At 38.5% G+C, this 510,454-nt stretch overlaps 6 protein-coding genes and 1 long non-coding RNA gene across 19 annotated transcripts; 3 read left to right on the forward strand and 4 right to left on the reverse strand.

Moving 5' to 3' along the window:
• The first annotated feature begins 9,106 nt into the window (after positions 1–9,106).
• nrxn2a (neurexin 2a) lies at positions 9,107–408,650 on the forward strand. 11 transcript variants are annotated; one of them, XM_046867424.1, is made up of 23 exons: positions 9,107–9,396; positions 84,308–85,485; positions 105,410–105,430; positions 119,892–119,921; positions 120,180–120,218; positions 141,459–141,473; positions 168,985–169,286; positions 181,196–181,357; positions 187,308–187,734; positions 192,669–193,052; positions 194,688–194,891; positions 200,637–200,663; positions 210,578–210,697; positions 212,389–212,770; positions 218,863–219,053; positions 227,863–228,036; positions 228,680–228,802; positions 366,383–366,564; positions 384,219–384,390; positions 388,119–388,208; positions 392,859–393,187; positions 399,331–399,409; positions 404,974–408,650. In XM_046867424.1, the coding sequence occupies exons 2-23, from the start codon at positions 84,765–84,767 to the stop codon at positions 405,279–405,281; spliced, it is 4,482 nt and encodes a 1,493-aa protein (XP_046723380.1). In that variant the 5' UTR covers positions 9,107–9,396; positions 84,308–84,764; the 3' UTR covers positions 405,282–408,650. The 11 variants fall into 11 exon arrangements, with proteins under 11 accessions (XP_046723380.1, XP_046723381.1, XP_046723374.1 ...); XM_046867418.1 differs by having other exon boundaries at positions 9,111–9,396; positions 404,473–408,649; XM_046867425.1 differs by lacking the exon at positions 388,119–388,208 and having other exon boundaries at positions 404,974–408,649.
• Positions 26,115–44,256, reverse strand: LOC124397724. The gene is made up of 3 exons (XR_006927959.1): positions 44,060–44,256; positions 27,201–27,313; positions 26,115–27,095 (listed from the first exon to the last, which is right to left on the reverse strand). It is a non-coding gene; the product is annotated as an uncharacterized LOC124397724 (long non-coding RNA).
• A 13,761-nt stretch (positions 408,651–422,411) lies between the features above and the next one.
• On the forward strand, positions 422,412–445,050 carry LOC124397788 (pecanex-like protein 3). The gene is made up of 35 exons (XM_046867555.1): positions 422,412–422,776; positions 423,157–423,811; positions 425,980–426,188; positions 426,828–426,933; positions 428,525–428,564; positions 428,969–429,058; positions 429,214–430,914; positions 431,058–431,357; positions 432,357–432,414; positions 432,513–432,654; positions 432,741–432,898; positions 433,700–433,853; positions 433,970–434,002; positions 434,096–434,267; positions 434,739–434,849; positions 434,929–435,020; positions 435,111–435,220; positions 436,168–436,273; positions 436,391–436,483; positions 437,321–437,471; positions 437,572–437,716; positions 438,195–438,372; positions 438,517–438,625; positions 439,422–439,551; positions 439,642–439,700; positions 439,784–439,999; positions 440,178–440,431; positions 441,014–441,244; positions 441,548–441,651; positions 441,752–441,899; positions 442,051–442,281; positions 442,735–443,009; positions 443,141–443,307; positions 443,891–444,291; positions 444,529–445,050. Exons 2-35 carry the CDS (start codon positions 423,659–423,661, stop codon positions 444,685–444,687), a joined length of 6,786 nt encoding a protein of 2,261 aa, XP_046723511.1. The 5' UTR covers positions 422,412–422,776; positions 423,157–423,658; the 3' UTR covers positions 444,688–445,050.
• Positions 445,051–448,645: 3,595 nt separating this feature from the next.
• Positions 448,646–458,102, reverse strand: zgc:165604 (uncharacterized protein LOC792578 homolog). Its single transcript, XM_046868151.1, has 6 exons — positions 457,950–458,102; positions 452,276–452,430; positions 450,461–450,659; positions 449,979–450,134; positions 449,738–449,860; positions 448,646–448,976 (listed from the first exon to the last, which is right to left on the reverse strand). Exons 1-6 carry the CDS (start codon positions 458,011–458,013, stop codon positions 448,777–448,779), a joined length of 897 nt encoding a protein of 298 aa, XP_046724107.1. The 5' UTR covers positions 458,014–458,102; the 3' UTR covers positions 448,646–448,776.
• A 1,373-nt stretch (positions 458,103–459,475) lies between these two features.
• On the reverse strand, positions 459,476–478,911 carry pacs1a (phosphofurin acidic cluster sorting protein 1a). 3 transcript variants are annotated; one of them, XM_046867981.1, is made up of 24 exons: positions 478,420–478,911; positions 473,603–473,690; positions 472,830–472,919; positions 472,552–472,677; positions 471,150–471,294; positions 470,962–471,053; positions 470,314–470,397; positions 469,646–469,705; positions 469,258–469,418; positions 468,147–468,240; positions 467,490–467,573; positions 467,212–467,324; positions 466,976–467,108; positions 464,500–464,604; positions 463,995–464,101; positions 463,060–463,214; positions 462,853–462,963; positions 462,658–462,775; positions 462,484–462,526; positions 462,082–462,124; positions 461,843–461,978; positions 461,102–461,325; positions 460,781–460,900; positions 459,476–459,979 (listed from the first exon to the last, which is right to left on the reverse strand). In XM_046867981.1, the coding sequence occupies exons 1-24, from the start codon at positions 478,569–478,571 to the stop codon at positions 459,861–459,863; spliced, it is 2,703 nt and encodes a 900-aa protein (XP_046723937.1). In that variant the 5' UTR covers positions 478,572–478,911; the 3' UTR covers positions 459,476–459,860. The 3 variants fall into 3 exon arrangements, with proteins under 3 accessions (XP_046723937.1, XP_046723936.1, XP_046723939.1); XM_046867980.1 differs by having other exon boundaries at positions 467,490–467,576; XM_046867983.1 differs by having other exon boundaries at positions 461,102–461,322; positions 467,490–467,576; positions 478,420–478,910.
• Positions 478,912–483,884: 4,973 nt separating this feature from the next.
• si:dkeyp-50d11.2 (calpain-1 catalytic subunit) lies at positions 483,885–495,953 on the forward strand. The gene is made up of 22 exons (XM_046868524.1): positions 483,885–484,260; positions 484,555–484,816; positions 484,968–485,037; positions 486,146–486,264; positions 487,103–487,236; positions 487,948–488,116; positions 488,200–488,283; positions 488,351–488,436; positions 488,606–488,680; positions 490,116–490,276; positions 490,396–490,556; positions 491,136–491,147; positions 491,346–491,557; positions 492,307–492,346; positions 492,895–492,960; positions 493,050–493,107; positions 493,455–493,519; positions 493,616–493,684; positions 493,809–493,887; positions 493,986–494,102; positions 495,511–495,569; positions 495,649–495,953. Exons 2-22 carry the CDS (start codon positions 484,565–484,567, stop codon positions 495,673–495,675), a joined length of 2,115 nt encoding a protein of 704 aa, XP_046724480.1. The 5' UTR covers positions 483,885–484,260; positions 484,555–484,564; the 3' UTR covers positions 495,676–495,953.
• Positions 495,954–499,016: 3,063 nt separating this feature from the next.
• bbs1 (Bardet-Biedl syndrome 1) lies at positions 499,017–510,069 on the reverse strand. The gene is given in 18 exon segments (XM_046868575.1): positions 499,017–500,302; positions 500,398–500,484; positions 500,574–500,708; positions 502,641–502,774; positions 502,900–503,058; positions 503,894–503,963; positions 504,822–504,980; positions 505,187–505,307; positions 505,404–505,510; positions 505,590–505,684; positions 505,687–505,720; positions 506,659–506,731; positions 506,850–506,888; positions 506,990–507,036; positions 508,134–508,406; positions 509,252–509,286; positions 509,436–509,512; positions 509,802–510,069. Coding segments are annotated over 18 exon segments (1,764 nt in total). The 5' UTR covers positions 509,834–510,069; the 3' UTR covers positions 499,017–500,215.
• Between the last annotated feature and the right edge of the window lie 385 nt (positions 510,070–510,454).

The following is a 510,454-nucleotide window of genomic DNA, read 5'->3' on the forward strand; positions in this document are numbered from 1 at the left end:
TCTAGCCAAGCATTATATTTTGCCAATGATAAATTAATCTGCGCTCTCGCTTTGGGGGAATTTGTTACCCTAATAGGCTGACTAGCATTTTCTCTGCCTCAGAGACAGAATTTAATGAAAGTATGAAAGAAGGCTCATGTGAATGTATGTGTGCTGTATGTATGTTGTGTGTGTGTGTGTGTGTGTGTGTGTGTGTGGCCATCTTTGGTGCGTCCGGGCACAGAGCCCTTATCAGGAGCAGTGCAGAGTCAAGATGTAATTCTGTGAGCCATCCCCTGGGGATTGTGTGAGTGGAGTGACAGGAGTGTGTGATGCTCACAGAACAGGTGGAGGAGGGAGATCCGATGCATTCTGTTTGAATGTTTTGTACTTTTATTGATCTCTCCCTCTCTCTTTTCTCTATTTCTTCGAGGCAGTCTCTTTTTTTTGCTCTCTGGTTCTCAAGGGCAGGTCCTTCGGTTACGCCTAGTCATCCTTGTAGCCTGACAAGGAATATTGACGGGGTCTATTGTGAGTCTCAGTGTTTAGGCCTGAATTTATTAGCGCATCTGACAAATAGTAATATCATCCGCATGCTGAGACACAGACCTTGAACTGGAGCATAAATGATATGAAGCGGAGCCGTCGTCATACCGAGTCCCATAAAATCCAAAGTGAATTTGGGATCGGTTTCATAGAAATCAGTAAGAACAGATGTTTGATGGTGTACAGCTACGGATTTATTGCATCCAATTGCATGTCTCGATTTGGCACATAATTGCATGAACACTAATAAGTGGTAAATAATGAGCTTGGATATTAAAGGACACAATGCCAGAATATAATGTAAGCGTATTTAAATAAGACTATCTTCTATGCTATGGTTTCTAGGTGATAAATCTTTTCAGAGTTTTCACTAAGAAAAAGTAAACCTGGTCATTTCCACTGTGGCCTCAAATTTCTTTTCTTGGCTCACAGAAGTGGAACAAGGTTTTCAGGATGATTTTCTGCTCACCGCACATGTAAATAGTGGTTATTTAAGTTGCCTTGGACGTTTGGTCAGCTCAAAGCAGTCTGGCTGCTTCTCTTTTCAACAAGCCATCTCAGAACTGCCTGCTCACTAGATTCTTTTTCTGTTTCTCGCACCACACTGTTTAAACTCTAGAAAGTGTTGTGCATGAGAATCCTGAGATATCAGCACTTTCTGATGTTCTTCCAAACAAGCATTCCCTTGGTTATTCATTTTTTATGACAAAGGTACACTGTTTTTCTTTCTCTTTTACTCTCTCTCACTGCACAAACCCTTTTCCTTCTTATTTCATAGCCATCACATTGTGATACCTGTGTAAATGTACTGAAATTGTATTGAAATGTAGCAAAGTAAGAGAACCAGCAGATGGTCAAGGTTATTATTCGGTTACTTGAAGCTAAAAGCATTGGTTAAAGAGGCCTCACAATCTGTAAAGAGGAGGTGATTTACTTAGAAGAAAAATGTCAAGCTGAGATGAAGTTTATGACAATATTTGATGTGAGTCACTAGACCAGGTTTCTGTTCTGATTCTGTCATTATATTCTTTGTTTGTTTGTTTGTTTGTTTGTTTGTTTGTTTTTGTTTCTTTCTTTCTTTCTTTCTTTCTTTCTTTCTTTCTTTCTTTCTTTCTTTCTTTCTTTCTTTCTTCTTTCTTTCTTTCTTTCTTTCTTTCTTTCTTTCTTTCTTTCTTTCTTTCTTTCTTTCTTTCTTTCTTTCTTTCTCTCTTTCTTTCTTTCTTTCTCTCTTTCTTTTTTCTTCCTTCCTTCCTTTCTTTCTTTCTTTCTTTCTTTTTCTTTCTTTCTCTTTCTTTCTTTTTCTTTCTTTCTTTTCTTTCTTTCTTTCTTTCTTTCTTTCTTTCTTTCTTTCTTTCTTTCTTTCTTTCTTTCTTTCTTTCTTTCTTTCTTTCTTTCTTTCTTTCTTTCTTTCTTTCTTTCTTTCTTTCTTTCTTTCTTTCTTTCTTTCTTTCTTTCTTTCTTTCTTTCTTTCTTTCTTTCTTTCTTTCTTTCTTTCTTCCCAAAGATCTTCTGTGGTTTGGTAATGCAGGAGCATTTCTCTGAGTCAGCTATGGAAATCTGTCTTCGATTAAAAGGGGTCTGCTTAATATATTGAAACATATAAGATAATATAATAACATATATTGGAACATTTAGGTCAATATGCTTTAAGCAGCTACAACTTCCCCTTTCTGAAATACATAATAGGCCTTGATTGCATTTCAAAATGACAGTTCTTGTCTAATCGTTTTGTAAAGAGTAAATTCCATACAATTAAAATTTCCATACTTTTGGGTATTTTTTTTATGTTTTTGTTTTATTTATTCTAGTTCATTCTAGTCTTTATTTATGTATTTATGTATTTATCTATTTATTTATTTATTTATTTAAAAAAATAATAACATGCAAATAGACAGAACTGTAACTTCTTGACACAAACACATGCATTTGTATTTACTTCTAATTCCTATACAAACATCACTGTTCATTTTAAAAGATGTAGCTACTGGCAGTCATGAAAAAAACAGTATTATGATGATGATGATGTTAATTGTAATAATAATAATAATAATAATAATAATAATAATAATAATAATATGATAATAATAATAATAATAATAATAATAATAATAATAATAATAGTAATAATAATAATTATTATTATGATTATTAATGTGATATATAAAGTATTGTTCAATATAATATATTTGTTTATTATATACTGTTTTTTTATGTTAGTAATTTGGATCCTTTTTGACCTTGTTGTATTTACACACAAGAGCAAAGTATTCACTTTATAATATCCTGTAGTAATTCATATACCACGTCATTATAAGTAATAAAAACGTATCTAAATCTGGTTAAATTGTATATAGCTTAAGCATGAAAAGGTTAACTGATACCAAAGAAGGACTTCCTTCAGGCCAATTGATGAAATTCTACCAGATGCCTACCAGCCAAACATAAATGATTGTTTTCCATAAAGCAGTCTATGGACTGAGTACTACTGACAACTGTTACATCACTGTTACATAACGGTTTCATAATGCAAACATGTTTAATCCTCAAAAGAAATGACACATTCCTTTTCCAGTCAGTTGACTGGAAGCACAATGGACTCAAGGTTACTGGCTGAATCTGCTCTCTTTGACCTAACAACAAACAAAAAAAAGCCTGAAGTGATAATTAGTATGTTCTAGTGTTTGAAAGTCATGGATAGGCCCAGTTATCCACGTTACAATATGAACTTGCACAGCATTGTTTACCACATTGCTGATACTGCTAGTATTCAAAGAATGGAGAAAGATGAGGGGTTACTGCTGTATTGGTTAAATTTTTTAAATATAGATAAAGCACTAATTTAAAAAAACATGACCTTTGAGGGTTTGCAAAAAATCTCAATTCACATGAATGAAAAAGGAACAAATGGTGAAAGATTTTGGAAGTACAGTACACATACTGTATAGACAAAGGAAGTCATGGAACAGATGATGGTTCTATAAGAATAGCACAACAGCATTTTTGCTTGCAGTAAATCTCTGCTGATTGTTGGATAGAAATGGTTAAGTGCAGGGTAGTGTGTGTTTGTAATCTTCTAATTAATCTGAATTAACTGGGCACAAGCACTGGGGAAATGATACTGATGACACAGCTGTTTGGCTGCTCCTCAAAAGATGCATGTGTGTGTGTGTGTGTGTGTGTGTGTGTGTGTGTGTGTGTGTGTGTGTGTGTGCGTGTTTATTGAGTCAGGAAGGGGACAATGTAGTAAAAAGTGTGTGGTAATACAGTTTATGTAATCATTGGCCACCTAGTGCAATCACAAACCCATCAATCTTTTCATCGGTTTCATAGGCGAGAGTCACGTTATAATCACATGATTACATTCCGAGGCGTCTATCAAAGTAGCGGAGCAGTGCAGCTATTCCTGAAAGCCCATATTAACACGAGAGAGGGAGAGAATGAGAGAGCAAGAGAATGAGCGAATAGTCTATCTCCTGTGACCTTGTCACTCTGCATTAATAGCTGTCTCATGCAGCTGTGCACCCGAGGCCTCCAAGGTCTGTCTGTCCAAATGGTCCAGGTTTTTTACTCCAGCAATCATTTAGGACAAGCTACAGTGACAACACACACATTCCCCTTTAGTCTGCGAGCCGTCACCACACAAGTCCCACTGCAGCTACCTGAACACGATTCGCTATTGAGTTTCAGCTCGGCTGGTTTCGAGACAGAAAAACATTCCGCTCAGCTGTGTCTGCAGCGTCACAATTCATTTGCATTCATCTTTTTTTTTTGTTTGTTTTTCCAGAAAGACTCCTTTGCTACTTTTTCAAATGCAAACAAACTAATAGTGCACCATGAGTGAATATACTCCTGTAATAATAACATGAGCAAACCTGAAAAAATGAACTGCAGACTCTGTCCTTGGTAAACTTTGGAGCATGTGGCTTAAGGTGCGTAGCATGAGGTGCTACATGCCAAGATGCAAGTTTGGAAGAGCAGGCGGTTCTGTCTGCTCTGGGAAGATAAAGACAGCCCTGAGTCATTGCAAGGCACTCATCATAGCACGCAGCCACTTTTCAAGAAGTCAGGAGAGCATATTAAATGTTGCCCGTGTAATGCCCTGTAAATGTTTTGGCACACTCATCGTACGGGTGTCAGCTGGGCCTTGTGAGAGGTGCTTGCTTTGCAATCGCACTCCATGCAAAGCCACAGGCTGCTGGTGCCCTAACTAACCACTCGTGTTTTCAGTCATTGCTTATAGCCGAGGGTCAAGGCGCCACACTGGGGACTCGACCATTTATCACGCTTGCTCAGATTATTGGGTCATTACACAAAGCAATTTGCAATTACAGTCGGCTAGCTGACATGAGTCTGCTCAAAAATTGGAATGTTTCTGGTAGCTGGTGATTGCAGTATTCAAAGTAAATCATAGTTGTAAGATCTAATACTTTATCTAGATCATTTAGAATATAATTAGAAGTGTGCAATTTGTATGTGATTGTCCTTTCTTGCTCACTGGGGATAAATACACATAGTTCACTTGTTTACATTTTTATTTACCACTCATTACAACCATGTTGCATTTAAGAATGTACAACAAGGATGGGATACCAGTGTAGAAAACCAAATAATGTTATGCTAATGTTAATAATGCAACAGAACTTTTGTCCTTCATATAAACAGTGGGGCAAAAAAGTATTTAGTCAGCCACCAATTGTGCAAGTTCTCCCACGTAAAAAGATAAGAGAGGCCTGTTATTTTTCATCATAGGTACACTCCAACTATCAGAGACAAAATCAAAAGAAAAATCCAGAAAATCACATTGTCTGATTTTTAAAGAATTTAATGCAAATTATGGTGGAAAATAAGTATTTGGTAACCTGCAAAAAAGCAAGATTTCTGGCTCTCACAGACCTGTAACTTCTTCTTTAAGAGGCTCCTCTGTCCTCCACTTGTTACCTGTATTAATGGCCACAACCTCAAACAGTCAGACTCCAAACTCCGCATCTGCATGGAGGAATGGGCAAAACTACCAGCAACAGTGTGTAAAAACCTTGTAAAAACTTACAGAAAACGCTTGATCTCTGTCATTGCCAACAAAGGGTATATAACCAAGTATTGAGATGAACTTTTGTTATTGACCAAATACTTATCTTCCACCATAATTTGCAAATAAATTCTTTAAAAATCAGACAATGTAATTTTCTGGATTTTTCTTCTGATTTTGTCTCTGATAGTTGAAGTGTACCTATGATGAAAATTACAGGCCTCTCTCATCTTTTTAAGTGGGAGAACTTTTACAATTGGTGGCTGACTAAATACTTTTTTGCCCCACTGTGTATATATATATATATATATACAACATGGTGTGTACAAACATGGTGTGTTAGACATGGTTGCATTGTTTAGTGTTTTCTGGTCTCTTATTACTATAAAGGAAAACCCACTTGCTGTGTGCGAAACCCCAGTGTTTCCGAAGTTCAATATCAAACATATTGCTTTATGTTCTTGATCAGAATTGTAGTTTCTTGTTAAACATATTGATTCTTTATGAGCCAAATATAACTTTCATTTATGACTTCAGACCAGTTCTTAATTGACTAGGGACCAGAAACGAATGAATATGAGAAGTACAAGTAATTGTGTAAATTAGATGCATGGAGTGATTAATTGCATTGTTATGGATTGATACATTTAAATTGCTTGCTCCTTGAGGAACATTTCTGTTTAAAGGTGATGTGTTTTATCTTTGCACTGGATTCCTGCTGGCCTTTTTGCTCCCCTCCAGTTTCCTGTCTCTAACATTTCACTATAAATGCACACCGGATGGATGTGGCTTCTAGCTGGAAAATGAATACTAAGGTAGGCCATTTCCTGAGAAACAAGCTATCGGAAAAGTATTATGTAAGTACCACAGAACTGCTCTAATGGAAATGTTTTAGGCCAAAGTTTGAATTACACTATGCCCAGATTTGGTCAGTTATAATGTATAATTTACAAAGATTCCTTTTGGGTTTAGGTCATAAAGCGTATTAAAAATGAATGACGTAGTTGGGAAGGATGGGCTGAATTTTGATCATTTTCTCTCTGGAAAAAAAATTGAGCATTAAAATATGTTTTATAATCAGTTTGCTGCATACACAGAAATTAACATGTATTACAGTATATATATATATATATATATATATATATATATATATATATATATATATATATATATAAAACTACATAACTGAACTTGATGGTGGTGCACACTAAATGACTGTACCTGATCCTTTATAGTTTCAGCATTGCATGATCATAGTGCCTGATACAGTAGCCATGTCACTGCAGCACCCACTAGACCAAAGATACCTTGAGTTTTCTATAGCGCAATGGCCTATATTACATTTTTGTACCTTTATTATGTCTCTATTACTCATGAAAGTACTTGTTTTACTTGAAAAGGTAATTACATACACAGCAGTGGTCCCAATGGTTGCCTATGTGCTTTAAGATTTTTTAAAGGTACAGTATGAACCTGTACTAGAGGTACAAATGATGTATCTTTGAGGTTTGATGAACGCGTTTAAAAAATACACATAGCAATAAATTATAATCCTGCAAAATAGAATTTACCATTTATCATCAATATCGAATTTACCATTATAATATTTAGCAATATTATTTTTACCTAAATACATTTTAGAGGTCACAATTTAGAGGCCCCTGTATTATTCAAAGAATAATTTAAAAATTATTTGCGGAAAAATTCTACTTTGTTTGACCAGTAACCATTTGCTAAAACAAAGTTAAGATGGTCAGGCTGTTAGGCCATGTTTACCAGCTGGATATCGTCATAATTACCTGTATTAGTGGAAAGATGTTTAAAATATCAAAATTGTCTACATTCTTAAAAGATACTTGCAAAGTGGAGTTGTCACCTCTCTAAAAAATGTCTGAAACTATTAAGATTATAGATGTAGATCTGGCTTTACATATTGTAGGCTGTATACAAACTAGATAAACAAGATAATTTCAGCTAAACTAGAAAATTCTATCCAGGAAAGCTATCTAAATGATCACATTATGTTTTTATGTGTATTATCTGGTTTGCTTTGTAGCATTAGCAATGCATGGTTTAATATATCAATGCCTGCACTGCAGGTAACACTTCTGACTTGAGTTGCTGCCAAATGTTCCCCATCATAAGCATGACATATGATTACTGAAGAGGAACTGAATGAATGGACTTATACTTAAATGAATGAGCATTGAATTGCATTAGTACCTGCAATTCAAGAACTATAAGGTATGTATTTGAACTGTAACTAATACAATTTACTACAATGGTTTAGGACTGTAATTTGCATAAACTGTTCTGCTTTTCTGGGATCTACAATAGAACTATAATAAATGGACATCATGGTGTCACCCAGATGAGGATCCCTTTTGAGCTTAGTTTCTCTCAAGGTTTTTCCTCATTGCATCTCAGGGAGTTTTTCCTTGCCACTGCTGCCACTGCTGCCACTGGCTTGCTCATTAGGGAACAACTTATAAGGAAGAAACCTATAGGCAATGCACTTAGAAGCATTGATATACAAATTCTTATTTTTTAACCTATTTATCTCTGTAAAATGATACAATTGTCAATTGTCCCAAATGATCCCAAAGTATCTTTACAGAAATAAAATGGTTATAAAATGTTTCTTTTTCATTAGTGCCTGTAAGTTTATCTTATACCTTTATCCCAAAAAGGCAAGCCAGTGGCAATTGATTGTATGAGGAAGAAACCTTGAAATACTCGAAAGAGATACTCGAATAATTCTCGAAAGTGTTAGTTGGTAGGATATATTAGGCAGCAAGTAAACATTATGTTCTTAAAGTTGATATGTTAGAAGCAGAAAAAATGGGTGAGCGTAAGTATTTGATCGGCGAGTTTGACAAACAGTGACAGCTGGATGACTGGGTCAGAGCATCTCCAATACTGCAGCTGTTGTGGGGTTTTCCTGGTCTGCAGTGGTCAGTATCAAAAGTGGTCCAAGGAAGGAACAGGGGTGAACCGGCGATAGGCTCATGGGTGGCCAAAGCACATTGATGCACGTAGGGAGAGAAGGCTGGCCTGTGTGGTTGATCTAACTATAGCTCAAATTGCCGAAGAAGTTAATGCTGTTAATGCTCGGCTGGGCAGGAGTGTTTTGGCAGCAAAAGGGGAGCGACACAATATTAGGCAGGTGGTCATCATTTTTAATGCCTGATTGGTGGCCATTAAGTTATGCCTGGTCAGTGTAGTTCCATTATGGTTGACCATTCAATGATGGGTGCTTCATGCAAACTGCAGTCCTAAGTCATTGTAGTAGACTGTGTGTATTAATTGCAGTCCAAATAGTTCTTGAGTTGCTCAAGAACTCTATGGATCTTCAGGGTGTTCATGTGAGTCATCCTAAAACTGAATTGAACATGTAATGTACTGAAGTGTTCCAGTTCGGCAAGTGCTTGAACACTAGACACCGCTGTGTCCAGCACTGTGACTATCCACACTCTTATCAGGTAAAGTAAGCTATAGGTTGGACAGCGCGTGCCGCAGTGGTCCTGGTTAGCTCGGCGGGCTCGCGCCGCGCGCTGATTGGCCGGCCGCTCGGCTGACCGCGCCCTCATTCCCCAGCTCCCACACGAGCGCTGCGGGTTAAGGGCGCGAGCGGCGCGCGGGAACCACAAGCACCGAAGCTCCCGCTCCAGCTCTCCCTGCACGCGGACGCAGGCGGAGCACGCGCATCTGGCTCCGAGACAAGCCTGGACGGAACAGGAAGAGGGGGGAAATAAACAGGGGGCGTCCTTGTCCTTGGACTCTATACCGGCGTGGATATTTACACAAAGAACCTTCTCGAGGGGACACCGCTGCAAGACGAGCAGGTAACAGAATGAGCTTTTGTGATGGTGTATAATTTGAGTGACGCCGGAACGAATAGAGAGAGAGAGAGATAGAGAGAAGGGAATGGCGCTCAGGCGAAAACAGGAGATGTATCGGGCTGAGACACTTCTCAGGGTCTCACTTCTTTCTTCTGTGGAATAGTGTTGAAATAGTAATATTATTTAATAGTATTAATAATAATAATGTCGTCAGAGCTTTGAGTGTTTGTTTTCCCCTCTCAATGTATTTGAAGTTAATTTGCCCGAAACGATGCTTAGGATCCGGGCACGCGCGCTCGCTCGCTCCCGTGTAGACCCCCCCGCCCCCCCACCGAGTTCGACATGCACCTGAGATCCAGCTCACCTGACTGTATCAGTGTGACAGACGGTATCAAACGATCCACTGCTCGATATGAGTCTATATTCTGGGAGGGGTTCGGCGTTGACTTGGTTGTCGCTATGCTGAGAAATCCCTTACACACACACACACACACACACACACACACACACACACACACACACACATATATTGTTTTTTCATACTCCTTTATTTTATTGTTTTTGTCGTGAGATGCAGGTGAACTGTCAGAGAACTCTATCTATCTATCTATCTATCTATCTATCTATCTATCTATCTATCTATCTATCTATCTATCTATCTATCTATCTATCTATCCATCTATCCATGCACTGGACCAGTAATTAACTGCATCACCAACTGCTGCGTGGTGGCCAGTTGGGAGGAAGTGTGAGATGCTACAGAGAGAGAGAGAGAGAGAGAGAGAGAGAGAGAGAGAGAGAGACACTTTCATGCATTTTTTTCATGCCTCTACCCCTTTTTTCCTTCCCTATGTCCAAAACACTAACCTCCTTACCTCTCTTGGCTGGTATTTTTCCTTTTTTCCTCCCCTGCACTCTTCATAGCTCCTGTGTCGGTCCTCCATCCAGAAGATAAGACGAAAGCATCACTTCACCATATTGCTTAGTCTGGTCCATTTATTTCCCCACTGGACAAAATCTATTCATTATTATTCATCCTGCCAGTAGGTAGGGTCATAAAGAGCACAGCACACAATGCAAATATGTTTTCCTTCGTGCTATAATGAAGATTTAATAGATCCAGCACGAAATGATGGCCGTAATGGAATTCGTTCCTTTTGGACGTGTCAGGGGGGGTTTAGCGATTCCTCTCTCTCTACACCCAATCTATGCAACTTTCATGAGCTTTTTAAATGGAGGTATAGAAAAGAAAGAAAGAAATCGAATGCTCTTTCTTTCTGAGCAGATCTTATCAGTATCAATGATTTATTTAGTCATGATACACCGTGGACGATGAAATCTCACGTGCGGCTTAACCCGGGTGGCAGCAGGTGTTGAGAAATGAGTGTTCACACACATTGCGTTCTCAATGGATGTAATGGCAGAGCCTGGGAAAGATGGGTTTCATAATTGAATAGATCTGTATCTACATTTCCTTGGCATAATACAATGAATATATGCATGACCCATCATTTAGTCTGGTTTCAATAAATGTCTGAAGCATTGCATTAATGCATAGTGTTGAGTTTTAATGGAGAGAGAGTGTAACTTATAATAATGCAAAGTGTACACAAACTGGAAATCTACTGCTAAACAGAAGAGTCGTATTGACTGTATGTGTATAATTATTTATTTACTTTACCAGCACCTACACATGTCTATAGACATCAAAATAGGGAGTATCTTATAAATCAACACATACTGTATTAAGATATTTCTGGAAAAAAATGGTGATTCTGCGATTCAAAAACAAATTAGTTTTTATTGTTAGATTAAATTTGGTGTTACAAAAGCGTACATTTTTTTGCTACATGATCACTTTTTTCCATTCTTTTTGAGCAACAGAATACTTCAAATAATGTGTCATTAATGTTGGTTTTAAGGTTAAAGTATTGTAGGATAAGGATTTAATTCGGTTCACCCCTATTTTGGTTATTTAGGTAAATATATGTGATTGCAGCCTAAAAATATACAGTGTACAGTTTTTTGTTTAGTTTCCTGAGATTGGTTTGCAATTATTTTCAATGTTCTAAGAAAACAAACCAGAAATACCAAGTATTGTTTACTTGGTTGGTCTGATTAGACTCCTGTGCACAAACAGGTCAATAAATGCTGACTGAAAGAGGTCATGAGTTTTCTGTGTATTTGCACAAGTATGAATGTTTTTAATTCTTTTGCATGTTAGAAACAAAGTTGATATAAATGGATATATTAAATTATGGCATGTAGGATTGTATAACAAAAGCAAATAATAATGAATCTGTTAAATAATTTATTTGATTAAATGGATTTTGGACTGATATTAATACGTAGGCCACAATACCACATTTTATTAGTTCAACTAATACTAAAGGCAAATAAGTATTACGGATATTTCTAGCATATTTTTTTTTTTTTTTTACAATTTTACAATTACTTATTTACAATTTAAGTGTCCAAACTGCATTGCGAATTTAAAGTAAAGTCAAAATAAATGTTGGATATCTCACTAATTAAACACTACAATGCCTAGTGTATTTATCTTCCAGTGTTTTTTTGTGTGATGACTCGTTTTGTGGAACTCAGTTTTTATTTAAGTCTGTTATATTTTTCACCACATAGAATAAGTGATTAGATAATTTTTAAGTATGTTAATGAGTGAGAATTACTTAAATACAGAATAATAATGTAGGCCTGATTATTTAATTGATACAACATTTAAAAGTGAATTATGTTGGAAATTACATGAATTTTAGTAAAAAAAAAAAAATATGTCACCAAAATGTACTTATTTTCTCCATTTCTCTTCACCATCCAATTCGGCATAAAACAGCTACTAACAGGGTTGAATTCTAATATGCTTCTTTTGAGACATGTGAAGCCAGCCAACCGTACCCTTTCAACCTGCTGACAAATTATCACACTCAGACACAAGCACTATCCACCCTCTTCCGCATACCTAAACTCACAGACATCACTGAGTGTGGCAGTGATTGAAAGGTGAGAGTATTTCCCACCCTGTACATCTAGCGAACACAGCCTGATTTGCTATTGTGTCTCCCTGCCCTTGTTTGGCATCCAGTGATTCAAACCCAGGGATCTACCAGTGACTAGGGGAACACTTTTTCTTCATTAAGTGTTTAAATTCAATGTGCCAGACTGTGATGAACCAACAATAAATCGGGCTCGAGCTTTCTCAGAAATCTGCTGAATTGCATCACCATTTGCACTGGAAATGAATGCATTAAACATTGTGTACCATTCTGACACCATTTTAAAGATGCACTTCATCTTACCATTTTGGTGTCAGTCTAGTATAGTGACCCATTTTCAGTACTGATATTATGATGCTTTAATGAGACCATGTTCTGGAAGAGTGGACACACTTAAGGCTGTGGTGAAATAGTATTATTTAGCAAAATTACAAGCAGCAAGGCCAGTGTACAGTATTTGCACTTCCTAGCCAAATTGTAGATTTTCTCCTGTTATGATCCATATTTATTTTCATGCTTTTTCATGCATTCTTGTTGAGGTTTGACTATTAATAAAATAGCACTTGAGTTAGTAATAGGGTTTTGGGAGAGCCCATGTTCACCAAGGAATTTATTTGTGATGTCACACTCACATTAGTGGTTAATACCAGAAACAAAAGACACTAAGGGATTTAAAAACCCTGCTAGATTTTATGTTGTTATTTATGGTGTCAATTGTATGCAGTGTTTTACAAAGAAAAAAGTTTTCCTTGTGCGATCTGTTTTATCTCTGTGCAAGTGTTATTTTGGAGAAGTGTAAATTGTTTGCTAAGCAGGGGGTCCCTCTATTTCCCAGTGTTCTTTTAACCAGTAGCTTAAGAGTCATGACACTCTACATACAGAAACCTAAGAGTGTCCTGACCAATCACGTGGCTATAACTCATATGGCAATAGAATAGCAATAAAATATTATGGCCTAATTTAGAATTAATTGAAAATAAATCTATATAATTATCATTGTGGAATTCCAAGTATAATAAAATTACATCTAGTAAAACACTATACAGTATAAATGTTTTCAGTTGTAAAACATTATGTTACCTTTTGCTATTTTGAATAAGCAATTATATATGTCAAGGTATATTTTAAATTAGTATTCCTGTTTAGTCTAATTTAATTTGGTCTAATAGGAATATTACAATAAAATAAAATAAAATGTTTCTGAGGTACTTATATATGTGATATATATAAATAGGCTGAGTATAGCAAATGAGGCACAGAACAGAAACCAGTGGTTTGTAAAGTTTGTCTCAGACCAGTCCCTGCTTCAGAATTCAACATGACATCACCTTCTATCACCTACAGAAACACAGAACACAAACAAGCTTAAAGCACTCTACAGGGACTGTATGTGAAGGCTATTCCTTATGATAACATATCATTGTGATGGAAAGAATAACAAGTGCAGTAACAACTTCAACCCGTAAGGACATGACCCTGGTTTTTACAGTGGACAAAATGGACTTTAAAGCATTGATCAGGATCCTCCATACAAGGTCTGTTATGCAAAAGTCTGGAACACGATTGTTTACTCAAGTTGCCCTGCTTATACAACAAATGCCAGGCCAAAGAGGATGAGCTTCACAGCATATCATAATATGATATTCAATGCCACTTTCAAATAAATGCAGAAAAGAAAAAGTGCCTTTCACTGGTGTTTTAGATGGCTTTTATTAATGATCAAAATGCAGTCATTTTATATATTCTGTATATATATGAGATTGTTGGAATCACCCAACTCTATAGTATAGTATATAGCATTGTGTATTTCTTTCTTTCAGCTACTCCCATTAGGGGTCGCCGCAGCGGATCATCCGCATGTTTGATTTGGCACATGTTTTTTCGCTGGATGCCCTTCCTAACGGAACCCTCCCCATTTATCCGGGCTTGGGACCGGCACTGAGACTTGTGCAACCCTAATGGCTGGGGTTGGTTCCCTGACCGGGGATCGAACCCGGGCCGTAGCGTTGAGAGCGCCGCATCCTAACCACTAGACCACCAGGGAACCATAGCATTGTGTATAGTATTAGAAAATAAAGACTACAGTAGAATTTAATATATTAAAAGAGAACAGATTGGAACCAAATAGTATAAATAAGAATATGTAGACTGAAATATTATTAGGCTAATATGGATAGAATATATTAAAATACATTATGTTAAATAAAAATAAAATAAAATGGAATAATGTCAAATATAGGGGTAGCATCCTGGCTGTAGTATGTTACATAGTTTAATGGAAACTTATATCTCAGTGAGGAAAGAAATTCCATTACTTCCACAGAATTGATTATTTTTCTATAGACACACATTATAGGAAGTTTTTTATTGCTCTTATTCTATTGTGATCTGGGCCCCTAAGGATTAAACTACAGTACAAAGCTATAGATTCTGTTAGTACTCTACTATAGAAAATATGATTTATTAGAATGAATAATTCAGGGACCAAAAGTAAATAAATCTATACTGTTTAACCAATCAAATGAATTTTTTTTATCAATTGCAACTGGGAAAATCTTAAATAAATTATCAGTTTCACAAACACAAGAAAAAAAATAAAGATAGGGAGATACAGTTTTATTTGACTTTATTTTATTTTCTGGCATTTTCCTACCAAACCTGAATGCTAATAAACATTACATAGTTACAGTTCAGTTCAAATGTCTTCAAGTATCCTACTATATTTTTGCCATATTGTTGTTAGTGTCACTTTGACTAGCAAGAGCAGCTTGTGTGTAGGGGATGGCAGATGACCTTCAGCTCCACTTTGGAAACTGTGCTTTTTTTGTTGGTTTGTTTTTCTTTGTTTAATGATATTTACAAATGTATGTGTTTGCTGTGTGTAAATTGGCAGTGTAGTCAGTGGTGCAGTGTGCTGTCTACAGTAGCTTGTGAATTTATTTTAAAACATGTTTGTGCCAGCAGTGAGCGAGTGGAGGGTGGATTAGTCTTATGTGATTAGTCTCATCAGCTGCAGGTGTTTTTTACCGCTCGTTTCGTCCGGCTTCGCCCTACACTCGCTCAGCGCTGGCACGTAGTTCTTTAAGGGTTTTTTGGATAGTTAAACGTAGTCCAAAGTGTAGACAACATTTCACCTGCAAGTTCTCAGCCATGCTCAGACTTTCCATCTGGTGATTTTAATGACTCCTGCTTGCTATGCCAACAAGCATAATAACTATTAGCTGGATATGATGTTTGTGTTTATATATTATAGTGAGTAAGTGAGAACATTAGGTTAGTTCAGGCACTTGGCTAAAAATGCAACAACAACAAAAAAAATACTGCTTGCTTTATGGCGTATATTCACGGCATCTGTCAGAGAAGATGTGCAGGTTTCATGTTTTATTTTTTTCATTTGAAACACAAATTTGTTGTTTTCAAATCACAAATGTGTCCATTTAAAATTTAATTTTCCACAAATGTAATAAGACTAGTTTAGGATTTTTCTGAAACTTTTATTGTAATGTATTATATGATAATACGCTTGCCTAAGTTGTCATAATGACTTAAAGGTCAAAACAGGTACTAGTTTGTTGAAACAGGGATTAAATATTATATTTAACCGCTCCTGAGTGGCAGGATTGAACCCAAATCTTATTCTCTAACCGATAAGGAATCTAGATGGCCATCTCTGGCCTTCCACACATGACTCGACCAAGGGACTGGAGAGGTACATCTTTGACAGACAGAGAGCAAGCTTTTTTTTTCTTCTTCTCTGCATACTGGGAACATGTGAACAGAGCGAGTGTCTGAAGGACTGTGAGAGTGAGGCTTCTTTGTTCTTTGCCCTTCACTCTTGTCCTTTGTTGGAGCCATTCTAAAGGGAAAAGAGCAATGATGAGGGATGTTCCCGCCATGTTTCAATTGCACTGTTTAAGGATGAGAGATGACCCACTTATGGAAAATTGATGCGTTATCAAATTTACTGCATAATTAATACCCATTCTTTTTCTTAATCTCCTTCATGCTATTGTTTTTTTTTCACTGGCAATTTTGTGCTCATATGTGACTTTGCAGAATACTGATTGACTGTATTCATTTGAATGACAAATGAGTAGAAGAAATCAATGCACATAATAATGAGTGTAATAACATAATGACATGCATATAATATTTCACTTTCACAGATGGCCCCTATTGCTATTATATATATATATATATATAGCATATGACCTAATATTAGTCATGTAACTCCTATACTTCTGTTAATAGTATTACATGCAGAGGTAGAGGCAGAAAGTGAGGGATAGCAACAATGCGCACGCACGCACACACACACACACACACACACACACACACACACACACACACACACACACACACACACACACAAACACACACATGCACACACACACACACACACACACACACACACACACACACACACACACACACACACACACACAGACATGCACACACACATGCACAGAGAGAGAGAAAGAGAGAGAGAGAGAGAGCTCTGATTCATTGCTGCTAGACTGGCTTGTGTGGAAGAGCACCTATTTCTCACTGTTTTTTCAGCACCATAGACACGGACAGCTTCTTACACGTCTTGCTGCATGCCTATCTCTTTTCAGCACCACCTACATGGACAGCTTCCCGTCTTATATTCATCTGCACCCATACGGACAGCTCCACATATTCTGCATTACCCACAGGACAGCTGCTCATGTTTACCGTCATCTATATGGAGAGATCTTTACACATCCAGTTGTTTACATCTTTCATGTTTTCAACATCAGCCATAAGGAGAACCACCCATGAGTCTGGAATTAATGTCTCTCAACAACAATAGAAAAAGTTTTTATTATTATTATTATTTTTTTTACACCACCCATATAGACAGAATTATAACTTAGATGTACTCGGTTACAAACACCGCCCAACACCCAAAACCACACCCACTATGCGGCCGTCCTATCCCTCGCCTACTCACCGACCTACCTTCCCTTCTACCTACCTACCTACCTTCCCTTCTACCTACCTACCTACCTACCTACCTACCTACCTACCTACCTACCTACCTACCTACCTACCTATCTGCCTGCCTACCTACCTGCCTGCCTACCTACTAACCCAGGGGTGGCCAACCAGTCAGAGACCGAGAGCCACATTTTTTACTGTGTTACCGCAAAGAGCCACATCATACACATGGGCACACATGAACATCACCCATCCCTTCCTCTAACACACACACACACACACACACACACACACACACACACACACACACACACACACACATACGCACCTCTGCTCAGCCAGATTTATTGTAAATGTCACACACCAACATAATGACAGAAATTGACTCCTACAGTACTAAGACCACAGGACAGTCATTTTCAACAATGAACATTGTTTGCACTGTCTTACACACACACAAACTCTCAGTTTAACCAAGTCCACAAACAAAAATATAATAATTTAAAATAGCATTTTTCTTTTACTATGCATGTTACTTAGTGGGACTTTTGGCATTCCTTGCCTTGAACAATCCCCTTCAAATCTGGCTCGTATTCCGTTGTTGCCACTCGAAGCAATTCTTTTACATGGTTGTCAGTCAGAACAGATCGAGGCATTGATTTCACGTGTTTCAGGGTAGAAAACACAGACTTTGTTTGTTTGTTTTTTAATGTGCGTGTTTGCTTCGCTTGAGTTCAATACGGTATTTTTGTCAAATGCGCATGTGCGTGAGATGAATGTACCGCAAAGTTTCCCAGTAGGGGCAAGCTCATTTAAGTCTTAAAAATACCGTATTGAACTCAAGCGAAGCGAACACGCACATTAAAAAAAACAAACAAACACAAACTTCGAAATGAACGTAAGAGCCGCATGAAACCAGCCAAAGAGCCGCATGCGGCTCGCGAGCCGCGGGTTGGCCACCCCTGTACTAACCTATCTACCTACCTACATACCAATTCACCTACCTACCTACTTACCTACTTACCTACCTACCTACCTACCTACCTACCTGCCTACCTACCTGCCTACCCACCTACCTGCCTACCCACCTACCTACCCACCTACCTACCCACCTACCCACCTGCCTACCTACCTACCCACCTGCCTACCTACCTACCTGCCTGCCTACCTGCCTACTAACCTACCTACCTACTTTTTCTTTTGACTGCTCCCATCAGGGGTTGCCACAGTGGATCATCCGTCTCTATACCACCCTGTCCTCTATATCTGACTCTTTCAAACCAACTACCTGCATGTTTTTCTTCACCACATCCATGAACCTCCTCCTTGTTATTCCTCTTTTCCTTCTTCCTGGCGACTCCATCCTCATACAATACCACAACTCCTCTCTCAGCACCCTGTCGCACGCTTTCTCTAAATCCACAAACACACAATGCTACTCCTTCTGACTTTCTCTATACTTCTTCATCAACATTCTCAAAGCAAATAATGCATCTGTGGTGCTCCTCCTTGGCATGAAACCATACTGCTGCTCACAGATGGTCACCTCTCCTCTCAGCCGGGCTTCCACTACTCTTTCCCATAACTTCATGGTGTGACTGATCAACTTTATTCCCCTGTAGTTACTGCAGGTCTGCACATCTCCCTTATTCTTAAAGCTTGGTACCAGCACACTCCTTCTCCATTCCTCAGGCATCTTCTTACATTCCAAAATCCTGTTAAACAAACTTTTTTTATACTGCCATCTCTACTAAACATCTCCATGCTTCTACCGGTATGTCATCTGGTCCAACCGACTATCCACTCTTCATCATCCTAATTGCTGTTTTCACTTCCTCCTTACTAATCCTATCCATTTCATGCTTCACCTTCACACTATCCAACCTCTCTCTCTCTCTCTCTCTCTCTCTCTCTCTCTTTTCATTTTCCTCATTCATCAGCTGCACAAAATACTCCCTCCATCTTCTCAACACACTCTCCTCACTAGTCAACACATTTCCATCTCCATCCTTTATTGCTCTAACTTGCAGCAGATCCTTCCCAGCTCGTTCCATCTGCCCGGCCAATCACTACAAATCCTTTTCTCCTTCCTTAGTGTCCAACCTCTCATACAGCGCCTCATATGCCTTTTCCTTGGTTTTTGCCACATTGCTCTTTACCTGCCGCCTTATTCTCTTGTACTCCTGCCTACTTTTCTCATCACTCTGTCGATCCCAATTCTGTTTTGCTAACCTCTTTCTCTTTATGATGTCCTGCACTTCCTCATTCCACCACCACGTCTCTTTGTCTTCCTTTTTATTTCCAGATGTCACACCAAGTACCTTTCTAGCTGTCTCCCTTATAACTTATGCAGTAGTTGCCCAATCATCCAGCACCTCCTCACCACCACCTCTTCCCTGAATCACACACTACAGTCTTCCTCCTTCAGTTTCCATCATCTTATTCTTCTTTCAGTTCTCACTCTCCTCCTCTTTTTCTTCACCTCCAAAACCATCTTACAAACATCTGATGCTGTCTAGCTACACTGTCCCCTGCCAACACCAGTCTCCAATCTCCTTCAAGTTGCATCTCCTACATAGAACATAGTCCACCTGTGTGCACCTTCCTCGGTGCCTAATACGTCTCCTTTGCTCCTTCTTTTCAAAATAAGTATATATACCTACCTATCTACCTACCTTTTCCTCACCCGGGAAGGAACCCTTCCTTATGTTTAGAACAACATCTAAAGACCTTTGTGTTTAGCACAACCTACTGTATTAAGACCCATGTGGTGATTCTTGTGTTGAAATAATGTTTCACTTTTTTAAACATTATGCTTATAGACATATCCTATGTCTTATGGCATTCCTTTCCCTTTTTCCTCACCTCACCAAAAAGTGTTTCCTTATGTTCAGCTCTATCCATAAGAACAGCTTTTTTCTTTTTAACACCTCCTTAGAATAAAGACGTCTATGTTTCAGTGTTGTCTGTCTCTCCTTATAAGAACCACCCACTAAACCAGCTATTTATTTTCATCACCACCTACATGGAAAACCCCTTATGTTCAATAACACTTATGAGGGTAGTTCTTTGTGTTATCACCTCTAATAAGGAAAGCCCCTTATGTTTAGAATCACCCATAAGGACAGTACTTCATGTCTATCACAGACTACCAAGATATTACCAAACGTTCAGTATTACCTATATTGAAAGTCAATTTCCACATGCATAACTGTCTTTTTCTTAGCACCACCTATGAGAACAGCTCTTTTTTTCAGCACCACTGATAAAAACAGTTCTTAATTTCAGCACCACTGATAGGAACAGTTCTTGTTTTAAGCACAATTGAAAAGACCAGTTCCTCTTTTTTATTGCACCAGCTATAAGAGCACATCTTCTTATATAGCAACACTAAAAGAAACAGTTCCTCTTTTTGGGACCACCAATTAGAACAGTTTCTTTTTTTTTAGCGCTACCTATAAGAAGCGCCTCGTTTTTTAGCAGCACGTATAAGAAGTTCCTCTTTTATAGCACCTTAGATAAGAACAATTTCTCTTTTTTTTTTTTACACCACTTATAAGAACAGTTTCTCTCTTTTTAGAACCAACGATATGAACAGTTCTTCTTTTTTTTTTTTTTTTTTTTTTTTAGCACCTTCCTTAAGGTGGCTCTTCATGTTTAGTGCCACAAATTTGATTGAACCACTACAACCACTACATGCATGGGTCTCTACCAATTAGGACAGCTACTTGTTTTTTAGTAGTATTCACAGGGACAGCTCTTAATGTGTTAGCACTCATAGGACGAGCCCATGGGATTCAATATTATTTATATAAAATATTCTACACTTGTTTTATTGCATGCCTATCTTTGTTTTACCTCTTTTTTTACCACTCTTCTGAAGATGGCCCTTCATATTTACCACCACCAATAATGACAGCTCACAAGGTTCTGTATTATTTATTTAGAAGCACTGCATTCCTGTCTGTCTTTTTCAGCACCACCAAGGAAGACAGCTACCTTTTGGGCTCTACCCAAAAGAAACATCCTGTATGTTTAGCACCATCAATACGGACAGCTTTTATGATGCATTATGTCCAAATCCATGTTTGTTTGTTTTTTCCAGCCTTTTACAAAAACAGTTCCTTGTTTTTAGCCACACCTGTAAGTGAAGTCCCTCATGTTCAGCACCACCCATATGGAGAGATGTCTTGACTGCATGGCTCTCTCTTTTCTTTTCCACTTGAGCATTTCAGGCAGCTTGTTTCTCAAACGTTTCTCAAACACGCCCATCCCTTTGCTTACGCTGACAGATCCTAAAGCACAAAATTACCCGGAAAAGCAGCATACCTTAAACACTTCTCAATCAATGCCTCCATCTTGTTGTGTTCAACACTATAAAAACAACACCTTATGTTACCCTTATGGAGAGCTCTTTTTGCATTTTGACTGCATTGCTCTCATTTTTTCTTCCCAACATTTACACACAGATCTCTCAAACATGAATTTCTGAGTTGCTGTCTTTTCCCATCTGTCTCTTTTTTTCTTTTTTTTTCTCTTTTTTCGATTTCCCCCTGCAGCTCTATTGCGTCTCACTGATAGAAGAGTAGTTAATGCATGCATTCTGGGATGCTCACACACCCCCTCTTTTTTCCTCTGCAGAAGGCTGCCCATGCCTAGAGTATCTCTCGAGCTTCACTCTTCCAGGTCCTTATTTTGCAGTAGTGGCAGCAGCAGTAGCAGTCATGATAAGGGAGAAAAGCAGCCATAGCACTGAAGGGGGGGACAGAGGAGGGGGTATGTGACCAACACCAGAGTAAGTGTGAGCTGACGGTGGTAATTACCGATGTCTGTAAAAGCCACTCCAGGGGCCTGAGCTCAGAACTCAAGCCTGGCTGTGGTCACAGGCCATGTGCTCACCATTTCAGCCCACAATACCCACACACAGTCTGTTGTCCCTGAACATCAAGGTCGCTCTCATTCTCGTTCACACTCTCTCTCTTTCTCTCTCTCATTCTCTCTCTCTCTCTCTCTCTCTCTCTCTCTCTCTCTCTCTCTCTCTCTCTCTCTCTCATTCTCTCTCTCTCTCTCTCTCTCTCTCTCTCTCTCTCTCTCTCACTTTCTCTCTATCTTGACATACACATACACACAAACGGTGTATCTTAGGGCAATGCAGAACCCAGTAACAGGGTATCTTGTTAATCTGGCCTGACGCATGACTCAGCCTAAAAAAAAGAATTAAGAAAAAAAAAAAAACAAAGCAATTCATTGCTTCTTCAGATGATGATTGGAAGAAAGGTCACTTTTGAGGTCATAAGCTTCGGCCTCCTTCACCTCCAGGCAACTTTTTCTTTTTTGTTTTTCATTTCTTTCATTGAAGTCACAGATGTTTATTAGAATCTATAGTTAATTTGCCCGAGGTTGGAGATGCTTTGAAACCCAGTGCACGTTTAGGGTAGATGGCATGAGCATTGCGATTAAGGCTACCGAAGTGCTTATCATCAGCGAAGGTCCAGGTCAAACTCACAAATTGCCCGAGCAGAGTGTTATTCGGCGGCTTACATTGTGTTGTCCAAATTACATCGCTCTTGTCTATAAAATTCTGCCCACTCCACTTCTGCTGCAGAATGACCATGGCCTGCGTTATGACAAATTCCTGGCTTATTTTGGGCGATTCCCGAGGGAACGTAGGAGGACGTAGGTAATTAAAGGAGCTCAATACTCTTTCTGAATGTTTGTGGGTAAAACGGGTAAGCAGCAACAGATAATGTAGATAATTATCTGGCATTACTGAGCACATCAGGATGCCAGATGCTAGCAGAGTGAGTGAAAGAGGGAGAGAGAGAAAGAGAGAGAGATAGAGACAGAGAGAGGGGAGGCAAACTGACTTTCTTTCTGAACGTGGGATCTGCTTGCTATACATACAGTCTTGTGACCTGATCCCAGGTTTTCGTCAGATAGACTTATCCAGGCCAGCTTTGCATATCGGGTGTCTTTTTGCTATTGCAGAATTGCCACAAGCTGCAAGCTGACTGTGTCCAGGATACACAGGTATATTCAAGGGAGACGTGCCAGATATTGAACAGTTGTCCAAAAATCAATTATATAAAGAACCATTGTATAAAATGAAAAACAGAGCACTTGTATCTACATTGTATTCTTGAGGGAGATGGGGACAGGTGTGTGTGTGTAGGGGTGCGCGTGTGTGTGTGTGTGTGTGTGTGTGGCTCTAGTAGAGTGGAGGTGATATTCCTGGCAGCTTCAGGAGTACGTAACCGTACACTGCAGCAGCCAGAGTCACTGACCTCTCTACACCATGCAGGGGACATGAATTAGAAAGGTAGAGAGAGAGAGAGAGAGAGAGAGAGAGAGAGAGAGACAGAGAGAGAGAGGAAAGTTAAGGAATATTGTGAGGTAGAGAAAGAGAGAAAGAGCAGCACTCCTTATATAGTGACATTGTAGGGGACACTGTGGCCTCGACTATGGCAGAACAATAGAGGCAGGGTGATTAAGCATCGCTCAATCCAGTGCTTCCTCAGGCTGTCAGACTTGGTTTGCAGCACCTAACAGGAGATTTATGTCAGACTGATGGGTGCCGGGCTGACGGCCGCTTGTATATCCAGCGATTTTTAGCATCTGCCTAGCTGTCCATCGTCCCTGAACTGGGACTCGGTGTCACCTGCCACTGCCAAATTGTCACACTTGGCTACACCTTCCTTGCTTCCACGCAAGTCTGCATGTTGACGATACCAGTCTCCCTCCACATCTCTACACTTTATGCTTTTAGAACTAACTGCACGACGTGGCCACCCAGCGCTGCTGTTTTCCTGCCCATCTGTGCCCATTCATTTTTAGCTCTGTCTATTCATTTAATAAGCTTTATTACATCAGCCTGATGCCGCGCAGTAAACCGCCTGCCACTGGCTGCGCATCCATCTTCGTTCTACAACGTTAATCCGACACCGATGTATGCGGAATGACCTCCCTCTGCTAGAATGATTGCTAGCGATTTGTCAGTCCACATGCTCCCAGACGCAGTCATGTGACTCGCCGGGATCCAATTAGCAGCTTCCCTGCTTATCTCCAAACTGCTGCTGTAGAGTCATTTAAATACCTGACGGTGAACTGCCTAATGACACGTTACCAGCTACATCCTGTTTACAAGTCGAAAAATATTTTTTATTCGTATTTATTCTGTTCACCTTCCCTGCGTTTAATTAGCAAAACCTAAGCGCATAAGAACATTAGATTGAGCATCTCAGCTAAACAAATTCTCAGCAGGGAGGAAATTTGGTCTACGGCGTGCGCTTAGAGACCTTTCGGATTCAGCAAGCATAAATCATTCTCTTCTTTCGAGTGCTCTCTGGGAAGAGTATTTATTCGTAGGCCGCACTTTGAAGGCAGCACCGAGGCTCTCCTGTGCCAGCTGCAACTCTCTGCCCCGGGCCAGCTTAGCAAGTCACACCGTCAGTGCCATCTTGCATGCACCTAGTAGGGTTCAGGTGTAGAGCAGGCTTACTGTTGCCTGGCAGTCTTTGTGTCTCGTTGGATGGAGGCGCACTGCGGTGGCTCAGAGCGCGGTTCTGCCTGCTAAGTGATATCTGATCTCCCCTAGGCTAGCAAGTGCCGCTCATCTGAGCGATAATGTGCCACTCACAGATCAGATTAGCTCCACCTGAACGTTTCCAGCTGCCTGCTAATGCCCATGACCCACAACAAGATTAAAAAGATTAAGATATATTTCAGCTCGACTCGTCTGCCGAACCAGAGACACTCAGCCTGTAATAAGTTGCTTTGGCGTTAAGGCTCCAAACAGCTTTGTTCTTAGTGTTGCACCTTGAGGCACCTCTGTGTTCTTTATCTTATATTCCCTTCACACCCTGCTGTGCTGTCGAGGTGAAGATGGATGGCATGCATGACATTCAATGGCTGCATAAATGCAGTCTGTCAGACTCTACCAGGCACTTTAGAGGGGGATGGAAAATATCTTTCCATAGAGCGATGTCGCTGATTTTCGTTCTGATAGATCGAGCAAGCCGATATGACAGTGGATGAAGTGATCGTTAACAGATGGTAAATCCAACGAACATTGTCAATTCACTTTAAAGGCTTTTTTACATACTCTCTATTACAGTGTATTACTCTACTTCAGTGGTTCTTAAATAGGAACTGTGATTTTCAGTTACAACGGTTTGCCCTGTTTACAAAACGATTTATTTATTATATTTCTTATTGATTTCTAATATTTAACTGGAAAGAATAAAAGAGCAAAAATATTGTATTCATGTAAGCAGTGTTAACAAAAAATCCATTTGTCATGAAGCAGATTGTGATTTTTGATTATGCTGAAGGTTTGGGATGTTTGGTTAATGTAAAAGTATAATGAATCAGTAGTGATGATTGTGGTTCCTATCAAGATTTGGTGATCATGATGGTTATTGTGATTTCTTTCAAACTGGGGTGATTGTGATGGTCATTGTGGTGGCTATCAAGATGGAGTGACCGCGACGGGCTTTGCTGTTGGTATGAAGTTGGGGTGATCGTGATGTTTATTGTTGTGGTTCTATCAATTTGTGGTGATAATGATGGTCTTTGTGGTTGCTGTGAAGTTTGGGTGATTTAACAAACTGTTAAAAAATGTGATGGATATTAAGTTGGGTTGATTGTGATATCCATTGTGGTGAATATTAAATGTCTGTTGGAAAACGTGTCTTCTCATTATTATTTTATTTTGTATCTTATACAAATCTTAATAGATGATGTTATCTGACTTGATAGGAGAGCAACCAAGAAAACATCATCTTCTGTGCATACATGCCAAACAATTAAGTCCATTTATTTATTCATTCGCAAAACCTAAATAAGTGTTTTTTTTATCTGGATGACTTCACTATACAAAGTTATAGTGAGGAATTCCACTGCTGTTCAGCACAGAGCACATACACAACAGTTTCTATACATTTATTTCAGTTTAACAGTGAGCTTTGTTACAGCTAATAACTACTTTCTAAAACCTCTTAACAGGTAAATAGTAAAGAAATGGCTAAATGGTAATAATGTGGCGTATAATAAACATGTTACGTATGTCTAGACACGCCCCCTGATCCCCAACACCAATCCAAAGTGACATAAGGAACTATCATCAAGCAGAATATGATAATATTTTTGCATCCCATTTTTTTTTAAGTAACTTTATGCAAGCTTTATTTCAATTCCAATAAAACGGGTGATCATAGAGCTTTGTTTAGAAACCCTCAAAAGCCTCTTGCTAGGTCTGGAAAAACAAAGTGACAGTAGTGAACCAAAGAGTAACCAAAGAACTCAGGAGTCATGAAATAAAACCGTTCCATACCAAGACACACTCCTGAATTAAAACGTGGATGTGTCATAGATTGCCATTAAGACCTAAATTGCCAAACCCTAGCTGTGAGCTCAGTACTAGAAGCAAAATCCTCCAGAAATGAATCAGCAGGTTTTCTTACAAAGTTCACCTAAAGCGCTTCCTGAATTCTGGGATTAAATGTTACAGGCAGATGAGATGAAGATTAACCTGTACCTGACTGATAAAAAAAAAAAAAAAAGATGGAAAGTGTGAAGAAAAATAGGAAACGCTCATGATCTGAAGCACATGCCTCATCAAGCAACGGTGGCATGGCGGTCGTGTTTGCTTGCTTTGCCACCTCACTGACTCACTCAGTCACTGACTCACTCACTCGGGCGCTATTAATGATAGCAGGCAGCAGGATGGAACTGAAAGGTACGAGAAACATCTGGAATTAGATCACAAAATCAGGAGAATTGGCACTAATTTATGGTTCGTTCAAATATAAATTCAAATAGCAAATGATAACTTACCATGTCATATGTCCATAGGTCGATTTGAGACACACCCGATTTGAGACACTACTCTCGCTGCCTCACGTAGATTAAACTTAAAAAGCTTTTCGCAGCTCTTATTTGTCGACCTGCTAAAAAAACAGCAAAATGACAAGTAGCTACAACAGTAACTCAATGACTGCTAAATAATATAGATTATTTTTTTAAACCAGATAAATGAGTAATGCGGAAACCCAACAATGTCCCAGGCAGGAGTTTTATACTTTATTTAAACTGAGACACCCTCACCAACCACTTGATTAGGAATACCTGTACACCTTCATTTTATCCCACTGTCCAATCAGCAGAATAATCCATATAACTATGGAGGTCAACAGCTTCAGTTGAAGTGGTTTAAGCTCAGCGATTAAGGTTGGACTTCTTATTAGAAGATCATGAGTTCAAATCCCAGCACCACCAAACTGCTACTGCTTAACCCTCAACTTCTCAGTTGTGTAAATGAGATAATTGTAAGTTGCTCTGGATAAGGGCATCTGTCAAATGCAATACATGTGCCTCATCAGAATGATAGCTATATACATTATATGGGCAAAAGTATTGGGACACCTGATTGTTCCTGCCATATGTGGTTCTTCTCCAAACCACAAAGCTGGAGGCTTTGACGTCTTTGGATGAGGTATAATAGAGTTTTGCATTCACTTGAACTTGAAAACTCAAATCTGTTTCAACATGGCAATGCCCCTGTACACAAAGCAAGCTCCATGAAGATATGGTTTCCATGGTTTGGTAGAGGAAGATCTCGAGTGGCCTGCTACAGAGGTCTGATCTTAACTCTACTGAACACCTTTGTATGAATTGGAACACTGACTGCACCCCAGGCCTTCTGACTCTGCATTAGTACCTGACTTTACTAACACCTTTGTGGCTGATGAACACAAATGTCCACAAGTATTATTTAGAATTAAAAGAGCGAATTGGGACTGAATGTGGAATGCGATGTTTAAAAAGCGTGGCCTGATTGCTGATTCGAGTATTCTTCGATCTTCAGCTGTCCAGATTCGGTGTCCACTTCAGCCTCAGATTCCTGTTCTTCACAGACATGATATGCTGTTTAGTTGTTTTAGTTTATTTAAATCAAAAATCAAAATGTATGTATTTTAGGATGTTTTTTTCTGCTCATCACGGTTGTTAAAAGTGGTTACCGTAGGGATCCAATCGGCTTGAATTACTTTGGCTATTCTCTGACATCTCTTATCAACAGGGAACCTCTGCATGCAGAACTGTAGGTTTTTTGCTCACACACCATTCCGTGTAAACTCTAGAGGTTGCAGTGAATAAAAATTCAGGGAGTGTTTTTTTTTTTTACTGAATCTTGCTTTAGCGTTTTTTTTTTTTTTTTTGTAGGAGGATGTGGACTGCAGTGTAACCACATTTACAGCTATCAAACATACTGTAGAAACTTCCATCACTGGCCAGTTAATTAGCTTCTCATGCAGTCTTTCCTTATAGCCACTCTCATGTTCAGCTTTTTACCGAGTGTGATAAATAATGACAGGTTAACAGAAACGATATGAAATGTCATTCTCAGAAAGACAGAAGATTATAAATTAAGTACAGGATCCTGAATATTTTTTCCAAGAGAAGGTATTTTGACTCATTGAATGATTGACTGAATGACTTTAATTGTTGAAATGTGGCTGCGCAAGGAGTCTAGCTAGCTGAATTTTAACTTCAGAAACAGAGAAAGAGAATGAGAGAGGGAAAGAGCCAGAAAGTAAAAGAAAGAAATAGAGAGAGAGAGGTAGGTTAGCGAAAGATGTTTCATTATATGGATAAGTGTGTATTTGCTTGAAATATCATTCTCCTGTTAAATGAAAGGTATTTAAGAAAGTACTGGGGCGTGAATGTTTCTATACACGGGTCGTAGTTTTCTTGACCTTTATATTGTTTATTGATACGACATGCAGTTTGCTAACAGTGTCACAGCTCTTGTTTTGAAAAACAGTGCAGTTCTCAAAGGTCTAAAGAACTTCTAATAAGAAGGACAGCTTTGAGAGCATTAAATCAGAGCATCCCATCCACGGGGTCACAACCCAGGACTGGGCTGTGAAAGAATTGTGAGGGTTGCAAGAAGGTTCTTGGGGCAAAACAAGTCACGTCAAGTCAAGTTTATTTCTATAGCGCTTTTCACAACAGACATTGTCTCAAAGCAGCTTTACAGAATTTAATAGTTAAGGTGAAAGATGTGTATTTATCCCTGATGAGCAGCCATGGTGCCTGTGGCAAGGAAAAACTCCCTTAGATGTTATGAGGAAGAAACCTTGAGAGGAACCAGACTCAAAAGAGGAACCCATCCTCATTTGGGTGAACGTCTATAGATATGACACTGTAGTTTTTATTATGCATTTTGCCCTTTCATCCAAACACTATTATCCAAATTTACATACAGCACAAGCTCAGCTAATTATTAACATACGTGTTAAACAAACATCCCAACAAAAGTTTTTTCAGTGGAGGAGGTAAAGAAAAGGCCAAGCGGTAATGTGGTAATTATGGAGCGACAGCTAGTGAGGAGAAAAGGGGAAAAAAGAACGCAGCCGTGAACCGAAAATATGATGACTTGTATCTATAATACAGTTTCATCTCTACTTTTGTCTCTCTCACTCTCTGTGTGTATAAACAAACCCTTCCCGACCTCACACACACATTCAAGCAGCCGATCTAAGAGAATATTTTATAACACAACTGGTCCGCAGTGTACATAAGGTTAGAAACCCGTGCCTAGTCTCGTTTTTCACTGTATAGGCAGGGATTTTAATACCATGAACATTTCAATCCATAACACTAGAAATTGGGTAGGTATGGTGATGGTCCATAGAATCTTTGAAAACAGAATGAAAGACTCTCACAGTCTGTACTTTGAATTGGGACCTTCTCCAACCCCCTGACTGTACTCATATCCTGCACTCGTTCTCCAATAACTTCACTTTTAATACAGAGAGACATCACTGTGCACGCTCATGCCTGGATAAACACAATCTCACCAAGAGACTTTTTTTTATTTCTGCTTGGCTTTCTTTTTGTCTGTGCTTTCCCGTCTGAGACACAGGGTCATGCATGGACACGGATTCAGCGTGCATCCTGCTTTGTGTTGTTAGCGAGGAGATGCAGCTTTTCCAGACTCAAACGTGGGACGCTTTGGAGTGCTTTCGAGAGAGATCGAAAAAGCCGCACGACTGCTTAGTAGCATTTTATATCTAAAATATATTCAGGGTTCTCCAGAACTTTCGCAACCCTTCATGTAAAATCACCAAGAGGTAATATATATGTAAAGAATAACATACAACAGGTTATGCTGTGATACCAAATAATTAGGGTTGCAAAATTAACAGGATTATATGGAAATTACAGGAATTAATGGAGATAAACTGTAAATTTACTACATTTCAGGTTAGCCTATAACAGGGAATGTGAATGTAGTAAAAAAAACATCTCGCAGGATAATTTTGATTAAAACAACCAGATTTAACCCCCTAGATGCATTCCTCCAGAACCTAAGACAGGTCATTTCTTGAATCCTGCACAGCCAATAATGTAAACAATACATTTATATTTTGGTGAGTATTGACGTAAATTACATAAATATTACATTTATTTATGTTGCAAACGTCCTTGTGCTGTGTGTAACAAAATTATACAAACATTCAAATTACTGTATTTTTCAGACTATAAGCCTCTACTTTTTTCCCACGTTTTGAACTCCGCGGCTTAAACAACGAAGCGGCTTATTTATGGATTTTTCCTGGGTTTTTCCTGGTTTCACAAACTTCAAGCCAAAAAACTGAGCGACATAACATTAGACCAATGAAATTTCCAAACGAAAACGAAAAAACGCACCTCACCTGTGTTCTGAGCTGCACGGCATCGGGAGAAGAAACTTTCACCTGTGTTGATTTTTAAACGCACGACGATGACAAAAGAAAAACTCCCGAGAGAAATAGTTGTGAAAGGAAGGAGGAAGACAGTGAACAATGACTTTCTTGATCGGCTACTGTTTAGATACAAGCCGTTTGTAACGCGTTGAGTCTGGGTCATGGGAGAGAGTTTGTTAACACCAGTTGCAACAGAAATCATATAAGCACAGACAGGTTTACAAAACTCGTGCGTTTTTATTTTTCTTGGCAACAGCGTCACGGGTTAGTCAAAGAAACTTAGAAATAAGCATCAGAAAATAATAAGGACATATTCCTCGGTCTTGCACACATGCAGTAATACCGGAAAAAATGCGGCGGCAGGCTATTCCCAAAATTCCGCTCTGCTGTTAAAGGAGCCACAACATATTTCACCCGTTACACTGTGTAACAAACACTGTCTTTCATTAAAGCCTGTGTATAGTTCATTAGTTTCAGTGTAGACACCTGCGGCTTATAGACAAAAAAATCTTTGTCAAATTCAGTGGGTGCGGCTTATATATGGGTGCGCTTAATAGTCCGGAAATTACGGTATTTAAAAAAATTATTATAATTCCATGCATGTCAGCTTATGACCGAGTAAAATGTTTCAATTTATGTTTAGTATATGATACACTTTATATAAATGTCCCTAAATTTCTAATTAATTCTCATAAATCGAATGTAAGTTTGGAACTTTGAATATTTCCAAAATTCCCCAGATATTTTCTGGAACATTTCTGGAAATGTTCTGCCTCTTTGCAAGCTAAAAAATAATACATGGCAAGGTATGATATCCTGAAGAGTATCGTGGGGTAAGAAGGACATGCAGGTGTTGACTGGACATTTTTCTGTGTCGTAAAAATGCACATTACACAATGGCTGTTACAAAACACTAACATTGAGACTCGTTTTATAAGAAAAATGTTCTACAAATGTTATTTTGAGCAGAAACGTAGTTGGTGAGTTACAATGGCAACAGCCCCTAATGATGGTTCAAAACTTATTACTGCGGTGTTTATTGCAAATATTAGCAAGACACTTGTATTTCTAAATTAGCATAACTGAACTTGCTAGCTAATGTAAAATCCTGCATTAATACCATGTTCATAGTACCTAGCATAGACGAGACTATTCTAGAAATGTCGATGATAGATAGATAGATAGATAGATAGATAGATAGATAGATAGATAGATAGATAGATAGATAGATAGATAACTTTTAATAATGTTTGATTGATTAATATGCCAGATAAATAGAATAAATTCAGGAATATCACTTGGCTTATACTGAAAGCATCCTATAATTCTAAGAAGCCTAGAGTATGTGAACACTTAAATAAGTGAAGTATGAGTATATCTTTGTCATTTCTCAAAGCTCTGGAAATTGTGTAAGAGCATGAAGGCAGCTGATCCAAGCCATCAGCAAGTGTAGTCATTAAAAATCACAAGGTGCTGTGAATTGTGAGCACAAAAATGTAACCGTGAGCAATGTAGTGGGGAAGCACGCATGCAGAGAAACCGGCAGGTGTTGGAGCAGTTCAGTTTTGCGAGCACTAAGTGTGCTTTCGATCCCTTTTACTCCAGAGAGTACACAAGTCAAGGGTTTTGGTTATTATTATAGCTACTGTGGTAAATACAAGTTTTTAATACTGGTCATGAGAACTAAAAAACAATCATTTCATGGCTCCATGTAAAACTCGTAGACCATCATGATCTGGTACAAATATTTACTGTGATGATTAACCACAAGAGACACAAGAACGAAATCGCTAATCGGCATATATTATGTTCTGAATAATAATGAAGTCGATTCCTGACAGGAGTATGACGTTATACCGTTTCCTCGCCCGCAGATTAGCATAATAATGTAATTTTCTGTGGAAAAACCATTGCCTTGTGTTTATTCCATCTCCCACTACCGTAACCCCGCAGAGCTCTCCTCTACAGCCACAAACATGTAAATATGCCCCCTACTTCGATGACATGAAACAGCGCTGGCACAAGAAAAGCCTGTTGGGAAGCTTGAATAATTAGACCGGAGACCTAATTCCATCAGATCTGCAAGCGACACATGTTGTTTGAATAGCTCTGTAGTGGCAGCGTGTTTGTAAGCAACAAAACCCTCGCTTTTCAATTCCGCTTTACACGCTAACCCGAAACTGACCCGCACCCACACGGTCTGTATTTTTTTTTTTTTATCAATGCCAGATTCTTCAGAAAGGGAACCAAATTGCAGTCAAATCTAATGCCTTTACAAATCTGCTTCTCATGTGGACTAATTGTAGCCAGGACCAAAGCAGAGTTGAACTAAAAAAATGGCATGTTTTCCGCTGGACAAGTGAGTCATCTCCACAGAAGCCTACTGAGCCTCATTTACTAAACACTATATATAAAAGCCTGTGAAACAAGCAGTAAGTGAAAAGGTCATGTAGTTACTGTTTTATTCCAAACTATAAGATGGAGTACACTGTAAAAAAAAAAAACAATGTTGGGAATAAACCAATCTGAGATAGATATTGTATCCATGAGGTTTAGTAGTTTTTTAGATTTACTTGTAAGATAGATAGATAGATAGATAGATAGATAGATAGATAGATAGATAGCTAGATAGATAGATAGATAGATAGATAGATAGATAGATAGATAGTGTCGAAAACCATCTCGACTCTTGTAGCAGATCCTCTGTTTCTATCTAATCGCATGCATTTTTGTAAATTATTTAGCTGAAGGAAGCCCTGTAGACCAGTGTCCATCTCCATGGATAAAGGTAATAGGCCAAAATAGCGAGAGATTTCACAGACTTTCATCGATTTTCTTTATTTTATTTACCAGCACTTGTCCGATTTTTTTCAAAGAAATGTGGAAAAAACATCCAGTGAGCAGCAGGTGGTTCTGCAGGTGGAAATACCTTGATAACAGAGGTCAGAGGTCAATATTCAGACTAGTTTGTGTTCAAGGAACAGTACAGTACCTCAAAAAGGCAACTACAGTAACTACACAACAAATACACACTCTTAACAACAGTGGTGAGCAGAAAAGCAGCTCAGCCTACAATACCAGAGAGCCACATTTCTGTTTATACTCCTGTCAGCCAAGATCCCTTTCTCTAATAAATTTGGAGCAAACTCATCTCCTCTGTGAGTCTATTGCACTGCACCCAAGTGGTAAAGTGAAGCGATGGTGCGAAAACAAACATAATGACGGAATAGTTTTTTTTTAGACCATTCCAAATTTTACTCCTGCTTTAAGAGCAACTTGAAATCTCACAAGAAACAAACTCGAAATCCCAAATCCCAGCTCCAACATGCCTTCAGCTTTTATTTTAGAAGTGTAGGAAACACCTCATGAACCCAGTCTCAGCTTCTTTTCGAGGTGCCGCTCACAGGCACCAAGAAAGAATTAACTACATACATGAGCTAATAGACCCTTGTGATCGATTTCGCTATCTGCACTCTGGTCAACAGGGGAGAGGGGAAGGACATCCTACCCACTCCAGGACTCAGAGCCAATTATGGTTTCTTGGATTCCTGGCTTGTAGATGGTTGCAACATGGCAGAGTTTTACACTCTCTCAGCACTTATACAGTTGTTCCACTTCAAACTGAATGAAATGTGGTGTAGGCAGATAAAACCCGAGCTCGGTACAAATACAGACTTGGTTGGACCAATGCATATTTTATGAAAATAAAAGAGCGTTTATCATCCACTTTAGGAAAACCTGTAACCTGTAGATCATTATTGCTCCTATCCAGTCGAGTAAACATGTTGTCATGTTAACCGTATAATGCATAATGTACGAGGTGGTATCAAAAAGTATTTTTCTACATTTGCACACTATCACCTCTAAAATACTTCCCTCACAGAGCAATACAGCGCTCCCAGCGTTCCTGTTACTTTTGGAATGTGTCCTGAAAGTTTTCGTTTCGCCTGTCAAACACCTTTTGCAATTCGCGCTGGAAGAAATGTCGACCTTTGAGTTGGATCATCATCTTCAGGAAGAGGACAAAGTCCGCAGGAGCCAAATTTGGCAATCAGGGTGGGTGCGGAAGTAAGATGGTGTGGATTGTTCTCTGACTATCATTATGCACAAGTTGCTGAATGGTTTAGACTTTTTCAGGGGTTGAACTCGTTGGAGGTCTTCCTGATCCCTCATCGTCTTCCAATGATGCTTTTTCGCTCTTGAAGCACACGTGCAACTCAAAACACCTCGAACGACTCGTTGCAGCATTGCCGTATGTCAAACGTATGTCATGTCAAACAACTCTGTGGCAGATTTGCCCAGTTTAATTAAGTATTTCACGTTTTCTCTTTGTTCTGACTTGCTGTAAATGAGGAAATTGCAGATGTGGAAACGCATATGGTCAGAATAGAACCAGTTGGCACAATTAGTCTCTAAACATTTTTATACCACCTAGTATAATTTGTGTTGGTCGTTGCAGTCCAGGGCTCAGATGGAGATTTTTCAGGTGGCTGATGAAAGAAGGTGGTCATGTGATCAGCATGATAGCTTTCTCTCTTTCTCTCTCTCTCTCTCTCTCTCTCTCTCTCTCTCTGTCTCTCTCCCACTAACTTCCTCTCTCTCTCTCTCTCTCTCTCTCTTTCTCACTCACCCTCTCTCACCCTCTCTCGCTTCCTCCTCTCTCTCTCTTCCTCCCTCTCTCTCTCTCTCTCTCTCTCTCTCTCTCTCTCTCTCTATATATATATATATATATATATATATATATATATATATATATATATATATATATATATATATATATATATATGAACTCTATGAGATGTGCAGTTTTGGACTCATGGTGTTCAACCAGTACGACTGAACTGCATACATTCATATTTAATACAATACACACGGGTTGATATTTCACATATTCATGATGCAAATCATTACATTTGTACATCGCAATGTATCATACAGTGTTTAACGACACCCCGAAAATTGAAAGCTAGTGGGTCCTAGGCTATTCATTTTTGTATTAGTATCATTATCTGTATGAAAGAATCCACTCATAATAATCTCACTGAAAAAAAATTGGAAATGCTGCATCCCTTATTGACACTGACGACCGGTCCATTAAATATGTTTAATATTGAATATTGAATGTGAGAACTCCAGGCCTTTGCAGCTCTTTATTCCACCTCCACACTATCACTCTTGATCCAAGTAATAGATCATTTTCATTACACATTCAATAAACATAATGGAGATTTCCAATTATACTCCTGCTGTCATTTAGATTTGTTATTTGTTTGTTTTTCTGTTCGTTCAGTGAATAAACTCTCAATTCCAAAGGCCAGAGTTTGTACTAGTTTTTATGCTCTGTGCCTATAAATGTTCATATTAGTGTTCACGTCGGTTACATTCAATCATCGCACTGAAATAGTTTCATAGTCTGTTAATCTGGACAGGAGTAATAGTTAAAGTACTTGGTTTTCTTTGGCAACACGTCGAATAAAAGGTATTGTGTTGATTCGTTGTTGTGCAAAGACATTTAACTACATTAACTACGTGGATGCAATGCGTAAATATTTTACAAATCATAGGTTATGCGTAGGATCCAGCGACACTTTAAATTATATACACGCAGATGCTTCTCACATTACCACAATCTTCTTCTTTCATGGTTAATGCTCATATAATGTCACCTCAGTGTAGATAGCAATCGACAGCATCTCTGTAATGTAATCCAGGTCGGTTATGCTGAAAATTCAGACGCTGTGCAGTGAACCGAGGGTATACAATATCCGGCTGTGGCATTTTTGACTTGTTTGTGTGGTAAGAGGCAGGCCCTGAATGCATGATACTAGCCATGATGCAAATATGTGCAAGCTAGCTTAGCAAACACACACTCTTACTAAGCAGCGTTTGCATTCAAAAAGGAACTGTCAGAAAAAGGCTTTGCACAAAAGCAGCACCTGTCACTGTTCTTTCAGCAGCAGACACCGTGATTAGCTAAATTCAGATCTCCTGAAGGTGTGGATGAGCCTGTCATAACTTGGCTGAGGATTTCTTGCCATGCAAACAATGGAAATTAATCGTGTAATTGTCTCTTAAGTGCATTTTATGCCACTCATCATGGTTAGCATAGCAGTTTACTGTAAGTGCATGAAAAAGTAAGTGTAAGTCTAATTTTCTTCTGAAATTACTAACTACAGATACATACGGCTGCACAAATTATCATCCGAAACCCATTATGTAGATAAAAGTATTGGGTCACCTGCATTTTTTAGTTATATGTGGTTCTTTATCAAACTGTTAGCACAAAGTTGGAAGCACTCAATTTTTGATTTACACAAACCAGGTGACACAAACGTTCCAGCATGACAATGTTCACAATGTAGCTGCTCAGGTGTATGAATGAGACAAATGTACGCTCTGGATAGGGGTGTCTGGCAAATCCCATAAATATAAATGTAAATGCATGTTCAAAAAACATGTATGAATCTAATGGTTGTGTGTCCACAAACATTTGTCCATATTGTCCACATGACAGATCAAAAAGTCTAGAAAGTGGAGCTAATTCCATTTTTATTGGTACTGTAAACATCTCTAAGACCTCAACCCTACATACTGAGTTGCAGATTTTAAAGGGGGGTGGGAGAGGGGGTGTACTCAGCTTCAATCAAGTCCAGCTTCACCTCCTGGACTTCTGGAAAACTGGAGACATGATCATTCTTTTTTTTTTTTTAAATGCCTCAAATGTTTGACGAATAACATTTATGTCTTCTTGTGTGCTCAGTACACAATTTCACCCTTTAATATGCAGAAGTAAATATAATTTATTGTCTTTTAATGATAAGGACACTGAAATGTGAATCATTTTGCAAATTAATAATACACATAAATATTAGGAGTCCCTCTGCTGTAAACTGTGAATTGGTTATGGATTCTCATGAAATTAAATATGAAATTATACCTGTAATTGTTATTACTTATCTAAATGTTCATTACAGAAAGTGCATTTCATTATTTAGTAATAAAGACCATATAACAGATTTCACTGTTTATTTCCCCTTTCTTACCAACACACTTCCTCTCCTCTGTCATTGCTTTGATCTATGACATGCACTTTTACATTTTTTATTTTTTTTTTGCTTTTTCTATTTTAGCATGTTTATGATTTTTGGTCCTTATTAGTGGGATAGAATTAAAGTCATTCTTATTCTGAGAGTGAAATTATATTGTAATTTCATGAATGCTTGATCAGTACTGGAACACATGGTTTGAATATAGTGAAGAAATATTATCCAATTTTGTGACATTTATTTAGAAGAAAAAGGTTTTTATATGACTTGGGTTATTGCAATTATTTTGATTATTATTATTATTATTATTATTATTATAGTTATTATTATTATTATTATTATTATTATTATTATAGTTATTATTATCATTATGAGTGTATGTGTATACTTCATACAATTATAATAAACTATTATAAAATTTGCCATTGGGATAGACAGCTCTGATACCTACACACCCTAGGGCAGCCAACACCACAAAGTTTGGTGTACATTTTTTCAATTTTGATTCTTTGGATCATGCCAAGTTAACAGTGTTCATTAATGCTATGGGAACCCAACCATAACTAAATCCTTAAATGTTTTATGTAACATTTGTCAAAATTACCATTTAGAACAGTACACAGCTCTTTTTCCTACAGAATCACATTGAGCCTGCGGTTCTTTAAGCCAGCGGTTCAAGGTTAAGGCCAGCTAATGTCAGGTATTTAATACATGTTGAATTAGAGTGAGATAACAGCACTTTTCCATCAATGAATCCTTGCCAATTTGATCAAAGACGAAAAAATGGAATCTATTTTTCAGAAGATTTGTCAGACCCTGCTCGCCATGACCCCAGAGACTCTACAACAGTACAAAGCCTTCCTCAGAGATTAGCTTGTTTTCCTGCATAAAGCAATTCTTCTCAAGCTTTTCAAAAACGACATCTGCTTAGTCACCAAGGACCATGAAACACTATGTATTGCTGTACCTTTTATGTGGTTAAGTGACTTTTCCACATATTTATTCAGACTAAAAACCCATTGTCTAAAATCCCTAATGCAGTGCCTCAGGGTTACAACATGCAGTGCACAGTTAAATATAGCAAACAGATTTTTATGTAACTAGATTCTAGATTTCTGGACAATGACATATTTGATTAGCAGAATAAAAAAAAAAAAAAACATATATATATATATATATATATATATATATATATATATATATATATATATATATATATACTGTGTGTGTGTGTGTATATATATATATATATATATATATATATATATGTGTGTGTGTATATATATATATATATATATATATATATATATATATATATATATATATATATATATAGATAGATAGATAGATAGATAGATAGATAGATAGATAGATAGATATACAGATGGTCCCTGAGCTGCGATGGTTCGACTTACGATTTTTCGATCTTACGATGATGACGATAAAGCTGCGACAAAATTGTAAAAATATTTAACAATTTGTGCAAAAGGTACAGGCAGCAGAGTATGATGTATGGTACATTGGACGCACAGCGCGTATCTCTCGCCCTGTGAGATGCCCCACTATCGCTAGCGGTCGACACAGTAAAATTGTCTCAGTGTGTATTTGTTTCAAACGGTTTCAAACAGCAATTTTAGTGATAAAAGCATGTCTTCCAAGCACCCAAGTATGTCTCCTGCTTGTAGTTAAAAAAAGAAGAGGAAAGATATCAGGTCTGAGCAGAAAATTAAAATTATAAATCAGCATGAAGTAGGAAAGACTGTCACAGTCATAGTACCATCTTCGACTTTTTATATTTTTTACTTACGATTGGGTCGTCGTAACGTATCTCCATCATAAGTAGGGGACTACCTGTATATTGTATTTAATTTTTTTTTAAATCTAAAATGAAAAGAGTTAGTATAATGTTCAATTCTGCCAAGATTTGAAGTGTGACATGCTTTAATGGAAGTTGAAATTTCCTTGAATATCACCATTGCAAAATAAAAAAAAATTTCTTTCTCATTTCACAGATCAAATTTAGCAGGTTTTTGACAATGAATCCTAATTTGCTTGGAAGACTGCACACATTTCGGTGTGAACATCTTAAGGCTAATGCTGATCAGTTCAAATAAATATGACTAGCTGATTGTGTAATATCGATAACAGATCTAGATTTTACGTTTTTACACTATATCCTTTCTACCCAAGTGATAGGGCTAGGGGAGACGTATGAGAGTTTCTGGTTTCTGTGGATATTATGGATTTTTTTCACTTCAGTGTTTCTGGATGTGTTCATGTTACACTTGCATGCCTTGCTTTTGTTATCTGAATTTCAGACTGTAGGATGCACTTACCAGGCAATTGAACCCATTTCACCGTTTCCTCGATGTGCCAATCTTACCTTTGCATTGTGTACAAAGCACTGAGAAGGAAATGTAGCTAAGCTAAGGAACTGCCTACTCCTGCTTTTCATTGGTTTGTATGTATTGTCTATCAATAGAGTTTTAGTAGCAAATTAAGAAATGTTTGGTTTATGAAACAACTTGGGATGCTACAGTAGGTCTGAGCATTTTCAGCACAACTTATCAAAATGTGTTTAGCATTACAATACATGCAAACTCTCTGTAAACACTGAGCAGGGAGACATTTTAATGCCATTAATCCTCCCACTCCTAGTCATAACCTTTTAAAAAAATCTAATTGAAATCTTTTCTGATCAGTCGGAGACAAAACAGTGGCACTGGCACTTGTTTCTTTTCCTTTTCCTTTAGGTAGTGTTTTATACTTTGCAAAGAAAATACACTGAATGGACAAAAGTTGCTGGACACTTGAGCATACGATTTGCATGCGCTTGTTGAGCATCCCATTCCACATGTAGTCCCCATGTTATCATTGTAACCTCCACTCTTCTGGTAAGATGTTCCACTAGATTGTAATTGCGGACATTTGAGCCACAAAGGTGTAAGTCAGGTAGTGATATAGGGTGAGGAGCCCCGAGGAGCAGTCAGTGTTCCAGTTCATCTCAAAGATGTTTAATAGGATTCAAATAGGGTTCAGAGCTCTATAGCAGGTCACTCAAGATCTTCCATTCAAACTTATATAAGGTATATCTTCATGATATTCACTTTGGCATTGTCATGCTGGAACATGTTTGGGTCTTCTAGTTCTAGTGAAGGGAATCCTAACATCCTATACAATCATGTGCCTCCAAGCCTGTGGTAACCGTTTAGGAAAGTACCACATATGATTGGTCAGGTGTCCCATGGTTTATTTTTGTCTCTAAAGTGTCATTTAAAAAAAAAAATCAGATTATATCTTGCATCCTTTTCGCTTAAGATTTTAAACCTCTTATGAGAAACCCTACAACTAAAGGTTAATTACTTACTTTTCCAGCTCTAACATTTTTAGACTGATGCATTAATGCTTGAGAAATATTTTATTTTTATTTTTTTATTGTAGCTAGCTAGCTACACCCATGTCCACCCGAGTGTTAAATGCTAGGTAGTTTGCTAACACTAATTATCTGACTAATTATCTGCCCTCGTTCTATTGATCAGCATTGAGACCAGGATAATGACTGTTAACTCCCTCACAACATGACTTAATTCCATTTAAAAAGACTAACACAGTAAAGAGATTTCCATTGTTTTTTTTCTATGCACCCCTCTGTGTAATGAAAAACGACTGGTTGAGACTATAATCAGGCAACACGCCCCGCAAAATACATATGTGACCATAGTGAGAGTAAGGTTAATTAGTGTGTATGATTTTTTTAAAATGAGACTTTCCCACAAGAATAGGATAGACTGAAACAAAATCTATACCAGCTGTTTATTTACAATCTAATTTTGTCCCATGATGTCATTAGTTTTTATTTCTTGAGGGTTTATATCATAACTCTAAAACTCAGCAAAATACGGGATAGCAATAAAAAAACAAGTAGCCAGAAATTAGACGCTATATATTTATTTTTTGACCCATTCAGATTAACTCTTTAACTACTGGCTACTTAACTATTTCCACATTCTTTGAGAAAGAGGAAGAAGGTTGATTTCTCCAGGAAGATCAGCTCACTTGTAGGAATATAAAATTTGGAAAGCCATTCCAGTGAATGACATCATACCTCCTTGTAACCCTTGTATAGAAAATAATTCGGTTTCAATAATCTATTATAACACCTAGACCTTTCAGGGTATTATGGGTAAAGCATTATTATTTTCAGCATTGAAACAGAATGCATATTTGTCTTTTGCAGGTTTCTGAGAGAATTCCTATGACAAATAAACAAAAGAAACCCTGTATAGTTTTTTCCTTTAGGATCTGTAAAGCCTGAGCTGAACTAATATCATTTGTAGAAATATTGATTTGTTTATGTATGTAATTAAATACATAGTTTTCTGCTAAAATGTGCTCTGGTTTTATAGAACAACCCTATTGACTAGTCCTAAATGATCAATTTATAATTAATTGTCCAGTTTTGTTGAGCCTGTGCCCTGTTCCCGGAATTTCCTCATGTCAGATTCCCGAGAGACAGAAGTGCGATCGGATGTTATCTTCTACCCATTCACCTCAAGACTTGTACATTATGAGATGCATTTTTACTCATCATGGTTGTAAAGAGTGTTTTTTTTTGTGTGTGTGTAAACTTATTTTGTCTGCTCAAACAATTTACCCAGAGGTGCCACTCACTTGTTTTTTAAAATTGTAGTTTACAATGAAATTCAAGGCATTTGGTTGACTCCCTTATCCACTTACTATCATCTCATCCATACAACTGAGCAGTTGCGTGTTTAGGGTCTTGCTCGAGGGGATATGAATTGATGACCTTTTGATTAGAAGTCTTACGTCTTAACCGCTGAGCTTCCACATCCACAGTGTGTAAACTCGAACTTTATGAAAAGATAATAAGATCCCTAGTTCATCATATACTTTATACATCATATATTAATTCATCATATACACAGGTTTGAGGCCCTGAAAGAAAATACGTGTGTATGTGTACAGTCTATACAATATTCACATAATGACAGTACATTTACTGCATCCACCTGCATATAACAGGCTTGAATATCATATAAAGACTCTTACCAAGGTTATTATGTACGGCATACAGGTCACGTTGTGTTCCAATTAGGGTTGCAAAATTCCAGGAATTTTCAAGGTCTGGAAACTTTTCATGGGAATTAACTGGAATATATGGGCATTAACAGGGAATAATGGGAATAAATTGTGAATTTACAATTTTACCAATAACAGGGAACTAAAATGTATTTGAATAATCTTGCAGGATAATTTTGGTTAAACCAACCAGATTGAGTGCAATTTCAGTTGAATGTCTTCCCTGAACATTTATCAATCACATGCACACAACACACTTTACTTCTGTCACACTGCCCTCATACATGTCCTGCACCACCCTCACATACTTCTCTGATACACCTGACTTTCTCATACAATACCACAGCTCCTCTCTCGGCACTCTGTCATGCGCTTTCTCTAAGTCCACAAACACACAATGCAACTCCTTCTGACCTTCTCTATACTTCTCCATCAACATTCTCAAAGCAAATAATGCATCTGTGGTGCTCCTCCTCAGCATAAAACCATACTGTTGCTCACAGATGTGCATTTATATAGTCCCTAATTTATTCCTAGAAATTCCCATAAATTTCTGCTAAATTTCCAATTTGTAATATTTCCCAAATTCCCCAGAATAAAGTTTTCGGACATTTTCTTTGCAACCCTAGTTCTAATAAAAAAAAAAAAAAAATTCATTTGTACAAGGTTGATGAGGACGATTAATCTAAATGTTGAGGTGCGATACATGAGAATTAGGGGAATGTGTCATATCATGGAGTCTAGATAGGCGTGTGTGTGTGTGTGTCTGGTCAAGAAAAGCATGGTCATGAGTACCTACCTATGTAACAGGCACGGCTTTGTTGCACACACTCCTTCACCCCTAGTTCCTGTATTTCTCACTCCTCGGCTGACTGACAGGCTGTTTCATGTTACACACGACCACATGCAAGGAGCTGCATTGTGTCACCCTGGGATATCTTCAACTTCAGACTTTTACTTAGCTTGACTGGAGAGACAAGCAGCGGGAGTACTACACAGGGTTTTCCTTGGGAATTAAAGCATGGTAGTAACATACTAATGCGTATTACGGTACACATATTTTACATTTCTCCTGATGAAAACACATCATGGCTGTTTGTTTTAATAAATATGCACAATGTTTTTTTTTTTTATAGTATCAACACATTGGGAGGTTTTTCTTCTAACAGGGTGTCTGAAAAGGCAAGAACCAATCAGAGTAAAAATACATTGTACTTTATTCAATCATTTATTTATTAACTTGTTAGCTCTTGTACTCTATACACCTTTCAATCCTCTGTTTCATGTTTTTGCAGGCATTGCTAAAAATACTCAGACCGACACCTTTTGCTCAATATATTGCGATTGGTTCCTGACTTTTTGGAATCCCTGTAGTGTAATGTAACCCTGACTGTGAGATTTACTGCCAACTACCTCTTCAGGAACAGCGATTCTTCGAACAAACGAATGCCACTGAGAGGAAAAGCCTTAAAATCTTGATAGCCTGGAAAAAAAAAACAGCTATTATTTTAATAATTTTTTGAAATGACGCTTCAGTATGTCACCAGGAGAAAATGTGTTTGAATCATGAACAGCATTCAAAGAACCTGTGGAAGTCTATTTTTTTGTTATATAAATAGACCCACATACTGCACACTTTATAGTCTACACATATACTTTTTACCAATCTAAGCAAAAAGATAAACACACACCATGCAGAAATGCTGTAATATTTTACAAATGATGGCCCTTGTTGTTTTTAATGTAACTCAACATGCACTTTGGAATTTTGGATATTTCTGATTAATTTGGATTCGTGATCTGAGATTCTGAGACAAGGCAGTGCTTCAATCCTGTAATCTCTCTGTCTATCTGTCTGTCTGTCTGTCTGTCTGTCTGTCTGTCCGTCTGTCTGTCCGTCTGTCTGTCTGTCTGTCCGTCCGTCCGTCCGTCCGTCCGTCCGTCTATTAGAGTTACTATAAGGAATGAAACAGTGTCATAGACAGAGACATGTATTTTAAAAAAAAGGAACCTGTCCTGGTCTTTTTTTTTACTGAATGATTTTCGTTGCTGTTGTGTCAGGTCAGGTTAACTAATACATTTGTATTGAAGATTTTCCCCTCAGGAGTTTTTTTTTTTTTTTTTTCCCCCAACGCTGAAGATGGTTGTCATAAAGCTTGCACAAAGATATAGGCGTAAAGCATTAGATAACAAGAGATGAATAGATTGCTGAAAGGCAGGCGCTGTTTGGTTAGAGGGAAGACCGTTGCAGAGAGGTTTTCAAGGTTGAGCTGATAGACAGAATTGCAGAAAGAGCTGCAGTCTGGAAGAACTCCTACACAGAGTGAGTGAATGGCATGTTCTCAGTGACAAAAAGTAATTGAAATATATTTTAAGTTCATTGGGAAACAGGTATTTGCAGACAGGTTCTGTTAGTTTTTTTTGTTTAAGCCTCGGTGTCGAGTGTGTGCGCGCGCTAGCGCACCTCCGCACGTGCGCGCACGTACATCGGAAAGGTAATGAGGGCCCTTGTATCCATGGTGACAGCAGGCCACATGCATTGTTGTTTGGCTGTAAAGGAGAAAGAAAAGGTGGCTCAGTGACAGCCTGTGACTCGGCGAGACCCTTAACAAGCTGTCATGTTTGTCTTTGTTATGTTGTATGAGAAAAGAAAAGGGCTTTTAGCTCCATTAACTGCTACTGCATTAGCCTGATCTCCGTTTGGCCCTGGAAACGTGAGCAGAGTTTCAGGAGGTTTATCAGAGCCCAAGCCCTGACCATCTAAGGGCTATTACACAAGACTTCATCATGCAGGGGATATAAATGAGGCAGGTTGAGATAAAAGAAAGGGACATGTGTGTGTGTATGTGTGTGTGTAAGGGCATATGTTTTTACATTCTGGTTGGGAACCAAAGGTCAGTCTGCCTGTCTGTCTATTTACGTATTTATCTGCATCTAGATCAATTAAAAAAACACTATATTCACAAAAGTATGGGACACTAGAAATTTCAAGCCCTAACTGGTTCCTTCCTGATTTACACAAGTTGTAGACACACAATTGTAAAGGATGTCTTTGGGTGCAGTAGCATAACATTTTCCCTTTACTTGAACTAGAAGAATATAGAAATTTCCCCACTGTGGGACAAATAAAGGTTTATCTTATCTTAGAAGACCCAAACCTATTTCAGCATGACAATGCCCCTGTGCACAAAGCTAGCTCAGATCTTAAGCGGCCTGCTATAGAGCACTGGCCTCAGTCCTGTTAAACACCTTTAGGATAAATTGGAACTCTGATTGCACCCCAAGCCTCCTCATCTCACCTACATCAGTACCTGACTTTACTAACACCTTTGTTGCTGCAAACTCCAAAACCTAGTGGATCTCTAGTGAAAACCTAGTCCACCTTTCCATGAGAGTAAAGGTTATCAGAACAGCAAATTGGGGACTAAATGTGGAATGGGATGTTTAAAAGGCACATACCAAGCTTATGGTCAGGTGTCCACGATACTAAAGCCCATGTGGTTTGAACAAGCTGAAATCTCATAAACACACTCCAAAATCTATTAGTACATCTTCCAAGAAGAAGAGTGGAGTTTATAATAACAGCGATTGGAGACTAAAAGTGGAACGGATGCTCAAAAAGACACACCTGATGGTGATTAAAGATTTGTATGGACTTTTGAGGTTAAGATTAAATTTAGGATATCTAAATGATAATTATGTCAATTGAAGGTTATCACAAGGATAGTAAGACATGCATTTGTGTGTTCATGTTTTTATGTCTTGAAAAAAATGTCACCACAAGGTCAGGGATACTTGACAGTCTTGACCTTGTAGTGATATTTGGCTGGACATTTGGCATTTCAGTAATAGTTAGAAGTGCATGTGTGTGTGTGTGTGTGTGTGTGTGTGTGTGTGTGTGTGTGTCTGTGTGGATAGGAATATGTGAAAGATGTGACCGTGTGGGGCAAATGCGATTTTTTATTTACTGAGTCAAAGGTTCGATTTAGATTTTGAGAATTTGCTTGAATCATTTTAAATGTAAAGTAAGACAAATGTGCATGGACGTAGAGGTCTAGGAATAGCATCAGGTTGATAGTTGTAAAAGAATAGTATGTGTGTGTGTTTGTGTGTGTGTGTGTGTGTGTGAGAGACAGACAGAGAGCGAGAGAGAGAGCGTGAGTGACTTGTGGATGCAGACTGCTTTTAGCCACACTGCAGGACATTTAGATGGGACAGAGCCGAGCCGAAGTGATGGACGACAGCTCTGGAGATTAACAGCACAAAGCTCGGGCTCCATAGCAGCCCGCCGCTTCGTAACCATTCCACCCGACATCCACGCTGCCTAAGGATGTTGTCTTTTGATACTTCTTCAGCGCCTCCAGCTTCCTGAGGTTGAAGGGGGTCGTAAATTAAAGCGGGCATCCAGCGCTAGCCCACAGACACGTCCTAAAGATTGAAGTGTCTATGAAAAGAGCATATGTTTCGAAGCTGTCTCACGACTTCCATGGACAATTTAGCTAATTTATGTAGCCTATCTAAAGCATGCTGGAACACTCTGGGTCTATTTCTGTGCACAACTCGGGGGAGGGAAATCATATGGTTTAGCTTTTGTTTATTACCACAGCCTTTCTCTCTTTCTCTTTGTCTCTCTCTCTCTCTTCGATTCTTCTCTCGCATGTCCCTGTTTTGAAGCATATGTTAACAGTTAACAGTGATTTTCTTTCAGCTGGGTATTTCTTTGACTTTGAAGGCACATCACACCTTGCTTGAGATGTCACAACATGGTTCAAAATGCTCTGGAAACCGTCAAGTTTGGCTGAAGGGCGAGAAAGCGGCGTGTTGATGTAAAAGGCTGTGGCGTCCATTTAAGCATGATTCCCTATTAATCACTCCGGAGATCTAAAATCTTTTGTTAACTCGAACGCAGTTGTGTAGAATTAAAATGGTTGCATTAAAAATCAAAAAAGCACCCCGAGATGCAAACGTGTGTGTTTCTTCTCTGAGCATGCAGTACACCATGCAGCCATATGCTCTCCGACTCAGGCTCAATGAATCAGATAATGATTGCTTTGTTGCCTTCTATTTGACTCATTTCTATTTGTTGTATGGATTTGTCTCCGCATGGCTCCTATACGGCTGACTGGATCACGAGGCTAATTTATGATGTTAAGCGAGAGCTTTTCTGGCGCGAATCTGAGTAATTTGGTTTGTCTCTCAAGGACAATCGATACGGCAAGGCAGCTGATAAGCCTAGTTAAAGCTCACTTTGTCACCGGACCTTTAAGCTCCATCCTGAGAATATCTCCGATACACGGAAAGGAAGATCGATCGAAAACAGAGCGTCACGCGTGACCTCGCTCTCATTGCGCAGTCATTTGATCCGTTCAATTAGCTCACTCTGAACGAACCGCCGCACCGAGAGCAGCTTTCATTTACATAAACGAATTAAATCCAGAGTTGAGGAGGAGTGTGTTTGTAGTAGGTGTAGGAAAGCAAGGTGTTGAATACCCTGTCTCTCTTTTTGAAATACATCTATCACATGAAGCTTTTTACCTTATCTCATGTCCACACGTCTATATATTTATATAAATATATATAAATTATATATTTTTAAGGCTCTCACCAGAAACCCAGTAGGAGACAAATGTTTAGTCTACATTTGTTTAACTGCAGGAAGAAACATCAAAAACACAACATCCTTAGACTTCATGAATGTTGTCTGGAATGATAACCAAGAGGCACGCTGCGATACTTTGGTCTGCAATGTCTTATTGGTTTGCAATTTAAATTCGCTTTGTTTTATTTTTAACGAGATTTCGGATAAGACCCGGCCGAGCATTCTTTATTTGAGTAAAACCATAAGGAGAACTTCCTCTTGTATCAACAAGATGCCAAGAAATGCGAAGGAAGATGCGAAGAAAGAATTTCACTGTGTAGTAATGTATTTTTCTTTTTGCCATGTCTGTGTTTTTTTCACGTTTGATCCTTTTCTTGAAAAGACAGTGCCATCGAATGTGGTAAAAAAAAAAAATTGTATGGTTATGGTAATGTTAGACATTTGTTGAGCTTCAGAAATGCATGAGAGATGGCTGAAAATAATATAATGTTATCATTAATTATTATCCCTTTTTTACTATTAATTATTCTAATTATTATTGTTTATGATTAGCCTGAAATAGTTAGCTACAGTGTTCACACTTGGCCCAATTGCAAATTTGTTTAAGTTGCTAATGAACACAGCTATTCAGCTAATCAGCTATCTGCTATTCATGCTGCATTTAATCAATGGTGTCAAAACGGTGACCTTTGAGCCTAAATCTTCATCTTTGGGAAGAGGGAGAAGTCCACAGGAGCCAAATCTGGTGAGCAGGGTGGGAGCGCACAGGACCATGGCTTCAGACACACTTACTTATGAAGCTCGGTGCGCCCTGTGACTGTGCGTGCAGCCTTGTGCTGCCATCTGTTGGCGAGTTAAAAAACTAGTCTCTGAAATTTTTAGTAGTTACCTTAGTGGTCTGGAGAAGGAGCAGCTACATAGCATTGTAAGTTGTCAAAAATATTCCAGTTTTTTTATATGTTCATTCAGATGGAGAAGATTATAACCACATGTTTTTGGTGGTAACAGCCTTTGATTTTGGAGTATATTGATTGTATGATACAGAATACCAGCATAGACTAGAAGCACAAAAGTCTCAGTACACGTGATTTTCCAGCCACATATGGTTCTTCCCAAATTGCTAGCACAAAGTCTTTGGAAGTGTTAGCATGCAATTTTGCCTTCACTTGAACTCGGAAACCCAAACCTGTTCCAGCATGACAATGCCCATGTGCACAAAGCCAGCACTATGAATATATACTTTACTTAGGTTAGAGTGGAAGATCTTGATTTGCCAGCTATAGAGATCCCACCTTATTTCTATTGGAACACTGACTGCATCCCAGTTTTCCTCACCCTACATGATTACCTGACTTTACTAATTCGATTGTGGCTGAAAACCAAGCACACTCCAAAACCAAGTGGAACATCTTCCATGAAGAGTGAAGGTTATTATAAGAGTAAATGGGAACTGAAAGCACATACCAATCTTATGGTCAGGTGTCTACAAACTTTTGTTCATATAGTTTACTTATTGCCTTTAAAATGGTAAAATTCTCACCTCATTCAGGTAAAAAGTGCAACATATTCAAGTGTGGATGTTTGCTTGAATTTTAGTGCATGTGTGGATGCTGAAGTGAAGTAAGCTGTTGCGATTGTTTACTGTCTTAGCAGAAGTTTTAAAGATTTTATGGTCCAATATTTCTAATAAAATTGCAATTAAGGTCTAACAGTTAAAGACATAACATCATAACCGATTCTGTTGTGCTTATACAATATAAGTGCTGTATAATTGTGCTTTTGTGCACATGCAGGAGATTTTCGTCTATTTTTGTGAAAAGAATTTTGCTAGAAAACTTTGTGGGGAATAAAGTAAAAAAAATGTCTGTATATGTCTGAATTAAAGCCACAGGCAATCAGTGACTCAGTGTACACTTCTGACCACAAGAATCTTGTAAAATGTGTAATTTTCACTTCTGTGTATGCAAAAGACAAACATTTAACAGCGTAGCACAGTTATTGTTGAAATAGTTATAGCAGGTAAATGTGGTTGGTCATTTGAAATGGCAGTCAGACCGTCTTTCTTTTGTGTGAGTAGGCGGTTCTTGGCCCTTCTTGCTAGACTCTTTAGCGAGCTCCGTACGATGCACCACACAGCGCCTGTGTACAGAGTTTATCTGTTGTAGCAAAGCGTCCTCAGCGTGTGGCCTGGATCCCTGTGAAAAAAAAAGCTGAGCAGGAAATACAAACTCACCAGTTGCACGTGACTCCCACGCAATACGGCTGCCAGCACGGCTCTTCCTGGTGGCACCGAGCTCCCACAGTGCTGCTGATTATTCTTAACCCCCACACCCACCACGCCTGTCACTAAGCGCCGGTGAAGTAGTGGGCAGCCAAAGCAAAAACACAAGAGCTAATACGAGTCTTAATCCTGTTTGGAGAAACAATGCGAACGCCATTCTCAGACTCGCTCCGCCGTCGTGCTTTAAAGGTATTAGCATTCTGCAGAACCCTGTCAGATGCTCATTCCGCCGCCTCGCTTCCTTTGCTGTTCTATTATTCTACTCTCTCTCCACATTTTTTCCTCCCGAGGCTCAAAAAAGCTTCTGTGTTCCGACTCTGCTCGAGGATGTGGATTTGTGCGAGGTCCCCAGAGCCTCCTGTGACCTGTGATGTCACAGCTGGAGAGATGGAAGAAGTAGCGATGATGCTTGTGTGTGTGTTTTGTGTGTGTGTGTGTTTGTGTGTGAGAAAGGTAAAACTGGATTAACCTTTGACGGTGGGATCTAGGTCTCAAACCCAGTGGGGTGTTCATGACCCATGCGAAAAGCATTCCATCTAACTTGAGCATCAGCCTCCATGAATACCAACGTTCTCTTGTCTGGCTTTGATCTGCGCCTTCCTTCTATTTTACTTTAGTTCCCTTAACCTTCGGTTGAACTCAGCTGGGGTTCGAGTTTCCTACTGGGGATGGTGTTCGCAGCAAAACATGAAAAGAAGAACAAGATATACAGCGAGAAGAAAAAAATTTATATTCATATTATATTTATAGACATTGGATGATATATTCATTAAATAAACAAACACTATTTATAGGCTTGTAAGTAATGTAACAATATATACTCGGATTTCATTTTATTTTTTATTTTTTTTAAATGAAACAATAGTTTTGTTTGTTTGGTTGGACAATGGACTAAAACATTTTGTTGCAAATGAGAAGTTCAGCAAGGTTTCATTGAACAAAATGTTCTGCAATAGGGTTTGGAAGAATTGTTTTTAATTTGCTGCACTGCCAATCATATGAGCTATTATTTTCAGTGTTCCACACTATTAATAGTGATGCACTAGTTCCAGGCTGATCCCAAGAAATAATACAGCCTTCATAAATACACGGAGTTGGGGGTGGAGTTTTTTTGTAACTCTTTGTCAAAGTATACATATATAATAATATTTTAAATCTCTTAAATGGTCTTTCTTACATTTATACTTTCAGAATTGAACATCTGGACAGGCTGTATATCACTCATACCTTAGAATAGCTTTAGAGTAGTGTTAGTGGTGGTACTGTTTAGTACTGAGAGCCCAGGAGAGCTCACTAAGGTCCAGGTCTCCAAACATCTCATACAGTGTTTAAACACAGTCTATGATCCTGGGATTGTTTGAATAATACTGAACGCTGAGCAGCATCCAAGGTGTCATTTTAACCAGCAACAGAGCTCCAAAGTCATGTGAAATGGCGATTTAGAGCCTTTAAAGCTTTTTTTTTTTTTATAGAATTTTCTTCATTTCGTCGTTTCCGTCAATCACTGTGTCGCTGTATCGGGTAAATCGTAGTAGCGTAGCAACTGCCACTTTAAACACACATCAGGGGAAGTGGCAGCTCAGTGTTTAAGATGTTGGAGTTCAAATCCCAGCCTAAAAATATCAATGTAAAAATTTATGTTGAAAGATTGGGTACTGAAATAGTTGAGGGACAGCAAACCTGAAGTCAATTAAAGAGGTATCCTTGGTAGAGACAAGCAGTAAATACTCAGCTACGTTTACATTTTCCACTCTTGGCGACCTGGCTAATTTGTTTAAGTTGCTAATGAACACAACGCAGATGAGTTCATTAGGACCTACATGGGTTCATTAGCAACCCAGGGCAAGCTTGAGCACACTGAGGTCTGGGTCTCCAAACATTCCATAGATTGAACAAACATAGTTTATAAACTCGGGTTGTATGAACAATACTGAGCTCCGAGCAGCACCTGAGGTGTCATTTTAACTGGAGTTTCAAAGTTGCATATAATGCAGACTTACAGATCACAGAGCCATGGGTGTGATATCTACTTATGAACGCTCTTCAAGTACTATATTTTGGCCCATTTCGTTGTTTTTCCAGTTGTTGTATTCTGGAGCTATCGGTTATTTCATAAGTACAGAACATTCTCTATTGCGAATGCACTGACTTCCTATGAAAGAATGCGATCACGTGTTCTATGTGTGTTTGATTTACTCCTGTTACATTTTATTACACCAGGAAATAAAAGCCATCATTTAGTACGTAGACGTAGTAGAGTTATCGTCTTGTTTTCTTTTCCCTTTGTTAACCTGCTTTTTTTTCTTATAGAAAACAATTGGCAGTTAGTAAATGCCACACACTTCACCATCATCCCCTCCTGACTCATCTTTGTAAATGATAACGACTCGGAAATGTGGGAATTATCCCAGCGAGGCAGCGAGACAAACCACACTCATCCGTAAAGCAGAGGCACATCGGCTGCTTTAGTGCGGTTTAGGAGGAGTCCAAAGGAGGAGGGGGTGTTCCCTCAAAGAAAATTTGACTGTAACATCCCAGCAACTCGAAAGCCAGTATTATGCTTTGTGTATGTGTTATTGACCTACCTTGATACACTGGAGGATGTTCTGATCATGTGCTCTTTATATTAAAACAATCTTTCTTTTGACCATAATGCACTGAATTATAAATAGGTGGAGGCGCATTTTCGAGCTTTTCTTTACCAACTATAGCCAAATACCCCTTGATCCTGATGATTTATCTTGTTCCGCTCATTAGGGAGAGATTACTGAGACACACTCCGGACACACACACATCGCCTATGGTGAGAATCACACAGCATGAACTCCCTTCCAAACAGTTTCTCCAGTAAGTACTGGGGAACTTATTCAGAATTTTAAACAGCATTTCTTGGATAAAGATAAAGGAATTTGCAGAATTAAATATTTATAACCTTTTAAAACGTACTCTTGTTTCATGTTTGTACAAATGACACCCTTGAGAGTGAGTGCAGCGATGCATCCTCACTATTGCTGATGAGTATTAGACCGAGCGCGTCTCTCTTCGTACCACGTCACTTAGGAGCCGGGTTGCTAATGACGTGATGCCTCCTTGAGTCACCGACACGCATGACAGTTTTCCAAATCGTCGCGGTCTCTTGCCAATACCAAATCAGCATTAGCAAAGACCAGCATGTGCTGTATTACAGAGCTTATTGGCAGCCTCGTCTGTTTTTTCCTACAGCTGTCTCGCACCAGCCTCTCAGGGTCAGACGCGGTCTCTAACGAGAATACACATCTGGATATAGTGGTTTGATGTTTGGCTTAAGGAGCAGCTGTGCTCAAAAAAACTCGAAGGCTTAAAAAAAGTGTTTGTAGTAAATTTTATTTTATTTTTTTAGGCAAAAGTGGCTCATTGGAGATAATGCTACTTCCGTGAATGTTGAAAGACTACAGGAAATTGGGACGGGTTAAAAAAATAATAATTATCTGTACTATTGCTTTTCAATGGGGTCGTACCCTCAGGCCTACACCTTGAAAGATTCTTTGAAGAGTTTCTTTAAAGCTTTAATCTAAAAGCTAATCATTTTCCAATTATGAGTCTTAAATATGTTTAAAGGTACACTGTCTTCATGTTTCCAGCGATAAGGAAAGTGCAGCTTAGTACTTTTTTCCTGCGAGGGAAAGGAAAGTCTGCGGGTTCAGCATTGCTCATATTTACTGCCAAGGTTTTGAAAGATCGTCTCTAGTAGAGATGTGACGATTCAACTAACAATGCGATACGATTCAGGACACTGGTTTAATGATATGATTTTTTTTTTTATTACAATTTTTTTCAAATAAAAACAATGCTGCATATTTCCTTTGTGACATTTTTTTTGTGCCTAATAACAAAACTTTCACATTTTTAAACCAAATTTAAAATTCAATTAATCAATGAATAAATAATACAAATGAAAAATCTCTTCATATAAACATTATTTTTTTTTTATATGACAGAAAATTGCATTATTTCTTTCGCCATAAAAAAAAAAAAAAACAGACTCTCTCACGTCTCCCTTCAATGTCTTTTGGTCCATTAATATCTTTTTACGTGCAGATGGAGCAGGTCTCTAGTTTCTCACTGTGGTGACTAGAGATGTGCATCTCCATAACTGAGGCCGATGCGATTCAAGTCTTGATGCATAGCCAATGATACAATGCAATAATGACACATACAAAGCAGCTACCGATGCGATGGGATAAGATTCACCCTTTATTATGATGCAGTTTGATCTGATTTCGATTCCATTTTACGTAATGCGATTCAATGCAATACGATGCAATGGGAAAAATATGGTGCTTTACAATTCAATATGGTACAGATAGTTTGCTTTTATTTCTTTGGTTCAGACAGACAGCAAATCATAAATGTACTTAAGTGCCTTCTGACTTCTAACGCATGACCTTTTCACACACAGGCCTTTGTAGTAGAAAAATGTTTAATAAAACCAGATTCTCTTTTTCTGTTCTGTCTCCAGAAAGATGCAGCTCTACCTCTGCCATGTTAATCTGTATTCTATGTGACTCTCAGGACACAGTAAAGCACAGTACAGTGCACAGCTTTAGTGCTCCTGCTGTTTAAGACGTATCAGAATGAACATTTCTACCAACTTGGATTGTCACATATTTTCATCGATTTTCAACTGCCTCAGGGTGAATCATTCCATCTGTAGCCTGTAGGATTTCCAAACATGTGATGTGTGGTCTTGTGAGAAAAATCGTTTGGCCTGGACACCAGTGCTTATGTGTTATATACGCTGACCGGTTAATTTAATTGGACAAACGATTTGCACACCTGAATGTTCATGCAATTCTTGAACCAACCAAAGCAGATACACATTTCAAAGTGATCTCACTGACTTTGCCAGTTAGCGACAGCTGAGCAGATGGAAACACCTGTTTACTGAGAGACGTTAGAGGACAAGGGGTGGAGACGTTAGAGGACAATGGGTGGACCAGTTTGAGTTTTTTTGACTAACTCAAATAACCACTCTTTACAACCCTGGTGAGCAAAAAAGCATTTCAACCTGACAGACAGTTTCTGGGTGAAGCCCATCTCTTACTATCTATCAGCAGAAAGGGACCACCATAGGACCACCAGTGAGCAGCTATTATTTTTTGCTGGTGATTCATTTTCAGCACAGCAGTGACACTGACAGGTTAGTGTGTGTGTGTATGTGTGTGTGTGTGTGTGTGTGTGTGTATGTGTGTGTGTGTGTGTGTGTGTGTGTGTGTGTGTGTGTGTGTGGTTTTGCTATGAGTGTATCAGGTGCATCACTGTGATCCCAGTGCAACACCTACCCCCCAAATCATATTTGTTCAGCAGCGCTCCCTCTGCACTGATGGATGGGGTAGAGGAGGGAAGACAAACTGCACTTAGCTAAAAGGGTTTGCGGTGTCACACCCTATAACAGCAGTGTTCCATATAAAACTAAAACCACTTACTTTCGCTGACTTTCGCACATAAAAAGAATAAAAATACAAATTCCCCAATTCAAGGGAAAACAGTGGAGAATATATGAGCACAGTGATAGTAAACTTTAATCAAGAACAATTCTGAATATTTCTTCTAATAATACCAATAAGACAAAAAAGAAGAAGATTCAATAATAACAATAAATGTATTCATGTTCAAGCAACATGATTCAATAATCCGACATATAGATGGAGTTTTCGTCATCTGAAGACCACTCTATACAGCTGGGTTTGGTTTAACATGAACATCCAGATGGTGCCACTAAGATGAGGATGGGTTTCCTTTAGAGTCCTTTCAGGTTTTCTTCTTCATTCCATCTCAGGGAGTTTTCTTTTGCCACTGTTACCACTGGGATAAACTTACAAACTAAATGTATAATCACTAACATAAAAATGCATATTTTTTTTTTGTTTATCTCTGTAAAGCTGCTTCAGGACAATGTCCATTGTTGAAGGTGCTATAAAAAGAAAACTAAATTGAATTAAATTAAAAACAACTCTACTACTTCTTCTACTACTAATAATGATTGTATCAGTGGCGGCTACTGGTCTGTCAGAGAGGGGAAGCTCATTTTCGGCCTACATCATAAAATTGTCTATTTATTTAAAAGTAAATTCTGCCCTACGTTCCTTTTCAAGAAAATGGTCTGTGACCCTGTCGTACCAACTAGGAGTCTTTTCAAGTGACTTGACCAGTGTCCTCTCAATGGCCAGCAGAGCTAGGCTGCTTAAACGGCCTTGGCCCATTGTGTTTCGGGTGTAGGACTTGAGTCCCTTTAAACAGGAGAAGCTCCTTTCTACACCTGCAGATGTAGCTCCAATTGTTGCCACTAATGAGAACAGTTTGTAAAGCTGAGGCATTGCACTGTCCAACTCCATGTCTTTAAGGAACACCAAGTAATCACACAGCTTTCCCCTGTTACCCTGCAAGTCCTGATCTGAATACAGGACTTGAAGTTCTGACCTCAGTCTTCCTGAATCAAAGTGATGGCCATGAATGAAGGAATGAATGAATGAATGAACGATCTAAAAAAATATTAAACTCTGTAAAACTGAAACAAGGAATGTGGTGTATAATTGTGTGAAATGTATGATGAAAATCAAGCAATTTCGCCAAGCAAATATCAAAGAAATAGGTTGCAGCAGTTTTTATTTCGACTGAACTTGAGAAATCCGCGATGGGACTGAGCGCGAATAGCTTCAGTGATTCCTTATAGTACAGAATCGCTGTCAGTCAAAAGGAGATGCAGTCTTTCGACAGACCCTCCAATCATCACGCAGAAGCTCGGAGTCCGGGCCAGCCCACTCCCATTCACCCCAGAGACGCTGAGCGTCCGTGGGCGGGACATAATCGCAGCGTTTATCCAATGACCGTCTAGTTTCGAAGCGCTGAAAAAAACCGTTCAAAGCAGCCCCATTGAAGTCAATGGACGCTGGGCTTCAATAGGGAAATGCACTGTGACGCTGCGGGAATGTATGAGAAGGAAATCGAGTCAGCCGACCTGCTATATGTAACTGATTCTGAACGAACTCGTCTTTGAGATGAACGTTTTCTAACGCATTTTTAGTCAATAAAATGTTAATACAATAGTACATATTTGACCATTAATTTTGTGACATTATAAGGGAAGCCGAGCTTCCCTTGCAGTCTTAAAGAAATCGCCTCTGGATTGTATTATATATTATTGTTGTATTTTATGAATAAGTATTTTAGTGATAGTCATAATAAAAAAATAAAAGTATAATGTAATTGGAAATAAGTGAAAACTAGGATTAAAAACATTACTACCACCAACAACAATAATAATAATAAGATTCACAATAATACTACTACGATTCATATTAATAATAATAATAATAATAATAATAATAATACAGTTGTATGTTATTTCTCAAAAACTTAAATTATTACTTAGATAATGAAAGCAACATATAGCTATCTATATTTTATTTATATATTAATATATTTTATATTTAAAATAATACTACCCTATTTAAAAACTATGAAAACTACATTACAATAACATTAACAAACAACATTATATTATGTAATATATTATTCTTTATTATATGATATGAAATGAGATGAGATGAGATGAGATGTTTTGTGGAGTTTTGTGGAGACAGTGCACATAGCGGAGATGTGGTTGGGTAATGGCCCAGTGCAGGAGTAAGAAGCCTCTCAGGATCTTCATCTCACTGTAATTAAGAGCTCTAATAAGAAGGAACGCCTTGATGAGGCCCATGAGTAGGATCCAGTTAACACTCCCTGAGGAACTTTATACACACTTACACACACACACACACACACACACACACACACACACACACACACAGACAGAAATTAGTGCCCCCTCTCCACTCCCCACTCTATGTTATGTGATGGGCCAGCACTCTTGGGCAGACGCACTTAAATCAGGTTGAAGTTCCACACTTTACTCAAACCCATGAATAATGCATGCCGTGCTCTACGTTTCTCTGTACCGCAGCTCATCCTCCTCACACTTTCCCCTTGTCCCTTCTGGGACCCACCTTGAAACAGAGCCCTTCACTAATTATACCTCGGAAATGTGATCGATCACGGGTTGACCAATGACTCGTGGGTGGATTGATGGCCGGATTGATTACAGCAGAGGTTGCGACCCGTCCGCCGATCATTCCACTATAACACAAACAACAACACAAAAAAAACCCACCCATGCTCACATGCTTTGCCTGTACTCGTTCTTCCTCATCAGCTCCCTGCTTGTTCCTCTTATTTTAATGAGCATTGCGAGATTTGCTCCAGCAGGGGAGTGAGCTAACCTAGCGGAGTTCCTATACAGGCTGTGTTCCAAAGCACATCAAGCTCCTACAGAGGAGCGGGAGGAGACAAAACGCTTTGTGCACCGCTCGGTTGCAGCTGAGCACACGCAACAGCACATGCTGGAGGGCACGAGAGAGAAAGAGAGAGCGAAAGAGAGAGAGAGAGAGAGAGAGAGAGAAAAACACTTGCAATAAATATCTCCAGCATGATGCGTCTCGTTCTCCAGCATTTCTTCGAGTAAATATTTAGCTGACTGAAGCCACTTTTATACCTGCAAGCTCCAGAAAGGATAGCAGACTTATGAATTCTCACTCATCGCATGCTGATCATTTCCTCTGTATTACTACTTTTCTATTTCTTTCTCTTTCTTATTTTTTTGGCAGTAGGATTCTCACAGAGAGCTTGAACTAAAGCCTGACACTGTGCAAGATTTGTATGGAGTGGAAGGGAAAAAATTATCGCTCATATCGCTCTGTTCCTGTTTATTTTTGTGCATTTCAAAAAATTATACATTTTAACAACAGTGTGTAATAATGAACGCTCATCGTTACTGGGCTCCGGAATAAAATTACATTTATTACGATACTCACGCAAATTAGGAACAAAACTGTTTCATTGCACTTTAGCATTTTAAGTCGCACGGAACGCAGCCTTTCATCACATTATAATCTCGTAATGCTTATACACACTTGACTCAAAATTAGGTGCTTAGGAACATGTTAATTGAACTGGATCTTTTAATTTTCTGAACAAAAAACCCCACAATTTGGTTGAAAGTATTAATATAAATAGAAAATCGTTCAAGTGCGCTGTGCTTTTTGTTTGTTTTGTTTTCAAAGATTTTTCCTCAATTTCCAAGACACATAAAACGAATCTTTAGAAAAAAATGCATATTATATACAGAAGATCTCCCCTATTCCACATACTGGATATAAATATATAAAAAATGAAACATAACATATAAATAAAACTTGACAGGGCAGTGTGATACAGCTCAGCAAGACATGGAATTACTTTTACTAACCTTAAGTTCATACTTCTTCTATAACAACACCCCCTAAATAGTTTATGGATGTGGTGAGGGAAGACATGCAGGTAGTTGGTTTGAAAGAGGCAGATGTAGAGAACAGGGGGTATGAAAACGGATGATCCGCTGTGGCGACCCCTAATGGGGTATATATATATATACAGTGGAACCCGGTTATGTCGATGTCCTTGGGGGTCGCCAGAAAGCATCGAGGTAACCGATGATCGAGATAAACGAAAATCAAAATGGCGGCAGTATATTAACGTGCTTGAAATTTCTTTATGTACATGATGTGCGTTAATAAATGAGAATGTGCATGCACGTGTTTTTGAAGGGGTTTTTTACAAAACAGCGTTGCCGCGATTTGTTTGATGAAGGCATGCTACAAAAATACATACAGTACATGTTTATCTGTCAGGAATCCACCTGCCACGCCCCCTTCGGCCCCCTTCAGCGTGTCAGGTGCTTTCTCGGCCGCTTTCTCTGAAGCTCCCGGCTTCAATCGCGCACATATGGTTCTCGTTTATCATCATCACCAGCTCCTATTTAAACTTCCACACTCTCACTGTCCGTTATTGTTGGTATATGTTGGTTCACGGCGGTCGTTGTTATCGCGCATGCGTATCCCGGTACGAGCCTTCCCACCGGCACTCTCTCAACGGCTGCGCTTTTCTTCCCAAAGCGCACCGCGGATTCCCCCGATCCTGCCGGTGTTCATTCTATGATTTTGCTGCTCATCCCACGTTCCGTGTTTCGCCTCCCGTTCAGCGCATAACATTTAACAACAAAAGGCATATGTGCACTAACTAACAGCAGAGATTCACCAGTATACAATACAACACCTGTAGCAGCTGTAAGACTTGATTTTTCCGCCACTTCATGAGTTCTTCTGCGGCTGCACCGAGATAACCGACGTTAAATGGCAAATTTTTCCCCCCTTGTGCTCGAGATATCAGGGTTCGCCGACATAAAAAAAAATCGACATAACCGATAAAAAATGCTTAGAAAAAGCGAGAATTTGGCGGTTCCACTTCAAAAACGTCGACTTAATAGGGTTGTCGAGATAACCGAGGGCGAGATAACCGGGTTCCACTGTATATATTTCTATACAAATCTGGTAAATGATCTCCATTTATAGTTACATTTAATACAAGTTTTTAGTCCTAGCATTCGTTTATCACCAGCCTTATTTTTTCTGACAAAAAATCTGACAAAAAAATATTTTTGTCAGTGAAAAAAAAAAAAAAACGAAAAGAAAAAGACTCTCCATAGTTGAAAAAATTACATACAAATCACTGCCATTGGATACTTCTTTCAAAAAGTGTAAATAAATGCCTCCTGACATGCCGAGTGTCTGCCTTACAAGTCCTTGTGGTGTTGAAACAGTAGCATATTAAAATAAGCGCATTGATTTAATGCTTAATAATGAACAAACCCTTCTAGCAAATCAGATTTCATCATTTCAGAGCATTGTCTTGTAATGAAATCTCACTCATTCATTAAGGTTTACTGCATCATTTTTAGAATACTCCAATCAGGCATAACATTATGACCACTGCTTAATATTGTGTTGGTCCCTCTTTTGCTGCCAAAAGCTGCCAAAAGCTTCAGCAATTTCAGCTACAGGAGCTTGTCTGTTGGATCGGACCTCTAAGTCCAGTTTTCCCTCTCCACGTGCGTCAATGAGTCTTGGCCGCCGATGAGCCTTTCACCGGTTCACCACTGTTCCTTTCTTCGAGCACTTTTGATAGATACTGACCACTGCAGACCAGAAACATCCCACAAGAGCTGCAGTTTTGGAGATGCTCTGACTCAGTCGTCTAGACATCACAGTTTGGTCCTCGTCAAACTCACGCAAATCCTTACGCTTCCCCATTTTTTTTGCTTCTAACACGTCAAATTCGAGGACAAAATGTTCACTTGCTGCCTGATATAATGCACTCACTAACATGTGCCATTAAGAAGAGATAATTATGTCTGTGTTATTTACTGCACCAGTCATAATGATATAATGTCATAATGTTATGCCTGAGCGGTGTATATGCATTTGCATTTTAAAAAGTTTCTAGCAAAAGTATTCAAGCAGCTCATGTATGCAGAAGAGGGCAAATAGCGCTTCCCTCCGAGTTTGTTGAGGAATATTCAAACATTATTTATCGCAGCAACGAGACTCCTAATTATAGGTTCAGTTTGGTGTAAAATTCCCGTCAGTAATTAGAGTCTAATCACTGAAGGGATTCTATTTAGCTTTGTTTTTAGCCAGCGTGCCTCCTGTTACTGCAGGGTTGATGGGTGCCTGTTTAATTTGGGAAGTCGAGTCTGGTGTCTCAGCCTCTCTCCCCTTTTTTTCCTCCCAAGGTCGTTTAGTGCAGGTATGTGGGGATTTAGAGAGTGGAGGTGTAGAGCGCATCCTGTAGCTCACGATGTGTGTGTGTGTGTGTGTGTGTGTGTGTGCACACCATAAGGTCACCATGGAGGGCAGTTTGGCTCGCCCCTGCACAGGTGGCCAGGGCCAAGATCGGAATAATTTATGAATGTTGGGTCATTCTTTCTCCACAGCCAGGCAGAGCTCACTGGCTGGAAGCCACACGTTCACCGATCAGCCGATGAGAAAAAGAAGAAGCCCGCCATTTTAATTGAAGCTTTTTTTTTATGAGTTGTTGCTAGGTAGCCTGAGACTTTAGGCAAGGTTTGATTAATGTCCTATCATGCCGCAGAATTGACCCTAAATAAATGCATCACTGAATGCATTTTCTTCCACACCAATTCATCCACATATGTCAGAGCAACCCACTGCTGCTTGCTGGGTTTTTTTTCAGACCTGACATACAGAAGGTTAAAAAAAAGCGTTAAATCATTATAACTAGTAAACTGTCCAGTAGAATGTGTTATAAGGTGTAATCGAGTTAAAGTGTTTCGCTGCTTTACTCTCATTATTACATTGTAGCTGCTGAGGTCCGTACAGGTGGGACAGATGTGTAGCAATAGGACATAGTCATAGAAAAGATTAAAACCATGACTTCCAAGGTGGCGCAACAGAAAAGTGTTTGTCTTGAGGTTTCAATTTAATTCAATTAAATATTTATTTGAGTGGTACAAAAATGTAATTGTCACTAATCAGTTTTACAGAAATAAATAGATTGAAAATGTGTACATTTTAAATTTTAAAGCCTAGGAATGATTATTCTATGCTGGGCTAGGCAAGTCAAGAAAAGGCAATGCAGGGTATGGCATGATAAGACAAGGCTGGGCAAGGCAAGTCAAAGCAAGGCAATGCAATGCTAGGTAAGGCTAGGCTAGGCAAGACAAGGCAAAGCAAGGGAGGGACAAGACAAGGCTAGACAGGGCAAGTCAAGGCAAGATAAGGCAAGCCAATGCTAATTAAGGTTAGGCGAGGCTAGGATACAAAAGGCAAGACAAGGCTTGGCAAGGTTTGGCAAGGGATAGGATAGCATAGAATAAGATAAGATATAGGATTAGATACTATACTATACGAAACGATAAGAAAAGGTGAGATAGAAAGAGAAAAAAAAGAAAAGAAAACCTCCCCGTGGTGATATAAGAAAAAAATCTTTAGAGGAACCAGACACCGATACTGATATTCCTCTATTAGATTTATTTTATTGTTGAAGTCATCAGTACTCACTGATGAAGACGTACGTGCAAAACTTTTCATGGCAATTGTTGTTCTAAGCCATCAAAGCAGTTCTGTGCATACTAATTACAGCTCAAATTCATGACAATGCTACATCAATCCAGGGCCATAAAACAAGGGTACAGAATTGTTCATGGATGAATAGTATAATCCTTCTTTCCTGTCAATCACAGTGCCACTAGGTAATTGTGAGCATCTGCAAGCTCATGTATGTGGAAGCAGGCAGACTATGCTTTCCGTCAAGTGTGTTACTCTGTCTTGTGATGGGACCCGAGCTGTAGTTTATTTATAAAGGAAAAGTGACAGCCTTCACTTTATCGGGGTGGAAGATGTTGTATGATGGTGGGTGGGTGATCAAATTGAGGCTGAAGATGGATTTTTATGCAAAGGTTTGCACTAAACCCATCCATCCAGTTGAACCATGACAAGATGTTAATCAAAAAGTCATGGATTTCGATTACATGTAAACACTATCGAGATATATCGAGATAAACCTGGTATCAGGATCCCAGCATTCTGTGTCCGCAAGCCACCTGCGAGGCGATCGGGCGTGATCAGGGTAACGATTTTCTCTCTGTAAAGATCTCCGAGATGCATTCCGACTCTGATAAACAGAATTAGCTGTTGACTGTCTTTCCTTTTCACACTAGGTGGTTATGAGGAGCTGTATTGTTTGGCAGAATGAATTAAAGTTTGGCCCACTGGCTCCTCCTTCCCTCCTTTCTGTGTATCTGCTCTGGCTCAGCTCGAGCATCCATCTGAAATTTAGCCTTTGTTCTGGCTAATGTCCTATTAATTTCATGCTCTTGCACCCACTGAAAAAAAGCACCTTGTGTCGATTTTTTCCCCCCTCTCCCTCTCTTTCATTCATCGAGTTGCTTATTAGCGAGATTAGTTTTCATGGAAGACTCGCAGACTCTCTTCTTTTCTATTAGTAGAACAATTGGATATGGAATAGTACTTAGGTTTTGTTTATTTTTTATTTATTTATTTTTTCATGTTTCCATAATCTATTTGGATTCACTACATTTCCGTATCTTAAATTGGGGCGGACCACTTTCTGAAACAGTATCCTGAACAACAAATCAAGCGGGTTTGAGAGTGTTTTTTTAATGACTCCCCTGTGACTCATCTAATGATTTTGTTTGCATGAAACCCCCCAACACTCCCCCCCACCACCCTCACTGAATAGCTGGTAGCTGTTGTTGCAGGCATTAACCCCCAGACCCAGGGTTTATAGAACCGAGCATAAATCTCAGTGGAGCTTCATGCGCCTTGGCTGAACATTTCCTTACATATGCAGCGTTTTGATTAATCGTGTATGGCATTGCTCCCGAAAGCTCCGGCTCGTCACCATCTGAGGCCATTAGTCACTGTCGCCAACTCCGAATTCACGCACTGATTGCTTGTGCTATCTGTTCACAATGTTCGCCGTCGATGTGTGTTACACAATGCATTCCCGCCTCTGTACACTGCACTGGAACAGACTTCATCCACTTGTTTACAGCATGAAGGCTTTACAGGTCACATCTTTTTTTACATTTTTTTTATACCATCCTTTTTTTTTGCACATTTCCTTATTTATTTTTTGCTGCATGCTTACATACACAAACTTCACAGCAGAATTTCTATACACATTAAACATACTATAAGCCAGATGTGCCAAGCCGTGCGTGTGCGATTTCAGCCGCAATTAGACCGCCTGAAATCGTACTCTGGTCATAACACATACATCACCAATGCAGGCATTAGCTATTACAGGAGCCTCAAAGGAAAATGAAGTACGGCTGAAGTACACACATTTCTACAGAACAGCAGAAAATGACAGTTACGGCTTCACAGCTCTATATTCCTGCGCTCCGGATAATATGCTATCGTTTCTATAGTAACAAGTCATTCCGTTCAGAGGGACAAATATAAACGTAGAAACAGTGATATGGTCAGATCTAGAGATGTTTATTTAACATTTATGAATGGACTCTCCAAAAGGCATGATTTGGGATTATTTGGGATAAAAAACAATCCAATTGCTTTATCAGTTTTTTTAATTATTGCTCAATTATCAATCAATTAGTGTTGATTATTGTATCAGTTTGAAGTTTTATTATTATTATTATTATTATTATTATTATTATTATTATTATTATTATCCAAAACACTCAAAAACAATGATATAAATAATTTCATGATTTTGGATTATTTAAAAAAAAATAATGAATTGCTTAATCAGTTTATTAATTATTGCTATTAATTATTGTTGATTATTGTGAGTATCAGTTCAATGTATTTTTTTCTTTTTTATCATCCAAAACAATCAAAAACAATGATATAAATGATTTCATAATATGCATATTTCATCATATTGTGAGAAGATGGTAGCTCACTGGTCAAAGCATTGGCTTGTGGCTTGGCTGCTGGGCCCTTAAGCAAGGCCCTTAACCCTTCACTGCTCAGTTATAAGGCGTTTTAGATAAGTTGTCTGCCAAATACCATTAATGTAATGTAAATGTAACAATTTATCACAATGTTTATCGTGATCATATGGCATAGCCTTGGCACCCTGCAAAAGTTTTATTGTTTCTCAGTATCATGAGTAATTTTTTTTTTTTGCTTTATTGCTCACTAAGTGAAAAAAGAATGGATTGTGTGTGTGTGTGTGTGTGTGTGTGTGTGTGTGTGTGTGTGTGTGTGTGTTAATAGCTATTATACTACACAGTCAGCGATAACAGGAAACATCCACAACATTAAAGGATCGAAAAGGATAATTTTTTAAGGTAAAAAAGGTTCATATTGGCGAATGTCTGTGATATCCATGGAATAAAAGAACTTTAGATCTGTTGTTTTTGTGTTTTATTCCCTATTTGTTTTGCTTGCAAACTAATTGGGACTCTAATGACAAATCTGCTTCATTAATGACCTCCTTACTGATTACTTACTGACAAGGTGTTTATCTATTTGCTGCTAAATTTGCAATTTCTTCTTTAGTCCTGAGCTTTTTTGGTGGCATGATCATGGCTGATTTCTCAGCCATATTGAGTCGAGTTCCTCACGTTTTTAATAAAGTTTTGAAAGCAGTGGTCATCCCTGCACATGATTTTATACCTAATATTTAATTCACTTCAGACTAGTAACATATATTGATACACCCATAGTTGTAGCTTTTTTATTGTGGGTAAATATCTGTTGTTTTGTCATTTTTAGTGATCTGCTTTATTCCCAAGGCCTCTAGGCTATGTGCTGTGTGTGTGTGTGTGTGTGTGTGTGTGGCTCTGGCCGTGAGATGGCCTGTGTCAGCACATTTGTATCTGGAGTGCTTGGTGAGATTGCTCTCCTGGGCACTGTCCACTGCCCATTCATCTCCCTCAGCCTTTGGGCTGATTCTCCACCTCCAAGCCCATAGAGAGTGAGATGGAGCTGGACGCAGGCCGGCTTCTCTGGCCTGAGGACAGCAGCTTAAGTGCTCAGACTGAAATTATTACTCCATTGTTGATATTTAAAACACTGTGTGTGTGGTGCGTACGAGCCGCTAGCGACAGGAATAATATGGCTGCCTCGGTATCAGTAAAGTGTATAACCGGAGGCCAAAGTTTCTTTTTTTTTCTTTTTTAATTACTTTTATGCTATCATTGACTTAGAGTTTTCAAATCTATCACTTATGACATTGTGTTTTTTTCGCTCTGCAAACGCACAGTCACAGTGAATAAGACGTCTGTACATGCTAGATCCAGTAAAAAGATGTTTTCTGAGTAAACGGTATACAGTGTTGCCTGTATCCTAGCTCCTGTGAAGGAATAGTTTCTCAGTGCCTGTCAGTCACAGCATAACGGTGTTGCTTCTGTACCTGTTAGTTCCAGTGAACGACAAGTTGTCAGTGCCTGTCAGTCACAGTGAAGGTTATTAGCCTCTGTACCTGTTATGGATACGAAGAAAAAACATTTCAGTGCCTCATCGATGCATAGATGCAGTATCTGGCCTCTGTACCTGCTACTTTGTGTAAAGAAATATTTTCTCAGTGTCTGTAAGTTCCAGTGAAAGGTGTGACCCCTATACCTGTGAGCTTAAGTGAAAGAATGTTTTAGGTCCCATTGAGGCCCTTGTAGCTTCTAGTTCCACTGAAATAATATTTTTTCAGTGCCTGTCAGTTTTAGTAAATGGATGTGGCCTGTCAGGCACAGGGAAAAGTGTTAGTGGTTGTTTTACCTGCTGGACCCACTTAAGAAAGATGTTCTTAGTGCCTGTCAGTAATAGTAAAAGGGTTAGTGGTTGTTGTCCTGCTAGAGCCAGTGATAGGAGAGCTTCTCACTGCCTGCCAGTATCAGTAAATGGTTCGGGCTTGTTGTACTTGCTTAATCCAGTAAAATAGGATGCTCTCCGTGCCTGTGTGTAATAGTAAAAGGTTACTGGTTGTTGTTACTGCTAGATTAGGAAAAGAAGATGTTCTTAGTACCTGTCAGTGACAGTGTAAGGATACTGTTTGTTGTACATGCTAGTTCCAATGAAAGTAAAGGGCTAGTGGATGTGGTAACTGCTAGAGCCAGTGAAGGATGATGTCTTTAGTGCATGTCAGTAATAGTAAAAGGGTTAATGGTTGTTGTACCTGCTAGAGCCACTGGAAAAACATAGGTTAATGTTCTCAGTGCCTGTCAGGCACAGTACAATGGTAAGTGGTTGTTGTACCTGCTAGATCTAGTAAAGCAAGATGTTCTCAGTGCCTGTCAGTAACAGTGAAAGAATTTGTGGTTGTACTTGTTTGATCCAGTGCATGAAGAGGTTATTAGTGTCTGTCAGTAACAGTAAAAGGTTAGTGTTTTTGGTCCTGCTAGATCCAGTAAAGGAGGATGTTCTTAATACCTTTTAGTGACAGGAAGAGGTTAATAGTTACTGTACCTGGTAGATCCAATGAAGTGAGATGCTTTCAGGGCCTGCCAGTAACATCAAAAGGTTAGTGGTTGTTGTCCTTGCTAGATCCAATAAATAAAGATGTTCTTAGTGCATGTCAGTAACAGAAAAGGTAACTGGTTGTTGTACCTACTAGATCCAGTGAACAATAATTATTCAGTGCCTGCCAGTCTCAGTCAAAGCCTCTAATTGCTAGCACAAGGGAAGGAATAGTGCCTGTCAGGTCGAGTGAATTGCCGTGAATATTTTTCCTTACTCGTTCTAATGTTTAAAAATGAAAAAGATCATACCTGGAAGGCCGGTATAGCTTTTACAATGTCAAGTGACAATATGGTTTCTGTGCCTGTCGGTACCAACAAAAGAGGCGTGGCTTGTGTGCGTTTCTGTCACTGCAAGAATCGCAGTCTTTTTCTGCAAGGCCCAGTGAACATAGTGTGTCTCTTGAAAGAGGAATAGCCTGTGCTTCTCAGTCTTATTGAAAGCGGCGTGGCCTGTGCACTTCAGTCTATCAGCAAGAGGCGTGGCTTGTGCACATCAGTCTAATAGCAAGAGGCGTGGCCTGTGCATGTGAGTCTAATAACAAAAGGCGTGGCTTGTGCACATCAGTCTAAAAGCAAGAGGTGTGACCTGTGCATGCGAGTCTAATAGCAAGAGGTGTGGCTTGTGCACGTCAATCTAATAGCAAGAGGCGTGGCCTGTGCACGTCAGTCTAATAGCAAGAGGTGTGGCCTGTGCACATCAGTTTAAAAGCAAGAGGCGTGGCCTGTGCATGTGAGTCTTAATAACAAAAGGCGTGGCCTGTGCATGTCACTCTCATAGAAAGAGACATTTCTACATACCAGTCAAGTGGGCTATCAGGTGGAGCTGATATGCCTGTCAGTCTAAATGAAGGCCTGTCATGCCCAGTGAAATAGGCACGACGACATGCCAGTGGCCTCTACTTCTGCAGCTAACACTCTTTATTTTAACAGAGTATTGTCCTATAGCTTAGTGCATACATTAAGATGCATAAAAACAAGGTTGTGTGTTTTTGTGTGTGTGTGTGTGTGTGTGTGTGTGTGTGTGTGTGTGTGTGTGTGTGTGTGTGTGTAAGCTTCAATGATCAGAGCTTATTATACTCCAAAATCGAACGTGCTTGATAAGGTCAGGGCAGTGTGAGGCTGACTGTCTTACACACTTTTAATGTGGAATTACTAAATGTTAGGTGTGTGTGTGTGTGTGTGTGTGTGTGTGTGTGTGTGTGTGTGTGTGAGGTTTTTTCTAGAATGTGCTGTGATCATAAATAAACTCAAGTAGGTTTAGCCTTATCAGTTATTGCTAATGCTAGAGTTCCTTCAGATGTCTCGGGATTGTGTACGGTTGTGTAAAATGTAGCAGCGCCCACTGAAAACTGTCATAAAAGTCCCAACCAGTTAGTCTTGATTAGAGATCGTATCGAGCAATTTAGCCAATGTGTGTTTTCAGGTCGATTCTAAGGCCCAGGACAGAGCCGTGCTCTGGACAGAAGAGCTTATTTAAAGACCTTGCATTCACTCTTGAGAACTGTTGATCTTTCCGGAATTGATTTCCTTTGTGTTCAATTTGCAGAAGGCCTGACGCGCTACACATCTGCCATCCGTTGTGAGGTGTTGAGAACACATATTGATCTGATTCCCAAGGAATGGCTTGTTCTCAACCATTTAAGGAAACACTGGCAGAGAGGTGTGAAAGGAATCGCTTATAGGAAGCCACATAGCTGGATAGCTGGAGATCCCCAGATATTCTATATCGGCCTGCGATTGATTTTGGCTGCTAAAAAAAATAAGCCATGCAATCGACCAGTGACAGGATGCTGAGAAAGTGCTAATTGTCATTGCTGATTAGTTCAGGGCAATTAAAATGAAAGAAAAGGTGGCTAAAATAGAGGTGGTATATAAGTGGTTAAGGCATTGGACTCTGGATCGTAAGTTCATAAGTTCAAATCCCAGCATAATCAAGCTGCCGCTGTTGGGCCCTGGAGCAAAGCTCTTAACCCTCAACTGCTTAGTTGTAATTTGCACTGGATAAGGGCATATGCCAAAAATGTATATGTCAAATAGCACCACATCTGCATTTTATTTTTATTTAAGTGTTCCTGTAGCTAATATAAGTCATATTCTTTAAAGCATATTTTAAAGCAAAAACCATATTAAATACATTTATATACTACACATTACTGCTGAACAGTTTGACACAATTCAGTGTAAAACATCTACGATGTTAAATGTGATTTATTGTTTGTAGCATGTTTATAAACACTACCATATATGGCAAAAGTATTGAGACACCTGACTTTTCCAGCCACATGTTGCTCTTTGCCACAAAGTTGGAGGCACACAATAGTATAGGATGTTTTTCTGCACGGTTGCATGAAATCCTCACCCCACTTGAACTAGGAGACCCAAATCTGACATGACAATGGTTATGTATGCCAGCTTCATGGCATACATAAGTTGGAGTGGAAGATCTTGAGTGAGGTGCTATGGAGTTCTGACCTCAACCGTACTGAGCACCCTTGGGATAAATTGGAGCACTGAATGCACCCCAGGCCTCCTCACCTTCATCAGTACCGGATTTACTAATGCCCTTGTGATTGAATGAGCACAAATTTTACACCCTAACTCCAAAATCTAGTGGAACATCAGAGGAGGAGAGTGAAGGCTATTCTAATAGCAAATAGGGATGTTAGAATAAGACAAAAAGCTGAATGATAATTTTGTTAATTTTTTAAGTGTGTATAGTATGTACAGTTAGCAGGGGGTACAGTATTGGTTGCTACACAACCTCAGCAGAGAAGCAGTTGACTTGTTGCTCGTATTTGGCACAGGCAACCAAAACTGCCACACAATTTAACTTTAAAATTAAAAGCACATTCAAACCCACTGGTCCAGAAGGAAATTTATATTTTTCCCACATGACAGACTTGCATTTTTTATGCACGTCCTTTTCAAGGCTCTCTCCCATCCAGAAGGCACAGAGTTAGCTTTATTTATGCACCAACGGGTCGCTGCTTAATCCTGGGCTCCGTTTTTTGGTCTCCGCCGGCGACACGCAACAAATGAGAAAGCTCAGCAGGATTTGAGGAATCACACATACAGTGTTTGCTGCATCTCGACCCCGCTGCCCTCTCGACACACGACGTAGCACTATTTCAGACCCGGGTCTCCGGAGACCTTTTCATCCCCTCAACCTGAGCACACTCCTCCATCTCCCCTGCCTCGTCCCCTCCACCTCCCACCAGCGTCGTACACCTCAAGGGGAATATTCAGCCCAAGCTACTGGATAGAGATTAAACTGTTTCCTCCGTTCCCCAATGACAGATAACAATATGACACAGCACATATTTCCGACGTTTATTTGTTGCCAACTCTGCATCGTCCTAAAAAAAGCTCCCCCCACACACCCAGAGAAGGAACTGGGAAAATGGTGCTGTCTGTCTTTCTAGGTGAAGGTTCCTTTCAAAGCAGCACTGCACCATTTTATATCAGTGCCTGCTTTACGCCTGTTTATTCTACAATTACGCTCTGCCTCTGGATCGAAGGAACTCATATATAGTAATTGGATCTTATGGTTATATGCTTTAACCTGTCATTACAAGCTTGACAGTTTGTCAGTGACTGGGCAGCACAGCTGTGGCTGCAAATAGAATAGCAATATGTCAATCAACAACAAAACACCACACCTCCCTCTTTTCGATCCTTTCCTCCTTGTTCTGTGAATAAATAATCGTTATTATGAATTCCTTCCACTTGCGGCCGAGCCTGGTGAAACCTATAAAAGAAACATAGCATTCAGACGTACTGTATGAAGCAGATGTTCTCAGACGTACAGCATGAAGCAGATGTTCTCAGACACACAGTATGAAGCTGAAGGCTATGGGTATATAAATATACTATATGTGTGTATACAGACCCTAGAATGCTAATATCCATTTTATCATTTAAATATCAGCTCTGGTTGTAGCTGTGTATATACCGGTAGCTCCTGATATTACTTACAGGTTTTTTTTTCTGGCTGATATGCCCTGTATCCTGCTGTCTTCGCTGTTCTCCTTCTGTCTGCATGTGCCATCTTATTCTCTAATCTCATTTCAGGTCATATTAAAAACCTGTTCTTTTCGGCCAGCTGTCTGAAGAAATGGGTTCTTTGGTATTGATGTAGGCTTGTTTTTACACCTACTTTTTAAGCTTTTAATGGTAAAATTCCTCTTTCCCTGCATCACCATATAAGTGTAGGAAAACAATCCTTGGCAGGGTGGTGTGATACAGCCGGATGTAAAGCAGAGCCACTGTTACTGCTAGTGTTTATAATTCTAAAATCAAGCACATTTGTTGAAAGTTAGACTTGTACACAAGCAGGTACAAGCCAATTTGTCGAAATAGCATTTAAGTTTTAAAAGGGGAGGTGGTAACTAAATGGTTACGGCTTTGGACTTTGGATCCGAAGATCGCTGCCACTCCTGGGGCTCTAAAAAGGCTCTTAAACCTTATAGATGCTTAACTGTATGTAAGTTGCTCTGGATAAGTGCATCTGCCAAATGCCTTATACAGTACAGACAAGGTGTGTCCAAACTTTTGGTCTGTACTGTATATATATATTATATATACAGTACAGACCAAAAGTTTATATATATATATAGTACAGACCAAAAGTTTGGACACACCTTCTCATTCAAAGAGTTTTCTTTATTTTTTTCATGACTATGAAAATTGTAGAGTCACTGAAGGCATCAAAACTATGAATTAACACATGTGGAATTATATACATAACAAAAAAGTGAACTGAAAATATGTCATATTGTAGGTTCTTCAAAGTAGGCATCAAGAGAATGCCAAGAGTGTGCAAAGCAGTAATCTAAGCAAAAGGTGGCTACTTTGAAGAACCTAGAATATGACATATTTTCAGTTGTTTCACACTTTTTTTGTTATTTATATAATTCCACATGTGTTAATTCATAGTTTTGATGCCTTCAGTGTGACTCTACAATTTTCATAGTCATGAAAATAAAGAAAACTCTTTGAATGAGAAGGTGTGTCCAAACTTTTGGTCTGTACTGTATGTATTTACAGTTACGCCATTTGACAGACATCCTTATCCTTATCCAGAGCAACTTACATTTATCTCATCGCCTTAACTACTAAACTACAAACCTCCCATTGTACACTAGCCAATTAGTGTACACAAGTATTTCTTAATTTCAAACACGCGGACACGTTTTAGTGTTACAGTACACATGCAGTAGCTTCACCTTGCTTAGTGTAGTCTCTGAGATAATGTAGCTAGCTTTGGGTTAATTGGTGTGGGACCTGAATTTGGGTGGCAGCAAGACTAGTTTGTTTGGACATGTATTTAAAAAAGACAAACCAATCTCATTCAAGTCAAAAGTGTGCTTCTTGCTGGTCTTAACAATCCAGCAATCATCTGTAAGTTACTCTTTATATGAATATTTTTTGTGTTGGCATATTTAGATTTTGTATTATTTTTTGTCTGTATGGGAGCATCATCGACACGTATTTTCTATAGAAATTATAATGTACGACAATAAACACATCGATTAGATCTGCCTTATTAGAAAATGAACCGACTCATTCCGACCCATTAGAATCGGTCGAAAAAATACAACAGCACTGTGTTCTCATAATCAGCAAATTCGATTCTCTGCTTTCAAGGATACCACTATAATTAGAACACTATAAGCAGTGGCTTATAAAAAGGATATTTTTTTCTTCTCCAGCTCAAATTACAGCAACTCACTCCGGTAGGATGTTGACAGGGGGTATGGTGCAGGATATAGAGGTGCACCAGGGGTTAAAGGAAGCTCTGAATGTGAACATGAACAGCCCTACTTATCATTTTTACACTGTAGAGAGAATCATAGATCACATAGATACATAGATCCTGCTTCGCTGCAGTGTAGCTTTTATTCATATTGCAGACCACACACACACACACACACACACACACACACACACACACACACACACACACATAGAAGCAAAACTAAAGATGAAGTATAATATGTATACTTGAGACAAAATGTAAAAAATAAATTATGCCAAATTGAAAATTCAGGTTTTTTTTTTGCAATAGCACCATTTCATTTCATTCATACATTAATCCACTTTAGGTCTAATCTGTCGTAGGCTGTCATAGGCTGTTGTAGGCCATATTACCTAGGCCACTAGTTGACTGAAGTAAGGATTCAAGAGGAAAAAAGAGCATGCTGGATATTTATATTGATTATTATCTGAAATAAATAGACATGTGAATTGAATTATCCAGTCACGTTGTAGTAAATAACATTTTTTTTTCTTACAAAATAGATATTGGTTAAATTTGTCAAATCTTAGTCATCAGAAAAATTTCCAGAGCAATTTTAGCTTGGTAGTTTACAAAAAAAAAAAACCCCAAGCAGGAATTAATACATTTATTTTCTGCTTTTATACGGTTTTACAGAATTCACTATTAAAGCTTTTTTCCTTTCACTAACTGTATGCTGGCTAAATAAATGTTCCTGCCAGCTTTAACAGCACAGCAAATATTTAAGTCTTTTTCTTTTACCTTCAGTACAATAACATTGTGGTGAATGAGGCAGGATGCCTGTGTGTATACTCATTTGTCTGAATCTGAGACTTGTAGTTATTATCCATAGCTGGGGTAATAGGTGTAAGTACACATGAAGGCAACATCAAACAAGAATAATTCATAATCAATAATGATAATGCGGACACTGCAACAGAAAAATAACCTCAGAATGCACAATGTCTGATACTCAGTCACAACAGCATGTAAATAGACACAGCACAAAAGGGGAAAGAACCAACGACAGTGCAGAGGTGGAGACAGGACCAGATCACCTGCAAAGTCAGAATTCAAACAAAAGCATATGGAGCAAAAAGCATAGGCAAACAGCAGTCGCCGTGCTGAGAAGGGCAATTCATGACGAATTAGGATTGCGAAGCAGCCGAAGCAAGTTGAGCTAATGTTTCAACAATAGCTTAGCCAAACTGATCAGTGCAGAAAGGTCCGGCGTGTCCTCTGTGGAACCATTTGGTGCTCAAGGCAGATATTTTGAAAAATTGATTAATAAAGAAGCAGTGAAAATCTAATAAGAAATGTCTCTCCACCCTATATAATGTACTTTATAGAGCTTTTATATTCTTCGCAGTGCACCATACATCAAATCCGAGGCCCATTTAGGATCGACTAGAGTATTTAATGCGCGCCTTTTTGCCCAATGAAGTGTGTCCACGGTCCACGGGTGTGCGAAGGAATTCAAATAGCTCGAGGTGACGGTGTTCGCCGACATCCACACTAAATCTGGCAAAAAAAAAATTGTGTGTCGGTATATCGATGCAGGGGGCGGAAGAGATTAATGCAAATATGCATGGTCACTGCAATCTGATTATTATTCATATCATGTATAGATCGATAAAGATAATTTCTGTTTCTGTCCTGTCAAACAATTTTCCTGGCGCTCGAGCGAATGCTGCTTCTGTAGGTGAACTTACATCCAAGAAAGGCTTTGGAATCTGGTTTTCTGCTTCTGGATCCTGAGCTTTTTCAGACGGTCTCCATATTGTATATGCATGTGGATTTCCTACATGTTCTCCGGTCTAGGTCAGGTCACTGTGTAAATGTGTATATGGATGTGTGTGTGTGTGTGTGTGTGTGTGTGTGTGTGTGTGTGTGTGTGTGTGTGTGTGTTTGTGTGTGTGTGAATGGTTGTTTGTGTGGATGGTGTTTTCCAGTTCAGCACCTTATTGAATTAGGAATTTTTGTTTTGTCAAAAAATTTACATTTGTTCATTCATTTCTGTATTTCTCCCCAGTTTGAGCTTTTCAATTCTCTGCCAAATACACAGACAAAGCATTATAACATTATGACCGGTGAATAACACTGATTATCTCCTCATAATGGCACTGTTAGTGGGTAAATATATTAGACAACAGGTCAACATTTTGTCCTAAACGTTGATGTGTTAAAAGCAGGAAAAATGGGCAAGAGTAAGGATTTGAGTGAGTTTGACACAAGGTCGAAATTGTGATGATGACCGGGTCAGAGCATCTCCAAAACCTCAGCTCTTGTGGGGTGTTCTCTGTGCAGTGGTCAGTATCTATCAAAAGTGGACCAAGGAAAGAACAGTGGGTCCAATAGATGAGCTGCTGCAGCTCAAATTGCTGAAGTTAATGCTGGTAATGTTTGATGGGTCAGAACTGTTTTACCAGCAAAAGGCAGCTGGTTATATTGTTATCTGGTTGGTGTACTTGGTGCTAACAGTCAGCTAGCGTAATGCCATCTCTGTCACCTTAGCAGCACAGCCAGTTTGGTTCTTGGCATATTCTGGATTTAAACTCCTAAACTTCGGTGACTACCTGCTCCAACAACACAATGCCCAAATAAAAACTTTCTTTCGGCTTCTCCCATTAGGGATCGCCACAGCGGATCATCCGCATGTTCGATTTGGCACATGTTTTTATGCTGGATGCCCTTCCTAACGCAACCCTCCCCATTTATCCGGGCTTGGGACCGGCGCTAAGGCTTGTGCAACCCTAATGGCTGGGGTTGGTTCCCTGACCGGGGATCGAACCCCGGCCGTAGCGTTGAGAGCGCCGCATCCTAACCACTAGACCACCAGGGAACCTTAATGCCCAAATACCATGTGCAAGATATTTTTTTTTAAATGAAAACCCATGAATACAGAATGCCTTAGTGCCATTGTAAGCTTAGTGCTTAGAGTGGCTACTGCAGTGTATGTATTGTGTAAGTGTCTGATGAATGGAGGCAGGTGGGCTATGAAGAAGAAGAAGAAGAAAAAATAAGGTCTAGTCTGGGTCACACAGCCATAGCCAAGTCAAAGAGTTTGCACTCCAGTCTGAACTCTTTGTCTCTGAACTCGTCCGTTATGACACACAGGTCGGCTTAGCCGAATCATTTGGGAGCTTCTGCTTTGAACTTGTTTTAACTGACCTCTTTACGGTTAAATAGGATTTCGGCTGCATCTCAGGCTCCACAACTGATCTCGCAGCCAAAACCTGGTGACTGGAGGTTATGAGCGCCGGAGCTGGCTAGGCTTCGGTCATGGTGCTGAATGGACGCTTAGCTTTTTCGGCCAGAGCAGGGACGCTCTAGCTCATGTCAATCTCACTGACTGTACAGCACAATGCTGCATGCGCATCTGCTGTTAAGACCTCGAGCCAACTCGGGGAACGCTCGGTGAGGAGACGTTTCTCTGGAACTGTCAGTTGTGGCATGTGGGTGGCTGAGGAACCCTTTGTTTTTTAATCATGCAGATTTGATTAATCTAATTAAAACGAACAGAGAGAGGAAGGAATGCCAAGCAGGCCTGCGATTGTTAATTGAAAAAGAATCGACTAAGCCATGTGTGATCTTTAAGTAGAAACCGGATCAAAGGAACCTCTCGTACCTCTCCAGCAAAGGTCTGTTTGCAAAGGCCCTATTTTTGCATGCATGCCGCGGAAGCATTTTTTATCTCAGCGCATCCCTGTGCTTTGCTCCTAACCGCATTGTTATTGCAAATCTCTGATATACCGGCATATTGATTTCGGAAGCAAGGTGTGATCAGCACATTAAAGAGACTCTGCAGGGTTGTTTTTTTTTTTTTTTTTTATCTACTGCATTTATCTGTAGTGTACGTGTGATCCCATGCTAAGAAACTCGATCAATAACTGCTGATGTGAATGACTCGTATTCAATTCGATTCCATTTTGTTTGTATAGCACTTTTAACAATAGACCGTGAAGGAAATTTGCTTTACAGTAATCCGGGTGTGGATTTCTGTTCAGAGCTGTAATGAGCAATCCAGAGGTGACAGGGCACAGAAAAAACAACCAGCACCAAGAAAAAGCTTTTCAAGGGACCCAAATATAACCTGTTTAAAATAATGAGATAATAGATTATATCTGGATATTATAAAATAAAGCGTATTCTGTATGAGCATCAGAGTCTTAATGAGTACAGTTCTTACGGATATGGGGGCTACTAAAGAAAGAGCACGACTTGGGTGTGATAGGAATCATCACTCTGCTAATCAGCTCAAATGCTTATTACTTGGAATTGAAATACGGGTAGGAAAAATCAATACAAATATCACATGATTCTCAAAGACCTTTCACTGATATACAGTAGGAACTGAAGTATATGGCAGAGCAAAACACCTTTGTTGCATTTAAAAATTTAATGTACTCATTTGATGTTTATAAAAAATATTGATTTATCAATCAATTAATTTATTCGTGTGTTTAGTTGTAATTATTTATTTGTTCGAATTCATTCTCTCCAAAAAAATAAATAGTTATTCTATTTTTATTTAATCCTATCACTTTTTTTTTAGCCTTAAGTGGCGGATTGTCGAAGTTGAGGGTGGATTAAATAGGTTTTAAGAGTGGATTAGAGGGATGAGATGGATGGATGGATGGATGGATGGATGGATGGACTTTATCAATCCCTAAGAGCAAATATAGAATGGGTGGGTATGAGGCTGGACAGAGCCTTTGTGGAATGTTAAATGTGTGGCATGTCCTTTTTGCTACTGTAAATATATCTTTAAAATACACCATATGAACAACAGTATTGGGACACCTGGGTTTTCCAACCCAAACTGTTGCCACAAAGTTGGAGGCACACAATTGTATAAAATGTCTTTGAATGCAGTTGCATTACATACAGACCCAAACCCGTCCCAACAGGACAATGCTCCTGTGCACAAAGCCAGCTTCATGAAGAAATGGGTTTTATTGGAAGATCTTGAGTGGCCTGCTACAGACCTCTGACTTCAACCTTATTGAACACCTTTGGGATAAATTATTTCTGACTGCATTTCAGGCCTCGTCACTTCACCTACATCATTACCTAACTTTACTAACACCCTTGTGATTGAATGAGCACAAATCTCTAAAAGAACAATCCAAAATCTAGTGGAGAGACTTTCCCAGAAGAGTGAAGGTTATTATAACACCTAATGGGTAAAAGTAATAATAGTAATAATAATAAATTCAGAAACCATATTTCAACATTTTTTTTTACAATTTGAAACATTATATCAGTTTCTAGTCAGTTTGTGATTATTTTATGCTATCTATAATATCAATTTATCATATCATTGATATCATTATATCACCATCAGCTTGAAGTAATCAGAGTCAGGTATTCAGGTTGTTCTCTCAGTACCACATTGAAATTCTTGACCATGGCAATCACATGCTTTAGAAATACTTCAGCTATTAATTATGCTGAACGATGGTGTCCTTTGAATATATGGTTTTATATCATTAGATCCCTGGTAACGGCGCAATACAGATGACTTGCGCCACCATGACTACAGGAAAACATGCAGAACGCTTTGTTAGGTCTGGCTCTCTGACTCGGCTCATCATTATGCTCCATGATGAAGTGATGCATCATGCTCAAGGGCAGATAATGACCTTAATGACAAAGACTGAGCAGAAAGAGAGAGCGAGCGGGAGAAGGAGCGAGGACGGGATTTGTCTCTATTTGGAATCCTAACGTAGCTGTAATTAAAATGTGCATTATGTTTAACAAGGCCATATCTCTTCGGTTTCAAATCCCGAGCGAAAGCACGCTGACTTTGCCTGGTGTTATATGAGGTATGAAGGAAACACTGAGCATAACTCCTACTTCACATGACACTTTGGTATTCTGCATTTGTTTTTTAAATGTATTTTTTTCCTACCAGCTTTGCGTCTAGTGTTCACGGTCCCCGAGCAAACGTAACCCGCTCGCTCATCTCCTGTGTTAAAAAAGAAATTACATGGATGATATATTTGAATTGGCGAAGGACTGACTGTCATAGAAGGCAATCTGATCTAAATTGAACTACTTTTCATTCCAATTATTCTGGAAGAGTCTCATTTACCCTCCCACCCCCTTTTCTTTTGTGCAGAACAGCTGATGAACACTGCAGGCTGCACCAAAGACATTAATAGTTACTAAATCCTGTGACTTCTGCATAACATTCCTAGAAACTACTTTCTGTAGACACATCACATGTGAAACATCTGTTTCATTGTTTCGTTGAGTTTTTAGACTAGGAACGCTCCAGAAAGAATGAGCGCTTTTTTCTTTTTTCTTTTTTAACAGCATTGGTTGGAAAGTTGTCCCCGGAGGAGAAGACACCACAGTCGACAGACAGAAAGCTGCTTTTATCACTTCTGAGGTCTTTAGAGAAGTATTATACACGATCGCAGTCATTAATTCTGAAGCAAAATGAGAAATTAGACTCACATTTGGTGTGATGGAGTTAATTTCTCAGGGCGTGTGAAGTTGAGTTTATTGTACAGGCTTTAATTTTTCTTGAAGTTGATGAGAACAGAAATGGGCTTGTAAGCTTTTTTTTTTTTTTTGGACTATCTGCGACTCTTTACTGTCTAAGTGGTTAAGGCTCTGGGCTACTAATTGAAAGGTTGGGGGTTCAAGCACTGGTATTGCCAAGCTGTCAGTAACGGACCGCTAAACAAGGCCTCTAATCTTCAATGCTCCCGGGGTGCTGTTTAATGGCTGACCCTGCACTCTGACCCCGGCGCCTAACATTGCTGGGATATGTGAAAAAAAAAGATTTCACTGTGCTATAAAGCACCTTTATTTATTTTCTTATATGCTTTGCTAAAAACATTTTTTATGCTTAAAGAGTTAAGCAAAGAGTGGATGATGAACATTCATGCAACAAACATCATCCACACTGTGATCAATGACTGGATCGAGTGCAATCAGAGCTACAATGAGCAATTTATTTATCTCTCTTTATGTATCCTTGGTTTGAATATATGTGCACATGTGCATGCACCATGCTGACTTTAGGTTTATGGTTAGATTGTAAATAAAGTTGTTAAAGAAAATACGACATGAGGACATTTGGATAGTGGGTTGTACAGTTATATAAGTTAGTAGTAGTATAAGTTAGGATTTAATGGTGTTGTAAAATAATTGCACATTGTACTGTATAACATATGCAGAACGTCTCCTGGTCGGTGCTATTTAGTCTCTTGTCCTGCACTGCTTGTAATAGATTGCACACACTGCACTTTATGTGTCAAGGAAACTTACTTTAGTCCTTAGCGCTGTGTTCTGTTATGTAGCTCTATGTTGTTTGTATGTAGCACCAGGGACCTGGAGAAACGTTGCTTCATTTCTCTGCATACTGCGTCAGTTATACGTGGTTGATATGACAATGAAAGCTTCTTGAATCTTGATTTGAAAAATAAACTACACATTGGAAGTGAGGATACTGTATTAAAATGCTCAGTGCTCAGTGAATTCAACCGCTTTCATGCATAGTGCTTTATTTTCATTCTTACTTCATAGATGTTGGTGAATATCTTTCACAGATACTCGTGTTTTAACATACATAGTATAGTGTGTATGTATATATATATATATATATATATATATATATATATATATATATATATATATATATATATACAGTATATATATACTACATATACATATATACATATATATTATAGTACTGACATTTCTTTTTACTTAAGTTAAAGTTAAGGAGTTTGGGCTCTGACATGTACTAAAAAGTAGCCGGTAACTGGACCTCACTTTATATTAATATTTGGGCTGTCAATAGATTAAAAATATTTAATCGCGATAAATCACGATTGTCATGAGTTAACTCAAGATTAATCACACATTTTAATCTGTTACAAATGTACCTTAAATTAATACTTTTCATGTTTTAATACACTAATCAACATGGGCATGGACAAATATGGATGCTTTTTGCAAATGTATGTTTTTTTATTAGTGAAACCAAAATCAACATAGAGCATGAAAACAAAATATTCTTGTAAATGTATTAAAGTAATAATGGTGTTTTAATCAAATCAATCTGATATGTAAATCAAGACACCAAACGCAACATTTGCCAGCTTTCCACATGGACAGTAAATCATCAGATAATTGTTTTAATTGGTTTAATTAAAAATAGACCCTTTACAGATTCAGGTGATGTATTGCTCTTATTTGTACAATGAAAAAACTTAGCTCGTTTCGGCGTTATGAGGAAAAAATGCCACAGGGCGCACCGGCGTGTTTGTCGACCTCAGAGGGTAAATTATCGGACGTGTGTATGATGGCAGATTTTGGTGTTTGATTTGAGAGTCTCGCATCAATAAAATACAAATGTTAACTGATTAAAAATTATTTTTGTTAAAGTTTGTTTATTTATATCTATATATTAACAAATGGATTCGTTAATAAATGGGTGATGCGGTGCAGTTTTTTATTTATATTTAGTATAAAAATGGTCAAACAGAAATGCGCATTGCATTAATCGCGCGTTAATAAAATTTGTGACGTCAAAATAAATTTGCGTTGACAGCTGTAATTAATATATTAATACAAAATAATTTTTTGATTTTGTTACCCAATGAATGTATCCAGGCTGAACAACCACCATATAGAACACAATGTGATCAGGAAGGTCTCTGTTCTCAGTCATGTTTACATCACTGACTCCCTCTGTCTCATCCACGTAAACCCCATACTTCTTACTGCATTCTGTCCTGCTTCTTGTTTTATTCGTAAACTAGTCTACATCTGTGGTGTGTGAGAGCCAGGAAATGACACCAGTGGTAGATTGAAAAAGCCACGCAATGACAGGAAATATATTGATGGGATGAAAATGCCGCACAACGAGGAGAAAAATATTGACATTTCAAAAAATTGATTAAAGCCAAAGTAACAAACCTTTTTTGAAAATGTAAGAAATAGAAAGAAAAGATATTTGTGTTAAAATTCAATGATTGAAAGTAAAAATTTGTCAGAAAAATGAATAGTGAAGTGAAGTACTGATATCAGAAAAATCTACATCTTAAGTACAGTATTTGTACTTTGTTAATTCCCACCTCTGGTAATAATGTACAGTAGGGTCACCTTCCATAATATGACCTGTTATAGAATGTTATCTCTGTTACCACAGCATTCGTGTAATGTTTAAGGGAAAGTATGTCAAGTAAATATGATTAGTATCCCTGCAGTAAATCGTTAAATAGCTCTGTGAAACAGTATTTTTCTTCTCCTACTTTTCTTCTGATAGATTAGACTGGAATAGTTTGATCAAACATATAATATAGCTATGGGCTCGTGCCAGGAATACAAATAAGAATGTTTTGATCTATTATTTCTGTTTTTTTTTTTTATGCATACTTTACTGGCTTTTTTGTATTCATAGATACTAATGAGGATTTAACTTGTTATTTGCTTGTTTTTTTATAGGCCTGGGCAACAGAGGATTGTGGGAATGGCATCTCTTCCCACAATGGTGTGTCTTTGATCAGTGGAACATTGGCAAAGCGTCTCTGGAAGGACCCGTAGAAGAGTGAATGGAAGTCATGTGTCCTTTCTGCATTGCCGACTGCGAACAAACCAACAGTGAATAAAACCCTGAAATTAATTTCGTTCTTCACTTAAACGTGGGCTGCAAATTTAACATGTGGAATCAAGTAACATTGTGAGTCTTTGGATGTTGGAAGACTTTTCATGGAAATACAGGGAGAAAAATCAGGATGGAGAACCGAGTCGAAAGAAACTGTTAGATACTAGGGAGTTTTAGAATCCGAGGCCATCTATTTGCACAGTGCTATTTTCGAAAAGGCCAAATACATTAACGCGCCACGCTGGGAATAAATTTCTCCTCTGAACATCAGAAAAGCAGGATTAGGAGCGTGCCTGAATGAAGATGGCAAGAAAGTGGAGGTGTAGTGGGCGGAGACTGCGGATCTCGGTGCTGCTGTTGCTGCTGGCGGCTTTATCGCTGGCACTGGAGTTTGATGGCCTGCCAGGCCAGTGGGCACGCTATGGCCGTTGGGAGGCTGGCGCTACGGGTGAACTGAGCTTCGCAATGAAGACCAACGTGAGCGACTCCGTGCTTCTGTATCTGGACGACGGTGGCAACTGCGACTTTCTGGAGCTGCTGATCAGCGACGGTCGCCCTCTGCTACGTTTCGCGCTGCACTGTGGCGAGCCTGCTACGCTCCACATGGAGACACGAGTCAGCGACCAGCGCTGGCACAGGGTGCAGCTGGTGCGCAACTTCCGCCACACCACGCTGACGGTAGACAGTGAGGTCAAGGTGGCTGAGGTCAAATCCAAGCGTAAGGAGATGGTCGTGGCAAGTGACCTTTTCGTGGGAGGGATTCCTCCGGATGTGCGCCTTTCCGCTCTCACCTCCAGCACCGTCAAGTACGAGCCTCCATTCCGGGGCCTGATCGCCAATCTAAAGCTAGGAGAAGCGACTCCGGTCCTTCTGGACAGCCAAGGTGTGAAGATTGATCTGGAGTACCTTTGCAACAAACAGAACCCTTGTAGCAATGGAGGACACTGCTCCATCTACCAGAGCGATGTCCTGTGTGACTGCACTAACACCGGCTACAAGGGAAAATACTGCACTGAAGGTACGCCCGAGTGAATGTAGGAATGCGCATGAATATTCATGACATTTGACAATCTCCAGGAAGGCAGTGCAGTGGTAAAATGAAGGTTAACAGTCTGGTCCTGGTGGTACTCCACAGATTTAGGAGTTTTCCTATTATTAATGATTCGCTTGAGTGTTTTCCTTATCTTTCTTCTTCGCTCAGCTGGAGTGCCAGTTTGACCGCTGAGCAAAGATCATGTGGGAGTCCAGGCTGAATCTGGAATGATGAAACAGGCTTGTAGTGAAAGGCGGCCTGCTGCCTGTAGCTCAGTTTACAGTTGAAAAATCTCTCAAAACATCATTATAGTGAATTCGTGACTTAGATGCGTGGGTGAATACACCACTTTGAATGCATTACTTTCCAAGTGTGCTTGCTAGTTATAGCCAGACTATAGCGTCTGATGCTTTTTAGAGTTTGAGTTATATGCTTCTTCGCTATCACACTTTCATTTTAACAGGCAAGTTATAGATAAAACTTTATAACACAAACTAGAGCTATATTTTTTCTTTTCTTATTTTTTCTTTTTTTCTATTTTTTTTTTTTGTTTTCCTTTCCTTTCTATTCTTTTCTTTTCAGATTGAGTATGAACACGTTTTTTTTATACTATTACTGCTGTTGATCTGCAGTATTATAGCCTATTGTATTATAGGGTAGGGCTGTCATGAAGTGTTTTTTTTCCCCTGCTTTATCCTTCATAGCAATCATGAAAAGTGCAAACTTGCATGTTCACACACTTAGTCTAATAGACTCAGTGGAGGAAAAAAGTACTTCAGGAAGGCACTTCTGTACAGCTGCGTGCTGTCACTGCGTCATTGTTGTCAGCATCGGCTGATCATCGAGAACAATAGCTGTTATTTCCACTCACCTATCATTATCTATGTAGACCCTGGAAGTATCCATGTATCCTTAGTGCTCAGTGTTTGCTGAACTGAAGTGCTCTCACAAGCAGCAGTTTATTTGAGCACTTGCATACCTTTGTGTGTGAGCGAATCACAGTACGTTGGACTTTTCTAAATGACTACACTCTAGGGTCGGTTACCCTCACACCTCACAAAGGTACTGTTTAAACACCGTAAGAGTTTTTGCTGGTCTTGTACAGATTGTCATCGAGGACCACAATATCGTCTGCTGAGTTTGTGTGATCAGTTCATGTACATTTACATTTACAGCATTTAGCAGACGCCCTAATGCAAAGCGACGTACAAAAGTGCTATGAAGTCTCTATCAATTAATAAATCAAGACTGGTTAGCAACTAGGTTGCAATTTAATGATACTATCAGCCTAAACTCTGTTGAGTTTTTTTAAACAAACAGTTAAAATAAGTGCTTGTTCAGTTTTTCAGGAAGAGGTCTTCAACCGTAGTTGAAGTGACCAGCGGTGGACAGTAACGAAGTCAATGTAATTCGTTACTGTACTCATGTGACTTTTTCACGTATCTGTACTTTACTGAAGTATTTCTATTCGGGGAGAATTTAACTTTAACTTCAATACATTTCAAAGTCAAATATCTTTTTTCTCAAATCCATTTCCACAAATCAGTCGTCTCTTTTTTTTTTATGAGGATAAAAACTTATCTGGTCAATCACTCTGCAACAACCAATCAGGGTCGAGCACATACTCTGTTTCAAACTTGTTTTCATTCTCGCTTGGTGTGTATCTACTCATCACCAACATACAGTTCAGCCTCAGTTCAACAGCAAGAACATTTTGAAAGGAATAAATAATGAAAGAAACTCCAGACTCGAACTCGCCACAACACACGTGGTCTTAATTGCGTGATTTCTTTTTTTAAGTAATTGAAAACAAGGTTTCATGTTCATGATAATTTGTAATAGATATCAATCAGTGTTGGACTCATTAATATCATTTTATTAATAGATTGTTGTGTAAAGATTAATATTTGAGTCTTTTCAGCAGGGGAATCCCCTTCAATTATGATTTGGGAAGCCTTTCACTATCTTTAGTTTGTTTACTTTTTTTAATCACTTTCAGCTTTTGACTTTTAAATTTTTACTAAAAACTGATCTAAAGAAACTCCTTTGCTGTCGCCAAGTTGGAAACGAACTAACTAAACTTACGTACTGCAGAGCGTTCATAATCCGAGGTTCCACTGTTCTTTGTCCACCATCTCAGTGCCAGAAAAGTAAAGAGTTTTGATGTAGACACTCTTAATGTATGTTTGTTGAACATGGACTAGGATGAAATTATATGTAATACACTATATGGATAACAGTTGGTGGACACCTGAGCACAAATGTTTATGTGTTTTTTTAACATCTCATTCCACGTTTAGTCTTCATTCACAATTAGAATAAACTCCACTCTTCTGGAAATGTCACTAGATTTTTGGTTGGGGTCAGAGCTCTATAGCAAAGACATTTTATACAGTGGTGTCCCTTCAACATTGTGCCAACAGTTTGGAGAAGAAACACCTATGGCTGAAAACATCAGGTGTCCCAGTACTTGGCTATATAGTGTATTATGTGTTAATGGAGTGCAAGTCAATTAGCATTGCATTGAACCAGTAGTCACATCAGCACCCTTATACAAGCCATCTTTATAAATCTTTATCATTCAGAAGACTCTTGTCCGTTTTAAAGGTAGACATCACGCCTAAGTCTATTTCCTGCGTACTGCAGAACACAATAATAGCCGGTTCATGCTAATTACACGTCAGAACACAGTCTAGTGGTTACCATGTGCTCTAGAAAGCATTCAAGGTAACATACTGCGTGGCGGCTAATTAGGGTCATTCAGCAGCCGTGTCAGATCTTTGGGGATGTCACAAAGCGCTGTCATTATGAAAGTATGAAACGTAAGACTAAATCACCATGGCTCTGTACGGAAATGCATTCAGCCTGTATGTCGCTCTCTAATTGAAGAATCAGTATGGATGTTGGCAGTGACTCATGCTTGGCTTTTTGCTCAAATCAGCCCCAGAATACCAATTTGGAAGCTGCATGTGTGTGTGTGTGTGTGTGTGTGTGTGTGTGTGTGTGTGTGCGTGTGGCAAGTGTTTGTCTCCCCTCCAATGACGCGATAGCAGTGTAGAGCAAAGCATAAATTTAGAATTTGCAATCCGAATTATGCCCAAATATTTACTCAAAGGAAAAGAGAATTGCAGGATCTGACACCATGAGTTCACGAAAAAAAAAAAAAAAAAAAAAATTTTCTCTCAAATTTTCAAAAGCAAAATGTATTAGGCTTTCAAAATACAGTGTTCAGAGGAACAATTGATTCTCTCTCATCTTAAGTCCCTTTTACCTAAGGGATTATTTCCTTATAAGAGTTACAGACCAAACAGAGAATTATTCTTTTAATCAAGAGTCAAGCCGAATATCCCTTCTCCCTCTACTGATTCAACAAATCCTTGATGGAATTGTTTGAGCTCATCAAACAGAAGCTGACTAATTATACGGACATCCGCAGAAACTTTGTCATCGCCTCAGAACCGGCGACGGAGCTGGAATTGAGTCGCATATTATGTCCTTCTTGCCTTTAGCCAGCCCCTATCTTTCTTTACGAGTGAGACTGTCGATACCTTTCACTCGCAAACTGAAGCGGTCTATATAAAGCTGGGTAGGTCTTTCAAGCCAGAATGGGAAAGTGGGACAAGGGAATAAATTACATATTGTCTTCTAGCATAGATATCATCTCTACTGTTCTACTGTTCTTTACTGTTCCTGCCCCTTTTCCCTCCGTGGATCTTCCCACTTTGTCCAGGCCTGCCTCTTCGATTGGAGGCCACTCTGTGCAGCTGGGAACGGTTTCTCCTCAAGGCCTTGGGTGGTTCAATAAAATTCCGGAGTAAGAACGGGAGCTTTGAGGATGGATTTGGACTGTTGTTAATGTCAACAGTCTCCTACACTGACCATTACTGTACCCCGCAACATCGTATATCTGCAATAAATAGACATTCGGTGCAACCCAAATGAGGATGGATTCCCTCTTAAGTCTGGTTCCTCTCAAGGTTTCTTCCTTATGCTATCTCAGGGAGTTTTTTTTTCTCACCACAGTCTCACCAGGGACAAACTCACACTTATAAAGAACATCTTATTCATTATTATCACCACATTATCTGTGTAAAGCTGCTTTGAGACAATGTTCATTGTTAAAAGTGCTATACAAATAAAAATGAATTGAATAGAATTGAATTAATGCTCCTGCTAACGAATCACAGCCACGCTAATGTAGCCTTATCCCAATGCATCAAAAAGTATGGAAAATGCAACGCTGTTTAAATCATTTGGTCCTCATGAGAGCTTTTTAAATCAGCAAAGCATCATGATCATTTAACCTGTAACTAACAGCTCTTATAAACCTTTGACCATCTCCGAATTGCACTTCTTTTAACTATGGATAATATTTTATTTCTTTTTAGTTGCAGTTAACATTCAGGAGAAATTTCAGTCTCAGTTTTAATGTAAAACAGCTCTTTCAGTGACTCGCCACTTTCGGTTGATAATTTTGTTGCACTTCAGTGCTTGCGTTTACTTTATCCTTCACTTCAAGGATCACTGCATTGTCTCCTCAAGCTTGGCCTTCAAAATACTGTCTGACAGATGAGACCAGTAACCATCTTCTTTTACTGTACCTCAAGGGTCAGTTTTATATTATTCTCTGTATATACTGTACTTCATACAGACACACAGTTGTATAGGGTGTCCTTGGATGCAGTAGAATTATATTTTCCCTTCACTTGAACAGAAGGCTGAAATCTGTTCCAGTGTTTTCTATCATGGTATGTCCTGCCCAGAAACCTAAATCCTTCTGGACTGCTCTGGGATGAACTGGATTGCAAGATCAGAAAGTAATCTCAAACTAGCAAACATTTTGTGCAGGTTTTACAAAATGCAAAGTAATTTAGCTAAATGTTTGGAAACTAATTGTCTGGATGCCAAGAGTGTGTAATGAGTGTGTGAGGAATCAGAAAAGCCCTTCAAAATATAGTCATGCTTTCAATGAACGTAAAGTGCAGTTCAGGCAGGACACAAGTGTGTGTGTGTGTGTGTGTGTGTGTGTGTGTGTGTGTGTGTGTGTGTGTGTGATTAATTAACATGAATTCAGTAATCAGCATTAAAATATTGAGGTCAGAACACAGGAAGACAACAACAAAGCATGATTAACTACATATGAGACAGAAACCTAGATAAACCTCAAGTCTCACAATGATCAAGACAAAGACACCGCAGGGTATAAATAGACAAATTAGTCAAAAAGGAAACAGAACAACAGAACATGCGCATGAGCAAATCATTAAAAAAAATCTGTAGGTTATGTACAGGAGGTGAGCCCTGGTGAGGAGCACCAAGAAAACTGTGTCTTGCCTACAATCAGGAATGGTGGTGAAGCATCATGGTCTGGGCTGATGGTACTGGGGAGCTGCGGTTAATTAAGGGACTTTTGTTGCCAGCTATTTTGACAACAATGGCTGTATCTTGAGTTTTTTTTTTCACAGAGGACAGTAAATCTGTACTGCTATACAGGCTGCATATTGACTACTCTAAAATATATCCAAGTTTTAATTCTATAGTATTGTCCCTTAAGAAGATACATTACATTGGATGCTGAAATGAGATACTGTATATTTCCTTTTAATATCTTTGGAAAAGGAAAAGGAAAAATGTTTAAGAAAAAAAACATACTGGAATTAGTGATTGACACAAACCGGAGTCAAAAATGCAAAAATGTGGAATGATGTAACACAGATGAGGTCTCTGAAATAGTAAAAAGATCATAACTCAGCATGAAAATGTGTTTCACTTCATGTACACAATTTGTTTTAACATTAATCCAAACCTTTCAAATTTTAAGAAAGCTTAAATGTAGACAACTTTCGTAATACAGAAGATTAAATGTGCAAAGCATCGGCATATTTGCTAAAATATTTGCTTAAATGTGATGCATGCAGTCAAACTTTTAATGATGCAAGTTAAAAATATTTGCAAACAGATTTGTTTTAATGAGAAATTCTATAAGCGTTACATTCAGAGAACATTCCCACGTTCAAGAATTAGCAAATTAGCAAAGTAAAATGTATGTCAAGATGTCAAAGCTGTTCAAAATACATACACATAATCTGTAAAACATGATGCACATAGTCATTTGACAGTGTGATGTATTATAATGATCAAAGTTACACATTATATATATATATAGTTTTTTTAGTAGTCGGGAAATAGTTAATTCACCCATAACTGCAGTTCTGGCAGATATTTATTAAATCAAGACCGATTAAATCATAAAAATCTTTTTATGTAAATCATTTATAAACATAGAAAATACCTTACATTGTAAAATCTTCACATCTTTTCATCTAAATCTTCCTTTTTGCTGAGTCAGTATTGCAGGAAGAATTACACACCAACTTGCTGCTATTTAGGGTATTTTTTATTTTATTACATTTTTTTGTCGACTGTAAGGCTCATGCACAACATCTACATTTGCACCTTAATCATGTATAATGTATGTAATTTGATCAGTTTGGATTTGGATCCATTAGATTCATGTTATGAGTCATTTGGAACAATAGAAGTTATTTTATATCATTTTAAATATATCTTATTGGAATTGTTTGCCTAATTTTAAATACATTAATGGTATATACTGTATAAGCGGCAAATAATCAAGGAATAAGGAAAATGTAAAATATTTTTTTATTAAATGTTTATTACAATTACACAACAGAATTAACATCAAAATGAAAGGTTATTTCTTAGTTATTTAAAATGTGTTTAATACTAGATGCATTTACATTTAAACAGATAAGCACAAAACTGACCTCTTAAATTACTCTATAGGAATAGTTGAAAAGTCCCATAAGCAAATTCTACATTAACATCTATGTATTTTCACTTAGTAACTGATTCCATAACTCAACATCAGGTATCTCATTGTAAGGCGGAAGAACGTGCCGGAAACCGGAGTTCAGCAGAAGGAAGGTTTTAATGAATGGTAATGCAAAAGGGAAGAAACTGCAAACCAAAACAGTACATACAGGTCCAACTATACCTGGTAATCTTTATGAAAGGCAAAGTTCGTAGAACATGCAAAGTCCATCAAAAGGTAGCAATCCTACGTGAGGCAGGTAATCTGTGGCTTGAGTAGTCCGACTCTGTTCTCCAACGGACGGTGACTTGGAGGGAGAACGGAACTTAAGTAGGGTGTAGGCTGATGAGTGCCAGGTGCAGGTGGTTGGTATGATGGAGAGCTACTTGGGGTGATAGGTGGGTCTGGTGAAGGTGTGGCTGGTGGCTCCCTGACATGTTATATTTTTATTTATTTCTGAATGGTGTTAAACAATATATTAAAGTATATGTATCCTACACACGCTTAGAAACATTAGAGAGTAAGTTAAAAAGCATGTTTTGTTTAGTAATACTTCACTTAAAAAAAAATTAATTTAAGGCTTGGTTAAGGCCAGTTGCTAACAAACATTTTTGCATTTTTGATGTGATGTAGGTAATAAATTTCATAATGATCTCAAAAAGGTCTTAAAAAGTATAAAGTTTGACTTTGTGAAACTTGCAGAAACCCTGTATAAGTGCTTTTTATTCTTTATTTACTGTACACTGGAATATTGCATTGTGTTTGAACTTTTAAAATTGGAACAATTACTAGAGTCGAATTAGAACCACCACGTTTGACATGAAAAAAAAATAAAAGATGGTCCATTAAAAATAGTTGAATAGATGCTAGATAGCCCGGTAGCCGATATGCTATAAAGTAATACTGGGATTTATTTTCACCAGCAAAAACAAACAGAAAAATTGCACATATTGTGACTGAAATGTCACTCCTTTAATCTAAATTTCTTGTTTATAGAACTGTTCTATAAAAGCAGTAGCTCGATCGTTATATCTGATTCGATTATAATGAATAAGTGTGATTTAGAAGACAAGTTGAATGAATATATGCTGTCTCAGTTTTTATTCTTAGTTCTGTAAATGCTTTTTTAAATTTATTTTCTATTATTTTTCATTTTCACCGCCAGCGTGTGTGTTTTTGAATGGTCAGTTACTACCAAGGCATTTATAGACTGGGAAATGTTCCGACTTTGAAACCCCTTCAGCACAATTACTTGTAATTCAGATTCTCTGTCAGTCATTACCGTCTTATACCCGCTGTTAGTTTCAATGGAGCTGTTCAGGCTTGTAGCACTCGAAAAACTGGAGATGATATCTCTTTCCTATATTCGACTTGCTTTTACTGGCGTCCCAGTTAAACAGAGAATTGATCTGAGGGTTTATTAGCAGTTTGTAAAGCACTACATGGATCTGTGCCAATTTATATTTATAACCCCTGCCGGCCTCTGTTTCACTTCTTCCACTTTACTCCTTCACTGTTTCGCCTATTTCAGACCAGCTCTTGTCTCTTCCACACTTAAAGCCATTCTTCCTCTTTTCCATCTATTTAAGAACCATTTACTTTTTTTGTTTTGTTACAGCCTGTCATTTTTGCACACAATCAATAGAGTACTGTATAAGGCCCACTCCTTCAATGTGCTTTTCTTTCTGTGCTTTTTCTTTACTTTTTTTTGTGTCCCATTTGTTATTAAATGGTACACAAAAATTAAATTATTTTAAATTGTTATTAAATTTTGCCATTATTTTACTGTCTTTAACTTATATCTTGTTTATTTGAAAGTATTTATTTAACTTATTAATTCAGGATAGTGCTGATCGATATTTAGACATGCACTCTATCGGCAAAAGTATTGGGACAACTGAATTTTCGAACCATATGTGATTCTTTCCCAAACTGTTGCCACACAGTTAAAGGCACACGATTGTATAGGATGCCTTTGTATGCGGTAGAATAAATTTTTCACTTCACTTGAACCAATGCAAATGTGCACAAAACCATAAAGATATGGTTTACAGGGGTTGGAGTGAAAGTTCTTGAGTGGCCTGCTATGAAACTCTGAACTCAACCTTATTGAATAAATAACTTTGGGATGAATGTGAACACTGAGTGCACCCAAGGCCTCCTCACCTCATCTACATCAGTACCTGATTTTACTAACACCCTTGTGGCTGAATGAGCACAAATCTCCACAAGCACAGATTTGGATTTGGATTACATGAGTTGGAGTGGAAGATCACTATTAAATCCGATTGAACACCTTTGGGATGAATTTGAACCCGATGCCTCCTCACCCTACATCAGACATTTCTAAAGCTCTTGTGGCTGAATGAGCACAAATCTCCATTAACAAACTACTAACTTGTATTGGAACAACTTTCCAAAAGAGTGGAGGTTGTTATAACAGTGAGTTTGGGTGAAATTGTGAAATGGGATGTTCAAAAAGGACATCAAAATCTTATTACATGTGTCCACAAACTTTTGTCCATTTAGTGTGTCTTTATTTTAATTTAACTTGAATTTTCCATTTTTATTATTCAAGTTATTATATTTAGGGATGGGCAATCAGACGAAAATATGAAATCACCATAATCCAAGTTTTCCTGGTATATACTTTTTATACATTTTATTTGGAACACCTGTTCACCTGCTTATTTATGCAGCCATCCAATCAGCCAATCAGGTTGCAGCTGAATGCATAAAACAATGCGGCTACAAGTCAAGATCAATCATCAGAATGGGGAAAAAGTGTGTTCTGTGTGACTTTAATCATGCCATGGTTGTTTGTGCCAGATGGGCTAGTTTGGGTATTACAGAAACTGTGGATCTCCTGGGATTTTCACACATAACAGTCTCTAAAGCACAGAATGGTGTGGAAAACAAACAAAGAAAAAAAATCATCCTGTGTGCACAGGGTCTGCAGGGTGGAACACAGCGTTAATGAGCGAGATCAGTGGAGAATGAGCAGACTAGAACACACTTTTTACAACCATGGTGATCAGAAAAGCATCTCAGAAAGCACATCATACTTTGTGGTGGATGTGATACAACAGCAGAAGATCACATCAGGTTCCACACATTAGATGTGAACGTTGACTGAAGCTCTTGACCTGTATGATATTATACATTGTACCACCGACACATGATTGGCTCTTTGGATTACTGCATATTTGATCAGTGTTGATGTGTTCCTAATAAAGTGTACAGTGAGTTTATATTTCTATAGATATTTATTACAATATATATATATATTTGCATACAAGTTCCTATCAATGCAGCAGTGTTGCACTGAAAATACAAATAAAAAATATTTTTAAATAAGTAAATCATAAATATTTGCATAAAAAAAAGATAAATTCAACATTATAAATATTAATAAAATCTCTGATTAAGGGTAAAAAATAGCTTTCGGAAAATTCAGGAGTTTGCTAATTATAATTAAGCTAATATACCATTAATTACACTTACGTGAATGATTTTATAGTAATATAAAGGGATACTAACTTAAAATTATATGATATTAAGCCAAAATAAAAATAGCAGTTGTTTTTTATCTTTGTTTCCAAGTTTCATATTTTTATTTTTATTTTTTACAAGTGCAGGAGAATATTAATCCATTAAAATTACAATCAGATACAAAATGAAAAACAAAACATAGTATGTGTTCAGTTTTAAAATGATTTTGTTCAGTGCTTGTTTCAGTGCTTGGTGAGGATTTAATGACAGGCAGTGACTCAGCTGTTTGGACAGAGAACGGAGGTCTGTTCCAGCAGTCAGGTCCATATTGATGGATGACTTGCTTGTATCTTGAGGGATGATGGGTGGAGCCGAGTCGTGCTACAAGGTCAGTTGGAACGTGGGGCAGGGCCAAAGTCAAGCACGCTTTAATAACAGTTAGATTCCTCTTTATTGCCCCCCCAGTGCATCTGTTCATTTGCCTTTATCTAACCTGAATCTGAAATAAATCTGACATGATTAATCACTGAACTGATTTCTGTACCGTGGCAACACCAGTAAAAACAGTATTGAATATGAGAGAAAAAAGAACCAATTTTGATTTGACAAATGGAATAAACTAAAAGAGATTGAGAACGCTGCCTCTACTGGGCGGATCAGGTTGTCTATCTATACTTTTGTCTGAGATTCGCATTAGAGAGGTCAGAGCAAGGGCAAAAGTCTGAAATGACTTTTCTTCACCGGCTCCTTTTTTGTTGAAAGTACATTTTCGGGGTATTACAGACACATGAATTAGTAAGAAGCAAGACTAGACTTGTTGGCTGTGAGGACACGTTTTATTACTCATTCATCTTTAATCATTGCTTTATCACTGCAACACTCATTTACACCTCCGGGCAATTTTCACGCATCAAGTTTGCCTGCCTGGGTGTTTTCAGGCGGTTGGAGGAAACCAGAGCACCCTGAGGAAGCCTAGGTGAGAGAGGGATATAATGAGAGAGTTTAGGATGAAATCAGGAATGATGGAGCTGTGTAGCAGCGACACTCCACATGCCATCCAGAGTTTTATCACATTAACCAAAAAAAAAAAAAAAAAAGCAAATACATTTATTTATCAACTCTATTTGAATCCACTTTAAATTGCTCGCACGTCCAGCGTGTTAGCTCAGACACAGGCGTGCCATTCAGCCAGGCTTTAGGGAAGGTGAGGTAGCTGAGAACAGAGCTATCCATTTCTAAGGAGTAAATAATGCAGGCTTAGAGTCTGTCTCTTTTATCAACACAAATTAGTGTGGGTTTACGCTCCAAGCTGAAAAGCTTGCCAATAACAAGTGTGTATGTGTCTAGGTGTGTAAATGAATCAGAGACTTCTCTGGCTCCTTTTTAGACCAGTCACTACCGCAGCCATGCCTGCGTGTTCCTTTAGGCCAAAACACTGCCTTGGCCTAGGTTAGATATCATTCTGTCGTCGCTGGACTTGCACGAGACAAACCGGTGGCGTTTAGACACTTCCTGCATGCAGCAGGACTGGCAGCGCTTTTGGCACATGACAGAGGAATCCAAATAATGGCTCGCACAACAAGACAACCATTCAGCAAATAATTAGAAGTGTGGAAAATATTATTTGGTGTTGTCTTTTTGCGCTGAACACATTTTCTCTCACAATTCTATTTTATAAAAAAAAATAAATACAGCTCAATTAGTCATTAAAATTAATTTCGCACACATTTTTTGTCCTTTTTTTTTCCCCCTGTATAGTTGAATTGGATTCTGATTGGTCAGAAGGTATTGATTTCTTCTCTATAACAGCAGCAGAGTAATGTTAGCTGTTATATTAATATTATATAACATTTCGAATGCAAACATGAGTTCCTGATGCCGTGTAGCTCCATAAATGTGCAGCTTTGCAGTTTTTAAGAATTGTTTTAATTACACTATAATAATCCATAATTATTCTTTAATAATCCATTAATACATTTAATCAATAGCATTATACACATTTTGTGCAACTCCTTGCTGTTGATTTATAAGAACACTTATGGAAGGAGTCTCCAGTGTTAATGCTTTGTAAAGAATTCCATAAGTTTTAGTCATGTGCATTGTATTTAAATAATAGAAGCTAGAAATATACAAGACCGAGACAAAAGTTTGTGGACACCAAACCAGATGTTCATATGCTTTTTGTGTATCCAATTTAACATTTAGCTCCCATTTGCTCTTATAACAACCTCCACTTCTCTGGCAAGATGTTCCGCTAGACCTTGGAGTGTGCTTGTGGAGATTTGTGCTCCATCAGCAAAAAGGGTGTTAGTAAAGCCAGGTGCTGATGTAGGTGAGGTGAGGAGACCCACGGGGGCGGTCAGAGTTCTATTTCATCCCAAAGGTGAACGATTGAGGTCAAAAATTTATAGCGTGCCACTCAAGATCTTCCACTCCAACCCATCTTCAAGGATGTGTTATGCTGGAACAGGTTTCGATATCGTAGTTCAAATGAAAGGAAAATGTTATGCCACCACATCCAAAGACATCTGTTTGAATTAAAAGGCCTCAACGTAGGACGTGAGTAACAGGTATATGGAATGTTCATGTCTGGGCTCATATGGCTCTGGTTTCCATGTCTAATTACCAAATAAGGAGTAGTTTTATCTCAGGTTTTGTCCAGAGTATATATCATTGCCTGTTTCCTTCGTTAAACTGGAAAACATACATGCCACTCTGTGTGCTGTGTGCTTTTTCCCGGATCAGCCAGGACACCAATTGGGGGAAGAACCACTTATGGTCCATATAGTATAACCCTAAATGGTTAAAAGTGAAGCATGTTGTTCCGTTACTAATGAAACACTGCACTCGAAATAAAACAATTCATGATGTGGAGCTATTTGTATACAATAAACTCACAGTTTTGCTCCTTACGATAACTCTGCTAGCCCTTGATCATTTTCCTGTAGTTACACATCAAGTCATGTATTCCTTATAGAGTCAATTGTGTGAAAGATTGCATTAGCGCACAAACAGTTTCCCTAGAATGCTAAAGCAGATGTCTGTACATTAGCAGCAAAGCCCAGGGGACGCTGGTGTCTGCAGGGAAGACGTGCGAGTCCACTGAGACTCGGGTTTACCTCTGCACTACTAACCAATTCTGTCAGGGAAGCGACGACGTTTAAATATATTACAAGCTTTAAGGTTTTCTTTCACTCACATCATGCACAGTGACATTAATCAAAGAGCATAGCAAACGATTTTTCTTTTTCTCAGACTATTTCATAAGCGCATATTTTCTTCATTTAAGCCGGTATATCTCTGCCTCCTTGGCTTATTGAGACGAAGAGTCGCGTTTGTGCGAACGTATTCCTCGTACGCCAAACAGTTAAAAAAAAAACCTATTCCAATTCATATGCAGCGCTCATTCCGGCGTTCTGCGTCCTCTAAGATTCCTTCCTCTTTTCATTTTCTGTTTGCAGCGGAATACTACGTTATATCAGTAAGCTCAGTAGATCTGTCAACACAGAGCCTGTTATTGCACCCACTCTTCCAAGGTCAAAATGAATACTCGCTCTCGGTCGCTGTAGGAGATGGGAGCTTTGTGCCAGATATATTGCTTGTATTTTCTGCCATTGTTTAATAAAAAAGGGACTTGTTGGGTGCTGACATGTTTGCTTTTAGTTCCTGCGGAAAAAAAACAGAAAAAAAAAGAAATCAGCACAAATTCTAGCTCTGCACACTCAAGTGCTTTGCTTTGCCTTCGCCTATGATTTTGCATTGTTCGAAAGCTTTTTAGCTGCAACACTGAACGCACACAGACAGGCAACAAAATGGGTTCAATTCTTTTTCAATTAAGCTCGTTTTGTAATACATTAAATGTCCTGCGAAAATAAACCTCAGCAGGGCTTCATATTTATGACTTCAGGACACTAATCAATACCGAAATGTCTCCGGGTGTAAATAAAGACAAGGTTCAAGCGACTGTTGTATCCCTCAAGCGCACCTTTGAATAAACAGGTACATCACAGCGACGACCCCTCCAGCTGAGCCGAATGACAGCGCGGCGTCGTGCTAATAACCCAGGAGGCGGGAGCCTAGAATGGCGATTTAGCCGCGGCGTGTCTGAGGAGCTCCAGACGCTGTCATCATGTCACTTCTTGTGCTTCCACTTAATTCGGGCGCAGTTCTTTTGCCATGACCAATTTGAGCGAGCCATGGAGAGTGCTCGTAAAGGTTAAAGCAGCCCTCGCGATTTATGGCAGCACGACAGTTTAGCGTGGCTTGACATCTCGAGCCAAGCGGGCAGCTCGCACAAACATGACACGATTAAGAGATTTAGCGTCTCGCTCTGGGCGGCCAGGCAGCATCGGTCTCTGGCACATCTTTACCATTTCTTTGCAAATCTTGCCATTGTTAGAATATCACAGTTTAGCGGTGAGGAACGGCGCACGATCTGACAGTTACCTCGCTATTAACTTATACACGTTTACCTGTTCAACTTTCTGCCTCTTGGGGAAAATCATTTCATATTTGTATTTTTGGGTCTGTGTCTTTTACAAAGAGGCATTTCCTAACAACTGTTTGTTCTAAGAAGAAGAAAAGTATGAGGGTTAAGAGAGGACGAGGAAAGCAGATATGAAGAGGACAGACAACACCTTTTTTTTTTTGCTACAATGCCCATAATCCTTCACTCAATCCTAGTTACTACTGTCATAAACACATTCAATGTCACCTCTGCCTCCACTCGTAGCATATCCATAACTTTATTATGACTAAACAAACATGAAAACATGTCAATTTTTGCCAAAAGAAAGAACAAAACTGCCCAGAAACAACAATACTGACAGTGTAAGAACCAAATGTGAGTCCTTGAGAGGGACCTTTTTAAAAACATGAATAAATACATTCATAAATAACATTTATAGTTGTATTAAATCATGGATATTCCAGAAAACAACGAGATATCAGTACAAACTGAATAATCTATGATTACCAAAATATAAGTGTAAATCAGAATGCATAAGAAACATGAAGGAAAACATGACTTGGAACATTTAGACAAGGGACATGGGGTGTTTTGTGTAAATGCTGCCTTACAGAAAGCACAATTTTGGAGGTGATAACTATGACATCATTGACAACAAGACAATGTTTTAGCTCTACTAACAACCAAACAGTTAATATCCAGATTTGCCACATAATTTTCTCCTATACAGTGTACTGTAAGCATCCCATTCATATTGGTGGCCAACATGAGGTTAATGTGAAAGTGGCAGTTTAGTGGTTGAGGCATTGTCAAATCCCAGTCACACCAAGCTGCCACTTCTGGGGCCCCGAGCAAGTCCATTAACCCCACAGCTGCTCAGTTATATCAGTGAGATAATTGTAAGTTACTCTGGATAAGGGCTATTAAATGTACATTTTGTAATTACTGTATTTCTTTTAGTATATCAAGGCAAACCAACACCCCAAAAAAAAAAAAAAAATCAAATCAAACAAAAGCTTGAGGGAACTGATATAATTAGATAAGGTAATCATTACATTAACCCATTTTTTAACTGTAACAACTCCTGGTGCAGTAATGTTGCCATTTGCTCTGATATTTTTTACGTGTTTACTCAGAGAAGGTGAGGAATTTGCTGATTTGGCTTTTACCGTGTGAGGCTTCTGGTTTTGCTTGATCAGCATGGAAGGGACAGTTAGCTTCTAGGTCAGCACTTTTAGCTCATGAATTCTGCTTGTACAGACACGGAGGTGTCACAGACATCATATTTTGGAACTTTGCAGCGTCCCGACGCAAAGCGGCAAGTCAAATGTTGCCGGTCGTATTTGCATTTATAATAAATCACATTCACACGTTTCACGTAGATGGATCTGTAATAGGTCATAGAGCGGAAAATGCTCGGAGTGAGTAAAGTGTGTGAGAGTCTCCGGAGTGTCCTCATTAGCATTTTAATGCTGTCCTAACCGGCCGACGGCTTTAAGAGCCGAGCACAATCCTCCTCACAGCCACTTTCCTCTCATTATCACAATAGCTCAGCAGCCACCAACAAGCAACGCTGATATGACTCACACCACCAAGGTACCATGATACTGTGATTCCTCCACACCCGAGCTTTTCACGCCTGCTGCACTGAGCAGCTGCATGCCTCTGTCTACCTGTGAGCGTCATTCTGTCATTTAATAAGCCGCCAGCTGTCCCTCTGGTTCCCTTTCTCCTTTTGATCAGTCTCTGTGATCACGTCTAAAGAACCGCCTTTGAGTAGCGGATGTTTTTACGACGACGACGAAACAGCCACCACGACCCGAGCTGCACTACGATTAAACATACGTCTCCTGACGCATCTCGAAACGAGCCTTCGCCTCGGCCCGTAATATTTATACCTTTTAATCACATCTCTAAGCCCTTTTGAAGAACCCTTTATTCCAGACTCCTATCATTCTAATCGTCTCCCATAAAGGGGCCTCTAAACTCCATATAATGAAAATAACATTCAGCGTTTGGTTCTGATTTACGACACAAACGAGCGGCGCATGAATTTTTAGAGCGCCGTGTTCTGTCTGAGAGCTGCGGCAGGACTTTACAGAGAAGCACTTACGAGCTTTTCAAAGTTTTTTTTTCTTTGCAAAAACACTTATCCAAAGTGAGACTGAGTACTCACACTCACACTGGGTGTGGCATTTGAATTCTCTCAGCGATATACCAAGCTCTGGCTGGTTTTAATTTTTTTTCAAGCTCCTTGTTTGTATTCTGCACAGGGACATCCGAAAAGTTCTTTTTCCTTACCACTTATACCTAGTGCCTACTTGAAAAAAAAAAAGTGTGTGCAAAAAAGTCACACCTAGAATTGTTCAAACTAATCTACAGGTCAAAACGAGGTCTTTAGTTTTGAAAGCAAAGTTCCTCAGTTTCTTAGTCCTATTTGTGGTCTTCAAAACAACGTGTTGGTAGTGTTTCCACCGAACTGCATGCTGATTGTTATATTGTTATTATTATTTTTATTATTATTATTAGCTGTAATAATAGCAGTAGTAATAGTAGTAATAGCAGTAGTAATAGTAGTATTGGTGGTAGGGGTATTTCCAAAATAAAACAATTCTACCATTAGTCAGATCACCACCACTGATGTGTGTAGTGCAGCAGTTCGTAGGAATGACTTCTACTTCTTCTTCTTCTTCTTCTTCTTCTTCTTTTCTTCTTCTTCTTCTTTCGGCTGCTCCCATTAGGGGTCGCCACAGCTGATCATCCATCTCCATACCACCCTGTCCTCTACATCTGCCTCTTTCACACCAAAGTTTGTAGGAATGACTACATTGCAAAAATTACACTTTCGCAAGTACCGGTAGATATATCTTAAATATAAGCAAATTGGTCCAGTATTTCCTATTATAAGACTGTAAGACACCAAATTTAAGATTTTACACCCTGTTTCGATAACGTGTTCCAATTTTAGGCTTGAAATCAGAGATGGTTCCACATCAACAACTTAAAGTTGCATGAAGTTACTAAGAAACTCAAGAATTTTGAGAATGGATTTGGACTGTAATTAATTTCAACAGTCTGCTACAATTGCTCAGGACCGCAGGTTACATTCAATCGCGTATCACTGCACAATTTAACAAAGATGACCTGTTATAAATAGACATTCGGTGCTACTCGGATGGGGATAGTTCCATATTGAGTCTGGTTCCTCTCAAGGTTTCTTCTTCATGCCCTCTGAGGGAGTTTTCCAACACCACAGTCGCCACTGGCTCACTCATAAGTGACGCACTTACAATTATAAGGAACAAACATATACATTAGGGATGCACCAAAATGAAAATTCTTGGCCGAAACCGAAAACTGAAAAAGAGGAAAGCAAGGCCGAAAACCGAAACACCGAAAGAAATTATGTCAATTATTATTACCATTGCATTTATGGCTATGACTGTGTACTAAACTTACTAAAATCAAAGCATTTCAATTGCATGAATTAATATTAAAGTTTCAAAGAATAAATCAATTACAAATTATGAAAATATTTATTTATAGCACATTGCAACAATGCACAGGATAAAATAAATTAAAAATCAAACTTAAATATTTAACTTAAATGCACTCATGTGTACATTAAATAATAATGTACAGGCCCTCTGGCCTGCTGAAAGGTTGTAAAATGAAATATGTTCTTTCATAAAAACAAAGTGCATTCAGAACAAGTGCAACTGCTTAAAGATACAACAATACAACACTATCACTGGGAAACTTCCTGCCTTTTCAAAACGTCCGACACAGACGGAGTGCGCATGCTCGGAGGGGTTTTGCTTTTCTGTGCCGCGTTTTTCTCATATTCAGTATAGCGATCAGGATGTTTGGATTTCAGGTGATAAATTAAACCCGACGTGGAGAAAGTCTTTGCAGACGCACCTTATCTTGAAATTTCGGCATTACATGTATTGCAAATCGCTATCCGTGGATCTTTCTCAGATATACTGAAATACGTCCACACCGCAGACATGTTGCTTTAGACATGCACGTGCAGGGCGCGGTTTCTGTTTGCGTCATCACAACAAACTGTTTCGGCCACGTTGTTTCGGTGATCAAAGTCTTTCGGCCGAAAACCGAAAATGCACTTTTGGGCCATTTTCGGACGAAAATTTTTGGTAGAAAATTGGTACAATTGCTAGAAAGAAACAAAATTATGTAGCAACGAAACAATAACTACAAGTTGGAAATGTGTAGCTGTTCAGAAATATGATTGACATTTGGTATAAGGAAATGTTACAGTATGAATAGATAGATCTGAACATCTGCTCTAAAGGTCAGAAGTTTAAATACCAGCTTCCCAAGCTTTTAATGCTGGGCCCTTAAACGAGGCCCTCAACTGCTCAGTTGTATAAATGATATAATTAAAATTATTTCTGGATAAGGGCGTGTGCCAAATGCCGTAAATGTAAACCGTATTCATGATATTTTCATTTGTTAAGATTATTTCTTCGCAGTGTAGTGCATTATTTAGGAATAGCATCAGAGTGTGCCGCAGTGTAGTGTTTAAAAATGTCTACCCACGAAATAAATACGTGTTTCACGCAGGTCAACAATACTCTTGATCTTGAACTCACTTGTCTTCAGATGACCGATTTGCCTATTCCTGATTTCATACTTTTCCAACTTCCCAACTTTCATTTCAGCTCGAAGGATCATCTGTCAAAACCAGAAAAAAGCTATCCAGATGTCTGATTGCAAGACGTGATCAGAATCTCTCATTTGTCTGTCTGTCTCAAATCCAACCTGTAAACACCTGGCTGGGTTTTTTGTATAATTATAGTCTGAATTTCATTAGTTTCTGAGTCACTGTACAAGTAGCGATGATGCAGTGTGCAAGCTAAGCTAATCAAATCGAATGCCTTTGGTATTAAACATGTAAATACAATTATGATGAGATAATGTATGATAAATCATCTCCTATTAAGTAATATATAAATATATATATTTTTTTGCTCACTTACGATCTTTTAAACCTCTAGACAGTGGAAAAAAAAATCGATATGCTTTGCTGTTGACTCATTTATTTTTTTTCTTTTTGTTTCTTTCCTCTTTTTCCCTCGGCCATGCTGCAGCTGTCCAACAAGTGTTCGAAGGTAAGACCAATGTTTTCTTTGTCTTTAGATCTGTGCTAACGGGGCTGACCTGATACTCGGTTTGCTATACTGACATGCTTCCATTGATTTTGAGACGTACTGTTAGTTTGGACTGCAGTTTTTCTGACTGAGTTTAGCTCAAATAAAATGGCTGACATCGATGAGACAAACGCCACAGGGAAAGTGTCTGAGGTGCTTGAGACATAGTCTATTTCTGTGAATCAGAGGCGGGCGTACCCTAAAGCATAGAGTTTACAACGGTATCGGGAATTGCCTATAAATCTAATTCTATCGTGATGTTGGAATGTATGGCGGTGTCGTTTTGTGTGGGTTTTTGTTCCCGTTTGTATTCTGTGTTTATTCTGTATCCTGTACTAACTGGAATATTTTACTCTATGGTGTATGAAATTGGTTTGAGGTGCAGATTCGCTGTGATTTGTACTTCAACTTCATACTCCACAAATAGTCTGCTTTTTATCATTTGGGCTTGTGAACGGTACGACAGTATAACACCCTGTCATCTGGAGATCACAAGTTTGAATGAACAAGCGAGGAGACCAAGAGAACATAACTGAATGTATTCTGGGTGGGATGGATGGCATTACTCTCTGTCTCTCTCTCTCTCTCTCTCTCTCTCTCTCTCTCTCTCTCTCTCTCTCTTCTCTCCCCTCTGTCATTTACAGCAGTAATAGCCAATCATGTGCATCTAAGAGCTCATGTTTGTGGAAAAGGGTGGATCATGCTTTCCTCTATGTGTGTTACATTACCTTGTGTACACCAGTTGTCAAAAAGACCATACTAATCAAGTACATTGAATATTCTTTGGATCTCTCAAGAACCCTGTGCTGTAGCTCTGGTTTAGGGTTAAGGAAACTGGTAGTGGAAACAGTTGGAGCAGTATTTAGTTTGAACACGCCGCAGCTCTCTAAGCAACAAGCTAATATTTATGCAAAGCCCAAGTAGACTGGACATGTTTCACTTAAGAAAAATCCCTGTTTCGCAACTTGAAAGAGCTCACTGTGACGTTTGATGTATGGTGGATATCTCAATAAGATCGCTTGAGCAGGCACACTAATTGCAGTTCAGGATTAAACTAGGGCTCTCACAGTGCTAATTTCTCAGTCATGAATCATGATATGTACCATGTAACAACACCCTTTACCTGATCAGCGAATGGAAATATTGTCCTTGTGCCTAATTAGAACTTACTAAGAACAGTGAGGTTGGTGAAATCAAGAGGCATTTAGTCAAAAGACCCTCTACTAATTGAGTGCAGGATCCAAGGTCCAATCCATCGCCTGAGAGAATAGAGTAATACTGTACAAGAGAAACTTGTGGAAACTCCTGATTACTTTTGTTTATACAGATTTGAAATGGTGCAGGAATGCCAGATAAAACTCTCCCATGGCTGTTGCGGTCTGAAACGGTTACTCTACATTCACATTGGCAGACAAATTTTATGTCACTAGTAGGATGTGTAGTAAGTAGTAGAACTTCATCTGGGGAATTTTGGAAATATTTCAAGTTGTGAACTTCAAAAATTTTAATCAATTGACAGTCCTATAATAATAGTCGATTAAAATATTTAATTGTGATCAATCACATGATTGTCATGAGTTAACTCGTGATTAATCACAACTTAATCACACATTTATATCTGTTCTAAATGTACCTCAAATTATTACTTTTCAAGTTTTTAATACTGTAATCAACATAGTCTATGAACAAATGTTTTATGGTGTTTTAAAGTTTTAAAGTAATTATGGTGTTTTAAAACATGTGCAAACGAAACCTTTGCTGCTTTTCACACAGACGGCTTTATTTGCTGGATGTGTGCTTTATTGAGAATTTTTGGTGCTTGATTTGAGGCCTATTTTTACCTTTTAATATTTATTGTACATATATATATATATATATATATATATATATATATATATATATATATATATATATATATATATATATATATATATATTTTTTTTTTTTTTTTTTTTTGGGGTTTTTGGTCTTAAGCTGACATTTTTTACTTTGATTAAATTGTTAGTATTATTTTGTTGCACAATAGTTTACAAACCGCACAAGGAATTTTTAAACATAAATTTATGTAATATTTATGTAATTTATGTGAATATCCGGCAAGATGGATTTTTTTTTTATTATTATTTTGTATGCAGGATTCAAAATATGATCTGTTACATTATGGAGGAATGCACAGTGCGCGTATGGGGCGTGGCAGTATTCCTGCAGTAAGTGTGCTGTGTTCATGTGATCGATAAATGTTCAGGATAGAAATGTTACTGAAATCGCATTTAATCTGTTTTTTTATCCAAAATCATCCTGCAACTACGTTTAAGTTCCCTGTTATTGGCTAACCTGAAATTTTGTAAATTCTTAGTTTATTCCAATCAATTCCCATCAACTCCCATATATTTCCGTTAATTTCCATGGGAAGTTTCCTGGAGTTTTGCAACCCTAGTAGTAATCCATGCTGTTTCAGTTTCTAATGGGTGTGTATTGGCCTGAAATGGTAGTGTATGGTCTAGAGGCCATGCGGTTACATACATTTTAATAAAGGCTGAATACAAATTTAATGAGAAGTCAAGTCAAAATTTTTGCTTCAATTCTTGCACAACAAGCAAAACAAGTTAAATCCACATTGGCCCACAAGCACTATAGGATCTATCTACAACCCTAGCCAACCATTTGGTTTAGCCCCTTCATTATAGCATACACAATAGTTTTTTTTTGGGAGAAAATCAATTGTGATCTGTAGCTTTGCCACATGCTAGTGCGAATGTAGATTTACTATCTGCCAAACACCCATAGAGTTTAGCAATGTCAGAGTGCACACCTGTACCCCTGTGTACCAATTCATTCATGCAAATATTCAGTCTTTTTTTTCTAATCTTCAGCTGTCCACATTTGGTGTGCCTGTGCCAAGTATAGCTTCAGTTTTTTATTCTTGTCTGACAGGAATGAAACCCAATGGGCTCTTCTGCCATTGTAGCTTTTCAGACGCTTTTCATCTAACCACGGCTGCAGACAGGTTATTTGAGTTAACCTAGCCTTGCTGTCTGTCTGATCTAGTCGGGCTATTCTCCTCTGACGTCTCTGACGTCTCTCATTAACAAGGCATTTCCTCCCACAGAACTGCCGCTCACTGGATGTTTTTGTTTTTCACACCATTTTGTTTACGCATCTGTTGTGCGTGGAAATCTCGGGAGATCAGCAGGTTCTGAAATACTCAAATCAACCCATCTGGCTCCAGTAACCATGCCAAGGCACTGTGATCATGTTTTTGATATAGTCTCATATATCATGTGAACATTAAATGATTAGTCATTAGGCAGTAGGAACGAGTGAAAATGTTTTCCCCTAGTGGTTAAGTAAATCACTTGGGTTGGGTAAATGGATTTCACATTTTATTTTATAGTCTTTGAGCACACCAACATGTTTATTAAGCTCCACCCACTGGTGGTCTGGAGTAGACTGTCTATAAAATGTGTGATAAAAGGCTTAACTATATGGACAAAAGTAGTGGAAAACCTGATCTTTCCTGCCACATGTGGTTCCTCTCCAAACTTTTACCACATAACTCTGGAGGCACACAATTGTATAGGATGACTTTGGATGAGGTATAATAAAATGAACTTGGAAACCCAAACATGGAATGTGGATGCTGAAAAAGCATATACCATAAACATTTTTCGCAAAAAAAAAAAAAAAAAAAAAAAAAATATATATATATATATATATATATATATATATATATATATATATATATATATATATATATATATATACACTAATCTGTGCTGCAATCATAAAGGCATATGTGTACATTTTCCTTGAGTTTATGGTCCTCTGATCTAGAACACTATTCCTCTTCATAGAGCATCTATTTTAGTCCTGTGATCATGACCACTTACCGTGTTGATGTTGCCTGGTGGTGGGCAGTTATCCAAGAGGACACTCACACACACCAGAGAATGACTGGGGCTTTCATTCTGAGCGTGAGCTTTCAGCGCATCTCTTTAATCATTCCTCCACTCTCCTCTGACAAGCCTGAAAGCTCAGACTACAGCAATCAAACAGCTAATTCTGGGGAAGGAGTAGGTACTTGAGCGCTTATTGGATTAAAGAGCGTCGGTTCTCCTTATTGGTGCAAAATGTATGAAAACAATTACCCATTCGCTCGTTCATTTATTCATTCGTTCATTTTACTTCTGGAATGTCCTGGTTATGGGTTGCTGTGGGATACCAGTTAAGAAGCTTAGTCCAGACGTGTCTGTTTCCTGCCACAAATGCTAGCTACTCCTGCAGAGATCCCTGGGGGTTCCCAAGCCAACGCTGACACATAATCTCTCCAGCGGACTTTGGGTCTGCCCTGGGGTCTCTGCTAAAAGGGGAGGTGTCTGATATAGCTTTGCTGGAAGTCAGTAAAGGGGCATTCTTTCAAGGTGCCAAAACAACCTTCTCTCATTTCAGTGGAGCAAAAGCTGTACTCTGAGGTTTTTCTCAGATTGTCAGTGTGGCACAGTGTCATGATATACAGTCTGGAAGAAGGATATTTATGAGTAATAATATTGTGGATTTTTTTCTATATTTTTTTCCCTAATTTGGCCAATTTCCACTTACAGTCTGCAATGCACTATAATACAAATAGGTGAAGGCTAACATGTGCTTTCTCCAAAACAGCTACAATCTCATGTTGCAACATGGCTGTCTGTCCTCTTATGCTTACAAATGCCCTCAACTGGCCAGTGGAACTATAATTAACATAGGAAGGGGGGATATCATTCTTTCCTCCATGAGAGCCTGGCCAAATTTATTTCCTTGGCTCTTGCCCACACATGTCTCTGACATTGTTGGAATTTAAATTCACATCCTTCCAATCAGAGGGCATTCACTTTTCTTAGCAGCTGCATGTGGGAATTTAAAGAGAGTGGAGTTGTGGAGTTTGAGCTTAGTTCCCATAACTGTGAATAGAGTTTGGGTGAGGTGGTACAGTAGTTTAGTGGTTAAAACTTTGGACTTTGAATCATATTCCAGCCACACCAAGCCACCTCTGGCCCCCTGCAAAGCCCATTAACCACTCAGATTAATGAATGAGATAAATGTAACTCACTCTGACTATAGCCAAGTCTTTCTTCTTCTTGGTCTTTTGTCTGGTCATAGAAAATGTTCACTGGGTACCCTGATTTACTTCCACAAACACACAGGTAGGTAGATTAGCTAGATTAAATTGCCCCTTGATATGGACGAGTGATACAAATGTGTCTAAACATAGGGTGGTGCAGTTGAAAATTTTCATCAATCCATGGTGTATTACCAACAATGTTGTCTAAATCCACAGCAACCCTGACCAAGATATTGCTGTTAAAGCTGTATGATTGAATGACTGAATGAGATTACAAATGTACAAGAGATACTTCTTCCAGGCTCTGGATCAGGATTGAGTGTTTACCACTCGATGAGCTACAAGGCACCAAAAGCCTTCTGAAGAACATGAGACATGAATGCCTCAATCTACAAATAATGACTTCAAATGCTAATGGCACAGGCAGACTGTGCACACACACACACACACACACACACACACACACACACACACACACACAGCGGCAGAGATGCCCCATTTAGCAGCCTTATTCTTTCTCCTTAGAGGCTAAGCTTTTCTGTTCCTGCTTCTCAAACTGGCATCAGCTGGAGTAGAACCCAGACTGGAGGTCTCTCTGTGTGTTCTGCTCATCTCCACAGCTTCTACTTCATTCTGGCCCATGTGAAGCAAGTCTGTGCTCACTCAGTGCCCTGCCAAAGTAACTTGTGCCAGTCTCAGCACTTGGCATAGTTAAAAAAAAGGAACAGCTGGCACAGCAGCAGCCAAATATCCCAGTCTCCATGACCTTGGCATAATCCCCCTGCTGGAGGCTCTCCTTCAAGAGTTTCAGTGATGGGCTTTAAAACAGGACATGTAAATTCCATCTCAGCTCATCTCCAGCGGAGTACAGCGGCTAATCAGAGCAGATCGCAGGTATAATACGCGGCGTAGAGTGGGGCAGGAACACGGTGTTGGTGACCTTTATTATGCTCATGCTAATTATTCAGGATTTGGTTAAAACCTAGTACACAAAAACTCATTAACTCGTCTCAGATGATAGAATTCGATTATAAATTTGTCAAAATGGGACAAAACTTGGGACAGAGGTCATGTTGTTCTAAAATGGGAACTCTGTGTAGCCCTTGTTTTCCTTTATAGCATTACAGGAATGTTAAAAGCTTACAAAATATTGCACTTTTAATTGTTAGTGTAATAACTACATTAGCAGCTGCTGGTAATATTGTTACACTCCCCTGTACTTTCCTTAAAAATGAAATCATGCACATACTGGTTTACTTCTTTAAATTAAATGCAGGGTGAAATTATTACAAAACTAGCATGCTAATACATTGTATATAAAATAGAGCATTGAAAAATAGTCATGAAATATGCTCTACAGGTTTGGCTTGAAGATTATAATATAGCCAAAAATATTTATCCATGCAGCTGGCTGGCAACGTAGCTAAAGTTTTGACAGTATTAGTATGTTGAAATTGTAGTAGTTAATTAAATCTTTAAATATATATATATTATTATTTTTTTTTTTTTATCGTTATAAAAACCTCCACTCTTCTAGGAAGATGTTAGATATTGGAATGTGCTTGTGGAGATTTGTGCTCATTCAGCCACAATAATGATGATAAAGTCAGGTGTAGGTGAGGTGAGGAGGCCTGGGGTGCAGTCAGCGTTCCAATTCATCCCAAAGGTGTGCAGTAGGGTTGAGTTCAGAACTCTATAGCAGAAGATCTGCCACTCCAACTCATTCAAAGCATATATTTGTGGAGCTGATTTGTGTCTCAGAATTCAAGTGAAGGGAAAATGTAATGCTACCATACCCAAAGAGAATCTATATAATTGTGTGCATCTAACATTGTGGAAAACCACCATATGGCTGGAAAAGTCAAGTTCCCAATACTTTTGTTCATATAGTGTGTCTGGATTTCTGATAGGTTTGTCCATTGAAAATGTAAAAATGTCATGATTTCTTAGAAATATTAAATTCTTGGCTGTACAATAGAAGTGGTAATACAGTATGATATTCCCCCAGTGTATTTATGTTACACTAACACTGAGATTCACCGTGAAAGGGAAATATTTTTATCTGCTGCTGAACTGACATGTTTCTTCAAGCTATATCTGAACAAAATATATTAAACACACGCACTCCTTTTTTCTACAATCACTAATAAAAAAAGAGAAGCAAGTTGTCCTCAATAAACCATCTTTAATACACATTTTATTTCAGCACGCAGTTCAGTAAAGGGTTTAAAGAATGGTGTGGGCAAAAAAATAACATATAAACATTTTATAAAGCAAGCGCTTTTATTGCTGTTTTATTGCTCCTCTTTATTCAAACGGATGAAAACTCGAAAGTAATGAATACTTTTCATCCAAATAACTGCCAGTAACAATGTTGTTTCGTGCGCTTGGCGCTAAGGTGATCGTCCTACATTCCATTCCCAACAATGGAACGAAGAAAGCCGGAGATTGAAAGAGACAGAGAAGAGTGAGTGAAGGGAGGAGAGAGAGAGAGAGAGAGAGAGAGAGAGAGAGAAGAGGAGGAGGACAAGGAGGAGGAGGAGAGCTGCTCTGGGCAACCTCATAGTACTGGAGACATGGGAGCCTGTTGCTATGCCAACACCGGCGGGCCGCAGCATTTCAATGTCGACGTCCACAGCGGGGCCGCTCCAATTCAGCCTGCGCTCGGCGAACAACATCATGCATTTGCATTCACACTAGATAAATGTTTACATGCCGTAGATGCCTCTTTAAAAAAATAAAAAATAAAAATACACACGGCAAGGCTAATATTTCTCTTCAGGTCCTCTGGTCCAGCATTGCTGGGTCGTCCTGCCTCTTTCCTCATTACAGCACAAGGCTGAGATCTTTCGTGGAACTCATCTGTAGCTTAATTTAGCCGAATTTATTTGTATGCTTTAATAAATTAGTATCTGAAGCCTATGGCTGGTCAGCGGTCATAAGAGAAACAGGGATCGAAGCCTTTAATGGAACTTGGCTATTAAAATAGAGCTAAAGTATTAAAGTATGAGGTCGGATGCAATTAATATTTAAAATTATCGCTTGTCCTCTTTAGTTAGGGCCGTTGAGCAAGAATTATGGTTGTAAACAAAAGTAAAGTAAATGCCTCCATTTCACAGTAGAGCAGCTCAGCTGTTCTCGCCTTTGTTTAAGTGTTTGTTAACAATGAAACGTTGCTTTTTTTTTTTTCTCTCAATTCCCCAGTGAATACACGTTCACTCACTGTCTTCTTGTCTCTGTTAATTTGTAGGAAGGAAGTCATTTTCTAGAATTTGAGGAGTCACTGTACCTGTTATCCCAAAGAGATGTGATAGTTTGTGTAAAATGTGGTAAAAGGTGTGCGTCAATGTGAAGGAAAAATATAAGAGAAAAATTGCAGGTGGTAAAAAAAAACAAAAAACAAAAAAGAAATACCAGCAAATGCAAAGTCATATATAAGTAAAATAGAAGCTTCTTTTAACATCTCTGAAAGTGTGAAAGTTCCATAAATGATGCACAAAAATGCCCTCAGTTGTTAAGGCATCAGAAGTCAAAAACAGTGCCGTAGAGAGGGCGTTTGGCAGATCAAGCCGGATCAGGGGCGAAGCTGAAATGTACATTCGAGCTCCAGAGGGTCTGTTACTGACATTTCAGCATGATATCAGTATAAATCTCGCACTCGAGTCATTTTTGTGTTTTTTTTAAATACTTACCATAATGACATGATATTAGGATCACTTCCAGTGGCACTACACAATTATAATTCAATCAAATGTACATTTACATCCGTTTCCTGTTGCCTTTCTATTACAGTTTTATTCAGTTGCTCTGGAGCGTTTTTCAGATCAGAAATAAAATTCTCAAAACTACTTGTTCAACCTCCACATCCTGTCACATGGGCACATGATAAAAAACAATTTGTGTTGATCAAATTGCGAACTGCGAACATTAGTTTATTCGATTGTGTACAAGTACCTGCTGTTTCCTACATGATCAGTTGTTTATGTTCATGTTGATCAAAATATATTATACTGGTTTCACCTGAATACTCTTAACCCCCAAAAATGGTTAAACCAGTTCTCATCATCTGTCAAGCTTAAATTTCTATTTTTTATAAATGTGACCTAAACTGATGAATTGTGGAGACGAATCTTGAATTTCATAAAGAAGGCGAGTGAATGGCATCAGATCAACCAATGATCAACTAGTTCTCTAAATAGATCAAAGGTGAATCTCGTGAACCTTCAAATTCTAAAATGGATGAACAACCAAGAACAAAAATACTTTTACAGTACAGTAAAAGTGTGAATCCTGTCCGGTCTTTTGCAATCAATATAAATCAAATATGCAATCAAATAAATAGATTTGTGCTGCTGAAATTCATAGATGCCGTACAGAAGAAATTCAGCCTTGTGCATTTTCAATCACTGTAATCCAAACCTTAGTTTATATCAGGAATAATTGTAAAAAATGACAAAAGGAACTAAGGAATTTGAAAAATGTCCAGGCTTTTGCAAGAAATCCAATGTTTGTAATTGTTTTGAGAAATGCACTAACCGATTTGCAAATATTAAGGATGATTTGAGTAATGCTCCAAAGCAACTGAGATATATTTGTATAGTAGAGCCATGTGAATACTTTTAGACCCTGAGTATTTTGTAGTCAGTAATCTAAAAGTCCTGGAAACAAGCAAAGCTACTAAACAACAAGTCAGTCACTATATATAGACCAAGTTGGAACTGGAACACTGTGACTTTATCATAACTACAGTGAAATAATTTGTTTTAATTAGTTTCTTTATATTAGTTTATACAATAGCTGCTGTAATATTGGATCTGAACAAGAAGAGTGTAATTCCCAAATAGTGCCATTTTTTTAAAAAACCTGATCAATGTATAATAAATCAGAGCTGTCAGCTAAGTAATTATTAGTTGCGTTGGAAGTACCATACAATTAAGTTCCGCTAAAATAGTAATAAATTACCAACTAACAGCCAGGTTTTATTGTCAAGGAAAGAGATGGGGCACTGGAAAGTTCCACCTATAAAACATAAGAATTGATTAGCTAAAGATTCGCTTTGTATTTACTCAAAAAGCATTCTAACACTTTAACTAATTTGAACCATAAAGACAGTTTTCTAAATCATTTGATAAAATCATACCTAGCGTGCTGGATATTAGGTATGTTTTTATAGATGTGTCTAATAGGAGGTTATACTGTAATGGACAGGGCATAAAGAGGGTTTATTCCCTCATCTACTCCCCATTTTGGTCATTTGCCAATTTCTAGCCATCTCCACTGTCATGTGACAGTTACGAACCGGGAGGGTGAAAGCAAACACATGCTACTTCTGAGGCACACAAAGCCAGCCAATTGCATCTTTTCAAACTGCTGCTTATGCTACAGGGCAGCACTGTAGACTCAGAGGAAAGCTCTATCTGCCCTTTGCCACATACGTGAGCTCACTAGCTAATAGCACTGTGATAGGCAGGAGAGAGAGAGAGAGAGAGAGAGAGAGAGAGAGAGTAATGCCATCCAGAATGCATGCCTCTAGACTCTTAGCCATGAACGGTTGTGGCATTGTTGGGATTTGAACTGCCAAAGGGGTTTTCTGGGCTGCCACTCAGGAGCTCAACCAAGACATAATTCAAAACCGTCAAAATGAGAGCAATGGTCAAACCGAGAAATTCAACAGAAAAGACAAAGGGCAAAGCTGAATCATAGTCAATCAACTAGAAAAATGTCAACACTGAGATAGATGAATGTGAACCGAATTTAGTAGTTCTGTAAACAGAAAGTGTTAAATGGGTAATGATAAAGCAATATTTATGACAGGGGACACCTGGTCCCTAGAAAAATAGACAGATATAATTCATGTTTTCTAGGCCATGTCCACACTAATACGTTTTCGTTCGAAAACGCATATTTTTCTCTCCGTGTTTGGGCCTTCCGTCCAAACCGAGACCACGTTGTCCGTCAAAAAACATTTTTTGACAACACACCCCAAAGTGGATCAATTTTAAAAAATGGTGTTTTAACATTGCAGTGTGGACTGTGGACTGTTTTTAGATGGAAAGACGCTGTTTTCGAATATATCCGGATTACAGCAGACGCAGCTATTCTTTAAATTCAAAATGCTTACCACAAAATATTAAAGTTCATAGTTTTATTAGGATGTAATGCATTAGGAATAATTGAAATGTAAATTGTAACCAGGAAGTAGTGTTATGTGGCATTCACTGTTTACTTCAAGAATGAGCACGAATGGCTAAATGGTGTAATTGAAGTGATAGATAGTGCTATTCTAAACATTTCCTCAGTTCAGGCGAAACAATTAGCCACACTGTGACTTTAGTGCCCGGGACCTCCTGAGATGCACTGTGGTAGTTCCGCCCTCGATCATGATACCAACACACAGATTTCTTCGCTAACACGCTAGTTTTTAAATGAAAGTTTACTAATCAGTCGGATAAACAACTATATCTTCTCCACTCATTTATTTCCCACACTGTGAAAATTGCAGGCTGTTGACAAAAAACAAACGTTTCGGTCACAGAATTCCAACAGGCTCCCCTTTGTTATTTTAATGGAATGAGTACACTGCCACCTTTCACTATTATCAGTTCTTCAGCTCAGTTATCTCTTTAATAGTGAGCTTTATTTGCGACGGTATGAAAGTGGCATCGCGGCTGATGGGACCTTGGGGAATCTTATTTATTTATTAATTTTTCCGAGGGATCTCTCGCTCAGAGTCAAGCGAGTGAGAACAATGATGCAGAACCTCTGCACCGTAATCACACCCACTCCTCCGCTAAAATCGAATGCATACGTAATGAAGGCTCGCCTTCCATGCTGGTCAGTCTAATTCTGGAAATGCCATTTTTTATTTTTGCCTAGTGGCTCTGAGAGCATCCTGCTGGAATCCACAGACTATTCTCTTTTTAATTTAACTTCATCATGAATGCAGTATGATTCACCATAGGGGAAAGAAGTTTCGGTTAATGAGACATAAGCTGGGTTTTATATGATTACTGCGAGTAATCATGGACTGGAGAGAAAGTGCTTGGCCGTGGTTTTAACCTCAGCCACTTCATTATGCTACTGCAGGGCATTCGAAAAGGGTTTTTTCAGTCGCAAATAAAAACCCACAATCTTTATACAGCAATTCATCATGTTTTACAATGCTGGTTACTGCTGCCAAAGTGAACTGGGATGGTCAATATTTCTATACAATAGAATTATAATGCATTTGTACTCTTTAATAAGGGTCCAAGCACCGACTATGGTTTTTGTTAATTTTTTTATTTACTTTTCCTGTTTTGGTCAGGTCTCTCACATTGGCTCACTGTGCATATTGAGTGAGATATGTACCAAGGGTACAACCGAGTGCCACATTTTCTACAGAGTGAATTGGTAAAAATCCATCAGTCAGTGTGGGAGGGGGTTTGTCTGGCTCAAATAGCTGAAGCTCAGTCAAGGGTGAAATGATTACGTCCAAATTTGTAAGGACGAATGCTTAATTTAGTCCGAAGTGGCCTCTCGGGGACAATTTGCCGAAATTAAAAAAGTCTCATGTTCGGGTTGAAATTGAGAAATACTAATGGATAAACGAATAGGCAGCATTTACTGTACAGTTTAATATGAAGATGACCGACTATTAAAGACATGTTAGAAATAGGAGGATAAATGCTGTGGCATTAATGCAATGTTGGCTGCACTTGAAGTAACAAATTGTGTTTGGACCGTGGTGGCGCGTAATGAACACTATATGGACAAAAATATTGGGACACCTGACTTTTTCCAGCCATATGTGGTTCTTCTCCCGAATGTTACCACAACGTTGGAGGCACAACAATATAGGATGCCTATAGATGCGGGAGCATAAAATTTTCCCTTTACTTGACCCAAACCTATTCCAGCATTACAATGCCGCTGTCCACAAAGTGAGCTCCATGAAGGTCTGCTCACTTTACATGGCTTGGAGTGAAAGATCGTGAGTGGCCTGCTACAGAGTTTTAACCTCAACCTTATTGATAAGCTTGTGGCTGCCGTTGTGTCTGAATGACTACAAATCTCCACAACCTCACTCCAAAATCTAATGGAATATCTTCCCAAAAAGTGTGATTATAACCGCAAATAAAGACTAAATGTGGAATTAAAGAATCGTCAGGGGTCCACTAACTTTTGTCCATATACTGTACCTTTAGAGCCGTCTTTTATTGATCATAACCTGTTGACTCAGATGCTAACTATTCTGTATGAGCGGTTCATAAGAATTCAGAAATGTGCATATTTTAGATCATGTTTTATTTATACATTTTTTTTAAGAAGCTTGTTTTATATTGTGCTAGCTCTTCTCTTTATTTACTTTGTGATCGCTTTTTTTTTTATAAAAGGTTATCTGAAGTCTGTTAGCCCTTAAGCATGCCCTTGTACGTTTGGCATCCCTGCAGCGTCGAGTTTCCTCTGACCCTCTTCAACACTGTCCTGACGTTCAGGGCTAGTCTTACAGTTCCTGCGGATGCACATTCTCATGGAGTATTTTCGTCCTGTTCAGTGTCACATTAATCCAAGGAAACAACAACAGCGCGATGATTATAGAACGCACGCTCTCGGATAATGGCTGCTGCTTTTTTTGGTCGTGTAATTGATGGGTATAGAGCTGCCAAGGAGCTGACTTTATTACAGCACTGAATCAACTGCCAGGCATTTATTTTTTGGCGTGTTGGCGAGGAGTTCCGGTTAGTTTGGGCAGGTTATCTGTTGTGCCCTGCTACCCTGACATCTCGTAAGCTGGGTGGGTGGAGAGGGATTTATCTCTGTCTCAGCTGCTTTTTATGAGATACTCCCCTCCGATTTTTTTGCTCTCTCTCTCTCTCTCTCTCTCTCTCTCTCTCTCTATTTCTCTCTCTCTTTATTTTTCAATATTTTAATGAAATTGTGGCTTTCAAATGCAGTATTTATGGTTGCCTCTGCTATAGCATAAAAATGTATGAACTAAGGAATGCTGTCTGCCAAACACTAAATATGTGCTCCATTAGGGAAAAAAAGCATTTATGTGAGCAAGCGCCCTCGGGTACTTGCGCCGAATGAAATGCTTTTTTCCTTTCCACCCCTCCTCACACCTCTTACTCCCTTACCCTGATAAAGTGTGTTCATTTTTTTTTTAAATCCTCCCTTCTCAGTTTTTTTTTTTCGTTTTGATTCGGCATCCATGTCCGCCTCAGGATGTCTGTCACAAACTGCAGCCAAACGTTGTGACAATGTTATTTTTTTTTTCCCGTGCCTTTTTTATGACCCTCTTTTTTCCCTTTTCTCCTTTTTTCTGTTCTTTCCCTCAAGGTCTGGCGCACCTGATGCTAAAGAGCCAAGGTATGGGCCCCTGTCCCCCTTTTTTTTTTTTTTTTTCTTTTTTTTCCTTCTCTGTCTCTTTGCTATCTTAACCCCATTCCCTTCCATGTCCCTCAAAAAAAAATTAACCTTTTTGCTTTTTGCCTTGTTCTCCCTCCCTTCCTTCTTCCCTTCCTCTTCCCACCCCTATCCTGCTGGTTCGGTGTCCTCTCATTCTCTACTGTGTGTGTCTGTGTGTCCTTCATGTGCGCCTCACCCTTGTCCTGTCCACTGGCCCAGCCCCAGGACCTGCTCCACTGAAGGCCACTCCAGCTGCAGGTAAAACTCTTCTGATCTCCCTCTCACGCTGGTTGGGTCCTGCTGTGCTTCAGTCAGTCTCTCACTGCCCACAGAATGCACAGGGTTCACACTCTGGGGGCATTCTAGCTGTTTGGCTTTCCTAGATTTTTTAGATTATATATCATGTGTTCAAGTTTTGATCAAATCTGTTATAAAATGTACTTATATTTTTCACAATCTGTGTTGTTCAAATGCAATATTTATGATTCACATTTTGAGGTACCATTTTGTTTCGTTTCCTCTTTTTTTTTTCTTCAGGACGGGGCGATAACGCGACACGACGCATCATTTCCTGTAATTCCACAGAATGTTCACTTGACAACAAGTGTCAGGGTTAGAAAAAAAAAAATACATTTGGCATCCAAACACTTTGGCATGCCACACCGGACAAATTTAGATCGATCAGCTTCCCCTGTCTGACGCAATAATTGAATGCAGCTTGATTCCATCGCCGCTAACTGACTTGTCAATCTTCATTAGTCGTGCCGATTACAGGTCTAGGTGAGATAAGCTGGGGTTTCAGAATGACATAATTAGCAACGACTGGTTCATAACACTCTCCTTTGCATGTGTCTTCATTAGCATGAAAATTATGTGTTTAAAAAGGTTAGAATACCTAACTGTTCTAGCTATGTGTTCAATATGCGACTTTTGAGGTTTGTTTGGACTGAAAAATAATGGAACGATTGTGGAATTGTGAGAAAATGGATGTTTCTCCAGCAAATGCTTCAGCGCCACACACTGTGATAGTATTGAATCAACCATTCCCTGTCATATACTGTATATCGAGAGAGATCAAATCTAAAATAGGATTGGCGTTGCCACGTCTTGTCAGGCGTAAGTAGCTAATGTATGCGCAAAAACATGTCAGCAGATAATATCATATTTGCATATTCATTGATTGGTCATGCTCATTTGCATATTAGGGCACAAAGAAGGAAGAGATTCTGCATATATTTTAGGAAAATAGAAAATATTATAAAGCTTATTATAACTATTATTTCGAAAAGTAGCACAGACTGAAGCATGGATAGTCATGAAGGATGCTAAAGAAGCTGCTGAAATTGCAAAATAAAAAAAAAGATATACCATAAATAAAAGATTTATGGTCTAATGCACTATTGTTTCCATAGTAACAGCTTTTTTCTGTTTTTTAATAAAAGTTTTTTAATAAAAACTTTTCTTTTTGGTTCTTGAACCGTCAGTAAGTGTCCTCGGAAACAGGAGCTGCTGTTTAGCACCACTATGATGTACATGGTAACAGGAAATACACTGTCTCGCGATGTTCTATAACAATAAATAGATAAAAACACAAGCTGTTGACCATAAATAAAAAAAATAAAAATACATTGGCAAGTCACAGTGGTATACATGCAATAACATATATAATGTCTTACAAAAAGAATTTGTGCTGGGTGTGAAACTATTACTACATAAAATAGGATTATTTCTGTTCGGTGTGTTTGTTCTTTACTTATACACTGTAAAAATCGCCAAGCAAAGATTTAAAAAAAATTAACTGCAAAGAAGCACATTGGATAAACTATGCTGATAAGTGATTAGACATTAGGAAACTATGCTTATTTGTGATTAGACATTAGGAAACAATGCTGTTCAGTGATTAGACATTGGGAAACAATACTGATCAGTGATTAGACATTAGGAAACTATGCTGATTAGTGATTAGACATTTAAAAACAATGCTGATCAGTGATTAGACATTTGAAAACAATGCTGATCAGTGATTAGACATTAGGAAATAATGTTGATCAGTGATTAGACATTAGGAACTAATGCTAAGCAGTGATTAGATGTTAGGAAATGTCTCTAGGTTACGTATGTAACCCTAGTTCACTGAGGGAACGAGACGCCGCGTCGGAACGCTTTGGGAACGTGAGTGCGTTGTCCATGCTCTGAATAATGAGCCTAATCAGTCAAAATTGAAGGCAGGCTGTCACCGGCGGGGTGACGTCACAGCCAGGAAGTATAAAATGCACATGGAGATAAGCCGGCATCAGCTTTTGTAGCCAAGAAGGAAGCCCTGAAGGGACGCCGGAGGTGTGGCATAGAGACGCAGCGTCTCGTTCCCTCAGTTAACTAGGGTTACATACGTAACCTAGAGATGTTCCCTTTCAGGAACTCAAACTGTGTCGGAACGCTTTGGGAACGAGAGTCAAATACCACCACACCGACCAGTTCCTGACTAGTCTGAATGAGCACAGCTAGGTCGAAGGACAGAGGACAGAGGAGTGGCACAGAGGTCAAGGATCGAAAACCTGGCATAGGTGAGTGGGGTGGACCAACCCGCAGCATCGCAAAGGTCTTGGAGGGACACTCTACAGGACCAAGCCTTGGAGGCTGCCACACTCTGGGTCGAGTGAGCTCTGACCCCGAATGGTGCAGGGAGACCAGAGGACCCGTAAAAAGACAATATAGTGTCAATAATCCGTTTGCTGAGCGTCTGCTTATGAGCAGAAAGGCCTTTCCTCGGAGGGCCGTAGCAGATGAACAATTGTTCCGACTTCCTCCAGGGACTTGTCCTGCGGACATAGTAGTCCAGAGCACGGACTGGGCACAGCCAGTTCATTCTCTCATGGTCTGGGGTCTGGAATGGAGGAGGATTGAATTGCCTGGAACCTGACAGGTCGTGGGACGACTGGGGGGAACCCTGGTAAATGTAACCCGCGCTAGGGTGCAGGAAGGCACGGGCCATGCCTGGAGTGAACTCCAGGAAAGAGGGGGACACAGAAAGGGCCAGTAAATCACCTACTCTCCTCAGAGAGCAGATAGCCAGCAGAAACGCGGTCTTAACGGCCAGGTGCCTCCATGAAATTTTGGCCAAGACATAGCCTCCAACACTACGGCCAAGTCACACCCAGGCCCTCTTGGATGCACTGGAGGCCTCAGCCTCCGGGAGCAATGGAGGAAACGCATCAGGGGGTGTGATATGCAGAAATTGTGGATGCATAGACTTTAATGGTGGATGGAGCAATCCCTTTTGCGAACTGGTCTTGCAGAAACTCCAGCACTGAACCAACTGGGCAGTGGACTGGGTCCAAACTGGTGCCGGGAGCACCACGCAGTGAACAGGCGCCTATCTTGTGGCATACAACCTCCTCATGGAGTGAGCTCTGGATTGGAGAATGGCCTCGGTGAAGAGACCAGAACCTCGAAGTTGTGCCCCTTCAAGGGCCACAGCTTCCACAGCTCAGGGCGGGGGTGAACTATTGCGCCCCTTGATTGAGAGACAATTGGAGGCTGTTTGAGGAGGCCCACCAGGTCTGTGAACCACGGACGTCCCAGCCACCGCAGGGCTACCAGGAGGAGACGGACTCCATCCCAGCGAATTCTCTCCAGAACTCTCTTAAGCAGCGCAACAGGGGGGAAGGCGTAAAGGTGCAGCCTCAGCCACGGTTGTGCCATGGTATCCAGTCTCATGTACAGGAGGCCAAGTGGAATGACATTGGACGATGCTACCATGAACCCAAGCAGTCTTTGGAACTGCCTGACAGTGAGTGACTGCCATTCTCTGACGTTCCTGATCCCATATGACACCGAGATAGGTGGTTCTCTGTGATCCAGAAAGCACACTCTTCCCGGCATTCAGCCGAAACCCCAGCTCCTTCATGTGAGCAAGAATGACATTGTGATGCCGGATTAACCAATTGTCAATAAAATTGAGGATACGCTCCCAAACAAGCCACACAAATGAAACATGTGCTTGGTTTTTTTTTTTTTAACAGACTGACACACAGACAAAAACATTAAATTTATACAGACCACTTCATGAACAAACAGAAGCTAAAGCCGGCTTCTCTCCATGTGCGTTTTATACTTCCTGGTCGTGACACCCCGCCGGTGACAGCCTGCCTTAAATTTTGACTGATTAGACTCATTATTCAGAGCATGGACAATGCAGTCGCATTCCCAAAGAGTTCTGACGCAGCTCGAGTTCCTGAAAGGGAACCATGTTGATCATTAATTAGTTGCCATTTTAGCTTAATGTAGCTGTATCGAGTGAAGGAAAATCGCTTTTTTGAAATAAAGACACTAAGGGGCTATCAAAAACAACAAATCTAGAGAAAATGCACTTAGCATTTAACTTGCTGAAATGTTACTATTACCCTAGAACAGAGCAAATCTCAAGAGTTTCTACTTTGTATATCAACCTACTAAAAATGGCAGCACTCAGAGCTCTGTAATCAACTGTTATCCAAATTACAGCATCAATTCTCAAGTAAAGCAAGTGGCAGTATACATTGAAAAAAAAAGATGAAGAAACAAGATACTGTTCAATAAAATTGTTGATAATTCCGATTCCTCATAATTAAGTGCTCTTAATTGCTGACCAGCATGGACCCAGGAACGAACTGACATTATACAATTAAAGGTCAAAAAACACAAAGTATGAACTGCTTTTTTTCAAATGTCAACCCAAAAAAAAAAAAAAAATCAAAACCGAGTGCATGAGAAACTTCCCACCATGGTAGCTGTGCTGCTGGGCTTTTGAGCAGAAAACACAGTGTTGGTCTTGCAGAAGACAAGTGACGTTGCAGAAGACAAAGGGGGAAAAAGCAAAATGTAATACAGGCTAGAACCACTTTAGCCTGCTGAAGGGACCGGCTCATTTTTCTCAACCTGCTCCCTGACTGAGCTGCCAGATCAAAAGCCGCTAGATTGATCAGTCTATGAGAGAAACACTGGCTTTTTCCTTTAATTTTTTTCCACTGCAAGATTTCTTTGTCTTAAATATAAAAAAAAGGGAAGCCGGTGTTCTTTCTGTGCATTGCTGTATTGCTAAGATTTGCAGGTTGCTCAGTAAGTCTGGAAATATGTGTGGGGCCCTGGAAAAAAAAACTTTATATGGTTAAATGTTTAAAGTTGTGTACAAAATAGTGGAAATACAGACATCCCTGAACTGAAATACACTATATGGACAAATATATTGGGACACCTTATTTTTCCAGACAAACTGTACTGTATGTGGGTTTTCCCAAAAACTGCTACCACAAACATTAAACTTTCCCTTCACTTGAACTACAATACCAAAACCTGTTGACAATGCTCCACAAAAATATGGTTAACATGGGTTGGAGTTGAAGTGAATTTTAAGTTACCTGCTTTAGAGCTCTGACTTTCACCATTTGTACACCACTGGGATGAATTGGAACAATGACTGCACCCCAGGCCTCCTAACATCACCTACATCAGTACCTGAAATTACTAATACTCATGTGGTTGAATGAGCACAAATCTCAACTGATGAAAAAGGTCATTTAGAATTTGATAGTTGCAACATGTCTCAAAAAAGTTGGGCCAGGGCTATGTTTACTTCTGTGTAGCATCACGTCTTCTGTCCTTATACATCTGGGAACTGAGGAGACCAGCTGCTGAGGTTTTGGGATAGGAATTTTGTGCCATATATGTCTGATACAGGATTCTAGCTGCTCAACAGTTCTGGGTGTCCTTTGTTGTGTTTATCGTTTCATGATACGCCAAATGTTTCCAAATGAGATCTAAAAAAGATCTAGACTGCAGGCACTCCAATTCAGGACCTTGACTCTTCTACTACAAAATCATGATATTGTAATACAGTAGATGCAGTATACAGTTAGCGTTGTCTGTCTCAAATATGCAAAGCCTTCCCTAAAAATGTCGTTTTTGCCATGGAATAAAAGCTGCATATACCATTTCGCATTGATGGAGCCTTTCCAAATTTGCAAGCTGCCCATTCTACATGCACTAATGCACTCCCACACCATCAGAGATGTAGCTTTATAAAATAAGCAGTAAGTAAAAAGACAGATAGTCTCTCTCCTCTTTAGTCCTTAGGACATGGTATCCATAGTTTCCACAAAGAAATATATATCTTTTTTTTTTTTCGCTGCATAACAGTTTTCCACTTTGCCTTAATACATTTAAATGAGCTTAAATGAGCCTGCCTTTTACTACCATCTTACAGTTGTAGTCTCTCTTGATTTTATATAGAAAATAATGCCTTCTAATCTGAAAAAGTCAAGATGTCATAATACTTTTGTCTATATAATATATAGAGTATGTGTAGTGTGTATATGCATATAAACAAAAAATAAAGATTTTGGTGATGTTTTAATCAAATATGTTTGGACATGGTGGTAAAATATCTTTATAAAAACATCAGGGGTGAGTTTTCCCAGGCCTCCTCACATACAGTATGTCCAAATGCACCCTCAAGTGCTGTAAGAAAATAATAGACGGTTTTAGACATATTTTTCCTAAAGCACCACACATATCTGTGGGTGAGAAAGGAGTGAGGGAAACTACTATTTATATGTATTCCAAATACGAAAACATCTGTCATACCGTAGCTGTCATCAAAAACAGAACTATTTACATTCAGCCCAGAACAATATGTTATGGATTTGTGTTTACCTGAAACACATATACCCAAGACAATCGTCAAGACTTTTTGGTTTTAGAAACACAGACCTGGAAATACCCAGAATTATTTGCCATTTTGATAAATATAAAACAAAGAAAGCAAAAAGGGTTTCCTGAATATGCAATCTTACCAGATAATTATATATTATTATCTGTCTATATATCTATTTATATTTTCTTTGAATCTAATTCCTGCCTAGTAAACAAGTCAAATACCATCAAATTCTGAAATTCATGTAAATATTTCTCAGATTCCAGTTTTTGCTCAAGTTGATTTTTTTAATAAATAAAATAATCCCAAATAGAAGCATTTTTAGTACGGTCAGTACGGTGACCCTGTTCTGTGGATTTGTCCTTTGCTTTGCTGATCAAATGCGATTAGCAAAACACATGTTCTGTTTAGTAATGTGCAGCCAAATATACTGGGATTATTGTTGCCTGGCAGATGGGATGAATTTAGCCAGCCTACACAGAAATGTAAAGCAAACCGCTTTAAGTCATCCGCCTGTAACAGCTAATTGTCAGTAATTCTACAAATCGCTCATCTGTCCGAGGCCTGTAGCGAGCTGCGATGCCAAACCCATTTTATTTACATCGATCGTATTAATGTCAGTCAGTTTTCCTCAATAGCATTTACATTCATTTATGTATTCAGGCGAAATCTAAATGAGGAACATATTAAAAAATTAAATACAGAACGCGAGAGAGAGGAAGAAAGAAAGAAAGAGAAAAATGCTGCACTTTCATATAAATATTTCCCCAAGCACTCATATAAACATTTTCTTTTTAATATCTAATATAGCACTATTTTATTTGAAAGCACTTTCTGATATCAGAAGCTCGGTTGCTATTGTCATGGCTGCCTGTGCCTTTTTTTTTTTTCACTTACCATGGCAACATGGCATTGCAATTACTGCGTGAACCCAGGTCTCGCACATCCCATCGCAGGGATCCACAGTCCCCACTCGGTTCCTAACCCCCGACACAAATGTTTACAGTGAAGCCAGACATCTAAAAAATAATCAAATGACACATCTGCACACATGCTACACACACACAAATGAAACGAATGAGATGTGTCTGATGAGAGGAGCACTCCATCTTCTTTGGCCCTAAATTCCCCTCATCAGTGAAAATAAAAAAGGAGGTTAGGAGGTGTGAAATGTTCTAAACGATGCCACAGATGCATTCAGATTAACGGAAGATAATCGTCATCTTCATGTTGTCGTAGGCACTAGGAGAGCTACAGTCCCACCATCTTCCCATCTGTCTCTTAATATTAACCGTGCTGTGTAGCACGGCTCACTCGCTGTCTCACATTTCCTCTGAAAATGTGGACACTTACGAGTTCAAGGGTCACATGTAGACAGGTTTAAAAGTAAGCTGGAATGTGCCAGAACATTTCAGCAGCTTCAGGGTGAGAAGGTAAAGGGAGAAAATTGGAATTTCCCAGCTTGTAGCTGTGAGGATATAGCTTTCAAAGATCTGTTTGTATTAAAATTTCTGAGAGTTGGAAATGTAATTGTTCAAAATCACTTCAAATCAAGATGTTCACATATAATAAAATATAATATAATATAATATAATATAATATAATATAATATAATATAATATAATATAATATAATATAATATAATATAATATAATATAATACAATACAATACACTTTTTCACTTTAGGGGCAAATGTTTGTGGACACCTAATAAGATTGGGATGTGCTTTTTGAATGTCCAATTCAACATTTAGTCCTCATTTGCTCTTATAACAACCTCGACTTTTCTGGAAAGATGTTCCACTAGATTTTGGAGTGTGCTTGTGGAGGCCATTGGAGATTTGTGCTTTTACAACCACATGGGTGTTAGTAAAGTCTGTTACTGTTGTAACGTGACGAGACCAGGCGTGCAGTTGGTGTTCCAATTCATCTAAAAGGTGTTCATTATTGTTAAGGTCAGAGCTCTATAGCAGTCCACTAAAGATCTTCCACTCCAACTCAGGTTAAGCATATGTAGATGGAGATATACATATCTATAGTGCATTCAGAAAGTACACTACACTCAGTACCCCATAATGGCAGAATTCTAGAAATGTCTGTAATTTGTTTTGTTTTTTAAATAAAAAAATGTAATTATCACATGTACATAAGTTCTTAGACCCTTTGCAACAACCAGAACTCTTCCAAAAGCTGGTTGCAGGTGGCCAAACTGAGAAATCGTGAAGAAGGGCCATAGTAAGAGAGGTGACCAAAAACCCAATAGTCACTATGACTGAGCACTGGAAATCATGTGTGGAGATGGGACAAAGTTCCAGAAGGACAACCATTGCTGCAGCTTTTTACTGATCTGGGATTTATGGCAGAGGGTCTTTCGGAAGCCTCTCCTCAGTACAACACCAATGAAAGCCCATTGGAAGTTTTCCAACAGGCACCTGAAGAACACTGTGTGGTACACGATTCTCTTGTCTGATGAAACCAAGATTGAACAATTTGGCCTTAATTCTAAAGTTTTGTCTGGAGGAAATAAGGCACCACTCATTACCTGCCCAAAACCATCCTAAAAGTGAGGCACAAAGGTAGCAGCATCATGCTGTTGGGGTGTTTTTCTGCAGCAGGGACTTCGCAGCTGGTCAGGGTTAAGGGAAAACTGAATGAAGCAAAGAGATATCCTCAATAAAAACCTGCTCTACAGCTCTCAGGACTTCAGTCTGGCCTGAAGATTTACCTTTGTACATGATAACGGCCCTAAGTACACAGACAAAACCACACAGGAGTGGCTTAGGGACAACTGTGAATGTCCTAGAGTGGCCCAGCCTGAGCCCTGACTTGAACCCTATGGAATATCTCTGGAGAAAGGAAAGTGGCTGTCCACAGACACTCGCCATCTAACCTGATTCAGCTTGAGAGGATTTGCCATGAGGAATTGCAGGAAATCCCCCAGTCCAGATGTGCAAGGCTTGTTGCATCATTCCCAAAAAAGACGTAATAGTTTGATTGCTGCCAAAGGTGCTTAAACTCAGTACAGAGTAAAGATTCAAAATACTTATGTATGTGATATTTTAGTTTTTCCATTTAAAAAAATGTAGAGACATTTATAGAATTTTGTTTTTTTTTACTTTGTAATTATGGGGTACTGAGTGTAGAATAATAAAAAAAAAATAATTAATTTGAACGTTATACCAGGCTGCAACATAACAAAATGAACAAATGATCACCGATCTATACATTCTGCCACAAGAATATACCCAGTCCTATGTAGTGGATTAGTGCCATCTCTAGTGAATGGAATAGATAGCTAGCTAGTCCAATCTGAACTCGTGAACACATTGTTGATGCTGGATGCTTAAAAAAACCCTGCTAACAAATCGTATTTTATTTCTTTTCCAATCAGCATATTTGCTTTATATTAGCATGTGTGGGAGTAGCATTTGCATAGTCTAGGTAAGCTGTCGACAAAATGGAAAAAATAGAAAAAAACAGGCTACATGTATTTTTCAATAAAAGAAATTATGTGGACACCCGGACAAATAAGTTCTATTAAGTTTTTAAGCTGTTTTTAAGTTAAGTTTTTAGCTGTACGTAATTCAGACATGTGCATAAAATCAAGTGCATAGCCATGCAGTCGATATAGACAAACACAGGCTGTAGTATGGGTCTTATTAAAGTGCTCAGTTTTTTTAAATGTGGCACTGTCATAAGATTCCAGTTTGTGAATCTGCTCTGATTAACTGAATGTGCTATCACTGAAGTGTCTAGAAGCAACAGCAGCTCAGCTACGAAGCAATAGGCCTCGCAAACTCGCAGTGCTGAAGCGGACAGCGTCTAAAAATCTCTTATCACCTATGTATTGCCTACTACAGTTTCTAAACTGCCGCTAAAAGCAACATTAGAACAAGTGCTATGCATGAAGAGCTTCATGAAATTGGTTTTCATGGCCAAGCTGCTTTATACAAGTCTAAGATCACGATGGGCAATCTGAAGTGTACACCTGAAGGGGTGCAAAGAGCTGCCACTGGACTTTGGAGCGATGAAAATTTGTTCTTTCGAGTGATGAATAACGTTTTATTATCTGTCAATTTGACGGATGGATCTGGGTTTAATATACCGTGTATTTCCAAAAGTATGTGGACACCGGAAGATCACACCTGTATGATTCTCATTTTAAATCGATGGGAGGTAACATGGAGACTATCAGAGCTTCCACTTTTCTTGAAAGGTTTTTCCTTCTTGAAGGAGTGTGGAAATTTGTGCCCATTCATTCAAAAGAGAATTTGTGTGAATTGATGTTTGACAAGAAAATCTGGCTCGCTATCAACAATATAATTTATCCGAAAGGTGTTCCGTTTGATTGAGGTCAAGGCTGAGGTGCAGGCCATTGAAGTCGAACCGCATCTTTAATGGACTATTCTATGCTCTTAGGGGCACAGTCATGCCGGAACTTAAAATGGCTTTCTAGAAACTGATAGACTAGAAGAATATGTTTGTCCAGGAATATATTTGTATGCTACAGCATTACCCTTCACTGGAACTAAGGGGACCAATCTCTAAAAAACATTCCTAGTCCATTATTCCTCCTCTACCTAAACGTACTGTTGGCTCTGTGCCTTTTGCTTGCTAGCATTCTTCCCAAATTTATCTGTCTGCCAAATAGTAAAGCCTGATTCAACAAACCAGAAAATGTTTTCACTGCTTCAAAGTCCAATGGCAGAGCTTTACATCAATCCAGCCAACGCCTGGCAATACGCTTAGTGATCTCAGGTTTGTGTGCTGCAGCTCCGCCATGGAAACTCTTTTTCTGAAGCTTCCAACACACAGTTCCTGTTCTGATGTCGCTTCCAGCAGCAGTTTGGAACTCTGCAGTGCGTAATGCAACAGATGATATTTACGCATTATGCGCTTCAGCACTCGGCAGCCTCGCTCTGTGAGCTTTGCTTGGTCTGCTGCTTCATGGCTAAGCTGCTGTTGCTTCTAGGCACTTCCATATAAAATAATAGCACTTACAGTTGACTAGGGAAGATCAAGCAGAACAGAAATATAACTTGTGGTAACTGACTAGTGGCAAAGATGGCATCTTTTGACAGTGCCTCATTTAAAGTCACTGAGCTTGTCAGTAAGACCTATGCTATTGATAATGTTTGTCTATTTAGACTGCATGGCCATGTGCCTGAGTTTATTCAGGTATGAGCAAAGGTGTAGCGGAAACATCCAGAATTAGTAGGTGTCCACATGTCTTTGCGTGTAGTATAAGGGAGGGGTAGCTCAGTAATCAAGGCTCTAAGTTGCTGATCGTAAGGTTGGTGGTTAGTGCCCTGGTATTGCTCAGTTGCCACTATTGGGCCCTTGAGCAAGGCCCTTAACCCCTACATGCTCTGGGGCTCTGTATCATCTCTAAAGCCAGCTTCCTAAAATTTTCTGGGGTATGCGATATCACTGTGCTGTAACGTATATGTGACAAGTAAAGGCTCTTCAAGTATAGGTGTGATGGTCAGGTGTTCATATATTTTGGCCCAATGGTGTATTTCAGACTGGTTAAAGTAAATTCAAAATTCTATATGTTTAAATCAGAATAAAATATATTTGGTTTTGGTTCTTTTTGGGTTCATAGACCCTTAAATATGCCTTGGCATGTAGCATATATATATATATATATATATATATATATATATATATATATATATATATAAACTGTATGTGCGAGACCTCTCTGAGCTTTCTGCCTGCTCCTGCGGAAATTCCTTTAGCAATTCTTTTTTTTTTTTGTCTATTAGAACTAAACAGGGTGAAATACATTCCATGCAATGTGGCAAAGTGAAATCTGACATGACCAGTGCTGTATGAAAGAGCACTTTCAGAGCCACAGGTCACCCATCATGATCTAATCCCTCTCAGAGAGTTTAGAATCAGTCCAGTATAACTTAGCAGCTTAAACAAACAAACAAACAAAGGCTGAACCAAATATGTTTACTAATGCTACTGAGTCTGGAGTTATATAATATGACACGCTGCACATTCTCGGTTTCAGTTTCCAATTTTGTCAATAACGGCGTATAAATGCAGTGAAGCTGTAAATGTAATTTGTAGGCTGTATACGACCGGTAATTGAGGTTTGGTACATTCTTTTCTGCACAAATAACACTAGACAATAGTAATGTCCTGAAACTGTTTTTTTGTTGTTGTTGTTTTTTTCACTGTGGTTAACTGTATGCTAATGTGGGTCAACCAACTGATCATTATCGTGAGATCTAATTAAAACCGCAACCTCCCAGCTTGCTCATAGTTCGCAGTGCTAAGAGAGAGCAGCTGCTGGTGTTGATAAGACGGGTTAGAGGAACAATAAGACACATATAGCAGGCTTCTATAGCTTGCAAGTAAGCAATCCAGTTATGCGTCTTAGTGAAAGGAGAATCCGGTGCTCTCTCAAAGTACCATGACCATTAGCAGTAAAGCAGGTCCAGCTAAAGCACTTGGAGTTAAGTGCTTGCCCAAAGGAAAACGCCAAACCAACAGACCAGTCATATGTACACCCCTATTACAAACACAGTTACAGTTCACAGCTCAGCAGCCAGTCCTGAGGTTTAAACAAGGATTCTTTTAAGTCCTGATGTCTCTCATGAGCTCCAGTGATGTATACTGCTCATACCTAGTTTTCTTTTTTTTTCTTAGTCTACCTCTATATTTAGGTCTAATACCTGCTTACATAATCAAAGCAAATGCTTTGTTTGGACTGTTTATATGCGTAAGAGCCGGGAAAAGTTTTCACATTGCGAAAATTGGACAACTGACAATTTGAAATGTATGTGCAATTAAGAAGATAAAAGATCTAGAATTCATTTCAGTCGGGGCATTTGCATTCGGAATATGTTCCTCTTAACTCTCTAAATGATGTCTAAAGAGCTGTCACTAGCAGTGAAGCAAGCCATCATTAGGGTGGAAATGAGTTTCTTCCTTGGTGATGTTCTGCCAGGCATTTACTGCAGCTGTGTTTAGTCCCTGCTTGCTCTTGGGGCGTTTCGCCTTCAGCTTTGCCTTAAGCAAGTGAACGACATGCTCAATTGGATTCAGGTCAAGTTATTGACTTGACTACAGTGGAACATTTCACTTCTTTGCCTTTAAATTGTCTTGGTTTGTGCTCGAAGTGTGCTTCAGGTCATCGTCCTTCTGAACTGTGAAGCACAATAGACTGAATCTGGGCGTGTAATGCAGACTATACACTGCAGAATTTCTCTTGCTGCTACAGGTTGATCTTTTTCCTAACTATCCGTAGGATTATGTCTCTGAATGTATGGGTTTTAAAGCATAATCTATCTGCTTCTAAATCTTACCACTAGTGTAGCTCTTAGATCTGTATTTACTCTAGTAAAATCTTCTCTTCATTGTTAACTTTGACACAGATATGCCTCCTGCCTGGGGTTGTTGTTGATCTCGCAATTGTTGTTGTGAAGGTGATTTTCTTTACCAGGACATCCATCACATTTTTTTTCTGTGGTCCAACAGGTCTTTCTGTGTTCTTAAGCTCTCTGTTGCATTTTTCTTTTTTTAATTAACTAAATAGTTCTGATGACATTTTTCTGTCCAATGATGGCTTGCTTTACTGGCAGTGACAGCTCTTTGCATTTTATATGGAGTTAATTGTAAGTAAAATAACAATGAAGGCTCAACATACATGGCCATAGAACAGCCTGTCTGAATACTTTTGGTAATTTTCAAAAAGGTGGGGGGAGTAGGTACATATAAAAAAAGTTGTACTTTCTATACTCTACACTCAGTCTAAATGCTAATATAGTGGTTCCCCGGATCTCGCGGGGGTCATAAAACGTAACTGAACAAACAGTTAAGAAAATCAGCGAATTTTGGACGCACCGCCGCAGTCCCTATTTTTCTCGTTGAAAAAAAAAAACTAATTGCAGATTAAACCTGTTTAGGATACTCAAGTAATGATCACATAAAAAAACTTTTTTTTTTTTGAGCTGGCCTCTGCTGATGATCTGACACCAAACTAGCTGAGAGCGAATAAATACTCATCTACAACCTGTGGCTCTGAAAGCTCACCCAGTACAGAGGTTCCCCTACAGGAACTCGAAGTGCTTCAACAATGCTTTCGGAAACGCTTCCTTGTTGTCCACGCTCTGAATCACTTGTATAATCAGTCCAATGGAAAGCATGGTGTCATGCTATAAATTCACATGGCGCTAGCTTCTGTTTGTTCAGGAAGTGCTCTGTGTGTGTCCTAAAAAACAACAAGAAAAAAAGCAACAAGAAAGATGAAGCACTCGTTTTGTCTGTGCGTTCCTTCTTGCCCGTTTTATTACATGGGAGCCTTATTCGGCCCACCTCTTCAGTCAAAAAGTATATATGCTATATATGCTATATATGCAGTGCGTATATATATATATATATATATATATATATATATATATATATATATATATATATATATATATATATATACCTACGCACTGGTGAGCAAGGCTTATGCCTCAACAGGTCAAGCTGCAGTGCTGTTGGACACCCCTCTGGTGCCGACTGGCCTATTTGACGATGCTGTTGAAGTGGTCATTAATAGGTTTCAACAGGCCAAGAAGCAGTCGGCAGCACCCCCAACCCGAAATCCCAACCCCAACTCAGCTCCTCTAGTCGTCAAGACGTGCAGAAGCAAAGCATTGCTACTTGCACTCCACATACTAGGGATTCTGTTCAACGCTGTGTGGCACAAAAAGTCCTGATATAGGACTATCTGGGGCTCCCGCCGGGAAGAGGCGCTGTGTATGGTGCCAGTTCCACCTCATCGACCTCAGGGAGTTGGTCTGTTAACCCTGCCACATTCATTGTTTCAGGGAATGGCCAGCTCCAGCGAATCTCTCCAGTACTGTTGCAGACTTAAAAGGTTTGCTGGCTCTTAAGAGGCCCTTAGAGCTGCACCAGGGCATAGCTCTGGCTCTAGGCACACCAGAGGTCAGTCTCGAGGGAGTGATGTCTCTTAAGAGACTATCTAGCAGCCTGGGAGGTTCTGCCAGACGTGTCTTGGTGGGTTCTGCGCACTGCAGACAGAGGCTATATGATTCAGTTCTGGTCTCAACCGCCCCAGTTTAGTGGGGTGTGCCCCACTCTGGTGGGGCCAGAGCAGGCTCTGGTCTTGGGACAAGAAGTAAATTCTCTATTGAGGAAGGAGGCCATTAACATGGTCCTCATAGTTCTCAAAAAAGGACAGGAGGTTGCATTCTATATTGGATCTGCATCAGCTGAACCGCTGAAGCTTACCAATACCGGGTTCTTCTGTTTGGCCTTGCCCTCTCGCCCCGCACCTTCACAAAGTGTGTGGATGTGGCACTGGTCTTAATGAGGCTCCGGGGTGTCCGCATACTGATTTATATCGACGATTGGTTGATATTGGCTCGATCGAAGCACTTGGTTTTCTGGCATCAAGATGTCGTTTTCGCTTACATGAAGGAGCTGGGTTTAAGGCTGAACACCAAAAAGAGTGTGCTTTCTCCGTCACAGAGAACCACCTATTTAGGCGAAGTATGGGTTTCGGCCCTTATGCGGGCACAGTTGTGCCCTGTGCAGGTTGAATCTATCCTTTCGGGCCACAAGGAAAGAAGGCCAGTCACTTACTGTGGTCTTACTGCTGGGTCTGATGGCAACAGTGTTAAATGTGGTTACACTTGGCCTTCTGCATATGAGACCTTTCCAGTGGTGGCTCAGGACCCGAGAGTTTTCTCGAAGGGGAGACCCAATCCGTATGATCAAAGTCACGCGGAAAGACTCCCCGAGTTCCTGTCTCAAGGCCCTGTGCTTTGAGTTCCTGGTCGTCACGTAGTGCTTGTGACAGATGCACCCATCACAGAGTGGGGGAGCTATCATAAATGGCTGCTCTGCCCAAGGTCTCTTGGAAAGGCCCCATCAGATGTGGCATATTAATTGCTTAGAGATGCTGGCCGTGCTTTGCGCTCTGGAGCATATCCTTCCAAACCTATAAGGCCACCATGTGCTGGTCCATACAGACAACACTGCGATAGTTTCCTATACCAGTGGGGACTGCGATCTCTCCTCCTGTAAAAGCTGGCGCATCAGATCCTTTTGTGGGCCCAACAGAAGCTGTTCTCTTTGAGAACAGTGTATATCCCAGGCCACTTAATATACTTAATATACACTTAATAGCGACTCCACCTGGATGTGGGGAGCTAATCTTGGAGAGATTTTACAGAGCACAAGTGGACCTGTTCGCAACTTGAGTAATGTCACACTGTTCCCTCTGGTTCTCCCTCACACCCCTAGCCCCTCTCGGGCTGGATGCTATGGTACAGGTGTGGCTGAGGCTGTGCCTGTATGCCTTTCCCCTTGTTGCGCTGCTTTCTTGAGTTCTGGAGAGAGTTTGCTAGGACAGAGTCTGTCTCTCTCTGGTGGCCCCATGGTGGCCGGGCAGGCCGTGATTTGCGGCATCACTTAAATCCAGTTAACTGGAACGGTCCAGTGCTGGAATCCCTTCAAGAACGGTTCTCCAAAGAGATGGCTCCTTCGAACCCTTAGGGTTTATGAGCACTGGATAGATAAGTCCACAGAATGAAACTGTGGAGAAAGCTGCTACGTCTGCTATGGCTCTTCGAGGAAGGGTCAACCTGCAAACAAGCAATCCCTCATCAGGTGGATTGTGAATGCTATCTCATCCTCCGGTCTTCCCATTCTTTTCAGGGTCAGAGCTCACTCTACCCGGAGTGTGGCAGCCTCTAAGGCTTTGTACTCTGGAGTTTCGCTCTAGGATGTGTGTAACGCTGCAGGCTGGTCCACCCCACTGACCTTTCTTATATTTATAGCCATGACCTTGGTGCCACTAGCTATGCCCATCCACACTAGGCAGGGATTGGTCAGTCTGACGTGCATTCTCGTTTTCAAAGCATTGTTGACGCAGCTCGAGTTCCTGAAAGGGAACGTTCTCAGTTTATGAAGGTAAGCATGGTTTCCTGACGGAACAAGATGCTGCATCTCCCAGCCACACTGCTGGCATCCTTGCAGTGCTTCCTTCTCCTTTTCAGAAGCTAGCACTGGTTTTACTTCATGTGATTTTATAGCTTCCTGGTCGTGACGTCACCCCGCCGGTGAAGCCGCACTTTCCATTAGACTGATTACACTCTGATTCAGAGTGTGGACAACGTCCAACAAGCATTGTTAACGCAGTGGCTTGTTCCCGCGGGGAATGGAAAATTTTTATTAACGTGCGATAAACGCAACGCACATTTGTTTGAACATTCTTATTAAAAATATAAATAAATAAATAAATAAATAAATATAAAATAGGCGAAATTAAAAACTTTAACGCAACACACATTTATTCACTACGTTTTTTTTACTCAGATTTAACAAGAACGGGCCACTGTGGGCCCTTGAGCAGAGCCCTTGAACTTCAACTGCCCAACACTGGCAATCATATCCACACATGTGTTTGAAGAACCTATCTATCTAGAACTCAATTTTCTTGATCAGATGGTCTTGGATGTGTTATTTGATCTCGGATTGTAGTCTCAGATATGAACAATGGGCCCCTGGTCATGAACAAATGAACTTGTTTTATTTTCATTTAATTTAGTTTCAGAAGACAGCAAAAAGAGCTATAGAAGGGATTCCTCCTGAAGTTAGTAGGAGTGGGATTAAAAAACATCTTTACAAACACCTTTGAGCAGCGAGTTCCTTTTTAATATAAATATCTTTTGTTTTGCACGCACACACACACACACACACACACACACACACACACACATTGCATAGTAATGCAGAAGTACTATATGCAATATAACAATAAGTAATTAAAAAAATATAATAAACAGAAAAAAACACTAAAAATACAGAAGGAAAGATCCCATACACACTGTGATGTGTAAAGAAACACGTCATATATTGTTTAGCTTTTTTGACTTAAAGTCAGTATTAGTAAAAAAAATAAAAATAAAGATTGACCTTTATATAACAAATACCTAAAAATAAACTGGATTTTGCTTTATTTAAAAAAAGGAAAGAGGAAAAAGCAGAAATGGCTTTAAAAAGGGGGAAAAAGATAGAGATGTTCACAGCCGCAATTTTATCAGATGGAGTTTTACAATTCAATATCCTTTTCCCTCTTTTCCCTCATTCTGAGCTTCGGCACACAATCGAGTCTTCTTTATATAATGGGACTTCCTGTAATTGGCCTCGCTTACTCCAAACTCCTGTGCATCACTGAAGAGCTTAATGTGCTGAAACATTTGCCAGATGAGCTTTCCATTTCTCTAATAATATTCGACAGAAGAAAAAAAAAGCAGGGTTTTTTGCAGTGAATCATTTAGTTGAATTAAATAAAATGATGGGATGAAATTCAGTATTTAAAAAAACAAAAACAATTTAGCATTTAATTTAATACTGCTACAAACAAGCAAACAAAGAGATAGATGAATGAATGAACGATAGCAATATGAACAAAGAAAGACGAAGAACCGAATGAAGAAACAACACACCCAAACACTACAAATGAGTAAAAGAACAGACAAATAAACAAAGATAGACAGATGAACAGAAAACAAATAGAGACAGATGAATAAAAGAATGAATGAAAAAAAAAACAAGCAATGTAAGACAAAGACGAATTAAAGTATGGAAAACAAAGACAGACAAATAAGGAAAGAATGAAGGAACAAACAAGCAAACAAAGAGAGAAATGAATGAAGGCGTGAACGAGAAACAGACATGGATAGACAAATATAAGGATGAATAAAGCAACAAGCAAAAATAAATAAATAAATGAAGGAACAAACCAGTACCTACTATCTGTCTTGCAAACTGATTTTCTTCTTTTTTTTTTTTTTTTTTTTTTGAGGCAAATCATTTATGGTAGCATTAACAGAATCAACACTTCAGAGTTGAATCTTTCGACTCCCATCACCTTAGATATGAACTGAAAAGCAGAATGCTGAGAAATATGTAAATTAAAAATAGATGAAAGGGATCAGAAATGATCATTTAGCTATTTATAAGGTAATTGGTTCAAATACCTTGTTCCTCATTGCAAGAATTGCAGAATAAAATTACAACATAAAATGTTTTGCTATATTAATATTACAGGCAGGTGGTAGCTCAGTGGCTTTTTTTTAGTGAATCATTCAGTTTAATTTTTTTTTCAATTATTTGGTTGAAACAAAAAAAAAATACATTTAATTTAATACTGCTTAAATCAAGCAAACATACAGATAACCCAATGAATGAACGATCATAGAAATAAAGAACGAAAGACAGGTGAATGAAGAAACGAATGAATGAACACCACACCCAAAATAAGATAAATGATGTGAATAATGAATGAAATTCTCCCTAATACCATTGAAATAATCAGAGAAAAAACAAGCAAAAAATAAGACAAAGAAGAAGGAAAGAATGGAAAAAAAAACAAAAAGAGACAAATAAGGGTAAGACAAATAAACAAATATAGACAGATAACAGACTAGACAGAAAAGAAGGGAGACAGATGAATAAAAGAATGAATGCAAGCAAAGTAAGACTAAGGTGAATTAAAGCATGGGATTATACAAAGAGAAATATTAGAAACAATGAATGGACAAACAAGCAAACAAAGAGAGAAATGAATGAAATAGATAGATAGAATATACGAATGAAATATCTGCGAATGAAGGAAGCAACAAGCAAAGACATTTTGATAAATATTAAATTAAATAATGAACAAATAACTGAAAAAAAAAAAAAACTGTCTGTCTTGTGAAAATGTTTTGTTAGTTTTTTTTTTTTGAGGCAAATCACTTATGGTGTCATTTATGGAATCAACTCTTTGGAGTTGACTCTTTTGACTTGTATCACCTTAGTGAACCAAAAAGCAGGATGCCTAGAACTCAGTACAGAAATTAGATGAAGTGACGATGATCATTTAGCTATTCATAAGGTAATTGGTTTAAATACCTTGTTTCTCAATGTTGGATGAATTGCATAATAAAATTGCAACTATAAATGTATTATTATATTTATATTATTGGCAGGTGGTCGCTCAGTAATTAATACGTTGGACTTCTGATCGGAGGGTCATGAATTTGAATCCATGCACCACGTTGCTGCCATTACTGGGCCCTTGAGCAAGGCTTTTTTATCCTCAATTTCTTGGTTGTATCTGCTCTGGATGAGGGTATCTGTCAAATGCCGTAAATAGTCATTCGCATCCATACGTCTTTTTCTTTCACTTCACCAAGTAATGTACCTCCTGTTTGTAAATATTAGTGCTGGTTCGACATGTTAACGCTAATAAAACAGCTATTGAAAGATAATTAATATGCCAAATTGCTCTCCTGTTTCTGACCAGTTCTGGTTGCCAGGTTACAATACAACTCCAATATCTATGATGCTTGCAAACAGAAGCAAAACATTATTCCATCATCGTTCCCTCGTGTTTAGACCGTCTTTCCTGATAGAGCTGTGCTTATGTATAGGCATGTTATCCATTTGTAAGCAGACCTAGAGATGGATGTGAGGGTGCTTTTCTAAGTTGGTGAATAAGACTTATAATCCACATTATCTTGAACACTGCTCAATTTTTCATTAAAAAACAAAGTAGGCTCCACAGAAGAACATCTCAGTGTTAATGACCTCCTCGTATTACCAATTGCACAGTGATTTATGTCTGTGACTTTGGCAAGTGTGTGAGAAAGTAATCTAAAGATGTGAACATGTCTGAATTAACACCTGGTATTTTCCTGTGGAAAGAAAAAAGGTGACACGTTCCTGACTCTGTGAATCTGTTTTTTTTTTCTTCTCTCTTTCTCTCTCTTTCTCTCTTTTTATAGGTGATACCGAACTAGGTAAGAGTGCTATTTGATTTTCTATTACTTGTGTATGTTGGACTTTGTTTTCTAAGACGAGAGTAAAAACCAGACACTGCATGTGAACATTAGCTGTGTAATAACAGACAGATAGAGAATCCATGGCTTGGATTAGCATTGATTGGGCATGCAATCAGATGTCTTTTGGTCACGCTATGGGGGTTTGTATTGTTCCATTACAGCTGCCTTCTGTGGCAACAGTCAGATTTTTGTGAATTGAATTTGATTGTGAGGGAGTAGGTCATTTTTTTTTTTTGAGCACGCTGCCACAGTGTTACTTAAGGGCGTGCAGGATCGGACGGCTTCCTACGGAAACGTCGCTGCCGGGTCTGCTTCAGAACGCAAATCGTGCACGCTTTAATCTTATGCTCTGAGCTCAAACACATTACACAGCTTCACATTCATGTCATGCAGCCGAGTCTTTGTTATTACAGCATCACAAATCTAAGGACATTTTCTCATCTGGGTCAAGATAGACGTACGCCTTTTCACACGTCTTAATATTGTGTAACCTTTGATCTAAATAAAATATTGTCATTTCTGGACCAAAAACAGGTCAAAAGGCAAAAAGAGGTGCACTTACTGCTCATTGTACTTACAGTTAACTTTTTCCACTACTAGTATGTTCATATACGTACTAGTATATTTGTTTTTTTAAGAGTATAAATATTACAATAGTGCAATAGCATAAAATATTCAGGTCTGTTTACTATATTAAGGCCATGTTTAATAATTCATTATGCTCAGAATCCATTATTATTGTACAGAGGGAAGTGAAAGCTCAATGGGTAAGAGATTGGACTTCTGATCAAAAGCTCAATCCTAAAATGCTGCTCCTGGGCCCTTGGGCAAGGCCTTTTAACATCCACTGCTCACGTGCATAAATGATTGTATGTTACTTCTTACAAGGACGTCAGCCAAATGCCATAAATGTAAATTAGCTATTATTTGTGACTTTATTTCCTTTTATGTACTGGGATATTGAGACGAGATAAAGATATCTTCTTCTAATGATAACGATCATTCTGAAAACTCCAAAATCAGTTGTTCAATCAACAATGTTCATTGTTAAAAGCGCTACACAAATACAAATGAATTAAATTGAAGTATATTTATTTTCTAAACATTTTTGGTTCTGCCCCAAACTGTTGCCACACAGCTTTTGCATAGGATGTCAGTAGCATTACATTCTCACTGCACTTCAACAAGGAGACCTAAACCTCTTTAGTCAGAAGAGTAGAGGTTATTATTAAAACAGCAAATCAGGACTAAATGTGGAATGAGATCCCAAAGCACATACACAATCTTATGCCATATAAAACAAACGTTCTTTCGGTTTCTCCCATTAGGGGTCGCCACAGCGGATCATCCGCATGTTTGATTTGGCACGTTTTTATGTTGGATGCTCTTCCTAACGCAACCCTCCCTATTTATCCGGGCTTGGGACCGGCACTAAGACTTGTGCAACCCTAATGGCTGGGGTTGGTTCCCTGACCGGGGATCGAACCCAGGCTGCAGCAGGGAGAACGCCGCGTCCTAACCACTAGACCACCAGGGGACCTACAATCTTATGCCATATAGAGTATAATACTATATACTGTACACTACTGCAGTCCTACAGCATTTAAACTTTTTTTCTCTTATATAATCTGTATACAATCTTATGCCATATAGAGTATATAAAAGAAAAAAGTTTAAATGCTGTAGTATTGCAGTAGTGTTCAGTATATAGTATTATACACCATCTGTGATATACAATTTTTTTCAGCTTAGTGTCAAATAGGCCCACTTGTGTAGGTAAAACAAATTAAACAGGAGTTTCAGAGTAGCACTAGGTTCTACATCAGATATTAAAAGTGCCTTTTTTCCAATGTAAATGTTGTTCAAATATAACAAGAGAAGGAGGACTTATAGACTGATGATGCATTCAGAACTTTTCCAACCTCAAAGGAGAAAATAAATCCATTTGAATAGTTTTCAAAATTGTAATTACCACTCAAGAAGTCGAGATTCTCAAGTGCTTCTCACTTAGCACATCTCATAGCTGACTGTCTCCTGGTTCAGTTTGTACACAGTTTGACACAACTAGTGTGTGTTGTTTTTTTTTTTTTTTTGAGGTGTGTGAATGATTATAAGTGAAAGTTTTCACTGTTTAATGCTGATAAACAGTCTGACAGCACTGAAATAAAGATTAGGAAACAATTTGTTTATTCGCGTTGCGTCCTATAGTTTAGAAAATATGGTTCAAGTACAAGACTTCACTAAGAATAGGTTTAAAAGGATGAGTCTACCCCTCTAAGTGTGCATAGTTAGAGCAGATTAGCACATTAATGAGCTGTTTCCAGCGCTCCAGTGTACTAGCTTTTTTCCCTCTAACAGGTATTAGACCCAAGGCTGTGGTATGAGCGAATGATATTTCGAACAGCTAGAAAAAATGTATTGCGAGGTTCATTCTGCAACCGAGACGCCTACTTATTGAATTTCAAACAGTGAACACTCATAGCAATGATTTGTAGCTTCATTCTGAACTGAAGTGTTAAATAACAGAAACTGAACAGTAATTATTAAGGAGTTCATTGTTCATTGTGGTTCGATTGTTCAGGATGTTGTTAGATTGTGCATTTAAGTTTATCTAATATCATAAACCAGGGTTTAGGTGTGAAATAGATTAGCAATGGCATGGGGTTCAAATTAAATACTTAATTCCTTAATTAATGTAGACTACATATATTATCCAAATAATGAGCAAGTCAAAATAATGGCTTGGTATGTGATAGTGAAAATAATTCTTGAATTAACTAGATACAAATCTAGCCTGAATAATTGATAATCAATTAAAGCGAGATATGAAATAAAAAAATCCAAATACTGAAGTCAAAATGATGAGATATCTTTCAATAATGACTTAGTTAGTTTGTAATTAAATTACGTTTCTGATTTAAATGAACAAAATATCTCGAAATAACAAATTACTAAGTTAAAATTCACAATTTAATATGACAAAAAAATTTGAGTTACATAATATGGACAAAAGTGTCCATAAGATTGAGATGAGATTGAGATCATATACATATATAACTGTAACCCATAAAACATTGTAAAAAGTGTTATTTTTATGATGTACAAAATGTGTATCTAATTCACTACTATCTAACTCGCGACCATGATAGTTTGCAACTTTTCATTTGGAACTGGGCAAAGAGTAACTCTTGAAAAATCGAATAGTTCGCAAGAAGCCGCAAGTAGCTCGAAAGTTTGGAGTAACATTTCAAAATAGAGTTTGTACTAATAAATTACATGAAAAATGTTTGTGTAAAAATGTAAAAACTATTTTATTATTGTATTATTCATTTAAAGTAGTAAATAAAGCATTTATGACAAGTCATTCACAATTTCTGTTGAGTTTACAGTACAGCACATGTTCAATTCCCTTTGAAAAAGCAGTCATCAAAAGGAAAAAGGAAAACACGTATATATACAGTACGTAAACATGTCCAATAAAAATGTTGAACCTCCGCATTAGGTGTTGAGTAATGGGATAATGGGATGCTTTAGAAGTGCACAGCAGATCATTCACACAGTCAGACATAATGTACTTACTAATGTCTCACCCCATCACATCACACTTGTCTATCTCGGTCAGCACACATGTGGATTAGTAGTTGGTGTTGAAGTATTGGCTCCTGTGTTTGCTGAGTAAACAAACATCTTTAGGCCCTGCTCACACTTACCTGTCTATTTCTTCCTCCTATTTTCCCTGGAATAAAGCCATCCAGTGTGTGGATGAAGGGGTTCAACCTGGAATGCGGAGACGGCTATAGGGTATAAAGGGTGATAGGATGCCTGTACATGCCATTTTGGACATTTTGCTGCACTTCAAGAGAAAGGAGGAAAAGAGCAGAGCGTTTCCACCTGGGTGCTCTAATGCCTTGAATAATAAATATCGCAGAATGAGACAGGTGTAAGACACAAGAAACATTTTTTCAAAGTAATTCCAGTTATTTCTACTTTTTGTGTAGGTTCTGCAGTAGATGTTAATTTACACATACATTTTATAGGACAAAAATATTAGGACACCTGACTTTTTCAGCCATTTCTTACCCAAAATTTTGCCACAAAGCTGGAGACACACAGTTGTTTAGGATGCTTCGGGATGCAGTAGCATGAATTTTTCCCTTCACTTAAACTAGGAGACTCAAGCACCTTCCAGCATGACGATGCCCCTGTGCACAAAGCCATGAAGATACGTTTTACATGGGTTCACGTGAAAGCTTTCCATAAAGCTCTGACCTCAACCTTTTTGAAAACCTTTGCGATTATTTGAAACACTGACTGCACCTCAGGTCTCCCTCACCTCACTTACATCAGTACATTAATTTACTAGCACCCTTATTGCTGAATGAGCACAAATCTCCATAAGCACACTCCAAAATCTAGTGGAACATCTTTCCAGAAGAGTGAAGGTTAGTTTAAAGGGAAATGGGGACTAAATGTGGAGTGGGATTTTGAAAAAGCACATACAGATTTTATAGTCAGGTGTCCAAAAACCAAAAAGTGCATGTGTGATCGAACAATCGCACAAAATATTTCTATAAAAATTGCGATTTGAGATCAAAAAAGAATATGATAGAAATAATGTTTTTTATCATTACATTTTTAATTACCAGCACTTTGACACACTGTATACTCTCAATCTTCAAAAGCATAGTTCTTGTTATCAGTTATGTTTGACGAGCTTATAATATATATATATATATATATATATATATATATATATATATATATATATATATATATATATATATTTTTTTTTTTTTTGTGTGTGTGTGTGTGTGTATTTGTCTCATTTCTTTCTGTGTTAAGAAATCACACAAGAAAACTTTCCTAGTTTTGAAAACTTAACCTTCAAACCTCCTTCCAAAAATATATCCAAGTAAACCTCTCTCTAATAATTTAATGTTTTACTTTGTTAAACAGCATTGTTTATTTTTATATATATATTTTTTTCGAAACCAAGTTTACAAGAGCTGTCTGGCATACCTTGTTACTATAGAAACAAGAATATATTAGAATGAGTGCATTAATATAATCCTTGCATCTGGTGCTGTTGCACTTTCGAATCACTTCGATTTGAGAATTAAACAACAAAGTGGTGTAACTGTACATTACAGCCCAGTGTTTCTCTGAGGTTTGAGCAAGACGTGATCATCGCATTAGTTAGCTGATGGCAAAATGAAATACGACTGTCTGTCTTGTAAGAATGTCGGATGAAGGAGGTCCCTATCAACATCCAATTTACCTCGAATAATGAAAGCAGGACTTTTGTTTTTAATTAAAGTGAGACCTTTGGGCATGATTATAGGTAAAGCGATTAATCACTGCTCTGGTCCACTAAAGGGGCAGTGCTTTGGTCTGTGCGAATCACAAATGAAGCAGTGGCGCATGAGCAGACTTCACATGGATTTGCCTTGCCATGTGAACTAATATGTGAATATTTTTCAAATTCAATCCACCCCCTGTTAGCAGTGTGAGAAAGCGGAGCCAGTTGTCTGATGCAGAGAGTCACATATACAAGGCAATCTGAGATATTTTGAGAGTTTTTTGATGAATGCAGGTCAAATACATAACTGCTGCTTCCTCCTGGGCCGATCAGAAGAGCCTGCAGTGAGGTGGTGTTTGGGTAAAATGCACAATGCTAGACATTTTTTTTTTTGCTTTAGAAAGACTATTAATGACTGTAAGCTTAACCAGAGAATACAACAAAACTGAAAATACTCAGCCAAAACTGAAATACATAGCTATTTGAAGCAAAGAATACATTTAAAATGATCATTTATAAACAAAAAAATATATCAATTATATTATTATCAATATAATATAATAATTTATTTGCTTTAATGCTTATGAGAAAAAAAAGGTTGGCAATGTTGTGCAGTTGTAGCGTCAATGCTTCACAGCTAGGTTTAGTTTGGATGATCACTTACCACATGTAAAGTTTGACTTTTTCCTAATGTCCATTTGGGTTCTTCATCCTTTCCAGATTTCTTCTAAACTGGTAAACTAATAGGGCACGATTGCACAAACATTCCTAGATTGCAGTGGCATCTCAACACATTTACATTCACATTTATTGCATTTGGGAGGCGTCCTTATCCAGAGCGATTTACATTTATCCCATTCATACAACTGAGCAGCTATGGTATTAAGGATCTTGCTCAGGGGCCCAGCAGTGGCAGCTTGGTGTGGCTGGGATTTAAACTCATGCCCTTCAGATCCAAAGTTCAAATGCAGTTGAAATAATGTCACACCTATTTTTCTAGTGTTAATTGTGACAAGGTTACAGCTACTCAAGTGACCTCTTTTTTCATCACTACAGTGAGCGGAGCTTTACATAACCCACAACACACTGAATCTTGAGGCAAAGGCGCTCTGAGGTGATGCACAAAATGGTTGTAAAGAGTGATGATATGAGTTACTGTATCCATCCTATATTTGATCTGAACCATTCTTACTCTCCTCTGACCTCTCTCATCAAAAAGACATTTCCGCACAGAGGAGTGCTGCTCACTGGTTGTGTCTTTTCTACACCATTTTGTGTAAACTCCAGAGACTAGGGTGTGGGGAAAATCCCTGGAGATCTGCAGTTCCTGAAATGCTCAAACCAGCTTGCCTGGCAAGTTTTATATATATATATATATATATATATATATATATATATATATATATATATATATATATATAAAACTAAGGATTTAAAATAAGCTTTGGAAAGCATCTCATGTCCTTGTAATGGCTTTGTATTAGGGGACAAAACAAAACAAACAAAAAAAAGTTGCCATGCTGCATTATTTCTTTCTTCCCTGATCAGCCTTTGCTCACTCTTTTCTGTATTCCCTTCTCCCTTCATCTTCATCTCTGTTGTCCCCATACATCTACAGCAGTGAAAAACAGACACATGCTCATTTGCCATTATCTGATTGTGAACTTTTTTTTCTTCCTCTGAAGTATGCAGCTGCTTCCCTCTGTTGGCAAGATCTTATCATGATTGCGAATATCACAAAGGCGCAATCCGTTTGTCTCTCCACAGGCAGCCACCTGACGTACGCCATTTGTTTCTTTTTTGTTTTCGTTTTTTTTGAAGATGCTGTGGGTGCTTGATTGCACTTTAATCCGCTTCATTTACAAGCCGAACATAGCTAACGATTTTTACACCTAATCCCTCTCTATATTTACCTATCTGGAGGCAGCTTGTAAAACCTGCAGTTCTGCTTGTTATGGTGCTCACATCTGTCTGCATGTTTTAACGCATAGTAAACACTTTAGAAAAAAAAAGAGCTCCGATCGTAGAGCTCTTTTTGACGAGCCGCCTGTCACCAGCTGGAGCGAGAGGGGCTGCTGTCAAGGTCACTGTCCTTATCTGCAAATCTTAGCAATTTCCAATGATCCATGGCTCACCACTGCCCTTGGAGAACGTCACGTGAGGGTTTATGTAGGTAGGCGAGCGTATGCTGGGTGGCCTTTAAGGCCGTATTTGCTTTCAACGCAGCATCAGGAGTGACACTATGGTCTCTCGTTGTACGGTGAAGCTGCTTAGTGCCTATTAATCAATGAGGCTAAAAACAAAGCTCTGATGAGCTAAAAGGTCACCTGATCTGCTCGCTGACAGTCCATTTCAAATCTGCAAGGAGCTCATTTACACAACTGCTCGTCTTTGTCATCTGCTGGGTTACTCTTTGTTAGTGCCACCATGTGAATCTTTTAGAATGAAGGCTAAATTATTGATTTTCTTCATAGATTTTTTTTTTCCATTATGATGCATGAAATGCAACTATTTTATTCAGACTGACTATAAGTACATATTACTTGGTTCTCACAGGGACAATAATGAAACTGAAATGTGTTATCATTTAGTATTAAGCAATAACAGGGGTTCAGTGCTCACCTAACTGAACTGCTTACACAGGCTTGAGTTAAAGTAGAGTAGACTTGAGTTAAAGTAGAGATACAGTAGGTAAAATATGACAAAACCTTCTTCAACTACTTCAAAAAGGATGAAGCTGCAATTAAGAGTTTCTTCCATCATTTATTCCTCTCAAAATGTTCTGTTCACTTCTGAACTGACACTGAACTGTATGTTGGTGATACCACCAAGCGCCAATCAAAACGAGTTTAAAACAGCGTACTCTACCCTGATTGGTGGCTCGCTGTGTGCTGGAACAGTTTTTTATTCGCTCAATAATAAAAAGGAACGACTGATTTCACAAAATGTAGTAAAAAGTGAGATATATGAAATGTAGAAAAGTTAAAGGAAAAGTCTCCCGAAATGTAAATACTTCAGTAAAGTACAGATACACAAAAAAGCTACGTAAGTACAGTAACAAATGACATTTACTACGTTACTGTACTCCACTGCAGATAAATAAAGTAAGTAATAAATGAACAAAGGACACAAAATCAGACTCCGGTAGGTGAAGCGTTTTCTTGTGTTTATTCATTCAATTCTTCAAAGTAGCTCACAGTTTTTCTTGGGCCGCATAAGGGAAAAGCCTCACACAGAAGCATTTGCGGATTATCTATTTTTTCTTCCACTTGTGATATAACAAGGAGTCCACACTGAGCAGCTGGAATCCACTCCACAGCAGAGCACACCGGGGCCCATTGTGTCGGCATATGAGTACATTCGATTGTTCATCGATTTCCATTTCTCGCCTGTGCATTGTGCACGTTGCGAGTCGAACGCCCTTCATCCGAAGCCATCTAGATCGATTCTGAATATTCATTCCTCGCAATTCACTAAGGAACTGCATTCCTCTTTTTTTTTTTTTTTCATCGCCTTTAACATTCTGCCGCCTTGATCCGTGCGATTTACTCATCAAAATTTGGAGCATGAAATCCTCGTCACTGAGGCTCGTCTTGCTTGTCTCGTCTTGTTTTGGGCTCAGAGGCATCAACCAGTTTCCCTTGCTCCTCTTTCTCCCTAATCAGTCACACACATTTGCACAGCCATACACACTGGGTTGTTCTGCGTGGTAGAGGTTACTGCTGGAGCTCTAATGACGTGAAGAGAATGTGCCATTTCTCCCGGCTGGAATTTCCCTGTTTCATCTCTCCGCTGCGTCACCACAGAACGGTGGCGTTCACACCCCGGGTTGCTGTAAGAGCTTTAGCGCTGCTTCTTTCAAGCGAGACTGATATCTGCTCCTGCACCGCTCTTGACACTTGTTCATTGTTTGCTGTCACCTTATCAGCTTATCTATGGGGCTAGCTGGCATATGCACAATAATGAGGATGCTATTGCATCTGCTTTGGCATTATTGCTCCAGCTGTGTCTCCAAAAACCCAAATCCAGCTGAAGCTCATGGCTTTAAATGAAACACTATGGCACGTTCTTTCACACAGAGACTGATGAAACTGATTCAGAGAAAGGATCACTGATGCGACACCACAGCAAGGAGATCTGTGTAACTATTACTTGGAATTTTGACTTTTTTTCCAGCATATAAGATATTATTCCTACTGTTCTGAAGAAGCATCTGGTGAGACTTTCTGCTCTCTTTCACAAAGCTTTCCAACAACTTGTTTAAATCGTAACGTAAAGGTTTTTTTATGCAGAACGGCTGTTTTTACCAGTCTGGCTCCTTTCCAACACGATCTTTGATCATCATATAAAGATCGTGTAGCTAAAGTGAAAACATTTTGCTGTTACCTATTTACAAGTTCTTAAATCTGAGGGATTACTGTATGTTCTCTGGAGAAAATGTTTTGTAATTTTCTTTTGTTCATATCATTAATGGCAATAGGATTGCAGCCCACAGCAACATCTGATGGGTTTTCCAGGACCATTAAACAAATATCAGAGGTTCCCAAACACTGGCTCGTGGGTAGTTAGGGTGCAGGTAGGTTTTAAAACCAAGCTGCAATAGTGTGATAGTAAATTTTTAGGGGGCTCTGGTACATCTAGACGTCTAACATTCGTCAGAACAAATCTAATGCATTAGGCAATATAACCAAGAGCCTTTTAGATACCCAGTACACAAGCACACATAAACACACACATATTCTACACTTATCCTCCCTATTATTCCAGCTGAAATGCTCGTTTAGAAATAGACGTTTTAGACTTATAAATGACAAAGCACAAACATTACCCCTTTCTAATCTCTATTCATTACCATTTCAATTTTTTTTTTTTTTTTTTTTTTTGAGAACAGAAACCGGTTTACTTCAACTTCGGTTACTTTAAAAGTTTTACGATCCTTAAGAGCACCTTCCTCTTCAGCAGAATATTTAATGCAGTAAATAAATGCAGCTAATCCTAAATATAAATCTCGTTATAGAAGCGAAAAACTCAGTTTTCCTCATGGGGATCAACAAAATATCCTCAAAAAAAAAAGCATTTTTATAACAAAGGCTTAATTTGATCAGTTCTATTTGGAGAAATGTTATCAAACTAATATTATTATTATTTTTTACAGCTTTTTTAATATATTTTTTTACTGCTGCAGCACTTTAGCGTTGCTTATCAGCACTTGTTTTACAAAAGAAATGATTGAAATTCGTTCCAAAGCTTTGTTTTAAATGCCTTTGTGGGCTACTACGTGACACAGCAAAGAAGTATTTGCCCTTTTTTTTTTAAGGAGAATATATGTTTAAATCCTGATGATGTCACAGCACAGACTGGCTTCCTCTGTCAGAGAAGATGTCATCGTCCAAACATGGACATTTTCTGCGGTTTTATGTTTGTAGATGTCATGATATTTTCTAATGGATATTTCCTAAAGTTGTCTGTTTTTCCCATTATAATTAAAAATAAATAAAGCACTGTGACTCCAAACAGAAAATTAAGATGAATGCATGACCTACAGCCAAACACCATGTCCAGTTTGGACCCCTGTTAATCAGTGCAACTCCTCAGACTGAAATCTTGGAAAGGCAGACTTCAGGCTGCTCATGATGATAAAGATGTTAAATGCAGGACCAGCAGTGAAGGTAGAAGCACAAATGAGTGCAAAATTGAATTCATGCATTAGGGGAATATACAAGGCCCAACCCAGTCAGTAACCTGAGCTCAGGATCGAACTCTAGAACAAGCTATCATGGTCATGCAGTGAGCAGAGAGCTATAGCTGTACAGCTCCATTGGATCAATACAGATTGGGATTCCATTGACTTATTCATACTTATTCAGTAACCTTTTTAATATTTAGGAAGTCACCTTGAATATTTTTGAAGTGTACAAAGAAGACAGAGAACCTGGATGAAAACCCATGCAAACACCAGGAGAACATGAGAAACCCTGCACACACAGCGACCCGAGATCAGGATTGAACCTGTCGACCTTGAGTTGTGTGGCAGCTACACTACTCATAGTGCTACCATGATTCTTATTTGGATTCCTGGCTGAGAAAATTTAGACCATTTAGGGACTTTAAGTGTTTTTGTGACAAAATTATTTTTAAATCCAAAAATTGGAGGAATTGGGGATCAGGGCAGCAATGATCGGTTTTGTGCTAATGGCCATCAGTGAACAGTTTGTAGCCTAAAAATAGTGGAACTAAATGAAATATATATCCAGTGTAACGCAGATGAATATAAGTTCCCATCTGAGTCAGGTTACTCTCAAGATATTTTCTTCATATGATCCCAAAGAGTTTTTTCTTGCCACTGTCGCCACTTGTTCACTCTTTAGGGATAAAACCTAATGGCACTAGATTCAAAATTTAAGATGCTTTGTGACATAAAAATATAAGGGAAAAAATGCCTCTCTAGTTAATATTATTATGTATTTATTAATTAATCAATTTATTTATTTATTATCAGGATAATTATATGTAAATTATTTGTTATAACCATACAGACCAATCAAGGTTGCAAGGTGAAGTCAATTTATTTATTTTTTTATCTCTCAGTATTTGTCTAAAAGCAGTGGTGTTAATGTGCAGTAAATATGGAAAGTTTTTTTTTTTGTATTATTATTATTCATCAATTTAACAAAAGGATTGGTCTGTAGGATTGTTTTGAAGGTGAAGAAGAAGAGGAGGAGAGTGAGTGAGGACTGAAAGAAGAATAAGATGGTGGAAACTGAAGGAGGAAGACTGTAGTGTGAGGTTCAGGAAGAGGTCAGACAGGGGCTCGGTGGTGGTGAAGAGGTGCTGGATGATTGGGCAACTACTGCAGAAGTGATAAGGGAGACAGCTAGAAAGGTACTTGGTGTGACATCTGGAAATAGAAAGGAAGACAAAGACGTGGTGGTGGAATGAGGAAGTGCAGGACTGCATAAGGAGAAAGAGGTTGGCGAAACAGAATTGCAAAGAAGTTGGAAGGTTGGAAGGCTTTTCACCTTCCACTAAGGAAGGTGAAAAGGATTTGTACCGATTGGCCAGGCAGAGGGACCGAGCTGGGAAGGATGTGCTGCAAGGTAAAGCAATAAAGGTTGGAGATAGAAATGTGTTGACTAGTTAGGAGAGGATGAGAAGATAGAGGGAGTATTTTGAGCAGCTGATGAACGAGGAAAAATGAGAGAAGGTTGGATGGTGTGGAGATGGTGAAGCAGGAAGTGCTTAGTATGTAGGCTTAGTAGGCTTAGTAAGGAGGGAGTGAAAGCAGCAATTAATACATACCGGTAAAAGCATGGAGATGTTTAAAAGAGATGGCAGTGGAGTTTTTGCCAGGTGAGAGGATGCCTGAGGAATGGAGAAGGAGTTTGCTGGTACCGATCTTTAAGAATAAGGGAGATGTGCAGACCTGCAGTAACTACAGGGGAATTAAGTTGATCAGTCACACCATGAAGTTATGGGAAAGAGTAGTAGATGCCAGGCTGAGAGGAGAGGTGACCATCTGTAAGCAACGGTATGGTTTCATGCCGAGAAAGAGCACCACGGACACATTATTTGTTGTGAGAATGTTGATTGAGAAGTTTAGAGAAGGTCAGAAGCAGTTGAATTGTGTGTTTGTATATGAGGACTGTGTGATAGCAGTGGAGTGTGCAGTAGGAACGACAGACTGGTTCAAGATAGAGGTTGGACTGCATCAAGGATCAGCTCTGAGCCCTTCCCTGTTTGCAGTGGTGATGGACAGGTTGACGGACAAGGTCAGGCAGAAGTCTTTGTGGACTTTGATGTTTGCGGATGAAGTTGTGATTTATGGCGGGAGTAGGGAGCAGGTTAAGAAGAGCCTGGAGAGCTGGAGGTACGTGCTGAAGAGAAGGGGAATGAAAGTCAGTAGGAGTAAGACAAAGTACATGTGCGAAATGGGAAGGAGGGCAGTGGAGTGGTGCAGTTGCAGGGAGAAGAGGTGGAGAAAGTGGAGGAGTTCAGGTATCTGGGGTCAACAGTGCAAAGTAATGGAGAGTGTGTTAGAGAAGTGAAGAAAAGAGTGCAGGCAGGGTGGAGTGGGTGGAGAAGAGTGATAGCAGGAGTGATTTGTGATAGAAGACTATCTGCAAGAGAAAAAGGGAAAGTTTATAGGACTGTGGTGAGACCTGCGATGTTGTATGGTTTAGAGACAGTGGCATTGAGTAAAAGACAGTAGGTGGAGCTGGAGGTAGCAGAGCTGAAGATGTTGAAATTTTCTTTTGAAGTGACGACGATGGACAGGATTAGAAACAAGTTTATTAGAGGGACCGCACATGTAGGACGTTTTGGAGACAAGCTGAGGGAGGCGAGATTGAGATGGTTTGGACATGTGCAGAGGAGGGACATGGGGTATATATTAGTAGGAGAATGCTGAGGATGGAGCTGCCAGGAAGGAGGAAAAGAGGAAGGCCAAGGAGGAGGTTTATGGATGTGGTGAGGGAAGACCTACAGGAAGTTAGTGTGAAAGAGGCAGATGTAGAGGACAGCGGGGGGAGACAGATGATCCGCTGTGGCAACCCCTAATGGGAGAAGCCGAAAGAAGAAGAAGAAGAAGAATTTCAACAAAAAGTATTGGGACACCAGATTTTTCCAAACATATGTGGTTCTTCTCCAAACCGTTAGCACAAGAGTTGGAGGCACACTCTTGAATAGGATGTCTTTGGATGTGGCAGCATAAAATGTTCCCTTTCAGTTGAACTAGGAGACCCAAACCTGTTCCAACATGAGAATAAACCAGTGCACAAAGCCAGTTTAATAAAGATCTGCTTTACATGGGATAGAGTGGATGATCTTGAGTGGCCTGCTTAAGAGCTCTGACCGCAGCCCTTTTAAAGATCTATGGGATGAAATTGGGACACTGACTGCAGGCCAGACCTTCTCACCTCACCTACAACAGTGTCTGATCAATACACTTGTGGCTGCTTGTAAAAAGTTGGGCTAGCTGCAACTCTTGGGTTCTTATCCAATGCCCTTGGCTGACTCAGAGCTTTTCTGACATACAACTCAAATGACATTGGGATATGGGTAGGTTTGACTTTACTGCCCTAACTGAAAATAATAAATGCCCTTTACAATCATCTCCAATATTGGCCAAAAATAATAAGTCAAAACATAAAATTTTCTATACTGATTCTGGGCACTGCAAAGAACTTTCATGGAATTTTCAAGAAATTTTACTTTATAATTATTGAAAAAATAAAAAAGCCTTTCCCCAAGCTGCCATCAGTGTGTGTTCTTTTCCCATGCAGAACTGATGCACCAAGCAAAATGACAAGAATCGTGCCCTGTCTCCCATCACGCTGAGAAAACGCATGCTCCCAGAGCGTTCTCTGATTTCATATTTAAGAGTCATTAGACGTTTCAGCCTCATGCTGACACAATCATTATTTTTGGCGTTCCTTAAAAAAACGGCATATGATTTTCAACACCGAGGCGGCGTTTAGAGGAGTGATGGAAACTGTAATATGTTTAAAGTCAGGGAGCTGTCGGAGAATTTGAAGATGTCGAAGAGAAGGAACCCTGTCACATTTTAGCTCTGTGATAGAAAACGACTCGACATTGTTAGAACAGAGTTTTTTTTCCCCAGCTCCTTCTCCGCCTCCGGACTGCCATCATGAAGATCCATTAAGGCTCCGTAGACGTTCAGAACCCTGGTGTGTGCCTGAATGCCAATGTCATTTGTGTTGCTCTTTTGGGTGGAAAAAAAAAAATGAAAAGAAAAAAAACAAGAACAACAACAACAGAAAAAAAGTCAAAGGAAAATGTGTTACTTGGTTCTGATAGCAACAGAGGACAGAGTTGGATTGACTGTGCTTTCGTCATTATCTTCACATGTACTACACATGCATACACACACACACACGGTGGTTAGTGGGGTTAGAATGTACTATATCTTCTATGCAAATGTTTATTTCTTTCATCTGTGCCAGTGGAAAGCTTTATTTTTACTCCGACTTTTTTCGGCTTTTCATTAATTCATTAATTTCATTTTTTTTTTTATATTTATCTGCAATTGAAAAGATAACACTTCCATTTGTGTCCCCCGCATGCTTCATGCCACTGGGCGTTCCTCATCCTCATCTCTCAATGTCAATACTGGAAAGTTTTTTTCCTTAGGATATGGTGTCTCTGATGGTTTGGGTAGAAAAAGCACCACTGCATGAGTTTCATGCTGCATGTCTGATGAGTCACAAACAGAAAGAAAGAAGTGTGCGGCTCAGCACCGCTATTAGCTTCATTATCTATTTCTTCTGCTTTTTTTTCACCATATTGTTTTTCCTCAGACAGTGACTGACATCTGTTTACATCATCTGACATCCAGCACTCTCTCCGAATATAAACAACTGCATGTTTTCATTTTTGAGCTCTTTGCTCCAGATAATGATCTTCTCTTGGGACTACAAGCGTACAAATGTGTGAGTTTTTTATTTATTTTTTGCACTGAAATGTAGCTCCTGCTACAGTAGTAGTAGTACCATTTGGGTGATTGATGTGGCACTGTGAGATAGCTGAATGACATTTGAAAAACACCTCAGTCATCCTAGACCTGTTTTTGTGCCACGAGTCAAGACTCGCGATTACAAATGCAGTTGTGGTTTGTGTTGTCAGTGCTAAATCTTGCTGCCACCACCCCACCCATTAACTTTTATTTATAATAGGACAGTGACCTGTGACAGAGATTATCTTTTTCCTGACCGCCTCTGGTTGAGGGAGGCAACCTATTTGCAATTCTGCATTCCTCAGCTGCAGCCGAGTGGATTTGAAGATTACAATTTTTCACGGTTAAATATTGCAGAGAAGGGGAACATTTCATTTCATTTTTCGCAATTAAATTTTATTCCTGTGGATTTATTTTGACTTATTTCATCTTTTCACACAATCTATGTTTTCTATCTATCTATCTATCTATCTATCTATCTATCTATCTATCTATCTATCTATCTATCTATCTATCTATCTGTCTGTCTGTCTGTCTGTCTGTCTGTCTGTCTGTCTGTCTGTCTGTCTGTCTGTCTGTCTAAAATCATATTCATTTATTTATGTATTTATTTAAGTAAAAATATTTCACTGTCACTAAATGCAAAATGGTTAAACCAGTTGTCATCATCTGTCATCTAAAATGTCTATCAAACTTTTTTTTGTTAAATGTGTCTTAAATTAATGAATTGTGCAGACGAATCTTGAATGTCACTAATGAAGGCATCAGCTCAACCAATAATCAACCAGTTCTCTTAAACAGGTGAAAGCTTCAATTGGTGAGCGTATACAGACAGAGCAAAACATAGAATTACAATTTAAAAGAAAAATGGATGAACAACCAAGAAATGGACAAACACTAGTATTGTGCAGTAGAAGTGTGAATCCTCTTGCAATGCAATCACATGAATAAATTTGTGCCGCTAAAATTCATAGATGGCGTACAGAAGAAATTCAGCCTTGTGCATTTTCAATCATTATGATCCAAACCATAGTTTATAGCAGAAAATACTGAAACTGTGCGCCATTATACTGACAACATGACGAAACATTTTGACGACCTTGTTAGTGAACAATGACAAAAGGAAGTGTTATTCTGATAGGAATAAGATGTTCATTAACACAAATACTTACTTTCACGAGATGAACTAATGATTTTCAGAGAAGTACAGGCTTTTGCAAGAAATCCAATGTACTGTGCTGCTTGTACAAATTGTTTTGAAAATGCACTTACTGGTTTGTAAATATTAAGGATTTGACAAATGCTTTAGACAAAAAGTGTAGTTTAAGTACTGAATAAACGTGGCATGCTGTTATAGGAAAATAATCTATAATCAGTTTATTGCCCAGTACTACATAACCTCCCTTTTTTTGCTGGTGTTTACTTAATATAATATTTATATTACATTAATAATGACTCTAAACTTAAGTGCAGTATTCGTGTTGTTTGAGTTTAGGGCTCTGTGAAAGTCACTCGAGATCTTCCACGCCAACCTCAACACCTCATGAAGCTCTCAGGGAGCATCATCAAACTGAAAAGGGTTTGAGCTTCTCACTTCTAGTCAAGGGAAGTCTTCATTCTACAGCATATTATGATATTCTATAGTGTAGAATCTAGACAATCGTGTGCTTAACGACTTTGCGGCAACGTTTTAAGAAAGAAGCACGTATGGATGCGAAGGTCAGGTGTCCACGTACTTTTGAATAGAATAAGAAATGATTACTTTCTTATGCCTCATTATTTCTTTTCTCTCCTTTTTTTTCTTTCATTTTCTTTTTTATATTGTTTAATGTTTAATATGTTATATTGCTGTAGTTTGCCTGGAGCCTCACTTAAGAATTTCATTGTACAAACTGTCACTGACATCTGTACATATGACAAATAAATCTTGAAACTTGAAACTTATATTGGCAATCCATTTTAAAACAAGAACAATTTGGTGTCAAAGCGGTGGTCCTGGCATCCCCATCACTAACTACAGTGTTCATTGCTCTGTCTGCCCCTGTGGGCACTGTTCTGTCCATTATTGACACAATATCTGCACCTATATTGCAATTCTTTTTAAAACGAGCCCAATTTGGTGTCAATGGGGTGGTCCTGCATGGCATCCTTATCACAAACTACAGTGCAGTGTCTATTACTCTGTCTGCCCTTAAACTAAGCATTCATGTGTCAGTAATTAAACAGATGTTCGAGAGACATAAAGACCGGACTGTATTATTTGACCCTGTAGAGCAGCAGTGGCAGGAGACCACTCACATTTTGCAGATGTTCTAGACAAGCGTGACCTTTAAAGTGCTGCATTAGATATAGTGCACACGGGGAGGACGGATCGCATAGCTGCCAATATGCTTTTCACACTGATTACACAATTAGCCTCGTCCCCTGATTATGTTGCGTTTACTTCTTTTGCCGTCGCCGACTTCATTACTATCGGCACTACCGATGGCATCGCCAGCTGCGTGCTTAGTGAGACAGAGCGTTATGCCACGCACCTTGCCTTCTTCCTCTTCATTTCCTTTCTAATGCAATTAAAACGATATGCATTTCATTTGTAACTAGTTATTATGCTGCATTTCGTATCGAACCGAATTACGGAAACATTATATGAACAAAAGTATTGGGGCACCTGAGTTTTTCTGCCAGATGTGGTTCTTGCATATATGGATTTTATGGTCTGGTGTTTATAAACTTGATCATATACTGAATATGTGTGAGTGTATGTAAGAGTGTGTGTGTTTGTTGTGTGTGTGTGTGTGTGTGTGTGTGTGTGTGTGTGTGTGTGTGTGTGTGTTTTCAGAACAATACAGCATTATGAAACACCATATTTTCCACCTGACGAAAGCCTGTTTTACACTTAAATGGTCATATTACATGTTAGATTATTACTTGTCACACTGTATGCGATGACCCCAATAAGATCTCGGGTGAATGCGAACACATTCTGAGCAATAACGTGTTTTCCGAGTCAGATTACCCGATGAAGATTCTCTATCAATAGAGCTAAAATTAAAGAAATTGACTAGGTTCGGCTGAAGGCATCAGTCAGCGTGGTCTGGGCTCGTGCATAAAATCGGGCAGTGAGAGTAAAGCGAGGTCTTTGCATGAGAGCTGCAATGTTACATGTTTCAGGGAGGAAAAAAACATTCACAGCTGGGTAAAAGGGGACACCATGGAAAGATTGAAGTATCAAGGATATGTCCCATAAGTGCAGTGTTGCATTTATTACCAGGTACGAGGACTCTGGCATGTAGGATGGTGAGGTTACAATAATTAATATGAGCAAATCAGTATTTCAGTTTTTTTTTTTTTAGATCAGAAATTAAATTCACTTGTTCAACCTTTACATCATGTGCACGTGATAAAAAACATTTCTCGTTGCTTTGATTAAATTGCGAATGCTTTTGTACATTGATTTTTTATTTGATTGCGTACAATTGGATGCTGTTTCCGACATTATCAGGTGTTTATGTCCATGTTGATCAGAATATATTATACTGGTTTCACCTGAATAGTCTTAACCCCCTAAAACATTTACGCATTAGTTCATTGAATGCAAAATGGTTACAGTTTTTCTGAGTTGCTTTGAAGCATTTCTCGAATCATCCTTCATTTTTGCAAACCAGTAAGTGCATTTCTTAAAACAATTACAAACAGCACAACACGTTGGATTTCTTGCAAAAGCCTAAACTTTTCTTAAAATCCTTAATTCTTCTCTCAAAAGTAAGTATTTGTGTCAAAGAACATCTCATTCCCATCAGAATGTAAAATCCCTGTGTCATTGTTCACAAACAAAACCATTAAAATGTTTAGTCATGTTGTCAGTATGACGCTGCACAGTTTCAGTATTTCTTGATATAAACTACGGTTTGGATTTCGGTGATTGAAAATGCACAGAATTTAAATTTCTTCTGTACGGCATTTATGAATTTCAGCAGCACAAATGTATTTTTTTATTGCATATTTGATTTCTATTGATTGCAAGAGACCAGACAGGATTCACACTTTTACTGTACTGTACAATTGTTCATTCGTTTCTTGGTTGTTCATCCATTTTTAGAATTTATAATTTTGTAAATTGTTTTGTATACACTCTCCAATTACGTAAAGGTTCACGAGATTCACCTGTTTTAGAGAACTAGTTGATTATTGGTTGATCTGATGCTGGTCACTCGCCTTCATTGGTGACATTCAAGATTCATCTTCACAATTCATCAATTTAACATTTACAAAAAAAAAAAAAAAACGTTTAATAGAGGTTTTAGATGATGACAACTGGTTTTATCATTTTGCAGTCAATGACTTATGCCATGAACTGATGCTGAGATGTTTTGGTGGTTAAAACTATTCAGGTGAAACCAGTCTAATATATTTTGATCAACATGACAACTGATAATGTAGGAAACAGCAACACAATCGATTAAATGGATGTGCCAAAGCATTTGCAATTTGATCAAAGCAACAAGACGTTCTTACGATAAGCACAAGTGACTAAAATGATGTGGAGGTTGAACAAGTAGTTTTAAAAATTTCATTTCTGATCTGAGAAATGCTCTAAAGCAACTGAGAAAAACTGTAAACCAGTTGTCATAATCTGTCAAGCTTAAATTTCTATTCAACTTTTTTTTTTTTATAAATGTGTCTTGAATTGATGAATTGAAAAGATGAATCTTAAATTTCACTAATGAAGGTGAGTTGAAAATTCTCTCCTCCACGTTAACCCCATACTTCTTGTTGCCTTCTGCCTTGCTCGCTGTTAGCTTCGTAAACTAGCCTACATATGTGGTGTGTGAGAGCCAGGAAACGATACACCAGGGGTAAGTTGAAAAAGCTGTGACAAGAAATAAGTTGATGGGTTGAAAACAGCACTCATTGAGAAGAACAAATATTGTTCACGTCACCAAATAGATTAAAAGTAAAGAAACGAGCCTGTTTTGAAAATGTAAGAAGCAGAAAGTACAGATATTTGTGTAAAAAGTGTAATGAGTGAAAGTTAATAGTTGTCTGAAAAATGACATCAGAAAAATCTACTTAAGTACAGAATTTGTACTTCATTACTTCCCATCTCTTGTCTTTAACCGCTTTTCTTATATCCTTAATTTATGCCATTGGCCACTTGGAGGATTCACAGTATAGATTTTATTATACACCGATCAGACATAACATTATGACATTATAGTATTATTACCGGTGAAGTGAACAACATTTATTATCTCTTCATCATGGCACCTGTTAGTAGGCAGCAAGTGAACATTTTGTCCTCAACATTGACGTGTTAGAAGCAGGAAAAATGGGCAAGTGTAAGGATTTGAGTGAGTTTGACACAAGTGTCAAATTGTGAGATCTAGACGACTGTATCAGAGCATCTCCAAAACTCTCTTGTGTGGTGTTCCCGCTCTGCAGTGGTCAGTGTCTATTAAAAGTGCTCCAAGGAAGGAACAGTGGTGAACCGGCAACAGGATCATAGACAGCCGATGCTCATTGATGCACATTAGGGGCGAAAGCTGACCCGTGTGTTTCCAATCCAACAGATGATCTCATGTAGCTCAATTTGCTGAAGAAGTTAATGCTCCATGGGTCTGGACTGTTTTGGCAGGAAAATAGGAACCAGCACAGTATTAGGCAGGTGGTCATAATGCCTGGTCAGTGTATGGTGTAACATATGACTATAAACTCATGAATATATCCAAATGAGGGGAAAATGAGATCTTTACCAATCTCAAAATAACTACTCTGTACCACCACGGTGAGCAGAAAAGCATCTCAGATTGCTTAATGATATCGATTTTTAAGAACATGCAATAACAGGAAAAAAACACTTTGAATTCCACTTCCTGTCAGCCAACAACAGGAATCTGAGGCAACGGTTGGCACTGAACCTAGACAGTCGATGATCTGAAAAAAGATCAGATGATGTTTATATACTGTCTATATATATATAAAAAAAAAAAACGTTCAGCCTGTATTGATTCGAGATATTGTGGAGGCTAGCTTCACACTTCAGGCGTATTAATGATTAATGATGTCCGTTTTCATATCTGCAGTGCTGAAAATAGCTTTTATACAAGATCCCCAGTTTCTCGACCCGTATTTCGTTCAATTTTGGTGCGTGTTTAATCTGCAAAGCAAATGGCTTCAACAGCTGCAGGCCGCGGACTTAATCAACTGTTGAAATTTCTTTCTGAGAGGAGCCTCTATTCCACCCACTAAAGAGCAACCAGAGTGACAGACATGCCAACCACCTGTCAGACACACACACACACACACACACACACACACAGATGGAGGTGAAAGAGAGATGAACTTCCAGTCCATCTACCTTCCATGATTTGGCTGGAGTGTTGTAGGAGGTAGAGGAAGTGGCGCTCTAATTGGACACGTCTGTCTCGGTCTCTGCTCTGGACTCAGCTGGCCGGAGCATGATGAGAGCCAGGAGAAGGGCACAGTATTATTTTTAAGACAGAAAACCACTGAAAGGGAGTAATAACACTCGTAAGATTACACCTGGCTTGGCTTTACTCTCACTCCAGAGCTATCACTCTGTCTCTCAAGCTCTTTCTCTTTCTCTTGTACTCTTTGAGGACACGCTGTAGTATTGGGCTGGATTTCTCTTAAAAGAAATCTGCCAGGATTGGTTAGAAAGGATCTGGGTCTGTAAATGAACCTGAACTAATGATGTCCTGAAAGTACGGTGGTCCGGGAAAAGCCATCGCATGAGGCTGTGGCTGAATTCAGACACAGGCAAAAGTTTGATATTTGAGCCTTATATTTCAGCACAACTATGTGAGAATATTTCAACTGCAAAGATTATGCTGATTAGGATTCAGTTTAACAAACAAGCTTTTTAAAGCTATCTCAAACCAAAGTGTTTTTTTCCTCATGTAGTCAATGTCATGAGTTAAATAAAGTATAGCTGCATGTCATAGCAAAACAGATACCTTTAAATCAGTTCATTTTTCTTTTCACTTTTGGTGGTAATTTGACTTTAACTTAACTTTTAGTTTTTAAGAAATACAGATAAATTTTTTATTACATTTATATTTATGTGTATAGCGCTTTTAACATTGTCTCAAAGCAGCTTTATACAGATAAAGCAGTGATAAAAGCATGTATGCATTTGTTTCTTTTAATTGCAAGTTTGTCCATAATGAGTGAACAGTGGCGACTATGGAAAGGAAAAATTTCCTGAGATGGCATGAGGAAGCAACCTAATTGAGAGAAATCACATTTAAAAAGGAACCCATCCTCATCTGGGGGGCACCGAATGTCCATTCATTACAGTTCCATCATTGTTCAGGGTCTTTACTCTGGATAAGTGCGTCTGCCAAATGGCGTAGTTGTTAAGGTGTGCAGTGTAAAAGCAACCTGTGGTCCTGAGCCATTGTAGTAGACTGTTGAGATTAACCACGTCCAAAATACATCCTCTAAGATCCAGAATCTCATGGATCCCCAGGCCGTTGATGCAAAATCTTCCCCAGGTGCACTGAGTGGCCTTCATACAAAAGAGAACTAAATCCAGAGGCAGGGCACCTGAAGGGAGGGATTTCAGTTCCGGAAATCTTCTTTTAGACACAAATATATTTGGGGTATATTGAGGGTATAACATCATAAGCCACTATACCATTATATATGGACAAAAAAATTGAGACATTGGACTTTTCCAGCCACATGTTTTTCCTCCCAAAACTACATTTTCACTGCACTTGAACTAGGAGACCCAAATCTGTTCCAGCATGACAATGTGCAAAAAACGAGCTATATGAATATACAGAATAGTTTACATGGGTTGAAGTGGAAAATTCTGAGTGGCCTGCTATAGAGCTCTGATCTCAACCCTACCGAACACTTCTGGGATGATTGGAATGCTGACTGCATCCCAGAACTTCTTCTATATATAAAGACAAAAGTTTGTGTGGGGTGAGAGGTTCTGACACACACATATATATATATCCACACATGCTGTTTTGACTCTCAAGGTTTCTTCCTCATCTAAAGGGAGTTTTTCAGGCTACAGGTTGCCACAGGTTTGCTAATTGGGGATCAATACACTTATTTAAATTTTTGTTCTAGAATTCTTACATTCTGTATAAATGAACTTGGTTCTGTTTTCTAAAAATGTAAACAAACTAGTAGTTTTATGTAAGCTATTATGACCCTGACCAGGCAGCTACTAAGGATGCAAGTTCAAATACAAGCTCTTTGTCCTGTAAGCTTCATATCTTTCTATTCATACTTATGCAAGAATCAAACTATTGCATGTGAGACATTTGACTTCTTGTTGAACCCTGGGATATTGAGTGTGTGAAAAAGATGAAAGCAGCCTGAGTATGCATTATGTTCCGTTATTCATTTGATTAGTACCAGCACATATCTAGTTTTGGTCCATTAGTTTTGGTAGATCTTTTTTGTATTGCAAATATCTATATTTATTCATACACCGGCGATATAAATAAAGCTCTTGAGTTCCTAAATTTGCATCTATATTGCATAGTGCAGTTCTCCTTGAAACTAAAGATGTTTCTGGTGTATGAACATTACAAAGTCTGCTTCTATTTGGAATCTTATCTGAAAGCCTTTTGGGACTGTGGGTGGGGCAGGGGGTATTAATGTTTGGCTTCAAACATGCCATCAATTACAATTAGCCTTTCCCTCATTAATGTGTTTGTTTTTCCCCTGGTATTTCACAGTTGTCAAAATAAATACCCAACGATATTGTTTACTCATCCACTAGATTCGGTATTTAGCGTCCAAAGAAGCGAGCCGTCAAAAAGTCAGGAAGACACGGCAGGTGTTAAAGCGAAGGCACTTTTTTCTAAATGCATCTTGTCAAAGTTTGGATCATCTCTGCACAGTTACTTTGTCCAATTTTAGGACGCTTCTGTCAAGTTCTTGTGCGCGTTCGCCAGACGACGCAGTGAGTAGGAGTTATTGTACACCTCTTGACACCTCTGTGCCAAATTACAGCAGAACCCCTTTTATTTGGCCCATTTTCAAGCTAAACTTAACCATAGTTGGCTCTCTGTCATGGCGTAAAAGCAGACAAGATGTACTTTTTTTTACTGCACTCTTTCGCTTTGAAGGAACTGTGCATGGATGAGCACTTTTTTTTTCTCCTCTAAATTTCTTATTGGGTCTTATATTTGTAAACTTGCACATCCCCTTTGTGGTTTCTGATGTGCCATTTATTATGTATTCATTGTTGATTTTTTTAATGAATGAATTAATGAATGAATGAATAAATCATTTGTTTATTTAGTTTAGCTCTAATGTTTATTCAGTGGCACTTGGATCAGTCATTGCACATCTCTAAGTTTATAAGCTGCTGTCTTTATATCCAGTCACTTCTTCCTTAACTGATGATGTGAGTTTGGAGTTCTCCAATGATCATGTTCTCCAGATAAATGTGACTTGAACACGTGATCGTATTTTCCTTTTTTTTAGGAAAAGCAGATTTCTGCTAGAACGTTAACTGCAAGCGTGTGCTGGGATAGTGTAGGATTCTGTGATTTCTCTGTATACTGTGCATATGCAGCTCAGGTGGTGGTCCAGCAGTATCCCATGTTCTGAACGCCACTGTCCAGGTTCAGTTCCTGAGCAAGAAACCCGTCCTGCAACTGTGGGCTTTTAGAAGACAATCCCAAGTCTGGTAAAAATGTGAGAAAATGGCCTTCAACATAAAACCTGTGGGAACAGACGGAAAACAACAACAAGAACAGCAACATGCACAGCTTATATCAGGAAACTTGTTGCGGTGTTCAGTATCTGGTTCAATTTAAAACTTTGCTCTCACTGTTGTTATCAGGGCGTTTGACAAAACACTCTTTCAGGTCCACGCTTCATGCATTTATCTCATGCGCTAGAGCTCCAGACACATAATTTCAGACTCAAACCCTAAAAACACCCCCTCTAGTTTTAACAAAAGCTTAAAGCATTGTAATTCACGAGGGTTTGACTGGGACCGATATACAGTAAATATGGATGTTCAGTTTCTAGATCTATCTATCTATCTATCTATCTATCTATCTATCTATCTATCTATCTATCTATCTATCTATCTATCTATCTATCTATCTATCTATCTATCAGGGCTGTCAATCGAATAAATATTTGTTCGATTGAGTAATCGCATGAATGTCATGAGTTAACTCGTGATTAATCACAACTTAATCACACATTTATATCTGTTCTAAATGTACCTTAAATTAATACTTTTCAAGTTTTTAATACTCTATAACAGGGGTCACCAGCCTTTTTGAAACTGAGAGCTACTTCTTGGGTACCATTAATGTGAAGGACTACCAGTTTGATACACACAGTTTTCAGTTTGATCTGAAATAACAAATTTGCTCAATTTACCTTTTATTATATGTTATTATTAATAATTAATGATATTCATCTATGTGAAGACACTGATCATGCTAATGATTTCTCATAAGTATCAACAATGATTTATCAAAGTAGGAAACAGCTATTTTTAGAAAAGGCCCGCGGGCTACTCATGTGGTCCTTGCGGGCTACCTGGTGCCCCCTGCTCTATAATCATGTACATGGACAAAAATGGAAGCTTGATGTAAATGTATGTTTTGTATTAGTGAAACCAAACTCGACATAAAGCATGAAGAACACATTTTCTTGTAAATGTTTTAAAGTAATTATGATGTTTTCAATTACGTAACTCATCAGGACACCAAACGGAACTTATGTTTCCACACGGACGGTTTTAATTGCCGGATCATGGTGTTTTTTGGTGCTTGATTCGAGACTTTTTTGTAAATATTGTCAGACAGAAATGCACGCGTAATTAATGTGTTAATTTTTACATCTATCTATCTATCGATCTGTCTGTCTGTCTGTCTGTCTGTCTGTCTGTCTGTCTGTCTGTCTGGTTATATGCCTATATGTCTGTATGAAGAGGTAACCATTTATAGAGAGCAGTTACAATGTCATAGTGTATATATTATATAGTTACACCTCAGTGAGCATGCTGTCCTTTAGTGATAAAAAAAAAAAAAAAAAAACCTCAGGCCTCGTGAAAGTAAATTAGAGATTTGTTCGCTTAGTTCCTTCATTCGTCTGTTCATTCCTTCATTCGTCCGTTCATTCATTCATTCATTCATTCATTCAATTTGTTAAGGTTGCATTGGATTCAGAGCCTTACAGAACTACAGGGGACAAGCCACACAGTCAGGCTTATTATGTCGTGTTCACTATCATCACATGTGATTGAAAGGCATCTGACTGGAAGCACTTATTATTTACGTCGAGTAACAATTATGTTATATTGAACGTCTGCATGATAATTGAACACTAACGATGCATGATTATTTTTTTCCGCAATGTAAATTTGATATAAAGTGGGTTTATATAATACACTTTCCTATCATTGTTTCTGCTTTTAATAAGAAACTAGTATGTATTAGTGAGTATTTTTTATTTAAACACTACATTAAACCTTTAACAGAACAGGATATTTGGAATTGTATACACATAAATCCCCTGCCTTGACTCTAAGAGAATCTTTGGCATGTTGTAGAAAGAAACAGCGGCAGAAGGATAAGAGGCGAATTCCTCCTGTTTTTCACTGCAGCTGTGATCCGAACATGCTGTATATCCTAAAACTCATCAGTTTTCTCTTCTTTCATCTCTCTGTCTTGGTGAAGGGCGAGGCGAGTCAGTGGCAACGTTTAAAGGCAGCGAGTTCTTCAGCTACAACCTGTCCCAGACGCCCATCCAGAGCAGCTCGGACGATATCACGATGTCGTTCCGTACGGTCCAGCGCAACGGCCTGCTGCTGCACACAGGAAAGGGGGCCGATTATGTCAATCTGTCGCTGAAAAGCGGCGCCGTGTGCCTCATCATCAACCTGGGCTCAGGCGCCTTTGAGGCCCTGGTGGAGCCGACCGACGGCAAGTTCAACGACAACGTCTGGCATGCCGTGCGCATCGCCCGCAACCTGCGCCAGGTATCAGACTCGGAGATGTTTCACATAAACATTTCACAATTACAGACACTTCCCTATATCATCTGCATAACTACTTTTTTTTGCAGGTTAGCTTGCTTGCTAGCATTAAGATGGAAGCTCAAAAAAACTATAGATGTTACATCTACAGGTCAGAGGGCAAAAATACATATAATAACACACACACATACACACTGAAGAGACAGTATATATATATATATATATATATATATATATATATATATATATATATATATATATATATATATATATATATATATATATATACATATATATATATATATATATACATACTGTATGTACCATTCAGTCCGCATGTCATTGTTACTTTGTATATAAGTGTGAAGAAACCAGTCACGATCCTAAAGTTTGTGGCTAGAAAAGTGTACAGTACATGAATAATCTGACACTAAGGTCGCTCAGATGTAGAAATTAGAAAACATATCAATAAACAACACACAAACACACACACACAGACATAGACACACACATATAACTGGAACGTTAATCTAGCTATGCTAACAAATCGTAGCCATGGTTCATAGCTACGTTTATGTAGGGAGGGTAATTGGTTTTTGTATAGTGACACTAACTAGATATTTGGACACTTTGGAAGCATGACTGAGACCACATATTCAGTCAGACATGTTTTTCATGAAAATTGGATACTTCCCATAAAAAATGAGTGACTGGTGGTCTAAAACTGGCAACCAGTCATAAATCAATTATATCAATTCTGTCCTCGATGCCTATTCATTTTTCATGTTCAGTCTTCTAGTTTTTTTCTTTTTTGGGATGTCAATGACGGCAACAAGGAATCGAAACAGAGAACAGGATTCAGAGCCGCGTGGTGTTCCAGGCATAGCTGCACACACACAGTGGTTTCCGACATTTATCACCATCCATGTTCAAACTTCCAACGCAGTGCAGCTGTTGTCCACAGTAGGTTGTCTTTTGCACAGACATTCAAGCAAGCATGTGTGTGTGTGTACGAGTGTGTGTCTTGATCACATACTGTAGCTCCATAGCCAGACGGAGGTTCATGGCTGGAGCTGCGTTGTGTGAGATCAAGACGGACTGCGTGAGGTCTTGGTTTAATTGGGATCAGATGGCCTCGCAGGTGCACCAGTTCAGCAAGACTACGGGCTGTTTTGGATGGTGTACACATAATGGCAAAAGCCCATAGAGGTGTGAGGGTAAAGGAGGTAATAGCTAAAGCTGCTCCTAGAAACTGTCTTAATTCATGGACCAACCTGAGAAACCTTGCATAAAGGTAAACGTACACACATCCTTCTCCCAAATAGAAGTACAGAAACTCATGTTTTAAAAGAAGTTTGGGCTCTGACATGTACTTAACTAAAAGCAGCCATTACTACTACCTGTTTTAGTGTCACGCTGGAAACTGGACCACATCATATTAATATATAAATACAAAAGAATTTCACATTTTGTAAACTTAAAAATGTGTCCAGGTTGAACAACTACCATATAGAACATAAGCAGACAAAGATAATGATGATCATGTGATCAGGAATGTCTCTGTTTTAAGTCATGTTTACATAACTGACTCCTTCTGTCTCATCCACGTTAACCATATACTACTTGTTGCCTTTTGACCAATGGTGTAACCGGTGCTACTGTGACCACGTATGTTACCACGTCTGCGATATTATCATGGGCAGCAAGTTAGAATAAAGAGCAAAAGTGTAATTCTGCGTGAAACTGGACAGATCTGCCACAGAGACGTTTGACATGAAAAATGTTTTACATACGCCGATGTCGTTGGAGGTGCGGAATAACTTGTGCATGAGGATTGTTGGAGAACAATCCACATGATCTCACTTCTACACCAACCCCGATAGCCAGATTTAACTCCTGCGGACTTCACCCTCTTCCCGAAGATGAAAATCCAACTCGTGGTTTTGACACTGTTGTGGTGATCCGGCACGAATCGCAAAAAATGCTTGACATGCTTTAAAAAGAAGATTTCCAGGACACATTCCAGAAGTGACTTTAACACTGAGTTTATAACATTGTATTGTTGTGCAAGGGGACTATTTTGAAGGTGATGGTGTGATAAATAAAGTACTTTTTTATAAACAGATGTTTTTTTGATACCACCTTGTTTATGTGCAAAAAAAAAAAAAAAAAAAAAAAAATTACAAAATTATGTCAGTCACTTAGAATGCAAAAACCAGGCTTGTGCAAAATAATGCAAGCCGGCCATGTAGGTGAGTGACGGACATTACGATTAAGTAAACACCATGCAATCTGTGGGTAGTTGAGGGTTTTAAGGGCTTTCAAGGTTGGGGGTTCAAGCCATGGTATCACCAAGCAGCCACTCTTGGGGCCCCTTACCCTTTCTGTTTAAGGGGTGCTGCATCATGGCTAACCCCAGCTTTCTAACATCACTGGGATATGCGAAGAAAGAATTGTACTGTGCTGTAAAGTACATATGACATTTATGAAGCACCTTTCTTAAATGTAGAATTAAAGAGCACAACATGCCACATCGTGAATAACATTATAATGGCCACAGCAGTTTATAAGTCCTTTTTTTATCCTGCCTTTTGTTTTTCACATGCTTTTCTGCTTTGGCCAGTGGCCGCTCGTGTTTTTCGTATTTTTTGAGTTGAGTTTTGAGTTTTGAAGTTGATCTTAAAAGGCATACTGAAATGGGCCTCCCTTGTATAAAATTGCACCAGACGCACATTAAGGTGCATTATGGGTGTCCTGCTGACCTGAATCACCCTGGATAATATGAAATTTCAGGATGTTTAAAAAGTGGCCCCCACACAGCGAGGCTACACATAATATTGCGTATGTGTGTGCGCTCGTGTGTGTTTGTACGCATTTACTTAAATCCCAGCTAAAAGTGGTTGACTATGATTGAAGTGGCTTCATGCATGTTCGGCTTGTGCCTCTCTGTTTTGTCTCCGTGATTGCTGAAGAATAATCCTGTAAATATGCTCCAATTACGCTTGCAAATATAGTCATTTGCATTCAGCCAGCCTTCCATGAAGTGCCTGAGGGTGGGGGCGGTGGAGGGGGTCGGGGTAGTAGTTGCTCTTGTTCATTTAGCCTAACCTAAGAAGAAAAACACTCAATAACCACCTTGATAAAGATTTTTTTTTTTCGCCTCGCTTGATGGAAGCCTGCGCGACACTAATTTTCCACAACGTGTTTGTCTTGATTGAATGTTTTTAGCCTGATCATTATTCGTCATCGACTATATGATGGAGCACAGCCCCGAGCAGTCTGTCACGCGCCCGTGCTGATTAGCCTCCCATCTGATTGTTGTAACCTTTAGCTTGAGTCACTTACAGAGCTGGAGTATTTTGCGCATCTGATAATGCCTAGTAACATTTCGGTGTTTTCGCCCGCGCGCGCCGCCGCTACAGCGTTTCCCTGACCCGAGTGGTGTCAAGCTGACATTTCCCTTCGACTGTGTACGCTGATTGTCTTTTTTGTTTTACTCATTTACCAGAAACATCTGCAGAATGTTTCAGCACCGCTGACATTTCTCCGAGACGCCGCACGCCATCGCTGCTTTTGCCGGCTTCTCTGGCTCGACCCTCCTGCCCTTCCTCTCACCATTTTGCTGTCAATGATTCATTCAACTCTCTTTCTTTTTTCTTTTTAGCTCTCCCACTACTAACACAAAAGCTGTAAAAGGTAGATTTGTCATTGTTTATTGTCCTAAAGTCCTTTTAACATTAGTTATTTTGTGGCGTGTGAATCATTTTGACATTGTCCGGAAATAGAAAATTAGCCTATTAATAAAACTGATATCTAATCTCTCGGACGGCAAAGAAATGATTTATTAATGAAATTACACAGATGATCATTATTGAGTATTTCTGTGTCAACTGTTATTACATTTATTTTTTTAATATATATTTTAGGGACGTTTTAATATGCTTTATAATTTGCTTATATATATATATATATATATATATATATATATATATATATATATATATATATATATATAAAATTATTATAATTTTTTTATTCATCCTTTCTGTTTTAAACTAACTGCACTATATTAGAGCTCTACTTTGGTTCGGCTTTTTTTCTTTTCTTTTTCATTAAACCTAAGAGTAAATAGAAGCCCACGAAAATGAACACACGAGATAAGATCGCCTTCATTTTTCAAGATTGAAAGATTTTTCTGGCATTTGCTCTTTTCTCTTTCTCTCTTTCTCTCTCTCTCTCTCTCTCTCTCTCTCTCTGTCTTTTGAAATATCATTCATAATCATGTCTTTACGATGCCTACATGATTATTCGCATATTATAAAGAAAATGATTATTCCTACAGTATTTAATACATGACGTTTTAATCACATGGCATGCGGCAGAAATGTGATGTAGTGGACTTTGTTCAAATGATCAGTGCAATCAGCTAATTATTCTGTTAAACAGAAACAGAAATAATGCCTGTGAAGAAAAATTCTCCAATGCAATATACTAATATCGGCATATACAATTATACTTTTAAGTTTTTATATGATTTTTGTATTTATTTTATTTCAGATTATATGCCGTTTTTAAGCAGCATAATATTGTACTAGCATGTAGTGGAGGTAAAGAGAGTTTCTGATAGGGTGATGAACGTGAAGCTGGAAGTTGAAGGGTTGATGATAAATGTCATCAGTGCTTATGCTCCACAAGTGGGTTGTGAGAAGAAAAAATTCTGGAGTGAGTTAGATGAAGAGGTAGAAGGTGTACCTAGGAATGAAAGATTGCTGATTGGGGCAGACGTTAATGGGCATATAGGTGAAGGGAACAGAGGTGATGATGAGGTGATGGGTAGGTATGGTCTGAAGGGGAGGAATGTGGAAGGGCAGATGGTGGTAGATTTTGGGAAAAGGATGGAAATGAAAGTGGTGAACGCTTATTTTCAGAAGTAGGAGGATCATAGGGTGACGTATAAGAGTGGAGCAAGGTGCACACAGGTGGACTATGTTCTATGTAGGAGATGCAACCTGAAGGAGATTGGAGACTGTAAGGTGTTGGCAGGGGGACAGTGTAGCTAGACAGCATCAGATGGTGGTCTGTAGAATGTTTTTTGAGGTATAGAAGAAGAAGAGGAGGAAAGTAAGGGCTGAAAGAAGAATAAGATGGTGGAAACTAAAGGAGGAAGACTGTAGTGTGAGATTCAGGGAAGAGGTCAGACAGGGGTTTGGTGGTGGTGAGGCGGTGCTGGATGATTGGGCAACTACTGGAGAAGTGATAAGAGAGACAGCTAGAAAAGTACTTGGTGTGACATCTGGTCGGCAAAACAGAAAAAGAATTGGAATCGACAGAGAAATGAGAAAAGTAGGCTGGAGTACAAGAAGATGAGGTGAAGAGCAGGTGAAGAGGGATGTGGCGAAAGCCAAGGAAAAGGCATATGTGAAGTTGGACACTAAGGAAGGAGAAAAGGATTTGTAGCGATTGGCTAAGCAGAGAGACCGAGCTGGAACGGATGTGCTGCATTTTGAGCAGCTGATGAAGGAGGAACAATGAGAGAGAGAGAAGGTTGGATGGTGTGGAGATGAGGAAGCAGGAAGTGAATAGGATTAGGAAGGAGGAAGTGAGAGTAGCGATTAAGAGGTGGAGGAGTGGAAAGTCAGTTGGACCAGATGACATACCGGTAGAAGCATGGAGATGTTTAGGAGAGATGGCAGTGGAGTTTGTAACAAGATTGTTTAACAGGATTTTGGAAGGTGAGAGGATGCCTGAGGAATGGAGAAGGAGTGTGCTGGTACCGATCTTTAAGAACAAGGGAGATGTGCAGAGGAGTTGTGGTATTGTATGAGGAAGTCAGGTGTGGCAGAGAAGTATGTGAGGGTGGTGCAGGACATGTATGAGGACAGTGTGACAGCAGTGAAGTGTGCAGTAGGAACGCCAGACTGGCTTAAGGTAGAGGTTGTACTGCATCAAGGATCCGCTCTGAGCCCTTTCCTGTTTGCAGTGGTGATGGACAAGTTGACGGACGAGGTCAGGCAGGACTCTCCATGGACTATGATGTTTGTGGATGTCAGTAGGAGTAAGACAGAGTACATTGTGATTTGTGGTGAGAGTAGGGAGCAGGTTGAGAAGAGCCTGGAGAGGTGGAGTGCAGCTGGAGAGAAGGGAATGAAAGTCAGTAGGAGTAAGACAGAGTACATGTGTGTGAATGAGAGGGAGGGCAGTGGAGTGGTGCGGTTGCAGGGAGAAGATGTGGAGAAGGTGGAGAAGTTCAGGTACCTGGGATCAACAGTGCAAAGTAATGGAGAGTGTGTTAGAAAAGTGATGAAAAGAGTGCAGGCAGGGTGGAGTGGGTGGAGAAGAGTGGCAGGAGTGATTTGTGATAGAAGAGTATCTGCAAGAGTAAAAGGTAAAGTTTATAGGACTGTGGTGAGACCTGCGATGTTGTATGGTTTATAGACAGTGGCATTGAGTAAAAGACAGGAGGTGGAGCTCGAGGTAGCAGAGCTGATAATGTTGAGGTTGGGAGTGACAATGATGGACAGGATTAGAAATGAGTTTATTAGAGGGACAGAGCAGGTAGGCCCCTAATGGGAGCAACCGGAAGAAGAAGAAGAAGTAGAAGAAGAAGAAGTAGAAGAAGAAGAAGTAGAAGAAGAAGAAGATGAATCTTGTACTAGCATAGCTGCCACAAACACACAGACACACACAGACACACACACACACACACAGACACACACACACACACACACACACACACACATACATATACACACAAAACAACACACCCCCTTTCACTCTTTCTTCTGCTTTAAGACTGCATTTCCCAGCTGATTTAGCCCGTGTTAAAGGAAATCATCTTGAAGATTGGCAAGTTCTTAGCTGTCGATATTAGATATGAGATTCTACAAAAACATGTAGCTACAGAGAGCTGTATGACTTTGTGCCACTCCTTTTTAATGAGTTGTGTCACACTCCAAGGTTGTGGATTTTACACGAAGTTGGAAATTTGTTTTTTTAAAAAGGCCATAAAAATTGAGAAATAATACAGTCCACCCAGGCATAAAATTCCTTAATTATTTGGTCTAGTTGCTGGGAAATGTGGCTGAGATCTGGCAACCTGGCATTTCCACTCCACCGAGATCATTTTGTAGTTAGCAAGGATACTGCTTTTGTTAATTAGTCATTAAAAATATAATTTTATAGTATCCAAAAAATTGCTGAATGTTTAAATAAAGTAAAAATGGAAACCAAATGCACATTAGGCATATTTTGCTTTATTGTTTTATATCATATAAAAGTTTGATGGCCCCGCCATCAATTCATATTTTATCTACTGTATCTCTATTTTAACTCAAGTACATGGTTTGTGTACTTTAGAAACCACTGGTGGCTCAGCAATCAAAAGGTTAGAAATCTAAATTGTATACGATAATAAACAATAAAGCTAAATTATACAGAAAGAATACAGCTTTTGTTGTTTAATCATTTTTAATCTAATTGTATTTATTATTACTATTATAATTATAATAACTGGTGAAGGTTTAAATCAATCAAAAATGGAAACCAAATGCACAAAATTTATATTGTATTAATTTTTAGAAAAAATAAAATAATAAAATGTTTTATTGCTGACCTATAATTCACTTATTATATATAATATTTTTTTCCTTTCCTATATATAAAAACACTAGATATGTGTATTGTAATATAGTTTTCATACAGCTTGTTGTGTCTCAGATAATTCTTGTATAAGAAGTGAAATAGGAGCATGAGGCTTTCATCTTCTGAATAGTTATTAAGCCATCACAGTGCTGCACTTTCTTTTAAAGTTCAGATTAAAGCAAACATTTCTGTTTTTCTTCACAATTCGAAGGTTGAAACTTCTCGGCTTCATGAACATGAGACAGAAGAGCTTGAAATGCAACAGATACAATTAACCAAGCTTGCACTAAATACTGTTCATATCAACCTTTGTGCCATTCACAACCACATACGCCTTTACATTAGTGCATTGATGTATCAGGAGGCCGTGGATAATGAGATAAATAAATCCAATTTTTTTTTTTTCCCGCCCAAGTTAGCTGGACGAATTCATACCAGCGACACACGAAATAAAATTTAAAAAACATACAAAAATGTGGAGAAAGAAATTCTCCCGCTCTTTATTATTCTGTTTGTGTAGCTTGGCACATCTCTCTGTGGTTTACCTTGCTGGCTCTGGTTATTGCTTGCTTTGTCTATTTATTGGTTTTGATATTTTCATTTTGGATGCATTGGTTCACTTCCAACCTCAGCTCATAGTCAATTCAGCTGAGTTTGCGTACAGCTGTGTGATCTGAACAGGACAAATGGCACAATAAATGCAGTCAGATCCATAAGCATTACAGGTTTTTGGTGCTTTCGCCCATGTATTTCACCAACATTTATGAGTGATGCAACTGATACAATATAGGGCCAAAATTATTTTTTTTGCAGTAATTTCTGGTCTGTCACTGCAGTGTAACCACAAAGTTGGAAGCACACAATTGTTTAGGATGTTTTTGAATGTAGTAGCATTTAATTTTTCCCTTTATTTGAACTAGGAGGCTCCTGAACCCGTGCACAAAGCCAGTTTTTATAAATATATAGACATGGGTTGGAGTGGAAGATCCTGCTATAGAGCTGTGATCTCAACTGAACCCTTTTTTTGCACCCCAAGCCTCCTCACCCTATGTCAGTTCCTGACTTTACTAATACCTTTGTGGAACATTAAATAGGGACTAAATGTGGAATGGGATTTAAAAAAACAAAAACAAAAAAAAACAGCAATACAAATCGTATGGTCAGGTTTCCACATACTTTTAGCTGTAATTCGATGGGTTTAACAAAAGTTATGCATTATCTGTTTTTTATGCCAGTTTTATATGCAGTACTTCCATTATTACAGTTTTAAAAGTAATTGGAAAAACTAACATAATTAGTCAGAAAGTGACTATAACAGCAGCTCGGTTAAATAATGCCATCTATAATTGAAATCACAGGTTTGTATAAATGCATTAATAGTATTATTAGTGAGTTTCATTTGCATTTAATGAAGAAATGGCAACATTTTCAGTCATTTGCTCACCACAGAAAAGTGGACTTTCAAGTCAAGTCAAGAGGCTTTTTATTGCCATTGCTACTATCCACAGTGGTGCACAGTACAGTGTAAAAATAAGGCCAACGTTCCTTCAGAACCCTGGTGCTACACTAAACAACATAAAGCTACAACACACAACATAAAGCTAAACAAAGTGCAAAGTGCATTTCACTCTGTGGCACCTTGTGGCTGGTCAGGGAACCACTTTATTTAATAGCTGTAAATGTAAGCAATCAAAGGAACTTGTCTCATTGACTTTTTACAACATTAAATGTGATCACATAGTTATAGTAATAATGAAACACTTTCTGACACTTTTACAGGAAAATAATAAAAAAAATTTGTCAGGTCGCAGCACATCACACTGTTGTCAAATGTCTTGTTTGTTATAAAAGAGATGGTCATAGCGACTAAACTTTGATTCGTTTCAGCTTAAGACCTCCACAGGTCATGGTGCATGCAATGCGATTGTGTGTACACTTTTTAGGCCTCAAGCTTTAGGAACTTGAATTTGATTAGTTCTCCACACTGTAGGCATGCAGATTTTAGTTTAAGTACCATCACATAATTAGTGTTTTAAAGCAAATTATTGTGGCTGGAATCCACATGTTGTTTTTGTTTAATGCATTGAACAGTTCTACTGTGCCTCAGATTCCACAATATGGTGTTCTGCAGCACATCCACTACAAGGTTGTTTAATCTGGGATGCTTCTCTGCCCAACATAGTTAAAAAGAGTGCATATTTGCGTTAATGTGGCCCTCTGAGCCAGTCTGGTCATTTCCTTCTGACCTCTCTTTATTAACACGTTGTTTTCCATCACAGAACTGACACTTACTGAGGGTTTTTTGCACATTCTATGGAAACACTAGAGAAATGAATAGTTTTTAAACCAGTCCAACAACCATACCACAGATCACATTTTCACCTATTCAGATAAAATGAACATTGACTGAAGCTCTTTATCTACAATAAATGTATGCATTGCACATTGATGTGTGTTTATGCATAATTATTTTGCACCTACAGTTTCTGTTCTTAACGCACTGCCACTGCATGAACGAGGTGCTACACGTTAGTGTTCTCACTGTCGCTGTTCATACCGCTGTGATTCTTTCCATCTCGTCCCTGCATCTTTCTCATCCCGACACATGGGCATATTAGGGGCTTTATTTCCAGGACTGAGCGGACGCGGTGATAAATTCGTGACATTAGTGTCGTGTCAGCACGTCTGGGCCAGCGGTGTGTCCTTTTTTGGAGGTCACTAATGCCATCTGGATGCGTTTCTCCCTTCGCTTGTCACAATCGAGTACAGGCAAGCTAATTAGTGCAGCCATATAGAAGACAGTTAGTTCAGATCCTCGAGGTTTTTTTTTTCTTCCAATCTCCAATGTTATTTACAGATCTATCCGTATATTCATGCAAAGGAAATCGTGACAGATGTATCTGGCTCGGATTCAAGATCCGACTTGGCCCATTTACAGTGCTAAAATTGTTTTCCTGTCTTCTGCAGGATAAATTATGTTTAACAGTGTCTGTTCTACCCGAAACATTTTGTCCATCCTTTGATACAACCGAGGTCCATCTTACGTCACGCACGTCACCTATAATTAACCACTCTGACTCTCAGCATGGCATCAAACTATTTTTGTTCGTAATGCTTTCGGCCGAAATCTCCTGCAAACAGGGGGAAACGATCTTAACGGATCAACACTAAGATTGTTGTATACTAGCAACCAAATTGCTGTTTCACTCTGCCTTTTTTTTCCAACATAGACACCTTACATCACTTTGCTGACTCACTCAGCACATATTTTATAAATATCTTTTCCACCTACGTCTCCTCCTAAACACTAACTAGTGAACACTAACTAACACACACGCATTAACCCACCTTCATGCAAATCTACGAAACAACATCAGACCGGAATGGATTCTGCCTTATATGGATATAAAAGCAAACAGGAAATGGGTTATGATCCCTATTGTTGCATTTGTTTTTTTCCTCTCCATTCTTTTTTTTTTGTGTCCCTCTGCCTTCTCTTTCTCTCTGTCAATATTTTTTTGTTGTATATTTTTGTCTCTCTCCCTCTTCTGTATATCAAATTGTCCTCTTTTCATTTCTCTCTTTCATGCTTTGTTGTTTTCTTTCTCTTTCTATGCCTAACATCTGTCTGTTGTATTACTATTTTTCGCTTTCTGGTCATCTTTGTGTGTTTTGCTCATTCTGCTGTTTTTCTTGTTTTGTATTTCTGTATTTTTTTCTGACTGTTTCTTATTCTGACTCTTTCTCTATATATATTTGTGTCCATCTTTATTCCTCTTTCCAACAATATTTATTTTCTTCTGTTTTTTTTTCAAAATTCTGTTTCTTTTCGTCTGTCTGTTTTCCTCTTCCCATTTTATTTCTCTCTAACAATTTCCTGTTTGTCAATTCCCTCACTATTGGTCTCAATCTTTATTTCTCATCCTTATGTCTGTCTGTTTCTTTCTCTGCCTCTTTTCCTCTCCACTATAATTCCTGATCACTGTTTCCTTTGCCTTTATAACTGTCTCGGTATTTCTTCTTCGTTTTATCCCTGTATTTCCTTTCGCACATCTTTCAATTTCTCTACCGTCTCTTTTTATCTATCCCTCTTAAATCATTGTCACGGTCTCCCTTCATGTATTCTTTATATCATTCTTGACTTCTTTCTCCATCCATTTCTCCCTATCTCTATCTCCATCTCTTTGCCTCTATTTTTTCTCTGTCTCTCTATATCTCACTATTTCTCTCTCTCTCTCTTTTTTTGCTCTGACCTTTCGGTGCACTCTCAGGTCACCATATCTGTGGACGGCTTGCTGACGACTACAGGCTACACTCAGGAGGACTACACCATGCTGGGTTCAGATGACTTCTTCTATGTGGGAGGCAGTCCAAACACGGCTGACCTTCCTGGCTCTCCGGTCAGCAACAACTTCATGGGCTGCCTGAAAGACGTGAGTACAGCCTCAGTAACTAATAACCAGCAATAACAAATAATCACCCTGTTATAATAATAATAATAATAATCCTGTAGTGTATAAATTGATAAGTAGGTGACTAATAGAAAAGATCAGGTATACACACAATATTTATGCAAATATATCGTTTAGCAATATCCAAGAAAAAAAGATATTAGTCATGTTTGTTTTTAGGTTGTTTATCCTCCATCTTTCCGAGATGGTTCAAGAACACAAGGATGAATTTGAAGATTTATATGGAAGTAAAATTTGTAAAGCTGACCGCAAAAAATATGAATGTATGTGCATGATGTATGTGATGAAAATAGCATAATGCAATTTTAATTCAAGATGGTATGAGGAAGAAACCTTGAAAGGAACCAGACTTCAAAAGGGAATCCGTTCACATCTGGGTGACACCCAATGTTCGTTCATTGTACGAGGGGCCTTTAGGTCAGAGCAGGATTTTTTTTTTAAATAAAAGAACAAATTTCAAGAAGTGGAAACTGCTACATACACTTATCCCATCTAATGCCTTTAAAGATTCGGCATAAAAACTTACTTCCTGGTTTGACATGAATTTCTTTATTGTTTTGTTTTCTACCTGTTTCCTGTATTCTGTTTTATCAGTTTTTTACTGATAAACACTTGGATTCAAAATTATTCATGGCCATTACAGCCTCGAGGCAATGCAGAAAGCTGTTGATATTAATAACAGTCTAAGTCTATCTTCCTGGTTCTTGAGTTTAACCCTAAACTGTAACCAAATGGATCTTTAGGCTGGTCATGTACAGTAGATCCTCAGTTTCCGAATAAACCTTCATTCAGAAATAGGGCATCAGGATACTGTTGATCAGGCAGGTCGAAAAGAAGAAGGAGACATGATCATTGGTATCTTAGAAGCATGTGTCGATAGAGAGAGAGAGAGAGAGAGAGAGAGAGAGAGAGAGAAATATTTTGTGTAAATATTAAATTAAATCAATGTTTTTTATATTTCATACAATTATAAGTATTTTATCTATTATAACTGTATTACTATTATTCATTTCTATATGTATTCATTATTTCTGTATTACATTTATTTTTATATGTATTCATTTATTTCATTGTATTTTGTATTGATTATTTATTTTGTCTATTTCTTTTATTCACTATTGCTCTCTAATACCAGTCTAATAGCAAAGAAATAGTTTGCATAGTTAGATATGTGGGCAAAGTGATTTGCATTCTTTGAGCGATAGATAGATAGATGGATAGATGGATAGATAGATAGATAGATAGATAGATAGATAGATAGATAGATAGATAGATAGATAGATAGACAGACAGACAGACAGACAGACAGACAGACAGACAGACAGACAGACAGACAGACTGGCATTAAACCCAGGCCTTCTTTAACAGCACTAAATGTGTGGATAAATCTGGCCTCATTTAAACAGCTTGCTCCTCTTTTAACTCTGGCCCTGAAACTCATCCAGCTGGTCCGGGCCTCATTACGGAAGAGTGAGTCGAGGAAGCATATGTGAGAAAGACAGCGATTTGGAAAGTGTCTAAACTCCAGGCCATAAAGGATAATACTCAACAAGCTTACACTGATAAGCTTAGTAATTCACCTCCCATCCGTCCTCACCCTCTGTTCCTTTTATCTGCCCTTTTCCCATTTTCCTCCGTTCCGAGCACTATTTGTCCGCTCCCGAGCGTGTCCCTTATTTATGTCATGTCCATAGCGTTGAAGTTTTCGGCTTTACTTTGCTGACAGCCAAATTAAAAATTGATTTCCTCTGGAGATTCCAGTTTGACTGGGTTGAGCTCTCCGTCTCTGTCTCGTTGACCCCCAAGGCTGTATTAATCACTCCTCAATTCTAACTGCTCAACCATAAAGCCCATACAGCAGCCCTGTTTATTCCCAAACACAAAGGACAGCAGAACTTCAGCACAGGTAAAGACATTAATATGGTTACATTAAACGTGAAACCTGCAATCGGGTAGAAATGCAAATGATTCAGATAATGGACTGGATCAATATTAGTACCCTTGGGTTAAAAAGGAACAAGGGATATTTTGAGCTTAATGTTTGACATACGTGCATAAACTCAAGATTTTGTTAAGAGCAATTCAAGAATCATAATCACTGGCTGTAGCATGAGATCAAAACAAAGGCAGGACACATTAAGTAAGGCATGATTTTGTTTACTGCATACTGTAAGTAAATATGGAGTCTGTAATTAAACCAACTATTGGCCAGCAATTACAGTGTTTCATTTATCAATGAATGACAGTTTAGAGTTATTGCTTGTACATTGTCTCCCTCACTAGCCTCCTGTTTCATCTCTTTCTATCTTTCCTTCTCAACAACTAACAAAAAAATTTAATAAAATAATGTTCATTCAGATTTTAACCGTGTTGTGCTATAAAACAGGGATAAACAGTAAAACATGCCTTAGAGACAGAGAATCCGAGAACAATTTTCAGGGTTTAGCAAAGTACAAATGAACACTATCAGGTAGCAAACAGGTGGCGGGGAATGGGCGGAGCCAGATCTAGATCAGAAACAAGAGCAGATTGGAAAGGAATAGTGATGACAAAAGATCGATGAACTACTCAACGATGAACTACTCAATTCTGTTTCCTGTACATAACCTACGGAGATTTTGCGAAGCTTCACTCATGCACATACAGTAGGAAATAAACAAATCTCTGTTTGAAGCTACTTGTTCCTTTGACTCACATTAAAGATGAACAAATCATTAATGAACGATCAATCACTGGAACGCAAACAAATACACGATATGAACTTGAAACAACAGGACATCACATGCATTTTCTATACAGAATTCGTTGAATGTTTTTCAACAATAAAAATGATAGTTTCCTAATTGATATTTTCTGAAGTCTCTGAAGAGATCAGCAGCTCTGCTTCTCGCTCTGTAATGTCTAACATGCCTGAAATAGTTGGACATTCTCCAATATTTTTAGATGAAAATGATTAGAACTTGGCTTCAAATCCCATTTTATGCGATTATTTTTTTAAATGGATGTTTGTGGTCGTTATTTTGTTGATCTGTTTTAACCTTGTGACAGAGACAACTATATTTTTGAAATTTGAAATATCCCATCCTTTTAAAAGGTGTCAATCATTTTCATCTTGTTTGTGTTTGTTCTAACTTGAAGCTTTCTAACACAGTTGGGCTGATTGGTTTAGGCCGTGGCAATTTGGGATTGGCAGCTTTAACATGCCTTTTAGGACACAGACGAGTTGCCGGGCTTTGTGAAGCCACCGCTCGTAATTGCATTTTCTCATGTTCTCTCTCCTTGAGCTGGCACCTTTTATTCGGCTTCTACCTCTGCTTTTATTCTTCTGTCACAGGCACTGACAGGTAATGTAGTGGGCTTGTGTTATTTCCAGAGACACTCAAGTTCACACCCAGCAACAAAACGCCAGTCTTCATCATAGAACAGAGGCTCATGTAAAAATGAAAAGCATGTTATTCTGCGTCTGGCCGAGGCTGTTTCCTCACCTGGCCAAAGAAATAGCGTGGACACCTGAGAGAAACCTCTCTGGCGCTAATACACAAATCCTACTGTCACAGTTACGAACCTACATGAGTTGCATAAGACTTATTGTGGATTTAGCATTATTTTATGGTTACATAGTTGCATATTAAAATTATCATAATTATAAAAAAAATAATAATAATATGGGAAAGGAGGTTTTTTTGTAACATAAATGCTCTAAAAATGTGTGAAAGTTTAATTTGACACAGATCATTTTTAAACTAAAATATTTAATAATAAAGAAAATCATCCAACTACTCTGCAAACACATATACCTGCTTGCCAATATGTACTGAAAACATAAAAACACAAACATATCGCAGGTTAATATGCAAATAAACAAGCTAGCATAAAACAACATTTTATAGCTTATTATATACACATTAGTCTACTCCCCCACATGAGATTGCAGCTTTTTGAAATATTGTGACAGAAATGACAACATAAATGTCAGACTTGTTACATCTGCTCTTCCAACAAACTATATCGTACAGAAAAAGAAATATTAATTAATTGGGAACATTTTAAACGATTTTAAAAACCCTGAATATCCCTCCCAAGTCATTCTTGGTGGAAGCACCTTTTTGCCCTTATTATTTTTGCATCATGTCTGTGTGAATAAGTCTCTATTAACTTCACACTTCTAGATTTTGGAATTTTTATCAACTTTTCTTTGTAAAAAAAAAGTTCAAGAAGTTCCTTTAATTTGTAAGGTGGATATCCTGTGTACGTTTTTTTTTAGGCCGTTAGGTCATTCCATTGATTTTTGATGGGATTGAGGCCTGGGCTCTGTCTGGGACATTCCAGGACTCTTTAATTATCCCTTTTTGAAGCCATGTTTTTGTTGATTTTGATGTGTGCTTTTGATAATTAAATATATATATATATATATATATTCAGACGGTCCCCAAGTTACGATGGTTCGACTTAACGATTTTTTGTTCACACGATGACACTAACAATATGACAAAATTGTGAAAATATTTAAAATTTCGCACAGCAGGCAAACATAGCACTATGTGCTCAACACACTACTTGTGAACCGCCACTCTTCCATGCACCCGCTTCCATATACATATATACTATAATGTTGATCAATTATGGTACTGTAAATTGCTCTGGTTTTCCTCAATTTTGTATATATATATTTTTTATTAAGAGCAAATTACTGTACTCCTGGGTAGGCTAGGCCATGTCTCCGCTTACAGTATATCTCGAACGATATTTTTAAATTGTGATGGGGTCACCAGAATGCCAAACATTATACGTAAAAGATTTCCTGCATATATGTCATAAATAATTGTATAAAGCAGAGGTGTTTCTAGATTTGAAAGAAAAACACATGGAATGTTAATATGAGTCTGTGGTATATATTTGGGATGAATTTATTTCTACATCTCCAAACACAAGCTAGACATAACGTATAACTGCGAAAACACAATTGTACACCGTACAGCGTACACCTCAGTGATGTCACACAATTGAGCATATGTTGGTACAGCATATTTTTTTTACATCATCTGCTACTTTCAGACATCTTTCAGTATATAACTTTCCACATGCTTCCCATGTGAAGAAAAGATTCAGCATTTTTTTCTTTGGTTTGTTGTTTAGCTGAAACCACATGGCTGAGTACACTGAGCTCCTAAAGTGATTCAGAATAGTGTTGTACTGACGTCTTCTCAATTAGACAGCAAGCTACATGAGATGAGAAATAGCTGTTGTAGTTGAGTCATGCTTTTAACAGCTTGTGCCGCAACCACGGCTAAATGTACAGTATGTGTGCTGTCTGGGCATTTTCAAACAGTTCTGATCGCTATTCACAAGGTGTTGAAGAATGACATTAAATTCATTATCATCTGGGCAGTAATTTGTTTGTAAAATTAAAAGTGTTTTTACTTTTAATTAGCATTTTAATTACATGTGTATATCATGATTTATTACCATCAGAATTTAGCGAACATAGTGATATAAAAAGTTTTGCTATCACCCAGCACATTGTATAGTTTCAAGCCCATTGTGAGTAAGAAGAACAATGACCCTGTGATGTGCCTCTCCAGCTCAGATAGCTTCTTCATATTCATTCCCATGGTTCTGTTATTGAAGAAACCATAAGGCGTTCAATGACAATAAAACAAGATCCATCGCCTGGGAGGAAATCCTGCTTTGTATTCCTGTGCAGATCTGGCTGCTATATTTATGTAATTTACTCATGCGTGTGGGCACTTAAGGAGAAACCGAGTATTTACTGAGTCTGAACGCTAGCCCCTCAGGCATCTATCAGCCAAAAATTGTCTTTAACATTGGAAAGCATGCTACGAAATTTCGACATCCTGTCATTGTGGATGTAGCGGACTAAAAAACATCCTGTTCTCTCTCTCTCCTTCAGGTGGTCTACACTAATAATGAGTTTAGACTGGAGCTTTCTCGGCTGGCCGAGCTGCGGGACCCTAAAGTGGCCCTACACGGTGACCTGACCTTCCGCTGTGAGGATGTGGCTGCCCTTGATCCGATCAGCTTCGATACATCGGCTGCCTTCATCAGCCTGCCTCACTGGAGCGGAAAGAAAACCGGATCAATCTCTTTTGACTTTCGCACCACAGAGCCCAACGGCCTGCTGCTGTTCAGTCACGGGCACATGCAAGGTTCACGCGAGCACAGACCCAGGGTTGATTTTTTCGCCATGGAACTGCTGGACGGCTTCCTGTACCTCCTAATGGACATGGGCTCAGGCAGTGTTAAATTAAAGTCCAGTAACAAGAAGGTGAACAATGGCGAGTGGTGTCATGTGGACTTCCAGCGAGAAGGACGCAAAGGTAAGACGCAGCACTGGTTACAGGAAACATGGCCTGCTGCTAGTACTGAACCAAACATTATACTGTATATAAATATAGTTTTCTCGAATACCAAGGCTCAAAAACATCCTACTTCCTGCTTCTTTTTCAGAAATCGCAGGGAAGCTTCTTCAAAATCTAGTTTAGATTATTTAATTTTTTTTGCTCACATAGCAATCGTATGCTATCACCTTGTGACCGTGATACCACCTGCATAGCCAATAAAAAGTCCTCACTACAGCATGCTCATGCTGTTCCTATTCTCGTCTTGCCAGGGAGTAGAGCAAGGCAGATTAAAAAATCTGACTATAGCACTATAATCCTAGGATTTTTGCTAATCTCGGTATTGCTTTTGTTAAATCTGCACTGTCAGATAGAGACTGCTGATGCATGCTCAGAGTGACAATAATTGTAATATCTGACTCATTTTTCGCCACAGCCGACTGTATCACTGAACAAGAAGCAGTATATTGTTCGATTTGGCTCAGAGCAGCATGGGCGGTGCAGGCTCAGAGTAACTAATCCTATTACCCTAAACATGTCCATAAACTTGAGTCTGTTCAGTGGATCGGCTTAATTGATTTGGTTCAATTAAAAGATTTGTTCAAGCTGAAATGTACAGTCTGACCATGCAGCCATACAGTGATTTTACATTTACACTTACAGCATTTAGCAGCCGTCCTTATCCAGAGAAGTTTACAAATGTGCTTTGAATCTCTATCAATGAATAAATCAACACTGGTTCACTAGATTACTGAAAACTCTGTTGAGAGAAATTAAAACACACTTTTTTTTTATATAAACAAAGACATAAAACAAACAGGGACAAATCCTTTGTAAACAAGTGAACAAACATGATTGGTTGTCATCATACTGTAGATCTAAAATATTTAATTAGATACATTTCCAGTGCTATAGTGTTACACTGATCAGGCATTACATTGTGTTGGTCTCCCTTTTTACTACCAAAAGAGTCCTGACCCATCGAGTATTAACAACATTTACTTCTTCAGCAATTTAAACTACATTAGCTTCTCTGTTGGTCTGCCTTCGCTTCCCCACATACATCATGACCCATGACCCTGTCACCGGTTCACCACTGTTCCTTCCTTGGACCACTTTTGATAGATACTGATTACTGCAGACTGGAAACATCCCGCAAGAGCTGCAGATTTGGAAATGGATCAGTACTTGAACTTGTGTCAAACTCAATCAAATCCTCACACTTGCCCATTATTTCCTGCTTTTAACACGTCAATTTTGAAGACAATTTACTTGCTGCCTAATAATGAAGAGATTATCAGTGTTATTCACTTCACCACCCATAATGTTATAATGTCATAATTTTATGCCTGATCGGTATATATAGAATTGTCTGCTCCTCCATTAGTGGAGTGATTTACCCCTTTTTTTTTTGGTTAGCTACTGCACCAACTGTGTGGGTATCCCCTGCAACGGGGCAAAAGACCTGGTCAAACTGGTCATTGCCAAGAATCTGAGCCAGTGCCCATGTTCTATCTTCATTCTCTGGATTTTTGCAGGGAAGTGAAAGGCTTTCACACGATCTTATACCATAAACAGGGTTTTAGAGTTTTAAAATATCCCATAATAATAATAAAATGGTTTCAAATCGCCATATGTACCAGCGCAAGACTGGGGATAAAATGTTACACTTGAGATTGACGTTTTTATTTATTTATTTGTATCTTGCCCATTGCTATGGCCAGATGAATCTGTGAATTGAATTTGTTATCAGTCACATGCAGGGTCTGCATTGGGGAGCAGAGTTCAAACATGTCACACTGTGACCAAACCCAGGATTCCTGCCAAAGATACCAATGCCACGATATTTTAAAATACCTATTAAATCTGTCTGCAGATGTGCAGATGCCAATGTTCCTAGACAAGCTCTGTGTCCAATAAGGGCTCTCAAGGGTTATGCGAAAGTGATGGCCAGCTGGTGGACCAACTGTTTATGCATCGGGGAGCACCATAAGGAGCCTCACTTGTTTAACACATTGGTTGAAGAAAGGGGTTGTGCCTGCATACTTGAATATGGGTCAAGAGGTGGCTTCTTCTTTCAAATGCCATTTAACTTGTAGTGTGAATAAGGCACTTATAGATTTATGCATAATGTAAAATTTAAAAATAAAGCTCAGTGTCTTACTTCATTGTACAATTTGGCTGTACTTTCGTTATAGCCCATGTGGTTTGGGGCAGTCCCCAAACTTAGTGGAATATAGTCAATAAGTTAATATCAATATGAGCACATGAGTGATTTTTATCCTCCCTCAGTAGAATACCAGCAATTCTAATCTCTATAAAGCTATAATAATGATATTGGCACTGCTTATGAGTGCTGCTTGTTGCCTTACACATCCTTGTGATGACTTCTGGTATATGACCTCCACTGCTGCTCTAGTGGTCTGGAAAGAAAGGAAGTAGAACAAATACTTATGTACACGGTTCTATTAATGCCAGACCACCGGGGTCATTCATGCTGATGAGAATGCCTAGGTGATCAATGGGAGATAATAAGGCTCTTTATAAAAAGTCTGTGTGGTCATGGTTACAAGGTGACAAAATGTCGAACCTTAACCACCACCAGTTCTGAAGTATAGGGTACCTGTGTAGGGCCATGATCATTGACAATTTTTTGCAAGAAATACAAAAGAGAAACTCCACCAGCTCTGAAGGAAACGTCTTGGTGGTTTGGAACAAAAGAGAACAAGCTTATGTATGTTACTGAGGTCTAAATATAAGGTGTGTGATCACGGTTATGCTCACATGGTAATGACTTGATGAAACAGGTAATCCTGCATATGAAATAAAACCCTCTTCTGAAGTTTCACATTGGTTTCATGTATAAACTTCCAAACTTACCAAACTCTTAGGTGAAAAAGAGTGTAAATGCATGCATTATCCACTGATTAATCCATTTCTAATGCTTCTCTTCCTCTAGTCTTAGCCACAGACGGTCCACCCACGAACTGTCTGATGTATATTGTACATAGTGCATTTATATTAAATTTTTCCATTTCATAATTTGGCAGACGCTTTTATTCCGAGCAACTTACAAAAAAAAAAAACACGCGCCCGAAGCTACAATTATGAAAAGTACCTGATCAAACTGTAAAGGTTCATAACCTCAAAGACTTCAGTCCAGCTAATGACGGTTCATGCAAGTTTTAGAGTGGTCTAGTCGGCAACTAAAAAGCACCAGTTCAAAATTTCACTAAGTGCATGAACTCCTAAAAAAAAAAAATTATAATAATAAAAAAACCTGGTCATATATAGAACATTTAATGAGGAACATTGTAGACAAATAAAGTTTTCTCCCAAATATTGTCGGATAAATACTTATAGATGCTTGTAAATGGTCCCAGGCACTCATGGGAACAACTCAAAGCCTTTCTAGTTAAAGTCTGTCAAGGTCTATGCAGCACAATGTACCAGTTATTTTCACTCTGAGGGGGAAACAACATGTTAAACACCATAAAAGTTATCTTTTTGGAGAAAAATCTAGTCACTGGGTTAAAACCCATTTGCAACAGAATTCTGTATTTAAGGATATCCATCGAGCCTGAATACTTGAGTATGTATACAGGATCAATTCTGGGTTTGATTTCACACCAACAAAATACTTTCCGCTCTTTGAATCGATTGTGCAGTTTTACATGTCACTCCTGCTATTAAAATCCTTTAGGAGATGAGAGCTACACACTGGCACTGTCCTTATTAATGCTTATTAATTTGATGCACTGTATTATTTATTTCATTAGTGTTTTTATTGATCGATGCTGACAAAAAGGGCTCAGCTGAGCCTTTTTATACGGAAGAATCCAGCATTCACTGTATATAAGTATAGACAGTTTGAGGTTTTTAAAGCTTGTTATTCGACGCCTTGCCCTGGAAGTCTGTGGCTTTCACACTGGGTAAGATCCAAACTTAGGAAACACAGACCACTGCATGATGGAAGAGGCTGTGTTTTTTTTTTTTTTTTATATTATATGGATTAAAGGCTTAAATTTAATTGAATTTTTAAGATATTGAATTTTAGACTTTTTGGCTACTTCTAACGTGGCGTCTGTATTAATAAATCTGTGATCTGTGAATCTGGTAAAAACTTATCTCACAATACAAACACTGACTTAAACTCAGGATATCATTAGTTATTGAATCTAGCTTGTGGGGAAAACAAATTCTTCAAAGAACAGGAAATGGTTAAAAAACAGTAAGTACATACAGTATGAGATCACGAAACGCAGAGATCATAAAGCTTCAACTTGATACTTGATACTAAGAATTGACCGACTATGAAAAAATATGTGGTGTTTTATATTAATTTTAGAATAGATAGGTTGATGAATGTGTTTTCAAGATTGGGATCGGGTTGGAATATGGATTGAAGATTTGGGCCTGCTATTTCACAGGTTATAATTCGACCGAAACTAATTAATCTTTTTTTATTTATTTATAATAATTCCACAGAAAAAATCTTAAATAATCAAGCAACACAATATTTCAAAGATGATCATTTTATGATGAAGCTGCTATAACAAGTGTTATAAAGCTCTAATATGCATCAGAAGGATGTTGATATAGGGCTAAAACACAGCACTTTTGCTCTGATGCCAGTTTAGACAATACTTACAGCAAACATTTATAGCACTTGGCAGATGCCCTCATCCAGAGCGACTTACATTTATCTCATTCGTACAACTGAGCAGCTAGGTTAAGGGCCTTGCTCAGGGTTCTAGGAATAGCAGCTTGGTGTGGCTGAGATTTAAACTCATGACATTCGGATCTAAAGATCAATGCCTTAATGAATAAGCCGCCACCTCCCATAACAGGTCACAAGTTCTGATTTTTGGGTTAACCACTAATTCCTCCCTTCTTCCATCTTCCACCTCCAGGTTCCATCTCAGTGAACGGCCGGAGCATGCCCTTCTCGACTAACGAGGGCAGCGAGATCCTGGACTTGGATGGTGAGATGTACCTTGGCGGTCTACCCGAGGAAAGCAAGGCCCTTCCTCTGCCCCCCGAGGTGTGGACAGCGTCTCTGCGGTTAGGCTTTGTGGGCTGCATGCGGGACATGTTTGTGGACGGGCGGAGCCGGGACCTGCGGCGTCTGGCTGAGCTGCAGAGTGCAGCAGGTGTCAGTGTGTCCTGCACGCGTGAGACTCACAGGCGCTGCGGCACCGAGCCCTGTGTCCACGGCGGCCACTGCCACGAAGGCTGGAATCGCCACATATGCGACTGCACAGGCACCGGATATCTGGGTCCAAACTGCGAAACTGGTGAGGGTGGAGAAGCTTCAGGCTGGAGGGGCCGTGGGAAGAGGGAGATTTGAAGCATTGCACTGCATTGTACTGTTTGTGATCTGAGCAGAAATGAGTAATGCCGCATGAGCCACGAAGCTTACAGCAATGCAATCGGTGACACAAATTCACTTCGCCCTTTGTTTGTGCTCTGGCAGTGCTGTGCGATTTCTAACTCACTTCTGCCATCTGTTGTTTGTAAGTGGAATATCAACGAGAGAAACTATTAATGGGTGTTTAATGGAGACAAAAGGTGCAAAGTAGTGGAAAAAAGCCAAATAGCGGCCCTGTTCTTATAGAATAAGGTCATAATCGTCTACAAGCTTGCAAGAATGATAGTTCAGTGTACATTTTGGGGATTATATATTAAAGGAATGATCAGTATTGTGAATTATTAGTAGTAACTATGGTAGAATCAAATCATATACAGTCTTACATTGGTCACATTCGTTATAGATATGTGTGTAAAAAATGTCAATTTTTTTTAATAGATTGTTTAATAAATGTGGAATAGATTTGATATATTATAGTTTATTATTATAGTATTATATAAAGAAAAATAAATAAACCTTTATTTTATATAGCACCTTTAAAAGTTACGTCAAAGCGCTTTCCAAACATAAAAGTATAAAAAAATAGATGAAATAATAACAATAATAATACAATATCACAGATTCATCAAGAAATCACCTGAGAACCATCCTGAAAAAGCTGGATTTAAGAGCAGATTTAAAAAAACACTAAAATATTCAGCCTGTCTAATCTCAAGCCTTGGTGTGTCATCATGTATCACCATGGCCTTATAGATAAACATACAAAGAAAACACCTTTTTTTTTGTTGATGTTATACTTGCATTAGCACTGACAAAAAAGTATTGATCTCTCTCTCTCTCTCTCTCTCTCTCTCTCTCTCTCTCTCTCTCTCTCTCTATATATATATATATATATATATATATATATATATATATGATGAAAAGAAATACAACATTTAGCTAAAAAAAAAAAACCCAATAGAGTCGATACAGTATTATATATGAAACAACAGCAAGCCAAGCTAAACGCCTAACAAGGCGACATGCGTCAAAGTGTTCCGATATGACAGAACATTGCACGTTCGTATGCTGCCAGCCAGCTGCTTGCTTCTACCTGTGACAATTACACCCTCGTCTCTGCACGTTCCTATTCCTGTTATATTCAGGCACAACTGAAGCATATTTCAGGTGATGTTATAAAATAAATTATACACTCCTGTTTTAACCAATGTTTCATTCCAGATTGGCTCAGTAAAGCTCAATGTAATACATTTTTTATTCACTATACACATGCAAAGAAAAAACACTCCACTACTGTGTTCAGATCACATCGTACCACATGCTGTCACGCGAATGGGTTCGGATTGTGCAGCCTGCAGATGTAAAGTGCAAGCAATCATACTTAAGCCTTATTCTGAGCATTCGGTGCATGAGTCTGGTATCCTGGAAAAGTTTCCAGTTTGATGGATATTTTTTCTTGCGTGTGATCCCCGATGCACTGTGTCACACTTGTTTTAATAGTGTATTATCATGAATGAAAGACAAAAAAAAGAAATGAGTGCTTGTTGTTTCTCCTGTGCAGAGTCCACAGTGCTGAGCTACGATGGCAGCATGTTTCTGAAGGTGCTCATGCCTCGTGCCATGCACACGGAAGCTGAGGACGTCTCACTGCGCTTCATGTCCCAGAGGGCTTACGGACTGCTCATGGCCACCACCTCCTCAGAGTCCGCCGACACCCTGCGCCTGGAGCTGGACGGGGGAAAAGTCAAACTTACCGTCAACTTAGGTAACCTTCGAACCCCTGACCCTGCCAATGCCTGCTCTTTTGGTCCAAAGGCGGGAACAGTGTTGAGGGTTAAGTCAGCAGGTGGCACTGTTTGTTATCAAAGTGGGGTTCTGTAGTTCTCAGAAACTCATCCTACTGTACCTCTTCTTCTCTTCTCTTCTCTTCTCTTCTCTTCTCTTCTTCTCTTCTTCTTCTTTTTTCATCTCATGTTATTTTCTTGTCTCACATTCTCTTCTTTCTCTTTTTCTTCTCAAGTATCTTAATCGCTTGTCCTTTTTACTCTTCTTTTCCTTTTTCCCTATTTTCTTTTTTTCCTCTTCTCTTCTCTTCTCTCTCTCTTCTCTTCTCTTGTCTTCTCTTCTCTTCTCTACCTTTTTCTCATGTTATCCTCTCATCTCATGTTCTCTGCTCTGCTTATCTTATCTTTCTCTTCTTTCTCTTCTCTTCTTCTTCTCTTCTCTTCTCTTCTCTTCTCTTCTCTTCTCTTCTCTTCACTTCTTTTCACCCTTATTCTCTTCTCTTCTCTTCTCTTCTCTTCTCTTCATTTTTTCCTCTCATGTTCTTTTCTTGTCTCACATTCTCTTCTCTTCTCTTTTTCCTCTCAAGTATTTTAATCACTTGTCCTTTTTACTCTTCTTTTCCTTTTTCCCTATTTTCTTTCTCTTCTCTTCTCTTCTCTTCTCTTCTCTTCTCTTCTCTTCTCTTCTCTTCTCTTCTCTTCTCTTCTCTTCTCCTCTACTCTCCTCTTCACTCCTCTCCTCTCAGCATAGCTTTCACTCCATCCCTGCAGCCTTCAATGGCTATCGTGTCTGCAGCTCTGGAGCAGACAGCCAGGAGACCAGCTCACTTACAGGATTTAGCGTAGTGGATAACAAGCCTTTGAACTGTCAAATCCAGCGATGTTATTTAAAATCCCCAACCCCCATCCCCTACTGCCCACCTGCCCTGAACCCCACTGTCCCACAAGGTGTGACTGATGCTCTATCTGCTGCAACTCTATACCCACTCAGTGTAAATGCATGAAAGTTTAGTAAAGCACGCCAAGACAAAGACTTCATATCCATCCTGCTAAAAGCACGGTGCAGTTAATTTCATTTCAATACACATTTTAATCTTATATACATAACATTCTGGCCCTGACACCTCTCATAAAAATATCTTATTCAGTGTAGCATATCCCAGTTAGGCTCTTATTCCAATTACTCAAACCCATGGGAAAATAGATTGCATATGCCTTCAATAAGCCAAAAATGGAAAGCATGAAAACATCTTAAATATTTGATGCGGCTCCAGCGTTTGTGTGAATTTGCGGCGTGTGGCAGGGGGGTTGAAGTGTAGACGACATGCATCGCTCAGCCTCGGGCTGGAAATTGAGATGTCCCAATTAGAGGATTTATGCTCCATTTCATCCAGAGCTGCCACTGTTTTCTACCATAACATGGCAATTAGGAAAAAAGAAAGATTTTTTTCAGGAGCAAAGTCACATTTGGACACTTAAATACCTTTACATGTATAATTTCGTTACCCCAGCTTTTTTATAGCCATGTTTTTTTTTAATATATGGATTATCATAAACAAGATTTTGACATTTTTCCCCTGAAGAAAAAAGACCATGATTGCTTGACTGGCTTTTTGTGTGGCATTATTGGAAATGTATTCAAAACATGTACTGTACGTTATCTATAAATCCATATGTCTTTTTCAGAGATGATACTTTTGAGAGAGAGAATATGGATTTTAGAATTGCTAGCGTATAAACTTGAAAATGCCTGTTTTAGTCTGATGGCTCACTGATAATACAAAAGCTGCAAGAATAGGGAGATACTTTCTAGAATTGTAGCGCTTTATATTGCATTATTGTACGGTGGCCGAGAAGTACCAAACACATTAACAAATGCAAAAACAAAATAACAAATGCAAAAACAAAATATCAAATCCGAAAGCAAAATAGCAAATCTCGAAAACACAACGACAAATCAGACACACCGGAAAAGGTAGGTATAGTTTGTGAATGGAAACACTTACCGATGATTGGACGAGACACCTGTCATTCACGATACACAGGAAGTATAAAATCTTATAACTTTGTTTCTTGTACATGTGTAAAGTTCTCCGTTTACTTTAAACTATTTTAATTTCTAACAGTGCACCTTTAAATATAAGAAAATAACAGAAGTAAACACTGGCAAGAAAGGAGAAACTGTTGTACTTCCTGAGTATCTTGAATGACAGGTGTCTCCTCCAATGATGGGTAAGTTTCCATTCACAAACTATACCTACCTTTTCGGTTTGTCTGAATTGTCGTTGTATTTTTGGATTTGTTAATTTGTTTTCGGATTTGTTAATGTGTTTTGCACTTCTCGGCCACCATAGCATTGTTTCAGTGTTAGAACAATAACAGTGCTCTTACAGTAAAATCCTAGCTAGTATTGCCTGATTAGCTTGGTTGACCTAGCTTGCTATCTGGATGCATTCTTATTTGTAATGAAAAATGAAACAAAGCTTTGGAGGTAGAAGCTTAAAAAAAAAAAGCTACAGTTTCTGTTAAATTGGGCGTAAATTATTCCCATTTTGACATTTGATGTATTTCGACCAGCATTTTGTTCTATATACAGGTAGTCTCCGACTTACGATGCGGTACTATTTTCCCAGAAAAGAAGTCAAGACATGGCCTAGCCTTACCAGAGGTCTTAAAGAAAAGTGATCATTATGGGGTTAATACTTTATTAAGTCAAAAAGCTTGTGGACGCTTTTTTAACATGTTGTTCACATTAAGTTAATTTATTTACTGTTATAATTCCCTCCACTCTCCTGGGAAAATGTTCCACTAGATTTTAAAGTGTGCTTGTGGAGATTTGTGTTTATTCAGCCACAAGGGTGTTAGTAAAGTCAGGTCCTGATATAGGTGAGGTGGGTGAGGTGAGGTGAGGTGAGGTGAGAGGCCTGGGGTGCAGTGCTTTAATTCATCCCAAATGTGTTTAATAGGGTTGAGCTCAGGGCTCTATAGCAGGCCTCTCGAGATCTTTCACTCCAACCCATGTAAAGCATATCTTCATGGGGCTTACGTTGTGCACATGGGCATTGTTTTGCTGGAACATAAAAGCAGCACATTTCACCTGGTCTGTGAGTGGTCCTTATAGGATTACACATAAAACAGGGTTTTATTTCTCGTTTTCTTTTAGAGGGAATTGTGTCAAGATTCCTGTTCATGGTAAATTTCAGTCTTGCAGTAAATGGAATGGATAGCGATAAGATGAAAAAAAAAACACTTAAGTATTCGCTTGTTCACTGCATTTACACGTCTATCATGCAGCTCACCATTATAGCTGGAATAATAGGGATCTTACCCAGAGCCATTACAGAAAACAAATTGTGTGTGCTTGGATATGTGTGTAGGTGGGTGGGATATGTGTGTAGCAGGTCAGTGATGCTGGTCCCTGGCTGTCTGTGCTCACTCTTCTGTAGTGGTTGACAGCTGGAGAGCTCACCACAGCCAAAAGTGCTTTTGCTATTTATATGAATCCACACTGCTACCTTCATGTCAATATTAAATGCTTGTTTTTCTGTAACTTACCTCTTTTTTTTTTTAGCAATAAGGAAGGATTTCTAGATTGGCTGAAACATTCTTCAAAGACTACTACATTTAGCAAAGTATAAAACTTATTTTACAAATGAATTCCTTTTGGATAAGAAAAACATTGCAGAAAAGAAAAAAAATATATAACACATTGTCACACTTGGCTGTTGGTGCAGGCTGCCCCTTTCTTCCCCTTTGGCTCCACCCATTCCAGGAGACTCTGAAAGCCGTCGTCTCGCCAAGTATCTTCTGCTGTTCATCTGAGCTAGTGTACATCAAATCTGTCTGGGAAAAAGCCAGTAATGCACACATACACTGAGTTACTACAATATCTACAATCATAATAGTAAATTCACCTACCATATCCGAGGTGGTATAAAAAGGTTTCGAGAGTAGATCTGTTTACAAGGAAGTACTTTATTTATCTACGTTTACACATTAGCATCTTCAAAATAGTCCCCCTTGCACAGCATTACAGCAATCCCAGTGGTTCTGCCTCTTCTGGAATGTGTCCTGGTAGCCTTCTTTTCGCCGCCTGTAAAGCACCTTCTGCTATTCACAACGGATCTGTGTAAAACGGTAAAACCTTCATCTTCAGGAAGAGGGCGAAGTCTGCAGGAGCCAAATTGGGCAAGTAGGGTGGGTGGGATCATCTTGTTTCTGGTGGGAAACTCATGCATTAGGAGAGCTCAGGAACAGTGTTTTAAATTGCTGTCCACGATGAAATCGTGGACTTGGTAACGCACGTGGTCAGAATAGCACCAGCTGCACAGCTCCCGATGTACACAGGACGATGTGTTTTGGCACACTGACGTATGAAGTTCGGTGCTCCCTGTGACTGTACATGCAGCCTTTTGCTGCCATCTGTTGGCATATTACAAAAGTAAACTTAAACCGTTTTGACTGACCAGATATTGTTTGGCTGGAGGATCAGATTTTAGCATTGAATTGTGTTTATTTTAATGATCTCGGCTGAGTTTTAAAACAGTCAACTCATCAAATCTAGAGTATGTCATCAACATCCTCGGCTGAATAAAAAGCTGTCACTGATGAAGGAGTAGATAAAGTAGGTCACATTGCTTCACATAATCAGTTATAGCAGTAGTGGAACTGATCCGCTACCATAATAATATTTGGTCAGCGATATTCCGTTTCCCTTTATAGTACAAGATACAACAAATTGTACTTAACACTTATTTTCTTAGTAGTCATGTGTGTACGTTAATCAAAACAAAACCACATCACACAGCGCAGCAAATCTGATTTACATTTAGTGACGCCTACAAAATTCAAAGGCAGAAAGAATGGTGATTAATCGTTAAACAGAAATCAATACTTACCCCCAAACACAAACACAAATACTTCTGCTTTCATTTAGTATCATTTCTATTGAAGAGTTAGCGCTATTCGGATTGGGGTTGCGTTCTTTCAACACATTAATAGGAAAAGGCAGATAATATTGAATGAATACAAAGATTTGACCTTAAGAACGTATTTGGTATTAAAGTCGCAGCAATTCATCTGCTTTTAAATTGCATTCAGTAAATTTTACATTGGTGAGTTTCCTTCTATTCAAATGTATACAAACTCTTCAGGATACCCTTAGAATACAAATTAGCTTGATATCACATTGTGTACAAATTTATGCAAGAAAAGACCTTATAATATGTAATAAAATGATTTCATATCCAGCTTGATAAATGAGTCCTATTGCTCAGTAATGGTATTTGTTTACACACACACACACACACACACACACACACACACACACACACACACATATATATATATATATATATATATATATATATATATATATATATATATATATATATATATATATATATATATTTATAAAGTTCTGGCGACACTCTGAAGGTTGATGAACACATGTCTCAGGTGTCACAGGCAGAACGTCACGTTGCCGATCATGACGTGGACTTTCTGAGCTCCTGTGTCCGTGGGTGTGGAGTTGTGTGAAAGGGGCAGGGTTGACTCTCGGCTTGTCCCCGGATGGTGTGCTTCATGCAATGCTGTTTTCTTGTCTGCAGATTATACCTTGAAGGATGTCTTTCTTTCTTTCTTTCTTTTTTTTTTTAATTACGATTTTGCAACCTTCGTTTGTTTCCTTTTCTTAATCTCACCATCTCACTCTCTCTCTCCACCAGATTGTATCGGGATAGACTGTAACCTTAGTAAGTGTTCTCTTTTTTTCAATACAAGAAATGCTTCTTTTGAAAAAAGTCTGTTTTTACAATTCTGTTTCTCTTCTCTCACTTTTTAATCCTCTCTTTCACTATCACTCTCAGTTTTTTTCTTTCCAAAATATTAACCTTGCTTTTCCAATCTGTCTGTCTGTATCTCTCTGCCCCTCCCTCCGTCTTCTCACACATCCCCGCTCTGTCGCTCAAACACTGCACCTTTGGCCGAGTTTGATAGTCGGTGAGGGAGGAGTGTGAACCGCTGAAGTGTTTCAAATTAGGCACAACCATCCATTTAACACTTCCCTTTTATAGCAACCCGACTTTTTCAGTTTCCAAACATTTAGTTGGATTATGATCCTTAGAACCTTCACTCTGTAAGTGGAAGTGTATTATACTGCAGAAATAGAAGGCTTTGAAAATCTAGGGCTCTGCATCAAGACATGTCACAAACATTTAGTTACCGCAGACGATTTGCACAGATTCTCTTAATTAGAGCAAGCAAATGATCATGTGACTGGGAGATAAAATTAAATGAGGGGTGCTGGTCTTAAAAAAGGCTGGGTAAAAAAACTACCGGTAATTAAAAGTTAAATAATAAAATAAATAATTTGTTTTCTTATTATTATCAGAAACTGCCTCAAATGCATGCACTTCAGCGCAACCTTGTTTTTAGTTGTAGGCGTTTCTTGTGATGCACCTTTAATTGCAAATACATTTATTTCCATATTTGATGAGAGTCGATCTTCAGATTTTAAGTCTCACACACTGTTAGAGGACGAACACCTGCTCTAGCAATAAAGCTGAACAAAGGTACATCTAAAGCCACTCAGAACGAGCTGCTTTATTCAAACCCTCTGTTTTATGGCTGCATGTTGTCAAGCCCCAGCTTCCTAATACGGACATACTCCAAACATTCACTAGTTAGTAGCCTTTCCAAGCTTTTTGGCATTATTTTATTTGAAGTTATGTCGGTATTAATGTGGTCCGAGCCCACCAAAATCTCTAGTCAGGATTGGCTTCTATGGCACGTTCTCACATTTATTGTACTCATTTCTATTTACAGTAAGCAGTGAGTGAAGCAGTGAGACCTTAGTGCTATATAACAGTGTCAAAGAATATAATAAATATAATACATTTTATGCCAGAATCAGGAAGAGCTTTATTGCCAAGTACGTTTGCTCTCACACACAATTTCTTCAGGTGACAGAAGCTTCCAGTTGCATTTTTTTTAAAATAAAAGATAGAAAATGTAATTAAATGAAATAAAAAAGTGGATGATTTCAGATAATTTCTTCCAAAGGATTAATGAAATCTGGAAAAACAATACATAAAGATAAAGACATAAGGACCTTTTTTTTATTTGTTGGGGTTCAGGTATGTCATAAAATACCACCAATATTTTAATTCTTGTAACATTTTCACATGAATTTTAGATTTGCCTGATTAAACCACTTTTATTTCCTCCACTTTGCTCCTGCTCTATTCTCGAATATCTAAACCGTCTGAGGAATATTTTCTATAAGTAAGGTACATACAGTACCTTGAAGTCCTCTGAGCTTTGCAAACTGCTTTATACTGACTATATATAATTAAAAGCAGGCACTTATGACTTCTTATTTCTTTATATTCTAAGACAGCGGATTGAGGGCCAAATTTGTACAATAATTACAAAGTGCCACAGTCACTTTACTAGTCATTAATTAACCCGCCTGCTTCTTAAAAGAGTAGTTATTAAGTTATTACCTTCAAGAGTGGTACTCAAAGTGTGCTGCAGAGAACCCCAGGGTTCCAGGAAGCAAATTCCAGAGGGTCAGAGAGGTTTCCTCTAGGTATTAATGTTTTTGACTAGTAACTGGAAGTATTTGAATCAAAAAATGTATAATTAAGCCCATGAAGTCAACATGTGACTTATCAAAAGTTGAGGAACGACATATTCTGTGGATACACATTTAATTTTTTTTTTCAATTTCAATTGTACTTATTTAAACAATGTGCATAATTGTAAAGCTGGATTATGCTCTAAAGAATTAAGTGATATTTATTTTACAGTTAAAGGTTTTTTGGGCTGGTTTAATATATATAAGGTAAGAAGTTAAAAAGAACATTTTCCTTCATATTCAGAGTAACTCTTTTTACATTCCAATGATGTTGTTCCTGTTGTTGTAGTTTTTGTAATTGTTTTAAAATCTAAAGCCTCATAATAATTTCCTTGTTAAACTTGTAACACTCTGGAAAACTCTGACCCTCTCTGAGAGTTATTACTTTTGCTTTCCAAGCATTTCATAAAGAATTAATACAAGCTCATGCTAATTTCGGTTGGTGTTGTAAATACTTTAAATAAATTAGTTCTGTATTAAAACGCACAAGTAAAAAAAGAACAAAGGAGATATTCTGCAAGGGCCTTATACATATTCACATTTTATTTCATTGAAAGCTTGGATTAGTTACTAAAACCTTAATGGTAAAATGTAGACATTAAACAAACAATTCTAGGTTTAATAATTAAGAATTTGGCATGGTCAGATATCTGGATTAAAATACTTCACTTATTCACAATGCTTCAGTTACAACACTATTTATTGAATATGTTGCTAAACAGGAAGGAAGGAAGGAATGTCTCTAGGTTACGTATGACCGCCTCCAGTCATCGTGATTTGCAAAGACAGAGCATCGGAACACGCACACCCAAGAGGGATCCGTTGCGATGCTCAAGGAAGAAAGTCAAGGTCCTGACATAGGACCTCCTGGGAAGGGGTGTTGTGCACTTCACTATCCAGTGCTGCGCCACACTTTACTTTCGACTAATTACACATGCGATTCAGAGCATGGACATTGCAGAAGCGCTCCCAGAGCGTTTTTAATGAAGCGTCTCGTTTCCTCTGGGAAATATGGTTGAATATGTAACCTGGAGACATTTTTGCTTTTGCAGTAAGTAAAAAAAACTGTATAAAAATCTTATACCATAATATAATATCTCATACGAAATGTTAGGCTTTGATCCAGTTTAGGATAGCTGTACCATAAATTTTATTTCGTACTTGCTGTCAAAACGCCTGGTATGCTCTGGTGCTCCAGACACACCTAAATCACTTTTGGGGTCATGAGACACAGTTCAAGTAGTGAAATGGAAAAAAACGGACCTTATTTAAAACCTAATTATTAAGTATCACAAATGACTGAGTATCAGGATTCCTCACAGCTTATGTGAAAGTTTAAGGTTTATCCAAAAAGATGGAGCAAAACATGATCTAATCTGATTAACATAATCAACAGTGTTGAATCATTGTTGAAGTAAAAGTGTAAAAGTACTGTATTTTTCGGACTATAAGCCGCTACTTTTTCCCCACGTTTTAAACCCCGCTGCTTAAACAGTAAAGCGGCTAATTTATGGATTTTTCCTGAGTTTTTCCCGGTTTCACAAACTTCAAGCCAAAAAACTGAGCGACATAACATTAGACCAATGAAATTTCCGAACGGAAACGAAAAAACTTACCCCACCTGTGTTCTGAGCTGCACGGCATCGGGAGAAAAACTTCCACGGAAGGAGGAAGACAGTGAACAATGACTTTCTTGGTAGGCTACTGTTTAGATACAAGCCGTTGTAACCCGTTGAGTCTGGGTCATGGGATAGCTCGCTAATTCCAGTTTCAACAGAAGCACAGACAGGTTTCCAAAACTCGTGCTTTGGCAACAGCGTTACGGGTTAGTCAAAGAAACTTAGAAATGACCATCAGAAAATAAGAAGGACATAATCCTCGGTCTTGCACACATGCAGTAATAGCGGAAAAATGCGGCGGCAGGCTATTCCCAAAAATGCCGCTCTGCTCTTAAAGGAGCCACAACATATTTTACCCGTTACACCATGTAACAGACACTGTCTTTCGTTAAAGCCTGTGTAAAGTTTATTAGTTTCAGTGTAGACTGGGGCTTATAGACAGGTGCGGCTTATTTATGTTCCAAATAAAAATCTTTGTCAAATTTAGTGGGTGTGGCTTATATATGGGTGCGCTTAATAGTCCGGAAATTACGGTAATCTTGCAATGCACTTGGACCCATCATTAGTCATGTTAGCTGTGGTTGTTGGGTGGTTCAGATCTTTCAGTATCAATCATCCTCACCCAGGCGACCCAGTCAGGGGTGATCAGGCCCTGACTTGTATCAGAGTATCTTTTATTTTACGGATTACCCCACTGATCCTTCAGTTTAGCCACCATGACTAATGCACCAAGAGCCGTACAGGACTCACACCAAGCTCTCAACTGTCCAGGATCTCACACCATTTTTAACTGTTGAGTTTCAGAATAAAGATTAAGCTTGACACTGACACTAGTATCTAAATAGCAATTTTGTATATCTGAAAGAAAAAAATCCCAATTTCTTTTAAATTGGAAGCAAACAGTCCAAAATGTTATATAAATACTTACATTGGTTAAACATTAAACATATTTGAAATCCTCGTAGAGATCTTGATCAGAGATGCCCAAACGTTCTTTTATGAATAAACTCAAACTTGATTGTGTTCTAAAAGTAAATGTTGCATTATTTCAAACTGTATTATATTAATATCAGAATCAGAATAAGTTTTTTTGTTGAAATACATAAAGAATTTGGTTCCAGCTGTTGGTGACTCTCAAAAGAACAGACATGAATAACACTACATTTAGCTTAAACCATACAAGACAAAACATACTATACGAGCTGTAAATAAAGAATAAAAACAGCTGCCTTGATTCTGTAAATAAATAAAAGCTGCCTTGATTCCCCTTATTTATGATTTCAGAATATTCTTTAGAAAAATAAACATAAAACATTACTCTGCTTAACTAAATGCAATTTGACCTTGTAAGGTTTTCTAGTTCAATAAACCTTATAGAATAATGAAAACATAAAAAAAAAAATATTTATTGTAAAACACAGCACAATGCCTAATACAGCTATTCACACTATTAGCAATACAGCCATATGCTTGCTCTATCACTGACCTCTAAGAGAAGGCATGAAGCTGGTTTATATTTTAAGTTTTTTAAAGTCCAATAAACTTATTTTCTTTGCATTTTATTTCAGTTTACATTTTGTGCAACATAAAAATACACTGTTATGGTAAATATGTTATGCTGAATATTAAATTCAATTTGTATAGTTTTTATATATATATATATATATATATATATATATATATATATATATATATATATATATATATATATATATATATATATATATATATATATATATATATATATATATATATATATATATATATATATATATGGCATGGTGGGCCAAATCAACGGTCACCACAGATGAACTTTAGCCTGGGGGCTCTAGTTTGGGCGTCTCTGGTCTAGACATTGCAGAAGAACACACCACTTTACTTGCACTCAACCTTTTATTTATTTAATGATTGATTGATTGATTGATTAATTGATTGATTACTTCACATTCATGATGCAAGTCAAAATATAACTTACGAAATGTTGAATTTCTTACCTAAAAAAAAAAAAAAAAAAAACCTGAAAATTTATTAAATGCACAAAAAAAACCCTGATATTCACACACAAATACATTTTGTCAGCTGCAAGGTTCTGTCACAATCAGTCAACAAATAGAACTCTGAACTTTAGCATGAGCTAATGGCAGGGCTCCTGTGTCATGTGATCTATATGCTCATAGGATCTATACCTATAGGGCTATACGTTAACGTCCTGCTCCATACCACCAGATGGCAACATTCACCAAGAAGTTAAAACCTCTGGAGTTTTCCGTTCAAACAGGGATCTTCTCCTGCACAGTAACATTGACAGTGATGGAAGAAATGAGTCTTAAAAGATGTTCAAAGATATATGACTTTAATTAAAGCAAGATTGGAATGTAAGAGCACTATATTGTGTCAGAGAACATATTACACCAGCCTAGTGACTCTCTCATGGAAGCTTGGGGAGAACATACGAGTACACGTGACGAGAGAGAGAGAGCAGAACCCCGGCTCCCGTTCGCTACATATTCATTTTGCCTCTCGCACCCTTTTATCATTGGCTGTGACAGGCATATTTAGACGGATGGAAGTTTTAATGATGCTAAAATGTTCATTAACTTTTAAATAGGCAGAAATCGCCGGTAGTTAAAGTAAATTACACTAAATTAGGGCCCGCTGCCATTTGCTTGAAGTCTCTTTTTGACCTCAGCATGTTGCGCATTTTAAACAGCTTAGTACTGACTGTGCGTGTGTGTGTGTGTGTGTGTGTGTGTGTGTGTGTGTGTGAAGGGAAAAGTATCTCATAGACATTTAACTGCATTATTTATTTATTCATTTTCGTATACCTACTTATTATATTATACTAAATTAAAACGTTAACATTATTACATCACAGTGCTTTTAGGTTCTTAATTCTGATTGGTCAGTAGGTGTACATTTATTTCTGTTTATTTATTTTTTAATTTTTTCATTCCAATGTTATTTACTGAAATTGTTGCAGGCTGTGCAGTGTCAGTGTCACCACTATGTAAAGGTTAGAGGCATAGCTGAAAATTCTGGCGTGGGAAAATCTTCAAAATGGAGAAGGTTTTTAAACGTTTCTTTATTTATTTTAAGACAGAAAAAAGGGTGGTGAGGGAAAGTTTGTATAATGAATACATTTAAAATTTATATAATTAATTAATTATTAATTAATTATAAATTAATATAATTAATAATGAATACAATTAATTGTTTCTATAATTCATATGACCTCAAATATAAATTTAAAAGGATAAACAGTATAAATGTATAAATATTTTTTTTAAATAATTAAATAAATAAAGTAATTGCTGTTGGTACATCAGTCCGGTATAAGAGGAATCAATCATTTTAGTGTGCCTTGCTGTTAAAAAAAAAAAAAAAAAAAAACTCTTTAAAATATTGTGCAAGAGGCAGTGGACTGAAATCTCCGTCCCAGGCCCCTTTATTCCTTTAGCGGTTGAATAAGTCAGTACTGAAACTGATGACATCCCGAAGTCTGAGCATGTTGGAGGAAAGTTTGAGAGTGACTAGACTTTGAATAATCTGCTGCGGTAACACAATGTTCCTTGACACAGCCGAGGACTTGCTGTACAGGCCACTGCCCTCATATCCTTCACCATGATGTTCCCATCAAATCATGACTGCTTTCCTCAAAGAAGACACTGTGTAGGGACTGCATTTTTTTCTTTTTTTAAGACAAAACTAAATCAGTACATTATATACACAGTACAGTTAACTATGTAGGCTTAGTTATGGGACACTAAATGTCTGCAGGTATGTTTGTTTATGATCTTCCATGTTCGATAAAGATTCACTATTTCTTTTTTAATTCCTTGCAAATCATCTGAATCCTGTGCTGTCTGTTAGACAGCATGCAATTGCTCCAGTCGTCTTCACCTGTCCAATTTCGAACTTCTGCCCACTCAGAACCTGTACATGTTTGACTTGAGTGAAACTGTTGGAGGACATGTACCTCAAGGTTTGGTATGTTGTGAGATACTTTTACAACCTTGGTTGAAAAGAGTGGTTCTCAACCATAATCTAGACTTTCAGTCAGCTCGAACCAGCTGGCCGTTCTCCTCTGACCTCTCGCATCAAGGCATTTCGACCCACCGAACCATCTCTAATTGGATGTTTGTTTGTTTTCTTGTACATGAAAATCAGAGGGAAAAACTCAACTAACTAAACTCAGTAGCCCTTGACCTTCATCTGCATTTTATTATGCACTGTGTTGCTGCCTCGTGACTGGCTAATTGGTTGATCTCATGAATGAGCAGATGAACTAGTGCTTTTATTGAAGTGTCCACTGAGTAAAAATATTTTAATAGGTATATGATGATTACGAACCTAAATCTAATTAACAACGTTCCAGAAGGTGTGAGAACACTAATACTCCTCCTCCTGATTCTTGCACTTGTCTTGCTGCTAATTAGGGCAAGCATATGTCTCACCTGAATGATCTATCAAATATCTATCAAACATCACCAGCCTTTCATTCTTTCATCACCTCCAGAAAGATTATATTTGTGGTTGATGTTTGGGTGGCGAAGGAACGTTACCATGTTTGGTGGTTTCTAGATGCCTCAGAGTCTGAAAGGCCAGAGAGAGTAAGGGCTCTGGAGTTGGACCTCGGCTAAAAGAATATTAAAACAGTGAAGCTGATTGAAACCTATAGCAGACCTCCTGTAGGTGCCATGCAGGCCAAGAACCATAACCAGCGATGAGAGCAAGCTGTAGAATTTATGAATTTTATCTATAAAATAGTAATTTCTCATTTTATGGTACAATACATGAGGTTGGATAAATTTGTTATGTATTGAAAAGTATCCTCTGTATTGTTAGTTTAGACTTAAAATTGTGATTCATTATATATGAATTATAAGAAACTAAATGGATGGAAGTCTAATAATCCATGAGTTATAATATCTTTTTCTTTCATTTTTTGTCATGATCATGACTCAATTCGGTGCTCATAATGGAGCACTGTATTGTTAGTGTCTGAAATCTCTATCAAAGTTCCTGCAGCAAATATGGTATTTGCTGTATCTCTAGATCGAGTAAGTCCCTGATCAAAGTAAAAGCGAATGCGATTATCCACGATGCTGCGATGATGCTGCCTCTAGAACATGATCTTAAGCCCGAATACACACAAAAAATAATACTGATCACAAGGAATTACAATTTTTGTACAATGTTGATTATGTCAAGATCGTGAGAAAATGACGAGAAAACAACTTTTGTTATGGAGAGAAAAGTGATCAGGAGAAAACAAGAACGAAAAAAAATATTATAATGCATGGCCTTTCAGGACTTCGGTAAAAAAGATCCAGTAGATAATAATATAAACCAAAACCAAATGTATTATAAATTACAAAACCAAAAAAATATGAATGAATGAATTAATAAATTGAATAATTAATTGACACAAGCTAAGAAGTACATCTCAGTGCTAACAGCAATATTGCATTTATCTTGTGGCAAAAAAATCTAAGCCTGAAAGCACAAAAACATTCCCCACGCCAGAATACTGACTCTTGCAAGTCACTGACACTGGAAACTCCTTCTATTATTGCTCAATAAACCTTTTTTTAACAGAACATTTCCCCATCTCTAAATTATAGGCAGTTATGTGTAATTTCCTGTGGATTGTTTCTGTAGAACCAAACCTTTCTAGAACAAATGTATTCATATAAACCTATAAATACATTTACAGCCAGCTCTAGTGTCAGAGCTGCAGTAATAAGTTAACGAACACCTCCTGACCAATCAAAATCAAGAATTCCACAGCTGTGTGTTAAAAATGTGGTTAATAAACCGGGTTTATGTAGCATAGGGTAAAGCTTTTACTTTGCTGTGAATCTTTATAATTAACCCTCGAAGCTGCGTGGAATGTAATGGATTACACCGTTATTATCAGGAAGACTTTAATACCTTTAATCTGAGGTTTCGGGCAGATATTTTGCATATTTCATCGTAACTCAGACTTGTAAATCTTTAAGCTGCTCTTGGTGCCTACTGCGCTGTAGCTCGATAATATGAACACCTTGTCTGTAAGATTATTACATGTCAACAGATTTCCTGTGTACAATGTACAAGTGAGTTAAAGTGTGCACACAAGGGATTATTTGTCGATTACATACTGTATATTATCCTGCATACAGTAATGTGTAGAAATGCAAAGGATGTCTTACACCATCAGCTTTGAGGTTCAGGTCCTATTCCTTCAAATAGGTATGATGAAGGTGTGTGTGTGTGTGTGTGTGTGTGTGTGTGTGTGTGTGTGTGTGTGTGTGTGTGTGTGTGTGTGTGTGTGTAAGAGAAAGGGATGTATGTGGGCGGCTGTAATGCATTGATGAGGCAGGCAAGCAGCCAGAGGCGGTATGTGACTTTGGCCCTCTGTGTGTAGGTAAAGGACCGGAGACTCTCAATGCAGGGCACAAGCTGAATGACAACGAGTGGCACTCTGTGAAGGTGGTGCGCCGGGGCAAGAGCCTGCAGCTCTCTGTAGACAATGTGACTGTGGAAGGTGGGTAGCGCATAAACACACACACACACGCACACACACACACACACACACACACACACACACACACACACACACATCCTACCTATTGAACATATACTGTAGTAAACACAAAAACATTTGGGAAATGGTGATTCGGCACAGATGCCAGTGCTAGTTCATTTAAATAAAATGAAAAATATCTGGTTCGGAAACGAGTTAAAAATTGTAAATATTTACATAGATCCTATGCAAATTTACACAGTGTGTGGCAGTAAATATATATATATATATATATATATATATATATATATATATATATATATATATATATATATATATATATATATATATACAGTATATACACACACCAATCAGCGATTATAACATTATGACCAATGAGTGAATCTCTTCATCATGGCACCTGTTATTGGGTGGGATATACAGTATTAGCCAACAAGTAAACGTTTTGTCCTCAAAGTTGATGTGTTAGAAGCAGGAAAAATGGACAAGCGTAAGTATTCAAACGGGTTTGACACAAGGGCCAGATTGTGATGGGAAGACGACTGGGTCAGAGCATCTCCAAAATTCAGTATCTATCAAAAGTGGTCCAAGGAAGGAACAGTGGTGAACCGGCGACAGGGTCATGGGCGGACTCACTGTTGCAACGAGCATTTGATTTGATGATAGCTTTGCACACTCTTGGCATTCTCTCACTCAGCCTTATGAAGTAGTCACCTGGAACGGTTTTGCAACAGTCTTGAGGAGTTCCCAGAGGTACTGTTTTTCACATTGTGGGGGTCAACACTGCTTTTGCTTGGGTTTCATATCCTTTTTCCTTGTAAAAAATACTCCAGGTGACTTCCTCATGAGGATGACTGAGAGAATGCCAAGAGTGTTTAAAGCTATCATCATAGCAAATGCTCGTTGACTGCTTTTCCTTCACTCTCCGGTCCAACTCATCCCAAACCATCTAAACTGGATTTAGATCCGGTGATTGTGGAGGCCAGGCCTCTGATGCAGCTGTTCATCATTCTCCGAATGAATAGCTCTTACATAAAGCAAGATTTGTATGTGCTTTTTGGACACATCACACTTTTATGTTCTTATTCCTATCAAAAAACCTTTATTTCAAAGGTGTGTGATAGGGTTTACTGTATATCTGAGCTCAATCGCAGGCCACTGTAGAACTTTCACTCCAAACCATGTAAAGTAAATCTTCATGGAGTTTGCTTTGTGCACAAGAATTGTCACAAAGCAAGAATTGTCATGCTGAAGAGTTTTGGTCTTCTAATTTAAGTAAAGGGAAAATGTAATGCTGTAGTATCCAAAGACATGCTGTACAATAGTGTGTTTGGATGAATGCATCAGGATACTTTGATATTGGATATGCGTCCTATCAGACAAAAGTGACTCGTAATGATTGGACCAAATATAGGCTTTTCACATTTGTGTTTTAGAACAGGGGTCAGCACCACTTTCTATCCATGATATGAAATCCAAGCGAAAGTGTGTTAATCCCACAATGTGATGTGAAACATGTACAAAGTGAGATTTTGCTGTATTATAGTCACATGCTGTATGGTTTTTGACACAAGTTTATGTAATAAATGAAGTAGGAATGCAATTGTCGTGAAAAATAGCAATAAATTGAAATATTTTTGACACATATTTACAAGCACTGCCTACTCAAGCAGCTTTCTCAATTTCTTCAGGCCAGATGAGCGGAGCACACACACAGCTGGAGTTCCACCACATCGAGACCGGCATCATGACAGAGCGACGCTTCATCTCTATTATGCCCTCGAACTTCATCGGGCACTTGCAAGGCCTTTCGTTTAACGGAGTGCCCTACCTGGACCAGTGCAAGAATGGCGACATATCGTACTGCGAGCTGAACGCCCGCTTCGGCATGCGTCGCATCGTGGCTAAACCGGTGAGCTTCAGGACCAGAGGCAGCTACCTGGCTCTGTCCACCCTGCAGGCCTACACCTCCATGCACCTGTTCTTCCAGTTCAAGACCACCAGTCCTGACGGTCTGCTGCTGTTCAACTCTGGAGACGGCAGCGACTTCATCGTGGTGGAGCTGGTCAAAGGGTAAGTGCGGATCAGACCTGATATCTTCACGCACTGTGGTGTTTGCAGTCCCGGTGGAGATCTTTAAAACCTTATTATCTTGAAAGGTTGAAGTAATCTAATCCTACTGGCTATAAATGCTGGAAATGGATAGAGTAGAAAAAGCGAGAGCTGATCAATGAATCCACGGAGATTGTGTCTTCAGGACAAAAGGAAGTGAAATATGCTAAAATAATGTTTTGGTTATTGATGCCTTACATAAAAAAAAAAAAAAAAAAAACCTTTATATGCAGCATCAATCATACAGGTCTCTGTGAAAGCTGTTAGCATATAGTATTAGAATGAGCTCAGTGATATGACCATGTAGCCTGCATTACTGATGTGCCTGCTGTTAGAGCAATATAATCAAGACCTCCTGACCAATTAGATTACAGCACTCGAGAGTACTTTGGTATAAAGTACTGTAAAGATTGTGAAAAAAATATATTGGAAAGTTACACTATAATCCACCAATAATGTGATTTTTAAAATATATATTTAATTAAAATTTAATGAAGTAAAGCATCAGTATAAAAAACTGTGCATCGGATACAAGTCGGCATTTGTAACACGATAATTTTTAACATATTTGCAAACTATTTATTTATATATATATATATATATTTATAATTATTAGCAGATGCGCTATATTTTTATTATTCAGAAAGTCACCAATAGTTTGTGGCCGTTATTTGATATGTAGATTGATTTCTCATCGCTAAACTGTTTCTCAACAGTGTTCTCCCAGCACCACCACTGCATCGTGAAGGTAACATATTACAACACTATGGATGTTGTAGAATAAGATGGCAGAGGTGGAGCTTCCTGGAGCCAAACAAGAAAAAAAACTCTGGTTTTATTGAAACTTTTTTTCGGCTTCTCCCGTTAGGGGTCGCCACAGCGGATCCTCTGCATGTTTGATTTGGCACGTTTTTACGCTGGATGCCCTTCCTAACGCAACCCTCCCCAATTTATCCGGGGTTGGGACCGGCACTAAGAGTTGGGGATGGTTCCCTGACCGGGGATCGAACCCGGGTTGCAGCGGTGAGAGCGCCACATCCTAACCACTAGACCACTAGGGGACCCTTGGTTTTATTTCATTTAATTTTTTTAATTGTCTTTTTTATGTGCTGCAAAGGCCTGTTTGTGAAGGGGCTATGGGTCAGAAGGCACTAAAGTAATTTTAAATTTGATTTGAAAAAAATGTATAATATAATATAATATAATATAATATAATATAATATATTATTATATTATATCAATTCAATTTATTTTTATTCGTAGAATGCTTTAAAAATTGGCATTCATCTTCATCAAATCATCATTCAAATCATCCTCACAGAGATTTTTTTTTTTTTTTTTTTACAAAGTTTCCTGCTTATAAGTTTGTTCCTTAATTGTAAATTGATCTCTAATGAGTGAGCCAGTGGTGACCGTGGCACAGTAAAACTCCCTGGGATGGCATGAGGAAGAAACCTTGAGAGGAACACAAAAGGGAACCCATCCTCATCTGGGTGTCTGGAATGTCCATTCATTACAGTTAATTATTGTTGAGATGTGCAGTGACAGGTGTGTAAGTGCAAAACTGTTAGTCTGCAAACTAAAGTCCTGAGCCATTGTAATAGATTGTTGAGAATAATTACAGTTAAAAAGCATCCTTAAGGTTCTTGAGTGACTTTTGAGTTTAATTCCTGTTTTTAAATTTGTTTGAGAATAAACAGTTTTTTGTAACTGAGAAAAAAAAGTAAGTACTTTTGTAAGATGTTGGTCGTTCTAAATTCTACCTTCAACAAGTTACAGCTGCTGTGTTTGAAAATTATTTCTTAAAAAAAGCCTTTAAATGGTAATATAATGGTGCTTGAACATGTCTGAACATCTCTAGTTATTTCCAATACAAATGGCAGAATTTGGGACTAAAATGTCTTTTCTCTAACTACAAAACCACGTCTCCGGCCAGACGTGTCTTCTTTCTCTTCTCCAGTTTTGTCTTGTAGTCTGTTTCAGTTCAGCTGCTTTTTGATTAGTGTATCTTAGTGAAGACGGCTGTAACTCTATTTAAAATCCCACTAGCACGGTTGCCATGACTTGAACAGATGCTGCGCAGGCACATCAAATAAGCAAACCCTTAATGTTAGAATTTTATTTTTCAATCAGAGTGCTCCTACTTTGGGAGTTTATGTAAATTAGACAAGTTAGAGAATGGCTCAAGTTTCATTCGAAGTATTATCCATCTCTCTCCTGGCCCGTAAAAAAAAATGTCTTAGCGAAATGTTTGATGATTCATCGTATGACAGCTGCAGAGGCTAAGTTTAGATGGTCGATCTGGACAGAGATCAGTCTACAGCGTTGTTTTTTTCACTCGGTGACCAGCGATCACATGACTCTCTTAACTGGAGTCGGCCATAGTTAGCATCCTCTGCTGCTGATCATGCGAACTGCAAAAGCGATGGAAACCCCAAGGGCTTTCTTATTTTCTCCAGGTGAAGCTACAGCTCATACAATTGTGTAACTGCTTTCCTTTTATAGCAGGAGGGGGAGGAAAAAGTGCTGCGTGGAGGCAAAGCCAAGTTCAGTGCTGGAAGAGTGGATAGATCCTGTAAATCTGGAATATAACACAGGATGAACTGAACAACAAACGATTTATATTCTTTATATACTATAGTTTATATTCTCGATTAATATAGGCATTATATTCAAATCCGAACAACTTTAACAGAAATATCAGGGCATACAGTATACAGTGTATAGGTGTATAAGGAATACTTATATTCATATATATTATAGTATTAACATAACTATTCTGTGACCTTTAACATTGTAATTATGGATTCTTTTAAATCCATGACAATGTCAAATTCCAAAGTGCAGATCTTTCCTAAATTCTCTTTGGTAAATATGCAACACATGCAACTTTTTCAAACATAAAGCAGAATAAGAGAACTAAAAGATGATGAAAGAAAACTGTATGGTAATCCACAACATAATGCAACACAAACCCAACCAGTTTAGGCAAGCAGCAATCTGGGGTTTGAATGTGGCACATAGTGCGAATAATTTGACCAATTTTTATAGGAAAACTTGATGGTGGGTTTAGTTTGGTCTTTTGAACTAATACATTGCATAAAAGCAGAAACTTTACCAAAGACACTCTGTTGTAGTGCATGAATTGTGGCTGAATGTAGTATTTAAATGGGAGCACTTTATCCAACATCTAAAATATAACATTTACACTTTAATTATTATCCGAAGACATCTTTTTTTAAATAATTCCATCACAGCACAGGATAATGTAAAAAAATAAATAAATAAAGGACGGTTGTCAAGATGGAGGGATCAAAAGATTTTCTAATGATTTGATGTTGTTCCTACGGCAGCATTTGTGAGTTAAAAAGTGAGTCCACTGAATCCAGCACTCCACTTCCACATTAATTATGCATAGTGTCAGAGTTAGTGTCAGGATTATGACGGTTAGATATTGCTAATGTGGAGATCACTGAGTAACGCTGTAATGCGATTCTGGGATTATTTATCAGCTTGTTTATTTATTTATTGATTCTGCAGATTATGTTTTTGCGATCCTATTTCGTATTCTGATGCGTAAACATCGCCGCTGTTTTCTTCTCTGCGCCGATGTAGTTTCAAGCACCTTGGGTCCATGAAATCTATTTTTTGCTGCCACAAATAAGGTCTGAACCCCTCTTTCGCTCTGGAATTCATTGAGTCGATGGCAGGAGAACTGATATTATAAAAGGAAAGGACCCTCAGATGCTTAACTTTGTGCGCTGCCACCATCCAGAAATCCAGTCATTCAGTGAGCAATTAGACAGCAGGTGGCCTCGTCTCTTACTGCTGCCTGCTGCTGCATGCTGAATGAGAACAGTGTAATGAGTGTTCACTGCATACACTGCTCTCCTCCCATCTCTCTCCCCATGTCTCTCTCTCTCTCTCTCTCTCTCTCTCTCTCTCTCCCCCATCCCTCTCTATCGACCTATCTTGCTCTCTTTCTTTCTCTTACTCTTTCACTCACATACACACATGCAGACCCTCACTTTCTGTTCCCATCATCAACACACATTTTCCTGCTCTGTCACTGTCCCTCTACACTATGAACACACACACTTATCTCTCTCTTCCTCTCAAACACACACTCTCTGTATTATTTAGTTCCATTTTATCTGGATGGTGCTTTCAGCAAAATCTAATTTTGAAAGAAAAAACTCTTAGAATCGACAATAAAGGAGAAGCATTGAGAAAGAGAGAGAGAGAGAAAAAGACCTCCTCTCAGTAGCACTGGATGAATATATATATATGAATATATATATATATATATATATATATATATATATATATATATATATATATATATATATATATATATAACACGTATTTCTGTGACTATTTTTATTAAAATATAAATATATAAAAGATTGATTCACGACATTCCTTTTATTACTTAGATATTTAAAAAAAAAAACTCCACTGCAAAATAATTTTTAATTACTAAACATTTGTTTTACTGATACGCCGTCTCAAATCAAGCACCAAAATCCGCCATGATGCACACATCCGACAATTAAAGCCGTCTGTGCGGAAACAGCAAAAGCTCCGTTTGGTGTCATGATGATTTACATATTTTAAAACAGCATCATTACATTAATATTTTGTCTTCATGCTCTATGTTGAGGATGGTTTCACTGATAATTACCATACATTTGCGAAAAGCATCCATATTTGTCCATGACCATGATTTTGATTTACCATCACATCCACATGTTATTTTTTTTTTTGGAGCATCTTATTCCAGGGTTAGTTCTTTCTTTTGCTCTAGTGATAATAACCTCCAGTCTGCTGGCAAGGCTTTCTATTAGATGTCTGAGTGTGGCTGTGGGGATTTGTCCAATGAGCCACAGGAGTGTTAGTGAGGGCAGAGAGTGATGTCAGATTTGCAAGGTTGAAACTCTCGACATGAGCAGATACTGTATACATGACATGCAGAAGTTTACCGCTGTATCTTATAGGGAATGTGGTATAAATCAGAGCAAGCACTTAGATTTTATATGCAAAGAGAATTTAAGCAGCAGAAAGACCTAAGGATCAGTATGGATCAGTAGATCCAGCAGGTGAGGAACCACAGCATGGCAGGTTACCACAAAAACACACTGTATATTCTTTTTCTGTCCTGGTCTCAATTTCTTTTCAATGTGCGATACAATTCTAATTCTAGAGCTCTTAAAATCTTTCTGTGGTGAGAAATAACTATGCTTGCCCTACATACAGCTTTAAACCTTGTAGAAAACATAGAACACACAACAAAAAGAAAATTGTGGATCCATTCTGATTGGATTTACTGCTTGCAAACTTTTAGCTATCTTTAAGAATAAATTAATAACCCTACTAGATAATAATGGTGTATATTCACAGCTACTTATCACACACTTTTCTACTAGAATTTTTACAAGGTAATAGATTATACATTAAAGGATGTAGAAATTGTGCTTATTTTTGTTAACTGGGTAAGTGGTAGCTTAGTAAAGAATATGTTGGACCTCTGATTAATAGGTCATGGGTTCAAATCCCAGCATGTCACTGCTGGGCTCTTGAGCAAGGCCCTTAACCCTTAATTGCTCAGCTGCATGTGAGAGATAACTGAAAATTGTTTTGGATAAAGGCGTCTGCCAAATGCCATAAATGTAAATGTAAGAATTTAAAGTTAAAGAGTTAAAGAGTTTTAAAAGTACTATATCATTCCTTTTGTTGCACAAACGGGAAATCAGTAGTTTCTGAACTACTCAAGGTTCAACCCACCAAACCAAACAATTATGCCACAGTACCTGATATCATATCCCCCCTACATGCTTTATTTGAACTTCTTGACTTGCCCAATTTAAGCTTTCATTGTACACATCATAAAAATCCTGAAGCGTGTTGCCTGAAAAGCGTCAATTAAATATGCACGTGGGTTGGCAAATCTATACTTCATGACATCATCTACTGTTAAAAGTGCTATGTGAATTATTATAATGAAAAAATCTACAATTAAATGAACTATCTGTGTTTGATATTATGTTTTGCAGGTACATCCATTACGTCTTCGACCTCGGAAACGGGCCGTCACTCATGAAGGGCAACTCCGACAAGCCGCTCAACGACAACCAGTGGCACAATGTGGTGGTGTCTCGAGATGACAGCAACGTACACACACTGAAGATCGACTCCCGCACTGTCACCCAGCACTCCAACGGAGCCCGCAATCTGGACCTCAAAGGTAGCGCTACATCTTTTAGACCATTTCTTTTAAATGCTCCAAATGTTCCGAACCTGATTGTTTCCAACTAGAATAATTATAAGACTTGAGTAAAAAATGGCACATGGTCTTTTGTGAGCCTTGGGAAAATCCTTCTGACCTTTCCCGGGACCCTTTTGAAAACGCTATTAAAATCCTGTCATACAATTCCAGATAGTCATTTTTCTTCTATTTAATATTGGGTCTATAAAAACTATAATCAGCAGCCGTTCCTTGGAGCTATTTATAAACCTGTCAGCTCACCAGGTACATCCTATTTAGAATTAGAAAAATATATTTTTTTCATAATATACATTTACCTCTACCTCTAATACAACTCTTTTTTTTCTTTTTGTAGTTAGAAAAACAACAACAGTGCCTTTAGGAAAAGAGTCAATTTGGGCTTATGATTTCACATTTACGAACCTCGCAAACCTGATTCGATCTCATGCCGTTATTGCTTGAGTCTACTGAGTAATGATTCCGCAGTAAACCAAATTCTGCTTCAATCTGCATATTGTAACTGGAACAGGAGTGCCATGTTTCCATATTCAAACAGATAAGGTATCATTTAGCCTGGTAATCGATGTGTCTTCCTTTTTCAAACACTGAAATAAGGATTAAAAGACTTCTTTAAGACAGAAAGAACTCTGTTTTTACTAATCTGAAATTCCACATGCTAATAAACAAAAGAATAATTCAAACAAAGATGATCGATTCTATGTATAAAGTCTTATAAGTAGTAGAGTAGAGTAAATATTGATCTTTGTCTTAAAAAATACTGCCTTTGTCTAAAAAATACAGTTTAGAAATTTGGCATTTTATATCCCTTCCTATGCCAGTGAGATTAATGAGCTTAAAAGCATCAAAAATTGAAATATCTGTTGTATTTTTATGCATTTATATCTACACAAGAGGTCTATGTACTGTACATCTCTAGCAATATCAGTTTCAACAGCATGAGCAGGGTTTTTTTTTGCATTGTTTTTATAAGTGTAATACGTTCGGTTTACAAACGTTCCATGACAAAAAGCTTGTGGATCGTGAGGTTTTTCATTTGAAATCACCTTTTCGTTTGACTTTGAAGGTTATCAGTCATTTTGATTGTCGTATCTAATAATTTACAGTATATGTTAAGTGACTACCTTTAACATTGTGCAGCTCCTTTATTTTGCTAAGATAAGCAAGTGTTCACATTACACACAGACAGCAGTAATTGAGGTTGTGTTTTTGGACACAGAGGTTATATTTTAAATTGGGCAAAATGTTGAATCATCACTGGAAGTAATATATTTAAATATAGTATGCATAGGCCTGTACGATGATACAGAGGGTGGCACCACCGGTCCAATCCCAAACAGGTTGCTGTTACATCCATGGTATTTTTCTACCCATATTATGTTCCCACCAGAACCCTGACCTGCTCTCATTGAAGATGAATGAATGACTAAACATGCACCATTCACGATAAATGAGTTCTGTTGGAGATTTCAAACATTTTCTGCACAATTAACTGCAAACATAATGAAATGATGCTTGTTTACGTGTGTTTATTATAACGGTCAGGCTTTACTTTGGTTTTCATTTTGCTTTATGGTTACGTCAAAGTCAGCAATAATTCCACAGGATAAGAAGCCTGTTTTGATAAAACAACCCTTTGTGTAGCAATAAGTTGGAGGAAAAAAAAAAATTAGTTGGTTTCCTTTTCAGTACTCACATGTAATAAAGTCTAAATCAAATAAGGCTGCAAAGCGACATTTCCTGCTGTCAGTACAACAGGCTCCAAGGGCCCTTTTATTCCTTTTCTTTAGAACAAGTCCTTTAAACATCAGAAGAATAGTCTCACAGTATGTGTCAGTTGTAATTGCTCAAGCAATTATGCAGCATAGAATAGGGGGGGTGGGGTTGCGAAATCCTCTAACTCCGGGACATATCTGTGATGTGAAAAATGAGCATTCTCAAATGGGACGAATTGGCTGGCAGTGATGCATGAATTTTGGATTCATCACTAGAAAGTAATGGCTGACCTGCTCCATTTGTTGGCATGATAATGCAACCGGAAAGCTTATGCCAGGCTTCTTGGTGAGGTATTTGCTAATTGAGCTATTTTCCTGAAGAATTGGCTGCTTTTGTGACGCTCACAGCTGTTTAAGATTAATTTGTTTCATTGACGTGAAAGTTACTGGAATCATTTTCTCACAATTAATCCGAGTGAGTCAGCATTTGCCAGAGTGAAGCCGCAACTGAGTTATGTACAGGGATGTGAGCTGCATCCAAAACCTGATGTTAGCTTGGCAAATCCACATTGTGTTTAGGGTAGTGTCTGAGCCAGAATGCTTACAGGACCACACTTATCTGCCATACTAATACCGCTGCTGATTCCCTGAATAAATCCAATGCTCTGTCGGATTCAGACCGGTGACTGGGGAGTGTCATGTTCATGGGCCCAGTCCAAGATGACTTTGTGCTGCAGGCCATAATGCACATGGATGTACATAGTGAGCAACAATACACAATTAGAATTTAAGTGGTGATTGATTAATATTAAAGGGACCAATGTGTGCCAACAAAACATCCCCAGCATTATTAATCCACCACCAAAAGCCATAACTGTTGACACAAGACAGATTGGGTTTATGGGTTTGTGCCAAATTCTGACTTTGCCATCTGCATGTTGCGGCATAAACTGAAAGATTTTAGCATTCCAGTTTTAGTGACCTTAGAGGAACCCACAAAGGACCAAGGGAAACATGCAAAACTCTACACAGACAGTAACAGAAGATCTGAGACTGTGAGCGAACAATGTTAGATACTGCATAAGGGGGGTGTTAGCTCAGTGGTTAAGGTACTGGGTTACTGATCGGAAGGTTGGGGATTCAAGCTGCCCATCTTTGGGCCCTTGAGCAAGTCCCTTAACCCTCTGTGCTTCAGGGGCATTGTATCATGGCTGACCCTGCTCTCTGACCCCAGATTCTGAGCAAGCCGGGATATGTAAAGAATGGATTTCACCGTGCTGTAATGTATATTTGAAAGAAAAGGCTATTCTATAACCACAATTCCAAAATAAGTTGGTACAATGTGTTAAATGTAAATAAAAGCAAAATGCAATAGTTTACAAATCCTAAATAACTCATATTTTATTCACAATAGAACATGAGAAAAATGTAAAATGTTTAAAGTGAGAATATATACAATATTAAGGAAAAATAAGGCCATTTTGAATGTGATGGCTGCAACACGTCTGCAAAAGTGGGACGGAGCAACAAAAGTCTGGAAAAAGTAAGTGCTATTAAAATTAAACAGTTGAAGAAACATTCTGCAACTAATCACGTTACTTAACAACAGATCAGTAAGATGTTTGGGTATAAATAGCATATCTTAGAAAGGCAGAGACTCAGAAATAAAGATGGGCAGAGCTTCAGAAATCTGTGAAAGACAAATTGTGCCTACAAAATGTGGAACAATTTGAGAATAATGTTCCTCATTATTCTTAAATTAATAAGAATCAAGCTGCATGACTTGTGACCTTCCTAAATTCTCCCACACCACTTGAGACCACTTCATTGCTACATTCCTCTGACTGACTTCCTGTAGCTACAATTTAAAACACTGATCTTTGGCCATAAAGCCAAAAATGGACCCATTTACTTTATAGCACTTATCAGGTGTTGCACCGGAACACATGATAAATATCTTATCATTTACAGTACTTAATACTAGAAAAGTTTTAAAGAATCTGGAGATAGTGCTATGCACATGGGACAAGGGCAAAAAATCTATATTGGATGCCCGTGAACTTCGTGCCCTTGGGCGGCACTTAATTTAAAACAGTTATGGTTCTATAATGCAAATCACTGCATGGGCTTATTAACACCTCCAGGAATCATTGTCTGTGAACACAGTATCCTATGTCATCCACAAATCCAGGTACAATTTAGCATGAAATAATAAGGCAACCCTAACCATAATTCTAGTCTAGGTTCTGAACTTGGGGTGCCTGCAGTCTACACCTTTCACTATTTAAAAACATTTGCTGCGACATGAAGGAAACCTAAAACTGTTGAGCAGCTACAATCCTGTATCAGGAACATATGGCACAACATTCCTGTCCCAAAACCTTTAGCCACTGGTCTTCTCAGTTCCCAGATGTTTGTGGAAAGAAGACATGATGCTACACACTGGTAAATATTTCCATGTTCTAACTGTTCTGAGACCTGTTGCAGGTCAAATTGAAAATGACCTTATTTTTACCTTAAAATGGTATATATTCTTAGTTTTAACATTTGCTATGTTTTTTATGATTGTGAATAGAATATAGATTTATGAGATTTGCAAATCATTGTATTCTGTTTTTATTAAAATTTTACGCAGTTTTTTGGAATTGGGGTTGTGTACTGTATATACCTTCAGAGCAATAAGTCTTGGGCATTGATACAATTTTCACAATGTTGCCTCTATGCACCACCAAATAGATTTGGAATGAAGTAAGGGGTTACAAATATTGTGTTATTCATTTAGGAATTTATACATAGTCCCTTCATATTGACAGGTTTAAAATTAATTGTGAAATTGACTCTAGGCTGATAATCAGTCTATCCTGACTATACTGATATGCTCATGTCATTTTCCCTATTTAAACATCTGAAGAAATTGTTCATTTTTATCCACACAGGCCCTGTAGGTTCTTGTTCAGGCCCATATCATTTAAAGACTAGACTACTGCAACTCGTTCTTGGCAAGTTCAATTCTCTCACAGCACTTGACACCACTTCATTGCTACGACTGACTTCCTGTAGCTTCAAATTTAAAACACTGATCTTTGTCCATAAAGCCAAAAATGGACCTATTTACTTTAAAGCACTCAGGTGTCGCACCGCAACACATTTCCTCGGATCTGAAGGCATGCTTCAAGACTATTCTCTATTCTGGAACTTAGGTGGTGGAATGTCTAAATAACTGGGTCACTAGTGGTCTTCAAATGAAATGTACAGCAAATGCTATCATTTTTTCATAAGTAAACCAATATCATGTATTCCTAAGACTTCAAAGCACTTCTGTAAGTCACCCAAATGCCATACTGTAAATGTAAATGTTGGTGGTGGTAGAAAATATTGATACAAATGAGTGTATCAAATGTCAAAAATGCAATATCGATATAAAAAAAAAAAATTATACAAGTTTAATAACAGTTGTTTTGTTTTGAGTTTATATGCTGACTGCTAGATAGATGGCAGTCTTCTTATCTCTGGACTTAAACAGTGACAGGAAGTATTATCGTAAGGGCACACTACTAATTTCAATGTTAATATTCACCTGTTTCCTGGGGCGCAGCTGTAAAAATGATTATGGGCATAACTTCGGCCGAAAGTGGTTTAAAGAACAGTGCTATATATATATGCCTGGGAGTGCAGGACATGCATTCTGACTGTTTTCTCCACCATTATAGAAGAAATAATAGTCTTTCTTATTCTTTATTTTCTTGTCTCACTAGGATTGAAGCTTTTAGATGTAAAAGACCAGTTAGCGCTCAGACCAGGCTTCTACAACTAGCCTTATACTAATAGCAATACTACTAATAAAATACAATAACCAGCATCAATCCCATTTCATATTAGGTGTCTTAAATGAATATGTGCATACAGTATGTTTAAATTTTTTTTTAAAAGATTACCATGTTAGGTACAATGATACTAATCGCCGATTAGGTGTGATACGGGTAACGCCGGCACAGGTTCCATAGTTTGGTCTCAAACTACTAAGGTCTCAGGGTTAGTAGTGTCATTTTAGATGTGAATAATGCAAATGCAGATCCCACTTTGTTTGGGTTAAATTACATTTTACCCTCCCTGGGTGGTAGCTTTTATACGCTAGGGCTGAGTTAGCTAGAGGGAGTGAACTGGAGAAAGAAATTGACTTGAAATCATTCTATTAAGGCTTATGTGTTTAGAAATGTCTAAACTATTTTACTAACAGAGTCTACAGAAGATTTTTTTCAAGCGATAATAAATAATACTAATTGGTTAACAGATTTTTTTTTATTGTATCCTTTTTTCCTTAAATAAGAAATATCCCAATATGCATCGCAAAATATCTTTTTTTTTTATTCCAGTGCAACTCCTCATCTGAAAGCAATTGATTTTCCTCCCACCCAGCAACAAAAAGGCTTTCGTGCCTTCCCGCGCCATTCATCCATCGGATGAGTATTGGGTGTATAATTGGAAGTGTGTGATTGAAGTCTCCCCAATAGCTCTTCTTTAAAAGTGAGACATGTAGAGCTAATGGTGTGCCTACGCTGTTTCCCATGACCTGCTCGGGACTGTGAATCATTTCCGTGAGGTAGCTGACAGGACATTACTGTAGGCCTGCTTCAGATCCACACAGAGCATTGGCTGTGAAAATGATCAAATTCGTTTATACTATACTTTTGAATAGAAATGTTTTGCCATGCATGCACAATTGAAGATTTTTTTTTTTTTTCTAGAAGAGTTTGTGTGCAAAAAAATAGAAAAAAGCTTTTCTGAGAATACAAACTATGGACAGAAAGTCCTGCGTGATGCAACAGAAGAACATTAACCTGTCCAAGCTGATTCATGTTTTCGTGATTTCGTGTTTGAATTCCAGCAATGCCGTAGCCATTTGTGGCTGGAATTGAAGACAGCCTAAACCTGAACCAGCGAGCTGTACTGTCTATGTTCTTTGGGGGGAAAAGGGATGGCATACGTTATTTCCTGTCAAACACAACAACACTAGCCAATCGTGGGCTTTTCATTGCTTCTCCATGAGTGTACAGAGTACTTTCTTTTAGTGGGTTACACTGCCTGAAAGGTATTGAACTTGTGTCCTGGAAGAATCACATCTTAAATTTCACCCTCCCTGGGTGGTAGCTTTTATACGCTAGGGCTGAGTTAGCTAGAGGGAGTGAACTGGAGAAAGAAATTGACTTGAAATCATTCTATTAAGGCTTATGTGTGTAAAAATGTCTAAACTATTTTACTAACAGAGTCTTCAGAAGATTTTTTTCAAGCGAGAGAGCACATAAACAATGCGTACACTCGCATGCTTTTATTTTCTGCTTTAAATTATTATTTTTGGCTGGTCTCAGTGCTTTAAACCTTTAATAACCAGTACGTGTTTTACTCTTCCTGCGGTGTCTGTGAAAACCGAACTCTCCTCATTAACAGTCAGCAGACACAAAATCCTCATTTTCATCTTGTATGCAATTAATCAGAATGCACAAATTAGCAGTTTTCCAGGATCTGACTTCAAATCTCAGGTTGTAAATGCCTGTATGCAGCTTTTTTTTTCTTTTCTTTTTTACAAGCACTGGTAATTGGAAATGATTTTCCCAAGCGAATTGTGAAGAAATATGGAGGTGCTGTTTTATATTTATATGGTGTTGGATATAGGGTATGTTTATTAAGAGGCAAAATATATTAAAATAAATAAATAAATAAATAAATAAATAAATAGATAAATAAATAAATAAATAAATAAATAAATTGCCGAATTAAATGCCAAATTGTATAAACGCTACATTCTTGCTGCTGAATAAACTAAACTCATTTTAAAGGCACTGTTAATGATGGTCTAATTGGCTTTAGTCAATTTGTGGTAAAACAAAAACAAAAGCATGTTTCAGCATACAACCAGGGAAAGCAGACTTTTGCACAGTGGGCTGGAAATTGCCGTATGTATTCCTCCTTGTCAGTTATGCAGCATAATTGCCTGTCTTTCTGCCAAAGCTCAGTGAAATTGGATAGAAATTTCTCTCACAAATAATGCGCTCTAAGCATGCCTACCTCAGCCAGGTGATTAGAGAGTCCTTCTCCATCTTTTAGCCATTTCCACTGGATGTAATTGCGGAGAATTACTTTCTACATAAAATCTGATTTTTATTCTGTGCTATTCTATAAATCTTTGCTTAAGAAAAAGTGTGAATGGGATACAAGTTGGCATTTGGACCATTTTAACATATTTGCATTGGTAAAAATTAATTAATTTATATTTATTTATTAGTGAATGCGTTATACTTTTATTATTACGAAAGCGACTAATAATTTGTGAGCGATGTTTTATATGTAGATTGATTTCCCCTCGCTAAGCTGTTTCTCGTGCACGTTATCTCAACTGTCACTACGTGAATATGGCAACACTACGGAGATTGAGGCGTGTTCTGGGATTCACATAAAATAAAGATTAACATGGCAGAGGTAGAGCTGCATCTTCCTGGAGACAGAACCGCCAGAACGTCTGTCGTTTTTTCCACTGCATCGAATCGCATTGTGTTGAATCGAATGAAAATCATGGGGTTGAATCGAATCGCATCACATCGGTAGCTGCTTGATATGTATCTTTCATGTATCATATCATTGGCTATGCACCAAGATAATCATGAACATGCACATCACTAATGCATACAGTAGAACCACACTGGAGGTATCTGTGTGTGAGAATGTGTGTGTGAAAACCAAAGGTTCATATCCTGTACAATTCCACACCACATTTCTGTATTTTCTCTCATTCTTTAAAGCAGCAAAAGTAAAAGGTGTGATCTGTCATCAGTACAGCATTGACATCAAATGATTATTAATAAAAACATAAGACGTATCCTATCGTATGAAGCGCCGTTCAGAAGACGAGACGCTTAACCTGCGGTATCCATAATCTTTTATATGATGAATGATTTTGTTGGTATTCTTTATTTCCTTCACGGAAACCACATTAATCTCAGATTTGATGAAAGCCTTGTCTGATTTTATTCATTTTATTTTATCCATTAATGTGTTTGCAGGGGAGCTGTACATCGGCGGTGTGGGGAAGAGCATGTACAACAGTCTGCCGAAGCTGATTGCATCTCGAGACGGTTATCAAGGCTGCCTGGCCTCTGTGGACCTCAACGGCAGGCTGCCAGACCTCATCAGTGATGCCCTACATAAGGTGGGCCAAGTGGAGAAAGGATGTGATGGTGAGTATCTGTTTCCTTTTCTAGTGTATTTCCATGAAATTTTCCACTTACCGCTCTCCAATTTGATCATGTTAATTCCTTTCTCTTTGACTAAATCTAGACTAGTAGAACTGGCATGCAAAAGAGTTTACCAAGATACAAGCAAATCCAGGTCATTTCTAAAGAAGCAGCTACTAGTCCTTAGCTCTGTGCTCTATTAGCTTTCAGAACAAAAATACAATAAAATGCTTCATCCCGATTGGTTAATCCTGTTTCTCATCACAGCAGCTTATATGGAAGGTGAAAGCTTAGTGGGTAAGGCATTGGACATTGGACAAGGGTCATGACTTCAAACACCAGTCAATTCAAGCTTCCACTCTTGGGCCCCTGAGCAAGGCCCTTAACTCCATAGCTGCTCAGTTGTATAAGTGAGATAATTGTAAGTCGCTGTGGATGAGTGCCTCTGCCAAATGCTGTACATGTAAATGCTTCCAGTAGAACTCGAAACTACACTTGTTTCTTTTTGCTGTTCCATTAAAACTTTCAAACCATATTTATCGATAGCCGGATATAAAATCCGTCCCATGTGCCCCTCCTGATTTGATCCGTTCCTGAAAGTCTTCTATATTCTATATTCTCATCGATGCTTTCTCCATTCCCACAGCTGGCCCAGGCACTACCTGCTCAGAGGACTCGTGCTCACATCAGGGGGTGTGTCTCCAGCAGTGGGAGGGCTTCACCTGCGACTGCACCATGACCACGTACGGCGGCCCTCGCTGCAGCGATCGTGAGTACCTTTTACCCCATCCTCGAGTTTCAAGAGCCACTGTTCAGTTCAGCCGAACCATGGAGATGTCTCATTAGCCGTGCATATTAGCCTTGTGTTTGTGCACTACAGACACCTGTAAATGTTTGAGATGCAAAATATGCTAATTAGCAGATTCTATTAGTGCAGCGGGAAACACGGAGGCCTCGCTTATATCTCCTAGTAACCCAGTAATGCGGAGAGCTGCTGTGTGGCCTGTGTGTTATTTACTAATTATGCGCTGAGCTTTAGTCACCATGGCGCACGGCTGAAGCGATCCCGCCGTCCTAATGAATGTGCAGCGACACTGTGTATATAGTGGTTTCGTCATCTTGTCACATTCCGACGACGATTTCTCCTGAGACGTGCTGATCAGGACAGAAAACAGAAAAGATAGAATTTACTTTCCAAATATGATCTGCAGGTAAGTGTGTGTGTGTGTGTGTGTGTGTGCATGTGTGAGTTTGGGTTAACAAGCAAAGAAGCAGCAGGAGGAAATTAATTGAGCCTTTAATTCCGTTTTTGTTGTCTGCTTAAAAACATTATTGCTCTAACAAAACACAGAGTAATGCCACTATATCGGTCGCTTCATACACACTGTAATATGATTCGTTATTCAGTGTTTCGGCTACTTAGCCTCGACTGTGAACTCCTAAATATCATTCTGTCAGTGAACATAATTTTTCTTTCAATTAGTGTCAACACAAAGCCTTTGCCCTTTAGGCATTTAAAGATAATAACTGATTTGCGTAGCTGCGTGGCTGCATAGCCTCCCGCGTCACGCATATCAAACAGCCGCACGAGACGCGAAAGTGTCATATGTCTCGCGTAATTAAACGACAACTGAAAGCTCAAGCAGCAGACCCCAATGCACCTCAGTGTTTGTTTACGAAAGCTGCGGATTATACAGAGTGTGGATACATGTGCGAATGTTTAAACGCAGGTGAAAAGGCTAGCTGCGCTAGAAAACAGAATTCTTCCTCCATTACATTTCAGTGAAGGCACTCTAAGTGGCAAGTAAGTCAAGGCTGCAGCATGTTTAAAATACAGGGAAGATTTTTACAGGGAAATACAAATTGAGGTTTCTGAGCTTTTTATGTTCTCCAGTGATATTGACACAAATATGATAATATATCTTACAATTATAATTGGCAAAAAACGAGGAAAAAAATCGTATCGTAAGAGCAGAAAAGTAATTAATTATCTATTATTGATCACTGTTTTAGAAGCAATTTAGTAAGCAAATATTTTGCTCAGTTAGATATTGCAATATTTCTGAATGCATACTTTTGTTATGGATAATGAGCTTCCAATTTTATTTTGTATTGCTAATCAGACATTATTACATGGGACCTTCCGTTTGAAGATGGTACGATTGGAGCAACACAGTTTTTAGACCAGTTTTCAGGGGTTTTTTTTATTAAATTTTTTAAATAAAGATTCTGGATTGGTCAATGTTCTACTCAATCTTACATACACTTACATCTCTTTGTTGGACTACCTTTTGCTTTGACTGAGGCATGCATTTTTTTGTGGGATCGCTTTGGCAATATCAACCTTTTTTTTTTTTTTCCCATAAAAAAGTTGCAATAATTTTTCGCCAAAATCTTGTATTGAGGATGGTACAGTCAGGGTCTGGGCTTTGTGGAGTCCAATCCATGTGTGATGAATATTTCCCATGCTACTTAAGCACTCTTTTACAATTTAATCAGAATAAATCCTGGCATTATCATCTTGAAATATGCTTGTTGTGTCAGGGAACAAAAATCCATTGATGGAAAAATGTTCATTCAGTAATTCAGTATATGCAGGTTGTCAGCTGACCTGATTTGTTACATAGTGTAACGTTGCTGAACCAAGACCTGTTCGACTGGAGTAACCCCAGATCATAACACTGCCCCCTACAGGCGTGTATGGTAGGCATGATGGTTGCATTGTTTTTGTGACATTTGGTGGTGACATTTTTTTTGGCCAGGAAGTATATAATATCAGGTCTTTTTCCATCTACCAACAAATTTCAAGTGGAAAACGATTTGTTAACCTGCATTCACAAATGTGCAAACCCTTTCATAACAGAAGATTTAGAATTAAGCAATTACATTCGCTGTCATGTTGAAATATAATCATTAAAACCCTTTCATCACTGAAGTGATTCTGTTCAACCCCAAGAGCAGAGATATGATCAGCTGCTTGGGTGTATTTTCTTGTTTCTATGCGACTGCTAAAGCCTCGATCTACGAATACAGCAGGTACAGGATCTCATTGTTTGGAAAGTATAATTGAGAAAACGGGTACAAAATAATTCCCAAAGCATTAGCTGTACCCTGGAACATAGTGAAGGCCTTCATCATCAACAAGTGGAGAAAATAGGGCACTGCAGTGATATTATCAAGTACAGAATGTCTCTCTGAAATTGATGAAAGGATATGAAGAAAACGTATCGAAGAGGCTGCCATGAGGCACAGAAACATTAAAGGAGCTGCAGGAGTATCTGCCAAGTCCCGGTCACTCTCTGCATGTGACAACATTCTCTTCTCTTCTTCACATGTCTGGGCTTTGGGGTAGAGTGGTGAGATGGAAGCCCAAGAAACAAAAAATAATAATCGTCAAAGCCTGTTAAAATCAACCTGCTGTAATACTTCGAGTTATGGTCTGATAAGAACAAGATTTTACAACATTTTAACCTACATTTTAATAGAATTTTTTTCCAGAAAAAACAGAGTGGTTTTCATCTGGAGAACACTATACACATAGTGAAGCATGGGGGTGGCATAATCATGTTATTGGTGCTCCAGTCAGAATTGAAGGAATCATGGGCAGCCTAAACTATTTCTGTGAAACGAAAATTCATTTTGGAAATGAATCTTATTAATGAAATATACACACAGCAGGAGCAATACGTCATTTTTTATGCATTTTCTGTTCATCATTGTAAAGTTGCAGTAAATTGCTCATTTAGCATCAGTTGAAATAAAAATGTTGTGTTAATTAGATAGCAGAGTCAAACTTCATTCAATCATTTTATTTATAGTATGCAAAATCACAGGTTAACCTGTTGTAGTATCACATTGTAATATAACATCTTTTTCTGGTTCTGAAAAAAATGCCATTGAGGAGCCAAAACCATTAACTTTCAACATTAAGTTGATTCAGTATTAAACATTTTTTTGTAATAAGTGAAAATATGCATGAGGCTAAGTTTTTGTTTCTCCATTAAGTAAAGAGTTGAGCGAATGTTTCTCCAATATTAACTGACATGCCGGTTAGCTCCGCCCCCATTCTCACGTGTTTGCTGGGTTCTTAGCCCATGCTTTAGAAAAAAGGTAAATTAAGCATGTTTAGCTAGCAATAATTTTAATTAATTCTTAGATGTAGAGCACATTTAACAATGGATATTATCTCAAAGCAGCTTTACAAAGTTAAAGTGTTTATTAAGTTGTATAAGAAATTGTCTAAGTTTAGTGACTATAAGTTCGTTTCTTTACAATTGTATGTTTATTTAATGAATGACACATTGGTGAATGTGGAATGGAAGATGACGAGTAAAAAAAAGCGAACCCATCCTCATCTCGGTTGTACCAAATGTCCGTTCGATGCAGTTCCATCATTGATGAGGTGTGCAGTGACAGGTACTTAAATGCAAAACTGCTCATGCAAACTGTGGTCCTGAGCCATTGGAGCAGACTATTGATATTAATTACAGTCCAAATCCATCCGTTTTTGAGTTGCTCAGTAACTTCATGGATCTTTAGGCTGTTGAGGTGGAACCACCCCCAGTTGCACTCGAAGAGAACTCCATCCAATTTTGCATACTGTATACCATATTTATCACAGATGTCACCAAAGAATTCTCAACCAAAAATAGCTGAAACAGCACTTTGTAAAGCTGATTTTTTTTTTATTTGTATAAACCACTATTCAACTAATGTATATCGCCTTGCTGTTGTTTGGCTGTGGCGGATTTATTCCAACTACCTCCCTATGAAGTAGTTAGGATAAATAGTAGTAGTTCCTGAATAATGCATGCAGTCTCCTTTGACCTGAATAACTGAATAATAATGGAGTACTTAACAGAAGGGGTTAAAACGGAAAAAGAGAAGCATTTTCTCTGCGTCAGCGGCAGTGTATGCGCTTCTGTCTCGGCGTGATTAATGTTCAAATCACACTCCTTTTTGTCTAAATGAGCTGTGCAGTAATACGTACGAAACATTAAAAAGAAACAGTGCAATACTAAGTACATAAGTGCTCAGTGAAAGTTCTGAAAGGGGAAATATTATACTGATTTGTTTAATAGTCATGACCGAAGATTAATATGGTAAGTGAACCAGCTGTGCAGTTATTTCTGTGGTACTGTAGGGACTGAAATCATATTGGCAGTTTCAGTGTTCAATCCAGTGCTAAGGGTTTCAAATAAATGAACCATTCAGTAAATTATATTGATTTATGGTTACTGGATTCGGAAATGGAACAGACTTTAGATGACCACATTTTAATTTAATGATGCACTTCTGTGTGAAAAATACGAATGCATTGTCTGAGGAAGAAACATGGTTGAATGTAGTTGTACTGTATATAGTAGTAGTAGTAAAAGGGGTGTCAGTCAAAGTAGTAAAATAGTAAAGTTAGTGGTAATATTAGTTGTCATAGTAGAAATAGTGGTGATAGCTGTAGAATGCATAGTAAAAATAGTAAAAGTGTTAGTAATAGTATAGTAGTATTAGTAGTAATTGTGATGGTAGCTATAGTTATAGTAGTAATAATGCAGTAGTAGTTGTAGTAAAAGTGGTACTGGGAATAGTAGTGTAACTAGTAACTGTGGTGGCAGTTGTAGTAGTAGTAGTACTAGTGTTAGTAGTCGTATCAGTAGTAAATGTGATGGCAGTTATAGTAGTAGTAGTACTAATAGTGGTGGCAGTTGTAGTAGTAGTAGTAGTAGTAGTAGTAGTACTAGTGTTAGTAGTCGTATCAGTAGTAAATGTGATGGCAGTTATAGTAGTAGTAGTAGTAGTAGTAGGGTAGTATTAGTCATTGTAGTAGGGCAGTAGTAACAGTGGTGGTAGTTGTTGTAGTTGTAGTAGTGTAGTAGTAGTAGGGCAGTAGTAGTAATAGTGGTGGTAGTTGCAGTAGTTGTAGTAGTTGCAGTAGGGCAGTAGTAGCAATAGTGGTGGTAGTAGTTGTAGTAGTTGTAGTAGGGCAGTAGTAGCAACAGTGGTGATAGCTGTAGAAGGCATAGTAAAAATAGTAAAAGTGTTAGTAATAGTATAGTAGTATTAGTAGTAATTGTGATGGTAGCTATAGTTATAGTAGTAATAATGCAGTAGTAGTTGTAGTAGGGTAGTAGTAGTAACAGTGGTGATAGTTGTAGTTGTTGTAGTAGGGTAGTAGTAGTAATAGTGGTGGTAGTTGTAGTAGTGTAGTAGTAGTAATAGTGGTGGTACTTGTAGTAGTTGTAGGAGTGTAGTAGTAGTAATAGTGGTGGTACTTGTAGTAGTTGTAGTAGTAGTAGTAGTACTAGTGTTAGTAGTCGTATCAGTAGTAAATGTGATGGCAGTTATAGTAGTAGTACTAACAGTTGTGGAGTATTAGTATTAGTGTTTACAGTTGTAATAGTAGTAATAAATGTGGTGGCATTTATTATAGTAGTTGTAGTAGGGCAGTATTAGTCATTGTAGTAGGGCAGTAGTAACAGTGGTGGTAGTTGTTGTAGTTGTAGTAGGGTAGTATTAGTCATTGTAGGAGTGTAGTAGTAGTAATAGTGGTGGTAGTTGCAGTAGTTGTAGTAGGGTAGTAGTAGTAACAATGGTGGTAGTTGTAGTAGTTGTAGTAGGGTAGTAGTAGTAACAATGGTGGTAGTTGTAGTAGTTGTAGTAGGGTAGTAGTAGTAACAGTGGTGATAGTTGTAGTTGTTGTAGTAGGGTAGTAGTAGTAATAGTGGTGGTAGTTGTAGTAGTGTAGTAGTAGTAATAGTGGTGGTACTTGTAGTAGTTGTAGGAGTGTAGTAGTAGTAATAGTGGTGGTACTTGTAGTAGTTGCAGTAGTGTAGTAGTAGTAATAGTGGTGGTAGTTGCAGTAGTTGTAGTTGTAGTAGGGTAGTAGTAGTAATAGTGTTGGTAGTTGTAGTAGTTGTAGTTGTAGGAGGGTAGTAGTAGTAATAGTGGTGGTAGTTGTAGTAGTTGTAGTTGTAGTAGTAGTAGTAATAGTTGTTGTAGTTGTAGTAGGGCAGTAGTAGTAATAGTGGTGGTACTTGTAGTAGTTGTAGTTGTAGTAGTTGTAGTAGTGTAGTAGTAGTAATAGTGGTGGTAGTTGTAGTAGTTGTAGTTGTAGGAGGGTAGTAGTAGTAATAGTGGTGGTAGTTGTAGTAGTTGTAATTGTAGTAGGGTAGTAGTAGTAATAGTTGTTGTAGTTGTAGTAGTTGTAGTCAACACATTCGCACTCCACATCGTCACATATCGACGCTGTGGATGTTGCGTCCGACGGCGTCCACATCCGACGCCGAGGGTACCCCCTCCGCGTCGCTTTTCGGCGTAGAGGGACGGGAAACCCTTCGCGTCGCTTTTCGACGCAGATGGACAGGACCCCATTTGCTGGTTACGGTTAGGGTTCGGGTTAGGGTTAGGGTTTGGGTTAGGGTTAGGGTTAGGGTTAGGGTTAGGGTTACGGTCATCTTCAGGATTTTTCGAAATTTTAAAATTAATCCTATACACTTATTATGATAGATAATAAATTATTAAGTGTATAGGACAGCGATCTGCATTGAAAAGCGAAGCACAGGGGCTCCCATTCATCTGCGTCGAATAGCGACCGAAGGGAGGTACCGTCTCTCTACGTCGAAAAGCGGCGCGAAGGGGGTACCTTCGGCGTCGGGTGTGGACGTCGTCGGACGCAACGTCCTCAGCGTCCTCAGCGTCGATATGTGACGATGTGGGGTGAGAATGTGCTGTTGTAGTTGTAGTAGGGTAGTAGTACTAATAGTGGTGGTAGTTGTAGTAGTTGTAGTTGTAGTAGGGTAGTAGTACTAATAGTGGTGGTAGTTGTAGTAGTTGTAGTTGTAGTAGGGTAGTAGTACTAATAGTGGTGGCAGTTGTAGTAGTTGTAGTAGTAGTAGGGTAGTAGTAGTTATAGTGGTGGTAGTAGTTGTAGTAGTAGTAGGGTAGTAGTAGTAATAATAGTGGTGGTAGTTGTAGTAGTAATAATAGTAGTTATAGTAGTGATAGTAGTAATAGTATTAATAATACTAATGGGTTAAGTAGTAGTTTTTATAAAGACATTTATCAATATGACTCTCCAGTAAACGAGATCATTCACTAGAATTAATGGGGAATATCATGCTGACAGTGCAGTGGATTTTTTTAGATGTATAGTTATGTACTGATGCATCTGTTAGACTAATAAGTGTTGTGTTGAGCTTGTTTTGCAGATGTTCCACAATATCTACAGCAAAATTATTTAAAAATCAGCTGTGAATGACATTTTTTAGTGGAAAATATATATCAACATCAACAGTGAAAAATCTGAATTGAGAATTCCGCAGTGCTGTAGTACATGAGACCAACAATGCCCTATTCCTCACTCTGAGTATATCATCAACATTCAATTGATGCACATTGTAGTTGTGTTTAATAGAGTACATGAAAAGTATTTATTTAAATTATGTTTGTCATAAACTGTAAATTAATTACACTGTTTATTCTTGATGAAACATGATTTCTTTTTTCAGCCACAAATATTAATAAACACGCACAAACCCACACATGCAGTCTCACACATTAATCCAACACCACTAGTTTCTTCATCTGGTCGCTGAAACACTGATGTTATCGATCAAGTGAGATGATACGTTTCTGCTGATTGTAATGTAGCTTTGAGCCTCCACAGCCATTTATACATGTATCTACTAAAGCTTGTATAGAATGCAGAGTGGGAAGGACAAAGAGAGAGAGAGAGAGAGAGAGAGAGAGAGAGACAATGCATAGCTCATTAGCTTCTGCAGACAAACACAGCTTTTTCTTGAAAGTACCAAATACATCATCTCCTCTTTGAGATTTTCAGATCTATATTTATTTTTCTTTTTGGATTTTCACAGTATTAATGACAGAGGCAGGGAGCTGCAAGAGCTAAAAGTTTTATCAGACCAGGAATGTGGTTCTGACCCGAAGCTTAAAGTTCTTACAAACACATATATATATATATATATGGTTCCGTATATGGTTCCTTATTTGCCATATTAATAAATATTTCAGTGTTTTTCTATAAAGACACAGTATAAAGAACAGTGAGGAGTGTAGGAATATAGTGACATCTGTCAGTCAAATAAAAACTCATAAAATGCTGTGGTTGCGTTTCTTGGTGCTGTTTTTGGGTTATTTGTTATAAAATGAAGGATGCCATTTTGCCCACAGGATTCCTGATGTAAAATATTTAGACTATTTTATATGTAATTAAAACCAGTGTATGATGTTATACCTTACGTCATTTCCTAAAATTAGACACTCCACATTCATCAGCCAAGGTTATCCGAGCCTCCTGCCTAAAGGACACACTGGGCTGTTTGCTGTGACCATGTGTGTGTGTGTGTGTGTGTGTGTGTGTGTGTGTGTGTGTGTGTGTGTGTGTCTTTTGTTTCCTTCCGACACTCAGCCCCCAGCCCTTTGTATTACATTAAATAAATGTAGTGACCGCATGTTTTGTGTCATGCCTGGCAGCATCAGACTGGACTGCAGTCACTTTTTCCCAAACCAGCTGCTCAATAGTCTTTAGATTTCACACAAATTTCACATTGCTTTCCAGGACCGAGCTTCCATAGCAGTGATAATCATGAAGTCTGACTTGGGGGACCAGCGTTACCTGATTACAGGCTCTGGAATTAGTTTCACTTCACAGGGTTGATTCTTGATTTTGCCAAGTTTGCGTCTCTGTTCTGTTTGTTTACTCAAGACGTACGCAAAGCAGTAAAAGCAGTTTTGGGTGGTTTACTGAAATACATGTGTAAACCATATGCTGTGGTGCTCTACACAGAACCTGGAACCTACAGTACAAAGACATACACAGTATGGACAAAAGTATTGGAACACCTCCCTTTTCCTGCCAAATGGTTCTGCTATACAGCTCTGACCTCAGCTTTGGAATGAATGTACGCACTGACTGAAGACAGAAGTCCACAAACTTTGCCCATATAGTGTGTCTATATAAAGATAAATATAACAAAGATATATAAGATTAATCATATCAGTATATTTTCACCTTTATTGCAAAGTTCAACCTGTACCATGCCAACGTGAAACAAACTATTGCTAAGGTGAAAGTAATACAGAGGAAGTACGAGGAAGGGATAAAAGACATGAAAATAAATTATTGATTTGTGTGTGTGTGTGTGTGTGTGTGTGTGTGTGTGTGTGTGTGTGTGTGTGTGTGTGTGTGTGTGTGTGTGTGTGTGTGTTTTCAATCGATCGGTTGCTTTTGTCTTATAAGTTGACGTGTATGGGTCAGTGATGTAAGCAGATAATGAGTGCACTCCAATAATTGCTATGTTTTAGTTTTTTCATTGATTATTATTTTTTTTCTATTGAGACAGGCTTATAGTATTCTTTGATTTACAAATTCTTAGCATTGTGTTCTTGGTAATGACTAGTCAACATTTTGTGCTGCCTTTTTTTTACTAAAAAGAGGTGAACAGAAAGTCCTCTGTAGAGTAACAGCACTGCGTAGAAGCCAGAAGATCCCCTGCAATAAGAGTAATTCTGAAGGAGGAATCATTGACTAGTGACGTGTCAAAAATGTTGATGATAGTTGATGAACAGTTTATAATCAAAGGGTGGATTATTGTTGTGTTGTTTCCTCATGGACTGTAGTATAAGGGTTTAATGAGTATGACTTTTAATTAGTAGAAAGAAAGAAAGAAAGAAAGAAAGAAAGAAAGAAAGAAAGAAAGAAAGAAAGAAAGAAAGAAAGAAAGAAAGAAAGGATGGTAGGAAGGAAGGAAAGAAGGAAGGAAGGAAGGAAGGAAGGAAGGAAGGAAGGAAGAAGGAAGGAAGGAAAGAAAAATAGTAGGAAGGAAGAAAGAAAGAAAAATGGAAGGAAGGAAGGAAGGAAGGAAGGAAGGAAGGAAGGAGGAAGGAAGGAAGGAAGGAAGAAGAAATAATAGGAAGGAAGGAAAAATGGGAGGAAGGAATAAAAAGAAAAATGGGAGGAAGGAAGGAAGGAAGGAAGAAGAAATCATAGGAAGGAAGGAAGGAAGGAAGGAAGGAAGGAAGGAAGGAAGAAGAAATCATTGGAAGGAAGGAAGGAAGGAAGGAAGGAAGGAAGGAAGGAAGGAAGGAAGGAAAATTGGGAGGAAGGATGGAAGTTTAATTCAGTTATTCTGAAACAGAGTGTGCAGTCTAGAAGCTCATGTCTCCAAACATGTCTTTGTAGCTCAGTGGCCAAAGTGTATGGAGGAAGTCTAAAGCCAGTATCTAGGATGTTTTTCCCATCAAGTTCAGCTTCAGAATCCAGAACCAGAACAAAGCTTGGATCATATTTAGTGAGATGAGACGCTCAAAGCTACCTGAGTAAAGTTCTAATTGCACAATGATGCTCAACCCACGGGACATTATGCACTCTTTCAAACGGTACTTAAATTATTATGATGAAGCCTGAAGCTCTCACAACCTGCATCCTGTTAAAGGCAAAAGGCCACTGAGGGCGATTGATCTGAGTGATTAACTTTTACATTGATAGCGTAATCTGATAGATCATCTGCTCTATTACCCTTGAGAAATGCTTTTCTTAGTGATGTGCTGATAAGCGCAAGAGGCACGCCGGACAAAAGGAGCAAATAAAATAACCCTCATCATAATATCGAACGCTCTATATTTAATTCATTTGTTTGCTGCAAAATCAGATTGTAATCGAAGTCGTAGTTTTCAGCGATTACATCCTGTCCAAGAGCCTTCGCTTTATTGAACTACATTTGGAATTTCTTCGCAAGTTTCGTATTTCAGGGTCTCCGTAATTCCCCTCGAGATCTCATATGTTGCACATGCGATATGTATTTTATGAGGCTGGGAGGAAACCTTTGTTTAATTTAAAGCGCATACAGCATTTTTTTAATAATAATAATAATAATACAGTCATGTCTATCATTTCTGCTGGCCATCGTTCAGTCAGCATGGGAACTGTCATCAGCCTCTTGTCGGCTTAATACGATCCCTGCGGTGCCTGTGAATCGCTTTATTAAGCGAGTAATAAAACATACAGGATGCACTGCTCTAGAAAAAAGAATCAGCTGACTGTGGAGCACACCAGGATGGGTTTTATTCCTGTCTTACCAACAGCGATTTCAAGTCAAGTCGGCTTTATTGTCATTTCAACCATATAAAATGCAGTACACAGTGAAACGAAACAAGGTTTCCCCAGGACCAAGGTGCTACAGCAAACAATATAAATTAACAAAAGAACACAAAACTCCAAACTAACAAAACAAAGTGCAACATTTAGTGCAAAAAATGGAGGACAGAGGAATAAAAAAATTAATAAAATAAAGAAGGCAAGAGGCAACATGAGACAAGGAAAAACAGTAACACCGTAGCACTGACCAGTACAGTAGGTTGTGCAAGAAGGATTTTTCATCTACAGTAAAGGTTGTGTGCAAAAAGGTTTGTCGATATACAAATCCAAATAGAAATGCTGTACATGTAAACATTTGGCTGGATGTTAATTTTTGGTTCAACAGAAATGTGCAAACAGAAGTTTGTGCAAACGGTTTTTTTTTTTTCATGTTGAAGCGTCTGATGGCTTGTGGGAAAAACTGTTACACAGTCTGGATGTGAGGCCTGAATGCTTCTGTGCCTCTTTCCAGATGGCAGGAGAGAGGAGTGTGTGTGAGGGGAGTGTGGTCAGCCACAATGCTGGTGGTTTTGCAGCGTGTGGTGTAAATGTCCAAGATGTAGGAAGAGAGACCCCGATGATCGTCTCAGCCGTCCTCACTATTCCGTGTAGGGTCTTTCGATCCGACTCGGTGCAGTTCCCAAACCAGGCAGTGATGCAGATGCGCAGCATGCTTTCGGTGGTTCCTCTGTAGAAGGTTGTGAGGATGTGTGGTAAAAGATTTGCCTTCCTCAGCTTTCTGCTGGTGCTGAGGGACCAGGTGAAGTTCTCTGCCAGGTGAACACTAAAGTATTTGGTGCTCTCTGCAAGCTTCACAGAGGAGCCATTGATGTTAAACCTGGAGCAGTGGAATTGTGGTCAGCGGATTTCTGGGATTTGCCAGTTGATTTCAATTACATCATAGTTTTTTGTCAGTTTATAGTCACATTTGAAATTGTGACACATCCATGAAACAAGTTCACATATAAGTTATTACTTACAATACACTATAGCAGCTATAAATGGTTGTTCCTTTACCAGCCTCTGTCTATAAAGGTTTCAGTAAGACTAGGAGCATCCAATGCTTTACTCCTGGCGTGTTGTTACTATAGAAACGATAGCATATTCGATTCAGCACATTCACACAAACCTGTGATCTGTCTTGCAGCTAAACCTGATGTTAGTGCTAGTGTGAGAAAAATCAATAAACATCTTCAGTGATATAACCAGCAAAAAAAGCATAAATATGATGTTTTTCTACTTGAAAGAGGTGAACAGAAAGTCCTCTGTACCGTAACGCTACTGCGTAGAAGCCAGAAGATCCCCTGTAATAAGAATAGTAAACATAATCATCTCCTCTGGCTTTGGACGACGTTGAAGTGGGATTTTTGGCTGAGACATGAAGGAGTCGAGGCTGACAGAATTAGGGCGACTCTAAGCTGAGGTTTTTTGCCATGTGGCAGCTTCAATCTCTTTCCTCTCTCTCTCTCTCTTTCTCGCGCTCTCTCTTTCTTTTTTCTTTTCAGCTCGTCCTCGCATGTCTTTAACAGTCAGGCGCTGCATGAGAGTCGCTCACTACACAAAGGAAAAAGCCTAAACCTGTCAATAAAGCACAATGAGTTTTCAGCTCTCTTTGAATTAGTGTATCTCAAACCTCTGTCTGCTGTTGCACTTTCTCCAATTCCTTTCACTAAATCTTCTGAATTCACACTGTTCCTATGTTATAACCAAATCAGGCATTTTACAGCGGTGTTGTCTGTAAAGATTTTTGGATTAAAATGATATATAGAAGACTTATTTGTGAAGAGTTTTTTAAATTCGATTTACTCAGACTCTTGGAATACATTTTTATAATGTTTAGTAGAAGAAACGTTGTAAACTTTATACATTTAGGAATGTAGGAGACTGGAAAACCTGGCAGTGGTTACTTTTGTTTGCACTGACGTTCCCCAGGTGAATTGAGAATAGATGTTTCTTATGAGCCAATAAAGGACAGGAAATTGTGACTTTGGGCGCCAAAATATATATTTTTTAATTTAATTTATTTTGTACAAAATAATTAAATTTTATTATTTCATTATGAAATAAATAAAAAATCTTGACATTCTTACATTTATCCCTTTTAAGAGCTACAAATCTATATAAATGTATGTTTTGAACAGTGTGAAACATTTTTGAATCAGGTTTTTAATTTATTATTATTATTTTTTAAGAATGACCCATTTTTCTTTTTACCCATTTAAGTCCCTTTCGAAAGGGCACATGGCCCTTTCACAAACATGCCTTTGTAGTGCAAAAAAAGAAGAAAAAAAGATTAAATAAAACCAGATGTTCTTTTCCTGTTCTGTCTCCAGGAAGATGCAGCTCTACCTCTGCCATGGTAATCTGTATTCTATGTGACTCTCAGGACATGCCTCAGTCTCAAGAACGTGCTCAAGAAACAGTTTAGGAAGGAGAAATCAATCTACCGATAAAATATTGGTCACAAATTATTGACCACTTTAATAAAAGTATAGCATCTACTAATATCTACAGCTCATTCCAAATTAATTGTCATATTATTCTGACATTAAATTGCATCCTTGCAGTCATGCAGTGTGATGTCATGCTAAATAATAATTCATTTTTATTATACAAATAAACACACAAATGTCTCTTCCCTGAGAGAATGGCTGAAAAAAGACAGAAGTGTGTAATTTATACTGCAAAAAGCAGTGCAAATTGGTTGTATACTAAACATTAGTAACTTGAGATTTGACAGCGAAAACAGAGGGCTTGTGGCATTCTCTTGTGCCATAAATTACAGGCCCCAGAGATGCACATTACTGTCCACTGACAGCAACAGCAAGGAGCGAGATGGCGCAGTGACAGGCGATTGAATGATCCTTTGCTGCTGCTCTGTCTTTTCCACATAATAGAAGCCTAATAATTACACACAGAGAGTGCAAAACATGCAAAAGATTGTAGCCACCAGTTGCTATGCTGTCTGCGTTTTTGTAGTGAGATTGCCATTTTTTTAATATTTGGTGGCACTGAAGGTCAGCCTGATAAAGAGACCTTTAGATGGGTCTAACAGTGATGTGCTGTAGATTGGCAGGATCTTGACATGGTTCTACATCATCTTTGTTCTACAAAAATAACGGTGGCTGTAGTAGATCCAGAGCCTCTCACAGGATTTTCCCACCAGAACTGTAACATGCACATATACATCATATACTATAAATGAAGCAGTAGCACTTAAAGAGCGTACTATAATCGAAAATCAGCAGCGATTTGGCATAGGCATAAGGTTAAAGTGCTTTAGGCAAGCACAACCATGTCAAGTACACTTTCAGAACATTTACAACAATTGTAGAAAATGTATCGTATTTATACAGCTAGGCAGTTGAGGGTTAAAGACCCTGTTGAAGGGACCAGCAGTGGCAAATTGGTGGAGCTGGGATTTAAACTCACAACGATCCTATCATACATCTAATATCTTAACCACTGAGCTACTTTCTGTCAATATTTGCATTATCCCATGATTGCGCTATTGTTTTAACACAACACAAAGACATTCATATGGAGTAATTGCCATTTCAGACATAATACGATGACTTCTTTTTGTTTGTTTGTTTTTTTGCTTTGCAAGTGGAAATAGCTCCTGCAGGAGTCTCACTCACTGATAGCCCATTGACTAGCTAATGTGTATTAGCAAGGATTTGCACAGTGATTTGTTAAAGGTGAAACTGGCATCCCTTATAATGAGCTTTCATATATTAAGTTGAATGTTATATTCCTGAAAAATTGATAGTAAACACTATTGCAATAATAAAAATAGTAGTTTTAATATTTAGCAAACACAGAAAGCAGAGTAATACCTACTGGCTGACAAGTTCTTTTACTTCAGCCTTGGCAAATCATGTCCTCCTGAAGCTTGTTTTGTGCACAGGGGCATTGTGAGGCTTTTCTACAATATTCTAGACAATTCTGTAAACTGTTTCTCGAGCGGGTTCTCTCAGCACCACTGCTGCTACGTGAATATGACGTATCACAACACTACCAGGCGTGTCCTGAGAGTCACATGGAATAGAGATCAACATGGCAGAGGAGACAGAACCGGAAAAGAACGTCTGGTTTATTTATTGGTGGGTTTTTTTTGTTTTGTTTTTTGCACTACAAAGGCCTGTTTGTGAAAGGGCCATGTGTTAGAAGTCAGAAGGCACTTACCGTAATTTCTGGACTATTAAGTGCACCCTTATATAAGCCGCATCCACTGAATTTGACAAAGATTTTTATTTTAAACATAAATAAACCGCACCTGTCTATAAGCCTACATTGAAACTAATGAACTTTACACAGGGTTTAACGAAAGACAGTGATTGTTACACGGCTTGTATCTAAACAGTAGCCTACCAAGAAAGTCATTGTTCACCGTCTTCCTCCTTCCTTTCACAACAATTTCTCTCGGGGAGTTTTTCTTTTAGCATCGTCGTGCGTTTAAAAATCACCATCGGTGAATCTTTTCTCCCGATGCCGTGCAGCTCAGAACACAGGTGAAGTGTGTTTTTTCATGTCCGGTTGTTTTCAGCAGGACGAATGATTCACATTTCCTGTTGACAGTCCGAGTGAGCAGCAGGTCAAACTTCAGAGGAACCTCATCCATATTTATGATGTGGTGCGGCCCGATTCAGTGGGAGCGCATCTGATTTGATATAAAGAATTTAATTTGTTTCACCTGAACCCATTCGTCAATTTCATTGGTCTAATGTTATGGGAAAATACGGTAAGTAAATTTATAAGTGAATTGAATTGAATGTTTTTGTTCAGTTGCATCGTATTGCATTGAATCTCAATATATTGTATTTATCGTTGGCTATGTATCGAGATGCAAATCGCATCGGCCTCAGTTATGGAGATGCACTTCTCTAGTATATACTGTATATGACTTAATATAGAACATGGCATTGAGAGTTAATGCTTTTATTTCTTTTTCTGTGCAAATAATAGCATTATCCTAAGCAGGAACAGAGCAGCAGTGACAGCTAATGACCTCGACTTAATTAGAACTACAGTAGAACAATAATCGTGTTCAGTCAGGGTCGTTTTGCAATGGGTAGAGGAACAAGTTGCGCTGTACTTGTGATGTTGCACAGATTGTGATGAATGTCCGTGGACATAAAGACTGGCATCTAGCATTTAGCACAAAGGCCCTGCAACACCCATTAATGTCCAATCATCTGTTCCTCTCTCTGACGCCCTCGTTATTTTCTGCTTCCTCCTTTCTATATGTCTCATGAGTTCTTTTCTAGCTTGCTACCATACATGTTCAGTGCCGGAGCGTTGGATAAATCAAATTCCAGACCCTCGAAAACACATTTTGTGAGCCGGCACTAACCTTTTTAATAGAGTCTCCCTCCCCTGCTGCTCGCGAGACATTTATACAATTTGGAGTTATTAGAGTGCTGTGCAGGGTGCTGCTGCAGAATTATGTGCATGGTTTTTTTTTTTTTTTTGGTAAAGACCTTTTTATGCACTATCATGAGTGTATCACTTCAGATCTTGCTGGATAGAACATCGTTTTTACTAGCCGAGTAAATATCTACACATTCTTATGCCCCGTTCTCACATGCAAGTTAATTGCGTCTCATTTTTCTTTCCTGTGCTCGGAGTGTTTATTTTCTCATTATCTACCCGCTTTAGTGATTTATCGAGCCGCGTTAATCAAGGGAGGACAAATTCATTTCAAATCTAAAATGTCCTACATGTTAGAGGATAGAAATCGTTTTTTGCGGATCAGAAAGTGACCCTGGTGCAGGTGTGACGCAGCATTGTGCGATTTCAACTCCACAGTGTTAAGAATGCCATTATTTAGCTACCATTCATCCTACTTTCCGTAAGGTGCTTGTGATGAAGGTGAGCGGGAAATCTTATTTCCTCTGCCAGGGTACAGTCAGATGCAGGCTCGTTACAGCTCGTGCAGAAACACGTCGGCATCTCTGTAGCGTGTGTACACGTTCACACTCTCAGGCTGCGGTGGCATGCGCGTTTTTGTTTCTGCCTCGTGCTGTTTAAAATGGCGTCTCCGGTGGCGCACTCCTCTGCCGCTGATGTCATCGAGCACCTCTCTCAGCTGGCGTCGCGCCGCTTCCTCTTACACGGGTTTAATGATGTGACTGACAAACACACGTGCGCACACATCCATCTTTTAACGACCTGCTTCCCGAGAGTCCCGACACAACCGCAGCGATTTGTCGGCTCCAGATTAGCGCTCAGAAAACGTGACATCAGTGTGGCAGAGGCAGCAGCTGTGTCAGGAGGTTAGACACGTTCCAGACGAGGTGTGTAAGGAGGTGTAAAGGTCGGTTAATACAACCAGGGAATCTGTCGGACAAAAATATGTTTGCAAAAACATTACAAATATAAACACAATGGCAAAGCAAGTCATTGATATTTTGACACGATGAGTCATCAGATTAAAACCAGGTTATTTCCTGCCCCCTTTTTTTTACATGTTGGAACTGTAATAAAAAATACACACACCTACAAATATACAATATATACCGTATTTTCCGGACTATAAGCCGCTACTTTTTTCCCACTTTTTGAACCCCGCGGCTTAAACAATTAAGCGGCTAATTTATGGATTTCACAGGCTTCAAGCTCAGAGGTTAAGTCTCTGGGTTACTAATCAGAAGGTTGGGGGTTCAAGCCCCATTATCACCAAGCTGCCCCTCGCTGGCTCTTGAGCAAGGGGGCGCTGTGTCATGGCTGACCCTGCGCTCTGACCGCAGCTTCCTAATATCATTGGGATATGCAAAGAAAGTACTTCGCTGTGATGTATATGTAACCAGTAAAAGAAGCCTTTACTTTACCTTTTTTGATCAGCAGACCATGAATCGTTACTGAATCAATCACAAAAACATTCAAAATCAGGAGGAAACCTTCACTGTCAGTTCTGTCAGTTCGCCAGTTATTTGTACACCTGATAGTCGAAAGGGCTGATGTGAAATCTATACACTTGTCTGTATTTGGGTTTGATGACGGCTCCAAACTCCTAGTAATATTACGACAGGAAACGTTACTCCTATATACACACAGTTCAGGCAGCTGCTCAGGCTAGTTGGGCTTTTCAGACGTACAAACCACCTGCATGTAGTTTACTCGTGTACATTCGCCTGATTGTGTCAAGGGGTCAGAGACGGGGTTTACAGTTTGGTCTAAGCACCTTCTGTTAAACACAGTCACTTGTTAATAAGCTTGAAAAAATATTTAGATAGGAAAAAACTGAAATTATATTATTTTGATCATAACTCATATCACTGCACTTGGTTACCACCTGCTTAAAAATACCACTTACCACAGCACTCTGTTTGCCTTTTGGCCTTTTTTTGTGTATTTAAATATGTTGTAATTAATTTATGGATGAGCAGATGAACTTTTTTTTTTTCATTTGGTGTTTATGGTTTGCCTAATTCCGACTTTATTTCTGCTTTTTTTTTTCTTTTTGCAAATTCAAATTTTCTTCTCTTAATTCTGCCTTCTTATTTCTCAATTCTTACTTCGTTTCTCTCGATTTTGACTTTATTACTTGCAATTCTGACATTTTCTCGCAATTCTTATATTTTTACTCGCAGTTCTGACATTTTGTAGCCAATCAGGCAGCGTTACGCCCTCTGTAGTGACGGAAAGCTTTACACTTTGAAAATGATATCATATATACAATCAATACATCAATCTGTGAAACAATGGATAAAATCATAGAGGACTATTTTAGATGTGGTTTCACAAAAACCCTGAGATCTTGTTGTTGGAAGATTTGCATTATATCAAACTAAGACTCTGATCCCTGGAGAGAATTTAGAAAAAACCTCAGAATTACGAGAAATAAATTTAAAATAGCAAAAAATGTAAGTTGGAATTAGGAAATAATTTTTATTTATATTATTATTATGTAGTGGAAACAGACTTCCATAAGTTTTAAATCATGTGTGAATGCAATTTCCTCTTACTTTGACTTTCCAGCACTGAAACATCAGTTTGCCTTTGCATTTGTGGCATTTAGCAGACGTTCTCATCTCACCAAAACTGCAGCATGACATTTTAAATGTTGCTGCAAAAAAAAAAAAAAAAAGTGTGTGGGTGAGCTTTTTTTTTTTTTTGGACTGACGTCCTTTCACACTAAATCGGATGTGTTTTCTACAGTCTGTTAGAGGAATAAAGCGCAAATGTTTTTGCATGTTAAGGCCTTTACGCTGGGGACAGACATCAGAGCTGAGACACAGAATACGCTGCTGATTTGTTGTGGCTGGATGAGTTGATTGCTGCAGAGTAATAGCATGTTGTTTTGTAGATCTTCCCAATGCATCCAGCAGCTTCTGCCCCGATCTGAGCTCTGCTGATGATGTAAGCATCGTTTTTCTTCATGACATCGTTCTCAGATTTGTCTACGTTTTGTTCATTCTGTCTTACCCTTAACCTCTTGACACGTTTTTTTTTTCTTCACTTGAGGAAAGTTCAGGCTCTGTAACATGTGTTTTATTGCTATGAATCAAGTGCAGTTTGAGTGAAAGCTCTCACAACAGCAATAAACCACTTTCTCATTCGATGCCTTTTCCCTGTGCCCTCTTATCTTTCCTCTCTGAAGGGGAGCAGGAGAGTTATAAAAGTCTTGTCAACCACCATCATCTACCTTTCCATTAAATGTCACTGTCATTAATATCGATCGATCGGTGCTTGGAGGCCCTGCTGCCAACCCCCTGGTGTAAAGGGTACGATTTTTTACAAGGTGTTTAGATAAATATTCCCACCCACATGCATTCTGACTGAGTCATAAAAGCATTGACATAATAGGATGTGCAACTTATTGCCAATGCCAGTATCTTTATCATGCTATTGTTCATGGGTGTGCTGAAAACAGTCCAGCAGATTTGTATAACATAAGATTGTTTTTTTTTTCATTGATGGACAGGGTAAAGAAGTATCAAAAAATCCTGCATTACAGTGCAAACTATGCAGTAATATCAATCATCTATCGAATTTTGTGTGTGCTTTATCATTGCAAACATAATAAAGGAACTTTTAACTAGCACAAACTACAAACAAGTACACTGTATATGGGTTGAATAATTATTCATTTTTACTGCCAAAAAGTAGCCAACTAGTCACATTTTACAACAAATCCAACACACGGTTAATAGCAAGACAAAAAATTCTTAAAAAATGCGATTAGATGGATAGAAAATGTGATGAGTGTAGAAGGTTTTTCCACCAGCCTCAGTCGAATCCGAAAACAAGATTGGATTTGACCTGTCATGTCCCACTGATGTGACTCTAAACTAGATGAGTGAGATTGGATAGTGATGAGCAACCTGCAGCTGTGATAGCCTAAGATAAAATTCACTCTGCCATGGTGCAAGAGTTGTTTCAAATTTATTTAGCTCTAAAGGACAACTCAAATAACTACAGGAGGAGTTCCTTCATGAGTGGGCACACACAGGACTAGTACATTTTTGATAAAGTAAAACCAGATATTCGGAGCTGACTGTGATTTGATACACCTCTTAGTCTCAAAGAAAGTGTTGAAAAGGATTTTTGAGGCCAGCAGTGTTAAAAAGTCTCTCACAGGCAGCAGATGTGGGCTGGGGAGTGTTGAGCCTTAATGACATCCTTAACAGAGGTGCAAAATGTAAATGTAATGGTCACTGTCAATTCAAATATAATGGAGTAAAACAGTACATACAGTATATTGATCCCACTACATTAAATGTACCTAATTATTGCCTAATTTCGCTGAACTGAAATCCCCCAACATGTCAAACTGTATATTAATCTAATCTGCAATATAGAACAATTTATTCGTGTTATACTGTACATATGGCAGTGCTTTATCAAGGGAATTACTTATAATCAACCCAGGGAGCAAAACTAATTCATTCCAAGGCTGGTTGCTACACAAATAATTATTTTTCCCCCTTTCAGCAAAGGATTTTGCAGGCAATTCTTAAAAACACTGCATCTAATCAAAGCCTACAAACCTGAAAAGAAAAGCTCATATACAACCAAGGTTATACACAAGTCACTTTGTCTCCAGTCACCAGTGGTACGAATCACATGAGTAAATCTGACTTTGAGTCATCACGAGCGAAAAATAAATATATAAAAAGAAACGATAAAACCTCCCGGAATTTGCTTTCGTCGATCTTCATGCAAATTTATGCGCTGTTGCATAATTCAAAATGAAGAAACCACAGCTCGAATGTGTTCACTGAGGTCCCGTATGGATTCTCTGTGGAAGTGCTAAAGGGTAGAAAAATAATAAAGTGTTTTCCTGAGTCAAATTATGATTTTTTTTTTTTTGTCTTTGTGCAACCTAAACCAAGCACCAATTCCTTTAGGATTTACAATAGCAGCTCACAGCACGGTTGACAGGTCTGTGTCAAAAAAAAACTCTGACAGCCAATACATACTGTTCCAAAACCAGTTCTATGATCAATCAGATAAGTATTAAAAACCTGCACTCTTTAATCTCTAATCTTAATCTCTAATCTGTTTATTATAACTTATTCTGTATTATTATAAATGAGAAAGCATAGACTCATTTACTACCACTTTACTAGTATGCTCTCAGAACAGCCTGAATACTTCATGGTATTAATTTTTATAAAGCTTCGGATTTTTGATTTTGCTCCATGTTCAGATGATTGCATCACATAATTGTAAATTTGTCATCTGCATGGTCATGCTACACAGCACAAAAATGATACTGGATTCGGGAGGCCATTCTAAATGTCATTACGTTATTGTCATTGGATTCGGTTTGAGGCGATTTTTTGACAGGGTGCATCATGACGTTGAATGCTGGCAATATATTGTGGAACAAATGGAATAGTATTGAAAAGGAATATGCACAATCAGAAACAATACTCAGGTTGCATACAAACAGTGCTCGTTTGTATGACTGGGCTTAAAGTATACAAGGAAAGTCTTCCCCACAGCATTACACCGCCCCCACCAGTCTGAGCTCTAGACACAAGGCAGAGTGGATCCATTGGTTCATACTGCTGACACCAAATTTCTATAGTACTAGGATTTGATTTGAGATTCACCGACCAAGATGTGTTTTCCCAGTGTTTTAACTGTTCTTTTTTTTTTACCTGTAAAGAAGTGCAGCTTAAATGTTATAGATCAAACTTTGTACTGAAATCATTAAAACTACTCCAGCAACACATTACCGTGGCTAAAGCTTGCATGAAATAGCTATGGATTGCCATTTTTTTCGTCTAGCAGCCCTTTCATTCTTTAGCCTTTCTATCAAAGGGCAAACACAAAAGCCATAAAGAGTAATTACACGTGTACAGAGCTGTACCTTGATTCAGATTTTTACTCTAGGATATAGAACAGAGCCTGAAATGTTTCTGAAGTGATAACTATTCTGCTCCAAATCTTCTGCTTTGTGATTACAATCTGATCCCAAGCTGGTGTATGTAGTACATGTTCTTCAATTAGCTATCCATCTGTTTTAACTGCAGAATTTTTATCAACTTGAACCGGTCCGGCCTTTTTACTCTGATCTCTCTTATCAACAATGCATTTAAATCTTCAGGACTCATTGGAATGCTCAATGCTCATTGGACGGATTTTTTTTGTGTGTGTTTTGTAAACTCTAGAAAACTAGCAGTTCATGAAAAGCTCAGACCAAACAATCTGACTAGCATGCTGTGCCCAAAGTCCCGAAAATCACATTCCTTTCAACATTTTGGTGTTCGAAGTTACCATTAACTGAAGCTCTTGAGCCTGTCATTATACTGCTGTGACCTGATTGGCTGACTGGATCATTTGCATGCCTGAGCACCAGAACAGTGCAGAAGTAAAAAAAATAAATCCTTTGCCTGAATGTATTTCCAGATACTTTGCTTTACTTTTACAGCAATAATGTACTACACTCCCATTGCTCTCTTGATATACAGTGTATACTCTGTGTTTTTTTTTTTTTAGTTGTTGTGCATGGTAAAACATGACCTGTATTTATTTAGAAGTGTGTATTGAAGAGTCTCGCTTAAATCCCCAAAGGGGGAACTGTAGTGTTTAATTACCGATGCCTTCGCTATGCCTACTGGACTTGAGCATGGCGTTTAATCCTAGTGTTGCGTGCAATAATGTCACTGCTGTTCTTGTTTATTCTCTGATGCCTGTGAATGAGAATGCACTTAAATCAAAAAAAGAGCTGGACTGCGCCCACTGAGGGAATTGAATCGTTTCTTTCTTTTCCCAAGGTGATGAATAATGATTTTTTTATTTGTATTTTTATTTTTTGCATTAAATGATTGTTCTACGGCACTCGGACAACAAAATCACGTAAAGCGCGGGTGTTGCGTTTTTCTCAGCATTTTACAGATTTCACGCCTGAGCAGGTCTTTCGCTGACATTAAATGGATTTCGATCCGCGAGCGAAAGCATGGTGTGGGGTCTCCGGTTGCTCTGTGTTCACCCTTTCGCTCCCTCTAAATATTAATGGCTTATCTGACTTCAGCCTGTAGTGTAGGTGCTGCTCTGGTTATCAGTGACCTGCAGAAGCACACTGACCCTGCTGTCCTTAAAAGCAATCGTCTAAATCAATGCAGCCTGCAGAATGGAACGAATGATTAATGATGTCATCACAACAATCTCTCACATTTGGACGTGGAGCGTTTTTTTCAAATTTATCCAGATTAGTGTAGACATAGCCTGAGCTAGTAGAACCCATGAAGTCAAGATCATTTTGGTCGGTGAAAGTTTTCTATTTTATTAAATAGATTTGGTAAGTAGGATGTTTTCTTTCTGCCTCACTTTTTAATACATAAATAAATAAATTAATAACTACACACATACTTACATATACAGCTTAGTGGTTAAGTCACTGGACTCTGGATCGGAAGGTCACAAGTTTAAATCTTACCACCAAGCTGCCACTGCTGGGCCCTTGATAAAGTCCCTTAACCCTCAACTGCTCACTTGTACGTCACTTTAGATATTGGCATCTGCCGAATGGCACAAATGTAGATGTAAACGTTACACTCGGTCAATCACATTTCATCAGGACTGACCTGACATTTTTTCCTGTCAGAATCCACGTTCTGCTGATCCATACAACATGACAGTATCATGAATGGTTAGCTTTAAGGGTTGCAGGAACATATCTGGCTGGATATGTGTGGGAGAAATTGAAATCAAAATGCTATGGTTATTCAAACAAATCTCTGTTCAATGATGAAAGCTCAGAGTGGATTTTTCAGGTCTACAGAGAATCCTGACTTTCAGCAAACCACACGGCCTGCACAAATAGCAGCTGTGAACTACAACTCCCAAAACACACACACATACACATACACACACACACACACACACACACACACACACACACACACACACACACACACACACACACAGAGCTTTCTTGCCGACTATTTAAAGGACCTTCATAATATTTCTCACTCTCAGGTGTTTGTAATGTTCAAATGGTTTATAACCACACTCTTGGTGTCACCCAAATGATGATGGGTTCCCTTTTGAAGTTTCCTCATTCATTCTAAGGACGTTTTTCTATGCCACAGTTGCCCCAGGCTTGCTCATCAGGGATAAATACATACATTTAAATAGAAGTGAATTTTGTTCTATAATTCTTACATCTGTAAAGCTGCTTTGAGTGTCTATTGTGAAAACTCTATAGAAAGACTCTGATTGACTTTGATATTTGGAGTAAATCTTGCATTTCTTTCGCAAGCCTTTCAGTAAAAACAGTTTGGGCCTCTGTTGTATGACAGTTTTGTGCTCGGTGTCATTGTTTGAAAAAAGATAGTTTGGAGATGGGTATAAGTGCAGCATGTTATTGTGTGAAAAACAAGCAAAAACAAAGACTATTTAACACAAAGTAGACTAAAATGGCCATGGAATACACAAACGCATGCCTTGGATATGAGAATTGACAACAACGTTACTTACAACAGATGCTAGCCAAGAATTACTTTATAAACGTGACCTAAACGTGTCATGTAATACGAGGAAAGTGGATGAAAGTGCAGATAACATTTATACAGGTGCAAAAGTGCAAAAGAATCTCAATGAAACCCCAAAACAAGGAGACAAAGTCCATATTCCAAACCATTGACCAAGAATTACAACAATCACAGGGACAAATTTAAGACAAAACTTGCTGTGAAAGGTGAGACTATATCCAAGTGCTAATCAAGGTAACAGGAAACAGGTGTAACTGATTAGCACCATGTGACAAAGATACAGTATGGATGCAGTATCTTACCTCAGAGACCTCATCACATCTCGCACTGCACCATGCTGTCTGAGATTCTCAAGTACTGCTCGACTGGTACTACCGTCTCTCAGGGTAAGAGGTAAGTATACTTCAAGGATCTTTTCTGTTCTGGCACCGATGTGGTGAAATGAACTTCCCATAGATGTCCGTACAGCGGAGTCCCTGGCTATCTTCAGTGACGTTTGAAGACCTACCTCTTTCTATAACATTTACATTAGCACTTTCCAAGTTTGCTTTGTAGAATTCAAGAGTTATATTTATATTAGGTTTGTAATCGTACCAGTGTTACATTGCTGGACAAGGGCGTCTGCTAAATGCCGCAAATGTAAATGTAGCTGCTGGGAAATATAGTTTTTGCATCCATAATCCTTAGAGAATGCTACTGTTTTTGATCATGTGATTCAGTGTGTAATATTAGCATGTGGATAATTGTTGCTGTAGACGAGCATCGCTACCTATGCTAACTTGAGACTATGCTAATCATTAATTCATACTCATCAGTCAAATGAGTGAAAAAACTGAAATTTCAGAAAAATACCCAAAATAAATAATAATTTTTTGACAGCTCAGCTTGAAGAAAGTAAAAATATGTTACAAAAATGTTTTAATTTCAAAACATGTTAGAGTTTTATCTGAAATCATTAAGTAATTAAAAAGCAAGTTTCACGAGTGTTTATGAAACACTAATCTAGCAGTTTAACCTTAGAACTAAAGGATATGATGATGATGATGATGATGATGATGATGATGAATAGAAATGAAACTATTGTTTATAAGCTGTAAATATAGGTGACAAATTTTTATTATTAAACCCCATTTGAAATGTGTTGGTGTGCAGTTCTCATGCAAAAAGGGTACTGTACTATATACATTATATACATTACATCCACAAAAGTTTGTGGACACCTGACTGTAAGAATTGTTTTTTACATTATACTCTATTTGCCCACTCTTCTGGGAAGATTGTGCTCATTCATCCACAATAGTAAAGTCCGGTACCTAATCTTAAATTTGTAATCTAGCAAACCAGTGTTGATTTATTCATGCATAGGGATTCAAAGCACTTTTGTACGTCGATCTTGATTAGAGCGTCTGCTAAACGCTGTAAATGTACTGATGTACAGTAGGTGAGGTGAGGAGGTCTGGGGTACAGTCAGTATTCCAATTCATCTCAAATGTGTTCAATAGGGTTGAGGTCAGTGCTCTATAGCAGGAAGATCTTTCACTTCAACCAATGTAAATCTTCATAGAGTTTGTTTTGTGCACAGGGGCATTGTCATGCTGGTACAGGTTTGGGTCTCCTAGTTCAAGTAAGGGGAAAAATGTAATGGTACCGCATCCAAAGGCATCGTATACATCATAAGTGTGTGCCTTCAACTTTGTGTTCAGAGAAGAACTACATACGGCTGGAAAGGTCAGGTGTCAAAATACTTTTGTTCATCAGTCTGTTAGACACCTGATGTGTTTACTTCCTCAGTATTTTTTGTGTGACTGGGTCTGAACGCATTAGTTGCAATTAGAAACATGATCAGATTCTGCTTTAATGGAATTAGCATTGTTAGTGTTTGTGTGTGAGTAAAAACGACTGAAATAGTACTAATGATTAGAGGAAGAATAAGACTCTGGAGTCACAGTTGACTGGTTATCCAAAGTCTTAAGGCCTCTGTTTGCTCAAAAAGCTCACCCGCAGCATTTCGCTTTCCAAAAAAAAAATGTTTTGATGTTGTGTGTGTGTGTGTGTCCACTTTCCATATACATTTCACTCAGGTTTGGATTCAGCAAACACACTAATAGGTGAAAAAGAGCTCCAAGATAATGACTTGGGAATTCACAATGGCTAAATCGGTAGAAAATTGGGCACGAAATCGGCAAAAAAAAGTAAAAAAACGCACCCCATTGTTCCCGTAAGTGCCGCAGTGGGATTTATTTGGAAACTTTGCCGGCGTCAGCCCCCTCCCCAGCGATCCCCTCTGCGTCTGCATTTAAATGCTCTCCCTTCATCCATCTTGTGTTTCTTCTCGGCTCATGGCTCCGCAAGCAGATCAGTGGCAGCATCGCTTGTACGCCAGCGCTATCTTTCTCCCACTGCTGTCTGGGCAGAGAATGAAGTCTGACACTTCCTGTGGTCAGTGTATGACTGATTGCCCTGAATCTTTAAAAGCTAGCATCATGGGTGTGAAGGAATACGTTCGTGTGTGTGTGCATCTGCGCATGGCTGTTGCGGTCATCTGAATATCAGAAAATGTCACGTATTGTTTTCATCCTTGGGACGAGGCCACTTTTTATAACGTAATCAACCCTCGTATACCTCCATCTCCTGGATCGTTTGGAAAGGAGATTATGTGACTAATGTCACGCTTTTTGTTGTAGATACGGACTTTAGCTTCAGAGGACAGAGGCATGGCGGCTGTGTGTAGCTCAGCATGGCCTGTGCATGGCCTGCATGCTAAAGAGCCTCGGCCCGGCCCCAGCCTCTGCGCTCTCTCCGCACTGCGCCCCTGCACTCTCTAATGGATCATTTTACACACATTCTCTCTCATTCCATCTCTTCACCTCACCTTCTCTCTTCATCCATGCAACCTTTCTTTCTTTCTTTCTTTCTTTCTTTCTTTCTTTCTTTCTTTCTTTCTTTCTTTCTTTCTTTCTTTCTTTCTTTCTTTCTCTGTCACGTCTTACTCACATCCTCCACTTGTTGTGCTGTACGCTCCCTTCCTGGTGCTCTCTCTCTCTCTCTCTCTCTCTCTCTCTCTCTCTCTCTCTCTCTATGCACCTGTATATATCGTATCAAGCTGAATATACATCTACTTGTCATGTCCTCAGAAGAACATTTTATTCCCATCACTCAAACACGGAATTCCTGTTTCATAGAAACAACCTGCATGTTGTGTTACTGTACAGCATACAAATAAAATTTACCCTCCATGACTCATGATTCATTTCTCAGACTCTTTCTCAGACTCTACGTCATTGTTTCTTTTTTTTTTTCTGAGAACACTGTTTGTTGTGCAAGAGTTTAAAATATTCATGGTGTAACTACATCGTACTGCTCTCTTGTGGCTCCACCTGATCCTGAACTGAGAGCAAGCAATGGCTCCACCAGCAGGGGACAAAAGTGCTAGAAGATACTATCTTAGGACAGAACAAGATGAAGATACTGGAGCAGGAAATAGAAATTTGAGCATCCAGAATGTTGTCACTGACAGATTCCTATAATAATATATGGAGTGGATTTTTGAATCTCATTGGCCTAAAAGTCTTGGTAAAATTTTCACTGGTTTGAATATGTTGTTTCTATAGTAACAAGTCTTTTACATGGTCTCGTACAGGTACAAGGGACCTGGATTTCTGAGTTTATAAAATAAAAGAACAAATTTCAAGCAGTGAAAAACGCATTTATTTTTTCGACACACTCCCCTGCTACATTTATGCACTTATCTGAACTAATGCCTGGAAAGATTTGTCCGTACGCCTGAACCATCCTTGGACAGCTCGGTGAACAAGAAAATTCTTCTCTTGTGCAATTTCACTACAGGTTATGCATCCATTATCCAAGCGCTCCTGAATGTTTAAATGAATGCTGTGTGCTGGGAACCACCACGACTGCGTTCGTCACTGATGGCCATCTTTAAAACGTTTCCACAAACTTTGTTCTGTAAGGATGACATCATCTTTCCTTTCTGTAATCTGGGTCGGTAACAAAAAATGACACGGGTTGGAGTAATTACCAGTATTATTGTGGAAATTTTAATAGGATTTGAAATGTATTAATTATGCCCCCTAATGCTAGATTACTTTATTTTGTTATGCACCATACAGACAAATGAGCTACTAATTACTATTCATGAGATATTACCTGTTAAAAGAGCATTATTACTATCATAATGACATTTTTTTCATATTGATTGCTATTGAAATGAAAACATTTACATACTTATGAATATGCATATGGTTGGTTGGTGAATTTAACAAATGTTTATAACTAGAGGTCGACTAGTAATAGATTTTAGCGATACCGATAGCTTGAATAGGTTAGATTATGCAGATAAACAATTAATCAGTAAATAGTTTTCCAAATGGATACTGGATTTAAAAAACACTCCATGTAAAATAGTACTGAACTTTATTACAAAAAAAAAAAACACCACTAAATCATGAAAATGTGCTAAAGAAAATAAACGTGAAATATTTATTAATTAATATATTATAAAAATTAATTATTAACATATATAAAATGATATAATGAATAAATAATAAATATAATATAGCGCTCTCCATGCAGCACACAGTCTCGTGTCAAAAACAAACAGCACGTGGCATCAGTGACCCAATTTTATAGGCCCCTCTCGTAATGACAGCGGACTGGATTTTTCCCAGTAGACGATAGTTCCAACAATCAACTATTTGTAACTCGACCTTTATTAATAACTTAGAAATTTTTTTATCAAATACATGTATGATATAAGTAAAACATACATTTAAAATTAAATTTTTCAAATATGTCCCTGGAATAGTTGAGCTATAATATATAGAGCTAATAGATAGAGCTGTAACAAATGTCGGAGCGGGACATATTTGGTTCACGGTACAAGTCTTCTGTAGATATCCACAGCTTTTGCACCTTCGTGCACAAGAAAAATCACCAAACGCTGTTCCATGCACACACTAAAACTGTTGTCTGCCGTTTTGATTAACGGTCCCTGGGCCGGCCCGTGACATCTGTAATAGCCATTAAAAGTCCCGGTTTGACGCCGCTCGTATTTCAGATGCATTTACATTTACATTTACATTTGTGGCATTTAGCAGATGCCCTTATCCAGAGCGACGTACAAAAGTGCTCCTAGTCTCTAGCAATGAATAAAATATAAATCAGCCTACAACTATGTTAAGAGTTTTTTTTTTAAACAAAGGAAAGTTGGAAAGTGTTAGTTTAATTGTTTCAGGAAGAAGTAGTTCTTCAACCGTCACTTGAAGAAAGCCAGGAACTCCGCTGTTCCGACAATCTAGGGAAGTTTATTCCACCACCACAGTGCCAGAACAGAGACGAGCCTTTAAGTATCCTTATTTCTCATTCTGAGTTGAGCAGTGCTGAAGGATCTCAGACAGCGTGGTGCAGTGCGGGAAGAGATGAGGGTCTCTGAGGTAAGATGGTGCTTGTCCATTTTTTACCTTAGCTCAGTGGTTAAGGTGCTGGGTTGCTGAACGGAAGGTCGGGGTTTAAGCCCTGGTATCGCCAAGCTGCCACTCTTGGGCCCTTGAGCTAGGCCCTTAACCCTCTGTGCTCCAGGGGCACTGTATCATGGCCGACCCTTCGCTCTGACCCTAGCTTCTGAGCAAGCTGGGATATGCAAAGAACAAATGTCACTGTGCTGTAATATATATGTGACAAATAAAGGCTACTCTATCAGTGTTTTGAATCTGAGAAGTGCAGAGAGAAGCCACAGGAAAGTCTTCAGAGTAGGATTTTATGCCTCTTGAAATTTTGGTGGGAAAAGGAACCATGTTTTTTATGTTCTAAAATGGTCCTATACGAGGAACTTGTTTGACGGATGTTTCGAGCTGTGTCATTTAATTAATATAAATGTAATCATTCTCAAGTTGTTGTGCTGAAAGAGGAATAACACTTTGGGAACAGTTTATTTTCTTTACAATGATGTGCCCCATTAATCAGAGCTCAGTGTCATAGCTGAGTTCTGTTTATCATTTCGGAGGGTTATGTTGCCTTAATTGGAATATTATTATGAGGATTATTTCTATGTGCTCAATTTCAAGCCATTCTCTAAAAAAAAAAATTAACTTGTGCTCTGTGGGTGGGATGAATGGCATGAATTCCCTCTCCTGTCAATCACTGTAAAACGAACCAAACCAGTCTCTGTGAGCTCAGATATGCAGAAGATGGTGAAAAGGTCTTGACATGTTTTATGGAAGCATGAGGAAGCAACTGGATTAAGCAAACTAGCTAATGGGTGGGAACTAGAAAAATGACAAGCATGCTTACAACATAACTACCAAGCTTAGTTCAAATGCTTTTATTCCCCCAAAGCCACCATCCACTTGTTTTTTGTTTTGTTTTTTATGGACTGCTAGCTTTTATTGATTTACCTTCTACTCCTACGCGTGAAATTAGATATTATCAAAGACTTTTCAACAGTATTTTTCAACTCTCCCCAAGCGAAGCAAATTGAAGCGAAATGTGAAAATCACGAAGGATTAAAAACGGAAGCCTGCAATTTTAGACGTGCATTTCACAAGGCTGGTGTGTTTCGGAGGTGTGCATTAGTCAGAAGGGTTAAGCAGAATTCAGCGTGTGGTTGTGCTCAATCATAGCCCACAGAGCTGTTCTGATCAGAATATGCTTGACGCTCGGATTTAGTGCCAAATGAAATTAGTTTTCCACCTTCCAGCTCTCTTGTGGTGCACTACCTGGAGACACACAGTCCTGTTTATAGTGAAGGAGTACTCCAGCTCTGGACTTGGACTCATGTCCTACTTAAGTCATGATTTTCATGACACTTGGCTTTAAGTTTATGAAGCCTCAACTTAGAATACATTTGGGCTTTTTACAACACTCTGCCGTCTCATACTCTTTAAAGGCAGCTATTTTGGATTGGATTATTTCATATGGTGTTGCTTCAGCTTTTCATTTAGAAGAATTGTTTTGTCACAGAACAGTTCTGGAGATGTGTAGAATCTTTGGGGAGGTGGGAGCTCAGTTGTTAAGGTTCTGGGTTACTAATAGGAAGGTCAGGGGTTCAAGCTTCAGTATTGCCATGCTGCCACTCTTGGGGCCCTTGAGCAAGGCTCTTAACCCTTTGTGCTTTAGGGGCACTGTATCATTGCTGTGCTCTGACCTACCTGTCATGACCTTCTGAGCATTCTAACATTGTTGTGATATGTAAAGAAAGAATTTCACTGTGCTGTAAAAACTACATGTGACAAGCAAAAAGTACTTTTCTTTCTTTCTTTCTTTCTTTCTTTCTTTCTTTCTTTCTTTCTTTCTTTCTTTCTTTCTTTCTTTCTTTCTTTTCTGAAGCTGCTCTCAGTAACACCAGAGTAAGTCATTGTATTTTGCCATATTCCATGTTTATGGAACCCAGGCATGATCTCCCACTCAGGTGAGAAGAAAGTCAGAGAAAGAGCTTGAGCTTCTTAGTTTTTGCTCCAGTCGAAGTCTATTGTGGTTTGATGGCAGTAAGAAAGCTGTTCAATCCTGAGTAAATCCAGCTGCAGGATGTGAGCCAAACCTGCTGTGTAATTTGGGTTAAATTTTTCTATGGATGCTTCTAAATTGCTCCATGAACCCACGGACAGCGATGCAGTGTCTGTATAAATGTTATACAAAGCAAAATGAGTTCAATGCTTCAATTAAATTGTGTTACACTTTATATTGCTGTAATTTTCCAATCATTTAGACTTATTTACTTTACAGCACAGTGCATTTCTTTCTTTAGATTTCCCAGCGATGTTAGAAAGCTAGGGGTCAGCCATGAAACAGACCCCTGGGGACCAGAGGGTTAAGGGCCTTGCTCAAGGGGCTTGAACCCCCGACCATCAGAGAACTAATCCAGAGCCTTAAAAAACCTCCACCCTTGTGCTTGGTAATAGTTTGTTTAAATTTTTCCATCATCGAGAGAGTTTTATAAATACAGTTTTTCAGTACACACCCATCAGTCTCCTACTTTTTGTCAATTTGTCATTCGACACTGAACCAATCTGAATGCCAAATGAACCAAAAGTATGAATTTCGCAAACCGACAAACAGACCATTAGGTGTTAAAGCGTGTTACGACTTCATTTGGATTTCAGACACGGCTTAAGTGACTTAACAACACCATTGTCTTCTCATGTTTTCTCCATCTACCAGCAGAGCGAGTGCACCATTATCTCCACAGCTCTATTGGTTAGGAGCTTGACAAAAGCAATACATCGGCGGTGGTAATGAAGGCGGCGGCGGCCGGATAAATGAACAAACGTAATTGCGTCTATGAGACAGTGAGACTCTTGTCATTCCTGGTTTGAATTTGCGTTTTTGCAGAGTCAGATCAATCTTCTTTGGCCGCCTTTCCGCGAGGGGGTTCAGCGCATCGTTTGGCAGCAGTCAGCTCCACTTTTGTTTTCAATTAATAACCCTCTCATGTGCGTAGCCCAGCGCAACGCTCTGCAGACAGCATCCTTTTAAAACAATGCTCGCGTTAGTTCAGCACTTGTACTCTGTCTTTCTTGCTCTTTTTCTCACACATTTACCTCCGTACATACACCCACATGCATGGCGTGATGATGGAGTGCGTATGTGTGTAGGAATGCTGATGGCCAGCATGCGATGATTGATAGTCGCCTTTGTTTAGCTGTGTTTATCCCTGCTGGTGTGATTGCTTTCTGGTCATTATTACAAATGGGGAATTAGAGCAGACCATTACTGTGCCTACACTCTTATTTACAGAGGGGGAGGGGTCTGGGGACAGACAGAGGGATGGGGACATGGGAAGAGTGGTAAGGTGGGGTGGTTTGTGAGTGGCACTGTTGGATGAAACGCAATAAAATAGGAGCTTTTATGGTCTGTTCTCTCTAATCTTTAAATACTAATGCAGTAATTAGTGCTGTGGTCGACCACATCATTTACATCCTCCTTTTAGATGAGAGCTCAGGTTGTGTGAAAGGTTCCAGCTCTGTCCATTTTACATTTCAGTCCAATATAGATTACAGAGTCTTATGTATATATGTATGTATATAAAATGATAATGATGATAATAATTATAAATTAACAAATGTACAAATAAATGTTAATAGATCTACTGTAGGGCTCAAGCATCAATAGTTACCACTATTAAATCTTATGCCTGTCTGATTGTGGTCATTCGTGTCACATTCAAAATGTAGTCTTCGAATGCGTTGGAATAAAAATGCGTCTCTTCTTGAGATTCAAAGATCCAACGGTTGCTTTATTGGCATGACGAGATGAATAGAAACATTCTTATTGCCAAAGCTTGGCTACAGAGTACCAGAACAAACAAAGAAATAACCACAGAAAGAAAGTGGAAAAAAATTATGAGTTAAAAAAAATCACAATCAATCAAATAAATAATTAGTTTTAATTAAAAAAAATGTAATTGAAAGAAAAAGTGACACATTAAGACACATATAATTGTAGGATTTGGTGTGTGTGTGTGTGTGTGTGTGTGTGTGTGTGTGTGTGTGTGTGTGTGTGTGTGAGTGTGTGTGTTGCATATACTAAATGACATGGTACTCACTCTCTCTCTCTCTCTCTCTCTCTCTCTCTCTCTCTCTCTCTCTCTCACTAACTCTTTAATTCTCTGTCCTCTTTTTCCTCATTTACTCTACAGTACCTCTCTTTCTCTCACTCACTCACTCACTCACTCACTCACCACTCACTCTCTCTCTCTCTCTCTCTCTCTCTCTCTCTCTCTCTCTCTCTCTCTCTCTCTCTCTCACTCACTCTCTATTTTCTCTGTCCCACTCTTTCTCTCTATCTCTCTCACACTCATTAGCTCATGTTCTACCTCTTCTTTCTCCCTCTCTCTCTCACCCACTTTCTCTCACTCACTCTCCACCTCTCTTCCTATTTCTCTCTCTCTCTCTCTCTCTCTCTCTCTCTCTCTCTCTCTCTCTCTCTCTCTCTCTCTCGCTCTACTTATATTGTACATTTCTTAAATCTGCATCTCTAATGTATTGTTCTAAATGCATAAACCTCCAGATCAACAGTGAAGATCAAACAGCTTCCTCTTCATTACAAGTGCGAACTACACAGGGTTTTGCAGTATGGCATTACGGATCCTACATAGTGCAATATATCAGTGAGTCAGTCAGAGAGAAAGAATAAAACCGCTCAAGAAATTAAGTGTTTATATGTAAAATGATATTTAGGATTGTGTGAGTGCATCATTATAATGCCTCAGAAAATATACTGTAGCTCAGCTGAATAAGGTTTATTCATTCTGCGACATGCCTGATTGATTGAAACTAAGTCGGCTACTCGTTTCAATATCGAAGAGACAAACACGTACCCTGTCTGAAAAAGATATTACTGATGCAACCGTAGTCCTGCTATATGTATATTTTATGTAAAACGGAGTAACGGATAAACATTTATTGTAAATTATCAGCTGCAGTAAACACAGAAGGTAAGGTTGTGTCTGTGTGGGTGTGTGGGTTATTTTTGTTTGTTTTTTTCCTCTTTAAGTATGTTTGCGACGGTCTCATGCTGCTGGTGTGGGGTGGCTTACTGTTGTGTACTTGTTTATGGTCGATTTCATCAGTCTCCCTGTGGCTCGTCTCCTCACACTGCGCTGGGTCTGAGGTGAGCTGTGTTATTGCAGAAATGTGGGCGCAGTCACACGCCTCTCCGTTTGCCTGAAGACAGAACACTCACTGTGCTTCTCTTTTTCTCTTGCTCTCTCTCGCTCTCTCCATCTTGGTGAACAGGTTCATTATTACTGTGTGTTTGCTATAGCCGTGGCTCTCTAATCAGCCTGTCTGCCTCTGTCCTCTCCTCTCTTATCACCTGACAGCTCTCTGGCAACCGGGAAGCCAGGACTTAACCATTCTCCTGAAACGAGCCGAAAGACCTTGAGACAGACCCTTGGAGCAGAACTTTCTGCATTTCAACAGCTAATTGAAAGGACTTCTGGTGTCTGAGTTCTGTCTAATAGTATGGATATCTGACGGAGACCCTGAAACCGCTTCCCTCAGGAAAAGGGTTGAGACAGCGGCGTAAAATAAGTTTAAAGTCAATCATTTCGAATTCATTTCAATACTTACACAATACTGCCCAAGCTTTGCAACGAACCATTCCTGTGCTCATCGTTCCCTCATCTCCTTCTTCTCTTACTCACAGCCCTAATGATCTTAATGCAGGCATTTCTGAGTCAAAATACCGCCCGAGGCAGAGAGATCACGGTCTGACCAGAGGAAAGTGTCAGTCTGGGTGTGTTTATGAATGACAGGGACATTACAGTGTGGGCAGGCAAATGTCGTCGCTTGCTTTAATGCTGAGCTAATGGGCAACGTGATCTGTTAACAGCTGTAGTTTACTTCGGTATTGAGCAGAAAATATGGTCAAACCTAAACGACCTTGATATAGTGCTCATCATCTTCAGGGTTGAGATGCAGGTCTTTGCCCTAGAGGTCAAGTAAATTGCTGATAGAATAGAATCCTACTGTACATGCGATAGAAACTGAGGGACTGGTCTACATCTGTTTCCCAGAATCCTCATTCAGACACCACTAAGCTGCCACTGCTGGACCCTTGAGCAAGGGATAACTGTAAGTCGTGCTGGATAAAGGGGTTTCACAAATGCCACAAATGTAATGTCAATATATGTTTTCTTAAGTCACATGATCTGCTACCTCCTTAAAGTTTCCTGGGTATCTACCCACCAACCAGCTTTTTCCAAATCTCTTTGCAAAGTCTTGCTTCCTGCATTTAAACATATTTACCAGTTTTTACTGTGTACACAGTTTATCAATATTGGCCCTGCCTTTTTTATTTTATTTGTATTTTTTTTTTAAGTTAATCATGTCTTTCGACTTTTTCTATTTTGGAATTTGTACAATTCATTTATTAAAGCCCTGCAGTTGCATCCAAACCAGATTGCCGGGGAAATAGGCTGCATTAGATATAATAGATTTATACTATTAAATTGCATAGATTTAAGCAATCTATGTCAAGCTATGTAATTTACATAATAATATTTCTTTCATATATTATTTATAACATAGACAACGCTTTTTGGATATTTGACTATAAGATTTTGAACATCCCATTCCCCATTTAGTTTCAATTTGTTGCTTTGGTAACCACCACTGTTCTGGGAAGATGTTCCACTAGATTTTGGAGTGAACTTGTGGAGATTTGTGCTCATTAAGCTACAAGTATGTTAGTAAAGTCTGGTAGTGTGATGAGGTCTGGGGTGCAGTCAGTGTTTCAATTCAGTGTTCGATAGGGTTGAGATCAGAGCTTTATAGCAGGCCACTCAAGATTTTCCACTCCAACATATGTAAAGTATATCTTCATGAAGCTGGCTTTGTGCACTGGGACATTGTTATGCTGGAAGAGGTTTGGGTCTCCTAGTTCATATGTAGGGAAAATGTCATGCTACCACATCCAAAGACATTTTGTGGTAATTGTGTGTTAACAGTGTCCCAGTAGGTTTGTACTTATAAAGTACATGTTAATGAGGGTTGTCTACTCATATGGCTTTTATAAAACAGGAACAATATAATAAAAATCCAGTGTCCAATAAAAAATATTCATTTATTATTAATAATAATATTAACAGCAAAAAAAATATTTGGCCATGCAGTGTAAGACAGTAAGCTTTGGTTGCTAAGCAACATAACTGAAATAGCATTATATGGACAGGAAAATGGCTGCATTGTTTTATCGATCTGAAAGCACACTAACAGAGAAGGTAATGATTGCGATGCAGTCGCAGGTGTGCGTATATTGAGGCGATTTTAACGCTCGGATTTTACACCCCAAACCATTCATTTTTATTGGAGTCTATCTATAGGTTTAACGGTTTTACCCTGCGAGTGGGCCTGCCTTTTATCAAGCACTCATTCAGGGATCCATTAGGATGTACCAGCGAGCGCTTAATAAGTTTCTCATAGATTTAGCTTCCTTTATATAATTGCTGTTCAATGTCATCTTGTTGGATCCGTGGCAGTAATTGGCAGTGGTGACGATTAAACTGTAATTTGAAAACTTTTCAGTAGCAGTGTAAACCAATGTTTACTGCTCAAGCCTTGATCTGCTTGATCTTCCTCAGATGCTACCGTTTTAGGACTGGTATTTAAATTAGTTATATTTTAAATCATTTCACAAGCACGGCTACTATGCAACGGCTACTGAATGACTAGAAACAGGTGTCAACTGTATGCAAGGAATAAAACACTATTAGGCATAGTTGTTTTACATTTAGGGCATTTGGTGGACACCCTTATCCAGGGCGACTACATTTTTCTATACAGATGAGACGTTAAGGGTTAAGGGCCTTGCCTAAGGGCCCAGCAGTGAAAGCTTGATGGTGCTGAGATTTAAACTGAGAATCTTTCAATCAGAAGTCAAACATCTTGCACTTTTCCTATAACAGCATGCCCTGAGGAGTTTTATTCATCTTTTACCACAGCAGTTTTCCAAAAGTGTTTATTTGTTTATTAAAGACTGACTATCATCCTTCAGTTATTGAAAGTTATTCCCAAAACAATCAGTTGCTTATAATCAGCGGTGGACAGTAAGGAAGTAAATATAATTCCTTACTGTACTTAAGTAGCTTTTTCGCATATCTGTACTTAAGGGAAGTATTTCCATTTGGGAGACTTTTACTTTAACTTGACTATATAAGTCAAATATCATACTTTTTACTCATAAAATCTGCAAAATCAGTCGTTTCATTTTATTAATGAGTCGATAAAAACGTAACTGGTCAAACACACACCAATCCATCAATCAGGGTAGAGCACATGCTCTGTATTGAACTTGTTTTGATTGATTATGTACAGTACATTGTCAGTGAACATTTTGAGAAGAATAAATGTTGGCAGAAACTCGAACTTGCCATAACACTGTTTAAAAAGGTTTTGGGCTCATGATCATTTGAATAGATATCAATCAGTGTATGACATTAAAATCATTCTATTATTAAATTGTTGGGCTGAGATTAACGTTAGAGCCTTTTCATATTATTGAGTTGATTAAGCTAAGAGTCTTGTGACAAAAAATAATAAAACCACATTAAAGTCATAATAAATCATAGTACTATTATTACTGAAGTACAGTTAAAGGCAAATACTTATGGACTTTTACTCAAGGGAAAGTTCAAAGGAAGCACTTTATCAGTTTATCTTGTTTATCTCTACTTTTACTCAAGTACATAATTTGTGTACTTTGTCCACCACTTTTGATTATTGCTACAGTATAAACAGTTGTTTTTTCTTTACTTTTTTTGGTAGCTCGGTGGTTTAAGTGTTGGACTTCTAATCAGAAGTTTGTGAGTTCTAATCCCAGCACCACCAAGCTGCCACTACTGGGACATTGAGCAAGGTTCTTAACCCTCAACTACTCAAGTTGTATAAATAAAATAAGTTTAAGTCACTCTGGATAAGGGCATCTGCCAAATGCCATAAATGTAAATGTAAAAAAAAGTTTGCCAAGCTACTAAGAAACCCAGAAAACATGATTCCTTCCAGGTTTCTGACACTGGAGATTCCAAAACCCAGAGCACTGACTAAAAACTCCATCATATCAATAGTTACACACAGGTTAACATACGGGGTTCTGCATACAATGTTTTATTTTATTACAAATATTTCTCTGGACAATTTTTATTGGCTTAGTTGATTGTACGGCAGAAGTCGTTACGTCCTCCGGGTGTGTGTCAGCACGAGATGACATGCTGGGTGAGCATAATATAATTTTTTGTTTTCGTTTGGGTTTTTTTGACGGAAGCTCAATTAGCCATGAAATCCTTAGCGTTGAGTCACATACAGTGTGTGGTCAAGCATGGCACAGTGTGCGGTAGTGAGCGTTCGGTAGTAAGTGTGACACAAGCATATGTTCCTCCTTGTGGCCAAAAAACACTCTCTGACACACACACACACACACACACACACACACACACACACACACATACGCGCGTACACACCTCACAGCTCAGCGAGCCCCCTGCCGCTACATCAGCGTGTGCTTAACAAAGCGCAAAGGCACACAACACACATCTCAACACCTCAAGCACCGAACATGTGTCAGGCTGAATATCAGCCCCTTGAAGTCTTAATCTATTCTGCAGGGTCTCTCGTTATTCTTCTAAAGTCTTCTGCCAACATTTCTGCCGGCGACGCTCGCAGTCAGGATACAACTCGGCTCTGGCACGGCTCGGCTCGGAAGCATGATGTAATAGAAATATGAGAACTCAGTCGTACATCACAGCTCTGACAGTGAAGACAATTGAGGAAGGATCGGCGCTGCGCACTCTTTCACAGAAATGGCTAGCTGATGTGAGGGTCAACAGCCTGTGGTAGATGTCAAACGCAATCACAGTCAAGAGGCCCGGGAATATGCAATCTTCTTCCCCTCAGATGTTAGTGAATCACATGAGTAGGCTTTTATTTTAGACAGTGAAGGACTGACCCTCCTCGCTTATGGGTTTAACATGGTTAATAGATTTTACGCTGGTGAAAATCTTATATTTTGACTACTAGGGTTATAATGTGGATTAGTATCTAGTATTCCATCTCAAAATGTTCATATCAAGGTTTTTTCTTTTTCACTTCGACCAAGGCAATGTTCATACGTTTTCAAATGAAAAGGCATTCGTTTTGGCCGTTCCGAAAACGTTCTGGAACGGAAAGGTGGTTCCGTTTTGGCCTTCTGTCCACACTGAGATGGCGCTATGTCAATAAAAACGTAGCTTTTAAAAATGCTCTTTGAAGTGGATCCATCTGAGTCTTCGATGACGCATTTGTAGTCATTGCTGAGTCGTTTCAAAAAGCCTGAAAGTAAATAAACGGCAGGCGGAAATAAGGCAGGTCGAAGCGTCTTATGTTTTGCTCATGCGCAGCACAGGGACATAAGACTTTGCAGAGGTTTCAGTGTGAATGAGCAACTTTTGAGAAACGATTGAAAACTAGTGTGAATGCGGAGCGTTTTCAAATCTATCTGGGTTAGCCTTAGTTTCGGAAATAACAAGTCTCTTTACAAGGTGTGTGTGTGTGTGTGTGTGTGTGTGTGTGTGTGTGTGTGTGTGTGTGTGTGTGCGTGAAACTGAGCACACCTGTGCTCAAACAGCACGGCAGTGTGTGGGAAATGTGATCTGCGGTGGCGATGTGTGATGACTGTAGTGTTTGCTGGTAAATGGACTTTCTTTCTTTCTTTCTTTCTTTCTTTCTTTCTTTCTTTCTTTCTTTCTTTCTTTCTTTCATGCAATTTTATTCACCTCCTAATCCATATGTTTTGTGGAACCCTCTGGCAAGCCTTATATCCTCTAAGTAACAGCAGAATAATGATATTTCAGGAATATTCCTTGAGGGTTGCCAGATTCTATGTATAAAATGTGGAAAAAAATCTGCTATTTTCCACAAACAGAGAAAAGTCTGTCTATTTTGTTCTATTCCCAGACATTACATTCTGTGGCTAATCTTTCAGTTTTTTTGTGCATTTTTTAGTTAAATTGGGAATTTTGCTGCAGCTTGGCAACTCTTTCAATTAGCTTTTTGGTTTCTATTGTAACTAGTCTGAAACTGGCAGTTTACTCTAAATAAAAAAATACTCAATCAACAGATCGGTATTCGTATTAGTTTGCTATGCATCTTCCATTCTGTTTGAGCAATGTCATTTGTATTCAGTTAGACCCCCTTAATGCATACCACTCATGCTAAACACTTCCTAAGCGCAGCGTGCCCTTTGTTGAGCACCATCGCAATACAATGGCCCTCACAATCTGTCAGTCATTAGCATACCATAATAACGCCTTACTGACTCCCTCTCCCACTTAAAGCAAGCCTTTATCTTGTTAAAAAGCCAGGATAGCATTTCACCTAGGTGCTGGATGGAGATGATTCAGAAATCTTTGCTGTGACACTCCAGGTGAAGTGGCACACAGATGTTCAGCAACGTTTCCTGAAGAGGCTTATTTAACATGATATTAAAGTTTAAATTGTAATTTCTGAAACGGCTAAACGGCAAATGCACTGTGTCTTTTACTGGCTACAGACTTCAATTAAGTCAGAGGTATACTGCAACACACAATCACGCAATCACCAAAAGCAATTTAGCATTTTAGCATAAAATCAAGTAGCATTGGAGGCACTGCTAATTTTCAACTACATCTGACTTTTACACTGAGTTTACAAACGATGCATATTGAATTATTATAAATACAATTCAGTCGTGCGTTGAGAGCCTTTACAACCAAAGAATCTCTGGCACCCAAAGTGGTCAATAAGGTGACACTGTAAACGGTAAATCTTTGCTTTTGTTTATTTTTTGCATCTTCCATCATGCTGATCTAAAAGAATGTTGCAGGATGACGCAACACTCATGGGGCAGCTAGAAATGTGATGGCAGAAGCAGAAAAACATTAACCAAATGTCCTTATTTCCTCAAGCTTGCAGAATGTGTATGTGACCCTTGTGTCCCTTACATACAGTTAATATCAGGGATGAAAATATGCATGTAACATATGGTTATTTTGTGCTACGTGACACGCTCAGAGGAAAGATGTTTAGGATTGACAGGAAACAGAGAGCATGCCATTTCTCTCACGCAATATTGCATCATCGGGATTTAAAATGTGCAAAATTTCGGTTTCTTTGTTTTGATTTCATAGGTAGTTTTTTTTTATTGCAGCTATGTTGTTATTATATAATGCAATGAAACAGACATGATCAGATAATTCTATCATATTTTTCATAGAAATTGCTGCGATTTGTGCACTTGAGTGTGTTATAGATCCAGTGGTAAAGGTGCTGGGTTACTGATTAGAAGGTCTGAGGTTCAAGCCCTGGTGTTGCTAAGCTGCCACTTTTGGGCCCTTGAGCAAGGCCCTTAACCTTCTGTACTCCAGGGGTGCTGTATCATTGCTGACTCTGCACACTGATATGCAAAGAAAGAATCTCTCTGTGTTGTAATGTATATGTGACAAATAAAAGCTCTTCTCTTTTATTGCACAAGTGCATTCCACAAGGCAAATTAATAACAGTGTGGACTGTGCACTCAGATTTAAATAAAAAGAAAGAAGAGCATCTTTGCAGCTGGATGGATCTGGACTTGGCATGTGATGGTTTTGTTTTATTTATTTGGTCGTGGTTTATGCTGTAAAACAGGTAACATCTTTCACTTTTCTCTCATTCTTGTTTCTCTTTTTATCTTCTCATTTTTGCACGTTTTTTTTTTTTTTTATGAAAATGTTCTGAAAATAATTAAATCAACTGCACTCTAAAACCACATTCACATATATTAAGTGCTTCCTCTTACAAGATTACAATCAGTTATATCTGTGGTTTTTAAACCTGAGGAAAAACATTTCAGAACAGAATGAATCATTTGATTTATAATAGTCTCATCTTTCTAAAATATTTGATAAATGTGCCTTTATTCAACATCTGGACTTAATCATTTAGCTTTTATGAATACTAATGAATAGAACATGATCATATGTTTTAGACATATACAAACATATCTTTTGTTTTTCTATAGGGTCTTTAAAAAAATAGAGTTCGGGTTATGGAATACAACAAAACAAAAATTGCGCGAGTTACAGTGCAGTGTTATATGAACTTTTACATGAACCCGGTTCGATATCATTAACGCAAACCATTCATTTGTAAATTCATACAAATTTGTAAATGTTTTTAAAAAATTTAACCAAACAATTTTTCTGAAAATATCTCAGGCAAGTACTAACAAAGATAACACCCAAGAAAACAAGATTAAGCAACACAGATCTCGAGCTGAGACCAAGTCGGAGTGATGTAGCTGAGGTTGAGGAACTGTCAGAGTGCTGAATGTCTATCGCATTTCTACCTCAGGGTATTTTTTCCTCCATTCTTTCATTCTTTTCTTTCTCAGCATTTCTGGAAGCATAGCGATAGGCTGCTTTAAAAAAAAAATCTAAACAAAAGATACAGATGGTGGCGCTGTGCTACAGAGATAATGGCACATTCTTTTGATATATGTCAGCTTTCGGAACAGATGCACACCGGTTATAAATGCGCTCTGAGTTTTTTTTTTTCAGTTACCATCAGCTGAATAACAGCTCGAGGCCATGTCATGGTGCAGCTCCATCACTACTCTGGAGCAGCAGCAGGCCAAGCGCAGCCGTCCACTGCTGGTGCAGAGCTGTATTGTTTCCTTTTAGCTCCGCCAAAGCCATCCTGCTAAATCACTTTAACAGCATGAGCTTTACTCGGAATGGACTCATAACAGCATAATAAGCCACAGGCTGTGGCGGCTCGAGCACATTTACAGAGAGAAATCCTTTGCCTTTCAGCATCTCAGTATTGGATTGGGAGAGCCAGAAATTGGTCCAGTTCAGAGTCACTAATTTATTGGCTGCACTGCTGAGAATATGAGCAGGAAAGTACCTGAAGTAAATACAGTGTTTGTGGAATTCAGACACCCATAAGCATCATCATCTGTTCCTGACTGCATGTGTAGGAGGGGGTGGGTGGCTGCGAGGACTGGAGTCGTTATTCCGAAATGACACTTTTTTTTCCTGGCAAATTACACGGCCGCAGTTTTTTTTTCTGGTGTTTAATCACTTTGTGACCAACCCAAACAAAATTATCATCATTAATGCCAAATGCACAGACACCACCCTAAATCATTCAGGGAACGAGTGTTCCGCGGGAACGCTATTTTTCTCGTGACATGATGCGGTTCCTGCACACGTCGAAGGCGAGAACATGGAAATGAGTGTACAGTAAGCGTGTCGTACTGCCATATTACCGTGGTTCCATTGGAGGATGAAGGCATCCCACTGATTAAGCGTGTGGTCAATCCCCCTGCATTAATAACACAAATTAAAACAGCACATCATCTTAAAACTCCCAGGCGCTTTTCAAGTGGCACTCAGTGACATTAGGCAGTCGAATGCATGCACGATGATAGGTGCTAGGTAATAATATCCAAAGTAATAATATCCTTATAATATCTGCTATAAATGGTAACAGGGGAGTTATATTTTGTTTCCAAGCAATTTCATATGTTCATATGTTGACAAGCGAATATCTCAGATTGCAGCTTCTTTTTTTTTTTTTTTTTGGTAGCCATGGTGAATTCAGATATGAAACATGAAACAACCTGAAACTCACCACATGTGCATGATTACACGTCAAGTAAAATGACGCTTCAAAGCAAAGGGAAATAAAGCCGCACCAAATATGATATGAATGCTAAAAAAAGGATATGTGTTGTGTTTTCACAAAAGAAAAGCTTTTCATAGACTCTTATAAAAGCTGTTGGCATCTGAGATGTGAGTGTGCTGAGAATATAAATCCAACGTTACCATGGAAATCGTTTCGAGACATTTAAGAAACAACCGTGTTTTAGTTTGTTTATACTGTAGTTACAGTGTTATATAGTCTTATCTACTTTTTCCTTCTTTTTTATTTAGACCTTGGTCTAATCCATGTTTGCCACTCCATTCTACTCTGTCAATGGTTTACATTTCGATATGTCTGGTGTTTTGAATCCTCCCCTGTGCGTCACCATTTTTTCCCTGGTGCTCTGTGTTCAGGTCCCTGTTCTATTCCTGTCCCTGCTGATGTTGCCTCACTGCTTTGCTACCTGGCTGTGTTCACCTGTTCTGTGTTAATCCTTGATTCACTTGACTGAACCCTCCACATTTGGCAATTTCGCGACTTAAATGTGTTGATTATGAAGTCACCCTTGTCGGACGTCGTGTGTTAACCCCTTCTGTTGACACCCACCTGTTTGGATAGATGCGTTTCTGGACCATAATTCCAATTGTCACACTCTTTACACATTCTCTATTTATCCTAGCCCTTTCTCTGAGCTTGTGCATAGATTGTCAGAAGGTGTGTTTTTCTTATCCATGTTTGTATTTGATTAAAATGCAATCATGGATATCCTTTTTTCACCTGTGTTCCCTGTTTAATGAGCATACACTGAACTTTAATACTTTCCTTCCCAGTTAGACCATTTGCACATGTAATCAGCATTTCTAAAAGGAATTTCCAGCTGCATTAGTAGTACGCACCAAGAGGGCTGCGGTTTGTATCTTTACTTTAAAAATACGCCATATTGTTAATATTAATTTTGATATTCTTTGAAGCAACCATGCACCATGAATAAGAAACACTACTTGTATCCCAAGAAAACCCCAATCCCTTGAGTTCCCTCTGTAAATAAACCAGGTTGCCTTTTTATGGTATTTTAATGTTTGCACTTGTTTTTACAGTACAAATCTTTATAAATCGACGCCTTTCAGCACTCGGCTGTTAAGCCTGTAGCATTGCAAGTAATCGGGCCAGCCGTCACATTTTTTGTTTTTAATTTTACGTCTTTTCCATCATACTAATGTGTGTGAACAGCCTTCCCATTGGATGAGCCCCTGTTAAAGCATGATTACTTAATTTACTTTCAGAGTGGTCAAATCTAATTTGGGAGCATAATAATTACCTGGCAATCAGACTGTTAATGGACTGTGACGAGGTGTTGATTTAAACTGAAGAGAGCGAGGCGAGCCCTTCAGCGAGAGAAATTCTAAAGACAATATAATGCGCCTGGAGAGGCGGAGGCTTAAACTTCACATTAATTTGCATCTATTTGTACCAAGAACATGAAGGATTACATGATAGGTTATTTAGGGATTTCTGTGTCACCTGCCCCATATGGATTCTTCAGTAGGAAACGTTTTGTAGTGATTTAAACAGGCAAATGAGCACACAGTGCACATATATTTTATGTAAGACATTCATTCCTGAGGTTTGTTCTTTATTATTATTGGTTTAATGTTATGATCAGCCCATAATTGCGGGTTTCCTCTAAAAGGTAATATATATTGTATAATACCTTTTACAGTCAGTGTAAATGGTATTGTAGGTATACATGTGTATGACTCTAGTGGAATGCAGGGTTGGAGAAATCACTACAGACAAAGATTGTATGTCTAGACTTTTTTCATCATTGTACATAGGACACAAATGCCAAGGAATGGTGGTAAAAAATCTTTACACCCTAACAATAAGAAACTTAAAAACCCAGCCCTCAGTGGTGCTTTAGAGGAGATTGTCATGACATATGTTTGACATACAGCAATGCTGAAAAAACGACAAGAGATCAGAAAGACTTTCAACAAGCTCAACCCCCAAAAATGACGAAACCGTTCGGCAACTTGTCCATGATGATCGTCAAGAACAATCCACATGATCTCACTTCCGCACCCAACCTATTTGCCAAATTTGCCTCCTGCGGACTTCGCCCTTTTCACGAAGACAGACAGACAGACAGACAGACAGACAGACAGACAGACAGACAGACAGACAGACATCAAAGCAGTCCAAAAGTATGCCAGCAAGAGTATTCAGAAAATGAACTAACATGTTTAGTTGAAATGATATTACAGGATATCAAGTGGATGTGTATTAACTCCAGGCAAGATGAATCATTTGTGTAATGAACGGTTTCATTTGCAGAACCATGAATGTAAAGATCAACAGTATAAGTACAGTTATACAGTGCAGTGATCTGATGAGTAGCATCAGAGCATTTAGCAGAAAGCATCCCAGTGCACAAAATGGAACATATGTCCGATGAGCTTATTCCTGGAATAGGCTCTAATGCACAATAATGTCCTGGCACAGTGATGAATCATTATACAGGGCGATCACTTGTTGGATAGAACAACCTCCTGTTCCGTTCCGTGCTTCAACAGCACCAAACGAGCCTTTTACTGGAGCTGCTTCACTCTCTGACCAATAGGGCATGAAGTCAATGTGATACATTGTCCAGGATTGTTAATAGTTTTTTTGCAGTAATGTCCTCTTTACCACATTCACCTCAGAAGTGTCCAGGGGGACGTTCCGAGACAGAGCTAATCTTTTTTATCAGGTTTGTGGAGCTTCCGTACTGTTCCAGCTCTAATGTTCAATTTAATTCATATTAATTTGTCTAGCGCTTTTAACAATAGATATTGTCTCAAAGCAGCTTTACACAGATAATTAGGTAATAAAATAATGTATGTTTGTTCCTAATAATTGTAAATTAGTCACTAATGAGAAGGCCAGTGGCGACTGTACCATTCATATCCCTCAACTACTGTCAATCCCACTCAACCACAGACTGGTAATACATCTCCAAAATCTTGCTGCAAACATTAAAAGTCCTGCTATATCATGCTCTTATACACTGAACAGGCATTACTTTATGGCCACTAATCAGGCATAACATCATGACCACCTGCCTAATATTGTGTTGGTCCCACTTTTGCTGCCAAAACAGTCCTGATCCGTCCAGCATTAACAGTGTTACCTTCTTCAGCAATTTAAGCTACAGGACCTTGTCTGTTGGATCGGACCACACGGACCAGCCTTCAATCTCCACATGCACCCACGACCCTGTCACCGCTTCACCACTGTTTCTTCTTTAGACCACTTTTGATAGATACTGACCACAGTCGTCTAACCATCACAATTTGGCCCTTGTTAAACTTAATTAAATCCTTACACTTGCCCATTTTTTAGCTTCTTACACATCAACTTTGCTGCCTCATATTTCCCACCCACTACCAGGTGCCATAATGAAGAGATAATCAGTATTAGTCACTTCACCTGTTATAATGTTGAAATGTTATGCCTGATTGGTGTATAGTATCTAATGATTACACCACGTTAAGTGCCAATATATAGAAGCAATTGAACACTTGTACATTAATAAATATACAATCATTTCCTTGTCCAAGACCTTTCACAGAAGTCATACTGTATCATTCGCTCAGTGCTCCAGGGTGCAGCTTTCTGAAGAAAATGTAGTTCACTACTTGTTCTTCAATCCTGCCTGCTGCACTACAGACATCACGTGAGGCGTGAGGCAGTAAGAAAGTTTGGAAATGGTTTTAACAGTTATTATGACATCTATTTAATTTCATTCCAACTGTTATACAACCTACAAAATAATTAATCCTGAACTCCTGCAATTTGAACACCATGATGTAGCTCAGTGCATTCCTAGTACTGTACATTAGAGTGATATGAGATTAATTATAATAAAAGTAATAATAATAATAATAATAATAATAATAATAATAATAATAATAATAATAATAACTGAACAAAGGTGAGAATGTCCAAAAGTGTTCTGTGGTGTCTGCTGAACTCAACACATGGTGTCAACATCGGTGTAGAAACCTGCTCTATAAGACTGTTAAACTGTCATTACAAAGTTGTGTGGATTTACTCAGAATCTGAAGTAAACTGCCTTGCCACTGTAATGACACATACTGTATGAACAAAAGTTTGTGGACACCTAACTGTAAGATTCATGGGTGCTTTTTGGTAATAAAAAACCTCCACACTACTGAGAAGATATTCCACTTGATTTTAGAGTGTGTGTGTGTGTGTGTGTGTGTGTGTGTGTGTGTGTGTGTGTGTGTGTGTGTGTGTGTGTGTGTGAAGATTTGTGCTCATTTAACCACAAGGATATTATTAATGCCTGGTACTGATGTAGGTGAAGTGAGGAGGCCAAAGGTGTTCAATAGGATTGAGGTCAAAGCTCTATAGCAGGCCACATTTAAGATCTACCACTGTATGTAACTCATGTAAAGATGTAACTCATATCTATATGAAGCTGGCTTTGTACACAGGCAATGCTGGAACGGGTTTCCTAGATGAAGTTAACGGCATTCTATACAACTGTGTGTCTCAAAATCTGTGGGAACAGTTTGTGAAAGAACCATATAGAACATGGCTGGAAGAACCAGGTGTCCCAATACTTTTGCTTGTATAATGTGCACACACACACACACACACACACACACACACACACACACACACACACACACACACACACACACATATATATATATATATATATATATATATATATATATATATATATATATATATGACTTATTTTGGATTTGGATTCGATGCTATTATGACACTAGCATAAGTCAGATTGAACAATGTCATAATACACCGTTTTTCGTAAACAAACAGACATTGTTATGACAGATGGATGACAGCTGGGGAACTGGGATATGGATTGGATTAAGGAAATGTTTATGTAAGTTTATGTCAGCTGCCAGGAATGGCTTATGCAGTTGTCATTTTTCTAGCTTGTTGGATATCCTCACGCATAGGTCATGTTTTATATGTTAACAAAGTGAGGAGCATTTGTAAGGAATGAAAAACATAAGTGGTGCCCTATCTAAGGAAAAGTATCAGTGACAAAGTGGTGTGGTGATCGGGGTTAATAAGGTTTTCTCTAACAGCATGTCCCGAATTGTTTTATTGCTTTGTGTATTGTCAGATTGTCACAAATAAAAGGCAGTTTTTATAATAGTGTGGCGCATCCACCATGGAAACACTGTACCTGTTAAAATTTAAATTGTAAGTATTAAAACAAATGCATCAAAAGCCATGTGATATACTGTAAATCCATATGATAAGTAGGATAATGTCCTCTTTTTACATTTGAGTAAGATTTTTTGTGCAACCAGGAACTAGAAATATTCACCATACCGATTTTGTGAAAAAATTTATAATTGATTATTCATACAGAGCGCTAAGGTAAGAAGCCCATGCAGTGATTCCATTCAGCAATCTGTGAGGAAAAAGATGTCACCGCTCTCTAAACTAAAAATATCTCTGCCTGTCACCACAACTTTGCATCACCGGTTGACTGCTGACCGAACGGCTCCTTTATGAGAGCATGTCCACTTTGCACGTTATAAAAACACCTGGCCAGTTGCTCAGTTCCCATTTTGCACCTCTTTACAGCACCCGTTGACATGTTCATCTCATCCTAGGCTGCAGCTTACGTGTTTCCCATCCTTTTCATTTCCTCTTGCTTCATGGGTACACGTGGCGGCTGTGGAGAGCCTGGCTACCTCTCACTGGAAAGCTAATTTCTTTGTTTGCTTGTGCCAAGTGATATGATTCACGTTGCCTGCGAGCACTGTGTCCAGCTAGGACTGTTTACTCGGGGCTGCAGGGGCCCAAATGGGCCGAGCCCTTATCACCCTCTCATTTATTCTGCTGACAGATGGACAGCAAGCTGATATATGATGGTGGTGGCAGCGTGTTAGCGTGAGCTAAGGAGCCTAGCCTTAGGGTGTAGCCCATGGAGCATCTGTTTATAACTCGCCAACGCAGAACACGGTTATGGGGTGTTGATTCTTACTGCTCCTGACAGCCTTGCCCTGGCTAATAAAGTGTCTTAGATCATTGGATTGAGTGGGCTGTATGAAAGGAAGGTAGGTCTGTGGAGCGCTGGATGAATGCAGGGTAATGATAGCGCCAACCGGGATCAGGTTGGAGCCGAAAAGGACACAGGCAGGAAATGAGAGATGTACAGAAAGCTGACACTGCAGGAGCAGCGTTCAGGGACTGCAGAAGATGCAGAGATTAGATTTTAGCTAGTCGGTCACATGCCCGGTACGGCAAAAGATATACACTCAGCGGGCGGCTTTATTGGAACGTTATGCTCATTCGTGCACTTATCCAATTTGCCAATCACATGGCAGCACAGCAATACATAAAATCAGGTCAGGAGAATGAATGATCGCACTGCTCCTACAATGCTTTCTTGCATAATAAAGCTCTCCATTGCGTGTTTATATGCAGAAACTTCACTGGCGATGTTTAAATGAGTTCCAGCCCCTGAAGGCCACAGGCGACGTGTGAGCCGAGAACTGGGCAGAGCATATGAAAGGCATCTATCACATGCTCAGTCCTGACCCTGAGGGTGGGTGTGAACTGGCAATAGGGCCACCACAGGTGTTTGATGAATAGGCTCTCTGTTAGCCTAGGCTGCTCATCGCTCTCTCTCAGGCCAGTTAGCATTAGCATCGATCTGCTCGGACTGATTAACAGGGACATGTGCAATGTTAAGCACACACTGTTCCACAGATAGGACTGTGTGCTGAGGTTACTACCTACCTTGGTCTCATTAGAACTATAAACAGTAACATTTCGAATTTTTAGCCAGGATTTCGTGGTTCAGTTTTGGTTGCAGATTTTGTGATTTTCAGAATTCCTGTGATTTTATGATTTTATGCAGACTATCTAAAACTTCACCTTTGCCCCACACAATTTTTTCTAACACAAAACAACACACTTATTCAGCCGATTGACATTAATTTAGCCCCTGAAGGGGAGATTGTGACTCAGTGGTTAAATCTCTGGGTTACTGATCGGAAGGTTGAGAGTTTAAGCCAAGCGGCCACTCTTAAGGCTCTGTAACCCTCTGTGATCTGTCATGGTTGATCCTGTGCGCTGAACCCAGCTTTATAACATTACTGGGATATACAAAAAAAAATTTCACTGCTGTAAAGTACAAGGGAATATCGAGATTAGCTCTGTTTTGCAAGAAAGTGCTTTATGTATTTACAGTAACATACTGTCACCTTCAAAATAGTCCCCTCGCACAGCAATACAGCGCTCCCAGCGTCCCTGCCTCTTCTGGAATGTGTCCTGGAAGTCTTCTTTTCGAAGCATATCAAACACTTTCTGTGATTCCCGCTGGATCTCCGCAACTGTGTCGACCTTTGAGTTGGATCTTCATCTTTCGGGAGGAGGGCAAAGTCCGCAAAAGCCAAATCTGGTGAGTAGGTTGGGTGTAGAAGTAAAATCATGTGGATCATTCTCTGATCATCATGCACGAGTTGCCAAACGGTTATGACAATTTCGGGGGTTGAGCTCGTCAAAGGTCTTCCTGGTCTTCCTCTTTTAGCGATGTTCTTCCGCTCTTAAGGCGTGCAAGCCACTGGAAACACCTCGAACAGCTCGTTGCAGCATCGCCGTATGTCAAACGTCTCTGTGGCAGATTTGCCCAGTTTCTCCCAGAATTTCACATTTGCTCTTTGTTCTAATGATGAAATCGCAGACGTGGTAACACACGTGGTCAGAATAGCACCAGTTACACCATTAGTCACTGAAATTTTCGATACCACCTTGTACATGTGACAAGTTCAAGTTCATTTCTATAGCACTATTATTTCTATTTCTATATTTTCTCAGAGCAGCTTTAAAGAACTTAAGAATAAAAGTGAATTATTTGTATTTATCCTTGATGAACAACTGATTTATCCCTGATGGTGACTGTGACAAGGAAAAACATTAGGGGTCACCACAGCGGATCATCCGTCTCCATACCACCCTGTCCTCTACATCTGCCTCTTTCACACAAACTACCTGCATGTCTTCCCTCACCACGTCCATGAACCTCCTCCTTGGCCTTCCTCTTTTCCTCCTTCCTGGTGGCTCCATCCTTAGCATTCTTCTACCAATATACCTCATGTCCCTCCTCTGCACATGTCCAAACCATCTTGATCTCGCCTCACTCACCTTGTCTCCAAAATGTCCAACATGCGCTGTCCCTCCAATAAACTCATTTCTAATCTTGTCCATCCTCATCACTCCCAACGAAAACCTCAACATCTTCAGCTCTGCTACCTCCAGCTCCACCTCCTGTCTTTTACTCAATGCCACTGTCTCTAATCCATACAACATCGCAGGTCTCACCACAGTCCTATAAACTTTCCCTTTCATTCTTGCAGATACCATGTTATGAGGAAGATACCTTGAGAAAAACCAGACAAGAAGTATAAAGCACCTTTCTATTCACCTTTGAACTTTTGCCTTGATTTTTCTCAAGTAGGTGGAGGTGAATCCGTTCTGGCTCTACCCCATTAACTTTTTTTTGTTACCACACCTATGTCTATTTAAGATAATATGCATGCCCCTGCAAAAGCCACTGCGAATTGTGGACAAGGCTGTCGGCAGCTGCATCTCAGGGTCAGCGCGTGGTTGTCACTTTACTGTCGCATGACCAGACACTTCAGCAAAAATCTCATTCAAAGATTTCCACTGCACCTGATCCTGCTTGACAGGTTCGCCCACACACAGCCTCCACCTCCACCTAAATATGACACACTCCCCCACTTTCACTCGCTTGCTGCTCTGCAGGGTGCACACACTCACATACACTCACACAACCACCTTCACATGCACACACACACACACACACACTCATGCACAAGATAAAGCGCAGGAGGTGCACACTGCACCTGGAGAAAACACAAGGCATACAAGCAGCCTGGCTTCAATCCTCTCAGCTGCACTGACATTAATTGAGACCGTTTTTGTGTCAGTACGCCTGTAGATTATGTTTCATTATGATTAATGACAACTTAATGTTTTGATTGCTTTCTCTGTTGTTTTTTTTTTTTCTTCCACATTCACTTCCAAGACTCCTTTTGTAGCTTTTAATTATTTAGATGTGTTTAAACCGGCTATTAGTAGGATACAATGCTTCTGCTGTGATGAAGATAAGCACGACCAACAACAATCATCAAAAACGCTGTGATAAGTGGCTATTAGTATATTTTCTTTTTATTATTATTATTATAGAAACAATGCCCAAATAATGTGTTGAGGAAAGACCTATTTTATAGTGTGGTATGATTTATGAAGTCATTCCATACGCTTCAAAAGGCATCTGTTACGTGCGTCCTACTGTACCTTCATTCCACCGAATACCTGCTTTCTGTTTTCCACAGTGATTTCCCCTGCAGCCAGGAGCTGAATTACAAATCCTGAGCTTTTACACACCAGGAGAGGATGCATTAGGGTTTGAATGGTATTTAATACTGTGCGATATAGCGTCTATGTTAAAATCCAAATTGCGATTTGACATTACCGAGTATATCGCAAACTCCAAACAAAACACACCTACAGAGTGCACACATGCATCAAGTGCACATTTCGATTTCGTTCTTTCACTGCATGATTCTGTCTATCAACATTAAAATTTCTTTCGAATGATCACAAAATTTAAGATACGAGGGCAGAAAGTGTGCACATTTATATAATTTTATACGGTTAATCAATATCACACAAAAAGTGCAGTTTTTCCCTACAAAAACAAGCATGATTCTAACTGTGATATTCATTTTATACAACAGTTTAATAAACGAGAAGTTCAGACTTACCTTGTAGATGCCACATTGCCAGGTTTTGTTGAATTTCGCCAACAAAAATCATTCAAAACACAGCCACTACACTTTTTTCTCGTCTCTAATCAACCTGTGTTTAAATCCTGAACGAATCACCAGTTTAGATTATTCGGTTCAATCTCTGTCATTGTACACCGCAGCCATGTCATAGATGTGACAGGATTTCAAACCAAGTTTATATGAATGCCTTCCTTCTCCAGGGTGCATGTGTACATTAGGTGATGAAGTCTAGTAGCTTAGATTCGTGCACATGCGCATTTAGTAGAATTTCCCAAAAGTCAATATATATTGGGCCAGAAAATGTGTACGTTTATATCATTTCATATAATCAATATCACACCAAATGTGCCGTTTTTTTCCTATAAAATCAGCATGATTACAAATGTGATATAGATTTTATACAACAGCTCAATAAACAAGACGTTAAAATTAGGAGACTTACGTTTTAGACACCACATTTGCCAACAAAATTTATTTCAAACAAAGCCACAGCACTGTTTTGCATTTCTGAGCAACATGATGATGTTTCGAATGAATCGCCCGTTAAATGATTCGGTTCAATCGCAATGACTCACTTATTAACAGTGACTTATTGACTTATTAATTTCACATTTTACGTTTTAAATTTTTTTATCATCTCGAATATCAGTATTCAACAATTTTTGTTTAAAATAGCAAAAACTTATTTATGCATTTGTAACTGCAAATTAAAGCATTACATGTTCCTCTGAGCTAAAATAACCAGTGTGTAAATTCAGCTAAATGCCACTTCAGCTTCTGTTTTTTTTCTGCATTGAAAAATGAAAACAGCCAAAATATCTTGTTATTCTAATTGACTGATTAAATGTAAGAATTTGCATATGTTCTAAACCAAAAAAAAGGTTTATAACAGTAAAAATCAATTTCAACTTATTGGAAAAGATTCCTATCTGTCACTGATGTGAACTGACCGCCACAGAGAATATGAAGAATATCAAAAATTCTAGAAATCAGCTGTCCACGGTAGTCCAGAAGGTACCAGCACAAAAACACACTCAGCAAAATATCAGGTAACTATCGCTATCAATAAAATACAAAAAGAAATCGAGATTATTTTTCACAATATTGCTTAAGTTAAAAAAAAAAAAAAAACAGATGGTTTGCCAGATGAACTTTGATCATTGTTCCATTCAGTGGTTTCAGACATGACAGCATCAACATATGAACGTTTTGGTTATGTTGTGATAGAAGCCATATGTTTGTGTGCTTGCTATCATTATCGAATTGTTGTTCTAAACAGCAATGTTTATTACATTTCGAGAATGGAATATAATCATTTCTGTTCCACATCCACTGCGTGCCTTAGCCGTTTCACAGCGAAAACAGTAGACGCAGATCAGCCTCATTTGCAGAATGGCGAATCGGTTATCCGCCGCATCAAGAGGAAAAAATGAGTAACATCATCCACGCAGTATACACTCAGCTGTTTAAGAGGATTATACTGTGTGTGATTTGACTGCAGATGGCATCACTACAATGCATTAAGATATACGAGACGTGAATTGCCTTAGCACAGGGCTAAGTCCTTTTGCGATTGTTGTTTGTCAGACTGTACGAAATTGATTCCCATGTCACACTGTGGGACCTCAGTTATCATAATGTTCAGACCGGCGATCTTTCCCTAACGGTAGCTAGCAGCAAACAAAAACAATTCGTAGTGTAAAGTATGTGATGCACATATGAAAAAGGAAAGTTTTACATCATCGATCGGTGACACGATCAGACTCTCGTTCTCTCGCTAACGGTAGCTAGCAGCAAACAAAAAAACAATCTGTAGCGTTCCTTTGTTTATGCCTTGATCATAAAAATGACATGCGAACACTCCTTTTCCCTCCATAACTTAACAAGTTTCTCTTCTTGCTGCACTGTCCACCCGTCTCCATTCCACGTTTGAAGTTGTCGCGCTAACTGCGTCACTGAGCGTAATCGCGTAACCTCTCACTGAACACTGCAGAAAACAGTCTGAAATCTTCTAACACTGCCAGAATTTCATCTGAGAAAAAAATTTGTCGCAAGGGCCATTTTTTTAAGCACCTGGCTTAAATTTTTAAGAAAGAATTTATTTGAAAGTTTGATATTTGTTTTGATAATTGTTTAGGTTCTTTTCTGCATTTCCCAGTTATACAATTATCACTAAGCATTACAAAGCAAGTCAAAGCAAAGTCAGTTGTTAACAGATTTGTCGAGTTTGTCTGGCAAGGACACAAAGACACCCAGGTCTTTTGTTCTTTTGGATCCTGTTGAGTAACACACTCAGGGCTACTTGATTCAGAATTACAGCCGCATGTCCCGAGGCCTGGCTTTGGCTGCTGAGGCTCCACGCTTCATGTAATAGGAAGTATTTCTGTCACAGATTGTTGGGTTTTCTCCTGGTGACACCTGGTCTCGGTTTACACAAACACACACACATATGCACACACTATTCTTCTTGTATCACCCATAATGATTGATGAGACAACCTTGGCCACCTTGGCACCATGTGAGAAAGGCTTTGGCACACATGGGCCCAGACAGTGTTTATTTTTCTCTTTTTTTTTTGTATCCCACACCAGTCAGCTCCTGCCACTTTTAATGACTGATCAATACGATCACTGTCCGACCCTTCAAGCCAAAAGGAAATTGAATTCATCTAATCAGCCCAGCTTAGACAACGAGGCTCGTTCATTTGTGAGTCTTGTCATGTTCCTTGCCTGCAGAAACCCTCCAGGATTGTTATTAAGCTGTTGATTTGCGCATGTTGAGTATTTACAGCCACACGCATACATCAGCGCATGCACATCGACACTTTATTTTTATGCTTTAAATACAATCGCGTTCTGATCGAGACACACAAGAAGCTGTACATGTTTTTTTATGTAGATTTCGACAATTCTACATAATGCAATGCTGACAAAAAAACATCTGTGGAGGTTGAGAGGTTAATGTGTTTAATTACAACATCTAAAGCAGACAATGTATCAAGGTATCCCGTGTACGCATTTTAAACCAACACGTTTAATTGTAAATTCAGGAGCCAGATGTACTGCAAAATGTTCTGTTTTTTTTCTCGACTTCCATTTGAAGAATCTTAAAGCTCAAAGTTCAAAGTAACACTGTTTAATACTCCACCATCATGTGACTGAACCTTGTTATACCTTGCTATGAAGACTATCATTCCTGTACTCAGGGCTGGATGTAGATATTTGTAAGTCCAAGGCAAAATTTATTTTGGAGGCCCCTCAGCCTCCTTTTGTCCAAAATCTAGAATAAATTCAAAGCACTTGAAACAAATATAATTTCTAACCATTTTATTTATACAAAACCTGTTATCAGTACTTTCATATATTTACTTAAATGTGCATATTAATTCAACTTTTACTAAGATCAACGCAAAAAGAAGTGAACAATTAATGAAGGTCATCTGGAGCAGCTCTTCTTCTTATCATTAGTCCATGGCCACCTAGCTGCGATTGCCGTTTTCATTTACTGTACAACCTTTTACTTTTTTTGTATTTTGAAAGTCAGCTCCCGATGAAATGTCCCTGTACAGTCGATGAGCTCAGATTCAAAGCTGAGCTCGTCGGCACACATGAGGCGAATTTAAAGTCTTGACGCGTCACGGCGCTCACGCTCTTTTGCGCTTTGAATAAACCGGCTGCAAATAGTGACCCATTTTCAAATGGTGCTGCTGCCAGAATAAGGCTGTGTTTAATTAATAATACATTATAATAAAAAAATACATGACGACACCTCACATAGCTGCATCACGAGCTGTGCTTCCTTTACGTGCCTTTTTAGCTTTTCGCTTAGCATTCGCCTTCAAATCAGTAAGCAAAAAAATTGGCTTTTGTTCAAGTCAAGTCAAGTTTATTTCTATAGCGCTTTTCACAACAGACATCGTCTAAAAGTAGCTTTACAGAATTTAACAGTTAAGGTGAACGATGTGTATTTATCCTTGATAAACAGCCATGGCGACTGTGGCAAGGAAAAACTCCCTTAGATGTTATGAGGAAGAAACATTGAGAGGAACCAGACTCAAAAGAGGAACCCATCCTCATTTGGGTGACATCAAGACTTTGGTTATAGTCTTTAAACAATACAGAATACTGAAGAGGGAGAACTAAGATGAGCACTGGAATGTAAGATTATGAGTAATGTTCTTTCTACAGTCTTCTACAGTCATTTGAGGTTATGAAACCAGGAGCTACTGAGCAACTCTTAAAATAGCTCAACATTAGCGATCATCACAGATCCAACACCAGCTTCTCCATGCCAGAGCCTTTAAACACTCAAAGAGGTCCAATGACAAAACTCCACATGAAATGGGATCCAAATTGTGCTGGTACGTCTCTAGATGGTACGGGATGTTTGTGGGGTGATTTTAACTGGTTCCGCGTCAGCTGAGTGACAGTTTATATATATATATATATATATATATATATATATATATATATATATATATATATATATATATACACAGTTTACACAGTTTATATCTAATAGACAAAGAGCCTAGTCTTACACTAAAAGGTAAACTAATGTATAGGTTTATTACAGTTATGGAGGCCAAGCCCGAGACCTAGGCAATTACCTGCTCTGCCTATAGCTAGCACCAGTCCAGCCTGTACTTAAGTCAAAGTAAAAATCCCCTGCTTAAATATTTAAAGTAAAGATACGATTATGATTATAATGTCAAGGTAGAGAGCAGCTCACTGGTTAAGGTTCTGGGTTACTATTAGAAAATTCAATGTTCAAGTCCCGAGTCTTGGGGCTCCTGAGTAAGGCCCTTAATCATCAGGGGTGCTGTATGATTGCTGACCCTGTGATATGTGTAGAAAGAATTTAATTGTGCTGTAAAGTACTTGTGACAAGTATAAAGCACCTAATTAAGTCTATGAGAACTTACAAAGTTTTTTTAGAAAGTGCCTAAACAGCAGACATCGGAAGAGAAACCTTACTCTGCATACACTCTTACAGAACTACGGGGTTATGCTTGTGCTCTCGCAACAGCTTTTTAACACACTTTCTATATTCGGTTCAGAGTAGCGAGGAATGGCATGTTTTTGTGGAATGCAGTGGAGTACAAACTAAGACGTTACACATTAAATGGTTGTGAAGTAAAATCTTCCCAAAAATCAAAAGAGATAAAAAAAAGTAATAAATAGTTACGGTCCACTGCTGCCTTTAATCAGCTGACCATGCGGTGCTTCCTTCCACTTTCACATGCAAGAGAATAAAATTAACCTCATGCTCTCTCTTTGCCCCTGGAGAATCTTCTGATTGTCGCTGTGCAGCATGTATTTGCCCTGAACATGCCACTTTCTCTTTGCCCCTTAATAGCAGAGTGAGGTGCTGCGGTTGTAAGACGAATTAAATCAAGCAGATATCTCCACTGCAGGCCATTAGTTCCAGAGAAGGCAGCCATCACGAGTAATTATGCCAAAACTGCCATTATTAATGCGAGTGCTTCGTCCCCGGAGGCCACAGCGCCAATGTCTCGGTTGGAAAAGCATAAGATGCCAGAGAGCAAAAAAAAATAAAAAAAATATGTCTTTTACTTACCCCATTACGTTGTTGGTTTTCCTCGCAAATGACACAGCGTTCGAAATGCGATAAACGGCTCACTGATACAAACTTGCCGAGTGTCTATAAAAGCCCAGAAGGTCATGAAAGATTAGCTGTTGTAAAATTTTACCCCAATGTTCTGGAGGGTATTTGAATTAATTCCTATTTACTCTGGTATTGAATTAAAACAAATGAGCAAAATATCAATTTTTATTGTATTATTTCTTTCTTTCTTTTTGGGGTAACACTATTATGAAGAAGCACTTGCAGCCCGTGTGGTGTGTATTAAATAAAAACGGGATTTAACATTAGCCATCTTGACGATGATAAGTTATTGAAATTCTGGGGCTGCTGGAAACGGAGATGATTGGAAGCTTTGCTCCCCTGTGGGTTCTCCATCATGTTCTCCGCATGCTGTTTGAACTTTGGGCACCGAGTCAGTTGGCGAGCTGCAGAGAGAGAAGATGGCCAGCAGGAAAGGCTGCCAGGCAACAGATGGTTAAACTCAGGGATGCCTCGCACGACACTCCGGTTCACACAGATACCATCGTTCCTTTTCGTGATGAGCCACCCCCGGGCTGGCAGATTGATTAATGCTAGGCTTTCATCTCGGAGAACCCTCATGAAGATAGCATCGATGCTGTGGTGGGTGTCCCAGATCTGCTGACCTGACAAAGGATGGCAACACACTTATAAATGACCACTCCAGTAGTTTTCCTGACTCTGTGGCTCCAGTTTCTTGCAGTCTGTATACTGCAGCCATGTCATAGATGTGACAGGATTTCAAACCAAGTTTATATGAATGCCTTCCTTCTCCAGGGTGCATGTGTACATTATGTGATGAAGTCTTGTAGCTTAGACTCGTGCACATACGCATTTAGTAGAATGATCCCAAAAGTCAATATATATTGGGCCAGAAAATGTGTACGTTTATATCATTTCATATAATCAATATCACACCAAATGTGGCGTTTTTTTTCCTATAAAACCAGCATGATTATAAATGTGATATAGATTTTATACAACAGTTCAATAAACAAGATTTCAAAATTAAGAGACTTGCGTTTAAGACACCACATTTGCCAACAAAAATTAGTAAAAACAAAAAACCACAGCACTGTTTTGCGTCTATGAGCAACATCATGATGTTTTGAACAAATCACCCGTTAAATGATTCGGTTCAATCGCAAAGACTCGCTTATTAACAGTGAGTATTTAATGTTTTATGTTTAAAATAGAAAAACATTATTTATGCATTTGTAACTGCGGGCTACAGCATTGCATGTCCCCCTGAGCTGCATTAACCAGTGTTTAAATACATCTGAATGCCTCATTATTGTAATTGAATGATTAAATGTAAGAATTTGACAAAAGATAATGCACACTTTTAGAAAAATGGTGGAATGAAAGTAATAAAAATGCCGATAAAATGTAAAAAAAATCATTTTCATGATTGGCAAAGATTCATCTCTGTCACTGCTGTGAACTGACCACCACACAAGAATATCAAAAAATTGTAGTCAGCTGTCCACAGTAGTCCAGAAAGTACCAGCACAATAACACACTCAGCAAAATATCAGCTAATTATCGTTATCAATAAAATCCCAAAAATTTTATTGAGATCTCTTTATTTTTGTCAATATCGCACACCACAATTCTTTGTAAAGAAGTATCGTTCCTATACTAACAGCTTGTTAAAATTATCATGAGCCAAAACCTTCTTTTCAACTACTTCAAAAAAATCGTGTAATTAAGGCCACGGGTGTTGTGGCGAGTTCGAGTCAGGAGTTTCCATGATTTATTCCTCACAAAATGTACTGCTTGCTGTTGAACTGACACTGAACTGTATGTTTGCCCCCTCGACGCCTCTGCCTAAACCCACCACTGCCAAGCAGCAATCAAAACAAGTTCAAAACAGAGCGTGTGCTCTGCCCTGATTGGTGGATTGCTGAGCGCTTAACCAGTTACGTTTTTATCCGCGAATACTGTAAATAAAACGGAACGACTGATTTAGCAAAATGTTGTAGAGTAAAAAGTGAGATATTTGACTATGAAATGTAGTGAATTTAAAGTAAAAGTTTCCCCCGAACGGAAATACTGCAGTAAAGTACAGATACGAGAAAAAACTACTTAAATACAGTAATATACAGTAAAAGTACAGTACAGTTATATTGATTTCGTTACTGTCCACCGCTGCAAATAATAAAAACTTAAATCTTGTATCATTAAATGTAAACATGTATTAGTAACTTTTTTCTACCCATGTTCAGTTTTCCACCCATTTTCTTATTATATTGTTAGCATAAAAAGTGACAGTTTATAGCTGTTTTTATGCTAGTTCCACAACGTCAAACATTAAACTATAAACAAATAAATGCCTTGATTGTTAATAAATAAAAAGACAGCACTTGGAAATTACTGCAGGAAATAAAATTTGTTTGGATGTTCCATAATTGAAAAATAATCAAATTTGTCATGGTGATGGCTTTTCATTTTACACACGTCACACACATCCTGTGATTTATACCTCACTTTGTTTGCTCTTTCTTTCTAAAGCACTGCCATTTCGACTTGCCTTCTTCCCATCCGTAACCTCATTCAATTTTATTCAATTCGATTCATTTTTATTTGTATAGCGCTTTTAACAATATACATTTTCTCAATGCAGATTAACACAGATAAAGCAGTAATACTGTAACAGAAACTTTAAGTTTGTTTCGTATAATTTACGTTTGTCCCTAAAGAGTGAGCAGATGATGACTGTAGCAACAAAAAAAACCAAGCTCCCTCAGATGGCATGAGAAAGAAACCTTGAGAGGAACCAGCCTTATTAGGGAACAAATTCTCATGCGGGTGGCACCAAATATCCATTTTTTTTTTGTTGTACAGTTCATTGTTATTAAGGTATGCAGTGATCGGTGATTAAATGCATCTCATGTTGTTGCAAACTCATCAATAATACCAAGGACCCACCATCATCTCTGACCAGCTTCCATAAGCACTAATATTACAGTTATTTAAACCCCATACTGTTCGAGTTTATCACCACACCACCACACATAGGGTACATCACCTCCCAGACACCTGTGAGGTGGTAGCGCAGTGGTCAAGGCATTGGGCTTTGGATCAGAAGATCACAGGTTCAAATCCCGCTGCCACTGCTGGGCCCTTGAGCAAAGCCCTAAAACCCTCCCCTGCCCAGTTGTAAGTCGCTCTGGATAAGGGCTTCTGCCAAATGCCTCAAATGTAATGTAATGTACAAAATAGCCCTGCTAGTAAACCTACTGTATAACGTGTTACAATGTGCAAAAGAGAACTGTATACAAGAGTGTACTTGTAAATATATACGCAAAATGTGCCTGGTTGGTTGTTGTAAGATAAGAAAAAGCTGGCTGGTGGATGTGAATTAGCAAATTAGGTTGGAAGAGGATTTTTTTTATCCACTCTTCACCTTTTAATGACTAGATAATGTTCAAAGCCATGCAAGACATTTCACCAGGTCTTAGGGTTATCTCTTGTATATCTCAGGCACTTGGTGCTAAGAGGAAGGAGGATGGAGAATCGATTGTGCAGCCACCTCCTCTCTCATTCTCTGTCTTTAACCTGTGGGTAAATCTCAATGAGTGGAACTTCTTGTTCATTTGAACTTTGTGGCTAACTGCAGCCGTTAGCCGTGCCTGACAGACAGGATTTACGCGCCGCGGTCGCATATGCCGCGAAAAGGATTCGCCTCTCCTCTCTCGTGCGCGCCACTCCTTAATCAGCCTCGGCTCGCTAGCGATGGTCCGCTCCCTCGTTCCCTCTCTGTGGTTGAGTAATGGCCCGATTCTCTCCTCCTGTCACCATGAAAGGTGGCACTGCCTCCATTCTGTTCTGGCTTTTCCTTTGAGCGCAGCCTTTCAACTGGCAAGGCAATCCCAACTGAGATCTCTATCCTGCCTGATTTATCTGATGTATGGGGTTGCGCAGAGTCACTCATTCTCTCTTTGTTCTACTCTTTCCATCTCTACAACACTTTCGTTCTGAGAATTTTTCTTGACTCTTATTCGGGCAGGACTGCGTCATTTGCATCGGTTTTGTGCCTGTCTAAAGATTGCATTTTAGCAAGCTAGTTTTAACTCTTACTAACAAAACAATCTTCTCAACAAAGGATTTTGCACTGTGGTGTTTTAAATTGGGACAAGTGGTGAGAAAAAAGCTTATCAAGTCTGGGGGAAAATGATTCTTTTATGATGGAAGAACTAAGCGATGCTGTCTCGGTCACAGGGGAACCGCTGCATCTGGACCATGTGAATGTTGCCAATTCTACATACTGTGATATGGAAGGATCTGTAAAATCTTTTGATTTAGTGCCCCTTCCAAATCCTCCGAGACCAAGACTCTGCAGTTTTGATAATTCGGATGTGCTACAGTACACTGAAGCCTTGGTGTCTTTACAGACACTATGGTGAGTCAACATTAGCTCTGATTTGTTGGCTCGTGTGTTCGCAAGCCCTCGCATCTGATACTTTTTTTTTTCCCTTCTCTTTGGCTTGTCTCTATGTCTGCCTGTGTGCTTATGCACTCGCTGTGTTGCCTGCCTCCTCCACCACCCTCCCCTCTCCCTCTCCCTCTCTTTCTCTCTTTTTCTCTCTCACAGACACACCATGCTGCACTCTTTCCCCTTTCCTTTCTCTCTCATGCCATGATAGGCATTGCCCATGGTTTTCGAAAGGAGGACTATGTGTCCTGGTCTGCATGTTTATGGAGAACTGCCAAGAGTCAGCGTTTCTCTGCTCTTTGCTGACCGTTCCGGCTATCCCGGTGTTACATCCATCAAGGATTCACGTTGAAGGAAAGGAGGATGCGTTATCTGACTCTAATTAGCCTGTAAAAAAACCATCAGGCAGCAGTTTCCCTACAATCTTTCCTTGCCTCTCCTGTGGGAATCATCAGTGTCCTAGGGATTGTGTCCGTGTCTAGGAGAGGAGAAGAGAGAAGGCAGGGAAGAGGAAGCCGAGAAGCGAGGGGGATGGAAAGCAGCGCTAATCAATACAGAGTGCGCGTCAGTGGCTGAGAGAAGAGACAGAGAGAGGAAAAGAGAGGGAGAGAGAGAGAGAGAAACAGAGAGGATCTCGGCTGCTTGCGGTGAACGCTCCGTCGTTCGTCTCGGCTCACGCTCTCTCGCTCGGGAAGGTGAAAGCTTCAAAGAGGAGTGTTATTTCAGCTACCAGCGCATTCTAGGACTTATGGGGAGCTTGCATTTATTTATTAATTTACTGCTTTTTCCCAGTGCCGCGCTGCAGCAGATTTCTCGCTCTCCCTCTGTCGTTCCTTGCCTCCTTCAGAGTTCGCCTTCCTGCTGCCCTTCATTGTCATCCCATATCGTTTTTCTTCGTTCGTAGCTTTCTTTCTCGACATCCTCGCATCTTTTTCCGAATAATTCTTTTTTTTTTTCTCCTCCCGGGATGTTTCTTATCACTTCCTCTGCAGTGGAGGGGCCGCCCTCTAAGGGAGAGTGGTCTTAACAGAGCGTAAGCTCTACCTGAGGCTGGAAGAGAGAGAGAGAGAGAACAGGGGAAAAGAGTGAGAATCACCTGGGGCACTTTTTCTTTGCTCAATTAAGCCGATTTGAACGTTCTGATGCATCTAATTAATGTCTGTGAAAGCTTGTGGGAATTGCCTTTACAGATGCTTGTGATTGCCTTGTGTTGTTTGATTTCAGAGAAACTACCCTGATTTTTGTCTTTTTGTTTGAATGGAAATTGAACGGAGAAAATTTGGTTACAAAGAACAGCAACAGATTTGTTTCCCACTGGATTTTTAGGTCAGACTTGAAAAAAACTGAGGAACTTCTTTTTCTAATGATATTTTGGCTCTTTGGAAATTTACTGCAAAAGCCTTGAAGGTTTTTTTTTCTTGGTGTCTCACACCTTTTTTTGTTGAGCTGTTTACCTGTCCTGTGGATAATGGCTGACATGGGCTTTCCTCTCTGAGATGTCTCCTGTGCAGCAGCTGGGACAGATGGGAGGTGGCAGGGCCTGGTGCGGTACTTCCTGCACTAAGTTGGAGGTGCTCCTGCTGGGCTGGGAGTATGGAGGAACGGGCTTGATGGGCATTGGCACCTGGTGGAGGTTGGCTTTATCTCTGGTCCTGCTTGTCTCGTTGCCAGACAGAACAGCCAATGCTCGCGTGTCTTCCAGTCTGAGCACCACACATCACGTCCACCACTTCCACAACAAGCATGGGACTGTACCCATTGCCATCAACAGGATGCCCTTCCTCACAAGAGGAGGCCACGGTAAGTCTTCATTCCACGTCCCAAACACTCCATCCTTCCCTCGCAGTTTGGAGACAGAAGTGATGTGATTTAAGCAGATTTTCTTTCGATTCGAGATCTTATTGTCGAGATCACTTCCCACATTGATATTTACAGCCATGATTGACATCCTGGTGTTATGCAGCACTCCATGTGCCCTGCACACATGCTTTGATCTGTGCCTGGATTTCACTCTTTATAGATCACAGTGGGAGGAGTCTCACGCTCTCTCTTTGCTATGCTGCAGATCTCCTAGAGAAACAAATATAATACGGGGCTATCCTTGTCAGTACGTTCATAATTTACAGCTGTCAAAGCTTGCATTCTGATCCTCCAAATACAACCTTCTTTTTTGATTCGAGTATCTGCTTTTATGCTGTGTGTATAGTATGCTTTTTTGTATAGGCAAACCTTTTTTTAATGTGTATTTTTATTAGTTTATATACAGGAATGGCTTTATAAGAGAACCTCATTTGGCACAGTTTTGCATCCAGACTGTTTTAGAGTTACAGTTTGACATGATCTATTCTTGGTCACCTGGGGGTTTGGCTGCATTTGGATCTTGTGAACGTTGCCAGTTCTTCATCCACGGTAAAATTGGAACAGCTCCAAAATCTTAAGATTTCCCAAAAGCCAATGAAACAGATTGCTCATCGTGATTACGAAAAAATTACCCTTCATAGCTACTTGTCAAAAGACTAGAGAAATGTATATATTAACTCTCAGTGAAGAAGGTGCAAGTGGTATTTACTTTTCAGCATTTCCAAAAGCTATTAAAGCTAGTGAATAAACAACAATTAGAAAATAAAGGCAACCCACAGCTGTAAACACTACAGCCTTAGCAGTCTCTTAATCAAGGATCCAATGAAGTTATTTTTCATGGAAACATCCCGTTGACTATGAAGTTATTAATCATTAATATCTCTCGCTCTCTCTCTCTCTCTCTCTCTCTCTCTCTCTCTCTCTCTCTCTCTCTCTCTTTTTCACTCTCTCTGTGCTTCTTTCCCGAAACAGTTATCGCATAGCTGAAGGCACATTGTATATAGAGCTCTGACCTCAACTTTATTGAACACCTTTGGGAGAAATGTGAACACTGACTACACCCCAGGCCTCCTCACCTCACCTACATCAGTCCCTGATTCTACTAACATCCTTGTGGCTAAATGAGTACAAATCTCTTCAAGCACACTCCAAAATCTAGTGGAACATCTTCCCAGAAAAGTGAAAGGAATTAAAAGAGTAAATTGAGACTAAATGGAATGCGATGTTCAAAAAGCACAGTGTATTTATTTTTATTTCTCAATGACCTAGTTTATATATATATATATATATATATATATATATATATATATATATATATAGATATATAGATAGATAGATACGCAGTAACTAATTAGTAGGTTTCTCAAAAGCATTCCATCACAAGCATGCTTTTGTGTACTCTCTCTTCCTCTTTCTCTCTATCTATTTATCTATTTCCCTCTTTCTCAGTTCTAGTATAAATTATACCTTATTTTTAATTGCATGTGATTTCACAGTAAAAAATCCAAATTGCACAGCCAAATTCCAGCTAAAAGGAATCTAGACTATGGATATTTCACTGTGGCTTTCAAGGTTCACATTGTGACCTTACTGGCCAAAAGCTTTTAATTAAACTTGCTATGTAAATGTTTAAAGAACAGGTTTTTATCCTTGAGGGCACAGCAGTGCAAACCCTCAAATTTATGCCTTTACCAAGATTGGGTCAGCCAAAGTTTTGCCCATTTACAGATTTACAGATAGAGGAGAAAGGTACCTAGTAGCCGTCAAGGTGTCCCTTTCAATGGATAGCTCTGTATCGGGGTACAATTTTATTTTTAAATAAAAATGTTGAATGGTGCGTTTGAATAATTGCTAAGCCTCCACATTAAACAAAGCATGCGATTCTTCATAGTAATCAGGCTATCCAGACTACATCTTTCAATCTAGGTTTGCAATTGTCTCTTTCACTATACATAACTGTCCCCCATCTCAAGTAGACATTTATCTGCAGGCCCCAGTTTATCTATGTTATTACAATATGCTGTGCTACCGTTCCTTCCCTACTGCCTTACTAGGATCTCACAGGGTCCCAACCTCACAGCATTAACTCCTGATAATATTCTGGATCGGTTACACAGTTGACGGATTCAATCACTAACTGATACAGTGGAGCCTTTCAATTTGACTTGTTCATTTAATTATGTTGTAATGCAGGGTGTCTCCAGCTGCAGATAGCAGATAATAATCCCTGTTATTTGTAGACACACCCATCAAATGATTCTGTCTGTTCATTTGCGTCATTTTAGAACAGAATCTCGTGTTAGTATGAGAGATGCATTTTGAGTTCATGCAAATGATATCTAGCCATCCCTAATACAAGAGAATCAGCCTCACTATTTATTGGCCAGTTTGCAAAATTCAATCATACTGGACCCTTCACACATGCCATGCCATGAAGTGAAACTGATGGAATTGATATGTAGATTAGAGGTACCCTGTTGGTCTGGGAGATCTGAAGGAGTCTGAGAGATGAAGGAATGGGATTAGATTTTAAGCGAAGGAAATGCGTGTCACACCTACTGTCACTCATAGTGACATTTACAACATGTGACAAATGTCTTGTCAATCATAGCTTTTATAGGGACTTTTCATCTGACAGCCATATGCTACACAGTCGGGCTACAAAATGTATTTGTCTTTTTTCTGTGTATGATAAAGGTTAACCAGTGTTGTTTAAGGAAACTTGGAAAACTTATATAAAAAAAAAAGACACTAGTGTCCATTAAATATTTTGCATTTGCTACCATTAAGGGACTGGCAAAGCCTTATAATTACTAGCAAGCTCTGGAATGGGCATAAATGTGTATTTCCATAATTCATCTTCAATAACTGCTTTACACAATAGTGCCCTTTTTGATTTTTTGTTATAAAATTTGAGGAAATCTCTGGAATCCTTTTCTCTCAAAAGCAAATTATTGAAATAATCCCAACGAATGCAACCATCCATTTAAACATGTACATTTTTCATTTGTTTTATCCAAAAACCTGGTTGCTGCTGATGACAAATATGATACTAAACACACTTTTTTTCATCCAGCATCAGGGGGAAAAAACCCAAACAGCTTTCAACACAAAAGAGACAGATCATAGATATAAAATTACTTCATATCTTTAAAATGATAAAAATGTATTAAATACAATTGTAACCATAATATATTTAAAACAATGGCTGAAACTGGTAAAACATTGCCAGAAATAAAGTACATTAACATACCAGGACATTACAGGAAGTGGCCCAACAGTTTTATTTAAATCAGGGAAGTTTTAACTTGTCCCTCAATGGGAATGCTTAAAATATCATGCTTATAACATATTACACAATTACATGAATTGCTTCATGATGAAGGGTGCCAATAATTTTGTTGTCGACCGTACAGTGTTTTAATCGAAACGACTGTTTTGACGTTCTGTATTACTGACTGTAATTTACTTCTTAGCACTTCAAATAAATCATAGGTTTGTAGCTACGAATAGCCCTTCGAATGCAGTGATTATGTTACATAAATCACCGCAAATGTCGCTGCTCAAAGTTTGGACTTTGTCGAATTAATTTGCCGCTGACAAAAATCACAGGGGTTCACCCAACCTGAGAAATCCATTAGCCAGCAGTGCAGCAGTGGTGGCTCATTTATAAGGCCAGAGCTCAGCCATGTACTGTACATCAAGCATTCAACAAGTGTTGCTCTTCGAAATCCTTCATTGTTTTTGAATCCCACATTCGGTTCTGTGGATGTGTTAATTAACTCTCTATGACTGACCAATAATTCGAAAAAATATTGATTTGGATCATTGATAATTGTCAGATTTGTGCCAATATTTGATAAATTTGTCTTTCTAGACATTGTAGAATCATGTGGCTACATGTTTACAGTCCCACTTAGCCAATTATAGTTACGATTGCACCCAGTGTTCAAAAATGGCAATGCAAGCAGTGGTCCATTGGGACAGGACAGTCTGAATAATTTTATCTCTTCACACTATGATAGTGTTGATAGGATCTGCTGTCTCGGGTAAAGTTGCATTTCCTACTTCAAATATCCATTAATCAAAATTAATACTTTAAAACTTTTTTATTCACAGTCTATTCACTGATTGGACGGAATGTGATTAGCTCAATTAATCTACAGTCTTAAGATAGCTATGTAACTGTCTAGGTAGTTGTTGTGTGTTTTGTTTTGTAATAATTAACAACCACAAGATTTTACCAGTTGCTTATGTAATTGTGTTTGATTTCAGAAAGAAATGAACATTTAAAAGATCAGAATGAGACAAGTGGAAAATCGATGCTACGTCTGCACTAATCCAAATCAATTTGAAAATGGTGTTTTCATTTAAAAACGCTCCACGTCCACACTTTCGTTTTCAATCGTTTGCCAAAAGTTGCTCATCCACACTAAAACGCCAGAAAAGGCTCACGTCTTTGCGTGAGCCTTTTCGATTTAATTGGCACAAATTAAATATATTAAATTGAATGAAATAAATTTACAGATTTAATCAAATAGTTTACATTTGTTAGACCACATTTGAGCAAAACAAATGTGTGTATAAATGTGTTTTTATTTTACATTTAATATTACTTTTTCTAAGGATATGTTCTACTTAAGTGTTTTACTTATTTCCAAGAGTGGCAGCTTGACAATACTGAATCTTGACCACCAACCTTAACTGCTGAGCTACCAAACAGTTCTGATGTGTCTGAGTTGTCCAGTTTGATCACCTACAGGTGTTTTTTTCTGGCTTTTAGACCAGACTATATCCCTCTTGTAAACGGGTGTACATACGTCTAGTAAGACAGCCTCTTGTATTCATTTTTAATCATTATTTATGATGTCCTGCTCCGCCTACATTTGTGGTCACGAACCCCTAGTGATGCGCAGACTGTCAGTACGCACTTATAATTACATTCACAGTTTAAAAACGGCTAAAGAATTCAGGTGTGCCTGCGGTTGACTCCCTACTTGACATTTGTTGAACACTCCCCTCCTTGCTCTTTGACCTGTGTTATTTTGTTCATTAATAATCCAGTGACTTGGTATCTCTGTGCCTGTCAAAATCTTACTTCAATCTCTGGCTTTTTGTTCTGCTATAACCACTGAGAGCAGCTTTTCAGGCAGGTTGCACTCATCGTGCCCTCCTGCTGACCTGCAGATCCATCCACGTCCTGCTGACTTTTCACAGCAATCTCCGAGCGTTCGCCTGCAATGGCGTAAATCATATCTCCGTCTCTGTCTTGTTTGGTCTTTCTTACAGTGTGTCACCATTTTGTTTGCTGGAGTCACCCCTCCCTATTCTCTAATACCCAGCGGTCCATGTGCTGATGCGGGCGAGATGTTTGACAAGCCGCAGGTCCTGTTTGTTCACTCATGCCGGCCTGTGCATGCTGATTTGCATTTTCCATGCCATCGCCATACAAAGCAGGTGTGCAGCCTCACTCACTGTCCGCATCACAAACTAGTCCTTACCAAGCCCTTGAAGGACATGCCGTGATCTATACTGGGCATTGTGCCACGCTCTCCCTTAATGCCAGGCTCCATGGCCATGATGGATGAAGGCTACATTGCTGCAGCAGGATCCACCCTTGTTGCTGAGCAGTGAGCACACTATAGATTAGACATTATCTTTGCCGGCTCACGCTGGTAAAAGGTGCATCCTATTACGGCTGCCAAGCTGAGCTCGACGAATCCACTGCTCAGGGGGGGCAGAAGAAAGAAACAGGAGTAATTGATCTGTGGGAGAAAATTGTGCGTTATGTCTGACTGCTTCATTGTTTGCGTACGAAGACTTGAAGACAAAGTTGTAACGAGGGGGCATTTAACCATGACCTTTGCATTCTCTAAACCCTAGTGTTGGGCCTGCAAGTATTTTCTAAAATATAGATCCTTAAGAAAAGTACAACTGGATCTTGAACTGTCTTGTGAAGTGGCATGTGACCTCCAGCATTGAGAAAGAACCAGTGAATACAATTCAGTCACGAGGATAAAGGAAACATGGAAGAATGTGAATCCTGTTTGCAAACAAAAGAACAATGTACTAAATTGTTTTCCGTTTGACCTTGCGGTTGAGTGTTTTTCCATAGGAACAAAGACCTGTCAGTATGATCAACTGTGTTTCTTGATGGAACTATGATGAACATTTTTGACTTCAGTAGCATTTGGCATTTCGGTCGAAAACAAGTAAACCATATATAGCTCATCACTATATATAAAACATCATTATTCTTATATATGAGGAATGATAAGATTCACTGATTCGCATTTGTGCATCGGATACAAGTCACGAAGCATCGTTTTTTTTACATATTTGCATTGTAAAAACAATGTATTTATATATAAACATTAGTAGATTAGAACGTGAGCAATAATTTGTTACCAATATTTGATATTTAGATTAGTTTCTCCTCACCAAACAATTGCTGCTGCGTGAATATGACTTATCACAACACTTCAGAGCGTGAGGCGTGTCCTGAGAGTCACATAGAATACAGAATAACATGGCAGAGGTAGAGCTGCATCTTGTCTTAAGTAAAGTGATGATTTGCTGTCTGTCTGAACCAAAGAAATAAACTATCTGCACCATGTTAAATTGTACATTTATTATTATTTTTCTATTGCATTGTATTGCATGTTGAATCAAATTGAAATCGGATCGCACTGCATCGTGATGGGGTAAATTGTATCGCATCAGTTGCTGCTTTTTATTTATCTGTAATGTACTGTATCGTTGGCGATGTATTGAGATGCGAATCACACTGGCCTCAGCTCTGCACATCCCTATTATACGGAATTAACTGTAGTTGTTTATTTTAAAAGGAAGTGACATTTACAATAATGACAATTACAATTATTAAATATCTTTAAGCATTTATTTAAAAAGAATGGATTGGGGTAAATGATCTTATAGGTGAATAAAACCCTTTCAAATGTGTTAAAACCTCTAAAACAAACAAGTGGTGCATTATTTTAATGTATAGTTATCTAATTAGAATTATTAGTACTTAAACCCCAAAACTGTAGCTTCTATCAGATACCATTAGCATGGAACTGACCTGGTGTATTAATTTCCCTGTAAGAAATGTTTTATTTTTGTATTGAAATAAATGATGAAATCTGAAGACTATTTAAAATAGCTGTTTTATAAAACTAATCAACTAAAACATTCAAATTAAGTCAAATTAGTATGTAAATCCCCAATATTCAAAATTATACCCTTTGGCTTATAACGTCCACTGTATTGCATGAGAGGGTTAATATTGTTAATATTAAAGGTTTAATATTTACTTTAGATTGTACCCTGAGAAGAATTAAAAGAAAGATCTATTAAGACAGATCTATTTCCAATCCTATATTAATTAGATTATAAGGTAATAAGAAACTGCTTTAGTAGCTTATAAACTAAATATCATTCGAATTTTTTTAAACACTAATATTCGAGCTGCATTTAAACATCTCAGAATGTTGTGAAGTTACCTTTATATGATGGAGTTTTGCTGGATTATTAAAACTGGGCTCCTCACCCAGATACAAATTTGTGATATTACTGTATAGTTACGATTGTTCTTTCTTTCTTTCTTTCTTTCTTTCTTTCTTTCTTATTTCTGCTAACTTCTTTAAGAGAAGGCACTGAAATAGCATCAGCAGGATCAGCATTTCATCTCCTACCTCTCCTCCCACATGAGCCAGGCCTGGATTATATCTAGCGGGCAGTTTTAAGGTGTGTGCTGTAAGCACTGCATAGGAAGGGCTCCTAACTGCTTATTATGTGTACAGCACTAGTAGTGCGCTGTAGCCACATTTGCATGGATCAGAGTGTTGATGTTCCCCGTGAGCATCCTCACCAATTACACTCTGGGACGCTGGCTCTGTATGTGACACAGTGCCGAGAGAGAGAACCCAGGCATGTGTTTCACATCAAATCTGCAGCCAGAGGTCTGAGTAAAGCTGAAGATCAGTGCTGTGAGCTGTGAGGGGTGAAGCGTGGGCACCACTTTATACATGTGGACTAAGATCAGGAGCAAGCATGGTCAAAGTATCCTTGAGCAAAGCTGTTCTGTAAAACTAGCAGACTACATTGTTTTTTTTTTTGGTTTGTTTGTTTTTTCTTTCTTTCAGTATTATTTTTTTACTGTCTGTTCGCATCCACGCTAAAACACGCAATTAATTAGATAATTATTTACTTTTTTACTTTTATGACCCGGTATTAAAATCCTCACCTTCTGCTAGTCACCGAAATGAATTTATTAAATTTAGATTTGCTAGTTTTATTCGAGCAAAGGAGCAATGATTTAAATAATTATAATTTGCCATTGCGTAGTTGTAATATTTTGTCGAAACACCTTGTTTTAATCAGTTTAGGGAAATTAACAAGCTACGTTTTATGAGGAATGCGGCACAATAAAAGATGCAAGTTGTACGGTTTTTAATTGGGCCTGGTGTGTAATGATCGCAGGGTCTTAAAAAAAATCCAGCTAATGGGATTCTCTCCAAGGCTGTTAGCCTACAAAGACCACAGTAAACAATTGCATTCATTTCATTTTAGCGAACATATTATTGTTTTTTTTGTTTTGGTTTTCGAGCCTTAAAAACCTTTTTACATTTCATAGCATCCTAATAGCAGTCTATATATATATATATATATATATATATATATATATATATATATATATATATATATATATATATATATATATATATATATATATAAACTAGGTCAGTGAGATGCAGACTATAATTATCCTATAAGAAGGTATAATTGGATGAAAAATAGTGTTTTTTCTTTTTATACTTACTTTTAATAACACAATTAGATTCTGAACAGGGAAATAGCTCCATGCTCGAAAATATTTTTCTCATCCAGTCTCCAACAGGTCACTTATGAGTCCTCCACGTGTTCAGTCATTCAATCCCTCAATCATTCTCTATTTTATTCACCTCATTTATTGTCATTTGGTCATTTACTCGTTCACTCATGCACACTCAATTCATTCTGTCATTTACCCAGACGCTCCTGCGCTCACTAACAAACAGCCGCTCATACACACACACACACACACACACACATACACACACACACTCACTCATTCACTCTTACTGTATTACTCATGCTGTCACTCACTCACTCACTGCTCATTCACAGTAACTAAACCATTTACACATTCATCCACTCTCTCACAAACACACACACACACACACACACACACACACACACACACACACACACTCAGTTATTCACACACTCACTCACTCATTCAGTCTTTTTCTCACACACTAACACTCTCTCTAAAACTCACTCATTTTCTTTCTCTCTCTCTCTCTCTCTCTCTCTCTCTCTCTCTCTCTCTCTCTCTCTTACACAGTCACCCACTCTCAATCTTTCTATCACACTTATTTACCCTCTTTTCCACATCTGCACTCACTCATTCACTCACACAAACACTGCCTCATTCACGCTCTCTCACACATGCAAATGTATTCACTCTTTCTCACACTCACTCACTCACTCACTCACTTTCTTTTACATACACTCAGTCATTCTCTTGATTACTCACTACATCATTTGCTTTCTCACTTGACAGTCCCTCACTGATTTATTGTCATTTACTCACTCATTCACTCTCATAACACACACTCATTTGTTCACTCTTTCACACACACTCATTCACTCTCACTCTCTTACTGTCTCTGATTCATTCTGTGATTTGCTCACTCACTCACTCACTCACTCACTCACTCACTCACTCACTCACTCACTCACTCACTCACACATTCATTCACATATTCACTCATCCACTCTTACTTACTGTACATACCTTACTGTTACTGTACTTAGGTAGCTTTTTCATGTATCTGTACTTTTCTTCTTTATTTCTATTTGGGAACACTAACTTCGCTACATTTCAAAGTCAAATATCGTACTTTTTACTCAACCACATTTAGCGAAATCAGTCGATCCTTTTTATTTATGAGGATTAAAACTTATCTGGTCAAACACGCTGCCATCCATCAATCAGGGTCGAGCTCACTCTCTGTTTTAAACTTGCTTTGATTGGCACTTGGTGGCATCTATTTATCACCAACAGTTCAGCATCAGTTCAACAGCAAGCAGAACATTTAGAAAGGAATAAATAATGGAAGAATCTCCTGACTTGAACCTCAATGTCGTATTTGTGAGATTTTATTTTTTATCTAGTTGAAAAGAAGGATTTGGGCTCAGGATCGTTTGTAATAGACACCAATCAGTGTTTGACTTCTTACTCTCATTATTTAAATAGATCGGTGTGCTGAGAGTAACATTCGAGTCTTTTTACACAAACTGAGTTGATTATGCAAAGAGTCTTTGAGAAAAAATGATAATAGGAACATTATAGCTGTAATAAATCATAGTACTTTTAAAACTTGAGTACATATGAAGGCAAATACTTTTGTACTGTTACTCAAGTGAAAGTTTAAAGGGATCAGTTTTTCTTTTACTGGAGTCATATTTTACCGACTGTATCTCTACTTTAACTCAAGTCCTGGGTTTGTGTAAGTGCTTGTCCACCACTTTGAAGGTTGTCCTATAGCAGATGTGTCTTAAATTATTAACGAATCACATCCGCCGCTTCAGCTTTATGGTTTATCATTAAAAATCTCCCATTGTGAGTCATATCATACTGTATTTAAACAATGTCTGCAAATCCAGTTGCTCCATCACACCTTATGTATTAATATCTGCACAATTGTCCGCAATGTTTTGTTTTCCAGCTCATCTGGAAAAAGGTGAAACATTCTACAGCTTTTCCATGGATCATGGTGAAGTGATGCTATGGCTTGTTATAAAACCAAAAGCAAACAATGGAAGGTTAAAACCCGATGGAGATGGATATATGTGTTTACTCCAGTCGTGTTTGATCTGTTCAGAGGCAAGAGTGTTAGTCAACAGTTACACCATGAGGCACCAGTAGAAAACACAAAGCATAAGCGCTGTGTGTTTGAGCCCTGAAATCACCCTTGATGATTACACACAAAAGATAACTGTTGACACCATTTAACCATGTCTGCTGATTTTCAAATATTCATCCCTGGACGCAAATACACAACGGTTCCTGTCAATATGATTGCTTCTGTATAATTTCAGTGCAAGAAAATATTATGAACACCATCCCGATTTGCTTTGCATCTCTGACAGTGTGTGCTCTTTTCTGGTCTCTGAGGAAAGCAAATTATATAACAGCCTAATAAATATGGGCAGCGGAAAGAAAAAAAAAATAGGCAGGGAAAAAAGAAAAACGCATTTTTATTTTCATCGACTTCATTCTTTCTTAAATATACTTTCAGAAATATTGCTTTAACCTTCAGAAAATATGTGACGGTGCTGAGGAGCACTTGAAAGCTGAATTTAGTAGTGTCGGGTAATCATTGGAGAATGGCGGAGAATTGAAGTGTGTGTGTGTTTGTGTGTGTGTATGGGGATAGTGTTAGGTATCAAAAGCAGCAGTGGGAGAGAAAGGTGTACATCCTTCGTCTTAGTGTTTAGGTCTGATTTGCGCAATCCACCTACTCGCGTCTCCTAGGACAGAGAAAAGCGCAGCCCAGCATGCAGTCCTCCCTCGCAGCTGCAAAACATGCTCACAGACATGCTGTTATCAGGACACAAAGCTGGACCATCAGACATCTCCAGCATCTACACCCACAACTATTCTCTCTCCCGCTTCCGTTTGTAACGTCTGCTGGATGTTAGCTGCATGCGAAAGTGGCGTATACTTCATTGAATAATCGCAGACAGCCGATGCCGAAGGTTTCCGTTTTGATTTTTTTTATCATTATTCCTCCCTTCTAAACAGCCTAGTTATGTTTGTGAAAGTGCTCCTCATTTATTTTTAAACAACGTTTGGCAGGACGCGGGATTTAAGCTTTAGAAGAGCCGGTTACAGCTCATTTTGCTATTTAGAGAGATAATAAAATTATTCTTGGCAATCTCTCTAAGGATTACACAATTTCACAGATAAACGAGTGCACAGCGAGCACAAGCAGCAGCGATAATACTGGTGGCACAAGTGTGATTCATTCTTACTCACAAGGGGACTCGCTGCCATGTTTGGCTCCCTCCCTCACAGACTCCTGCATGGAAAGAGGATTATTTTAACTCGAGAATTGAGAATTTCCCATCACAACCAGATACTGTCTGGGAGGCTGATGGTTCATTCATATTGGGACCAAATCCTGCAGCCGAAAACGTCCTATGCAATTGTGTCCCTCCAGTTTTGGGGAAGAACCATGTGGCTGGAAAAGTCAGGTCTATTATTTTTGTTTATATACACTAAATGTTCATAAAATTATGGCCACACTGTTATTGTGTTGGTCCCTTTTTTGCTGCCAAAACAGACCCATCGAGCATTAACAGTATTAACTTCTACAGCAATTTGAGCTACAGGAGCTCGACTGTTGGATCGGACCCACGTGCATCAATGAGCCTCGGTTGCCCATGACCCTGTCGCCGTTTCACCACTTTTAATAGATACTGACCAGGAACATCCTACAAGAGCTGCAGTTTTGAAGATGCTCTGACCCAGTCGACCAACCATCACACTTTGGTTCTTGTGACACTCACGCAAATTCTTACGCTTGCCCATTATTCCTGCTTCTAACACATCAACATTTGGAGAAATCGTTTAATTGAATTCACTGGTCATAATGTTAGAATGTCATAATGTAGTGTAGCTTAGAATATTGATGTCCTTCATCACCCATTTTTTCTAGTGGTTTCCCTGACTAAGGATTCACAAGTCTTGCTTATAGTCAACTGATAGTTAAATCATGTATATTAGGGGGAAATAATAGGCCAACTACCTGCTGCACACTTCCTTCACCACATCCATAAACCTCCTCCTTGGTCTTCCTCTTTTCCTCCTCCCTGGTGTCTCCATCCTCAGCATTCTCCTACTGATATACCTCATGTCCCTCCTCTGCACATGTACAAACCATCTCAATCTCACCTCCCTCATCTTGTCTCCAAAACGTCCTACATGCACTCTTCCTCTAATAAACTCATTTCTAATCCTGTCCATCGTCGTCACTCCCAACAAAAACCCTCAACATCTTCAGCTCTGCTACCTCCAGCTCCACCTCCTGTCTTTTACTCAATGCCACTGTCTCTAAACCATACAACATCACAGGTCTCACCACAGTCCTATAAACTTTCCCTTTCACTCTTGCAGATGTCCTTCTATCACAAGTGCAGTGCAACATTCCTAAATCCTTCTATTTTAGCTGCAGCTCTGATTTGCATTAAACGCAGCATATAGATTTCGATCATATCCAAAATCTCAGCACTGTGAGATTTGAGGAAATACATATTGTGTGTGTGTGTGTGTGTGTGTGTGTGTGTGTGTGTGTGTGTGTGTGCACGACGCTGTTATTCGTCAAGCTACGGCTCTGATATGAATCATAAATATTACTGCTCTACTGTGGAGTAAGTAGTAGATACTGTTCTACTGAATGTTTGAAAAAAACTGTTTCAGGTTTGTGTGGGCCAAATGCAACGAGGCGGCAGGATGTCTTTGGCGATCTGAGCGTGTGATCTAGATCAAACTTGGCATCGAGTGAAATCGCGAGAGGTGAACGTGAATCCTTTTTTTTTCATTTCTTTTTCATACCACCTCTCTTTCCATTCAAATGAATGACCCCTTTATTCAGTCTGATTTGATCAGCATCCAGGATGATCACTGAGTCTGAACTCATCCATATGAAGATGCAAGTAGCCTTTGGATTAAATAATAGATGAAAAGTAAACAGAGAATCAAACTGTTTCTGTGTCTCTTCATTGTGAACTTGTATATCAATACAGAACAGCTTCAAATCAGAACAGACCTGAACCCTAATCTAGCAGGCCTTTGATTGCATCTCTCTATACTTTTCTTCCCGCTCTAATTTATAGCCGTTTTTTACGCTCGGAAGTGTTTCTTGTGCACTTTTGCCGCATTGACATGATGATTTAGGGTCCGTTGTTGTTGTGCTGCTTTTATGGCTCCTCCGGCTGGCTGGGTCAGGATTTGTGCCTCTCAGCTTCTCTCATTATTTTCTATTCTGTATAGTTCTCCAGCCTAATTCCCGCCTCGCTGCAACCTCGTTATTTTAAGTGCCTGCTCACTCAGATCAGTGCGGTAAAAATTCAGGTTTGGGTTCTCCGTTTCTCACACCGGATTCCATAGAATATGCACTGTACTGTATTTTTCCCTCTCAAACTAGATGTAATCATTGGAATGGAATGCCTGCAGTAAATATGAGGTTCGGCCCGGGGTTATACTCTTTTTTCTATGTCACAGAAAAGAAATTGCAGATGTACCAGGAAGGCATTTTTTTTTTTTTTACAATTACAATTCCTGGGCTTATCGCTTCTTTTTCCTTTTTCACTAGCGTTCATATTTATCATGATTGTGAAGCATTTTCTCTCTGTTTCATGGATCTTCTGGGCACCTGGTGTTTGGTGTGAGAAGTCCTCAACCTCATCAGCAACACTGGTGTCATTTCTGAAGACACTTGCAGCCCTGTAAACATGGTGTCATTTCACAGGACTCTTCTTAGGTTCATCACTGTCTTTTCCACACTCCATCTGAACTATCTGAGTCTCCTACAGCATTCAGCACCTTGTTGTCTCACCTCTGGCTCCCTTCCAGGTGTAAATATATGCACTGAGAGTCTTCACACCATCATTTGTTACACCATTCGCACCATTTCTACTGTGATCTAACGGAACTGATCGTGTGATCAGTTGGTGGATGTCTTCATAAAGTATAAAATAGCTGTCACATGTTCAGTTAGAATGATATTTTTAAGATCTATTCTGGATTCCACTAATGGTGGAAAAATTTGTGGTGGAATGATTTAGGGACAAAGGTCTTGCCATAGTTTAATATTCAAAATTCAATGATGCAAGAAGAACGTTTTATATGTTATTTTAAAACCATTGCTTTGCCTTTATGGTGGATTTTTCCAAGCATTTACAGCAAATCAATACCAAAAAATAACAAAAATCCTGAAACTGGACCAAAAAATTTAATTTGTTCTTTTTCCACTCTTTAGTTCGACAGTTCCAAAGAGTCTTTACCCACTATAGCTACAAATTCCTGTGTTCGGCTAACAGAAATGTAACTTGATATGATCAGCTGTATTCATTCCACCCTATAGTTAGACCTGTTTGCATATTCTGAAATGCTTTTCCGCTCACCATGGTTGTAAATAGTGATTATTTGTGTTACTGAGTTACTGTAACCTTAATCAATCTAACAGATGCATTTATTTGACTTCTATTCCAAAGTTCAACACTTTAACCAATGATCTACCATTTTCCATCCCCTTCTTGCTAACCTCTGATTGCTGATAGCATGTGAAGGAATGCAGTTTATACAAAATGCACACCAAACAAAAAGACCAACTTTGTTATTGTGTTCAAAGGAGCATGTAATCACATTTCTTAACTGGGATAAACAGCGAGCTTTTGGAAGTAACTGGTCATTTGTGATTGCAGTAGCCAGGATTAAATTGTGGGTCTCAGTGGAGAGAAGTGAAAGGAAAGGCTGAGCTGAGCTTCAGTACTATAATCTGATGGAAATGTAAATCAGGGCATGGCGTAATGGCCATGATAACAATAATAATAGTGATGATCATGGTGTAATACATGGATAATATATATACTTTTGGCGGTGTTATTAGAGGAAAATAATGCAGGACAAGGGAAGTGGAGAGAGTTATTGTTCTTATACCACTTAGTTTTGCCAATAATCAGTTGCATTAGCATTACATTTTCCCTTCAATTGAATTAGGAGACAATGCCCCTGTGCACAAAGCAAGCTCCATGAAGATATGCTTTACATGGGTCATCTTTTCAATGGAAGATCTTGAGTGACCCGATATAGAATTTTTACCTCAACCCTATTGGACACTTTTGGGATAAATTGGTACACGGACTGCAAACCAAGGCCTCCTCAACTGACCTTCATCAGCACCTGACCTTAATAACACCCTTGTGATTAAATGAACACAAATCTCCATAAGTACAAGTACTTTCTCAGAAGAGTAGAGGTTGTTATAACAGCAAAAAGGGTCTAAATGTATAATGCATTGAAGTATTTTAATATCCTAATCAGAAAAAAACAGCCTTTCATGTAATGTACTAACCAAAAAAAAAAAAAAAACCTTAAAAATGACTGTCCTGAAGACTCTTCTATTGTAATGACAATAGAGACTGCTGTCATCGGTGTTAAATAAACATCTCATCAAGCAACAATTACACATTTTTACCAGATTCTCATAGTAAATAGTAAGAATTTAAGTATAAAGTAAAATGAGACCTATTCAGAGTAGAATCAATAAATCAATGAATCACTCAATCTTTCATTAAAAAAAAAATGCTGCAAAGGCTCATTAGGATTTTATTCTTTTTTTTATTTGTTCTTCTCTATTGTATTGTTTAATATAGTAATTATGTTAATGCTTTTAAAGAAGACATGCTTGTGTTACATAATTTAAGATCTACCTAAAACGTAGTACTGTACATTAACATTTAAGACATTAAGTATACAGTTTTATATCTGTATATATACCTCTAAACATATGTTAGAAACTGCAATGATTCATAATTCATTGATAGCAGGTAAAGAACCTGTGGTGTAGGGAAAATTATAAGTCACTGTTCAAGTCTATTAATGTTCTAGCATAAAAAACTCCACTTCCTGCTGGTTAGATAAATTACATGCTATAATTTGACTGGTGGACAAACAGCAATATTGTCTGGGCTCAAGAGTAATTACAATGGCTTAATTAGACTCTGTCAGTGCAGGTACTCCGTCAGTGTTTTTTCTTTATTTCGCTTGTTCAACAGTTATTATTTTCTCCTAACAAGAAAACATTTACCCTGAATTACTTCATTTCATATCATTTGTTTGAAATTCCTTTTTGTGAAAATTTTTGTCGATTTTTAATTTGTACTAATGCCATCCTCTATCTGATACTGGCACCAGTTGGATCTAAACTGTGTTTCATCTCTACTTAGAGATATATTTCTGATATATTCTTGAATTCTGTCCTGTTCTTTCCTTCACATCTGTACACTCTGATCAGCTCACACAGCTTCCAGCTTTCATACTAATACCATCATCTGTTAAATACCAGAGTCATAAATGTGCACAAGTCTGTCACTGCATTCTGGAACTCTAAGTCCAGCATTTAAATCAATTTCTGCTCTCCTTTCATATTGGCTTTCTCATTTACGTGGCATAGATCATCACTGGAAATGTCGAGTGAGAACAGAAGCTCTTACTCATTAGTGTCTTGGAGCTAACCAGACTGGAATCCTTTATATTTAAGATTTTAAACAAATCTTTGGAGTTGGATATCAATAGAATCACTAATAATTTTATTCATATTTGAATACTGATATGATAGTTTGACGTACGATTTTCCGTTTCAACGATGACGATAGAGAAAGGACAAAATTCTACAAATATCTTACGCTTTGCACAGCAGGTGAACGTAGCTGTGTATATGCGGTACGTTGGGACGCTGCCAGGATGTATGGAGGTCGACAGAATTCAGTTGTCTCGGTGTTAGAGCGCATATTTGTGTTTGTATTTGTGTTTCTGGTGTTTCAAAGCCCAGTTTAAGCTCATTTCTCGCTCCTTTTTATTGGCGTCGCTGGACAGTAAAACAGAGTGCACCGATTAATCTCATCACTAAATGTGTGCTTCTTAACACTCGTTTTGTCCGGCTCCACCCTCCATTCGCGAACCGGTGCTCGTTCACGCACTCGCTGCTACATACAAATTTACCTTAAGATTTATACATTACGGTACTATAAATTACTCTGTTTTGCTAAATTATGTACTGTACTTTGTTAAATTAACAACGCCATACTGATCACTATTCTTTAAGACTCCTGCGTATGCTAGGCCATGTCTCCACTTCTGATATTTTCATGGTTACTATCGTTACTATTATCGTAAGTTAGGGACAACCTGTATAAGGATATTCTCTGAGTGAAGTTCTCATTATAACAGCTGCTAGGACAGAGGGAAAGATTTGGCAAAAAGGATTGGGAAAATCCGTTCTAACGTTGTTTCTCATTAATAGTAAAAAGAGGTACGAAGCATGAATCGCTCCTGATTTAAATGATTGCCCTCGATGTCAATCAGTGTGTTTAAGAGACTGCTTCTAAAAATGAATGCAACTCCAAAGAATGTCATGAGTCTGAAATGAAAAATGTATTTGCATGCAGGTAATTTTCTTTTTTTCTTTTTTGTAAACGAAGAAACAAGTAAAAAGAAAGGGGGGGCATCTGATATCGTGCAGATGGGAGACTGATGAAATCAGCAGCAGCAGCACCAGCAGCGGCACCCCCCTAGTATGTGTCAAGCCACGTCCCAGTTTGTAACCTAGCAACCATTAGAGAGCGAGACGAGCCCGAGTCTCCTATAGCTTACTGTACAGGGTGTTAATACAAGGAATAATCTGGAAACATCAGTTCGTTCCTGTCCTAATTCTTAGATGTTGGAGTTTGGCAAAATTGATGCTTATGTGCGTCGTGCATCACGTTTTTTGCGAACGCGAAGATGTTTTCCAAGAGGCTTGAAGAGCACTTTGTAACAAGGCTGCACTTGGTGCTTTGGATTGGCACGTTGCTGCAGTAACAGTCCCCACCTGAACTGCAGGCTTTTTTTTTCTTTCCAGTTCCTTTACCCCTGGGTGATACAGTATATGCATCATACAGTGGGACGCTTGGTTGTTTGTCCATGTGCCCCTTAGTCCTCCTGAAACCCCCCAAAGGAATGTCTTGTTTTTTCCCCTCTCTATGACTCTGTGAGACTGGTAGTAAAACCACAGTGCAGAGGGAAATGGTTTCGTTGTTAATAAGGAAATAGAGCGAAAAATCCATGTTATTGATATTATGACTCTTATTTTAAGGATAGTCGCTCTGAAGTCAGTTCCTGAACGCTACAAACTCAGCCATTAAAAATTGTGCTTGATGAACTCCGAACAGCATCTGTTCCTTACTTTTACTTCATACGGTTTCAAGACATTTTTAACCAGGTTGATGACGTGATTATTAAGAAAGCCGCAAAGAAAAATGGTGCTCACTCTGCAAAACCTTCACAAAGTTCTTCCTGTCATTCTGTCATGTTTCTGCAGATTCATTCCAATGCAAGAATTCTCACTCGGCTCCAAGTGATATTCACTTTTAATTCAGAAGTATGCCTGGTTGAGTTTGCAGAATTTCTGGGTGTTGGGTTGAAGAAAAGATGAAAATGTAATTTTTTTATGGGTGTTGTTGTTGAAATGCGTTTTTTTTTAGCATGCATCACAATCAGCAGTTTTAGCATTTTAGACTTTGGTTACCATTAGAATTTAAGGTTGCATATATATATATATATATATATATATATATATATATATATATATATGATTCATTTGAGTACTTTAACATATTGTATGTTTTGACATTATTGTATGTTTTGACATTCATTCTGTTGTTTGCTTGCTTGAAAATCTTCATTGTTTGGGATGAACTGGAATGTTGACTGCAACCCCAAGCCTCCTCACCTCACCCTACATCAGTACCTGACTTTACTTACACCCTTGTGGCTGAATGAGCATAAAGCACAATCCAAAATCTAGTGGATATAGAATAGTAGAATCCAGAATAGTAGAGGTTATTAATTCAATTGACATTAATAGCATTTGTCAGACTCTCTTATCCAGTGTAACATACTGTATTTTGTATCTAAGTGATACATCTGAGCAGTTGAGGGTTAAGGGCTTTGGTCAGGGGCCCACCGGTGGCAGCTTGGTGGTGCTGGGATTTGAGCAATGTATTTATTTTTTCTCTGTGTATATTCATTGACCTTGTCAGGTGTTATATCTGACAACTTTGTTTCAAGTTATTTTTGGTGCAACATCATTTCTGCTCATTTTCTTTGTGTGAATGGCAGCCTCAGTCAAAACCTTCACACCAAGCGAATATTTAGTTGCCTAGAGATAAAATGAATTCTGTTCATGGCAGTATGATATTACTGTCTTGTTGCTGATGCGTTCATGCCGTCTCCCTATTTAAAAGCAGTACATCAACGTGAATCCCTTTAAGGGAACGCTATATGACAACTAATATTAGGAAAGTCATTACCTTGTATGGACGGGTGAATCATGAGCCTGCATCACTGATCTGATTGTCAAAACATGAATTGGTATTCTACTCAAGACTTAATTGGAAGGCAGATTAGAGAGAGTTTTCTTCCCCACGAGTTTAAAACCATGAACAATGACAGAATGATCCTATGCTATAAAACCAACCATGTTCCACTGGGTTTGGATTTAAGTTATTATGTGCAATATCAGTATTGTTTATATATTAATTCTATCTCTTTTAGATTTGCACACCATATTGTTTTTAGCATTCTTAGTCAAGTCTGGAATTTAAATTACCTCAATATGCAACCATCAGAACATCAGTGACTTGGTATGAGCATGGTATGGTTGCTAGTATCTGATGGGGATATAGTACTCTAGTATAGTATAATAGAAGGCTGTAGTACAGTACAGAAGCGCTTTATATCCACAGTGAGCAGAAAAGTATCTCATACCTTCAGGCTGATGCTCTACAACACTAACAGATGACATCATGTTCCACTTCTCTCAGAGAAGAGGCTACAGCGAGGCTACAGTTGCATAAAACGTTTTCCAGTCACATTTTTCAACCCTATGCATAAAGCCAGCTCTATGAAATTTGGGTTACATGGGTTGGAGTGGGACATCTTGAATGACCTGTTATAGAGCTCTACACTTCACCATAGTAAATACATTTGGGATGAATTGGAATGCTGACTACACCCCAGGCCTCCTCACCCTACATCAGTACCTGACATTAGTAATGGCCTTGTGGTGTTTCTAAACTGTCTTTTCTTTAAAAGGAATTATGATTAACCACATGGCCATTTTAGGATCATATTTAAATTAATACTTTTTTTGTACCTATTTATGAAATTAATAGAAGCTCTTTTTCTTGCAATGCCGCAGGGTCAATTTATTTGCCTCTAATTCACTTTGGGGTCAGAACAGCAGATAGAAAATTGCTGTAAACAAACCGGGCAAGCAGTAAAGATTTCTATCAGAGAGTGCATTCTATATACTCTATACAGAGTTTACCTCTGTGTATAGCTGCAGTGCTGTTTAACTGTGTATCCACATAAAGCCTGTCCTCCACTGACACATCGAGGAGCCAAGTTCTGCCGTGGCTCAGTAGTTAAGGATGTAAGCTCAATGGCAGGAAACCGCCAGAGTTCTATTAGGTAAAACTGCTACCACTTCAAATGTTTAAATATAAGCAGCTGATAAATGAATATTGGTAAACAGATGCACAGTAATTGAATTGTTGATATCTGGGTGGATTTTTGCATGTATGCATGTTGGTTCTTGTTTTTTTCTGGGCTCTATTTTCGATTCAGTTCAATAATTTTTTTTTTTTTTTGTCGAGCGCTTTTAACAACGGACATTGTCTTATAGCAGACTTACAGAGATAAAGTGGTTATAACCTGGTATAGAGAATGTAGGTATGAGGAAATAACTTGATAGATCTTTAAGTTGTTGAGGTGGTTTCCAATTGAAGAGAACTCCATCCAGAGGGAGGGTGTCTGAGAAGAAAATAACAGGAACACTGGCCTCTGCTCTACAGTTTCCTCCTAACTGCCAAAAACATGTGGATATGTAGATTATCTATTTTAGATTGATCCTATGAGCGAATATTCAGATGAATCTCTTTGTATGTGAACAGGATAATTTTTACCATTATAATTAAGTTTACAATTACAAGTAGGATATTTCAAAGTAATCGTGGTTTCAGATTTGTTACTACTCTTTAATCTTGATGGACGAATGCATGGTTCCAGAGGTTAACAGTAGACTGATGGATCTTCTTTCAAACATTTACTTACCTCCTGGATTAAAGTCCAGACCAAGCAGCAGACTGAGTTTTGGATTTTTTTAGCCAATCACATGCATGTATGTAAATGATTTACCTGAAGGCAGCTAATCAAACCAGAGACTATCTAAAAAAATTAACAGGTTTTTACAGCCTTTAATAGATTTTTCTTTTTATTTATTTATTTTTCATCTGATAAAACGAGTCAATAATGAAACACAATGATCTGAGAATGGTCTGTATGCATATTTTTTCATGAATCCTGCACAGAGTTACATGCAAATGCAGGGTCCATAGAGTAAACAAACCAGGAGGACGAATCCACATATCTATGGAAAAGAATGAGCAATTAGTCCAGTGATTGGCAACGCAGACAAAACACTAATCAAAGCGAGTGACTGAACATAGGTCACGATCTGGCTGAGCATACAAATAAACAGCAGGCATAAACTCATTACTAGAAGTGATGCTTTGTGTGTAGATGTGAGGCATATTATTTTAGAGATAGTGATTGGGGATATCAGTCATGTGACTGAACCTTTAGAGGATCTTAATGGATATTTAATGTATAGTAGTTTACACAGACTGATTCAAATTAAAAACTCACAGGAATCATACTGTATGTTGAAAGCGTCGCTGTAGTCCAAAGTCATAATGGCTTCCATTTTTTTTTATTTTGGTATTAGTACTTTTTAATACTTAGCTATTTTTATTACTTTATTGATCCTACAGGGAAATGGTTATTTCTTTGTCTCAGTAATGTTCGGAAGCTGGGGTCAAAACACAGGGTCAGGCATATTATAGCACCCCTTGAAGCACAGAGGGTTAAGGGCCTTGTTTAAGGGCCCCGTGAGGGGCAGCTTGGCGATACTCGAGCTCAAACGCCAACTTACCCCCCCTAATTGACTGATATTGTTTAATTTATAGCCATGAACTAGCTTTTAAGAAAAAAAGAAAGAAAAAAGAATGAAACTTTATACCTGTTACGTGTACTTTTTACAGCACAGTGAATTTCTTTCCTCGCATTATTTCAGCAAAGCTAGGAAGCCTGGGTCAGACATGATACAGCACCCGCAGAGCACAGAGGGTTAGATTAGTTTAGATTAGATTCAATTTTGTCATTGCACAAGTTGCAGTAAAAGGCAATTAGCATCTAATCAGAAGTGCATTGCTAGCAGTGTAGAGTATTTACATATGTACAGGTTGGAAAGGCTATAATATATGATATATATAAATAAATAATGACAGATGAATCAACAATATGAAATGATCAATATGAATATAAATCATCAGTACACAGAAAGGCAATTATATACGATGAATACAATGAAGGAAATACTGCATACAGTGTTTATGAAAAGATTATATACCTTGCTCAAGGGGCCCAGGTCTTGAACCCCCAGCCTTCCAGTTAGTAACCACTGAGCTACCACTTGTCACTATTCAGTCATGTAAGTTATTACATCATAATTTTATGTAAGTCATAAATCTGATGTACTTTTTGTCAACTTTTCCTTCATTAATCATTGTTCTGCATTGGTGCCTGTTAGTTGGAGTGTGTAGACATTTCCCGTAAAGGAGAATCTCCTCTTTGCTTACATTCTCAGTGCAACATGAATACGCAGATTTTGGAATTAGGATCATCGTAAATTATGCCAGAGAGTATATCCGAAGGGTTCAACTCTCTCTCCCACTCATCTCTCACATTCGACCTATGTGCACCGCAAAGGAAACTGCTGCTAATGTTGTTGTTGCTCTTGCAGATTTCAGCTTGACAGCCCCGGCAGTTCAATAAGTCAGGGGCTTTCAGCCGTTCTGTTGTCAGACGCCAACCCATTATCTCTTGGAGTGCATTCGGGAAAGCGACAGCGTTTTCACCTTTGACACGGGGCTCCGAATATCCGAAACGTCAAGAAAGGCACGGTGTTCAGAAATATCAATTCACGCCATTGTTCCTTTTTTTGCGGGAACACTTTTACCGCCTATTCTTTCTCTCTTCGACAGCAAGACACACAACATGCTGCCGTGTGATCTGTTGTTTCCACACAAAGACAGTCTTTTGAGCGCTGCAGTTTCAGCCAGCTGCCCTTACATCCATGCCACTTTTTTTCAGAAAGGACGTGTGCATCGTTCCTCCCTCCTCTGTCCCTCTCACAAGAGATTTGAAGGTTGACACAAATGCCGGGACGGCTCGAGCGCTGTTTGCGTTGCTGCCTAGTTCTGAGTGCACAGCCCACTTCCTTCTGAAGTTTTTCTAGGCCTTTCTATCGTTCGCTATCTTTCCTTCACACACATACACAAACACACACACACACACCTTATTTATTTTGAGGCAGCATTGCAGAAGCAGGTAAATAGCTGTAAGAATGAAAGGGTGTGTGTGCAGGGAAGGCAGCTGGGAAAGTGCTCCGTAGGACAGATGACAGGCAGACAGCTCTGCAGCAGAGAGACAGAGAATTAGAGAGAGAGGGAGGGAGAGGAGAGGAGAGGAGAGGAGAGGAGAGGAGAGGAGAGGAGACTTATAGCCAGATACCACAAAAGACCAGACACATAAAAAGAAGGGGGAAAATACAACAACAAAAATGTCACTTGAGATGAGTTTAAGGCATTGGGTTTTTTATTTTTTTTTTTTTTTTACCTACAATTTTTCATAAAGAAATAAAAATAATAATAATTAATAAATCACAGTTATAATTGTATAAAGTTGCTCTTTATAAGGGCATCTGCCAAATAATGTAAATGTAAAATTACTTTTCCGTTTTTTGTAGGATTACATGCCAAAAATTTCAAATAGAGCAATCAATCCATTACACTATTTATTATTTTTATTTTAATAACTCATATAATCGTTGATGTGCTGGTGTTTTCTGTAATGAGATTGAGATTTTTTTTGGAAGGAGTCTTTATTTTCAGTACTTTGTATCAGAGGTAAAGGTGGAATTAAGTCAAGTTTCGAGGACAGGGATTTTTACAGTTTCTCGTAAACACAAGATGCATTTACATTTACATTGATGGCATTTGACAAGCCTGCCTATTCAATGTGACTTACATTTATTTCATTTATTTAACTGAACAGTTGAGGGTTAAGGGCCTTGCCCAAGGGCCCCGAAGCAACAAATTGCCAGTGCAGGGATTTAAACTAATGATCTTCCGATTAAAAGTCTAAAGTCGTTCCACAAGATGCAATTTTTTGGTCCGGAGACATTAAAAAAAAAAAAATTAAAGAATAAAGAGTGTTTATGGACGTTGGAAAATAATCCGTCCCTGAATGCTCTGCAATATTAAAATCTAGAAGTTTTTCTTCTAAGGAACTAAAAACTAAAATATCAGAGAAACTTGTTACAATGTTTTTGTGTTGGACAGTGATAGGATGAGAAGGTATCACACTTCTGCATTGTTATTTTTTCTTTGTGTTAATACCATTAGGAGGTGGAAGTTCAGTGCTTACGGCATTGGATTCTGGACAGGAAGGTTACAAATTTAAATCCCAGCTCCCTCAAGCTGCCACTGCTGGGCCCTTGAGCAAGGCCCTTAATGCTCAACTGCTTAATTGTAAATCAATCTGGATTAGGGTGTCTGCTAAATATTGTAAATGTAAATGAGGTTTAAATTCTTTGAGAGATCACATGATACCTGTAAATGCTTATGGCAGCAATAATTAACATGCAGAACAAAAACGATTAAGTCACCACAGTTCCACTTTCACGCCGATGCGTCCAGATGTTTGAAAGCTGTTCCCCCTTGTCAGTGAATTTCCCTGCTGCAGAGAAATTTTGTCGCCATGGGTCAGATTGTCAGTCAAAAACGCTGTCGGCGGTTTGAAAGAGCGAATAATCGCAGCACAAGGTGCTTTCGAACACAAATCGCCAGCCGTTTTTTTTTCCAGATCAAACTGCAATGAATAATACATGAACAAATACTTCCCTTCCATGATCATGCAACAAAGAATTCATCATAAAATGGCGGTTTTAAACTAATAATAATATAATTTGCCACTGGAGTAGAGAGGAGACTTCCACTCTTCCCCGCCGCCTCGTCTGTGTGTGCTGTGAGTGCTACTGTAGCAGCACTATTAAGAGACAAAATCTCCAGAGATTGAGGGAGATGTGAAAATAAAAATGACACCAGCAGGCACATAAGTGTTTCTTAGCAAAGACAGAGTTTCAGCATCCCAAATGACTAATCTCAGCTTTATTATGTGTGTGCTCACTCCATTTTGTTGTGTTTGCCCGCAATTCCGGATGAGTGTGTGACGAGTGAGTCTTGTTACTGATTCCTGGCGCGTCATAAACAGACAAATGAACAGAAATACAACTTTGAATCGTTGCCAGCAGCCTCTACATTCATCCACGCATTCACTTTTTACTGTCACTTTTTTTCTGTAGAACAGTCCATTTTATGGCTCGTTTCATTACATTAATAACGGTAGTCGAGCAATGACCACATTTATAGAACACAATCCAGTTTCATTATTCATTATTCAAACCATAATTATCCTAATATCATTGGTGGGTTTAGCATTAACATGTCAGAGCAGGACAAAGATAGGAAATATGCACTATATAGACAATGCTTTGTGAACACCTTTTTTTTTAAACCTCCCTTTAGTTCCCATTTGCTGTTATAATAACCCCTACTTTTCTGGAAAGATGTTTCACTAGATTAAGGAGTAGTTGTGGAGATTTGTTTGTATTCAGCTACAAGGGCGTTAGTAAAATCTGATGGTATCAATGAGGAGGCCTGGAGTGCTGTCAGCGTTCCAGTTCATCCCAATGGTGCTGCGGTGGACAAAGTTCATAAATCATGTGCTTGAGTAGAAGTAGAGATACACACAGTAAAATATTACTCCAGTAAAATTGCTCCCTTTGATCTTTCACAATGTGCTTAAGTATCAGAAGTACTATGATTTATTATGGCTATAATGTTCCTATTATGATTTTGGAAAATCAACTCAATTTATGTAAAAAGATTCTCTTAACACACCAATCTTTTAATAGAATGATATTTACCCTTGACCCTGATTGGTGGCTTGCAGCGTGCTTGACCAGTTTTTATACGCTCATAAATAAAAAGGAACGACTGATTTCGCGATATAAAGTTGGGTAAAAAGTGAGATATTTGACTTTAAAATGAAGTGAAAGTCTCCCCAAATGGAAATACTTCAGTAATCTACAGATACACAAAAAGCTAGATAGATAGATAGATAGATAGATAGATAGATAGATAGATAGATAGATAGATAGATAGATAGATAGATAGATAGATAGATAGATAGATAGATAGATAGAAAATTGAAAAGTCAGATGATTAATACTCAAACCTGTGCTTCATCTCTGTGGGCATTATTCAGAGCCAGTCTTAAAGTTTTGGGGTTAAGTGTATTCAGAGTTGGGTGAAGCACAATTTTCTAGGCGCACCATTCAGATTATCATACATAAATCTCCTGCATGCAGTTCACACCGCTGAGGTTGGCAGATTTATTCTTGAGTGGAAGCATCCGAGCCAGAGTTTTCGATAGTGTCAGGACCGCCGCCTTTACACACAATCATGTACCAATAAGCCCCACACAAAATGCGGGCCGAAGAAGGAAATTGTATTTTTTTTTTCTTTGCTGTCAAATGATATATAATGTAATATAAAATCATGAGGGGATTTTAAAATGAAAGGGAAAAAATATGAATGAATGTGAATGAGAGCACAGCAAGTTACTTAATAAACATCCAATAGGAGTCAAACGATCGCTTTATTTGTTAATAAATTGACATTTAAAATAGTCAGTGTCTCTGAATACTTCGTTTTTTATGCTAAAAAACATTAATGGGATGTGCATTACGGACATTAAAGGGATTTGCATTTATTAATTGATTGATAAAAGCATTTCAGTCCAAATCCTAAATTTCGGTTTGATGTTTTGTGGTTACTGGTCCAAGATCAGAATGAGGTAAATATGGATAAAGTTTAATTAAAAAATCTATATAATTACAATTATTCATGAGTCATTAATTATATTTAAGGTGTTTATTTACCAAAGTTTACATTAAAATGTTATTTAAAGAAAAAAAAAGGCTGTTGCTCCAAACCGAGTAAATATTTCCGACCCGGCTCTTACGCAATCTCAGTGGGGAACCGAAGCATGTTACACATCCTCTAAAAAGCGTTCTCCCTTGTGGCTCTCAAGCATTAGCATTGCATAATTTATTGCGACGCCATTATTATTTCATGTGCTTACCCTATACGTTTGTGATGGCAACACTCTGGAATAAACAACACATGGGGTGGTTCTAAACGAGATCTGCTGTTTTGTGCTCAGCATAAAAGAATCCTTTCTGTGGGTCTGCTCCATGGATATTTATACAGCTGTGGATCGTTAGTGTTTTTAGTTTTTGGGGGTTACAAAAATGTATTGTCTTTTGGTCACAAATCATTTTGTCCCACATTTGCATATATGAACTACAATGACTGTCAATTAAAGACCTATTTTACACTTTTTATCCAACAGAGGATGTGAGGCATCCATTTCTGCTGCAAGCTAGTGTTCACTGACCCTCTAAAATCACACCCTTGCTGGACTTCTCATAATCGCATGCTTTTTGCTCCAGCAAAGAAAATAATGACCATCCGGAATCACCTCTTCTCAGCTGCAACACATATAATTACAATATGTTGTCAAAGTTCAAACGTGATTTAGAGCCTAAAGATGCTGAACAAAGCGAACCTGAGTTTAATAGAATTTTCAAATGTCAGTAAGTCAGTAAGAGTTGATGCAAGTGGTGACCTGAAGCGAAATCCAATCAAATTCCTGTGTAGATATTCCTCCGTTGCACCAGCTTCTCTCCATCAGTTTTGCATTAGGGATTGAAAACAGCCCTGGTGACCATATACCATGTTTCAACAGTGTGCTGGTGGACAGCTTCTGTCAAGATAAGGCTTTGTTTGCTCGAAACACTATCTGACTGGCCTTCTTCTTCTCAGCTTCCTACGCCTTCCTCTTTCTCAACGTGTCCTCTTATTTTCCTAGCCCTCTTTCCCCTGCTCACAATTCCTTTCTTGTCTCCCAAGAGAACTATTTTCACTTCTCAGCAGTGTTTCCAATTGCCCAGAATGCACCTTGGTGGGCCTAACCCCGGCGTGGAGTGTCACATCCAATTCACTCAATTGTGTGATTACTGGTGACAGGCTCAGCACTTCGGTACACGCACCTTCACTGTGTGGTGTAAACGATGCATTATAAAAATGGGGACTGAGAGAGGGCATCAATTAGAAATCTGGATGTGTGCTGGAAACCTGGAGAGGTGAAGCATGTTCAGGACATGAAACATTGATTAAGAACACTGAGGTAAGAAATAAATCCAACATCAAAGTTGCTATATAGATACAAAGTGATGCAAGCTTTGAAAGGGATTTTAAAAAGTGTTCTGATATTACCAGTAATGGACAGTATTGAAGTCAATTTCAGTCATTTGTTACAGTAATTAAGTCGTTTTTTTTTTTTTTGCATATCTGTACTTTACTGAACTATTTCTATTTGAGGAGAATTTTACTTTAACTTCACTACATTTCAAAGACAAATATCTCACTTTTTACTCAACCATATTTTGCGAAATCAGTCGTTCCTTTCTATTTATGAGGATAAAAACTGGTCACACACACAGCGAGCCACCAATCAATGTAAAGCACGTGCTTTGTTTTGAACTTGTCAGTTCAACAGCAAGCAGAACATATTGAGAGAAGTAAATGATGGAAAAAACTTCTGACACTTCCCCGCATCACCTGGGGCCTTAATTGTTTTTTGTATGTAGTTGAAAAAGAAGGTTTTGGGCTCATGATAATTTTAATAGAAATCAATCAGTGTTTGTGTAATTAATATCATTCTATTAATAGATCAGTGTGCTGAGAGTAACAGAGTCTTTTCACATAAACTGAGGTGCTTAAGCAAAGAGTCTTTGTAACCATAATAGGAACATTATAGCCATAATAAAGCATAGTACTTTAGACATTTAAGTACATTTTAAAGCAAATACTTTTGTACTTTTACTCAAGTGAAAGTTTCAATGGATCCGTTTTATGGGAGTAATATTTTAGCTAGTGTATCTCTACTTTAACTCAACCAAATAGTTTGTGTACCACTGGATAGAACCTATTAGCTTCATCCTTACCAATGTTTTTGCTATCCAAGGTGCCTCAAAATCTTACATAGGCACACTGTTTTAGCTCCACTGCACTTCAACCCTCTCGAACACAAAAACCACAAAGATGGTGATGATGCTGCAAGGTCAGCATGTATCCTTCACAGGCTACAAAATTCCAGTTTGTACTCTTTATGTCCTGTCAAACTCCATTCCATGCTGAACAGATCCTGTTCCAGTTCCAAGTCAAGAGAAAGCTGAAAGAAACAAAAAAAGTGTATACTTAGCAGAATACTAGTTTGCATTGTTTGGGAAGTTTTTTTAGTTAGAATAATGATCAGGTAACCAAACATTTGCAGTATTTTTTTTTTTACTCCAGGGTCCAGAGAAATGGAGATTGAAGATAAGAAGATACTAATCAGCCAAATGGATTGAAAGGGAGAAAAAATGAGCAGAATAAAGAGAGAGAGAGAGAGAGAGAGAGAGAGAGAGAGAGAGAGAGAGAGAGAGAGAGAGAGAGAGAGAGAGAGAGAGAGAGAGAGAAGCCTGTTCCAAGGATAAAGGTTGTGATAAGACTGAATGAGGACTGCAAAGGAGAGAGATGAAGGTAAAGAGATATGGATAGAAGAATAGACCCGGGAGGCTTCATCTCAGCACCTTCTCACTCTATTCCGCTTGATAGCATATCCAATTCTAACCCATCACTTCAGGGCTGTTTCCAGAAAAAGAAAAAGAAAAAAAAAAGAATGAGCTCCATTGCATTTCTGCAGTGATTTACTGTATTTAGATCTGTATCAAATTCTCTCTGTGCTCAAGTGGGTGATCCTTCAAGCTCCACTTGCTTATCTTAGCATAGCTTGTCCAAGATAATGCTGGAGATTGCGATGGGCTGATAGCAGAGAAGAGATCAGCCAACACCCGTGTACAATACAAAGAGAAATCGAGTGCTGACAGTTTTTTGGTTACTCTACTCAAGCAGAAAAATGTGGAGAAAGACCACAAGTTAGAGAGCGATAGAGATGTAGGGTCAAGGAAGACAGACATAGTTTGGCTTAGTGGGACAGAAGGTAGACATATCAAGCAACTTATCACGACTATTTAGTCAAATGATAGAGCACTCTCCAACCCATCTTCCCCTTAGCAGCAGCAAAAGCAGAGGAGGGAAGACGAAGCTATAATCTAGGTGTTGTTCTCCCTGCACTCCAGTCCTCTCATCTTCTCAGCTAGCACCAGGGAGACCAGCGCAAACACACTGTCAATCACTGAGCACTTCTCGCTTTCTTATATAAAGCAGGAAAAAGCAGCAGACGCACTGTGTTGCCCTGGACTGCCAATCAAAGCTTTAATGCCTTGCTCTTCTTTGTGAAGAATTGTTAATCTTATAGTCAAAATTAGAAGTGAACGTATTGTAATTGTAGTCTCCCACATTGCATTCATTTTTAAAACGCTAATCTTACGCTAATTGTCACTGATTGTGTGTGTGTGTGTGTGTGTGTGGAGACGACATAGGTGGAAGAGAAGTAGAAGAGAGTGTGGAGTGGCAGCAAAGAAAACACAGAGCTCATAGGTACAGTGCATCCCAACTGCCTTCCTGACGGAGAGGCTATTTTTTTTTACTAGCCCCAGTGTTTTCATGTCCTTAAAACATCATCCAAACGGACAGCACTGCACATCCTTTACAAAAAACTGGCATGCATTTTTTATTATAATATTTTATATCACAATATGAAATGTTAATGGGACGTTGCAGCATGAACTAACAGCTACCGAAATGAGCAAACCTCTGTGAATTGGGAGAGTATGACATGAAGCAGTGGTGTGTCCAGGTTTTAAGACGTACTTTAGGGGTTGCAAAGGGGGAACAAGAGCGTGCTAAATGGTAGTAACACCGTGTACACTTGCAGGACATCTCACTTATTCCTGGAAAAATGCAAAGTGACCTGCTACCTATTGACTGTCTTGAATTCCCCCACTCAAGAGCTTGGCCACTTTCCCAGTATAAGCTTGTGTGTTTCATTTTAAGATCAAAGCTTTTGCATTTGCACTTTCTTCACCCTTGACCTGACATTGGTGTATTGTCTGATTCTGTCCAAAGTGTTCCCTCTTACCAATGTAATCGTCTTTCTCTTGCTGTACACTGTTAAAAATGGTTAAAGTTGATGAAATGTATATGTATAAATCCTGTCACATGATGACATAACTGTTAGTGTTCTATTTAATGTTATAAAAACACTACCATGCGTAGGCCTATTAGAACTCTCATATGTTTGTTTGACTTAATAGTAAGTAAAACATGTACAGATGGTCCCAGAGTTGCGATAGTTTGATCCGATCTTGCGATGACGATCGCGATATGACACAATTGTACAAATATTTATATATTTTCACACAGTAGGCGAACGTAGCAGCTAATATTCCGCCCTCCTCTCATATAGTTTATACAGTACAGTACTGTAAATTACAGTATACTACCCCATACTGATCACCATTCTTTAAGACTGCTGTGTAGGCTATGCCATGTCTTACTTACGATATTTTCAAGTTACATTTTTAAGATCATCGAAACGCATAGTCAGGGTAGTCATGGACTACATGTATTTGTTGTTTCAGTGCTGGTGTGACAAACGTCATGGCAAGGCTTAATTCAAGAAATGGACTTCTACCATACCATAATATTTATTGAAGATAAAAGACTTAATCACTTGTGCAACATTTCTAGTTGCAGGGGCAGTCAGAATGGGATGTATATACTTTTTGTAACTGGATGTTGCATTGTGCGGTCAGATGGGACATATTCTTTCAGTAACAATAGAAGAGGCATATGGACCCTGTTTGAACTCCTGTACCTCTAAGCAGAAAACTCTTATGATTAATTAAATCGTTTGAGATGTTCATTAAAAATAACTTAATAAAGTGTATAATTAATATTAGCTAAGTTCCAACACAATTCAGCACTTTAGCAATCTTCATCCCTGTGAATGAGGGCAATGCATTTTGCTTCTTGATGCATAGCCAACGATACATACAAGGATACATATAACGATACATATAATGTAACATAAAGATACATATGAAGATACATGTAACGATACATATAAAAATACATACAAAACAGCTACTGATATGCGATATAGCGATATGATGTGATCCAATTTAGATTTGATTCAACACATTGCAATTCAATGCATTATGATGCAATGAAAAAATATAATGCAATTCAATAATTTTTAGATGGTTCACTTTTATTTTAGACAGACAGCCAATCATAAATTTACTTAAGCACCTTCTGACTTCCAAAAGACCACATGGCCCTTTCACAAACAGGCTTCCGTAGTGCAAAAATAAATAAAAAATAGATTAAATAAAACCCCACGTTCTTTTACTGTTCTGTCCCCAGGAAGATGCAGCTCTACCTCTGCCATGTTAATCTCTATTCTATGTGACTTTCAGGTCATATTTCTGTAGCAGCAGTGGTGCTGAGAGAACGCACTTGAGCATCAGTTTAACAAGGATAAATCAATTTAGATATAAAATTTTGGTCATAACTTATTGGTTACTTTCTAAATAATAAAATGCCGATGCAAAAAATGTTGAAAACGATGCGTCATGATACAAATGGCAACTTGTTTCCGATGCACACTTTTCAACACCGATGCATCACATCGTTAACTTTGCGTGTCGGTGAATCTTATGATTCCTAGCCACTTACAGTGGAGGAAATAATTATTTGCTCCCCTGCTGATTTAGTAAATCAGAGAGAGAAAGAATATAGAAAAAATCAATAAAAAACATCAAAGAAAGGTTATACATTAATTTGTATTTGATCGAGTGAAGTATCTAATCCCGTACCAAACAGGGTCTTCCAGCATGACAATGACCCAAAACAGATGGCCAATGGCAACATTCCGATGTTTTTGAAACCCATTCCAGCCTTGTGCAGGTCTACAATCTTGTCCCTGACATCCTTTGACAGCTCTTTGGTCTTTCCCATGGTGGTGAGGAAGTTTGAATGGAAGAGGTTGATTCTGTGACTGGTGTCTTTTTTTTATAACGAGTTGATATTAGGAGAACTTTCCTAAAGAGACACGAATAATTTGGGTGTGTGGGAGTCAGAATTCTTGTTGGTTGGTAGGGAATCAAATACTTATTTCATTCAATCAAATATAAATAATTTAAATATATAATATTAATGTATTTTCTTCTGGATTCTTTTAATATTCTTTCTCTCTGTTAAAATAAACCTATCATAAATATTCTAGACTGTTCATTTCTTTTTACGGGGTCAAATTTACAAAATCAGCAGGGGATCAAATAATTATTTCTCTCACTGTAATATTATATAATTGTAATTTAATTGTGGGAGAATAACAGTTTTGAGAAATATGTGGATCATTGGGTATAAAATAGTGAAACAGTGCTTTATGTCCTGAGACACCCATACTTTAAATGTGCTTGCTCTTACCTAACTGTGATCACTGAAGAGTATGAGGAGAGTCTCTTCACTGTGATTCTGCTTCAATTGAGGGGAACTGGGAGCAGAATACCAATGCTTGAGTGCACAGAGCGAACTGTCTAAGCTATTCTGAAGCTAACGCCTGTGGCTAGAATCCCGCCAGCATTCCCCTGCTCTACGCCTCAGGAACTGCAGCTCTTATGGCTGCTTGCAAAGACCACACAGGCCTGTTCCTGTTTCTGACTGCTTGATTTCAGTTCATTTTTTAATCAAGAAACAACCCTGAGTGGAATTTACAGTATCTCAGGGTGCAGTTTTAGTCTGTGTAAATGAAGGGCATTAATGGGATTGATCCTTGCCGGACTTCCGTGTTTGGTTCTCCGGACTGAACCGACTGAAATGGATTTTCAATGGAGTGTGCACATCAGCTCTATAATTTACTCTGTGGGTCTGCTGAGATCTGGCTAAATTGCTAACTGTCTCAGGTAGTCAGCGTAGTAAAATAAATAGGTTCATTTAAATAAAAACAAGCAAGAAAATCCCAGGTTTAGCTCCAGTTGGAAAATGTTTATTATTATTGCCAATCCTGAGAGGAACAAAGAAAGAAAATGTGCACTTTATGACTGATTACCATAACCATGCTTATATTTATTCCCAATTATAACATGCATTGGGTAGTGTGTGTTCTGAGATTTTTGTGTGTTCTGAGTGTTTGTCCTTCACCAGGGTTGTAACGAGTGATTAGTTGAGTTATTCTTTCTTCCCCTTCATTCCTTTTTGCTGTTGTATGTTTTCCACATCATTCTGTAAAGACTCTAGAGGCTGATAAGCATTAAGAAATACTCAAACCAGCCCATCTTGCCACTGACAACCTTTCCACACATAAAAAAAAAAAGATGAGATTATACTTTTTCCCTACTCTGATGTTTGATGTGAACATTTCCTAAAGCTCTTGACCTGCATCTGCATGATTTTATGCACCATCCTGCTCACACACATTCGGCTGATTGGATAATTGCATGAATGAGCAGGTGTACAGGTGTTCCTAATGAATTAGCCAGTGAGCATATATAGACCGCTACAATTACCTTAAATGCTGTATTATTAGAAAGCCCAGCGCTACCACACAGAGGCCAACATATGAAATAATAATAATGGTGCTGATAGAAAATATGCATAAAGAGACAGGAACTGAAAGGCTGTAATTTCATTGATTGTATGTAATTATTTCATCATGTATATTTCATTTATTTTGAGTTCAGCAAATAAAAATGGTTATATATTATAAAGAGTTTAGATCATAAAGGTAGGCAACAAAAGCATTATTCTAGATTAGTGATTTTGACAGAACTGTCGTTGTGTGTTCTTTCCTGCAGGCAGTTGTTGGGTGACACTTAGCAGGGCCTTCATTTTATTGGGTGTTTATAATATATTTATAAAAAACAGATATCTTTAAACTAAATTTTTGAGACTAGCTCTGTTTACAAGAAAGCAATCTACCTTTACACACTATCACTTTCAAAATAGTCCCCCTGCACAGCAATACGGCGCTCCCTACGTTCCTGCTACTTCTAGAATGTGTGCTGGAAGTCTTCTTTGTGTAGCGTGTGAAGCACCTTCTGCTATTCATCCTGGATCTCGAACTTTGAGCCGAATCTTAATCTTCGGGAAGAGGGTGAAGTTCGCAGGAGACAAATCTGGTAAACGTATGTCAAACGTATCTCATGTCACATTTGCTTTTTGTTCTAACTTCCACCAGGAAATCGCAAGATGTGGTAACATACGTGGTCAGATTAGCACCAGTTAGCACCTTCAGTTTAAAAATCTTTTTGATACCACCTCGTATTCAGAATTTTAATTTACTCAGTAATTTATCCTCCCATGCTTATAGTCTCTTCACAAAGTTTCACAAACGCAAAAAGCACAAAAGGCAAGTATTTAAAATTATAGTAACAATCTTGAACAGTGCACAGAATAGAGTAATAATAATGTTCCTATTTCTACTTCTGTCTCTGTGAAATAGCACCGCATTATAAATCTTACATAATTATTATCAATAATTTCCCATCATTGTTTTATAAAAAAGAATCTCCATTTGCCATAAATTGCAGGTAGAAAATAGGCATTATCCAAATAACCCTTTTCATTAATTTATAGGGTTTTTTCTGTACCAATGCTAAAAGGTGACTGCTTGTTTATTATCCTGAAGCCACACACACTGAGAATGAGCATGCTGTAATTATTCCGGTATGTAAAAGACTCTTGAGAGACCATGTTCAAATCGATCGCATTCGTCAAATCCTTGGAAATTGCAACACTGATGTTTTTGTGACATTTCCCGACGTTGAGATTCGTCTGTGTGAAAAAAAAAATATTAAATTGTACTTCTGTTTAGTGCCTTGCATTTGTAATAACAGAATTGCGACCAATTGGTTTGAAGTGCACAGCAATTCATTCTCTGTTTGCCCACTTAAACCACTTCATGCCTGAATTACTGTCTGTCGAAATCGAGCATGTAGCATTGTAGTGGCTGCGTGGCCCAATCACAGAACTTCAATTACCGAGTGGTGGTGGTGGTGGTGGCACTTTACTTTCTCATGCTCAGGCTGTTTAGATAAGGCTTTTACAGTTCGATGCAGTGTTTATTAATTCATAGGGAGAAATGAGTGCTGGAGGAGAATGTAGAAGGAGATCATCTGTAACCGGTGTACGCTGCAGGTTTTTTTTTTTTTTTTGCTTCAGATTGTGTTTTTCTTTTTTTGTGGTCATTTCTGCATTAACCGGATGCAAATTAGGACCACCATTGTCTGGTTTTACTGCTCAGGAGTCGGTTTGCTTTTAATGCTGCAGCAGGAAAGGATGAAAGGAAGGGAAGAAAGTGAAAAGCGGGGGGATGGAAGAGAGAGTGTGTGCAGGAGGCTGGATGGAGAAACATTAGAGCAAGAGAGAGGGCGTGGAGAGATGGGTACTTGAACATGACCTACTTCGATCGTAATCGATTGAGGTTTGGGTTCAATATGCGCAAATGGGAGGATGACTAAATCCCGCTCCGACAGCACTATCTCTTTCTCTCTCAAGGTCATACTGTTAGCAGCTTTCCTCTCCCTAACTCTGTAGTTCAGCCACTTCTTCTAAGCTCAGGACTGTTGGGACACTCTCTCTGGGGTAAGCGTCCAAATGATAAATCACATGATATCTGACAGTTCCATATGTTGACAAGCTGCTGGTGTCCAACACTTTTCCAACACACGAGTCCCAGCGGCTTTCTTTATATATTCAGTTACCATTGCTTAACATGTGATGCTGTCCTTATAGACCTCCTGAGATAAGATGGCACCACCAGGCCTCTGTAGGGCGTTCAGGTGTTGTGGAAAAGCATGTGAAAGAGCAATGGGCTCTCTGTGGATCTGCATTGTAAAAACTCACCAGAAAAAGACTATAACAGTTCTAATGACGTTGCTCTTGGGGGGAAATTGGACATTAGATGTGGGACACGCAGAGCTACCAGGGTACCAGCTACAACATTTTTTTTTTTTTTTTTTTTCTTGTAATCTGAACTAGTCTCTTGCAAAATAATTTCCTTCAAGATTAATAAATCTTATCTTACTCTAAACAGCTAACATGACTGGCAAATGGTGACAGCACTTTTTAGGGCTTAAACATTAGTAAGCAACTGATTAAGTAAGTGCTTATGTTTTGTAGAGGCATTTCATGTTAACAATTCTGACAAGAACCTGAAAAGATGCTACAAATTATTTTATAAACTGTTTTTCCCTTTTTGAAGACCAAAAATACTGAAATCAAACAAATCTGTGAAAACGTTTTTTTTTTTAAATTTTTTTTTTATGAGCTACTTCCAGCTAAATAATTTACGTAAATTGATTTAATTGGATAAGCTCTAGAAAGTCTAGACCACAAGCTCTAATTTTATTTAATACATACATCAGTTCTTTGCATCATCAACATTCTAAACAAACATTTGACATATGCCGTTTCTCCATCATTGAACATTTTAAGGCTCGGGCATAGAGGAGTTGGTGTTGAATCTATAATGATCTTAGATGTTGAGCTAATTTATGAGTTGCTCAGGAGCTCCTGGTTCCACAACTCAGATTGAGTGTATACAACTGGAGAAAGGACATTTCTCATAATCACACACTCCGGTGCTCATGATATTTCTCACACTTTATGATTTATAATCACACTCTTGGTGTCACCCAAATGAGGTAGGTTTCCCCTTTGAGTCTGGATCCTCTCAAGGTTTCTTCTTCAAACCTTGCCACATTTGCCCCAGGCTTGCACATTGGGGATCAATACAATACATAATTCACTTATATTTCAATTTTTTCTTACATTCTGTAAATCTGCTTTGAGATAACGTCCATTGTGAAAAACGCTATAGAAACAAACTGAATTGAATTGAATCAAATTTCATTTCATTGCAATAGGACACCAATTTGCAAGTTGATGACCCCTTCTCCACTTCCAGCATCACAGAAATGATAATATGTGGATAAATCTGAGAAAGTATGGTTAGTCATGAAGCATTTGCATCTCTTTCCACCAATGTATAACCACTGCTATTGCTGGATGAGGTTAATTCCAGCCATGTGTGCACATTGAGAAAAGCTACAACCCTTTTCAGTCATGGCCACAATGTCTTTCTGGTCTGGAATAAAAGGATTGTTGTGTCCATGTGCACATTCTTGAAAATAAAATAAGGTGTCACATTAAGGCAGAAAATCAAATATGTGCCACTTGGGATTATGATTGTAGTTTATGAGTAATGTTGGAACAACCACTGAGGACCGTTAGATACTCTAGTAAAAATCTTGCTTAAAATTTTGTTAAATATCCTGCCCCATCAAAAATAACTTCAAAGGTTAACATGTGTGTGTGTGAAATTGCTGTAAAATCCATCGCTGTGCACGTGTTCAAGAACAAGGCATCAAAAATGACCCTTCCAGCTTATCTTAGCAGCACCCATTTGATATATAATACAAAATCCACGGATCATCTCAGTGCTTTTTTCCCTTCCCTGTGAACATCAAAGCCAAACTGTCAGAGGAGGAGACACGGCCATGCTGGAAAAAAATTCAATCTCTTGCCCGAGACGTTGTAAGTCCCTCTGTGGTGCTAAAGGAGCGTCTTGCTGTGTCCCAGTTAGCTCGAGAGAACCTAATAAGACGGGTGTTAATTGTGTTTCTCTCTGTGGTCTCTTCAGCTACAAGCTGCTTTCGGACAATAGATTTCGATTTAATACGGACCTCGGTGGAGAAGAGCCCATATGTCTCACAGCTGGACTGCTCGGCGCTCAAACGAGGCTCTTATCCAACCCTATTTTTTTTATGCCATTGCTTGTTGTTTTTTGCCCTTACCTGCCTGCATTTCAATCACCTCTAAATACAAGTGGGTAGAAAGAAAACAATTCACTTTCTCATTTTTATTGGATCCTATTAGCACTTCACCACAAGTTCCATCTTGGATGTACACAGTGATGCACTTCATTAATACTGCTGTTGCCATGCAGCTCTACTTCAGCAGTGAAGATGGTTTAAAAACTGAATGTTCTGTCATATTCTGTGTGGAAATTATTTTGGGTCAATCTAGGTTCTCGTGCAGAGAAAGAGTTTGGATGTAATCGCTAGTGTTCTATTTAACAAATCCAAATCAGCAGGCTGTAATCACAAACAGTAAGTAGGCCAAGGTCAATCGATCAGGCTGATAACACATGCAGGGCAACAAACTCAAACAAACCAAAAGTAAAATGCATACAGTTCAAAGCCAATTCGGATTAGACGTGCATTCTTATGTGAATGTGGCCCAAGTCATGTAAAAAAGACTGTAAACCACATTTTTCACATCACTAATGTCTAGTGTTGGACAGTAACAAAGTAAATGTAATTCGTTATTGTACTTTAGCAGCTTTTTCTGTACTTTACTGAAGTATTTCCATTTGGGGAAACTTTTACTTTAACTTCATTACAATTTAAAGTCAAATATTGTACAATTTACTCCACAACATTTTGAAAAATCAGTCGTTTCTTTTTTATTTATGAGCGGATAAAAACTGAAGTGGTTAAGCGCTCAGCAAGCCGCCAATCAGGGTAGAGCACGCGCTCTGTTTTGGTGATATTTATTTAGCACGAACATACAGTTTAGCGTCAATTCAACAGCAAGCAGGACATTTTCAGAGGAATAAATGATGAAGAAACTTCCTACTCCAACTCGCCACAACACCCGTTGCCTTATTTGTGTCATTTTTCTGAAGTAGTTGAAAAGAAGGTTTTGGGCTCATGAGTATTTGAATAGATATCAAACAGTGTTTGACTCATTAATATAATTCTATTAATAGATCTGTCTTTTAATAGGTCTTTTCACATAAACTGATTTGATTAAGCAAAGAGTCTTGTGACAAAAATGCAATATAAATCATAGAACTTTGGATACTTAAGTACATTTGAAGACAAATACTTGTACTTTTATTCACATTTAAAGGGAGCACTTTTACCTTTACTGGAGTCATATTTTACTGTGTGTACTGTTTGTACGTCCACCACTGCCAATGTGGAACAACCCAATGAGAAAAAGGAAACATGTCTAATTACATCTGCTTAGAGATTTCTGAGGATGGGGCTCATCCTGTGAATTGTCCTTTTGAATATCCTAACGATATGAGACTCACTTTTGCCTGAGTAGATAATCTGACCTGGGGATTGCCCCAAAGAGCTGATGTTGTAATCAAGAATCATCTGAGTGCTCATTCTCGGGCTTTATTCACAATATACTTACACTGTACAGCAATTTGACACTCTTTGTTGTAAGATTGTTAGATTGTTCTACGTATATTGACGTAAGTCCCACTTGCCGTTGTCACCCAGAAGAGGATTTTATGTTTTGAATCTGGCACTGCATTGAACAAATCATCTCAGGAAATGTTTGCTTGCCTCTGATTTCTTTAAATTTGTGGCGATCACCGAAAGTGTTACATAAACGAAACGAAATTGAATCACAATGCACATCGAAGTCGCAGCGTTTTGGGATGTGTCCACAAGCATTGACTATACAGTTAAGTCCTTCAGCCAGAAAACTATTATCTGAAGACCTGCAGGTGCATTGCTCAGCTCTTGCCTAATCGATGGATGTGGGAATGGTTTCTTTTCTGTCTCTCCCCTTTGGGGAAGGTTTATTCAACCATAGTCACCTGTAACTGGGCTCCTGACTTAATGAATGGCTGGAATTTGCAGTCAATTGGGAATCGATAGCAGTAATTACATTCAGGAATCCAGTGTTGCTGGCTTTTATTTAGTCTAGTTTGGTTTTCTGCACCACAATTATACACACATGGCCGTTCTATGTGAGGAGGTCATTTATTACCACAACTTGATTTAGTGTGGCTTCGGTGGGCTCGGCTCGGCCATCTGCATTTAAAGATTTCCGCATCCCTCGGGACATTCGGCGGCGTGTACAGTACTGGTGGAGTCAGCAGTTAATGCACAGTATCCTCATGAGGAATGGTGAGTTTTATTAGAAAGAAGGGGATGGCTGGATCGCATTTCTGGTGCAGCGTAGTTTAGGAGCTTAAAGGGAGTAGAAGGACCTTCCAAAGTGCAGCAGACATGTGGCTCGGTCTCCCCAGAGATGGAAATACATGGCCACTTTCCTTCTCACATCTTTACTTCCTAGTTCCTTCCTCTCACAGCTGTTAAATTTTCCATTCCACGTTGACAAGCGAAGAGCTCATTTTAATTAGAGGCAATCCTGAGGAGCTGTCGGGTTTTACCTGTCATATCTTTAGCACGGCTATCCATCAGGCTGAAGAGAGATACATGGGCCCCAGAACTTGTGCTACTAATCATGTAACATCTTTACTGAATGCTGGACACTGAATGGACCTCACCTTTAATCTCAGTGTCAGTGTCTGGAATGTGCTCTGAAACAGATTTTTATGATGGACCCCAATAGGAAGTAACCCAGTGGTAGGTGTATTGTGATGTAGCATAGCCGCACTGATCTCTTAAGCTCAGAGTGACATGGTAGGAATAATCCGCCACCTCTGTGTTGACTCGGCTCTTCTTAGAGACGTGAGCAGTGACTTGTCAATCAAATCGCCTTGACTTTTAATAACTCCTAATTTAATAGTTAATCTTGTGTCACTGTTTTTTTTTTAAGTGTTAGGAATAGCTAATTAAAGGGATTTTACATAGGCCAGCCTTTGCCCTTTAAGCAATATATAATTACATGTCAGCCATTTTTGAGCTATTGCTCTTTTTGAACACAATAGCACAGGGCTGTTTTGAAAAAAAGAATCCAGTGAAGAAAGAAATCACTATGAGGTAGTTTTTTTTGTTTTTTTTTTTAAAGAAAAACAAGTAATAAATGTACACTCACTCCACTGCTTTAGGGGTCTTAAATTCACACGTCTAAACTCAAAATCCAGACTACTCTTTCTCTCAGTGGAGAGCTTTTAAAACAAATAGAGATGATCTTAATGTAATAAGCATGGGCATGTGGTCTTTATTGAGTGTTCTGTGTATTACTTTGCTGTATAGAGGCCATATGCAGAGGTATAACCTGATTTACGGAGCGTTATGCTCGAACACGTTCCACAGAAAGTGTATTTAAGATGCTCTGTAGATATATAGAGTATGTACTTAACTCATAAAGAACTGCAGGTTTCTATGACCTATTTAAATTGAAATGTACATTTCCTGTTAATATGCAATTTAATTATCCATAAGTGGGTTGTAAAAGGAGGATGAAAAAACCTGTCACCATCTGTTCTTTATGAATATGTACTGTGGGTCGAGCAGGCTTGATGAAAATTGTTGCAGTGGACCATCAGTGGTGGCGATAAGTCTGAAATCGAGGTTTATATTAGCTCTAAAAGGCAGCGGAGCGAAAAGGTCCGCCACTTGAACTTCATTGTCCGACGTATGGCGCGAACAATGGTGAGCGATTTACAATATATTGGCAGACACCTGGTCATATGTACGGTATGTGCTTTTTGAGCATCGCATTCCACATTTAGTCCCAATTTGCTCTTAGAATTCCCTCCATTCTTCTGGAAAGATGTGAGATTTGTGCTCATTCAGACATGAGGGTGTTATTAAAGTCAGGTGAGGTGGGGAGGCCTGGGGTGCAGTCAGTCTTCCAATTCATCACAAAGGTGTTCAATAGGGTTGAGATCAGAGCTCTACAGCGGAAGATCTTCCTCTTCAAACCATTTAAACCATATCTTCTTTGAGTTTGCTTTGTGCATGCTGGCATTGTAATGCTGGAACAGGTATGTGTCTCCTAGTTCAAGTGAAGAGGAAATTTTGTACTACTGCATCCAAAGACCCTTTATACAATTGTGCTTTCGACTTTGCGATAACAATTTGAGGAAGAAAAACAAATGGGAAAGTCAGGTGTCCCAATACATTTGTCTATATGGTGTACCTGGTTTCAAATGTTGGTTTCGAGTTTGCGTCTTCGATCTGTTCAGTGGCGGTGTGTGCCATTTCTGATGCATTTTATACATTATGCAGATGACAGTGTTTTTGAACACCTCGAGATCTCCGTGAAATATAAACAAAAGCTGTCAGAGGCCTTCATCATGTATCAGCACACTGCCTGAAGCTCTATGATGCCTGTGCAGCCTGCTGGAGTGAGACTCGGGTTTGTTCAGGAGAATGTTTTATATTCGAATCCATGCCTGTCATTTATCAAGACATAAGGAAGGCGTGGGGAATAAATGTTTAAGGAGCTGTATGCTATACCTTTATACATTTCCTATCATCGGTTGTTCCTTGCAATCAGGGACTTTCTTCATCCCCTGGCCTGTACTTAAGGCCCACTCTGCTTGTACACATCACCCTACTTCAGCTCTGCCTTCCCATGCAATGTTTTATTTAGCGCTATGAGATGGGTGATAACCTTATGTTGATTGCAGACGTGCAACGAAAGCTAAATTGATTTGTATTCCGCAGTCGAGCTCCACGGCCTCACTGCCAATTCGTGAGCTGCATGCTTTAGGAGTCACCTGCAGGACAATCTCTGCTTGTCTCCTCGGTTCTTTTTTTTTTTAAATTGGAGGTATTTTAGTGGCCTCATTTTTTTTTTTTTTTTATATAACAATAACTACATTTTTAAAGGAATTACACTCACCTTGGGAATGCAGAAGCGCTCTGTGTCTGGGGGCTGTTTTGCAGCGAACCTGAAATTAAGTTCCGCAGTGTGCATGTTTCGGAAGCGCGGCGGGTTGATGATGTTTTCTGCATGACGGAAGTAAACATTCGGTTTTATTCAACTGGCTATCATTATGGTTGGTTGTGCATTCTTTTTGCTTATGTGTTATTTTGACAGAGATATGAGCTTGCGTTTTCCGGATCAAACAGGCTGCTCGAAACAAAGAAAATAGATGTGATTGGGTCAAATCTTCCAGACCGAAAAGAGAACTGTTCAATATTCCCTCTACGTTATAACCGTGTTGCAGGCTTGGGGCTCATCAAACATTTTTTTAAACATTATTTGTGGGAGAGAAAAGAAGGAGAAAGAAGGAGAGAAACGGGTGTCAGAAAGACAGAAAGAGAATTATCAATATCACTATTGCCTCAGTCATGTTTACCAAAGCGGTCCTTCATGGACCTCTCACCTTTGAAGCTTCACTTAGTCCCCAGATAGACAATTATTTTCTCTCATAGAGACATCCTACCCATGTCAATGAGCTTTCCACACACACACACACACACACACACACACACACACACACACACACACACACATGGCAGCCACAGCCACAGGCTCTGTCTCTCTCTTGCTTGCTTGCTTTATCTCTCTTTACTCACCCCAGCCTCTCTTTCTCTCTCTGTGTGTCCATCTCTTATAGTGTAATCCTTGTACAAACAATCACCATCTCACACCATTTAGATCACAAGATGCCTTCCATGAACAGCCTCACAATTAATCTTTCATGACTTATAATCCAATTAGCACACGGATTAATTGATGGACCGATAGGAGCGGCGCTGGCCTTCGAGCACAATGACTTGAGCTTGGCCTAAAAATATTCTCAGCGTCAGGGTGTATTATGGTCTTGTGCGGCTGGAGAGACTTTGATAAGATTCTCGTGGTGTGGTATTCATAGTGGAGATTGGAGAAGGCTTCCTGTAAGGCTTCTGTTTATCATCTCCAGCTACATACACACTTTGCCTTAGGTGTGAAAAGTGGGCAAAGTAAGCATGCTGTGGCTTCAGGGGAAATGTTACACTTGCACTACGGCTTAGTTTTTATTTTCACAAGGCTAAGAGATGCTGTAAGATTACCCAAACTGCTTCCTTGCTCTGCAGAGATGAGTGGGTGGGAAGTCATAAGTGGAAGGTTTGTCAAACCTCATCACAGTGGATACGGACTCTATCCCAGGAACAGTGGTGGACGAAGTAAACATAGCATGTAGTTGAGTAAAAGTAGAGATACAGCAGGTGAAATATTACTGCAGTAAAAGTAAAAGTGCTCCCTTTAAACTTTCGTTTGAGTAGAAGTACAAAAGTGTTTGCCTTCAAAGGTACTTAATTATCCAAAGTACTCTGATTTGTTATAACTATAATGTTTCTATTATAATTTTTGTCACAGGACAGTTAACTGTTAGACTTAATTAACTCAGATTATGTGAAAAGACTTTAATGTGTAATTAAGACCACGTGTGTTGTGGCGAGTTCAAGTCAGGAGTTTCTTCATTGTTTATTTCTCTCAAAATGTTCTGCTTTCTGTTGAACCAATGCTAAAGTGTATGTTGGTGGGAAGTAGATACACCAAGCGCTAAACAGAGCGCGTGCACTCGACCCTGATTGGTGGCTTTGCGGCATGTTTGACCAGTTACGTTTTTATCCTCATAAATAAAAAGGAACGAGTGATTTCGCGGATGATGTTGAGTAAAAAGTGAGATATTTGATTTTGAAATGGAGTGAAGTTAAAGTTAAAGTCTCCCCAAATAGAAATACTTCAGTTAAGATCAGATACATGTAAAATCTACATGGAATAATCTGCATGGACAATAAACACATTTTTAATCTACAAGGGTCCACAAACTTTTTTAATGAAGGCCGGGTCAGTCTGTAACAGAAAGTTACATGGGCCGGAGTACCAGTATTATTGGCTTTGCAAGAATGCACACTTGTCTCTGTGGCGGGTTTTAGCATAATGTTAGTGCAGATTGTATTCTTTGAACACAGACACTATTTCTTTGCATTGGACAAAAAAAGAATCACTTGTCCACTTTGGGTTAAACACCCTGCATTCCGAATCAACTTTTCTTTTTCCCAACCGTTTGGCCTTTTTCTTGTCTTTTTTCTCGCTGGGGCCCCTGCGGTAACACCTGCTTGAGCGATGTTTAATATATTATTCTGTTGGTTTTGGGGTGAATCTAAAAATAAGAATTAGGCTCTATTAATAACTACAAGAAAATGTATTCTGAAAGCCAACCTTTATTATCGAATACAGATATACGTGTAACACATACAGTGCAACCTCAATACTCGCGGGGGTGATGTTCTATCGCCCCTCGCGACTGTCTTTTTTTATGGTTCCTTTTTCAAGGGGAATTGTACATGTACTGTACTGTAGACTCAAAAAAATTGTCAAATGTTTTATTTAATACTTTAAATGAATAATACAATAATAAGAGAGTTAAAACCTTTGGGCCACTCATGGCTTCTCGTGAGCTATCAGATTTTTCACGAATTACTCTCCAAATGAAAAGTCCCAAACTACCGAGGTTGCGAGTGTCAAGGTCGCAAGTATCGAGGTTCCACTGTATTTAAATTTTCATTTTCAAAATATGTCTCTGGCATTGTTCAGAGGGTCATTCCAGATGTGGGGACGGGTCGTAGTGTGGGGATCCCTGGTGTACAGCAATTCTACAATTGCATGACTGTTAGCATTCTATACGGCACTGTCAAGTATATACGAAGCATCCCTAAACTGGAAAAATTCTGCATATTCTATGTGTGACAGCCACATCAATAGTGCTAAGTGCTTTTTTATTCCCAAGCTGTTTGAATATAGAGAATATTGGACTTATTGATTAAGACCAGTGATCCGATGCGAAGTGTGATAGGCTGATTAACTCAAACGGTTTACGATTAGCAATCAATAGCTGTTATGTATTTGGCTAAATGTTACCTAAACTCAACTTGATATTATTGTCACTGTATTTGAGTGCATGTCCCTCCAAGCTGTTCTCCAAGATACACTTTTACTTCACTTCTTGAGATGCTTGGATGCATGGGGAAGGTGGTAGCTCAGTGGTTAAGGTTTAGGGTTATTGATTGGAAGATCGGGAAGCCTCAGTATCAACAAATCGCACTCTTGGGGCCCCTGAGCAAGGCCCTTAACCCTCAGTGGCTGACCCTGTGCTCTGACCAGAGCTTCCTAACATCACTGGCATATGCGAATTTGACTGTACTCCAAAGTATGTGCACCTTTTATTCATTTCATTGTGCATCTAATCTGGCTTCAATGTGTATAATAAACCTAGTGCAGTGTGCTTTTCGACTACATCAGCAGCCATACAGCTGATTGTCTGCACCAATCAGAGTCTTGTGCATCGACACTACTTTCCCAAAAGCAATTTAGAGCTCAGGATTGCAGCTGTATTCCAGCTGTTGCGAGCTTATGTGATACAGCCCTGGGCATCATTCATTAGCTCATCTCAAACTTTTTTCTTTAGACTGTTTTAATGCCCAAACCATGTTCTTCATCTCATAAGACATGGGCAAGGAAAAGAAAACAGTCTGGGGTTCATGCTAGAATTATGTTAAGGAAGAGGGCAAGAGGGCTGCAGCCTGGTGCTCTGGTGCTCTGGTGAACTCCTCACCAGTGGCTGATATAGTCTTTTCCAAATAAGAGAAGCTAATTACAAATAGCAACATCATTTCACTTTGGTATTCACTGGTGACAAGATGAGGGGATCCGGTGCCACCGTAAATCAGGAAAGTCATTACCCGTGGCGAAGTGAAGCAAATTAACGAGCCTGTCATCTCCGTCGCAGAAGCTTCATAGCATCTAACTTAAGTGCTGCACTTTCAACCACTTTAGAGACTGACACTTATTAGATGCCAAGTGTCCTCTGATACCTACCTGTACAGATATAGCCAGAGGATTTAAAGATTTTTGGTAGTTATAAAAAAAAAAACAGCAAATCGAGTATATGAGTGCTAATATGGTGGGTTTTTTCTTTTTTTATTTCCTTACATTTGAGCCTTTTCTGATGTTAACCATATGTAGTATTACAGTATAAACTATTGACAGCTTCCTCTTTAAATGTCAAGCTTATCTGGACCTTCTCCCACAAACATCCTGCCATCATGCGGTAACTTTCACACGCACTGTGTCTTCTTTGACCAGTTGAAGTCCCAAAGCTCCCTGTCTACTCTTTTCCTTACCTACTGCCCACTTCCTCCGTACAGCTCAGTGTAGCCAGCCACTGCAGGTGCTCTGGCAACGAAGACATGCTATTAGCAAAGCTTCCCAGCCTTAACTGAGCTTTGTGCATTGTCATTTACAGCACAGCGGTGGTCTTTTTTTCTGCAGTACGAGCCAGAAGCTCATCAGACCTCTATTCTGGGAATTTAGGAGTTCCCTTTGCTCCTCAACCACATAAACATCAACAATAACCAAAGGGAATCTGTTCGATATGGATACAGATATGAATACAGACACGAATATGAGGTATAGGAGGTGGTTTAAAACAAACTACTGGTTTATTTCTAGTTTAGGAGTTTCTAGTTTAAACAAAATAATATCTTAAAGAAGAAGAAAATTTCCACATACGTCTCATATTGTAATTAGGGTTGCAAATTTCTGGAAACTTTGCAGAAATCTTCCATGGGAACCTCCCCTGGAGAATTTTTGGAAATATTCCAAGTACAGAAATGTACAAGGAATTTATGGTAATTAATGAGAATTTACATAAATGAATGGGAATTAATTAGAAATTTAGGAACATTTATATAAACTGTGTTATATGCAAAAAATAAATATAAACATTTTGGTCATAAGCTGACATGCATGCAAATTAATACAGATTTAAAATGACTTTTTTTTAAATTGTTGGTAATAATTTTGTTGTACAATAGCTTACACACAGCTCAATTAATGTAAAATGTAAATGATGTGAATTTTGCAACCCTTTTTGTGTTTCAATATGAACTTGATGTAGATGAGGATGAGGAACTGCCTCAGGCCATGCTAATAACCATGTGTGTTGGCATTTCTAAATCTGAGTTGTGTTTCAACATCTTAGATTATTTTTGAAGGTCTAGTGGCAGGGTTCAATGAAAGAAACTCATGTTTATGCCACATCCTGCTACTGTTTAAATCCAAATCCAGACCCAGATGTGGATATTCAGAGCACTAAAAAGATTTTTCTCTGTTGGAAAGCAATGAAAATGTTCAAATATTGATTCAACTCTGAGGGAACTGATTTTTATGCTTCTTCTGAGCCCAATTCATTTCTGTGTCTGCTCCCTTACCAGGTGTGAATTCTCAAATTGAAATTGTGACTCGTTCCTTGTGCACACATTTTTTGCATGAGAGGTTTGGGAATAAGCCCTGGAACTGCTCAGTGTTCCTTGAAGCTATCCTGTGTTCTTCATTGCTCCTTCAACACACACATCTCTCGATTCTGAGATGGAGGTGAAAATTACACAGAACACAATTGGGAACTGAGCTCTCGTTGTCTTATTTCTCACCTCTGTCATTGGAATACCCAACCAGCACTGAAGATCAGCTTCACTTTTTCACACTATTAAGGTCAAAGGCATTCATTCCAGCACTGAAAATCACTATGTATTACTGTGCGGTTTTATCTCGGGCAATAGTTTTTCATTTAGTTTTTGTTTATATATATATTATGTTCTAAATGTACCTTAAATTAATACTTTTTAAGTTTTTAATTAACATGGGACAAAGTGTTTATTATTAGTGAAACCAAACTCAGCATAGAGCATGAAGACAAAATACTCTTCTAAATGTTATATAGTAATCATGGCGTTTTAAATTACATCATTTTATTTGTGTTTGTGAAGAGAGATGACAGAGACAGCAGAGAGCGCCCCCTGCCTATTTTCTTTATTTTACAAAGCGTTTTGTTGTTATTATGAGTGTATACAAATAAAAGTAGATCCTTTACAGATTTGAATGATGTTGTCTGAGAGCCACCAGCCACGCCTCCCTCCTTTACTCAACACTCTCTCTCAGCCTCTCCCTCCTACTGATCACCTACACCTGTCCTCCATTTACCCGTCCCCTTTATAAGGTCCCTATTCCCCTTCACTCACCGTCCAATTTACTAGTTACAACCATAGATCACCCGGACTACCTACCACTCTTATTTTCGTGGTTCCATGCTCCTGGCTACGCTTTAAAGGAAGCACTCAGTTAAGTTAACATTAATAACAGTCTCATCTCATGCTCTCTTGTGTTTGCATCTTTAGACCAAATAAACGACAATCTGTTTTACTCCCGGTTTCTGATGCCTGGTCTATCCGTGACAGATGTATTGCTTTTATCTGTATGATCAAAAAAGACTGAGTAATTAAATACTTCATACAGGAAATACAATTTGTTTTGCGCATGCATGAAAACACTAAAGAATCTATAGCGCTACTGTTAGCCACTAACCAGGAAGTAGCTAGCAGCTAATGCTAGGGCTATGGATTCTTTATTTTTTCTTAAAAGAAGAAAATCCTGACAATGCCACATATTGAGGAAGTAAAGGGGTTAAGACATTTGTTAAAGTGTACTGAAATAAGTAAAACCGTTGTAGATCATGTCTTTAGTAAATTAAATATTAAATGTAAAACACACACAACATACACACCTGTATTAACCAAATAGGGTTCTAAGCAGTGTAAACTATTGAATTTTACACAGTTACTATCAGGTGTTAACAGCTGAAACGGATACTTGATCAGATTTTGAGTAGTTCAGCAGAACTAAATGAACTTAGCATATACAGTTTTATATTAGAAAAAATGTATTTCTATTTTTCCATTTTTACCCAAACAGGTGAGAGGTGGTAGCTTGGATTTGGACTCCGAAGGATGTGAGTTCAAATCCCAGCTACAACAAGCTGCCACTCCTGTGCCCTTCAACAAGCCCCGTAGCTGCTTAGTTGTATGAATGAGATAAATGTAAGTCGCTCTGGATAATTGCGTCTGCCAAATGCCATCAATGTCTGTCATTTAAATTATCAAATTAAATGATTCATGTTAATTAGACAAACTGGAGAAATGATAGTACTGCATGTTACATGGAAAAAATATCTTTTCGTTTCAAGCCTCACTAGAATAGAAAAAAATCACAATGCTGGGAATTTGGCTCACTCTGAAAATCAACTAAACCTAATTGGAAATGATTCTACATTGTGCATAAAGCAGGTGAGTCCAGCTTAAAATGAACAAGGGCACTATGACAGCATTTTCCCTCATGAGCTATGACTAAATCATGTATTGGCTGTATTTTATCTGCATTCTCATCCAAGAGATTTTAGGCTGACTCACGTCTTTTCCAGAAATACTTTACAATAGCTGAGAGCACTTTGATTATTTGTGTTTTTGGGCTTTGCAAAATGAGCCTTTTATCAGATACAGAAGTTCCACTTGTGACTAAACTCTTGAAAAGCAGCCTCTAGCTTTGCACTACTTTAAAAAAAAGGAAAAGTTGCATTGTATTGGAGAGTGTATGAAAGCAGGAGCTTTGTGGTAGCTTGATGGACATTTTTATGGTACGGGGCACGTCTGTAAAGCAACAGGTCAAACTGCAAGTTTAATACTATCCGATTTTGTCTAATATAAACCCTCACATTGCAGGGGGTGTGTTTTTCAGAATAAACACACATTATTCTTAGAAATCATTGCCAATGAGTCATACTGACGCTTTAGAACCTGGATTTCCTGTGGGATTTAATTTTTTGATCAGGTTTTTTATTCATATCAGTCTAGCCAGATTACATTTTTTACACAGACATCCTGAGTTCCATCTAACACTAATGGATAATACTGAATGAGAGGTCGTCTGGGAAATCTCAACGATGACTTTTTTTTCAAACCAACATACATATCAGAAGAATCAGAATCTTTTATTGATCACACAGGGAAGCGGTTGGGTCGCAGTTACTCACAGTAAACATTGGATGTAAAGATTAAAGCAAAATAAAATATAAGATTTATTTATTTATTTAGACATATTTAGTTACATATTAGTAAAGATGCTGTACAATCAATAAATGTTCAATCTTTTTGAAATATACTGTATAAAATGTGAAACACCAGACACAGGTGGGCTGAAAAAGGTCAGACCACAATGATACAGTTATACAAGTTATTCCACATGAAAAGTTATTATTGTTGTTATTATTATTATTATTACTATTATTATTACTATTATTATTATTATGATGATTATTATTATTGTTGTTGCACTGAAATAATTGCTCTTCAATTGCCCAAGATATTAACATTTATATATATACGTATGTGTGGCATGAAAATCTATAACTCTATTTATATCTACACTGATCAGGCATAACATTATGACTTGTGAGTCAATAACACTGATTATCTCTTCATCATGGCACCTGTTAGTGGGTGGGATTTATTAGGCAGCAAGTGAACATTTTGTCCTCAATGTTAACGTGTTAGAAGCAGAAAAAATGGGCGTGCGTAAGGATTTGAACGAGTTTGACAAATAGTGACAGCTGGATGACTGTATCAGAGCATCTTTAAAACTGCAGCTGTTGTGGGGTGTTCCTGGTCTGCAGTGGTCAGTATCTATCGAAAGTGCTCCAAGGAAGGAACAGCGGTGAACAGGGTCATGGGCAGTTGAGGCTCATTGATGCATGTGGGGAGCGAAGGCTGACCCGTGTGGTCCGATTCAACAGACGTGCTCCTGTAGCTCAAACCGCTGAAGATTTGAAGATAGTGCTGTTAATGCTCGACAGGTCTGGACTGTTTTGGCAACAAAACCAGCATAATATTAGGCAGGTGGTCATAATTTTATGCCTGATCAGTGGTTATAAAGTAATTCCTGGTCAGTGTAGATTGTCTATAGCTATAATTATATATAGCTATATTGACTATTTGTTCATTTAAATGGACAGGTTCAAAGTTGGACAGCGAGCATGATGGTTAATCTCAGCTTGACAGAACACTAAAACACTACAGAGTAAAAGCAGAATGTCTCCACAGTGTTTTCCACGGCAGGTAGATGCAGGGATTCTGTTTTATTTGAGATGACGCACTAAATTGCCGAAAACAATTTGGGTCACCTGGTCATAAATGTTGTATGTGATTTTTGAGCATTGCATTCCACATTTAGTTCCAATTTGCCCTTATAATTCCCTCCACTCTTCTAGGAAGCTGTTCCACTAGATTTTGGCGTGTGCTTATGGATATTTGTGTACTTTAACTGATGTAGGTAAGGAGACCTGGGGTGCAGTCAGATTTCTAAATCATCCCTAATGTGTTCAGTAGGGATGAGATCAGAGTTCTATAGCAGGCCACTCAAGATCTTCCTCTCCAAAGCATGTAAACCAGATCTTCAAGGTGCTCGCTTTGTGCACATTGGCATTGCCATTCAGGAACAGGTTTGGATTTCCAAGTTCAAGTGAATGAAAAATCGTATTATAGTGCATCTAAAAACTTTTTTATACAATTGGGTGCCTTCAGCTTTGTGGTAACGATTTGGCAAAGAACCTTGTGGTTTGCTCTCATGTTTAATTGTTGTTATATTTTTTGAAACGTGCTGTATTTTTCTTTCTTTTCTAGTTCATACAGTTTAATCTACAAAAAAACATGAACAAACTGTACAACAGTGCAGACCCATTTAGTTTTGTATGGTTTTGAATAAAAGATATCAGGCAAGACCTACTGTTCATTGATTGCCCAAGAGCCTGTGACACTTAAGTCTACTCAGTTAGTGGCCTTCCTTTAATTTATGCATTTTAATTCAGGCATTTCCTAAGACATGGTCTGAATATTTATTACAAAAAAGAAACATGGGACAGATGTTCTTCTGAGGCAATTAAGCTGTTGTTGTCGTGCAAGCAGTACCCAATATAACCAGCCCCATCCTTTAGTAAATAAATCATGCATGTGTAAACTATACATATAATCCCTACAAGGAGTCTGGAATGTTTCAGGCTGTTCTGCAGCTCACAGCCTGGAGGAGTGGAACGGAAAAGCCCGTCTATGTCGGGAGGGAAGCAAAGCAAAATCCCATTTCACACAGAGCTTACAGAGGAAGTGAGACAGACTGCCCATGTAAAAACTACCATTTTCATCTTTACCCTACTTCAGGCGTGGGTAAAAGAGCAAGATCATTTTGACACCGCTGTGTGAAAAGGCTTTGGTCCTAATTTGGCTCTTCCATTCAGGAGGCGAAGACAGAGCAGGCATGTATCAAGGCAGGCTGGTTCTTTGTGACAGTTTTCTAGCATCGCTTTTAGACTAGCTAGTAGTGTTTCCCTCAGAACTGGAAGCTCCACTATAGTAAAGAGGCTCTCGTTTGGTCTGTGCACAGCGTCTTTCAGGAAGCATCTTTTAAACGCTGGTGGATGATGCCTGCATACAGTAATTGTACGGTCCTGTCGCTCTTTCTTTCATCTCACTGACCTCTCGGTGTCAGAGCTGGCTGCTCCCTGGTGGGTATTTTAACAGCTTAGCACGTCCTCTGACCACGAAGGTCAGAATGAAGCTGCCTCTGGGACACCGGGCCTCTTCAGTCGGCATAATTGTGCCTGCAAGGAACAATACGCCCAGACAAAACAGTGCATTGTGAAAAGGAAATAGCCCAGGCCTGGAAATAGCATGCTAATGTTATACCTAATTTAACAACCAGTGGAAGAGCCCTGGGGTGAGGTCACAGCATTCAAAGCCAAGTGGCTTGATCTGAAGACATTTGTGCAGCAGGACAAGGGCACAGTCTCTGACACTGGCATCGTGTAGCAATGAATCACCTTTCGCTGTACTAAAGTAGAGGCATGTTAGAGGTCCATGAAAAATGACACAGACAATTCTGATCATCCTTTAATTATATCTGATTTTATGCATCGGATTTTAAGTGCATGCTTTTAAATAGTAACATATGTCATTTTTATTCATTTGCCAGTCCTGCTATATGTATGGAGGTAAAGTACACAGCGATCGAACCCTCGTTATGAGAGGCTCTAGAGAGAAAAGTGACTAAGTGGTGATAGACGGCTGTGAGACTCCTGAGACTGCAAATAGCAACTTATATTTTATTAAGCCATGTGAACTCTCATGGAAATGTTTTCCCAAACATCATTGTCATAGTCTGGCCTTTATTCAGTCTGGGCGAGTTTGTTAATTTTCACCTTTTTATATTTCCAAATTAAAAGACCAAATATTCAGTAGGTATATGAAAAGCAATTCAAACTAATATTCTTCTGTAAGAGTGAAGAGTGAAAGTCTAATACTGTCCCTGATGCTTTAGAGTCTAATCTAATCTAGATTACTCAGATGGTACTGAGGCCAGAGAAGAACATGTTGGTTTATCTGGTGGATCATTATCAGCCTGAAAAAAGTCCCAGCATCTTCCATAGACATACTGTAGCATCCTCCATCCAAGAAAGGCTTGTAATGACCAATTGGCAATGGATTTGATCTTCCATGCTGTGCGCTCTAATTTCCAGAATGAACCATCTTTACTGAGGATCCATTTCACCACAAAGTGTCTAGTCGATTGTTTCTTTAATGACTGCCCGAGAATTAAAAGACTAAATTATGGAGACCCGAGACTAAGTGTGATGATATTTAAGGCAGTATGGGATGGATGGAAGACAAGATAATGCAGATGAAATCTTTCTGCAGAAATGACAGAGCTCATAGGCTTTTTCTCCTCTTGCTGTCACACAGTCCTCAAGATCCCAGCAAAGGGGAAATTATTCATGATGAAGGAGGATGGAGACACACACATCAGCACATTTGAATTCCTGTATAAAAAAACAGCGATAGGACACGCAATTAGTTCCGTATTGAGAGAGAAAGTGCAGGAGAGAGAGAGAGGTGGGGATGTTTTGGCTGACCCACTTAAGCTACACAGTGAAGCGGAAAAACGCAACTTCAGCTGAAACAAATAGCACCTTCAAGCCTGGCAAGCCTCTGCCGAAATATGGATGGGCAGATTCACACTCTGAAAGAGAGCAGAAACACGTGCCAGAGCTTGCTCAAACTCCTTAATTATCCCAAACATAGACTCGTACGTTTCCACATGGATCAGCGAGAGCGCTGTCGTGCTCCTTTCACGACTCCATTTTAGAGAAACCAGGGCAGTTGTGTTCTGTAGACTTTAATGAAGATTTGGAAGCATTTCTTTCAAGCACCTCCTTCAGCCTTTTTGTCTGCATCACGTCAGGTAATCAGTTCCGATTAGATTCAGCAGCACCCGAGGTGGTTACACTGATTGGGACTACAGGTCAACTTCTTTGGGGCTCTGTGTTGGAGATTAGTAATTGAGGTCTGTTGCGCCACTAAACCATATCAGATACTGTCCATTGATTGATGCGGAAAAATGAATGATTTAAATAAAATAGTAAAAAAAAAAGTAAAGATTCACCTAATAAATTCCTTTATGTCAGTGAATTTAAGGAAGAAAAGCCGTGTGTGTGTGTGTGTGTGTGTGTGTGTGTGTTGGGCATGATTCACCGATTCACATTTTTACATCGGCATAAATTTAACGATGTGATGCATAGATTTGGATACAAGTTGCCAGTTATATCGCGATGCATTGTTTTTAATATATTTCCAGCGATTTATTTATATCAGTAGATGCGCTATATTTTTATTATTTCGAAAAGGACCAATAATTTGTGACCATTATTTTATTCGTTGATTGATTTCTCCAAGCTTAATTATTTCTCAAGCACATTTACTCAGCACCACTGCTGTTACGCGAATACGACGCATCACAACGCTACGGAGGCCGAGGCGTGTCCTGCATTGAATTGCATTGTGTTGAATCGAATGTTAATTTGATCACACTGCATCGTAATGGGGTGAATTGTATCACATCGCACCGGTAGCTGCTTCATATATATCTTTAATGTATCGTATTGTTGGCTATGCTTTGAGATGTGAATTGCATAAGCCTCAGTTTTGGAGATGCAGATCCATTGGGTGTGTGTGTGTGTTTGTGTGTGTGTGAGTTAGAAAAAGAAGCGCCTACATTTTTTAATACATTTTTATATACATATTGTATGAATATGCAAATTGTTGATTTTTTTATGTTTCACTGATGATTGGAAGGTTAAAAAGAATTGATTACTTTAGCACAGAGAGTAGCGCTAGTCATCATGTCACATGGCAACATTATTGCCGATTCATGTCGTATTGCATACCATTCTATTGCTGATGATTTTATTTACATAACACTTCATGCGTTCCTTACATAACACTAGTCTGTTACATAGCTTTCTCATTTACATTTTTCTCCTATTTTCTCAGCCTCTTGTTCCTTTCTAGAACACCATCAATGTGCTGCAGCTACAATCTGACAAGATTTCACCCAAAAAAATAAATAAATAAATAAATAAATAAAGAACGTTTGTTGAAGTTTAACCTGCATTGAACTGGGGTTGAACTGGATTGAAACTTTTTTCAGTTTTAAGTAATCTTTAATTAGATCCATGAGATCCTTTTTAAGATAATCACTTTATTGTAGCTTTATATTCAGATCTCTTGACCTGTTTCCCAGTGTATACTGCCACAGGATTTTGTACAAAACTGTTTAAAATGGTGTCAGTAGAACAAGGGGATAAAAAATGGTCTCTATCCAATATTTAATACTAATTTCAAACAAGAACAGCAATTGCCAGTTGCTTATGAACTTGTGTACTAGTTAGGCTTAGACTATCTTTCAGCAATAAGCAGAAATGTATTATTTATTTATTTTACTAAAATGCCTTGACCTATGCCAGATTCAGGCTTTAGTTCTGCTGTAATACTGATATATTATTTTCTCTGTGTATTACTGCATATGATTTGTATAAAAATATACATACACCAGTATACACCACTAAATCATTAAAGGCAGGAATTAAAAAACGTTTTTTTCCGCATCAAAGTACTGTATTTACATCTTACTATAAGATTTGTACTTTTCTGTTTGAGAATCCCATTTCACATTTAGTTCCCATTTGCTGGTATAATAACCCCCACTCTTCTGGGAAGATGTTCCACTAGATTTTGGAGTGTGGTTGTGGAGATTTGTGCTCATTCAGACACAAGGATGTTAGTAAAGTCAGGTACTGATGTAGGGTCAGGAGGCCAATTTATTTAAAGTGTTTCAGTTCATCCCAAAGGTGTTAGGGTTCAGGTCAGAGCTCTATAGCAGGCCACTCAAGATATTCCAGTTGAACCCATGTAAACAATATCTTTATGGTGCTGGATTTGTACGCAGAGACATTGTCATGCTGAAACAGGTTTGGTTCTCCTAGTTGAAATAAAGGGAAAATTCAATGCTTCATCATCTAAAGAAATACAATTACTATACATTTGCTGCCGCCAACTTTGTGGTAACATTTTATGGAAGAATCACATATGGCTGAAAAAGTCTGGTGTCCCAATACCTTTGTCCGTATCTTGTACCTTTTTGTTTTAGCAGGATTTGTTTAGCTTTCCATCAATCTCTGTCTTTCTCACTGCTCATTGTTCTATATATCCTCTCCCTCAGCCACTTTGCTTTCCTGCATGGCTGTCAGTGGTAATTACTGGGAGTTTCAGGGTTATCTGCCAGAGAGCCTTGTCGAACCACTGGAACATTATTGAGCTGACATCTTTAGAACCCTTCAAAAGCACTTTGAATTGTAGGTTTGTGATTGTAATATCCCCCCCACCCCTCCCCAAGTCCCCCATGTCTGTATGCATGTCCTGCCATTATTCTCATCTAAATGGAGAATTTTTTTTTTTTTTTTTTTTTAAATACTGATTCTTGTCACTGGATAAGTCAATCTTTTTAAATTCACTGGGGAAATAAGGAGCCTTTTATATATGAGACCAATCCAAGCTTTTAACGCTAATACCAGTGCTTTTTACCAGTACCAGTGTTATTTTAAAAGGCAGCATGCTACATATAAGTATTTGGACCCAGAGAAACCCATCTGTTACTGTCTGAATCCAGACGCTGACTGTAGATCAAACTGAACTTGACTTGAACTTCAATTAACTCTAACCCTAGCTAAAGGTAATTAAACACAAGGTAATTTCTAGGGTAAGTCAGTAAGAAAACAAAAAAAAGGTATTATGACATCATAAGCTAATACTATTTATACAGAACTTACACCAAAATCTGACAGAAAAAATACTAGCATAGCATAGGGCTGATGGGAGGGACAGTGGACTCCACTGCAAGACCATTTACAAAGTGAACAAATAGAGACAAATGAGCCTAAAATCAATTGTTTCTATTTAAAGAAAAGCTTTAACTTAATTCGTGCTTGAGATGTAAAGGCCTTTAGATGAAAAAAAACCCTCAAAATTTGTCCAAATGTCCAAATTTCTCCATGTGAAAGGTTTTCATAGCACGCCCCACACATAAAATCCAACTTAAACACAGAGAAGCATATATAACACACATCTTCCTCAGTTGATCATGCCAAATGCATATTTTCCATAGAAAAGCTGTTTTGTACTTAAAAAAATGTCTGGAACCGAGAGCTTCTTCTGAAAAGCAGTCGTTATGTGCAACAAAATGCCGCAGTTTTTCAGTTCTTCGTTCTTGATAAATGTGTCTCTAAAACATGTCATCTTTGCTTTTCCCTTCTCGCTTTTTCTCGACACGTTTTCCTTATTTTATGCACAACTGTCATAATGCATACACTGAGAGAAATGTAAAAAAAATACAATCTTTTTTTTTTATAGATAAAGGAGAATCTATCAAATAATGAATGAAAATATATGAAGAATGGAGTGACTGCTTTAGCTTATGACGACAGTTCTAAAGTGCTTTCAGTGAAGTGCTGCGGAGGCTTTGCACCTCGTCTGAGTAGCTTCTTAAATTCAAATGTGTGCTGTCCTATTCTTAATGAAAGCCTGAGAGGTTGAAGTTTTTTGGGGTTTTTTTGTAGGCTGTGTGCTGCTGGGATGAATGGAGCTCTGAAGTTAGACGCTGTGACAAAGTTGAGGATTGAGGAAAGGAAGGGGGCGTGTTTGAGAACTTAATTTGGAACCCTGCCAGGCACCAACTGATATGATTATCAAAGTTTTGCCAGTGCAATTAGGTCAGCCAAGAACTTCAGGCGGAACAGCATATAGATACAAGTCATTGTTCGTGCTATAAGAATCCAGACTGTAGGAGTGCCCCCTGTGTTCCTGTGTTTTTTATTTTTTCAGCAAATGTTCATGCTGAGCCTTGTTCTTCATAAGATCCTGCTAATTGGGTGTTATTATTTTTGATCTGATCGCGTCCTATTTTTTTTCCCTTCGCGAGCTGATGCTGAAGTAGAAACTAATTGTGAGTGTTATCACTGGCAAACAAGAAAAGACAAACCGTCTTCGGCTGGACCGGGGAAACTGATGGAAGTGTGTGAAGTTTGTGCAGACAGCTGTTCTCAACACTGGCAGGCTTCTGGTGAGAGACAGGAGGAACAATTGAATAACGTGTAACAGGAAGACAGCTCAGGAGAACATTTAGAAAGCTCTACATATGTTTTAGCAGCACCTAGGGGTCTATGATAGTCGCTGATAATGTTGGTTACGCAGCCTCATTAAATACATTTACGGCTATAAGTGAACATATAAAATCCTTTCTAGCATAATTTGTTGCTGCTTTGTTGGGCTAAAACAGAGGTCTGACAGTAGGGCTGGGTTTTATATCACAGGTTGACGCTAATGAACTTGTTTGAATGCATTTTGTTTCTATAGCAACAACAACAACATTGTAAAAGCTGATCTGTATAAGTACAGTGTGTTGACAAATTGAAGTGATACAATATAAGATGAATGGATTTCCTGGCTATGTCCTGTATATTTGAAATAAAGGCCAATAGATTATCTAATAGACTATTTCAATTCTCTGTACTTGTCCAGTGAAATTGGAAAGGGCTGAAACTAAAAATCATCAAATCTCACTAAGTTTTGACGTAAACACTCCTGTTTTCATAGTTTTTACCATAAGACTGCTTGTAACCTGGTATACGAAATGCCTGCAAACATCTGGTGTGTTTCAAAATGCAACTGAAGATGCGACTAGCATATTGAGTTTCATGCATATATTCCAGTGCTGTAGGAAGTGGTTCATCCGAACTTCTTTATCCTGAGAAATGTAGGAGGTTAATATACGATGGCATCCAGGGAATTTTCAGAGAGAGTCAATATTATGTTAGCGGCGTTCAGAAACACAAGAGTCACCCCAATGAATGCTAAGTAGTTCGAGCTTCTTCGTTTTTATACCCTTCCATATTCCATGCTGCATATTAAAAAAAATATTATGTGCATTTTGAACCTAGTATTAAAGAGAACATTTTGGAGGTATGTTTCCTTAAGCCTATTAAATTCAATGTTATTTCCTTTACTTTTAATCTCGTGTACGTGGCTCAGGGAGGAGATGTATGCGTTTGAATTTGTTGACAGAGAATATTACCCGAGTCGAAAGCATTGACTCACAGATTAATGAGCCACCAATGATGGGCAGTGACATTTGTTATAATATTATCATTCACAGCATTTCAAAAGCCTGGACCGGATTGAGTCATTTCCTGCCAGACCTAAAACTGATGCAGAGCCCACGCACAAGCAAAATGTGTGGCAGCCTGGGAAAACCCTTCACATGTTCACGATTTGACCTTTTCTATTATGTATATAGTTTAAAAAAGTACAGACTTTCCTGAACTGCAATGAGATTCTCTTTTGTATGTAGCAACCATAGTTTTCAAGGATTTCATTTCGGGGACACTGCCTATAATTGTAACTAAAATCACCCAAAAGAAATGTGTACAATAAAATTTAGTTTCCTCGCGAACACGACTTCTTTTTCTTTTAAAAATCATTGTTTTTTCGTAGCATCATGGATTATTCGCTTTTACTTTGAACAGAGACTCAAACTGAAATAGCTTTGTGTCTGTCACTAATTGATAACTTACAGTACACACGGGTCCGGATCTAAACAATAAGCCTGCCTTATCTGCCTCCTTTTTTGCCAGGTTCTCCTTTGGGACACCCCTTTCTCTCATTGCAGAGATAAAGTCTATATTAACTTTATAACATAGTAACTTTATGATAGAGATTTTAATTACGATACAATTACGTCGTGAGAAAAATAGGTTTTTACATTGAGATCATGAGAATACTAAGTCGTGATAATCAGAAAACAACATCTGTTATGTCGGAATCACGAGAAAATTAAGTTGTGATCACGAGGAAAAAGGAAAGAAAAATATATTATAATGCATGGCCTTTTAGGACCTCCATCAGAAAGTGACCCATGAAGTAAAAGAATCTCGTGTCATCACATGTCAAGCTAGCATTCGAAAATATTTCATGCTTATTTCCGGCATTTCTGATCTTGTCATTATTCTTTTTATTATCTTCCCCAAATTTGTTAAGAACCAGTTGTCAGAGAAGGAGATGTGAGTGGACGCTGGCAAGGATACGGACAGATTATATGGGCAGGGTGTGTGACTGGATCCAGGGTTTCCTGGTGGTCTAGTGGTTAAGACGCAGCGCTCCCACCGCTGCGACCCGGGTTCGATTCCCAGTCAGGGAACCCCCCAACCACTCTCAGTGCCGGTCCCAAGCCCGGATAAATTGGGGAGGGTTGCGTTAGGAAGGGCATCCAGCGTAAAAACATGTTCCAAATCAAAACGTGAGGAGGACCGCTGTGGCGACTCCTAACGGGAGAAGCCGAAAGAAAGTGTGACTGGAAGGATCCAAATGCAGGATGCAACAGGGTATAGAAAAGGCAGTCTTTAATGGAGGGAGTGAGCAGAGTAAACAAAGTACAAATTGTGGGCAGAGCAAAAACACTGTCCAAAAAACAGCCCTCAATCTGAGAGCAGGCAACCAGAGCAATGCAGGGAGAGCCAAAATCCAAAAAACTATCTAAAGTTCAATAGAGAGGCAGATCAAAAAAACACAAACCAGTCTAGAGTCCAAGCCAGAGCAGGGTCAGGTTTATAATTTGGGAACAGGGATCAGGAGTCAGGGACCAGGACAGGCTCTCAGGGACTTAGAAAGCTGATGAGATAATCTGGCCCTGAGCTAAAGGTTTGTTGACCTTAAATACCAGGTGGCGCGGGAAAAACGGCAAGATGGCCACCGACCTGGAAACGCGCACAGCGAACCCGGATGTGCGCGCCTCGAAACCAAAAAGTCCTGACACCATTAGCTGTTTATAATTTGACTTGATGCTATGAATTGATGATTCGTCCACTGCAAACAATCCAAACTGATTATCTTCAAGCAACAGGTGAAGACCTCGTCCTGAAACAATTAAACTACCACTTTTCCCCGTTTGCTTTGTCTTTAATTTTAAAAAATAATAATAATCTTAAATTTGTAATCTAAAGAACCAGTGTTGATTTATTTATTCATAGAGACTCAAAGCACTTTTGTAAGTCACTCTGGATAAGAGCATCTGTTAAATGTAAATGTAAATGTAAATGCTGTGTTCTGTAGCAATCAGTATGTGTGGAAGTCACTCTTAGCTAGACTTGGTATTAGATTGACTGACTTTCTCACAGGACTACATTCAAAACATTTCTGCACCATGTATGATTTTGTAAGCTAGAGGTATATTATTATTTAAAATGATTTTGCCAAAGCAACTTCCAAAAGGTTCCAAAGCCTACTAATGAATGCACCAATTGCTACATTTTCCCTTCTTGAGTGCTTTTCCCGGAGACTTTAATGTACATTATTTAATTTTGATGTAATGTAAAGCTCTCTGGCTTTGTTGTTAGGGCATGTCTTAAACTTGTGCAGTGATTATTCTCAAGGTGATGGGAACAGCAGGATAGTATAGGTTCTCACTGCCTTCCACTTTTATGTTGCTTTATAAGCGGCTGCCTTTGATGGCCAACACTAGGTGTGTGCCCAGGAAAAGAACTGAGCCAGTACACACACAAACGCACACACACATGCTCCACTGGCCATGATTCCAATATCCCCCCAGTGAGAGGCTGGCAGCACACAGTAAATAACCTCTGTGCTCACCAAATCCCCTAGTATCAGTCTATATGCAGCCCTTATCTGATGGGTAAGTCTCGCAGAAGCCCCAAAGACACCAGCTAACACCGAAATCAAATAAAAAAAATGTTGTACTCATATTTCTTTACTTGATTACTGTCCCTTATTTCAAACAAATTTTAGGGCCCTGGCTGAAGGTGAAAGTAAATCAGTAAATTTCTAATTAGGAATAATTATTCATGGGAACCTTAGCAGAAAGGGCATAATCACGGTGTACTAATATCTTACCAATAAGCTTTACAGGTTATGCATGGAGATAGAAAGCAGTCCTGTTTCACGAGAAAAAAAAGATAATTGGTGTTAAATCTCGTGCCATATTTTCATCTGCATGTTTTAAAGTGCCGTGTGTATGATCATCCAAAGTGACCCTTCTCACATTGCTCATATCTCAGTATCTTGTAAGAGCCATGTTTCATATAAACCAGCAAGGGGGGTTGGGGGTGGGGTGGGGGGGTGAAATTCTGTCAAATTTCACAAAAAAAGCTTCAGGAAAGGTGCTCTGTGAATGGCATACAGCTGAGGGAATGTAGCAAGCCAGAAAGAGTAAACCCGTACACCTTATCTTACTCAAAGCTCAAGGCTTTTTACCTCACCAGCAGCAAGCACGTGAAGCGAGAAAATGGATTTTTCTTTTTTTTTGCCTCAGAGGTCTTTTCCTTTCCAAATAGGTTTATATGGACATTGTTTATTATTTGCTCTTGGGCGAATTAAATACCATTTACAAATCCTAAACCTGTCAGTATTTTAAAGCCGAGGCTCTGCGACCTATACAATAGTCATGAGTTTGTTGAAAGAGTCTACTGCATGAGGTTGCAAGCATGAACAAATTAGGTTCAGTCAGTATGTCAAAATCAGGTCCTGGAGGGCTACACACATATACCAATGTGTTTGTTTTTTTATTCATTACATTAAAATATAGTCAATGACAGCTTGGCTAATTAGCTGATGAGTTGAATATGATTTTTTTTTTTCTCCAGGGCCTGACAGCCCTGACTTAAGTTGCCTCATCTGTTTTTAATTATGTTGTCTTTGTTGACTTGCTTTTTGTAAAAAAAAAAAAAAAAAAAGTGTGGTTATACAGATGTGTGAAGAACTAAAAATCGTTGAGGCATGTGTTCATTATAATCAAGTACATAATCGATGCTGTTCATCATAATTAACAACAGTGTTACAGCATATCTTCTTTAAGATCTCCAGCATTAAGTGCTCTATTCCTCTTATACTGCAGCAATTTTCAGACTCTCTACATTTAAAGACATTCCGATCAATCAGAAACTAGAATTCAGCTGCAATATATATTGTATAGGAGTTTACTTCCCATCATACAAATGCAGACCTTTCTTTCTTTGAATACTGTAAATAAATTTCATTGTCACCTCAGAAATCAGAACAGTTTGCTTTAGTTAAAGTAGTTTACTGATAAAGTGCAGCTATTCAAGGCCATTACAATAATACGAGAAACACTGCTTCACACTTCTATCAGATATCATCTCTGATCTCGGTTATTTTCTTTACAAAGAGGAAGATATATAGCAACAATGCGCATTTCGTCGCTTTAACCTTGAAGATAAGGCAACGTAAGATTCAATTTGGAAATTTCAGACTGTAGAAGATCAAACAAGCTCTGGAAATAATAGCTAAGGAGGAGCAGGCTTCGAAAGAGTTCAAAATCTGTACACCTGAATAAAATCTGAGCAGACACTATAAATTGTGTCAGATAAGATTAGATGAAGATCTTCTTCATCTAATCTTTTGGCAGCTCCCGTTAGGGGTCTCCACAGCGGATCATTCTTCTCCATACCACCCTGTCCTCAACATCTGCCTCTTTTAAATCAACTACCTGTAAAAAAATTAAATGAGGACAATGATCGCAATGAAGAAGACGTTTATACCAGAGTAGCAGTCATAAAAAACATGAAGTACTTCCGGTTAATCAGAGTAAAAAAGAACACAAATTCTGATATTGTTCAAATGTAATCATGGTCTCGCATACCTTTTGGTTAGAGATGATCCTTGATGGCCTCTGCTGCTCCCAGACTGATGTTATGATGAAGATTAAGATTGATGAAAGGTTATTCACCTGAAATTCAGGTGAAATTCTACCTAGCCTTTTTTTAGCCAGATGAGCTCATTCTGATATACCATAAACCTTTTCATTGGCCTTCATCTTTTCCTTCTGCCTGGCAGCTCAATCCTCAGCTTTCTTCTACCGATAGACCCCATGCTCTAATCTCATCCTCAGGCAATTACCCTCATTAACAACTGAATTTAATTATATGCCCTGTTTCATATTTAGTATATATAAGTACTGTCACTCATCACTTCATCCTCAAATGTTACACACTATTGCTGCTGTATATTGTACAAAAGTAACTTCTTTATCTTATGTAATGCATAATACTGCTATTTGTACTACCATGCACTCTCACACTTCATGTACATTATTGATCTGTCATATACTCTGTATAGTGTGTTAAATAGTTTGTTCATATTGTCTTAAATAGTTTGGCTATTTTATGTCTGTACTTTTGAGAGTCACTAAAGCTGGAACCATATTCATTGTGTGTGTCAACACAATTGACCAGTAAACATGATTCTGATTCTGATTCTGTAAGATTAAGGCGACGTTCCATATATTTACCAATGATCCATCATTGAGTTTCAGTTATGATTAAAATCATTCTTTTCCACTAGTGAAATCCTACTGCACACGATCAATGTGCCTAACTTTGGTCTGCACTGTGCCATTTCAGGATCAAGTCTTTCTGTTCAGGGCAGACTGTCCTTGTCTGTACTCCACAGTCTGCACCTCACCTCGCCTGGCACACTGTTATCTTGGAGACATTCTGCTCTCAGGCCCATTGCACTCTCTGTGGCCACGTGTTGTTAACAGGTGTTGGCTCCCCCGGCTCCTTACATGCCCCAGCGCTAGCAACAAGTTATCTGTAGATTTCAAGAGCAGGTGTGCGACTCTGTCTCTCACAGCCAGTCTCACCAGACCAACTAATTACATTCCCCTCACCTATTCTGCTCAGCTCGTTTATACCACCACGGGCTGCCAGAGAGGACAGGTGGTGTGGAAATCCGGCTCTCAGGTTCGATTCGGCAGCGCGAGCTCATGTTTTACAGAGCGTAAAGCACTTACCAGTCAATCTGAGGAAAATGGGCTACAGATAGGTAAAGTGAAGGTGTATTATTTCAGCTGTCAACTGGCATCAAAACAAAAGAGCAGTGTTCAGCACATGAAATATACACAATTGGGTTGAACTTAGACAACATGAAACTTTCAACGCAAAGTGAACAGCTAAGAATGTACATCCACAGTCGAGAGCATAATGCTTGATTGTTCTTTTTCCCTGGGCTCTGCTGGCTTCTGTGCATTGTTCACAAAATTTTGCTGTATTATGCAACAAAAATACTTGGGTAATTATACTTTTGCCTAATTGTATTAATCATTGGTGGACAGTAACAAAGTAAATGTAATTCGTTACTGTACTTAAGTAGCCTTTTCACTTATGTGTGCTTTACTGGAGATTTTCCATTTAGGAAGACGTTTACTTTAAATTCACGACATTTCAAAAAATATCGTACTTGTTTACACTTTGCGAAATCAGTCGTTCCTTTTTATTTGAGTGGATAAAAACAACTGGTCAAACATGCAGCAATCCAACGATTGTTTGTATCTATTAGAACAGTTCAGCATCAGTTCATTTTGAGAGGAATAAATGATGGGAGAAAATTCTGATTCTAACTCGCCACAACACCCGCCAATTGTTTTTGAAGTAGTTGAAAAGAAGGCTCATGATCATTTTAATAGATATCAGTCAGTGTTTGAAGGCACATTTGAAGGCAAATACTTTTGTACTTTTACTCGAGTGAAGGTTTAAAGGGAGCACTTTTAAATGATTAATTACTTTTTTTATTGAAATTAAGTACAGTAATACTTCAGTATCCGTCGGCTGCAGAACTCGTCAAATTTGGTTCTCGTCCCGTTATGACAACTAAAAAATGTTCCTGCACTCGTCACATGCTCAGAAGTTGACACACCGACCCTCATCATAAAATGACGAATAGTGCCATAGAGTGCCCTCCAAAGCGTTTTGTGCTTTCTGTGCATTTTAAGTCCTGAATTGGTAAAAATGCCACCAAGGAGCCAGGAAAGGATAGCAATAAGGCTAAAAGGCAATTAAGTAGGGCCTCAATGAAAGTGAAAAGAAAGAGATCATAGCCAAGTATGAGTGCGGTATAAATGCGACTCGAATCGGTGATATGTATAAAATTCCGAGAGCAGCGATCTTGACAATGGTGAAAAATAATAAAGCAGCAAGTGTTTCTAAAGGTGTGAAATGTGTGACTAGTTAATGGCTATATACTTCGATCAGGCATAACATTATGACATTATAACATTATGGCCGGTGAAATGAATAACACTGATTATCTCTTCATCATGACACTGTTAGTGGGTGAGATATATTAGGCAGCAAATGAACATTTTGTCCAAGTTGATGTGTTAGAGGCAGAAAAATGGGCAAGTGCAAGGATTTGAGCGAGTTTGACCACTGTGATTTCTAGACAACTGGGTCAGAGCATCTCCTATACTGAAGCTCTTGTAGGGTGTTCCTGGTCAAATTGCTGGAGAAGTGTTTAACAGGTCAGAACTGTTTTGGCAGCAAAAAAGGGACCAACACAATATTAGGCAGGTGGTCATAATGTAATGCCGAATCAGTATAGACTGATATATTAAATGGGCAATGACGTTCACTTGAGTAAATATTTGGCCAGATACTTCCATTTTAACAACCAGGATTATTGTACCCTCAAGTACAATTGTCAGTGTTTTTCACACTTGTATGCATGTTGCATTATTTTTAAAGGTAAATTGGAAGAATTCATCCTTATTCCTGACAGCACAGACTCCCACAGAAGCATGTCTGATTGTTAAGAGCAATGTGCCCCCCGGGTGGTCCAGTCATATATCCCAGCCCCCTGGAGCCTGGTGCTAGTTTCGTGTCACATACTTCTGTGCCTCCACATCACTGTGTCTCTGCCAGTGAGCACAAGCGCTGTTCTGTGTTAGCGCTTGACTGCACAGGCAGTCCAGAAAAAGGTCAGGAACTAAGCTGGAGCTTGATCAGAAAATGATCACAGCTCTTAAGTCAGCAGAGAATGCCATACCCTCAATTGTCAATGTTGGCGATGGTCTGTTTGCCACCAAAGTAATATTTTCAGAACAAGCATCCAAATCAAGGATGAGCCTAACTACACAAGGAACAGATGGCAAGTCAAATACTTTTTTTTGTATCTCGTTCTCGTTTAAATCCCTGCACAGAGTGAAAAGTGGGAAAGAGAGCTTATGCATCACCTTGTCTTTTCACTTGAGCATCCTTCCTGACACCTTTTCTTTAAAAAGTTGGTTCGTTTCATCATTCCTTTGTTCAACCTTGCACCAAAAGTCTAATCCAGCTGTTTTTTCCTTCTTTTTTTTCTGTCTGCCAGCTGGGACCACATATATATTCGGGAAAGGAGGAGCTCTCATCACATACACGTGGGCACCGAATGAGCGGCCAAGCACCAGGGCGGACCGACTGGCCGTGGGCTTTAGCACTCAGTTGAAGGATGCCATCCTGGTGCAGGTGGAGAGCACGCAGGGCCTGGGAGACTTCCTTCAGCTACACATAGTAAGTACCGAGCTTTACTCCTGCATAAAGACTTTAGTGTAGTGTTGAAAGATTGATTCACCATAAAATGAAGGGAATTAGATGACCTGCTGCATGTGAAATCATATCTTTAGTTGATCAATTCAATACATTTTTATTTGTAGAGCAATAGACATTGTCTCTGCTTTACAAAGATAAAGCGGAAGTAAAAGAGTGTATACGTTTGTTCCTCTAATTGCAATTTTATCCCTAATGAGTGAGAAAGTGGCAAGTGTGGCAAGGAACAACTCTCTGCAATGATATGAGAAAGAAACCTTGATAGGAACCAGATTTAAACCCATCCTCATCTGGGTGGATTCCAGCATCCAGGATTGGGCAATTCCATCAATGTTGAGGTGTGCAGTAAATGCAACCTGTGGTCCTGAGCCTTTGAAGTAGACTGTTGATATTAATTACAATCCAAATCCATCATTAAATTGCTCAGTAATTTCATTGATCTTCAGGATGTTGATGTGGAACCAGATCCAAAGAGAGCAAAGGGACAGGAACACTGGTAGCTGGTAGCTCAGGAGCATATTTAACTCGACAGAGGCGAGAGATACAGTATTATCGCTCGCTGTCATTAGAATATGCGAAAAAAAAAAGTTTCATGTATGTTCAAAAGTAATGATAAACTTGTTTATTTGTATCATGTGGGAATTCTAATCCAAGCAATAAAGATGACATGACCCTTAGGACCTCTGAAATAAATGCAAATAAAGTGGGATAAAATCATTGCTTTCAGGCACTATAAAATCGCGACACTGCATCAAGGCCATATTCTGAGATTAAGCAGCGCAAATAAGTCCTGTCATTCGCCCCAGATAAGATGCAGTGATAGCACAGCTCAAAGCAAAGATTAGAAGTACTTAGTGAGAAGATTCATCTACATAAATGTGAAGAACCTGAAAACAGTAGCATGAAGGAATAAGCAGTGTTATTATTTAACCTGTTTATTTTACATAGAACTGTGATGGTGTGCTAGTATCGTGGAACGGTGGCTCTTTGCCTCTTCGGATTTTTCGCACAGATATTAGATTCTATTCATTTATTAATCAGAAATATTTATTTAATAAACGATATGATTGATTTATTGTCATTCTGCCAGTTGTGGACGAAGTACACAAACCATGTACTCAAGTAAAAATAGAGAAACAGTAGGTAAAATATGACTCCGGTAAAAGTAAAAGTGTTCCATTTAAATTTTCACTTGAATACAAGTGTTTGCCTTCAAATGTACTCAAATATCCAAAATACTTTGATTTATTATGGCTATAATGTTCCTATTATCATTTTTGTCACAAGACAAAGTTGCTTAATCAACTCAGTTTACGTAAAACACTCTCAGCACACTGATCTATTAATAAAATTATGTTAATGATTTAAACACTGATCTGTTCAAATGAGCCAAAAACCTTCTTTTCAACTACTTAAAAAAAATCTTGAAATTAGGGCCACGGGTGTTGTGAGTTCGAGTCAGGAGATTCTTCCATCATTTATTCCTCTCAAAATGTTAACTGTAAACTGATGCTGAACTGCATGTAAGTGTAAGTACATAGATACAACCAAGCGCCAATTATAACAAGTTCAAAGCAGAGCGTGCGCTTGAACCTGATTGGTGGATTCCTGACCAGTTAAGTTTTTATCCGCTCATAAATAAAAAGTAACAACTGATTTTGCAAAATGTAGATATTTGACTTTGAAATGTAATGAAGTTCATGAAAAGTCTCCCCAAATCAAAATACTTCGGTAAAGTACAGATACACGATAAAGCTAGCTTTTGACCTTAACTTCATTACTGTCCACCACTGCATTGTGCAAGTATTGAACCAATCAAAGATAATTTTAATTTAAAAACTTTCTTCAGATAAATGATAATTTTAGTCTGAAACCTAGACTTTTAAATTGGAAGCCTCTTCAGCAGTGCGGGAATAAACAGCCTGATAGCAGCTGCCTGGCCATATACAGAGCGGCGTTTGTTTTCAGACACTCCCCCACTGCTTGTTGTAGTCTTTAAACTCAACAAAAAGGTTCGTTCAACTGCGGAAAGCCTGGGTTTTGAGAAAGCTCTGTCAGAATGTGTGCAAAATGTCGTTCTGTTTGATGCCACTCTAACTCCCGAGTTTATTTCCAGCACTGAATTTTACGCCATCAAGCACCAATGATTTGGTGTGTATAATGTATGAGGTGCTGTTGTAAATAAAACGCAAGTGTATAAAGTTTATGGGGGAACATAAAAAGAAGGTTACAATGTGGTCCCCTCTTGCTTTTTTTCCCCACAGTACAGCTTTTAATGCAATCCATGTCCTTCATGCAGAATATTTGCTTTGCTTCAGAAATTAAAACAAAATAATTTACCTGGTCATAAGAACAACAGTGGCATAGATTCAACAGCACACACTATGGGGAAATAAAATCTTTAGGGTGTTCTACCTCCCAAGCAAGACTTTCACGTCCTGTCGTAGTATACCTGCAGTGTCTCGTCCCTCATGCTTTACCTGGTTTCAGTCTGATGATGCGTGGCGCCACTTTCTTGCCCACAGAGTCTGAGACCTGCAGGAAGGCGTGGGCTGATGAATGAGCTAGTGGCATCAGCAGACCAGCCGCTCTTACTGCCAGTAATGAGCAGCAGAGCAGAGTGGTTTTTGGTATTCCAGGGTGGCTGTGTATCGATCTTTGCTGAGACTCTGGCTTCCATCATCACATAGACATTTTGGAATGAGGGTGCCATGGGGGTTCCAGACCCCACTTGTCAGAGGGGGAGCTGATGGATTTATGGAGCTTTCTGATCTGTGTGGCAGAGTTTGTTCAGTATAAGCAGGTCTTGCGAGAGAGGAGCTGCAGCTGCAGGAGGGGTGTTGATCACACAATTCCAGCCCTGGTCCCAGAGTGCCCCCTGTGCTCAAGTGTTTTATGTTTCAGAAATAGCTGTCAGTTAACCTATTAGTTGAAAATCAGGTGTGTTGAGTACAGGGAAAACACTGCAGTCTGCAAGGCAGGGGTACCCAGGATCAGTGTTAGGAATAATGATGATGAATGGAATGAGATGTCGAGAACTTTTTGATTCAAAGCTTCGCCCTTATGAGAATCTCTGGAACATGACTTCAGCCCTAAAAAGGATTTATGAATGTGAAATTAAACAGCTGAAATATGTTGCTGGGTGGATTTATTTTGAGTTTAAACCACTAGATCATTTGTGTCCCCACACCCATGCCCTCGTCTCAGCAGTGACACAGGCTATTGCTCCAGATAGCCATTTGTATTAGACCAATTCTTGGGCACCAGCATTAGATTGCCCATTGACTTCCATTTTTCAGGATACTGTGGGTCGTGTCACTTTCAGACAAATGGAGAATAAACAACCTGTTGGTTTTACTAGATGGACTTGTTATCTTGGCTGTCAGACAGGAGTCAGTGGTGATGAGCCAGACTTTCATATCATATGCAGTAGCCTGCTTCTATACTTGTACAACTTGTACACACCTGACCACAGAGCAGCTACAAAAGTTACCATTTGCCATGAAATATTGCTGTGCTTGGAGGTTCTACAGTGTCGAACTCCCCGTTACTACCTCAGGCTGAGGGCATCCATCTCACATTTGACTTATTGTGGAGCACTTTGGGCTGAGGAACAGATGCAAGGGGCAGGAGGGGGCTCTCCTCAGGGGAAATCAGTCTTTTTAGCAGTGTGTATCCCCTGGACAGATGTGGCATGATTAAAAACGGAGGGAAAATCTGTCAAATGGCGGTGCCTTGCCTCATAATTAAAGGAACACCTGTTCCAGAAACAGTGGGCAACAACCTTAAAGCATTACACATTGACTCAGCGGTTTCTCGCCATCCTTTTAATAACTCTGATCTACACTTAAAATGAAACGGAAAAGTGAAGACTCGGCACAACACAGTGAGTCTAATAATTTAAACTTCAAAACCTTTAAAATAGTGCATGCTGATTTACTGAAATCACCTACAAAATTTTGTATCTTTCAAATCAGTATAAGAGAAAGTCCTCTTTCACTCTATATTTTTATTTATATTTTATATGCACAAATGATCATAACTGTAGGGCAGGTGTTACAGCTGTGAACACCTGTTTTCCATGACAAGCATCTAGTGGAGACATTTTCCACTATCTTGGTACCAGAATCTTTATTAAAATCCTCCTTTAGTATTTAAGACTGAGGTGACTTGACTTGAATGATTACCATGGTGAAGAGATATTACCATGGTAACATTGGTATATATTGAGAAGTGCAGCGCATTCATGACTCGGGTGCCGACGCCCGTACACACTAATGTCTACGCTCTTATTCTGCAATCTTGTTTTATTTTGGCCAACGGGCTTCTATTAGCACTTCTTTCAGTTCCTATTTTGACCACTAGGTGCAAGTTAACAAGTCATTAATAACGCTATTTTGTTCAATGGAGATGTTTGGATATGTAGTGCATCAAGAAATGTGCAGAAATTGATGAAATTATGCTTTATATTTACCAAATATCTTTGAAAATCCTCATCACTCAATAAAGGTAATAACATTACGGGGTAATTTAAAATGTATGGAGTGGTGAATAAGGATTTGATGAAGATTAAGTTCTGGTGAATGATTGAGATATACAGTGTGGTTCTGCTACACCTTGCTCTATGAACCATCCAGTACTGGTCCTTTAGATATAGTTTCACTCATGATGGGTCAAGATGGTCTCTTAAATATAACATTTTGTATGGGCTCTTACAGGATATATAGCAAAACCTTGTCCCTTATAATAGGAACAGATACCAAATAATTCATAAATGTGCTTTGATAATATGTGCAGCTTCTAATAGTGAATCCAATGGAGAAGCAGAAAACAGAGCCTCGCAATGCTGTTCTTTCTTTATAATTTTCCTAAAACAATGTTGATTCTTTCAGCAACTAGGGAGAAACTTATCAGGCATTGTCTTGTTTTTGTGCCTTGAATATGTTTCAGACTGAAAGACTGCAAGAATCTATTTGCCCACGCCTGATTGGTTTGTGTTGCTGCCGAAATAGCCGTTTTAGCATTCCTATGTTACATTTCGAGCTGCTCTTGTGAAGCCTCCACATTTGTCGAGTCTTTTTTTTTCATCTGTCATCTGTTTTTTGTTGGTGCTGTGGGCCCTGTAAGATTTGTGAGCAATTCACAATTTACTTGGGAATGTAAACAAATCAAGTGAGGGTGTTTCATTTTTATTACAGGAAGCAGCATGCGCTAGTTAGACATTGATCTTTCCGTGAGATATGACTTCTCAGCTTTTATTGAGCCGCCTAATGCACGTTTGTTTATTGAAAGTCATCCGACCTGCTGTCTAGTGCTCTGTTATGAAGATACAGGCAACTGGTTCATTTGATATAAGTGTAATTATTTAGTTGCTTATAAGTCAAATTATTTATTGCACAATACCATTGAAGAGTACTTTATTCGAAACATTTTATTTATTATCTGAAGCAGATACTGACAGGCTCCTGCAGTAATGTTCACAAAAAAATTGGACTTCAAAGATTATGACTGTATCATGGATAGTTGGTGAAAGAGGGGCTGATGGGTTTGAGTATTTCAATAGCACACACCCATAAGCTATAGGCAGAGCTTTAGTCTTTGATGTGGGGCCTCTATAACTGTAACTAACCTATATACTAGTTCAAAAATCAAGATGGGCAGTGTAAGACTACACTCTTTGTGCATTGGATATAAATAACTGTCAATCAGCTGAAGGGGAACCAGTTAAAACCACAGTTTAAATGCGCCCCCTTCTTCTGAATGCATTAAGAGATTGTATACAGTAATAAACAAAATCCCACTTTTCTGCATACTGACCTGATTGCACCCAAACAAATGCATCCCTAAAGAGGAAAAGCTAAACAGGCACGCAAAGCTTGTGATGCAGCTATGTGAGCTGTCATGAAGTATTTTTGTAATTATAATGTATAATTAAAATACACAAGCCTCATTCTGCCATTTCGAAGAGCCATTTGAAGATGGATCATTATTTGTTATAACGCAGTGAAAAGTTAAGAATTCAAATTCACGTCATGTATGATGCGTTAAATCCGAACTGATCGACTGTACAGCGACATTACGTCAAAAGCTGACTTTCAAAATATTAAAGAAAAATGAAAGTTTGTAAATAAAAACTGCAATCGCAGCTAGGTGGCCATGGTCAAGGAATAATGATAAGAAGAAGAGCTGCTCCAGATGACCTTTCATAATGTTTTTCTTTTCGCAGGTTTTGTATAAATAAAAAGGTTGTAGATTCTATTTGTTTTAAGTGCTTTTTATATATTCTAAACGTTGGAGGGAAGGAGTTCTGTGGATGGAAAAGCACTGATGGTGTTAGAGGACAGTAACTCATTTAACCACTTTGTACAATTGTATTGAGAAGAAAAGTATATCAGAATACATATTATGTCAAACCTTGACACAGTTGGCCTACAACAAAAGAAGATCCAATAGAAAAGTAGCAAGATATCGGCTGTACTCCAGTTTTTCAAGTGTCATCTTCTCACTTTACAACTGTCTAGTCCAGTACCTGTGCCCCCCTGGTCTCAGATTTCAGTTCTTTGCTGACAGGAGCAGAACTCAATGAGCTCTTGCTGTTGTAGCCCCTCCACCTCACATTTTGATGTATTTGGATGTTCTGAGTTGCTTTGTATTAAGTGAATATTTGAGTTACCATCACATTCCTGTTGGGTTGAACCAATTCAGGCCATTCAATATTTACATTTATGGCATTTGGTGGACATGCTAATCCAGAGTAACCTATAGTTTTCTACGGTATACATCTGAACGATTGAGGGTTATAAATCTTGCTCAAGGGCCCAGCAATAGCAGTTTGGTGGTGGTTGTTGTTTTTGAACCCATGACCTTTTGATCAAAAGTCTAACATCATATTCACTGAGCTGCCACTTCTCTACTGTTTGCCTGCAATATTTTTCATCAACAAGGAATTTCTACTTCCGCATCGCTCTATGTGAACTCTAGTGTGTTGCATGTAAGAATCACATGCTAGTCACCGAGATCTGGACCTTTAAATTCCTATTAAACCTAAGACCCATTAAAGTTAAATAAATTTAAACACAATTTTATGAATTGCATGACTAATTGGACAATTGCATGAACAGCTGTACAGGTGTTCCTATTGCAGTAGTCTGTCAACCTCTCTATGAGGTTTAATTGTGGAACTATAAAATTTGTGAGCAACTGTTCAGGTTCTGTTTTGCTAAATAAAGGGATCATAGAGAGAAAACAGGATTGTCTTGGGTGCATAAACCTCATGAATCCTGTTGGGGCTTCATATGTGGCATTTCTCCTAAAAACATCAGTCATTTCCCACTGTAACTCTGTCAAGCTTTGATTTTGTCGAGACATTAATCAAAGCTTTCGAAATATAGCAGACTGCAGCAAAGCTGATCGCTATTGAAGCGACAAATGTAAGATCTAAGATCTATTACAATCTTGAATTAAATGTGCAGCCTTTAATTTCATGCAGTGAAAATCTCTTTCTAAATATAACTTTGAATACAAATCTAAGTGTGAACCAGTGATTCAGAGAAACATCTGCCTCTTTCTCACAACTAAATCTGTTCTTGGAGCAAGGCTTATGTTGTGGAATGGCTATTACTGCTCTAATAATCTCATCTGCGCAACACTACAGGGTGTTGATACAGACTTTTTTTTTTTTTGGTATGAAAATCACAGAAAAAGGCTGTAGCTGTGCTAAAAGTCCCATTCGAACCTTAAAATTTACAGCACTAATGCAAACTTCCTATGCCTTATTGAATACTCGTCCTAACTCAATTGGAAGCTAGGCTGTTTCTAGCGTCCTTGCTCAGAATCTGCAGAAACATCCAGGACGAATATAAGTTGGATGTGCTCATTGGGTTCTCAGTCCACTGAGCTGCAGCCATAGATGATTTATGGGCGTCCGATATGCAGGGCCTTCTGTCAGGCACTAACCTGGAGTCGCCATTCTCTGTGCTCTGAATATGAGATGAAGTGCCTTTGGGGAAGGAGTGTTTCGCCTGTGGCCTGACTGCAGAGCTGGTATGTGTTAAGAAAACCAGGAGGACAAACTACAAGGTGACTTGCGCTTTCGATGCTGAAACTGAACCAAAGTTGTAGCAGAGGCAGTGCAGGCACTGAAACGAAAGTCCATTTGACAACTTTTTTATGAAAGTGTGTAGTTGCGGTACTTGGAATCAAAATTGGTTCATATACTGCAGCAAGTTCATATATACGATATATTTCATATATTTCTTTTGAAATTGCACCTGTATGTGGAACCTTGAGAATTTTTCATCTCCCTTTTTTTTAATCAAATATCGACTTGTTTTTAAGCTGGTTCCTCTTGTTTTACTACAGAAAGCCAAGAAATCAAATATTCATGAATATATATATATATATTTTTAATAAAAGTCCACTGCAGTACATTTTAGTATTTAGAGAGTCAAAATAAAAATACAGGGAGGCTGTATGTGTTTTGAAATTATCATATAGGACATACAGAGCAAATAGTGACTCTTTTTTCCCTTGTGTACTGTAAGCTGTGTAGAATGTGTTTTTAGTAGCTAGATCAATAGTGTGGGTGTGTTGTGTATTTTATAGGGTACACATAGATATTGTGACCCTAACTACTAACTACCCTGGCAACTCTCTCCCCAGCCACTCTTATACTTTTGCAGTGTCAGTGGCAAGAGAATTAATGATGGCTGTGTCGAAATTTGACCGTGAGGCTGCCTACTTTTGGTTTTCCCCTAAAACTTCACAAAACTTGTGCTGCACCTTCAGGCTAGTCTCGTCCTGGTTGTTTCTTCAGGCTTGCTAGTTTCTTTCTGCCATAAATTTCAACATTTGTACCACTTTGATTTGCATTAGTAATGTTAAGTGAGCCCCTAAATTTCCTATAAAAGAGTCATGGAAAGTGCAGCTCTGTGAGTTTAAGTGCAGCTCCATCAGTGCTGTTCTGAAGAAAACCATGATCATTGCAGTGGAATGTCTAGACAGTCGTTTAAATCGATGCAATTATTGCTCTACAGCCAACTCTTCGATTCTATGCCCCAACTGTCCATTCACCAACTGAGATCAAACACAAAAAAAGTGAAGCATCTCATGAGAAATAAAACTATGACAGCAGACTGAAGATGGTTTCTCCCAGTCTTTGGGGTTTAGAACAAATCAAATGAGAATGCAGCCAATTACTTTTAGGTTAGCTCACTTGAGCATGGCATAGTCCATTGGTACGCATGATGACAGAGTGACGGGAAAACATCAGAGTATAATAAACCACAGCTTAACCACAAGACGGAAATAAAGAAGCGAATCAACCAAGAGGAATGCACCAGGAATACAAATCGTGGCCCTAGCCCACTTTTTCTATATTCAGCTTCCTGTGAAGTAAAGAGAAGCGTTTCATTACAAGCCTGCATCAGCCACCTGGGTCCTGCTCAATGTTCTCCAGGTTCAGAGCACCACCTTCAGGAAGCCCTGAATCATCATACTCATCAGAGAAGGTCTTAAGGGTGAAGCATAGAGTCTTTCTCAATTTAATTTCAACAAAAGAAGTTTGGATTGGGAAACACGCCAACTTGTTTTATTACCGTTTTAGACATTGCGAGTCTTCAAAAGAAATCAGCTGAATGTTGTGGTATGTAATCAGTTTGATTCTTGCTATTTTAAGCCCATTGCATTTTAGCTGAAAAGACAGCTAGAGAGAAAAAGAGAGAGAGAGTGGGGGAAAAGACTCTAATGAGAGAGTCTTGGCTGTCCAGGCTTATCGTTGGGCTCTGATTAAGTGTGAAGGTCATGTGCTGTGACACCTATTAACATGCAGTGTTTGTGAGCAAACAGGCAGGTGAGCTTGGTGGGTGCTCAGCCTCCCTGGGCAACCCTAGCCCATGAACTGGAACGATATATTTGTCTTTAATCTGCACTATCTCCATGTTTCACTCCAGACAGCTGGCTCTAATCAGATACCCTCAAAAATGTCCCTTTTAATATCATCAGCATCTCTCACCATTATAAAGTTTACCTCTTGGCTTGGACACAAAAAGTAGGACATGTTCTTCACAAGGAGAGCCCAGAACAGAAGCACTTGTCAGACGGTTAAATACGGACCCTACTCTGCGAGACATGATGTGTCCCTAAAAAAAAATAGTCCATGAAAATCTGCCTCTGTTCCCTGTCTGTATTATTATTTTTTTTGTTGTTGAAAAGCTCTCGTCCTAAACCAGCTATATTTTTCCGCATATTTTATATATTTCAGAACAGTTACAATGGAGATGTTTCACCCACCTCGGCCGCACAAAAAGGAACCCCTTTTAACGAAAACCGTCCCCAGAAATAATGGCAAGGCGGCGAAATCGAAAGGCGGCCGTAGCAAATGGCTGAATGTGACTGTAGCAGAGACTGTCGCATTGTGTTAGTCGTTTCCTATATTCACGCTGATTATTCCAGTCAGATTAGGACCGAGAAGCTTAATGAGTGTTATTGCCCTTCCAGAATTCTGCAATCTATTTTCTGCCATACACCATCAACTTTAGAGCTTAAATCAGAAACCTGTGTGTGCTGGATTATTAAATCAGAGGTGCTCTGGCTTTAAGCATGAGCTCAGTTTACGAGTGTAAAGATAAGGGCAGACACGGCATTTGCCTGAAATACGCCCATTCAGACGTTATAATTCATTCTCTATAGGGCTTTAATGGTGCTTCAAAGCAATTGCACATCCACTTGTAACATTAATAGCAAATTCAAGGGCATGTTAAGCATCCCTAGAGATGCTTTGAGAGCAATAAACATCGAATGCATGTGAAAGCCCCCCCAACAATGCATCTGATCTTGAGATTTAATGTGTAATAATAATATTAGTGTTTTAGAAATCTCAGGAATCTCTAACAGACGCTGTTTATACTCCCAGAGAGAAGAGACTTTTTATTTCGTATCCATTCTATTTATGTCATACCAGAAATTGAAGAATGGTCTATTAATGTTTGATTATTATTTCACGGTTGGGTCTTTTTCATTTCTCAAATGAGCTACTTATATTTTTTCATATAATACATTTATCAAAGTAGTATAAGCATTGAGCATTACTATTGATTTTGCTCCTATAACAGCCTCCACCCTTCTACAAAGACTTTCCACAGATTTAAAAAATTGACTGTGGAAGTTAATGGACAATTTCTCACATGAACACAAGAGGTTAGGCACTGATACAGTATATGAAGTTGGCGTTCCGGTTCTTCACAAAGGTGCTGAGTGGAATTGAGGCAGTGGTGGACAATAACAAAATAAATGTAATTCTTTACTGTATTTAAGTAGCTTTTTAACATATCTGTGCTTTACTGAAGTATTTAAATTTTGGGTGACTTTTACTTAAACTTCACTACATTTCAAATTCAAACATCTCAATTTTAACTCAACCACATTTAGTGAAATCAGTCGTTCTTTTTTATTTATGAGAATAAAAACTTAACTGGTCAAACACACAGCAATACAAAATGACAGAAGTAAATCCTGACTCTAACACGCCACAACACCCATGTCCTTAATTACGAGATTTTTTTTTTTGTTTTTTTTGTAGTTGAAAAGCAGGTTTTTTTGCTAATGATAATTTTAATCGATATCAATCAGCGTTTGAGTCTTAATATAATTTTATTAATAGATTTGTGTGCTAAGAATAACATTCACCTTTTCTCATTTGAGTTGATTAAGAGTCTTGTGACAAAAATGATAATAGGAACATTTTAGTCATCAAAGTACTTCATAGTACGTCGAATTCTTAAGTGCATTTGGAGGAAAATACTTTTCTACTTTTACTCAAGTGAAAGTTTAAAGGGACACTTTTATACTTCGTCCACCACTGACTTGTGGTCAGGCCTCTGTGCGGGAAACTCATGTTTGAATTCCTAGCATACACAAACGTTTTAGACATTTGTGTGCCTCAATCTTTGTGTCAACATTTTGATGAAGAATGGCAACTCATGGGTGTTATGCTCAGGCATGCACATACTTTTGGGCATGATATTGTATATGTAGGTCTGCAAGATCCAGGGACTTAAATCATTTACTGCTTTAACCACCTCCAGTTCAAACTGTGCATTAGAGGGTTGTTTTTATACCATGTTCTGTGCTCAATTTCCTGACTTGTCTTTGAAGAAAAGTCTCTTGCTTTACCCCAGTCAAACAATATAATTGCTGATAGTTTTGCAGAGAACAATCCTCTTCTGGCCATTTCATCAATCATTTTAGGATACGCTTTCCAAATCATACCTAAAGCTAGCTAAGAATGATATTGGCATAGCCTTGATAATGGCAGAGGCCTGATACTGGCTGACTTTGATCTAATTATTTTCAACTCTAATTTTATATCTGCTATTTCAGACAGTACAATCAAGAAACGGCCTCACAGCCTTACACCTTCTAAGTGGTGATCTATTTTAGAAACGCCTTCAGTTTACCCTGAGTGATAACCACTGAGTGATAAAAGAACGAATGGAAAAATAACAAGAAGGAAGAGATAAGGAGAGAGAGAGAGAAAGTGAGAGAGAGAGAGAGAGAGAGAGAGAGAGAGAGAGAGAGAGCCAAAGGTGAGAGTGCACGATTTTCTTTACCTCCTTGTCTACACTTTCGCCTGCATCTAGCTTGTACTCTTCCACTTCCAATCAGCAACCCACCAGCTCAGCAGGCAGAGATGCGACAGCAAGGAGCAGTGGGCTGATGTGATTGTGTTCCAAGTCGAGAGGAGGTGCCTTTTATTGCAGGGACAAATCTATGCAATGAGAGTCCTGCAGGCTAGATTTAACCTTGGTCCCACTAATAGGAAGACACACAGTATTAGTAATATTCCTTTGGCACCAAATACAACTGTCACACTTCAAAAAATGTGTTACCTTAAAACATCAGGTCGATTTTAGCAGCGTTTAGGCGAATCTGACATTGAATCAATTTCTGATTCTTTTTTATTTTAGTAAAATTGGCAGTGAATAGCAGGATGTCTTGGGGTGAGGGAGACTGGACTGCTCTCATTTAGTCTAATCCTCTAATACACACTGGAAGTAATAGGATGCTACTGGATTCAATCCCAGAATGCATGTTCCATGTTGGAAAATAAAATCTAAACATTTCTGGAGCTATTCTTAATTTTTATTTGGTTAGCACTTTTACCAATGGGCATTGTCCCAAAGCAGGTTTACAGAGATAAATAGGTTTTGGGAACCCATCCTCATCTGGGTGCAAACTGCGTTCCTAAGCCATTGTAGCAATGTTTATATTAATTACAATTAATTTTTGTCATTTTTTTCCTCACTGAGGATTTTTGCCCAATTTCATTTGCTCCTGATACTTGTTTATTTATTGACCTATTTGTATTGTGCTTGCCTGCAAAATTTTTAACATTAACCAAACAGCAAGTACATTCCCATATTTATGAACACGACCACACTTTATACCTGAGTGAACACAAGAAAGTCAAACCTACCCATTCCCCTGAAGAGTTTCACTCATGGGAATTGGTAGCTTAGCTGTTAAAATTTTGGACTTCTGTTTATATTCGGTGTCTATCAAATACTGTAAATAAAAAACCTGTGTACCCACAAAGTGTAAATTGTACAACACTTGTATTAAGCTTCCCCCAACTGTACATTAACTATACAGGATAAGACATATGTGAATGATGCAGTGTTGAAGAAACAAATATGGAAGAGGGTGATATTAACCTTATGTTGTTACTCATTGTTGCTTTGTTTTTTTGCGCCAATGCTGATTCCCCACTCTTCTACTGCAACAAGTAATGTTCATACATCATGCTACAGTTACTCTACAATCAATTCACCAGTTGTTCACACCACTATAATAAAAATGCATGGCTGTTAACTGATGCCAGATGAGGGGAATAGGAATTATGTAAAGTTAGCTATTGATCAATAAGCAACGGCCATTACGGCAGGTATTTCTGGTCCTCATAAGTACCTACTCTGGATTAGTAGCTATAAAAAGTTCATTTAACCAAAGCGTAGGAAATAAAAAACTCATTTTTTATGTTAACTTTTTTTTATGTTACTTTGTTTAGAAAAAGGTTCCTGCAAAGTAACTACAGCTACAGAGAAATTGCAAAAAGCCAAAAGTGTAGAAATGAAACTTATAGGGAATTTATAGGGAGTTTTATGTTAAAATAATGAAATGTATTAATAACAATATAATTATTATTTATAAAATGAAGTAAAATGTTAATAAAGTACAGTACTGTATACATAAAAAAACATTTTTGGGTCGAGGTCCGTTTATCGCTCGCGGTTTTGGAACGTAACCACCGAGATAAACAGAGGGATTTCTGTATTACTATGGATTACTTATTCCAAACTACACTACTGCTTGTTTCTGCTAAATCGCTCCTTGTATATGGTGACAAAGCCAAACGAACCCAATTTGGAGTGTTGAATGTCAGGATTGATTGAAAAGAGCATGTGTGCAGGACGCTTGCGATGCTCAAAAGCCCTCAGCCATCGCCACAACCCAGACTGTCAGACTTGTTTTGCAGGATGTTTGGCATTTGGGGATTAGAGCTGGGTGTTTTGTACGCTAGCCTGCAGGGACAGCCTGTTGACAGGCGATCTCTCCTCTGGCTCGTAGCACCGCCTGCTCGTTACCAGCTGCCCTGAAGAGATTACTTATTCTCCCCACTCTTCCCTGGCTGCCATCAACAGCTTGATGTCACATGCAGGAGATGCGCAAAATCCAAAATCAGCTACGCATTTATTAACAAGCGCTATTGTTCTCAGATATAACCTCCTCCTGACCTTTTCACCAGTGGAGACCTGTTGATCCATTAAAATCCTTTTGAGTTTGGAAGTTGGCTTTTGTATGTTGAGGACCTCAAATATGGACTGGTACTAGAAAGTAAGATGGTGCTCATGAAGGCCAGCGTGTGACACGAGGCTTTTTCTTGGGTGACCAATGAAGCCCAGGTTTATGTCTCAAAGCAAAATATGACTATTCCAGTGTTGTACGGAAATGATTTTCCTGCTCAGAGCAGCGCCTGGCATGTTTCAGCAGATGGCTAATGAGTCGTCTACAAGTAAGATAGCAAGCCTATTGGAAGAGAGCCTGTCACAGAGGAAGATAGGCAGGTGGAAAGCAGGAAAAGGATACAGAGGAGGCTGATAAGGAGCGCATGGCAGAAATCCATGCTCTGAGTGCCAGCTGATAGTATTAAGCACTACACCAGCACTCTCTTGGGAGCCAGATGAATTATTTTGCCTTTAGTGACTTAAGTATACTTGTAAGGAAAAGGAATCCTTTGGCTGAATAAACATTTTTAGCATGCATTTTAAACAAATTCATTCCAACAGGGAAACCTTTTATCATAGGATCATGCATACATCCTTAAATAGTTCAGCTATATGAACAACCACACAAATCTTGCTTTGTTTTTGGAGAGCAATCACTATCTAAGGTGCATAATGTAGTCTGTGTTATGACAGTGGTTAAGACATTAGACTTCAAATTGGAACTTCAAATCCCAGCACTGCCAAGCTGCTGCAGCTTCTGCTGGGCCCTTGAGCAAAGTCTTGAAACCCCGGCTGCTCGCCTTGTATTAAATGAGATAACAGTAAGTTGCTCTGGATAAGGGTGCATGCCAAATGCAGAAAAGTTCTTGCCAAACACTAAACCTAAGTTGGGAATCCATCTTGGATGGGATGCTAATCAATCAATCAGTCGGGCATTGCATTCATTACAATAATTCATTTGCATTTTGTTGTGAGGTTGGAGGAAACAGGAGAACCCAGTGAAGACATTGTGTACTGATGTACTGAAATTTGAACTGATAATCAAGCCACAGCAAGAAAGCCTAGAGGCTGTACTACTGACAAACAAATTTAGATTAGTTTTAACAAGGCTACAAGCTTATGTACCACATTAACATCCAGCATTAACAGCATTAACTTCTTTAGCAATTTGAGCTACAGGAGCTCATCTGTTAGATCAGACAACACAGACCAGCCTTCACTCCCTACGTGCATCAATGAGCCTCCGCCACACATAAACCTGTCGCCGCTTCACCACTGTTCCTTCCTTGGACCACTTTTGATAGATACTGACCACTGCAGATCAGGAACACCACAAAAGAGCTGCAGTTTTGGAGATGCTCTGATACAGTCGTCTAGATCGCAATTTGATGTGTCAAACTCACTCAAATCCTTACGCTTGCCCATTTTTCCTGCTTCCTACACGTCAACTTTAAAGACAAAATGTTTATTTGCTGCCTAATATATCTCACCCACTAACAGGTGCTATGATGGAGATAATCAGTGTTATTAACTTCACCTGTCATAATGTTATGTCTGATCGGTGTACATCTGAATTCTAATCGAATAAGTAGCCAATTAGATTTGAGCTAACATTGTCAAATTTTTCTTTTTCTACCTATTATTTTTATAATGAATTACAATTTTTTTTGGGTGTGTATGTTTTTCATTAGAATAAACTAGAAATCATTGAATCTTGTACAGTGACACGCTTTACAATTGTGGTGAAATTGTTTTTGCAATATATAATTAGTATTTTATTTTAATGTATTTAATTAGGTGGCTTTAGAAGTTATATACATATATAGCTACTGACCTTTCTCATCCGAGTGCTGGACAGTGCACGCCCACATGCAACAGTGATTGCAGCACATCAGCCCGAGACAAATGCAATCGATAGCGCAGGGTAATGCGTACTTTGGCGCACATAGTCTTTTAACAAGTTCAGAAATAGGAACGCGACTCAAATTTGAACATTTTCAACAAAACTTCCTCGGCCCCTATAGTGTAGTGCTACTAATTTAAATATCCTCATCTGTATGGTAAAGAGTTGCGATTTTAGACACTGAGGCTTGTTATTCCTGTCCTTCAGTCTCCAGTACATGTTCTATATTCATCGCATGTTGCATTTGATATTTGTCAGGCATCAGCATCTAAATGAGAAGCTGTCAGTTGAGGCCAGAGAGAAAGGAAGACTATATCCAAACTTGAAACGTGGGCAGAAGTTTGATCAGGCTGTGTCCGAGAAGATAGATAGGGCTGGATTTGTGAATGCCAGCGCTGGCTTTTTTCCCACCAGGCTCTGACTGTTGGATATAGTGGGTCATGACAAGGCTGTAAAACAGCTGAGCTTTCTCTCTGTTTCCGCAGCCTGCCACATTAGCACTGCGACCTGCAATTCCCCAATGCAGCAGGCGAGAGCTAGCGTCATGGCAAACCCCACCCTGACTTGCTCCCTATCAGCAGCATCACCCAGCGGCAGCCCGGTTTAGCACGTGGGCTGTTTCCGCTTGAGGCTGAAGATGAGTCTAAAACAGAAACAGCAGGATGGTGCCAAAACTGATACATGTCAGAGAGATGCTGATGTGGAGGAGAGGGAAAGTGTGAACGAGGGGGGGGAAGGGTGATGAATGTAAAACATGGAGATACACTTCATTTCCCACCTGCATTACATAGGGCATTGCTCTCCCAAGGGTGATTTAGTGCAGCATGACCAGGTAGACAGATGTTTTTCTTTTTCAAGTCCTTGTGTGACATCGTCGTTTCCTCTGCACTTCTGTGCATCGTTTCTGAATGGATTTATTTTTATTTTTACAGGAACAAGGAAAAGTCTGTGTCATCTTCAACGTGGGTACTGATGACATCACTATCGATGAGCCAGCCGTCGTCGTGAGCGACGGCAAGTACCATGTAGTGCGCTTTACCCGCAGCGGGGGTAACGCCACCCTCCAGGTGGACAACCAAGCCGTCATTGAGCGCTATCCAACAGGTAAAAACCCTGCTGCTGGCTGCAAATAACAGACTGTAGGAGGGAACCTCCAACATAAGAAGTGTGATATGTTGTTTGTGTGCTGGAGAGAGGCCAATACCACGTGCATGGCCATGAACACACAGTCAGAGAGTCAGAGAGAGAGAGTCAGAGAGAGAGAGAAAGAGAGAGAGAGAGAGAGAGAGAGAGAGAGAATGAAAGAAAGAAAGATCAGTAGTACAGCTAGCTCCAAAGACGTAATTATCACCTCTTGAAATAAACCATGGCGCATGCATTTTTGCCCTTCAAAACCTGACAAATGCTGTTTGAAGACTTTGGCATCCATTTGAAGCGGATTGGGGGCCTAGCTTGTGCCAGAGTGCAAATTGATTTATATTTGTGAATGCACGTCATTAGGTTTTCAAGTGTGCCATTTTGCCTTCAGGTTCTTCCCAGGCTCTGACTCACCAAGTCGACAGCCTAAATAACCACCTCATGAACAATCTAATAACAATTGCAAATTGACACATTTCGCTCCAAGCTGCCTCGCCCAGGATGAATTTGGATCCTTTACAGTAGGTAGCCAGCCAGCTTTTTGCTTCAAGCAGCTTGAGGAGTGAATCTGCACTACTGCTGCTGCTGAATGCCATCCTCCAGTCAAATTTGAAATCACAGAGCAGCCTTTCGTTTATTGCTGGCAAAGAAAATGGCGGAAAATTAGCTTGTCTTCTTAAAGGAAAATTTTCACCCTAAAACCCATTCAATATTTTCGTCTCAAATGTGCATCAGGCATAACATTATAGCCACCAATCAGAAATAACATTATGACCAATTGCCTAATATTGTGTTGGTCCCCCTTTTGCTGGCAAAATAATCCAGACCTGTCGAGCATTAACAGCGTTACCTTTCTCAGCCATTTGAGCTACAGGAGCACTCGATGTGTTACATAATGTATTTGATAACCAGATGCCTTTAATTTAAATTTTATATTAAAAGTAAAAATAAAAAATAAAAAAACAAATATATACAATTGTAAAAGTTTAGAACGAAATTTTAACCTCGGATCACCTGCATCCAAACAGACAATTTGTTTTAAAACTGATACAAATTGTTACAGTTGATTATTTATGTTAGTATTATTGCATTATATTGCCTACTGTATGTGTGTATTGATTCTGTACAGAAGGATTAGTTCTGTTACAATAGACTTTTATGTCTGTAAAAAAACAAAGTGATTACATGACTGATTGAAAATGAAAAACATTGATTAGCATGAAAGCTGAAGCTGATTTGTTTGAGCGCAGTGTAGAAATGAAGTGGACAAAATAAAATCTACTCAACCCCCATCAGTAGGCGAGTGACATTGAACAATGTAGGACACAGTTATCCAAGGTAAAAATTGTCTATTAAAGAAATTGAAACCCTAAAGCGGAGAAGAAAAAAGATGATAAATATTGATATTCGAGGCTTCTGATGGATTTCGTCTTAGATTTTAAGAATCCCAGCTATCTGAAGACAAACTAAACATCACATTGTACCAGAAGCTAAAATATTATAAACCTGATTGAGCCTTGATATTACTACTTTGGAGCTGTAGCTATGCCTCTGCAGTGACTCGCCCTTCTGTAAGCAAAGTAAACTCTCTCTCTCTCTCTCTCTCTCTCTCTCTCTCTCTCTCTCTCTCTCTCTCCCCCTCTCTGTACTGTGTGCTCGGGGACTCTCATCCTTCTCAATGCTGATGTTCCACAGGAAGACATTTTCCCAGCCTATAATAACTGCCCCCACTTTCATCCAATCCTCAATTTTCAATCTGCTCTCTTGATACACTGATACACACCAGACCTGCTGCCAGACTTAAGATCCTTTTTTTTTATCACAACACAGCACAGAGAGGGAAAAACTATTTACAAAAATGCTCCACCTGGTTTGTCTGGATTCTCCCACCCCCTTGTTTTCTATCATCCCAGCAGAGTAAAGCCTGCTCTCCCCCAAACGCTACAGGTGGAACAGCTATGTTTGCCTGCTGTCTGAGATTGGGTATGATTTTTCGAAAGGCAAAAGTGGTTTTAGGTCTTTGAAGCCACCAGGGCTGCCCTAAGCCTCCTGAGATGGCATGGTGGATTAGGTTGAAGAATTGTTTTTAAAGTAGGTAAAAGCCATTGTGCATGATTCAAGCATATTGAAATAATTTCTAGAACCGCTTATTTTTCCTCCCAAGGAACTGAGCAAGGGTTCCAGGATGCACAAAATTCGCATGAAAACAGACTTGGCAGCGTTCAGCCAAGATTAGCAGCCGTGGTTAATTCAGTTAATTAAAATAGAGGATTAGATAAATGGTCTGATGGTAGATTTATAGCTGTATGTGAATCGAAGCATAGGCACAACCACGTGCATCTTTTCGTAGGGAGCTTCAAGCGACCACGAAACACAATATTTTCTTCGAGACTCACGTTGCCAAAAATCAGCATCGTTTATAAAAACACATCAGTACACTTTTCATTGGGTAGACCAAATGTTTTTACCTTTCTTTCCCCCGGCTGCTTATTGATGGATTCATCTTCTGTTTCAAGTTCCCTTTGAAGGTTTTAGCAGAGAATTTGTCACACATGAGAGTTTCTAACAGGATTAAGGAAGCAGTAGGTTTCAGCCCCTTTCTGAGTGTATGGTAAGGAAGCGTAGTGCGAGAAGTGATGAGACGGGCGTCGTAGTCTAAACACAACACATTGTCCTGTCAGTTATTGCTAACTGTTTCTTATATTGCCACTAAAATAGCGCATATTGAGTTGTTTTATTGAAATGCAAGTGCCAGAGGGGCAAAAAAAAGGGAACGTATTCGCATGTGGATATGCTGATTGTTATTGCAGCTTCGGTGTACTAATAATCACCCAAACAGGCGCTGTTACATAGCAAATACATCAACCTATATACATAAATTTTTTCTATATACAGAGGCTTTTTTACTCTGTGGTACTTATAGGAGTTTCCAAGTGTGCATTTACATGAACGGAAGAAAGAAGTTGGAAGATAGAGGGCAGAGGAGAACGCAGAGCTGACATCACTGTAATCTGACGAGATCCTTATCTCCCTGTCTCTCAAAGCATGACTAAAACCGAGTGCTCATCTAGGACCTGTTAAAAGGGCCTGTCAGACCCTGTCTCTTACACATAGGGACAAAACAAGCTGTAGTAGCTCATGAGATACACACTGCAAAGCCAAGACCTAAAGTAAATTACCAGGAGGTTTTTTTAGTATAATTACATATAGGTCTAACATTTCATATTTGGAAATAACTGGTCATTCTTTAAATAAAAATGTGTTGTTAAGAAGTGAAAATGTCTTCCTGAGCATTATATATTAAATCTGTGTATAAAATGCATGTCCAAATGACTATATACATGTGATTATTATGGTTTTTGATCTCGGTGAAGTGTTCTTTCCCTTGCAATGCATTACAACTGCAATGAAATTTAACCACATGATCAAACTATATGTTAAACTCTCACTAAATATGTTCCCATACCATTCTAACCAGATTTTAAACTGTTATAAATAGTCTCAAGCTTCTAAAACTGTCTAATAACTAAGGTTAGTCCATCTTAAACCAACCATAATGCTAATCCTAAATCTCGTTTGCTTCCTAACTTGAAAACCCTGCTAATCTTGATGCCATGTTTTTTTTTTTTAACCTTGTGACACTTGAACTTCCAGATATTAACCTCTAACTATGTGTCTCTCTAAATTCTTTGAAGGCAACTTTGATAATGAACGGCTGGCTATAGCCAGGCAAAGAATCCCATACAGACTCGGTCGGGTAGTTGACGAGTGGCTACTCGACAAAGGTAAAAAAAATGAATTAATTAAACAGTGACTTAATGACTTATTAAGGCTCTGGAAGAGGTGCAGTTTCCTGAAGTTTACAATATTGGCATCTGCAAATTGACTGAGTTGTGGAGCAGGATTGTTAACTGTAGCTGCCCACTCAGTGTGTCCACTATATTGATCACCTCAGGTCCAATCTTGGCCTTATTTTGTCTATTTTCAACAAGGCACTACTGTCCTTTCCCACACCGAGAACTGCACCACTTCGGAGATTAACATTTAATACATAACATAATCCCTGACTAACCCTTTAACAACACCCCATAACTCCAGTAACTGTCTGCAAATAGTCTGCTGCTTTCTATGCTTTTTTCTTTTTTCTTCTTTTTTTTTCTACAACACCTGAAACATTATAACATTATTTCCTAAAACATGGAAAAAAAAAATCCCTAACATACCGAAAAGTCCTAAACATTCCAATTTCAGTTTCAAATAGTTAAAGGGACGGAATGCGATTTTTTTTTGTGCAATGAACGACATAAAATTGAATTATGGCCATTTGATGTGTCTTAACCCTTTGAGTATAAAAAAAGCAAGAAAATTTACTTTTACATAAAGCATGCTTCCAAAAATGGCAAGAAAAATTGCAAATGTGAAAAATGAGCTTGCGCCAACCGCCGGCATCAGCACCGTCACCTGAACCTGTAATGTGTACCATTTAAAGTTCACCAATTTTGACTTTTTCCTTTTGTTACACTAGTCATTTGTATGCAAACTCATCTGATAGATACGCATTCCACCAAAATGTTAAGCGTAGAATAAATGCATCTACATAACAGCCGGTAAGAGTGACCTTTTTGTTTCTGCATATTTCTAATTTGAAAACAAATGCTTAAGAATTGCAGTGCAATTCACCGTACTAAAACCGTACACGCCATTTACACACGTCACGAAATCGGCAGCAGAAAATGCGCCTTGCTCATAGGTCGTCGTGGATTTCATTTCGTATTCGATTTTAAATAGGTCAATAAACAAAAAGTCAACACTAAACTACTGCATAATTACTTCTCAATAACTCAGAGGGTTAAACATCTTCTAACTTCCAACTATAAATGAACTAAATAAATCTAATTAATCCTTAATCAGGTAACTAGATCAATTTGTCTACACTTGACCTAAACAATGTCCCTTTAACACACAAGTTTTTATAACGTTCCAAACTCCTCATATTTTAGTAGAGATGCTCTGTATGAATGTTGCTTATGATATTAGAGTGTAAACACTGTTTCTGTGGATTATGTATGCAAAAGTAAGTCTTTGGTTCCCCTCAATACATCCAGTCCTACCCTTAAATCAGTTCTACCATTTCCAAAAAGTGTGTGCTGAGCAACGAGAATCATTCCGCCATAACCACGCTTACAATGTATGATAAGTGTGACTTTGTGATCTTACTATCACTACCACACTGCAGAAATCACACGATACAAGTGCTCGAGTGCCTCACGACACAGGTACTTATACTGAATAGCCATTGAATCCAGAGTTAAAGGTCAATTGCTTAAAACTGCGCACGGTTTTAGGCTGAAAACTCCAAAGTAAAAGAGATGGCAAAAAAATCTGGATGGAGAAGTGGGTCTGCAAAATGGGGTCATTTAAAAAAAAACTGAATAGGGTGCATTAAAATCGAACACTGTTCAGATCTGAGAGAAAGAGTGAAGTCAGTATAGAGCATTTGAACACGTTCTAGAATACGTTACAATACCAAGATACAGATCGACCATTAAGACACATAGTGGACGCAAACATTTATATTGAATCACAAGTCAAATCTGGGCCAATGCCACAGGGGGGCCAAAGAAGCAATTGTCTGTGTTTTCTGAGTAGGATGTACATATTCTATTTCCCCTGACAGTTACAGCAACAATAGCAAATCATTAACTTCTGTGAGCTCCTGATGGCCAAAAGAGGGTAGTATATTGCTTGAATTGTGTTACTCTGCCCTTTAATATGCTATAGCATGAGCACCAGTTTCACATCTCTCAATAGAATAATGTGGTGGGAAAAAAATGTATATCATAGAAATAAGAAATACAGTGTATGCTGAAGAAATCCTGGGAGTTTCCTGGACCCCCACTTGGAGAGCCACTTTCTAAAGCGCATACTCAAAGCATGTAAAGCCTTTTGCCTGTATTTTGACCAACACTATGTTTCCCAAATGGCCACGTATTTTTATTATATCAACATGTTAATTCAGAGGCTCATGTTACACAGTTCATGGCAACAAATATGATGCATTGTGATCAAAACATAAAGTTGTGGCTACATGTTGCTCAGCTTCTGGTCTTGAAATATTAACTCAACATTAGCTCATGGACATGACCTCTCACAACCTCTAGCTCACCTCAGAGGGGTCTGTACCGAGCTGATTGTGTGATTGCAATCTGTTTTCCATGCAGATGCAGGAACATTAGGATTCACAAAGCCCTTTTCACAAATTACAGTTTGGTTTTTTATCTAGTCTCAATTTGTGTACCCATTTATGTAATTTCACAGCATCCTCTTACACAAAGAGCAGGAAAAATGCTGCAGCATAAATATCCTTCTGATGAGTCCTAGACTTCCCTATATTCGCTGTTTCCACCATTATTTAACATCATGCTAATAAAAACTAGAGCCTACTTGTATTGAAAGGCAAACCTCACATTAGGCCTGGAGAGGCTCTCTGCAATGCCAGAACAACTGCCCACTTCATAATTAGAGTACTCTTTGTATGACTGTTGATCAGGAATAAGTAGAAACTCAAGTCCAGCTTTCACTGGCAAATGCCTGTTTCTCCATCAGTTTCCCCCCTTGGGCTTTTTAAAATGCTATTAAAGTTTAGCAGCTTGTGAATCTTTCTAGTAACACAATTTGATTGTTTGACTTTTTTATCCAATTAGAACACCTGTGATTTGCAATTTTACATTTTATTGCTAGAGGAATCTAACTACATCCAGATTTTTTTTTTTTTTAATAAACAGCCTCTATTCTTGTTGATCAAACACCTTTAGGGCCGATTCCCTAAAATTTTACTGTACATTTACAAGACAGTTATTGTTGATCTGAAATTCCCCAACTGTAAAATAAATCCCTTCCACTCCAGTGTGGATTTTTATGCACCTATTCCAACTATTCAGAGACCGCTTTTTAAATATGTTCAATATTAATTTGGCTGTTTATTGAAGTCATATAGCTTTTCATTTCTTAGCTTTGAACCTGCAGAAGGTCCATGTTAGACATGATTTGGAAGTTAACCATAATTTGTTTTTTTTCTTGGTTTTTTTTTTTGTTCGTTTGTTTGGATTAAAACTGTTCAATTCAAATGACAGTCACATTGTCTAAAAACTATAAATACTCAATACAAATGTAACATTGTTGATAATAGGTTGTGATTTCCACTTCTGTAACAAGATTTAGAAATCGTTGAATAATTCTTTGTGGAGAGCCCAAATCCCGTATCTATTGCTCAACCAAAAATATATATTTTTTATAATTACAATAACAAATCCAATTTTTTTCATTTAAATAGGGTTCCCAAGTGGTGCAATGGAAAACTCCTTAATCCAGATGTCATGAGACATCAAATCCAGGAAAAGAAGGGTGGCATACTCTCTCTGCTAACAATCAGTGACACTATGGGCACAATCATGGGTACAATCTCTCGGTATGCATGTGGAAGTGGGCGGATAGCGCTTTCCTCTGAGTGTGTTATACCGTCCCCTGACATTGCATGAGCAGCTGTTTGAAAAAATAATAAAATGCACTTGGAAGCATATGATAGCCTTCATTCGCCCTGCCTGGTTTGCTGTCTTGTGACAGGAGAGAGCTGCCTGATGGGTGGAAATGGGCTATTGACTAAATTGAGGTGGGGGCAACATTGAAGATAAACAAGGCTAACATAGAGAAAGATGGTGCTATTGTTACAGTACATTTTCACCAGAGTGAGAGAACTGAATGGAGAGTTGAGGGGACCAAACACATGGAAAAAATAATGTGTGGGTGTGTGAGTGTGCGTGAGTACGTTTGTATGCATGTTTGTGTCTCTGTCTGTGTCTGTGCATGAGGCCTGAGGATGAGGGGGAAAAAAAACTCATGCCCTGGTAACACATTAGCATTGGAGCTGCTAGATGACACTTATCCATGCAGATTAGCAACAACAAGTCCTGTGAATAAAACATTTTCAAAACTACTTTACATATTCATAAATAGTTATCAAATTTTATTCTCTTCATTATTTGTATTATTAGCAATGAGGCACAGATAATTATATATACAGCTGCATTCTGTAATAAGTGCATTTTGCATTGTTCTTCCATATAACTAAACCCCTGCAGACTACACGGCTAATTGCTGAACTCATGATTTATATACCACTTTGACTCTGTGAAAGTCTAAAGTCTATATTCATTCAAACTTGAGATTTCCATTGGTGGGTCCAAATGTTAGAGTGTTATTGGCTCATGCAGGAAGACTCTGTCATAAAATATTCAAAACCTACCTTTTAGTTGAACTAATGTTATTTCTTTTATGTCTTGTTGCTGCTCTGCATCTTTCTTCCACTTCTTCTTCTTTTCTTCTCTCACCCTGGCTTTCATCCTTCTCCATTTCCTTCCGCTTTGGTACCACCACAGGGCGGCAGTTGACTATCTTCAACAGCCAAGCAGCCATTAAGATCGGAGGCCAAGATAAAGGCCGGCCATTCCAGGGTCAGATCTCAGGCCTGTACTACAACGGACTGCAGGTACTAAAGCTGGCAGCCGAGGGTGACCCCAGCGTTAAAGTGGAGGGCAACCTGCGCTTGGTGGGAGATGCGCCTTCAGTACTGTCCACAGAGACCACCTCGGCTACGCCTCCAGCCGCCATGGACATGTCCACCACCATCATGGAGACCACAACCACCATGGCAACCACCACCACTCGAAGACAGCGCTCCCCCAGCCTCAAAGACAGCATAACTCAGGTGTGCAGAAGTGTGTCAACATCCTCATAGTCTTGCTAGATAACAGTAGTATAGAGGTCTAGTACTGATGGTTCATAAATTGCACTTTGACCTGCTTTTCTGTCATCTGTCCCTGCCTTAACACAACACCCCAATCTAACAAAACAAATAAATAAATAAATAGATAAATAAATAAATATTACATTAAGACAAAATACAAAAAGTTACAAAAAACTTTCCTTTTACAGATTTAAAGACTTTGAAAAAAGTCTTTACTGTTTGAAAATTCATATAAGAATAATATTATATCTTCATAACCCCCAGCCCTACTTAGACATTTTAATGTATATTTCAAAACTATAAAAACCTATCATGCAAAATTGTGTACTTTTTAGACAGACATTTACTCTGCTATGCCTGTGTAGTGCATGAGGTCTTCAAGATTTTGAGAACCTTTGCTGCAGCAGTCTAACCAGATCCTTCTAGATAGTCCTTCCAGACCTTTTAACATTGATCTCTGGCTTATCTCGATATTATTAGATTATCCCTGCTAAATCTCACTTCTATTAACTCCATCCCTGTCTATAACACAGTTATATAGATGGATGGATTTCCCTTTCGAGTCTCGGCTCCTTTCGCATTGCAATCGGAAAACTTAGATAGCTTTTTTCACCACGGTGACCTTTGGCGTAGTCAGAATAGGTCAGTATGGATTTGATAATACTAAATGAGCGCACCTGTACTGACCAGACTTGTATATCTGATAAATTTCAAGCGTTAATACTGGAGAGAACAGGAGAAGGCACACAAGTCTCTTGATGATTATCATTTTGATGTTTGTTTTCACGATTACAATGTAATGTTTCATTTTTATTTTTTTTAAACAAATGCTAATTTTTCAGCTGAACAAATGAATCTAGCTAAACATGTCCATCAATGGCAATACTTTAATTAAAAAAAAATACTTTCTTTTTCTTTCTTTTCTTCTATTGGCTGCTTTCCTTAAGGGTCACCACAGCAGATCATCCGCCTGCCCCAGATCAGCTTCTTTCAAATCAACCACCTTCATATCTTCTTTCACCACATCCATAAACCTCATCCTTGGCCTTCCTCTTTTGGCAGCTCCATCCTTAGCATTCTTCTTCCGATATACCCATGTCCCTCATCTGCACTACATATATACCTCATGTCCTTCATTTATCCTGGCTTGGGACCAGCACTAAGAGTGCACTGGCTTGTGTAAGCCCAATGACTGTTTTTAGTAAAAGAACATACTATATCCAAGCATGCACAATTAAAAATGCTGGTATTTTGGCTATCCAGCAAGATAAGCTTGTTCAATTCTACCAAGACAATGTTACAAATCATCACGAGTTGTCAGAAATCAGTACAGTCTCTTAATAAAGAAAATTATCAACTTTTGTTTGAACAGGAAGTAATGCAACAGGATGGCAATCGTATTTGAATTAAAGCGTTTGCTCATCTGTTGAATTGTTCGTCTAAACAACGCTCACATTCCCTATGATTTATCCGTCAGCGAGATTAATCACTATTTATTTTCAGTTTCGCTTTTCAAATGTTATTTTTAGCCAAATGAAATCATCATACAGCCCATTTTTAATTGTGCATGCTTGTCATTCTTGCTCACAGCGTCAGCCTTGTGTTTCTTCCTGCTCCTCCGGCGTATATCTGCGGAATTAAAGCATTCGCTGAACTCGCTGCACCTCTGCAACAGTTGACGTAAACAGCTCGCTCAGCTTCATCTTGTGTGCAGGAGCAGGGAGGCATTAATGCGTTTCCTATTGATTGTCATATCTGGATTCATTCCCTTTGTGTCAATTCCTGTTATGTGTCAGCTCAAAGAGAAACACCTTTACAGATCCTTGGTATTCTTCCCAGTGTCTGAGGGTTTATTTGCATGCCATTCAACACCAGTGATCACGAGATGTGAACTGATATGAATAGGGCATGCCTAATAACAATCAGTGTCACTCCGAGCTGAACTGTCAGGCTTTATAAGTGCCTGTATTTTGCTTTAGCATGAATGTAAACATTGGACAGACCCAGAGGCGGGCCTGTGTGTACACCAAGAATCCTATTAATCCGACTTTCATTGCATATAAATAGTAATATAGCGCAAAATGGGAATGAAAGTGAGATGGCTTAGTGCCGAGGGGCTCCCAATGCACAGCTGCTCTCTCTCTCTCTCTCTCTCTCTCTCTCTCTCTCTCTCTCTCTCTCTTGCACATCCTGAAAAGGTGAGAGATGTGAGAGATGTAAGCGGGATTAAAGAGTGTGCCTTTCATTTAAATGTCTGTGTGAATATGGATAGGATGGCAATCAAAGTTTTACTCATATGTCAAAACCAGCAAGTCAAATGTTTAGGTGAGAAGTTTCAGAGATATTATCAAGGAGGAGGAGCCAAGCCAGTGGATGAAATATGAATGGGATTGAGAATAATGTTCAATATACATTGATCAGGCATTATGACCACCTGCCTAATATTGTGTTGTTCAAATAATGAGTTTATAAAATACAAGAACAAATTTCAAGGAGTGGAAACTGCATTTATTTTTTGACACACTGCCCTGCTATATTTATACACTTATCCCAGCGTTTAACTAATGCCTGGAAAGACTCAACATAGGAAGATTTGTCAGTACGCCTGAACCATTCTAGAACCGCCTGCTTCACTTAGTCAGAAAACCAACGTGACCGGGATCGTCGGCCATCTCTAACATTCTTACACCACATCTCATCACCATAATGTGTTTGAAGTGTTCTGTAGATATCTGCTGGTTTTACGCTTTTGTTCACAAGAATCTTTATCACCACACACTGTTGATTACGGTCTCTGGACAGGTCTGCGACATGTGCGCCGTCCTTTAATAATAGGACGCCAGAAGCCAAAAGAGCAAAACTGGCCTGCTGTCTCGATAGGAGGATTGTCATCCGTTCTCCCCAGCCAGTCACCTCAAGCCAATCCCGGGTGTCTGTATGCCTAGGCGTAGGTGTACAAGGGCAGATTGCATTTGTCTTCGGGTGTGCTACGCCACTCTGTGACACAGCATGAGCATCAGGTTGAGCATGTGTTAGTCCTTACCATCCCGGGTTGGTATCTGTCAAATGACCAGGGAGAGCTGGGTGTGAACTGGCAGGGAGAAAATAAGAAAAACCCAGTCTGGAAAAGCTGCACACTGAAAAGATGGCAAAAGCTTACCAAGAATATCGAGGAGAAATTGCGTGTTAGGTGAGTACCAGAGTTGTAAAAGAGTAGAAGAAATGGAGGCTCTTGGATACTTCGTTGATAACAGACTGGACTAAACTGTATTGTGATGTTGCCAAAATAGTCAATTTATGAATAATCTGCTTGTCTAATGTTCTCAGCGTTTTTGTTGACCAACAGATTTTATTAATAATAATAATAATAATAATAAGTTTAATTTATATAGCGCCTTTTCCAAGCTCAAGGACGCTTTACAAGGTACAGTATTTCAATATTTCAAGACAGATGAAATATAATGAACATACATAAACAAACATATTCGTCAGACATTTGCCCAGGACGAAGGATCACATGCAGCTGCATGAGTTAATAGCATAGACAAACACAGACACAAAAACATACAGGACAAGAGAAAGAACACTACATAGTACATGAAACATACACCACATTTCAGAAAAATTAAGGACTCCTAACACATATGCATTGACTGATAGTGGAGGTTGGAAAGGTGGGTCTTAAGCCTTGATTTAAATTCAGACAGAGTGGTGATGGTTCTGAGTGCAATGGGTAAGAGTTCCATAGTGTTGGAGCAATGACAGAAAAGGATCTGCCACCCGCAGAGGATAGAATCTAGGAACACGTAGAAGTTCAGAATTTGAAGACCGGAGTGATCGTGAAGGAACATAGGATGAGAGAAGATTGGAAAGAAAGGGGGGGAAAAGAACATTTAGTGCCTTATAAGTGAGCAGCATGATTTTATATTTTATGCGAGATGAGACTGGCAGCCAGTGAAGATCAAATAATATAGGGGTAATGTGGGCAGATTTTTTATTGGAGGTTTTGGATTTTGTCCCCTTTAAACAGAATCTGTTTTCTGTGTTTCATGTTAGAATCAATCATTAGACTTTTCTGTCATATTGCAGGTCGATTTAAGTAAAGAGCTGAATCAGGGATCTGGATCTTTCTGGGATCTAGTTTAAATGTCACAGCCAGGGACAGTTTTTATTCTCATGCGAGCAACATCGGACGCTCAGGAGATAAAAAATAGCCACATTAATTGGTTGCTTTTACAGCACTGCGTGTCATGTATATACCTTGTTCTTTCATTAATCATCTGGATTATCCTGCTCAGGGTCACAGCGGTTTCCATAACATTCCATATAACGCACGTCGCTTTAGCGAAACTCCATTTTGGATTTAAGAAGTCCTCAGATGTGCATGTCCAATAAAACTGCGGGTAAAAGCTCTCCAAGTAAAGCCATAGTGGAGTTCAAAATGCAATCAACAACGTTTTGTCTGTATTCATGAGATTACAGCAATTTAAGCGTCCTCCACTGGGAACACTCCAGTGTTTGTCTTTGCGCAGTGTCACAAATTAGTTATGGTGCATTTGTCAGAAACATATCGAAACAAATGTAACCCCTGGTTTCAGCACACTTCATAAACTTGTCTTATTAAACACAAACGCATTGTGCAGAATTGCAGATAAGAGAGGTCCTCATTATGCTTTAATAAATGCAGCCAGGCAAAGCTAACGCTGCAGTGCGTCTGGTAATGAGGAGGCGCAGGATATCAATGTTTTGTGTGCGCACTTAATCATAGTCATAAGAAAATTTATTTTGCCATTTTATTTGTAAGGAAAAGACATTTGTATAATGTCTTTAGTGGAGTAATGTACACCTTGATAGTGATCATATTGGGTTTATTTTTTCCCAACATGTATTTGTGTTCAAATATATTTGTAAGTTGTAAGAGTGACACATTGCTTTAAAAGCTTACACTGAATTAAAATTAGTAAAAGCTGCATCTATTTGTCTTTATTTTTATAATGATAGTGAAGTGGTAATAGAATGATAATTGGAGTGTAATAATGCATTTTAGATGCTCCAGCGAAGGAACATATTGTGATTTTGTACATATTTAATTTGACAAATTGTTTTACACATCGACTAATATTAAACTTATAACCCTCTTTTCGATTTGACCAAAACAGATGGATTAGAAACAGATCAGTCAAAATAGACATTTTTTTTCTTCTGCCCAGCTGCTGAAAGTGCATGCTGGGAGTCACATGGAGCCAGAGACCTTTTTAGCCGGAGCTGGTTAGGACTGTCTGCATGGTAATTCGATCAATAACTGGATGTCACTCATGGCTGAAGTGCTAATATTCATGTGCAGAATGAGGAGAGAATATTTGCATATATTCCGCTCGAAGCAGCCAGGATCTTGATGAATGAGAAATATATTGAAGGTCATGATAATGTCCTTCATGTTATGGAAAGGAGCTTGTCATGCAGCCGGGTGTGCTTCAGGGCCAGGAGTGTCCTACAGCCTGCTGCACTGTTGATTGAATAAGCTTCTGCTGATATTGTTTATAGGCTTTTCTAATATGGAAGGTCACAGTCCACAACCGAGTGGGAATTTATTCTCCGGTTTTGGTATGAATTTTCTTGAGGAATGATTGTTGGGACTGAAAATAGCGATATTAATGTCACAATCGATACGAATCCACTTTTCCTCCAAGCCTTAGCTTGTTAGGTGTAGATGATGTCCCAATAAACAGCGATGTGCTTGTCCAAGTGAACAGTGAAATTATGACCTCCTGATAGGAACGAACAAACCGACGCATCAAAATCAGTCACAGCCCAGATCCAATTACATGTTTTATGAATATGAGGTGCGTGTGCAGAATGTTCATTTACTCTACGACTCCAGACTGGGAAAGTGACAAGAGTTGGCGGGTCGCTCTATATTCTATACACCATAATGAATACGGCAGATGTGCGTATAGTGAGACGTGTAAACAGCTGGATTTTTCTGATGTAAATTTCAAGAAAAGATGACTGGGCACGTAATGGCTACATGACCTTTCATGTATATTAAGTAAAATTCTCTGTAAAATTTTTGATGTTCAACTAAAATACCTCTAACTTTCCAGAACTCCGATGACCTGTTGGTGGCGTCGGCAGAGTGCCCCAGTGATGACGAGGACCTGGAGGAGTGCGAGCCTGGCACTGGTGAGTAAACAAACAGAAAAGGCCAACAGCACTGTGGCTCTTCAGATCCACTCACTGCACACACTTCAGCCTCAATAACGCTCTACAAGAAACCACTAATAGCCATTTGGACCAGCCTGAATATAGCACAGCCAAGCCAGTGCTGATTTAGTATCATTTTATAGAAAAGGCCAACCAGCAGCTGTCACAACTGGTGATGATGTGCCATAGTTTTGATAAAATGTCTTATAAAGCAGGATTTCCCAATCCAGTCGAAAGTCTTTTTTTTTCACTGCTACCCCTAACAGACCTCAACCAAGACATCAAGAACACCAAGTACCCTTAAAAAGTTATTTTGGGAGCTGAGAACGAGCTCAGATATGGACTGTCTGAGGGTTCCCTGGGGAATCTCTGCATTATAACACTATACTTCCATCCAAAAAAATGTATTAGAAAACACAGTGCAGCTATAATGTAGGGGTGTGTGAGTTATAGCCTGCAGGGCATGTGGAGTCTGTCACCAGTGTTTAAATGGTACACAAGCTTTTTAAACATAGTGTTAAAGTTGCCAGATTGAATAAAGGGACATTTCTCTGGAAATGAAGCACCACGATTTGCAATGATATTAAATAGACGTTGAGAAAAATGGATGCTATTATTCTTGTTTTTGTTCTTTGAACAGAAATTATTATTTCTTATGTTGCATATACAATATATCACCAAATCCCCCACAACCGAAAAAAAATTTTTTTGAATTCATTTAATTTATTGCATTCAAATGTATTCTGTATAGTTGTTATTTAAAATTACATTACATTTAATTTAGGATTTCCTTAACTGACTTAAAAACAGTTAACAGTGAAGGAATATAATCTCTGGACATGCACATTGTATTATTCCAGCATACAAGAGATAGAAGTTAAAAGAAGTAGCTGTTACTGTATGTTAGATGATTTGATCACAGGTAAGAATGTTCTAAGGCATGTCAAAAAGATATCCTCCATACATGTGAGGATATTACTTGAAATAAAATGAATATGTCATAAATAATTAAATGGATTGCAGCCTGCAAATTCTAAGCTTTAGTTGCTAAACAATGTGACAGGCAAAGATTTTTGAAGTCTATGGAGAGCGAATTAGCAAAGGATTACTGTTGACTATCTGGCGCATTAACTATAATAAGATTTAAATTATTATTATATTTACAGCATTCGCAGGTGAAGATGAAATGGGGATTGCAGGCAAGGCTCAGCCAATCAGATTTCAGAGCTAAAATATTCTGCTTTATATACTTCTATACAATATTTATTACTATTATTATTATTATTACTTATTATGATTTTTTATTATAAACTGGGCAGTGATTTCTTTTTTTTTCTCCACCTGGCTCTTCATTAAAAAAAAAATTGGACACCCCTACTGTAATACAACACAGCCATTTATTCAGAATGTCATCAGACTGACTTGAAAATTAACATATTCTATCCCTGATTTATTCTGTCACCCTCATGTTGGTTGTGCAGAGCCAGGCTTTCCTCACACATCCTCGTTAATCACTATAAATGAAAAAAGAGAACGGACACTCCTCCTAAAGTGTCACACTGTTATCCAGCCTGCCGAGAAACTGTGCTGAAAATTCAAATAGCATGTGTACTTAGCATATTGAGAGGTGTGAAATATATATATCTATATATAAAGCACTGCAGAAGAGTGTCCTTCCAGTGCGGCTGGTCTTTACATATTCACCTCGAGAAATCACACCTCTCAGTATGCTAGCACGTGGCATTGAAATCTTCACCCCCGCTTTATATTAAGTGTCTGGAACACAGTATCTGTGTAGGTATATGTAAACTGTACTTGATGTCTACAACCTAGGAAAGGGTTTCAGGATAAAAGCCAAGAATCCTTAACAATAGCAAAGAGTGAGGATGTGTGTACAGTTTCAAATGTGTTACAGCTCTACATTTTACATAAGTTATCTGTACGTGTTGTAACTTAGATTGCTACATGTATTTAGTTTTTTTATTAATGAAAACTCACAAAAAAAAAATTGTCTGATAAAGTTTCCAAATAAAGTAAAACTAGAGTAATCTCGCCGATTTTTAGCGTTGTTTTATTAATCGGCATCGGTCGATGGTGCTGCACATTAGGCCGATTATTAGGTAGGCGCGTCTGACACACCAAAACAACAAAGAATATAGCTCTCCCATATCAGCAGGTGGCAGTAGTCTGTTTTCAGCATCCAAACAGTGGAACCAGAAGAGCTAGCACTTTAAATATCTAAAGCATGGAACCAACCCCAGCCATTAGGGTTGCACAACCCAGTGCACTCTTAGTGCCGGTCCCAAGCCCGGATAAATGGGGAGGGTTGTGCCAAATCGAACATGCGAATCATGAATACGGATGATCCGCTGTGGCGTTTGCACTAAAAACTAAAAATTGCCACATTATCATTGCCGCAATCATTACGGATTCATGTAGTTTGTTGTTTTGTTTTTTTATATCATGTCTGCTAAGTTGAAAGGACAAGTGGCAAGAATGACAGTTCATCAGTTTCTGTATTTTTTTTATGTGATCATTCACTAAACTAAATAGCCAATCAGAGATCTTTTTCTTGCCGAAGAGCTCCGCCTTTCATATTTTATTGGTTAAATATGATGCTCCTTTTGGAGAAAGAAAAAGAATAACATTTGAAAAGCGAATGAGAGTCATTTTTTGGAACTGTATTGTTAGTGAGCCTTTAACAAGCTGTAGTTTAGGGTACAGGTAGAGACAGAGACCAAAACCTGCTGATAAGTGCACTGATTGGCGAGGCTTGTGTTGTTCAATCAATGTTTAATTTAAGCAATTTTCTGTATCATGTCTTATTAATTAACTGATAGATTTATCAGATCGGCCATCGACCTGATTTGTAAATATTGGCATTTGCATCGGCCAGAGAAAAAAACTATCCCAGTTGACCTCTAATTAAAACTAACTTCAACACTGGTGTTCACTGCAATACTAACAAAAAAAATTACAAATCCAAATACAATTTCAGCAGATCAAACCTATGTTGATTGCTGTTGAACAAGGTTTAATAATAAAAATTTCAATGTTAAATTCTCTCTTATGTATAAATATGCATATGTATTGCCATATTGCCAAGTACAAGGGCCAATAAATTGCAGTTAGAATCTAACCAGAAGTGCAAATAGCAATGTACTATATAAATAAATCGAATATAAATAAATAAATATACAAGAAATGTATAAAAAAAAATATATGTATGGAAAGCAAAAAAAAATTGTAAAGTTCAAGGTTTAGATGTAGAGGTATTAATCTTGACATAAAACTGAAATACAAAAATCAATGCAAAAGTTAAGCAAAACAAAAAAAGGACATTTTTAAATCTACAGTTTTAATGACTGCAATATATGAACACAACAAAAATCCAACAGATTGAGTCAAATCAAGTAGGCTTTTATTGTCAATTCAAGCAGATTGTCATTGTGCAAAATACATGTAAAGAGCCAATGAAATGCAGTGATGTAGAGTACAACACAGTGAAACGAAATAACATCCCCACAGGAACAAGGTGTTACAAAAAACAACATAAATGAACACAATACAACACAAAACTAACTAGGACGTGTGCAACATTTAGGGCAATAAACAACACAAGACAGTTACATAGTAAACATAGTGGCATTGCAACGCTGTCCAATACAATAGATGTGTAACAGTGCAAATGATTTCTGGATTTAATTATGTGGAAATACAGAAATGATATACTTTCCGTAAAGCTGCAATCCAGCTGAAATGTGCACAGCTGTGCAACTGTACACACATCCTCATTTCAAAGGCAGGTAGCTTACAGGTTTTAGAGTTACAGTATGCAATGTGATCAAGTGATCTTAGGGTAAAGCTGGATAACTGGCATTTATTTTGTAACTATGAGCATAAATCGGTAACAGAAATAGTATTACATTTAATAAGATTACCAAATTGTGTTCTTGTGCATAATTGAATTCAACAATCAGTGCTCTGCGTTTTCTCTGTGTTCATGTTGAATAAGAGCAATGATAGAAATTATGCCTTTGAAAGTTTGGTAAATCATGACGTGTGACTTCCTCAAAAAAAAAAATTTGACCCAGATCCAGTGTATGTGTGTAAGTCGTAGCTGAGAGTCATAACCCAATGTGAATGCTCCACTTCTCCGGCTAATTTACATTGCTAAACGCTAATTCCCCCAGGCAGTGAAATTCCAGCCGAGGCACTCATTATGGTCGGAACTTTCCGACAACATTCTTGCTGGCAAATATATTAACACATCTCAGTGCTTCATAGTGGGAACACCTAATCGATTAATGTCACAATCAGACTTTATCCATGAAGGAATCTGTATAAATGGTCTTGGCTTCATTTTAATAACAAATTGGTATACACCGGTTTACAAATGTTATCGACTTGTTTTCTAATCTACAAATTTAACCATGTTGCGGACAGGTAGAATATCATGAATTTGAATTAATCTTTTTTTTTTTTTTTTGCGACTACGTTTTGGAATATCTGAATGAAGAAAGCTTGTATTCATTTTCTGTCTATGTCTTTGAGTGTATTTGTAATTAGATTAGCAAAAAGAAAAAAGGAGTCAAGCACCAAAAATGTTCAGATAAATATAAGGGGGAGAAAAGTTTGTATGTTTAAGGGATCATCTTACACACCTTTCTTTTGTGTAATTTGCTTTTTTTCCCCCATGCAAAAATCATCCGGCCTATTTGTTGATGTAAGTGACCCAAACTCCATGGTTTTGTTATTTTGCTTTACCAAAGAAGAACGAGGAAGAAGCTTATTATTTGTTCAAGCAGTTACACATGCATCTGATCTTAAAATATCTACCTTTGAAGAACATGTGATAAGACTTAACCTTAGTCAGTATTGCTTTTTTGGATTATGAGATCTTGTATCAGTGTGTATATTTTATGCTACTTAGATTATCTGCTATTCTATAGTGTAGAGTTAATGAGATTGTAGTACTGGTTTCTTTACTGTGCACTAATTCTTGCTCCTTACTGTCTTTTTCTCTGTATCTTCCGTCACAGGAGGTGAATTAGTGTTGCCTATAATTACCATGGACACCCAAGACCCCCAGTCTGTGGCCCCACATTACCCTGCCATTCCCCCTCCCCCTACATCCCTGAGTCCCCTCCAGACCACCAAAGAATCCCTTGTTCTCTCTGAACCGCGTCCGCCTTGCCCTCCAGACCAGGAGGACTGCGGCGAGCCCATGGAGGTGTCAGCCTTTGGCTCGGGAGAGATGACCGAGTCCGATGATGAGGACTTTTATAAAAACTCCCCAATGGTCACTGATAGGACAGTGCTGCCTCCTCCCCCTAGTGTGGGCAAAAGTGGAGGCCAAAAGCCTGGTGCCCATCGCCCTCATGCTCCCCCTGCCCCCCCTGCCCCGACAACTCACCCTGACCAGCTCCACATCCCTGCGGGTAAAATGAACACCCGCGATCAGGTGCTCCTCCCCCCAGCCCCGTCCTCCCGCCTCACTCCGGGACTAACCTACCCACCCGATTTCCCTCGTGTGCCCACAGCTCGACCCTCAGCTTCAGTAGAGAGGGGCCTCCCCGGTGCGGTGGAGGTGATACGTGAGTCCAGCAGCACCACAGGAATGGTGGTGGGTATCGTCGCTGCCGCCGCCCTCTGCATCCTGATCCTCCTCTACGCCATGTACAAGTACCGCAACCGCGACGAGGGATCCTACCAGGTGGAGCAGAGGCGCGGCTCAGGCAGCGAGAGCAACGGTGCCGTAGTCAAGGAGAAGACGCCGGGCACAACCGCCTCCATGTCTAAGACTGTCGCGAAGGGGAAGAAAAACAAAGACAAGGAGTATTATGTCTGAGAGTGGACTGTGCAAGAGAAAGAGAGAGTGCAAGATGGTGGATTGACGATTTTAGACCATAAATCACCTCCTTCTTTATTCTCATCATCTAAAGTGATATTTCAAAAAGTTATGACGCAGTAAGGTAAATATGAGGAGAGAGAGAGAGCGAGGTAAGGGAACGTCCTAATGATAAAGGGAGTGAATATGTGTCCTGGGTGTCACATATAGCCATTTTAACCTTATTTCATCCCCTTTTGTGCCTCAAGGAGATCATACATTACATTCTAGATGATGAAATGCCATTCATTCTCTTTGCGACAAAAATTGCCGTTTCCAGAGCGCAGGAATCTTTAGAGGTTAATGAATCACCATGGAAAGGGAGAGAACTCCCACCACACTAACTCATCAGCAGTCCTCTCCAGTGTCTGCTGCTTTCTCAATCCTTTGGCTAATTTTAATGTGAAATCGATTATATCCTGCAATTTGAAGTATATAAAAAATGTAATTACCCTTGATGTCATTATTCACACTGAGTGGTAAATACCTTGTGAAGTATCAGGCAGGCAAATGTTCCTCCAAATTTGCTTTTTTTTTTTTTCTTTTCTCAGATATTTAATTATGTGCTCGGTAAGAAAAACAGGCCCACAGCTTTTACACTCGATATTTCTTTGACCACATTTGCCACATTAAGGGGTTATTAGGAAAAAGTTTTCAGTGATGCTGTGTAGGTTTTGGCCAACTTTAGGTAAAAGGAGATAAAAGGTAAAAGGTGCTCATTAGCTGCATGTGTTCTTTGAGAAATCTGTATATGATTCACCTGACTTGTGATGCATTTTAAATGTAATTGTGTACTCTGTGCAATTTACAGTACAGCCACATAGAGTTGTGACGTGTTTGACTGCTACATCGTACTCTATTTTCTGAAAACAAATCGCCCTTAGCTTCAGAGCTTTCTTTATAGCCTTATATCACGTGTGCTAGCATTAATGCACCAGTAAATATGGTCTTGTATTGATTTACAAGCTGTGTTGATACATCGATTCCATATTGTTTTCAGGTTTTTTTTATATTCTTCAGTACCAATACTGATACCAAAATGAGTAACTTTAGATCTAAGATTCACTGGTGTTTAGTCAGTATCTCGAAAAAGGCGGAGTGTACGGGCGGTCGACCTGAGTGTGTACGAGTATCGGCAAACTGGACCACGACTTTCAAGCAAAGTATAGACACTGACAACATGACACACATCCTTAGTGCTCAGTGCTTGCAGAATTAAAGTACTTTGTTTATGATAGTTTTTTCACAAGCTTGCTTCATTGCACCATGCTAGCGAATTCACAGAACAGGTAATTTTTAAAGCTGTGTTCGCTCAGGTCTGCTGTCCGTTTCCGTTTTTTTGGTTTAAATTATTAAAAATACTGTTTAAACATCAGATATTTTAACAGGTTACCTTTATTGTAAGAAGATGCTCTAGCATCTCCTTTTGATATTTTCACAGAGCACGTCACCTCTCAGAATGTGATATCGGATGCCGGCATCAGAACATTATATATGAACATGAGTACAAGTAAATGAGTACAGAATCAGACTGATACCTTATACCAGTATCAGTATTGATGCATCTCTGATGATTTTCAGCAACTAAACTGCACTACTGGTGAAGTGGAGTTTGGTTTTAGTCTCGTTATTGTTCAATGAGCCTTTCCTACTGATCCAAATCTCTCTATCAAAATGTTCTGTCCTTATGATACACGTATGTACACATCAATATTTAATGTTAAAACCCTTTGATGATCAAAAGCTTTTGTTTAAGTATTTACTACTGCTGTGCTGGTAATAATATTCTCTATCAGCCCATTATCAATATTTTAGCACTTTTTATAGCACCTCTTCACTCCGAACATATATGGATATTATAATTTGGCTAAAAAAGAAATAAATTATAAGATATGTCACTTTGCATTGATGAACGCAGCAGTGTCTTATGGTCCAGAGAAAATGGTTGTGCTACTGTAAGAGTCAAAGGTATTGTTAAAGTGTAAAAGAGCTGTGCGCTGTCTCTCTCCCTTTTCTCTCTCTCTCTCCCTCTCTCTCTCTCTCTCTCTCTCTCTCTCTCTCTCTCTCTCTCTCTCTCTCTCTCTCTCACTCTCCATGGTGCTAAGATGTTCATTATCTATTAGGCTACTTATTGGTGTTCCATGCATGATGTATTCACATTTAACTTTTGGGTAAAGAGAGTTGCTCGATATGAAGTCATCAAGCTGATCAACATCCTACTGGACAACTCTCTTCCCCCATGTTCCTGGAAGGATTCTTAGCACCACCTCATCGTGGAGGAAAAAAAAAAAAGATCTCGGCTAAAGAAACCTAAGAAAGCTGGAGCAATTAGCATCAATTAAAAAAAAAACGCTGTATTTATGTAAATACAAGATTCTGTGGACATTGCTGACAATACATCAGGATACAGGTTTGTCTGTATGCGTGTGCGCGTGAGTGTTTCGTCCCTGTTCGTCCTCTAGCATGAGAAAGACCTAACTAGACTTTGAGACCTCTTTCTCTGCCCCTTTATTGTTCGAGAAACAAAATCCAAAATCCTGACGCCTACTGAATGAGACTGCAGGAAGTGCTTAGTGCTTCGGATGGAAGTCGTATGTGGAGAACTTTTCCTGGCATCCTCGCTGACAAAAAAAATGGAACCGTCCAACACTATGTCAAAATGCTTGCTCTCCTTTTGCCCTGTTTTGAAGGAACTTGGGGGGAAAAAAGTAACCTGACAACCGAGAACTGCTCTCGTGAAAAGCATTTCTGTATAGAGCTGCAGGAACTCGAGTCTACAAAGTCTACATTTTTTATATATAAAAAGGGCATATCCCTGAAAAGAGAAAAAAAGTGGTGTAATGTCTAGATATTTCTCACAGTCAATGATTATTATTTTACTGAAATGGCCATACTTGTTATCAGAGAAAGGTCCGTCCTTACTCTCCACACAAAATGTGGTTTTCACAACGACGATCATTTCAGTCACAAGGTGATTTTTTTTTTCCAATGTGATATCATATGGAATAAAATGTTTGCGAATCTTTATTCACTTTCTTTCAATTCCATCAGGATGAAGAATTTAGCCATATCCCTTTTTTTTTTTTTGGTTATTTTCAATACATTGTTTCAAGCTGTATTCAATTTTTTTTTTTACATGGTTGCCATTTACATAGAACAGTCAGAGTATATTCCCATTCTTACTTAATGTTATTGTAAAGTGTTCCTGTGAGATGAATTTAAATGTGTACATTGACAGAGAAAAAAAAATACACTTGGTTATATACTTCTTACATTTCTCGTTTAATGTCGTCTCTTTTTTTTTTTCATTATGTTTCAATACATTAGCTTGTGGCCAGATGTTTTTACATTCTTGCACTTTTCATATTTTGGACTGTAATTTGGAAATTAAATGAATTTAATTGAGATTATTTGGTCATGGATCTACACAAAGTAGACAAAGTATTGAACCGGGGGAAAATGAAGCAAATGTGACTTTATAAATATTCCCCCATAAAGTAAATTGATGCATTTAGTTATCATCAAAATCTGTATAAATAGTTGAATGGTCACAACCTGTGTGTAATTAAAATAACAAAGCATGATCTCAGTATGAATGCAGCTGTTCCTTGAAGAACCCAAAGTTTAGTAAAGAATGTAACTTAAAGCCTCAACATTACAAACACCAAGGAGTTACCAGAAAAACTCCTAGAGAAAGTTCTGGAAAGAAATCAATCAGGGTTTTATACAGGCTCTAATGGAGCTCTATTAAATACTTAAAAACTAAGGGCTGATAAATCAGAGTAGCAACCAAGACACAAAGAATCATGAATCTGAAATATGGACACAGGATTGACATTATTATAACAAAATCTTTACCTTTAAATAATTTTTATTTTACTTCGAAACTAAAGTCCTGTCTGTACAGGGATAATTTAAGTCATTACTTTTCATGTGATTTCTATGATAAATGTTTTGCATCCGAATTGCAGATAAATTCAAATGTGAGGTGTTTTTTTATGTATCAGCATTTCACAGATACTTCTTTTACCTCAGACTTTCTATTAAAAGACTACAGCAGGGCATTTCTCTGAAATAAAATAGCTTTTTAGTGTCAAACAGTTTCAATGAGAGATTCTAAATGAACAAATGAACATTTCTAAGTAGAGCTGATATGCTGGATATGCTGCTTTGTATTTATCAGGACAGTTTGTACTGGAATGGCTAACTATTGAATTCCAGTGAGCTGGAGGGTTATTGTCATGCTAGCTAACATTAGAGATTCAAGTACACTTGAATTTAGAACCAAGAGTCTATGAAGAGGAGTCAAACCTGATCCAATTTCTTCTACCTGTCCATAGTTAAACTAAAAGTTTTGATTTTGCAATAAGGATTATTTTAGAAATCCTCAAAAAAGCATTAGGAATAAAACTTTTAATAGTTAGCCTTGTCTAGATTTAGCTAATTAACATCTTCCCCTTTAATCCGTTGGTAAAAAAGACATTAATTTACCATCAGTAATTCAAATCAGTGCATGATTTTGAACCAAAGGTTCTTTCCCTCTATTTTACTTCATACTTTAAGTTATTTTAAAAGGTAATACTTGTCTACTTTGAGTGAAGCATTTCAAGCTCTACTTCATCTTTTTCCTAAATACTTATTTATATTTAGTGGGTTCTCTTGGGTTTGAGGAGAACTTGAGTGTGTCGGAGGATGTTTTGTCTACAAACCTGGTTGTTTGCTTCATGCACAGTCACGTGACCCTTTGGTCGCATCCAACACCAGACACTACAACTACTCTAACATTTCAGTTTGCAGAACAAGTAAACTTTGCCTGGCATTGTGGATTGTGTGAGTATAAACAGCCCCTTTAATCAGCCTTTAGGATAACACTCTTTTGATTGATTTTATTTTCTCGCTCTTGCTAATGGGCTCTAGGATGGAGATGCTACATGACCCATGGCAAGTAGGTTGTTGAGATTTTCCTCTGAAGCTTTCATCTTTTTCTTAATTCAGGAGAGCGGATAAGGTGATTAAAATACAGCGAGTGACAGCGATTGAAAAAAAGTTTCTCTCAACAAGATGTGGCATCAGCCTGAAAAATCACTTACATTACTTAAATTATCAGACGTGGAGCTGGCCGGTGTAATTTGGTTTGTAATTTTCTCAGGGGAAGAAGGAGAAAAACACCAACCAGGCTGATATTGGCACACAAAAGAGAAGCTGCAAACAATACCATTTCCATAGCTCCCTGTGTAAACATTATCCCATTCAAATAGCATGTTTGGCTTATATTAGATTAGACAGTACCCATATTTAATATAACTTTTATTTTAAGTTATTGAATGACTCCCATCTTCAGCACGTCACCCAGTCTAGTTTGCGAGTTTTGAAACCGTAGAGCCAAACATGTTATTGCATCCCAGTTTCATCATCTGTTTTAGTGCTACAGATGCATTTGTGCAAGAAGTAGCCGCAGATTGGTGATATAATATAGAGGGAAAAATCTCTTTGCTCCTCCTGTCACAACTCTAAACTAAGGACAAGGCTTTGTACATCTGACAGTTCGGATGATATAAAGAATAAATAAAAAAACAAGTAACTTACACACAGATCTGATCTACAATATAAATTTATATACATGTCACTAACCTAAAAATGTAAGAAAAAGCATATTGTCCTGAGCAAGAACATTTGACCAGATCAGAATACAAGCATGCAGGCAAAGCCCAGTCATTTAGTGATGCACAGAGAAAACGTACGTCAATTTAAATCATTTTTATTTTTAAGCACTTTTAATAATAGACATTGTCTCAAAGCAGAGCAAAGTTGAATGTGTATAAGTTTGGTCCTTAAAATTTAAGTTTATCCCAAATGAGCAAAACTGTGGCAAATAAAAAAGTCGTGCCTGATACATCATGAGGAGGAAATCTTGCAGGTATTCAGAAGGAAACCTGTCCCCATCTGGGTGGCACCGAATGTCCATTCATCAGTTCCATCATTGTTGTGGTGTACTGTTCAGTGATAGGAGCTTAAATGCAGAACTGTGTTTGTATTCTTTTTGCTTGAAGCAGTCTCTGGCACTTTTCAAGAATTTCCTTCAGGATTAATAAAGTTTTACCTTATCTTATTTTATCTTATCTTAAACTGTAGTCCTGAGTCATTGTAGTAGACTGTTGATATTAATTACAGTCCAAATTCACCTTTAAAGTTTTTGAGTGACACAGTATTTTAATGGATCTTTAGGCTGTTGATGTGAAACCATCCCCAGCTGCACAGTGTTTTCAGCTGAAGAGAACTCCATTTAGAGGAAGAGCGTCGGGACGAATCGGGCAGATCCAAAAAAAATAACGGGACAGGGCAAGGGAAAGATTCATTAAGCTTCTATATTATTAATGAATAAACATAAACATGCATGAAGCAGAGCAAACAATAAGCATATTTTGGTTTGGTTCCAGGTCATTTGTTTACTCATTTTATTCTAGTGGGAAGTCACTGAAAAACTGACTCTTGCCCACATAAACAACGAGATTTTAATGTAAATGTGTTAAAAGTTTTAAGTTTCTTAACTTACATCAGTGCTCTCTGGCCATTAATCATCACTGTGCTGTAGTTTCTGCTCACCTCTGAAACAGTCATTTCACAAGCCGAGGTGTAAAAGTGTTGGACAGGAGATTTGCGGTTAGGGCCGAGAGAGTGCGAGTTGGTGAGTCATGATTGAACTGACTCCTGGGTTCCAGCGCTGTTTTAAAACGCTCTTGTTGACTAACGTTCATTACTCAGAAACCCGAGTCATGAGGTCACAAAGTGGTAGGCTTGCGAGCCAGACTACACGCTATAAGCAGACAGTTTGATAACGTAGCTGAAAAACGTAGCTTGATATGACCAAGCGATGTTTGTCATATTGCACATTTGTAACAGGTACAAAGGTGCAATGAAATGATATGAAGCAGCTTTGTGAGAAAAACTGTGCATGGTAAAATCAATGCATTGACAATCCATCCTTTAAAACAATAAATCTAGATTTAATGGAAAATGCAGACAGTACAAGAGCATACAAATATACACTTATGAGCAGACACTGTAAGTATGCTCACCATCCACTTTCTTAGGAAAACTTGTACATTTGTACAATCATGCAATTATTTGATTAGACAATCATCTGGCAGCAACGCAATGCAAAATGTCATGCACATACAGGGCCTGAGCTTCAGTTAATGTTTATATTAAATATCAGAATGAAGAAAGGGTGTGACTTTGATTGTGGCGTAGCTGTTCATACTAGATGTGCTGGTTTAGTATTTCAGAAACTCTTGGGATCGAACAACAGTCTCTAGACAAAAAAATAAAAATAATGAGTGAGCGTCAGTTCTGTTTGTGGAAACGGCCTGTTGATATGAGAGGTCAGAGGCAAATGCCCAGTTTAACTTAAGCTAAAATATATAATAACTACAGTAATCACTCTTTACGATGACGATTAGCAGAAAAGCATCTTAGCATGCAAGAAACATCAAACATTGATGTGGATGGGCTACAACAGCAATCGACCAGATTGAGTTCTACTGTTAGTGCAGCCAAAACACTGACCAGGTTGAAGTGGTTCAAAGTTGTTTTCCAGCTTATTTTCTTGACCAAATTGATTAGTATATAATATATAATAATGCTTTCATTCATCCACAGCAAATGCTTTATCCTGGCCAAAGTTTCCAGTCCAAAACAAATTTTAAGGAAACAGGGAGGCCAGTCTAATGCAGGACACTATGCAGACTGTACACATTCACACATTCACCTAGGGCTTATCTAAGAAGCTGCATGTTTTTGGACACTGAGAGGAAACCCATGTGAGTATGTGGCAAACATGCAAATGAGGAAATAGACTCAAGCGTAGGTTCGAACATAGGACTCTACCATGCTTCTCAAGGTGATCCACAGTGATCCTGTTCATTTTGTTTTAATCCAGAGTCTATACCAACAACAGTCAAAATTCTGGAGCTTGTGGCCAGCTAACTTCTGTAGATTGTAGATGCAACATCTGAGGCTGTAAATAGTGGATACTTACAGTACAAGAGGTAAGGTATGGATATATGTTTGTTGCATAATCATCTATGCAAATATCAATATACAGTACCAGTCAAAACCTTCAAATTTTTTTCTTTATTTTTATTATTTTTAAAATTATACATTAATGATGAAGACATCAAAACTGTGGAAAAAACACGGATGGAATTATGTAGTTAACAAAAACGTGTTAAAGGTGTTAAACATGTTTAGATTGTACATATTAGCTTCATTTAGTTTTGATGACAGGTTGGAAAACTCATGCCAATCTCTCATGAGATTCACACGGTCACCTGGAATGGATTTCAGTTCCCAATTGTGCATCGTCAAGAGTTAATTTGTGAAATTTCTTGCCTCCTTGATGAGCTTTAGATTATCATTTGTCTTGTGAGGAGGAAAGGGTGAGTACAGAGTCAATAGCCCTATTAGTGCTACTACAACTACTGTACTAATCCATATTAGACCAGACAAGACCATCTTAAGGGTGACTGCTAAATGCCATAAATGTGTATGCACACAATTTATTTGTAAAATAAATAAATTGTTATAAAAACCCATACGCATGTTGATTAATTCACAAATAACTTATTTGTGGGCTACTTTTTATTTTGTGGCCTATGAAAATATTTGTGTATCTCCTTTTATTCTGTTGGGGATCTCATTATATTTATGCAAATCATTTACTATTCATTTGTGAATCTTTTTTCGTTTTCAAATCTTATTGCAAATGAATTGAAAATGCCTCCATTTTTCTGAACAGAAGCAAACTTTTCAGCTGGAACACATAAAGCATGTGAGTGAGACCTGCTGTTTCTTTGCCAATTTGTACTGTTTACAGGGTCTCCAATTACCAAGCATTCTAAATGAATGTTTTGTTACCTATCATGAGTGCTACCTGGAGAAAGGAAATAATAAACTCGTGTCTGCTTCTATATGTAAATGGATAAATTACGTGCGGTTTTTTTTTTAGATTAAAGGAATTGTTTCAATTCCTTTAATATATGTGCTATTATCACAGAAAATTAACTGTACAGAATTTCAACCACAGACAGACACAAAGATAGACAGACAGATAGAGAATTTGAACTCTGTGAGTAATTCTTTAATATACCCTTTTTTTTATTATTTCTCTTTATATAACCTCATTGCTGTCTGCCACGTTTGCTGTTCTGAAAATGAAATTGCATCAGAACGCTATTCCTTCTGGGAAAGTTCGGTTCCAGGTCTGTCATGTTATAATTCCCGACCTCAAAGAAAATTGCTTTGAACTAATGAATTACATTAAGATTCTTCACCTTTAAAATGACAGTGAAGATTCCCTTGAACAGAAGCACTGAAATGCTGCACTGATACATTATATATCTACAAGTACTTGAATTTGGATGTAGCAGTTTTCATGAGTCACTAATTCCGTGTCTGAATTCATTCTCTATTTATGATACAATGCACTATTTCTGTAGTTGACATTTTGTAGTGTCCAGATTTTAAATCTGTAGTGTCCATAAATCCAGTGTAACTACAGGAGAGAACCTCTACACCAGGGGTCACCAACATGGTGCCAGCGGACACCAGGTCGCCCGCAAGAACCACATGAGTCGCCTGCGGGCCTTTTCTAAAAAATAGCTCACCATAGCGCCACTTACCAGTGGGCTGCATTAAAATGTTTTTGTTGCTATTCTTTTTCAAATCACACTTGCAAATATAGATGATTAGATATAGATTAATATTAATAATGATTAATAATTTAATTAAAATTAAATTGAGCAAATTTGTTATTTCAGAACTTGTGTGTTATTTTGACTTGTGTGTATCAAACTGGTTGCCCGTCACATTAATCGGTACCCAAGAAGTAGCTCTCAGTTTCAAAAGGTTGGTGACCCCTGATCTACACTGTATCACAATAAATAGTGATTTATCTTCTGCTTGTAATGTACTCATCACTATGGGTGATTCTAATTCAAGATGTTGCTTAATGAGCAGTAAAAAAAAACGGCCATCCAGAGAAATCATTTTTAATACTTTTTTCTTTTGTGGTTTCTGGATGGATTGTAATTTGTAAAAGTCCCTCTGTACAAAATCATAACTTGGTAAATCAAGTTGTAACTTACGAGTTACAACTCATAGTTTTTGCTCAAGAGTTATGAACAACCTGGGTGTTATTAAATTTTTTTGAAATACAGTTTTGAACACTGAGTTCCCAGTTTATTATGTACCAATAAAATATAGTGTTTCTCCTTCAGCGTTCAAAACAGCATGAACTTAGCTTAGCATGGATTTACAGGATATTTGATGTGTTGTGCAGGAATATGATGCCATGTGAAAATGACTAATGTAAATTGGATGGATGCACAGTCTTTTGATGATTAGTTATTTTTACGTTTCCCTAAAACTGTGAGATGAGAGCAATTTGCAGGCCAGTGAATGAGCAGAAAAATTGATGTCAGGTTTCTTAAACCATTCAGAAATGATACATGCCCTGTGTAAGGGTGTATTATTGCCAGCCAAAAGGGATTCATTTAGTCAGCGCTGGTGTTCAGATAAAATTTCTATTTCAATGTGCATAGTGGATATCATGACAATGCGAATAGTGTGAAGGACTCAAGAGTTTTTTGTATTATCTCTCAGATTTATTGCCATTTGCACTTGGACTTGTCTCAGCCAACCTGAGTGCTGGCCTCGCAACATATAGTCTGTGCTGTTTGTAAAAAAAAATGTTTTTATTGTTTTCTAGTGGTAACCTTTAGTGCAACCCCCATTACAAAAATGTTGGGACACTGGGTAAAATGTAAATAAAAACAGAATGCAATGTTTTGCAAATCACTGGTTCAACTGAGAATATATGCTATTTAAAACAAAAAAAAAAAGTTGTCATTTTGATGGCAGTTGCAGGTCTCCAAAACATTGGGACAGGCCCATTTTGACCACTGTCTTTTGTCCGTATACATCTGGGAACTGAGTGTACAAGTTGCTAAAGGAATGTTGTACCATATGTGTCTGATACAGGATTCTAGCTGCTCAACAGTTCTGGATGTGCTTTGTTGTGTTTTTCGTTTAATAATGCGGCAAATGTTTCAATTGGTATAGACTGCCGGAAGATCAGTTTAGCACCCAGATTCTTCTACTACAAAGTCATGCTATTGTAATAGATGCAGTATGCAGTTAGCATTGTCTTGCTCAATGCTGCAAGGTCTTGTCTTAAAAAGACATTTACTGGATGTAAGTATTTGTTGTTCTAAAACCTGTGTATACCATTCAGCATTGATAGAGCCTTTCCAAATGTGCAGGCTGACCATTCCACAGGCACTAATGCACTTTTATAACATTAGAGATGCTGCTTCTTGAACTGAGAACTGATAACAAGCCAGATGGTCCCTCTCCTCTTTAGTCCGGAGGATGTGGAGACCATGGTTTCCAAAAAGAAATGAAATTTTTTATGGTCCTTTCACAGGTATATTGGAATATGGTTAATCTAACTCTTCCCAAAATATTTTTTTACCCAAGAGTCACTCTTGGCTTTGTCATAATCTCACCTGGTATCTGTATGTTTCTGTATTTTCCAAAAACATATCACAGCATGTACAAATATGGCCTTCATGACTACACTTCCTACCACTTTCTTATGTTCACAATCACTGGTGTTCTAATTATACACACACACACACACACACACACACACACACACACACACACACACACACACACACACACACAAACACATGAATACAATCACTGCAGTATATACTCCATGTTTACATCCAGTTAATGAAGTAATGCTCAGTGCCTCTTTATGTGGAACAGAGTTTTGTGTGTCTTGCTAGGTATTGATATTGCTAGGGAACATTTCATACTACTGCAGCCAAAGACACTATAAATTTGTGGTATGGACATTGCTATGATTCTTTTTTTTGCCTCCAAATTCAATTCATTTTTATTAAGTGCAGTTAACAGTCAGCATTGTCACAAAGCAGCTTTATGGAAATCAGCAGATTCAGAATAAATAAATTGAATTAATTAAATGTATCCCTGTCAGCTGGACAGAGGCAAGGATAGTAAGGGAAAACTCCCTGAGACATCATTTGTGACGAAGGTTGTGAGGAACCAGACTTAAATGGAAACCCATTCTCATTTGGGTGTCACAGGATAGTGCAGTTACACATAATTCCCTTCTATAACTGTGGCCTATAAGTTCAAAATGCAGGACTAGAAAATTTATTATAGTTTTAACATTAAGTATTTTGTTCGTAAGCTATTAATAGCTCACTAATGAAGACTTGAGTGCGAAACTGTATTACGGGCAGTTCAAAGTCATCTTTATTGCTTCTCAATGGTATCATCCACAGTAATCTCATGTATCTTTAGGCTGTCTATGTGGGGCCATGTTATAGAGTGGTAGCCAATTGATGAGAAATCAATGTAGAAGTAGGGCTTAAGGATGACCCGGCAGGTCCAGATAGCAGAAGGGCAAAGGATCATTGGTATCTCAAGAGTAGCATGTGTAGTTCAATATAGGAGGAAGAGGGCATGAGGGGGTGATGTTTGCTGATCAAGGTTTTTCTTGTTTCGTGGACCATACTTACTGAATAGCATTTTGAATTTGTTTGTAACTGCATTTCACCTTTGTTTTTACCTTTTTCACTTTTTTGACACCTAAGAACTGCTGCTGCAATCATAAAGACTGTCCTGTACTCATTCCAGGACCCATTTATAAAATATGCTTATATGCCTTTGTTGGAAAGTAATTTATTAAAAATTGTCCCACAGTAGATTGTGGGTTTGTCATCTCATAACGTTTTCTTTTTTCTTCTTAGCTTCCCTCACATCAGGGATTTATAGCATATCTTTAGATTTCTGTAAAGCTGTTTCGTGACACTGTCATCTTTTTTTAAGTAGGTGCAAAAATTAGCAGAAAGCGAAAGACAAATTAGGGCAATTTATGGCAACGTTTGAGTGTAATTATTATCAAGAAGACATTAAATGCGTCTTCACAGATGTTCCTGCATGATCAAAGCAAACTTAATTATCTAGTGTATATCAAGGTATTAAATATGCAAAAACTAGCAATGAATGTCTGTTCAGAGTTTTGCATCAACCTCTGCTAATCACTTTTATGCTCATCCTTTACCTCTCAGTTTAAATATTCACCATCATCACGCATATTAGAACGTTTCTTTTCTAACTCTGCTTGATGAAGTTTTATCCAGTCTTCTTGATAATATCAGTCTAGAACAATGAAAACCTGCAACCACACCTGCCCTTTGTGGAAAAGATTAGACACTCCTTGTCTGGAAACTGGGAGACTGTTTTTTTAACAATGTTTCTGCTGTGTGTTTGGTATGTAGCCTTGTTGCAGGATTTCCTCCTGACAGCTTTCTTTTTAGGGATTCATGTTCCTTTGTCAGAAACCCTGGGACAACCAAAGTTTTGTACCCAGTTATAAGTCAAGCATTTGGAGGTCAAAGCTGTGATTGAAACTTAATTTACTTCATTTAAATTCAGGCTGCGATCACTATGTGGAAGCCTATATACAAAAAAACAAACACCACTGTACTAAATAGTGATGTAATATGCTTTGCAGAGCTAGTACTGATGGCCTCAAGAGGACAACCTTATCTTCTGTGTACAATACCTTTGGAATCATTCTCTAACTCATCTCCGGCCAGCAGATAGTGATTTTGCTTGGCTGATGAGTCACAACCTGAATTTCCATCTTGCATAATGACTCATCCTCTCATATAAAGCATGGGTTTTCAGCAACTGTCTTTCAGCATGGTGCTTCCACCATTCCAGTGCAGTCGTAGCCGAAACAAAAGAGGACATGTGTTGGAAAAAATGCCAAATATAACATTCAGAATGTCAAGTTATAAAATTAGAATTCAAATCGCAGGTTTGCTACAGCACTCTGGAAAATCAGCTTTGCATTACAGTTTCGGAATGATCTCAGTGCTAAAAAATACAGAATGATGAGGCTGCCCTCTGCTGTTAACAGAGGGCCATTAAATATAAAGCTTTATACCCAAACCATGTCATATAAATATTAAAATAGCCTAATGGCTTCCTATTTCTCATGCCCTACTTGAAATGGATTCCAAGTGACTAATGGAAACACCTGCATTAGAAGAAGTTAAGCATAAACATGTGTTCTGGAAAGATAAGAATAAAAAAAATAGATTCATAAAAACACAATGCAAAAAATCTTTGTAGTAAGTTCAAGGACATACATTACAATCAGTCATTTTTCAAAGTATCTTATACTATAAATGTATATATAAATATATATAAATAACAAAAGTGAGTACGCCCTTAATGATAACAGATGTGTTGTCGTTGTGTAACCATGCCACATGTCCTATTCATCATGTTCATGTTTTGTCTGCTTTGTCTGCTTTGCTGAAGGTGAAGGTGATGGAGAGAGAGAGAGAGAGAGAGAGAGAGAGAGAGAGAGAGAGATCCAGTATAAGTATATTTGGGTTTATATATATATATATATATATATATATATATATATATATATATATATATATATATATATATATATATATATATATATATATATATATATATATATATATATATATATATATATATATATATATATATATATATATATATATATATATATATATATATATATATAATGATAATATATATATATATATATATATATATATATATATATATATATATATATATATATATATATATATATATATATATATATATAAACCCAGATATTCTTTTCTGCAACAATTGCAATGAACAGGAATTATGTAAATTATCATGCCAAAAGCTTGTGGACACCTAACCATCACCCCCTACACTATATGGACAAAAGTATTGGGACACCTGCCTTACCCAGGGATATGTGGTTCTTTCCCAAACACAGTTTTATAGAGTGTCTTTGGCTGCAGTAGTATGAAATGTTCCCTTTTACTTGAACTAGGAGAACCAAACTTCACAATGCCCCCATGCACAAAGCAAACTTCATGAAGATATGCTTTACATGGGTTTGGCATGGAAGATCTCCCTATTGAACACCTTTGGGATAAATTGGAACACTGACTGCACCCCAGGCCTCCTCACCTCACCTACATCAGCACCTGGCTTTACTAACACCCTAATGTCTAAATGATCAAAAGTGTCTACAAGTACATTCCAAAATCTAGTGGAACATCTTTTCAGAAGAGTGAAGGGAATTCTAAGAGCAAATTGTGACTAAATGTGGAATGCGATACTCAAAAAACACATACCGTACTTATGACCAGGTGTCTGCAAACTTACTGGGAATATAGTGTAGATTTTCCCAAACCGTCGCAAGCAATAATTATTCGGAATGTCTCTGGATGCTGTCGCATGACAATGCACCTTCACTGGAACTATTCCAGCATCACAATGCACAAAGAAGACATGGTTACCCAAGGTTGGAGTGGAATGACTTAAGTGGTCTGTACAGAGCCCTCACCTCAATCCCATTGAAATAAATTGGATAAATGGGATAAATTGGATATTGGCCAACTGAACCCCAGTCTACCTCACCCAAGGCAAGTTCCTAGCCCCAGTAATGCTCTTATCACTTAGAGGACAAGTAGATCTGGTTTTCTTACTTTTGCTTCCTAACATATTTTCTCTCGGTAAATCTGCTGATACAAACCAGGATGTCATTAGTGCTATGTTCCACCAAGCTGAGATGTCTCACTACTTAAAAAAAGAAATTCTTCATTCTAGTAGCACGGAGTTGATCAATAAAATGATCAGTCAGTTATAGCTTGTTTTCACTGATTACTTTGCTTGCTAGGGAGACAGTAAATAGTAAACAATGCCTGCGGTGATGCATGAAGAGTGATAAATGGGTGGTACTTAGGGCCTGTGATTTAGTGGCTGTATTAATATATTTGCATGTTCAGCAAATTGTGGCATGCAAATGTGTCAAAGCTTCTATTAGATGGATCATTTCATTTTCTCCTCACAAGTATATTTCTGATTTAGATTATAGATTATATATATATTTACTTTTTTTTTTCTTTTTTAAATAATTGGTGCTTTGGTGACATTAAGTAGCTTTTGGGCATGATTGTGCATGTGTGTGTGTGTGTGTGTGTGTGTGTGTGTGTGTGTGTGTGTGTGTGTGTGAGCATGGCGCCTTGTGAGAGACTGGCCTTTCTATTCGTAATGTATTCCTTTTCTCAAGATATGCTCCAGATTTAATGTGACCTTGAACAGAATGTGGTAATAAAAAAAAACTCATTAATAAATTAATGAATGTTTTCACTCCTAAGCAGCCATTAAAGAAATGATTTGGTCTTAATATCTGCTCTCTCAGTAGGGATTACATGGGATTACATGGTCAGTGGCATCATTTATTATGTTTTATTTGATAATTCATCATTGCAATGTTTGCATGTTTGAAAATTCACCCATGTTTGCATGTATTTGCCCGTCCTGGAGTGAGTGCCATATTCAAGCGAATAAATAAATGAAAGCATTTGAAAACAACAAGTGACATTTAAATGAATAAATTACAATACAATGTAAACAAATTGCCAACTTCAATTTAGATGTAAAATAGATCCTTTATTTATTTATTTATTTATTTATTTATTTATTTATGTATTCATTTATTTATTTATTTATTTATTTATTTATTTATTTATTTATTTATTTATTTATAATTTTTTCTTTTTATAAAAAGTCAGCTTTAAAATAAAATAGTCACCTAACTTGAAAATAAGCAAACATTTTTTTAAGATAATTTCAAATCATACCCATTAAATTTTTTTTATGTAAAATGTACATAAAACGTGTATTTTTATTGTTAGAAAAAAAAAGTTGATGCACATTGATTCCTTTCCTCAGAGACTTTATGCGCACGGCGTTAATTACGAGGACCTGGCAACCCATGAAACGATCTTCTCAACGTTCCGTGAAACAGGAAGCAGGTTTGGGAGCGTAGGCTTTAGCCAATCAGCGCTCGCTGATGGCATGACGAACCAGCGGCTCAGCCAATCATCTTTGACATTTGTTTGCTTCCGGTAAAGGGGGTGTTTGCTACCTGTGTGAATGGACATATTAGACAGTGGAAGTTAGCAGGATGAAAGACGAGGTTTTTGATTGTGTTTAAAGGAATTGTTGAAGCCCGTGACAGAAGACGTGCCGAGAAAACAAACATGGCGCTCGCAACGGAGAGCAGATGAGCCGAAAGCTCGGTTTCCACACGCGGATAATTGGACTTGAAAGTACTTAGCAGGCTATTGGATCCCTCTGGCTAGCTCCATAGAATACAATGATCAGCCTGAGAGCTGCTTAGCTAGTTAGCTAGGAAATAGCAGGCACGTTCACAGGCTAGGTACTGGACCCGAGGTGGTGGGGAAAGACCGGGGGGGATGTCTGCGTGTTTAATCCGGGAGCTGTTCGTCCCTTTTCGGGTAGGTGTGTGAGAATTTCTCGCTGTCGAGCCGCATCGATAATAAAGTCGCTTCAGAAAGTGGCCTAGCGACAAATGGATATACAGTGTTGAGTAGCTAGCCCTGTTAACACGACCCTCGATTGCTAACATCAGTCCGGATTTGCATATTAAAATTAAATAAACGTGTAATAATCCTCTGAAGCAGTAACAGTCACTCTAGCTGTGTAATTGAATGTGCTGTGATTAGCACGAATGAAGTAATGAAGCGATTTGATTCCGGCCCAGACCTGGTGCAGGGAGATCCTGAGTTTTAATGGGTGTCTGTAATAAATGTTAAATAAGGATCGTGTTTAATGCTGTTGTTTTTTTTTATTATTATTTATTAACTGAATGGACCAGGTTTTCATCAGCTCTGTTCTGAAAGCACGAGATGCTGGAGATCTCAGGATTGTGAAGAACTTGTGCTCCAGGTTTGCATCAGCAGCTCTTTAGATTATTTTATATGCATATAATTTCCAAATTCTCTCCCTGAATCAGGATTAGTTCTCTGTATAAAAGTCCAAACAGCAGTCACTTCATTTGAAGGTTTTAATCTGAACTTCTGTAGATTCTCTTTGAATGTTTCTATTGATCCAAGTGGTTTGTTGAAGACACCAAAACCCAAACCTGGTCTGAGGAACAATTTGCATGTGGACATCTTTCGTGGAACGCTGTCAAAAGGTAAACCGAGAAGCATGTGATCAAGAGCGTGGCCGTCTGCATCAGTCAATGAGAAACGTCCGCTGTGGAAACCTTTGAGAAGTTGACGTACGCGAGGCCGTTGTGGGCAATGGAAGTGTTCAAGCTTGGACTTTAGGGAAGGAGGGATTGGAGCTACGCCGTGGTGGCAGAGCTGACAAAGATGGGCTCTCAAGCACTACAGATTTTGCGCCAGGGGGTGTGGGCTTCGCTGACCGGAGGCTGGTACGTCGACCCCCATCAGAGCACCTTCTCCAACTGCTTTCACCTCTACCTCTGGATATTCCTTCTGGCCTTCCCTTTTCTTCTGTACATGGTGAGTGCTGGCACCAGCCAAGACCAGGAAGTTGTTTTATCTTTGTGTAAGGAATGTTTGTGTGTCAGCCCTGTTGTGTTGACACACGGTATCAGCGACTGATTTCGATTACACAGGAGTCATCAATCTTGTAGTGTTTAATGGAAAGTGTTTTCAGAAGAAGAAAACAAAACATTGGCACACGGACAAGCCGCCGTGTGACTGTACCTTGCTCTTGATATTACAGTCTAGAAAGAATGGGTGTGATTGTGTGTGTATGTATGTATGTGTGTGTATGTATGTATGTATTTTTGGTGAGTAATGACATTAAATAGTACCATTAAAAATATCACTGAGTAAATAATGCATTAAATGCAAATATTTACAATGATCCTCTATTTTATTTTCATAATCAACATAGTAATGCACAATGTAATTATTCTTTGCCTCGTCTCAGTGTCTGATGCTCCACCCACATTTGACATTTACACTTTTCTGGCTATGAGCTTCAGATTCTTGACAGTTACTAAAGGGAAAATGTGTGTGTATATATACATATTTAGGTAAATAATGTGTATGTACCGTTTTCCAACAGGGAAACATTTCTTTCTGGAACTGTGAGCTTTTTCAGATGAGCATGCACTGACCGACAGAAAATAATCTTAATTCTTTTAAACCAACGGTGGGGAAATGAGGCTGGTTGTTCACAGCATCAGCCAAACAGCTTCATTTTTGTGAAAATGTTATCCTTGGCTGTATTTAGCAAATAGAGAAACGTACCAGAGAACGCTCAAGGTCTGACTTTGCGAGGATGTTTTGGCAGACGTGCCCAGGCGAGTTGTCCGGAATGCTAATCACCAAATTAATGTCGGCAGTTTTGTGTTTGTAAAACTAATAGCGGATGACGTCACTCTGCCCGTTTTCTTTCTTCCTATTTATACAAGATGAGAAGTGAACACTACTTTCTTCACACACTTTGAGAGTGATGATGGAGTTATTCTGAGTAATTATCTTTTATAATCGACGATTTAGGGAATTTTAAGTGGTGTTTTCTTTAGAAGAAATTTGGCAGAATTAAATATGCCGTCACTCAATTGAGAATTAAAATGATGGTTAGTCGCAGCTCCTAAGAAAAGGATTTTCTATCGTATACACTACGAGTAATCTTCACTCTTCTGGAAAGATGTTCCACTAGATGTTGGTGTGTGCTTGGGAAGATTTGATTTGGGTACTGATGTAGAGGAGGTGAGGAGGCATGGGGTCTGTTCCAGTTCACACCAAAGGTATTGGTAAGGGTGAGGTCAGAGCTTTATAGCAGGCCACTCAAGATCTTCCACTCCAACCGATGTAAAGCACATGTTCAAGGAGCTAGCGTTGTGCACCAGGACATTGTAATGCTGGAACAGGTTTAAGTCTCCTAGTTCAAGTGAAGGGAATGTTTCATGCTACCACAATACAAAGACACCCTTTGTGGTAACAATCTGGGGAAGAATCATATATATGACTGGGAAAGTCAGCTGTCCCAATACTTTTGTCCATATAAGGGTGTTTAGAGGTGTAAGTTTTGCTTGAGTTTTCAGAGAACTTTTGCTCAGTGCTCACGGTGATCACAGAGCATACCTTAGTACAACCTCAGTCACCATCCTCTGTCAAATACCAGTCATATCTCTGAGGTGAATCATTGTGGAATCATTGAATCGAAGTCTCTGTAAATAGACTGATGTAATTGGCTTTTATGCTCCAGGGGGAAAAAAATCAAACACGGAACCATTTCTTAAATACCTGCATGATTACTGAGCTTTCGATAGGTTGATTCAGAACCTAATCGATTTTTTTTGTTTGTTTTATAGTTAAAAATCAAAGAATTTGAGGTACCATGGTTATGTAATAAAACTCTTGAACATTGCTAAAAGTAACAAATTCCTTCATATATAATATTCCTATGATCCCTTAATTTTTAAACAGCTGCTGCCTTGATGTTTTTATAAACTAGAGAAACTTCCTACCCAATCTCTTCATCTGAAACTAAAAGTCTGACTTTAATAAGAACATTTAAAGACTGACTTGCTGTGTATTGCTATTGTCAAAGGAACATTTTTCCTCTCAAATGTTCAAGTTATCTGTCTGTCTGTCTATCTATGTGGACATTTTATTTATTTTTGTTCTGTTTTTCCTCATATTTTCTCCAGGCACTACCACCCACTGTAGTAGTAGCCGGGGTGTACTGCGCTGTGGTTGCCGTCTTCTTCATTGCCATAAAGGTGGTGAACTTTCGTCTGCATTCGATGTTTGATCTTGGAGAGATTGTGGAGAAGAGGCAGGCCTCGCTGACCACAGACCCTCAGAGAGTGGAGGAAGGGGACGAAGGCTCCGGAGCTAATGATAGCAGCCAACATAGGTACCAGAAATAGTTTGTTCAACTGTGAGGCTTCAAGTGTTGCTTAATTATTGGCCAGAAGGTTGATTTATTTTCTATAACCGCAGTTCAGACAGTCATTTCAGCTTCTATGATTATATCACTGCATTCTTTTTAATGCGTTATTATTTCTAAAATTATTCTTACTAAAGTAATATTGGTTATTCAGCACTAGAGGTCAACCAATTCATCGGTTTTTGCTGAATAATTTGGCACTGATAGTTTATTGCTGGAACTAATGGCTATTGGCAAAAATCTATTGCTGTAGTTTTTCCGGGTTGCTTTATACAGTATTCCAGAGAGCAGCCTCTAGATGTGAATCACTAATGCCACGTGCTGTTTATTTGATGTCTTTATTTATTTATTTATTTTTTTTATTCATTTTGATGTACTTTTAATTTTCATGTAACTGCTTTTATTTATTTAGAGTGCTCCTTTTTGTTTCAATTTGAGTGCATGTGTTTTATTTTCCATTTTAAAACTGTCAGTTGATTAATCGGTTATCGGCAAGTACGTTCCAACCTCGCTATCAGTAAAATCGGTCGACCTCTATTCAGTACCATGAAAATCTGGATTATTGATGATGTTAAGCAGTTCTGATGGTATGTGTGGTTTCATCAGGGGCAGCGGTGTTGGTGTGGAAATGACCGTGTTCAGAAAGGTGAACTCAACCCCTCCAGTGCGCTGCAGCTCCCAGCATTCCCTGTTTGGTCTGAACCAGGTGTCGGTGAGAAACTTTAATTTTATGGCAATAAAACCAGAATTTAATAAAAAATCCAAAATTACAATAGATAAAATATATATATATTTTTTTTACTGTCTTTACTTCATGCAGTCTGGAAGTTATGTGATTGTGCAGTGATGGCATGGGGTGGTATACTAGAAACTATGCTTATTAATATAGATACTGTTAAAACTCTTAGGTTCTGCAACTGAGAACTTTATTAATACGAGGTGGTATCATAAAGTTTCGAGATTAACTCTGTTTATAAGAAAGTACTTGATTTATCTTGTTTTGCACAATATCACTTTTAAAATAGTCCCCCTGCACAGCAATGTAGGGCTCCCTGTGTTCTTGCCACTTCTGGAATGTGTCCTAGATGTCTTTTTTTAAGCATGTCAAGCACCTTGGAGCTCCGCCATGGTGTCAAAATGGTGAGCCTTGAGTTGAATCTTTATCTTGTGGAAGAGAGCCAAATCTGGCGAGCACAGTAACGTGCATGAGATCATGTGGATTGAACTCTATTGATCATCATGTACAAGTTTCCAAATTGTTTCAACATTTTTGGGGGTTGAGCTTGTTGGAAGGTCTTCCTGATTCCAGTGATGTTCTTTCGCTCTTGAAGCGTGCACGCCATTTGAAGCACCTCGATCGACTCATTGCAAGATCGCCGAATCTGAAATGTACACCTTCTACGCAAATGAACTTGAGTAACATCTGATCTCAGGCCAGTCAAGTTCTCCCACACCAAACTCACTCATTCATGTCTTTATGGATCTTGCTTTGTGCATGTTGGAACAGGAACAAGTTATTCCCAAACTGTTCTCACAAAGTTAGGAGCATGAAATTGTCCAAAGCCTTGGTATGCTGAAGCATCCAAAGTTCCTTTCACTGGAACTAAGGGGCCGAGACCAACCCCTGAACAACAACCCCACCTCATAATTCCTTTCCACCAAACTTTCCACTTGGCACAATGCAGTCAGACAAGTACCGTTCTCCTGGTAACCGCCAAACCCAGACTCGTCCATCGGATTGCCAGACAGTGAAGCGTAATTCGTCACTCCAGAGAACATGTCTCCACTGCTTTAGAGTCCAGAGTTTTACACCAATGCATCCGATGCTTTGCATTGCACATGGTGATGTAAGGCTTGGATACAGCTGCTCGACCATGGAAACCCATTCCATGAAGCTCTCTACGCATTGTTCTTGAGCTAATCTGAAGGCCACATGAAGTTTGGGGGTCTGTAGCTATCCGCTGACTTGCGCTGTAATTTTTACATGGTCTAACACTTCGTGGCTCAGTTGTTGTCATTTCCAATCAAAGGGTAGTTAGAGGACTTAAGGGTATGTATGTGATCAGAATAGCTTTTTCGATCAACTTTTTGAAACCAGCTCGTATATCTGGATGTTTAAGATCCTTTTTTTGCTTAGAAAGGACACATTATTTTCAGAGAATAAGTAAAATCATCTCTTTGGATCATTAATAAAAAATTAATGACATGCTAGATTATGAATTTTACGTTAATCACAAATCGTTCAATCAGTGAAATGTTGAGTACAAAACAATACAAATAACATTTTGGTGATCTTTTCCCAGGAATTTTTGCCACAACTTGAGGACCCTGGAGGCTCCAAGGGTATGTATATTTACTGTTGCATATTTATTGCTGAAATCAAATAACATTTTGTCATATACACATTCATACAGACTATGAGTGCAACATATAGTGAAATGCTTTTTGCGACTGTCCATCATGTATATAGAATATTTTTTTTAAAAGTATAACTATAAATATAAATAAAAGTAGAACTATATAAGTATAACTCAAAAAAAAAATAAATATATATATATATATATATATATATATATATATATATATATATATATATATATATATATATATATATAATATAATTATAACGCATAATTAGATTTGCGTGTCCTGCATAAAAGCTATCCGATTTTGAAAACACAAAAATCCGAAAGAATGGTTCCAGACAAAATGAAACATTGAATTTCATGCATCTTTTCTTTTTCCAGACCTCAAAGAGCTGATGCAAGAGCAGGGTGGCGAAGGTCTGACCTCCACACACAGAGAGGTTCTTCGACACAACTCTCAGGATGCAATCCGTAAGATTCGCAAGTTCTTTTCGCTGTTCATTTAGCAATGATTGTTATTGCCCTTTAGGCAGTAGCGCCCATAGATTATTGTTTAAAGTCAGGTTTCTGTGTTGGATGGTATCTAAGCAACATGGTGATTTACATTTGGCTTCTAACCCCCACAGGAGCCAGTGGTGTGGTTCAGTCCTGTTTTGCTGCAGCCATTGCTGGGGATTTCTCCAGTCTAATGGGAGTGAGAGAATTGAGGTCTGCAGGCTTTGGGAGCTTGCCCTTACAAGACTGTCCCTCCATCCCCCCCTCACCATCCAGCCAAGAGGATGGAGAAGAGAAGGAACCAGCAGTGCCTTGCAGCAATATGCTGGAGCAGCCAGCTCAGCGAAGGCTAGCAGAGTCCCCTATGAGTGGTTATTCTCCACTCGGCCCTTCAGCAGAGTCCGAAAGCTTGGGCGATGCCCCTCTGAGCCCTCTCATCAAGAGTAGCTTGAGCGAAGAATTGAGTGAGAATCTGCTAGGCCTAGGTCTTGACCCAGTAACCTTTGGACCTGGAGCAGACAAACCATGCATCCACAGTGGCGTGGCACTGACAGCCGGCTCAACAGACAGCTGTGTGGCGACTGATCGAGAGACTTTGAGCACAGTCAGCAGCTACCGCAGTGAGAAGACAGACTCTACCCAACTTGAAAGCCCATCGCTGGGCCAACAACACCAGTTGGTCCCTGCCCCCTCCTCTGCAGTTCTGGGTAAGGGTTGTTTCCTGCAGCCAGAGGACCCCGCATTCCTAGGTGGCAGCGACACAGATGATCTTTCAGACAGTGAACTGCTACGATCTCCCTCCAAAGAACTCCACCCTAGTCAGGGCCTGGATCGAACTCTGGTGGAGGGTGAGGATGCCACGGCACAGCTCCCATCCCTGCAAGATTCATCCCCTTCTAGCAGCAGTGGGCCCTCAGAGTCCTGCGATCACGCTCGGATTCTACCCATGCCCCCTGTGCCCCCTCCACGCCAAGCTGGCTCTGTGCCCTCTGGTCTGGTGTGCTCGGAACCTGCCCTGGCCGTCACCTCTGCACCCTACTTGTTGGTTGAGCCGCCGTCTCTACAGGTTCAACAGCAGCAAGTGGTGAGGCCCAAAGACTTGAAACTTATGCGGGCTGGGGGCAGCATGGCCCAGCGCCCTGGGCGCAGGAAAGCACCTCGTAAACGCGGTGCTGCCGGCAGCAGCAGTTTTGACTGTGGCTCGTATCGACGCCGTCATCATGGACGCAGCCAACGTAGAGACTGTGTGTATGTGCCTGTGCGTAGCAGGCTAGGCGCCAAAGCTTACAGCGAAAGCCTGTTTGAGGACTCCAGTGATGAGGACGATGGAAGCGATGCCAGCGCTGCTTCCAGCCTTGGCTCACAGCGACGCTTCAGTTCAGACGACGAGGATGAGGATGACTCAAGTTCGTCTACCTCCTGCTATTCCCCAGATCCTGGAATTGCCTCTCAACCTGTACCTGTTTCACATCTGCCTAGCTCCAATGAGGGTAAAGAGGCAGCTGCTGTAGGCCCTCCACACACTCGCAGTGCCCAGCGCTCAGCCAGTACGGCCAGTGCCAAGACTCATGCCAGGGTGCTCAGCATGGATGGAGCGGGTGGAGGCCACACCAGCACAGGAACTCTGGCGTCCACCATTTTGCCGTTAGCAGCTGCTTCCACTCCAGCTCCGCGTCCGCTTACCATGTCAAAGTCTGACCTGGAAGCTCGTACTGGACACTCAGAGGTTTTCCCCAGGCCTCATAGGCTCGATTCCCTGGGAGGCTCGTGGGCTGGTAACCAGACTGGATGGCGGGCAGGAGAACTGCTTGAAGAAGGTGCTGTGGGAGGAGGTATGCAGCACACACTTCTAAAATTTTCTGCTTGAGTTATAATCTTGAAAAGCATTTATAATATTCCATTCTGTTTGTAAAGAACACAGGTGCTTATTAGTTGTCGTATTTGCTTATCATTAAAATCAATTTGTCCCCTGCAGCTTTGGGCTCTGAGGAAGGAAATAAACGCGACTCTGTAAGTAATGTCAAGAGGACACAGGCCATCCGCAGAAGACATAATGCAGGCAGTAACCCCACTCCACCCCCGTCCACCATGGGTTCCCCACCCAGTCTCCAAGATCTTCAACGGGCCCGTGCCTCCTCTCATTCTCGTTCACGCGCCCTCCCCACAGCGCTACAGTTTGCCTCGTCCCTGTTGCTCCCACGGAGTGGAGTTCACGAAGCCTCCACATTTGACGACACCTCTGAGGGAGCCGTGCACTACTTTTACGATGAGAGTGGTATAAATCCCGAATTGTTCACTGTTTCCGTAACCTTATTGAATATGAACAGCAAAAGCACATAGATAAATTTGACCATACTACCATCAACAGCTCTTCAGTGAAGATACTCCTGTGTCTCTTTAGAGCCAGGGAAGTAGCTGGATTGTAATAGCAGGAAAAATGAAAAATTATTTGCATAACCATATTTATTGATTTTTGCATTCTTTAAAAGTAAAGAAGGCAGGATGTTTCTAGACATTTAATTTGTTTTCTATGCATTATATAATAGGGATGTGCAGCTCCAGAACTGAGGCTGATGCGATTCGCGCCTCGATGCATAGTCAACGATACGATTAAAGATCCATGTGAAGCAGCTACCGATGCAGTGCGATACAATTCGCCCCATTACGATGCAGTGCGATCCGATTTGATTTAATGCAATATGACGCAATGGAATAAAATATGACGCTATGCAGTTCAGTATGGTACAGATAGTTTGCTTTTATTTCTTCAGTTCAGACAGACAGCAAATCATAAATTAACTTAAGTGCCTTCTTACTTCTAACACACGTCCCTTTCACAAACAGGCCTTTGTAGTGCAAAAAGAAAAAAGATCAAATAAAACCAGACGGTCTTTTTTTTACTGTTCTGTCTCCAGTAAGATGCAGCTCTACCTCTGCCATGTTAATCTTTAGTGTTGTGAAATGCCATATTCACATAGCAGCAGCGGTGCTGAGTGAACGTGTTCGAGAAACAGAGAAATCGATCTAAATATAAAATATTGGTCACAATTTTTTTTTACCAATACAAATATATATCGTGATACAAATACTAACTTGTCTCTGATGCAAATTTTTTAAAATTGATGCATCACATCGTTAACTTTGATGCCAATACGAATCAGTGAATGTTACCATCCCTATTATATACATATTAATCGGTTTTATTTATTTATTTTATCATTTTTGTTTTTTTGTAAAGTCCATTCAGTTTCATCTGCAATTCTTTATTCCCCAGGTATAAAAAGGTCCTACACCTTTGGACCTGCTGGAGGAGGCTATGAGGACCCAGTGCAGTAAGTCTCAAGCACTCAGCCTTTCCTAAATGTCCTAACCTTATCCTGTGTTCCCATGGTTCTGAGTGTTTTCTTTCTTTTTTTTTTTTTTTTTTTAGGGAGCGTGAGAGACAGTCCCAGTCCTCCAGCTTTACCTCTACTGATGTGCAGGAGGTGCCTCCAACATTGTCCATGCTGCAGCCTAGACCTGTGGTTCTCCAGGGCATGCAGGTGCGTAGGGTGCCCTTGGAGATGCCCGAGGTGAGTTCCAAGCTCTGTCATTTTCTCAGAAGCACTTTGAAGTTGTGGAATTTAAGGACACGTTTTTGTTTTACCTTTTTCCATAGTTTGACCTGGATCATGAGTCTCTGCAGGAGTCTCAGGAAAACACCCTGATGATCGAGGAGAAAGCCAAGCCAAAACAATACTACAAGTTCTGGGTGCTGCCAGGAAAGTGGCTTAGAGTGCGCTATGACCGGCTGGCCCTTCTGGCCTTATTGGATAGGTTAGTGAGCTTTTTAGTGAGAATCACAGAATATTAAGCTCTGTTATTTATTGTCTGTTTATAGTAATACTTTTGTTAATGCTTTATCAATGGGGATGTGGTAACTTAGTGGTTAAGGCTCTGGGTTACTGATCAGAAGGTCACTAGTTCAACCCCGTAATCGCCAAGCTGTCGTCCTGGGTCTTGAGCAAAGCCCTTAACAGTCTGTGCTACTTTTGCAGATTCTCTAGCCCCAATTTAGCCCCTGTGTCAAACTCGCTCAAAGCATTACGCTCGCGCATTTTTCCCGCTTCTAACACATCAACTTTGAGGACATAATGTTCATTTGTTGCCTGATATGTCCCACCCACTAACAGTGCCACGATGAAGAGATAATCATTGTTATTCACTTCACCTGTCATAATGTTATGCCCCAAATTGATACTATTAAACAATCCAGTGTTTTCTTTGGTATAAACGTAATGTATTTAAGTACGGAATCCAGTCTGTCTGTAAGGGCATTTACAGGAAAGTGTGTACAGTTGTAATGCTTACAACACGAAGTCGATTATTTCCCAAACCACCATGTCCTGAAGTTTATGTTAATCTCCTACATCAGCAATATGCCTTTCATTACAGGTTTTTAATGATTAAATTATACCGAGTTATACTTTATATTTATTATATTATAATTAGTTTTATTGTTAAAAAAAAAACGTTATTGCTGGTCATCTAGCATGTTCTTTTTATATTGTATTAGTCTCGAAGAGGTTTTTATTGTGCAGTATTTCTGTATGTGAACTACGGCTCGTTGCGCTACAGGAATCGACGTGTCGGTGAGAATGTGTTTGCGGTGGTGTTGGCCAGTCTCGTGGCCTTTCTTGGCTTCTTGCTGCTGCTGCACGGCTTCTTCAGGGACATCTGGGTCTTCCAGTTCTGCCTAGTCATCGCCAGCTGCCAATACTCCTTATTAAAGGTGAACACTAGTGCATTCGAATACATTTAGTGTGTATAATTTTTGTATGGTTTGCACATTGATTATTTTTTTTTTGTTTACATTTTCACTTCTGTATTTCTACGTCCTTTTTTCAGAGCGTGCAGCCTGACGCAGCCTCCCCAATGCATGTGAGTACACTCAGCCCAGCTTGCTCAGAGAGCAGTTTCAGGTTCCTCTGAGAAGCTCATTCTGAGTAAATGCTGGGTAATGTTTTTGCACAGGGCCATAACTGGATCATCGTGTACAGCCGGCCGGTGTATTTCTGCTTGTGCTGTATGCTGATCTGGGTCTTCGACCTTGTCGGCCATTCCAGCAACCTGCAGCCTTTCTCGCTTTATGGAGTCACTTTCTTCTCTGCCCATTTCCTGCTGTGTGCCAGGGACATGCTCATAGGTTTGTCTTTCATCATGCTGTTTTAAATGCTATTGGATTTTTACATTATCGGATTCATATTCATAATATATAGATATGGATATTTGAATATTTCCTAAGTAACATGTTTGTGACTAGGGTTGCAGAAGGGGTGGAAAATTTCCATGGGAACTTCATCTGGGGAATTCTGGAAATATTTCAAGTTGGAAATTTACCAGGAATAGGCTAACTTCCCTGTTATAGGCTAACCTGCAATTTTGTAAATTCACAGTTTATTCCCTTTAATTTCCCCATTAATTCCCATGGAAAGGTTTCAGTCTTCAAAATTCCAGGATTTTGCAGCTCGGCTTTGGGACAAATTGTGTGTCATTTTCATGTCACATGTAAAAGTATACAATTATAAAAGTATTATGTGAAGTAGTAAATAATGCAGTTTAATTACAGGATGAATGATGCCCTCTTTTTTGTTTTTTTGTTTTTTGCTTCTTGCAGTTTTCACACTGTGTTTTCCAGTCATCTTTCTCTTCGGACTTCTACCTCAGGTTAACACCTTTCTTATGTGTTTGCTGGAGCAGGTTGACATGCACATGTTTGGAGGAACTGGTAAGAAATGTTCACACATACCTAGACCATACTTCTTTTTGTTTTCTTTAGTCTGACATCTAATCTGTCTGTGTTTCAGCTACAACAAGCCCCCTGTCCTCACTCTACAGTCTGTTACGCAGTGTCTTAGTAGCAGCTCTGGTTTATGGCTTTTGCCTTGGTGCTATCAATGTGAGTGAGTTCTTTTGAGCTACAAAAGGCCTACAAAATCTGATTTTAGTGTGTTATTGTGAACATTTGCTTTGATTGTCTTGTATGTAGGCCCCATGGGGTGAGGCTCATGTTCCAGTGCTCTTCTCTGTATTCTGTGGCCTCCTCCTCGCCTTATCATACCACTTAAGCAGACAAAGCAGTGATCCTACCGTCTTGTGGTCAGTATCAGCCTGAAGATCATTTGCAATTCAGACATTCACAAACCCTGTGCCTGGATCTTTTCTAAAATGCAGTAAAATAACATCTGATTGGTCAGTTAAATGCGGTTTGGAGGGAATGAAGGAAAGTTGGGACAGAGGAAATTTTACCACTTTTTCTTTTGTCTATTTTTATAACAATTTTCAGTCATTTGGGAACTAAAATGCACATCATCCTGTGTCTATGATGCCACAGTTTTGTAGCGCATGTTGAGCAAGGCCTGGAATTGTTAGTTTGCAGCAGCAACCTACTGTTTTCCTGAGCCCATGCGGCTCTATTTGTCACAGTACGATGATGGGTTTTCATGCAATGTCGTCTGAAGTTCACACACTTTCAGCAGTGGTTTCCAGCCTTGCCCTACTTAGAATGAGATTTCTCCAGATTCCATAATTTTTTTTCATAATTTTTTTTTTGCTTGCAATATTATGTACTATAAATGGGGACAGTCCTAAATGCTTTGCAATCTTACATTGCATCTTCAACACATTTCTTTTAGAACTGATTTGTGCAAATTCTGCTAATAAACAATGAGGCTAGACTCATCTTAAAAAATGTCTTTGAGTATGTATTTCTTATTCCAAATTAACTAGCTTATTGTGTGATGTTTCAAAATGATTAAGCTTTTATTTTAATGTTTCACTCTTACGATTTTCTGCCCTAAATTTGTTTTTTGTTTTCTTTTCAGTGTGTTCTTATTTTAGGTACATTTTACTGCATCTTAGGAAACGGTTCTTTTTTTCCAGAAATAATTTTTCTTATATATATATATATATATTAGTGTGTGTGTGTGTGTGTGTGTGTGTGTATAGCAGGAGAGAGAGAGAGAGAGAGAGAGAGAAAATAGGTAGATATTTGTTGGTTTGTTGGCCGTTAACTGCATTTTATTCTTTTCCCAATGGCACCGTAGGACTTTGGTCCGTTCCAAATTCTTTCCGGAGCTGGAAAGCAGGACTCCCGAGGAGCCCCCACTAGAGATCAAGGACCCACTGCCAGAGAAATTACGCAACTCCGTGGTAATCAAAACATTCCGTACCTTCACTTATCTGTGAAGTAAATAATAGTGGTCATTGGTTGTGAATTTATTTATTTTTTTCCCCTGCGTCATCACACTGTTTCTTTCTCGTTTACAGAAGGAGATTTTACACTCTGACCTGGTCATGTGTCCACTCATGGCCATTATCAGCTTTGCCATCAGTGCCAGTACTGTCTTCATTGCTCTGCAGGTTAGTTGGTTAAGATCATTAATTACATTGGCCAGATATAATATGTACTAAATCCTGTACATACAATAGTTTTTCCAGGTTGCGTCGTTACGAGAGCGGCCTCTAGAGGCAAATCACTGATGCAACTTGGTGTGACTGCGTGCTGCACAGAGAGCACGATATTCTATTTGTTAATTATAATTTCTTGTTTATTTAAATTATTATTTAATCCGTAGAATCGGTTCAACCTCTAATATCTACATAGATTTTTTTTGTATTGAATAGACATAAAAGAATAACACAATAGAAAATAATAAATAAAATTAATTATTTATATGGGTTCCCTGGTGGTCTAGTGGTTAGGATGCCGCACTCTCACCGCTGCGGCCCGGGTTCGATCCCCGGTCAGGGAACCAACCCCAGCCACTTTCAGTGCCGGTCCCAAGCCCGGATAAATTGGGGAGGGTTGCGTTAGGAAGGGCATCCAACATAAAAACATGTGCCAAATCAAACATGCGGAGGATCTGCTGTGGCGACCCCTACTGGGAGAAGCCGAAAGAAAGTTTATTTATATGGGCTGTATTATATCTGAAACTTTAATGGTTATTTGCTTTTGTGCCCACAGTTATGCCTTTTTGCAGATATATGACTTAATTTTACATTTTCTTTGAGGTCCATGATCTGTCTAAAAGTCCATCATTTGTAGAAACCGATTTATTTATATGTAAATCAGATAAGACTTATATATTTATATATTATATAATATTATATACAAAAGAAATAGAGACAAAAAATATCTAATATGTCTTTCTCTCTTCTCTTCTCCTATTGTCTCTATTTTATATATTTTTCTTCTAGCCTGCTCTCAGTTTTGTTCTGTATATTCTGGCTGGAGTGGTTGGCTTCCTTACGCACTACTTGCTGCCTCAGTTTCGCAAACAGCTGCCCTGGTTCTGCCTGGCCCACCCTGTGCTACGTTCTCGCGAGTACAGCCAGTTTGAGGTTCGGGGTGAGTAGTCTCTCTTTCGCATTTTTCCATTTCTCACACTCAAATCCAAAGCTTTTTTAAAAGACAAGAACATGTAATGTGTTTTTCTGTTATATTACAGATGCAGCTCAGCTAATGTGGTTTGAGAAGCTCTATGCTTGGCTCCAGTGTGTAGAGAAGTACTTCATCTACCCTGCTGTGGTGCTCAACTCCCTGACCACAGAGGCCCACACCATTAGCCAGAACCCCGACAAGCCTGGAACATAGTAAGCTCATTTTCATACAAAGAAAATACCCACCGCTGAAGCTCTTTGTTGTGGAAAATTAAGGTTCTAACTAGCATGACTGTGAGAGTGTGAAAATCAGACTGCAGAGGTTTTAAATATTTTAATGTAACCAAATGGAATGAAAATGGAAATAATATATAATAAATTAGTAATTTAAATTCATGAACAAGAGCCCAATATCATACAAGCACAAGTGGCAACAGTTACAAAAAATAAAAATATAGATTTTGACCATGAGTTTATTAAATAACTGAATCACTAACTAAAAGTGTTCATGATTTGCATAGAGGAATTTGGCTTTTGCTCTTTTGTTCTTATTATATATATATTTTTTAGGCTGGTGTTAATAAGAAATATCCGTATTTAAGAATTGTATGTATTCTAAAAGTATTAATCCATATTTTGCCTTTATAGTCTATAAATCCTTAACGTATTAACAATGTTCTTATCTGCCCAGTGGCCGAGCTCTGTTCATCTCCATGGCTGGAATGAAGCTGCTCCGCTCATCCTTTTGCACACCCTCTCAACAATACGTCACACTCTGCTTCACCGTCCTCTTCTTCCAGTTCGACTATCCACGCTTCTCTGAAACGTTCCTGCTCGACTACTACTTCATGTCCATCCTCTTCAGCAAGGTTTGATGTCGTACAACCTACACGTTTTTTCATCATTTAAGCGTTACTTATTTTTTTGTTGTTTGTTTGTTTTACTATTAGAACACATTTACTGTTTACTGTTTGCTTGTTGACCTAGTAAATTGTGATTGTGTATTTGTGCAGCTGTGGGACCTACTGTATAAGCTGCGCTTTGTGCTGACCTACATTGCGCCATGGCAGATTACTTGGGGCTCTGCGTTTCATGCCTTTGCCCAGCCATTTGCTGTGCCTCGTATCCTTCACTCTATCAATAATTACTGCTAACAGTTGTAATTATTTGGTTGTTAATTATTTGAATAGAATTTCTATTGCAGACTCAGGATGCACGTCTCTGATTCGCATCTTGAGTCATAGCCAATGATACTATGTATTAACGGTACGATACCGATGCGATACGATTCATCTGTATTACACTGTGTGCGATTCGATTTCTATTTGCTTTATCACAATGCGATTCAGATTCAATTAAACGAATGTGATGCTATGCAATTCGATATGGTACAGATTTTACGCTTTTATTTCTTTGGTTCAGACAGACAGCAAGTCATAGATTTCAGTGCCTTCTGAATTCTAACACGTGGCCCTTTCACAAACATGCCTTTGTAGTGCAAAACAAAAAAATATTTTCCTGTTCTGTCTCCAGTGAGATCTACCTCTGCCATGTTGATCTCTATTCTATGTGACTCTCAGGACACGCCTCGGTCTCCGTAGTGTTGTGATTCGTGTAGCAGCGTTGGTGCTGAGAAAACGCGCTCAAGAAACAGTTTAACGAGGAGAAATCAATCAACATATATAAAATACCATTCACAAATTATTGCTCACTAAATCGTTCTTTACCGATTATAATAGGTTAAAAACGTTTGCATCGTTAACTTTTATGAATCAGTGAATCTTACTACAGACTATAGATTTGCTTCAAAGCCTTTATATTTCGAATAGTCTGATGTTATTATATTGGTGACTAAATTAATTTTGCCATATTGCTGCAGATATTAGGTTCTTATTCTTAACAGCGGCTGTGCAATCAGACTCGGCCATGTTGTTTGTACAGGCTCTGTTCTCTGCCCTCTTCTCCACTCCCCTCAATCCTGTACTGGGCAGCGCCGTCTTTGTCACCTCCTACACTCGCCCTGTCAAGTTCTGGGAGCGGGATTACAAGTAAATGCCACATTCTTTTGACATCATTTTCTGTCTTTTTTTTTTATTTTATTTCCGCCCGTTTTTGACTTTCATTGTGTTCCTGTGCAGCACAAAAAGGGTGGATCACTCTAATACACGCCTGGCAACTCAGCTTGACCGCAACCCTGGTAAGTGTTGCAGTAATGGTTATTACATTAGCGTTTGTTGTTTTCCCTTTGCTTCAATTACTTCTTCTCTCCCTTACACAAAGGTGCCGATGACAACAACCTAAACTCCATCTTTTATGAGCACTTGACCCGCTCACTGCAGCATTCTCTGTGTGGAGACTTGCTATTGGGCCGCTGGGGCACCTACAGCACGGGGGACTGCTTCATCCTTGCATCGGACTACCTCAACGCTCTCGTGCACCTCGTCGAAATCGGCAATGGCCTTGTCACCTTCCAGCTCAGGGGCCTGGAGTTCAGAGGTAAACTGCTTTGTGTAGGGTATCAGATGAGGCATTAGACAGAAAGATAACATCAGGATGGATTTTAGTCATGTCCATTTTATAAGTCCTTCTGGATGATGGACACCTGCCGAATGCTTTAAACTTGTAATTAGGTTTGTGCCTTTGTTAAAACTTGTTTGTGTGCATGATCAAACAGGTACCTATTGTCAGCAGCGAGAGGTGGAGGCCATCACTGAGGGTGTGGAGGAAGATGAGGGCTGCTGCTGTTGTGAGCCAGGCCACCTGCCTCACATGTTGTCATTTAACGCGGCCTTTGGCCAGCGCTGGCTCGCCTGGGAGGTCGCTGCTACCAAGTACGTTTTGGAAGGCTACAGCATCAGTGACAACAATGCCGCCTCAATGCTGCAGGTGTTTGACCTGCGCAAGATTCTGATCACTTACTACGTCAAGGTATCGCTGATGTTTTTTCCTCTCACAGCAGATTTCTGTTTAATTTTGATATTGCCAAAAGTTTGCAGACACCTGGTCATAAGTATATGTGCTTTTTGAGCATCTCATTGTACGTTTGGTCCAAATTTGCTCTTAAAATTCCCTCCACTCTCCCAGGAAGATGTTCCACAAAATTTTGGAGTGTGCTTATTCGGACATTAGGGTGTTAGTAAAGTCATGTGCTGATGTAGGTGAGGTGAGGAGGTCTGGGGTGCAGTCAGCATTTCAATTCATTTAAAAGGTGTTCAATAGGGTTGAGATTAGAGCTCTATAGCAGGGAGATCTTCCACTCCAACCCATGCAAAGCATATCTTCATGGAGTTTTCTTTGTGCATGCCTGCATTGTCATGCTGGGACAGATTTCATGCTACTGCATTCAAAGACTCTTTACAATTGTGTGCCTTCGGCTTTGTGAGAAGATTTTTGTGAGAAATGTATTGTCCCAATACATTTTGTCTATGTAGTGAATTATTTACTTATGGTAAATGTCATGTTCGACACCACAAATCTGAGTCTGAATCCTAATTCGAGTATCTCTTTCAGAGCATCATCTACTATGTTAGCCGCTCACCCAAACTGGAGGAGTGGCTGTCCAATGAGACGGTGCAGGAGGCGTTAAGACCCTGTCTCAGTACCTCCTATGTTGATAGTGACCCCACGTTTAACCTGAATATTGATGAAGACTACGACCACCGAGCCTCTGGCATCACCCCGGCTGCCTTCTGCATGGTCTATCTGGATTGGATCCAGTACTGCAACAGTCGCAGACAGAAGGTAGTCATTCCTCCTGCTACTAATCTTATTCAGAATGGGGCTATGGAGTACCAATCAATATTTTTCACCGATGATACATTTCACTTTGCCGCAGAGTTGTTGAGTGTCCAATTCTTTTTGGTTGGTATGTGTGAATTAATGCGTTTTTAATACAGTCTGGCTGCCAGGTTTGTTTTCAAGCCTACATTCTTTTTTTCATATAGAATGTGTAGCACTGGGTAAGGTCATTTTGCTTTATCCATGTTGTGTGTGAACATATGGTATATTAATGATTTATTCCCTTTCTCGCCTTTGCTCTTGTAGCCCGTGGACAGTGAGAGAGACTCCCCTCTGGTCACGCTCTGTTTTGGGCTTTGCATTCTGGGTCGCAGGGCTCTCGGTACAGCGTCCCACAGCATGTCGGCCAGGTAAGAACTGACCTTTAGTAATTAGGTGTTCTTCAGGTTCGGTTGAACTGACCTCCTTTAGAAGAGAAACGAATTCCACTTTGTATTTCTACTTTCGCAGCCTGGAGCCGTTCCTCTATGGCCTCCATGCACTGTTCAAAGGCGATTTCCGGATCACGTCGCCACGTGATGAGTGGGTGTTTGCCGACATGGATCTTTTAAACAGAGTAGTAGCGCCTGGTGTGCGCATGTCCCTTAAACTCCACCAGGTAAAACCTCTAGCCTCCGGTTTCTTTCAGGTTAAATTAGGTTTCTGGGATAACTCTGCTGTCTATTCATAGCTTCGGCCTACATTTGACAATTGCCCTATATATTATAACTCTGAAAGCGCAAATCTGTTTATCCTGCCTGTGTCTTTAGGACCACTTTACGTCTCCGGACGAGTACGAGGATCCAGCTGTGCTGTATGATGCCATCACTGCTAATGAAGAGAAGATGCTGATCTCTCATGAAGGAGATCCCGTTTGGCGCAGTGCCATCCTGGCTAACATGCCCTCACTCCTGGCTCTGCGCCATGTCATGGATGATGGCAGTGACGAGTACAAGATTATCATGTTGAACAAGCGCTTCCTCAGCTTCCGAGTAATAAAGGTACATTCGTCACTGCAAATGCAGCTATTATCTGTACGTACCCACCAGGTTATTAGAGGATTTCCCCCCCCCTTTATTTATACAATACAGTCAGACCAAAATTGAAATGTTGCTCAAACAAATCCAAAGGTCTTGAAGTTATATTGCTTGTTTGATCAAATTTCCCAGAAAATATTATTTGGCTATAATTAGGGGACCAATAGACACATTGGTTTTTTTTAATAATTTTAGAATCTCATAATTTATTTCTGCCCTTAAACATATTGTGGAATCTAAACTACAAGTTTGTAGAGTCAAGTATCTTGGTCAATAGGCAGACTGGATTGCTGTTGGAATTTCAGTGCACGTTTGTGATGTGATATGATATTTGATATATGATATATTTATTTGCAGTTGTTCAAAGTTTGCATTTAAACTGTGTGTGATGTTACACACATCTCTTCTGCTTTACAGGTGAACAGAGAATGTGTGCGTGGACTCTGGGCTGGGCAGCAGCAGGAGCTGGTCTTCCTGCGAAACCGAAACCCTGAGCGTGGTAGCATCCAGAACGCCAAGCAGGCACTGCGCAACATGATCAACTCGTCCTGCGATCAGCCGATTGGATACCCCATCTACGTCTCCCCCCTCACAACGTCATACGCTGGAGGTCACATCCAGCTCCGGTCTGTCTGGGGAGGGCCCATAAGCCCCCACAACATCTACACCTGGTTCATCAGCAGCTGGGACAGGTCACAAAATATTCACCGTTACTGTGTGCTTTATATTGCTTTTACTAAGGCAGTAAGATGTTCTACTTGTAACTATCTTCTGTGCGCTTTTACATCTGTTCTATTTTTAACACGTCTGTATTCTACTGCAGGCTACAGAAGGGCTGCGGCGCAGGCTGCAACAGTGGGGGGAATATTGAAGACTCTGACTGTGGTGGTGGAACTTCCTCCATCAGTAACAATCCTGCAGTGTTTCCTCCTCAGAGCACAGCGCCCACTGTGTCTCAGTCCCACCTTACCACCGTCCAGCCATCCATGGGTAAGACTACTGTGATTCTGGTGCTCTGTTTCATAGCAGTAATCATGTTTTATCAGATTTGCTCCTTGATGTGTTTAAGATTAAAAGAAATACTTTTTAAGGATTTTTGTTTAAAGGGTTGACCGATTGATCATTTTTGTCAATTTAATCGGCTTCTATAGTTGATTGCTGGAACTATCTGCAAAAATCCTTAATGTTAGTTTTTCCGGGTTGCATTATACAGTTCAAGAGCGGCCTCTAGAGGTGAATCACTGACACCATGTGCTATTTATTTTTTTTATTCACTTGTGTGTAACTGTTTTTATTTGGAGTATGACTTTTTGCTTCAGTTTGAATGCATGACTTTTATTTTCATCACTATTTATAAAAAAAAAAAATATATATATATATATATATATATATATATATATATATATATATATATATATATATATATAAAATACATACATACATACATACATACATACACAAATTAGTTTTTATAAAAGGGTAAAAAAAATGTTTTATTACAAGATAGCTATCTAGCTATTACTATTGGTTAAACTTTCTTTTTGGAACTTAAACCTCCACTCTTTGTTTACAGGGACTGATAATCCTGTTGGACCGAGCTGGCCTGTCCATTCTCAGCCTCTTCCCTTGACCCTGCTTAGCCAATCAGAGGGCCGGATGGACGCAGGCTTGGTAAACTCTCTCCAGCGCACTTCATCCATCCAGGGCCTCCTGGGTCAGCATCTGTCCAGCTCACAGCTGTCCTTCAGCGCATCTGTGGCTGGTCCACCCATTGAGCGCTTTTGTCCAGGCAGCCTGCAGGACAGTGCCACTCACAGAGCCTCTCAACGGGGCATCAGTATGGGACTTGGCCATGGAAGCGGCCTGCACTACGACGCCATCTATAGCAAGTGGAGTTTGTCTGGCAGAAAAGGCTTTAATGGGCCAGCGGCGGCGGAAGGAGACGGAGGGTTGTCTCACTGCATCCGCACTCAGGTGAAGAGACCTGGTTGCTTATTTATCTTTTTCTTTCCTTTCCTAGTGATTTACAGTCTTTGTTTTGAAAACAGTAGCATTTCATTGCACTATATATCGTTTCTTTTAAATTTGTTCTTACATTAAAAGGTAATATTCAGTCAATATTCAGTATTTGGTTCAAACCTTTAATTGTTGATATATCTGCAATTATAGTTTTTAATAAACAGAAAGCAATGTCCCTCTGTTTTTCCCCAGGCTTTCCAGACTGTCCCACCCGCTCCACCCCCCGAGGTCAGCCCAACACTGGATGCAGTGGCTGTTTCTATGCCTGTGGAGACCACACCCCTTACGTCAGATCCTCCCAGTTTACGGGAGGAGGCTACTGAACTGCCATTACTTGAGCACCTGCGCTGAGCCTCTTTAAAGACTAACCTGCACAAATAGGCCTTGACCAAGTGAAGCTGGGATCCGGAGCTGGTCTCCTGGTGAAACCACACTCATTCCAGCTGATGATGAAAGCTGAGAGCTTTTTTTTGTTACTTGAGGACAAGCTTGACCCTCAACCGCCTTTTATTTTAGCGCTTTTGCAGTGGTTTATTATTCAAAGCATTGTGTTGCTTATTCTGTATCGGAGCACACTAGCAAAAAAAAGTTTTCAGGTCACACCCCTGGAAGGCCAAGCTATAAATTAAGTTGTGAATTTTTGATCACTATGAAAATAGTTCTGATCACTATGTTGGCTTATTAGCTCTGAGCTCTGAAGCCCAACCCCCACCCTCCCACCAAAAAAAAAGCCAAGTCAGTACAATCTAAAGAAATGTTTCTCCATGTACTGGTGGGTTTTGTGAAGATTCTAAGAAACTGAAAATGAATCATTTTGCTTCAACACAAAAACAGATAGTTTGGTTGTAACGGAGGCCGTTGCCTGAGATCATTTTCCTTACATCCAACACACAGCCACATGGGCTTCTGAGCACCAAAAGCATCAGCAGTGTTCATCTTACACAAGAAACGAAAGAAACATCACTTCTTCTCTACAGACATGAACTCTGGGAACAGTAGAAGGAGGATCCCTGTATTACGCTCCGAAGACATTACTTAAAGCAATTCATGAAGCATAACACGCAGTGCCCACAGGAGGAAGGTGTGTCTTGGTCGAGTTGGACAACCCAAGAGCACGGTGTTAATCAGTTTTAAAGAAAGGATTTGGACATACATACAGTAAGCTCAGACACTTCCTATGACTTTTGGTGCTTTTTCTGCATAGTTTACAGTCCACTTAAGAAAAGAAATGAATTTGAGAACCCTGAAAGTGGAGATTGACTAGGATGCAAACCTGAAGCAAAAGAATCAACTGATGTTCTATCATCGTTACGCTGAGGGTCTTTACTCCTTGAAATCTTTATAAAAAGTTCACAGTTTTGTGAGCATTAAATTTTTTTTTTCTCCGTGCCCAAGACCTTCTCTCTGTTCCTAATGGTCTCTGGACGTGCTGGAGATAAAGGGATTCAGTGTTGGCTCCCCTTTGCCTCTTACTGCTGTCGATCAGCAAGCACCTGCAGTACAGCTTTATTTACTGTGATACTACTGCTACTGCATCCTCCTCTCTACTACTAATGGAACTAACCAAACTACTGCTCCTTTTGACCTTTTAATCTCCAGCGTTTTAGTTGGAAGAACTTTGCAAATACAAATAAATGTATACACATATAAAACGAAAAACAAAAAAAAACCCTATTTATTTGATTGCTGTTTGAAGGTGAAGGGTGTGGCTTTTTTTGTTGTTGTTGTTCATTGCACCTGGTTGTCACTTGCTAACTGGAAAGGCTGGAAAGGTAATGCTATGCTGATTTTTAGGGACCTTTTGAGACCTCTTTCACACATTCGATCTAGTGTACAGGTCGCTAATTCAACTGGAATTAGGCTAAGATTGGGCATGTCGTCCTTCTTCTTTTTTTTTTTTTTTTTTGCCTTAAACCCATCCCTGCCATGTTGCAAAAATGTTTTGTTGAAAAGCTTCATTTCTGTGTGGTTTTTGCCCTGTGTTTTTTTTTTTTTTTTTTGGAGCATGGGGAAATCCACCCAGTGATTCTCATTCCATTTAGACAGAATGATGTACCTAATAATAGTATCTGAAAATGAAAGCTATTCATATTTCACTACACCTAGCTAATTTTTTATTCCACTCTTTGGAAGTCATTAAGCATTAGCATAAAAAAAAGAATTGCCATGCAAAATTTCAGTATTCCACAGGAGGTATAAAGAAACAGTTACATGGACCTTATACAGTTATTAAAATACTTTTTGAACATTTTCAAATCCGTATGTTCTCAAATTTTCTTTTCGTTCATGGCACCACGTAAATATCACCCCAATGTGAGGTGCAGTATTCGCTAGATGTGTATAGCGTGCCCTCGCGGCAGACTTTCTCTTTTTGTGTTCGACAGGTTTGCTTTATCTCTCCCTTCTCAGGACTTTTCGTTCGAGACATGATCGCTTTGTTCTCATTTACGCTTAGTACAGGTCATCCAGTGACATCATTTTGACTGTAACTTCGCCACCATTAGAGCGCCTGCCCATTCTTTGTCTTTTTCGCATCTTCTCCTCATTTTCGTGTAAATCTCTCCAAAGTTCCTTTTCTGATTTTGGACAGAGGCAAGCACAAGTTACTGGACAGTCCCTGGCGTCGTTAATTAAAAGGGATTGAATCGAACCTTTTGCCGATTATCGGATGGTAGGTTTTGTATATAAATATATATATTTAAAAGTATATAAATCTATTTTACTATTGGATTACTGGTTATTTTTCAAAGACACTATCTTAAGGGAGCTGATCCTAAAGCGCTCTCTGACCTTTGAATCGTGCAGTTTTTGGGAAGGAAGTCAACTATAATACTGCTTTTGCACACGTATTGTAAAATAGTACATCCCACTTTTTTTTTAATCACCTTTTAGTTATATATGGGGTATTGTTTTATTTAAAAGCTGTTATTCAATATTCAGAGTTGTACAGATTTTTTTTTTTGTGATCTTTTTTTCTTCTATTTAAATTAAAGCTTTTTGTCATTATTTGCAGAGCGGACTTTGTGAATCTTTTTTTTTTTTTTTTTTTTTTTCTTCTTTTTGCTAGTCAGTGTTTAGGGCGAAGTCTTTAGTTCTTTACAAGATAAAGGGAGGTTGAGAAGGTTACTGAAAACTGCAGCTTGAAGCAGGTATAGATGAGTATCCGAGTCAGGAATATGTAAAATACTGTTAAAGGAAAATGATTAATGATGGGGTGGAGGTGTTCTATACAACCCTACTTCAGCACAGCGTGTCTCTTCCATCACTGCAATTTTTAAACAAGGTTTTAATATATTAGAAAATTCAGTTCAATTGTATTGCGCTTTAACAGTGAAAATTGTCCCAAAGCAGCTTTACATAAATAGGTTATAAAACTGGAATGTTATTACCTGTAAATTCACTGCCTATTATTTAATCCCTCATAAATGTATTCCTAATGAGCAAACCAGTGGCGAGGGGGAAAAACTACCTGGTAATGTACCACAATATTTAATTTTATGACTTACTGTATAGTAGTTCCAACCTGTCGCCCTCTACCCAGGCTTTTCTCACGTGCGCTTATTTAAGAAGACAAAATGTCATGTTACTGAGAAAACAGTGCCATGGCCCCAATCCTAGAAACCTTTCCCATGTCCAAAAACAGAAAGTTACAGCTTTACTTCTCTTACTGGTCCTTAACCCCAATCTGTTCAGTTGTATGACTGGGATAACTGTAAGCTCTGGGTAAGGGTGTTTGTTGTATGCTGTAAATGTAAAAGCATTACACTGCTCATAAGCCATTTGAACCTGATAGTGGACCAGACTACTGTAACTTGATAGGGGTTTCTTCGTTTCTGCTCCGTCTCAATCCAGGCCTGCTGAGAAAATAGCACTTCACTAGCAGCTTCCTGTAGGTTCCTTCTAGTTATTTAAGACTATGATTGTTTAAATACACATTTGCCTAATCAAATATCACTTTTGAAATGAGATTATTTCAGCTAAGCGAAGTTTATGCATTATGTTTAAATGCAACTGTCCAAAATGGTGTGTAAGTGATTGTAGGGATTTGTGTTAAATCTTTGGTGTAATTTGGAAGAAAAAAGTAGGAAAATTTTATTTAAAAAAACCAAACTAAATCAAACCAAAAACTTGCTGTCTAATTCTACTCAGCGTTTTACTCAGCAACAGTGTTGCAGCAGGTAAGAAAAGCATCTCATACATCAGTTCATCAAACTACTCCATCCTTCAAAGTAATTGAGCTTTTTAATTGTTGTCACTGACAACCAGACTCATGCAGCACCAAGAAGGAAAGTCTATACTACAAACTGTACACCATTTACTCTGTATTTTAATAATAGACCAATCATTGCACCAGACATTATGTATCTCAAAACGAGATCATATATCTCAAAACAATTCTGGACATCATAGAACCCAAACGCAATCCCAATTTCGAAGAGCTCAAACAAACGAGCGCTTGACTACAGAGGGAGTGCATGTGATCTCGTTGTAACACTCCTCCACACAGCCATCCGTCCATTTGCTCTCCTGAGCCGAGCGGTGGAGCCACAGCACCAATGCCACCAGGGTCAGCAGCACCAAGCCCATGGAAAGTGTGATCAGCGCCCCCTGCAGGAGGCCTGGGGCAGTTGCCTGTTTAGCTGCACAAGAAGAGAGATGATGATAGAAAAATGGCTAAATGACAAGATTGACAGCTTCAATCTTCAGAAACACTTCTGCTAGGGATTGTTCTATAACCATTTTTTTGCTGGGAATTTTAGAAGTTATTTATTTGTCGTAAATGTACTGTTTGCATTAACTAAACGATGGGACACAGTTATGTAATCAAAAAAGGTTTGCACAAAGTTTTTACTATAAGAAGCTTAAGCGAGTGATTTCTGAAGGTAAACCAGAAGAAAGTTGTCTATATATAATCTCCGACCTGCAATGGAGATGTTACAATGACCCCATCGTAACTTGATAATATCGTTAGTGGAGACATGGCCTAGCCCACCCAAGAGTCTGAAAGAATGGTGATCAGAATGGGGTAGTAAACTGTTATTTATAAAATATATACAGCATATATGTATGTTGCAGCAGGCATTAGGACGAGCACAATTTCGCAAGTGGAGGGTGGAGCCGGAAGAAATGAGTGGTAACCTTTAGCAATGAGACTAATCAGTGGGCTAAAATTGGGCTTTGAAACACCAAAAACACACACCAAAAAAAAGCACTCTAACAACTGAACTGAACTGTGTCGCTGCTCCATCTGCCTGCTGGGCGAATCTTTCGTCTCTTCGATATCATCATTGTAAATAAAAAAAAAATCGTAAGACAAGCCGTCGTAACTGTGTGTATATATGTGTTTACATTTTTCATTTATTCTAAAATGCTTGGGTGGCACGGCAAGGTTTGAACTCACGGATGTACACAGAGAGATTCACGTAGCAGTTTTGTGTCCCCAGAGTGTTGGTCACAGAGCAGCGATACACACCTGAGTCCTGGCCAGATATGTTTGAGATTTGCACCAAGCCCATTAGCTCCCCTAAAGAAAAGACACAATTACATAGACCTTGCCTTGATGTTCTTTGATGATCTTTGTGACCTTTTTAGTTCCTGTCAGGTTTTGTCATCCCATATTTGGATGGAAATGTACTTATTACCCCCCATGCTGATGGGCAAGGTGATGTGATCTGGTTCCAGCTTCTCCCAGGTCATTTGTGGAGTGGGGACGCCTTCCAGTATAAGACATGTCAGTGTGACGGTTCCACCTACGTCAGTGTTGCCCTCCCACATACAGACAGGCAGAGATGGGGGCACTACAGCAGACACATTTTATCTAGTAAGACACACATAGTGCATTTATTTAACATGTAGAGTCTGATGTCAGTCAAAGGTGCATTTTTTTTTTTTTAGCTTTAAAATAAATATATATATAAATATAAATAAATGATTTTGGTTTCCTGAAGTAGAATCCTAATATAAATCCTGTCAGAATAAAGCAAGGTAAAATTTTATATATATATATATATATATATATATAAGGTTCTCAGAAAGCCTGCTATTCAGAGATACATCAGTGATTACATTAAATATTGTAGTTGCAGACAGTCTGCACAGGAGCTGAGCGTAAAGTGGTTCTAACCCAGAACTCTGAGGCTGAGTTCTCCAATTCCAGGGTCTCCAGTGTCTGGTGGATTGCTCACTAGGCAGCGGTAGATACCAGCATCAGAAACACGTGTTTCATTCAGGATGATATCAGCGTTCCAGGGCATGTTCGCAAACGCCACCCTGCCAGTGAAGGAGGGGCTTTCGATCACCTGCCCCTGATCATACACAATCACCTGGTGCACAGGGGTGAACAAATAGTCACATTAAGATCAAGATGCAGACATTAACATGGTCAAGTTGCTTCAGTTTGTACACACTGATGAAGGATTAGTGAACATAATGGAATGTTTCAGTTCTTTCTATGAGAAAGTGCTACCTGAAAATGAATGAGTTTGCAGCGTCTGTATTATGTTGCTGGAAAATATTGTTCACTTTAATTTTATGAATAATAAAGAACAAGTTTAGAACATAACCCATAATCTGTGGTGGTTGTGGGAGGCCATCAGGGTCAGCAATGCCTCCACTGCTGGCCTAAACTCAAGTCAGACGTCACAATCACTGACTTATTTTTTAACATATATATATTTGTCCATGAATATGTGTTAAATTACTCCCAATAACTCTTTTCTTTCATTTCATAACATTTCTCTTGCCTGCACCCGAGTGTCTGTATGTATTAAAGTTTCTTTCCAATCAGATTTCAGCCTTCATATTACGTGTTGCCATAAGGCCAGCGACACTGCAGCCTTTTTTAATTAGCATAATCTCCATGTTGCTTAAAGCTGTTGTTTTAAGCTGAAGGGGTTCAAGGGTCCATATAAAACCTCCCTGCTGAAGCATTTGACTCAAGTAGGGCACCACTGAAGGCCTACATGAAAACTGCACGACCTGGCACTGATTGTCATCTGGTTCATTTGTGAAATGTTCAATTAAATGAATTTAAATTTGTATAGAACTTGGATATAGTGTTAATAAAATGATGTGTATGTTTGTTTTTATAATTGTAATTTTGTCTCTAATGACCGAGCCAGTGGCGACTGTGGGGAGATGGTCGCTTAGTGGTTAAAGCATGGAACTTTGGCTCTGAAGGTTATAAGTTTAAATCCCAGCTTCACCAAGCTGCCACTTCTGGGCCCCTGAGCAAAGCCCTAGGAACTAGTTTTAAAAGAGAACTAGGGAACCTAAAAATCAAGTAAGCAAAAATAAGTATGCATACTTAAAAATCAAGTAGGCAAAATAAGTCTGCATACCTAAAAATCAAGTAAGCAAAAATAAGTATGCATACTTAAAAATCTAGTAGGCAAAATAAGTATGCATACTTAGAAATTTAGTAGGCAAAATAAGTATGCATACTTAAAAATCAAGTAGGCCAAATAAGTATGCATACTTAAAAATCTAGTAGGCAAAAATAAGTATGCATACTTAAAAATTGAGTATGCATGGAAGCAGTCAGATGAGGTTTGCAAAACAAAATCTAGATGGCAAATATCACAGTAATCTGCAAGTCAACCCATGAAATGAAAGGACGAATACAGGCATGAAAACAACAGTTAAAAACATCCTGAATTAATGCACAAACAAAAAAAAGTCTCTAATAGCTAATATATTATATTATACAAAAAATCAAGTAGGTAAAAATAAGTATGCATATTTAAAAATGTAAAACTGAGCCATTGTAGTAGACCATTGAAATTAATTACAGTCCAAATGTTTTTGAGGAGGAATTTGGTTTGTTTTTATTGTTTACACTTTTTCTTATAGGAATTTCCACTGTTTCTGTGCTACAAATGCAGTAGAACAAAATAAGTTTAAAAAATGGATGGATTAGTTCTCTAACCACTGAGCTAACCTGTGTGGGATGGTCTTGGTCCGAAAAAGGAGTCAGGGTCCAGATGATGCTGAGGCGGATCAGGGGCATCATGGTGAAGAAGGAGCAGGGTAAAGTGATGAAGTCGCCCCGCACCACCTCCACACTGGACTCCCGCACTGTGACACGCACTGCGTCTACAGAGGGCCAAGAGAAACTCTGTCACACTCCACCAGTTAATCACCAACACGAATCAGTCAGCATAGAGATATTTGCATTTATGCCATTCTGGCAGATGTCTTTATCCAGAGTGACTTTCATTCATACAGCTGATCAGCTACGGGGTTAAGGGCCGTGCATAAGGGCCCAGCTTTTTTGTGGCTGGGATTTGAACTAATGACCTTTAAAACCAAAGTCCAATTCCTTAACCAGAAAGCTACCACTTCCCCACCTATACATCTCACCAAAACAAATGCATGCTGAAATAATGATTTAAAATAAATAAGTGCACTTTGCATTCATGTTCATTCCTTACAGCTGGAGGATTTATCATGTGCACATTACTGTATCTTGCATTTTAAGTGAAAAATAAAAAAGTGAAAGAGAAGTGTACTACGTGTTGCCTTCAGCATTACTGTAGAATTTGTTTTAATTTGCATAGTTATTAATAAAGTTACAAAAAAAAGCATGCATTAAAAAAAGTATATGCAACAGTTCATATACTATATATATATTACATATAACAGTGATGCTAAAAAGATACATTTGTATAAACATCAGACAATGTGGACAAGAGCGATCCTCTAATTTTAACAGCATTCTGGTTAGTTTCTATACTAAAATCCATACTTCAGATGCATGCATACGTATTCAGATAAAATATGCAGCAATCTAAAATATTTGCTAAAACATACAGGAAACATTGGTTAAAAAAACAACCTGACCATGCATTCTTATAAATCAAAGTAAGTGTGCATACATATTTATTTTTTATATACTAAAAAAATTAAGTATGCATGAAAGCAGTTAGATGAGAATTGCAAACAAAATCTAGAAGCATACTCAAAAATCTAGTAGGCCAAAATAAGTATGCATACTTAAAAATTAAGTATGCATGGAAGCAGTCAGATGAGGTTTGCAAAACAAAATCTAGATGGCAAATATCACAGTAATCTGCAAGTCAACACATGAAATGAAAGGCTGAATACAGGCATAGAAATGAGCACAGAGTTCAAACCATCCTGAATTAATGCACAAACAAACAAAAAAATATTCAAAATAAATAAATTAACTGAATATTCAAATAGAATATGCAGGAGTGTATATACTGATCAGGCATAACATTATGACCACCTGTCTTGTATTGTATTGTAAGTATGCATACTTATTTTTACCTACTAGATTTTTGCCTACTAGATTTTTGAGTATACATACTTATTTTTGCCTACTAGATTTTTGAGTATGCATGGGCAGGTTGTTTCTTGTATAATTTAGCAATTACTTTAAACTGCTGCAAATTATATATCTGGAAACATATGTATGCATTTAAAGTATGCATGCTTGTTTCTTAAGTATGGAATTGAGTATAGAAAGTTATCAAAATAGTGTTAAAAATATAAGGTCTCTCTTATGCACATTGTCTTGGACCACTTTTTACAGATACTAACCACAGCAGACTGGGAACATCGTACAAGAGCTGCAGTTTTGTTGTATGCATTTAAAGTGTGCATGCTTGTTTTTTAAGTATGGAATTTAGTATAGAAGGTAATCAGAATTGTATAGAAAATATAGGATCTCTCTTGAGCACATTCTCTTACTTCTATGCACTGTTATATATAATATCATATATTATATTATACATTAATACATATACATATTATCTTATCATGCCACTGTTACTGGGTGATACATATCAGGCAGCAAGTGAACATTTTGTCCCTAAAGTTGATGTGTTAGAAGCAGGAAAAAAATGGCAAACATAAGGATTTGAGCGAGATTAACAAGAGCCGAATTGTGATGTCTAGATGACTGGGTCAGAGCATCTCCAAAACTGCAGCTCGTGTGGGATGTTCCTGGTCTGCAGTGGTCAGTATCTATCAAAAGTGCTCCAAGACAATGTGCACAAGAGAGACCTTATATTTTTAACACTATTTTGATAACTTTCTATACTCAATTCCATACTTAAGAAACAAGCATGCATACTTTAAATGTATACATACATTTCCAGATATATAATTTGCAGCAGTGTAAAGTAATTGCTAAATTATACAGGAAACAACCTGACCATGCATACTCAAAAATCTAGTAGGCAAAATAAGTATGCGTACTTAAAAATTAAGTATGCATACTCAAAAATCTAGTAGGCAAAATGAGTATGCATACTTAAACATTAAGTATGCATAAAAGCAGTCAGATGAGGTTTGCAAAATAAAATCTTGAAGGCAACACATGAAATGAAAGAATGAATACAGACATAGAAATTTATATTTAAATAATAAAAGCAGACTGGGAACATCGTACAAGAGCTGCAGTTTTGTTGTATGCATTTAAAGTGTGCATGCTTGTTTTTTAAGTATGGAATTTAGTATAGAAGGTTATCAGAATTGTATAGAAAATATAGGATCTCTCTTGAGCACATTCTCTTACTTCTATGCACTGTTATATATAATATCATATATTATATTAAACATAATACATATACATATTATCTTATCATGCCACTGTTACTGGGTGATACATATCAGGCAGCAAGTGAACATTTTGTCCCTAAAGTAAATACTCAAAAATCTAGTAGGCAAAATAAGTATGCATACTTAAAAATTAAGTACGCATACTCAAAAATGTAGTAGGCAAAATAAGTATGCATACTTAAAAATTAAGTATGCATGAAAGCAGTCAGATAAGGTTTGCAAAATAAAATCTTGAAGGCAACACATGAAATGAAAGAATGAATACAGACATAGAAATGAGCAACAGAGTTATAACCATCCTGAATTAATGCACAAACAAAATATTAATTCACAATAAATAAATTAACTGAATATTCTAATATGCAGGAGTGTATATACTGATCAGGCATAACATTATGACCACCTGCCTAATATTGTGTTGGTCCCCCTTTCGCTGCCCAAACAGTTCTGACACATAAAGTATTACCTACATGAACTTCTACAGCAGTTTAAGCTACAGCAGCTCATCAGTTGGCTCGGACCACACGGGCCAGCCTTCGCTCTCCACGTGCATCAATGAGCCTCTGCCGCCCACGACCCTGTCGCCACTTCACTATACTGTTTCTTTCTTGGAGTACTTTTTACAGATACTGACCACTGCAGACCGGGAACAGCCCACAAGAGCTGCAGTTTTGGAGATGCTCTGACCCAGTCATCTAAACATCACAATTTACCCCTTGGGCCGAAATTGCTCACTTTTAACACATCAACATTGAGAACAAAATGTTTACTTGCTGCATGATATTTCCCACCCACTAACAGGTGCCATGATAAATATATAATATAATATAATATAATATAATATAATATAATATAATATAATATAATATAATATAATATAATATAATATAATGTAATATAATATAATGTAATATAATATAATATAATATATGACAGTGCATAATAAAAATATGAATGTGCATAAAAAATAAGACGATGCGCACAAGAGCTACTATTTGAAATTCCATACTTAAAAGAAACAAGCATGCATACTTCAAATACACACATACATATCCAGATAAAACACGCAGCAGTGTAAAGTATCTTCTATAACATACAGAAAACATTGATAAAAACAACCTGACCATGCATGCATATGCATACATAAATCAAGTAAGCAAAAACATGTATGCATACTTAATATTCTAGTAGGCAAAAACAAAACTTTGAAGGGAAATATCACAGTAATCTGCAACACATAAAATGAATGTATGAACATGGTCATATATACAATTAAAGTCATCCTGAATTAATGCACAACATTTTTTAAATAAGTATTCACAATAAAAAATATGCTGGAGTGAATATATTTATGTTCTAAAACATACAGATGAAGCAAATGTAGCATCAACCAGACTGTACTAAAAATGTGTATTCAAAAAACAAGGATTAAGTATGCAAAATGAGTGTGCATACTCACAAAATAAGCATACAAGTCATTCACAAAATGTCTCACTTTTACATTCGCTATATATAAGAAAATATGGAAATAAAAAAAAGCCAATATGAGTTCATGCATGCAAAATGAAGTATGCAATAACATTCCAGGTTCACAAACTAAAACATGTGAAGGAAGTAAAGTTTTTAAACCATTCTGGACAAACATGCAACAAATTTCCATGCTAATTAATAAATAACAATGCCAATAAACGGGTAAAAACATGCATATTTTAAATGTATACAGTAAAAACAATAATTAAAAAATAATTACACAAAACTATAATGCATTTGTAAAAAAAAAAAAGAAGAAAAGAAAAGAAAAAGGGAGCATGCATCCTAAAATATAAGCATATATCATTAAAAATATATATACTCATAGATATGATGACAATTATATTGCTAATTAATATGCATGACAACATTTTATGTATGCAAATTACATATACACAAGTGTTCCTATTTTTGAAATATTTGTTAAAATGTACAGGAATTTTACTAATATAAATATATCTTTACTAATACCACAAACTATTAAAAATTGTTTGCATACTTTACAATGAGTATTCAAGATGAGTATGCATATTTAAAAAAAAAAGTGTGCATATGCATGAAAGCAGTCAAATTAGGTTTGAAAGGAAAATGCATTGTTTCTGTCTGGATCATGTTCCGATATGTCAGCAGCAAAAACAGTCACAATAGACAGCATATTAGTAATATATGTGCATTTGAAGCCATGTAAAGAAATAGAGAATTGAACATTAGTTTATTATTTTATTATATCCCACCTGAAATAACAATGAAAGGCAAAACTGCATCCTAAGGAAAGCTTTACATTCTTGGTAACAAGGATGTAAAATAAGCCCAAAACTGGAATTTTACTGTAGTTCAGAGTCAATAAATATAAAGTATGAACACATTAGTTGTTTTTTTTTTTTTTAACAGTTTCTTTCAGCAGTTTTCATTGTGCCCTGACCTTCATCCTCATGCATGCTCATGTCTCATTACAGTAATGATGTGCAGCACCCCCGCCACCCTTCCATCTCCAGGCCCATTCTTTTGTATGAATACCAGTGTGTGTGTGTGTCACATTGTGAATATCAAGCCATAATTACAGTTGACATCTCAAAGCTAAACATTGCACACTGCAAGCTCCATGCCTTGGGAAAATATTTCTTGCAATAGTTCCTCTCTCTCTATGTATATATATATATATATATATATATATATATATATATATATATATATATATATATATATATATACACACAAATACATTTAATTATTAAACATACTACAAACCCAAATTTCTAATCTCTAAATCATCCTTAGTAGATAGTGTCCTTTTAATGTCTTTTCTTGATGTCAAAACAATGATGAAGTGAATTCAAAGTTAAAATGAATTATTATTGAGTCCTTGCTGTATATTGTATATATTCAACAAAAACAAAGGTTGTTAAACAAATGTGCATTTCTACCTGCAAAAATTGCCATTATGCCGACTGTTTCGACTGAAGAGACACAAAAGTGGACAGTAAAGTCTGACTCACCATACTGCAGAAATTCAAACACCAAGCAGGTGATGATGAAGAGCCGCTGACTCCAGCCGTGCATCGTGAGGATGATGTGTTTGTGTTTAGGTGTGTGGATGTGGTTATGTGCATGTGAATAATCTATTCAAGCCTTTACTGCTCACCCGCTGCACAAAAATAATCGAGTGATTATGGGCCGTACAAAGGAATTTCTCCAAGCCCTGATTTCCAGCTTTTTGTACAAACGTTTACAAGCATGTTATCCGAGTTCAGTTCAGAGGAATATGATCAACTTTTCCAATGACAAAAGAAAAAGTGCCATTTCGAGGGATCCATATTATTAAGATTCTCTGCTAGTACTTTTCTATCATGTAAAACAGGGTTTTTTTCTGTAAGGGCTGAATCATTTTCTATAACAGAAAATGACATGGGCCAGAGTGACTACCAGTAATATTATATTGATTATATGATTTTTATTTTATTTTAAATGTATGTATATTTTATTTAATGCCTCTTCTTCTTCTTCTTCTTCTTCTTCTTCCGGTCACTCCGTTAGGGTTCGCCACAGTGGATCATCAGTATTTTATTTTGCACCATACAGACAAATAAGCTTTAATTTTTAAGAGATATAAAGCCTATTAAAAGAGCATGCCCATAGTTCTGGGACCCCTGGTGTAAGAGGTAAGAATTAACCTCTGCAGCTGTTTTTGTACTCAGGCCCACACACCAATAAAACTCTATTGGTAACTTTATTTTGGATGTAAAGAAACATACTGGAACATTCAACTACAGACAAAAATAAATAAATAAATAAATAAATAAAAACAATAACAGTCGGAAGAACAAAAGCCAGTCAGGATGCATTTATTATCAGTGCACATGGTTGGTGGAAATTTAAAAAAATACATATTGACTTATTGATACATACCAACTATTAAACCAGAACATTACAAAAGTACTGCATGCAAAATACTCATTGGCATACAACAAATGTATATATTTATATATATCTATATATGTGTGTGTGTAAAAGGCAACAAGGGTTCACCACATATTTTGACACCTGAATGTGAGTTAGTGATGAGTTTTGTAGGCTCCGTGTCTGCTTCGGCTTCGTCTTCAGTCGTTCTGGATCATCACATGTAATGTGATAGGGGAGGTAGGCTACACACGGATGGCCATTTTGTTTAAATATTAAAATCAAATCTTACTGTGCAAAGAACAGCAATACCAACATCACAAAAAAGAAAAAAAAAAAAAATCAGCAGCCACATCCAACCATCCTGAAGGATCAATAGGTCAATGTACATTGTACACAATTCATACCCGTGTTTCAGTTGCTCTCTTTCACATACGCAGCCTATTTTTTAACATACGGTACAATACTATTGTGCGATCAAATACGATTTTGCCCGTTCTTACGAAATATTTGAAAAGCTTAAGATGTGTATAATATTGCAAAATTGCTCTTAAATATAGATATTAAATGTACTCTAGTATTCCTTGATAGAAAATGACCACAAATGCAGAGCAGGATCACGAAATCGAGGTGAAAACTATATTTTTACTTCATATAATCACTGATAATCTTCAAATCACTAATATTTAATGGTGACCAAATAATTACACGACCATACAGCATATGGAGATTATTGCATTGTGAACTGCACAGCACAGCAGGAAATAACAGCACACAAGAAGAACAGATTCTCTCTTTCTGTACCTTTGGAGGAGATCCATTCCTGGTCTCTGAATGCTAAAATTGCTTTTCCGTGTCCTTTTAACCTTTCCAAACACAAATCCTTTCAATGGTTTTTCTACCTACATACATCGACATCCAAATAAACACCACAACGGTTCTTTATATTTTGCCTGGAAGATCACTTGGAAATGGAATTGCGGGCGTTTGTGGTTTGTGGTGAATCACCACTAGGAAGCCATTTTACTGACGCTGAACAGACCAACTGGCAGATATTTCACATGAGTGGGCCACTGAGATGCCAGCTGGAAAAACTTTACATCGTTCCACTCCATCCCATCAACAGATACTGAGGGGGGGGGAAAAATAAAATAAAAATAGCTCAGGTATTTTGCAAAGCTTTTGCATTCAGACATGGTCAAGTTTTAGGTTTGTCTTTAGGATTGTCTGACAAATATCTTTATACAAACAAGAAAAACAAGAAAATTGAATTGAACATTTTCTTAAATGTGGCTTTATTTATACCATCATCATTATCATCATCTTTTTCTTTCGGCTTCTCCCATTAGGGGTTGCCACAGCAGCTCATCCGTCCCCATACCCCCTGTCCTCTACTTCTACCCCCTTCACCCCAACTACCTGCATGTCTTCCCTCATCACACCATAAACCTCCTCCTTGGCCTTTCTCTTTCCCCCTTCCTGGTGGGTCCATCCTCAGCATTCTCCTACCAATAAACCCCATGTCCCTCCTCTGCACAACCTCAATCTCGCCTCCCTCACCTTGTCTCCAAAACGTCCTACATGCACTGTCCCTCTGATAAACTCGTTTTTTTATCCAGTCCATCGTCGTCACTCCCAATGAAAATCTTAACATCTTCAGCTCTGCTACCAACAGCTCCACCTCCTGTCTTTTACTCAATGCCACTGTCTCTAAACCATACAACATCACAGGTCTCACCACAGTCCTATAAACTTTCCCTTTCACTCTTGCAGATACTCTTCTATTACAAATCACTCCTGCTATCACTCTTCTCCACCATTTATTTACTGTATAACATGCTTTCCATTAAGTCTGGTAGGTGGTTATGAGGCCAAATGCCATACATTTTAGTCTGCAATTTGAGCTGTGGGTTGCACAAAAGGGCTTTACCTCGAAGACTTGTTTGCTGATTCTTAGCAGAACAGATGAGTCTGGTGATGCCTTCAATCACTTGGCTCTTGGAATCAGTGTCCCTCTCTTTTGGCTTCTTCCCCAGAAATATAGTAGGGACTGTGGATAAATGTTTGTGCACTGTTTTTAATTAATAACTAACTCAAACATTTTCACCGACTCTGGATTAGAGTATATGTATGTATATATAAATGTGTGACAAAGGTGCAAAAATTTAAGTTTTTTTTTTTTTTTTTAAATAACTTTTTAAAAGATTATCATCACAGCTTTGAACAGCAGGTTGCTATGCAAAGTGCTCACCTTTCTTGTTCTTCTCTTTGGTCACCACAGTCATTGCCATAGTGCAGGAGCTTGCCTGGAACTCGCCCGTGGAGGAGCTGGGAAGTCGGCTGACCTGCAAGGATCTAAAAGCACTTTTGAGGGTGTTTTTTGTGTCCCTCCTCTCGCCATCTTTGCGCTTTTCAGCCACCCAGTAATCCACCTGTAGCCCTATGGCATCCGTTCCAGGAGACATGCTGGGACTGCTGGCCAAAAATATTTTTTATAAAAAGATAATTGCATGAAAATGTATACAACTTATTCAAGAACCAAACTGTCCTTAGGTATTGACTCTTTTTTCAGGCTCTAGTTCAAATTAATCGCTTTGAGCACGTTTTATTTTTAAAAAGGTATTGGGTTAATTAATATTCATTAATATACTCATAGTGCTTTTACTGTTTATTCACAAATCTGATCAAGAGGTTGATCCAGCTATTAGCTATTAGCTATATAGTTTGATTTATTGCATCATTCTAATACAGTGTTTCTGTGGTGACTACTTGTGTAAAGACAATCAGTTTGAAAAGCATGAATCTTTATTAAGCGGATAAAGTTTTATCTGAGGAAATAGTTATTTCGTATTTTTGGAACAAGCCTCCAGTGTGAGCACTTGGCAATATTAGAGATAAAGCTTTAGGTGAAAAAAAAGACAATTTTGTTTATTTATTTTAAATAAGCAGCTTTTTATAGCCAAGTGAGTGTTAGACCTTTCACTAAACATACCCATGAACACCACTTAGAGATGGTGAAGGAGGAGGAGTGGCAGATTCTTTTATCATCCCAGTGGACAATGCATATGCAGGAGGAGAAGTCGAAGGAACTATCAAGCTCAAAGCAACTCCCTCTTCACAGTCTCCAACTATTTGTGGAAATGAAAAGGGCAATTATTTAACAACAACATTTTTTTTAAAAAAAGCTTAAGCAGCTCATAATGATAATGCATCATGAAAAATCATGTGTACCTGCCAATCCAGCCATGGGCTCAATCAAACCCACTTTCACCACCTGATTGACAGAAAGCAAAATAGAATAATAATAGCAGTGTCTATGACAAGCAATTTAAATTCTTAAGCAACAATGCATTTAATAGGCGTGCGACGGTACACGTATTCGCACCGAAATTCTTCGGTGCAGGGCTTTCGGTTCGGTACACGTGTACCGAATGCAATACTCTAAGTGCGGAACATAGTTAAAATCGGAGTTTCCTCAGGAACATATTAAGTGGCGGACCGCAAGTTTGTTTCGTCTCCACCTCACACTTTAAGCATTTTTATTTGTATTTTTTTAACCTTGAAAACATACCATGAATTTTGTGTACCGTTACAACCTTGCATTCAACAACAAAAATAAGTAAATGTACTTACACCAACAAAGGGGACAAAGTTTTGATAGGAATCATCATCCTGCCTGAATAAAACAAGAAAAGTCTATAATCATGCACTATAGATGTTTACTTTCCATACAAAATAAACAAAAAAACACCAAATGATAACCCATGCTGTACAATATAAACTGTCCATTACTACGGTTCCACTTACATTTTGTGCTTGCAGGTAAGCATGGCCTCAGCGATAGGAAGCTGGTAAGTGACTGTGGCTCCATCGATATACTGACCGATTCGTCCGGCCACATCCACACACTCTGCAGATGACAACCCTGGACACATACGCAACCAATGTCAGAGAGAGGATGAAAGAACAACTAAAGGCATAGCAGCAACAGCCGTTATGGACCTGCTTGAGGAAGATCTGTCCTACTGAAGAACTCCCTCCACACACCGTCAAGAAAAGCTGAGCGATAGCGGTTGTCTAGGGAGCCGAGGTACTTCGCCACAGGGTGGGAACCTGCATAGAGGATGTAGGTTCGTCAATGCGACTTCCCAATTGAGTCAAAATCAAGCCATTCTTTTATATAATTTTTCTAATAGCATAAAAAAATACCTAATGGAACCACTAGAAACCTTAAATGCCCCAGCCAATCAGATGTCTTGTTGGCTAGTTGAGACACATAGAAGCGCAAGATGGCTCCCAGGTAGTTGTGCCCTCCCACAGCCACCACTTTCACAGGTTTAGGAGTGACAGAGTTACAATTACAGCTGCAGAGATCAGGGGAAAAAACACAAAAGGTAATTCTGTGCATATACTCACATATTTATCTGCATAATTGTTACTATTATTTGCAGTTCTGGATCCTGGTACATGCTTAACTACATTTCTTTCATGTGTACCTGTATTATGCAATGACAAACTTGTTTGTCTGTCTGTCTGTCTGTCTTTCTGTCTGTCTGTCTGTCTACATTAACTCTACCACCACTAGTTTACTGTATTTCAGGTACAAATGAGATGTGACCCACAAAAAGGCAATCACAATCACAAATGTTAGTGTCCAGCACTACAAGGTATAGAACAATAATGCAGAAAAGATAAAGTAGTAATAAAATACTTTTGTACATTTCCCTAATGAGTGAGCTGGTGGCCACTGTAGCAAGAAAAAACTCCCTGAGATATGACGTGAAGAAACCTTAAGAGGAACCAGACTCAAAAAAGAACCTCATCCTCATCTGGGTGGCACCGAATGTGCATTCATTACAGTTCCATCATTGCTAAGGTGTGCAGTGATCTATGATTAAATTCAACCTGTGGTCCTGAGTCACTGTAGCAGACTCTTGATATTAATCACAGTCCAAATCCATCCTCAAAGTCGAATTGCTCATTAACTTCATGGATCTTTAGGCTGTTCATTTGGAACCATCTCCAGCTGCACAGTGTCTCCAATCGAAGAGAACTCAATCCAGAAGCATGGCATCAGGATGACATTGCTCAATATTAGCATTACATACGCTCAGATAGTTCTGAATTTGGACTAAAACACTTACAATTTTTGAATCCGAGTGAGCAGGGCTGAGAGCACAGCCTGAATCTCAGACACTGAGCAGGTACACACCACTGGATGCTTCTGTGCCTGCAGGGAGTCTGCAACATACTGCAGACACACACACACACACACACACACACACACACACACACACACACACACACACACACCAGTATAACTAAGTTTAGAGACTAGAGTACATGGCTCTAAACAGATTTTCCATTTTTCCTCTAAACTCAATTGTTTAAACTGATCTAATGTTTAATCAAATTTTATTTTCTTGTTTCTAGAAACAAGCAGCTGGCTTAAAGAGACAAAAGGGTTCCAGCACTAACAAAGCATACATGCCGCATATATATATAGTCCTAAGAAAGCTTATAAAATAAACTGAATTGCCAGTTTAAAGGAAATGCTTAAAAAAAAAAAAGGTATGTATTAAATTTTTTGTTCTACAACAAAATGAAAGTCTTATTAGCTCCTCCTGAGGCACAGTATTCAGTCACTACCTGTCCTTGCCAATCACTGCTGTTAATAAGGATGAGGCTGTCAGGCAGGGTTGTGTCAGACACCAAGATCTGGTTCAGCTGGTCGTACACTATCTTCCTCGGCATCTGCACGTATTCAGAAGAGAGAAGGAAAAGTTGTGTTTAGAAGAAGCACACGCAGCAGGTTTTACAGAGGAACCAGTCTCGGCGTAATCACTGCCCCGTCAGTGTTGATCGCATTGAACGTGCAGCTTTACAAGGCTGTTTTTATGAATGTGCAAAACATCATTTAGAGCACGTGTATTTAAATCTTTCGAGCGGACAGTGTGACGAGCACATCTGGCGCAGGGCTGCGGTGGGAATTAAAACGTAGCACTTCACACTAACAAACGTCACACGCTAAAAAGGCTTTCGGGGTATTTTTGTGCAACAATAAACGACAACGTTTGCCAATTACTGACTCACTGCGGAGCCAATGTGCTGTTATATAAGCAGATTGAGCGCCCACTCTCTGCTCCACGCTCTGCATCTCTGCTCCTAAAACACCCACTCAGAGTGTCCCGCGCTCAAATCCACAGCCCAAATGAATCACCATGTTTACTGTGGACCCTCTAGTGTTGTTTATTCTGCAGAGATTTAGACAGATCCTTCGGCATAGTTCATGATCTCAGGGTTAAAAGTAAAACGAAAATCTCAAAATCTCAATAAGCAAATATATACATAGATCAGACATAACATTGACATTACAACATTATGCCTGGTGAAGTGAATAAAACTGATTTTCTCTAAATCATGGTGCCTACAAATTTATATATTAGGGCTACAACAACTAATCAACAAAATTGATAATCAATAATGCAATTTGTTGTCAACAGATGTCGATATCGATTAGTTGGGCCCCTCATGTTACTGGTTAGCGTGATGCCAAGATATCACAGCCGCTTGCGAAATGGCAGAGAGTACATGAAAAGAAAACACAGTGGTGCCACGGATGAAGGCGAAACATCAGCACGGTAAACAAAAACTATATAATCCTCATCATATGAAAATGGTATAGTTTAATGAAGTGCTATTGTGTAAACTGTTTGTTTGGTAACAGTCGCTCTGGATTTGTTCAGGCGTGACTCGCGAGCATCAGGTTGCGCAATCAGTTTGCTCACAACATTTGTGCATTTTTTTAAAGCATGGTTGCCATCTGCAGTTACCCTTAAAAACAATACAAATGGTGATTTACACAATTTACCCCTTGCATACAAAAATTATTTTTTTTTTTTTTTTACAGAAAGATAAAACCCAGCATAAAATAAATCCCCCATGCCCTCAACAAGCAGCAACTATAAGCTTGAAAATGTCGAAAATTAAGGATAGTTAAACTCTTTGGCTTTTGCTTTATTTTTTTAGTAGACTTATATAAATAAATACCCTGAATTATGGTTCTATATATTTATAATAAGTAAAAAGCTTTTTTTAATTATTATTATTTATCTGATTATTTGAACAAATTATCATCCGTTTTTTTTAAACAGTGGTGTGGAAAAGTGTTTTCTTCCTGATTTCTTATTTTTTTGCATGTTTGTCAAACTTCAATGTTTCAGATCATCAAACTAATTTAATTATGTTAATTATGTTGAATGTGCAGCTTGTATACCAGTACAGATTTACTGTCCTCTAAATATAACATACAGCCGTTATTGTCAAAATAGCTGCCAACAAAAGTGAGTATACCCCAAGTGGAGATAAGTGTACGTCATGTAACCAGGCAAAGCCACGTGTCATATTTATCATGTTCATGCTTTTGTCTGCTTGACAGGACCATACAAATTTGTCTCATATTAGAGCAGTTAAAATCAGGTGCATTGAGTACAATTCTCTCATACTGACGACTTCATTTATAGCACATGATTCAGTAAATATGAATATAATAAATAATAAATATATAATTAATCAATTATTAACAATAAATCTAAAAAAGTACTCACCAAGGCCGCTCTTCTAATGACGGCGGACCGTAAGCCGGAAAAACTATCGGTATGGATTTTTGCAGATAGCTGATAGTTCCGGCGATCAACTATTGCACTGATGTTTTGCAAGCAACCGGTCGATGTCTACAGTATGGTACTAATAAATTGCTCTGTTTTGCTAAATGATATACTGTTATTTTTTTTTTATTATTAACAAATTACAGTATGCTACCCCATAATTATCGCATTCTTCAAGACTCCATTCTTTGTGGCTTGGCCATGTAGTCAATCTTGAACAATAAATTCCAGAATAGAAGGAGATAATGATATAAAGCCAGTCAGTATATTTATAATCTATAACGATGGCACAACATTTCTGTTTCTGTTCTTAATGGGATCCTGTTCTGGTGTTTCTGAGATCCTTTCTCCGATTTGGTACTAGTCTTTTGCCCTATCCATGAAGCGTTTGATCAAAAAAGGTCTGTGCGGTAAACCACTGAGAACTTGAATCCATGTGAGGAGAGGAAGGAACTCACCTGTGGAGTGAGGCTGAGCTCAGGAGAGCGTTCACTGTCTGAGCTGTTTGTCCGCTCACTGAGAGGTTTGGAAAGCTGCCTCTCTTTCATTGGAGTCCCTCTCTTATGCTTAGGAGTGTGTCCACCATCCAGCCTGGGAATGAGTCACAGTAGTATGTCACTCAGGATGTATTACACAGTGTTGAGTGAGCACATTTGTGTGTTTGCATGCGTTTGTGTGTGTGGGGGGTACCAGCCTTGGAGAGGACATGGTCTGGCTGCTGCTCCTCTGTGGGGTTCGTGGTCTCTCTGCCACAGAAACAGTGATGCTGGGAGTTCCATCACTCAAAACCTCCACCTCATTCAGTTCCTATAACACCAACTACACTTTACCTACCAGCTACACCACACATACAAGCAAAAGACAGATCTAATAGCACACGGCTTTCGAGAATAGTATGACTAAACAGACGTGGAAATGACAGACGACAGACAGCCATTAGGAGAAGAAAGGATGGGAAGGTTATGATCTAACCACTGTGTCTGTCTCGGAGAAGGCATCATCCAAGTGTGCACTACTAGAGCGCCGAATTTTACTTGATGTAGACTGTTCCCCGTGCTGCTGGAGAGAGATAGAGAGAGATGAACAGATATTTAGATATTTAATAAAAGTATGAATGTAGAAATAGTTAAACTATATATATATATATATATATATATATATATATATATATATATATATATATATATATATATATATATAAAATATCATATATGTACATTATTGAAAGTGTAAATAAATGAATAGAGTTGTATAGTGAATGTACCAATGCATGGAAGATAGATAAATGCATAGACTGATGATTAAATGTAGCAGACAGATAGAACTCGGTTGATGAATGCATAAATGGTAGTTACAAGTATAGATAAATGGTTGAATAGTTGGACAGATGGGTAAGTAGACAGAGAAAATGAACGACAGATAAACAGAAGAATAAATAAATAGGTGGAAGAATATTAAATCAATAGATTGGTAGATAGTTGATAGATGAATGAAATGTAGTTGGGTGGATGAAAGTTGAATATTTGAACGGATGGATGGATAGATGGATTTAAGAAGGGATAGAAATACTGGACTACAATAAAAGAAAAGCTGAGATTTGTTGCTGTCCTCTATACATAAGACACTCACAGGATTCAGTGCGTCTTTGTTTAGAGAACATCTGCTGTTCAGACTGCCAAACTCATTGTGAGAGCTGGATTGAGACATAGCTTCAAAGAATGGCCTGTACACACACACACACACACACACGCCATCAGAAGCAGCAGAACAATGTGTAACGCAATAGACATTTAAGAGCCGCCTTTTGTTGGTATTTTTATCTTTAGCTTTAGGTCAGAAAAGGCAAATCTGCACGCGGATCATGGCGCAAGTTACACCCCCACATAATGCCGGGGCCTCTCAAGCAATCATGATCTAGAAAAATACTTGTATAAGACTTGTATAGCAGAAGCTTGAGTAGATGATTGTTACATAAGACTTCTTGGAGCTGTGAAGTGCTGTGGGTGTGGTCTATCAAGCTATTTTCTGTTCAATTATAAAATGTAAACTTTCAAAAGAGCTATAGCTGAAAGTATATACAGAAATGGAACCCATAATTAATGTGCTTATTAAAGGAGAAATTGCTGGTTTGCCTTTGAGATTCCCTTTTCAATAATCTAACATTAGAGTGATCACCACAAATCACTGTCATTTAGCAATTTCAGAGCGGTATCACAAAACCATGCTTGTTTAGACAAGATTTTTTTCTTCCCACTTTGTCTAAATGATCATAAATGTGAACATCTACATTTACTGAATTTTTCAGACACCAGTAACCAGACCTACTTACATCTCTTTCATTCATACAACTTAGCAGCTATACAGTTAGGGGCCTTATTTAGGGGACCAGGAGTGTCAGCTTGCCATGGCTGGGATTTGAACTCACAACCCTCGCAAATGCCTTAACCACTTAGCTACCACCTCCCCTGAACATATTTAGAAAAGTATCACATATCAGAACCAGTGATGCAATCACTTCAACATTCTTTGTTTTATATTTCTTTGTTTTATTCATCAGCATCTGTTCAGTTTGAATCGCAAAACCATGCAAGGCCTGTTTGATGTATTTTTTTGTTTCAGCTATTCCTTTTGTTTTCTGCCAATGCAGTGTAATGCATCTGGATTGTCTTTTTGATTAAGCTCCAAGAAGTGTCCACTTAACTAAGTGTGCTGTGCATGCAAGTGTATTATTGCATGTTACGGGAGTTTGGGCTTGGGCATGCTGAGGACACTGTCTGTCTCCTCCATGTCTGGTCCACTGTCGCTGGGGTTGTACATCTCCAGACTGTTGTAGAGCTCATCCAGGTCTTCCTCGACATCACAAATCTGCTCGTGAGACACATGGTCCAGGCCGAATCCCACCTACACGTACAAAAATCAGCAATCAAACACAGCCATGCAAACTCTCCAACAAAATGACTCCACAACAAGGCGATGATTGGACAGATTTGTGATAAAGATTTAAGTGTCATGATTAGGGAGAAGATTTTTTTTTCCCAACATATAAACACGTTGGGTAAAGGATTGAACATAAAATAGAGAAAAGGGGACACAGAGAAAGTCATGGAGGGAGATTAATGTGGGTTTACCTCATCAGAAACTTTAAACCTTTTCAGCAGTGCCACAAATTTCTGCTTGATGTTAGGCTGCTGAATAGAAAACACTTCACGTCAGGCAGAAAATTTTGAAAAAAAAAAAGCAAATCCACAAGAATTAGGCTGTACGGAGCAAGCAGCAAAAATAGCATCAAGCTGAGGAGGAGGATAAAGAGCAGTAACAGGCAGAATGCTTACAAAACTGGCACACGATCTAGCGCATCACCAGCTAGTAGACAGACCGTGCAGCTAATCAAAACAGCAAGCTGATACAAGCATGTGAAGAGAGATATCCCAACCTCGCACTTCGACTCAGTCAATACATATTGACCTCCTTATGTCGCAGCACATTTCAAAGGACTCTTGCCATTAGAGTCATCAGGCTCTGTTGAAAGGCCAACAGGGACCTCAGGCTACCGTAAACACACACACGCCTGCTCCCTGGCATTAGAGTCGGTTTTAAGAAATGGAGCCAATCGAGGAGAGAAACAAACACTGATGGGCAAGTTTCCCAAGCTGTAATAGATGGCTGCTCAGCAAACCGCTTTATAGTTGTTGTTTTTTCTTGGATAAGAATAAGATTAAGCAGGTGAAAGCTGTCTAGAGACAAGCATGAAAAGGCCATCTAGAGCCAGGAGCAGCAACCTGCTCTAGTAACTCACATTAGCTCTTGTAATGGAAGCAGCAGAGGTAAGTTTACGACGAGGCTTCTTCTTCCTTACTTCATCCTCATCGTCATAAAGGTACTGCCAAAAGGGGATTAAAACAGGTTTGGTCTTTACAATTTCACCAATGATCTCTTGATTTGATTGTTATAGTGTATATTAATAGGTTATATGAGTAAGAATATGATGATGCAAAACCTGAAAGTTCAATTACACTGAGAGAAATAAGATAAAATAAAAAACAAAAAACAAAAAACATACATGTATGTTACAGCACATATTTTTAGCAAATCCCAGCATGTTAGGAAGCTGGGGTCAGAGTGCAGGGTCAGCCATGATGCATGACAAACAAGGACCTTGCTCAAAAGCCCAAGAATGGCAGCATGGTGATACTGGGGCTTGAACACCCGACCTTCCAATCAGTAACCCAAAGCCTTAACCACTGAGCTAGCCCTTATCCTTACCGACTAGCTAACATCAAATTATGGATGGCATATATTTTACTAGCTTGCTGGGTGTTTAAATGTTTTTTTTTTTTTAATTATTAATGTATATTCAGAGTGCCTGGGTTTTTAATGAGCATAAGAGAGTAGAGACGTTTCTAAGACATTTTATTACTTCCTTTATCAGCATTTTTTTTTTCACCTGTCCATGTAATGGGTCATCACTGCCATCCTGTTCAGATGAGTAGCTTTCTTCTTCCTCCTCAGAGTAGTTATCAATGTCAGGAGATCGATCTTCATAGGGACAGAAGGAAAATTAGTTCAAAAAGATTAGAATCCATTGTATTTATATTTAAATTTGACATCGATTTAGAAGTAAATCTCACTCACCAGACAGTTTGGCCTTTGGTCCCTCCGGGTCTATAGGTTGACTGGACATTGAGTAGACCCTTATCTCTGCCACGGGTACAGTCATGTCCTTTATTTTAGTGTGTAGACGCAATACCTCAGCACCTTCAGTGGGATGCTGCATCACCTTTTCGATGACAAGCCAGACAGGTATACAATGATCAGAAAATTTGCATAAACCAAATTTCCAAATTTTAATGTTGGACATTGGACTTTTTGTCTCTATGCCTAGTTACTTTTTAGTTTCACCTTCAGAGCAGCTGGAAGCTAATAAAACAACACAGAGAACGTCCTCTGTTCTGCAAACCTTTAAGAAACGATGTTTCTTAATTGTTTCAAAAATAAATGTATTCCATTTATTATTTATTAAGATGAATTTACCCATTAACTGGTATGAGACAGGGATGCACTATGAGACAAATCACATTTTGAGGTTAGCCAACTACTTTTGTTCAGTTGCCAACTACAAATTACTTAAAGCTTTGTTGTTGTTGTTCATTTACCAGGTTTGGACAGTCTTATCTAAACCACCATGTATACAACAGTGCAGAGACTCCATTTATTTTATATTGACAACAGTTCCAAGCTAATAGCTGTTGACTAGCCAGCTAGCTATATGGAATACCAATTAAATAAATAAATAAAAGTGTGTTTACAGTGTGATATGGCAGCTCCACTGTAAGTGAACCCTGTAAAGGGTGGTCAAAACCGTCCAACAGAACCAGTGACTGGCACCAAACTGCCTGCCACTGAGTCCCTTTACCACAGCAAATATCTGCACAGAGCAAAAACGATTATCATGGACTCCTCACATCCCAATCACACACTGTTTAAACGTCTTCCATCAAGTAGGAGATGCAGGAACACCAGAGCCAGTAGCATCAGGGACCGCTTTATTCCATCTACCATCACTCTGAATGCCACACTACACTGCTAAGACACTGTATGTACAACTGTACAAAAGTTATACATTATGGATATACAATGTACATATTCCATATAATAAATAAGTTTATATCCCATATTTTCTGCACATATTCTGCCTTACACACATCTTGCACTATATTAATTTCATTATATATTAATACAAAAAATTTCTTAGCATACTAGCTTATTTGCTTCTGCACATTTTTCACTGCCAGATACTTTATTTGCTGTGCATATATTTAGATATAAACATTACACAATGTACATTTACATATTTATATATATTTGTCTGCACTTATCAGTTAGTACAGTTGCTACTATTTGCATTTCTGGTGGATGCTAAACAGCATTTCCTTGCTGTATACATGAACTATGCAATGACAACACCATTTTAGCTTTAGCTGCCCATTTTTTTTTTTAGATTTTATTTCCAGTAGACTGTGATACTATTGCTCACCTCTGCCATATTAATCAGGCCCAATGCCAGGGTCTTGTACCCCAGGATTGTACGATTCTTGTACCTTTTTCTTCGTTGGAGCATGATCTGCAGCCTGTTGGCATCTCTCTTTAAAAAGTGTGGATACTTTTGGAATAAAAAAAAAAAAAAAAAGGGGGGGGGGGGAGCAGTGTTCAACAATGTTCAAGTTGAACCTAAAAAGCCAAAACTGTAAAAGAAACATCGAAAAGTAGCAAATTGATCTAAAAGCATCCACACAAAGGCACACTAGAACAAACCTGAAGGGAGAAAGTGAGCTGTAAATCGGTCTCCGTGAGCCCAGGAGATGGCAAGAGGATTTCATTTGAGCGCAGGATCCGCTTTGATCCCTACAAGGACACGCATTAAGTAATGAGTTAGTGCCATAAGATTTGGAGGTGGTACCTTTAGTGCGATGCTGCATCACTTTCTGAATGACAGGCTGAAGCAGAGTATGAAAAATTCTACAAATAATAAAAGATTATGCAGATAGCTAAGGATACAATTTATTTGACTATTTAATACACTATTTGGAATTTCATCACTTTCCACATTCTGAATGTTATGTATAATTGAAACTATAGATTCTAACTTTATGTCTGAACAAGATTTAAATAATCTTAAACATAACATAAACAACATGAACAAGTTATGTCCTAAAGTGATATCACGATATACACCATTTAAGGAACTTTCATTAAAAAAAGCACACAGTATCAAACCTGTAGCTTTAGGCTAGCTTCGAACATCAATGATAATCCAAGTATCAAGCCAATCATTTTTCAATATATGCTCATATATTTTATGTGGCTGAATTTCAAATGCAATAAAAACAGAAGGCCAGAATATATAAGTAATTTGTAGCTTAAAAATGTGAAATAATATTGCCGTGTGCAATATTGGCATGTGGTTATCTACTTTAGGGTTAGTAAGGGTCACTAAGAATACATTTGAAACAAATAATATTAAACACTAACACAGATTGAGTACAAAAAAAACATTTAAATGACAGAGGAAAAAAAAAAGGATTTACCTGAAGTTTGACTGCAATGACCACTGATGCGAGGTCCTGGTCAAGATCCTTTAACATCACCAGTTTCTTAAGAGTCAAACTGAGGAGTCTGAGAGAAAGAAAAATAAAGAGAGATTCAAAAAAGAGACTTACAATGTTGCACTAAAAACATGCTACTCTGGAACAATATTCTGCATTTTTAATATTTATAGACATCATTTTCTATACATACAGTATATATTTTACTAAAGGTTGACTGATTCATTGGTTCTGATATTTGATTGCTGGAATTGTCAGCTATCTGCAAAAATCCTTACTGATAGTTTTTCCAGGTTGCGTTAAAGTACGAGAGCAGCCCCTAGAGGTAAATCACTGACACTATTTTATTCATTTTGGATGGAAATGTTTTTATTTATTTGTGTTACTCTTTGTTTTAGTTGAAATGCATGTCTTATTTTCCTCATTATTTATTAATATAATTCATATACTCAATTCATTTTCATGATTCATAGATTTTTTTTGTAATACAAGTTCTGTACTATTTTACATGAAGTGTTATGTTTGTTTTACTTTTTTAATCCAGTATCCATTCTAAAAACTAAAGTACGGCAAGTAGAGCAACTCTAGCTATTGGTAAAATCCACAATCGGTCGACCTCTATAACTTGACATCTCACCAACATAGTAGCAAGAAACAAAACTTTATTTGCTAATTAGTATATAAACATTTACAGCCTGTGTAATTAGAGACATCTCTAACAAATGCAATGTGAAGTGAGCTGTGTTTATAAACCAGAAGAATGCCCTGAAAAACCCTGTAGCTCAGCAGCTTCAAGCCAAATACATGCAAGATGGCTTAACTTTAAACCATCAAAATCACCCTCAAATCATGAACCAGTGCATTCCCTTTGCAAGGTTTTCATCAGTAAGCATCAGTAAGTATTTGACAGTTTCTAAAATGAGACTGTTACCGGCATTATAACCATAATTATGTTTTGCATTGTAACATTATCAGAATGTTGCTCACAGAACACTGGGGAAAAAAATGGGTCTGGATTTAAAAAAAAAAAAAAAAAAAAAAAAGGCATTGAAATTACATACAAAACCATCCCCATGAAAGAGCTTGTCATATGCTGCCACTAAACATGCCGGTGTCTCCAGATTTTAACCATCACAGATTTGACCAGGCTTTAACTGTCTTCTTAAAATGAGATGCTCTCTGGATTTTGGGTATAATTCACATATGACTAGCTTTCTTTCAGTCAATTCTAGCTCCATAGTTCAAAGGCTTAAGGAGAAAACCCTCTTGACTAATAATAAGATTAGCAAAAGAAACTGCATCCTTACAAAACACACACATATATAAAGGTCAGCTTGTTGCTGTTAAATAGGAGTCCAAATCTACAATACACCCATTTGAATTACTACGGGGTTAAGCCTTAAGCGTGAAAAGGTCTCCTGTTGTTTTTGTAGTGACTCAACATCATTACTTTGTTTTCTTCTGTTTCTTTTGTTGATATAGAAAATATGGCTTATATGGTAAAAAAACAAAACAAAAAAAAACAGTTGACTGGTTAAAGATGGATAGTATAAAGATATTACAGATACTTCATATTTACAAAACAACAGATTAAACTTGTTATGGCTATGCTGAATAATTTTGCTTTTAGTAACAACTAAGTATTTTCTATAGTCCACATTCTCTGTAACTACTGTACCTTTGGTCAGAACTGCAATATCCTAAAAGATATAGAGGACAGAACACACATGGATTCGGCCAATCTCATGTTAATCTGGTATTTTTTTTATTCTTAATTTTGCAGAAGATTCTTTTGTTTTATCAGATTTATAAAATAAAGATACCGCTTTACGCTCTTCTCTGAAAACAACCGTGGTCCTGAAGGCATGGTGTGGGCGAAGCTAAGAATTGTTGGCGTAGCGATCGTCTGCAAGCTGCGACATCACTATAAATAAATGAACAAAAACTTTAAAGTCTTAAATTAACTATGGCTAACAATCAGGTCCATTGTTACATATCTGATTTAGCATATTTTTGTAAATAACTCAGAATGCATGACATCGCATTAGACCTCCCCTAAATTATTTGTCTTTTTTAATACAATTCAGTTAAATTCTCATTTTAATTGGCCAGATAATGATAAATTTTCTATAAAAGCACACCTCTTGAAGACAAACCACAGGTTTAATTTGATGCACACGTCATCTGTTGTTGTTTCTAGCTGCTATAAACTACATGATACCAGGAAGTAACTTGTTTGATGGATGTTCCACAACAATACCAGTACCCATTGGTTAGGAAATCAAAGTTAAAATGCTGGCAATTTCAAACAAGTAGGTCAAAAAAAAAACAAATTGCCCATTCTGTCTGGATGAAAGGTGCAGCATACATGTTCCACCCTCATCTAAAGGTAAACTAACCAATCCTGGGTTTCTATCAGCTCATGCATGCAGAAAAGGCTAAAATCCACTTTTTTTCCCCATGTGTTATGCAGCCCTGTGCTGCAACATGAGCAAATACAAAAAAAATGTGGTTGGCTGGTGTCTCAGAGGAAGCACTTTATCCAAGACTGGTTGCTGTTGTCTGATAGGGAAGAGAATGCGTCGCCATTCCACGGGTGACAGTCAAAGATATACAAGAGCAAGCGTTTGAAATGTGGCCTGAAGAATGCTTCATGCAAGTGGGCTCTGTATCTTTTTTCTGCCACCTGCCTTTTAAACACTGTACATTATATACTGTTAAATTGGATTTTCAATGAGTGTTATTCCTTAAAAGGAGTGTTTAGAGAGTCACGTTGCATGCCGATGTCAAAACATGCTGCACAGCTACATGCTGTTGAAGTCAATGCCACTGCTGGAACAATTTTCTGCCCTCTTTTTCAGTCCTTTGCCTGCTTTACTTTCAACTCGGGTCTGCTTGCGTCTATCGAATGTAGAGGAGGAGAACGCAATAGGAGATTACTGCACTATATACTTTATAAAAGACATACAATTTAGAATTGGTTACATTTTATATTTCCTAACACACCCTATATCTTTGGTATATTTTGGTTACATAGACCATGTTTACTTTTATTATCTGAAAAGATAAAAAGCAACTCTGGAGCTGAAGTCGGGTTTGTGCATAAACATTGATCCATGTTACATTACATTACTTATTCATTCGACAGATGCTTTTATCCAAAGAGAGGCAGAAGACATTCCGAGCATCGAGCCGGCACGGAAGCTGACAGGTGCTCAAATGCTGCAACAATAATTTCCCAGAAACGACTGTTAGAAAGAATAGAAGTTTGCAACTAAAAACAAAGAGCTAAAAAGAAGGGGAAATATTCAATCCAGTTAAATCCAGCATCGACACAAATCACACGAATCAGACAACCTAGAAATGATTGACTCCTACATTGACTCATTTACAGTGAAATTCTACATGTGTATATATAAAACCATAAAAAAATCGCACAGATAAACAAACAGCACATATGGGGCTCTGTATGAGATGAGAATCAGTGTATCTCACGGCCAAATACAGTGAAAATGAGCTTGTGGTCCACATGGGAGTTACTGGCCTCTTTGGTGAAAAAGAAACATGGATAACCATAAACTCACACTAAGTGGGTCGATAAAAAGGAAAAGAAAAGCCAGAGAATGTTGGGTGATACGGAGCTAATGAGCTAAACTAAATATACCCAATATGTTCTCACTGAAAAGCTTGTTAAAGAGCTGGGAAGATTTGGTGAAAGATTTGACCAGACAAAAACAGTTCATAATCCCCACTATGAAAATCACTGTCCTGAGGTAATGCGTGTGTGTGTGTGTGTGTGTGTGTGTGTGTGTTATTTATTTGCTTGTTTTTTTGCCTGTGTGGCAAAATAGTGACCCCCCCGAGATACAGCATTTTTCCGTGTCTACTTTTTATATTGGAGAGTTCAAGCCAAATCAAAAATTAAACAAATACTTATTGTACACTCGCTTCGGAAACTGGAATTGAAATGTGGTTTATTTCAAATGTAGCATATTATTATTATTATTATTATTTGTAATGAATGTAGATAAAGTTAAAAGTGTATAATTCAAAAGTATCTTCTCTTGATTGAACACTTCAATGACCAAACTAACAACCAACATTTCAATTATGAACAGGAACTCAAAAGACTGTTTGAAGATCTTATCTCCTGTTATTCATGTTGTTTTTGTCACCATGAGCACTTCTTTTGAGAGCTCGTCAAAGGGTTCCTCAGTCAGGGATCATACTGGAAAGTCAGACATTTCCCAGGTATTATGCGGTGTTTTACTTTAGTTTTAAATAACAATCTGAATTTGCAACACTGTTGATTTGACATCACTCCATACATGGGGAAGGAACTGGCAACCACAACAACCCCAAGTTTCCAAGTTGAAGTGTTTTTTTACAGGCTGTTTTCACCTGGAAACTGCATTCAACGCTTCCTTTGGCTCTGGTGTTTGGGGAAATAAAAGCTGTAATCTCTATTTTAAAAGCAGTCTTATTAACTGGCATGGGTGTTTATGCTCCTGGTGACGTCAGAGGGGCACACAAGGTCCAGCTTTTCATTGGAATTACAGAAATTCCGTTTCAGCACCAAAGCTGCTCATTATATCAGAAATATTTGGACAAAAACATATGCAATGTTTTTTAGGGTGGAGATTTACGTATGTCCAGAGTTGAAAAAATATTTTGGGGGAATTTTTGCATCATGCAATAAAGGATTTCTTTTAGGTCGTAGATGAATGACGGTGTTCAGTGGTTGTGCTGCAACCTGTAACTCCGCGCGCGCACGCACACACACACACACACACACGTACCTCGGTACGCAGCTGGGAGAGGAGCGGTCGATTTCCCATGTCGCAAACAGGTTCATTTGAACCGGGCGGTTTGATGCAATGCTGGCCGATTTGAAGGGCTGCAGGTGCGGAGACGCAACTCCAGCTCGCTGACTTCCTCCTCTCTCCGACATGCCAACGGTTTTGTAGAGGAAGAAAACACAATTTGTACTACTTCAAATCTTCTTCTCCCCATGCAGTTACCCGCATCTTGGTGTTAAAAAAAAATGTAATGCGCGTCCACGATGCGCGTCCACGTCTCCTTGCGCCTCCTTCCCAGCGCCGCGCATCTTGTAGACTTCAGTGTGTGGAGTCTCAGTGCTGAACACGCTGCATCCCGGCGGACAGAACCTGCTCCAGTAACAAGTGCGATCTTTTTTATTTATTTATTTATTCTGAAGCAGCAGGAAGGCGGAAATCCGTCTCACCGCGATCACGCGCGTTGACGAACAGCGCCGCCTCCGGCTGCAGGGAGCGCGCGCGTGAGCGGCGTCTTAAGCCTTTGCGTGGGTGTGCGTTTTACAACCACAGCCAACCAGCCTGCCCCGTGTCCCAGTCCCTACCAGACCTCCCTGTGACCATCTCACCATCATTCCAACTTTCCATAATAATTCCCACTTTACACTTATTACAGCTTTAATTTTCCACTAGATTTTGGAGTGTAACCAGGGGATATACCGTATGTGTGGTATCTCAGACGTTAAGGCTCTGCTTTACTAATCAGAAGGTAGTGGGTTCAAACCCTGGTATTACAAAGCTGCCACCCCCGGGCACTCTTGAGAAAGGCTCTTAACCTTCTGTACTACAGGAGTGCAGTATCATGTCTGACCTGATACTGGGATATGCAAAGAAAGAATTTCACTTTGCTATAAAGTACATGTGACCAGTATAAAGCACCTTTCAGCCCCATAAGCATTAGTGAGATCAGGTGTTGATTATGTTTGAGGAGGCCTTGGGGGTGATTAATGGACTTGCTTGCTTTGGTCTGTCAATCTTTCCAAGCCATGGCATTATACATTTGTATTGTGCATCTTGCTGAAATAAATTGGGGGTCTGACTGTTTACAGTAAATGTAAATCCATATTGGGAAGTGGTAGCTCAGGGGTTCAAGCTCCAGTATCTTCACAATGCCACTATTGCACCCTTGAGCAAAGCCCTTAACTCTCTGTGCTGCTCTAAGGGTGCTGCTTCATGTCTGACCTCAGCTTCCTAACATCGCTGGGATATGGGATTTTCACTGAAAGAAAACTGTGCTGTAAAGTACATGTGACAATTAAAAAGCCCTTTTAAAGCTACAACTATTTTGGACAATTCTGTACAAATTTTGCACACAATACAAAAAATGCACATTCCAAGCAGCCTTTTATGTGTTTTGTAACTGAGGAGGAACTGAGGAGAAGTTTCTGTTTGGCCCCTTTGCCATAAATGGTTGAACTGCTGAAGTGATGGTTCTGCAAGTATTTCTCATACCCAGATTTGATCTCTGGAGCTCAACCAGAATGAACATTGGGTTCTTGGTCTCATCTCTTACCAAAACCTCCCTCAAATATGCCACTGGGTCAGACAGCCAACACAACAAAGCGTTTCTTCCTCTTCTTCTTCTTCTTCTTCTTCTTCTTTTCTCTCTCTCTATTAATGTATCTTAAATGGCTACAGCATCTCAAAATGATGGGGGAGTGGTAGCTCAGTGGTTAAGGTGCTGGGTTACTAATTGAGAGGTCAGGGGTTCAAGGCCCAGTTTTGCCAAGTTACCACTCTCGGGCCCTTGAGCAAGGCCCTTAACCCTCTGTGCTCCAGGGGTGCTGTATCATGGTTAACCCTGCGCTCTGACCCCAGTTTCCAAGCAAGCTGGAATATGCGAAGAACAAATTTCACTGTGCTGTAATGTATATGTGACAAATAAAGGCTATTCTATTCTATTCTTGTATTTTGATGTTTTCCCTCCCTTTATCTCAGCTCTCACTCTGTAACAAGGAAATTAGAGGAAATTACATTATGTCCTGAAATATTATTTCCTCTGGGGATATAATTTTCATCTGTACACAATGTAATCCAAAATGTCCTTCGAGATCAAATGTAAAGATGGGTGATAAATAAACAGAAAAATAAAAACATATTGTGATAGTAAGGTGTTGGACCACCAGAAGTTCCCCGTGAATAGGGATGGAGTCATCCTGAAAAAGATCTTCTCCTTCAGGATGGAAATGTTTTATATTTGCATAGTTTTACAGAGTTTCCTTATACTAAGGGCACGAGTATTCCCAAATCATGCTATGAAAATGCGCTCACAGCAGAACATAAACACCAGACCTGCCTCACTGCATGATCAAGTAGTCAGGTCTGGTGAACACCATAAATGTGCAAAAAAAACCCTGGTTTATATGGAGGAATATGAGGGTGGCAGCAAGGCAGGGGGCACTCACTGGCACCCCCAGCTGGTTGTGCTCTAGGCAATTGCCTAGAAACTGTGTTGAATGTGCATCCACTTGTCAAACTTATTCTGTAGAAAATGACTCATCTGACCAGATACATTTTTTCCCCCACATCCCCAGAAGTGCATTAGTCAATGTACAGTAACAGCAAATACAATATCTCTTTAAATAGTCAGCAAATTGTTCATTTGTTCTTTTGCTTTTCATTACCCACCATGCACAAATGTATGTTCATTCAATGTGTCTTTTCCATAATTTGCTTCTTGAGCAGTCTTTTTGCCTGAGGCTCCTTCCATCCATATCCTCTTTAATGAATAATAAATAACCCTCTTCCAAAGTGATTTACAGACACTTATTCAACATTCATCTAATTACGGGATGCGATTTCTCATGGCAACTGGTTATGCTGGAATTAGATTAGAACGTCCCTGTTTGTTTTATGTATTTATCTTTTTTCTTTTTTTTTTTTTTTTAATGCATGCCAAAATTTTCCTCCCAATTTAGGCTGATGGTAGTTTGCAACCTAGTGATCCAGTGTTGATACAGTAGAGACTTCACAGTGTTTGTGCGTCTCTCTGGATAAGGGCGTCTGCTAAATGCTGTAAATGTAGATTTTTTTTTCTATTTCTGACCTCACCCTCACCTCCTTCTTATTGATGCCATATATGCACAGTGATGTTCATTTAGGTTCCAGGTTACAAAATATAGAAAGGATCAAGAGGGAGAATATTTATGTATTTACAGAAGTGCTCTGATTATTTATCTTCTGCTGTTATTCAGGGGGTTTATTTATATATTTACAGTTAAAATCAAGTCATTTCTGTGACCACTGCTGATATTTTTTGGTACACACTATATAATACTGCCTATGCATATGCCAACTTATACATACAGTACAAAGTGCATTGGCTGAGTAGGCTACATAAATTATAGGCTGGGAGTTCAAACTGACAATATACAATTTACATAAAGTTGCACGTCTACTTTAGGCAATAATGCAATGTGTATAGGTTGCATTTTGCAATTAAAGAATGTGTGCAAAATAACAAGTTAAATATTACATTGAGGCAGAGTTATGCAATTGTTGCAAAAGAAAGGTGATTAAGCTTGGCTGCTGATTAACCAGGAATGCAACACTTTATTCTCGAGCGTTCTTACTTTCACCAACAACAGACCCACTTGACAGCATAAGTACATATTTGCTCAGGCTGGCAAAACGTGTCATGGTATTTTTAGCACAGGGCTTTAAGCAGCACATGAACTGCGTGACATAAGAGAAGAGTCGTGCAGAACTGTGCTGGGTTTCTTTTTTACCTGTTCAGGAACAGAATATTAGTTAGTAGATGTGCTGTTTTATTTCAATTTATTCAACTGTTTTACTGTCATGATGCAGTTAATCCCAGTGGCACGTACCACAGATGCAATGATGTGTAGTCATGTGATGCTTTATGTCACAGTATATTAGAAATCTCTTTATTCCTGTCCTTTTTTCTTCTGGTTGTGTTGAGAGCTCTGTGAGATTTGGGTCACATGGAACTGTGCTGTCAGGTGACAAACACACTCTGCTGTAGCCCACTATTGCCCCCTAGTGGAGAAACAATCTGCAATGGGCATGTTTTTCAGACTATAACACTTGATGGCCAGTCCATCTTTTTTATAAACCCATCTAGTGTCTCCTAACTTACTCTTAAATTTCTGTTATAACCTGGACCACAACTAATCTTATTTTTCAGATACCTCATTTCATTTTATTTCCTTTTATTTTATATTTCACTGATTTTGGTGTTGAAACAAAAAACTCATTTTTAATGTAGAAACAAAATGAAAATAGACTTTGTGATGGATGTTTTTACATAAGAAGCCCTTTGAATGTCAGAAGCTTGATGTTGGAAAATGTTGGAACCTAAACTAGCAGATGGACAATATACATTTCTATAGCATATCTATGACTTGGTTGACAGAGATGTTTGTATGGTTACTGTAAATAGAAGTGATATAAAATTAGGACAAAGTCTTTAAACTTTGTTCCAGTCTTTTTGTAACCTGCAGGCAAAGTTGTTTTATACTTGTCCATTGTAGTACAGTGAAATTTTTGTTTTGCATATTCCAGCAATGTAAGAAAGCTGGGGTCAGAGCACAGGGTCAGCCATGATACATCACAAGTTTCTCATCACTGTAATTAGGAAGTACCTGTAAAAATGTAGTTATATTTAGAAGTAAAAATGGTTATATTTAGGTCATTTGGTAGACACTCTTATCCAGAGCTACTTACAAATGAGCAGTTGAGAGTTAAGGGCCTTGCTCAGGGGCCCAACAGTGGCAGCTCCGTGATGCTGGGATTTGAACTTCCAAACCAGAGTCCAATGCCTTTACTACTGAACTACCATCTCCCAGTGTATTCAAGCATGTGCACAAAGCAAGCGCCATGAGGATATGGTTGGACTGGAACAATTAGAGAGCACCGTATAGATCCTTGGCCTCAACTCCAATGAACATCTCTAGGGTGAATTTGAACACTGACTGCACACCAGGCCTTGTCACTAACATCAGTGTCTGACCTCATCAATATTCTTGTAGCTGAATCAACAAAAAATCCTCATAGCTATGCTTGAAAATCCATTGGACTAGAGGACTTTCCAGAAGAGTGGAGGTTATTATAACAGCAAAAGGGGACTAAATTTGGAATGGGATGTAATGTGTACATATAATATTACATCTGATGATCAATTTGGAGACGATGAATCCAATTTATTATGTTGTGTGCCGCACATCTTTAACAAAATTCCATACCTAAACCAGTTTACATACCAGATTTCCAAACATATCATTTAAATGAGTTTAGATCATGTTTTTTCCCTTTTTCAAAAGGGTAGAGCAAGCTTTTTTTTTTAAATGAACATTTTATCCATCACAGTTTACCCAGAACAGTCTGAAGGGTGAGTCTGAAAGGCTGCTAAAAGACACACCCACTGGTCTGCAGTCTGCTCACAGCTCATCCTCACTGCAGTCGCCCAACCCATGCGAGTGTAGAGCTGACAGCTTGCATACTGATACCAGACTTAACCTTACAGCTCAGCTGGATCATTTTAAAACTGAAAAGTTTCTAATAATGGTTTTTAGAAACTATAGCTTGGGTTGCAATTCAGACTGAATTTAAGACTTTCGTTTAAACCATGTCTGGGAGGAAGATATCTATTCGGATCTGGCAACCCAGCAACTCATGTGGGCTTGTTTTTTTAGCACCGCTGGCACAGGACGCAACGGGCTTGGCATTTGGGACCACTCTGGTTATAGACAAAATAAACTAAACTAAAAAAAGATAATCAGCAACCCAGATTTTGTATCCCAACAAGAGCGTGCTATCAGGAATATCAAAACTAGTGATCTAAAGGTAGGATTTTAAAAAATGTATGTTGTATAATAACTACTGGGTCATTTTATTTTCTGATAGAGTAGCAATTATTGTGTTATGTCCTGGAAAATATTGTAACTTCATATCTGTTTCTAAATGATTTGCCTTTTAAATCTCTGATCATTAAAAATGTAAAAACGTCCAGCAATAAATCCAAGTATTCCAATGTTAGATACAACCTACTAATAATCTTATATTAATTTTGGGATTTTTGCTACAAAATTAAATTCCTGGATCTTTAACCAGTTTGCATGTGATTTTTATATTTAAAAGAGTCTGACAAATGGAGCCTATATGTGCCACTGGAGTAGCTGCTCGACTGAGGAGTGAGTGGGATCGCAGTGAAGGTCTTGGTCAGAATGATAGGGCTCTGAAGTTCTACGGGCAAGACTTTGAGTCCCTGCGTGCCAGCTGCCTTCAGAGTAGACGTTTATATGAGGATGAAACCTTCCCAGCCAAACCTTCATCACTAGGATTCAAGGAGTTGGGACCGGGCTCTGCTAAAACCAAAGGAGTTTGCTGGATGAGACCCACAGTAAGAGTTGGCAGTATGAAAGCCTGCCACAAGCTGCTTACCTGTGGAGGCTCTGTTGTCAAAGTTTGCATCCAAACACGTGCAAACATCATTGATATTCCAGTCACTGCTGCACCCTTTCTGACCCATAGGTCTTCTCTGTGCACTCCAGGAATTCTGTACTGACCCACACTTCATTGTAGACGGAGCCACTCGCACGGACATCTGCCAAGGAGCTCTAGGTACAACTCTGTAAAGAAGGTTTTGAGCAGACAATATGTTTACAAATACGTAAAAAAATTCAGAAATTAAAATGTAGAAATTAAAGTGTAAGAGTTAAAGGAGCAGTTTGTCTTTTTGGAGCCCTCTGCTGTTTGTAAGGGACACTGCAAAAGCAATTAAATCCTAACAAATGTTTTGCCCTCTAAAGTAACAGATACTGTACTTCTGTTAAACTCTGCCACATGAGTTGCTTATTGATGAAAAAGGGCAAAGCTGAGAAACTCTACGGAAGTGCAGCAAATATATGGACCTGAAAAAATAGAAATTTAATTACATCAATTGCACGACAATATTTAGAATCAGTTTTGGACTCCCTAGTGGCAAAAAAATCACAAAAACTGAGAAGTGTTCAGCCCTATTGTTGGGTAATTGTAAGTCTGAATCATGGTTGATCCCACAGCAGGATGGACCATAATATATATTATCATATAATAGCATAACCCAATTGCGGCAGCCTGTGAACACGTATGCAGAAAAGGAACAAGATCACTTTTATACATTGTGTGTCACACTGTGTGTTACACTGCCCTGTGACTCAGCAGTTATCAGCAGCTGGAAAAGATGCAGATTTCTGTCTTAAAAGATGCTTACAGTAGCTACCATTTGGTAGTTTCATCAATGAACAATTGATCAACTCAGCATGAATCTGGAGTCACCAAGATAAGGATGGGTTCCTTTTTTAGTTTGGTTCCTTCCATGATTTCTTCCTAAAATTTTTAGATAGATTTTAAAATTTGGGAGTTCTTCCTTGTCACTATCACCACTGGTTTGCTCATTGGTGAAATCCCGTATAAATAAACTTGCAGGGACAGATTTGTGGATTTATGATGATCTATTTATTTTAATGCTTTGAGGCATTATCCATTGTGAAAAGTGCTATAAAACTAAAACTAATCTGATTTGAATTGAAGTTTTGAGAAGGTTGAGAGTTATTGGGTGGACAAACTGAACTGAGGTTTGGGAGTTATTGGGTGGACAAACTGAGCTTTTTGGTTTTTGTAACATATATTTTTAAATAACTTGACAAATATTTTTCTATATGTTGCTAATGATCACTTTCTAAACCAGGGGACTGCTGGCTACTGGCGGCCATTGCTTGTCTTACTCTGAACGAGCCATTGCTGCGCCGTGTGGTACCTCATGGCCAGAGCTTCCATCAGCAATACGCTGGAATCTTTCACTTCCAGGTACAATCTTTCCCATCATAAGTAAAAATTTTATTATTTGTAGTGCTGTTGCTAACATGGGGGGCAAAACTGCTGCCTTTCTGCATGACCTCTTACTTTCCCCTTTCCCCAGAGCAGCATTCTGCAGAACTGCACATTCAGCAATTCAACCCCTGCACTGTTAGCTAAATATACAGGGAGTATTTATGGGGAAAACAGATACCCAATCCCCTACAACTCACCAGGGCAGGGCAGAGCAGAGCCCTCTTGTCAAATTCCAATAGCATGCATGGGTCTGTGTTGCAAACCTGCTTAGCCTATTTAGAATCAGTCAGCTGAACAAAACAGCACAGATTCACTGAACAGTTCTGGTTGTTTATTGAATTAATATTACATTGTTAGTTTTGTACTTAGTTGCCTGTAGTCCTCATCTTTTGCTAAAAAACCCCACTGAAACCTGAAATTGATTTGCAAGTTGTGATATGTGTAATAATATTGCTTCAAATAATTGCCAAGGCAATCTGGAAATCTGGCATGCATTCCCAATCCATAGGATCCTTAAGAATGTTTGAGAATCTAACGATTTAAAAAAAATATATGATTCCATTCCAGTATATGCCCACCCTGACAGAAATAATAGTTTATAGCAATCATGTAGTAACCACTGGGGTTGCACAGCTTGCATGACCCTTCCTGCTGTGCATGATATTGTTTTTGTATGCACTGATTTGAAGTGTATTATTCCATTTTCCACTTCAGTGTGTGCATTTTATTGGTAACAGGATAAAGAAAAAGCTTTAATATTCTTCATTTTGATTGAACTGTTGCAATAATCAGTGTTATTACTCCTCTGTTGTAGTTTTGGCAGTTTGGGGAATGGGTAGATGTAGTGATCGATGACCGTCTGCCGGTGAGAGATGGGAAACTTCTGTTCGTCCACTCAGCTGAAGGGGCTGAGTTTTGGAGTGCACTAGTGGAGAAAGCATATGCCAAGTAAGAAGGATTTGACATAGTAGTAAGAGTTTGTTCTGTTCATTTCAAACATCAAAATGATCTAAGTGACTTTGACCATGGCGTAATTGTTTGGGGCCAGATGGGCTGGAGTCCAAAAAGAAAAGGTTGAACTGAATGGCAGTTCTGTGGGTAAAAGTGCCTCGTTGATGGGGAAGTGGTAGCTCAATGGAAGATGTTAAACTTCTGTTCAGAAGATTGTGAGTTCAAATCCTAGCACTGCCACTGTTGGACCCATGAGCAAGGCCCGTAATCTTCAACTGCTGAGTTGTATAAATGAAATAACAAACTAATTTTTTGGATATAAGGGCATCTACCAAAATGTTGTAAATGTTGTTGAATTGAAAGATTGGTTGTAGCTGACTAAAAAGGCTAACATCAACTCCAACCGTCACTGTTAGCACATGAGATGAGCAGAAAAACATCTCAGAATGCAAAGCACATGAAATCTTGAGGTGAATGGGTTAAAACAGCAAAAGATCTCCTCAGGTTTAATTTCTCTCAGCTAAGAGCTGAAATCAGGGTTTACAGTAGTTACAGCCTTATGGTTAGACAAATGTTTTGTTTTTTCCCCAACTATTCCAGATTGAATAACTGCCTGTAGATTAAATACTTGCATGAATAAGCAGGGGTAGAGGTCTTCCTATTACAGTGGCCTTCGAGTGTATATTAAAAAGCGCATGTGTGTGACAGGTTAAACGGTTGTTACGAGGCGCTTTCGGGAGGCTGCACCTCTGAGGGGTTTGAAGACTTTACTGGTGGTGTTACAGAAATGTATGAATTAAAGAAAGCTCCAGGCAACCTCTTCAGCATCATCCGCAGAGCTGTAGAAAGAGGCTCTTTAATGGGCTGCTCTATAGATGTGAGTATATACAGATTACATACTGTATAGTGTACATCAGATTCTGCATTAATAATGGTTTCTAAAGCCTTTCTCACTTTTAGATTACAGGGTTCTTTGACATGGAGGCAGTTACCTTTAAAAAGCTGGTGAAAGGCCATGCTTACTCAGTTACAGGGGTTGAAGAGGTGAGCAAAGAACTTGTTGGCTGGCAAAAGCAGTGCTTACTTGTGACGCTGAACTCTTTTTGGCTAGGTGGATTTGAAAGGAAAACCCATAAAATTGATTCGCATCCGGAACCCCTGGGGAGAGGTGGAATGGACTGGAGCCTGGAGTGACAAGTGAGAAATCTGAATGAATGAATGAATGAATGAATGAATAAATAAATAAATAAATAAATAAATAAATAAATAAATAAATAAATTTGAAGAGCAATAAAAAGGAAAGAAGATGAAGAAAGAGATAAATAGACAGTAATAACAACATTAATTTTGCTTTGCCTTAATTTAGTTCCAAAGAGTGGAACGGGATCGAACCTTCTGTAAGGGCACGTCTGCATAATTGCCAGGAAGACGGAGAGTTCTGGTGCAGTATCAGTGTTACCCACCATTAACCACTGGTAGAAAAAGCTTACATACATAAGTTGGAAAAATAAAATATAACTGGACATGTTTTTATAGAAATTACATTTCACACCTCTTGTAAAACCTGTTGTAAAAGTGTCATGAAAGAAGTTCCTGTGTTCACTTACATTAGAGCAGCTATGTCATCCCCTCATTTTTCTCTTCCTTGAAGCTTTTAAGAAAAACTCTATGTTAATGAGCTAATGAGCTATAACAAGTTCATAATAAAAACACCGAAGGCTCCTTCCATAAATATTCAATGACTATTTTCTTACAGAAACCACCACCATATCAGCAAATAGACCTACCGTATTTTTCGGACTATAAGCCGTTACTTTTTTCCCACGTTTTGAACCCCGCAGCTTAAACAACGAAGCGGCTAATTTTTCACAAGTTCCACAATCTTCAAGCCAAAAAACTGAGAGACTGGTCTAATGTTATGTCTCTCAGTTTTTTGGCTTGAAGATTGTGGAACTTGTGGAAAATTAGCCGCTTTTTTTTAACAAAAAAAACGCACCCCACCTGTGTTCTGAGCTGCACGGCATCAGGAGAAAAAACTTCCATTGGTGGTGATTTTTAAATGCATGACGATGCTAAACGATAAACTCTCCGAGAGAAATAGTTGTGAAAGGAAGGAGGAAGACAGTGAACAATGACTTTCTTGGTCGGCTACTGTTTAGATACAAGCCGATGTAACGCGTTGAGTCTGGGTGAAGGGAGAGCTCGCTAATTCCAGTTGCAACAGAAATTATATAAGCACAGACAGGTTTCCAAAACTCGTGCTTTTTTATTTTTCTTGGCAACAGCGTTACGGGTTAGTCAAAGAATCTTAGAAATAAGCATCAGAAAATAATAAGGACATATTCCTCGGTCTTGCACAAATGCAGTAATTCCCGGAAAAATGCAGTGACGCGCTATTCCCAAAATGCCGCTCTGCTCTTAAAGGAGCCACATCATATTTCACCCATTACACCGTGTAACAGACACTGTCTTTCGTTAAAGCCTGTGTAAAGTTCATTAGCTTATAGACAGGTGCGGCTTATTTATGTTTAAAATAAAAATATTTGTAAAATTCTGTGGGTGCGGCTTATATATGGGTGCGCTTTATAGTCCGGAAATTACGGTATATATATTTTTCTTTATTAGGTAGCAACACGTGTTTAATCTGTTTATTAGCGTTGGTTTATGTAGATCATACTCCGTGCAATTCCCAGTAAATAAGCTGTTATTATAGAAACATTATAGAAATATTATAGAAATACAACAATTCTAGGCCAATCAGATCTGGACTGTAAAAAACAGTAATGAATACTGTTTTAAAATAATGCCATAATGGCTTTTCAAATGTCACCAATTTCATTCAAATAATTTCTGCATCTCTGATTCTCACAAAACAGGATGTCATTCAGTGATTTCATAAAAGAGTTCAGCAGATTGGAGATCTGTAATCTGACAGCAGATGCACTCCAAAGCAGTGAGCTGAAGAAGTGGAACTCGTCGCTGTACCCAGGAGAGTGGAGAAGAGGCAGCACGGCTGGAGGCTGTAGAAACTACCCAGGTACTAAGATAATTAATGGCCATTATTTCATTCACTTTTCCCCCTTTTCTTATGTGATTTAAAAAGAGAGAGACAATTAAGTCTTTGAACAATGTTTTTATAATTTATTATGCATGCAGCTACTTTTTGGATCAATCCCCAGTATAAAATCGTACTAAAGGACACAGACACTGAGGGCCAAGACGGCTGCAGTTTTTTGGTGGCTCTCATGCAGAAGGATCGGAGGCTGTTGCGTCAGGAGGGCAAAGACATGGAAACGATTGGATACGCCATTTATGAGGTAAAAAGCTCATTTGGGCCTTGGGATGAGATTTAAGGCAGGTATTGGTCTACTGTTGGAGGATCACACATATACTAAAATAATACTTCAGCCTAATCTTTATCTAAAACAGATCTGGATAATCACTTTGACACATTATCCCTTTAGGAAAATCCTGATTGTCCTTTTTAGCAGTTGTAGTAATTCATTTTATTGAGCCTGTCATATATTTTATGAGGTACAAGTCTACAAATTTCTGTTCTTTTCAAAAATAGTTTTTGAGGTAATAGTGCACATTACAGCCAAAAAACTATATATATTTATATATACAGTATAGTACAGTACAGTATGTTGCCCTTTATTATACACTTTATAATAACTATTTTAAGATAATATATTGTCCATTGTGTTGGCAGAGGAGAGCAGTGGGTAGTGTTATTGCATCACTGCTCCACGGTCCCTATTTTATTTCCTTAATGACTATAAATGTGAGCATGTTCTGAGATTGAACATTAGCTGTTGAGGGCAGCAATTAAATAAGAACTGTGCGTTTGTGTGCTAAATTCTCTCAAATATTTTTCTTTTTCGAATCTTTTACAGGTTCCCAAAGAGGTATGGGTTTGCCGCACATCTAACAATAACGCAGTTACAGTATGTCTGATCTAAAATAATTCATGAGCCTGTTGTTAATGCTGTCAGGTCAGTGTCTGTTCTGGTGCATTTCTCTGGTTTAAGTTTTGCTTTGAAAAGGAAAGATACATTTGCATGAACAAAAAAAAACCCTCAGAAAGATCTGTATTTCCTTGCCAGTTTCTGGGCAGCACAGCTATGCACCTGAAGCGTGAATTCTTCCTCAAGCACACGTCCACCGCTCGCTCCGAGCTGTTCGTCAACCTACGGGAAGTGAGCTCACGCTTCTGTCTGCCTCCAGGAGAGTACATCATCGTTCCCTCCACCTTTGAGCCACACAAAGAGGGCGATTTTGTGTTGAGGGTTTTCTCTGAAAAAGCCACAGAGTCTGAGTGAGTGGTTTCATTGATCATTTTAGCCATTATTAAATACAAATACAAAATATGTGCTCTGTGTAAACATGATAGTCATTACAGTACATGCAGAAGAATCATATCTTTATCATATCTATGTGCCTTATTTATTGAATGTTATGTTAAATGTAGTATTGTGTATAATGTTTTTAGAAAAAATGTATTAACTTTTCCAGTAATGCAGATTAGCTTTTAGAGTAAATCATTTACAAACACTCCTCCTGCTTTCATATGGGTTTTTTAAATTGATTTTCTGTTCAAGATTGCATTGTTTCAAGTCATTCCTGTGATATAAATAACTATTGCTTTACAATATTGTCTTTAAATGTGTGCTTGCAGTTAAACTAAACAAGCTTAAACTAAACCTGCATTTAACAAATTTGAACAAAAAAAAACAGCTAAGGCTCAAGGGCCATGCTCAGGGGCCAAATAATGGTGGTGGTGGTGCTGGGATTTGAACTCACAACCTTTAATGCAGAAGTATAGCATCTTAACTACTGAGCTACCACTTGCCAATACAATTCACATTTGGCAGCTTAACTGGGCTCCTGAGATTAAGCAATGCTTTACTACTACCACATACTATTTAAAAGCAAAATCACAATTGAAAAGACAGACATTTGCAGCATCTCTTTCAAGGTTTGCAGATTTGTAAAAACGTGCATTTATTCTGATTTAAATGAAGGAAAAATATTATACTAAAAAAATACTCTGTCTGTCTTTTTAAGGGAACTTGATGATGAGCTTTCTGCAGATCTACCAGAGGAGGTAAGTGAATGAGATTTACTCAACACAGGAAAAAAAATGCATACCAAAAAACCTGCATTTCAGTCTCAAATAGTACTTTCACTTTATTAGTGTATATATATATATATATATATATATATATATATATATATATATATATACTACTACTAATACTATACTATACTAATACTATATATATATATATATATATATATATATATATATATATATATATATATATATGTATGTATGTATATATGTATATGTATATACATATATGTATATATCGACTCCAATAGCCTGTTTATGATGACTGAAACCCACCTGGAAAAGCACTTGAGATTAGAAATCTGCAGTTTCTCATATTACCTCTAAACAACTCGTTTTCTACATTTTTGTGATTCTATTTTTTAATAGATTTACAAATATCTCATTAATAATTATATATTTGATCTATAATAATTGTAGCTGTCCACTGGATTTTACATTATTGGTTAGAGATTTTGAATTTAAACAAACAACAACAAAAAAAAGAGATATAATAAATAATTACATTTTGATTTCTGTAGCCTGTACTACAGGAGAGTGAGATTGATGAAGGATTCAAAGCTCTTTTCATCACGCTGGCTGGAAAGGTGAGGAGACGAAAGTGTAAAACAACTTCTTACTTTGTAATTACTGACACATTAAAACCCCTTTTAAATATTGCTCTCTTGGCCTGTAGGAAATGGAGCTTGATATCCCAAAGCTGCAGATTATTCTGAATCGTGTTGTAAGCAAACGTAAGTGTTCTTTAAAGTGTCCTTGGGTTTTTTTCTTTTTTTTCTGTGTTTACAGCTATACTGTCACTTTAACGGTATAAACATGGTATACAATGTTAAAATTTGTCTAAGCGGAATGGAATAAAATGTATATATCACTTTGCACTCCTTGCTTATAGAAGACCCTGTTAGCACAGTTCTATCTTGTGCTTACGTTCTGAATAGAAGCTGTTGCTCAGGATCAGCACAATATTAAACCCAGACTATACACTGGATTATGTTCATTTGAGGAAATCCTGATGAGATTAATATTTAAATTGAAAGCATTTTTATAACATTTAAGTTGAGCTTCTTGTTTCTCTTTACAGACAAAGAGTTAAAAACAAATGGTTTTGAGAAGGAGGCTTGCCGAAGCATGATCAGCCTTCTGGATGTATCCTTTCATGTCGCATCAACGTAGCATTCTTTTGTATTTGTATTCTACTATAATGATACAATTCTACACATAGCCTTAGCATGGTGTGTGCAGACAACTGGAAAAGGAAGGTTGGGCTTAACAGATTTTCATCTGCTATGGGAGAAGATTAAACGATATCTTGTTAGTAATGTGTATTACTTGGATGAATTGGAACCAGTTTTCCAATTAGACTAAACATGTACTACTCCACTTTGTTAACATTGTTTCCCCTTCTCTTTCACATGACTACACTGGAAAATATCAGACTGTGTTTAGAGATTTTGACTTGGACAAGTCGGGCACCATGAACTCCTATGAAATGCGCCTGGCTTTAGAAGCCGCAGGTACAGACGACTCATTGCATAGAATCACATTGTGGTTTAAAAATACTTGAAAAAAACAAAAAACAAACAGCACTCAAATATTCACTTCATTTTGTCAGGTTTCAAGCTGACGAACCACATTTTCCAATTAATAATCTTGCGGTACGCTAAGCCAGACATGAACGTAGACTTCGACAGCTTTGTGACCTGTCTGATCCGTCTGGAGAGCATGTTCAGTGAGTGGTTATACAAACACACCTCGTAAATGCTGTGCATCTGAAGTCAAGAAGTAAACATCATGGAATACGCTGATACAGAAAAATAATCAGGGACTGAGTGGTGTGATGCCTTTACTGTCCTATAACAATACATCCTGAAGTGTTTTATTTCTCTAAAAGCAATCAGGCTGATTACAACAATTTATTTATATATTTAAAAAAAAAAAAAAAAAAAAGGGTCAGGTAAAAAAGCTGTATACTTGTCACATGTAATTTACAGTACAGTGAAATTCTTCATATATCCCAACTGGGGTCAGTCATGATACAGCACCACTGGACCACTGAGGGTTAAAGGCCTTGTTCAGGGGCCCTTGGCAATAACCACTGAGCTACAACAGCAACATAGCTTACTTTTTTATCCATTTATAGTTACATATATTTGCACTATAGCTGTTCCAGCATGACCATGCCTTTGTGCACAAAGCCAGCTCCATTCAGATATGGTTTGCATGGGGTGGAGTGAAAGATCTTGAGTGGCATGCTATGGAGCTCTGACCTCAACCCTATTGAAATAAAAAATGCTGACTGCCCCCTTGTGGCTGAATGAGCACAATTTTCAATTGTACATTCACACTCTAGAATGTAATCGTATATATATTTAGAGTGGATGTTATATTAACAGCAAATGGGCCCATTTATGTCAAATGGGATGTTAAAAAAAATATGTAGGAATCGTGAGGGTGTCCACAAACTTCATGCAGATTTTCATACACGCTTTCATTCACGATTCACGTCTTTATGTAACTAAATTAACAGCTTGTGATTGATTAAAGAATTTACATTTATAAAAGTCTAATATAAGATATATACCATTTATTGTTCTTTTCCAAACTGTTATGACAAACATTAAGACACAGAGTGTCACAGAGTGTCTTTGGATGCAGTAGCATGAAAATTTCCCTTCACTTGAACTAGGAGACCCAAATCTGTTCCAGCATGACAATGCCCTTGTGCACAAAGCAAACTCCTTTATATATATACTTTGCATGGGTTGAAATGAAAGATCTCCTGCTATAGAGCTCTGGCCTCAACCCTATTAAACACCCCAGGCCTCCTCACCTCACCTACATCAGTACCAGACTTTACTAACACACTTGTGTCTGGATGAGCACAAATCTCTACCAGCACACTCCAAAATCTAGAGGAACATATTTCCAGAATAGTAGTAGAGAGAGAGAATTTTAAGAGCAAATTGGGACTCAAGGTGGAATGCGATGCTCAAAAAGCACATACCAAATTTGTAGGTGTCCACAAACTTTTGGCAATATAGTGTAAGTGTGCTGTTGAAAATTATATGCCAAAAAATCTATATCTGGTGTTTTATTATATAAAGGCAAATATTTATATTATGTATATTCCCAAACAGAGACATTTCAAACCATGGACACAGATGCAGATGGAGTGGTGTCCTTCAGTTTCTCCCAGGTTTGTCCACTTGTCCAATAGTTTTTCATTACAGTGATCACACAAATCTTATATTATTTTTATTTCTGTCTTTTTTCAGTGGATCTCCCTTACCATGTTTACATAGAGAAACGCTTTTCATTTTTCAACACACGTAAATCTCAAGCATGTCAAAGATGGTGCTGTTGAGTCTTCATCCAGTTTTCAGAGGGAAAAACTACTGCCTGTATTGGAAATGCTTGTGCACTGAGCTGTCTTAACTAGACCCGATTTCTCTGTGAAACTCTGGCATTATCTGCATTTTATTTTTAACTAATTAATCCTATTTTTTAGCATTTATAACCTTTTTTTGTCTTCCAATATATACCAACTATTCATTGGAATAAAATGAAATAAAAAGTTAAATTAAATTACAAAATGAAAACCTTATTTTTCAATAATATGTAATGTGTAATAAAAAGGTGTAATATAGGTAATTTGGGATATATATATATATATATATATATATATATATATATATATATATATATATATATATATATATATATATATATATATATTATACAGTGCCCTCCACAATTATTGGCACCCCTGTTTAAGATGTGGTCGTGGACTTCTAAAAATTCTCCTTTTTTTTAAAACAACATAGAACCCAAATGCAAAAAAAGAGAAAAATCCAACCTTTCATTTAAGTACATAACTTTGGTGGTAAAAAATCATACATTTAAGAAAAAAAAAAAAACTTGAAATCATGTGTCCCACAATTATTGGCACCCCTAACAATTCCTCAGAAAAATTTAATTGTTTTTTTTTTTTTTATATATTTTTCTGTAGTTGCTAAGGTTGGTCAGGGTATCTAGGGACTTTTAATTAGTAATTCATGATTTCCTGTTTCCTGGGGTATAAATATGACGTGACACAGAGGCCTAATTCTCTTACCCATTTGTCAACATGGCAAAGACAAGAGAACACACCATTCAAGTAAGGCAGATGTGTGTCGACCTTCATAAGTCAGGCAATGGCTACAAGAAAATAGCCACTCGCCTTAACTTGCCGGTATCTACAGTCAGAGGAATCATTAAGAAGTTTAAAACAACTGGAACAGTGACAAACAAGGCTGGAAGAGGTCCCAAGTTTATCTTGCCACAACGCACAGTGAGGAGGATGGTAAGAGAAGTAAAAAAATTTCCCAAGCTCACCGTCACAGAATTGCATCAAAGAGTGGCATCTTGGGGTCACAGAGTCTCCAAAACAACCATCAGACGCTCTCTACATGCCAACAAGCTGTTTGGGAGGCATGCAAGGAAAAAGCCTTTTCTCACTAACACTCACAAACGTAAACGTCTGGAGTTTGCTAAGCGGTACTGGGACTTCAACTGGGATCGTGTGCTTTGGTCAGATGAGACTAAGATTGAGCTTTTTGGCAACAAACACTCTAAGTGGGTCTGGCGTAAAACAAAAGATGAGTATGCCGAAAAGCACCTCATGCCCACCGTGAAGTATGGTGGAGGATCTGTGATGCTGTGGGCCTGTTTCTCTTCAAAGGCCCTGGGAACCTTGTTAGGGTGCATGGCATTATGAACGCTTTGAAGTACCAGGATATTTTAAATAAAAACCTGATGGCCTCTGCCAGAAAGCTGAAGATGGGTCGTCATTGGGTCTTTCAGCAGGATAATGATCCAAAACATGTGGCAAAATCTACACAAAAGTGGTTCAGCAGTCACAAACTCAAGGTCCTCCCATGGCCATCTCAGTCCCCAGACCTCAACCCAATCGAAAACCTGTGGGGCGAGCTAAAGAGAAGAGTGCATAAGAGAGGACCCAGGACACTGGATGATCTAGAAAGATTGTGCAAAGAAGAATGGTCAAGAATCCCTCTCTCTGTGTTCTCCAATCTTGTGAAATGTTATAGGAGGAGATTAAGTGCTGTCTTGTTGGCAAAAGGAGGTTGTACAAAGTATTAACATCAGGGGTGCTAATAATTGTGGCACACATGATTTCAAGTTTTTTTTTTCTCTAAATGTGATTTTTTTTTTTTACCACCAAAGTAATGTACTTAAATAAAAGGTTGGATTGTTCTCTTTTTTTGCATTTGGGTTCTATGTTGTTTAAAAAAAAAAAAGGAGAATTTTTTGAAGTCCACGACCACATCTTAAACAGGGGTGCCAATAATTGTGGAGGGCACTGTATATACAGTGTTGTGCTCGTTACTAAAAAATAGTAACTAGTTACAGTTACTCGTTACTTCATTCAAAAAGTAACTCAGTTACTTTGTTGATTACTTACACCAAAAAGTAACGCGTTACTGTTAAAAGTAACTTTTTAGTTTTTTAAAGCACCTTCTTTATTGTTCCCATTAATGTCCTTTTATGCATTATGGTCTACAAACACAAAACTGACTTAAACACACAGTAATTTTTAAACACTTTTATTAAAGTCAGACCAGCACAAACTTAATATATCACAAGGATTTCTGAAATAAATAACAAAACAAGCTGAATAATATATTCACAATCAAAAACTAAAGTGGCTTCTGCTGTTGTGTTGAGCTCTTAAACATGTTCCTTTCACAGCTGAAGTATGAAAACTATCAACAATGTAGAACAGAACACCAGGTTAGCGCATAGCTTCTAGCTCCTCAGGCATGGAGGTCCTGGAGGTGTTTCAACAGATTGGAGTTGCTGTTTATCGCAGTAGATACGAGCTTCGAACCAGAAAGACACAGCTTACATATGACTTAAAAGTTTTTGTCTTTATACTCAACTAAAGTGAAATAATGAGCATATTTCCACTTTGAGAAACTAGTCTTGCTCTCGCCTCGACTCGCCACTACTGCCGCACAGACCTGAATAAACGGAGACACGCCCACAGTGCGTCTTCTTCGGGTTTACAGTGATTTATCCATATTTAACCAATCATACAATGCGTCGCTGCTGTAAGCAAGTTAGACTGTAGTCTACACTTCAGCCGAAATTCATTCATTTAAAAAAGTAACGGGTAACGCACCATACGGTAACGGTATATATATATATTGCATTACATTTTCCATTCACTTGAAATAGCAGACCTCAACCTGTTCCAGCATGACAATGCCCCTGTGCAAAAGTGATATGGTGTACATAGGTTGGAGTGGAAGATCTTAAGTGGCTACAAAGGTCTGACCTCAACCCTATTGAGCACTGTTGGGATTCAAATGCCTCCATGAACTTGAATGAGCAAAGATTTTCACAATCTAGTGGAACATTTGCCCAGAAGAGTGAAGCTCTTAGAGACTAAATATGACATTTTTATTTCAAATTATTTAAAAAGCAAATATCATTGTCATTATATAATATCATTATCGTGCATTTATTTATGGGCCCAATAGTCTGGACACATATTGGGTGTCAATCTGCAAAATACAGATAAAAAAATCTGATGTTGCTCCAGCAAATTTCTTGAAATTAATCACACTGATGAAAACTAGAATTGTATTATTTCAATTTATTTTGTAAAACCTGACAGAGAGTCTTAAAATACACACTATTAGGAATAATAAATCATATTCACTCACCAGTTATTTCATCTGGGACACCTGCACTTTCATGCAATTATCTAATCAGCCAATCCAATTATCAATCATGTGGCAGCAGCACAATGCATACAAGTCAAGCACATTAAACAGTATGCGAGGGGAAATGTGCTGTCCCTTACTATGAGCGTGGTCTTGTTGGATCAAGTATTTGAGGAAATAATGGGGTCTGAGATGTTCACATCCACGGAATACCACATTGGGTTATAATACACGAAACAGGCAAAGGTTCTCGTATTGCAGATTTGAGCAGATGTTCCTAATGAACTGGCCAGTGAATGTATGTATAAACATGAGATACTACGGTGGCTAAGAAGCACCAAACAAATTTACAAATCAGAAACCGACAATTCAGACAAACCTGAAAAGGTAGGTTTAGTTTGCAAATGGAATACTTACTGCTCACTGGACAAGACATCTGTCATTCGCTACAGCTGTGGCAGGAGGAAGTCTGCGCTTGTGTGTTGAAGTTTTGGAAAAAAAATGGTTTAAAGTAAACGCAGAACTACACAAACGTACAAGAAACAAAGTTATAAGATATACAGGAAGCAGGAAAGTGTGTATTTGAAATGAGAGATGTCTTGTCAAATGAGTGGTAAGTATTTTATTCACAAACTATACATACCTTTTCCAGTTTGTCTGAATTGTCATTGTGTTTTCTGGGTTGTTTTTTTTTTTTGTTTGTTTTTTTATTTTAATATTATTTTTATTTTGGTTTTCGATTGGTTAATTTGTTTTTGGATTTTTATTTTGGTTTTGGCTTGGTTAATTTGTTTTTGGATTTGGATGAGTAAATTTTGTTTCTGGTTTGCATTTCTCGGCCACCTTACAATACCTACCAAATCAGTATTATATATAAAGCAGTTACCAACACACAATCCTAAACCCAACTATGTGGACTTTTACAATGATACACCTGCTGACTGCAGCAATCATCAAAAAACTTTGGTTTCTATGGCCAGCACAAGCTTCTGTGATCACCTGCACGGAGTGGCTCTTTAGTCTCTGGAGCATTAATGGCTAAGCCATGCCTCTACAGGCTGCCTCTACTTGGACACAGCAATAATCTCATCCAGGCTCATCTTGTCCATGTCTCCTAGCTGAGTGCCAGTCCTTCACTTACAGGCATGTTAATATGGGCAGTGAGGAGTGGGGTGCTCTTCCCTTCTCTCAGCACAAACACCTGCGGTTAATAAAGAGGGCAGCATTTCAAAATAGACTTATCCATCAGGATGGATACAGGAAGTTTATGTAATGTAAAAAAAATAAAAATCTCACCTTGATAATGTCTGAAATCCCTTTATCACTCAGACACTCCACAAAAGTGTCAATAAGATAATTAAGCCCTGGAACCAGTAGGGGGATCTGCAGACAACACAACAAGGCATAGTCCATTTCCTGCTCGCTCAACATGCTCTTGCTCAATGAAATTTGAGCAAAAATATGTAGCTTACCTTAAAGAAGGCTGTCCGCATGCTGTACAGATTCTCATCAAACAGGAAACTGATAACTAGGTTCATGACAGGGCGGCATGCTGCTGTGTTCTGGATGTTCAGAGTCAGTTTGAAGGACGGGCCTAAGCCTTGAACCTAACAACAAAAAACTGTCTGTTACAATCTTTATTTTAATTATAGTTAACTTTCTGTTCATGCAGCTGATCACATCAAACAACATCAAACTAGTGTTCCACCAAGAAATGCTAACATTTGTATTAACTAAATATATTTGTAACTAAATAAATATATTTTTTATTAGTGGTTGTTTTAATTATCACTAAATATGGTACGTGGTTCTTTTAGGAAGTATGTTCTGATTCCATTGCGTCAATGCTGAAATTGTGTGGGAAGGCAAAGTTTCGTGACTAAAAATTATATATTTTTTTTATATGCGAGGAAAGAAAGGACGTCATGAATATGTAAGTTGCGTTGAAGGTTTTTAAATTTGTCCTCTTTCATATTTATTCGTTTATATTTGTAATAAAAATGAGCAAACAGAAATGTTCACTGCATTAATCGTGTGTTAATAAAATGCTTTTTATTTTAAAAAAGTGCCATTAAAATGAATTTGCGTTAATTTTGGCAGCCCTAATATACACGTGCATACATACAAACACACACACACACACACACACACAACATGTCACCGACTTGTGAACCTTCGAGTTGTGAACTTTCACAGACACGAACAAACCTGCTCTCTTCTTCTCTCTTCACCCCATGCCAGCCCCTGAATGCCAACTATATTGTACTGCCATTTTAAGGTACCGTAGAAGTAAAAATAATTTATTTATGGTATTTTTGTGTATGTACTTTTTTATGCATTACATTGTAAGAGGTGGTATCAAAAAGTTTCTGATTCTGTTTATACAAAAATACTTTTATTTATCTATGATCACACACTATCACCCTCAAAATAGTGTACCCAGCGTTCCTGCCGCTTCTGGAATGTGTCCTGGAGGTCATCTTTTCAAGCGTATCAGGCACCTTCTGCTATTCACGCTGGATCAATGCACCAGTGTCAAAAAGGCGACCTTTAAGCTGGATCCTCATCTTTTGAATTAAATGCGAATTCCGCAAGAACCGAATATGTTGAGCATGGTGGGTGCTTAAGTGAGATCATGTTTCCGGCGAGAAACTCATGTGTGAGGAGAGCTCGGTGGTAAAGTGCGCACGTGGTCAGAATAGCAGACGTGGTGACGCACGTCATCAGAAGAGCACCAGTTGCACAGCTCTCTATGTTTGGCATACTGACTTATGAAGGTCGGTGCTCCCTGTAACTGTGCGTGCAGCCTTGTGCTGCCATCTGTTGGCGTGTTATAAAAACTAGTCTCAAACCTTTTTGATACCACCTTGTATATATTTGTGTCACAATATACATCTATCTATATCAAAAAGTATATAAAAGGATATCCCCTATCCCCTATGTGATATGTTTAAACCTATTTTTGTTTGAATGTTTGAATCCTGGTGGGTCTCATGCTAGGAGACCCCTACCTCCATCGTCAAAGCAATGGGCCCTACTAAATATTTTGATAGGAGTGAAAATTATGGACGTTTTACTCAGTGGCCTTTACAGTCATGACATTTCTGAGACTTATGGGAGATTTCGGACTGACATGTCAGACAGCACTCACCACCACAGTCATCAAAACATAAGAATACTGTAGAAAATGGTACTCATTACTACATTATAGCTTTGAAGACTTGAAGAATCTGTGCCATGGTTCCTTGTAGTTGTTTTAGTAACCTGGCTTAACCTAACACCTTATTAAAGCACACTAATGTTGCTTTTGCCTTCCATTTATAGCCTGGAAAAAGGCCTTGTCTCCAATTTGATGTCAAATGTTTCTAATAGAAGGTCAAAAACTTTTGTCCATCTACTAAAACCCTTTAAATTAGTTCTGTATGAAATGAGCCCATTGCTTTAAAATGGTTGGCTGGGAATGTCTATGGACATAGCTGCTTAAGCTGTGTTAACTGGTAACTAGAATAATTATCTGCCAAAACCATGTTTACACTCACCACTGCATTCATCTTCAAAGGTTCAGTCAAGCTGGCTGACATAGGAGTGAGGCTGGACTCCAAGGCTTTGACATAGGCCCTGGCTGCAGCTAGCCGCAGCCTGCTCAAGTCCATTTGGAAGGCTCTATGCATGGCTACACAAGAGTCCACAGACAATACCATTTCAGAGTCATAAATAATGAACCATTAGAGGAAATTATGACAAAAAGCTTCTTTCAGATACACACTATGTAGGCATGTGTGCTTTGCGTGGACATACCCACAGCATTCTCCCTTTCTCTCATGGTCTGGTCCACATAAAGCTTGGTTTTCTTGGGCACGTTTAGTCGGATGCTTTGGGCTATTGGGGGGCCAGAGATGGAGTCCCTGTCATCAAACACAGCTGTCCTCTTCAAGATCTTAACAATCAGACCACCTCCTGCACATCATAAAAACATATTCAAACCAGTAAATAAAGTACAGGTGATAAAGACACTAAGATTAAGATCTTAACTAATAAAATGTAAAACATTTTTAGGGTTGGAAATCGGGCTCCGCCTATCAATTATTTTTTCGAGTATTTTACCAATTATTCTATCGATTAATCGGATAAGAAGTACTTTTTCTTTATTACTAAATATACAAGGGAAAATAAGACGTTTTTTTTTAAACAAACAAATATTTGTTTCCTTTTTTAAAAAATTACAATTTTAATTGCTAGTATTGCATAAAAGAATATCAGTAAACTAAACCCATTTAGTGCAAATACAAATATATAAGTAAAAAAAAAAAATCATAATTAAAAATGTAAACGCACTGTAAAGAGTTTTCTTTATGTTTCAGTTTGAAATTATCCCAAACTTTGTCGTTTTCTTTAGCCTGAATCATCTTCTCACCCCTTGTTTCGTTGAACCCCCCCATGTCCTCCTGTGTTTACCTGTCCAGAGCGGTCCAGAGTCAGAATCAGACGGTGCGTTAGTAATAATGGTCTGTGGGGAAAATACAGTGCTCTATGTGTAGCTTAATGGACTAAACAAAGCCTAGAGGCAAATAATTGCCTTAATGTTATTGTTTTTTTCTTTTCAAATTACTCGAGAAATAAGTTCAGCCCCAGTTGGGAAAACGTGTTTGAGAAAAACGTGTTTGTGAAAACATGATGTGATAAACCTGCCATTGATTATTGACCCTCACCCTCACCATTTCCTATATCCACAATATCCTGTACATACCGCACACTGTGTTTTGAAAAGAACAATGTTTTTTTTTTACAGTACCTTTGGTGGTCATGATTAGGGTGCCTTCTTCACGACCATAACGGCCAAAACAGATGCTGGTCACCACGTCCTGTGAGAGGAAGATGTAATACACAACGGTTCAGCTTATTAAAAACAGAAAATTGGGCAATTAAAAATATGATCTGATACATGGGGTATTAGGCAGTCAATTGCTATATGTTGCAATATAAATGCATGAAACTTCTTTCAAATTGATATTTAGAATAATATAATGGCATACAAAAGATCAATATTTTCACACTGCAATCTCTAAGAAGCACATTAGATTTATGTTCAAACTCCTGATGTCACCCAAATGAGGATGGGTTCCCTTTGAGTCTGGTTCCTCTCAAGGTTTCTTCCTCATAACATCTAAGGGAGTTTTCCATGCTACAGTCGCCATGGCTGCTCATCAGAGATAAATGCACACCATTCACCTTAACTGTTGATTTCTGTAAAGCTGCTTTGAGACAATGTCTGTTGTGAAAAGCGCTATAGAAATAAACTTGACTTGACACATAGTTTTCTTTGGTACCAACTACACCGGAAGCATTTAAAAGTATGCAAAATGCTGGACTACCCATTCCATAGATTATTGTGTGTAGGTACATCACTTTGAAAATGTGGTCATTTTTTTAAATTTGAATTTGATATATTAGAGAATACACATTTTACATATTTACAACAAATTGTCAGACAAGGCCATTTCACTTACTATTGCTTCTAACAATATACTTTTATTAAGAAGGGGTAGCTCAGTGGGAAAGATGTTGGACTTCTGATTGGAAGGTCATGGGTACAAATCCACAGCTACCACTTCTGGGCTTAGCTGTACAACTGAGGTAGCTGTAAGTCGCTTTGGATAAAGGTGTATTTCAAATGCAGTCAACTTAAATCTCAGCTCTCATTACGGCTCTATGAATTTTACCGGCGTTTTGATGGTGCTGACTACGTTCTTGTCACGATACACATGGACCTCACAGTTAGCCAGAGCCACCAGTATGGCCTGGAAGCCCCGTGCTGGCAATTCCAGAAGTGCCATAGTGGTGACTGGAGCAGGCAGGTAAGTCGTCCATAGCTTCTTCCCCTTTAAAAAAAAAAGATCTGATTGTTGGAATAACTGTACACTAGTGCCACAGTTTGGGCATTTAAAAGGCTTTACATTACAAAGAAAAGCTGCAGTGATTGCATTACAAAAGAAAAATAATAATAAATAAATTAAAAAAAAGAGTGAATCCCTGGATGACATAGATAAATCTATTTGTATAAATCGATGTGTATGTTCAGTTAGACCTTCTGAGTGAAGCTCTGCATAGTCTCCTGAGCACAGCCGACCACCACATTCTTGCCCATTCTGACCAGTCCAACAGGGTGAGAGGACAGCTCAATGCAGTACTTAGGCTTCTGCGAGTCCCTGTAACAAAAAAATTTACAGAATTCAGGATGTGCTGAGATTGATTTCTGATGCACTGCACTGTGCTGGTCACAAATGAACTGGTTGCCCGCATACCTGCGTAGTATATAGATGTTCCCATTACGACAGGCTACAATGATTCTGAACTCGATGTCAAACTGACCGTTCACATCCATGAGTGTAGGGACGCTGGGAAGAGACATCTGCAAAGACAATGATCAGTTTGAACGTTCACCTTTGAACACCTTGGATATACTTGTGTCATAAAACTGAACTACTGACCTTTGAGAGAATGGTAAAAGCTTCCGGGTCCAAGATATAAACATCTTGGCTTTCTGTGCCAATAACCAGACAGCTGACTGCATCATCATCCGCCATGTTTTCTTTAGGGTCCCTATGCATGTAATAATTGTCTAAGAGCAGACAAAAAAGACAGACATTGTTTATCAAAGCTGCAAAGTGAATCATAAAATAATTTTACAACATTTTTACAGTCTGTTCTCTTATTCATGACTTTTATATTGACCTAGCTGCATGATCAAATGTGAAAAATAATTGATGTCATTTAAATAATCACTTGAACAAGAACATTAATCAATAAAGTACAGTATGTAGAATAACATGAATTAGAAAAATTGTATATAAAATTATAGGTATTAGGGTTAAAAATCTGCACTAATTTTGCCAACTTTAACAAAATAGTGGCCAATATCTATATTTACAACCCCAATTAATTTGGGAAAACATCTGGAAACTGAGGAGACCAGTTTTGGGAGAGAAATGTTGCCACATCTGTGGCTGATACAGGAGTCTAGCTTTCGACAGTTCTGGGTGTCCTTTGTTGTATTTTTTCTTTCATGACGCCAAATGTTTTCAAAATAGTGAAAGGTCCACAATTGTGTAGACACAGTCTTTCACAGATTAGTGAAGCTCTGGCTATCTTTACTTCTGAGAGACTCTGCCTCTTCAATATACACTATTTAAACACAGTCATCTTACCGACATGTTGTCAATTAACCTCTTTAGTTGCAAAATGTTTCTTCAAAAAGTTTAATAACACTTACTTTTTCCAGACTTTGCCTTATGACAAAATGTTTGAGGCATGTTGCAGCCATTAAATTTAAATATATACAATTAGGTAATTTTTTCCTTAAAATAGTACATTTCCTCATTTCAAACACGTTTTCGATGTGCTATTGTGAATAAAATATGGGTTCATGAAATTAGCAAATCATTGGATTCTGTTTTTTATGTACATTTTACAAAGTGTCCCAACTTTTTTTGGAATAGGGGTTGTACTGTACATACACAACTGTTTGCACATGTGTGTATGTGAGTAAGACAAGACCACCTGTCTGCGTATGGGCTGCTCTTTGTAAAGGTTAACATACGACTCCATTTCCTGTGGTTCAAGGATAAGGAACCTAAAACAGAATGCGATAATACACAATTCAAAATGCCTTCAATCTGATTGCAAAACAATGGAATGTTAACAGGCATGTAAAAAAAGTGTGCAATTGTAATTTTTTTATGCAGCGTTACCGTAGTGATCGGACTGATAGCGGAATGTCAGCCTTATCTCTGAAGAACAGAAGGAAACAACTTCTCAACAGCATGACTTTAATACTTTTTTTAACAGACTTAAATTCCATTGCACAAATCTGCAGAGTTATGCAACTTACCTTATACTCTCTAACATTTCTTTTAGTGTCAATGGGTCAATCATGTCCTTGAAAGACAAAGCAACACAGGATTATATATACATACACAGACATATACATTAGACTATCATACTAAAAACTGGGAAATTATTTTTTATATTATTATTTTTTAATCAAAGAATGATGAATTTTGATACAAGAGGGAATTCTTGAAATAAGACGGGAAGGGAGCACATGCAGCTAAACCTATACCTGAAAAATATCAAACAATTAAAAATAAAATCTCATACATCGTTTAAGAAAATAATAATAATAATAAAATAAACATTTCTTTTAATCTCAAAAGGTTTTAATTTAAATGTAAAATGTAATAATTACTTTGATAATTATAATGCATAATAATGTAGTAAAATGACCTATAATTTATTATTATTAAATCATTGGAAGCCCCACTTACAGTATTGAATTGTATATAATCAATCACTTATAATATTACATTCCATATGCTCCATCACTTATAGTATTGTATTTGATACTATCTATCATTTATAGTATTGAATTCTATATGATCTATCACTTATAGCTTAAAGAAATGTGCTGTATCATTTATAGTTTTAGATACTACATGATCGATTACTTACACTATTGAATTGCATATCATTTATTATGTAGAGTATTGACTTCTATATGATCTATAATTTATAGTATTGAATTCTATTTGCTCCATCCCTTATAGTATTGAATTTCCTATGATCTGTAATTTATAGTATTGAATTCTATATGCTACATCACTTATAGTATTACATTATATATGCTTTATCACTTATAGTATTTAATTCCATATGCTCTTATCACTTTTAGTATTTAATTCCATACGATCTATCATTTATAGTATTGAATTCTAAATGATCTATCCCTTATAGTATTGAATAAGATATGATCTATCACATTAATAGTATGACTTCTATATTATATGGCCACTTGACCATCACTTATGCGCTTGCTATGATAAATACCACATAAACAGAGCACCTAAATGTAAGACACACAGTAAAATTATTTCATTCAATCCACTAAAAACAGTCAGTAGCAATTATTTGCTGCAAGTTGCCCCTACTGTAAGATCCCACACAACACTCTGAGGTGTGACGTAAGGCTCGTTTACCCCTCTAGCCTGACTCCATACATCCTGCTCCAGGGGGTTGACCTCCAGAGTGGGAAGAGTAAACTTGAAATAAGGCCGCAGGTTCTTGTAGATGTAGATGAAGGGGCCTGAGGCCACAGCGATGGCAGGGGTACGAGGCTCATGTTGGTCCATGAGAAAAGACACCAGACCGGTGGGTAAGTCCAGCAGGGTGTTCTCACTGAGCAACCCCGTGCCACGATAAACCTTCAGCTTCATGTTGCCTGTTCCTGTACCCAGATCACCTACCACCAGCTATAATGCACACACATACACACATAACACACAAACATCAAATAAAATACAAGCATCACAGGAGTTCAGAAATCAGCCTGTCTGGCACCAACAACCATGCCAGAGTCCCTTTGAGTGTCAATGAGATAAAATCTTTTAGTTTTTCCCCCTATTTTAAAGTTGGATGTTATTATTACCTGAAGCTCATGACTTCATCTGCATAATTTGATGCATTATGCTGCTATCACATGATTTGGATTGAAAAAATTCAAATGTGCAAGCATTTCGGTTTTGCCTTAGTCTCTGATAGTTAATTGTTTGAACTACTGGCAAAAATCCATGCCGATAGTTTTTCCGGGTTGCTTTATACAGTACAAATGCGGCCTCTAGATTACAGATGCCAGGTGCTGTTTTTTTTATATTTTTTATTTAATTTGGGTGAAGCTGTTATTTATTTGTGTTACTTTTTGTTTTAGTCTAAATGCATGTCTTAGATTTTTCACAATACTTATTGATAGAATTAATATATACATATTTATTTTATTCAGCAACTTTTCATGATTCAGTACTGTTTGAAGTGTTATGTTAGTTTTATTTTCCAGTATTAATTTTATCGGTTAATTAATCGGTTGTTGGTTATCCACTATCAGTCGATCTCTAGCCGCTGATCTACTGAACCAGCATGGGGGTGGGAATTTAAAGCACTTCTGAACGTCAATTTGGATGACAGGCTTTATTAAATGTCATTGAATAAAATGTACAATTTGAATCAGCATATATGATCGGTGACCTAAATTAAATAAACAAATATGGCAAGTATATAAGTCAGAGCATGAGCATGAAAATAGACGAGGTCAAACTCTCACCTTGTTCTCACCATCTCCATGCAAATCAGCCAGAGCTGAGAAGAGTACAACAAATATAAAACATCAAATTGTGTTCAGTTATAGATTTCAGTGATTGGTTGTATTATGTGATCAATAGAACTACTCAGCAAGGATTTCCTGATCCCATTCCCTGATCCCATGAATGATTAGATAGTTGACTTACTGATGCATGAAGAAAAAGTGTATAAATTGGCAACAGGATCATAGTGTGCATCAAGCCATTTGGAAGTAGACATTGCACTGGAAGGAAAAGAAAGAGGAAAAGAGCCTGAAAATTTCCTGCAACATGACAATATTGAAAGAATATAAACACAGCATTATCAGAATCCCCATGTAGACAGTTTACTAACTTGGACGATTCAGCTAGTTTCGTTATATCCAGCTACAAACCTGTCCGTCATATAATCACTGATTAGATTAGTGAGCCATTTCTGTAATTATTCGTAAGGCTGACAGTACTGCAGTATAGCATGCTAGCACTCCTGGCCTTTTAGCCGCTAGCATTAAAGATGCAGCCCCAGCTACTGACCTGTCTTTCATCTCCACAGGAACTGAACTCATGTTAGCTTTTACTGTATATCCTGTATAAATCCCAGCCCAGGTGCTGTCACCGATATAACAACCAGCTAGCTAAAAGCATGTCTGTAATCCTTAGATCGGCTTTCCACGTTTCCATAGAAACAGCAATGGCGGCATATGAGCGTGAATTCGCGGTGCAATGAAAATAGTTGACCCATCAAAAAAATCGTCCATTAGGCGCAAACGCGCATGCGCGCTATGTGGCGCACGCGTCGGATACTTTCGCGGTACGGACCCGCAGCGTTGTATCACCCTGTAGGAAGAGGGTACATTAAATGTCACGTGATCCATGACGTGGAAATCAGTAGCAAGTAGAATTATTCTCTTCTTCTGCTTTGTCTTCTTCTCCTGCTGCTGCTCCTCTTCTTCATCATCTTTTTTGCTGTGTCTTATTCTCTTTCTTCTCCTCCTGCTCTTATATTTCTTCATCTTTTTCGTCTTTGACTTCTCCTCCTCCTGCTGCTCTTCTTCTTATTCATTTTTTTCTTTTGCTTTGTCTTCTTTTTCTTCGCCTCCTACTCCTGCTGCTTCTCTTCATCTTCTTCATCATCTTCTTCTTTTGCTGTGTCTTCTCCTCCTCCTCCTCCTCCTGCTGCTCTTCTT

This window comes from Silurus meridionalis, chromosome 15, assembly GCF_014805685.1.
Source record: "Silurus meridionalis isolate SWU-2019-XX chromosome 15, ASM1480568v1, whole genome shotgun sequence".
Lineage (NCBI taxonomy): Eukaryota > Metazoa > Chordata > Actinopteri > Siluriformes > Siluridae > Silurus > Silurus meridionalis.

Excerpts from the sequence above, each read along its gene's own strand:
- si:dkeyp-50d11.2 (XM_046868524.1), top strand. The coding sequence starts at position 484,565 with ATGGAGCCTATATGTGCCACTGGAGTAGCTGCTCGACTGAGGAGTGAG. Across the intron at positions 488,284-488,350 it reads CAGTTACAGGGGTTGAAGAG|GTGGATTTGAAAGGAAAACC; the intron begins GTGAGCAAAGAA and ends CTTTTTGGCTAG. Across the intron at positions 494,103-495,510 it reads CCGTCTGGAGAGCATGTTCA|AGACATTTCAAACCATGGAC; the intron begins GTGAGTGGTTAT and ends ATTCCCAAACAG.
- LOC124397788 (XM_046867555.1), top strand. The coding sequence starts at position 423,659 with ATGGGCTCTCAAGCACTACAGATTTTGCGCCAGGGGGTGTGGGCTTCG. Across the intron at positions 430,915-431,057 it reads AGAAGGTGCTGTGGGAGGAG|CTTTGGGCTCTGAGGAAGGA; the intron begins GTATGCAGCACA and ends TGTCCCCTGCAG. Across the intron at positions 435,221-436,167 it reads AGTGATCCTACCGTCTTGTG|GACTTTGGTCCGTTCCAAAT; the intron begins GTCAGTATCAGC and ends ATGGCACCGTAG.
- zgc:165604 (XM_046868151.1), bottom strand. The coding sequence starts at position 458,013 with ATGCACGGCTGGAGTCAGCGGCTCTTCATCATCACCTGCTTGGTGTTT. Across the intron at positions 450,135-450,460 it reads ACTCAGCCTCAGAGTTCTGG|TGCCCCCATCTCTGCCTGTC; the intron begins GTTAGAACCACT and ends TGTCTGCTGTAG. Across the intron at positions 449,861-449,978 it reads CTTGCCCATCAGCATGGGGG|GGGAGCTAATGGGCTTGGTG; the intron begins GTAATAAGTACA and ends TCTTTTCTTTAG.
- pacs1a (XM_046867980.1), bottom strand. The coding sequence starts at position 478,571 with ATGTCGGAGAGAGGAGGAAGTCAGCGAGCTGGAGTTGCGTCTCCGCAC. Across the intron at positions 462,125-462,483 it reads ACTTTGTCCCCTTTGTTGGT|GTGGTGAAAGTGGGTTTGAT; the intron begins GTAAGTACATTT and ends TCTGTCAATCAG. Across the intron at positions 459,980-460,780 it reads TCAGCAAACAAGTCTTCGAG|TATCTGTTGATGGGATGGAG; the intron begins GTAAAGCCCTTT and ends CCCCCCCCTCAG.
- nrxn2a (XM_046867418.1), top strand. The coding sequence starts at position 84,765 with ATGAAGATGGCAAGAAAGTGGAGGTGTAGTGGGCGGAGACTGCGGATC. Across the intron at positions 105,431-119,891 it reads TGTCCAACAAGTGTTCGAAG|GTCTGGCGCACCTGATGCTA; the intron begins GTAAGACCAATG and ends CTTTCCCTCAAG. Across the intron at positions 228,037-228,679 it reads AGTGGAGAAAGGATGTGATG|CTGGCCCAGGCACTACCTGC; the intron begins GTGAGTATCTGT and ends CCATTCCCACAG.